The sequence below is a fragment of the Bos indicus genome, chromosome 23 (genome assembly GCF_029378745.1).
Source record: "Bos indicus isolate NIAB-ARS_2022 breed Sahiwal x Tharparkar chromosome 23, NIAB-ARS_B.indTharparkar_mat_pri_1.0, whole genome shotgun sequence".
In the NCBI taxonomy this organism is placed as follows: Eukaryota; Metazoa; Chordata; class Mammalia; order Artiodactyla; family Bovidae; genus Bos; species Bos indicus.
The window spans coordinates 20,094,453-20,649,187 of NC_091782.1; the positions used below are offsets into that span (position 1 = coordinate 20,094,453).

Genomic DNA, 554,735 nt, shown 5'->3' on the forward strand with positions numbered 1-554,735 from the left:
TTCCATTTGTGCCTGACAACTAGTCACCTTTCAGTGAAGCCATTCCCTGGAAATGACACTACAACATTGTTACTTATTTAGAGGTCATGGAGTCAAGAAAAAACAGCTCATTTGTGGTGAATGGCTGGGGAAGACAGTAGCTGGAGAGGATTAAAAGAAGCAACACAATACACACTGGCTTAGAAGAACTGTGAAAATGCAGAGGAAAAAGAGTAAAGATTCACAGAATCAAATTCCTACAACATGAAATAAACACAGAGACTTAAGGCTGCATTTTCTCATTTAAAATCATATAAGCAAGGATCAAATGCATATTGATTCTAATTTTATATAATCAAAAGCCTGAAAACATTATGCTATCAGAAAATATTGATAAATTAAAAAAGGATTCCCCTAATCTTGGCCCCATTTTTCTGTTCTATGAAGCAATTCATAAGAAGAAAAAAATAACTTCAGACTATAATGATGAATGTAACTATTAGAGGTAGCCTCTCTATGAGGTCTGAAATAGAAGGAAAATGTACATTTCTTCCAAAGCTGTGGCCAACAATAACTTTTGCATTCTGAATCCAGCTTAAGCACATTAGTTGGGAAGATGTTTGCAAAAGTATTTAATAAGAAAGTGCTGAATTTAGCTTTTATTTTCTTTTTTCCCTCAGTTTTCTTAAGTGGCATACAGTCTATCCAATGCACTAAGTAGAACCTCTTTTAAGTATAAATGACAAAAGGAAATACAGCTTTCTTCTTACAGAAAGCTGTTTTTATAGATCAGGGGTCGTCAAACTTTCTGTAAAGGGCCACAGAGTAAATATTTTCAGCTTTACAGGCCATGTGGTCTCTGTCACAAATACTCAACTCTGCCATGAAGCATGAAAGAAGCAATAGATAATAGATAAACAATGCCTCTGACTGTGGTCCAATAAAATCTCATTTTTTAAAATAAGCAGCCAGTCTATGGCTATAGTTTGCTGATCTCAGCTATGAAGCATGTTTTTTCACCTAATAATAAATATACTATTTTAATAAATAATACCAAATTTGAAATATGATAGCTTAGAGTTGCTTTAAAATAATTTCATTTTTAAAAAGTGAGGACTAGGGGAAAAGGTTAAAGAAGACTGGCAAAACAATTACCGTTAGTCTGAGGATGGATGTATGGAGTTCACTATACTATTCCAATGATTTTATGAGTTTGAAATTTTCAAAATTAAAAGATTTTAAAATGACAAAGTAAATTAATGAACTGGCTCTACAGGAAAATGAATTTCCTTGCTTTATATTATAAACATTCTAAAACACGTTTAGTAGTTTTTAAACATAATTAACAGTACAACATAAAATTTTAGCGTACAGCTACTATACTACAGCTAAAATCTTTAAATATACAAAGTGTATACAAGCATAAACCCTTAAAAGTTTCCATAATTTAAAAGACAGCCTAACTTCATACAACTCCTAAATTAACACATTTAATTTAGTCTTATCTTTCCTAACAAAATGTGTTACCAATTATTGGTTTTAGAATATAATTATTTTATAGGGTATATATTACTTATGTTAACATATCATAGGCTTATTATTTTTCACATGAATCATTTTTATTAGTTTTAAACTCTAAGCAATGAATAATAATAGAAACAATTCACATAAACAAACACTGCTTAAGGTCTTCAATAACTGAGAGTTTAAAGGCATCCCAAGACCAAAGTTTGAGAACCTGTGACTTAAATGTTTCCAATGCTGTTTAAAGTATGTTTACCAAGCAACTATTAAATACATGCTCAAACTCATTTTTCCATTTTTCCTCTGAACGATAATCATCTCACAAGGGAGTTAATCCACTATGAAGACTATCAATATACACCCACTTAAAACTTCAACAGAAACATTCTTTTAAAATTGCTGGGTATGTCATGAATAATGTAGCCACAGGAAAAGAAGAGCTCTAATGTGCTGTCCCCCATATGCAGAAAATTGTCTCCTGAACCAATAATAAAGAAAAACTAATATGTGCCAGCAGACATTTCTAATAAATCTGCTACCTCTCATCAGATCAAGTTATGCAGTCTCAATGAAAGAAGCCAGAAATCAAGCTGAAAAGAGCCTTAGGAAAGAAATCTTAATGAATACACAATTTCTCAAAAAAGAAATAAATGTGTTTTTTAAATGTCCTAAGTTTTTTCTCCAGTTCTGAAACACAGAAGTATTATAAAAACTGAAAACCAAATGAGGTTCATGGAATTATTATGACGGACATTTGAGAAAAACTTGAGAACTCTGTGAAAATATTTCCAAGTATTCAAGAATAAAATCAATGTCAAAATTTTCTAGATCTAAAGTACAATAAACAATCCGTAATACAGATCTGGGTAAACGGTAGCTAGGCACACATGTCTACATGAGTACGCATTCTTTTATGAAGATGAGCCATACTTTTGGAACAGCGGTATCACCGCTGCATTTTTAACCAATCTGCCCCTTCTGTACTTGGCTATTTAAAATGTTATCAGACTATTTCATTCTTTTACTTAAGTACAAATTTGCAAGTTAAGTTTTATAAATCTGGTTATTTCTGCTGTCTTCTGTCAACATGAACAAACTTAAAGAGTAGTAAGTGAGACATACAGCCATACTCACATCATACTCTGCAGTTCTGCAGTGAAACTTATAGACTTCCCTGTGCTTCTTCCACTGCTTGAAGTGGCAGCAGACATGGGGCTGGCTGCAGTATTATTCATCTAAATAAAAAAGAGAACCCAGCTTACAAAATGTATTTAGCTATAAGTAAATGCATAGAAAAGGGAAGCAATTATAAATTACTTCAAAAATGACAGAAATTTTTTAAATTCTGATTTGTCTTATGTAAAAATCTGATTTATCTATACTTGTTCTTTATTAAAATCAAATAAAGGCAAGGTAGAAAACTGCTTCGTCAAATATGATATCAAAAAACTGCTGTGTGATAAACTTTTCATTACATATTTTACAGTAAGTATTGGGAGAAATATACTCATTAAAGTATTTTAACAGAGCTCAGTGGTTTTCAAAATGTGTTCCAGGGAGCCCTAAGATTCCCTGGCAATATTTCAGCAAGTTCCCAGTTTCAGTGAGCTCCCACTGGCCATCCTGAACACAAGAACTCTGATTTTTCTATTTTATATATTGGGGTTTCAAGTAACACTTTATTTAAAGAAAAAGTTGCACAGCTATAAGATACAAAATTACAAAACCAAAACATGACCTAATTCCCATTTGAACCACAGCCAAAAATACGAATAATAGAAATAAAGCCAATCAGTAGATCAGAAGTTAGCACTGTGATATGTTATAGTCTTATGGTTAAATAATACCAATTTAAAATGTGATTTCTTTTCCCAATAAAAATAAGCTGATGCATAATGGGGAAACTAGATGCCAATCCTAATATACACCATTTTATTTACTGTATGTGGCAGTCCATTAAATAAGAATTAGTGAAAATAACATTTAAGTAATAAAAGTAGATAAAAGCCTTGGCTTTTATCTCAAGGACACAGTAAGTGCTCAACAAATGTTAGTTACTATTTTATGTTTATATAAATTTTTCAATACTATGACTTTCTTTACAAAGTAGTTTTCAGAGTTAAAGAAGAATGAACAAATCTAAAATATATAATAAAATTAAGCAGTACTAAGAAATGTAAGTATAATAAAAATAATGAGGAGTCAAGAGTCAGACCGCTAAGGTTAGAAGCCTAGCTCCACTAATTTACTAGCACTTGGGGCAAGTTCCTTAATTTCTTTATACCTCAGTTACCTCATCTGTAAAATGGTAATGATGGGTTGTTGTAAGGATTAAATGAACTAACATGAACAAAGCATCCAGAACAGTTCTGAGCAGTCAGTATACAATGTTAACTATTATAAACAGAAAGAACTCAAGAATTCTCCCTTTCTTGATGTGCTAAGAACTTTTTTATCTTTTTTTTTCTTTTTTTTTTTTCACTTTACAATATTGTATTGGTTTTGCCATACATCAACAAGCATCCACCACGGGTGTACACGTGTTCCCCATCCTGAACCCCCCTCCCACCTCCCTCCCCATACCATCCCTCTGGGTCATCCCAGTGCACCAGCCCCAAGCTTCCTGTATCCTGCATCGAACCTGGACTGGCGGTTCGTTTCTTATATGATATTATACCTGTTTCAATGCCATTCCCCCAAATCATCCCCCCCTCCCTCTCCCACAGAGTCCAAAAGACTGTTCTATACATCTGTGTCTCTTTTGCTGTCTCGCATACAGGGTTGTCGTTACCATCTTTCTAAATCCCATATATATGCATTAGTATACTGTACTGGTGTTTTTCCTTCTGGCTTACTTCACTCTGTATAATAGGCTCCAGTTTCATCCACCTCATTAGAACTGATTTAAATGTATTCTTTCTAATGGCTGAGTAATACTCCATTGTGTATATGTACCACAGCTTTCTTAACCATTCATCTGCTGATGGACCTCTAGGTGGCTTCCATGTCCTGGCTATTATAAACAGTGCCGCGATGAACATTGGGGTACACGTGTCTCTTTCAATTCTGGTTTCCTCAGTGTGTATGCCCAGCAGTGGGATTGCTGGGTCGTATGGCAGTTCTATTTCCAGGTTTTTAAGGAATCTCCACACTGTTCTCCATAGTGGATGTACTAGTTTGCATTCCCACCAACAGTGTAAGAGGGTTCCGTTTTCTCCACACCCTCTCCAGAACTTATTGCTTGTAGACTTTTGGATCACAGTCATTCTGACTGGTGTGAAATGGTACCTCATTGTGGTTTTGATTTGCATTTATTTGATAATGAGTGATGTTGAGCATCTTTTCATGTGTTTGTTAACCACATCTGTATGTATTCTTTGGAGAAATGTCTATTTAGTTCTTTGGCTCATTTTTTGATTGGGTCGTTTATTTTTTGAGCTGCAGGAATTGAGCTGCAGGAGTTGCTTGTATATTTTTGAGATTAGTTGTTTGTCAGTTGCTTCATTTGTTATTATTTTCTCCCATTCTGAAGGCTGTCTTTTCACCTTGCTTATAGTTTCTTTTGTTGTGCAGAAGCTTTTAATTTTAATTAGATCCCATTTGTTTATTTTTGCTTTTATTTCCAATATTCTGGGAGGTGGGTCATAGAGGATCGATCCTGCTGTGATGTATGTCGGAGAGTGTTTTGCCTTTGTTCACCTCTAAAAGTTTTATAGTTTCTGGTCTTATGTTTAGATCTTTAATCCATTTTGAGTTTATTTTTGTGTATTGTGTTAGAAAGTGTTCTAGTTTCATTCTTTTACAAGTGGTTGACCAGTTTTCCCAGCACCACTTGTTAAAGAGACTGTCTTTTTTCCACTGTATATTCTTGCCTCCTTTGTCAAAGATAAGGTGTCCATAGGTGTGTGGGTTTATCTCTGGGCTTTCTATTTTGTTCCATTGATCTATATTTCTGTCTTTGTGCCAGTACCATACTGTCTTGATGACTGTGGCTTTGTAGTAGAGCCTGAAGTCAGGCAGGTTGATTCCTCCAGTTCCATTCTTCTTTCTCAAGATTGCTTTGGCTATTCGAGGTTTTTGGTATTTCCATACAAATTGTGAAATTATTTGTTCTAGCTTTGTGAAAAATACCATTGGTAGCTTGATAGGGATTGCATTGAATCTATAGATTGCTTTGGGTAGTATACTCATTTTCACTATATTGATTCTTCCGATCCATGAACATGGTATATTTCTCCATCTATTAGTGTCCTCTTTGATTTCTTTCATCAGTGTTTTATAGTTTTCTATATATAGGTCTTTAGTTTCTTTAGGTAGATATATTCCTAAGTATTTTATTCTTTTCATTGCAATGGTGAATGGAATTGTTTCCTTAATTTCTCTATTTTCTCATTATTAGTGTATAGGAATGCAAGGGATCTCTGTGTGTTGATTTTATATCCTGCAACTTTACTATATTCATTGATTAGCTCTAGTAATTTTCTGGTGGAGTCTTTAGGGTTTTCTATGTAGAGATGATTATCTCAATAGATGCAGAGAAAGCCTTTGATAAAATTCAATATCCATTTATGATTAAAAAAAACTCTCCAGGAAGCAGGAATAGAAGGAACATATCTCAACATAATAAAAGCTATATATGACAAACCCACAGCAAACATTATCCTCAATGGTGAAAAATTGAAAGCATTTCCCCTAAAGTCAGGAACAAGACAAGGGTGCCCACTCTCACCACTACTATTCAACATAGTTTTGGAAGTTTTGGCCACAGCAATCAGAGCAGAAAAAGAAATAAAAGGAATCCAAATTGGAAAAGAAGAAGTAAAACTCTCACTGTTTGCAGATGACATGATCCTCTACATAGAAAACACTAAGAACTTTTATATGACAAATTTAGATTATCCTTACTTCACCATCACAAAGTTTAAGTAACTTGAATATTTTCACTAGAAGACCTCAATATAATTCAACAAATATTAATCAGTTTCCTTATAAAATAAGTTCTGTTTTCACACTGACATCAGTGCTGCTACTAGTCAGCCTGGCTCAAAATCTCAAGTCATCATCTTTGATTCCTTCTCCTGCACCCTTAAATTTGCTAAGAAGTCAAATAAATTCTACTTTATGTTTCTACCTCCTCCCTTTCTTGTTGAGTTCTATTTATAGCTTCTTTCTTGCATCTCAGTGTACTCTCCACACTGCTTTCAAACGTATTTCTTAATACATCCTCTAACCTGACCACTTTGGTGGGCAATGGAGACTAAAATTGATAAAGGAAACCTGAACCAGTCATTCACTGACGGCTGAGATAGAAAGGCGGAGCTCCATGAGTGAAAGAGAGTGGGCTTCCCTGGTGGTTCAGAAGGTAAAGAATCTGCCTGCAATGCAGGAGACCTGGGTTCAATCCCTGGGCTGGGGAGATGCTGCCAAGAAGGGAACGGCTATCCACTCCAGTATTCTGGCCTGGAGAATTCCATGGACTGTATAGTCCATGGGGGTCACAAAAAGTTGGATGCGACTGAGCAATCTTCACTTTCACTTCCATGAGTGAAAGCTCAAAAAATTAACTACTACAAACTACTGTCTGAGATGGGCCACATATGAAGCTTCTGATAAGGCAAAAGGACAGAGACCTAAGGCAAGCAGCATTCTAGCTGGGTGGCTAGATCTGGAACATCCCAATAGCATTCTGTGGCAGGACCAACTCTATGCCAACAAAACCCCTCTCTAATCTGAGGGGCCTAAGGGCCAGGCAAAATTCATTCAACAGAGAATGTAAGAGCAGAGAAAGAAAAAGGTTTCACTCAAACTGAGCCTGAAAACCAAAATTCTAAAGAAGTTATGAAAAATCATCGATCTTTTTAAGCCTGAATTTGTCCTGTTTGTTCACAAAGACTTTTGGTGGGGGTGGGGGAGGGGGAGATTAAGTACTTTTTTCTACAAATATTAGAGAGAAAGAGGAAACACCATTTGGAACTCAGTTTAAAAAAAAAAAATTATTTTATCATCAGTCCAAGACGGGAAAAATAAGACAGGAAAGCAAGTACTTCCAGGAACAGTCCTACAGAATCAGAATACATTGATTAAAAAAGGAACTTGGCTATCCCATTGAATTTAGAAAATGTTTCACTTGTCCCAAGAGAAACTGACAAGAGATATGACATCCTGGAGAAGATGTTAAACTTAAAGATTACATGTTAACCCCATTCTCCAAAAGCAGTCATGATTTAGGCTGACTCATGTCAGATCTGAGGGCATGCCATTCTGTGGGACTCTTCTGAGAGACTGCCAGAGTAATTTTCATTTTGCAAATCCAGTCACCTTGCTTTAACACTCTCTGAAGAGACATTTCAGAAAGTAACTTCATAGCAAAACTCCAGCTTTCTTAGATTGTGCCCCTGCTGCAAATGTTTCATATCAAGAGTATTTATTAGTAAGAGGGAAAAGGTCCCAATTCTAGTTTATTATAACCATGATCATCCTTTCACAGTCAAGTTATTTAATTCTTAAATCAAACAGGTGGATAACATTTTTCTTGACATGATGAGCTGATAGTGCATTAGAATCTTTAAAATTATTTCCTGTGCCCACATTTTGTTTGATGATGGGGATAATTAACTTCTTTAGACATTAACTTTTTTACACATCAAAGTCCTATCATTCCAATGCTTTATTTCCTATCTCCCAGACATTAAAAAAAATAAATGTCGGTTAAAAGCAGAAGCACTCAAGTCAATTTTCTCTAATAAATATAGTTAACATGGAACTGAAAACCTACTGTAATCTTCTCAATGGGTTAATGTCCTACAGTTGTTTTAGCTTTCAATTGAAATGCAGCTGTTTGCCATATTTTACAAAATGAATTCAGATGTGCAGATGGAGACCTAGATTATTTCAACATGCCACAGTTTAAATGTGAACTCAAGGAATAAGTTCATCACTGATTAATACTTATATTTAAACCTGATCATTCAGCCAATAGCCAATATTACATCACATCTGTAAAATTCTGTGCCAGAGTATAAAGACTGGTATCTTTTAATAAAAATAATGGAATTTGAGGATATACCCCTTTTCTTAGAAAATATGACCAAAAAAAATGTTTTAATGTAATAAAGTTATACATCACAAATGTGAATTAAGGAAAAATGTAATGAACCTGTTACTCGGTTTCTGTTTATAGCTCCTATTTTTAGTGACTAAATGACCAAAGAAATACCATGCAACATCTTTAGCCTAAAATACCTCAGAGTTGAAAACTTTATTACTAGTTAAAACACCTTCAAAACAATGTCAAAATCTGGATTGTGAAATCCATCAGTCTACCCATTTATTAAAAGATAGCAGAATTTTTTGTTTCATTCTTGAGAAAAATTAATTCAGCAGACCTCTGTACTGATTCTGAGCATCTAAGAGTCTCAATTTCAATCATTTATAATCTGAGCATCCTACATAATATAAAGTAATAATCCCAAATAATATAAAGTATAATGTTCTGTTATAATCAGAACATTTTCATTTTTATAGAACTCCAAAGGCAGGAAGAGATTATGGTTAAACCAACACTATTACACACATTTCAGCTTTACTGCCTAAAAAAAAAAGCTCAAGTTATATCATGATATAAATTTCCTCCTGCTGTGAAAAATACCACCAAATGATCAATCACTGAGAATATAAAAAATAAAAAAAACAAATTAAAATGTGCAAAATTTTAAAACTTCTATGTCTAGTTGGGGATAACACAATAGTAATTCCAATATATTTATATACACCCCAATTCAAGTTAATACCTACTATAACTTGGTAGTAACAGTCAACTAATCTCTCGTTTAGTTTCTTGATATGTCAAGAATAATTTATCTCAGAGGAGTATTGTAAAGAAGGCAGTGGCTACAACATATGAGCACTCAAAAAATACACTTGAATTGAAAATATCAAAACACTTGTAAAACACGAAAATTCCCTCTAGATAGATTATAAACTACACTTACATATCTCAGTTGGCTACATGAGCAATTTTTTTTTACCTACTGACAAAGAAGCTGTGACACAATGGTCAGAGACACGTGAAGTTCTATCTTTTCTTTAGTTTCATATTAATGTAGGTTTCTACTCTATGTGCTTTCTTTTTTTTCCCCATGTGTTTTCATATACAGTACTCTCCTTAAGAAATACTGAGTTTCCTAAGTATTAACTCTTAAACGAGTTTCAAAAAAATTTTTATTCTTTGCAAAAATGTTTCTTACACACAGCCAATCTGCCTGTCAGATCATCCTAAAATACATGACATCCAAAACCCTGAGAAAATGGCAAGCTCACTTTTCCAATATCAAAAACACTTGTTTCTATATAAAATAATACACAATTGAGTGACAATGGTTAACTTTCCAGATATTTGGAATCAATTATACTTCTAATAATAAGAAGTAAGTATATTTGACAAGGATGTCAAAAAAGGAGATCTCTTAAACATCAAGATTCTCTTCTAGTCCAGACTCACATTTTAAAAATATTAACTGTTATGAGAAGTCCATATTAAGTACAAACAATTCAATAAAATATCTCATGTGGTTAAAAACACACTTAACGTGACTAAACAGAAAAAGGAGGGGGACATTTTCTGGAGGCATGTATAAAAGAGATGAGTTTGCATAAGCATTTCAGAATTTATAAAGGATCTTTCACCTGTATTAGCTCACATTTGTTCAAAACCATCCTATTAGGCATGTGTTCCCCCCAACTAACAAAGAAGAGTGAAAACACTGGGTGAAGGCCACAAATCTAACACACAAAAACGCGCTCTGATCTTAGATAACCCACAATAGCCAGTCCACCTACACACATACAAAAATTCACCCATCTTCTACCTTAGTGCCTAGTTTTAACACACTAAAATATGAATTACTGAGAAGTAGTACCAGGGAACTTGTCATTACGTTTTCTTAGAGACTGATAACTTTAAAAATTAAGTTCAGGAATTCTTTGCTTAAAAGTAAATCTCAGGCAAACAGATAAACAACTATAACTATAACGGGCAAAGTATAACTATGCACGCTGGCAGGCGGAAAAAAAAAGTGAAAGTGTTAGGCGTTCAGTCGAGTCCGACTCTTGGCAACCCCATGGACTGTCGGGAGGGGGGACCAAAGACATCTGAAGTTCAGAACTACAGTTTGAAAATCACTAATTTCATCCAAATCCCTCATTTTTCAGGTGAGGATACTGAAGTCCAGAGGGGTTTCTTGAACTGCCCAAGGACACATCACTATTTAGCGATACAGCTGGGATTAAAACTGAGGTCCCCTGACTTCTGGTCCAGAGTTCTTTCTACTATCCCACAAGGAACACACAAATAAAAGTTGGTTATAATTAACTCACAAGTCCTCCACAATGTGTTTGTCATAGTGAACTTTGTTGTGAATTATCTGTCTATGCCAACTCACGGTTTAGCAGGTAAAGAGCTAGGCTCTGGAGTTCAAATACAGGCTCTAACACTTACCAGGTGACCTTGGGCAAGTCACATCACCTCCCTGCCTCAGTTCCCTCATCTTTAAAAAGGAGATTAAAAGTACTCCTCTCATAGGCGACATCAAGTAATGTACACAAAGCACCAAGGACAGTGCCTGGTACCTAGAAATACTCAGTTCGTCATGATGATGACGATGATGATGAACCCAACAAAAGTACAGTTTCTTGAAAACATATCCCAAAGTACTACTATTAAACATGCATATCCTCAGAGAAAGAATACTATGCTTAGGAGTAGTCTTTTAAAGATTCAGAAACAAATTAATATGAAAAAAAAAGTGAAATATAAAGGATCCAGTCAAAAAACCTCTACAGCATTTGAAATAGCAAAAGTATACTTTAAGCTTTGTAAGTAATGTATATTTGTATATTTTATAATTTTAGAAGTTCACATATTTACTGCCCTGTGAAAATTCAAGGAACACAACAGTTTTTCAGCAACTAATACATACTATATGCCAGACAGAATGTTATTTTCATATTCATAAACTTAAACTTCAATATCCACTATTAGATATTATCAGAGGCAGCAATGTAAACAAAGAATCTTATATATCCATTCCAGAAAGTAAAGACTCATCAGTACCACCTATTAAGGGGGAATGACATCTTTGGATAAATAAGATAGAGCATTAGTTTGGAACACATGAAGTGCCCATGAAAACATTGGTTTTTCCCTTAGCAGTTAGTATAGAGTTGTTTGGGGCAGGGAATATACTGGAAACAGATCAATTAAGCACCATTGCTGGGACTTACAGTATTATTTGTAAAAGAGAATGATCTTACGTATGTGCTGATTCACAAATTAAAATACATGCAGTTTTTGCAGATTTAAGGCCAGTCTTTACTGAAGGTAGGAGGTAGACCAGTTGAGACTCAACCAGTTAAATTAACGTCTGAAAGACAATTTACGCAGTTCTCATCTGAAGCCTCCAGTAATCCTGTGAGGAGGTAGGTTAAGGTTAGGTCCTAATCCTATTTTACTGATGAGGAAATTGAGACTCAGAAAAGTTAAACATCTCAACTGAAATCATAGGGCAGAAAACGTGTACACCTGGATTTTGGAATTAGTTAAAACTAATGCAAAATGCATCTCCAGATCCATTACTTGATAAACTTAAGGCTAGAGCAGCTAATACTTGCTGAGTACTTCTGTGCTTTACTGCACCCAGCACTGCACCCAACACATCACAGGGGTTACTGCATTTAACCCTCAGCAGTGAGGAATCAAACCAAATGTGTTTGACTCTCAATAAAGTATTTTAATCCACTACACTATAAATTCAATTAACACAATAATGCATTAGATTGAACTATTATTCTTTACTATTTAAGTGAAACCAGTCTTTAACGTGGTAAGCAGATTTCTAACTAATTTCATCGCTCAATTTCACCATACAGTAAAACAGGTATTATTTTCAACAAGAATACTCAGTGTTCTGATTTGACTGGCATGGTCCAACTTTCTTTGCAGATTTTACAACAAAATATTTTTTTAGAGAAAACCAACAATCAAAGTACCCAAGATTGCTAGCCAATTATACTGAGAAAAGTAGAAATTTTTAATTATCAGTGGCTTAAGTGGACAGGTCACTTGCTGGCCTTACTCCAGACAGCTCATGTGTTATTTATGCACATAAGCAATATCTGTCACTACTTCAAAGTGAGTACATTTCTGAGACCACAGTACATTTACTCCTCCTAAAATTATATACTCCAGATTTCAACAAGCTTAAAAGGAGGGTGACCATATTATTATGTGGACCCAACTGGAACATTTTTTAAAATGAAAGGGTCCCTATTAATAATTATGCAGAGACAAACAGGCTCTAAACCATGACTGACCCAAAAAAGCAGGGTATACAGTCACCCTACACAAGAGCAATCCATTTGATTTGTATGTTATGGGGTATTCTCTGTATATGCTTTATTTATGAGCTTCCAGTTTTTGTTCCAGATCCAAGGATTATCATCAGCCTTGAGACAAAGGGTACCACTCTACAGACACCAGACCAGAGTTAAGGGTGTGTTATCTATAAATAAAGTGGGGTTTTTTTTAAGGTTTTCTTCAAAACTTAACTTTATAAACATTTGCTTAAAAAAAAAAACAAAAACTATATTTCAAAGAAAGCATCCTTGCAAAATACTGCCAAATTTCAGGCTTCTCTCTTCAAGAGTTTTGAATACCAATAACTACAAAACTATTGCAATGGCCCAATGCTCAAAGTTTACTATTATAGTTAATGAAAAACACCATCTTTCAAACTGAAAAAACTTTAGGAATAAAAGAGTTGAAAGGTTTTCACTGAAAACTAACTAAAGTGATAAAAGATAGTGGACACCCAGTCACAGTACAATAATGGTTAAAGGAAACTCCACTTCGTATTATTACAACTCTCCAGATGAATCTGGCATTAGCTGTACAACCTAGGAGTCAAAAGAATGCTTTGCTTTAATTTGCAAGCTGTAAATAAGTATTAACAGACCCAAGCTTTGAACTACAGTATTTGAATGAAAGGTATTATTTGAATATAATTATGATTCCCTAAGGCAACAAATGTTCTAAGAACTGGCTTCTCCAACTTAAAATTCAACCAAATCAAGAATTGGAAAAGGTCTCAGGGCCTAGATTCTAGACCTATGCTGTCCAACAAGGCAGCCACTAGCCACAAGCCGCTATTTATATTTCAATTAATTTTGTTTGCTTAGTTGCTAGGTCCTGTTGGCTTCTTTTGCAAACCATGGACTGCAGCCTTCCAGACTCCTCTGTCCATGGGATTTTCCAAAGAATACTGCAGTGGGTTCCTTCTCCAGGGGATCTTCCCGACATCAATTAATTTAAATAAAATTAAAAATTAAATTCCTAAGTGCACTAGCCATACTTCAAATGCTTAAGAGCAACTTGTGTCTAGTGGGTACCATATTAGGAAAGCAGAGATTACAGAATATTTCCGTAACGACAGGAAGTTCCACTGGACAGGGCTGCTCTAGATCTTTTCTTAAATGTTCCCAGAGACAAGAAACGTGCAATAGCACACTAAAGGGCACTTTATTTTTGCAAAATAGTAACTATCAGGAAATTTATTCATAACAGTCAAATCCATCCTCTCTCAAACATCCACCAGAAATTCCACGAGTTCCGTACTCAATTTGGTCTTCAAGTAAATCTTCATAGACAAATTTAATTATACTTCCAAAGTTCTATCCCTCACATACACTAAGACTCTAGATCTTCCCCTCCCAGATAAATTCATCATCATTTCTTTGCAAGGAAATATTGGTAGCTAAAGTCTTATAACCTCAGGGAGTTAAGCTCATTTATCCCCGTGTACATTAATAACACATATCCAGGAACGCCTCTGAGCGCCACATATTACATTCCACTGCCCCCTATAAATTGAGGCCAGTTTCATTTTCTCACTTAGAAAGCCAGGTCACAGTCATTCTGAATTCCTTAAAACAGAGAGATAAAAATGACAGGTAATTAATCAGTGCTCAGAGCTTGCAATAAGCATTTAACCTGTATTATCTCATCTAATCCTCACATTTCTGAGATAGGCTACTACTACCCCCATTTGACAGACCAAAACACCCAGCCAAAAACACGCTAAATAATTTCCCCAGGGATAACAGATGTGGGGAGAGTCAATCTTTTCCCTTTCCAGGATGCTATACCTCTTCTAACACTACCTAACTCTTCTTTCACCTCGCCCATAAAGCAACAATTTCCTTCTTTAAGAATTATTTCCCCCTAAACACGGCCTAGATGACAGGCGGAAGGTGCTTCTTAACACACCCAGCGGTACCCGCTCTCACCCGCCCGCCCAACTCCCCTGGCCCCACGCCCACCCGCCAACGGGGAGGAGTCAAGGCCAACTCCACACTCCGCGGGCGAACCCGGGCGCCTCGCGGGGCCGGCGGCTCCGGAGACGCTGCTTCGGTTCTCCCCTCGGCCTCCAGCGCGAACGCCCGGGACCCCCCGCGGCCGTCCCCCGGGGACAGGGGCCGGGGCGGGGCCCAGACACGTGGGTTCGGCGCCCCTCTCGACCCCAGCCCTCTCCCCCGTCCTCCCCCGTCCCGCCCCCGATACCCCCTACAACCTCTGCTCTAAGAACACTTGTAGACACGGCTGGGCGTCCCGCGTGGAGAATGTGGGGTTAGAGATGGTGCGGTTTCTGCGGCGGCGGCCCGGGACACGCTTGGAAAAGGGCGGGGTGGGGGGCTGAAAGTGTCGAAAGGGAAAGGGTGGTTCAGCGGGGACGTGGGTGGGGTGGGGGTGGGGGGGCAAGATGGCGTGAGCCCGATTCTCACTGTGGGGCGGGGGTGGCGGAGGTGGAGGAGGGAGGGCTACGATCGCCCCCACCACTCTCGGCGCCGGCGCTGGCGCATGCGCGCTCGGCCAGGTGGCGCGCGGTCTCCTTTCCTGAGCCAGCCACTTCCGCCACACTCGCTGGGGGCGGGGCTTCGCGGCGCGCGCCTGCTGCCGCTTTCCCTGAGGCCGTGGTGCTTTGATCGCCTGGCCGGCGGGCGGGCGACCCCGAGCCACGCCGCGGCCTTTTTAGGACGAGGGCTGCTGGGAGAGGGGTGGGGATGAACAGAACTGGAGGATGTTCAGGGCCATTCCTTTAAGAATGAGCTGAGAGGGCTGGCGTTTTCGAGGGACGGAGGAAGTTTATTTTCAACTTCAGGGCAGAGATTGGCCTCTAACGGTTTCCTTCAGAATTGAGATGAACCGGAGTCCCAGCGGGACTGTGCCTTTAGGATGGTGCAGGGAAATGGAAAGATCAGAAAGGCTTGCTTCCCCAGAGGACCGCTCACGGTGCCGATGTGAGGACAGGGGACAATTTCTGAGACAGTGAAACATCCGGTCTTCCGCCGGCTCCTGCGTATCACCACTCCATCCTTCCCGTACAGGCAGTGGAAGATGATACCCCGCAGCGACTTTTCCCCCATTCCTCATTTTAACATTTAACGACTACGTTTTGATTGAAACCTTTTTGCTATTTCAAGGCTTCTTGATGCATGATCCTGTATTTATTTTTCCTTAGAATTTTAGCCTGCTTCTCCTTATTTTTAAATCTTGACTCCCACTTTTGAGCTGTACATCCTGTCCTCAGGATTGATACAGATATATTTCTTTAAATAATACAGTCATAAGAGTGACTTGAGTTGCTTTCTTTATTTTTCAAAGATTTAACTACTAACCTTCCAGTTTTTTAAGCGTTGCTACTTCGGTTAGTTTCTTGCCCGTGAATATTTGTGTTCTGAAATAATCCCTTCCTTCTTCCTATTTGCTTACATTGTTTAAAATAGCAACTTATTTGATTATTTCCTCTGTGGATTGTAGTTGAGTTCTCTGTTAATTTCGTGTTTAGGTCTCTTCAACCTCCCCAACGCTTAAATACTTGCCAAATAATTAAAGTTTCAAAAGAATAAATATGTTTAGGATGTAAAAGCTCACCATAATGTGTAAATCAAGGCTCAGTTCATTGGTAGAAAAAGTGTAGACTTTAAGGGAAAGTAACAGAGAAAATTGTCATAATTTCTTACGAAGAAAGACTGGTTTATAAAATTGTTGAAAAACCCTTTCAAGTACATTAGCAAGAAAATAGAGAATTAAGAGAAATACTAATATTAGATCTACAGAAATATAACCCAAAGGAGATCATTTCAATTAAAATTATGTTCCATCAGTGTTGCCATACTCATATTTTCATGGGAGTTTTACCTGCATCACATGGGGACCAGATATAACCTAGTTTTCAGAACAGTACCCAGACTTTACTCTCAAGCCACTGGTATCTGACCTACAATATGATCACACACAATAGGAAAGGTGTCATGGAGAAAAGAAACTAAGTTAAACAAGGTTCTGGTAGAGGGAGCTCAAAATTTCACTCTTAGGAAATTGTGACATGCTGTTCACAAAGATCTTACCTTTGAAGTCACATGAATTATCTTAATGTTCCTACCTCCTGGAATCTGTTAAAATCTATTTTAAAAATTTGGCTTAGCTATCATTTTGTTTGTAGTTTGAGAGCATTCCTTTCCACAGAGTCAAAAATACTTTCCATTCAATTAATACCAAAGATCCTCAGTTATCAATACTACTAAAGTATCTTCATTATAACAATGCTAAAACAATGACACCAGTGCCGATAAGAAAATGTTGATGACTACCAGCTTTCAGAAAAATATGTGATTTCCAAACATGTGGAGAAGACACACCAGGAGACCAAACTGAATTCATCACACCACAAAAAAGTCTTCATCCCTTGAACAAAGCCAGCTGCTACTGTAGACTTTTACATTCCTCTGGCATATTAACCTTAATATAGACTCACTAACGCAAACAGAAAGGAATATATATCTAAGCAAAAATACCTCTTGGCATCTTAAAAGATGACTAGATTAGATAGGTAAGAAAAGAAGCCCTAATCCTCCAAATAATAGCAGAGGCCATGCATACTATGGAACCATCTCTGTGAGAAAGTAACTTCTCCTCCTGTGAATGCCATAGAACAATTCACTTCAGGTGACCTGCAAATTCTTAACTCTTTTGTGACCCATGACTCTTAATTATTTATTAGGATGCTTGTGGAGCCATTTTATCATTTTATCAATTATTTTATCCTTTGCTTAATTTGCTTTTCTAGTGTTTATGTAGTCACCATGGAAATAAACTGCGTAAGACTGCATATTGTTTAGAATTCCATATTGTAATTTTTGCTATAGTCAATTAATTTCCTTATACTAAGAACAGGTTTTCAGTGGCAATCTCACAGTTACCTTGTTTTAATCTTAGAAGAAGTTCTGACCAAAACAGTTATTCAGTTCCATGGTACCTGGTAAAGTCATTTTGTATCTTGGAGGCTCAGTTTTCATAAGTGTAAAATAAGGCAATCAAGCCAAGTAAAATACAATCTTGTAGCCCTAAAATTCTGTGCTTCTTTTAAATAGGCATGACCAAAAGATGGATCTTAAAGGTGTGCAGAATAGTTTTAGCTTTCATATTTATGCTTCCAAAAATTAAATACGATAATTAGCACCTATTACTAATTCTCAACTCTTACTAACGTTGTCAGACTCTTGCTTTAGGCCAGTTTGGATGTTCAACTATGTGCATTTTAAAAGACCAACAGGGAAAGGTATATATTAATCAAATTTATTGATACACTGGAGGTGTAGCACATAATTATTCATAGTGTAATCAAATTGGCTTCCCAAACCTTCCAATTATATTCATATATTTCAAAGTAGGAAGAGTAGCAAAGTGATGAGAGAAGAAATACTAAAATCAGCTTGTAGAACTGTAATCATGATCCATCCTCTTAGGAAACTCTCATTGCAGGTTTAACATTCCAGGATCTTTTAAAATTAGTGCTTGGCTGCTAGAAAATGATCATGTTTTCAAGATTCCGATGGGAAGAGAATCAGAGAATATCAGGGTTTCATCAGGCCCCTGACCTCTCTAGACTTATGGAAACTTAAGTTGTTCCATTCCCATAGAATCTACTATATAATACCTCTTGTATTGGAAACAAACAACTTTTACATTTCTACCTTTGAAAAATAGGGTCTATTTGTTGAGAGTTAGTAATAGATGCTAATTATCATATTTACTCAGCAATTATTTATGACGGGCCTACCTGGGGTCGATAGAGTCGGACACGACTGAGCGACTTCACTTTCACTTTTCACTTTCATGCATTGGAGAAGGAAATGGCAACCCACTCCAGTGTTCTTGCCTGGAGAATCCCAGGACGGGAAGCCTGGTGGGCTGCCGTCTATGGGTCGCACAGAGTCGGACACAACTGAAGCAACTTAGCAGCAGCAGCAGAATAGTGTGCCTGGCACTATTCTAGGAGTCACAGATATAGCAGTTGACAAAACAAAACTCCATGCCATCATCAAACTCACATTCTAGAAGGAGTTGGACAATAAGCAAAATGAATACTCAAATTATATATTAAAAGGCCATTAGTGTTAGAGGTGGAAAAATTATACAACAGAAAAGAGATTATGGAATGAGATAAAGCACAAAAGGAATAAGAGAATTGTGATTTTTATATTCGACTAGCAGGGTAGGGCTCACTAAGGAAGTGTTATTTGAATAATGACTTGAAGAACGTGAAGGCGGTACCTGTAGTTGTTTAAAGAAAGAGAATTCCAGACCATGAGGACAATGCACGCGAAGGCCCTGAAGTGGGAACAGGGTTGGTAAGTTGCAGGAATGTCCAGAAGGCCATTTTAACTGAAGAAGAGTGACCCAGAAAGAAGAATAACATAATGTGAGGTCATAAAGGAACCAATGCATGACTCTCAAGTGTTCTGAAACACTGGAAAAATGACTTTGCCATTAACTGAGATGGAAAGGACTGGGGAGAGAGTATCTTGAGTGTATGTACGAGACCAAGAATCCAATTTTAGGCATAAATAAGTAATGAAGTACAGAGTTTGTATTATCTTTAGCATTTTTGCCATCCTAAGTTCTTATGAAAGTGAAGGAAAGTTTGTACCTCTTTTAATAATAATTCAATTTTTAACCCTGCTCACATAATAGAAGCCCATCTAGACCTGTCTAATATATGTCAAAGAATATTTTATTTTTGCTTTAAGATGTGAGGAAGAATTCCCTGGCAGTCCAGTGCTTAGGACTCTGTGCTTCCACTACAGGGGTCACAGGTTCGATCCCTGGTCAGAGAATCAAGATCCTGAAAGCACATGGCATGGCCAAAATAAAGGAATAAAAGAAAACAATACTTGTTTTTCAGGGGATGAGGAGAGAGGGTCTATCAATACCTGAAAATAAAGTAGAGAATTCAGTTGAGACAAATATACAGAAACATTCAGTTCGACAAAGTATTTTCATGGAGATATTTAGATGTAAGTAAAACTGGATCTAATTCAGGGAATTGTTTGAGTAACTGTCTCCATTTTCTATTATGCATATGCATTTATTTTTCTACGAAATGTGGAAAGAGGGAGGAAAATTAATCTGTACCATGAGTGAAGTAAACCATGGTATAGATAATGCAACCTGCTGTTCCTAGTTCACATTCTGAAGCTGGATGCAAACCTGTATTGACTAAAGAATGCTCAGATCAATTGCTAGTGACCAGGAGTGAAAACTGAAAGTGTTACCTGCTCAGCCATGTCCGACTTTCTGCAACCCTGTGGACCGTAGCCCACCAGGCACCTCTGTCCATGGAATTCTCCAAAGAGAATACTAGAGTGTGTGGCCATTTCCTTCTCCAGGGGCTCTTCCTGACCCAAGGATAGAACCCAGGTCTCCTGCATTGCAGGCAGATTCTACCATCTGAGCTATCAGGGAAGCCCAGTGACCAGGGGTTTATATCAAAAATTTAATCAAGTTAATTTACTTTTATTTTTAGTCTTTCATGGATGCAGCAGAAGCTATATCCTCTCTCCAGAGTATACTTAAACTCATTAACCCAAAAAACACGGGCTTCTATGCCACCCTAATCCTAACACTAAACTTTCCCACTGGCTCAGCTGTAAAGAATCTGCCTGAGGGAGACCTGGGTTCAGTCCCTGGGTTGGGAAGATCCCCTGGGGGAGGGCATGGCAACCCACTTCAGTATTCATGTCTGGAGAATCCCATGGACAGAGGAGTCTGGCGGGCTACAGTACATACGGTCCCAAAGAGTCAGGCAATACTAAAGCAACTGAGCACACATATGCCACTTATTAGTATAATAATTTGTATTGAGAATGATATAAACTTCAGAGTTTTGTTGTGATGATTGCCTGAAAATGTACATAAGATGTCTGGCACATAAAAAGCCCTTAATATGTCTTCTTTTTCATTATTACTATTAAGAAGATGGATGACTCAAAAAACCCAGTTTTGAAAAGTGAATAATAGTTGAACAAAATGAAAAAGGGTAATTTAGGCAAAGGGAGTAACATAAGCAAAGCCAATGTGTTAGAGGGAATTGCAACCCGTCCAGCACACTGGGATCACAGTGTGTAAAAATGGGAGCCAGAAACTTGGGAGGGGACAAATCAGAGAAAGTCTTGGGCGTTGTTTTATGGAATTTGGACTTTATCTGATAAAAAATGGGGAAACTTGGAAATATGTATTTTAATGACATTATTAAATTTGCCTGTTACGAGGTTGGCAGTGATGTGCAAGAAATATTGGAAGGGTGAAAAATTGGAAGAAGTTAACTCAAGAAAGAGATGATATAGGCTAGAGCTATGTCAGTGGACTAGGAAATGATAGAACATGACGGATGGAAGAAATACTAAGGAAGTAGAATATAGAGGACCAAAATATAACTAACTGGTAAGATATCAGGATGGAGGTAAGCCCCAAGAAATAGAATGATTCCAAATTTCCTCAAGTTACCGAGAGGCAAGTTAGTCATGTTAAGTGTAAGGTGACCATATGAAATCGCAGGTAGCTATAAAGCAGTAGCCAACTGGACACTTCAGACAGAGTGGTGGAGATAGAAGCCAAAATCAAGTCTGGAGTTCAAGAGGGTAGATGCCCATTGGGAAACAGTAGCACACAGTACGTAGCATTCCACACATGTCACTTAGATGTGGAATTTAGCCCTGTACCAGCTTTGGCCTGAAAACGTTCTCCTAAAGGATCTGTGGACACAACTGAAGCCAAGAGAGACAATGAAATGCCCAGAAGAGTACGCATAGAACAAAGACTGGATTCTACACACCCACATTCAGTAGGACAGGGAGAGGAAGAACTCGTGAAGTACACTAAGGAAGCAGTGTTGTCATGGAAACCAGGAGGGCCAGGAGTTTTAAAGAGAGATGAACAGTACTAAAATGAGTTAGTTGGATTTAGCCCGTTCAAAACGACGTTTGGCAAAGCAGCTCCAATACAGTGGTAGGATTCATAATTTGTGCTCTCTCAGTCATGTCCGACTCTTTGCAACCCCTGGACTGTAGCCCTCCAGGCTCAGCAGCTCTAGGCAATAAGACAGGAGCAGTTTGCCATTTCCTCTTCCAAGGGATCTTCCTGACCCAAGGATCAAACTCTTAGTCTCCTGGGTCTCCTACAGTGGCAGATGGATTCTTTACCACTAGTGCCACCTAGGAAGCCCCTAGTAGGATATGTGGGAAGTCTCTGACAGGATTAGAAATTTGATTGTGGTGACTTGAAAAAGGAAGAGTAGATAAGGAAGTTGAGAATTCAACTGTGTTATTCTTTCCAAGAACTTGGACAGTGAAAGAAGCAAGAGAGTAGAGAAATATTCGAGGTCACAGAATAGATTTTTTTTAAGTTCAAGACCTTGAGTTTGCTCAAAAACTTTGGAGAAGATATCAGTAAAGAGGTTGAACATTTGATGTAGAGGAGGGATAATGGCAAAAATATCTGGGACATAAAGATGACAGTAGAACCTGGAAGAAATGGGAAGGTTTGTTTTTTTTTTTTAACTTTTTATTTTATATTGGAGTATAGTCAATTAATAATGTTGCCATGGTTTCAGGTGCACAGCAAGGGGACTCAGCCATACATATACATGTGTCCGTTCTCCCCCACACTCTCCTCTAAACAGGAAGGTGTTTTTCTTTTTTCTTTTTTTTTTTTACCTTTTTATTTTGTACTGCGGTATAGCTGATTAACAATGTTGTGATAGTTTTCAGGTGAACAGCTAAGGGATTTAGCCATACATATACACGTATCCATTCTCCCCCAAACTCCCCTCCCATCCAGGTTGCCACATTCAGCAGAGTTCCATGTGCTATGCAATAGGTCTTGGTTTGTTATACATTTTAAATAACAGTGTGTACATGTCTATCCCAAACTGCATTAACTGTCCCTTCCTCCAAGAAACCATAAATTCCAAACAGGAAGTTTTTTTTTTTAATTTATTTTTTTACTGAAGGATAATTGCTTTACAGGATTGTCTTCTTTTCTGTCAAACCTCAACATGAATCAGACATCAGTTCAATTCAGTTCAGTCACTCAGTCATGTCTAACTCTGCGAACGCATGCACCGCAGCACGCCAGGCCTCCCCGTCCATCACCAAATCCTGGAGTCCACCCAAACCCACGTCCATTGTATTGGTGATGCCATCCAACCATCTCCTTCTCCTCCTGCCCTCAATCTTTCCCAGCATCAGGGTCTTTTCCAATGAGTCAGCTTTTCTCATCAGGTGGCCAAAGTATTGGAGTTTCAGCTTCTACATCAGTCTTTCCAATGAACACCCAGGACTGATCTCCTTTAGGATGGACTGGTTGGATCTCCTTGCAGTCCAAGGGACTCTCAAGAGTCTTCTTCAACACCACAGTTCAAAAGCATCAATTCTTTGGCGCTCAGCTTTCTTTATAGTCTAATTCTCACATCCATACATGACTACTGGAAAAACCATTGCCTTGACTAGACAGACCTTTGTTGGCAAAGTAATGTCTCTGCTTTTTCATATGCTGTCCAAGTTGGTCATAACTTTCCATCCAAGGAGTAAGTGTCTTTTAATTTCATGGCTGCAGTCACCATCTGCAGTGATTTTGGAGCCCCAAAAAATAAAGTCAGCCACTGTTTCCCCATCTATTTGCCATGAAGTGATGGGACCAGATGACATGATCTTAGTTTTCTGAATGTTGAGCTTTAGGCCAACTTTTTCACTCTCCACTTTCACTTTCATCAAGAGGCTCTTTAGTTCTTCTTCACTTTCTGTCATAAGGGTGGTATCATCTGCATATCTGAGGTTATTGATATTTCTCCTGGCAATCTTGATTCCAGCTTGTGCTTCATCCAGCCCAGCATTTCTCATGATGTACTCTGCACAGAAGTTAAACAAGCAGGGTGACAATATGCAGCCTTGACGTACTCCTTTTCCTATTTGGAACCAGTCTGTTGTTCCATGTCCAGTTCTAACTGTTGCTTCCTGACCTGCATATAGGTTTCTCAAGAGGCAGGTCAGGTGGTCTGGTATTCCCATCTCTTTCAGAATTTTCCACACAGTAATCATACATCCCCTCCGTTCTGAACCTCCCTCCTTCTCCCTTTCCATATCACCCCTCTAGGTTGATACAGAGCCCCTGTTTCCTGAGCCATACAGCAAATTCCCGTTGCCTGTCTATTTTACATATGGTAATGTCAGTTTCCATGTTACTCTTCCCATACATCTCACCCTCTCCTCCCTTCTCCCAATGTCCATAAGTCTATTCTCTATGTCTTTCTCCACTGCTGCCGTGTAAATAAATTCTTCAGTACCATTTTTCTAGATTCCATATATATATGTTCAGTTCAGTTCAATTCAGTCACTCAGTCATGTCTGACTCTTTGCAACCCCATGAATAGCAGCACACCAGGCCTCCCTGTCTATCACCAACTCCCGGAGTTCACCCAAACTCATGTGCCTCAAGTCAGTGATGCCATCCAGCCAAAATATATGTTAGAATACAATATTTATCTTTCTCTTTCTGACTTGCATCACTCTGTATAATAGGTTCTAGGTTCATCCACCTCATTAGAACTGACTCCAATGTGTTCCTTTTTATGGCTGAGTAATATTCCATTTAAGGGCCTAGATCTGATAGATAGAGTGCCTGATGAACTATGGAATGAGGTTTGTGACATTGTACAGGAGACAGGGATCAAGACCATTCCCATGGAAAAGAAATGCAAAAAAGCAAAATGGCTGTCTGGGAAGGCCTTACAAATAGCTGTGAAAAGAAGAGAAGCAAAAAGCAAAGGAGAAAAGGAAAGATATATAAAAAAAAAAAAGGAAAGATATAAACATCTGAATGCAGAGTTCCAAAGAATAGCAAAAAGATTGGGGCTGGTGCACTGGACGGCCCAGAGGGATGGTATGGGGAGGGAGGAGGGAGGAGGGTTCGGGATGGGGAACACATGTATACCTGTGGCGGATTCATTTTGATATTTGGCAAAACTAATACAATTATGTAAAGTTTAAAAATAAAATAAAATTAGAAAAAAAAAAAAACAAAGAATAGCAAAAAGAGATAAGAAAGCCTTCTTCAGTGATCAATGTAAAGAAATAGAGGAAAACAACAGAATGGGAAAGACTACGGATCTCTTCAAGAAAATCAGAGATACCAAAGGAACATTTCATGCAAAGATGGGCTAGATAAAGGACAGAAATGGTATGGACCTAACAGAAGCAGAAGATATCAAGAAGAGATGGCAAGAATACACAGAAGAACTGTACAAAAAAGATCTTCACGACCCAGATAATCACGATGGTGTGATCACTCACCTAGAGCCAGATATCCTGGAACGTGAAGTCAAGGGGGCCTTAGAAAGCATCACTACAAACAAAGCTAGTGGAGGCGATGGAATTCCAGTTGAGCTATTCCAAATCCTGAAAGATGATGCTGTGAAAGTGCTGCACTCAATATGCCAGCAAATTTGGAAAACTCAGCAGTGGCCACAGGACTGGAAAAGGTCAGTTTTCATTCCAATCCCAAAGAAAGGCAATGCCAAAGAATGCTCAAACTACCGCACAATTGCACTCATCTCACGCGCTAGTAAAGTAATGCTCAAAATTCTCCAAGCCAGGCTTCAGCAATATGTGAACCGTGAATTTCCTGATGTTCAAGCTGGTTTAGAAAAGGCAGAGGAACCAGACATCAAATTGCCAACATCTGCTAGATCATGGAAAAAGCAAGAGAGTTCCAGAAAAGCATCTATTTCTGCTTTATTGACTATGCCAAAGCCTTTGACTGTGTGGATCACAATAAACTGTGGAAAATTCTGAAAGAGATGGGAATACCAGACCACCTGACCTGCCTCTTGAGAAATTTGTATGCAGGTCAGGAATGGACATGGAACAACAGACTGGTTCCAAATAGGAAAAGGAGTTCGTCAAGGCTGTATATTGTCACCCTGCTTATTTAACTTATATGCAGAGTACATCATGAGAAATGCTGGACTGGAAGAAACACAAGCTGGAATCAAGATTGCCGGGAGAAATATCAATAACCTCAGATATGCAGATGACACCACCCTTATGGAAGAAAGTGAAGAGGAACTAAAAAGCCTCTTGATGAAAGTGAAAGTGGAGAGTGAAAAAGTTGGCTTAAAGCTCAACATTCAGAAAACGAAGATCATGGCATCTGGTCCCATCACTTCATGGGAAACATATGGGGAAACAGTGGAAACAGTGTCAGACTTTATTTTTCTGGGCTCCAAAATCACTACAGATGGTGACTGCAGCCATGAAATTAAAAGATGCTTACTCCTTGGAAGGAAAGTTATGACCAACCTAGATAGCATATTCAAAAGCAGAGACATTACTTTGCCAACAAAGGTCCGTCTAGTCAAGGCTATGGTTTTTCCTGTGGTCATGTATGGATGTGAGAGTTGGACTGTGAAGAAGGCTGAGCGCCGAAGAATTGATGCTTTTGAACTGTGGTGTTGGAGAAGACTCTTGAGAGTCCCTTGGACTGCAAAGAGATCCAACCAGTCCATTCTGAAGGAGATCAGCCCTGGGATTTCTTTGGAAGGAATGATGCTAAAGCTGAAATTCCAGTACTTTGGGCACCTCATGCGAAGAGTTGACTCATTGGAAAAGACTCTATGCTGGGAGGGATTGGGGGCAGGAGGAGAAGGGGACGACAGAAGATGAGATGACTGGATGGCATCACTGACTCGATGGACGTGAGTCTGGGTGAACCCTGGGAGTTGGTGATGGACAGGGAGGCCTGGCTTGCTGCGATTCATGGGGTTGCAAAGAGTCGGACACAACTGAGCGACTGAACTGAACTGAACTGAACTGAGGGTTAGTTTTCTGGTAGTCTAGGGTCTTGGAGGCAGTGCTCCCACTCCAAAGGCTCAGGGCTTGATCTCCATTTCAGCACTGAGGGAATCTGGAAATAATTTCTGTCCTTTTGGTTTTGTAGTCCATGAATTGGGCCAAAGTGTCAGTTCTTAAGTTGAATTTCCATTTCTATGGTTATTTTCTCTTTCGGCATTGCTGCGTAAATGTAATTTTGCTGCAATGGAAGCACTGGTTTAAGTAGTTGGGGAGTCCTGTGGGATTAAGTTAGAGCTGGCATTGTGGTACACTTCTCAGATATAAGAGTTGATAGCCTTGGAGCATCCCAGTGAATGGCTTGTATATGAGTGCCTATTAGGGGCAGCTCTTAGTTTTCGTTACTTTGTCAAAAATCTCGTTACTCTCCTTAAGACTGTCTCTTTGACAGCAAGGTATCACTCACTTGTCCGTCCACACCTCCTCATTCCCCAAGCCTCTGCACCTTGCATTCTCACCTCCACAGCCGAATCCCCGCTGCAAGCTCCACTCCTAAACAGGAAGTTTTTGATCAAAAGTCCAGGAAGTGGAATGAACCTTAAAATAGAAAAGGATTAACTGGAAGAAAAGAACAAGAACTTGAGGCAGTTCATACCAATGACCCCAATTTTGAGATTCCCTAATATTTGAAAATAACTTCTACAGAACTTGTGACTTCCCCCAACTAGAAAGCAAGTGATAAAGCAAAAACTAGGCTACTCAACCATATTCTAGTCATTTTTTAGTTACATTTTTCATATCATAGTGTAATATATTTATTCAGAACAATATCCTTCAAGATTTAAAAACTCTGCTGGTTTCTCTCTGGAAATGGATGTCATATGTGATTAAAAAATCTGAACCAAGAGAATATTTTGTTTCAAGTTTTACCAAGAGAATTCTGTTAAAAATTTTTGCTTCTCTACTCAATTTCTACTTTTATATTAGAAATAAAATTGTTCTTAACTCAGTCAAAAGTATTCAGTAACTCACTGTATAGCAGCAGTTCTCAAGTATGCTCCTGCAATAATCATCCCATTCTAATTAATGGTAGATGGGAAGAAAGCATACAAATTGAATTTTCTCAATTTTAAGTTATTCTTCCATAAATTTTTCTTAACCTTTTGGCCCTTGTAACTGATTATTTTGCAAAAACAAGTGCTAATAGGTTACAAAATAAGTGAACAAATAGTAAAGTAATATTAATAAAACTTGAAGTTAGCCAGTCATACTTCATTCAATAATTTGTCTATAATTGGACACATGTTCATGGTTATAATTTTTATACTGCATACCAAAAATACAGTCCATTTCTACTACCATTGTTCCAACAGTGTTGCCTTTGCTCAAATACTTGGAACCTAACTTAGAACTACTTTTGGGATCTGGAGAGATGTTCTTTTGAATACCTTAAACAATGGGAAAGCCAACAGTCACAATCTGGAAGAATCTTAAAAACTTATTTTATAGCCAAGTAGGTAGGTGGGTGATAAGGCTGATTTATCCAGATGTGCCTTGCTTTAAGAAATATGAGGCTCCCCTGGTGGCTCAGTGGTAAAGAATCTGCCTCTCAATGCAGGAGACACAGGTTTGATTCCTGGGTCAGGAAGATACCATGTGTCATGGGGCAACTAAATCCATGCACCACAACTACTGAGACTGTGCTCTAGAGCCTGGGAGTTGAAACTACTGAGCTCACTCCCCCTAGAGCCAGTGCTCAGCAACAAGAAAAGCCACTGCAATGAGAAACCCACTCACCAGAGCTAGAGAAAAGCCCTCTCAGCAATGAAGACCTAGCACAGCCAAAAATAAATACATACATAAATAAAACATTTTAAAAAGAAATATGACATCATATGTGGAAATCCATATGTACAATCTATAGGTGCACAGAGCAGATGACAATGAGGTGTTTCTGTAAGTACTGATAAGACTAATCTCTGAAAGTTAGTTTGTACAATAAACAAGTAGCAGATCACAGAAGGGATATAGATCAACACAAGCCTTAATTGTAACCTGACTACAATACCAGATCCGAAAATAGGTTAGTAAGTTTCAAAGCACAGAAAAAGCAGAATTAGAATTAGAAATTGGCATAGCATATTTTTATATGGTGGAGGTGAATGGGAAAAGAGAAACGAGTCAGGCTATCAGAGTCCTAACATCATTCAAGGAAACAAATTAGGTAGCTAACTCCTCTTATCCTGATTCTGTTATGATCAGCAATCTTTGGATATTGTTCCAAATAATATTATGATCAAGCTGATTGTTGTTGTTCAGTCGCTCAGTTGTGTTCAACTCTTTGCGACCCTGCGGACTGGAGCATACCAGGCTTACCTGTCCTTCACCATCACTGCTCAAACTCATGTCCACGGAGTTGGTGATGTCATCCAACCATCTCAGTCTCTGTCGTCCCCTTCTCCTCCTGTCTTCTATCTTTCCCATCATAAGGGTCTTTTCCAATGAGTCGGCTCTTCCCATCAGGTGGCCAAAGTATTGGAGCTTCAGCTTCAGCTAATAGGATCAAGCCGATAGTATGGTTCATTCCAACCAGCAGTTATATTTCCTCACTACAAATTGATAACTCAGCATTTCAGTTTTAATGCTGGTCTTATTTGAGTCAGGGTGAGTCAGCTTGGAAACAGGGATAATGTTACCTGGTAAGGGTCGGGACCAAACCCCAAACTCCACAACTCTACAGTGAGAGGCTCAGACAGCCCTCCTTGGCAGCACCCCAACCTGGAACCCTGCCTTCCTTCTGAACAACTTCAGGAAACAGATAAATTAGCATGTGCTTATTCACTTCATAAAAGGATCAGTTGCTTTATGAAAATATTTTAAAGCCCAAGGAACTTAAAGTGGATGTTATTCAGTCACTGAGAAATGACTTCTGAGTTCACTCAGAAATTCTTTAACCTTCACATAACTAGTCTTGATGGTGCAGTGGGATTGAAATGAGAATGTATTCAACAGTCGCACATTTGAGAAGTTCAGCCGTTAAAGAAAGGAAGGAAACAAGATGGAAGACGGAAACGGTTATGGTGCAAGTGGAAAGAGTTTTGGTTCTTTTTTTTGGGGGGGTCTCCCCCTCATGTAAAGGACATTAGATTAGGAAAAAAGAAAGAAGGAGCTGACAGAAACCTGTGAGATAGCCATTGAGTAGATGAAGTGGAATTCAGGCTCCCTAAGAAGATTGGGTTTGTGTGGCAAAGGATGCAGGCATATCTCTTCTCTGGGAATAACTCCTTCAAAATTCCTCTGAAATATTAATATAATATTTAGGCACTTCTTCTAAATGCGTAGCTTTATTACTAGAGAATGGCTTTAGACTCTGTTTTCTCTGATCAGGTATCTCTCAGCTTTTTATTTACCAAATATGATTTAAGTTTCTCTCACAGTTAAAAGAGGAAGAAAGGTGTGATTCCTGTCCTAGAGGAACTTACCCCCTAACAGGAGAAATGGATTTGTAAACAAATCATTTGGGGTTTCATAAAGGTGGAGCATACTATGGGACCAATGAGTTTTACTTTTTAAATATATAAAGAATACTTTAAAACTATTTAATCCACTCGATTAGAGGCTTTTGTCTTTCCCAGCTTCCAGTCTTAACCTGCAGGTCTCAGTGTAGTTAATAGTTAAGCTTTTACAGATAAGTCCAATCAGTTAAACAGCAAGCAAGTCATTTGCTTCAACAGGATAAACAGAACTACACACTCTAGTGAAAGTCGCTCAGTTGTGTCCAACTCTTTGCCACCCCGTGTACTGTATGTAGCCTACCAGGCTCTTCTGTCCATGGCATTCTCCAGAGAATAATGGAGATTGAACTCAGGGATTCAGGGATTGAACCTTGGTCTCCCGCACCGCAAGTAGATTCTTTACCGTCTAAGCCACCAAGGAAGCCCACATACACTAAGGGATTCAGAATTATGTTATTGGGCTTTCCCTAGAGATCAGTTGGTAAAGAAGCTGCCTGCAATGCAGGAGACCTGGGTTCGATCCCTGGGTCAGGAAGATCCCCTGGAAAAGGAAATGGCAACCCACTCCAGTATTCTCGCCTGGAGAATCCCACGGACAGAGGAGCCTAGCAGGCTACAGTCCATGGGGTCACAAGAGTCGGACAGGACTTAACTACTAAACCACCACCACAATCCCTGTCTTCAAGAAATCTGCAGTTCATTTGGAGAGCTAAAGCTAATAGAGCATTTTATTTTTTGTTGTTTATATTTAAATATAATTTCCTTATTAAAGGGGGAAATAATTTGGCTGTACAGCCCCCTGCGACAATTCTAACATATTCTCCAGACAGGAGAGATTTTAGGTCAGTGGAGGGGAAGTCGGAAGAAAAAGAAGGGAAACCAAGTAGTTGTCGTATTAATTAGAAAAAACAAAACAAAAAAATCCTTTACACTTTGGATCCATGCTCCAATCTCCCTTTGATTATCTGCAGTGTGATTACAATATGCCTGGGTGTAGATTTGGGGATGGGGTGCTAATTCTTCTGCTTGGTGTCCTCTGAGATTGCTGTGGTTGGTCTGTGGTTGGTGTCTGTCATTAATTTTAGAAACTGCTCAGCTATTATTCAAGTATTTCTTTAGTCTCTCTCCTTGATCCTTCTTTTTCTGGTTTTCCCATCACAGTTATGTCACATCTTTTCTCCTTGTCCCACAGTTCTTGGATACTCTGTCTTAATTTTTTCATTCTTTTTTTTCTCTTTGTTTTTCAGTTTTGCAAGTTCCTAGTGACATATTTTCAAGCTTACTGAAATCTTTGTCTGTTCTGCTGAGCCCATTAAGGGCAGTTTTCATTTTGATTGCAGTGTTTTTTAATTTTTTTTTTATTTCTAACAATTCTTTTTTAATCTTTCTTAGCATTTCCATTTTCCGACTTACATTAACTATCGGAACTTACATTGTAGTCCACTTTTTCCGTTATAGCCCTTAGTGTATTAATCATAGTTATTTTAAATTCCCAGTCTAATAATACCAAAAATATCTTCGTCATATCCAGATGCCATATCTTTGTCTGGTTCTGATCCTTCAGATCTCTTCAGATTGAATTTTTAGCCTTTTAGTGCTCCTTGGAATTTTCTGCTGAAAGCCAGACATGATGTACTGGGTAAAAGTAAGTGAGGGCATTCAGTGTATGAAGTTTTCTGTTTAGCTAGGAGTTAGGTTGTGTTCACTGGTGCTGCAACCGTAGTGTTAGAGGCTAAAATTCCTCTAGGGTCTTTATTTTTGGATCCCCAAGAGATGCCTTCTTCAGCAGGGTCTGAGGCTTGCAGTTCTTTGAGTTGTAATTGTTTGACTGTATGTTTGTGTGTGGTCAGTCATGTCCGACTCCTTCTGTCCATGGGATTCTCTTGAGCCCATGTCTCCTGCACTGGCAAGTGGCTTCTTTACCACTTGAGCCACCTAGGAAGTCCTATAGCCTATGATTACATTTCAGGTTTTCAGTGAGCCTGTGTCCCTAGGCTGTGACCTTCCAGAGAACTCATCTTTTCCTCCCCAGCTTTGCTGCTGTTCAGTTGCTCAGTCGTGTCCGACTCTTTGCAACCCCATGGATTGCAGCACTCCAGGCTTCCCTGTCCTTCAGCATCTGCTAGAGTTTGCTTAAGCTTCTGTTCATTGAGTCAGCGATGCCACCCAGCCATCGCACTCTCTGTTGTCCCCTTCTCCCCTTGCCTTCGGTCCTTCCCAGCATCAGGGTCTTTTTCAATGAGTCAGCTCTTTGCATCAGGTGGCCAAAGTACTGGAGCTTCAACTTCAGCATCAGTCCTTGCAATGAATATTCAGGGTTGATTTCCTTTAGGACTGACTTGTTTGATCCCCTTGCAGTCCAAGGGACTCTCAAGAGTCTTCTCCAGCACCCTACTAAGTAGCTTAGAAGGACTAGAGGGATCTGGAATTGGGTATTTCCCTTCCTCCAGATACACAGCTAGAGGAGGCTGGAATTAGGTATTTCCTTTCCCTCAGGATTTCCCTGGTGGCTAAACTGGTAAAGAATCCACCCGCAATGCTGGATACCTGGGTTCAATCTCTGGGTTGGGAAGATCCTCTGGAGAAGGGGAAGGCTACCTACTCCAGTATTCTTGCCTGGAGAATTTCATGGACTATAGTCTATGGGGTTGCAAAAAGTCGGACATGACTGAGCGACTTTCACTTTCACTTTCCCTCAGGTCAATTAGGCTTTGGTAAAACATTTTATCTTGGGGATAAGCTAAACCATCTGTCTCTCCAGTGTTTGGGGCAGTGGTTTGACCTGCAACCTCAGTTCTCTGATGGATCTGTGAAGAAGTGTTGATTTTCAATTATGTTCAGCTTTTTTCTATTGTTGTGAGGATGGGAGTGACAACTTCCCAGCTCTTTATGTGTCAGACTAGAGACTGGAAGCCTACTGCAATTTCATATATAGAAATAATCTATGAACTGATGTTGCTGTTGTTGTTTAATCACTAAGTCATGTCCGACTCTTTTGGGACCCCCAAGGACTGTAACCAGCCAGGCCCATCTGTCCATGGATTTCCCAGGCAAGAATACTGGAGTGGGTTGCCATTTCCTTCTCTAGAGGATCTTCCCCACCCAGGGATGGAACCCGTCTCTCCTGCATTGGCAGGTGGATTCTTTACCACTGAGGCACCAGGGAAGTCGAGCTTATGAACATTAGCCCCTAATTTCTATCAGTTGAAGCCACTCTAGTATCCAGTGGTAGAAAGACACACTGTTTTATGCTCGGATATAATTTTTAACCTGAATGCTGAGTCTCCCAATCCACTTGAGCTCTATTTACTCAATTGTAAAATGAGGGTAATATTCACTCTTCCTAAATCTTAGGCTTGCTGGAGAGTAAAGGAAGACTATATGAGAAAACCTTTGGACAAGAAGGATATGTCACAAAAATTCAATGAAAAAGGAGACAGTTTCTATGGTTCTTTATACTATAGCCTATAAAGGTAAATATTTCAAAAGTCACACACTATTTAACCCAAGAAATTTTTAACCACTATATTAATTATAAAAAGATTATTTGCTTTATGAAACAACTTCTTAATTCAATAATTGCTTTGAAATTAAGATAGAGTTTAAAGCTGAGTAGATATGATCAACTGATGGGTAATTATAAAGCTTTAGTACAGGAAACTCCCATATTCTAATTTATTCCATAATTACATATATGATAATATAAACTTTAATAATATGTATAATTATTATGTTATTGAATACATTTGTTTAAATATTATATAAAACAAAAAATAGAGTCCATATTAATAAATAAAATATCTGAGATTATCGGTTACATATTCATCTAGGATTTTTTCTTAATGTTTTTAAAAATTTGTTTTTTGTTTTGTTTTATTTTGATTAGGATTTTAAAATAAATCTTATTGAGGCATAATTTGCATATCATAAAATACACTTATTTTTATTGTATAATTCAATGGTTTTAAGTAAATTTACCATGTTGTGCAACTACCACCATAATTGAGTTTTAGAACATTTCATCACCCCAATAAAATCCTTTATGTGCATTTATAGTTAATCTCTAACCTTAACCCAACTCTGATCCCTACCTGTACCTTGTGCAAAACTTATGCTGTCCCCAAAATGCCTGCACGGTCCAGGAAGTTGATAGTCTTGTGCTCACCTCTAGTTCTGACTTCCCAATTCCACCAGATTTGACTCCTCCCCTTTGGCCTGTATATTCCTTTATCTCAGTTTCTGCATCTATTTACCCTTGGAAGTCAGCCGCTTTTTTGGACTTCTATTATCTAAAAACACCATTCTTACAAGGCCTCTTTGTGTAGAGTGAGCTCTACTAAAGTTAAGGAGACATGAGGAATTACAGGGCTACAACACAGATAACTTAAAATTGAATACAATACATCCCTGTTTTGAAAATGCCTGCAGCTGTATGGTCTGCAATTTACTTTGAAATTCTTTTTTTTTAGAAAGATGAACTGCTGGAGAGATAGAAGGATGACAGAAGTACAGATGTGTGATAAAACACATGTAATAAAATATTAATATAGAACAGAGAACATAGGTGGGTAATTAAATGGGTGTTTGCTATAAATATTCTTTCAACTTTGCTATTTAAAAAAAATTTTTTTTCATAATCAAATATTAGGCAAAACAAAATCCTTAAGTCTCTCTGCCAAGTCATTCAGCCATTCATCCTACTCTCTCTGATTCTGGACTATCTCTTCAGTGGGAAAACCCTGCCAAAATTTCTGTTTACTTCTAATGGAAAGAAGTTTAGCCTTCTTTGTTGAGTTATCTCTTACCATTCGTACTCTTAATGTCTTTTCACCCAGACTGCTTAAGATCTTCTCCTCAACAGTGACCTCCTTAAGAATTCTTTAAGAGTAAGAACCATCTTATATATATTTACATAATCTCTGTGTGTGTGTATATATATATATATATATATGGGCTCCTCTGATGGCTTAGATGGTAAAGCATCTGCCTACAATGCAGGAGACCCGGCTTTGATCTGTGGGTCATGAAGATCGCTTGGAGAAGGGAATAGTACCCACTCCAGTATTCTTGCCTGGAGAATTCCATGGACAGAGGAGCCTGGCAGGCTAAAAACCTGGAGTTGCAAAGAGCAGGACATGACAGAACAACTAAACAATGAAAAAACAACAATATGTATATATGTAAAGCACTGTGTAATTTTTTTTGATGTGGACCATTTTTAAAGTCTTTATTGAATTTGTTACAATATGCTTCTGCTTTATGTTTGGTGTTTTTGTTATGAGGCATGTGGGATCTTAGTTCCTCAACCAGGGATTGAACCCACAGCCCCTGCATTGGAAGGCAAAGTCTAACCACTGGACCTCCAAGGAAGTCCCTGTGTTTATATACTCTCGAACACATCTAACAATTGCTTATCTAAAAGGGATCTTGAAAACATTAAATAAGGACACACATTAAATTAGCCTAAAAATGTTGGTTTAAGCCCTGACTGTCTCACTAACTGTGTGACCTAGACTCACTGCATAACTTCTCTGAATCCATTTCCAAGTTTTCTAATCTGAAAAAGAGGTGTGGTTTTTTTTTTGTTTTTTTTTTTTGATGCCTAGCTCACAGAATTGCCCTAAGAACTGAATTGGATAATGTGGGCTTTTAAAAACTAGAGCCAATAATTGAACAACTGGATAATTAAAAGAGGGCAGAACCTGTTTATGTGTCTGACTGTTGAGGGTCCCTGCCTTTCTGGCTAATGAACAACAGGAATTCAGAAACCAGTATATGTTCCTCCTGTGACAGCTCAACCTCTTCCGGGGCTTTCCTTCTCCCTTTCCCATTTCCAAGACTGGTGACAGCTGTCTTCAATGAGCTACTGTCCGGATGGTTCTAGTACTGTTACTGTCCACAGTGCCCACTTGGCACAAACAAATGTCATACATCCTTATCAGTCCAAACAGTGGTAATGTGGATACCCAACTTCCCTTTTTCTTCAGCTTCAGGTCCTAGTGCCTTGGGTTCTAGTAGTTACTTCTGGAGCATCAAAAAATATCCAACTCAACATTTTGAAGCATTATGAGAAATAACTAGGTGATATAAGGTATTGGTTAAAGTGAAAACAATTTAAAGCATCCCTTATCCTCTTTTAACTTGGCTACTTCCTTAGCTGATTTGTATACAAATGGGAATTTTAAAATAATTGTTCCCACAGCAACCAGCAAATTTTGCAAATTGCCTTTACTGATCTTGGAGTTGCCAGAATCATGTATCACAAGCTGAATTATGAAAGACCAGTCAATATCAGGATGTCTCCCAGAGACAGTCATTTGAAACCAACATTTTAAAAGAAGAATGTAAAAGAGGTTAAAGGGCCCTGAAATGACTTTACCTAAGTTAGTTAATACATACTAACATTTTATGTATTTCTCTGTGAATATTTTAGAAATTATAAACCTTCTTAGAAAATGTCAAAAGACAGTAATCGGATATATATAGCATGCTTTTAAAATATGGCATATAAAAATCAATACTTAAATATCAATTTAGGAGTCTTTTTTGCTAAGTCACTTCAGTTGTGTCCGACTGCATCAATATGGATTGTAGGCTGCCAGGCTCCTCTGCCTGTGGGATTCTCCAGGCAAGAATACTGGAGTGGGTTGCCATGCCCTCCTCCAGAGGATCTTCCCAACCCAGAGATCGAACCCATGTCTCTTCTGTCTCTTTTTTGGAAAGGCATAAATGTAGATTTTTTTAAAAAAAGGACCTCTACCACAATGTCTGTAAAACATTTTGGTGGACCTATGAGATTTTAAAAAGTGGCCCACGAACTGACAGGACATTTTTCTTCTTAGGGTTATAAAATAAAAGGATATAATCATGACAAATGTATAGTATGGATCTAAGTTCGTTGCACTACCTGTGTCATTAACACAAAAATGGGATTGAAGAGCTTCTTAGTTTTTCTTCAGTGACTGGCAGTAGGCTCAAGCTGTCTTCTTCCATACTTATTAATTTTGATTTTCCTTATAATCAATAGAGGTGTTGCATCTAGCTGATCAGTGTTAGAGATGTAGTCTATTCAAGGAACCAGAGATGTGACATCTCTGCCACATTTGATCATCCATATTTGAATACTTGTATTCAAACGAGTATTTATTGGGTGCCTGCTGTGTGTCAGGCACTGTAACAGATGCTGTGGATTCAAAACAGACAAGACACTCTCATGGAGCTGATGTTCTGATTTACACATTTGAGTTGGGGAAAGAGGGAAGATGGATTATAAGGAAATAAACAGGTAAACCAAGTGCTGAACTAGTTGTTGTTGTTCAGATGCCCAGTCAAGTCTTATTCTTTGTGACCCCACAGACTGCAGCACACCAGGCCACCCTGTCCCTCACCATCTCCCAAAGCTTGCCTGAGTTCATGTTCATTGCATCGGTGATTCTGTCCAGCCATTTCTTCCTCTGATGGCCTCTTCTCCTTCTGTCCTCAATCTTTCCCAGCATCAGAGATTTTTCCAGTTTTTCATCTGTTTGCATCAGATGACCAAAATACTGGAGCTTAAGCTTCAGCATCAGTCCTTCCAGGGAATATACAGGGTTGATCTCCCTTAAGATTGTCTGGTTTGATCTCCTTGCAGTCCAAGGAACTGTCAGGAGAGAAATGGATAAAAATAACCCAGGAGAATGGATATAAGAGCCAGCTGGTGAGGTAAGGGGTGGGGAAAGAATTGCTATTAATACATACAGTTCTGGGGAAGCCTCTCCGAGAAGTGACATCTAAAAGGATGAAAGAGGGAATTCCTCAGTGACCCAGGGGTTAGGTCTCCTATCCTTCACTGCTGAGGGTGTGGGTTCAATCCTTGGTCCAGGAGCTAAGATCCCACAAGCTTCCCAGTGTGGCCAAAAAATAACAAAGGACAAGGGAGTGATCCATGTAGATATTCTGGAGAAAAGTGCTCTGAGCATAAAGAAATACAAGTGCAAAGGACTCACTTTCTTCAGATTGTCTCTGACTCTGAGAGATCTACATCCTCAGTCTCTGACTCAGCTTCCTCTGCACATTTCTGTGGTGTTTCTCCTTCTCCCTGTTTAGAAAAACAGCCTGTATGCTGAATATTTTTTGCTTCTCGCTCTTAAAGAGATCATCCATTCTTTTAAATGTCAATTAATAAATTGACATTTATTAATTCATTCTTTAAAATATCCATGCAATGGAACAGAATTTCCAATTCTTAGGGTATCTGTCAACATGCTAGACAATCAACATAACAGACCAACTTGATTAATTATTCACTGCATAAAAAAAAAGGATGTGCAATTCATATCTTAGCCAGAGGAAGATTCTCTGCATTCCAGAACCAGAACATAGCATTTTGAAAGATTAGATTTCAATACTTCTTTCATTAATGTATTTTAAGATCAAGAAGGCTAAAGAGTTACAACTATAAGAACTAGCAAACTTGGAAAAGATTTCAAAAGGTCATCCAGTTCATCCCCCTGCCTCTTGGTGGATCAATGTTGAAGCTGATCCGGTCACTGAAAAACTTTTCATTGAGAGGTTCTACAATTTCCTTTTGTAGTCTGATTTAGCGAACTGAGCTGATTTCGAAAAACATTAATTCACTTACTAGCACTTTTTATTCATGTCCACACCCCTCTTTAGAATGCGTTTCTCTTCATCCACACAAATTCTGCAATGATTTAATATTAACTCTCCATAAAATCTTACTGGCCCATAGAGTCCACTGCTATTTTTTCCACCTCTAATCTATACTATTTATTTGATAATTAAATGTGAACTGTCATTTCTTTTATAAAGTTACATGAAGTGAAGTGAAGTCACTCAGTTGTGTCCGACTCTTTGCAACCCCATGGACTGTAGCCTACTACGCTCCTCTGTCCATGTGATTTTCCATGCAAGAGTACTGGAGTGGGTTGCCATTTCCTTCTCCAGAGGATCTTCCTGACCCAGGGATCAAACCCAGGTCTCCTGCACTGTAGGCAGATGCTTTACCATCTGAGCCACCAGGGATGTTGTTTTATTCAGCATTTCACTACTGTAAATATTGTCTCTCCATTCATCCTATAACTACCAGAAAGGCAAGAATTGGAACCTAAACAATTGTCTCGCTTTAGCACAGTACTTCTTGTAGACAATAAGCACTGATAAATCATTGTTCAACTTTGCACTAGAGCTGGTTTGCATCATTTCATTCTGCTAGAGCCGATTGTGCAGATCCCTTTCCAGCCCAGTGTTGGTAACATCATGTTTGTAGCTTAAGGCCAGTTGTGATGGAAGTATTTACAGTATAGAAATTGGCAGATGCTACAAATCAATGGCTTGGGTTTGCATCCGGCTTTACACTTACTAGTCGTATGACATCAGGTGAACTATCATTCTGCCTCTCAGTCATCTCTCACTACTCTCAGTTTCCTTCATCTGAAAAATAAGGATGTTGAATTATCTACATATTTCATATGAATTATCTACATATTTCATAAAGTTGTTGTAAGGAGTGTATGAGTTCTGCATGTATACTGCTGCTAAGTCACTTCAGCTGTGTCCGACTCTGTGCGACCCCATAGATGGCAGCCCACCAGGCTCCCCCGTCCCTGGGATTCTCCAGGCAAGAACACTGGAGTGGGTTTCCATTTCCTTCTCCAATGCATGAAAGTGAAAAGTGAAAGTGAAGTCGCTCAGTCGTGTCCGACTCTTAGCGACCCCATGGACTGCAGCCCACCAGGCACCTCCGTTCATGGGATTTTCCAGGCAAGAGTACTGGAGTGGGGTGCCATTGCCTTCTCCAGCATGTACACTACTTGGGAAAAATCATGGTACATGGTAACTATTCAGTAGTTGATAGCTTAATTTTTATTAGATCGTCTAACGACCTATCTCATAAATTCTCAACTGCTCTGTGAAGCTTTCCAGGAATTCTACAATATAACCATGCTCTATTTATGCAATATCATTTCCCACAGTGTCTCTGCTGTATAGAGTAGGACACACTCTTTGCTGCCTCAGTGAAATCTTCTTCACTTACTGCCTCGATCAGGGAACCTGACATGGGATGAAAATGTTGCTCCCTAGATACTTACAGGAGAAGGATCACTGATTGAGAGACTGGGGCTAAAGCAGTAGCTGGTTATGTTCTAGCATCCTGACTTCTCAGGCAAAAGTTAAGCCTCATTTACCACAGAATCAGTGGAAGAATATAAGACTCAGTATTATATTTAGTTATACTGCAGGTTAAATAGGCTTTCCTGGGCCTGATGAGAATTCGACCAATATTTATAATATTGTTTTATGAGAAAAAGTGGTCCCAACTCCCCAGAATCCTTTTGCAAATAAAATTTGGGAACACAGTTCTTTTGAATTGTAAACTTGGAAACTAATAAGTTGATTTTTCTGGGTTAACTGGTTCATGTAGGATTTGACTAAAACCTTTCCTTTTCTAAGGTACTGAATCAACTAATAGAATAACTAATAGTATTTAAAGATAGGAAAAATAATGACAGATTTTCCAAACCAATCTGCAGCCCAACCCAACAACTGGGAAGTATACATGCTTTAAGTTATAGACTTTGGCACTCAGAACCATAGAATTTTTTTAAATAACTTTGACTTCATTTTTATAAAATATTATGGCATATACAGAATAGCAATACAATGAACAGTTGTGTACCTACCACCCCGCATATGAAATAAACTGTTACTGATATCTATGAAACCCTGATCTGGTCACTGATCCACTTCGGAGATAACCACAAGCTTGAATTTGGGACTTATTGTTTTCTTGATTATAATTGTAACAAATGTTAGTTTCTCCAATATATTATTTAATTTTGTGTGTTATTGAATTTCATATAAATAGTATCATACTTAATAATTCTTTAGCAGATGACTGCTGCTTTCTTTTTGAACTTAATTTTGATACATGATATATATACAGAAAAGTGTGCACATCGTGTGTGTGCTGGTTGTAGAATTTCTGCAAGTTATTATATCCATTTGACCTTCCCTGAGATAGAGAAACAGAGTGTTATCAGCATCCCAGAAGGCCTACAGACAATACCATCATTTCTGCCTGGGGTAACCAGTATCCCAACTTCTAATCTTGCAGATTAGTTTGGCCTGGTTTTGAGTTTTTTATAAAGAAAAACATATAATATGTACTCTGTCACTTTTTTTCCCATTCAATATTTTTTATGAGATTAACCCTATTTGTTACATATAGATTGAACTTAATTCATTCTCATTGCTCATAGTATTTCACTGTATCAGTAAATATACTTTATTCATTCTACTGTTGGTGTTGGTTGAGTAGTTTTCTTTCTGTTTATTATGAAGAGCATGGCTATGATTATTCTCCTCTGTCTTTATACTCAAGCAATTTGTTGTTTTAGTTCAATATTGGTTTCCTGAGTCTCATCTATATGTCCTTTTTGTGCTCAGTCACATGTGACTCTTTGCAACCCCATGGACTGTAGCCCTTCAGACTCCTTTGTCCATAGAATTTTTCATGCAAGAATACTGGGGCGGGTTGTCATTCCCTCCTCCAGGGGATCTTCCCAACCCAGGGATCAAGCTTGCATCTCTTGCATCTCCTGCGTTGGCAGATGGATTCTTTACCACGGCACAACCTGGGAAGCCCCATTATTGTGTGTAGTTGTTGTCTGTTCTTTTTCACTGTAGACGGTTCTACGGCATAAATATTCTATTATATGTTTATCCTTTTACTGTTAATGTTCCTAGTGCTGCTATGAATATTCATTCATCCTCCTAGAGCACATAAGCACAGGTTTCTTTCAGGAATAATTTACAAACTGAAGTACTCTAGTTCCTTTCCCCCAGTATATTTCGAGTCCCAAACTTTTGTGATTTTTTTTTTTTTTGGCTGCCCAGCATGACATGAGGGATCTTACTTCCCCAGCCAGGGATTGAACTCACGCCCCCTGCATTAGAAGGTAGAGTCTTAGCCACTGGACAGCCAGGAAAGTCCTCAGTCATTCATTTTGTAAAAACTTTAATTTAATTAAAAACTGAGATAAAATTCTATTACATAAAATTCACCATTACAATACAATTCAATGGCTTTTTAGTATATTCACAAGGTTGTGTTATGATCACCACTATCTAATTCTAGAATATTTTCATCACTCCATAAAGAAATACCATACTCATTGACAGTCACTCTCTTTACCCCTCCCTCCAGCCCCTGGCAACATCTAACATACTTTCTGAACTCTGGACATTTCCTATAAACAAAAGCTTACAAGAAGTAGTCTTTTGTGCCTGGCGTCTTTCACTTAGCATTATGCTTTCGAAGTTCATCCATGCTTGAGCACGGATCGTTGCTTCATTTCTTTTTATAACTGACTAATATTCCATTGAATGGATATACCACATTTATGTATTTATTCAACCGTCAGTAGACATTTAAGAACTTTCCACATCTTGACTATTATAAATAATGCTACTACGGATATGTGTACAATTTCTGTGTGATTGTATGCTTTCTTTTCTCCTGGGTATAATTGCTGTGTTTTATGGCAATTTTATGTTTAACCTTTAAAGAAACTACCAAGCTGTTTTCCACAGTGGCTACACTGCTTTACATTCCCATCAATGTTCTAATCTCTCCACATTTTCTCCAAAATTTGTTGTTGTTCATTTTTTCTATCAAAGTCATCCTACTGGATGTGAAGCAGTATTTCACTGTGGTCTGGATTTGCATTTCCTAATGACTAATGGTGTTGAGCCTCTTTTCATATGCTTATTGGCCATTTGCATTTCTTCTTTGGAGAAATGTTTCTCAGGATACGTTGCCTATTTTTAAATTGAGTTGTTTTGCCTTTTCTGTTGCTTTGTTGTGGAGTTATGAGTTCTGTGTATATGCTAGATTCTAGACTCTTATCAGATATATGATTCAGAAATATTTGTTCTCAATTTGTTAGTTATCTTTTCATTTTCTTAATAGTGTTCTTCAAAGTGCACAAGTTTTTAATTTTGATCAAGTCCAATTGTGCTAGTTTTTCCTTGGCTGCTTGTCTTTTGGGTGTCATATCTAACAAACCACTGAAATCCACAGTTACAAATACTGATACCTGAAGTTTCTTCAAGAAGCTTATGGTTTTAGCTTTGACACATAAACCTTTGACCAAATTTGAGTTGCTTTTTGTATACAGTGTGAGATAGGGATCTAACTTCACTTTTCTACATACTGCTTACTCAGTTTTAGGTTCACACCTGTGCTGGGCACTGACCTGTCTTTCCTTTCCATATTCTGCTGTGTATTTAAGGGAATTACTTTTCCCAGGCTCTCTAACCATTCTAACCACCTGGCTCCCAGTAGGGTCAGCCACTGGAGGCACTAGTGGGATTAGAGAGCTTCCCACTAGCACTGCTCGTAAAGAATCCACCTGTCAAGGCAGAAGATGCAAGAAATGAGGGTTCAATCCTTAGGTCAGGAAGATCCCCTGGAGAACAAAATGGCAAGCCACTACTGTATTCCTGCCTGGGGAATCCCAAAGAGTTGGATGCAACTGAGCATGCACACACGCATGCGGAGGACAAATAGGAAGGGAAGAAGCCAGAAACTTCTCTCCTTCTCATTCAGCCTCAGGTAGTACCTCTAGCAGTCGCTGCATTGCCCCTGTGACTCCATCGTACACTAAACAAGTCTTCCCTTTGGGTTCTACATCCTCAACGTGGTCCCTCCATGCTTCTGACTGCTAGGTGGCCCTGCATGCTGTTAACAAAACCTACTCTTGCTGTTGCTATAGTTTTGGGTTAGAAGGAACTCCTGCTGTTGCTAACCTCTGAACTGCTTCATATTCCCTGTTGACTTCTCAGCTCTTCCACAGCCTGTAAATACCTTTATTAAATTCTCTCTGTTGAAAGAAATACCTGGGAATGTTTCTGTTTTCTTCACTGGACTTTGATAAAACATCTAACATTTTCTATTACAGGCTTAAATAGCTGTCAAAGATGCTATTTCCAGTCTATTGTGATTTTTTACTTTGAAAAGAAAACCTATACATATAGGAATATATCTTTCAGATATATTCAGTGCAAGATAAATGTCATAGTGATCTGAGACCATTTATATGAAAAGGATCCTTGTCAGTCAAAAGTTTTACACAGTTTCTTTCATCCCACTTCTATTACACATCCTATACAGAAAATGTCTTAATGTAATATATTTTATGCTTTTAAGTCTTCAACCAGTCATGCTGGACTATTTTCAGCAGCAAAAACAGGTACATAATTAATAGGTACATAAATTAGAAATTGTTAGCTTCCTAGGATCTCCACAAACTGTGGAAAATTCTGAAAGAGATGGGAATACCAGACCACCTGACCTGCCTCCTGAGAAACCTGTATGCAGGTCAGGAAGCAACAGTTAGAACTGGACATGGAACAACAGACTGGTTCCAAATAGGAAAAGGAGTACGTCAAGGCTGCATATTGTCACCCTGCTTATTTAACTTACATGCATCATGAGAAATGCTGGGCTGGATGAAGCACAAGCTGGAATCAGGATTGCCAGGAGAAATATCAATAACCTCAGATACGCAGATGACACAACCCTTATGGCAGAAAGTGAAGAAGAACTAAAGAGACTCTGATGAAAGTGAAAGAGGAGAGTGAAAAAGTTGGCTTAAAGCTCGACATTCAGAAAATGAAGATCATGGCATCCGTTCCCATCACTTCATGGCAAGTAGATGGGGAAACAGTGGAAACAGTGACAGACTATTTTCTTGGGCTCCAAAATTACTGCAGATGGTGACTGCAGCCATGAAATTAAAAGATCTTACTCCTTGGAAGAAAAGTCATGACCAGCCTAGATAGCATATTAAAAAGCAGAGACGTTACTTTGCCAACAAAGGTCCGTCTAGTCAAGGCTATGGTTTTTCCAGTGGTCATGTATGGATGTGAGAGTTGGACTATAAAGAAAGCTGAGCACCGAAGAATTGATGCTTTTGTACTGTGGTGTTGGAGAAGACTCTTGAGAGTCCCTTGGACTGCAAGGAGATCCAACCAGTCCATCCTAAGGGAAATCAGTCCTGAATATGCAGTGGAAGGACTGGTGCTGAAGCTGAAACTCCAATACTTTGGACACCTGATATGAAGAACTGACTCATTGTAAAAGACCCTGTTGCTGGGAAAGATTGAGGGCAGGAGGAGAAGGGGACGACAGAGGATGAGATGGTTGGATGGCATCACTGACTCAATGGACATGAGTTTGAGCAAGCTCCAGGAGTTGGCGATGGACAGGGAGGCCTGGCATGCTGCAGTCGATGGGGTCCCAAAGAGTCGGACACAACTGAGCAGCTGAACTGAACTGAACTAGGTCCATGCGTTTCTAATTGTTAAAATACTTCTGGTTTGAGTTATTATACTATTAGTATTCTCCTAGTATACATTGATGAAAACAACATAAATATATTATACTCTTTTACAAATAATTATTGAACATGGCTTCCCTGGTAGCTCAGTGATAAACAATCCACCTGGCAATGCAGGAGATGCAGATTTGATCCCTGGGTCAGGAAAGTCCCCTGGAGAAGATAATGGCAACCCACTTCAGTATTCTTGCCTGGGAAATCCCTTGGACAGAGCAGCCTGGTGGGCTATAGTCCACGGGGTCGAAAATTAAGCAATGACTTGGTGACTAATGGAATGCATTGCTTATGTCAAATGAAGTGTTGCTTTTGGTGTCTTGATTAATGAAAGTGCTGTGTGGCAGCCAGGAGATTTTTAATATGCCCTGGAGCAAAACACAGTGGGAAGGGAAGATGGCCAGAATGTGTCTTTTCATTTGTGAAGTAGGGAAAGGGAAATATAAAGAGAGAAAATGGGAAGCACAGGCAAGTTCCCAGGCAGATTGCTTTTAGGAAGAAATACATATTTAAAATCCTAAAACATGATGCTGTTAAAGGAATGCACTCAATATGTCAACAAATTTGGAAAACTCAGCAGTGACCACAGGACTGGAAAAGGTTAGTTTTCATTCCAATCACGAAGAGGGGCAGAGACAAAGAATGTGCAAACTATCATACAATTTCTTTGCTAGGAAAGATTGAAGGAAGGAGCAGAAGGGGACGACAGAGGATGAGATGGTTGGATGGTGTCACCAACTTGATGGATATGAGTCTGAGCAAGCTATGGGGGTTGGTGATGGACAGAGAAGCCTGGCATGCTGCAGTTCATGGAGTCGCAAAGAGTTGGACAGGACTGAGTGACTGAACTAATCATACAATTGCTCTCATTTCACATACTAGTAAGGTTATGCTTAAAATCCTTTAAGGTAGGCTTCAGCAGTATGTAAACCAAGAATTTCCAGATGTACAAGCTGGGTTTAGAAAAGGCAGAGGAACCAGAGATCAAATTGCCAATATCTGTTGGATCATAGAGAATGTAAGGGAATTCCAGAAAAACATCTACTTTTGCTTAATTGACAATGCTAAAGCTTTTGACTGTGTGGATCACAACAAACTGTGGAAAATTCTTAAAGAGATGGGAATACCAGACCACCTCACCTACCTCCCGAGAAACCTGTATGCAGGTCAAGAAGCAACAGTTAGAACTGGGCGTGGAACAACGGACTGGTTATAAAAATTGGGAAAGGAGTATGACAAGCCTGTATACTGTCATCTTGTTTATTGAACTTATATGCAGAGTACATCATGCAAAATGCTGGGCTGGACAAATCACAAGCTGGGATCAAGATTGCTGGGAGAAATATCAACAACCTCAGATATGCAGATGATACCACTCTAATGGCAGAAAATAAAGAGGAACTAAGGACTTCCCTGGTAGCTCTGATGGGAAAGAATCTGCCTGCAATGCGGGAGACCTGGGTTCAGTCCCTGGGTTGGGAAGATCCCCTGGAGGAGGGCATGGCAACCCACTCCACTATTCTTATCTGGAGAATCCCATGGACAGAGGAGTCTGGTGGGCTACAGTCCATAGGGTTGCAAAAAATTGGACAAGACTGAGCAACTAAGCACAGCACAAAGAGAAACTAAAGAGCCTCGTGATGTGGGTGAAAGAGGAGAGTGAAAAAGATCCCTTGAAAGTCAACATTCAAAAAACAAAGATCATAGCATTGGGTCCCATCACTTCATGGCAAACAGAAGGGGAAAAATTGGAAGCAGTGATAGACTTTATTTTTTGGGCTCCAAAATCAGTGCAGATGGTGACTGCAGCCATGAAGTTAAAAGACATTTGCTCCTTGGAAGAAAAGCTGTGACAAACCTAGATAGTGTATTAAAAAGCAAAACATCACTTTGCCAGAAAAGGTCAGTATGGTCAAGCTATGGTTTTTCCAGTAGTCATGTATGGATGTTAGAGTTGGACCATAAAGAAGGCTGAGCGTTGAAGAACTCATGCCTTTGAACTGCGGTGCTGGAGAAGAATTCCCAAAAGTCCCTTGGACTGTGAGATCAAACCAGTCATTCCTAAAGGAAACCAACCCTGAATATTCATTGAAAGGACTGATGCTGAAGCTGAAGTTCCAATACTTTGGCCACCTGATATGAAGAGCTGACTCATTGGAAAAGACCCTGATGATGGGAAAGACTGAAGGTAAAAGGAGAAGAGGGCAACAGAGGATGAGATAGTTAATAAGCATCACCGACTCAACGGATATGAATCTGAGCAAACTCTGGGAGATAGTTGAAGGACAGGGAAATGTGGCATGCTGCATGCTGTGTATGGTGTTGAAAAGAGTTGGGTGCGACTTAGCGACTAAACAACAACAATAATATATGACTTTGAGGATATTGAAATTAATTCTTAAGACAATTTGTGTTCTTGGAAAGTTCTCATTTCCTGCAGGGGCACATGTAACCCAACATTATATGGGAGATTACCTTGATGCAATGGTAGCCTCTAAGAACAATAAGAGAAACTATTTATCACTAAACTAAAGGCTTGTGCTGTGCTTAGTCAGTCATTCATGTCCGACTCTTTGTGACCCCATGGACTGTAGCCCACCAGGGTCCTCTGTCCTTGGGGATTCTCCAGGCAAGAATACTGGAATGGGTTGCCATGCCCTCCTCCAGGGGGTCTTCCCAACCCAGGGATTGAACCCAGGTCTCCCGAACATCTTGTGGACTTTTTACCTCCTGAGCCACCAGGGAAGCCCAAACTAAAGGCTTACAGACCACATTAAGATTCTTGAATCACGCAATTGTTTGAATTAATTGAAATCGGAAGGAGAAGCAAGAGGACAGAGACGGTGTGGATTGTTACACTTTAGGGTAGGGTGCATTGTTTGAAATTATGCAAAGCTTGTGTATTCCATCTCTTTTTCTAATGCTATAACATTCTGCCAACCATATGATTACCAGTCAGAGTTGAGGTCTGTGCAAGAGTGTTCTGCAAGAAGGAAGGTAGCTAGAATCAGTACCCACTTGCTTATTGGTACTTATTGGTACTCCTGGCCATTGTTGTAGCTCACCAGTTAGATTGATGGGCAGCTGCTGAGTTTATTGGGCAGAGGACACATGGGCCAGAATGAATGTCATCAATGGGATGTCCATTTAAGATCTTGAGAATATTGAGTGCCTCATATTTATTTAGCGTGTTATGAATATTTGATGCTGTTGATCATTCTACCCCTTCCAGTGGATGTTAAGCATGTTAAGCTCTGTTTCCTTTATGTCTTACATAAAGAAACATGTCTTTGTTACACGTCTTACAAATGACTAACTTCTATATTGTTTCATCTATCCTTATTTGTTTCTCTTATTTTCTAAAGCAGGATGAGTATTTTTAAATATTACAGCAAACAGCATTACACTGCTAGTTTGAAGACCACCACTACAGCAGAAAGTATTGATCCCTGAGCACTCAGGACACAGGGCAGTGTGAGGTGGCGGAAGCTCTGCTTCCTTACCTCTGAGCACAAGCCTTTCATTTCCTTACTCCAGAATAACATGCAACATATCATTATTTTCTATGTGTCTTCTAACTAAGGTAGATATTTAGGTGTGGGGTTGCAAAGTTATGGAACATATGTGCAGTTTCAGCTTTACTAGACAATGCCAAACTGTGATTCCCAAGTCTTTCCCCGAAATTTATGTTCTCAGTAAAGTATCTGAATGAGCTGTTCCACATCCTGATCAGTATTTGATCATTTCAGACAGAACCATAGGATTTAATAACACAAAAGTTCCTATTTTATTTACTTTGTTAAATTAATTTTTATTGGAGTGTAGTTGCTTTACAATGTTGTATTAGTTTCTACTGTACAACAAAGTGAATCAGGTATATGTATATACACATCCCCTCTTTTTTGGATTTCCTTCCCATTTAGGTCGCCACACAGTGCTGAGTAGAGTTCCCTGTGCTATACAGTAGGTTCTCATTAGTTATCTATTTTATACACAGAAGTATGTATATGTCAATCCCAGTCTCCCAATTCATCCCACCCACTTTCCCCCTTTGGTGTCAATTTGTTCAAAATGTTCCTATTTTATTTATTATTTTTTATCTATAAAAGGTTCCTATTTTAAAGGACAGAAAACTCAGGTCTAAATAGAAATTTCAAATAAGTTTATTCACTGACTCATGTAAGCAAATAGTTATAGGCACTTATTGTATTCTGGACATTACGCTAAGTGCTGGGGATGAAGAATGAACAAAGCCAAGCCCTGCCCTCAACAGCAAAGGAGAGTAGGAGATGTATGGAATGGGGTTTTTCATAAGATATGTTTATTTTCAAATTTGGGTTTCACCTTTTACCCCTGTGCTTGTGGCCAGATGGTACAGTGTTTTATCCCTTGTCCCATATAATAGCTGATATAGAACCACTGAAGGGTTTCAAGCCAGGAAATGACATGGTTGAAATTGTATTATAAAAAGAGACTTCTTTGGGAGGGAGGTCCAAAAGGAAGGGAATATCTGTATATGTTTGGTCGGTTCATTTTGCTGTACAGTAGAAACTAACACACCACTGTAAAGCAACTATAATCAAAATTAATTAAAAACATTTTTTTAATTAAAAAAAGAGTCCTCTAATAGGAACATAGAGGATGATTTGGGATTGAGGTGGGTATGAATGGCACCAGGAAGCTAGAAATCTCTTGCAGTTGAGATTCAAGGTGATAGAGGCTTGAACTAAGGTACTGGTTATGGAGATGGAAAGAAAGTAGATAAAATCATACTTAGAAAGTAGTATTAATAGAATTAGGTGAAAGAGTAGAAGTGGAAAATGATGGAGAAGACTAGCTTATCTTGATACCCAAGTTTCTGCCTAATGGGGAATATTCATTCATTCAGTCAACTCATGTATACTGGTCACATACTACTAATATAAGCCAGGCTTTATGCTCGCTGCCATATGCTACCATATTATATCACTCCAGGGAACATTATTCACATTGTTATACATGGACTACAGTAGGAATGGAATTCCCTGGATTTCTTCAGTGGTGTGGTTTCGGATTATTTGTGAGCCAAACATAGTCGCTATCATTATGGAATTCACAATCCTGTGTGGAGTGGGAATATTAATAAAGATGGAGAAAATATAAGGACTGTGTACAGTGGGCTTTGGCAGCATAAATGTCCCTTGTTTCCCTTTCTGCTTGGAACAATGAGCTAGGTATACTGGACATATTGACCTTGACTGCTTGCAGAATGAATCTTCAAATGGAAATTTCTGTGAGGTCATAGGACATGTTGTTCTGGAGCCCTTGTTACAGGTTTTATGGGGAGTTAGCTAAAAAGATGTGCCAAGTACACTTCCCATTTTGCACTGCTACCCTCTCTTCTAAAATACGCTGAGAAGAAATATACTTACATGTGGTCCTGTTGCTCTGCCCCTGGAAGGGAGTTCAGAGGGAAGAGACCAAATCTCCACTCCAATATAAACCTTCTGAAAGTTTTTTTTTTTCTTTCAGTGGCTCCAAATTTCATGCTCCCTGACCAAGAAGAAAAGAAAGTTGAGCAACTTGTATTAAAATTATCAAGGCCACATAGATTCTCACATAATACAATGATTTTAAGGGAGAAGTGAATGAATTAAAACAAATCTCTTTTTCTTTTCATATATGTGTAATAAAAATCACTGATGGACTGTTTAGACTTTAATTTATTTAGATATAAGCCATCCCCCTTTTTCAGTGACAAATGCAAAGCAAATTTCCAACTATTTTTTCTTCCAGTTTTTAAAATTTTTAACACTGACAGTTGGAAATATTCTATAGAAACTTTAGCTCTGAATGGAAATGTTTTTGCTGGATCTCTGATGAGAGAGAAATTCTATGACTGAGTTTATAAAAGTTTGTAAAACAAAGTTGAAAACTGAAAAACTTTCAAATTTTAAGGCTGACTTTAAGATGAGTTATGGTTCTTATGTATCATACCTCTTGTAATTCTCTCCTTATTAATATTTTTTCACAGTTCAAGTTTTATCATAGATACTTTTGAAAAAGGTATTTTTTTTCTGTGAATAATACTATCAGTAGTAGAGAAACCATGATTAAATCTCAAATGACAATACATAATAAACTGTAACACCTCAAGTCATTTCCATGTTTACAGTTATGGGCACACTATAATAAAATGCCCTTTAATAAGGATAAACTGCTGTGAAGAAGTTAAAAACAGAACAAAGGTGATGTTCAATGAAACTACTGGATGCAACCCGCATTTTCAGCAATCTTAGAGAAGAATAAGCTTTAAACGAAGTAAATCAGATAAATATCTGAAACAATTCATCAGTTTCTTTTTTACTTGACAGTAATGAGAATAGTGTCATCTAATAGGACTTTTAGATTTGTTGATTAGCCAGGTTCATATAAATCTGACCTAAAGGCAAAAGTCAACATCTTAATTAAGATCTGCCAGGAATAGTCAAGTAGAAAGTTTTAAAGCATATGGAAAACTGCTATTTCAGAATGCTTAAGAGTCAACAAGCCATGGTTAAGTCTTAAATCTGGTCATAAAAAACTAAAGAAAAGTTAGAGATTTTACTTAGGAAGTAGAAATAAATATATTCTCTGGGCAAAGATGTAAATGAACAGAAAAAGAACTGTATTGAGAGAGGAAAGAACAGTAGCCAAGTAAGCTTTTTTTTAAAATGTCTTAACTCTCCCACCCCACTACCGCTTTGCGGAAAGTTTATCTCCACCACGTTGGCACTAGTAGGAAATGTCTTTAATACAATTCTTATAAAGATTTGATAATGGAATCCATTTATTAAAAGAATCCAATGAATGTAACACCAACACAATACTTACAGAAATGAAAAATAACAGGCTTTAACTGTATTGTGTTTGCAACATATTTAAGTAAAATTGAAGATAGTTCTAAAAACAGAGTTAAACCCCAAAGTAGGCATATTTTTGCCTTTTTTAAAATTGCATAATAAAAAGCAGATGATTTGTATTTTTGTTGCCACAGAGTGATAACCAGGTATACACAGATTTACCCTTACATATTATTATATTTTTGAAGGTCAAACTCTTCTGTTTTATCTGCTATTGAAACCTCAGTTAGGTACTGAAAGTTATAATATGTGTTCTTTTCTGGGAGAATGTGGAATTATTGCAATTTGTATTTGCCTTTAGAAATAGATTTTAAAAAAGGAAAGATGGTGACAAAGCAGGAAGGTCAGGAATCGCTCTGTAAGTTTCATATCCAAAAGAGCTGGGCTAGGATTAGGATGAAAGAAATTGAGGCCCTGGCCTTGAATAGAAAATTTGAGGGCATTCCAAGAAACCATTATTCACGATAATATTTTCATGCAGTATTCTTAAAAATCAAATTTAATACCACAAAATCCACAATAAGCAAAGTAAGAATCAAACTTTAAATAAACATAGGATGGGGACCACCCTGGAGGTCCAGTGGTTAAGAGTCCATGCTCCCACTGTAGGGGGCACAGGTTGAATCCCTGGTGGGGGAACTAAGATCCCACATGCCACACAGCATGGCCAAAAAATAAAATAAAACGGGATTGGACCCTGTTTTGCAGGCTCTTCTGTCTCATCCTCCTACTGGCCTTGCTCAGAGAAATTTCCATTTAACTCTTCTGTTTGGACCGAGAAGGATGAATGGTCTAGAATAGCAGGATGAGGGACCGAGAGCAAGGCTTCTAGAAGCAGCTCAAATATTCTCCTTCCTGTATATGTGTACAAAGGTAGGCATCACGGTACCAAGGCCCTTTGTGACCTAGCTGTAAGTAGTTTAGCCAACTTTATTTCCCTGCTACGTTACAATATTCCCTTCTAGACAGGATAGCCCCTTTAACGTTGCAACAATTTTTTTCCACTTTGACTTAACACTGGATATTCTAAAAATACATCAAAGACCTCTAAATCTGCTCAGAAGCAATAATTAAGTGAATTTGGGAAATAGTATGTTCTGGTTTCTTTTCATGGAGTTTCAAGATGCATATAACATATTAAAAGCTGGGAGAAAATTGGCAATACCATGTCTATTTATTTTGCTTCATCCAGTGTTTGTTGGTTATTTTACAGTAGAAAGATAGCATTGCCTAGTCTCTGACTTCAAGTACAATAAGTCAGCATCATCTAATCCGGCTCCCTGGCTTTCTTGGGTTGGTAGCATTTCACTCTCCACATCTTGCAAGATACCTATCCACCTACCCTAACGCCAGCTTTTTATCAGATGTGGGCATGGGGCAGCTCTGGAATTTTTGTGTGTGATTTTATTTATGTATATCTTTTTCACATGAGTTTTTATTTGAGTGTGGTTGCCTTACAATGTTGTATTAATTTCTGCTGTACAGTAAAGTGAATCAGTCACACATACACATATATTCCCTCTTCCTTGGATTTCCTTCCCATTTAAGTCACCACCGAGCACTGACTGGAGTTCCTGTGCCCTACAGTTGGTCCCCATTAGTTATCTCTTCCATTCATAATAGTGTACATATGCCAATCCTAATTTCCCAGTCCATCTCATCCCCTACTTATTCCTTCAGTATCCATACACTTGTTCCCTATGCCAGTGCCTCAATTTCTGCTTTGCAAATAAGTTTATCTATACCATTCTTCTGGATTACACATATATGTGTTCATATAGGATATTTACTTTCTCTTCCTGACTTCACTCTGTGTGACAGGAAGTCTCTAGGTCTATCTGTGTGTGTGCTAAGTTACTTCAGTTATGTCTGATTCTTTGTGACCCTATGGACTATAGTCCACCAGGCTCCTCTGTCCATGGGATTCTCCAGGCAAGAATGCTAGAGTGGCTTGCCATGCCCTCTTCCAGGGGATCTTCCCTACCTAGGGATCGAACTTGAATCTCTTATGTCTCTTGCATTGGTAGGCGGGTTCTTTACCACTGGTACCACCTGGAAGCCCCTAGGTCCATCTACACCTCTGTAAATGGCACAATTCCATTCCTTTTAATGGCTGAGTAATATTCTGCTATATATATGTGTACCACATTGTGGACTATGGGATTTCATGAGAGACAGCAAGAGGACTCTGGGTAGAAAATATAGACCCATTTAACCTATACTCTCTTTCCATTCCATACCTTCTCTTAAAAATATACATCGTTTTTTTTTTTTTTTTTTTTGCAATCTCTTAAAAATATACACCTTTTTTTTTTTTTTTGCCTCTCTGTGCAGCTTGCAGGATCTTAGTTCCCCAACCAGGGATTGAACCTGGCCCTAGCAGTGAAAGAGCCAAATCCTAACCCTCGGATCACCAGGGAATTCCTAATGGCTTCTAAGTGTAGCTTTATCATACCTCTTAGGTAGAGATAAATTAAATAGATGTAATGTAATGTTGGAAATGCTCATCTTATAATGACCCAAATGGAATGACCCAAAATGGAAACCACTGTGAAGAAGTACATTTTGGAGGATAGAAAATGTAACCCCTACTCTATCAGTCTGGAAAAATTGAGGAAAGCAAGACCACAAAGCACTTTTTAAGAAATTCAAATATTTTGTATTTTGCAATAAGCTCTTTTAAATTATGTTCACATAGTAATTTGAACAAGGAAAGTTTACTATAAGGAACTATTGACTATAACAATGGATTGGAGTCACAAGAAATTGGCTAGGAACAAGTCAAGAGAATTCTTAAGACTATAGGAAGAAGAGCATCCACCACCCTCAGGACTGAAAGAGCGTAACCAAGAAAGAGCCGCCCCTCCCCACCTCCCCAGGGGCTGAGATACCGATCTCATTGGGAAAGCACAGCCTTGACTCACTGTGGGGCACAGAAGTTGCATTGGTGGAACTTGCTGGAAATCCACCCTCTAGGGTGCTAGGGAAAGCTGTTTCCAAGTAGGTGTCTTGCCAGGGGCATGCCATTACAAAACAAAGGTGGAGGATGCTGGGAGAAAATGCTGGGTGCTGCTGGCAGCTGGCTGTGCACAACAGGAGCCTGGCCCTGGAGAAACCAACTTTGCTAGGGCAGCTGAGCCCCGGGGAAGTGGTATCGCAGGAGCTGTGAGCTGAAGAAGCTATACTTGCTGGGTTGTGGCAATCTGCTCTGTTGAGCATGAGAGAACCAGGAAGCAAAACCATTTCCCTCTGTAACATTTCTCCAATGCCCCCTACTGACAACATGTTGATGCCAGTGGGTAAGAAGAAATATTTAAAGGGCCCAGATCCATTTTCACAGAGCAGGTAAAAAAGTTGAATTTGGACCTGAGAGGCAATACGTTGATTATTGGCACCCTCAGGGAAGGAAAATGATCTAGAGAAAAATCGTGACTTATAGGAGTGTGATGAACAGATCTCACCCAACAGCTTCCTTGGTGGCTTAGACCTTAAGGCATCCACCTGCAATGCAGGAGACCTGGGTTCAATCCCTGGGTAGGGAAGATCCCCTGAAGAAGGAAATGGCTACCCACTCCAGCATTCTTGCCATGGAGAATTCCAAGGACAGAGAAGCCTGGCAGGCTACAGTCCACGGGGTCTCAAAGAGTCACACACGACTGAGCAACTAACACACACACACACACACACACACACAACAACAACAACAACAACAACAGGATAATTTAGGTGAATCATGTGAAATGAAACGAAAAGAATCATCGAGTACTGATCATGGCTAGATGGGAAAAAGAAAGTGCTTTTTCTGAGAAAAGTCTAGTTCAGAAAATCCTGGGGGAAAACACTGGAGCAAGAGTTTCTGGGTATGAAATAAAGAGGAAAAAAATAATTAGGATGGTGACCCAGAACTGGCATCCCCTAGACTGCAGCTAAGAGAACCAAGTTGGATCATTTCTATTCTGCTCTTTTTTCCTCTTCTATTTTTCTTGACTCTCTTGTTGGGAATTCAAATTTCTCAGACTGTGCAAAGGCTCATTTTGTACTTCTTTATACAGACTAAGACTGTTTCGATTTATATTTCTTACCCTGATGGAAAGTTGGAGAGAGGGGACAAATAGTTCAGGCTACCATCCCAAAATCTAGAGTGAAATTCAGAATTGTAGGCAGTGGATTAGAGTTGGATAGCAACATGCCTTGGTGTCCAGAAGGTAAAATGCAAGCATGTCAATAAAGACATAGATTACTATGGGAAACCTTTTTTTACGGTGTTTTTAGGTGCTTCATCACAGAGTTTTATAAGGTTTTACATATAATTTTCCACTACTTCTTGGAGACCACTGCCACTGACACAGGACAAGTGCCAACATCAAAATACTAAAGGGCTGATTTAAGAAAATAAGTTTTATTTCTCTGACTTCTAGGTAATAAATGAGACTCTTCTTACAAATTATGTTGTCACCTCAGGTAGAGAGGGTGTCATTTAAGAAGCTGATCTTTTTGTCAAACATAACATGTACCGACCGCTCTAGTCCGTGTCGCTCCTGGCATACAATTAGGCAGGTGCTCTATAAATGTGGAAGATCACATGGCAAGCATAAGCCTTTTTATGACGATGCTGCACTCTCTTATAAATGCCTGAAAATGGCCCATGGGAATGCTAACTGGAGCAACAAGGAAAAGTTTACGATGCTAAGCCCCCCAACTACAAAACACTTCATCTCTTGTTACAGCCATGCAAATTTTTATAGGTTCATTGACAAAGGGAAAAACTGAGTGAGTTTACAACAAATCAGACAGTACTGAACTGTATAAAACTTAAAATTTAAAAAGTCAGAAAGCTTTGGGATCACATAAGTTATAAAGCTAACTGTCTTAAAAATATAAACGTTCCGTGCTTAGTCACGTCCGACTCTTTGCTACCCCATGGACTGTAGCCCACCAGGCTCCTCTGTCCATGGGGATTCTCCAGGCAAGAATACTGGAGTGGGTTGCCATGCCCTCCTCCAGGGGACCTTCCCAACCCAGGGATTGAACCCAGGCCTCCCGCACTGCAGGCTGATTCTTTATCATTTGAGCCATCAGGGAAACCCAAGAATACTGGCGTGGGTAGCCTATCCCTTCTCCAAGGGAACTTCCCGACTCAGGAATGGAACCAGGGTTTCCTGCATTTCAGGCCCTGTGAAAATTCTAGTATACCAGAAAATTCTTGGTAAGCTCATTTATGTTTCTTGTGTAATCATCTGTAAAACAGATGGAATAAACCTATGCAAGCCTTATGTAATTTTTTCATGTTCAGATGACATGTAAATTTCTTTACCCCTTGCTCATCTATGCAGTTAATGTACTCCCACTATGAAGGACAGTTGAAGATGCTGACATATAGAGGTGTGCCAGAAGAGGGTGCTTAAACAGCTAGGGAAAAATTATTAACTCCTCATTCCCTGTTTTAGCACATCCAAAATGATTAAGTGAAAAATATTAGTCTAACTAACAATTTATACAGAAAAGAGTAAGCTACTCTAAAAAGTAGCTTACTCCTTTCAGCTGCTGTATCCTTCTCAGGGCAGGGATTGGCAAACGTTCTCTGTAAAAACAAAACAAAACAGATATTAAATATTTTAGGCTTTGCAGGCCACGTAGTCCTTTCCATAACTACACAATTGTATGAATAGAGCTGTGGACACTGAAATTTGAATTTATATCAGATTCATATGTCACGAGTATTATTCTTCTCCAAATTGTTTTCTATCTGAAAATTCAAAAACCGTCCTTAACTTGTGGATTATACAAAAATAGGCATTGGACCAGATTTGGCCTATGGACTGTAATGTGACAATTTCCGGCCTAGTGGCAGTGCTACTTCTACAAGAGCTGAGTGAATTTCATTCTCACAGTCCAAAGGAAAACTCTGTAAAGATGGTTCTGTGTATAAGGTTTTCCCATCCAACCATTCAACACTTTAACGATCATCAATATGTCATGATTTTTCACTGCATGTCTGAAAGGTTGTCCCACTTCATCAGCTGACCCACTGAAAACTAGTTTACGATTTTACAGTGACTTTTTCACTTTTTATCAAGAAAAAGCATATATAAAATGATTTAGCAATTAGAAGAGAAAACCTGAATGAAAGAAGCACAGCTTCTGGTCTTGGTTTTGAAAACTCAGTTATTTGACTAGATAAGTAACTTGACTGTTTCACATCTCATTTTCTTTGTCTGGAAAGTCAGGATTTCCAGGTGTTGTTACTAAGCAGTTATATTAAATGTTAAAGGAGATGGAGGGGAAAATTATGCCTGTATTTTCTGGAATAGCTACATGTTCAGAAAAATGTGTGTGTGTGTTTTAAATGCCATAATGTACAACAGAAGAGAGGCATATTTCTGGAGAGGAATCTAGTGGGTGATTTCTTCTGAACATTTTGAGGTAGAAAAAAAAAATTAAGCCCAAGAGTGAGCTCATGCAAACTATAGCATAAAATACACACATGTAAAATTTCACAGTTTCCCTCTGTGCCTACTATTACCAGGAGAGGTTCAGTTTAGGGGTCTGTAAAAATGTTTTCTTCCTTTAAGAGTAACTCTCTGAGCCAAGACATCATCAGTTCCAGGCTCAGTCAGCTCCAGTTGAAAGTGTGAATGTTCAGCAAGAGGATATTTTTGAAACGAGACTGAAAATCCGCTGTGCCAGATACCTGAAACGTTGTTAGGGTATTCAGTGGAAAATTTCATTTCCACATTATAAATAACTGTAGGATATTTTAAGGGATCCAAGACTAGTAACTTCCAAGAGTTGCTTATATTAGCTCCACTGAAATGTGAAAAGAAGGGAGGATGTCCAAGGACAGGCTATAAAGCTGAATTACGGATATGATTAATTAAAATAAATAATTCAACATTGATTAAATCACCCTTAAAATCCCCAGTCAAAGCACCCAAACATTGAGGCCTGCATATTTTGCCATCCACTAAGTAAAACAAAACAGCAATGAAGAAAGAGGAAAAGCCCCCAAAATGATTACTTAAGTTCAACTGCCCTAGAAGTTCTTATTCAAAAAAGAACCCGTCTGGTCGCCCATATTCGAAATACTGACTGTTACTTAGCGTCACACTTTCTGGTAGTCACTGGTTCTGCGAATTTCCAGGGAGAAGGACAACCCCAGAGAAGGCGGCATAACACCGACTGTGGTATTAATAGTTACTGAAATTTTATCTCCCTTGACCACAGAAATAATCAGCTTCCGGTAACTTCTCTCTTCCTTTGCAGCCCCTACACATTAAAAAAGGCAACAAACCAAATCAGAGATCTTTGATAGACTGAGGTACAACGTGCCCGAAATAAAGCTGTCCCGCTGAAAGGCAAAAAAAAAAAAAAAAGAAAGAAAGAAAGAAAGAAAGAAAAAAAGCCTTGTGTATGAGTTGTGTATGTGTCTTTCTGTATTGGCATGGAGATGTGTGAGCGTGTGCCCCAGTGCATGTGACTAAGTGGAGGCAGCGGTGGGGGGAATAAGGTAGAAAATTAATGCAAGCAGTCTGGTCTCTCTTCTGTCTTTCTGAAGGGTAAGCCTGGCTTCCCTTTGCTGGTCCGCTGCGTGCGGCTGGGGAAGACCCGACCCTCGTGCGCGCAGGCGGCGCGGCGGTGCCCAGGGTTAGAGCTCTCCCCTGTGACCGAAAAGATAATTAGAAATCGCACGCGCCGGAGACAGCACCGTTCCTCGCTGCGCATCAAGTCCGTAGTGATAAGTGGGTTCTCTCATCCCGCTGGCGCCCGGGCTCGGAGCCAGTAGTTTGGGGTCGAGGAGTAGGTTGGGCAGGGGGGTGTCCTAGCAGGTAATGCAGAATGAGTTACGCAGGGGCGCGGCGGCTAGGCTCGGGGTTTGGGGAGGAGAGGCGGGAACGCGGAGAGAAAATTGGGGAAGAAGTCGGACGAGGGAGGCGTGGAGTTGTCGATGGGGAAAGGGAAGGTAAAAATAAGCCCCAAAGAGGAAAGACGGAGCAGTGTCCCTTGAACCCCATCCTTACCCCCATGAGGGAGCTCGCCTAGCCTAGCCATCCCCGCCCCCGCCTCCGCTGCCACGGTTGGAAGCCCCTTAGTCGAAGGAGCATCTTTTTAGAGGGCATCCCTTCAGTGGTCCCCAAGCAGGCAACTACAGCCCTTGATGTTCATCTTGCTCTTGAAATAGGCTCCAGAGTCCTGGACAGGCACCGGGTCTCCTCTGCCGCGGCCCCCACGCTCTCTCTTCCAGGCCCTTTCAAAGGCGCAGACCACCCCCCGCCCCCACCAAGCGCCGGCTGGGCGCGTGGAAGCGATGTTTTAAAAACCAGGAGGGAGGGTCGTGGCAGGTCGCTACCAGCGTGAGAGAGGCGTTTGCGCAGAGCAATAAAAACGCCGATTAATGGGTATGTGAATTGGTTTAAATAAGATGGAGGGGGGTGAGGATGAGTGATGACTCAACTATCTTCCTGAATACTCCGAAGAGGAGGCACTGTAACTTTTCATTTCTTTTACAACGTCGCTTATTACTGTGTAGTGTCAGTTACCCTGTTAGGCATCTTTGAAACGTTGGCAACGGATGATTCTTACAGACACGTTTTCAAGCTTTGCGAGGTTTAAAGGAGATTGACAGCCAGGAACTTAGAAGTACAGTTCGAGGAGGGGAAACAGCCCGGTGCCCCCTTCTTAGGGGTGCAATAGCCTCAAGCGGATTTCCCGGCTTCTGCGGGCGCCGCACATTGTTTTATTTGTTTTGAAGGCTCAGAGTTTGAGGCTGGTCGGAGACACCCACGTGCTTCTGACTCTCATCAGCGTAATGATCGCCTTAGCCAGAGTCGTGTCTATATAAACCACAAAAACCTAATCATTAGAAATCCCAGCCTCCAAAAACCACATTTTAGGTAAAACTGCTGCTTTTTTTCTGCGCTCCTTCATCCTCTCGACCACAACTTTTTGGGGGATCCAAAGTCGCTTTTTAAACCCACATTGGGAAATAAATACATAAATAAATAGCCATTGAAACATTTTGAATATTTTATTTTGTACTTTTAATTTTTTTCCCCCGGGAGTGGTGGGGGAGAAATTAAGACCTTAGACCTAGTTTTAGATGCAGAATAGACAATAAAAGTTTGAAATTCATGGAAAACTGCTAGGGTTTTCCCCCAGCGAGGGTTTTTGCAACTTATTTTAATCATCAAGCTGACAGTTTCCAGTGCTTAAAAAAACTCATCCTTGTTCTCTAGGAACGACTAGTTTGAATATAGAAGAAAAAAGTGTCCAACACCCACTTGAGTTTCTAAAACTATTTTGACAAGTGTCCCCTCCATCCCAATTTTTTGTGTCACTTAAGTGAAAAAAAAAAGAAAGAAAAAGAAACACACCCAAACCCTGCAAAATCTTTTTTTTCCCTCGGGAGCCGCTCCGGCAGAGGTGGGGGGGGGGGGGGGGTAGGGTGGGGGAAGGGTGAAGAGTGCTGAGAAGTCAGCACAGACGCTCAAGAATTTTCCTTCCTCCTCTCCTGAAGTTAAAACGAAAAATAACGACAGTCAGATCAGCCAGCGGCTCTCTGGCATCTCAGCTTCAATCTCCCTGGACCAAGAAGGGGGTTCCTTGTCCTGGGAGGAGAGGGCGAGAAGCAAGAAGACGCGACCCGGCGAGATCCCGCTAGCCCGGGGCCGCCTCTCTCGGCTTCCGAAGCTGCGCGCGGCGTCCCGGGGGCTCCTTCTCGCGGCCGGCGGGCGGCGGCAGCGGCTGCGATTCGTAGCCTCGAGATCCGTTGCCCCGAGATCCGCTGCCCGCGACTTACCTCCTGGCACCTCGAAGCGCGAGGGTCAGGGGAGCTTTGCAAGTAGCAGGAGGGAGTGGATGCGAGGAGGTGGCGGTGAGAGGGCGAGAAGAGGAGAAGGGAAAGGAAAGAGCCGGACCGGGGAGCCGGACTGGCAGCCGCCGCGGGAGGAATCTGAGTGCGCAGCCGGCGCGGGGGGAGCGACGGCCGCCGCGGAGGAGGAGGCGGCGGCGGCGGCGGCAGCGGCGCGGGCGGGCGGGCGGCGGCGCGGACGCCTGCAGCCGGGTCGCTGCGCGCGGCGCGGAGCGGCGGTGGCGGGCAGCGCGCGGCGATCCTGGCCTCGGGGCTGGACTGCTGAACCCACTGGGCTCCACCGCTGGACTCGAACTGGGAGGGGGCGCCAGCGCACCCAGGACGCGGTTCCCCAGGGGGCCCCACTCCAAGTTGCTGCAGACTGAAGCCTCCCGCCTGCCCGGGCCAGACACGTCCCGGTGCCCGTTCGCAGCTGCCACCCCGGGTGTTCCAAAGGCTCCACCAAGATCTGCGCCTCTCGGGTCTCCCCAACCGCCAAGCCGATTGCTCCGCAACGCCGCCGCTGGCTCCCGTCAGACTCCGCCCGGCAGTCGGCTTCATCGAACTTGATTTCTCACCTCCTCAGCCCCATCACCTCCAGCCCCTTTTCCCCCATCTCGCCTCCACCCCCCCAATTTCCTCCTCCTCGCCCCTCATTTCCACCCTCCTCCCCCTCCCCCGGCCACTTCGCTAACTTGTGGCTGTTGTGATGCGTATTCCCGTAGATCCGAGCACCAGCCGGCGCTTCAGCCCCCCCTCCAGCAGCCTGCAGCCCGGCAAGATGAGCGACGTGAGCCCGGTGGTGGCTGCGCAGCAGCAGCAACAACAGCAGCAGCAACAGCAGCAGCAGCAGCAACAGCAGCAGCAACAGCAGGAGGCAGCGGCGGCGGCAGCGGCGGCGGCGGCGGCGGCAGCGGCGGCCGCGGTGCCCCGGTTGCGGCCGCCGCACGACAACCGCACCATGGTGGAGATCATCGCTGACCACCCGGCCGAACTCGTCCGCACCGACAGCCCCAACTTCCTGTGCTCCGTGCTGCCCTCGCACTGGCGCTGCAACAAGACCCTGCCCGTGGCCTTCAAGGTAAGAAACTGCGGCTGCCCCCGGCCCCCCCTCCCCCGCCCCCGGCTCAGCGCCGCCGGACCTGCCCGCAGGCGTCTCCGAGCCTGCGGGGACCCGGGTCCCGACCCGGGAGACCTCCAAGGCTCCGACCTGAGGGACCCCCGTCTGGCCCTCTTCCTCGGGATCCCCCAGCTGGGCTCGCCGCGTTAGTGGTCCCGCACGGATCCTTCCCTCTCCCACTTGTGCCCGCAGCCACCACCTCCGCCCGTGTCCCCTCTATCCGTTCATCACCCCTCGAGCCTCTCGGCCAAAGTCCCGACCCACTCCTCTGAGCCGATCTCCCCTCCCACAGGAATCCCCCGGTGCCCACTCTCGGAGCCGCCGCCGGGACGAGCTCCACCCCGCCCCCCACTCCACCCGGGCGAGGATCCGCGGCGTTCTCCCCTGAGACTCCCGCGCCCCGGTCCCCGGCATCCCGGCCCAGCCCGTACTGCGGGCCGCTGCGCCGCCCCTTCTCGGGATTCCGCGGGCTCCTACCCTCTCCTCCCCTCCCACCCAGACGCCCTTCGCCCGTCTTGGCGCCCCCTTCTCTGACCGGCTTGCGCCTTGGCTGTCCCGGCCTCTCCCGGGCTCGGGGGCCAGTGTTCGTGGGGTGCCGGCGCCGGGCGTTCGCGCCCGGGGCGGGGCGCCGGGTGCCGGTTGCTGGCGGCGGCGCGTGGGCCGCATTACGGGTGTCCGAGAGGGTCCGGGCAAATTTAGGGACTCGAGGAGCAAGTGATGGGAAGGCGGGACGGGGGCGTCCTCAGCCTGCAGACCCGCGCCGATTCCCGCTACGGAGGAAGGCGGGGCCGCCGGGGTCGCCGCGCGCCCGGAGGCGGGGGAGCCCGGGAGTCCTGGGAGCCAGACCCTCGAATGCGAGGCGGCGCGGGACAGTGGAGGGGCGGGGGCTCGCCGCGCCGCGAGGCTGAAGGGAAACCTGCGAAATGCCTTCGGTTCGTCCGCCTTGAAAACTGAGGTGACACTGTGAGATTTGCCTTATTCTTTCTTTTAAGAACTCAGACCCCAAAGGTCCCTCCCGCTTCTGAAAGGTCGTGGGAGGCTCGGGTCAGCGACCTGGGCGCCGAGGCAGTGACCACCCCCCTAGGCTGTAGAGCCCCCCCGCGCGTCCCTCAGCGGCCTCCTCGGTCCGCCTGGCCCGTTAGTTTGAGGGCGGATGTCAGCAGCCGGAGTCGCGGGCAGCGGCTCGGCAGGTTGAGGGTTTGAGGGTCCGGAGTCTCTGTGATGCAGTTGGGGTCCCCCAGCCCCTGGCAGCCCTCGCCCCCTCTCAGAGCGCCCCGGGTTGCTGGAAAGACAGGGTACCCAGGCCCTTCCTCCTCGAGGGATTAGGCGCTTGGGATGGAGGGGGCGGTGAGCCAGACGCGGAGGAGAGGGCTCGCAGAAAGATGCTTCCGGTCCAGTCTAGCCTCTGAACCCGCGAAGGTGGACCTGGGTCCCATGGGTTCTGGGATTGTGGAGAGCAGGGTAAACCAGGTCTTGGGGTTGGGTGGAGGGGGGGAGGGAGGAATCCCGCCAGTTCCTCCCTTGTGGACCCTGGGGCCAAACTCCCACGGGCCACTGGCAGTTCCCTGTTGTTGACCACCCCCCTGCGCCATGCACCAATTCAGATTCCGTGTGTGGGTGGGGTGGAAGGAAAGAGGAGTCCAGGTCAGTTAGAGCTGGTTATCTCGCTAGGTCTTCTATCACAGCAGGAATCAGAATGAATTATTATGGAAAGGGGATGTTGCATTCTGGGGCAAGTTTCATTTTGCACTTGGCTCAAGAAACGTGTGTGTGTGTTAACCGTCCCATTTCTCCTTTTATAAACCACCCATTTTGTAGGTTAAGCGTTCCTTCCTTGAAATACGGAAAGCTCAGAAAATAGGTGAATCGTAGAAATGTGGATTGTCACATTTGAGAGAGATCTTTTACAATTCATCGTCCAAGGGTCCAGAATTTTCTAATTAGGCTTATGTGAGAGTGGAAATTTGTTCCCACCTACCTTTCCCTCCTCCCTAAATCCCCTCAAAACACAAACAAAAAGCCCTGGATGAAAACAGCAAATAATAAAAATAAATAGATATTATATATGTAAAATGCCAGAAGTCAGGATATGAAAAAATGAAGGCTCTAGACGTTTGATATTCTGCATTCCGTTAGTTTTGCTAAACATGGTTTTAAGGTATAAATGTCTTGAACTATACTCTTGCATTTATGGTGCTGAATTGATTCTGAGCATGAATACTTTGACTAGAAAGGCTCTTTTTGGCACAAAGATAGAATGCAATTTAGTTTGAGCTGTTCTCAGATGTTTTGGCTATCTTTTCTCATTACCACCCTTTTAAAATTATTTTGAAAATAAATTGCTTTCTCTGTTATTCATCATACTTATTTTTAATTATAGAGTAATTTTACTTTTAACCAGTAAACAAAACCATAGATAACACATGGCCATATTAAATTGAATGTTTTAATTTGTATTAACTGAAAGATAAATTGAATTAACATACATCTTGACTTTCATGTTTTCCCACCTCCCTAAACTTGTGTTTAACAAAATTCAAATAGTGGCGGACAGCTGACATCCACTCAATATAGAACTTTTGTCTCTATTGAAAAAAGATGTGTAGATACTCGGAACATCCAGATTTTGACAATATTTTTGTTTGTTTTCATCTGAATGTTAGTAAAATCAACCTCTTTTTACCTTACTTTCGAGATAAAAGCCTGTGAGCGGTAGACTTTCTAGACTCTTGCAACATAATCAAATACATCTGCAAAGAAGAAGTAATATGAAGAAGTCTCAGTTTTAAAAGTGGTGACAGCAATTTGGCTATCATATTCAGAGCTATGTACAAAGTAAATTATAGTGTTGTTGGGTAGATAGCAGACAGGTAAATGTATTTAATATAGAACTTAATTGTTGAGAAGTCTGGTATTCAAATCAATATAATATTTATTGAGCCCATATTTTATGCCTGTGACACTGAGCTCTGCAAAGTAGAAGATCAGAAATGAATTCAGTAGACTGTGTTTTGATATGTTAACTTAAAACAGTGCTTCAAAATGATATTGGTGGTGTATTGCATTAAGACATGTCATGTACTAGCGTTGCTCATCTGATCGTGTTTTGGAATTATACGAGAGTACTTAATTCATTTATACGCTGACGTGAAAAAGGGCAAAAACAACTTGTATGCTTTAAACTACACCAAGTTGTTTATTACGTTATATTTTTAACAAAGTTCTGCAGTTTTGAAATGTTCAGTCCTCCCAGGTGTCAAGGAAATGGAAATAAATATTTTTAACGTTTTTCTCAGGTGTATGTCACTGAAAGCTTAAAATAGTTAAGGCATACTATTAGAGGATCCCAGGCCCTTTCTGTCTTGGGTAGCTGCAGTGATGAGAAAGCGATATGCAAATTCATTGCATTAGTTAATGGTCAGGTAGAAACAGTGGGGAGAACATGTTAGCCCTGTAGCCAGTAGCACCCTTGTAAGTTAGGAGTCTGTCAGCATTTTCATCCTGAAGCTTGGTGTTCAGGGTTCGTAGCTCAGTTGCTTTAAATAGCTTCAAGCTGAAACACTATGTAGAAATTTTAAGTCCAGATGTGTATTTTAAAGTTAAAAGTAGTGTAAGACTATTGCACTGCTTTTAGTGAACACTGCTCTGTATATTTATCAGGATCATATGTTTTTCTGGCAGTGTTAAAGAAAGAAAACACATTTTTTGATATATGATCTATTGCTCATAGTTAATTCTGCATGTTTAATAATACCTTTCAGTATTTGTCACAAGTAGGGTTTCAAAATGATGGAGCAATTTCTATTTGAAAATAATTTTTTTGACATCATTGGCCATTTTTCTCTTCATAAGCAAATATGTAGCTAATACCTATTTGACATAGTGAGTTGTATTTTCCTTACGTAATTAGCGATCAGATTTTATGTTTGTGTCATTTTAATGTAATTATACCTAAACAAAGAAAACAGGTTATTAAGCCTGTTAAAACTTTGCTAAACCTACTCTGAGTTGCTGTGCAAAACTATGTACATCATAATAGATCTCAAGTTGTTTGAAGACAGACTTATTTTTGTGTTATGCCTTTAGATGCAAGAAAAATTATTTAAAATTCAAAATTTTAGGATTGAGTAAATATAAAACTTACTGGTAAGACAATGGAAACAAATAGTTTTAGATGGAAAATAAATAAACAAAAAATTTAAAAAACTTATATTTGAAAACAGGCATGGTAAAATGTCATTAATTATTTTTGCCCCTTTGGGATTGCTGTTTTTATCTTTTTAGAAGTCCAGAATATCCATTGTTAGATGCTCTAAATTGGTTTGATACATGGCTTGTGAATTTCTGGCTTAAACTGAAATAATGCCCATCAAATTTCTCTGACATATAGTATAAAAATTAAGAAATGCTATTTTATATTTACTCTTCTCTGTACAGTTCAATCAGGTTTTTCTAAGTTCTAGGTTAGAGTCTAAAAGTAACTAATATTTGTGAAACTTTGTGATAGTTTATTTAAAGTTATCTTTACATAATTACCATAGGAATAAAACTTTTCCTTTTTGCAATTACTCCCTGACCTTTCTTTTTATTCCAAAGATAGATTTGGTCAGATTCTATCTTGAAAAATAATTGTATTTCAATTTTGCTGCAAGTACAATGTGCCCAAGTGATATTGGTCTTTAAGAGTAATTGATTAGTGAAGACTTGACTTCTGTCTATGGAAATGTCATAAGCAATTTAAATTTCCATATAATAAGACCACAAAAACAATTTTAAGGGCCTGAGTTAATTCTCTATTGCTCCGGTTTCAGAGTAGCTCACAGATTTAGTCAGAGGAAGCCTCATAAAAATTTTCAATAGTGTTTTTAGAGTTAAATATCCTTTTACTTTATTTTTCACAAGCTCTGTATCATGTGATTTAAATGCTAGTTATCGTGAGGTGCGCTAAATAAAGGAACTTCTTTCTCTGTTCTGAAATGTCAGGACACAAAATTACTTCCCTCTTCCCCATGAAGTTTCTTGAATTGGTAGATTTTATATTTGAAAAACACCTAGAAAAGTAACTGTTAAAGTTTCATCACAAGTTATTCTTTGCAGAACAGAACTTTTGTATTGGGTGGTGTGCAAACAAAATTTTGAGTGCTAAACTAATTAAAAAGTGATTTTTGAGTGCTCTCTACCCCTTAAAATGTTTTGCATTGCTTGGCTTTGGTGCAGATGAAATGTGTAAAAATTTCTTGATTCTTTTGGTTTTCTTTTAGATAAACACAGTTGAGTATCTCCAAGGGAAACTTTTTAGCTTCAGAGATCTACTTCTTTTTTTTTTTTTTTTTAAATCCTCAAACATATAATTATACTTGTGATTGATATAAAGTCAAATATATTCTCTGTATCTCCCTTTTTTTCCTCAGAAAAACATTAGTCAATCTGATTTGGTAGAGTGAATAGCAGGAAAAAAAAAAAAAAAAAAAACAACCCAATAGATTTAGCTACTAAAATAGAATTCAGCCAAAACAGGAAAAGTTATCACTATATCTTGTTAGTTAGCACTTTTTTTCCAGGCCAAGTTGTAAGCCTCATAGAAGACTCACACAATTTGTGATGACCTATATGTTTTGTTATTAAATGTGATACATAAAACATACCATTATTTAATATAGCCATTATTATACTGCTTAAGCAAAGAAAAATGGATTTATGTATTTCACTCTTAGGGATCTTTTCTTTCATATTTTCCCATATTGAATCAATTTTCCTTTTCTTCTAACTAAAAAAAATCCATTATATTAAAAATATGCAGTAAAATAATAATGTCCCAGAGCTCTAAAAAACCTTTATATTGGGGCAGATTTCTTCACTTTTTTTCCGAAAATTTTGCCAGCCTGGAGTGAAACCCATCAGCAGTCCTATATCTCTCAACAACACCAAAAAACATCTCAGGACATGAAGTAAAGAATTACATATTGAATTGAACCCTTTAAGGATGCTTATAAGGAAAAGCCTGTGTTTAGCACACAGCCGACTTGGAACAGAAGTTAGCCTGCTCATCTTACTAAAAGCACATCATTATAATTATACTCTATACTTATGGTATATCTTCTACATTTTACAGACTTTAAAAAAATTGTCTCCAATTTATATTGGAAAACTGTAGTTTCAGGAGATGAAGTTACTTGCGATCATGGCAGAGGGGTAATAGAGGTGGGGGGAAAGACGAGGGTCTCTTGATTTTTGGTGCATTAATTCTCTTCTAAAGAGTTCAACTTTTCTGCCTTCATTAATACACTTACTGGTTCCATATTTACTTTGACATAGAAAGCCACACAGCAGGTGTTAAAACACAATATGCTGAGTGTAAAAAATGTCAAGCATTCAAATGAATACTGGCAAACACAGTTATTTCAGTATTTTTCAGATGTGCACATTTTGGCCTTGTGAATTTGAAAAGTTGATGAGTACTTTGCCCCCGTCAGGGGTACAGCATTACCTGGGTTCAGTAGCTGCTTGAGGCACTAGATCAAGTATGCAGGAAGGAAGTCATGCTCTCATGGGATTTACCCTTGACCTGGGAGACTTCTCAGATTGAATAGAGTAACCGTATGTTCCGGGTAAAGGACAGTGGGCATGATTCCCTCTCCTCTGGGATGGAAAAAGTTGTCAGAAAACTAGTTTGGAGCAAGGGCATATTGCCTCTAGCTGGGAGTGCTGACTCAAACTTTAACTGGTTCTCTCATGGACTGTTGGCGGTGGGACATGATGCTCTTTATGGAGCTGTTTCATTTATTCATTTCAAAAATATTTATCAAACACTTACTCTGTGCCAGGCACTGCTTTGGGAGCTGAGCATAGAGTGGTGAACAAGGCAGAGGAAGGCCCCTGCCTCTTGTAATTTCTAGTCTCAAATAATCTGGGCCGCTAGAGAGAGTCTCTTAGCTTTGGGCTAGCATATCAAAGGGAGTAAGATGGTCATTCCTATATGTACATTGAAATGAGGATTATTTGAGTACAATGGGATACTATAGAAGTGGGTTCTATAATTTGAGGACAGCTTTAAGATTTTAAACCAAAAGGAGGCATGGATTTCCTTGGTGGCTCAGATGGTAAAGCGTCTGCCTACAATGTGGGACACCCGGGTTCAAGATCTGAGTCAGGAAGATCCTCTGGAGAAGGAAATGGCACCCCACTCCAGTACTCTTGCCTGGAAAATCCCATGGATGGAAGAGCCTGGTATGCTACAGTCCACGGGGTCGCAAAGAGTTGGACACGACTGACTGACTTCACTTTAAAGGAGGCATAGAACTGAGAAACAGCCTAAAAGAACAGTAAAGGTGAAAAAAATATTGACCTTTTTTTTTTTTTTGCTTTTTGTTTGTTGAGTTGTTTCCCTGGCTGGAGCCAAGGGCAGAGTGGAGGGGTGTTGGAGCAGGCTTCCTCGGTGGGGGAAAGGAAGTTCTAAAGTATAGTGATCATGTCTGTTTCATCATGCTGTAAGAAATCTGCTTTAATGAGAGTTATGTACGAATTGTATTGGGGGCACGGAATTAAATGCTTTGGTTTGCTTTATGGACATCTTGACAAAAGAGGGAGGAACAGAAGGGTGAGGGTAATATTTGCCAGACGGCAAGCACACATGGGTATTGTCATTGGAGGGTGGTGGGGTTACTGTAGTTGGAGCCATGGCTTAGTCACCGCAAGGGCATCTGGAAGCGGAATGAGCAAGAGATGGAAATCATCTGAATATTATAGGATCCTGGAAGTTAGCTGCGAGAAAGGATATTATTAAGAGGCAGGCCCTTGGTAATAGGTTTAAGAATAGTGTGTTTTATGTATGACAGCAAAGACTCTGCACCGACAGTCCCTTCCGGGCTCCATGTTAATCAGAGGCACCTATCTGCAAGTTAGCTGACCCTGGTTAAAAGTGTGTTCCCTGGCAGCAGTGAAAAATGTTTATTAGCCTCAAAGGCTGATTATTCTGGATCCTGACTTCCCCGAGTTAGTCGGCTGCAGGTTAACTGCTGAAGATTAAGGAGGCAAGTGTGACATTCCAAGATGGCAGATAGGATGAGACAGAAGTTTGGCTAAAGGTGCATTTTCTGTCTGTACCACTCATGTGTCAGTGATCATTTTCAGCTGGTTACATGTCTTTATTCCTGTACCTAGACTTTAAGCTCATGATGGCTTTGTATATTCCACTGGGTCCCACTCCAGAGTGGGCACTCTGTCATGATTTGCAGTGTGATTGAATGCTGAATATCTAGCTCCGAGTAAGTTGATGAAATGTAGTTCTGGATACCATACCACATTTAGACTTCCCTGTAATCAGGAACTGTAAGGTTTCCCCTAAATGTCTTATCCCATAGAGCTGACCACACTTCCTTTTTTTGGGGGGGGGTGGGTGGGGGGGTGGGGGCTGTGATCTGGCTGAGACCACACCTCAGGGAGCTCCAGGCTGCAGACAGGCAGTGCTTAATACATATGATGCAGTCTGCACATGGGCCGTCAGCTTTCCTTCTGTGGTATAATTCCTATGGACAACTTAACATGGGGATTTAATAAAAATGTACATATATTCTGTGAAGAGTCCAACAACAAATGAAGGAAACTTTTGCATGCCTTTGAAATGGGTGGGCCCTGAAACGTTGGTCTGTTTGAAGTGGCATCCGAACCCGTATGCAGATGCCTCCGTCCTGTCTGCCATTCCTGGACTAGAGCACTAAGTCCTGATACAGTGCATCCTTTATGATGAGACTATATTCTCAGTTCTTCAGCTTTTCTGAGATGCCATTATTGCTGCTATCTTTCCTGTTTTATGTAGGTGGTAGCCCTTGGAGAGGTACCAGATGGGACTGTGGTTACTGTCATGGCGGGTAACGATGAAAATTATTCTGCTGAGCTCCGAAATGCCTCTGCTGTTATGAAAAACCAAGTAGCCAGGTTCAACGATCTGAGATTTGTCGGCCGGAGTGGAAGAGGTAGGTCTCTGGTTTTTCATATGGATAATGGAATAAACACTTTAGGATCCTCTGATGAAATGTAGGCTAAGTCTGTATACAAATCAGCACCTTCTACCGAATAGAATTACTGAAAGTTTTCTTTAAATACGTCCAGATGAGGTTGAGTGTTTTAGTGAGTACTCAGGCCTTTTTCATTTGTTTTATGATACTGAAAATTCAAACAATGTTTTCAGAAGGACCAGTTCCTAATTTCACTGGGTGTGAGCATATGAGGTGGAAGGAAGAACAGTTGGAGATTCAAGTTCTGAGTTATGAGGAGCCAAATAACTGAGTACATTCAGTGGCAAAGGGCAAAGAAAAGGGAGTGCATTGGATCAATTTCCTGGTAATATCAATTTTGCCCTAAGTTGTAGCAAGGACAGCTAGCATAATGCTCTTCACTTGTCACATATGTTACCTCTGTAGGATTTAATTTACTCCTATAGGAACTTATTTAAAAATCATAGGCTTTTATAGAAGGCTTTTCATTTGAATAAGTGAATAATGTATTACTTATGTTAGAATGACTATGTGGAATTGCCTAGACAGATGAATGACTGGGACTCTAAATATTTCCACATTATTTAAGACTTTCCACCATCCATACCCCCCATTCAAATATTAGGAATCCTTAAAAAGATCATAAAAGAGAAAATAATCCTTTTTAGGGTTTTCATAGCTGTTTCATAAATGCGGTTAATATTTTTTTTAAAAAGTCTCAAAGAAAACCAGTATTTTGGCTTTTATTTACTTATTCTATGGCAAGACTTTTAATCATCATTCATTAGAAGTTTTATGTTCATTTACTGATTGATTGAATCTGACATTTCCATTTTAAGTATTTTGATGAGAAGAGGGAAAATAGACCACTTTAGGACTGGAGTGAAATAAATTATAAATAAATTATAAAGACCTGTGGAATGACTTCAACCCAGGTTTGTGTTAGGAAATGAGAAGCATCAATTTTTAAACCATGTCCAATAATTGCCCTTTAGTTTGGATCAGATGTCAAATTATTACCATTGTAAAAACTTGATAAGGGAAATTCATGCAAGACTGTTTCCGGTGAGTAGTTTTAGTTTACTTTCTAGGAACAGGGCCAAGAAGTTGTACTTTTTAACTTAAAAAAAAAATGATGCATGCTAATGAGATACTGTCACTGAAGATTTGAAATAAAATGAGAGCCTCTGGTAGAATCAAAACTCAAGGGGTTATCTCTGCATCAGGTATAGTTCACTTTCATTAAAAGAAAAAGAAAGATACATCTTAGTCTCACTCTTGACTGATTAGGTGTAAAGTGTTTATGAGTGTGTATTCATTTTTCCCCGCAGTTACTGTGTAGGCCCACTGTACAATTCAAATTTCTTTTTTTCTAGTAAGAATCAAGAGAAATTTGAACATGATGTATCTTCTGAACCTGTATCTTCTGAAGGGCATCTTTCTTCTAATGTAATATTACTTTGTTAAATTTTAGTATTTAAAAGACCAGGCGCTATACATCATTTTACAGACACAAACTAGAGTTTTCATTTATCTTGCTTATGTATGATATGGATGCTGCATAACTTTTCTCTGATCAGTTTGAGTAGAAACTATGGCAAAGTGATAGTGTACTTTGTAAACCCTCAACATATTTATTTAAGAAACTTCAAAGAGAAACAAAGGGTGTGCACTGTTTTACTATATTGGCTTTCTGAGTTTTGGCTGGTTTCCCAAATAGCAATTTTTATATTTAAAAAAAAAAAGACAGACTTAACTGCTTGCAGACTTTTCACGCATGGAAGATGAAGAAAGCTTCTTTTGATGAAGTGTAATTATGTCCAAACAGAGCTGACCCCCTCCCCCTATATTTCTTATGATCTTAACTGAAGAAAGTAGGATTTTTCCTTTGAAGCAGCCGGGACTTGGTGGAGGATCTGAAATGCCACAGTCTGCTGCCAGAGGCAGGATGGAGAAATTGGTCCAGACTTGTCTTCGAGACTTAGATTGGGGGTGAGGGGAGTGAGTGGAGAGAGAAAGAAAAATTGATGTATCACTAATAATAGATTTTTAAATCAGGGCATTAATATTATATGAAAGGAAACAGTAATATCAAGCTGAAATGAAGAGGGGAAAAAGGACAGAGAATATTGATGAGATACTACCCTTTGAAAAAAAAAAATGGGTCAGTTCTTCAGTGGCAGGAAACCCTTTAACCTGCCTGTGTACCTGACCTGCTTCTAACAGTCCCTTTCCAGCTTCCTCTTTGATTTTCACACTTCTATATTTCTCTCAAGTTTTTAAGTCTGGGTCAACAAGATGCTGCCATTGTATCTTCTGCCCAGCTATTTACATTTTCTATTTTCAGTAGCATTAAAAAATGAAAAAAACAGCAAGTTCCTCAAATGCTACATTTTTTCATGGGTAGAAAGATACACTCTCAGGAATTAAAAAAACAGTTTTCCATTTGTAAAGCAGTAACATTGCTACTTACTCTGGCCTTATGGGTTATCTGAGGACCACAGCTTTTGGAAGTGCTTTGGAATACGAGTAGAGCTTCGGTGAAACTTGCATTCAGTGGAGAGTGGCTTACATTTTTAAATTGTCTTTTCTCTTTTTCTTCTTTATATGTTAAGCCAAGTATTGAAAGTGACTTTGGTCTTTAAGTTTTCTTGGTGTGCTTCCTCACTTTTGACGTCAAGCGAGTTGCTTGTAATTTACAAGCACTTCTAAACACCTGTAGTGTGCAGAGCGTGGTACTTTGTCAATTCCGGATACAATCTGTGCTTATAGTCTTAACTTTCCCCACTATTTCTGACAGCCCTTCGGGCTAGGTTAGAATTGCCTTTCAATGACAGGTCCTATGTGTATCTCAGAAAATATATGACTTGAGGACATATTGCAGAACTAGTTCCTAGATGAAGCTGAGGATGCTACAATTAGGTGTCTAACGAGTGCTAGCTCCCTAAGTAAGAGCTTGCATTTTTTTATCACTTATGGAGAGTAGTAAACAATGGGATTTGGGAAAGTTTTTTTTTTATTTAAGGGAGTAAGTCACAAATACTCATATAAACATTTGACTTCAGAAATGTATCACTGTCTATAGGGACGAGAGCAAATGACCTAGTTGGATGATAGTTTCTGGAACCGTTAGGTTCGTGTTCCTTCTGAAGGGGCAGTAAGAAGTGGGAGGAACCTCCTTGTCTTTTGTTTTAGTTGTTAAAGTACATCTTGATTCTTAGGATTTGATTTTAGAAGACTTCAGTCAGACTTTCATATTGGTTTCCTTTCTCTCAGACCCAACTCTTTTTAAAATGAAGTCTTTATAGAAAATTGGTTCTGTTGTGAACATTGGATGGTGAGTTTTATATTTCACCTTCTTTTGTTCCTATGTGAGGTGTTTCTATGAATTTGGAGAAGCATCAATGCATTTTAATATCCAGACTACGTTGTGAAAGTCTCAAACAGCAATATTCTCAGAAATGGTTTAGGTAAATTCATGGGCACTGTCTCTTGCGGTTATTAAGAGTTATTAAAGACAATTGACGGAGAAGGCGACGGCACCCCACTCCAGCACTCTTGCCTGGAAAATCCTATGGACGGAGGAGCCTGGTAGGCTCCAGTCCATGGGGTCGCTAAGAGTCAGGCACGACTGAGCGACTTCATTTTCACTTTTCACTTTCATGTATTGGAGAAGGAAATGGCAACCCACTCCAGTATTCTTGCCTGGAGAATCCCAGGGACAGGGGAGCCTGGTGGGCTGCCATCTATGGGGTCGCACAGAGTCGGACACGACTGAAACGACTTAGCAGCAGCAGAAGCAGCAAAGACAATTGAGATGTGTACCTCCTTGGTTTATCAAGATTCGTGCCATGGATGACAACTGTCTTCTAAGCACCACTCTTGAAGCACTGTTAGAAACCCAGTCCTGGCTCACAGGCCATTGATCCAACCCAGAATGGATCTTTTTTTTTTTTAATGGTTTAATGCAAATTAACTTTCAATCTGGGAGTTCAGCCAGTTCACTCCTCCAGATCTTCCCATTGTTTTAAGGTCCTGATGTGGATCCAGTGGCTTCCTATTCAACTTTCTAATCTCCATTTCTGTAGACTTTCAGTTTTCTGTGAGTAGTTCCGACTCCTGGCTGCCTTATTCTTCTGGTTAGTCTTAATGTTTTTAATAAATCCTTTGTTCCCTAACCAGATAATTAAATTTCTTAAATCCATATAACATTCAATATATAATGGATAAAATATAGAATATCAGTGACACTTTAAAGATAGATGATTTCATCATTCTGGTTGACATACTTAATTAGTAGATTTATATTTGTTTCTTGGTCTGATAGAGCTGTTTGGGACACATGTAGCAATAAATTACCTATTAGTTTCTAAAAATGTTCTCTAACAAAGTCAAAAAGAACATTAATTTTAGGGTCTGGAAGACTTGGTTTCAGATCCTGATTTTTTTCCACTTATTAGTTGTGTGGTTAAATTAGTAAGATTCTCTGAGCTTCAGTTTCCTTATTTGTGAGATGAGGGTGATAAACCTGAGTGGGTAGGATTAAATGAGATAATGTGTATGAAGTGACTGGCACTTCACAGGTTTCTAATCAATATTCATTTTCCTCATATTTCCCTCCCCCTGCCTTTCTCTCTTTCCTCCCCATCCCCTCCCCACCTTCTTAGCCACAGGGTAGCCAAAGAGACTTAAAACTATATATGCCTAGTAACAAATGATATGTGTCTTAAACATATTTTAGTAACTTAACATGGTCTGGGTTGAAAAGAAAACCCATTCACTAGACTTGACAGCCAAAGACCTGTTCTATATTAAGCCTCCTCTACAACCTGTTCCATATTAAGCTTTGAAAAGATTGCATTAAACTCTGTGTTGCTACATATTGTTTAAGATTTGTGTTTTGATTTCATACCCTCTGCTTTCAGTAAAGGGAAAAACAGTCTTTGACCAAAAAAAAAAAAAGAAAAAGGCAAAAGGAAAGGATCTTTTCAAAGCTCTGTCCCAGGAGCAGGCTAAATGAATTCTCTGGCCTGAGATTGCTGAATGTTTTATTGAGTCACTGCTTCACGCCCACCTTTTCCTGTCTTGTAACAGTTTGCAGTTTTGACTATCTGACATGACTAACCGTCGCAAATCTAACTGATTACAACTGTCAGTGAGTCTGGGTAGCAGAGTCTGGTATCTTCTTCTGGAGAAAGCAAACAGCCAGATCTGCACCCAAACTTTTCCCCATCATTTTTGCCACCCTTCCCCCTTCCACCTCCCCACCCCCCCATCACCTTTTTTTAGCTCATTAATTTGAAACATCAAATGCACTTTTTCAGTGAATCACACCCTCTGCTGAAAGCAAGCGTTCATATTTACATTGGGAGATGTCATGTACATTTAGCCAAAAATAAGTTACTGTCAGGGAGTCATTTCAAGATGGCTCTTAGACGAGGAGGTATGTTAGGGAAGGGGTGGGCAGGGAGGAGAAAAACTTTGTTCCAGTAATGATGAAATCATCATACCACAGGCACATTAAGGCCAGGACGGGAGACACTGGCTCCTGTTAAAATGATTCCCATAAGAATCTTACTCTTTCATCTTCTCATTGTAGTGCAGTTAAGCAAATGAAATACTAAAGCCATGTGAAGTCAATAGCATAATCAACAGTGATTTAGTATTGTTCTCTCACGGGGTCATGACCTAATCCTAAATAAAGACTTCTAAAATTGTCTGCTTGGATGTGTTCCTGATGTTGTAGAAAAACTGAAAGCAAAGAGAACCCTCTTCAAGTGGTCAAGAGTTTTTGTTTGCATTAGAGCTCTTGCTACTGAGCAACTCTTTTTTGAAATTGGAGCCTCCCTGTACAAGACTGCCATGAAGATGAGGATTTTAGTGCTCATGAGCTTAGTAACTCCCTAAAGTAGCCATCAGAGGGTTTCTCATTAGAATAAGGAGTCTTGACCCTTGTTTGTGTTTGGTTACTTCTTCAGAGATGCTTAAATGCAATGTAGACATTAGCACTGCCATTTTATCAATACCGTCTTTTTATATTCACTGTGGATTTTCCCTTTTCTATCTGCAGGCAAGAGTTTCACCTTGACCATAACTGTCTTCACAAATCCTCCCCAAGTTGCCACCTATCACAGAGCTATTAAAGTCACAGTGGATGGACCCCGGGAACCCAGAAGTAAGTGCTTGCCTTTCTATTGGAAATGGGAATAGAATTTGTGGAGACCCTGTGAGGAATTTATCCAAGATAAGTTAGTGCTCCTTTCACGTGAAGAGTTTCTTTGCCGAGTTTGCTATCTGCGTATATTTTTACGAGGGGCAATTAGATCTTCACAGTTAGTGGAAAATCAAATTACACTTTTCACCTTTGCCTCAAAATTGCTAAGCCCAACATAACTTTACGAATTTCCGTTACTGTAAATTTTTTTGCTAAAAAATTCTGCTCATCCACTGGACACAATAGATGAGGCAGAACAGACCCACGAGAGCTGAGGAAGAAAACAATAAACTGCAAAATCCTGAGCTTAGTCAAAAAGCTTTTGCGTGTGTTTCCCATGGTCTAAGAATGTGTTTTAACTTTTTAACTCGCCCACTCAATTCCCTTTATAGAGAGCACACTGCTTAATTACAAAGAATTTATTTGCAAATGATAACTTGCTTGATTGTTACAACACTGTTGTTTGCTCATGTTCTAGTAATTGCCATAGATAGTTTCTTTAGCAGATAGAGTCAAGCCAGACTTAAATCCAACTTGGTTTATTTGTCTCCTGGGACATCTGAAAGGTTGAACCAGCATCATTTGAAGGCAGTGCCCATCATCCATTTGGGCTAATATGCATTTTCCTCTTAAATCTAAATTAAAACAGGTTTGCTCCCCCCTCCACCCCTAAAACTGATTTGAACATACTTACCAGAGCTGAATTTAAATATGTTTAAAGATTAAATATTATTTAATACATACAACCTTAAAAATTCCGTGCCAATGGAAACATCACACAGAACTCCGCCTTTGATGAGTGAATCCACTGGAGATGTAGCCATTGTGTTTGGAGAGTTTAATTTGGCTTGTGGTGGAGGGACAGCTGGCAGAAATCTTTGTTATATAATGATACACCTGCCAAGACAATGGCATAGCTCTTCTTCTCCTAAAATCGAGAGCAAAGGGCTGGTGAAGTTTTGCCTCCCCTCTGCCCCTGGGGCTGCCTGTCCTTGAGCCATGGGAAGACGTGTTGCCTTCCACTCCTCTTGCACTGTCTCTTCTCACGAAGGCTGACTGCTTGCCCAAACGAGGGAGGTTTCCTGCCTGACAAGTCGGTCTTTGAGGTTTTTCTTTTCTCCGTCTTTCATGTGTATGGCGTTCTTCTAGGTTTCCCAACAATGGGAGCGCTGGCTCTGTCTGCTCAGGTTAAGAGTGTCCTGTTAGGCGGTGGCCACACACACGTCTCTGGTTGCCCCGTCTCTGGTCCTCAGGGCCAGCAATCATGCCGTGCAGGTGAATGGATCAGCCTAGGGCTATCTGGCCTGATTTCAGATTTTTGCCTGACTTTTCTGGACCACTGTCCATCTGGAACGATGGCTTAGGATGGAAGACATCTAGCATTTTATCTGATTAGCCCCCGAGTTCCTGAAAAGGCAGGGACATCCCTCAATAATGCACCAAGCAGGATGGTAGTCTTTTCACGTTTAACACAACTAATACTTATCTTGTAAAGATGTTTCCTGCTGATCTCAGCTGCTTTTCTCAGTTCTTGGAAAAACCATCACTGTGTGTGTGTGTGTACGTCTCTCTTTCTCTGTGTATATCTCCAGATGCTCACAAGTTGATGCTCAGACTTGAGGGTTGGGAGAGGAAGCAGGGGAAGGTGGGTGCTGCCTCATTCTGAAAGTGGTGACAGAAAGAAGGAGGTAGAACAGCTTTGGGAGAGTCACTTCTCTTTCAAGCAAGGGCAGTATCACCTCATTCCCAGGAGGCCATTGGCAGAGTGAACAGTTGCTAGGCTCAGTCCCTGTAAAGACAGAGAAGTGCTCTGAAAGCAGTGAGAGTTAGGGATAGAGCAGATAGTATGCATGTGACCTGAGTTTAGGCTTTTGATGCTGCTGAAGGTGCTGGGGAGAAGCAGATACAGAAATCGAGTGGCGGACCTCTGCCCTAGATCTGCTCACAAACCAAAATATCTGTGGAAATGCAATGTCATTTCTCTGACATCACAAGGTGACTGGCCAAACTCAGTGTCTGGCTGTGTCTGGTATCAGTAACATTTTAATCCTACAACCTGAATTCTCAGTACGGGGTTATTTCCTTCTGCCCTGCTCTTGGCCGTCTGAGCATTGGATGTTTGTAAGTAAAACCCTCTTCTCAATATTGTTCTTTAATTTTGAGACTCCCAGGTGTGGAAAATGCCCAAGATTTTCAATTTCCTTCAACTGTGAGTTGAAGGCTTTTAATTGATAGGTGTGTATATAATGTTAAATGAAGAATCCTCTAGAACATGAATTGGCAGCCTTTTTTTGTAACGTGCCAGATAGGAACTGATTTCAACTCTCTGGGTCCTATGATATCTGCCACAGGGACTCAACTCTGCCAGTGTAGCTCAGAAGCAGCCTTCAACAATACATAAACAAATGGTAGTGGCTGCATATCAATAAAACTTTATTTACAAAAATAGGTTGGGGGGTGGTCAGATTTGGCACACAAGTTGTGGTTTGCCAACCACTGCTCTAGACTTCTTCAAAGTGGCTTATTTTCTCAACCGTTAACAGAGAAGAGATTTAGGAAAATTCTGAGGGAAGAAAAAAAAGACAGTGAGTGCAATTGTTTTAGCATCTTCTCCCACAACATTTTAATTCTGTAAGTAATGGTTGTTATGGAAAGACTGTACGTCTGTTTCTTACTGTGAAAGTTTGAAGGGATTGAGTATTTTTGCTCTCTTGGTCCTGTTAATGGAATTTCACTCCTTCTTCAGAAGATCACAGTATAAGTTGAAAAGACTACTTCTGGCAGATGAGCTGTTTGAACAAGGACAGGTTCCAGGTTAACTGGTTGGGTCTTTACTCAGCAACAGGACAGTGATTAAGGGTGTGGGCTTTTGCATCAGGCTGTCTGGATTGAAAGCCCGGGATGCCACCATTCACCAGTTGTGTGGTGATAGGCAAGTTACCTAAGTTGTCTTGGCCTCAGTTTCCTCCTCTGCTAAAGTGAGAAAAATAATTAATAATAAAGTGAGAAGACTAATAATAGTATCTTCCTCATCCGTTGCTGCAAAGATGTTAAGTGATGTCATGTATCTAAAATGCACAGCCCAGGGACTGTCGGGCAGTAAGTGCTCAGTAAGCATGAGCTATTATTACATCAGTTTCAGCGTCAGAAGTTTGCTGTAGTTTTTGCTTAGAGTACACTTCCAGGAAATAGATACCATCTAGCTTCTGTTCTCTCGGGTAATATTTTTTTTTTATTTTCTTGCAGATGGCTTTACTAATTTCTGCTCATTAGTAAATGACACTAATAAGTGTTATAAATTGTGCCAGAGCAGGTATTCATGCTGCCTGGGGACAGCTGGGCAGAACTGATGATAAACAGCTTGTTCACAGCAAAGTCCAAGAGAGGATGCTAGGGCACCGATGCCGCCCTCGGAGGCCCCACTTATCAGCCCATCTGCCAAGGCTTGCTTTTCACTCAGAAAATCAGAAAGGTTTCATCCTTCCATGTTTTCTGTCTCTGGCAGCTGAACGGGTACTGTCACATCACAAACAACTCCTTCTCTTAATATACACATCTGGCGCTGGCAGTTGGACGAACTTCATAAGAGCACATGATCATCACTCATTACAAGATTAAAAAGTACCCCATGGCATCATTGATGTTTTTTAACTTTGATCTTTTGCAGTTGTGATTCATCTCAGTTATAAAACTTCCCTTTAAAGGAACACAGCCGATGACTTATTAGAACCTTCGTCTTAAGTAGCGTAAACATGAGAATGGTACACATCTTTACAAAATGCCATTTATTTTCTCCGCCAGCTTATCAGTTTAAGACATGACATCATGCTTAAGATCCCAAATTTGTCAGCCTTGTGTTTAGGCAAGGCATTTTGACCTTCTGTTGGCAAGTTAGCTCTGAAGAGGTACTGCCGTACGTTCACCAGCAGAAGTCAGTGGAGCAGCAGCAGCTATAGTAATGCATTTGGATGCCTGACTCTTTCAAACATCAGATTCTATTAGGATCTTTTGTTCCACATATGCAGTTGCTTCCAACTGCAGTCCTTTTGAAAGAACTTCTCCAGGAAGATGAAATCTTGCTCAGTGGTGTCATATTCTACTGTTGTATTTCTGAGTTAAGGAGGAAGAGTGATGGAAGGGTATTATTGGCTGTGCAGAGGATGGAAAAAGTAAATCACCTTACACAGTCAGAAGTCTTTTTATTCTCTTGCTGCTCTGTCAGTTATCTCTTGCTAAATAACAAACCATCCCCAAACACAGTGGCTTAAAATAGCAACCAGGGAATTCCGTGGTGGTTCAGCGGTTAGCACTCTGTGCCTCTACTGCAGGAAGCCTAGGTTTGATCCCTGGTCAAGGAACTAAGATCCCAAAAGCTTCCTGATGCAGAAAAAAGTAAAAAAAAAAATAAATAAATAAAGACCAAAAAAAAAAGAAAAGAAACAGCCACTAGTTTATTATTTCTCACGACTCTGTGGGTTGACTGGGGTTCATCTGGATGGGTTTTCTATGGTCTTTCTTGCGGTAAGATGGCAGCTGGTGCTGGAACATGCCTGATGGTCTCAGTCCCTTGTCTGGTGCCTTCATGGGGTGACTGGAAGGTTAGGCTCAGCAGGAAGGGGGTGACAGCTGGGCCTTTCTCTCTCTCCTATAGTTCCAGAGCCTCCCCTCTCCGTGTGGCCTTTTCTGTTGGAGTCTGACTTCCTATGTGGCAGCTCAGGGTTCCTTTGGGTGCAAAAGTGGGAACTTTCTGGCCTTTGTAAAGCTTCTTAAGGCTCAGAATTGGAGTAGAGTCACTTCTTACATATTCTATTGGTGAAAACAAGAGACATGTGCAGCCTGGCCTTGAGGGGAAACAAATCTTGCAAGATGAATGATGGGGATGGTGGTTCACTGGACCATCAATGTCACCTACTTCCATCAGTGCTTATATCGGAAATATCATTGCTGCCACAGGAGAAATGATTTTTTGAGGTACCATTTCCTGAAAAGTCTTCTGACTTTTTATTCTGGAAGACATCTAGAGTTCTTCAAGGTCACTCCAAGTTCCAGTGCTAGTAGCTTCACTTTGAATTAGACCAGTTTGGTAATTACCAGATGAATGAGGGGTGGGTGATAGCTTGTGGTGCCTGGTATCAGCAGGTCAATAGCAAGTCAAGCCAGATCAGTCCTCTTATGGGAGAAGAATATTAGATATTTGAACATAAAGAGGTTATTTGCCTTGCTTGGCAGCTGGGCAAATCTGTAGCCAAAGTATCTTATGGATCCTCAAATGAACAAGCCTGGTGGTTTTATGCTGTCTACCACTCAGCTTTACAAATTCTCCCTTGTCAGTACACCTGCAAATCTGATACCTAATGCACATGAATGGGTTTCTAAGAGCTTCCGTGTGCTGTGCCCCAGGGAAGGAAATCATAGTTACCCTTCAGGAGAGACCAAAGCCATCATCTGTATCTTTGCTACTGGGACACTTTTGGTCAGTGCTGGCCACCTACCTGTCCTGAGCTGGGGGGGAGAAGGGGAAAGCCCTGCCTTTTCTTTCCCATGATCTGGCTCCTTTCCTGCAGGCTTGGTGCATGGCTACAGCACTGCTCTGCTTAACTCCTTCTGTGACTTCAGTAGGGCTAGCTTAGGTGATGGAGAACCTCTCTGGGTGTGCAGGGTACCCTGTGTGTTTCAGGGCCGTCTCAGCACTCGGCTTCACCAGCTTGTCAGGGTCATGTCTGGCAGCCAAACTGTTTTCTTTTCCTGCTTGCTTCTTGTCACCTGTGCCCAGTTCATTGCACGTTTTTAATTCTTTAGAGAACATTTTATTACTCTACATTCTTGTGCACCTCTGATTGCAGAGGTTTTACCTTATAAACTGAACATTTAAGACAGACTTAAATAAAACAGTGGTCTGTGACCTGAAGCATCTCATTTTTCTCCCATCCTGTTCCACCCAGTTCTTTAAAAAATTTTGTTTTTAATGAATATTAAAAATTTCCATAAAGACTATTTTTGTTCAAGTTTAAAATATTGTTGTTGTTCACTGTTCTTTAGTTGCTCAGTTGTGTGTGACTCTTTGTGACCCTGTGGACTGCAGCTTACCAGGCTTCCCTGTCCTTCACCATCTTCCAGATTTTGTTCAAACTCATGTCCGTTGAGTCAGTGATGCCATCCAACTATCTCATCCTCTGTTGCCCCCTTCTCCTTCTTCTGTCAATGTTTCCCAGCATCAGGGTCTTTTCTAAAGAGTCTGCTGTTCACATCAGGTGACTGAAGTATTGGAGTTTCAGCTTCAGCATCAGTCCTTCCAATGAATGTTCAGTTTAAAATATATCTTTTATTTATGTGTTTAATTTTTGTCCACACCCTGCAGCATGTGGGCTCTTACTTCCCTGACCGGGGGTCAAAAGCATACCCCCTGCATTGGAAGGTGAAGTCTTAACCACTGGACCACCAGGCTAGTCGCTCTATCCAGTTCTCCAGCCCCAGAAAGGGTGGCAAGAATCATGGTCTTGGCATTCGCTATTCCTCATTGCAGATGGTGTCAGTGGCAGCTGGCTTTTCTCCTCCACTGCTCTTCACCCTGGTTGGGTGTAGGAATAGACTTTAATGGTGCCTGGCCCCTGATCTTTGCTTATTTATCAGTGGTGGATGCTGATATAGAGCTTGGTCAGATGTGAAAAAGGACGGGAAACATGTAAAGTGTGTTGGATGAAAGGACAGCAAAATTGTTTTAAAGCTGTTTGATTTGTCTGGACACAGTTCGTATGTTCACATTCTTGCTGTTTGTGAAGACAATTTGAGAAATGCTTGATAAGCCTCGTACCACATCCCTGATGCCACAGGCCTGAATTTTAGTCTCTGGTTGGAAGTGTTAGTAAAAAAAAAACAAAAAACAAACAAAAAACCCTCAAGTTTTTTTTTAAATGGGAAAACATTTTTTTTTTTTTGGAGTGAAAGACTCTTTAAATTCTATAGGGCTTTACGATTTTTAAACGTTTCACACACATGATATTTTTTAAAGTTTTTTTTTTTTTTTAATGTGGACCACTTTTTAAAGTCTTTGTTGCATTTGCTACACCATTACTTCTGTTTTATGCTTTGATATTTTGGCCACCAGGCATATGGGATCTTAGATCCCCGGCTAAGGATTGAACACACACCCCCTGCATTGGAAGGTGAAGTCTTAACCACAGGACCACCAGGGGAGTCCCTACACATGGTTTTTTATTGTCCCATAATAACCCCTTTTATGCCCCCCTTACTCCTGCATGGCACCCACCTTCCTTCTTCCCACTGGTAACCACTAGTTTGTTTTGTATATCTGTGAGTCTGCTTCTTTTTTGTTTTATCCACTAGTCTGTCGTATTGTTTAGATTCCACATATAAGTGATATCACATAGTATCTGTCTCTCTGTGTCTGGCTGACTTCACGTTGCATAATGCCCTCCAAGTCCCATCTACTGCAAAAACGCCCTCCACTTCTTGACTTGCAGACTTCCCGTGGCTCTTCCTTGGCACGGTGCTCAAGGAGTGGCAGTGAGGGGTCCATGCCACATTTTGATACTCACAAGGCAGCAACCACAAGCAGCAGTTTGATGGTCATAAATATGTACCCTCTGGTCACTAAGATCCAAACCATCATTGACCACCTTTGACTTAAGAGAATAATCACAGTTGAAAAAAACTGTTCCCTTTCCTGTTTTCCTTAAGGAGGATGGTGAGGGAGTCAGAAGCGCTGGTGGAAGTTAAGTCTGGTGGTTGGTGGAATGTACTCTTGAGAGGAGCAGTTTTAAATCTCTTGCAGTACTTTTTTTTTTTTTTCTGTTGACTGACTGTCAGGAGCTGGGAAGATGGCCAAGAAGGAAATGACACATCGAGAGGCATTTTGTGTTGTGCAATATTCTGTGGAACTGATGCAAGGCTATATGGCCTGTTTACACATTCCTTCGCTCGCAGACAGCATGGCAGTAATTGAATTCAGCAGCACATGGCATGCTGCAGCAAGGAGCCGGGCCTTCACATCCTTTCATGGCAAATTATCGCAGCCGTTAAAACACGCTCATGTCCCTCCTTTGCACTCTCCCCTGGCTTCTCAGTTCTGAATGTGCTTTCTGACTGTATGGGACGTGTGTTCACAAGCAGCGTGGCTTTCCCAGGTAGAGCTCCCTGTCCACAGACACAGTTCCCATTGATATATTTACTTCTCACTAAATATAGCAAGCAGCGTGGCAGGTTTTCAAGCTCTCTGTGCTCTCAAAACACACCGACTGGACCCAAGTGTGTCACCGGCTTATATCTCACTGGAAGTCAGAAGTCATTCATTCTTCAAACAGTGCTAAATACTTGAGAGAGAGAAAAAAATACATTTTTGGGGCTTTATTTTATAAAAAATAAATTTTCCTTCCCGAGAGAAAGAATTTCCAATAGATCACTGAACTACTTCTATTTTGTTTGTACTATAGCATTTGCTTCAGGAAGGGCTGGACCAGGGCAAAATAGGAGATACTTGAGAATAACAGAGAAAAAAGATTCGTTATGTTGCTCTTCATATTCAGACTTGTCCCTACCTAGCATGTTATAGGATACCTTTATAATGTCAGCTAACATCATAGTCTTATCATAGACCTGTCTTTGGTCTTCATATAAAATCTCTGAAGTTTTTATTTAGGCAAGCGTGGAAAATAATTGCTCACTTTTTCGAGAAACTCTTGGAAATTAAGCCAGTGCATAAAAAGTACATAAATCAATGGTATTAATTCAAGGTCATATGCAGAAGACTGTATTTGGGATGTGGTGCTTAAGTATTAATAGCAAAGGAAGAGCTCCCTGTTCCTCTCGAAATTTCTCTGCTGCTGTGCTCTGGTGGTGGGACTCTGCTTGCAGACGAAAGTACTTCATTAAAATTCAGGATTATGGCTTACGTCCAGACTCCTCTAAGAAAGGTAACTCAGATTTAAACTCATACTAAGATAAAAAATAAGTCATCTCGAATCCTTTATTGGGAGGAGGCTTGGGAAGATGAAGGGAGAATGATCAACCAAGTCCTTGTACTAAATGTAAACACAGAGTCAGGTGGGCAGGCCGGGCCTTTGCTGGCCTTAAGGCAGTCATCGCCAAGTTTAAGGGTTGCAATTTTGCAGCAGGTCAGCCCTAGCAGTGTGGATTCCTGATGTCAGGTCTGATGTAGGATTCTGTAGTCTCATGGTATGAAGTTTTGGTTTTTATATTTTCATATTTACCCCCTTTGCAGATATTTCCCTTTTATAGAGTAGTTCTCAGCTAGTTTTGTTCTAGGTATGTGCTGACTCTTTCCTCTCTGGTTAGCAAATTATCATTCAATTTCTGTTTTTCTTTTAATTATCATTATTACTATTTTAATGTGTCTGTTTGTCTCAATGAGATTCATTATAATCTCTGTCCACCTCAGATAATAGAACCTTACTATACTTTTTTTAAAAAAAGATAATTTTTATTGGAGTATTGTTGCTTTATCAGTTTCTGCTGTACAGCAAGATGAATCAGTAAAGTATCAGTGAAGTATTAGGACTGTAGCCCGCCAGGCTCCTCTGTTCATGGAATTCTCCAGGCAGGAATACTGGAGTGGGTTGCCATTCCCTTCTCCAGGGGATCTTCCTGGCCCAGGGACTGAACCCAGATCTCCTGCATTGCAAGCAGATTCTTTACCATCTGAGCTGCTAGAGGAGAGATAGAATCAAACTTATGGTTACCAAAGGGGAAGGGGAAGGGATAAATTAGGAGTTTGGGATTAGCTTGTGCACACTACTATATATAAAATAGATTAAACAGCAAGGACTGACTGTATAGCACAGGGAACTATACTCAATGTATTGAAAGGTTACTTTGAATAACTTATAATGGAAAAGAATCTGAAAAAGAATAGATATTGATCTCTCTATATCTGTTATACATAGATCTATATTATATAGATTATATTATTATATATAGGTTATATATTATATTAATAATATTATTATAAATACCAATGTATTAATATATTATATATTAATATATATTACTAATATATACATTATATTATTATATAGATCTATACTATATCTATACCTATTATATATCTATAGATCCATATCTATTACATATCTATATATAAATATATCATAATATATAATATAAATCTATATAAAACTATATTATATATCTAATGTATCTGTTGCATGATATATATATATGTATTCTTTTTCAGATTCTTTTCCATTATACATTATTGCAAGATACTGAGTATAGTTCCCTCTGCTATACAGTAGGTCCTTGTTGTTTAATCTATTTTATATATGTAGTAGTGTGCACAAGTTAATCCCAGACTCATCCCTTTCCCTTTTGGTAACCGTAAGTTTGATTCTGTCTCTTCTCTTGTTGTTGTCTGATATTTTTATCTTTGTTTTATGCTTCCTGAATTAGTCATCATCAGTATTTAAACTGTTTATTTCATATTTGCCTGTATGTTTATCAGTTTATTGGCTCACCATTCCTTCCTACACGTGGGTCCTTCCTTCTGGATTTAGTTTTCTTGATGTATGTTCTTTAGTAGTTCTTTCAGTGAGAACCTGTTCCGGGTAGACCCAGTTTTTGTTCCTGAAAAATGTTGGCAGTTGTGGCCACTGGCTGCCAGTGTGGTGTGGTGTGAGAGGGGACCTGTGGAGAGTCCAGCTGCTCAGGGGGCTGGGGAGCCACACTTCCAGCCATTCTTTGGGCTGAGACTTTCAGGTGGTTGTGATCAAACTAGTGGAGTGGCACTTAAGGGAATGGGACCCAGGACTTCCATGGATGATGGATGAGGGAAAGAGGGATGCTCTGAAAAGTCCGGGGCCAGTGAGGGGAGGGGTGGTGGGAAGAAATGTTCCTGCAGACAGAAGGGGAGAAGACAGAGGCAGGGGTATTTAGGGAGAGGAAACTCAACTTTCGGCTTCACTGTTTCCTCATGGTCAGACCCTATGGTGCTTTGTAACTTTCTATCCAAATTTATGGTAACAAGCTCTGTCATTGCACTTGACTCTCTGAGGTTATCTGGCTGCTGCTCATTGAACAACCAGAGCAGCACTTCTTAGATGTTGTATCCACACGTTTTCTGTCATTTTAGTGAGAGTATAGGATTCAGAACCAAAAGATGCTTCATTTACCAAAAGATGGTAAACCAGTCATTAAATGAAGCAGGGGAGAAAACAGGTGTGAGGACTAGAGGGGCGTGGTTTGAGAGCTGGGTTCACACTCTTGGGTAGAACTCTCTGTAGGCAAAGTGGACGGAGGGCCTCCAGTGTTGGCTCTGTGCAACTCTCATCAAACTGGCTGGTGGGGAAGAGGTCAGATGACACGCAAGCAAGCTGGTACTTTCCACCTTTCCGTGAACTCTCGCACTCTTTATGTACCCTGTGTGGCATGCATCTTCTCGTCCCTTGCCTTCTTGGTGTTAATTCTCATGAGCTACAGCTTGTGTGGCAATGCTAGTGTGCATTTTGCTAGGCAGAACTCAGGGTGATTTAACCTGGACTCTATGCCTTCTTAGGGTTGGCCCTGAAAATTATTCATAGAAAAATATGAGCCCTTTAGAGAGATTATGAAGGTCCCGAAACACTGTTATACCGGAAGTGAAAAGAAATATAGATGTGTTAAAAAAAACAGTGATTGTGAAGTCTAGGTTACTAATTCTAGAGCTTTGGTTTCTGTTTCATCTCCTCACCATTCACTCTATTCTACAAAAACAAGTTACAGTGTTTTTTGCTCCATGAGGGCTGTTTCAGAGCAGCGTAATGGGGAATTCATCTGTAGGTATCGATTGTGTGGAAGATGTGGATTCGGTTATGGTTGAGGGAGTGGGAGGACTTGAAAAGTCCTCTTCTGAGATCTCAGTGCCATCTTAGTGACCCTAGGAAAATCCCTACACTTCTCTCCAGTTCAGTTTCTTCGTCCTTTGAGTGGAAGTAGACATGAAGACAACTTCAGAGTAGCTGGGAGTAACTTGCAAGGAATGATCATAAACTGCTTGGCACACATGAAGGGCAACTTAAGTACCAAATAGTAATTATATAGCGCCTTTCTGCCAAGGAGTTCCAGAGGCTTAGACATTACCTCACTGGTTCTCTTTATATCCCTTTGAGGAATATATTATGCCTTTTACAGGTGGGTAAACTGAGGCATGGGCACTTGAAAACTCATTTGCTGCATGTCGGTCTACAAGTCAGCAGATGATTTATGGAGGTGGGCAAGGAGCCCAGGTCTCTTCCTGTTCAGTTATTCACTGCTCAGACTCCCTGATGCTTTGTCATTAAAGTTGTGGAGCTCCTGGTATCGTGCCCAGGATATTCTTGATTGATGTTCTGAAGTAGTGTTACCTGAGAGGCAAGCCTGGTGATGTGGCAGCCTTGCTATATAGTAAAAAAGTCCCCAGGTATAGCCTCATACACAGAAGACATATATATGAAATCTCTGTGTGTGTATATAGTCTCTATATATGTTTGTGAAATGAATCTTGAATTCATTAAGATGAAACTTCATCAGAGCTTAAAACATCGAAGTCTATGAGATGAACACAAATTTTGTAGGTTAACCCTCAGTAGAATCTCACTTTGAATACCACCAAAATAAAGCTCATTAAATCTTAAAAAAAAAAGCGGGGGGTTCCCTGGTGGATCAGATGGTAAAGAATCTGCCTGCAATGCAGGACACCTGGGTTCTGTCCCTGCGTCAGGAAGATCCCCTGGAGAAGGGAATAGCTACCGACTCTAGTATTCTTACCCGGAGAATTCCATGGACAGAGGAGCCTGGTGGGTTATAGTCTATGGGGTTGCAAAGAGTCAGACACGACTTAGTGACTAACACACAAACACACAACCTTAAAAAAAAAAATCACTCAACTAGAAAATACAGACAAGGCCTTGGAGGAAAAGTTAGAGAATAAAAATTAATCAAAAGAAGAAAATGTAAAAAATGTCCATAATCCCATCTCCAAAGATTTCCACTGCCAATGATAGCCTGAATATTAATAAATAATATTCATCATTCATTAAATTTCATAGAAATGAAATGCTAGTGCTTCTGTGAAGGGATCAGCCATGAAGATGTAGCACCAGAAAGATGATGGAATGCTACAAGAGGTGTGAGTGTGTTGACGCTGAAAGGAGAAAGAATGACTGGAAATGAGATTAATTACTTTAAGGAGCAGAAGGAAGATGGTGGCACTGACCACAGTTTCCAGTTTTTTAATGTCTTGGAAGAGGCAGCAGCTTTCTCTCTGTTGGGGGGCTGTGGTCCTGGCTTTGTCTGAATGATTAACTCGATGGACATGAGAAGGGCCCCTTCCTCCCACCACCCTGTCTCATCACTACATGCACCACTCCTCAAATACCACCCCCATTTGTAACAGCTGACAGAGCCTTTTAAATGACAATTAGAGATGTTTGTTCCTGCCGGTTTTATTGAGATATAATGGACACCCAGCACTGAATGCCTACAAGGTCTACAGCATAATGGTTTGACTTACCTATGTCATGAAATGATTACTGCAATAAGTTCAGTCAACATCCATTATCTCTTGTTGTTATTGTTCAGTTGCTCAGTCCTGTCCAACTCTTCGCGATCCCATGGACTGCAGCACGCCAGGCTTCCCTGTCCTTCACCATCTCCCAGAGCTTGCTCAAACTTATGTCCATTGAGTCGGAGATGCCATACAACCATCTCATCCTCTGTCGTCCCCTTCTCCTTTTGCCTTAAATCTTTCCCAGCATCAGGGTCTTTTCCAATTAAAAAGTCAAGAAATAGAAAAAAGTTTTTTCCTTGTGATGAGATCTCTTAGGCTTTACTCTCTCAACCACTTTCATAGATCACATATAACGATGTTAATTATCACTCATGTTGTACACTACATCCTTAGTACATATTTCTCTTATAACTGGATGTCTCTACCTTTGTAAAACATTTTTTTCCCCAGTTTTTTAAAGAGAGCTTGGGGATAGGCTGTCTTATTTAATTTGCTTTTTTATTTTTGGCTACACCCTACACGATCTTAGTTCCTCGACCAGGGATCGAACTCACATCCCCTGCATTGGAAGCATAGAGTCTTAACCATTGGACCGTCAGGGAAGTCCCCTGGAAGTCTGTACCTTTTACTACCGTCGTGCAATCCCCCTCCCCCCAGATATATTTTAAAATGTAAATATTTCCAGCAGTGGAGACATTGATTCCTTCAAAAATCAAATGTGTACCATTAGCCAGGTTCCAGGCATACAAAGCAGAGCAGACGTGACCCCACCTTTGAGGAGCCTCCATTCTATGGGCCAGACAGACAAGAAATGGGCAAATGAACTTTCATCTGTAATTGCATCTAATTGCAAGTTGTGACAGTTCTGTAAAGGGAACTGATCTAGTAGTAAAGAAGGATCGGGAGCCTATTCTCGAGTGTTCTGGAAAGGACACAGCCTCAGAGCAGATACGTGAGGGTGAAACAAAGCCAGCCATAGGAAGAGTGGAGAAGAGGCTTCAAGGCAAAGGGTGCCGGAGATTCTTTTCTGAGTTAAGACTTTGAGGACAGGACCTTCATAGATGTTATCAGTAAAGCATAGCATATTTTAAGACATTTTTCGGTTAACAACTTGGTTTAAATAAGCGTATCTGATTAGGTAGATACTCATTGTGTAACAGGATCGTTGGGGGAAAGTGGGTTGAGAAAGGCCGTGAAGAGCTCTGGTGAGGAAGAAAGGGTGGGAATAAACACTGGTTCCCAAAGAACACGTTTTCTTTAAAGAAGGAACTGTAAGAGCAGGTTTTCACCAAAAAGAACCCAAACAAAGCAGTAGGTTTCCTATTCGAGTACATCCTGTGGGGTGTGTGTGATGCACAAAAGTCCTGGGGTTTTGGGGACGGCGAGAAGCAATTCCAAAGGTGAACTGGGTTTCAAAACATAAGAGCAACATGGAAAACGTAAGAATGTTTAGCGAAAAGCATTGATGATGATTAAAGGATTGTAAAATTGAACCTATAAGGATAAGTTGAAAGACTTGGGATTATTTAGCTTCAAGAAGAGGAGACTAAAAAATGACTTAATAACAGACTTCGAAATTATGAGGAGTTATTAAGCTGTGTATGGTGACCAGCTGTTTTGTTTCTGGCATAGAGACAGCATAGGTTTTCACTGAAGCATAATAGATTTAGGTTAGATTTAAAGAAGAACTTCTAGACTCTAAGAACTGTTAAATAGGACAGGTCGCTGAAGGCTGAGGATTTTGACTGGAAGGCTTCTCCTTCAAATCCCTTCCCTCTTCGTGATTCTCTGTGTGTTTATCAAGTGCAACAAAGTGCCACCTTTCTGCTTTTAAAATCAAAGTCATGATTTCTGTTTCCCATTATAATTCTGAAGCTCAGAGTCACAGAGGTTTGTAGACATAAATGATGAGGGTAATTTGTCTTGCTTCAATGGCCATTAGAATCTTTAATTGAGAAAAATATGACGAAAAAGAGAAACAGATCTGCCACATGGCAAAAAAAAAAAAATTGTTCTTGATAATCACAAGAGATGCATGATTAAGAATTTGGGGCCGCGTGAGGGTGAGATCGTTTTATCCTTAGAAAAACTCAGGTTTGTTTGACTTGTATATGCCAGATTCAGAAGGTAGAGTTCTAGGAAGTCGACTCATTTTCCTCTGTTCCCTCCCTACTGGGAGAAGTTAAAAACATTTCCAGGTGACCCCGAAGTTCATATAACCTGTAGCTCAAGAGACGCAATCCAAAAATCACCCTCAAGGAATTTATCGGCGCGGAGAAGGAAGGAGAGGGGAAATAGGCAGGATTTATTTCTGAAAACAGAAACCTTCATGCATTTAAAAGCTGGCAGAGCAGGGGAGAAGTCGAGCAGAGCGAATCTGAGAAGGGCTGACTGTGTACGCCGTTGCTTTCCACGGTGGAGCTGGGGCTGCAGGGAAGCCACGAGTCCCGCTTCCTGGGTTAAGCTTTCTCAAGGAAGCCAAGTGTCAGGGTTTTCATTTTAAAATGTATTTCTGAATCCACTCTTTCACTGATTAAATACCTGTCTGAGCAACTTTTGTAATAATAAATTAGCCCACCTGCAGATGGTTGGCTTCAAGCACTGATGCAACGGTGAAAAAACAAAGCTCACACACATAGTGTTCTCAGATGGGTTCTTTGTTTTGAGCTAAGTGGATATAATTTTCTCTAAAGGAAAAGAAATAATCAAAGAGACCAAAGAAACAGACTTTGAGACAGGTGACGCGACTGGGAAGAAGGTTAGGTGGGTGTGGTGCTAAGCTAGAGGAAAGGAAAAATACTCAGAAAACATATTTTTCTTTCCTCCCAAAATAACTTGCGCTCCTTGGTTCATTAAGTACTTTTAGACCCTTGAACCACTACACTTGACCTTTCCAAGGCATCGCTGCCCATTGGAGAGCCACCCACAGCCCGCGGTTGGGTCAGAAGTCACAACCCGTTTCCTTTTATTGGCCTCTTTTCTTCCTTGTCTGTGATATTTTCTTAGTGGCTTTGGCACTTTGGGACTTAATTGAGTTATTTTTGTGATTTCTACATTTGGGTGTCCCTCACGCCCTGATAATTTATTTTCAAAACCCTATTCTGAGGGTTCTTAAAACTACAGCTGTCTTTTCCATAGGAAAAGGAGACCTAAAGGGAGTCAGTGGCCCTTCTTTTCTGCTCTCAAAGCCGAGAGATGGATGGTGGGAAGGAAAAGCAACTGACAAGAGGTTTGGTATACTCCTATTGTGAGAAAGAGTGCTCTTCTGAATCCTTCTTTGTTAGGGGAAAAGTCTCCATTATACGTATGTGGGCAGTGGAAGGGCATTTGTTCTTTATTTTCTGTGATACTTTTGAAATACTGTGAACTGGGGCTGACTGTATTTCCCCAGGGATTAAGCTGATTGTGCTGGTTTAGCTGAAGCAGCAGAAGACCCATTGGTGTGTCCACAGAAACTGTGTGGTTATCTGTTCTTTCGTGAGTTCCTTTCTTCCCTGAGGACTTGACTTAACACTTGTGAACCAACCTCCCCTTCCTTTAGGAAAACTGTGATAAGAGACAGACTGAGAGCTTTCAGTGGTCAGCGCTTCATAGAAGGTTGGCCACACTGCCATGGTAATGTCTAAAACATAACCAAGAAGGACACAGGTTTTTGAGTGGATGATTTGGATAGTGTGTTAGTGGAAGGTCTGGTGCTTTGCTCACTTCTCGGGGTTGGGAGAAGTTCGCACATGGGTGTCTCCTTGGGTATTTTTAGAACTCTACATTGCTGGCACAGATCGGACATAGCAAGGGAATTTTTCTAGGACCAGGGATATAGGAGTTTCAGGATTCTATAATTAGGAAAGCATAGACGGACCAAAATGTAGGATATATACTGGTTTTATGATTTACAGAGTGTATTTTGGGCATCCCGCCCACTTGCTGCATGTGGGATCTTAGTACCCAGACGTGATTGCACCTGTGCCCCCTGTAATGGAAGCACAGAGTCTTAACCAAAGGACTGCCAGGGAAGTCCCCTGGCCTCCTTTTACTCTATGCTGTGTTGATTCTATACACTGTGAGCTCTGAGGCCACAGTTCCTTGGTGGAGCCAAGTCGCTGGAAAACCCCAAATAGGACATGTGCCTTTGCTCTTTGCTCTCATCCAGTCCATCTAGGAGTTGTACTGGGGATTCGGTTTGACTGTAGTTGGTCTGTCACGTACTGGCCCAGTGCTGGCATGTGAACAGAAGTTAGTACTAGAATAGGACACGAGGTAGCTGCACCGACCATCCGGGTTTTGCTGCGGGTCCACCTTCTACCATCAGCGATAGCTCAGGAGAAGCTCTTATGTGGTGGGGACTCACCACTTCTGCATTCTCTTTTGTTGGGGGAACTGAAATAGAATAGAAGTTTGCAACGGAATTGGAAGAAATCTGACACTGAAAGATGAGATGTCGCTTTTGCAGCATGAGATTTGTGGCACACACTGACCAGAGGAAGGAAATCTGATGATCTAGATAGATGCCTCTGGTTGTTATCACTTTTGCTGTGAGCCTCTCAGCTAGGCACTCAACAGGATGAGCCAAATACATCAGTAAATAAAAACTTTTACGGGGGATGGGGGAGAGCCTTGAGTTTGAAGGAATAGGTGGCATTTCTGGCTCATTTATATACCTCTCCTTTCATTCTTTTTGAAAAGGTAATAATTTGCACCAAAAATATATTGGATGCCAGCTTTTTTTTGCTACTACAAAGAGCTTCTGAAGGCAAACTAGAGGCAAACACTGTTTCTAGTTCTGTCCCTGATACTGTCTGACCAGTTCTGGGAATGGATTTTGGTGGTTTTCACCCTGTGTAGTCACACTAGTCTCCTCTACATTGAGTCAGACTATTGGATGCCTCATGGTTTGTAAATTATAGAAAAGAACTGCTTTTTAAAATATTATTATTTGTACAGTAGAATCTGAAATCCCAAGACCTCTACACACTTAACGAGGTACCTCTAGCAATGCAATGGAATTCTAATGTTGATACTTAGACCCTTTTGTTCATGATTACTTTGGTAGTTTAAATACGTTAACCTTAGGAAGAAAAGTCAGCATTTATATATACATATATCCTTTATTTCTACATTAATTTGGCAATCATTAATAACCAGACTGCTCTGTGTCAGAGCCTCTGAATGCTGGGGTGCTGAAGGAATAACTGAGAACCTAACTTGAAAGAGCCACAGCAAGATCGGGAATCGAGCCAAGGGTAGTCACAGTATTTTTTGAACACGTCAGGAAGTAAAGCCGTTATTTGTAAGGAAGACGAGCAGGGTCCCAGCTTTTATTTTAGTGACTTAGAAGTTTGTGATTTACTTGTGCTTTGTTGTCGGCTGTCCCCTCTCTGGCCACATGTGCATCTCCTTAGAGCTTTCAGGGCCCTCCTTGAGGATTCAGTCCCTGCACCTCTGACGTTACCTCAGTTTATCCCATCGTTCCCTTCTCTTCCCTTCTTTGTCCAGCACCAGACCTGCTTCCTGCCCTACACCTTTGTGCTCCCTTGCTCTACATCACTTCATCTGACTGGAACACAGAAGCGCGGCTCTGCCTTAGGAAATAGCCTTCCAAGTTCATTTGATTTAAAGAAAGGTTTCCAAAGCTGAATGATTTTTGTTATTCAGTCACTAATTCATGTCCGACTTTTGTGACCCCATGGACTGGGGCCCTCCAGGCTCCTCTGTCCCTGGAATTCTTTAGGCACGAATACTGGAGTGGGTTGCCATTTTCTTCTCCAGGGGATCTTTCTGACCCAGAGATCGAACCCTGGTCTCCTGCATTGCAGGCAGATAGCTTACCCATTGAACCACCAAAGCTGAATGGCGTGTAATAAAGCTCATCTAATTTAAATTATGTGCCCGTCCTTGGGGGAGGGCTGGGGAGGACAAAAACTAATGCTCATTAGTTCATGAGGCTCTGTGCTGGATGCCTTATGTCTATTAACTTCTCTTTTACAAATGAGGAAACAGGCCTCATGGGGGTCGCATTAACTGACCCACGTCCTTCACGCTAAGAAAGTCAACTCTGTTTTATGACTTCAGGTCCATACTTCTTCTGCTGCTTTTTTAAAAAAATTTTTTATTTTTGGTTGCATGGTAAGGCTTGTGGAGTCTTGGCTCCCCAACCAGGGATTGAACCCAGGCCCCAGCAGTGAAACCACAGAGTCCTCACCACAGGGCTGCCAAGGAAGCTCCCTTTTCTGCTTGATAAGAAAGGCTTTGACTATCTGTGCGTAATTTGGAAGGGAAACTTTACAGAAATTTCTATCAGAGGTTAAGACAAAGCTAGATGCATGTATTTGTTGTAGTTTTTTGAGGTGTCCTTAGCTCATGGTGACGTGTGAAGGACTAGGGTGTGAAGCGGAGGAGGCCATGGCACCCACTCCAGTACTCTCGCCTGGAAAATCCCATGGGCGGAGGAGCCTGGTGGGCTGCAGTCCATGGGGTCGCGAAGAGTCGGACATGACTGAGCGACTTCACTTTCACTTTTCACTTTCATGCATTGGAGAAGGAAATGGCAACCCACCCCAGTGTTCTTGCCTGGAGAATCCCAGGGACGGGAGAGCCTGGTGGGCTGCTGTCTATGGGGTCGCACAGGGTCGGAAACGACTGAAGTGACTTAGCAGTAGTAGCAGGGTGTGAAGAGTTTCTTGTGACCACCAGCATACAACCTGGGACTCCTCTGAGCCTTGCTGAGCTTTGCCTCACCATCTTATCTTCTTAGAGAAATTGGAATTATTAATAGTCGCAGGAGATGAATATTCTCATGGACTATAGCAGACTTGTCTTTTCCTGTTAGTTGTGAATGCCACCATGGATAAATGCTCTGCCATGGTAGAGAAATATTAATACTTTTATTTCTTGGTAGTTTAGATTTTGTGGAAAGTATGTTGATTTGATGAGAACACATGGGAATGTTGTGGGAATATGATGTTCAGTGCTACCCACTGTTTCTTCTTACGTTTTATTTAAATGTTTATTTATTTGACTGTGCTGAGTCTTAGTTGTGGCATGTGGAATCTAGTTCCTCAACCAGGGATCAAATCTGGGCCCCCTGCATTGGGAGCAGAGTCTGAGCCCCTGGACCACCAGGGATGTCCCATTTTTAAATTTTAAATGATTTTTCTTTTTTTTTGAGCAGAGGAAGGTTTATCGCAGGGCCAAGCAAGGAGAATGAGTAGCTTGTGCTCAAAAACCCTGAACTGAAATAACATTTATTTTTAAGATTTATTTTTTTAGAGCAGTTTTAGGTTCAGAGCAAAATTGAGAGGAAGGTACAGAGGTTTCCTATATACCCTCTGCTCCCACACATGCGCTGCAGCCCCTCCACCAGAGTGGAGCTGGTTACAGTGGATGAACCTATGTTGATTAACATGTTGTTATCACCCAAAGTCCTTACTTTACATTAGAGTTCACGCAGGGTTGTACATTCTGTAGATTTTCTCAATGTATGACATGTGTCTACCATTATAATTTCATCCTGAGTAGTTTGACTGCCCTAAAAATCTGAGCTCTACCTGGGCATCCCTCCCCTCCTCTCCTCAAACCCTGTAATCTCTGACCTGTTCACTGCCTCCACAGCTTTATCTTTTTCTTAATATCTTTAGCTTTTTCTTTTTCTTAGTGGTTTCTATAGTTGAAACCACACAATATGTAGCCTTTTCAGATTGACCTCTTTCTCTTAGTAATATTCATTTAAGATTCCTCCCTGTCTTTTCATGGCTTGATATCTCATTTCTTGTAACGCCAAATACCACAGTCTGGATATACCACAGCTTATTTATCCACTCACAGTAATATTGGTTTTAATTTAATTACTATATAAGCACATTTGTTGTAAATTTAAGGAAACGCAAACAGTATAAGAAGGAAGTAAAAGTCACTTGAAATTCAGTACCAAAGACGACTCCAGTTTATACTGTGACGTCTTTACTTTTAATATTTTCCTAAGTGTATATTTTTTGTATATGCATAGTTGTTCGCACTGTTTATTTTAAAATTTTGCTCATATCCTCTAAGCTGATTTTATTTTTTTACTTATTAGAAGGAATTGGGCTGCACTTTGATTTTTAATATAAGAATGGTAAATCTTCTGTTTACTAAAGATAAAAGTTGTGAAATTAGCTTATAAAATTAGTGTAAAATTTCCTATTCTGGTTCCTTTAAAAATTTTATAGCTCATGGGATTATTTAATCTCCAAATATAGTTGCCTGTCTCAGAAAAGAGCTTGCATTAATTGTACTTTCTCTTCCTTGCTTTTGCTTTTCTTCTTGTCTCTTTTTCCTTTCATCTTCACTTTGTTTTATAGGTGCTCATGTGATGCCCTGTATGCTAAATGACCAAGCTGTGCTACGCTGGGCACCACAATCATGCTTTGAGGGTCTCTTGAGTCTCTTTTCAAACGTCTTGGAGGCTCCATCTCCATGTGTCTTCCTTCCAAGTGGTTCTGTGTGCCTTAGCTTAGGATCTCATATGCTATATTTGTGTTCTTTCCAAAGTGTATGTTAACTTAGGGGCTTCCCACGTGGCTCATTGGTAAAGAATCCACTTGTAATGCAGGTGACTCAGGAGACGCTGGTTTGATCCCCGAGTCAGGAATATCCCCTGGAAAAGGAAATGGTAACCCACTCCAGTATTCTTGATGGAAAAATCCCATGGGCAGAGGAGCCTGGTGGGCTGTCCATAGGGTCACAAATTGTCAGACACGATTGAGCAACTGAGTGCACACACACACACATACACACAAACACGTTAACTTCTGATTTCATAATAACCCTGTGAGGAAGGCTGAGAAAATGTCATTTTGCAGGTGAGTAAGAAGCCTTGAGACATTAAGGGACTTGCCCAGGGTCACACATCTCAGTTGAACATTTAATGTTTAAAAACAGCTTAGTCTGACTCAAACAAAATTCAAGAAAAGTTTCCTGCTGAGAATTGAAAAGGAAAGTGCAGAAAACATTATCACAGTCAAAATAAGTTTAGGTTACTCTAACTAGAAAAATTAACTATTTTTTATGAGCCTTTCCCCGCCTCCCCCCCAAAGTAAGTAGGAATCAAGTACAAGTAAAAAAAAGCCAATTTAAACCAATTAATGAAGGAAAACAAATGTAGGGAAAGCAACGGTCTCTTCAGTGTAGCAGCTCACGCATTATCAGGACTGGAAGGGAAAGACAGTAGTTTGTCTTCCCCAACAGAAAAAGCCTACAGGGAGAGCTCAGACAGCAGGTAGAATAGTTGTTCATTCTCTCCTGGCCCATCTCCTTTGGAGTGAGGGTGTCTGGTGAAGGGCAAGTGGAAGGAAGGTCAGTATCTTCCTTTGAGGAAGTAGTAGGTACTGGAGTAGGTTACCAGTGGCTTTTCCTATTTCTGAAGTTCTAGAAGTGTGAATATGATACCACGTAGATTCAAACTTCTTAGAAATCTCTGAAATCTAACACATCCTCAGTTCATAAGGATATCTGAGAAAGGAAGAAGCATCCTTCACAGATGTTCTGTGTTAAGCTACTTTATCTACCTGGAAATATCATTTGAATTATTATTATTTTTTATTCAGAGCTTGTGAGAAGGAAACCAGCCTGTTTAGTGTCTGACTTCTTATGTAAGTTGGGAGTCTGTCCCACAGAACCAAGCAGAAGAAATAAGCCAGGTTGATGATGCCTTGGCCGAGGAGGGCCTGTGACGGAGGGGAAAAAAATAAGAGGCTCAGTCAGTCTTTGTGGTCCAGAGCTCTGGGGAAGTTTGCAGAGGTCATTCGAAAGTGTGTTTTCCCTATTAATAAAACAAGGAAGCTTATAGGCCTGCTGCTGCTGCTGCTGCTGCTGCTAAGTCACTTCAGTCATGTCAGACTCTGTGCGACCCCATAGACGGCAGCCCACCAGGCTCCCCTGTCCCTGGGGTTCTCCAGGCAAGAACACTGGAGTGGGTTGCCATTTCCTTCAATGCATGAAAGTGAAAAGTGAAAGTGAAGTCACTCAGTCGTGCCCGACTCTTAGCAACCCCATGGACTGCAGCCTACCAGGCTCCTTCGTCCATGGGATTTTCCAGGCAAGAGTACTGGAGTGGAGTGCCATCGCCTTTTCCAGCTTATAGGCCTGGACTAGGACAAATAAAGATGCTCTGATCAAATGACGGACGCAATGATGTGTTCTGGGGTAGGAAATTACAGTCAATCCAAAGACTTCCCACTGGTGGTCCAGGAGTTAAAACTCCGTGCTTCCAAGGCATGAGTTGCAGATTCTAGACTTGGTTGAGGAAGTAAGATTCCACGTGCTGGGCAGTACAGTCAAAAAACAAACAAGAAACAAGAAAACAATCCCCCTCCTCCCCGCAAACAACAAACAATAAAAACAGTCTAGTGCTAACTCAGAGGCAGTGTACCTTAAAGATGTTAAGCATCTTGAATTCTTGATGAAACTAATACAGAGAATTCTTACCTCACTTTTGTAATGTTGAAAAACCACAAAGAAATACTGAGTTACTAAGGAACCAGCTATGATAACCTCCACAAATTATACCTTTGTTCACTGCCAACTATGTGTTCAATGGCAGATACAGTACGCCCTTCTTCGGTTTCCAGTCCTTCTTGCCATGTAAATTAAGTCAACAAAAATAATTTCTTGTTGTTTTTCCTCTCTGATATAAAAAAAAAATTCCATTAAAAGTATGTGAATAGCCGACTGCTAGCAGAATCTTCTAGTAGTTAGCTTAATGAACCTGTCAGGTGTCACATATTCCTTTTGTTGATAAAACTGATTGGTAGTGATCTGTGGCAGGACAGAGTGGCTAGTTTGAGGAAAGATCTGGAAACATCACCAAACCTCCCAAAGCCTTGAAATTCCAGAGCAGCTGCTCTCTTGTTAACGATTCTGAGTCTGAAGTCAGTGGCGCCACTGATGCAAAGCCTCGTATTCCTTTTCTTTTTTGTGTGTGTGTAATAAAGTTTTATTAAAGTATAAAGGAGATAGAGAAAGCTTCTGACACAGGCATCAGAAGGGGGCAGAAAGAGTACCCGCTTGCTAGTGTTAATAATGAGGTTATATAATCCAAAGAATGTCTGGAGGTTGTAAAGACCTCCTCGTATTCCTTTTCTCAGAGCAAACTTGTCCACAGGGATGTGGGGCTGCATTCTTTGGTTCTGAACCCTGACAGGTACCTGTAGCTTTTTTTCGGTTAATGTCTGTTTTTTTTATTTGGTGGCTCCGGGTCTTAGTTACGGCATGCAGGGTCCTCCTTTTCATTCCACTGGAAGTGTGGAGTCTTGGCCAGTGGGCCACCAGGGAAGTGCCAGCACCTGTAGCTTTGAACTGCTACCTACTCCTTCTCTCTGGGTTAATTCCCCTCCCTCTTTTGTATGGATCATTCTTCAGTTCATATTTCTTTCTAGATTTCTTTAGTTAAAATCCCACATTTCCTCTTTAACCTTAACCACTGTCCTCCTATCTTTTAGCTGAATTTCTTTCAGCTTGGGTGCATTTACATTCTTTTTTTAAAAATTCTACATGCATTATGGTTTTTCATTTTCAGTATCATACCACTATATTCCCCCAGGGCAGGGGTCTGTCAGTTCATTTTCTTCATAAAAATCTGCACACACAGAATTACCTAAAGATAATGACTTGCTGAATATCCTTGAAATTCTGGTCCTGCTTTTCTCTGCATTGCTCAAATCAGTCAGACAGCCACAGTCTTTACTGAGCACCTGCTGTGTAACCCACAACTATACCAACGACATACACATTGCAATGTAAGGCAGGAGGTTCTGCTCTTAAGAAATTGAAATATGGTTCAGATGATAACACTTGTAATTACTAAATGACTGGATGGTCTATACTTATTCATTTATGTGATGTTATCATATGTTCATTTCTTCAACAAGTATTTATTAAGTCCTGCTATATGCCAGAAGCTTCTTCTAGATGTTAGGGGGAATGTGTGCTCAGTCGTGTCCAACTCTTTGCAACCCCGTGGACTGTAGCCTCCCAGGCTCCTCTGTCCGTGGAATTCTCCAGGCGAGATTACTGGAGTGGGTTGCTATTTGCTACTCCATGGGATCTTCCTGATCCAGGGATCAAACCTACGTCTCTTGCATCTCCTGCATTGGCAGGCAGATTTTTTTCTACTGTGCCACCTGGGAACCCCGATTAGGGAGATAGTCTTGAAGAAAAGAGACAAATTTCTTTCCCTCATGGAGCTTGCTTCCTATTGGAGGAAGGAGATAGTAAGCAAACACATACATATATAGTATGCAAATATGCAGGGTGGTGATAATCACTTTAAAGGAAATGGAGGCAGGGTCAGGGGATGGAGATCACCCTGGGAGGTGGGTCCTCTTTTGTGCAAGTCAGGCAGGCCTTGCTGATGGATAACATTTGAACAGAGACCTGAATCAAGTTATACATTTGGGGAGGGATCCAGGCAGTGGAATATGAAGAGCAAAAGCATCAAGAAGCTACTCGGCATGTTGGTTTTTTATTTTTTTTTAATAAAATTTTATTTATTTATTTGGCTGCACCAGGTCTTAATTGTGACACGTGGGATCTTCAGTCTTTGTTGTGGCATGTGGGATCTTTATTTGAGTTAGGGTTAGGGTTAGTTGTGCTCCTGGAGAAGGAAATGGCAATCCACTCCAGCACTCTTGCCTGGAAAATCCCATGGACGGAGGAGCCTGATAGGCTATAGTCCATGGGGTCGCAAAGAGTTGGACACGACTGAGCGACTTCACTTCTTCTTCTTCTTCTTCTTCTAGGGTTAGTTGTGGCATGCAGACTCTCAGTTGGGGCATCTGAGATCAGGTTCCCTGACCAGGGATCAAACCGGGACCCCTACATTGGGAATGTGAAGTCTTAGCCACTGGACCACCAGAGAAGCAACTCCTTGGCATGTTTATGGAGGGCCAAGACGGCCAATGTGGCTGTAGCAGAGAGAAGGGGGAAGGGTCAGGCCATGAGGCCAAAGAGGGAGTTGTGGGCAGAGGCTGGTGCTGGAAGGCCCAGATCATCTGGGTGTCGACTGTGGATCTGGAGTTCAGGCAACAGAATGGATCTGGAGTCCTATTTGGAGCTGTGAGACTGAAATAAATATTTTTAGATAGAGAAGGGAAGAGGGCCAAGGACATAGCCCTGGGGTGGCTTCCAACATTTGAAAATTGCAACTGGGAGAAGGGACCAATGAATGAAACTGAGAGGGTGCAGTCAGCGAGTAGGTGGAGCCCCAAGGAGTGTGGTGTCCAGGAAGCTGGGGACTCAGTTCCGGAATAACGTCACTGACCGTGTCGGATACTGTTGATTAGGTTTGGCCATACGGAAGCCATCGGTGATCTTGGCAAAAGAAATGTCTGTGGAAGGATAGGTTCACAAGATGCTTTGATAAAGTTTAAGAGGAAACAGAGGACAGGAGGTAGGGAGAAGGAATTTTAAAAGTTCACAGCCTTTCTAAAAAGATTTTATGTATTTATTTTTTGGCTGTGCTGGATCTTGGTTTCTGCAACGCAGGCTTTCTCCAGTTGTGGCTGGTGGGGGCTTCTCCTGCTGCGGAGCACGGGCTCTAGAGCGTGGGCTCGGTAGCTGTGGCCCATGGGCTTAGCTGCCCCACAGCATGTGGAATCTTCCCTGTCCGGGGACTGAACCTGGGTCCCCTGCATTGGCAGGAGGATTCTTAACCCCTGATCCTCTAGGGAAATCCTGAAAGGTTCACAGCCTTTGAGAGTGTTCTCCAGAAGGGGATCATGGAAGTGGGGAGGACCCAGAAGGGGAGGTGGCACAATCAGGAGGACCTTTAGGACTTTGTTACAGACCTGAAGCTCCAGGGCCCCTCTTTCAGGGGAGAGTGTCCTTAACAAACTCTTGTCTCTTGGGGCCTTGGCATCGTCAGCGGAAAAATGAGGATAATGCAACCCACCTCTAACGGTGATCATAGGGAATCTTGTCTAATAAGTTTGTTACTGTAAGCTGCAACATAAATGTGAGAGTCTTGGATCTTTAGTGTGTGGTAGAAATCCTAAAGAAAGATGAAATGACTTGGAGGAAGCTGAGTCCTGAAGACAGTGAGTATGCACGACTGGGTGAGCTGAAGACCTTCACTGAAGGCACCGGGAAGGAGGGACCATGTGGTGTGAAGAGGGAGCCAGCAGAAAGGCCCGAGTGGAGCAGAGCATGCATGGAGGGGAGGAGAGGAACATCAGCTGGATGGGGAGACTTGGGTGGAGGATCTGGGGCCGGGCGGGCTCCAGAAGAGTCTGAGCTGATGGGGCAGCAGGAGGGTGGCTCTGGGGGTTTGCCAGCAGGAGAGGTTGGAAGAGGAAGGCTTGAGATTTCTACATGCAAGGATGGCAGTAAATTTTGCCTGTCTATGGAAGAGCTTCAACATCGGGAGGCAAGGGGGATGTTTGAGTTTGGTGGGGGAAGCAGGAGGAACCAAAGGCAAAGAGGAAACAGGAGGTGAGGAATATAGGGGGCCAAGGAGGCCAGCTGGAAAGGTCCTTCCACGACCCAAGTGTGATGAGAGTCGGTGTTGATTAAAATTTCTTGTTTGGGAGTTTCTGTGCCGTTCACGTCAGCATGAGCACTGTGGAGAAGGACTGTGCAGAAGGAAGGCGTCTCCATACAGGCGACAGGTGTTTACTGGGCACCTACTATGTGCTGCTGCTGTTCTCGGCCTTGCTCTGGGCCCTCTTCCAGGCGCCCTTCTCAGCATGGACTGCATACCCTTGGTGGCAGGAAGTGTGTGGGAGGAAGCCAAGCTGTGAGAGTACTGGGCTTAAATTTCCTTTTCTTTTCATCTTGTGTTTTGTGAGGGATTATATCTTACCAGGATCCTGTGTATTCTTCTGTGCCTGTCATATAGTTTGCTCCATCAGTCTGTAAGATCTGTTAAATGAATTAGCCATATTAATCTCTTGGTGCAGTTTAAAATAAAAAAAAACCCAAAACGTGATGTGTCAGTAGACATTAATTACGAGTCTTAAAAATGTTCCCATGGCAGCTGCAGTTAGAATGCATGATCTGAGTTGGCTTGTCAAACTAGAATACTATTAAATTCAACCCCCACTCCGCCATTCGTTTGACATTCATACAAGTAAACGTTATAAATAGAAGATATTAATTAAGATACATAAAACACACAGAGACACACGGATTCAACATAAAGGGGAAAAAAGGTTCCATTTCTGACAGTCTGTCTTAAGGAAATTCGTTTTAATACATGAAAGGTTTTAGGGCTCAATGAAGGGCACTACAGAGTTATTTATATCAGTGAAGTAAGCTGTTTTCTATTTCTAATCCTGTGGGAAGTGCTGGTTTGATCCTTACAAAGGGAACAGGAAGGCAGGGGGCCTGGTCCACCGTCATTCATTGCTCCTCCTTGGTACTGGTGAGCCTATCAGATGACCACATAACAGTGGTCATAGTAGAAGATGGTCTTAGTAGAAGACCATCGAATAGTGCACCTGGAGATCAGGTGAGAATGTACAGACACATGAATAAGAGAACCCTTAAATTGGCTAAAAACTAGCATTAAGCATGAGATAATGAACACTCCCTAATTTGTGAACTATAGTTTTAAGTAATTCATCAAGACTGGGGCGCTGGTTTTAATGGCTTGTTTGGTGACAACATGCAACTATTCACAGTAGAATTTTATAGACAGTATCCTTCTAATTGATGTCATTAAAATGAGGGACCTGGGTTTGGGTTCTAAAGCAGACATTCAGTGGTTCAGACTAACTTCAAGCAATGGTTTCAGAGGTTGAAACCAAATGTGTACAAGAGTAAACATTTCCCTTTCAGAGCAAAATAATTTGAACGCAAGTGAGTAGGCATCAACTACAGGTTAACTTTGACATTGCTGTCCGGAAAGCATCACCCATGAGCACACTTTTTATGAGCCGTAGTCTAATATCGTGTCTCTGTGGTCATGTCGGAAAGAACCAAGTTACTTACTAGCTTGAGCCCAGACTTGTACTGAGTGGCCAGAACCTGAGGCTGAAGTCAGCCGCATCTGGAACTGTGTGAAGGATGCACTGAAACAGGGAGCTTCTCAGAACTGCGGTCACTGTGGATCTGGGCCAAAACAGGAGCGTATCATAGCCAATTTCTCTTTCTATCAAGTATTGATCAGTGCCTTTTAAAAGAGGAGGAAGGTGAAGGTGAAGTCGCTCAGTCGTGTCCGACTCTCTGCGACCCTGTCTCCAGGGGATCTTTCCGACCCAGGGATCAAACCCGGGTCTCCCGCATTGGAGGCAGACACTTTAACCTCTGAGCCACCAGGGAAGCCCAAAAGAGGAGGGGTCCTCACCAAATGGTTTAGTTCCTGGGTCACTTCTCTGTCTTCCTGTCTGGTTTTATGAGCATAGGAAACAAAATACAGGGTGATACCTTCTACTGGAAAGAGAACGCATGCCCTTGCTCTCCATTAAAAGTAAAATCTTCTGACCCAGAAGCAAGAGGAAAAGTCTATACAGGGAAGTATTTGTATCGTCCTCAGGCATATTAAAGATTGAGTGAATTGACTAAGTCAGTGAAAAACACTCTAAGGTGGGTTGTATGTTAAACAGGCTGACCTGAAGGCATTTTACGTTCCCATACTATTCCAAAAGGATGGAGATATTTCTTTTCTAGCTGGGGAGAAAAAAAAAAAATCTTTCCCACGTTAGTCTTTATTTCATTTAGCATATTGGGTATTTTTTTTCCCCTTTTGTCTTGCCAGTAGAGTTAAAACTGATGGATTCCCTCGGCATGTGTCATAGTAGTAAAGCAAAGAAATGGATACAGTGATGCTCACATTTATTCAAGTACCTTTTCTTTATTTTCTGCTGTATCTTGTGGCATGCAGAATCTTAGTTCCCCAACCAGGGATCGAACTTGTGCCCTTTGTAGTGGAAGTGCGTAGTCCTAACCACTGGATCTCCAGGGAGTCTAGTGCTTTTCTTAAAACACTAATTTTCTCTTCTCTTAACTTTTGTTCTTTTTTTTTTCTTTCAGTGTAATTATTCCCTGGCAAGAAGAGGTAGCTCAGTTTGTTATTCTTCAGCCAGAAAAATACAGTGAAACATTTGCATCCAAATCTTTATTTTATCCTGAAAATTAATTAATTAATAGAAATGTTTTTATCTTTATAAACTTATGGGATAAGACCCACTGGACAACAAATTGGACTCATGGTGAATTGTGTTAAAAATTAGAAAAATGTTCTCAACAACAGAGATAGCTGAGCTCCCAAACGAACTTCTATAGGTTGTTTATCGGGGACTAGGTCTTTTTATCCTAATGTACAGGTACCCGGCTCAGTACCTGGCAGGTGGTAGTTAACTCTAATGTTTAGAAGGACTAAATGAACTGTGAAGTGATTGCTTAACCCAAGAAAGCACCCCACATATAAGCATTTAATTTTTCCCTTTAAAGTACTTGGATGATGACCTGAGAATAATGTGAAATGAAATGCAAATCCTTTGCTTCATTTTGATCAGTGTCAGCCTCCCCAGGCTGTATCTCCAAGTGGCCCCTGGTTGGCATGAGCTGCCTCAAACCAGACTTGTGTGTCCTTTCCTTTGCTCTTTACAGAGCTGGAAGAACCAGCTGAGACCAGTGTCACAGCATTATCCAGCACTTACTCTTACCGAAAGTAGAGGGATCTCTTCCCTGAGAACCTGTAGAGGATTGAACAGATAGATAGAGCCTCTTGCTTCAGTTTGCTCATTTCACCCTAATGAATTCTATCATATCCTTGGTGACAACAGACGTCATTTTGATAACTTGAGGCAGCTGACTGTGTCTCAGTTGGATTTACAGTTTTTTAAATTTGTCTGGACACGGCCTCTGCAGGGCGTGAATCACAGTCTCTCTCGTTGCACGTGGAGACCCGTCAGCCTCTTACATATCTGGGACGTTTGTCTGTAACATAGCTGCACCGCTGCTTTTAGACACGAGGGGAGTCTAAGGAGGGCCTCGTTGATGCTTAGTGTGCAAGCCCTGCTCTCTTTTGTACGTATAAGAGGTTTATGAACTCGAAAGAGTTTATATGTGACACTTTTTCTTTTGTCTCTGCTGTGGTTTCTTATTTACCCAGTGGCTTTGGGGCCTGTTTTTGAACTAAGATCACCTGTGCTGTGACATGTTTATAAGCCTTGGCCAGGCCATTCCTTATGGGCATTACATAGGTACTCTGAAAGCTCCAAGTTCCTATAGTGATTCTAGTTGGGGTCCTAGTCCTGAGAAAAACACACTGGGGACAGTGAGTCCCCAGAGACGCTGGAGGTGTCCCCTGGTCACATGGAACACTTTCAGATGGGCCCAGTGCCTAGCCAGCTGGGCTCCCCTGGACACCAGATCCTGGAAGTCCTTCTCTCCCTGAACCCCGTACTAGTCTGGTGGGTAAGGTGGGTCAGGCTTCCAAGATCAGAAGAGGCTGGTGGAATGGAAATGTTGCTTATTATTATGATTCTTATTAATCTATTTAAATGATTGTGCCAGGTCTTAGTTGCAACACATGGGATATAGTTCCCTGACCAGGGATTGAACCTGGGACCCCTGCCCTGGGAGCTTGGAAGCCCCAAAATACTGCATCTTTTTAATCCTTTCTTTTGAAATATTCCTCTCTCATGGTTGATTACATGTCCTTTAGGGGTTTAAGGGGCTTCCCAGCTGGCTCAAGGAGTAAAGACTTCACCTGCCAATGCAGAAGCTACAGGAGACATAGGTTCAAGCCCTGGGTCAGGAAGATCCCCTAGAAGAGAGCACGGCAACCCACTCCAGTATTCTTACCTGGAGAATCCCATGAACAGAGGAGCCTGGATGGGCTATAATCCATAGGGTTGCAAAGAGTCCAACAAGACTGAAGTGACTGAACACATTTAGGGGTTTTAGGCGATGCATTTAGCAAGAGAATAAATATCGCTGGTCACAAGAGTCTTATTCTTCAAGGGCTCTAATTTTGATACCACACTTACCTTGTGGATCATTATGAATACTTTGTTGATCTGAGCTGGGGCAGACTATTCAGTTAATTAAGAAGGAACTTGGACTTGCTGGTGTGGTCACTGTGTTGCTAGCTTTGAAATTTGTGCTCCATTCTGCATCTGTTGCAGCTTAGGAAAGCCACTGCATCTTTCCATGCCTCAGTTTCGTACCTCTTAAACTACAGCAGGAACACTAATCCTGAGATATTAAGAATGCCCATAACAATACCTTATGTTATATAACATTATAGTTCTGTGACTGAATATTGGTGTGATCTCAGTTTAAATGTGGGACTTCCTGGCGGTCCAGTGGTTAAGACTCCACACTTCAATGCAGGGGGTGTGGGTTCGATCCCTGGTAGGGGAACTAAGATCCCACAGGCTGCAGGGTGTGGCCAAAATTTGCATAGATAAATAAATACACTTGTAAATGTGAAAGAAGAGGAAAGGGCTTAGAAAAGTTAAGGAACACGACCAAGTCCTCAAACCCAGGGGGTTGCAAAGCCAGGACTGGAATCCAGCACCAGCGTCAGGGCCTGAGCTCCCGCCAGGCTGGGACGTCGTTGTGCAGCGGGCTGTCAGGTCTCTTGAGAAGGTGGCCAGTCTGACTTTTGGTACCTCTTCATGGGTGGGCGTGGGCATGGGCTTCCCTCATGACTCAGATGGTAAAGAATCTCCCTGCAATGCAGGAGACCTGAGTTCCATCCCTGGGTCAGGAAGAGCCCCTGGAGAAGGACATGGCAGCCCGCTCCAATATTCTTGCCTGGAGGATCCCATGGCCAGAGGAGCCTGGTGGGCTACAGTCTATGGGGTCACAAAGAGTTGGACACTGGTGGGTGTGGGAGCCCTTCAAGTATTACAGTGCCTTTTAGTCTGTAGAAGGAGCCTCCTAGGAGTGGACATTTGTTTTTCTGTCTTTCAATTTCAGGGAGAGATAAATCCCGTTTCCACGAAACAAGACTTTTGTTTCGAGGCTTCATTTCCGACCCAATGTGATTTGTCTCAGCGGCTCATCAGAGAATCTTAAAGTCTTACCTAAGGCTACTGAGGCTCACTTCATTTATTTAACAGATAAAGAAACTGAAAACCAGTCCCTGCCACATTTTTTGTTTATCAGGTCAGATTTACCTTCCTAAGACATCCTTTTCTTTCCTCCTTCTTTGAGCGAATACCTTCTTTCTCTTCTCTCTTGCCACCCAGCTTCTGGAAAGAGCCTCTTAGGCTTGTAACCTCCGCTTCCTCACGTGCACTCACCCCTGGCCGCCGGTAGGCCGGCCTCCGCTCAGCTGCTGGGAGGACCCGCGCCTCCCTCTGGCCGCCTCCTCCCTGTTTCCAGCCTCGGCCTCTCCAGGCACTGACCCTCTCAATTACGTCCTCTGCCCCTGTCCTTGGCTTCTGCTGGATCCTACTCAGGCTTCCTCCCGCCTGTCTGACTGCTCCTCTTCCTCTGGCGATTTATCTTTTAAACTCCCACCTCCTCCCACAAGTTGAAGTCACCCAGAGCCCTGAACTTGGCTCTCCTCTCTCTGTTTCCTTGCCCGCTCATCTAAGCAATCACATTGATTTTGTGATAAGCCCCTAAATCTCTCTCTCATGTTTCAAGTTTTTATTGAACCTGCCTCAATATTGCTTCTGTTGTTTATATTCTGGGATTTTTTTTTTTTTTTTTTGGCCTTGAGGCATGTGGGATCCTAGCTTCCTGACCAGGGATTGAACCCATGTACCCTGCATTGAAAGGCAGAGTCTCAACCGCTGGATCATCAGAGAAGTCCTCCTCTCCAAATCTTTTATCTTTCTTCCTAACCATCTTCAATTTCCCCATCTTTTTATCCCTGAAACGAATGCCGCAAAATCCTTTTATAAAAACCATCCCTTCCTTGTGTTGGCATAGGAATGGGAGTGACATGCCAGGGTCACTCACTGTTCTTGTTGCCGTCAGTCTCTTTCCCCTTAAAGTCCTCTTCGCCCAGAGGCTTTGATCATCGCACCACGACGGCTTTCCGTTGTGTCACCCTTGTGGGGCTCTAGTCGTTACCCCGTCACTTGCAGGTTTCTCAAAGCCATGAGCATCTTATCTTTATGTGTCCCATCTTGGCCCTGTCTTATCTTTACGTCTCCCTTCACTTTCTTACACACTTTCTAGTCTAGTAGTTCTCAGATGTATTAAAGCCGGCACCCCCTTTTTTTTTTCTGTAACAAAACTCCAATAATCTCCCTTTACTATTCTGAAAAGAAATCATAGATTTTCTGTATCTATCTAGATCTATCTATCACTTCCAAAAAATTAATACAATATTAGGATTGAAGTATAAAGGAAAGGGAAAAATCAAGGAACTTAATTTAAAACAAAGTTATGTTTATATATTTTAGTATCTAAATACTTGGGAAAGAGTAGGCTAGAAAACTAATGAACTAACCAGCTGCTTGAACGTTGTATAGAACCATCTCACCTGTGGCAGCTACAAATTAAGATCGATCCAGATCGTGTGTTAAGAGACTCGGACACCCAGAATGACATCCCTGTTAAAGATTTTCTAAAATGTACAGCTCTTGGTAAAATTCCTAACCAAAGTGTGTTCTCTTCCCTTGACTTCTGGGTAGTTTTATTCCTGGAAAATCCAGTGTGTTAAAACTTGAGGAAAAAAAAAATCTTTATGTTTAAGTAGAGTTAGGTTGTAGGGTCAGGTAACTATAACCAGATTTTTTCACCTACTTGAATGCCTAATGGATTTTCCAAAAGTCCTGAGGGATGTGGGGAAACTGCATTGTGTAGGACTATCCCCATGCACTGCAGGACTGCTGACATCCAAAGTCCAGGAGTGCATCTTCAATGATGTGACCGTCAAAACCAAGCTTCCCCCGGGGCTGGCGCTCCCTGTGAGAAGCACGGCTATAGCCCAGCTGTTCTTACTGCTGCCTGAATGGGCCTGGTCCTTGGCTGATTATGCATCTCTTTTCATGCTGTGCCTTTGCTTTCAGTATGCATCTTCCATTTCCATCTTTTGAAACCTCACCCACCTCTCTAGCTCAAATGGCACCTACTTCATTAAGCTTTCCTTTAGGAGGAATGTCTGGCATTTAAAATCTTGTAACACTCTGACTGCAACACTTTGCTGTTTTTAAAATATATTGCTTTGGGTTAGTTACTTATGTCTAGGGCTTCCCTCCTTGCTCAGCTGGTAAAGAATCTATCTGCAATGCAGGAGAGCCCAGTTTGATTCCTGGGTTGGGAAGATCCCCTGGAGGAGGGATGGGCTACCCATTCCAGTATTCTTGCCTGGAGAATCGCTATGGACAGAGGAGCCTGGCAGACTACAGCCCATGGGGTTGCAAAGAGTTGGACACGACTGAGCGACTAAGTACACACTTATGTCTAGGTATTATCTCACCTACCAGCTTGTAAGATCCTTGAAGATATAGACCATATATATATTCTTCAGTGTTTGTAGCAAAGTGCCTTATACATAGTACATACCCAACTAATGTTTATTGGGTAAATGAATGGATAGTGTAAAGAATATTTGTAAGAGAAAAACAAAATGAGAGATTGGTTCTGATTCTAGTATTTAAAACTTACTTTTTAAGTGATATTTACATTTTACCTTCAGGCCATAAATTTCCCACAGTACAAATTAATGTCAGAAAAGCATACCAGTCGTCTATGGGTCTATAAGTTTGATCTGCATAAATATTTGTGATAATTTACGGTGTGTGTTTGTTGGGATTATTATTAAAGATAAGACCATTCTCTATCCAGAGTGAGAGTTTGGAGCAGAATTAAACCAGCATTCAAATATTGTAGAGAAAATGTGGATAAAGTGCCTCTTTTTCATTCAGTTCTGAAATGTGCAGATAAAATCAACTTTTGAAGTCGATCAGGATGCTCGTGCAATTTCCCTCGTTTTCCCTCTTTACTCAGAAACCTCAAAACCACTATGGGTAATTCCCTCAAGATCGACTTCTAACACATACGCTCTAAAGAGTAAGCAAGATTTCCAAGAACTGAATGCCTTCAGCCTTTTCTCTTCATACTCCATTTTTGAGCATCTGTCTCCAAGGACATGAGCTTGGAAAGCCCAGGGCTCACTCCCCACCCACCTTTCATCTCTAACTAGAGGCGCATGAAGCATTTGTGCAGTCTCTCCCGCCACGGCTTCATTTTCTGTCATCTTAACTCCATCACCAATCCTCGGCCCCCTAACAATATCCGTATGAAAGAAATCAGACCCCTTCGACAATGAAAAACACATTTAAGCTACTGCACACCACCGTTGCCACTGGAAAGTAGATATTACTTTTTTCTGTCAATCCAGCTACAGCACTCTGGCAAACTGTAGTTTTGATGGCTGTGTTTTCATGTGTAAAATTATGAGTCAAGCCATAACACTCATCAACACAGGCATTGTTACTATGGAGGATGGTGAGAAAATGAACAACTCTTTGTTAACATATTTTTTTGAAGTAGAAAGTATTTGTCTTTGAATGTAAAGGCCATGTAAAGTGATCCAAGAAAGTGATACGGCCAAATGACATGATCAATTTTCATTCTTTCCTTTCCATCTCTTGACTCATACGCATTTGAGCATATGATAGAAAAAGCTTCGACTTTGTCCAAACCAGTCAATGAAACACCAGCTCTTCTTGTAGGTTTGGGAGATATAATGGAGAATAAAGGTGAGCTCTGTCTTCAGGGACCTCATGTAGAGTTGGAAAGTTGAGAAATACTTGCTAGCAGAGATTACAAAGAAATGTATACATGTCAGAGGAGTGACACTGATCAGAGTTCTTCAGATTCTGGGAACAAGATCACCGTGGACGCTGATACTCAGAAAAAACACTGTGATCTCTTTCTGAGTCCACGATGGTCCTTTGATCAGATTGTCTTTCTTTGGTGCCTGGAATACATCTCTTGGTCACTAGGCGCTTCCGTTGGTGCTCAGACACTGTGTCGTCTGTGACGTGGAAGTAGGGCATTAAACATTTGTCACTTCCAGGCCTGTTCCTTTTCCTAACACACCTCTTTGAAGGCATGCCCCAAACTCACTGTCCTTTTTACATTTCTTAGCTCAGGACTCTGGCAGGTACCATGGCTTTTGGGAGGGCAGAAGTTTCCATAGAAATGAAACGGATTCAAATTAACTTCCTACCTCTACCACCCAGGGAAATTTTTATACGTTTTGTGGATTCAAGTCCCCAAAATAGGGACCTAACAAAAACTTAAATAATAATGGTATTGTGGGAATTAAAATGGTATAGTTCTTCAGTTCTGCCAGTTAGAACCTGAGGAAAATCGAAAACCAACCCAGGAGCTGTCTTAGGAGGGGGGACACTGGACTGTCGGGAGTAGGGGTGGGAGAATACTCTGCCTTCCCATTCTTTTTTCATTTTTTGGTTGTGCTGGGTCTTCATTGTCTGCATGGGCTCCTCTCTAGTTATGGTGTAAACCTGCGGTATGTGGGATCTTGGTTCCCTGACCAGGGGCTGAACCTGTGTACCCTGTATTGGAAGGTGGATTCTTGAATGCTGTACCACCAGGGAAATCCACATACCCTCCCATTCTTTTTTAGCAAAAGTGTCTCAGTTTTTAAATTGGGGTAGAGTGATTCCTAGGCATTGGCTTCACCAAATTTGTTATATCAAAAAGTAGATCCAGATTAGAGGAATTCCTGACTATTAGAAGTATGTATGGCTTTTGTACAAAATTGCTACTGTCTGGGTGATGTTTATGGATATAAATCAGAGTATTATTCTATTTTAAAATTCCTATTAAGTAAGGTTTGTGTAATGTGCTTTTTTTTTTTTTCCCTCTCTGGAACTCAAGCAATACCTATACACCTGGTACAAGCATCTTCAAAGCTAATTGAGTGGACTAGGCAAGAAGGTTGTGTCGTATTATTCCATGCAAGAATAGTGGAGTGGGTTTCCATTTCCCATTTCCTTCTACAGGGAATTTCCTGAACCGGGGATCAAATCAGAGTGTCCTGGACTGCAGGCAGATTGTTTACCCACTGAGCCATTCTTAAAACACTGAACTACAAGGAGATCCAACCAGTCAATCCTAAAGGAAGAATCCTAAATGGAAGCTGGCTGCTACTCTCTGTCAATGGTTAATTTTCCAGGCTAGCCTTCTTTTTCTCTATTGAGCTCTGGCCTTTTACTCTGAAAGACACACAGTAGAGGCTGGCTTTATTTATTAGGCTCTGTTCTTGCTCTGTTGTTTCAGCCAGTATACTGTCAAAGTAAAACTTGGGTCAGTTCAGTTCAGTCGCTCAGTCATGTCCAACTCTTTGCCATCCCATGGACTGCAGCACACCAGGCTTCCCTGTCCATCACCGACTCCCGGAGCCTACTCAAACTCACGTCCACCCAGTCGGTAATGCCATCCAACCATCTCATCCTCTGTCGTCCCCTTTTCCTCCCACCTTCAATCTTTCCCAGCATCAGGGTCTTTTCCAATGAGTCTGTTTTTCGCATCAGGTGGCCAAAGTATTGGAGTTTCAGCTTCAGCATCAGTCCTTCCAGTGAATATTCAGGACTGATTTCCTTTAGGATTGACTGGTTGGATCTCCTTGTAGTTCAGTGTTTTAAGAATGGCTCAGTAGGTAAAGAATCTGTCTGCAGTCCAGGACACTCTGATTTGATCCCCGGTCCGGGAAATTCCCCGTAGAAGGAAATGGGAAATGGAAACCCACTCCACTATTCTTGCCTGGGAAATCCTATGGACAAAGGAGACTGGCGAGCTCCAGTCCATGGGGTCAGACATGACTGAGCAACTCAGAGAGAGAGATAAAGAGGCAGAGAGACACACAGAGAGTTAAGGAAATAAATCTGATCAAGGAAAGTAAATCATATATATATATTAATTTAAGAAGACTCAACCAAAACCTGTTTGGCAACATAGTTTTCAGGCATGGTGAGGCTGTTTCCTGTTGTTTCTGTTTTTAAGGAATTTCAAGATTTCCAGTTTGTTTAACATTCCCTTGGATTGTTCGAAACGAAAAATGCCTTAGTGTTGGTTGGCGCAAAAAAAAGAGATGTAAAAGTCTTGTTGGAAATGAAAGTGAGTGGAGAGATTTGTCTGCCCAATCCATCAGTAGACAGCAGACCCAGGGTCAAAAATGAGAAACAAAATCTAGGTCTGGGGTGTCGGCAACAGAGGCAAAGTTTCACTCCGGTGTGTGTGATGTTGGAATTTCATTTCGTCTCCCCGCAAAAAAGAACAGCCTTAGGTTTTTCTCCTGTTGTGCCAAGAACTCCCTCCCAAGCTTTCGATATATTCTACAGACCACACACAGGAGCAGGGCTGTCTGTCATAGAACCCAGATGCCCAGCTGTGGAAGATATTCTTTCAGCAGCATCCGTCTGTTTCTTGGCACGACGTAGAGGCAGTCTAAAGAAAACAGTCCTGGCCTGCCTGGTGCTGAATACTGTGCTGCTTCTATCTGCTTCCCGGCCTCTGGGTCTGGACACTGCCTGCTGTACACAGCGCTCTGTCTCTGTCTTTCTGTCTCTCTCTGGTTCAATTTTGTAAAATTCCTGTGGACATCTCCAGAAATTTTACTTTATTTTTTTTTTTTTTGGTTGTTTCTCAGCTGATTCAAAGAGAGGTGGTAGGTATTGGAAGGCAAAGCGCGCTAATATAGGGGAAAGAGGCTCTTTCTACAAAGCGCCAGGAATGCTGGCAAAATGAAAGGTAGTTTTCCTGGGTTCCTGTTCAAACTCAGTGATCTTTAATTGCCTGAAAGGGAGAAATGAGTTCATTTCCTAGCCAACCACTTTAATAAAATTCAGATTCAGGGGCAACCTGGCATATTCTGTTCTTAGGGGAATATTCTTAGGCTTAAAGGGTGGTCTCCTTTGAGATCGCTATATTTTAATGGTTGTGTTCTTTGGTTGAAGTCTTTATTTTTACAGCATTTGTGTTGTTCGTCTCCGGCACTGGAAGGATTTTATTTTCCTATGATTTTGATTTTATTTTTAAGGTTAGCAGTTGAATGTTGTGAACATTTACTTAAGAGAGTGGTCCCCCTTTCCTCCCCGCCTCCCCCCAGCAACTGCCCTCCGCCAGCCCTCCTACCTGCCAATTGTGTCTGAAGTAATTTCCCAGAAGTTCTGCTGTTGACTTTGGGAGATGCAGGATTTCAGGTTCTCAGTGTCTGTGTGTGTCTGTCTGTGTGTGTATTTGCCCTCCTATCTGACTGATAATTAGCTGTTACTTGCAAGCTCTGTTCATCTCTCCTGCCTTTTTCCTGACCTGCTCAGAGTATTAACACATGAGAGTCAAAGTGGGGGAGCCTTATGCATGGCGACAGGTGCTAATCTTCAGGGAAATTTCCCTTGCATTCTACCCATTAAAGGTACGGTACATAAAAATGGCTTAATGTCTCTTTGAAGGTGTCAGCAGGCATGTGTGGACCACACAGAATGGGTTTCACTGAGAGTAATAGAGTGAAATTGTCTGCATAATTATTTTCCTTGGATTGAGAATCAGCAGCCCTCTTTGGGTTCAGGAAATAAACCTCTGTTAAAACCATATGGCACTATTCTCAGAAGAGATGTTATTACAGGGCCACTTCCCTCTGAAATTTTGAGTCAGGAGTTCTTGAAAGGAGTCACATATGTCTGAGAACCAATGTCAAGTTTTCCGCCTCCAGCTCAGTTGTGAAAATGTCAGAAGGTCTCTTGCCTTTTTCACAAATGCCATCATGGCCAACAGGTATAAGGTCTTAGGACGAGGCCCCCCAAGCTGCAGCGGGTCCAAACATCTCAGGTATAGATGCTTTGAATTATTATCTGGGCCAAGGGATTTTGTTCTTATAAGAAGGAAAAAAATGCTCTTAATCCAGTGAAACGTGTGATTTGTCAACCCCAAAAGCGCATCTTTTTTTTTTTTTAATGTTGATTTTATTTTTTTGCCTGCACTGGCTAACCACTCCAGTATTCTTGCCTGGAGAATGCCATGGACAGAGGAGGCTGATGGGCTACAGTCCATGGGGTCGCAAAGAGTCGGAACCGGCTGATCGACTAACACTTTCACTTTCGTGCTGCATGTGGAATCTTAGTTCCCTGACCAGGGATGGAACCTGGTGGAGGTGCAGAGTCTTATCCACTGGATCGCTGGCAAAGTCCCCTAGAAGCACATCTTAAGAACAGGATAATTTCATCCTGTCTGCCCAAACCTTTAATGCAGATTCGGTTGCTTTGCTATTTTTTTTTCCCCTTGTCCAGCATCAGTGGCTGTAACATTTTCCTCTGAACTACTTGCCACAGTACTGATATGCCCTGGAGGTCACTGTCTTGGAGGGAAAGGTAAAGTGAATTAGAGTATGGTTTGCATAATGGCTAAGGGAATATTTAGGTGGAGAACTAGGTTGGTAAATATATTAAATAATGCTCGTAACACTTTTACATTATACATGTATGTGTATTTCAGTGTTTAAGGACACAGTACAATGTGTACATTGTGATGAATCATTGTGCATTTTATCTTTTTTGAGGAGGGCAGGCTTCCTGTCTAGTGTTTGCTATAAGAGGAAGAAAAGTTGATATTTGTTCGTTTTTGTTAGTAAGTCTGAAATAGGATAAGAATCTGTAGAGCTTTTATCTGGCTCTTGGAAATACTAAGAAGTTTGGAAGTCTCTTTACGTGTCAGACGCCCAGCGAGTGCTTCATAGATATTAAGTCCAAATTTTCATTTCTTATCCAGAAAAAGAAGGCAAGATACGTGAGTTTACAGGGCTTTCCTATTGCCTTGAGTGTTTTTGTAATGAGGACTGTTTTTTACTGTAGAGAATGGTTGTTAGCATATAGATTCTCTCGGGCGCTGGGCCATTTATTTATTCAACAGACACTGATTGGGTACTTTTTATTGGTGTATAGTTGCTTTGTAATGTTGTGTGAGTTTCTGCTGTGCAGGAAAAGGAATCAGTTATACATATATCCCCTCTTTTTTAGATTTCTTTCCATTTAGGTCACCATCGGGCTCTGAGTAGAGTTCCCTGGGCTACACGATAGGTTCTCATCAGTTGTCTATTTTATATATGATATTGTTAGTGTGTGTATGTCAGTCCTAATCTCCTAGTTCATCCTCTCCTTCCCTCCTTGGCATCCATAAGTTTGTTCTCTACATCTGTGTCTCTATTTCTGATTTGCAAATAAGTTCACCTGTACTGTTTTTCTAGATTCCACATATAATGATATTGGTTTTTCTCTTTCTGACTTACTTCACTTTCTTTGACGGTCCCTAGTTCTTTGCATGCTGCAAATGGCACTATTTTGTTCCTCTTTATGGCTGAGTTACAATCCATTGTATGTATGTACCCCTTCTTCTTTACCCATTCCTCCGCTGGTTGCTTCCATGTCCTGGCTATTATTCAAGCATGGTTTTGGAAGTCCTAGCTACCTATATGTACTTTTAAAAGGCCTGTGGGAAAGCACAGATGACTTAGTCATATAGATTGCCCAGAAGGCAGCTCAATCTGATAAGGGGAAAAAGCATGGGTGTTAAATGGCTGTGCCTGTGTGATAGAAAATGGTAGGAAATGAGAAAGTGGCATAAGATAAGCATAAGAAGGTGGCAGCCAAAGTGAAGGGAACTTCAGGAGCAGCTTCAGCTTGGGGGGCGTGGAGGGAAGGTTTTATGCATGTGAAGGCCTGTGAGCTGGATTTTTTTTTACTATTATAAAGTTATTTATTTTTGGCTGTGCTGGGTCTTCCGTGCTGTGTGTGGGTTTCTCATTGTGGTGACTTCTCTTGTTGCTGAACGGGGGCACTAGGTGCCCAGGCTTCAGGAGGTTGGCACATGAGCTTAGTTGCCTCACGACATGGGGGATCCTCCCAGACCAGGGATCAAACCCATGTCCCCTGCATTAGCAGGCAGATTCTTAATCACTGGACCACCAGAGAAGCCTGTGAGCTGGATCTTGACTATCAGTAATTAAACTTATTGGCAGAAATTCTTGAATATTAAATTCTAGGTAGATAGATAGTGACTTTCAGAAGACTTAACACTAAATCTCTTCTATTTTTATAATTGATTAGTACCTCCCCCCTGCTAAACTGCCCCCACCCCCCAATCCAAAAGCAGATATCTCTCTGTCTTGACTCTTTGCAGACCTACTGAGGGACGTTACGGCCTGGTACTTTGGCTGGGGTGGTATTTTTCAGTTTTAATTCCCTTCTACATTCCTCTTTATTAATCCTTGACATTAGGGCTAAGTTCAAATAGCGCTTTGCCCCTGTAGATACTCAGTTGAAGGTAATTCAGTGGGACAAAGTAGATCAGGTAATTGAATTACCTTTTAAAATACACAGTGAAGTTTGTTTTTTCAGATTAGTATTAAGGAATGAAAATTTGTGCTGTGAACTGGTACTTAAAACTATTGACCAGTCTAAGGCCTCCTTTCAAATTAACAGAAACAAAGCCCATTGCAGAATCGTAGAGATGACCATCATGTTTTCTCAAGGGACATGATAAATTGCTCTAGAATTTAGCAACCTCTGGAGTTCAGTGTCCATGTAGGGAAAAGGAAAAGGCCTTAAGATCTGCAGGCCAACTTGGTGGCTCCGACTTTCCTTTCAAAGCCCTTTGATATATGTTTATTAGTTAAGTTTGCAGTTCTCTAAATGCTATCACTCGCGCTGTTTGTACTGGACCCCTGCCATGCCTCCATCCATAACAGATGGATTCTTTCCTTCCATCCCCATATACATTCTTCAGGGTTGGTTACGTTCTGATTGACACCGGGAGTGAGACTGCAGAAAGGGGGAAGGTGCAGAAGAAAGACTGGGTTTATTTGATTTTGTTCCTGTATTTCTCTTAAGCTTATTGGAGTGCCAATGGTAGGCTAAGAAGTGGTCAGATATACTGCTCCATGAGATTTGGGAAGGCTTTTTCTCCAAAGTCATGCTGGGAAAGATGGTTAGTTTTAGAGATTTTTGCTGTTGCTTCCTGTTTTGTCTTGTTCTCACTCCTCTGGGATGCTGATTTAGATGTTCCCAGTGTGATATTTAGACTGGACCACGTTTTGGTTACTCTCTTGACCTGTGCCCATGACAGGTACAGAGTCGCAGATCAGCTTGTGACTTGGCCCAGAGGTGGCTGATTGCCATGCAGCAGGGAGGTTTGAAAGTATTCCTTTAAAAAAGGAATATTAAATTTTTCCATTTTATAAAAGCATGACCAAGATTGCACTCAGAAGACCCTGTGTACACTCGCACAGTGTGAAGCTGGTGAAGGTATTTTTATTAAAAAGATGCCCTGGAGGCATCTAGAAGTGTGAATCTCAGGTTCAGGAGAGTCTAGAGATGCACTTGAAGCCGTAGGAGTGGGTAATGTTGCTTGGGGAATGGATGGGTACAGAGGACATGGAAGAGAGTTATCTTTTTTTTTTACCATTGTGGCTGAATTAACTTTGTGCCTTTGGCCCTGGAGCAGGAGGAGAGGTTGCTTTCCTGCCAGGCTTCCTTGGGCCCCTGAAGTAGCTGCAAGAGAGTGGCTCCTGGCTTGTGTCCCTCCAGGAGGAGGGCTATCTCCACTTTGGTTTCCATGGCACCACTGACCCCCTCATCCTCCTCTAACTCCACCTCTTTACCTGCTCCTTTTGCATGCTGACCCCTTAAATGTTTGGCCTTCTTAGATTCCATTTTAGATACCCTCCTCTATTCATTCTCTGGGTGACCCTGTCATTTACACGGGTGGCTTCAGGTTCCTGTGACCCCTGAAAATGCATCTCCATCCTCTTTGAAATCTCAGACTCATATTTCTGGTTTGCTTCCTGGGCATCTCCACCTGAGTATGTCCCCTGGGTGCTTCAGGGGATGTCTCCCCAAATATTCGGGATTCCCCCACCTCCACTTTAAGCAGACTCCTCCACCCGAATAGGAATCCCCTCCGTTTTTTCCAGTTTCAGGTTCTCCACAGTTCACCTGTTTGACCAAACCAGAAACCAGAGGCTGAGCCTCTCTGCCTTACCTCTTACACCTTCTTGTTCTGCTGTGTTGTCTGTTTCTCTGTTCTATGTCTGAAATGCTTTCCTGCTATAATTGACACTCATCCGTGTTTATTTTCTGGTCTATAATATAAAAAGAATTCCCTAACTGGTTTCATGCCTCAAACTGCACTGTTTTTTAGTTCTGTTTTCTTCTGTAAGTAAAGTGGTCCTCTGAAACTATAAATCAGCCCGTGGAACTCCCTTGCCTAAAATATCTCAGTGGTCCCCTGTTATTTACAAGATGAAGTTCTGATGTTGTGACATTGTGGACAAGGCTATTCAGCATCTGACCTGCCCCACCGCCTCCCTCCCGTACCCTTGTGGTTGAACCCCAGCTCCGCCAAGTTGCTTCACTCTGTGCTTTTTAAGCCCTGTGTATTTGCACCTGCTGTTCCTTCTGTTTGGAATGTCTTTTTCATCTTCATTTGCTTGACTGAATTCTACTCATCCTTTTAAGTTTGTACTCAAGTGCTGTCTCCTCTGCAAGCCCTTCCTGTCTGCTCTTGAAAGTTAAGCATTTGTTTATTTTTATTTTTTGTCTTTCTTAAAAATTAGGGTATAATTACTTTACAATGTTGTCTTAGTTTCTGCTCTGCAGCAACACGCATCAGCTATAAGTGAAGTCACTCAGTCGTGTCCGACTCTTCGGGACCCCATGGACTGTAGCCTATCGGGCTCCTCCGTCCATGGGATTTTCCAGGCAAGAGTGCTGGAGTGGATTGCCATTTCCTTCTCCAAGGGATCTTCCTGACCCAGGAATTGAACCTGGGTCTCCCACATTGCAGGCAGATGCTTTACCGTCTGAGCCACCAGGGAAGACTCACGCATCAGCTATAAGTGTACCTATATCCCTTTCCTCTTGAAAGGATACCTATATCCCTTCCTCTCCCCAACCCTATCCCAGCCCTCTAGGTTGTCAGAAAGTACCAGGCTATACAGCAAGGAAGTTAAGCATTTCCTTTTCGACTCCCCCTTGCTGATTGAGACCTCAGTTGTGCCATTTGTCACACTGTTGTCATTATTTGTTGATCTGACACCTCCCCGAGTGTGCGTCTCCCTGTGTAGGACACTCTCACCTTTATTACGTTTCGTCCTGATGACATCCCTATGATGCAGATACTTTGATCCTCATTTTATAGATGAGGAAGTTGAGTCATAGGAGGAAATTGAGTCATAGAAATGATAAATTATTTGCCTATAGCTCTGCAATCGAGTTCGTGGCAAAGCCAGGAACACACTCCCCATGTTCTGGTCCTTGTCAAGTCTGGCCCAGATTTAGATACGGGATTCTGCTTTTTAGTCAGACAGCAGCTTGATCTTTTCACCATTCCATTATGTTACATTCACTGATTGTGTGTGTATGTAACCCATGGTGACAGGTAAGGCGTCCGTGGCATCACTGATTCTCAGAATTAGAAGTTAGGTTGTCTGTTATCTGACAGATGAGAAAATTCTGTACCCGAGAAGTTCACAAGTTACTCTTAGCGTAGAATCCAAATCTCCTGACGAATAGTCACGGGTTATCTTTCTTAATATGCATTGGGCAATCCTCAGTAACACTGGACAGAGCTTTATTGAATCTCTTGGACTTGTTTAGCCGTTAGGCCAGTGGGCTCTTAGGAAGAGCCTTCCCTTGGCACAGAAAGGATATCATTTCTGTGACCATTAAGGGCCCTGAAAGCAGTAGCACCCAGAAGAGGAAGAATCAAATGATGATGTTCTTTCGTTGCTTTTACTCTACTTTCTAGACTATTCCTCCTTTTCCAGTGCCTGGAATTCTTGAGTATGTGCCATACTGAAATAAAACCAAGGCATCTACTTAGGCCGATGATGTGTTCAGTAATCAAAAGAGCCATGGTGTCCTGGTATAAGCAGAGTATATAGCAGGTTGAGCCTCAAGAGGACAGCATCCTACTTCTCTGGAAAGGGACATGGAACTGACATTGGTAGTGACTCTGTCCCTTCACTGGCTCTCCCTCTCTGTATACATATATGTATGCATATAATAGACAGAATATCAGTTTAAAACCACATACATGCATGTATGGAAATGCTGATACTTTACACATTTTATGCAGACCAAAGAAAAATCTTCATATGTCCTTACTGACTAGATAATTCAGCATGAAGCCAGCAAACCAAAATCCTTAAAACTTTACCTCTGCTTTGGGGGAAGAAAAAATGTTTGATTTTAATCACCTGAAGGCATTTTTAAAAATATTTTTAAAAATATATTGAACTGGTGCCTCTATCGTAGTCTTTCATTGAGAAGGTACTGATGATGAATTCTGAAAAATGGAAACCAACCCACTTCCTTGGATTTGAAAAGCCTGCACTTTTGTAGTCTGCTGTGCCTTGAAAAAAAAAGGTAAAACTTGCTATCTCCTAACTCCATTTAACACTACTTTAGATTCCTTTTTATATAACAATAACTTGATCCTACTCAAAATACTTGGCACCTTTTGTGACAGAGTGGAATGTAAGAACACTTTAGCAGATCTGAAAGCAAGTAAACGCTGGTTGTTTTGGAATGAAGAGGTAGAGTTTTCAGCTCTTTATTCCAAGTTTGCAGAAAATAAGAATCCTGAGATTAACACAATAGACTCCCTTCATTACACACGACTGAACAAAGCAATTATCTGTCTATCAAGACTGTACTACATTGTGCAACAGCATTTAGGAAGGGTGGATGGATGGGTGGATCAACGCGCTTCCATTGGAAAAGGCTGCTGATCCACGAGGGAATTTTTCTGAGTTTAACTTGTAAACGGTTTTATTTTGGAGTTTATATCATGTTACCCTTGCAGTTTAGAGAGAAATGAGGTTGTTATTTTTTAATGTTGTTGATGGCATTTTTTAGTTCCTTACCCATCTGACTTTTATTAGGGGGGTTATTTCAAAGACATCTCCTGTTTAATCATGTTTAAACAATCTGTTTAAGACCTGTTGTGTAGATATAAACACAATAGTCCTTTAATGTAGTAAAACAGACTTCTGACAGACACAGCACGTAACAGGCACCCATCCATTATTGCTTAAGCCGCTGTTCCTTCCACGCCTGACCTGAGAGGGTAACCACAGAGCTCAGCTGACAGCATTGGCCGCTCCGAACACTGACATACCCTGTATTCATGTCTAGGGAGCAGAGAATTGCAGAGCGGCAGACAATTGGAGAAGCCTTAGACCAGATTAAAACTAAGTACCTTAAATCTGTCTTAATGGCTGTGTTTACATCTCTTTCTTCTTCATTCCTTTAAAAAACTAATCAGGTTTCGCAAGCGTTAAGAAAACCACCTCTTCTTGCCAGCTGGACTGGGTCCAGTTTAAGCAAGAAATTCTGCCCCCCTCCCCTCTTTTTTTTTTTTTTTTTCTGCTTTGTCTTTTTCTTTTTTCTTCTTCTATGATCTTCACTGCCATTCAGCACAGCAAGACCAGGCTGCAGGAGCTGGCTGACTTTTTCCTTGGGTTATTACTTTTTAACATTTTCTTCCTGTTACAGAAATGGGAAAATTGAAAATGATGTTCCTTGGCTGTAGCAGCAAATGTCAAGAGAGGAGCCCTTTGCACTTTTTAATTGCTTCTATGTAGTGCCTTTTTTTTTTTTTTTTCTTTGCTTGAAACACACACACAGTCACACAGCACATGCCCCAAAACTATAATAATGAAAGAGAAACAGGGAAGATCGCATGCAAAGGAAACTCAGCCAGGATCCAGGAATTGCGTGACAGTCTGTAGGCTAGTTGTCACTAGACTCTTTGAAGAATAATGCCATCCATGTTTAGCTGGATTATTGGCAAATAAACAGTGATGCTTTTTGTTCAACTATGGAAACTACCATTTCCATTGCCTGCAACGTTACTGTAAAAAAAAAATCGTTACATCTCTCAGTGGGGGTCTCTATAAAGGCCAGTAACACAAAACTGTGGTGTGTGAGAATATATTATAGTCAAAGAAGGCAAAAGAAATGTTTTCAGAACTAACACACTTAAGTTTTACCAAGTTTGGGGAGTAATGTGTAGGCATAGAGAAAGAGATCTTTTGTTCATTTCCCAGAAACTGAAGGGAACGTTGCAGATTCTGATGGCCCAAGGACAGTTGTGGACATTGGGTTGTAATTAGTAGAACAAGATATGTTGCCATAAAACTGAGTCAATAAGACAGGGTATAATGTAATAAAATATCTGAATTATGGGTCTCACTGCTTTTTCTTCTTTGGTTCTTTCTAGGTCTCTTTTCCTTAGCTTTTTTTTTTCCTTCTTCTTCCCTTGTGTGGCAGCCTGGTGTATCAAAAAGAGGACCAAGGCAGGTCAGGGTCACTACCTGCTTCCTTGACTTCAGACAAGTCACTGGGGTTTTCTGGGCAACAATTCCTTCTTTTTTCTCTTCTCTCTCACTCTTTTTTTTTTTTTTTTTCTGGCTGCACCTTTCGACTTGTGGGATCTTAGTTCCCTGACCAGGGATTGAACTGGTGTCCCCTGTGGTAGAAGCCTGAAGTCCTCACCCCCGGACCACTAGGAAAGTCCCCCAATTCCTTTTCTAAAATAAAAAGTGTGATCTGGTGAAACCCACATTCTCTGCCAGCTCTGCAAAATTCAAATTCTTATCATCTGACTTTGAATGGGAATACAAGTGGAGATCATTCCTTGGAAGCAACAGGCAAAGTCAAGGATAGCAGGGGTGGAAGTGGAAAGAAAGTGCCAGAGAACTGAGAGGTGAAGAGGCAGCAGTAGACTGGAGACTCTTGGGACAGAGCAGAGGGGCTGTGCTGAAGTCAGCCAGGCTCCCTGTAGAGTTCTGTCTCCCCCGCCCTCAAAAATATTACATCCCCTCTTATATATTTCCATTTTGTTTTCATCTGGTCTTTCTTTACATTTTTAAAGTTCTTTTTTCTCCTTCCCTCCCACAAATTTCTCTTTCTTTAGGTATTTCAACTTATTTGACTCCTTTATTTCAAGAAAAAGGATTGTACGCCAAGCATATGTTGTTTAGAGGCTGTTCCCTGGTGGGTGACTGTCTTTTCTTCCAGATACATTATTCTTTGATCATGGGAATTTGCCTCAAATCTACAGTTATAAAGGAACTTGCATTTATATCCACGCAAATTAATATCTCACAGTTCTTTCATTTGTGTGTTTATCGAAAGATCTTGATTCTTTAACCTTTAGAAGCCTTCAATTTTGAAAGAGGCTGTCCTTCAATGATCTCTCTCATGCATCTACTTATATTTAAAAAAATGACTCAATGCGAGTTTGGGAGAGTGAACTTTTTACTCACTGATCTAAACTGGCGCCTCTTATTATTAAAATAAAGCAAATTCAGCTTTTAACATTTTTTTCTATGAACTGAAGTTCCTAGAATATTTCTATGTAGTCTATGGCTTAACTATGTAATTATGTCTCTTGAGTAGATTATGTTTTTCTTCCCATAATTATGTTTTTACCCAAGAGACTTGGAAGGCTTCAGACCTCTCTTGGGTGAAATTGTTCTTCTTCTCTTCTTTCCTGATGAACTCTGAATTCTACATGCCTGACTATGTTCAAGGGCTTGAAAGCGGGCCCTTGAAGATATGTGGTAGTGATTATGATTTTTTTTTTTTCCTTTAGAAATTGGTTTATAGATTAAGAAGGGCCCTCAGAGGGAAGCTCTGTTAGTTCATTTTTGAAATGCCATCAGAGAAGAATCTCCTGGAAGGGGATTTGTTTATGATCTGTGGTCCTCTGTCTGAAGCCAAACACTAACAGTAGTCCAGGGCTGTCTTGTCTCATAGGCCATCCTGTGTGCACTCTGGGGCCCCATGCACACATCGCATGGCACAGTTGCTCATTTCCAGCGGCTCAGAGGAGCTCCAGGCCTTAAACCCGAACAGTTTCTTAGTCTGTTTCATTATTCTGGTCCCAAAATAGTTTTTGACCTGAACCAGACAGCATAGTCTTAGGAAAAAAGATGACTCAGCAGCCTTTCCCAGCAAAGATTAGAGACTCATCAATTTAACTGTGGGAAATGTTTCCCAATAACCAGCCTTTTTTTCCCCTCTCCTCTCTGACTTTTACTGAACAAAAGGAGAGAGAATTCTAAATACATCAGTGTTCCCATTTATGAATTAATTCAACAAGTATCTGTTCTGTGCTAGAGTGCTAGATGTAAGACATGATACTCATCTTCAGGTTCATAGTCAAGTCCAGGAGAACCTAAGATATGAGGGTTTTAAATTTTAGATAAATTCATGGAAGAGTGAAAGTGTTAGTCGTTCAGTTGTGTCTGACTCTTTTGCAACCCCATGGACTGTAGCCTACCAGACTCCTCTGTCTCTGGAACGCTCCAGGCAGAAATACCAGAGTGGGTTGCCATTTCCTTCTCCAGGAGATCTTCCCAACCCAGAGATCGAACCTGGGTCTCCTGCACTGCAGGCGGATTCTTTACCGTCTGAGGCACCAGGGAGTTAATGCTTACTGAATGCCTACGACACTTAAGCATAACCACATGCAGTGGACAAAAAGCAGTTGTAGCTGATTTCAGTTTGCCATGATAGAAACCAGAAGACTCACCAAAGCCCTCGAGACAGAAAAGACCGGAACAGCGTGATGACCAGGTTGAGGCTGGGAAGGGATTTGGCCAATGTAGATGCTGAGGAGAGCCAGTTCTAAGTGGAGGAGGAAGCTTGGGCAAAGGCACGGGGCCTCTCTGAAGAACTGTGAGGACTCCAGTGTGAACAGAGCTTAGGTTGGGAGCAGTACAGTTGGAGCCTTGGAAGAGAGCTTAATAGGTTACCTAGAGACCATCTTCTCCAGGCCAGGTCCTTGTTTGCTAGGCTTAGGGGCTCAGCTTAATTCAGTAGACACTTTAAGACGGTGGAAAGGGTTGGAGCAGGTAAGTAATGTCACTGTTAGGATTCAGGCACTAAAAGGACTTTAGGAATTGTGAAAACTATCTCTTCATTTTTAGTCGGCTCAGAGAGTTCCATTAAACCCTTTCTGTGGTCATACAGGGTCTTCCCTGGTGGCTCAGTGGTAAAGAATCCTCCTGCCAATGCAGGAGATCCAGGTTTGACCCCTAGGTTGAGAAGATCCCCTGGAGACGGGAATGGCAACAACCAGTCCTTGCTGTTTTGTCTTAGCCACAAGTGAGAGGTTAGGCGTGGTCCTAGTAGAAACGAAACCTAGGGGCGCATCCCTGTAGATGGACTTGAGCTGCAGATATTATAGGCATGGGCTTGACTGGATGGATGCTGGGGTCAAGGAAAGAGAGTTGGGAAAGACCTCAGCTGGATTTTGAACCTGGGAGACTGGGAAATGGTGATATTAATGGAAACAGGGAAATTTGGTTGGGACTGTTTGCAGTGGCGTGGGCAGAGGGTGGGGAGGTGTGTAAGGGAGAGGTGAAGAGCTTGTCTAAACATTACAAGCGTGACAAGGCTACAGGTCTTCAATTTTTAGACTTTCACAAACCACCAGTGAAATGTAGTCATCTGAATGTAAACAGAGAAGAGTTTCACTTTTCTCAATAGTATTTTCATTTTCACATGTATGTAGGAATGCAGAAATTCAAGGTTTTTAATCTAGAGCCTCAGTAAAGTGTTTGGACCCAAACTTGGCATGGCTTCCCTAAGAACTGCCTGGAGTCTGTCTCATCGTCTCTGTTACGGTGCTTTTGTGGAAAAGCATCTAAACCAAACTCTCTCAGATAGAGTAAGGCTTATCCTTTGAGGTAAAGTTCCATTTCATCTGGAATTGAACTGTGGCTTTAGAATTAGTTCACCTGATTTGTAGCAGCATGGACGGACCTAGAGATTGTCGTACTGAGTGAAGTAAGTCAGACACAGAAGGAGAAACACCATATGGCATTCCTTATATGTGGAATCCAAAAAGAAATGATACAAATGAATGTGAAAAACAGAAAGAGACTCACAGATTCAGAGAAGGAACTTATGGTTGTGGGAGGGAGATGGTTAAGAAGTTTGGGATGGTCATATACACACTGCTGTATTTAAAACGGATAACCAACAAGGACCTGCTGTATAGCACCTGGAGCTCTGCTCAGTGTTACATGGCAGCCTGGATGGGAGGGGACTTTGGGAGAGAATGGATACATGTATCTGTATGACTGAGTAGCTTTGCTGTCCACCTGAAACTATCACAGCATTGTTAATTGGCCTCAATATAGCATAAAAAGTTAAGAGTTAAAAAAATTAGTAAACTTAGTCAACCTGTCCCCTAACCCCTCTCTGCAAACACTCCATCATGTATCACTTTCAGGGTAGAGAGATTAGGATTGAAGGCATCATTTTTGTCCCCCCTCCTCAGAACTGCTGTGGAATAGCATCCCTATCGCATATAACCTATTAACTCTGAAAAATGGTAATTCTCTCCCCTCTGCAAGTCCTCTCCCAACTTCCTTTTTACTCTCCAAGTCATTGTCTCAAAATTCTTAGATGATTCTATCCTGTGGCTTGAGCCCTGGGATATTGGACCAGATCTCATTCAGTCACTTATCTATTGGCAGCGAAATTAGCTCACATCTCCCCAGACCCCCTCTCCTCCAGGGAAGCCTAATGCATGGCCGGGGAGGCTCACAGATTCTGAAGTGTCACTTTATTGGTCAAAGGGTAGAATAATCTGTTTACAAGGACAGATTAACATGTATAAATATATATTGCATCATTGAAAAGGATGTATAGCTGTGAAACGAGAGATGTCAAGTGATTTGAAGGTGGTTTGCCTCTGTTTGGGTTAATATCACATATATGTTCAGCACCGTCTTGATCACAGGACAGTTATTATCAGGGTCAGTTTTTAGACATATTATATGTATTATATATAATATTATATATAATATATATTATATATAATTAATATATATATAATGAACATATATAATATAATGTATTATATATAATATATATTATATGTAATATATAATCTATAATAACTGTTCAGACAGTTTTTATCATTTGTCCTCCAGCTAGCTTTTCTCCTTTCTCTGCTTATCGAAATCCTCCTCCACTTTTGAGGACATAATGAGCTCATCGGTGAGGGTTTCCCCTTTCCTTTAACACCAGTTGCTCCACTGCTCTTGCAATGGCATTTTGTTATTTTTTTACCATGAAAAATTAAAAGAAATTATATTTCATAAAACCCCAGATACCCGTCACCTTGTTTTATAATGAATAGCATTTTGCCATATTTGCTTCATTTGTTATTTTACTGAAATACTTTACAGGAAACACCAAACATCAGGACATTTAACCCATAATTATTTGTTCTAAAAGCCAAAGGCATATTCTTACTTAGTTACCAAAAGCACCTCTTCCTTAATATTTTGAAATGGTCCATACTTACAATTCTTCAATAGATCCCCAAACTGTAGTGTTTCAGTGATTGCCTCACAGTCCTTTGCAGTTATATGTTATTGTTCTGCTTTCTTCCCTACTAGACTATGCTCTGCTTGAGGGCGAGGACATTTTCTTACACGTTTACTTCCCCCTCCTCTTACTATGCCCAGTGAGACTTGCATGGTAGACGATCAGGACACACTGGCTGGACTAACTGACCTGAATAAGGATGTGCACTGGTTCCTGATTGATGCTTTAGTGCAGATCTGCCTGTTAACATTTATTTATAAATTGTGTCTTCCTGATACCCAGGATGCAAGTAGATAGATATTTAATAAAAGAAGTGAGTGCTTTTATTTGGAAAAAGAATTTATTTGGCTGTGCCAGATCTCAGTTGGGGCACATGTGATTTCCATTTTCACTGCAGCATGCTGGTTTCTCAGTTGTGGCATGTGGGATCTAGTTCCCTGACCAGGGATTGAACCCGGGCCCCCTGAATTGGAAGCACAGAGTTTCAGCCACTGGGCCACCAGGGAAGTCCCAAGCAAGGAGTACTTAAAACCGATTTCAAGTATTTCTGTAAAGAGAGGAGCATCACGCCCCAGTGACCAGCAAAATGAACCCTGTGGTGCCACGTGAGGATGGGTGGGCTGTGACGTGGCATGCCCCTTGTGAAAGGGGCACTCTTTTGTCAGTACACTTGGGCATCCTTCAAGACGGCGCTGTAGCCCAGGCAGCGCATCATGCTGTGGATACAGTGCAGAGAGCATGAGGTTCTGACCGGGCTCAATCGACTTTTATAAAAATGGGCAGAATGGGTCACATCAGAATGGCGTGTTCGCTTTCATAGTTCACATACCACATTTTCAGAGTCTTCATGGACCAGTTTCAGATGCATGATTTTTAAAGCAGAAGTTCTAATGGCAACATTACCAACTTTCGCTGGGGGTGAGCCACGCCCTTGGACTGAAAGAGCCAGGCGGGGAAGAATGGGGCCGTTAGACTATTGGTTGATGACTTATCGTTCCTCATGCATCTCTAGAGATGTGTGAATGCTGTGACCTTTCCATCACGCTTTCTTCTTGTGCTCCTGCGTTTGTTGCAACAAAAGTCACATTCAGCCAAACACACTAAACTTTTTGAAAGAAATTTGTTCTGAAAACTCCTTTTTTTCCCATTTGATATTAATTTTTGACCTTGATTTCCCTTGAGTCAATGATGATGTGCCATTTTAATCTAAAATAAGCTGGTTGGCCATGAGAGGGAAAAGAGCCCTGCTCCAGCAGTCAGAAGACCTGAGTTCTCATCCTGACACTAACTATGCGATTTTGGGCAGGTCATCTCCCCTCTCAGGGACTCAGTCCTCATCCATTAAAGAAGTGCATTGCTCCAAAATTGAGTCTAAATGATCTCTCTTGTCCTTTTCAGCTCTGTGATTGTAAATGACTTGCAGCAATGCTTAAGAATTATAGTGACGAGTGGGTGTAACGGGGAGTGGGGTGGGGGAGAGGAGGGTGAGACAAACTGAGAGAGTAGTATTGACGCATATACACTGCCATGTGTAAAACAGAGAGCTACTGGGAAGCTGCTCTATAGCACAGAGAGCTCAGCTTGATGCTCTGTGATGACCTAGAGGGGTGGGATGTGGGGAATGGGATGGAGATCCAAGAGAGAGGTGATGCACACACACACACACACACACACACACACACACACAGCTGATTCACTTCGTTGTACGGCAGGAACTAACACAACATTGTAAAGCAATTATGTGCCAATAAAAAGAAACAGAATTATAGTAAGAGCAAATGGGACATTTTCAGAAAGTGAGGAAGCTTTCACTTAAATGAATGTTCTTCAGGGAAATGTCTTAGGAAGCACCAATAAAGGCTGGTCTCTAAAAAAGGAGCCTAGCCCACTGGATTCATGCGATTTCCAAATAAAAAAGGAAGACTTTTTTTTGAGGGCGGTGGGGGGGAGGAAGATAGTGTTGTAATATAATACCTGAGACAGAAAAAGTTCTCTAAACCAAGACATTTATCTAAAAGAGGAGACCATTCATTCATTGGATAAACATTTATTGAGCACCTACTATATGATGGGGATTAAACTGGGTTGTGAGAATATAGTTGTAAACAAGCCAGAGCACTTGTCTTCATGAGACTCAGTCTCGAGATGAATCAGTGCTTGAGATGATTACGGATTGTGATGACAGCCATCAAGGGAATTGAACAGGGTGTCCTCTAGCAGGAGGGAGCCTACTCTGGGTATAGCCAGGCACCCTTCATAGGAGGTGGTGTTCACCTTGAGGTCTAAGAGATGAGAAAGAGTGGGCTGTGTAGAGAATCAAGGGAGAGCATTTCAGATGCATGATTTCTTTAAGCAGAAAATGGAAAGGTCCTGGGATGGGACACTGGAAGGAGACGATGGCAGATGCCCAGAGAGACCTGATGGGGTCCTGAGCCAGGGCTGTGCTGGTGGAAATGAGAGAACTGAATAGATTCAAGGTAGACTCTCAAGATGGGAATGGCGACTCGATGATGGACTGAATGCGGGGAGTGAGGGGTAAGGGGAAGTCCAGGAAGGTGTCAAGGTTTTTGGCTTAAGGGACGGAGTGGCTGGTGCCATTTACTGAGATGGGGGCTCTTAGGGAGGAACAGGATTTCTTGGAGAAAATAATCAAGATTCTTGTCTTAAATACACTGCATTTAAGATACCTTTGAAATGCTTCAGGGGAGAGTCAAGTAGACAGAGGGATGCACAAACCTGCATCTTTGGATAGAGTCCAAGGTTCACCCCAGCAATGGGGGAAGGCATTGGAGTGAGTTGGTGATCTTGAGCTCGTGGGGCTGTGGGATCATCCTGGGCTGTGGCTTTCTACATCGGCTGCACGATGGACTACGTGATGAGCTTTTAAAGAATAACTTCCCCAGGCTCCTCTTCCAGAGCCCTGCATGTAATTGAGCTGATATGGACATCCATATTTTTCAAAGCTTCCTGTTGCTGCTATTGCTGTTCAGTCTCTCAGTTGTATGTGACTCTTTGTGACCCCATGGACTATAGCCTGCCAGGCTCCCCTGTCCATTGAATTTTCCAGGCAAGAATATTGGACTGGGTTGCCATTTCCTTCTCAAGGGGATCTTCCTGACCCAGGGATCAGATCCAAGTCTCCTATGTTGCAGGCAGATTCTTTACCACTGAGCCACTACCAGCAGCAATAGCAACAGATACAAGACAGCAGTTATCCATTCTTCATAGCTTCCTCCTGCTTGGAAGATCCACTCTTTGGTCCTTTATCTTTTTAAAAATAATTTTTATTATTTTTTGGCCATACCATGTGGCATGTGGGATCTTCGTTCTCCAACCAGGAATCCAGCTCACACCCGCTGCAGTGTAAGTGCAGAGTCTTAACCACTAGACCACCAGGGAAGCCTTCCTTTGGCCCTTCAGATGACATTTGGTTCTCTCAGTACCATGGCAGAGTATCTGTCCTTGATTTAAGTCAGTGTACCCTTTTTCCTCTGAGTCCTCGATTTCTGAAGGGATGTCTTGGGTGCTGAGGATTTAAGTACCTCTTCTTTCAGCCTGTCATTCAAGTGTCACCCTGATGTGGTTTGGTGGTAACAGGTACTTGTCATGGTTGAAAGATGAAGCACCATTTGGCTTCTGCTCTTCATTCTCCTGCAAGGATTCTGTTGTGGTCGTGGTGGTGGCTGTGAGGGGGCAGACATTCTAGAAGGAAAAATGCAGGGTTTTCTGTACAGATGCAACTACAGATAGACGTTCTCCAAATTACTATAGGGTGTCTGCAGATACTTGGTCACTCCTCTTTGAGGATCATTTCCAAAAGGTCATTGAGGCTTTTCAGATAGCACCTGCTCTTAAACTTCTCACACACGCTTGTGCTCCTCAAAGTCCTTGATTCTTGCTTACGACCCCCTATCACTGCCCTGAAGCGCCAGAGGAAATAAATGTGTCCTCACACACCTGTGTACTGAGTTCATGTCTTATACAGTCTCCATGCGTGGCATGCATGCTCAGTCGTGTCTGACTCTCTGCAACCCTGTGGATTGTAACTCTCCAGGCTCCTCTGTCTATGGAATTCTCCAGGCAAGAACACTGGAGCAAGTTGCCATTTCCTTCTCCAGAGGATCTTCCTGACCCAGGGATTGATCCCTTGTCTTTGGCCTTTCCTGCATTGGCAGGCAGGTTCTTTACCATCTGAGCCACTGGGAAAGCCCCCACATATGGTCTCCATGAAAACCTAATGAAAGGTCTGTAGAAAGCAGAGGCAGAGCTCATTAACTTTTCTTGTGACTGTGGCCCCCATAAAGCCCCACTATATAGAGGAACCATGTGAGATCATGGAGCCCTCCCTTCAACCCTCAGGGAATCTGCTATTCCCAAAATATCCTATTAAAAAAATAACTTCCAGAGACAATTCCATAAGCTTTCTTGTTAATGTTTACAGCTGTATCGACACCACACCAATACTTTTTTTTGGATATGTGTATGAACAACAGAATCCATGGATCTAAGTGTGATGAGTACTATGTAATTCTCGAATCATGAACCTTGTAAGACACAGCAAAGTGTACTGATGGAAGTTTATTTAGGGTAATGGGTGAGCTATTAACTTTGTAAATGAATCCGTGCTTCTGCTTGTCTTGAAAACCAGCCTGACGCCTTGCAGGGCTTAGTCCTCAGGTCCTTTATACGGGCAATCTGAATTTTTTTCAGTCCTTTGTAGCAGCTGAGAGAGGAAGGGAGATGCTGGGATCCGACATGGATGGTGCCATGCAATGTATAGAAAACTTGGTCTGCTAGGACCTGAACTGCATCCTGATCCAGCAGGAGGTGGTCAATAGCTGAGATCCACGGGCTAGTTGTTTTATCTCTGTAGGCCTCGGTCACTTCATCTGTGAGCACTTTTCTTTCTGGGGCCTGGGAGTGATTTTGGATAGTCTTTGAAGGTCCTTTGGCTCACACGGTAAAGAATCCACCTGCAATGCAGGAGACCCAGGTTCAATCTCTAGACTGGAAAGATTCCCTGGAGAAGGAAATGGCAACCTACTCCAGTATTCTTGCCTGGGAAATCCCATGGACAGAGGATTTCTGGCAGGCTACCGTCCGTGGGGTCACAAAGACTCGGACATGACTGAGCGACTGACACACACGAAGGTCCTTTAGATTTCTACTATCTATTTGTAATCTGGATAAAATGTCATAAATGGTGGGGAAAACAGCCATCAGTAAACAATGAGCTTTCCTAGTTTGTCCTCATCATTTTCTCCCAGTCTCGGCCCCTCAGTTGTAGCTCGCCCCAGACTTAACACTGGCAGGACATAGGGTGGTGGGTGCATTTCAGTTAATGGGCCTTAGTTGGAACATGTTTGGCTGTGGAGGCAGCTACACTCCTATTACCAGGCCTTGGCTTCCTGTCTGTTTTCTTTGGGCTGGGTAGGCAATGAAAAAGGAGACAGGAAAATACATTTGGGGGCAAATAAAATAAGGAATTTGTCTTAGGAGGACAGCTTATAGTTGGGAAATTCTAATGCTGGGCTTAACCCTGTCCTGATATATCTCTCTTGTCCTATACTAAGTGGGTGAGGAGGTGTTCTTGCTACTTGTAGAATCGACCTTCCCATTCTCAATGGCTCCTTCAAGGTTTATTTTATTATGGATAGTACTCCTAATGCCCTTGATTGTTTCCTGCAAATTCTTATTCTAGTCATCATCTTAAATGGCTCTTCTTTGAATTAGCTTCAGTTACTTAACATTTTACTAAACTATTGGGGCAACATACTAGGGCTTCGCTGGTGCAGAATATGAAATGTATTTCTGTTTAGCCAGTAGACATAATGGTACTTGTTCACCACAGTCCCACTCTACGGATTTATACTAAACTAATATTGCACCAAGATTCAGATGTTTTCCTGTTAATACCTGCACCAAGGCAATACTATACTCTTTGCTAAGAATGATTGGATGATTTTTTAAAAGTCTTAGTATCTTGGTTGTATTTCAGTTTGCATAGCTCTTTAATATCTAGAATTCCCTTGGATTTTATACTGGAATAAACTAGAAGAGAGGCAAAGCAAAGTTTTTTTTGTTGTTGTTTTTTCAAAATAATGGATTCTCACATTCCCATGGTAACCCAAAGGCTATTTTTCAATTTCTCTTACAGAACCACAGTACTCGATTTAAAATAAAAAACCATTCTCTCTGATTAAACATAGTTTATTATATGCTTTCAGGCTTTGGCATATCACAAAATAGCCACATTCCTCTTGAGAATTTGAGTTTCCCTGCCTGTTTTTGTTTCCCTCTTAAAGGGGTTCTCAGTTTGAGTTTTCATTTTTCAGAAGGGAGTCACCATAAGGTATAGTTGTAACATAAAAAAGGCAAAGTCACTTATGGTCATCACGGAAATGTCCCTTTGACAAATGTGTTTGTCTCTGTCTCTGCCCCAAGTGCGGCCCAGTATGTGTTCCATGCATAGACTCAACTTTCTGGGATGTTTCCTCCTTCTTGAAATGAGCAAACACAGTCCCGGACACGGTCACCCTTCTCAGCCTCACCAAGAGGCCAGAGGGGGCGCCCAGAGAGTCCCTTTGGGCTCTGGTGTCCAGACCTCACCACTGACACTTAGCCCCGAGTCACCCCTCTGGACCCCTCAGCTCTCCATTCAGAACCAAGCCAGGGACACTAACCACGGAATGATGTTTACAAAGCCCTTTGAAATGGAAGACATTATACAGATGCTTCATTATAAAGATCAGTATTGCAAATTCCTTGGCTTACCCCTCCCTCCCCCCAGTATGTATGTTCACGTATCTATTTAGCATGGTCAATTGTTCAGCTAATTAATATGCTTTTATTTTATGATTTGCTATTTCCAGGGCACAGACAGAAGCTTGATGACTCTAAACCTAGTTTGTTCTCTGATCGCCTCAGTGATTTAGGGCGCATTCCTCATCCCAGTATGAGAGTAGGTGTCCCGCCTCAGAACCCACGGCCCTCCCTGAACTCTGCACCAAGTCCTTTTAATCCACAAGGACAGAGTCAGATTACAGGTAAGACAGACTCCTAGGTCTCACTTGCGCAGACTCCGGCAGGCTGGGGGTGAGGGGCTTCCAGATGAGACGCGTTCACTTCACAACTCCTGGAGCTGGGAAATGGCTTACGATGAAAGAGATCGACACTTGAAGATACTGACCTTCTTCTTCTTTTTTTTTTTTTTCTTTTTCATAAAAAGCAAATACCAATATTCACTAACTTGGGGATAAAGCTTGGGGGAAGTCTCTACGGATGCTGTTCTCCATAGTGATGTCAGTCTGAGCAGAGGTGGGATGGTTATACCATGCTCTCTGGGAGAATGTGTGTTGTAAGTTTCTCTATATTGTGTCCAGGTGGTGTGGGGGATAACATCACACCCTCACTATTAGAAAATTAGTGTTACCGGCTCAAATTTGGGCTTAAGTTTCTTACATGTATAACTATTTCATTAAGTGTGCTTGAAAACTGCCCAGGGCTAACAGGAAGTCTTGATTGGTGGTTACAAGGCAAGACCAAGGAGCGGCTCCTTGGGCAGACAGAATCCCACCCCCACCCCCGCCCATTCCCGTTGAGCTCCTGGTCTTCATGTGACATTTCTCTTCATGCATTCCAGTGTGCTTCTTGCTTTACTTTTCTTCTTAAAAATGAACATCAGCATCGCATTACAGACTAATCATTCACATTTGGTGCATTAAGACTCCCAACTCTTTTTCTTTTTTTGATCCTATCTGGCTTGGGCAGATCTTACTGTAGGACTAGTCTGATTGCTTTTATGTCATGGTGATGATAAAGTGTGCTAATCATTGTACATCTTTAATTTGCTATCACAGTATTGAGAGCAGCAAGGAACTCATAGATCATCTAGTTACTATTGTTGGCAGAGGGACCAGATGAGAGGGAAAATGATTCAGAACAAAAAGTATGATAAACTCGGATCATTTCAAAGGGTTAGTTTCTGTCTGTAGCAGTTAGGTTTTGAGTGTCCTTAATGGTTTGTAAGCATAATTGTTTATAAACAAAATGACCTGCCTCTGCTTCTCTCCTGCTTATATTAGATATATATCTTCTTGGATATTTACTTATGTTTCCGTGGGTCTATATTAGTCTGAAAATTTGGGTATGCCTGAGTATATATGTTTAATATAATATAGAACTATAAAAATAAAATATCTAAGCACTGAAGAGAAACAGATACCTGTATTAGGGAAGATCCTTAGAACTCTGTGAAGAAGAGTCATGTGTTAGATTTAAATAAATCTCCAAATGTTGAAATGTAGGAGTCAGGTTAGTGTATTCACTAGACATGGGTCCTTGATAAAAATGCCAGCGTGAAATTCACACTAACTTGTGAATTTGAAGCTTGTGGCTATAGGTGCTGATGCATTTAAAGTAGTGGACTTCTTAATTTTTTATTGATTTAAATTTTTATTGATGTATAGTTGATTTATAGTATTATATTAATTTCAGATGTATAATATAGGGATTTAAAAATTTTATAGATTATACTCTGTTTATAGTTATTATAAAATATTGGCTGCACTGTGCAGTACAATATATCTTCATAGCTTATTTTTTATTTGCAGTAGTTTGTTTAAGTGGTGGATTTTATATTAGTGATTAAGGGTCATAATAGCTGTCCTTTTGTCTTTATAGGAACCTTTAGATTCCGTGTGTGTGTGTGTAGAACCATATGTACACATATATAAATGTGTTAATATGTGATTTGGAAGGACTATGATGGCTAATACGATACATATAAGAAAAATAGATGTTCTATGAGTTGGCAATCCCTGGGTTCTTTAAATGTGTGATTTTTGTATTCTGATCCTTGGTAGTGGTTTAGTTGCTAAGGCATGTCTGACTCTCGTGACCCCATTGACTGTAGCCCACCAGGCTCTTTTGTCCATGGGATTTTCCAAACAAGAATACTGTGTTGGGTTTTCATTTCCTTCTCTAGGGGATTTTCCCAACCCTGGGATCGAACCTGTGTGTCCTGCATTGCAGGTAGACTCTTTACCACTAAGCCATCAGGGAAGCCCAATTTGATCCTTAACTGTTTACTAATGATATTTTGCTAATGACTGATGCCTTTAAAATGGCCTTCGGAGCTTGTGTGTTGTTAGAGTCTTTTAAGAAGAATCTATTTTCTTAATAGTGATCATGGTTGTATAATCACTATGAGTTCTCCCACTTGTCAGCATAAAAGGCAAATTGAACTCCCAGAAGAGTGACATGAAATTAGGAATTATAGATTGAGGAAGTCCTAAGCCTTCAGTGTTTCATGTTAGTGTCTCTTACGGTTCCTGGGGCTCAGGGTCCTACCGTGCAGTGGGCCGGCTTCTTTGCAGCGCTGGTCTGGCCTGTCCCTGTCCAGGTCTTAAATGGCTGTCGTTCTGCCTGAGGGCCCAGGGCCTCCCCATGGTTTCCTGAGGAAGTTGCTTCCTCTGCACCTCTTTTTTTGTTTGTTTTTTAAAATCTTTCAGACATAGGTTGCCTGTCTCTGGGTGCTAGGAAACACCTAGTCTGTCAAAAATATCCACTTCTTTTGATTCAGAATGTGGTGATAATGGTGGTGATAACCGTGTCAGGAGATATTGCTCATGATAAGCACTATTTTTTATTTATTTGTTTATTTCTGCCACGCCATGCAGCTTGTGGGATCTTAGTTCCCTGACCAGGGATTGAACCCAGGCCCTTGGCAGTGAAAGCGCCAAGTCCTAACCACTGGACCACCAGGGAATTCCCCATAAGCACTGTTTTTAAGCTCAAAATGCTCTCTGGATGGGTAAACTGCATCTAGAAGGAATAAAAAGCTGACTCAGCCCCTGGTGGACTGGGAAATCCATCTAACCTTTGAGGTGGGCATTCTGCCATGCTGTTCTTCATTCCTCCAAAAAGTAGTTATTGAGTGCTTTCTGTTTGCAAGACAGGGATGTAAGGGAACAAGATAGTCTAGTTTCTCTTCACCAGGGGCTTGTGTTTTGGTGACATATAGTCAGCAATTGGGTCAAGCATTCATGCAAGATAATTTCAGATAATAGTAAAAGCTTTGGGAAAATGAAAGGAGGATGAGAGAGAGACCAGGGCAGAAGCTAATTTTGATTGGAAAGTGGGGAAAAGGCTCTTTGGAGAGCTTTGAGGACGGAATTTCTGGCCAAGGGGAACTCAGGCCAAATCTCTCAGGGAGCTGCAAGTGTGGTGCGTTCAGGGGACAGGAAGGTCCCGGCAGGTGGATGGAGTGAACGAGGGGAGTGGGCAGTGGCTGGATAACGGAGAGTCTTCCAGGCCCTGTTCAGGAAAGTGGGTTCTGTTCTGAGCACAGAAGGGCATTATTGAAAGATGTGAAGCAGGCAAATGACATTATCTAATTCACATTAAAAACAATTTGTTGGCGTATAATTGCTTTACAAAATGTTGCGTTAGTTTCTATTGTACAGCACAGTGAATCAGCTATATGTATACATGTATCTCTTTTTTGGATTCCCTTCCCATTTGGGTCACCACAGAACACTGAGCAGAGTTCCCAGTAGGTTCTCATTAGTCATCTGTTTTATTCACCTGTGTTTCAGAGCTCACTTTGGCTGCTGTGAGAAGCACGGGCCCTAAGGGAGCAGAGGCAGGAGCAGGGTCATCATTCAGGAAACAGCAGCAGGAGCCTGGGAGGGAATTAAGACTGGTTGCCCTTCTCCTCTTTCTTCAGAACTCAGATCAAACGCTGGCACCTCTGTCAGGCCTCTTCCACCCTACCCAAGTCAAGTCCAATGCTCCAGACCACTGTTGGACATGGTGACGATTCTTTGTGTACATGTCCATCTCCTCCATCAGGCTTTGAATTTCCCAAGTGCAGCGCTATGTTTTACTGATCTCTGTGTCCCCACTGTCTTTGGTGGTGCCCACTGCTTGGCGACTTTAGGTTTGGTGAAGAATGAATGAGCAGGTGTTTGACTTCTTCAGGAAGGGTGACCTGTTACTATTCTGGCCCAGATCTTTTTTCTAGTACCTATTTGAGTGGCTTGCTATTAGCTGCTGTGTACTGACAGTACTGCCGTGACTACTGTATATGGGGTAGCAGGCATTTCTCACAACGGGTCTATGAGCTAGGTGGTGATGTGAAAACTGAGGGTCTGAGAGGCTAAATAACTTGCTCAGAGTCCCATTTACACTCTAGTGAGTCCTTAATACAGGAATTAGGGCAAGATCCACATGGCTGGACGGTCCTACGCACTCAACCTCCAGCATCTTTGGGAGGCTGAAGTGAACTTCTCTCCTGTCCCTGTTTCCTCCCATTTCAGGCTTTTATTTGTGCAGCTGTTTACCATTTACAGACTAGTTTTACACAAAGTTCTTACTGAAGCCTTAAGGCAGTTGTGAAAAGTAGGATTTTTTGCAGGTAGAGGAAAAGGACTCTTCAAGAAATGTGTTTCTCTAGGCTTTTGGAGCTAGTTTAGTTGACTTTGAGTTCCAGACTCTTAGTGGGCAACCAGCATCATGGCCATTGAGTTGGGCAGGCTGCTGACAATCTGACACATGTCCTAAGGGACCAACGTCTTTTTCTTTCCCCCTAGGATATTTTTTAGGACCCTCAGGGACAAAACATTCATAAAAATGATGCATTATGAGTATCTGAATTATGCTTTTAAAAGACAGCATAATTGTTTTTGATAGTTAATGGACAGTTATATATGAACCTATACTCAAGGTAACCTTTTTAGGAGTATCTGGAAAAAAATGACGTGGCAGACATCATGTAGAATGATGTGGTCTTATTGATGGTTACCTTGACTGAAGTGAAGTCATTTCTGCCCAACTTCAGTCTGATTCTGTGTTCCCCTCCTTGGCAAACACGCTCCTTTAAGCATTAAGAGGATCCAAGAAATAGAGACAGATGAAGAGAACGAACATACGGATACCAAGGCGGAGAGATGGGGATGGGATGGATTGGGAGATTGGGATTGACATATATACACTACGGGTCCTAAGTATAAAACAGATGACTCATGAGAACCTACTGTAGAGCAAGGGAGATCTACTCAGTGCTCTGTGGTAACCTAGAGGGGAAGGGAATCCACAAAAAGAGGGGATATGTGTATACGTAGCGCTGATCCACTGTGTCGTACAGCAGAAACTAACACAACATTGTAAAGCAACTATCCTCCAATAAAAGTAGAAGTAAAATAAATTTTATTAATTAAAAAAATGAAGGAGAATCCCCGCCAGCTGGGTTTTGCCTGTGTTGATATTTGGCTGTCTTAGCCCTCAGCCTGCTGGGCTTGCACTGGAACATTTATTAGCGGGCCTTTTAGACACTGGGGAGCACAGTGTCCTAGTCGAGTGCTCAGTGGCCCCGCGATTCTTTGGTGTGAAAGGAGGTGGAGGTGAAGTGGGTGGGGCTGTGGCTCTGAGTGTGAGGAGGGCGAGCCCACGGTGGGCACAGTGACCGTAGCCGAGCAGGAAGCGTGACTGCGGGTGAGAACTGTAGGATGTGGGGAGTGGGAGTCCTCTGAGGTCTCGCTCCTGCTTTTCGACCGCTGTGGTCCTGCTCACCTAGAGGCTTCTTTTGTCTTAAGGAACTGAAATCACCACACTCAACACAGGTGGTTGGAAGTATCATGCTTTCACTTGGGTGGTGCTGAGCTTTCATTTCTGAGGTTACTGTGGAGTCTTGTCCTGCCTCCTTCCTTGGAGATCTTGTGGGCAGAATAGCCAGGAAAATTTGCTGTGACCATGCACACGTGTGAGCAGGAAAGCTCTTTAGAGGAGGTTGCCCATTACAATCATCATGAAGAAACAGCATAAGTTCTGTGAGTGAACACGAGTATTAGGAAAAGTGGAGTTCAGGTCCAGCTTGTGCTGGCTTTGAAGGATAAGGCTCAGTATGACCCTGTGAGGGGCTGGCCATCAGTGTGCCATGTTGTCCCCACAGCTGTTGACATCATCCATAGATGAGCTGCTTAAAAGTCCCTGGATTTCTGTTGGTTGAAATTCCCTTTTTAAATGAAGATGCTCTGGCTTTATTATGCTTTTACAAAAAGATGAGAGGGGTAATGTTCCAAGAAAAATCAAGTTTTTGCGTTCCAGAATCTTGTCATTGTAATTTCCTCCTGTCTGGAATACATGATGCTCAGTTACTACCTAGTTGTGATAAGGAGAACCCATCTCTGATAAGACCTCACTCTCTCCTTCCCTAAGACTGTTCCATCTCTAGCCTGACTTCAGGACTGTGCCCAGAGGAAGTCTGGGTTTCTTTCTCTCCTTTGTTCCCAAAGCACCATCTTTCTCTTTTTAGCTTGAGCTTTACATATATGTCCATATGTGTACATACATGTATTGGTGTTACTCGTTGCCTAGGGACCCTTCTTTCCCCTTTTTGCCTTTTGCAATGGATTCTGAGCAGAATGATCAGAAGAGGAGTCTAATAATGACATATTCAACTTCCTGGACTAACCCAGGAGAGGGGCAAGTCATGTATGCAGTTATAGGATGCTCTGATGGTATATTTTGATGTTGAATTGTGGATGGGTACCCAGGACTTCAGAGTCAGAGTATACTGTACTGTGTAATATTAATAGCAACAACATATTACAGATGTTATCAGTTTGAAAAGTATTTTCATTCCATTGTTTTTTATTTTAATATATGCAGAAGTATTCCAGGAATAAAATTGTATGGCACTATTCCCAGGGAAGACCATCAGATTCTTTCCAAGGCTTTGTTTATTTTGATAAGGACTTGCTTTTTTAGCTGTTTGAAAACAGTTGGCTGTAATAGTCTTTAAATGACAGATTTCACTGCAGACTCAGTATTGTGAACCCTCTTTCACACATAAGAAAACTGAGGCATCACGAGGTTCTGGAACTCTCAGGGCTGAAATTATAAGTCAGTGTCCTGGGAGGGTGAAGTCTGACAAGGTGGTTTCAGGTGGGGAGGATGTAGGGAAAAGGTTAGGAGAACAGTGCACCTTTGGGGCTGTCAGCAAGGTGAGTGGGCGGGGAAAGGAAAATGGCTTTGAGCATGGCTGAGGACCCAAGTAAGGACAGAGATGCGAGGAAGAGCCAGTCAGCAAAGTTATGATTGTCTCCTGCAGGGGTTGCAGTTTGTGAATAGAAGTGGGCTCTGCCGTGGTGGATGGTCGGTGGGAATGGCAATTTCTCGTGAAACTCCGTAGGACTTGGTGCAAGTCAGGGAAACAAGAAAGATGTGGGACCTCTTACCAATGTCTGGGAAGGTTCTGGAGGTTGGTAGGTTAGAGGAAAGACAGAAGAATTTCTGAAGGGGATTTGGGTCATCTTGTGGCCTTGGAGAATGAGCAGCGGCCCAGGGGAGAGGTTAGGAGGAAGGATGGGAAGAAAACCAAGCTTCAGTTCAGGTGGGAAGTAGACGTCCCAGGGAGAGGCTGAGGGTAGATGGGAGCTGTTGGCTGTCCCTTAACCATTCCTCCTGTGACAGATGGAGGTCCTACAGCTTGCTCTGTCTCCTCCAGGGTTCTGGGCTGACTCCACCTTGAAAAAGCACAACTCTCTAGCACTGTCTTATCTGGGGGTAGGGGTTCACGTGTGCTCTGTTAATACATCCCAGGACCGTGTTGGCTCTTCGTCACCCCATCACAGTGTGGTTTGCAGGCCGTGGAGAAGGCTTGCTGCGTTCGAGGCAGCTCCCTCGGGCCTGTCTGGGAGTTGACCGACTGTAGCACCGTACGTTTGTTCTCTGAGGGTTTCACTGTGTCACTTTCACCTCCTCTTTCCGTCTCGAAGAGTTATGTTATAGCTCTGATTCTTCATCCACTATGTTGACTCTTCCTCCCAATTTCATCTCATCGTGAAGCTTAGGAAAGTTGCTTTTCACCCTTCAAGACTTTGCTAAAGATGCTGAATGTAACTAGGATTGTCAAGCCCTCGAATATACTACTGTGTTCCTCTTTCAAGGCTGACTGTGACCCATGTCAATGATCACTTTCTGGTGGGCCTTTTAAGTACCTGTACATCCCATTAGAGGTAAGGTATGTATCTTGCTGAGGTCAAGATGCACAGCAGACAGAGGACCTTTCTCTTAACCTATTGCTCAAGTAATCCTGGGAAACAAGTTTTTAGTGAACCCATCCCGCTTTCTGATACTCACTTTGGGGATCAAGTGTGAAGCGCTGATTGTACACAGGCTGTCAAAAGTGACTCCAGTGTTTTTAGTGGGCTGCAAGCAATGATTCCAAAATGCTAGTTGCAATTTAGATTTTACCAATAGCAATGCCATCTCCAGAAAAGGTCGATGGGGTGAAATAATGTAAAAGTACAATTATGTAGTAAACTTTAAAGGCATTATCTTCAAATAATTTAATAACTGTCATATGGACAAGGAATCCCAGGTAGTGAACCTAAGATTAGGAGTGAACAGAGTTCCAGGAAAACATGCTTTCCTTAATATAAAGAACTTTGCAGACCCTGCTCTGTCACATAAAGCCCTTTATCTGCCAGTCTCCATACATTCTTGCAATACTGTGGGGCATAATTCATCTTGGAGCAGACACTTGAATTCATTTAAAGCAGTAGGTTGCTCTCTCTTATCTCCTCACCTGTCTTGGGCCTTCATTTCCTCTTAAGCATGTTTGTTCTGCTCGTTCTGTTTGGAGATTGTTCTTCTTGATAGGGAAGATTAAATCAAGTAGTGTTGGGTAATTTTCCTTTCTAACTGTCATCAGTAAAAATCATGCCCATTGTTCTCCAACTCTGGCATCTGTTAGCATCTCCTGTGGAACTTGTTACAGGTACAGAGGCCCAGGCTTTACCCCTGAACCAGAAGGTATGAGGTGGAGCCTGCCCAGATCACAGCTGCAGGCCCCAGGCCCTTGACCTGGGGCTCCCCTCGCCCACCCAGAGCCAACCTGCTCCAACCCAGGCCTCTCAGGGGTTCATCCCTCTGGTTGGGCCACGTGCAGAGGCAGCTGTGTGCCTCTGGCTGCTTCCTGGTTCCCGGGATGCAGCTCCTGAACTCCACCCTGGCCTCCATTTCAGCTGCTGTTTTCCCTACACGCCCTTCCCAGTCCTGGGCTGGACTTCTGCCCTGTTTCTATTGTGATGTTGTGAGAGGGAGATTTAAAAAGGTACGTATCTGATGATGTCACCTTGTACTTAAAAACACCCCCATGACCTTCCACCGCTCTTAGTATAAAGACCAACCAACACCTCTTGCGTGGTCCGACAGGTTCTGCATAGCCTGGGTCCTTCCTGCCTGTTTTCCACCCTCTTCTCAAACTGTTTTGAACCTTTTGTCAGTCATCCAACCACACTGGCTTTCTCACCTCTTCAAAAAAGAAACTGTACTACCTCTGTCTCCGGAACTGGGTATATGCTGTTTGCTTAGCCTGCAGCCCTTTTAACCCCACCTGAGTATCCTCTGGACTTCTGCTTGCCCTTCAGTTCTTGGCTTAATCATTGCATCATTAGAGAAGCCTTTCCTGGCTCCCAGGCGTGGCTGGAGTCCCTCATGGCACATTCTTACAATGCCAAGAACATCTCCTTTTTAGCACTTTATCACAGTTATATGATTAGTTGATTAATGTCAGTTTCTCCCACCAGATTGTAAACTCTGTTGAGGGCATGCAGACTCTTTATTCACCATTCATGTCTCTAGAACCTAGCAGAGTACCAGAGTAGGTGCTCAATAAACATTTTCTGAATGAATGAATGAGTGAGTGATGGGAGACAGTTCTTAGAACCACAGATAATAGCATCATCTATCCGGCAAAAGGATCCACCATGCCTGGGGACCTTCTATGACACCCCAACTGCTATAAGCTCACCCCCCCTGGATGTTAATAGCCCGAATTGAACTTGAATTTACTGCATTCACTTCAATATTGTGATTTGAACTAAGGTCACGTCCCCTGGCCAATACCACATCCCTGTCATTTCTCAGATTCTGGTCCTACCTGTTTGTGACTAGTTCCCTTTCCTCTATTGCCTTTACTCTGAGGCCCTAGATATGCTGAGGCTGAGACCAGGTTAGCTGTGACATGTGGTATGCCCTCTCATTTCTTCTATTAGGTTTTTCTTTGAAGTAAGGAAATTCCCTCATTTTCTGTAGGACAGTGATGAGTTCCTTCCAGCCCCAGATTGGTGATTCTGAAAAAACACCTCTTTTTGCCTTGTCTTAGCTTCCTTCTGGTTTTTCTTTTAATATTTTGTTAGAGGTGGTGATGTCTTAGACTGTATCATTTCTCATTCTCTCTTCCACTATCGTCTCTTAAGATTCGTGGAGATTCATGGAGCCCCTCTCCTTGCATTGTTTGTATTAACTCCTAGTGGCTGGTGTACCCTGTGAGGCATCTGGTTTTATCCAAACAGATTGCTGCTTTTTTGGTCAAATTTCAGTCTTTTTTTTTTTAATTGGTGTGTAGTGTTTTTACAGTGTTGTGTTAGTGTCTGCCTCACAGCAAAGTGAATCAGCTATACGTATATCTCCTCTTTTCCAGATAGCCTTCCCATTTAGGTCACCATCAGAGCATTGAGTGGAGTTTCAAATTTCAGTCTTAAGCTCTGTGAATCGGTTGGGTTGGTTTTCTGCCAAGTGATTCTGGCCACCTTGGTCAGTTGGAGAGAACCCCGACTGGGGACAAGGAGGGAGGTCAGAATCCTCCTTTTGAGGTCTTCTTTGCTGACATGGGTCACAAGCTGCGCTATGAGAAGCACCCTGAGTGTCAGCTCCCCTCTCCCAGCTGCCCCGGATCAGCCCAGCAGGGCTTCAGTAATTTCTGGTGAGCTACCATCTCCAGCAAGGACTGAGTGTAGTAGGGTACCCAATTTTTCAAGTGGTTAGAATCATAGCATTTTATCTTCGGAAAACATCTTAGAGACCATCCATTCTCATGTTACACCTGACCACAGCGACAGTCAGAGAGGAGGAATCATTGGTGTTTGATTGCACAGTTAGCGCCAGAGCCCCCCCGTCCAGGGTTCCTTTTGCACCCCAAGAAGCCTGTTTTTGGACCATGTTTCTTCTTGGTCAAGAGAACCGGAAGTGAGTGGGAAAGTACATTCTAAATGTCCACTTAGTTATTGGCAGGGTTATTAGAGAAGACAGGGAACTTAACATTTAGCATTTAGTATAAATGTTAGGAAGTGTGAATGAATGAATGTGAATGATGCATCTATTTGTATTATGAATGATAGTAATACGACAGAAACAGTCTAGGATAGGAAATTGTAAATCTGCCTCCCTCCATTGAGATTATTGACTTTGGTTGCAACGGAGAGGCAAAATCTTCAGGAGAACTGTCTATGCAATTCATGTTAAATACCCCAGTTTTCTGAAGAAATATTTGGGGGTTTTCCAGCCTAATTTGAGTGCCGTTGAGGGGGAAGTGGGTAGAGGAGAAGGGGTGGGAATATGATGCTCTTCTAGTGATGCCCCCTAGTATAGCAGGTGCTCCCTGGGGGCGCATGGCTTGGGCAGAAACCACTGGCCACTGTCCTGCCACATCACCCAGCAGCCCGCTGGCAGCACAGACAGGAAGGAGCCACTTGTGTGCTGGTTTGGGCTTGGCCCCATTGGCTGGTTTCCTCCCATCTCTGCGTGAAGTTGAACACCGTATCCAAGGTGTGCCCTGTTGCGAGCAGTTCTCCGGAAGCAGTCCCCGTTTCACACCCGAAAGGTGCGAAAGGTGTCTAACCAGAGTGTTTACCAAAGGGGACCTGTTCACAGCAACTCCTGAGTTTCCATATGTACCTTTCCCTGTTCTTTTTCTTTTTCTAAATTTGTTTTATTTTTTGGCTCAGTGGCATGCAGGATCTTAGTTCCTCAACCGGAGATGGAATTCGCATCCTTGCAGTGGAAGCACAGAGCTGCAATCACTAGATCCCCAGGGAATTTCCTCCCTGGGCTTTTCTAAAGCTCTCTGCCCACTCTCCTCTCCCCATTTATCTTATTCATTAAGGAAAGACTTCTACCTGCTCTCCTAGAGTCACTTGTTTTTCCTCTGGTGCTTTTTTAATTGACCTACAATGCCTTTTTTTTTTTTTTTTTCTAACCATCTGCCTCCCCCTTCCTCTTATTATGACCCTAAGTGTTCAGAGTTCAAGTGTGTAGACATGAAATGTAGTTTCTCAGTCATTTGAAAAGTCTGAGTACTCTTAGATCCCATGACTCTTTACAAATCATTTCAGGAAATGCATGATGCTGCTTCATTTTCCCCACACCCATTATTAAATTTCAGAAACTATGGTCTAACTCAAAGGAGAGATCTTGCTTTTCTCACACCCACGGTTTAAATAAATGCCAGTCTCCATTTCTGCCTGATACAGAGACCACATGAGATGCATGAGCCACTTCTCCCCCAGGTAGCATCAATTTCTGAGCATCTCCTGGGGATGTTTTCTTAGGTACTTTTATGTTCTGAGGTCTGTAGGATGTAAGGCAGATATGCCCAGTCTCCAGGTAGCCTAAGCCAAAGGAGCACCACTCTAGAAGGAGATCTTATAAGATCCACAATGATATCAGGGCACCATGGTTCATGTCTATCTTTAGAGCTTTTAAAGAAACACAGGTGCATGCTTTGACAGTTTTTGAATTAACTTGTCGTTTTATATGTTAGTCTTACTCTCCCCACCTGCTTGTGTAAGCTTTTGCACAGCAAGAAATGTCTTTAGGTTTTTTTTTTTTTTTATCTATTCCTTAGACCATCTCACTGCTGTGTAGGTTACAGAAGCTGTTCATGACAAGAAAAATGGATAGTTTGCTGACTCACCAGAACACCATGTAAAAACTTCTCTCCCCACCCCATCCAGAAAGCCCTTTTAAGGGTGGCAGTTATGACCATTGGTACTTTGGAGGTGAGAAAGGGACAGCTAAATAAGAACCTTGCGCTCAACTTGAGTTGAGAGAGAAAGTGCAAAGTGTTGGGAGAGAAAGTGCAAAGTGTATGCAGGTCCCTGGATTTTGGTGTCTTTTTATTTATTAACTTGTTTTATTTTTTATATCTTCACTCTGTATTTAATTACTTTCGGCTGTGCTTTGAGGCATGTGGGGAGTTGGGAGAGAAAGTGCAAAGTGTTGGGAGAGAAAGCACAAAGTGTTGGGAGAGAAAGTGCAAAGTGTATGCAGGTCCCTGGATTTTGGTGTCTTTTTATTTATTTACTTCTTTTATTTTTTATATCTTCACTCTGTATTTAATTACTTTCGGCTGTGCTTTGAGGCATGTGGGGAGTTGGGAGAGAAAGTGCAAAGTGTTGGGAGAGAAAGCACAAAGTGTTGGGAGAGAAAGTGCAAAGTGTATGCAGGTCCCTGGATTTTGGTGTCTTTTTATTTATTTACTTCTTTTATTTTTTATATCTTCACTCTGTATTTAATTACTTTTGGCTGTGCTTTGAGGCATGTGGGGTCTTAGTTCCCCAACCAGGGATTGAACCTGTGCTCCCTCCAATGGAAGCAGAGTCTTAACCACTGGACCACTGGGGAAGTCCTGTCTTTTTTTTTTTTTTTAATTAAAAAATTTTATACAATTTTTAAAGGTTACTTTCTGTTTACAGTTATTACAGAATATTGGCTGTATTACCCCTTTGCTACAAAACATCCTTGAGCCTGTCTTATACCCAATAGTTTGTGCCTTTCTGGTGTCTATTTTTAAAGTTCATCCAACAGATGTTGCTTCAGCTAGAAGCTGAAGGGATTCCTTTTGTCAAGTGACGTGACTGGCTCCTTTTTATTTACCTGGCACTCTTCGTAGCTAGACTTGGTCTGCTGACACAGAGGAGACCACGATTTCTTCTGAAAGCATGCAGCTGTAGATCTGAGGTGTCCAGTCAGCATGACCTCAGAAGCCAGGTGCTAGTTGCAAGTGTGCGTCCCCAGTTAGACTGGGGGCTCTTCTCTCCTCAGTCATCCCCAGCACCTCCAGGAGCTCAGCCCTAGGTTTTCTCTGCCATTTAGTCGTTGTGATTAGTTACATCCTGCTGTGAGCACGGCTGCCCATTGTATAAGGAAGACCTGACTTTCTCTCTCCCCCCACACACCTTTTAGGTGATAGGAGAGAAACTTGGGGGAAAATAGGGGCGGAGACCTATTAAAATGTTCATGTGTGATTTCATATTTCAGGTTTCTCAAGCACGAAAGAGTATGTGCCCATAAAAAAACCAGCACCCAAGGTCTTGTTTTGCAGTGATCATATCCATTTAAAAACATCTGTCAGTGTTTTGAATGTCCAGAATATAGTAATAAAAATAATATTGAGGCTGTTTCCGTAGATTGCCATAGAGAAGTACTCAATTACTGTTCTTAAAGCACCCTAAAACTAAAGTGTAGCAGCAGTTTTGGCTATGAAATAGAGTTCAGTTATTTTCTGAAAACTCATGGGTGTTCATAGGTAATTTCAGATCACCCAGGATGTGCTACCAAGACAGTGATTGGTACCTTGAGCCTCTGAGGCCCCCAAATCAAGGATATTCTTATTTGTGTTGGATTGGAAGGACAAGGTGCTTCCTTCCATGTGTCTGTAGACTTGACAAGAGTTTTAGTGTAACTCTGGATGGAGCAGAGGGAAGGAATGCATTATACTAGCCCTGTGGGGCCCAAGGTAGATGAAGATCGTTTCTTGTTAATGGTTAATTTGTAGGTTTGTCTTAGACCTAGGTCCTGCACTCACTATTCCCTATTAGTAATCTTAGGATTGATGCCTAAAAACATCCGTCACCTGCTCTGAGTCATCCAAGTTCAGAGTCAATCTCAGAAGTCTCAGGTTTCTTCAGGAAGTTGAGTTCAGAAATCACTGGTGAGATCGGGTTAAGGTGACTTTTCTCTATTGTCAGCCTTAATAACTGTCCACAACAAAGCAAATGTGCTGTAATCATATGTTTATAAGATTACATTTTCTTAGTGGTTGGGCATTTAGGAAGTCAAGATCTTTTATAGCCATTTTTTCCCCCACTAACAGTTTGAAAATGTTGACGCATACAGTATTAGAAAAGACACTGAAGTGATTAGGATTTCTTGGTCTGGGAGAAGCTAGGATGAGGAAGGAACGTGACTCAGGTTAAATGATTGTCAAGGCTATCGAAGCGACCAGACATAGTCTCAGGTGTAGTCTCCAAACAGCAGACTTCAGAACTGCAGGAAGCTTTCTTAAAATGGCCTTTTGCTAGAATAAGAGGTTAAGCGCTGGAAACATAAATACAGAACGAAGGCTCAGTAAAGGAGATGCTTTAATAGTGGTGAACGTTTACTGGGTTCTTTCCATATGCTAAGCTCTTTCCTACATGACCTCATTTAATCTTTAAAACAACTTTAGGAGGGAGGTCTTCTTATTTATCCCCATTATTAGGAACCTTGAAGTCAGATAGGTTATAAAATTTGTCCAAGATCCCACAGGCCAGAAATGAGGAGCTGGGGTTGATGAGGCCTCATTCACAGGGTGTTAGAGAAAGACTGGGGTGTTTGGAAACCAATCCTTTTTTTTTAAGGTTGCAGTTCCTTTTCAAAATTCCGTAGACTAGATCTAGTAAGCCCCATATGGCGGTTCTTGTGTTTTGTTTTTCTTTAGTAACTCTCCCTGTGGTTGTTCGGTTGCCAAGCCCTGTCCTATTCTCCTTAAGTAGGTCTTTATCATAGAATCTTAGGATGGTGACCTTGAAAGAGAGATTGGCCAGCCTGCAGCCTGTTCTTTGAGAGACAGAAAGCAAAGAGAGAGCTTCTCGCTTGTTTAGGGATAGTGAGAAGTTCTTTTTGCTAACACTGGGAATCTTCAGAAAGGCCTCTACTTAAAGGATAGTGATCCTTTGCTAGTTCAAGTGTGTATGCCAGCAGTCAGGAAGTTTATGTCAAAGCTAAAACCTCATCTGATACGAGTTCTTTTATAGCCTAAGGGGGAGTTAGAGAAAGACTAATTACTACTTCCTTATAAAATTCCATTATTCACTCCAGCCACCTCGGGAGGTTCCTGCAGTAGTTGTTTCTTGAGCACCTACTATGTGCTAGCCATTATATTGAATTGTGATGAGTCTGCTCTGGAACATCTTTAAGACTAACCGTAGACAACCCAGCCACGCTGGATAGTTTAGAGTCAGATTTTTTTTTGTTTTTTAAGATTTTTTGATGTGGACCATTTTTATAGTCTATTGAATTTGTTACAGTATTTCTTCTGTTTTATGTTCTGGTTTTTTTTTGCCTCTAGAGTCCGATTTTTAGTTTTTTTGAATAATGCTTAGCCATTCGCTCTGTTATTTAATCCTTATGATACTCTCTGAGACTGTATTATCATACCCATTTTACAGATGAGGAAATTAAAATACAGCCACATTAAGAAACACACCCCAAGTCACACAGCAGGGCCTTGGCCATGTGATGTGAGCTCCCACATCACAGGAGAATAATGATCATTTTCATATAGTACTTTAGAGTTATCAAAAGGCTTTTCTTGTGTTATTTCATGTAGTTCTGTAAACAAAAATGATAGTAGTTACAATTATACTCATTTTACAGATAGCAATGACCATTTCTATTTACTGTATTCTTTGTATGTGCCAAGGGTGGCAGACAACCTACTAGACAAGGTCTAGTCTGTGTAAATGCTCACAGAGCCCTGATAAGCATCCTGGTTCCCATTTTCCAGGTGAGCCACTGAGGCCCTCAGAATGCTCAACAAAGTGGGGAGCTGTGATTCAAACCCCAAATTGGCTGTCCACCTGGCACAATGAACTCTTGGCTATGTTTGCTTCACCATGCTATGCTGCCTCATTTTCTAGACGAGGAAACTGAGGTTCAGAGAGTTTGCTAGTACAGCCAAGGTATCCAGCTCACACATGGCAGAGCTGGGACCCCAACTCAGATCCTCTCATCAGAAAGGCCCCTTGTTTCCCCTTGTACTGAGCTGCCTCTCAGCTTGAGGAGAAATGCAAAGCTGTATCTTCCATTCCAGCTAAGTCCCCTGATTCCTTTGTGACATGTCTAAATGTCAGTGATTTTAGTCATTCTTTAGATTTCTTTGTATTTCCCCCACTTTTAGGCAGAGAGCCCTATACTGCTGGTAACGTGCTACAGTATGGGAGTGGAGATACAGATGAAACTGCTTGCTCAGGAAGTCATCTGGTGATGTTAGATTACCTGAGTCCCCTGTGCCCTGCTCATTTTGCTGTGTGGTTCTTATCCTTTGTATCTGTTAAAAATGGTGCTTGAGGGAAGGCCTTGTCTTTGTGAGATTGCTTTCTGATGTTGTAAGGAATGAATCTTTTTCCATCTGAAGATCATTTACCATTTATCTGAATAGCAAATGACATTAATGGTTAAAACAAGGAAGTATATCTGTATCAGATATATAACAGGATCAGGTTTGAAATGTTGCCGATCTATTACAGTCTCAGCCTTGAACATTTTAAAGCACAAAATTTCATTACTTGAATGATTAAATATCCATCCAATTTCTAAAGGAAACGTCTCTGTGAACCATTTACAATAGTTCTTTAATTCAAATTGCAAACTCAGGTAAATGTTCCTTAAAACAGAATTGGATGAAATTTTTCTGTATATCTGTGGATACAGTAAACATTCGATAAATATCCAGATGGATTTAATTATTTTGAGTCAAAGAAAGTATGTCCCATTTAGATAGTCTTTAAATAAATTGTTTCTGAATTGAACAAATAAACAAGAAATAGCTGAAACTAAATGGCTTTGTACAGAAAGACTGAGAGGCTTTAAAGGAGGAATGATATCAGAAAAAAACCCACATCTTGTTATCCACTTTTTTTGGGTAGAGATAAACCTGAATTGACTCAAATGTATTTATTGTTTTCAAAAATCGAGCTTTTCATTTTCAGAGGCTGATAGGTAATATGGGAATAATTTAAAAATTAAACCTATTCTAAATGGATTAGCTCCAATTCAGGTGTGTTTTAATCATGAAACAATTCCTGTGTCACCGAAAGTTTTTTTTAAAAGGCAAGAATTAGTATCACTGAGCATCTCCTGTGCTAGCCCTCTCTGCATGGTCTTCTCATGCAGTGTCCACATATTATTACTTCCCATCCCCTTTTACAGATGAGGAAACTGAGGTTCAGAGTCACTGAGTGATTAACCCAAAAGCACACAGCTTAGAAATATAAGTCTCAGAACTTGAACCTAATTCGACATGTTCCAAAATCCATGGCTATTCTGATATACAAAGCTGTTTTGAGAACAGCCTGGTGTATTGGAATTTTTTAAAATTAAGAAAAAGTGAACTTCGCAAAAAACAAAAAATGTTAAGAGAACTTAGCTTATGATTCTCTGTGTATCTCCAAGAAACTCTGTTAGAGATACATTGAAAGATATTACTAATTCTCAGCGGTTCACTCTAACCAGTCAGTTGCCCATTATTTTTATTATTGTAGTGACTGTAGGTAACTCCGGGCCACATTCCAAACATGTGACATCGTTTAAACAGATTCCAATAGGATTAAAGACATTTCCCTGTTGTGTTTGGGTTTTTTTCTTCCTGTCAGAAACTCATGTGCTTTACATCGAAACTAGATGGTGATAAAGCTTTCTGTTCTTGGTTAGTTTTGAAATTAAGTTTTGTTTTTTTCTTAACGGTTATTTTCTGGGGTAGCTTTAGCATCAGAATAACATAACTGTGCATGCTCACTTGCTCAGTCGTGTCCGACTCTTTGAGACCCCATGGACTGTAGCCCTCCAGTCTTCTCTGTCCATGGGGATTCTCCAGGCAAGAATACTGGAGTGGGTTGCCATTTCCTTCTCCAGGGGATCTTCCTGACCCAGGGATCGATCCTGTGACCACTGAGCCATCTGGGAAGCCCAACATAACTGGCTCCTTTCTTTCCTGTTGTACTTACACGCTGTCCCCTTTGTGCTCATCTCTGCCCCAAACTCCTCATCCCCATTGACCTGCCTGGGATGTGAACTGTGCTAAAATCACAGAATCATGCATTTTTAGAACCAGAAAGCACGTCTGAAGGATACTGACTGGATGCACAGCAGCAAAAGGCACCATCTCCCTGCTCTTTAATCAAGTAAATTGTTCCAAACATTTCTTTTTAAAAAAGAAATAAGTAATACATGTTCATTGGAGTAATAAATTAAAAAAAAAAAAGCACAGAAAATAAAGAAAATAGAGTTCAACTTTGTGAAGATACCCAAAACAGATTGTTTTCTAAATGACTGTTAGTCTTTCCAAATAGAAATATTTACGTGTGAGGGAGACAAATAGTCCTTATGCATGATGCATTTTGTTACTTTCATAGAGACTCGGAGTCTAGAAAGCTGTGTGCTCCACAGGGCCTGCAAGGGTGGGGTTGTGGGAAATTCGTCGTCCTTGTATAGTCTGATTTTTTTTTTTTCCCCTGCTTTATCCTTTCTAAGTTTGGGGTTGTGTGTGTAGGCCAGAGTGGCTGGTGTGCTAAGGATTTTCTTCTTCTTCCCAGACCCCAGGCAGGCGCAGTCCTCCCCGCCCTGGTCCTATGACCAGTCCTATCCCTCGTACCTGAGCCAGATGACTCCTCCGTCCATCCACTCCACCACCCCGCTGTCCTCCACGCGGGGCACCGGGCTGCCCGCCATCACCGACGTGCCCAGGCGCATTTCAGGTAAAGACCACACTTGATCTCAGAGCCCACTCTGGTGCAGGGGTGGGCCTGGGGCTGCAGGGTGGGCCTAGCTGTCTCAGCTACGCTCACAGTAAACTCTCCGTCAGAGGCTTGTGGACAGGGGTCCCACAGCTGCAAACCAGGTCTTCTGAATTACGGGGCTAGTGAGGGCTTGAACTTAAATTGAGGTCAAGAGCCTGAATCTCCACCAGACATGGCATCCTTTGCTAAGAGGACACTCAGTGTCCCCAAGGTCAATTGCATCCCCTTCGGTTGGCGCTGTCTCCCAACTGGGGCCTTCTCCTGAGGGTCTTGTGCCCGGCCGCCCAGCTTTCCTCTGCTTGCGTTCCTTTCTGTTCCTAACATCTGCCTGAAAGCCAAACTACAGCCTGAAGGCACAGCCCTCCGTTTCTAGAGGCTCTTAAACACCCAGGAGTTCCAGGTAGCCAGTTCAGAGAGAGAGAAACCACACACTTCAGATCCCCGTCAGACAGACACGAGTCACTCCAAGGACAGTGAGGCTGCAAGAGGCTTAAAGGGCCACGTGTTGTGGCCTCTGAGCAGCCAACTCAAGACCCAGGCAGCGCCATGAATCACACAGCTCACTGCTGTTGCTCGCAACGTGGCAGCCCCCAGGGCTCACCGTCCTCTCTTCCCAAGGCACCACGAAATTCTGTGACTCATGGTGGGGGTGTGTGTGATCAACATCCTGGCCGCACTTCCCCCCTCTCATAGACTAGCGTTTGTCCCTGGGAACCAGAGAGTATCCACGAAGATGTCAGATTGACAAGTGGAGGAAAGTTAAAGGCTCTCGGCCAACCCTCTGAGTCCTGTGAATAAGAAAAAAAAATCTGTCATACCCCCTGCCTCCGGACTGCAGCCCTGCCCCCATCAGTTCAGAAGCAGCCCTCCCCCACCCCCCCACCCCCTCCGTAAGAAGCACGCACGGTCGGACCCTCTGTGTGTGTCCGACACTGCTCTTGGCGTTCGGGCTCCATGCACCTGTTTGACTCCTGGCCAGGTTAATGCCTTTCTTTCTTTCTCTTTGTGTTTCTGTCTCTGTTTTCTCTCCCTCTCTCCTTTTCTGCAAAGCTCGAAGCCGGTACTCGCTCCGCTGGGTTGCACCACTGGCAAGCTGATGGGCCGCCCGCAGGCTTGCAGGTTGCGATTAGCTCAGACTCCTTTATTTCTTTCAACTTGGGAGGAGGGAAGGCTTTGTTTCTCAAGCGAATGGCAGGAAAGGGCTCTCGGGTCCTAAGGCCTTCACCTTTTCTGCCACAGACGGACTCCCGTAGGGGTGAGTAGGGAAAGCAGGGGTGGGGTGCGGGGGACGGGAACCTCCAGAGTCTTGGGAAAACCACGTGACCCTTTCTCATTCCGACTGCTGTTATTATTGTCATGAATCACATGGTATTTATTGGGGAATCTGCAGAGTGTAGAATTGTAGTGATCACTTCCCTTTACTGGAACGACTCCCTCCTTTAGGCAAACGTCAAGTGAGGACACGGGATAGATAGGATGAGGCAAGCACAGAGGGTAACCAGGGCTGATGCAGGGTCACAGGGACAGTGTTGGATGGTGCTGAGTTAGTTCTGGTCCTCCCTTATGTATTTTAGACTGAGTCTGTTTTTGTCTTACATGGGGCCAAGGTGACACTTTGCCAGGACAGATTTGTGCAACTTTGCCTCTGTTTAGGGTTCTTTGGGGCTTCTGTCTGTCCAACCCTCTGTGGCTGAAGCTGTTCGTCCTCTGGCTTTACCTGGAGGGAAAAAAAACCTCAGGGAGAGATGGCAGCTTTAGAGACATTTATCTCCAGCATTTTCTTTCTGAAGTGTATTCACTGGGAAAACGTTGACAATAACACTGGAAAACAAAAGCTGCCTAAATGGCATTTTATCATTTATCATGTGTAATATGGAGCAGCCAGGTTATTTGGAGGCAGTTTAATGATATCTACTGAAAGCATTTCCATGAACAAATATGACACAGCTTTCTCATTTCACGGAGGAGGCAGAAACTGGTTTATTATCCAGCCGTGTATTAATCTGAGGCCAAAGGTAGGAACGGGCTTCTGCTTGAAACTAGTTTAAACCTGAGTTTAGTCCAGTTTCTTCCTCCCACCCCAAACATCTCTATGAGTTGTTCCTGGCAGAGTAACATGGTGCCAGGGTGGGAGGGTCTGAGTAAACATGAGAGCGAAGAGAACAGAAAATCCCTCTTGTCAGCATGTAGCGAATCAGGAAGAAAGAACTAGATGTCAGCTGTCAGGGAACCAGAGGAGCCCTGCTTCCTCTGACCTTGCTCCTGGGTGTGGGGCTGCATCCACGCCCCGAGCACTGCTTGGTGGACTACGGGACCGAGTCTTCAGGAGTGAGCCCCGTCTCCAGTGCCCTTGGGACTGGTCCTAGGACACTGCTTGGATAGGAGTCTGTCTCATAGATTCTCAGGTGCCACACTGCATACTTTGTCTTGTTATTATCCCCCTCAATATCGAAAGGTGTCCCTAAGTTCCAGGACGCTATGTCTCTATAACATGGACAGCTAAAATATTAACCTCTGTTGCCATCTCCACGCAGTCCTGTGTTCACTTTTTGAGATGCTTTCCAGAATAGTTCCTGTTTTCTTTTACTGTAGAGCAATCCGTTCTCATCTCCCTAATCAAAACATTCTCATATGAGCTTGGGTGAGAAAGAATACAATTCATCACTTACACAGTAAGGGTGGAGATCCAGGCCCAGGTTTGAATCCCAACTCATACTCATATTAGGCAAGTTTCTCACTTCTTGGAAACTTTTATTATTTGTAAAACGGGGATATAATATTTAGCTGTTAGGGTTACTATGAGGATTAAATGAGATGCATAGGTGTAAAGTGTTTGGGCAGGCCTGACACACCATATGTGTGTCACACAGATTGTAGCTGACATTAAGGAGATAAAAGTGTTTTGTAAAAATTGTATGTCTATATATAATTTGTAGGCAAGCCCTGGCTTAAATGAATCAGTTGATAAAAGTCTAAACTTTTAAAGGAGTTATTTGCTTTTTGAAATGGATGGTCACAGAGTATATTTAAAACAAACAAAAAAAAAACTCATGAAATATTTAAATAAGTTATTACTATATAGCATTCATAAAGCACTTAACACAGTGCCTGACACAAAGAGTACTCAATAAATATTTGTCAGTACTATGATTATTCTGTAGACTATGAATTTTTATAGAGCTAAAAGGAACTGGGAGGCATTCACAAAAAGTCAGTAAAGCACTAAGAGAAAATAACTATTCACTTATGATGTCAGAAGATAGAAAATGTTAAATTACACTTACACGTAATTAGGCATGCTAATGTTCTTTTCCAAGGGATCACAAGCGTAAAAGTCACCAGAAATATCTTTCAGAAAGGAATATTCCTAAGGAAATTCCATTTTATCTGAGAAGACCATTGCAAAGAAATACCACAATTTAATCTATTTAAAGACCTTCAGAGAATCCAGTTTTACAACTTCCTTTTTTGTTGTTCTTTCTTCAGAGTCATTTATCAAGTGTGGCTGCAAATGCTCACGTAATGAATCACAATGATGACAGTGACACTATACCATGTATAGCCTGTTGTTGTTTAGGCACTAAGTCGTAGCCAACTCTTTTGTGACCCATTGGACTATAGCCCGCCAGGCTCCTCTGTCCATGGAGTTTCCCAGTCAAGAATACTGGAGTGCGTTGCCATTTCCTTCTCCAGGGGATCTTCCAACCCAGGGATTGAACCCACTTCTCCTGCATTGACTGGTGGATTCTTTACCACTGAGCCACCAGGGAAGCCTGTATATATGTCCTGTTCGTGGTGGTGGTATTGTTCGGTCGCTAAGTCACGCCCGACTCTTTGTGATCCCATGGCTGTGGCACTCCAGGCTCCAGGCTCCCCTCTTCTTCACTATCTCCCAGAGTTTGCTCAAATTATATATTCTGTAGTTTCCCCCACATCCTTTATGGAAGCAAGGAGTAAATAAAATAAGATGATAAAGATATATTACATGCAATCCCTACTTTATTGCAAAGAAAGATAAAAAACCAGACATCTCAAAGTTTACAGGGGGCAGTTCCAAGATTCAGGAAATATGTCTTTAACCTTGAGTAGTCTTTGGTATTATAAGAAGAACAATAGCAGCAGTTATAAGTTTGCTGCTGCTAAGTCACTTCAGTCGTGTCCGACTCTGTGCAACCCCATAGACGGAAGCCCACCAGGCTTCCCCATCCCTGGGATTCTCCAGGCAAGAACACTGGAGGGGGTTGCCATTTCCTTCTCCAATGCATGAAAGTGAAAAGTGAAAGTGAAGTTGCTCAATTGTGTCCGACCCTCAGCGACCCCATGGACTGCAGCCTTCCAGGCTCCTCCATCCATGGGATTTTCCAGGCAAGAGTACTGTAGTGGGGTGCCATTGTCTTCTCTGGTTATAAGTTTATGGCTGAACAATAAAGTGTTGTCATGTAACTAACTAATAGGGTCGACCTTATTGTATTGAGTTTAGATTCTATCCAGCTGAATTATAGAAATCAAGCAGAAACCAGTCTAGAGAGATCTAATGCCAAGAAAGCTCTTGAGGGTTGGTTCCTCTCCCCACCATACTTACAGTGATAAATATGGCCTTATCACATAATAATTGGGATTTAAGTAGTGACCCCATGTAACAGTCCATGTAATTCTCCAAGCCAGAATACTGGAGTGCATAGCTGTTTCCTCCTCCAGGGGATCTTCCCAGCCCAGGGATTGAACCCAGGTCTCCCACATTGCAGGTGGATTCTTTACCAGCTGAGCTACCAGGGAAGCCCTATAACTGACTGATACGGTTGACCTTATTGTACTGAGTTTAGTTCATATCCGGCTGAATTATGAAAATCAAACAGAAACCAGTCTAGAGGGATCTAGTGCAGAGGAAGCCCTTGAGGGATTGGTTCCTCTCCCCACCATACTTATAATGATAAATATGGCTTTATCACCTAATAGTTGGGATTTAAGTAGCACCCCTGAACACCCAGTGATTTTATATATTATCTCATTTCATCTTCAGTTCAGTTCAGTTCAGTTGTTCAGTCATGTCCGACTCTTTGCGACCCCATGAACTGCAGCACGCCAGGCCTCCCTGTCCATCACCAACTATCGGAGTTCACTCAAACTCACGTGCATCGAGTCGGTGATGCCATCCAGCCATCTCATCCTGTCATCCCCTTCTCCTCCTGCCCCCAATCCCTCCCAGCATCAGAGTCTTTTCCAAGGAGTCAACTCTTTGCATGAGGTGGCCAAAGTACTGGAGTTTCAGCTTTAGCATCATTCCTTCCAAAGAAACCCCAGGGCTGATCTCCTTTAGAATGGACTGGTTGGATCTCCTTGCAGTCCATGGGACTCTCAAGAGTCTTCTCCAACACCACAGTGCAAAAGCATCAATACATGATTATAAAAGATCCTTTACTCTACAGGGGTAGCCAAAGTTGTTTCTCACTGATTCTATTAAAGAGCAAGGTGTGTGGGAAGGCAGGGAGACTTGACAACAAACCAGACCTTGCATGGCTTCATCATTGTAATATTGTTATCACTCATGGCATTTTTGATGTTCAAAGCACTTGTGAGGCTTAACACAAAGATTATAATTACTTTTCTGGAGCTCGTTAAAAAATAGTATGTAGACACATAATTACTGACTTTCAAAATGTATTTTATGTAATTATACTCTTACGAAAAGATGTCTAGCTATTTATTGAATCTTATTCTTTGACTTATGAGTCAGAGTATGAGCTATTGTTAGCCTTCTAACGGAGACTTTACATAGGTTTATTCATTGCAAATAACTCCTCCCATCTCACCCATATAAGTTAAGTAACTTGTTTGGGTGGGTGGGTGAAACAGAAAAGAATACCTTTATTACTTTGCCAGGCAAAGGGGGCCACAGTGGGCTAATGCCCTCGAGACTGTGTGACCTGCCCTGGGGTGGGTAGTGAGGAATCTTATAGCATTCAAGGAACAGGGCATGAGTAGCTCATGGATGTTCTTCTGATTGGTTGGAGGTGAGGTAACAGGGAGTCAGCATCATCAACCTCCTGGTTCCAACCAGTTTAGGGTACATAGACCCTAGAAGTATCTTGTGTGCTTGCATGCTGAGTCCCTTCAGTCGTATCTTGAAAGTCACAACTCTTTGTGACCCTGTAGATGTAGCTGGCCAGGTTCCTCAGTCCATGGGATTCTCTAGTCAAGAATACTGGAGTGGGTTGCCATGCCCTCCTCCAGGGGATCATCCCAATCCAGGATCGCACGTGCATCTCCTGCGTTGCAGGCAGGTTCTTCACTGCTGAGCCACCAGGGAAGCCCTGAAGTATCTTAGATTAGCCTAAGTCTGTATTGCTCTTTGGCATTTTTTTCTGTGGTCTTGGTCATTGTACCCGTGGGCCTCTGTGATCCTTTTAGGAGGTTTCTTAGAGACGTAAGATACATGCATTAGATATACAGGATCATATATGTTGTCTGCCTTGGAGACCCTGGGAGAGGCCAATACAGGTTATGTGGATGCTTTTTCTCTACAATTGTAGGGTTATTTTTACATAAGACAGCATTAAGAACTATAATCTTTTTGAAGATCTTTTCTTTCTGTTTAAGCAAGCAGTCTTGAATTTATTCTTTCAAAATACTTAAATATCAACAAATGCCACTTAATCAACTGTACAGGACCACTAAGTTGTCTCCATTTTTGTGACTGTTAGTTGCTAAACTATAATATTCCCAAAAGTCAGCAGAATAGGGCTTAGTCTGATAAAGTTCCTAAAAACTATTTTATTACTTCCACAAAATCTAGAAATTGCAGAGGAAAAACTCCATTTGATCACTCAAGGTCAATCGGCAGGATGGTTCATGTCATTTCAAAGCCAGCAGTGTTTGATATCATTCATTTTTAAATATCCCTTCTATAGCTGAGTTTCTGTCTGTTCCTCTGGTTTGAGGGTTTGAAACCAGCAGCTTCAGTAATGTGCCAAGTATGTGTGGACATTAATTTTAGCAGGGCCACTCTTAACTCACAGGAGGGAGTGATGCCTTCAGAGAGGTTAAAAGGAAAACTCCAGCAATTAAATCAGAAAGGTAAAACAACTATAATAAAACACTAGACCATCTACTTTTTACTACAGAACTATTCCTTTATTAAGACCTACCTGTTTGGTAGACACACCTCTGCCATCTCAGCCACGGGCAAGTAATTAAGTTTAATAGGAGCCACTCTTATTTTGAAGAAGTTCTCTGTTTAAAGCCACAGAGGGGGAAGTTATTAAATTTAATGGACCCTAAACAAAGGCAAGCCCTGTGTTACCAAGTGAATATTCAATATTCTTCCCTATAATACTGACTGTGATTGGTTGGGTTATTTTTGCATTCTGTGAGTTAAAACTCATCTTGCTTTCTTTAGAAATAGGATATTTTCTGACACAAGCAGAGGGTATTTTTATCTTATTGCTGTAGACCCAGTTTCAAGGGCATCCTTGGACCTCAGCTGAGCATAATTTTTGAGTTTCTGATGCTGAGGATACAAGAATGATTTCCATTCCTACGAGATTGATTAGGGATAGTTGGCCCAGCTCACAAAGTTGACAAAACTTGGTTGTGTGACTAGTCACTGTTATTTGTAGCTAGAATGAGCTACCAAAGCACAGGATGAAACCTGGGTTCAAGGTTCAACTGTGGCCGTGTACGTGGTTCTTGTTGGTTGTTTTCGTTGAGGATTTATTTTTGATAACATGTACAGCCGCCCACACATGGAGAAAAGACTCAGTAATGAAAGCGATCTTGCTTAGGCGGGAATGGCAAAAACGTGGTTATGTATTTTAGTGAAAGATTTGCTGTAATCCCTTTCTTTTCATAGAAGTTTGGGTGCTTGAACCTAACTCGAGCAAAAGTATTAAAGTTAATTTTCGAATGACGCCGTGGCTTCTGTGGTTCACCGGGATCCACGTGAGGGTGGAGACAATTGAACTTGAGGAAACCTGAGTTTTGGTTTCATTGTCACTAAAGAGTCTTTGCATCTTTCTCAGATATGTCAGTTAATTTACTACACCTCCATGGTCTCGTGTAAGTGAGTTACTCAAGACTGTCCAGCCGCTTGTCTCAGAGGTTCTTCAGGGAGTATGATTGTGTCTGTCCAGGGATTTGTTGTTCTTAGGACTTTTGGTAAAGAAAGCTTGTCTGACCTGATAAATGTTAGTGGAAGAACTAAGTTATGTCATTCCCTTCAAAAGAGTAGAAACATACTATCATATATATTTGTTTTTAAACTAATGCTTATTTTTTAGAGCAGTTTTAGATTTCCAAAAAGTTGACCATAAGGTACAGAGTTACTATATCCCTCCCCAGCACCATCTGCACCAGCCCTTTTTTCTTGTCATTAACATTTTGCTTTTGTTTGGTACATTTGTTAACAGTTGACGAACCAGTATTTGGACATTATTATTAACTAAAGTCCATAGTTTACAATAGGGTTCACTCTCCGTGTTGTATGCACCTGTGGGTTTTGCCAAATGCTTAGTACCATGTATCCACCATTACAGAGTCGCACAGAATAGTTTCATTGCCCTAAAAAATCTCTGGTGTTCTACCTGCTTATCCCTCCCTACCTGCCCTCTTAACCCCTGGCAGCCACTAATCTTTTTCCTATCAGGATATATTTTTAGAATTTATTTTATTTTTGTGTGCTCTGGGTCTTTGTTGCTGCATGCTGGCTTTCTCTGGTTGTGGAGAGTGGGGGCTCTCTTTAATTGTGGTGCACGGGCTTCTCAGTACGGTGGCTTTTCTTATTGTGAAGCCTGAGCTCTAGGGCCCACAGATTTCAGTAGTTGCTGCATGCAGGCTTAGGAGGTGTGGCTCACGGGCTCAGTTGCCCCTGTGCATATGGAATCTTCCTGGACCAGGGGTCAAACCAGTGTCCCCTACATTGCAAGGTGGATTCTTAACTACTAAACCACCAGGGGAGCTCAATGTCTGTAGAGTTTTGTTTTTTCCAGAATATCATATAATTGGCATTACAGTATGTAGCCTTTTCAGACTGGATTATTTCACTGAGCGTTATGCATTTAAGGTTCCTCTGTATCTTTTCATGGCTAGATAGCTCATTTCGTTTTGCCACTGAATGATATTCCATTGTAAGGATGTTATTAAATTTTTAAAAGCATTCAGGCCATTCTCCCTGCACCTCTGAATACTACCACACTGTTTCCTTTTCCACTAATATTTTTTCCATTTAACACTTACTGAGCACCTACTATATGCCATAACTGTGCTAGGTTGTAAGAATACTCAAGAACATGTAAGACACAGGCTTGTCCTTGAAGAAGCTGACTTAGTGATATTTCTTTTTAGAAAGCATTTCATGCATTCCTGCCTGGGGGAACACTTCCTCTGTCTTAGCCATTGTCACCAAATGGCCCAGATTATGGCTTTCCTTATCTTTGGCTCATTTTTGAATGAAAACTTTCTTCTCATAGGAATGGTTTTGCTCATAGGAACGTTTACTATTTAGGTGGTTGTTCCTGTTGACTCAAGTACTGAACTGGCCCAGCTAAAAATAACAATCCATTTATGTGGCTACTTAGCTGCCTCCCCAAATACCCAACTCTCCTAGGTAACTGTGTTAGTCACTCAGTCGTGTCTGACTCCTTGAGACCCCACAGACTGTCGCCCGCCAGGCTTCTCTGTCCATGGAATTCTCCAGGCAAGAATACTGGAGTGGGTTGCCATTCCCTTCTCCAGAGGAACTTCCCAACCCAGGGATTGAACCCTGGTCTCCTGCCTCACAGGCAGATTCTTTACCATTTGAGCCTCAGGGAAGTCTGTCCTAGGTAAAGGATGCTGTTTATGTCCCAGGAATGCCTGGTGTTCTTCAAGTGTGTTGTGCTATTCCAGTTTGAGGCCAGCCCACTTTTCTGCACTGCTCAGACAGGGCCAGGCTGATCCTTCTCAGGCATCTTCTTCCCAACCATCCACTTTCCTCCAAACGAATCACTCTTTCATCCATTTCTCGTCTTTGTACGGACACACCTCTAATGTGTATGTATCTTCCTTTAATAATAATTAGATTACATGCTTTCACCCTCTCATAGGAGATCGGCGTCTTCAAGGACAAGCCTACGCCATATATGTTCTTAAGTATTCTTATAACCTAGCACAGTTATGGCATATAGTAGGTGCTCAGTAAATGTTTAATGGAACAAATATTCGTGGAAAAGATGACAGGGGAAAAAAGAAAGAAGAAGATAGGGAACTTCCCTGGCAGTCCGGTGGTTAAGACTTTGCCTTCCAATGCAGGGGCTGAGGGTTTGACCCCTGGTCAGAGATCTGAGATCACACATGTCACATGGCCTGGTTAAATTTAAAAAGAAAAAAGCAAACAAAATAAAAGGAAGATGGGCATGTGGGAGAAAATTAGAAGAAAGGGAAAAAGGAAAAAGAAGAAAAAAAGTTTTTATTCACCTAGGACAACAAATAAAGGGCAAAACAAGAGAAACTTTTATGACTGATAAGACAGGAAATAGCACAGTAAGAGTGTGCATGAGCAGTGTATATTTTTATCTCCAAGTCTCTCTGCAATGTGTTTCACATTTAGAACACATATCAAGACTGCATCTGTTTCCAGAACTCGCTGCTAACAGTTAGTAATCATGCCAAAACATACTTTAGGTCCAGCTTGAAACCAAATGATCAAATAGAGTTTTTGATTTCTAATTTAGAGTCTGACATTAATTATAGCTGTCATGTAATAAAGTGTCAAAGTCTTTTCTGAGAAAACGATAGAAATTGTATTAACTAAGCCATAAACTGAAGCAAAACTCTTTCTCAAAAACAGAGCAACAGATCTGGTTTGGACAACTATCATTTCTCATAAAGTCTTATCTTCTGAATTTTTTCTGTTCTCCCCTCTTCTTCCGGAGAAGGCAATGGCACCCCACTCTAGTACTCTTGCCTGGAAAATCCATGGACGGAGGAGCCTGGTAGGCTGCAGTCCATGGGTCGCAAAGAGTCGGACACGACTGAGCGACTTCCCTTTCACTTTTCACTTTGATCATTGGAGAAGGAAATGGCAACCAACTCCAGTGTTCTTGCCTGGAGAATCCCAGGGACGGCGGAGCCCGGTGGGCTTCCGTCTATGGGGTTGCACGGAGTCAGACCCGACTGAAGCAACTTAGCAGCAGCAGCAGCCTCTCTTCTTCTCCCCTTTTTAAACTCTTGTTGTATGATGAGATTTTGTGACATAAGACCTCACTGTCCTGGTCAGTGGTCTTTGGGCAAAACACACTTCCTCAGTGGCCCTCTTGAGGCCTGGCATCCAGAACCAAACTCTTTCATTCTCAGCCCCTGTTGGTGCTGGCTAAAGTGGCCTTGGTTCTTTGGTGACCATGTTACACTGTTTTCTTATATGTGCCTCTTTCTGTCAAGCTGCATTTCTTCCATTTTTTAACTTTTGCAGGTTTTTTTTTTTTTTTAGATCCAAGTATGGAAATTTATGGTTATTCCTGTTGTGTGTGTTAATTGCCCAGTCATGTCTAACTCTTTGTGACCCCATGATCTGTAGCTCACCTGGCTTCTCATGTCCATTTCCAGGCAAGAGTACTGGAGTGGGTTGCCATTTCCTTCTCCAGGGGATCTTCCTGACCCAGGGATCGAACCCAGGTCTCCTGCATTGCAGGCAGATTCTTTACCATTTGAGTCACCAGGGAAGCCCACTTATTCCTGTTAAGTTTTGTGTTCTTTAATTCAGGTAATAGCTTCTGCCTGACAAGAACTTTGAATTTTTATTAATTTCATCCAATATATTAGTAGTAGCCTTTTGCTTTCTTTCCTACCTGAGATGTCTTTCCTCAGTTCATTTCAGCCATTTCAAGTCAGTTCAACAAATACTTGGTACATGACTTAAAATGTGCTTAGGCAGGCAGTGGATGAAAAGACATTGTCTCTGGCTTCAGGAAGACTTCAGTCTCATTCAGAAGACAGGATGGGAATATGACATGGTTATATGATGATACCAGCCCACATGGATGCCAGAATACGCAAAAAATGCTCAGGATTTTAGTGAATGGGGATCTCTTTTGACCCCTGCATAAACTTAAAGTCTTCTCTTTGAGGAAATTAAAAAGCATTTCCATTCTGCTCAGATGATATTTTTATTCCGAATTGCTTCGACAATTACATTTTCAGCTGAAAAAAAGATGACACTTGTTGACATGTGTGGTTTCATAATGTTTCTTAAGACAAGAATGTACAAGATCTTGTCTTTTCCCAGCTAGATTGAAGGCTCCCATAGGCCAAGGGCCTGGCCTCCTAATCCTTTGCTATCTGTCCAAGACTTCAACTAGATTGAAGGCTCCCCTTAGGCCAAGGAACTGGCCTTCTTACCCTTCTCTGTCTCTGTTACTGTCTCTCTGCTGTGCATGGAGGTGCTCATGGGAAGTTCTTGCCTGCAGAAGAGAGGTCAACCCCGTAGTCCAGGCTGCGTGCCTCAGGGTTGATTCTGCTCCGACCGTAGTTGTTGTTCAGTTGCGGAGTCATGTTCTTCGGGACTCCATGGACTATAACCTGGCCAGGCTCCTCTATCCATGAGATTTCTCAGGCAAGAACACTGGAGTGGGCTGCCATTTCCTTCTCCAGGGGATCCTCCTGACTCCGGGACCACACCCAGGTCTCCTGTGTTGGCTGGTAGTCTTTGCCACTGGGCCACCAGGGAAGCCCATAGTTAGGAATTGGCCAATAGATCTAGAAGTGGGTTTATATAGGAGACTGAGGACAATTGTCATTTACCCTGATTTCATATTCCATATGCACAGATATGGTCCTTGCACATGATTATATTATAGAATTTTCCACTATCATCTTTTAAAGTGAAGGAATACAGTTAGCTATGTGCTGTAACATATATATGCACATATGCATGTAGTCATCTGTTCCCTACATTTAGAATGAAGATACATGTAAATATCCTTGACTGGGTCTATTATTTGGGATATTAAAACATATCAGCAAGGCTACTACTTAATTTTTTCAGGAAAAATAGGACCATTGAAACCCCCATGTTTCAGTATTACTTTGTTACTTTGTTGAGCATTGACTTCTCTGTGCTGTGCTTACTCACTCAGTCATGTCTGACTCTTTGCTACCCCATGGACTGTAGCCTGCCAGGCTCCTCTGTCTGTGGGGATTCTCCAGGCAAGAATACTGGAGTGGGTTGCCATGCCCTCCTCCAGGGAATCTTCCCAACCTAGGGATTGAACCCAGGTCTCCCACATTTTGGGTGAATTCTTCACCGTCTGAGCCACCAGGGAAGCCCATGAATACTGGAGTAGGTAGCCTATCCCTTCTTCAGGGGATCTTCCCAACCCTGAAATCGAACCAGGGTCTCCTGCATTGCAGGTGGATTCTTTACCAGCTGAGCTAGCAGAGAAGCCCTTTGACTTTTTAGGAAGTATTAATTGATCACTGCTTGTAGAAAAAGGGAAAGAGAAATTGTGTGATAACATTAAGTTAGTTTTTAGATTTGTTAATACATAGAAACAGTTGTAAGGGGAACTTAGAAAGATGCATTTAAAGAGGTAACTAAACAGGTAAAAAGCTTTTTTATCATTTAAGTTTTATATGATAAAATGCAGATGATGGTACTTTAGCTTGAGTTGTTCAAAGTCATTTTGGGGTAGTATTTTGTTTTGAACAATTTGTTTTCAGAAACAAACAAACAAACATATATTATTAAACTAGGTCAGAATATAAGTGAGTTGGTCTGAAGCAATGGCACTTCAGCTTGAGTTGTTCAAAGTCATTTTGGGGTAGTATTTTGTTTTGAACAGTTTGTTTTCAGAAACAAACAAATAAACATATATATATATATATTTTGATGTGGCTCTCAAGAAATTCAGGAATGTCTAGTTTATGAAAGTCATGTAAATTAAAAGTCTGCTCAAGTGACATTGTCCCTGAATATCTCAAAGGATTTCTTCACCAGGAAGGTGTCATATCTTTTCTAGAGAGACTTTGACCTTCAGCGACCAACTTAGAACCAGCCAAGCATGGTGGACTGGAGAAGCCCAATGTTTCTGTAGCCAAACATTGGCTACAGCTCTCTCCAACCCAAACGGTCACCATTCCAGCTCCCTGTTGTCATTAACAATAATGCTATCATTAATGGAATAATGATAACAAATATGAAGATGGTTATAAACACTCCACCCTATGGCAAGGAGAGCAGTGATTCATGATAAATCAACAATAAACCCACTGATGTGGTCACATCCACATGTAATTAAAAAGCACCCTTTCTAAATAACAACTACAAAGGAAATAAAACCAGGCTTGGAGAAAACAAAAAAGTCTGATAATACTATTGTGGTACTCATTATTAAAAATAGCAAACTTGTCAGCTCCCATACGATACCTTGGGAAAACAGTGATTCTCAGTATTACATAAAGGTATGTTGGAGAATTGACCTTAAAGATTCTGAAAAGGAGAGTTTGACCTCCTGGGTGGTTAGCAGAACAAGTTCCATTTTTTTCTGACCTTAGAATAGGTTGTCAAGGGTACCCTACCTTTGAAGCATTAACTGGGTCTTGGTTTTTGGTCCACTCTGACAAGCTCTTTTAATTGGTGCATTTAGACTGATGACATTTAAAGTGACTACTGATGTAGTTGGATTCACATCTACCTGTTCGTTACTCTTTTCTTTGTATTAGTGTCGTTCTTTATTCGATTTTTTCTTCCACTCTTTTTCCGCCTTTTGTGGTTTTGAGTGTTTTATTTGATTCCCTCTTCTCTCCTTTCTTAGCGTATCAGTTCTGCTTCTTTTTTAACCTTTTTTTTTTGGTCATTGCCCTAGAGTTTGCAATATACATTTGTGACTGCTCCAGCTCCACTTTCAATAACATTATACCACTTCATGGGTATTATGAGTACCTTGCAATCTATAAACATTTGCGTGTAGGATTTGTGTAAACATAAGTTTTCAACTTCTTTGGGTAAATGCCAAGGAGTCCAAATACTGGATGGCGTAGTAAAAGTATGCTTAGTTTTGAAAGAAACCACCAAATTGTCTTCCACAGTGGCGGAACATTTTGCATTCCCACTAGCAGTGAATGAGATTTCTCATTGCTCACATAATCTCTGTGTGCCTTTATATTTAAAGTGAGTTTCTTGTAGATAATGTCCAATTGGGTCTTGTTTTCTGATCCACTCTAACCATCTCTGTCTTACCTGATGCCTTTAAACTACTGACATTTATTGTGATTATTGATATACTTGGATTGGTTTCTCTTTGAAGGGTGAGTAAAGTTTCAAATACCCTATTTAATCTAGCAAATGATTGAAACTTTTAAATTTGGGACATGCACCTCCAAAGAGAGTAGAACCCAACAGTGATAAAAGTAGCAGTTGTTGAGTAAAATTGTGTTGAATTAACTTGGCTTATCAGAAAAACATTTCTTGAAAGGCCCAGGCATATGGCATAGTGATTAAACTCTCAGAGCATCATTGGAAGTGTGTTGGAAACAGCGCTTGGCTGGGAATTGAGGAAACTGGCGTTTAATCTTGGATGTACCTCTGAGTTCTTAAGCAAGTCAGTTAATTTCCGTGGGTTTTAGTGTCCTCAGGTGTGAGGTGAGTTAGTTGGGCTAGATATTCATAAAGCTTTGAATGTCTGTGATACTAAAATAAAATACTAAACTGGATATTGCCACCCATAATAAGAATAAAGGCTTGGATAATACTTGATTTATGAACTAAATTTATAGAAATAACTGCTGCAGATGTCAAGGAAAGCTTTGTCTTGTACTTCACTTGATTCTGATGAGAAGCAACATGAGATAGGTTAATTAATGCCAAAGTGCATTCAGCCCTTACCCACAGCTGAGCTTCTGTGCGAGGTGCAGCCTCAGATATGTGCATGTGTGTCAGGGTCTGCAGACAGATTTTGAAGCCCTAGCTTCAATTGAGAATTAAGGAACTTTATTTCATTGACGTTTTACACATCCTTGCATGGCTGTATGCAGTGTATCTGTGTTACACCTCTTTACTTGACGATGGTTATAATGAAGTGCACTTTCTCTCATTGGAGAAATGAGAATCTTGTAAGCTAAAGGTTATTAAAACAAAAGAGCAGGTGAATTCTGTTAATAAGTGAATACATGGACTCAGAAGACCAGACCTTCTATATTGAAGAAATTAGATATATTTAGAGATTATATATTTATGATTTATTTAGACATTTATATTTATGACAAATATATTTATATTTATGACATATATATTTATAACAAAATTCTGTTTAGTGAAATATTGCTATCACAGTTTCTTATGTCCATGTGATAAAAACTTTACTAATATGGTGATAAATAAGAGAAAAGCTCAGAAAGCTTTTTCTACTGGTATATGATGTGGTGATTAAACATTCAGTTTTTGGAGCCAGGCCTCTTCACTCACTAGCTGTGTGATCTTGGGGTTATTACTTAGCTTGTCTGTGCCACAATTTTTCCATATGTAAAATGGGCTAATAATAATAATACTACCACCAACCTCAAAAGGTTGAGGACTGAAACGTAGCTAATATATGTAAAGCCCTTAGAATAATGTCTGGCACACAATACATGTTAGCTATTACTAGGTAAGGGTAGGCAGTTGAAAATAAGAAAATATTATCTACGGACTGTGCTATGAAAAAAATAAAGTAGGGTGACCTGATGAGTAGGGTGACATTTAAGCTGAGACCCAAATAGCCAGGAAGCGTAGCCCTGCGTGATCCCCCCAGGCAGTGGGGAAGGCTAGTGCTCCTGCCCTCACAGGGGAGCAGAGTGCCCAGTGGCTGCAGATGTAGCAGATAAGATGTGTCAGAGAGATGGGCTTCGAGTCATGTGGGGTCTTGATGATCGGGATTAGAAGTTTGGATTTGCAGGGACCTGCAGTGATGAGCCACCAATAGATTTTAAGCATGGTCAAAATATAAACGTGTTTCTATCTTCCAAAGGTCACTTTGGCCTTGTGGGGGAGAATTGTGTAGGAAGATGAGGGACAGAGCAAGAGCGTTGCTGGGAGGCTGGGGTAACAAGATGGTGGCGTGTGCTCAGCCTGGAAGGGTGGGGATGGAGAGACTATGGATTCGGGGTGGTGGGGGGGAGTGGTATCTGCCTGTATCATCAACATGTTTTAATCATACTTCCCCCCGCCCCCATCATTCATTTACTTTGAAAGGAAGAATATTGCATCCTCTAAAACCTAAATGTTTATACACTGTTCCTATACCCTGGAGTGAATCGGTCATTCAGGAATTGCTTGATTTATTAGGTGAATACAGAACCACCCACCTGGAAAATTCAGGCCAGCAATCCACTCTGAGAGCTGAAATGTTTGGTTTGGTTGTTTTCATTGACACATTAATCTGATTATTTCCAGTAGCTCCCTTTCCTTGGCACCGTGCAAACCCTGATTGCAGTGCAATGAAGTGCAATGATGAGATTAATTGGGGGGACTGACCAGCATTGTATTTTGTCCTCTTAAAATGTAGATAGTGTGTTTATCTTTCATTGCCTTTATCTACTGCTAAGTCACTTCAGTCATGTCCGACTCTTTGCGACCCTATGGAATGTCGTCAGCCAGACTCCTCTGTCTATCGGATTCTCCAGGCTCTGTCCATGGAATTCTCCAGGCAAGAATACTAGAGTGGGTTGCCATGCCCTCCTCCAGGGGATCTTCTCGACCCAGGGATTGAAATCCAGTCTTCTGAGTCTCCTGCATTGGCAGGCAGGTTCTTTACCGCTAGCACCACCTGAGAAGCTCTATCCATTGCTATATATGGCTTTTAAAGATGGAATAAAATGCTATACTGGGGTTATTAGATGACCATATAGAAAGCCTGTGGCAACAACCCTGAAGGGAGGAGACCCCTGAGCGAGGGGCTGGGGCTTGTTACATCAGGCTTGCAAGCCCAGCTCCTGTATCTGAGACAAAGAAAGCTGGGTAAGACACCAGCATTTGTCCTCCCTGGGAATGGAGTCAACCACCCCACACAGCTGCTTCCCAGAAGACTGAGAAATAAAGACATGGCTTAAATTGGGAATAACTTGAGTTGATAAGAGGTGAGGGATTTGTTCTAAGCAGAATCTCAAGCACAAGCTAACGTTAACAGAGGAATCTTCAAATAGCTGAGACGCTTATATTGCCATTGTAGTCAGTGATCACTCCCTTCTCAGATATCTTCTAACTGAACCTTAAAGAAAGAGTCTTCTCTCCCTCTGCCCCCAAACCTTCCATCTGTGGTTCTAGAAATTAGCTTCCAGATCTTACAAAGATAAGAGCACTTCTTACATTTCCTGTTTGAAGTCACAAAAATCCTGCTGTCTGTGGATACCAGTGACCTCTTCTTCCTGCCATGCCAAAGGACAGAGGGAAGCATCCTAAAACCGTTACCACAATTTATTAGCTTATTATTATTTTTTTTTAAATTATTTTCTAAGAGAACTTATTTTAATTTTATTTATTTGGCCACGCCATTACAAGGCATGTGGAATATTAGTTCCCTGACCAGGGATTGAACCTGAGCCCTCTGCCTTAAAAGCACACAGTCCAAACCACGGGACCTCCAGGGAAGTCCCTTGTCAGCTGGTTTTAAAGGAAAGGAGTGCAGTAAAATCAGAATCTGGGGAGCATATTTCTCAGTGACCTAATTACTTAGAATTTCTTTGATGGATTTATATGGAGTTTTGGAAGGTCAAAGAACTCAAAATACAGTACAATTCAAAGGGCATCAGCATTGCATAGGATGGGATGATAGAATCATTCCAAGGGCTCTGAAAACATGATGGATTGGAATTCCGGATAACAGGTAGGCTCTTCCGTTAGCTTTGGAACCTAGTTCTTACCTTCCTCTCTGGCTTTGTCTAGACATGGCCCAAGGAGAATGGAAGCCAAAAGACAGTGTAAGGAGGATGCAAGACCAGAGGGAGGAACAGCAAATAACAGGCCACTGGGAAAAAAATAGTCACTTTTTAAAAAGAATAAAACTTAGAGACAACATGGTTTAGAGTGAGGGCTGTTTTCACCCCAGAAGCCAGGAGGTCTGACTACTGATGGTGCGGCTTGCTTCCTCATCAGATGAGGGGTGGTCTTGACCAGGCTCACGGTTCCCTCCAGTTTCACGGCTTTGGCCCTGTTCTTTTTTGCTACAACTCTGCAGTATTATGTTGAAAATCACTGGGGCTTCTCTGGTGGTCCGGTGGTTGGAGACTCCATGTGCCAATGCAGAGGACATGGGTCAATCCCTGGTCTGGAAAGATCCCACATGCCCCAGGGCACTTAAGCCCATGCTCCTAGATCCTGTGCTCTGCAACAAGACAATAGCCGCCACTCGCCGCAACTAAAGAAAGCCTACATGCAGCAATGAAGATACAGCACAGCCAAAAATAAATAAACTGATAAATTAATGTAAATGAATCACTACAAAAGTGGGTAAGGAGATATATAACTAGACCTCTATTTAGGGACATTGATTGGCACTAGAAAGTTGGTGATTGATCTGGTTGTATTTCAGCCCCAACTCAGATCCTCTCAACTAGTATGTAAAATGTCAGCTTGAAGCCATAGCTTCTGCCCTGGGTCCCTGCAGGTGGCCACCTGGCATTGCCCTGCTATGTGCCATGTCCTTCGGTGCCTAAAAGAGGAAAAAAAAAAAACACAATTTTACCAAAGCAAACCCCACCCAAGGGTCTTCCTTCTAACATTTTAATAGAGATAACATTTCAAATTGCAAATAACAGAACTTCTAGTTAGAAGGTGGGAAAAAAATCTGAAAGTTTGTGAAAGTCGAAAAAGCAAGGACCAAGTAAGGTTATGCAGATGGCAAATTGCAGCCATTCACACAGAGGTAAAACTTCGGATACTGAAAAATATGGCAAGTATGCTCTAACAAAAAGAACAAATAGGCAGGTTAGTACTGAGGGAATCGGGAAGAACAAAGAGATCTGTACAAATAACCCTGCAGGTTGGGACTGTAGATTTCAGCGGCATCACTCTGGGTATGACGAGTACCGTGGCCCACTGCAGTCTGAGGACGAAGAGACTCTAGCAGCTCATCTGGCTCAGGGGATGGTGGCCTGAAGGCTGGGTTGACCAGGAGACACGGAGACCCTGAAACCAGGAGATGCAGGCGCCCTGAATGATGAAGAAAAACTGAAGACACCACCAGGAAGAAGGAATCGTCCTCGTGATGGGGAAGCTTGAAATCTTCTGCCGCTCTCGTTCAGCAACTGGAGGAACAAGAGAAAACTGAAAAGACCCAGGATGCTCACGTCATCAATAACCGTGGCTTTTCCAGTGGCAGAAATGAAAGCCTGTGGATAAGGACCTCCCTGGTGGTCCAGTGGCTAAGACTCTGTGCTCCCAATGCAGGGGGCCTGGGTTCAGTCCCTTGTCAAACACCGCAACTAAGAGTTGACACGGTGCAACTCTAAAATCCTGCATGCTGCAAGGAAGATCGGAGATCCCTCGTGCCGCAACTGAGACCTGGCACAGCCACATAAGTAAATATTGAAAATAAATAAATAAAGCCTACAGTTAAAGAACACCGTGTTACAACAAATTAGGTGCAGAGGCAAACGGGAAGGGTTATAGCAACTATATCCAAAGGTGACAGTAAAAATAAGGGTACAAAACCCTCAGGATTAATAGTGATAATATTTAGACAGCGTTTTAAATCTATAGAAAAGACTTTCACAGACATCCTCATGTAACCTCACAGCAGCTCACCAGGGTACAGATGTTGTTGTAGTCCCTGTTTTGCAGCAACTAGGGGTTCAGGGGCATTCAGAGACTTGATCTCTAGGTCACACGGGGAAAAAGGGGGAGATGAAGCCTCAACCCCGAGTTTCTGGGCTCCAAGTGTGCTTTCCCCACCGTGCATGGTCATAGGAGTCTCTATGTCAAAGCCAGATTTTGCTACAAAAGCCTGTTGAGTGTCCTCAGGGATTATTTTTTTTTTTTTAAATCACATCCAGTGTATTCTCAGGGAACATAACACCAGTCTTCCTTACTAAGTAGGCAATATCCATGCTGGAAACAGATCAGATAACCCAAAATAAGGTAAAATTTACCAGATTCCTACCAGAAGCAACAGTGAAAATAATCTACCTTCTGATTTTTGTAAATCTACCTTTTATTGTAGAGATTTAAAAATGCATATATTAATGAAATTTTAAAACCTGAAAAGTATATATTTTTATATGTGGGCAAAGAAACTTAAGCTACTTAAATCATGCAATATATCCTACCCTGCAAGAGCTGGAAAGATGGATATAAATATTGTTATTTTAATTTCAGATAGGTCAGGTCAAAACAATTCTCTGAGAGTCTAGAGCAAAGAAGAAAAAGAAATAGCTTACATCATATCTCTCATTGAACGTATGACCTTAAAGTGAAGTTGCTCAGTCGTGTCCGACTCTTTGCGACCCCATGGACTGTGGCCTTCCAGGCTCCTCTGTTCATGGGATTTTCCAGGCAAGAGTACTGGAGTGGATTGCCATTTCCTTCTCCAGGGGATCTTCCCAACCCAGGGATTGAACCCGGGTCTCCCGCATTGTAGACAGACACTTTACCGTCTGAGCCACGACCCTAAAGTGAATTTTAAACCCCTTTCCTGCTAAATTTAATGGTGAAAAACTCTTAAAAAGCTAATAGTGTTCGCATTTTCTTTTGGCTTTCTTGCAAACTATTGTCAACAATTATACTTTTTTTTTTTTTTTTACTACATTTTCTAATCAGCACATTGTATCTAGAGGGGAACCAGGTATTTTTCACACAGTAGACATACCTCATTAAAAGAACCGTAATACTCTTTTCCACCTTTCTTTAGAACAGTATTTCTAATAGAATTTTTTAAGGTACTTTTGGAATTCTCAAGGTTTTGTAATGTGTAGCTGAATCAAAATTTTAGAGCTGGGGAACAACAGAGACAGTTGAGTCAACTGAGGTCATTTTACGATGAATGTGGGGTCGGGGAGGAGAAGGGGCTCCACCACCACCACCCCGCCCATTAGGTGCAGTGCTGTCTCCAGAACCTCAGCCCGACTGCTCCAGGGCTCTAGAATCCTGTTCTCCTTCGATGATTTTTTTTTTTTTTTTTTTTTTTTTTGTGGCTGTACTGGATCTTCGTTGCAGTGTGTGGGCTATCCAGTTGTGGAGCTCGGTTTACCCCTCGGCATGTGGGATCTTAATTCACCAAGCAGGGATCAAACCTGCACCCCCTTCATTGGAAGGTGGATTCTTAACCACAAGCCCAGCTGGGAGGTCCCTCCTGCTACATTTCTAGTAGGCCACTGACCCTTGTTTGATGTTGTTGCTGTACCTGGCCATTTTGATCTGAAAAAGATATCCATGAATTATCTCCTTTGCCCCCTTCATCTTTTCACCCTCAAATTAAATCCTTATGAAGAGACTCAGTAGACTTAGCCCGACATCTGTGACAGCACCGTCTCTCTTGACCAGTTATCAGTTGTCTTCGACCACATCTAGCGGGGACTCGGTGGACAGTATTCCCAGGCTGGGGAAAACAGGGCTCAGGTTTGGGGCAGGCAGAGAAATTCCGCTGTTGGAGGAGCTACCGTTGGACTATTTGTTGTGTTTTTGTGTGTTTCTCTCAAGGATACTGAGCTGACCAGGCCCTCTCTCTCTCTCTCTCTTTTTTTTTTTTTTTTGGTCATCAAAACAAGTAGCTCCTCTCAGACACCTTAATACATAATTAGGTGTGTCTGTTTACACTTGGGAGACAGCGGGCTTCATGTCCTAAAGAAATACAAGGAGTCTGGGAGCAGCCACAAACAGATGTTGACATTATCCATTTGTGGCGAGTTTATTACTATAGCACCAGGAGTAAACATTGAGGATGAAACCCCTCTGCAGGGGTGGGTGTGTGTGTTGAGAGGGTAATGTTATCGAGCAGAGTAGAAAGTGAAAGGAAGTCCTTTTTTTTTTTCTTTTTCTTTTTTTTTTCCGATCTGCTCTAGTATTTGTTTATCTCCTACAACAAGGAAAATTTCACTATTTGGCTTTGGCTGTTTGAAGGCTTTTGCCAAATGCTTGACAATCTGTAAGTTTTGATTTGTGTCAAAAAACCCACTTTGAGAACAAGGTTCTATGTAACTAAGATGTGTTTGTTTTTGTTTAAATCACTCAGAAGAGAAATCATCTCTTGTCTATTGTGAAAAGAGAGTTTTCAATCAAAGGAAAATTCTCCATATTCTAAAATATACAAACGGCTCTTTGAAATGGATGCCAAATCAAACTCTGAAAGGGACATTTCTCTTGCAGAAGTTTTGAGTTAATTCCGTGTGCAGGGCTTGAGTGGGAAAGCTCAGACTGGTGGGGGAACCAGTTACGGCAACACTATGTGTGGAGTAGGAAGTTACATAAGGAGCATTGTATCAAGACAGCAGGAAGACTCTTGTACATGGTTTTAGGCTAAATCCTAGCAACAAAGTTCTTTTCAAAGTGAGTCAGATTTTCAGTTAAATAAAAGGTAGTACTTTGGTTCCTGATATTGGTTCCTCCAATGTGGGAAGGCATGTTGGTCATCACTTTTTAAAAAAATTTCAACCCAAACGATCCCTGTTGTTAAAGAAACACCATCTTTCCGCCTGTCAGGACTTCTCTTAGGATAAAAAGTGGTAGATGCTAATGAGACAAGTCTACTGGAGAAAAGGGACACAAATTAGGAAACCTGACAATTTCACTCTGGCTCTGCCACTAATTGGTTGCATCCACGAGTCACTGATTTTTTCCCTTGGCTAAGTTTCCTTATCCATTGGTACCTGTCAGTTGGGCTTAAACCAGATGTATGTAAAAACAGTGACAACCTGAAAAGCATTGTATACATTTGAGGTGTGCTTTTTAAATACAGTTATTACTTTTGAGACAGGAGAGTTGGCTTGGGGCTGAAAAAGAATAGCTCTTAGGATAAGGGAGCAAATCCAGGGGACAGGTTAGAACGAGAGATGCACCCCAAAAGTGGTGGGCAAAGCAGAGTTGTGAATCTAGAACTGACCTGAACCCTTTAGGTGCAGGTAAACCATAGGTGTAGTAGGTCAGGTTTTCCTACTTCAGGTGGCTGAAGACGGACAGGCAGAAATCAGAAGGCACAGGCAAACTACAGTTAGAGATGAGGACTTGGGACAAACCCGGCATCACCATCTCTTTTTCCTTACACACAACGCATTTAAAAACTTTCCAAATGTCACTCTGAGAGGAGCTACAGTGCCTTTACAGATACTTGCAGATAGGCAGGACGGAGTTGTCATTCTCAAGGAATTTACAGGCTGGTAGAGTGGTGAGGCGGAGAAGGCAATGGCACCCCACTCCAGTACTCTTGCCTGGAAAATCCCATGGACGGAAGAGCCTGGAAGGCTGCAGTCCATGGGGTTGCGAAGAGTCGGACACGACTGAGCGACTTCACTTTCACTTTTCACTTTCATGCATTGGAGAAGGAAATGGCAACCCACTCCAGTGTTCTTGCCTGGAGAATCCCAGGGACGGGAGAGCCTGGTGGGCTGCCATCTATGGGGTCCCACAGAGTCGGACACAACTGAAGTGACTTAGCAGCAGCAGCAGCAGCAGCAGAGTGGTGAGGTGACTGTAGGCCCTCTGCACGTGCATGCCTGCCTGGAAGAGACAGATGAAGAACAGGGCGGGGGGGTGAGGTGGGCGGTGTGCCGAGGAGGGAGGGGTCACTCTGGGCTAAAGCAAGGACACGAGCAGATGACTCTTGGACGCCGGGGGGATTGTGAGGTAGATTTTGCAGGCTGCTTAGAATCTCAAGGAATTGAGATAGAGTGAGCGTGGGTACACTGAAGGCTGATCACCTCATCTGTGATTGAGGGAAGATAGAAGAGGGTGGACAGGACAGAACCCAGACAGGGGTCCAGTTTGACTGGATAGTAGAGTTCCCGAAGGACAGTGAGACGAGCCTGGAAAGGCAAGTTGGGACAGGACTGTTACTCCGGCAAGTGTTTGCTGTGTGCCTAATGGAGAGATCTAGACATGTACACAAACCGGAGGAAAAAGCGTGACATGAAGTCACAGAACTCGTAGGCAGTCACCAACAAGGAAAGCCTGAGGAGCCAGAAAGTCGGAGGAGGCAAGGCTTCAGGAGCCCAGATGAGCCATCTGGGCAGCAGATACAGCACGCACACACGAGTGGCTCCTGATCCTAGGGCAACCTTCTGGTCACAACCAGGAAGCCTCTTACAGGGTCTCCGTGGACACAGACCCATCCCAGGGCCTGGGCAGAGGGGCAGGCCAGCGGATGCATGTGAGTGGAGCGGGAGCAGGGGCACGGCTAAGGCTGGGTCCCGGCAGGACCTCTAGCCAGCCTGGGCAGTGGCCAGCCCTTGCCATCACCAGAGGTGACAAGTGAGGTGACCCAAGAGGGGTGTCCGAAGCCTGTGGTTTTGATCTCAGGTTAACGTGGGTCGTGTGAGGCCTGGGAGAGCCGGTGGAGCTGACTTAGAAACTGAACCAGGGCATTTTGGTCTTCTGGTTCGCGTTCCAGGTCTTGGGGCATCGGGTGGTTTGAGTCACAGGTATTAGGGTTCAAGATGGCTTCGGGGCTGTTGGACCGCACCAGGGCGCTTAGCCTTTTGAACGGAATTTTATTTGAAGAAAAACTGTGCCCCAAGCTTGTCAACATTTTAAAGGATGCTCCCTCCGAGGTGGCTGCTGCCTGGAGACTTCCTGGATCAGCACTCGAGTCAGTCACAGGGAGAGTCAGGCTGCGCTGAGGCCGGATTTAGACGGGCAGATCTATTCTGACTTTCAGAAGGGGAGAATCGAGCCGGATCTGAAAACACAGTCTGTGCATTTAGGGGATGGTGGAATGTGGTCGCTATGGTGATTATTTGCTCTCCTAGCCTCCTTTTCCCACTGCAAGAGGCATGTTTATTTTTACAGAAGAGTTTGGTTGGGTCTGGCGCTGGGTGTGTGGAGTTTAATCGGGAGCTTCCAGGATTCTGATTCTCAACTCACGTTTTTCCTAGCTTGGACCCTAGTTTTTACGTATTCCTTCTTCTCTAGCTCTTCTAATTCAAATAATACCGTATGAAGGGATACCCTCATGAGATGGAGATGTTTACCATTTGCTGTGTACTTTTGCCAGTTCTCACTTACAAGAGTCTTATCCAGGGAGAGAACCTGAGGAATAGAAAGTGTGACCTGCTTACAATCACTCAGAACATCAGCGGTAAAGACCATGTGGGAATTCAGAGTCTGAGTGAAGCCCTCAAGATAGGGATGAGGAACCAGTCTCCCAGTTCCATATCCCATCTCTGCCTCCACCCCCAGGACTGGTAGTTGATCAGAACTCTTTTCATCATTGCCCTACAGGTAGGCATGGCCGCCAATATGTTAGAACTCTCATAAAAATGACACTGAATCTCTGCATACTGCTATATTTAAAACGAATAACCAACAAGGTCCTACTGTGTAGCACAGGGAAGTCTGCTCAATGTTATGTGTCAGCCTAGATGTGAGGGGAATTTGGGGGAGAATGGATACATGTATATGTATGGCCAAGTCCCTTTGCTGTCCAGTGGAAACTATCCCAGCATTGTTAATTGACTCTGGTCCAACACAAAATAAAAAAATTTTTAAAAAATGACACTGAATTTCTGAACAGTGGAAGGGACTGTGGCAGCGGAGCCCCCCAGGTCTGGGGCCAGGTTCTGGGCCACCATTTACTGGTCTGTAACCTTGAAGAAATCATTGAGCTTCAGTCTGTCATTCATAACGTGGGGTCAGTGACACCATCTCCCTTCCAGGGCTGGGTTGAGGATTTAATGCTCTAATGTGAATAGACGTCTTTCATGGATGCTCTGCAGGTGGGATCCTCAAATCTCTTCCCCATTAGTAAAATCTGTGACACCACAAGATGCTGGGACTACAGAAACACCTGGAAGATCCCTATGGTTGGAGCAAAGACTGGGCTATTAAGCACCAGTCCATGCTGGTCCCCAGCCCATCCTCACGGCATTCCTAAACAACATACCGTGCTTGAAAGATTCTCCCATTGAAGCACCTCAAGGGGCAGAGGGAACTCTGGAGCTCCTCCTGCACACTGTGTTCCCCCATCTGCTGACATAACCCCAAACCACCCGGGTCCTGCCTGGAGAGCATTTTCATGTCATGTGAATTTTCCTCCATGATATGCCTGCTTTGGTTTTAATATAAAAATAACATCTTAATTTACTAATATCAGTAATATGTCCTTTAAAAAAAGAAAGAAAAAAACTCCCCCATGTATTCCCTTCTTTATTTCATGCCCTCCTATCAGCTAGGCTTGGGTGTCTAATATATAACATCTCAGCCAGTTCATAAACTTTTTGCATTTAATATAGTCCTGAGTTACCACTAGCACAGGCCACGGGAAAATACCATCCTGTCCCTTCTAAATTCAGGCTTTTTGGAAAGATTAACTTAGGAACAATTTATCATTTAGTTGCAATTTTTAAAATAATCTTAATTGGCCACATATGTTATCAAATAAGAGCGGGTCTTCCTAGCCTCTGCCTCTGTCCACATGTCCCCCACCCCACACGTGCGCATGCGCACTCCACGTTGCCAGGATGTCAGAAAATTAATTATATCACCCTAGGCAGATACCGTCACAGGAAAGCCGCCCCCTGATCGAAGATAAGATTACTGATACCGAAGCTGTTATTTTTAGGAGGGAAAGGCTATTGCTTTCCAACCTCCGTCCCTCTTTTTCCTAGTCCCTCCTCTCTTAATTGTGGCTCTATGTTTTGGTAGCCATAAGTCATTAGCGGTTTTTAATTTCTCTGAAACTGAAATAAGGTCTGAAAGGGTGGATTTGTCCCTTTTTTCCTCCTTTTTTCCTCTTCTTTTTTTTCTGGCTAATCGGAGGAACGCAACCACATCTGAAGCCACTTGGCTCATTATGAATTTCATGGAAACTGATTCTCTGAAAGTGTTTCCATATGTGTGTTCCCAATATATCCCATCCTCTCTAAATGGGAGCACAGACGTGTGCATGGGCTGGAAATGGCTTCAGGATGTGACAGAGCAATCATATGACCGCCGCGGCACCGTGGGTGGCCCCTTCTGAAAGACACGGTGTCCTGGGTGCTGGCCTCCTTCCTGCTGCGGATCTGGTTTCAAAGACTATCCACCCTTCCTAGCCTTTAAAAAGTTCTTCATCAAGGCCTAGCGAGAAGAGCCCTCTCGTGTTCTTTTTTTTTTAACTCCGTTTCTCTCCCCCCACCACCCCATCCTTTGGTTTCTTCCTCCTCTTAGCCTCCCGCCCTGTGCACGCAGGATCACACACACACTGCACATCTAACCACCTCCCTCCTCCCCCTCACCAAGAGGAAATGTATTATTCCAACAATATCCTCAAAATTTGGGTGGGTTAAAGGGATGGTTGAAGTTTTTGAAAATTGTCAGGTTGTACTTTTTTTTTCTCCCCCCTGTTCTCTCTTTCCTTCAACGTAGCATACTTTCTTAGCCTTGGGATCAGCTGGTCTCAGAATTTGTGAGCGTGCAGTGGAAAAGTACAATTCATTACAACACGGAAAATAAATATTTATACTGGATAGTCGAGGCACTTTCCTCTCTTTTGCACAACTATGGAGCTTGCTGGTCTGACCTTTTATTATCTTCAAAAAATCGATTTCAGATTCTCATTTTTCTGCTTTCTTTCCCATCAGCCTGACCCATCACATTTCTTCCACGTGGGGTATAGTTTTCTGACTGATTTAATGAAATTAAAAGTAAAATTAATTGAGTGATCAATACTTGATCATTTTAGTGTGAAGGAATAAATTCAGGGAAAGAAAGAAAGTTGATGTAAAATCTCTTAAAGCCTCAGTGTGGAAAATGCAAAGTAATCTTCTGGGTAGAGAGGAAAATTGATTTTTAGATAATGTTTATACAGCCTTTCTGCTTCTGTCATGTTATCTGCTTGGGACTATGCTAGTAGTTCATTCATTTAGCAGATTTTTTGGAAGTACCCAACTTTTCCCAGCACCATACTGTGGAAATAGGGAGGATCTCAAAGGAGGATACATGATTCTTCTTCATTTGCTCTCCCATTAGTTGGAAAATGAAAATACTTCTCTAAATACTAAGTACTTCTAATACTCTAACACTAAATATTCTAAGTACTTCTTTAAAATACCTTAGTTGGAAAATGAAAATACTTCTCTAAAGCCAGTGACAAAACTTTTACCACAGACTGGTAAAATTTACATATGTACATATCCTGGATGTATAGGGTAAAGAAAAGATGATAAGGATTTGTATACCTGAAAGTCCTTGTGTGGTGGTGAGTTTTGAAGGCCCTGCTTACCGTATCCGGGTCTGGCAGACAGCAGGGAGGTAGCTGTAAGTTTGAGCATGCACAGAGCCGCAGTGAGGTGAGGGTCCTGAGTGAATGGCCTACCACAAACAGGAAGGTTCATCCTGAGCAGCAAGAGAGGTGACCTTGGAAGGGTAGAACAGGAAGCTCTGACGATGCCAGTAGTTTTCCCATTATCTTTTTTTGCAGAGCTGTTGGGTCACACCTGGTAAAGGGTAGCCATGACCTGTGCTGGGTCAGGGTGATACCCTCTGGTTTTTCAAGGCCTTGCATCAGCATGGCCTGAAAAGGTGGAAGATTTTCCCGCTCTGTGTGTGTTTTCAGAGAACTCAGATCTAAGGAAACTCAAGGCTGAGGCTCTGCGTTTTCCTGCTGGCATGCACTGTCAGGGCAGCCAAGGGGGAGATGTTCATGCGGGCCTGGGACAGAACTGCATTTGCATCTCAGGGTCATGAAGATCCACCTGTCTCCAGGCTGCCACTTCTTCATCTATAAAGGCCATCCTCAGTTCTGGGTGACGCTGACATACTGGCTCTATCTACTGTCCAGAAATTCAAACAGGATGTGAGCTTTACTACTACCTACTCCAAATAAATGACACAACCTTAGTGGCAGCAGTTACCCTGGGGTCCTGGGGACAGGAATGTGCCCATCCACTGTGCATTTGTAGCCTGGCCCTCTTTCTCCTTTCTGTCTTCTCCGCCTGACTCCCCAGTGCAGACTTAACATAGATATGGGCTCTCAGGATACTGGACACAGCACGGTGGCATCTGTTCACTAGTGGCAACTACCATTGGTCAGCCTCTGTCTGAAACGTGAAGTCAAGTGATGTAGTGATGTTTGGTGAGAGCTTTGAACACCCTTTAAAGAGAGTTTTATGAGATTTCATAAGTTAGGAATTGTATTTGAGTTACATTTAGGTCTGATGCCACCATTACTGAATGCTTATTATAATATCTATTTTCTTAATGCATCAAAAAATATACCAGCTGTTGTGCAGAGTTCTTGAATCCCTAGCCCATTTGCCTTGTTCATTGATTTATTCATCCATTCATATGCTTACATTAAAAAAATTTAAGCTCTTACCTTATAGACTGTTCTGAGGGATATGAGAGGAAAATAAATCATAATCCTTACCATCCAAAGTTTACTTTGTAGTTGGAGAGCACAGGCTAAGAAACAGCTAATAATTCAGTAAAGCAGTGGCTGAGGGCCCAAAAGAGTGATATGGAAAATAAATGCTATTAGAACAGGAGTGAAATAGGAAATTATATAATAGAGCAGTTGGGAAGGCGGCAGCCAAAATGTAGAAGGGGAAGAAGCTGTTTAGAGGAGAGAGGCGCTGCTTCTTATTCCAATAGAGAGGATGCTGCAAGGGGGTTAATGAAAAGTGTTATTGTTTAGTTGCTAAATCATGTCCAACTCTTTGTGACCCCATGAACTGTAGCCTACCAGGCTCCTCAGTCCCTGGGATTTCCCAGGTAAGAATACTGGAGTGGGTTGCCATTTCCTTCTCCAGGGAATCTTCCCAACCCAGGGATTAAACCCACGTGTCTCCTTCATTGGCAGGTGGATTCTTTACCACTAAGCCATCAGGGAAGCCCTTAATAAAAAGTACCTGGATCTTATTTGAGATTTGGTGAAGTGATAACTCCTACCATTTAAAATGTTTTCTTGAAGCTTTGAAGTTAATACCTTATTGCTGAGAAGTCTGATGGCTTTTCATACTGTATATTTTTGCCCTTGCATTAAAAAAGGACAGAGAAGTCTGCATTTGCCAACCTGTGTTCCACCTGGACTCAAGGTCCCTGGTCCTTTTCTGTGTCCCGACCTGCCCTCCACAGTTGGGATGTGTAAATTCCACTCCCTAGTGGAGATGGTCCCTGGGTGTGATGTTTCCTAGCTGACAGCCCTGAATGGCAAGTACCCCAGTCCAATATTCTTTTCAAGCTCTTATCTCCAGTCTTTTTAGCACTATCTTGGCCCATCTTCAACCAATCAAGCCATAATGGTTTGAGTGTCTATTGAATGAGAAAATGTATGTGAAGGTACTAGGGAAAGAAACATCAAGCATGGTTGTTATTAAACCCAAAAGGGGAAGATGAATGAGTATTAGATCACTGCTGCTGTAGCTTCCTCTAGTTAGGAGTCCAGCACAAGTCAAGATAACCAGCATTAAACAGCAGCATGTGGAAGGCGCTGAGTGGAGGTTTGCAGGCCACAGGAACCAGAGATCAGAGTTTCTCTTTTATTCTCCCTTATCTTGGTTTCACTCCTTCCCCACCGCACTTTCCACTTGCTCAGAAGACCCAAGAGACCTGGTTGGGTAAAAGCAGGCTATTTCCTTTTTCTCCATAGACTTTGAGGTGGGGGGGCAAGAAATTTTTACTTTTTAAAAAATGGTTTTCACAATGATTAGACTCTGCATTCACTGAAGAATAATCAGTGCTTCCTTTTCTTTCCTTTTGGCTGTGCTGGGTCTTCGTTGGGGTGCGTGGGCTTTCTCTGGTCTAGCATGAGAGATTAGTTGCCCCACAGCATGAGGGATCTTAGTTCCCTGACCAGTGGATTCTTAACCACTGCACCACCAGGGAATTCCCAAGGACTTTTTACTTTTAACTTCGATTTTATTTTTATTGGAGCTTTATGGGCATTTTATCAATATATTCTTCCCCAGGTATATTAGATTGTGAAAAACTTCTGCTGCCGCCGCCGCTGCTGCTGCTATTTCAATGAGCAAGTTTCCTGCAGCTCTCTTTCTGATAAGGACAGAAATCTGCAGGTCTCTGACTTTGGCAGGGGGTGCAGAGGGTCATTCTGGAATGAAATGCATCTGTAGGGAATCAGCAGGTCCTAAGGGAATCAAGCCCTTGACCTTGGTCTCACTCAGGTTACGCCATGAATAACTAAATTAATTGCTCACTGCTTAGCAAATTAGGTCAGCAAGTGCTGAAAGAGTTTTTAAATAGTTTTCCAAGAACAGTAACTCTCTTTGGGGGCAACACGTGGGCACCAGAAGAACCTGCTTAAATATTTTTAAGCAAATTTATTTCAGCATATAGAACTTTTAAGGCAGATTACATATAATATATCTGCAATTGTGTCAACCTAATTCTTAAGGGTGACTAAGATTAAAAAGAGGTTAGAAGTCTGAGAGGTCTTGTCTAACTGTGGTTCTGCCTCTCTTGTGCTGGGTGATTTTGTAGAGTAAATGGTTCCCCTTCTCTGTTTAGCTTCCCTATTTGTCAGTGGGTTAGATTAGGATTATCTAGACAGTAAAAGAGGGGTTTGGATTTTTGTCACCAGAATACCCCAAACCAGCACAGGAGGATAAATGGGTACCTTAGGGAACCTGGGGGCATAGTCTAAAGCCTCCCAAGTGCAAAATTTTGTTGAAATCAGTTTTCATTTGTCTAAAAATTCATCTAAGTTTTCATTTGTCTAAAAATTCATCTAAAGCTTTACAAATGGAAATTTTTGTTGAAATAATTTTTTCGTTTGCCTGAAAACTCACCCAAATGTTGCGTGCTAGTCCATATCATATTCATGTTTACTGTACAGCATCCGCTTGTCTCCAGACTGAGTAAAGCCAGCCTTTTGGGAAGATGTACCGTGTTTATCTTGGGCTTCAAGTAACTCCTGGCAGTATTGGCTTTATTTAATCTGTAGGTTGGGATCTGGTGTTTTAAACCGGCTCTGGGGAGCTCTCAGGCTACAAGGCAGATCACTGGGGCAGTTACTGAGCTTTGGCTTTATGTTTCTAAAATTAGATTGGGGTAAGAGTGCTTCTAGAACTCTCCAGGCATTTGTCCTTATCCTTGCAATAAGTAGATATGACATTTTCTTTAGTTGATACAATATCTAGGTCTGTAGATGGTTTGTAGTTGTATGTATTGTGGTTGGTGATGTGGGTATGAATAGTTTAGGACACAAAGATCAGAACAACCTGAGAAGATGTTCTAAAAGAAAAACTGAGTTCTTGTACAGAAAAAAGATTAGAAGTATAGAAAGAAATGTAGTTATAGCATTTGTTTCTGTAATAATTATTATAGAAAATAATTGAAAATTAGGAAGGAGTTTAAGTTCTTTTTAAGTTGAGGATTCTTTCAATCTCCCCACCACTGATTATTATATAAGAGATCTCACGTGAAACTGTGACAAGTTGTTAAAATTTCTTCCTACAGTGTGTTCTGTAGGAACACACTAAGCAAGTTCTAGAGAATCATCTTTTTTTAAGTTATAAAAATGGCCATATAATCCCTTTAAAGTCCACGTCAGCTCTCTCTGCTCAGAAGGAGTTAAATCCTCAAGACCTGACAGTCTTAAGTGACTGGAAGCCACTGGTGAAAATTCTATAAACCTAGCGGAAACTTGTCGCATGGTGTTCTATAAACCACAACCAGAGCTCATTAATTGAAAAATGAATGTCAATTTGCGTTAGCCGGCATCTCTAAACCCAAAAGGTACAGTGATCCCGGCATGTGATGGATAATAAAAACATCAGCCAAACATATCAGGTAAAATCAAGAAGTTGGGGGTAGGGGGCGGAGAGATAAATTCAAAGCCACATTGGAGTTTACTGGCAGGGTCCCACATAAAGGGTTTTAATAGGGCTTCATAGGGCTTCTGCATTAAAATAAGGGAAACCACATGGAATTTTAATTATAAGGACAGGATATTTTAAGTATAAATACTCACGAGAAGCATTTTTTACATCGATGAGCCTATTTGTGTGAGCTCTGTGCTTCTGTGGAGCAAATGCTGCTGTTTTAAGTGTGACTTCTTTCCTTTTGAAATTGCTCACGTTATTCTGGTTTCTCTCACACGAGCTGAGTGTTGAACTTAATGCATACAGAAGTGGCCTGCCTACACCTATTAACTCTGCCGACTCAAGTTCACCTAGATGCCCCATGATGAAAATGGGCTGGCCGAGAACATCTGTGGTCTCCATGCCGGGCCTGTATCGTGTCAGGCGCTACAGAAGCCCGGGGCAGGGAGATGGCAGATCTCATCTGCACCACCGTGGGCAGTTCTGTCCGCGTCCCTCCTTGCACCTTTTCACACTTGAACTTGTCAGCATTTTGTACTTGGGAGGGGTTAGGGAGAGGCCAGCAGAGGATGGAAGAATTTATCAAAAGCAGAGAGCAACTGCCCAGACTGTGCGAGTTTTGGTTTGTCATCTTGAAAGTGTTTGCTTCCGGTATTAGAAGCTAGCTGCTCACCAGCTTTTCCCCCTCTGCTTATGGGGCCTGTGGATTCCGGGAAGGTTTACTGTGAGGGGTGGGAACTTCCCAGCCTCCCCTCCCCCTCCCCCAAGGCAGTAGCTTCTCCTGCTGTCTTGGGATTCACGGTGATAGAATGGTAGAACCAGAAGGGAACTTAGAGCTCATCCCCTCATTTTACAGATGATGACACTGCCACCTCTGACTTCTGCCTCTGGCCTTCCACTCTCAGTAAGAAGAGCCAGGCAGGTGAGACTTTTCACAATTGCTGGGTTGGGCTGGGTGGGGTTGTCTGACTGAGACTGCCCGATGAGTGAGAAACACTTTTATTAACGACATATTGCTTTGAAGTAGACACTTCTAGTTATTAGTGCCCACTAAGGCACTTAACCTGAGCATTTTACAAAGAACACAAGGCAGTGTGCATTTTAAGAGAAATGAACAACTCTCGATCAGCACCTTGAAAGAAGAAGATTGAGATGCTTCCTTTAGGATCCCAGAACGGGGGCTAAATAAAAAGGAAGCTGAGGAAGTACCTGCTCACTAAGGCCTTCAGGAATTACCGAGGGAGACTTCACTGGCGGTCCAGTCGTTAACGTGGCCCACTTAGCCTTCTAGTGCAGGGAACAGAGGTTCGATCCCTGATGGGGGAACTAAGATCCCACATGCCACGCATGGTGTGGCCAAAAATTTAAAAAGAATACTGAGTGTTTTCCCTTATAGATAAAAGTGGTAGGAAAAGCAAATATATGAGAGCCAAAGGATTGGAAGAGTTCAGATGTGAACAAAATCTTTAAGAACACTGGTGTAATCGAAGAGCTTGTCACAATTCTGTCAGTGTTAGAAATTCATAACCCAGTCTTTAAAGATCACAACTATAAGTTTTTGGCATTTCCGAAAACTAATTTCCACATGAAGTGGTTTCTAACTGTGGTTTCATAAGTTGAGTGCCAGAAATACCTATTAAGAAGGCATCTTGTTAGTTTTAGAAGTTAAAGGACCTCATGTTTTAGGGGAAAACTGTCTTTGCTTCAGGTTCCCAGTTCAAAGTGGCCAGCAGCTAACTCTGTAGGATGTGGTGTATGGGCCCGGTGGGTGGATGGTGAGACGCCCTCCTGTTCTTTCTCCTTTTCTAGGGAGCTTTTCCCCAGAGCTGCTGTTGGCATGTGGCCTTAATCAGGTCTTGCTTCTCCCGTCAAGGCTTGAAGCGCAGTGATTGCTAGGTGCCACCCACTTTCAATCCTGCTAGCTTATGACCCTCAGCAGAATTTCTAAGGGTCAGACTCTCCTATATGACCCCAGATACATAAGCTAGTTCCAGAAAACATTGAAATCTAGTTTGGTTATCTTTTTCAAATCAGTTACTAAGATGAGGAAAAAATACATAAATTGGTTACCAAGATGAGGATTTTACCTTATTTTACAAGTTCAAGTGATAGGCGTGTGTTAGGGTATCTTTTTTTATATTCCTTCACTGATGAAAGGGCCCTGCTAAGAGTATCAATACCAAAATGGATCATTTTGAAATTTCTTTATTATTGGGTGAGAAAAAGAAATGTGTCAGACTTAGTATGAAGGTCACTTCCAAATATCTGAGGTGCCACAAGAAACAGAAAGGGAAGAGAAAAAAAATCAATGAGGATTCAGTCTTAAAGTCTGGTGAGTGAAATCTGTCTCATGGAGTATGGGGTTTACATGTATAACCTAGCACATATATGGGTTTTTTAAAGCCCTTTGGGATTCTCTGGGGAGGTGGGGGGTGGGGTGTGTGTGAAGAACTTGAGGCTAAAAGACTGTAAAATGAAAAAAAAAAAAACCCAAAAGACTGTGTAGTGACTGGTGCATTTGAAAGTCTGTTTGTGGCTTGCTGTTCCATTGGGGAAAAGCTAAAGTTTTCTTTTTTTTTTTTTTCCTTGTAAAAAAAAATTCTTTCATGATTTTAACTGATATTTACAGATGTTTCCCCCCCATCTTCTGTTGTAATTTTTAGGTGCTTCAGAACTGGGCCCTTTTTCAGACCCCAGGCAGTTCCCAAGCATTTCATCCCTCACTGAGAGCCGCTTCTCCAACCCACGAATGCACTATCCAGCCACCTTTACTTACACCCCGCCAGTCACCTCAGGCATGTCCCTCGGTATGTCCGCCACCACCCACTACCACACCTACCTGCCACCACCCTACCCCGGCTCCTCCCAAAGCCAGAGCGGACCCTTCCAGACCAGCAGCACGCCATATCTCTACTATGGCACCTCGTCAGGATCCTATCAGTTCCCCATGGTGCCCGGGGGAGATCGGTCTCCTTCCAGAATGCTACCGCCGTGCACCACCACCTCGAATGGCAGCACGCTATTAAACCCAAACCTGCCCACCCAGAACGATGGCGTTGACGCCGACGGAAGCCACAGCAGTTCCCCCACCGTTTTGAATTCTAGTGGCAGAATGGATGAATCTGTTTGGAGACCCTATTGAAACTTCCTCAGCAGTGGCCCCAGCGGTCTCGGTGGGGAGCCACATCCCCAGTGTATCGACATATACATATATAGAGAGTGCATATATATGTATATCAACTCGCTATCTACAAAGTGCCTGTTTTTTTAGAAAATTTTCTTTTCTTCTTCTTCTTTTTTTTTTTTTTTTTGCATTCAGCCACTCTGTCACGATCTTGCAACCCTAAGAGGGTAAATCTTGTAAAGCAAAAGGCCCAAGAGAGAGACAGTCCTAACCAGGTTTCAGATAATTTTCTATTTAAACATGTACCTTTGCAAACAAACAAAGGGAAAAAAAAAAAAGGTATTTTTTGTTTGCTGTTGTCGTTTGGTCTCTTATCCTCAATCATCTGTTCAGATGCCAGTTCAGAGAGGTGGACTCCAAGTCCGGGAGGAAGAGCAAAGCCGCTTCCTCCCCGTGTTTTGAAACCACACGTCCTCACGGTTCACGGCGCCGCAACACGTGAACCAGTGCCCTGGGCAGACCCGCTTACAAAGCCGGTCCAGGTGCCTGTGAAGGGAAAAGAGGCAGAAAGGAATGCTTCCACTCCCCTGCCATCCATTCAGAGTAACTGTTCCAAACTTTTGCTTTCATACTTTCTGCAAGTACTCATTTGAACTGTTTGGTTCAGTTGTTTTTATTATTATTATGTTTTTCCTACTTTAAGAAAGTGACTTCAAAAAAATACTGATCAGGATAGATTATTTTATTTTACTTTTTCATACTTCTTTTTTCCTTTTCCCATTGAACCAAAAGGAAATCCGATCCCGAAGCACCTGCCCCCTCCAACCCACTCCTTCTCCTGTTATGCAAAACTGAAAATGGCAATACCTTATTATAGCCATAATGGTAGAGATAGTGTTTGCGTTTGGCTGTGTGTTATTTGTCTTCTTTTTTTTTTTTTAAATTATGAATATGTGTAAAATCTGAGGTAACTTGCTAACGTGAATGGTCATATAACTTTAAAGATATATTTATAATTATTTAATGACATTTGGACCCTTGAAACATTTCTTAGTGTATTGATATGTTGACTTCGGTCTCTAAAAGTGCTCTTTATTAAATAACAAATTTCTTCAGTGGGCTAGAGCCATATCTGAAATATTGCTAAGCAATTTCAGTTCATCCAGGCACAATGTGATTTTTTTAAAAAATACTTCCATCTCCAAATATTTTAGATGTAGCTTGTTTTTGCAATGTATGAAGGAATTGATATGTTTCATTCTTTTCAGATCTTTGATTGCCTCTAAAACAGCTTTGCCTTTTTTAAAAAATAGCAATAATTAGAGATTTAAAAAGCACCCTGAGTCCTTTATCACTTATGTTGCCCTTTATCAGCATAAAATGCTGGAGTGATGTGGTTTCCTAATTTCTTTGAAATAGTGATGACTCTCGTCATATTAAAAGACAAGCACAAGTGAATCCTTGAACTGCAGAATGGCGTTCTGTGGTTTCATACTTAAAGCAAAACTTAAAATTGCCAGGCTTCACGCTGAAGACGCAGTCAGCTTAAAGCCACACACGTAACTGAAGGATCAGTCACGATACGCAAGGTACAGGAGAACAGAACTGTGCCAGGGAGCCTTACCCAACCCGCCTTACCCAGACAGTAAGTCAGGGGAACCCAAATCTGCCTTAGCCTGGGCCCCACTGGCAGCTCTCCACAGAATTTGCATTTAAAGGAGCAGAATTAAGTCATTGTCTTCTGAGAGCAGGGTCATCTGAAGGAGCAGGCAAGTTCCAACAGGCAGCTGATCTGAGAACACACAGGCTGTGGGGACCCATACACAGCCTCTGATACTCATTGTATTTCTCACCGTGGAGGGTGTCAGGAAGGCAAGGCTAGGTGGAATCTGGTATCTACTACTGCGTGTGAACTTGAGCTGAAGCCCTCCTGTCGGATGTACTCTGAGCTCTCCTGGTCCTTAATCCAAGCCAGGACCGCGTCATGACACCACCAGGCAGATCCCCACCCGCCTCCCCCACAGGTCAGGGGTCTTTCGTTCAAAGTCTGTGCCCCTCTCCAGCCCCGCACCCTAGGCAGAACCTGTTAGAGATTTGCCTCCAGCCCCCAGAAGCCCCTTGCTCCCTGGTCATCCTCCAGCCCACTTCATAGATCCCCCAAGCGTCTCGGGACAGCTCAAGGGGCATTGGACCTGTGCTTCTCACCTGGGAATTCACCCTGACTCCCCGTAATAAAAATCAAGGGGAACACCAAACCAAACCAAGACACTTTGCCTTCTAAAGGTTGTATACCAAGTATGCCTAGATAAATAAGCCACTTTTCTATTCCTAAAGATGGAAGTAGTAATGGATACTATTTATTGTTTGTGTGTGGTGGCTTGAAGCACACCACCATCCATTTATTTTTAAGTGTAAAATATGTGTGTTTGTTTCAGCAGCACTTAAAAAAGCCAGTGTCTGGTTACACATTTCAATCTTAATTAATTGACATAAAAATGTTCTCTCCAGTGCCAGCTGTACCCTATTTAATAAAAAAGGTACTATATCTATACATTCTTTTTTAATGTTAAAAGGGCTTTTTTAAGTTTACAGTACACATACTAAGTGACTTGAGGGACGCTTTTGTGTTGAAATGTTAGTAATGGCTGCAGGCAGCAACCCAGAAACACTTTAAAAGTTTTTTTTTCTTGGGAAAAATTCAAGCAGTTCTTCCTTCTCTCTTCACTCTAACCATTTCAATGGGGCAATTTACATTTCTTAGATCAAATTTGGCCCTTTTTCAGCCTGGGGATTAAATTTTGCTTTAAAAAAAAACAACAAGTCCTTAATTTGCACTGAGTCACGTGCATGATTTGTGATTTCAAGATTAAAACAAAGCCTTACTGCTACTATGGAACCATGAACTAGCCAGCACTGTACCTTCTTCAGGTTAAAATGACATGGTTTACAATGTCACCAATACGGCCACTTTTTTAAAGACCAAAACAACATTAAAAAACCTGTTTTAACCTGTGTCAGAGTTCCAGATTAGGTTCCAAAGATTTTTAGATTTTTTGTGAAATGGCATCCAGTTTAGAACTCAAAGATTCAACAGATTAGCTGTGGTTCACTCTTCAGACCATCCTACCCTGACCAGGACCTTTTAAAAGTGAGCAGAGAACTGCAGACCATTAGGCCCCATTCATTGTGGAATCAGAGGGGAGGAGATGGGTGTGCTGGCTCAGAGTTCCCTCCATTCCCAGGAAAGCGACTGACTCAGAGTCTAGGGGAATATGTGAAAACACAAAGCATTAGCAAAAACAATAATTATACCTATGACATTCGAAGGAACCATAAGAAATAAATAAAAGATGACTTTTTCCAAACCTTGAATTTGTTGTTCTTAAAAAAGATAATGCCTTTGAAACGTATTTTCTATGTGAGAAGTTTTTAGATGTTTGTTTACTTCATGTTTACAAATAACTGTTTGCCTTTTCATGCAGTACTTTGAAATATTATCAGCCAAAACCATAACTTACAGTCATTTCTTAGGTATTCTGAATAAAATTCCATTTTTTTTGGATATGCTTTACCATTCTTAGATTTCTGTGGAACAAAAATATTTGTAGCATTTTGTGTAAATACAAGCTTTCAATTTTTATTTTTTTTTCAATCGCTGTTGCCCAAGACTTGCTTTCGTGCACATATTGTACAAATTCTGCTTTGTGCCACAGGTCATGATTGTGGATGAGTTTACTCATAACTTCAAAGGGACTATTTGTATTGTATGTTGCAACTGTAAATTGAATTATTTGGCATTTTTCTCATGATTGTAATATTAATTTGAAGTTTGAATTTAATTTTCAATAAAATGGCTTTTTTGGTTTTGTTATGTGTGTACACTGGGTTTTTTCTCATCCGCGGCTTCTTCTCTTGTCTGACGCCTGCTCCTGTCTACACCTGGGCACTTATTGGTCATAGGACTTGCCAGGGCTGGATGAGAGCAGAGATCCTATATTATTGGTGAGAGGAAAAGCATCTTGGTAAGCGCTGGATTCTGCTTTGGACCTAGGTTCAACCCCTGGGTCTGGAAGATCCCCTGGAGAAGGGAATGGCTACCCACTCCAGTATTCTTGCCTGGAGAATCCCATGGATAGAGGAGCCTGGCAAGCTATAGTCCATAAAGTCACAGAGTCGGACACGACTGAGCAATTGACACAGAGATGGGTGGGTGAAGAATCTAGGAGTGCGCTCAATTCCTTATCAGACTGTTGTCTGAAGGAAGGAGTGCTCACCCCACTCTTGGGTAAAGCTCCTTATTCCAACCAGGGGAGCAGTCAGGGTGGAAAGACAGCAGCCTCGATGGTTCCATGATCCTCATCTCCAGGCACATATATAGGGCCAGCAGTGAACCCTTGACTGTAAGCACAAGAGCCACCACCCATAGAGGGGCGATCTATTTTCCTCTTCACATCTCTTTGGGGTTCCTAAAAAGAAAGTCAACCAAAGACGAGGATGAGTAAAAACGGACCTTGGCCTGGGGAGCTCTAGCTTCAGAAAAATTCTACTAGTTGTGAGACTTTTATTCTGGGCCGCTGTTTATTTTTGGTAAGTCCCTCCTCTGCAAGAAGGTCGAGGGCCTGGGTTAGCGTGGTTGCTTTCTTTCTGTCCTGTGCTGTCTATGCCTGGGCTTATCACACTTTTAGGGAGGGACAAGAAAACCTCCGTACCTATGAGCACGACCACTGGCTAGGGGCCCACGTCACACTACGAATTAGAGGCTGCCTTTCAGATCTGCTCATTCTTACCTCTTTGGCTCTGTTTTCTAAAAGAGCTTAGCAACCGCTCATTTCTAAGCCTAGGAGACATCCTAAAAGCACTTGGGGTGAACTTAGGCAGGGGAACTTGTTTGCGACTCTTTGAGGATGCATATTTATTTATCCTTGTAAGTTAAACATCTGTGTGACTTTAAAAGGCATTGCACGGGAGGTGGGCATGGTGGCTCTCTTAGCCATTCCAGCCTTGTCCAGTGGCAGCAGGGTTTAGGGTGCATCACTGTCCTCCTTGGGGGTCTCAGCTTCTTGGTTTATGGAAAGGTGATGGGCTAGACTTTGGTGCTATTGACATTTCAGGCTGGATAATTCTTTGGCGTGTGTGCGGGGAGCTGTTCTGTGCAATGAAGGATGTTTAGCAGCATCCCTGGCTTCTACCGGCCATACACCACGAGCAGCTACCCACTCCTGATGGTGAAAAATGTCTCCAGACGTTGTCAGATGTCCCCTGGGCGGGGCAGGGCCAGGGTGGGGCTCAAAATTGCCCCGATTGAGAACCATTGGGCCAAAGCCTCCAACTTCTTAGGCTTTCTGTACAGAACCAGTGTAAGAAGACATTGCTTATTCAAACAGGAGAATCAGGCAGGACACCTAGGGACTTCCCAGGGAGGCAGGCCCATCACCCTCTCTCACCACCTCACCTGATGGCACCCTGAGGTCTGCATGTGTCGGGAGGCGGCTGCTGGCTCTCCCTTCTGCACTGCCTCCCTCTTCCCCGCTTCATGGGCCACGTAGCCCTTGATCAGCACAGCTGTGGGGCTTTGCTGGGACTGGCCGGCTTGGCTGCGTTCATCAGGGCTCTCTGTTTCTCACTGGAAACAACCGGCGGAAGAAGAAAGCAATTTCTCCAGTGTTTTTGACCCTTCGTGCCCCCTGCCCCCCAAATATTGAATCATCAGACATTTCTTAGAGAGTGGGTGTTTCCTGTTAACTCAATCCCAGCCGAGACCGGCCCCATAAACACCTCAGCTCTCTGTCGCAGAGTTTATTTGGCTGGGAAATGGGTATTGCCATGTAAACAGGAAGCCCCCTGAAGTTATTATCTGCAGATGCGGTTGAAGAGCCACATGTTTATATTTATGGGATTTGAGAACAGTCTGGAAAGGCCAGGAAGGAGGTAGAGGAAGCGCTCCTCATTCGCTGGGAGGGCGGGGCCCGCAGATCTTCACGAGCTGATTTTTCAGCCCCTTTGGAAGCGGGTGGTTAATTGCAGTGACCCAGCCAAGAGCCAGGGTAGAAATGGAGGTACCGGCTGGTCTGATGTAAGCAAACAACCCTACCTAGATGATCAGGTTAATGGGGGCACAATCCAGTTTCAGTGTCTGTCGCAATCATTTAAAGCTAGTTTAGAGACGTGCCCTAGGAAACAAGGGTTTTGTTTTTTTTTGGGGGTTGTGGGGTGGTTTGTGATAAGATTGCTATTTTGTAGTCTCTGAGTTTTTCTGGGGGAAGTCAACTGACCACCTCTGTCTCAGTGAGCGCAGGCCAGCTGCCCTGTGACCCCAGGCAGACTCATGCATTAGCTCCTCAAGTCAGTTGAAAGGGCCTGGGAAGGATCCTTCATGGGAAGGTCTGCACCACCTGAGCTCTCCGGGTGTTGGTGCAGAGAATGTGGGGTGGCAGGGCAGCTGGCTTCTCCCTTGCCCTGGGTGACCTGGCCACTTCCATCCCTTCTCCACCACCTCTGCTCTTCCTTCCTGGGCTCTCTCCTCGGGCCTGGAGAAGATGCTGAAGGAAGGCCAGGTAGTAACCAATACGTGGATAGGTCCTTATTTAAATTATGAGCTCTGAGCAAAGACAAGGGCATTTCCTTGCTCCTTACCAGCCTTTTTCTGTAGCTCCCCCAGGGCTTCATAGCAGTAGCCATTCAATTGCGAGGCTTTGAAAATGAAATTTAAAAAAATAATAATTCATCAAAATTTAGCCTAGGATCCACTGCAGATGTAAAGGGTAATACACTAAGCGGGGTGTGTGTGTGTGTGTGTGTGTGTGTGTGTGTGTGTGTTGGGTGTGTGTGTATGATGGGTACATGCACGCCTGAAGAGAGGGAGAGAGAGGGAGAAGGGGGAAGGGATGGGAAGAGGTACCAGAGCAACCTCTCAGGGAAAGATGAGGCTCAGTGCACACACAGATGCCCCTTGACACAACATTTATTTGCCTCAGATGTTCTTTCTCCTGCAAATTCTGCAAAAAAAAAAGCACACCTTCCTCCCACAAGCAATTATTCTTCCTCAAATAGGTTATTTAGAAGGGACCGGGGACACCGGCCGCCTCCCTGAGATGTGAGGAGCACAGTGATGTGGACGACTAAGAAGGGCTATTATTCATTTTTGTAAAGCATTTTTATTCACAAGCGTTCCGTGATTCAACCGGCCCTGCTGTCCTGACAGACATGCTCAACCAGTTGGAAAGCAGTAAGATCAAGTTTCTAGAAACCCACTAAACGTTTACTAAAACTTACTTTAATTTTGTTTTTTTATGATCTTGTTGCGATGATGTCTGACCACTCAGTGGGGTTTTCTGAAAAACCTACTTTATGTCTTAGCATCACAAGGGTAGCTCACTTCGTGATTGCCACGCTTTGTTCCCGGTTCTGTGTCACTCCACAGCCAATAGGAAGGGAGAAATACCACCCCTGCCCCGCCCCCACTCCCCCCAGAGATACCATCCTTATGGAGAAACCAAGACCATCTAGCAGAATGCTAGGAAAAAATGGGGGCCGGGGAGGGCCAGGGACAAGCTAAAGAACTTCCACACAAGCCCCTCAAGAACAAGTTTTGTCTTCACCACACAGAAGAGGTCAGAACACAGAATTGCAGCCAGGTCTCGTGTGGCCCTGTTCTCCTACTGCCTTGCGGCATTTCTCTCTGAGAACCCAAAGTCCCAGGGTAAACCAGTGCAGGGAGGAAGATGGAGTAGGATCCATGGAGTCAGGAGATACAGGGTACAGTGGCAGAGCCGGAGCGGGGTTTTGAGAGATGAGGGTACCAGCAACTCCCAAAACACAATCAGACAATGCTTTGGTATAAAAAGTGCAAGTGTATTATTTAAAAATAGCAAAAGGCCAACACACAAAACCATGTGATGTGTGTAATCGTGAGGGCCTTGATACAATGGCTTTATGATTTAAAGCTCCTTGGGCATCCTTTCCTTCTTAAATTAGGTCATTTATTTATTTATTTTTTAATAACTGCTTCCATCTCTGACAGTGCAGCAACTCTGGCCAGTTTCACTTTCTGTTTCTCTGTGAGTTTCTCTCTATTCTTCTGCCCTAAAATGAGAGGAACCTTTTGTGGGACTTGTGACAGACCCCAGTAATATCTTAGCCCAATTCTCTTTTTCCCTCACAGTCATTTAATATTGAAATCTTGAAAATCACAGTGACCTTTCTCCTTTTTAGCCGTGTGCCCGGAGAGTCTTTCTGGGTGTGGCTGTGAGGGTGTAGAAAATCCAACTCCTTATCAAGATCTTATTAGTGGTTTTACAGATGAGAAAGGCAGAGATTATTACTGACTGTAATTCTCTACCACAACTTCTGGGGCACACTGGGAACTCAAACTGTGGAGGAGAGACTTCTGGACTGACTTTCACTCTTCTCGAGCATCCAAGGGAGGGAAGGATCCAGGAGGGATGCAAGGCGGAACTTTAGCAAGGAGTTAAGTGGTTAATAGGAACTCAGTTTTGTTTTGTTTTTTTTATTGGCTAATAAAACCTCTCAGGGTTTTTCATATTATATGGTTCCTTCAGGCTTCTAGCCCAATGCTTAAAATAAAAAGCAAAAGATGAAAACAACAACAAAAAAGCTGGAGTCTGAATACCCATGCAGCCCCAGTCTTGTTTACTTTTTCATTTCCGCAGTTGTAAAAAAAAAAAAAAAATTTTCCTCTGGTAGTTCAACTTTATCACACTGAAGGACCCGGGCAGTATTTGAACAACTCCAGCGATTCTTGCCTCCCAGTGAAAGGAAAAATTACGCTCTGTCTCTCTGTTTCGGGCAAGAGGAGACCACGATGCGAATGACAGATGCATGGGGAAATTTCAAAATGAAAGCCTGGGATGGGGGTGGGGGGTGGGTTGGGGAGAGCAGATATTGAACCGAAACCAGCTCTGGAATCCTGAATGCAAATATCTCTGTCCATTTCTTGCCAGTGGTGCTGTTCTCCCAAAGGAGCAGGATGTTCTTGTTTTTAATAATAGCCAGACCAGATGCTAAATTCTCCCCGGCAACATGCTGGAGAAGTGAGAAGGCAAGCAGCTGATTCCTGTTAAGATGAACACCAGGCGAATAAGCCAGAAAGTATGAGAATGCTCTGGAGGTTTTCGCTTTGTAAACCCCCGTTTGGCAGAAAGATCACAGAATCTGAGTTGAAAACACAGAGTGTCCTCCTGCCCCGGTGCCTCCTCCACTCGTGCTGCCTGCTGGGGGCCTTGCTGCCTTCTGGCCATCCTGCCCTTTTCTGAGTTCTCCAGAGCACCGGCTCCCAGGTCCCCCGTGAGGGAAAAATCGGAAGCCCCGTGCCCTCCGGCTTTCACTGACTGTAAAAAATAAAAAACAACAACTCATCAACAGGAGGGATTTTTTTTTTTTTTTTTACTTGCTCCTTGCCATAGAAAATAGTGAAATCCTGAACCTGAGCCAATGATTTTAAAATGGCATCTTTGTTCCATCTTTTTCGCTCTCTTCTTCCCCCTGTCAGAGTCCATCAAATCTCGCAGTTCTTATTTTGTTTTAGGGTCTGCCACACATGGAAGATGCTGCTTTCTTCTTTCCCAGGGAGCTGCCAGAGCCACTGTGGGGCTCTGCAGGGCTGGGCTGACCACAGCAGACATTGACCCAGCTGCACGCTGAGGTCTGCTCTCGCCACCCAGGAGTTCTTTCCCGGAGAGCAAGGGTGCCTGGTGCTCCCTGACTGCCTCTCCTTGGGGCTTTGTGCCCAAAGTCTGCAGGAGTGAGAGAAGGAATGGATGTTAGGAGCAGGTAGAGAGGTTCATACTGGTAATCAGGTCCCTAGAGTTCTCCTGGGGCTTCCCTGGTGGCTCAGTGGTAAAGAATCTGCCTGCCAATGCAGGAGATACAGGTTCAATCCCTGGGTCGGGAAGATCCCCTGGAGAAGAGAATGGCTACCCACTCCAGTGTCCTTGCCTGGAGAATTCCATGGACAGAGGAGCCTGGCAGACTACAGTCCATGGAGTAGTAAAGAGTCAGACATGACTGAGCCCCTAAACAACACCAATTAAGTCCTCCTTACGGCTTTTCTTCTTTGTCCCCATCATCCTCCTAAGCCCTGGTACTTCCTTTTCCTGGTTGCTGCTCCCTTCCCTGCAATGCGGACAGGACAGCCTAGCTACTGTTTTCTCACTGTTTTCTTCCTCGTTAGCTGTCTTTGAAGTTTGTTAGGCCCAGACCTCACTAGCATGACCATTCCAGGGAGAAGGCAATGGAGACAGAAGATGGTTTACCTCTTTCCCCTCTTGGGATGGCACTGAGGCCATTGTTTTAATTTCTTCTTGGGGAAAAGTCATATTTGGTACTATAACCTGATCAAATAAGAATACTTAAAACATTTAATTTTCATCACACACTTGACTATGCCCTTGGCACTTGGCTGAATGTTTCATGAGACTATCTCAATCTTCCCAGCAACCTAGGAAGAAGGTAGTACTGTCTTTATCCCCATTTTACTGATGAGGAAACAGGTTTAGACTTGCCCAAGTTACACAGCCATTAAGACTCAAGCCTAGATCTGTATAATTCTAAAGACTATGTCCCTAAGCTAAAACTTTAGACACACTCTCCTTTATCATCAGTGAAGAAAGTAAATGATTTAATGAGATATGAGGAAGCCTAGCAAAGTGTCTGTAGCATAATAAATATAAAATAGATGGACTCTCTTATAGTTACTCTTTGTGCCCCATGGACTGTAGCCCTCCCGGCTCCTCTGTCCATGGAATTTTACATGTAAGAATGCTGAAGTGGGTTGCCTTTTCCTACTCCAGGGGATCTTCCTGACTCGGGGATCAAAACTACATATTTTGTATCTCCTGTACTGGCAAGCAGATTCTTTTTGGCTCAGTGGGTAAAGAATCCACCTGCAATGCAAGAGATGAGGATTTGATCCCTGGGTTGGGAAGATCCCCTGGAGTAGGACATGGCAATCCACTCCAGTATTTTTGCCTGGATAATCCCATGGACAGAGGAGCATGGTGGGCTACAGTCCATGGGGTTGCAAAGAGTCAGACATGGCTGAAGCAACTGAGCATGCACAAGCATTATTGTTACGCCTGGACGACAGAGGATGAGATGGCTGGATGGCATCACTGACTCGATGGATGTGAGTCTGAGTGAACTCCGGGAGTTGGTGACGGACAGGGAGGCCTGGCGTGCTGCGATTCATGGGGTCACAAAGAGTCGAACACGACTGAGTGACTGAACTGAACTGAACTGAATGACTAAATTGATTCTCTTAAAATGTGTCTATAAAGATTCCAAATAGTTTGACTCTCAATACAGCTAGAGCCCCAAGTGGAATGCCTTTTTTAAAAATATTCTTTGGACATTTAAAAGAATATTGCTCTTTCAAAGTAATCTTTTTTAACTTATTTCGTAGACTAATTTTCTACTGAACATCATGTCTAACTTTGGCAATTGGCTTATCATGGCCTCTTCCCTGAAGGAACTCAGAGACATCACATAGCATAAAGGATAAATTTAAAATGCATGGGCACATTCAAAACAGAAATGTTGACTCTGCCCCAACCTCAACCCTCAATATGTGATTTCTTCCAAGGTCTTCCATTTAGGTATGTTGAGTTTCATGTTAATGTTGCTGCTGAAAAAGGTATTAATGAACCCAATTTGGCAGCATTGCCCTCATTTAACAAGAGAAAGGCCCAGACCAAGAAATTCCTGTCAACTTCAACTCTTGCCTTTCCAAGAGTGGCTCTGGGGTCCTTCTCGCCACCTGACAAAGGGGCAGGTGACGAGTCCTGCCCCCGGGTCCCCCGTTTCTGAACTGGCATCACTGAGGCGGAACTGATCTTGGAGGCCCCAGGTCTGAGTTGGGATACCTGATGTGTACATGGCTTTGAGTACTTGTACAGGGGCCTGGAGGAGCCTGGGAATGGAATCTCAGTGTTTTCTGCCCTAAATCATCTAAATCTCTTTAACTGAATAAGTAGGTTTCTCTCCAACTGTCTTAAAGCATTTTACAGACTATTTCCTTACATCTATTTTATATGGAATTAATATCCCATTTTCCCAAATTCCCAGAGAATAGAACGACCTCTTTCCCTCTCATTCTCTCTGCCTTATTTTCTTTTTTCTTTCTGGAAATATTTCTTGAACATCTACTATAAGCAGAGCAATATAGTGGAAGGCTCACCACCATTAAAAAGCGTGTTGGCAAGCATCTCTGTTCAATTCATCCATCCCAATAAGAGATGTCTGTCATGCCATTCTCTATTTAAGCAAATTCATGAATGTTTCACGTGGCCAAAAACAGAGATTAAAAAGTTAATGATTCGTTTCTAGAGAGAATTTAGATAGTTTTGATTTCTGCTTACAGCCAATTTCATTTCCCACTTCCTAAAATACTCAAGTATTTGTAAGGTACTCGACATCTATATTTAGTCATACAAGCCTTTCATTTCCACCATAATATATGGGAGGGTTGGTGTTGAAAAAGTGGATGATTTTCATATAATCAGAGGGGGAAATCTGCTCTTCCATTTTCTCTTTCCTATTGTCACAGTCATGCGGCTGCATGAAGGGGCTGAGCGACGTATTGAAAGGGGGAAGTGGAGGGACTTCCCTGGTGGCCCAGTGGTCTGGATTCTGCACTTCTGCTGCAAGGGGTACCGGTTCAATCCCTGGTCAGGGAACTAAGATCCCATGTGCCCTGCAGCGCAGCCAAATAAATAAATAAATAATAATAAAAACAAAAGAAAGGGGAAAGCAGTAAGTGGCAAAAAAAGATCTGAGTTCCAGATCCCTACTAACCAAACGTGTGACCTTGAACAAGCCACTTAACCTCTCTTGACCTTCCCCTGAAGTGTAGGCTATGATATATTACCTTCCAGATGGTCTGCTAAGGTTCCATGCAGCAACTCTTACCTATCTATAGATGTGGAGTGGCTTTCAGAATGGAGAAATTGTGGGGAGTTTTAAGAGGCAGCTAGAGTCTGCCTAGCATTAAGAGAGATAACGAGGTCCACTGTTCCTCACAGAATTGGCCAAAGTGGCCCTTTTGTAGAGGATTAGGAAATGAAATCCCAGAGAGGTCAAATCACTTTTGCAGGATCACGCTGTAGACGGATGAGGGGACGTCAAGGGTTGGAATCTATTTCTAAGTAGTTCTCAAGCTCATTCCCTGGAAGGGGCATTTCCTTCCTTTATGAGAGTAGCATCTTCTGCGTTATCCTTTCATTAAGCATTCGTTTACTTTTTTACTTTTTATGAACCTATTTCCATTTGTTATTAACTTAAACTGATTCTGTTAAAAATTTCTTATACACATGTGAATTAATTTCCAACATACGAATTCCATACCATACTCCAGCTGTTGTTCAGTCGCTAAGTAGTGTCCAACTCTTTGTGACCACATGGACTGCAGCGTGCTACTCTCCCCTATCTGTCACCATCCCCTAGAGATTGCTCAGATTCATGTCCATTGAGTCCGTGATCCTATCTAACCATCTCATTCTCTGCCACCCTTTTCTCCTTCTGCCTTCAATCTTTCCCAACATCAGGATCTTTTCCAGCTAACCTTATTGAAAAAGACCCATTATACATGACTTCATTACAATCATAGGTAAAGATACCAGGTCTGACCTAGTAAGAAATTTGGTGTAAGAGGATGAATGTCATTCCTTCCTGAACAAAGGTGATCTGTCTGTTGGCAACATGCTTCAAACTGATTGTTCCTTAGTGGACAAGAGGTCCGCTTGTCCTCAGTACTAAAGGTAGATGTCATGACCTTGCTGTGATCCAAGGTCTTTCTATTTGCTGTTTTATGCTCTGACTATAGACAGGAGGCCACATTCTGGATTTCATTCACGTGATATCCTAGCCATCTAAAGAAATGGTACATGACAGCTAATCTTGAAAAAAGACAGATTTTTCATCTCAATTTTACCTTTTATCTGCTTACCATCTGAGTTACATTACAACCAACACATATCTTCAATTTTAAAGATGTAAGCAGAAAACCATGCTAGTGGTGCAAAGATGGGAGACACAGGTACCAGGTGTAGTGTTATTAGACAAAACTTAGAATGTGATTAATCATCTAATGCTTGTTTAATGATAGGCACTGCCTTCTTATGTCTTGTGATTGTGAGACACAAGTGCAAAGCCATTTACAGGGCAGAAGGAAGTGGAAGGCTAAGAAGAGGGAAAATCTGTAGCTTTGCCCTATCCCTTGCTTGACAGAACAGTTGTCATTGTTTTGCTTCACAACCCCCGACTCTCATCTGGCCTGGAGGGAGGGGCCATTCATTCAATAAACACTGATTGAACACTCACTAGAAATGATGGAAAGGAAAGGACAGTGAATGAGATATACTCTGTGCCCCCCAAAAATTCACCATCTACTCAGAGAGACAGAAAAGTAAGCCTGTAAGTGACAACATGGCACAGCAGCGCCACAAGAGAGCTGTGGACCAAGGGTTGTTGCTGTTTGGTTGCAAAGTTGTGTCCAAATCTTTGCAACCCCATGAACTGCAGCACGCTAAGCCCTATTAGGCTTCCCTGATATCTCAATTGGTAAAGAATCCACCTGCAATGCAGGAGACCCTGGTTCAATTTCTGGGTTGGGAAGATCTGCTGGAGAAGGGGTAGTCTACCCACTCCAGTATTCTTGGACTTCCCTTGTGGCTCAGCTGGTAAAGAATCTGCCTGCAGTGTGGGAGACCTGGGTTTGATCCCTGGATTGGGAAGATCCCCTGGAGAAGGGAAAGTCTCCCCACTCCAGTATTCTGGTCTGGAGAATTCCATGGACTGTATAGTCCTCGGGGTTGCAAAGAGTCGGACACAACTGAGCAACTTTCACTCACTAAGCTTCCCTGTCCTTCAGTATCTCCTAGAGTTTGCTCAAACTCATGTCCATTGAGTCGGTGATGCCATGCAACCATCTCCTCCTCTGTCGCCCCTTTCTCAATGGTAGAGAACCAAGGGTAGAGGAACCCCATACAGGCAGCAGCCCCTGGAGCAACAGGAAGATGACGCTTGAGCTGGATCTGGAAGAACGAGTAATCCATTCCTTGCTGTTCTGGGTCTGCCGCTGAGCTTGAGTGTCAGCCCCAGTCCACCTTGCAGTGTGGTACCTGGGAGCAGGCAGGCCCCCACATACAGCTCTCCAGAAGGAAAAAGAGGTGATACGGCCATCCCAGGCTTGTGACGATCTGTAGTGTTCCAGATCACATATCCATACATAGGACGGGAAAGAGGACTTCTCAGAGGCTTTAGAGTGAGGTGGTTGGGTAAGCAGTATCAGAATCTCTGTGTGATACGAGTCTCATTTCAGAAACCATGTTCAATACCAGAATAATTAAAGACCCGTGCTATCAAACTATACAGTATGAAGATAAAAATGTGCGATCTTGATGTTTAACAGAAGAAACACCACTGTAAGAAACATTGAGGGATGACAGCACAAAATATCAAAATTTCAGGACCAAGTATAGATATGCTTTATCTGATTGCTCAGATAAAATTGATTGTTCAACCTCTGCTACCAAGTGGATTGAAGTCTTTTACTTTTGGGGCCATACCAGGGCACGAAGAATCTTAGTTCCCCAACCAGTGATTGAACCTGGGCCCCCTGCATTGGAAGCACAGAGTCTTAACCACTAGACCACCAGGGAAGTCCTGGACTGGAGTCTTGATGAGAAAGTGAGAGATGATCTGGCACCTGAGACATTTCAGCGTTCAGTAGAGTGACCAGTATAAATGGTTGGGACACGTTTATGCTCTGGATGAGACCTATTCAAAGAATGTCACGCAAGTTATGCTCATGACTGACCCTATGTAAAACTTTAAAGCAGGATTTTGGGATCTTCTCTACCTACCCCTCCAGACCCCTCCTTTGGAGGCCTGCCATGCCCCTGAAGGACCCCCATGGACCCTGTGTCTCTCCGTGAGCCCACACCATTTACCCCTGCACTGTGGATCTCTTCTTTTATAAGGCGAAAATGTCCCGACACTCACCTTTGAGGAGTCAGTGTATTTGCATTTCAAGAAAGGTTTTTTTGGAACCACAGAAACCTCACTTCCAAAGTCACATACCCAGCTCAAAGGGCAGGAAAGTTGCTTGGGATGGTTTTTTTGACATCTCCTGGAGCTGCTGCCTTCCTACAGGCTAATCCCTGCCTTGCCCCGTTGAAAGCCAACCCTCATTCTTCTTTCTCTCTCCCTCTTGCCCCAGAACCCTGCCCAGATGCCTTGAGGTGATAGGGGACCCATGTTCTTAGCCACTGTGGGCTGGAGTGAAAATGAGGGAGAGAGTCCTGGTTCTACCTGAAGCTCACATCAGGGGGCCTTGCATTTTATTCCTGTCTCTGCAAGAGGTGGTTTATTGATTAATGGAACTTTATTAGACTTATTAGAGCAAATAAAACACATGCACACACACATAAATCCTTCTGTACCCCTCCCAAACCACTGGCTGGTGGAACGAGTTCTATTTCCAGCCCTGACATCTTGCCCGTCTGTCATTCTCCGTCCTGGCTGCATCAAGTTCCATTGGGTTTGAGTTTATTGGCGACCCAGTGAAGTTTATGTTGTCATAGAAATTAGCCTTGATGGACAGGGATACGGCCAGGGGATCAGGAGAGCTGGGCAGCCTCGTGGTGTTGGCATGACTGAGATGTTAGGGTGCCTGGAACCTTCTCCAAGAAAAATCAAAGCTGGCTCTTTTGCAGCAGCAAACGAGAGCAACAAGACACTCCCCAGGGACGGACGCTGGGACGTGATTGTGAGCCATCCAGCTCCCATTCCCCCCAACCCTCCCGGTGCCCCCCTGGTGCCAAAAATCCTTCCCCGAGCAATGGAGGCAGGGCTGGGAGGCCTGAGGTTAATCCGCCCTTCTGCAGTTCGTGGTTAGCTTTCGTAGGCTCTTGGCTGTTTGACAAAGTTGGATAATAATTCAATATTTCTTTCTGAAATACTTGACCTTATTGTTAGTTTTTGTGACAAGGGGAATTTAAAGGAGCTGCAAAAAATGCAAGTGAGTGTGGCTGAGAAAGGCCAGGGTACGCCCCTGACTAGCGCACAGTTTCTTTTCCTGACGTCTATAAAATGTAGGTGAAAACAGGTCAACATTGATGTTGGCAAATGGGAAAACCAGTTCTATTGTTAGCCAACGAGCTTCAGATATAAATGTAAGTCTGGTTCAATCAAAACCACGTTTGTGTTAGACCCTAGTGATGTGCTTTCTATTAAAAAAAAAAAGCCTATTTATATAGACACACGAAATAAAAATATTCTTTGACCAGAAGGATTCTTTTCTGAGTATCACAAGGACTTGTTGGAATACAAGACTGCTTTCATTTTCTTTTTTAAAATTTGCAGGGGACACACTCCCAGTATCTTCCCTTCTCTTTATTTTGAACCAGCCAGAGCTGTTGAAGATTAAAATCATATATAAAGAAAAATTCTGCGTTGCCTGATGTGGGGGCTTCTTGGAGATGGCTGGCTGGGGGCTGAAAAAGAAATGAAGTTATTAGGAGGTCAAACATACAGCCTGCCCCCCAAGATTTGGCCTGAGTCTATCATTGCTTTTATGAGCTCCTCTCAAGAGGCTCATAAGACACGTTTGAGCTTACAAAGGAGGAACAGGAGAGAAGTTTAGCCACTTGCCAAATCCAGATTGTGGAGGGTCGGTTAATTTTAGCCTACTGGGCAGCTCGCTGATTTTACTTTCTCTCTGTACTAGGAGCCTCTCAAGTCCTGTCCTGCAAGGAACTAGGAACAATCATATAATGTTGAATATGGGCTGGTTAATAAAATTCTAGAAGGATTTACTTTTTCTTGTGAGATCATTTTTTTTTTTCCAACTTGGGGTGAAATTCACATGGCATAAAATGAAACTTTCTCTAAAAAATATCTATTTATCTGGCCATGTTGGGTCTTAGTTACAGTGTGCAAATATGTCATACAGGATCTTTCATTGTGGAGCTCGACTCTCTAGTTGTGGCATGGGGAGTTGAGTAGTTGTGGTGTGGAGGCTTAGTTGCCCTTTGGCATGTGGGATCTTCCCAGACCAGGGCTCGAACCCATGTCTTCTGCATTGGCAGATGGATTCTTAACCACTGGGCCACTAGGGAAGGCCCCGAATGAACCATTTTTAAAGTGAACCATTCAGGGGCGTTTAGTCCACTCTTCACATTGTGTGACTGCTGCATTCCCATCACCCCAAACAGATACCATTAAACCCTGGCCACCTCTAGATCCACTTTTGAACACAAGTTGGTTAGCTGTGTTCTCACACAGAGTGCCGTCTTAGAGCCTCATGATTTTAAACAAGGCTTGACTGTATTTCCAGAAAGGACCCAAGAGGAGAGAGGATTTGCTGTAGGAAGGACTGGAGGCCCTGGGCAGGGCAGGGCAGGGGGAAGGCGGGGAGGAGGGATGTGGGCACAGGAGAGATTGCCTCTGTAATCACCGGGTAACCCAGAACCAGAGACCTTCCGAACTGGAGAAGGTGACCATCTGTTGGAGTAGCTGCTCCTTCTGAGGCTTATTTTTTGTCTCCTACTGAGGTGATGAGCCCTTTAAAATTCTCAGCATTCTCACTCTCCTGCATCCCGAGTCCCGTCTAGGAGGCCGTTTATTCCTTTAATTTGTGTTGGTCGGCATCCAAGTCTGGCACTAGGCAGTCCCCAGTGGAGAAGCTGGGAGGTGGTGCAGGCTCACCCAGGTTAGGGAGGGAGTGCTCCCCGGGATGCTAACTGTGGCTTGTCTCCTTCAATACACATCATCCTGCTGGATAATCATTTTCAAATGGCAAACAATAATAAAAGCTTTCCTCTCTATTGCTTCCAAGTGTCAACGTATCTACACAGGCTGTAGACATGAGTGTGTGTGTGTGTGGGTGGGTGTGTGTGAATTCTCTAAGAAAAAGAAGTTTGGGGGAGCATTTGAGCGTGTTGGAAAGGCTGAGAATCACCTCAGGTTGCTTTCCAAACACTCTACTGGTGGCTGACCTGGAACCTGGATCAGAGATAGAAGAACAAAAGTGTCGGGTGACTGTCATTTTTAATCCACATCTGAAGGGAGTCGGCGGGTTCTCTCCTGAGCTGGGCCCCTTGTGAACCTAGGGGGAGCTTCAAGCTGGGAATGAAACAGGATGAGGGGATGCCAGAGGCTAGATATGGCTGCTAAGGATGTGTGACTGGATCTTGAAAGGAAAACCCCAAAGTCTGTGGCCACAGACGGAGAGTGAAGCTGATGCCCCCCCTCAGGGTGCACGTGTGTTTTGGGTCTACACAGTCTCCTGTCTCATTGTGACCCTTTTCCCTGGAGTATCTATTTTCCTTGAAGTGGTTGAGGTAACTTAACTGCTAAGAAATTTCAAACATTTTTTAATGTTAAGATATAGATGAATAAAGTATGGAATGCAATATGAAATTCATAGGAGTTGGAGAGATAAAACAGAACTCTGGAGAAATCTCCTACTTATAATGGGCTGCTGCTGCTGCTAAGTTGCTTCAGTTGTGTCCAACTCTGTGCGACCCCATAGACGGCAGCCCACCAGGCTCTCCCGTCCCTGGGATTCTCCAGGCAAGAACACTGGAGTGGGTTGCCATTTCCTTCTCCAATGCATGAAAGTGAAAAGTGAAAGTGAAGTCGCTCAGTCGTATCCGACTCTTCGTGACCCCATGGACTGAAGCCCACCAGGCTCCTCCGTACATGGGATTTTCCAGGCAAGAGTACTGGAGTGGGGTGCCATTGCCTTCTCCGTATAATGGGCTACTTTGGGTCAAATTCAGGCTGATGCCCCAGGGTTAACGGTTTGCTCTGCAGTCAAGCCGCTGAAGTGAAAATAAAAGAGGAGTCTGATGGGTGTTCAGGGCATTTCCCCAGAGGCCTGTGGAGTAGCTGTATCTTGTAGAATTTCCTCCCCGACACCCTGTCCTTGCATGCATCCAACTCCATCTCCTCTTACAAACCTTCAGGTCTCCTTCTGTGCAGACTTCCTAGCCATTCTGACTCAATTGCTCAATGACACTGTATGTCGTCTGAACCCCATGGGTTTGGTGCTCTAATCCTCTTACATTATTTCGGTTATCTATGTTTCTGCTTAACCAACAGCATCGCAATTTAGTGGTTTAGAACAATAGCTGTTGTATTGCTCATGATTCCGTGGGTCAAGAATGCTGGCAGGGCTCAGCCCAGCGGTTTTGCAGGGCTAGCTTGAGCTTCCTCATGGCATGGTGGTCCCAGGGTGGTCAGCATTCTTCCAGTCAGGGCTTCTAAGGGGCACAGAAGTGGAAGCTGCATCTCTCTTAATGAAGAGGAGATGGGCAAGGTCACTCTTCCACTGTGTTCTGTTGGTCAAAGGCAATCACAGGGGCCAGCCTCGGGCCAAGGGGAGGGGAAGTAGACCCCACAACTCTTCACGGGAAGAGAGGCAAAGCCTATGAGTGTAACCCCTCTGTAGCTACATCCTTAGATATTACAGTTCCCAATGACCACTCTCAGGGTCCCCTGCAGTGGGACTTGGTCAGCATTTGGTGATTGTTTCAGGATTCAGACACCAGGTGTGAGAGAAGAGATCTCAGGTGTGAGGCATCTGGATAAGGGGCATTGTGGCCATAGAGAATGGGTTTGTTTATCAAGAGGAGTCCCTAATATTTTGTCAAAAGGGTCATGATATGCTTTTCTGAGTCCTGTAATGGATCAAATATATGCCAAATATACTAGGGTTGGGGGACTCTCTTTATGGGGTGAGTAGAAGCTCACACCACTTAACAGTTCTTCGGGGAAGAGCTGGGTGGCAGGATCCCTCTAGACTTGCCCAGGGCCCCTGGGGGCAGTCAGGCTGGAAAGTCTGCCCTGGTTGTCACTCAGAGACTCAGCAAGGGTCCAGGAGCCACCCTTCCAGGAGAGCAGAGAAAGAGGCTATTGTTTCTTGCCACTTTAAGTAGCTGATGACAGTAGAAAAGAATGTAGTTAGAACCTTCCCTGTTAACTACGGAGGATTAGAACCAACTGCAGAACTAGACTCTTGAAGCCTCTGGGCACAAGGTGTGGGAACCACTGTGGGGGCAGAAAGGGAGGGAGCATCCCCTGGGGGTGGCCCTGTTGATTCTAAAATTCCATCCCTCCACGTCCCAGTGACTGAAACCTTCATCCCACTCGGCCTTGGTTTCCCGATAGGCAAAATGGGGACACTGCTTCTTAGGAATTTTTTTTTTTTTTTTTGGAAGAGTAAATAAAATAACCTAAATAGAGGGCCTAGCAAAAGTATTAAATATTAACACAGAATAAATAAATATTAACGTCTTTCTCTCCAAAATGTTAGAAAAGGAAACTTGGATCACTGAGTCCAATTTGTGAATGACCAGACTGAGGCCTGGACTTGTTAACATGCCTTGCCCAGGTTTAAGGATCACACTAGGGTTCACCCAGGGGCTCAGGGGTAAAGAATCCACAGGCAGTGCAGCAGACACAGGTGATGCGGGTTAGATCCCTAGGTCGGGAAGATCCCCCGGAGAAAGAAATGGCAACCTGGCCCAGAATTCTTGCCTGGAGAATCCCATGAACAGAGGAGCCTGGTGGGCTGTGATCTACGGGGTTGCGAAGACTTGGACACGACTGAAGCGACTCTGCACGCGTGCACACGTCACGCTGGTGCGTCCTCATTTCCTCCTCTCAGCCCAAGGCTCTTCCTTGACATCTGAGTCCTTCTAAGGACACGCAGTATTTCAGTTGCAAAAGCACACTGCAACTCAAAGTGGCCACTTTGGCCTTTGTTCTTGGTAGCTCACCCCATAGGACCCCAAAGAACATTGGGGTAACCGGGAGAGAAAATGCTGGAGAAACATTGAAACTAAATGAGACAAAATACGACCTCCAACACTGGCAAATTTCAACACGAAAATCTTATAATTTTATTTTTTATTTTAATTAAAATATTTTAAAATATCAAAACCATTTTGGATTGGGGTCTAGCCGATTAACAAAGTTGGGGTAGTTTCAGGTGAGCAGTGAAGGGACTCAGCCATCATATGCATGTATCCATTCTTCCTCAAAACCCCCTCCCATCCAGGCTGGCACATAACATTGAGCAGAGTCCCATGTGACAGGGTTTCACTGATAGCTCAGTTGGTAAAGAATCCACCTGCAATGCGGGAGACCCCAGTTTGATTCCTGGGTCCGGACGATCCTCTGGAGAAGGGATAGGCTACCCACTCCAGTATTCTGGCCTGGAGAATTCCATGGACTGTGTATAGTCCATGGGGTTGCCAAGAGTAGGACATGACTGAGTGACTTTCACTTTCACTTTCTTTCCAGGCAACACGAAAATCTTTGAATAAAGCCATCTATTGAAATCACATTAGTCTTTGTTTCTCTATCAATTTCTTTTTATTAAAAAAAATTATTTGCAAGATCAGCCCAGAATTACAATAAAGTAAAAAAGATGTCTCTTTTTGTCTATCTCTCCTCTCCTGCTAATTCTACTCCAGACAACTCTTATGTGGGTCCAACTTTGCCTCTTCTTCCATCAACAACTCCTAGTGGACTTGTTGCATAGCCACCCCCCGCCCATCCTTCCCCATCCCCTCCTGAGTTAGGGCATTCAGTCTGTATAATTAAGTTTTGCAGAATCCCAGGTTTAGAGACATGGTACTTGGGCCTCATCATCTGTTACTGAACAATGCTGCTGCTGCTGCTGCTAAGTCGCTTCAGTCATGTCCAACTCTGCGACCCAATAGACGGCAGCCCACCAGGCTCCCCCGTCCCTGGGATTCTCCAGGCAAGAACTCTGGAGTGGGTTGTCATTTCCTTTGCCAATGCATGAAAGTGAAAAGTGGAAGTGAAGTCGCTCAGTTGTGTTCGACTCTTAGCCGGCCCATGGACTGCAGCCTTCCAGGCTCCTCCGTCCATGGGATTTTCCAGGCAAGGGTACTGAACAATAAATCACCCCAAAATATGGTGGCACAGGAGGTTGATATTTAATGACATGGATCAGAAATTAGAATAGGCTTGTCTCCATGGTACGCAAGTGGCCTCAGCTGGGAAGATTGAAAGACTGAGGGATATCTTCATTCACTTGTTGGTGCCTAGATTGGGCTGGATGAAGGGTTGTCTGAGCCAGGACCCCCTCTGGGTGTGGGGGCCTCAGGGTCGTTGGACTTCTCTTGTTCTTGCTTGGCCCTGAGGACAAGTGTCCAGTCAACCTGGGATGGGGGTGCTGCACGGCCTTTAATGCTGGGGCCTCAGAATCACATGGTATCACTTTCTCTGTACCCATTGGTCCACGCGGTCCCAAGTCCACCCAGATTCCAGGAGAGGAGACCCTGTCTCTCAAGGGAGGTGCATCGAAGACCCGGTACCCAGGGAGTTTAAACCATAATGGACAAACGGTGATCCTGCTTTCTGAATAATGAGAGCTCACCAGCTAACAAAGGATTTTGGTGCTGTTTTAGGGAAGAAAGGCAGTCTTAAAGAGATGAGACTTGGACACCTGGTCTCTGGGGCATTTTAAAAGATTACAGAGACAGAATAAGTAAAAATGGGACTACCTTGGGTAATCTTGGGGGAAAGCATGGCTTTTAAGCAGTTGACTGGACATTTTCATTCTCCACCCGTGAGAAGCAGGGCCACCACCTGTTGCTTTTTAGAGAGTAAGACCGTTCCAGGCCCAAGCCCTCACCCCAGAGCCTATGTGGTGATGAACTGGACTTTGTGTTTTTTTCCACTGACAGCAGAGGAAATAGTGAAAGTGAAAGTGAATTCGCTCAGTCGTGTCTGACTCTGTGACCCTATGGACTGTAGCCTAACGGGCTCCTCCGTCCATGGGATTTTCCTTGCAAGCGTACTAGAGTGGGTTGTCCAGGGGATCTTCCCAATCTAGGAACAGAACCCGGGTCTCCCATATTGCAGGCAGATGCTTTACCCTCTGAGCCATCAGGGAAGCCCCGAGGAAATAGTAGTGCAGGAAAGTCTTCTTAAAAGCAGAGCAGAGGGAGTGTGGCTTCATTTTGAGGGATGGTTGGGCCCCACCCTCTAGCCTTGCCCCCACCTGTGTACATACCCAGAAGGAACATCCTCTGTATTGAATCTGAAGAGGAGTCTTTGAAGCCCTCAGAGATCTTCAGAGTGAAGTGCTGGGTGAGGTCAGGGCATTCAGGAGATCTGAATGGAGGGAGGAAGGGAGGCTGGGTGTGTGCCAGGCAGGTGACCTTGAGGTGGATGCAGCTAGGGGGGTGCCCCACTCATGGCCAGGCAGCCCAGCAGCCGTGTGGTCCAGGACAAGACACCTGATGTGCCACTCCCATCTCCTTCCACACCTGGAGTGAAGGTACAGTTGACAAGCTCACAGCCTGCTTTGTACAGGGCGCTGTTAGGCACTGTGTGTCATTCATCTGTTTCATTTACTCTATGAATCCAGTTTATGCCTATGAAGTGGGCTTTATGGTTTCTATTTTATTTTATTTCAGTTAAAAGACTGAAGCCCATGAAAAACTGTTATTGTGTAATTGAGAAGTTGTGTCCAACTCTTTTGTGACCTTACGCACGGTAGCCCACCAGGCTCCCCTGTCCATGGGATTTCCCAGGCAAGAATACTGGAGTGGGTTGCCATTTCCTTCTCCAGGAGATCTTCTACACCCAGGGATCAAATCTGTGTCTCCTGCATCGCAGGCAGATTCTTTACCACCAAGTCACCTGGGAAGCTCTGACTATCACTGAGACAACTGGGAAACAAACAAACAGAAAGAATCAATTAACAAAAAGGTAACTTTCCAAAACTAAGTGTGATGGAAGATACTTGGACAAGGTAAACAGCAATAGGCAGTCAGGTATGCGTTCATGATAAGTTGCTTCAGTCGTGTCTGATTCTTTGTGATGCTATGGACTGTAGCCCTCCAGGCTCCTTGGTCCATGGGATTCTCCAGGCAGAAATACCAGAGTGGGTTGCCATGACCTCCTCTAGGGGATCTTCCTGACCCAAGGATCTAACCCCCATTTCTTACATCTCCTGCCTTGGCAGACAAGTTCCTTACCACTAGAGCCACCTGGGAAGCCCAGTCAGGCATAGTTATGTGTCAAATTAATATATAAACAATTCAGTTATCCACTTGTTTCTTTATATAGTTTAAAATATGTGTCATCTGCTGTTCTAGACACTGCAGATAATGACAAAGGCAGATAAACAATAAATGAATAATAAAATAAATAACATAATGTCAAGTTGTGCTAAGTGTTTTGCATAAACAAGAAACAAAGAAAGGGGATAGAGAATAATGAGGTAAGTGAGGATTTTGTTTCACATAGGATTGCCAGGACTGATCGTTCTGAAGAGGTCATACTTGAATAGAATCCCGAAGAAAGTGAGTGACTAAGCTCTAACCCCAGGGGAAACTGTTTCAAGCAACAGGAGCCATAAGTGCAAAGGCCCTGAGGCAGGCATACACGTTGTTTTTCTTCTTGCACTCACACAAGTCGATCTTTATCAGATAATATGTGTATTGTCTGCTTCTCTAGTTATAATACCCACGCTTGGCTCTAGAAACAGTGAGAAGGCTTATGAGCATCGAGAGTGGTAAGAGAACTGCGAGGTGGAAGAGATGGAGCCAGGACCAGTTCATGGACCCCAGTCATAGGCTGCGATGGACTTTGGACCGGAGGAGCTGGTAGTGATGGCCGATAGAGGCCACAAGCTACTTTAGGCTTTGGTATTTTCTTTTCAAACCAACTTTTAATTTTGAACATTTTCCAATCTTTAGAAACATTAAGAGAATTTTACAATAAATACTCTTCACTTAGTTTGTTAATCAATTCATATTTCACCATATTTACTCCCTCTGTTTTTCTCTCAGTCATTTTAAAGTCAAGTTGCAGATATCATGATACTTCACACCTAAACATTTCATCATGTTTTCCAAAATACAATGATCATACCCATGAGACTTTGACCTATTGTATCATATGATATATGATCATTTAAATATAAAGATATATTATTTAAATATGTTACTATATTACAAATAGTGAGCCATTAAATTTCTCAAATTGTCCCAATGATTTACAGCTACTTAAGAAAAACTCTAGGACTCAATCAAGGATGACATTTTGCATTAGTGTCTATGCCTCTTGTCTCTTCTCATTTAGAATCAGCTCAGTTCAGTTCAGTCCTCAGTCATGTCTGACTGTTTGTGACCCCATCGACTGCATGCCAGGCTTCCCTGTCCGTCACCAACTCCTGGAGCTTGATCAAACTCATGTCCATTGAGTTAGTGATGTCATCCAACCATCTCATCTGTCATCCCCTTCTCCTCCTGCCTTCAATCTTTCCCAGCATCAAGGTCTTTTCTAAGGAGTCAGTTCTTTGCATCAGGTGGCCAAAGTATTGGAGTTTCAGCTTCATCATCAGACCTTCCAATGAATATTCAGGACTGATTTTATTTAGAATGGACTGGTTTGATCTCCTTGCAGTCCAGGGGACTGTGAAGGGTCTTCTCCAACACAGTTCAAAAGCATCAATTCTTTGGTGCTTAGTTTTCTTCACAGTTAAACTCTCACATCATACATGACCACTGGAAAAACTATAGCTTTGACTGCTCCTGCTGCTGCTAAGTCGCTTCAGTCGTGTCCGACTCTGTACGACCCCATAGACGGCAGCCCTCCAGGCTCCGCCGTCCCTGGGATTCTCCAGGCAAGAACTCTGGAGTGGGTTGCCATTTCCTTCTCCAATGCATGCAAGTGAAAAGTGAAAGTGAAGTCGCTCAGTCGTGTCCGACTCTTAGCGACCCCATGGACTGCAGCCTACCAGGCTCCTCTGTCCATGGAGTTTTCCAGGCAAGAGTACTGGAGTGGGGTGCCATTGCCTTGACTAGATGGACCTTTATCAACAAGGTAATGTCTCTTCTTTTTAATATGCTTTCTACGTTGGTCATAGCTTTTCTTCCAAGGAGCAAGCAAGGAAGATTATAATTTAGAATAATCCTCTATAAACAGCTCAGTGGGAGATGAGTTTGAGAAGGCAGATTGGGACCAGATAATGGAGACTTTAGGTGCAAAGCTAGTGATTTGGGGCCACAAGAAGCCATTGAAAATTTTGACCTAGTAGTATTGTAGGATGGTTCATGCAGCTGCTGGCTACAGAACGGATTTGTCCTGAGAAAGGCCTTGTGGAAGGAACAAGTAAGATGGTGACATTGGCCTGCGTCCGCATCCTCTCCAGGCCCCACCCTCTCCTCTTTCCTGTTCTGGTTTCCAGTGCAAAAGTGTTGCCTCTGACGCTTCTCCTCTGCCTCTGGCTTTACTTTTATCCTCTGTTTCCTCTCCTCCATTCTCCTTTCTGACTCCCTTCTGCCGCTCTTTCCTTCAGAGGCTTCATCTAAAATGTGGAGCCAAGTGCGGGGGCACTTGGGGTCCTTCTCAGGAAGGAGGAGGGTCCACGGCACACCTGCCTGAATGTTCTCCAATCAGAGCAGTTCTTGGGACTTCTCTGGTGGCCCACTGCTCAGCACTTCCACTTCAGGGGTCATAGGTTCAATCCCTGGTCAGGGAACTAGCATCCCACATGCCGTGCAGTATGGCCAAAAAACTAACTGAAAAAATAAATATCACTCCAGTCATTTTTTTTTTTTTTTAAGGACAGTTCTTTTCCAGAACTTGGAGGGTAAAAAGGGAAATGCCCAAACGTAGGAACTTCACAGTCTGCAGTTTTAACCCAGCTTCCTGCCTCTGCAACATCATTTCTTCCTTTTCCCAAGTATTCCTGTAGCTCCTTCCCACAACCAGGAATCTGGAGAGTAAGAAGGCTTCAGACTTAGACACTGTGCTCCTCAGCATGGACCTGTGGTCCTCTTGGGTCCTTGCCAGTCATGCCTGTGCTTCCCAGTGGCGGTTTCCTCCTGGGGTAAAAGGGGTGCTGGCCGCTGTATTTGAGGGCAGTGAAAGTGAAGTGAAGTTGCTCAGTCGTGTCCGACTCTTAGCAACCCCATGGACTGCAGCCCACCAGAGCAGGGGGTGAAGTCTGGACTACAGTGGGATCCTAGGTGGGCACAGTGACCAGGACTTCCAGGAGAGCCCTTGACTCTGCAGTCTGGTCCTGAGAAGTGACCCAGGCTGGAAGTGTGGCCCTTGTCGGTGGAGGGACAACCTGGCAAATGAGTCTTGAGCAGGTGGGGGTTTGTGGGAGCCCTTCAAAGCCTGCCATAGGTAAACTGGCTACTCCATTGCTTCTCATTATTCTACCTGTCCTTTTAAAAGTTGGTAAGTTTCATCACTGTCTTGCCCAGAGCAAAAGCAAAAGCCCTTATGTGTAGTTTGCCAATTTCTGTGGTGTAAATACTTCCTCTCTGGCCAAGTTCAAACACCAGTGTGATGTCACCATAGCCAGAACTGAGAAGTGATGGGCACAGCTGGTTCTCAGGGGCTGGTGAGAATTGGCTCAGGGCACTTTTTCTTTCTGCCTCTGCAAAAATGCTTGGGAAACTTTTCTTTAGGGATCTCTGGAAGTCCTGGACTTATCATGTTTGAGCACACGTAGAAACCACAGATGCAGCTTCTAAGTGACACCTGGGAATGGCTTGTGCCTTGGGGTTACGTTGCTAAAGTTGGAGGGCTCACTATTTCAGGTTTGGTGCCGCCACCCCATGTGGTGTCTGTTCACTGGAGTGTGTGTGCAGGTCGCCATTATACACAGTCACTAGGTCTGTGTTCCTGAAAGGAGAGTCCTGGTTGTCACCTTCAGCAATCTGATGAGAATTAGCTAAATATGAAGGTCTTCCCTGCTACACGTGGGCTTTCTTTAGCTGTGGCGAGCGGGGGCTACTCTCTAGTGGTAGCACGTGGGCTTCTCCTTGTGATAGCTTCTCTTGTTGCAGAGCATTTACTTTACTGGGCCCTAAACCATGGGCTCAGTAGTTGTGGCACATGGGCTTTTTTGTCCTGAGGCATGTGGGATCTTAGTTCCCAGACCAGGGTTCAAACCATTGGCAAGGAGATTCTTAAGCACTGGACCACCAGGGTGGTCCCAGGAAGCTATGATTTAAATCTTGCCTGGACTTTGGGTAATAGTTACCCTCTTTGAGTTCAGTTCCCATATGTCCTGTGTAAGATCATGGTGCAGATTTCGGGAGATAATGTCCACAAGGTATGCAACGTGTCCAGCATGGTGTTTGGCCCAGAATCGGTGCTTCATTCTTGATAACCTCAATGTAAAGAGCAACAGCCATGGGTATCTGAGGAAGCAACCACTAAGTTACCCTCAACCAGGAACCCAAGAGGAAAAAGACTGGAAAAGGTGGATTGAGGAAGGCCGATAGATGCTATGAGGGCAGAGGATTAGCTAGAACTGGGCAGAGAGACCATAACAGGCGTGAAGTCGGGGTCTCGTTGGTCACCGCTGCTCTGCGTGGTGGCCTTGTTTCCCCCTTAACTTGGTGACAGTAGCACCATTAGATGGTTAGTTTCTGAGAGGAAACTGAGGAGGAAAAGTCCCCATAAATTGCTTTGCTTTCCAAGCAAAATGTGAATGGAGAGCCCTACATATGGCACGTATGCAGTAGGATACTGGATGTACCAGCTGGGATGCACTGGATGGAATTTCCTGCAACCTTAGAGTCTAGAGAAGCCAACTGTGATTTGGGCCCCCTCCTCAGTGCTCTGAGACCGAAACAGACTTGCCGTAGGAGCAGCTTGTTGGCTTAGAATGAAAAATGACATTTCATAAGCCAAGCAAAACAGAAAGAGCAGACGAAGAACTAGAGAAAGCCAAGAGGGTAGTCAGGAAAACATCCCTTGAAGCATGAGCCCGGGAGGGTTAGGTCTGAAAGGACACAAGATCTGAGCCCCGTGGAGTCCAGATGTTCCATTATGAGCCATTCAGTAAGACAAGCAGCGAGGCTGAGGACCTGCTGAGGGACACCCATGAATAATGGAAGCAGGTGCTAGAAACAAAAGCACCTTTCCTCTCAGAGCATTCCTGAGTGATCTGTCCTGTCTGGGAACAGCTCTTAGGACAGATCCCCAAGGGCACCCCTCCAGGCATGGCAGCTGGATGCCAACCATGCACCCGTTGAGTTACATCATCTTGCTGCTTCACACCACCTCCAAGTGCTTCTAGTACAACCTGCCGATCAGGGAGTTTTGCTCTCTTATAATGAAAGATGTGGAAATGATGCAGGATGGGGGGATGGGGCATGGGGAAACCATACATGTAGAAGGATACCCTCCTCTTAACTCAGATAAACTGGTGAGTCCAACTGCAGACCAGTAACAGTGGGGAGCCAAGGGGCTAAGAAAGGAGAAGAAAAGTCAGGAAGGGTGAGTCAGGAGAGTCTCTGTTTCTATATGGGAGGCTGAGTTAAGAGCCACATTCTCCATTAGGGTCCTTGGTACCACTCTGCCCTGGCTTGCCCTGCCAACTATGGCAAATTCCTCCTCAATCTTTAGGCTTTATCAATAGCTTCCTTATTAATAAAATGGTGATAGTGGTAGCCCCAGATGGCTTCCAAGTTCCTATAGAGCCTTTCATTCCCTTATTTAACCAAGGCCAGTGCTAAGGATGGCTTTTGAGGAGTGCAGTGGTGGGTTGGCATTCAAATCGGACAACTGGCTAGTGTGGATGGAGTACACCAGTATCTCCACCACCATCATCTAGTGCTTACCATTCTCTTGTTAGTCCCAATGGAGAATGGCGCTGGTTTGGGAACAGTACATGACATTCATATTCTGTTGACCACACCATATGCCGTTGGCATGTGTTGCTAATTAAGCCTTGGTTTCCCACTGCATCTGGGTTAGGTGTCGGGATGCTAAACTGCATCAAAGGAAGCCTTGAGATAAGCACTATGCCTGGGCCTGGTGGCCTTCATCTTATATTTTGATGGGGCAAAGGGGATCTTGGAAAGAGTTTAACTTGGAAGGGACTTCTGATCTTCTGCTACTGCTGCTGCTGCTAAGTCACTTCAGTCGTGTCCGACTCTGTGCGACCCCATAGACGGTAGCCCACCAGGCTCTCCCGTCCCTGGGATTCTCCAGGCAAGAACACTGGAGTGGGTTGCCATTTCCTTCTCCAATGTATGAAAGTGAAAAGTGAAAGTGAAGTCGCTCAGTCGTATCCGACTCTTCGCGACTCCATGGACTGCAGCCCACCAGGCTCCTCTATCCATGGGATTTTCCAGGCAAGAGTACTGGAGTGGGGTGCCATTGCCTTCTGATCTTCAGTTCAGTTCAGTTCAGTTGCTCAGTCGTGTCCGAATCTTTGCGACCCCATGAATCACAGCACACCAGGCCTCCCTGTCCATCACCAACTCCCGGAGTTCACTCAGACCCACGTCCATTGAGTCAGTGATGCCATCCAGCCATCTCATCCTCTGTCGTCCCCTTTTCCTTCTGCCCCCAATTCCTCCCAGCATCAGATTCTTTTCCAATGAGTCAACTCTTCGCATGAGGTGGCCAAAGTACTGGAGTTTCAGCTTTAGCATCATTACTTCCAAAGGAATCCCAGGTCTGATCTCCTTCAGAATGGACTGGTTGGATCTCCTTGCAGTCCAAGGGACTCTCAAGAGTCTTCTGCAACACCACAGTTCAAAGCATCAACTCTTCGGTGCTCAGCTTTCTTCACATTCAAACTCACATCCATACATGCTGCTGCTGCAGCTAAGTCGCTTCAGTCGTGTCCGACTCTGTGCGACCCCATGGACTGCAGCCCACCAGGCCCCTCCGTCCATGGGATTCTCCAGGCAAGAGTCCTGGAGTGGGTTGCCATTGCCTTCTTCGATCCATACATGACCACTGGAAAAACCATAGCCTTGACTAGATGGACCTTTGTTGGCAAAGTAATGTCTCTGTTTTTTAATATGCTATCTAGGTTGGTCATAACTTTCCTTCCAAGGAGTAAGTGTCTTTTAATTTCATGGCTGCAGTCACCATCTGCACTGGTTTCTGATCTTCAGAGGTGCCCAAAGATGGATTTTCACACCTGCTAAAAAGTATCTTTCTCATGGGACATGGACCTGCTTATCAGCTAACTCCTTGCTCACCAGACCAGTCAATCCTGTTACAACGTTGCTTAACTTGTAATATGGAAGTAATAATATTCCAAGGAAGTGTTTGAAAAAAATACCTAGCACAATGCAACTATGGGGTTATTAATAATGTTGTTGTTATACATTTTGATTGATGAGAGTTTAATAAAGGAAAAGGCTGCCCTCCCTCCCCCATCCCCGGCCACAAGACTCGTTCCCAAAAGTACATCTCAGTCCACACTCCAAAGACATTTCTTGGAATCACATCTTAGTGCGGTTCACCCAATAAAAAGCTCCTCTGGCTCCAAGTGGGCATGAAAGTTCATCACAACATTTGCCATCAATAAAAAACCAATTCTTTCCATATGCAAAGCATTACTGCTGTCGAATGGTTATTGAGTGATGATACCTGAATGATGGGAATACAGGAACGGGGAAATGTACAAAGGGAAACTTCACAGGGACGCCAAATTGTAAAGATAGAAACACTGATATCAGAGGGAATTAGTTAAGCTGAGCAGAGGATGTTTGCATTCGCCAAGTGGGAAAGATGAGGGCAGCAGGAGAGACAGGAGGTGGAGAAAAACACGGTGACATGACAGAAGCAGCGCTGCCTGTCTGATGAGTCACCGAGGAGGGTGACATACAGCCCCTGCAACAGCCCACAGCTGCATGTGGCCAGCCCTCTTGGCCAGGAGATGGCCAAATATTATCTCCTGGAAAATTCTTACACAACAGCCATTGCTTTAGAGCTCCCTTGGCCACACAGGAGCCCTGGAGTTCGTCTGACCACATCCATGTCCGAGGGGTGGGATGTGGGGCTGGAACCTCAGAGCAGCCATCTCTGAGGCTCCTGGAGAAAGTCAGCCTCTTTCAGAAACCCAGCCTGCCGTCCACCAGTCTTCCTGGCCGGAGCCTCCTGCCAGCTCCTTAATGCGGCTCTTCTTTCCACCACCTTCCCGTCCATCTTCCTGTTCTGCCACACACGTTCACATGTACCACTCACCCCACCCGCGTGGTGGCCACTCCTGACTGACCGAAAGGAATGTGGGTCAAAGTGGTGGACGAAGAATACGGCTCTGAGGAAGAGCTCAGTTGAGCGTGGTTTCTTCCACTACCGGGGGCAAGTGGTTTAGCTTTGCAGCCTCAGTTGTTTCATCTGTTAAACGGGAACAAACCCTCCCTCCCAGTGAGAGCAGATGAGGTCAAATAGTGAATGTCCTGTGTAATGAGCTATACACATGTGGGGTAGGGGGACCATAGTCCTGGTTTACCCAGTACTGTTTAGGGCTGTGGTCCTGTTGAAATCAGCAATGGGGCCCCATTTCATTCTCAAAAGTGTCCTGGTTTGGGTGCAAAGTCATATCACCCTGGGAATTGTAATTCCTGATAGATGGGAGTCTGGAGGGCCTAAGTGAGCCTGGGAACTCTCCCTCAAAGACCCCCAGACCCCAGCCCCTTGTCCATTCCTCCTCTGTTGCAGAACTGAAATTCATGTCTGCCAGTCCTGATTCATTTTCAAAATAAAAATTCTTCTTCAGTTAGTTCGCTAAAAGAAATAACAGCCCCAATTTAATTTCAACAACGGCCTTGGAATGAAAAGACTACTAATTACCCTAATTAACCAAGCACATTAAGTGCACATGTTCAAACGAATATTAAAATGCCATCAATCTTGGTCCTCAAGTCCTCAAGATGCTGGAATGTGTAAACATTTAGTGGAAGAAATTGTGACTTTGGAGAAAACACAAACAAAGCTGCCCGTTTGTTTGCACGACTGCCTGCTCGTGGAGAAACAATCAAGAGATTCGGAAAGACATGAGGGTGTCTCTGCTACCCCTCCTCCCCAATTTTATGTTTCCAATTATTGCCCAGAGGAGACAGAACAAAGAAGCTCCTATTTATAGCAAAAGTCTAAAGGGGCGGGAGGAAAAGATGCTTAATCATGAGAAAATACACTCCAGCATTGGCATTAATAAAATCAGACTGTAGTTTATCAGAAGAACAAGCCGTCTGCAGGGAAAAGAAATATCTCCTTCCGTGTTCTGACTACATGCACAAGGTGGTCTGAAACCACTTTACTTACCAGCCAGTATGGCGGTGGCTGATCCCTCTCGGGAAGACTGGTTTTGTGGTGGGAGCCAGGTCTGAGCAGCACGGTGGGCTAGCTCTAAGCTTCAGGCTAGCCCCTGCCTCTGTACCTGTGACCAGCAAGGCCAGTGATGACCATGTTTCTTGGACTGCACCCTTGGGTCATTTCTTAGGGCTCAGACCTCTGGAGATGCTATGAGGGAGGAGGGAACAATGCTCAGGGCCAGTGCTAGCTTCTTGGAAAAGATTCTGCATAATAGTGTCCAAACGGAGGACTTCCCTGGTGGTCCAGTGGCTAAGACTCCATGCTCCCAATGCAGGGGGCCCGGGTTCGATCCCTGGTTAGGGAACTAGATCCCACATGCTGCAACTGAAGATCCTGTATGCCGCAACTAAGACTTGGTACAGCCAAATTAATTAATTAATTAAAAAATCAGGACCAAATGACCTCAAGGTTCAGAATCCCATCTCGTTTTGGAATAGATAACATGGCAGCACCCTCCTTGGCATGCTGCCGCTGCTGCTAAGTCGCTTCAGTCGTGTCAGGCTCTGTGTGACTCCATAGATGGCAGCCTGCTAGGCTCCCCCGTCCCTGGGATTCTCCAGGCAAGAACACTGGAGTGGGTTGCCATTTCCTTCTCCAATGCATGAAAGTGAAAAGTGAAAGTGAAGTCACTCAGTCCTGTCTGACTCTTAGCAACCCCATGGACTGCAGCCCACCAGGCTCCTCCATCCATGGGATTTTCCAGGCAAGAGTACTGGATTGGGGTGCCATTGCTGTCTCCCTCCTCGGCATGAGACAGCTGCTATCTCAGCCTTAGGAGAGGGCGCTTGCCTTGTGTTACAATTTGTTCTCTTTCCTTCCCTCCCTCTACAGCCTTTTCCTTCTCATTCATTCACTCCCTTATTCTTTATTTACTCAACAGATACTTTGAGTTTTTTAGAACTAAAATAGTGTTCAAATTGTGCTCAATACTGTGATGAAGAAGCACAGTTTCCTGTCTCAAACATCCTATGATCTCATTGCAGAGACAAGACTTCCCCTCCTGACATCTTTATTTTGATCACTGATAACACACTTTCCATAATAACCGAGGCGTTATTATGAAAGACTCCCATCTCTTTCGTTTCTGTTATTCAGTTCTATTGGTTTTACCCTTTCTCTATTTTTCCTGTCTCTTCTTGCCTTTATATTTCTACTGGCACGTCTTCAGAAATAGAAGGGCTCTCCCTGTTAAACAGAGTGAAATAAGTCTGAAAGAGAAAAATATTGTATATTAATGCATATATATGGAATGTAGAAAAATGGTATACATAAACCTATTTGCAGGACAGAAATAGAGACACAGATGTAGAGAACAGATTTGTGAACATAGTGAGGGAAGGAGAGGGTGGGGCAAATTGAGAGAGTAGCTTTGACATATATATATACAACCATGTGTAAAACAGATAGCTAGTGGGAAGCTGTATAGCACAGGGAGCTCAGCTTGGTGCTCTGTGATCACTCAGAGGAATAGGATGAGGGGTGGAAGGGAGGTTCAAAAGGGAGAGAATATATGTGTATTTCTGACTGATTCACATTGTTGTACAGCAGAAATCAACAGTACATTGTAAAGCAATTATCCTTCAATTGAAAATAATTTTAAAACAAATTTTTAAAAGTAATAGGACTCTTTAAAAACATAATTAAAAAATAAGTATCTAGTTAGTACTTAGGTCAAGCCTTCTATGATTTCTATGTCACTGACTCATTTAACCCTCATAACAAACCTTTAGACATGTGTTACTGCCATGCCCATTTACAGGTGGGGAAACCAGGGCTCAGAGAGAGTCACTGGCTTGCTCAGCTCACACCAGTGAAGTTCTAGAGGGTCTGGGAAATGGCCAGTTTGGATACTGTTCTGGAGGCACCAAAAATCATGATAAAGGTACTTTCGGGTAATTGGCTCCCTGCCTTTGGGTGGTTAGAGTCTCCTGTCCAATCACTGGATAAGGTGGCTCCAGGAAGAACCTGGCTTAGGGCACAGAGCATGGACCTGCCCGTCCTATGTCAGTACCCATGGCAGGGTTGAGGCACTGCCCTCTCCTTTTTTATAATGTATCTGAAATTCCAAGATCCTTCCAGATCCTCCAGAGCTGTGGACTGGGAGTAGGGGAGGTTTTAGAAGAATAGCAAATGAGGATCTTTTTTCCCCATTATAATCAATTTGGCTTGTATTTTGGAGGTGCTGAGGGCTACAGTAGCGTTTGGTCCTCTGCTATGCCAGATTATTTCCAAGAAAGATACCAAGCAGGAGGTTACATTATAACTTGGGGTTGTTGCAAACACTCCAGAATGTCCAAATAGAGAGTTTCTGCGGCTGGCTTAGGGTAGAAGTGACTCCTGCGAGGGCAGACTAGAACAAGCATTGTCATCATCATTCATTCATTTTTGCCTCTTCCTTCATCTTCAGGAACTCAATTGCTCTGACTACCCCTGACCTGCAGAAACAAGAAGAGTCAATGAATACCATCATTTCTTTCAGATTTTTCCTTCTCTTCCATCCCACATTTATCTCATTGATCCAGACAATCATTTTAGTTGTTGCAATTTGTGTCTCTGACTCTAGGTTTTGTCTTCTGACCTCTCAATCCATCTTGTGATCTGCTTCCTGAATAATAATATCTCATTCTCAAGTGCCCCTGACTCAAAATTCTACAGTATCCCATTACCTATTTTTGAGTTTTTTTTAAATCACAAAAATAACACTGTCCCAAATTCAAATAATATTGAGGTGTATCAAGGAAAATACCTCATATCTATCTATTATCATCTATCTTTCCATCTATCATCAAACCAAAGGATGGATCTTTTGAGATTCTTTCTTTTAGTCTTTTTAAACTTTAAAATATTTATCAATATAATTCATGCATATAAAAACAAAAATTATGTAAATAACAATAGAAGAAATCTTACAATGAAAACAACAGTCTCCTGCCCCCTGCTTCACACTAGGAAGCCCTGTTGAATCAAGGTCACGCGCTAAGCTTTAACGTCACTGTGTGACATGATGCTGCTTGTATCACCTTAATCGTATTTCTACCCTTCCTCAACTTGGACCGACTTCTTCCTCCATGTCAGTCTCTAACAGTCTTTGTCTTTCAATTAGAGTCTAAACCATTTAAATCATTCGCAATAACTGAATTCTTTGTATTCATTTCTACCATCTTATGCTGCACTTTCTGGTAATATTTATCCTGCTTTTCCTGTATTCCTTTTTCTTTTCCCTCCTTTGCTTCCTTGTTTTGAATTGATTGGTTTCATTCACCCCCAAAATCATTTCCAGTTCTTTTATGCTACGTTAAAGAATGTCTAGGTTACCCTAGACATTTCAATATGTATATTTAACATAATAAAGTTGAAAATGAATATAGTTAAGCTCTTTCCAAAAGGTAAAAGAAGCAAAGAACTCTTGAATTCTAATTGCTCTCTTCCAAATGTTACATGCGGTTGTTTAGGATTTTAATTTTCTTTTAATTAAAAAAAAACCCTTAAATGTTACATTATTGCTCATTATACCGTCAATATTTATTTAGGTTTAGCACATTTCAACCCTTTCCTTTGCTCACTAAACTGTTTGCATTTTAGACCCGCATTCTAGGATCATTTTCCTTCTTTCTAAAATGTATGTCCTTTAGAAGTTCCTACAATGAGAGTGTTCTGGTAAATTCTTTCAGTTTGTGATACTTTGAAAAAATTTTGCCCCTCCCCCAGGCTCTGGGAAAATAGCTTTCCTCGTTCAGAATTCTAAGTTGTTGATTACTGGATACTAGTTGGTTGATATTAATGCATCTAATTTTCCCTGCTGTTCTTGAGAATTCAGCTGTCAACATGTCATTCTTTCCCAGATTATCAGCTTTTTCTCTCTGATTGCTTTAAAATCTTCTGTTTGTTTTCGCTGTTGTGTAGGTTCACTGCGATATGTCCAGGAATGGATTTCTTTTTATTTATCCTGCTCGGGATTCTCTGGGCTTTCTTAATCCATGCACTGGCAACTTTCCATTGAATCTGGAGCATTCTCAGGCATTATTTCTTTCAATATTGCCTTTCTTCATTGTCTTTATTGTTTCCTATAGAATATGCTCACACTTTCATATTTCCCATATTTTATTGATCACATTTTTCATTTCTAGAATTTCTATCTGATCTTTTATCAAATCTGGCCAGTTACGATAGTCTGTTTTTTCCTTTGCTATATCAATGTCTCTGTGTATTTCTGAACCTGTTCAGCATACTAATTTTATAGTCTGTGTTTGATTAGTCCCAGTATCTGTGGTCTCTGAAGATCTGATTGTAGACTTTCTCTAGCCGACTCTCACTTAGTGTGGCTTATTTTCTTGTGTGTTTAGTGACTTTTTAAAAGAAAGAGTTCCTTCTTCTTGTAACTTGATGTGTAAGGATTCATTGAGGCCCCATTTAAGAGCATTTTTCTTCCAGTGAAAACTGGAATTTGCTGCCGTCAGGTACCTGAGGATATCAGCAAGTTAGAACCAGTTGAAACTAACATTTCACAGTTTTCTTCCACCCGCAATGGTTGTGTATATTCAGAACCCAAATTCATGGAAGTCCAGGCCTGTGATTAGAAATAGGGAAGGAGGATCTTTTTCTTTTTCTGCTCCACTCAGAGCTGAGGCCAAGAGGTCATGATCTCCACCTTCCTGTTCTGTGGGATTTGGGTTTCTCTGGTTCACTCACTGAGAGCGTTCCCTGCAATATTTTTGGTCTCTGTTCTGATCTTTCACTCTGCTTGGGCTTTAGAATTTGTTCCTGAAGTGTGGGAAATGCTGACTCCAGCACTCGTTGATGCTGTTGGATTTTGCCTTGCTGGTCATTTCTGAAACACAAAGTATTTCGCTTTCTAGCCAAATCTGTCATGCACTAAAAATAAAGAATTTATATTTTACCTAGTACTCTTAGGAATTCTCTGAAAAATCTGGTTGACCTTAATGTCAAAAATAGAAGACTTGGGACTTGCCTGGTGGTCCAGTGACTAAAAGTCCACGCTCCCAGTGCTGGTGGCCTGGGCTCGATCCCTGGTTGGGGAACTAGATCCCTCATGCCCCAACTAAGAGTTCATATGCCACCACTAAAGATCCTGCAGGTTACTAGTAAAAGAGCGTGCATGCTGAAACTAAGACGTGGTACAGCCAAACTAAAAAAAAAAATAATAGAAGAATTTACCTTTTTTGTGTTGGGCAGATTACTTCTCTGAGCTTTAGTTTGTTTCATTCAAAAAGTGGCATAATACCTGCATCATTAAGATTTTTGTGAGGATTATATAAGATACTGGATATAAATGCCTCCAATGTTGGAGTTTAATAAATGATGATAATCACTCTTACATTTATTACATTTAACAAATGATGGTAGTCGCTGCTATTTTACTGCTAGTACAACAACAAGTACTAAAAACACAAAAGGGCCTGTCATTCCTTGGAGAGTCAAAGAACTAGGAGAAAAATAAGTAATTTTAAAAGCTGTTACAACATTAGCTTTCTAAATATAATTCTCGTGTATATGATGTGTGAGAGCTTTTTTTTAAAACACCACCCTGAAGTGGTGAATCACATATCTTCCTGCAGGACCTGAGCCCTGTCCTGTGAGCTGTACCTTTGATAGGCGTATGTGTGTGGGCTGGAGGCGAGGTTCAGTCAATAACCAGTGTCAGAGTCCACAGTGGAAGCTCTTCCGCTCCCTGCAGCACGGGTGGGCAAGCTGAAAGAACACCATTTATTGGAAGAAAGGAGCTACACATATACAACGAGGTGTTATATTTATTATTATTTCTATTTTAAATTATCCATTGAAGAAAGAAGACATGGCAAGAATTTTTAATGAGGCCCAGGGTCAAACTGGGTTCAGAAGCCCACAGGGACACATGGCAATTTTCTGACTGGGAGGCGTGTGACCTTGGGCAGGTCCAGTAACCTCTCAGCCTCACTCCCCTTGTGTGTGAAGCAGAGTTATGGAACTGTGGTTTGGGGGGACGCCGACATCTCAAATACTATGATTCTCATCTCTCTCAACCCACATCCCCTGGACTCCCTAGTTCACTGGCTTCTAAGACCCACCATCACAGCTTTGCCAAAGAACACTGTTTACCGGGTGATGTCTACACAGCGGCCCCCTTTCTCTAAAGTGAGAACCAGAAATAAGAGCCACAGTAGACACAATCCTTCACGTGGCTTTGGCCGCTCCTGTTTTACGAGATGCTCATCTGTAGGATCGGAGCAGCTCTTGCCACAGCCACCATTGCCATCGAAGGAAGGAGGTATTAATAGTTGAACCCGGTAGCCTGGGAGCGGGGTGAGCCACACGCAGAAGTAGGCCCCACCTAGAGCCACCTTATACTTGTGCTTCTAAGAAGCCTTGAAAACCAGCTTGATCCTTCCAAGGGGACAAGGCTGTATCCCCCAGCCTAGCAAGAAACTCCAGGGAAAGAAACCACAGCCATGGTACATGACCTCTTAGAAGAAGAGGATGTCTGATGGGCAGTGGTCTCTCTGGAGTCTGAAAATGGGTATCTGTAAAGCAAAGACATATGTCTGTTGGTAGTGCATACTGAGGAGCACATGTAGGTGCCCAAGGGAGGCAGAATACCACCCCCCACACACACATACACACTTCAAGCTTCAGCTTGGCTTGCTGGCTCTTAAGCTTTTGGGCTCTCATCTCTAACTGGAGATTGGAAGTTGTGACATGGGTGCTTCTCTATCCTTGTCTCCCAAACTTCCATCATTCAAATGTCACAGTCAAGATGTTGGTCATATCCACTTACTATCTGTCTTTTTGGCCTTCCCATGTCATGCTAGTGGTAAAAAACCCACCTGCCAAAGCAGGATACTCAAGAGATGTGAGTTCAATCCCTGGGTTGGGAAAATGTCCTGGAGGAGGGCCTGGCAACCCACTCTAGTGTTCTTGCCTGGAGAATCTCATGGACAGAGGAGCCTGGCAGGATACAGTTCATAGGCTCACAAAGAGTCAGATGTGACTCAAGTGACTTAGCACACACCTGTCCTTTTATTTCCTTAATATTTGCATTTAAGTTGATTTCTTTTTAAATTAAAAGATGTTTATTTTAAAAGGAAGCTTTCTGTGACTAGCAAAAGTGAAAAACCAGTATCACTCAATACAATTAGAAGTTAATCTTTCTTTCATATAACACACACCACAATGAAAAAAAACAGCGAGGTTGTGAAGTCCTGCTAGGCACTGTTGTCTGTGGAACTCTGAGCCTGCGGTTTGCTCTCTTTTTGTTAGAGGTCAGATAAACTTAGCAGCACAGACGACTAAGACACTATTTGGTCCATTAAAGAAGATTGACAGAAAACAACAGAAATGGATTAAGTTTGTTGAGCCCTCCCCCTCCCTTGCTGATCCTCTCCTCCCTTTTATTTTGTTTGTAGATTTTTTAAAAAATTGGAGTATAGTTGCTTCACATTGGGCTTCCCTGGTGGCTCAGAGGGTAAAGCGTCTGCCTGCAATGCAGGAGACCTGGGTTTGATCCATGGGTCAGGAAGATCCCCTGGAGAAGGAAATGGCACCCCACTCCAGTACTCTTGCCTGGAAAATCCCATGGACAGAGGAGCCTGGTAGACTACGGTCCATGCAGTTGCGAAGAGTTGGACACGACTGAGCGACTTCAGTTTTCACTTGCTTCACATTACTGTATTAGTTTCTGTAAAGTGAATCAGCCATATTCTATCTCCTCTGTTTTGGATTTCCTTCCCATTTAGGTCACCACAGAGCACTGAGTCGAGTTCCCTGTGCTATACAGTAGGTTGTTATTAGTTACCTATTTTATACATAGTAGTGTATATATAGGGCTTCCCAGGTTGGGGCTAGTGGTGAAGAACACACCTGCCAATTCAGGAGAGATGTGTGTTCTATCCTTGGGTTGGAAAGATCCCCTGGAAGGGGGCATCGCAACTCACACCAGTGTTCTTGCCTGGAGAATCCTGGGGACAGAGGATCCAGGAGGGCTACAGTCCACAGAGTTGCAGAGTCTGACATGACTGAAGTGACTTAGCATTCACGCATACAGTGTATATATGTCAATTCCAGTCCCAATTCATCCCATCCCTCCTTTCCCGCTTGGTATCCATATATTTGTTTTCTACATCTGTGTCTCTACTTCTGCTTTGCAGGTCATCTGTGCCATTTTTTTAGATTCCACATCTATGCTTTAATATATATTTGTTTTTGTTCAGCCTCTTTTTACACGTATTTCACCATCCTATGAGAGAGCTAGTCCTATTATTTCCATCTCTTGTCCAGCTAAAGACACTCAGGCTGAGACAGAATAAATCACTTGCTCAAAGCACACAGCTAGTTTGGGCTGCAGACACAGTGGGAATCAAAGTGATTGGTCACCAGGGTGTTATTTCTTCTCTGGTACTGCGAGTCAATGTTATTTAATGCTCTGACTTAATGACACCCAGAGCATTTCAGGTCCTGCCGACAAGCATTTCCTGCATCCTGAGTTATAGGGAGAAAGTGCCTTGCAGGAAAGCAAACAGCCTTGTGCCTGACACCCAGGAAGTGCTCCGTAAAGCTTAATTCTTTCTCTCCCCAATGTCTCCTCCATGTGACAGGCCATCCTGAAGCCTGGCTCCAAAGATGCTTGTAGGGAAGGGACCACTTCAAGCCGTCACAACTTGAATACACCTGCCATCATTCTCTGATGATCCACAACTTGCAGGTAGCCTTCCCATGGTGACTTGCTTTGCAGAGTGGACTTTCCAACTGGGGAGAGAATGAGCTTTTTTTTTTATTTTAATGCTATCTCAGTGACTGATGTAGGACCCTCTATAAATATTCACTGAACGAGTGAGAAAATGTTTGCTGGTTGTTATATTTCTGATAATAATACCATTGACAATAGAATGGTTACATTATGGAGCTCTTACTAGGCGCTTGACCCTGTAGTAAACATTTCCCCTGAGCTGTACTACTTTATTTCTGCAACAACCCTATGAAGTAGGTACTGTTGTCCTAGTTTACAGATGAGGAAGTTGAGGTTTGAATAGTCGAGTGAGTGTTTGATTCCAAAACCTGTGGGTGCTTCCAACTCTAGCTTATACTGTTTCTCTCTGGAGCCACCAAGTGGCTCTGAATTCTGGTGAATTTGGTGAAAGATGGTTGGGCTCTTTGAGCACCACCTCTGACTTTACTGATGACTTGGGTCCCTAGCCTACAAAATTCTCAGCGTGATGTGATGGTTTCTCTGGCTTTGGTTTCAGACAGGCCTGAGTTCCAATCGTCCTCTGCGGATGATGTGGTTACTGGTTATGCGATGTGAGGCAAGCTGCCTGATTTCCCTGGGCCCCTGTTTCTTCTTCTCAGCACGGAATGTTACAGAAGAGTATACCCGGAAAGCACTCAGCACTCTGCCCTGGGTACTAGCTAGCATGTGATTGAAGGTATTTATTGTTATGGAGATGAAGCAAAGTCTACCTTGGCTGGGAAAGAGAGGTCCTTTGGACAGGAAAATGGAGACGGAAGCAGAGTTCTTTCTGTCTCTGTAACTTTGGTGAAAGTGTCCGTGGAGGCCTGGGAAATCTGATCTCCTTCTTTTTGGAAACACCTCTGGTGAGCAAACCATCCAACCCCAGGGGCCCCCAGAATGAGTCTTGGCACCTCTGGTTGGTGGAGACACAGCCTCCTGAGCCAGGTGGCCAACTCTCCTGGCTATTCCCTAAATGGCTCGCCCGCCGAGGCTCTGGCATTTTAGGAAATGAATTCCCTCACACTGGCAGCAAGAGGCAGATGGAACACCCAAGAAGCATAGGCGGTGATGAAGTGCATGTGTGTGTGTGTGTGTGTGTGTGCACGCACGCGTGTGTGTGTGTGTATAAGGAGCCACACAGAGGAGCCAGGGGGCAGCCTGGGTCTGCGGGGAGGGTGGGCAGGAACTCCTGGGGCTGGTCTGGATTCAGCCAAGGCTCAGTCCTCTCCTCAGCCTGGGCACTGATGCCACGGTCCTTCCCCCTGACCCTGAAAGATCATTTCCTCCATGGAATGTCCATTCTGACCTTGAGGAAAGAGAAAGTGAAGTCGCTCAGTCGTGCCCGACTCTTTGTGACCCCATGGATAGTAGCCTGCACCAAGCTCCTCTGTCTATAGGATTTTCAAGGCAAGAGTACTGGAGTGGGTTGCCATTTCCTTCTCCAGGGAATCTTCCCAACCCAGGGATCGAACCCAGGTCTCTCACATTGTAGACAGACGTTTTACCATCTGAGCCACCAGGGAAGTCCTTGGGAAGACCTTGAGGAAGACTCTGTCAATCAAACATGGCCTCCCTTCCTCATCCATCCTCCCCACCCCACCACTCCCCCTTCCTTCCAATCACGGCATCAGCCCTCGTTTGCCTGTTTACTTGATTTTGTGGGTTTTAGCTTAGATGTGGTTAGAGAGAGGTGGGGTCGGAGGACAGGCTCTCCACCCTACTCCTCCCCCTCTCTAGACAGACAGACAGGTTCCGCTCGGGCTCAGAGACCCAGCATGATACCGTTGGCACAGCGAATGGGGAAATTCTGATGTAGTTTCTCTGGGGTGGGGCCTCAGTATTGGTATTTGCTGAGAGCCAGGTGATTGAGAGCCACGTCTAGTTTCTGAAAGAACTGGGATGACTAACTGCACTTAGAGAGGGCAAATCACTGGGGAAAGTTGGGCCTGGCCCTAGTGAGAAGTAGCATAGCTTATTCCTGCATAAACATGAGCTAAGGATGGTTTGATTATCTAGAGCCCTTTGGCAAGTTTTTCAAAAGCTTCTTCCCCACATTTCATGACTGTGGACAAAGAGGATCTGTTTGCTGGGTTCTTTTGACTTCTGCCAAAATGGCGCTTGTTTTCAGCAAAGCCCTCGGCAAACTAGGTCGTTGTGACACCCATGAAATGATTTAGCCCAGGTGGTGGTGGTGGTAAGAGGCACCAGCCAAGACCTGAAATCTCAGGGGTTACTCAGATCATTCCAGAGTCCTCCAGATGTTATTGAACCAGTGGGAGCTCCCTGGAATAATAAGCTCCACCCAATAGGATGTGATGGATTCTAGAGCCCCTTTGACCTACTGGGATAGCTGGAGGGTGTAAAGGGAAAGATGTCAGTGCTGCTTTTTTTTTTTTTCCTTTTTTTAATATTTATTTTATTTATTTATTTAGGCTGCAACCCATTTTTATGGGTTTCAGCACATGGGATCTTCACATGTGGCCTGTTGGCTTAGGTGCTCCGTAGCACTTGGGATTTTAGTTCCCCAACCAGGGATGGAGCCCATGTCCCCTGCATTGCAAGGTGGAGTCTTAGTCACCGGACCACCAGGGAAGTCCCAGTGCTGCTTCTTGTCCACAGATTTATAGCAGAAAGGATGGGCTTAGAGCCTTGGTAAAACTCTGTAGGGGATTTTTAAGGAAAGGATGGGTTGTTCAGTGGGTGTGTATAGATGACGAGATTGGATAAAGTCAGGGTGGCGGTGATGTGGTGTCAGGAAATGCCAGATGCACGCAGCAGGCCTCCAGGGGTCTCAGTTATGAGAAGCATGAGATGCACTGATGAGAGACAAAGATACAGGCGACTCCCCTGCCCCACCCCATCCCACCCCAGGCTCTTAGACCCCAGGTGCAGACTCAGCTCTGTAGTTTGTGGCCCAGTGATCTGTCAGAGGCTCTTCCGCATTTTACTGACTTTCCCCTTCTCCAGCAAGGTTACCAGTACAAGATCCATGACCCATCGGCAATGACCAACTAGAAAAGAATATGGGAAATGAGACCCTATTCACAAGACCAGCTAAGCCCACAATAAATTTGGGAATGAAGCTAACAGAAGATTGTCCGAAACCTTTTGGGGGATTTTTAATAACTCTTTCAAAGAATGTAAAAGTTAAAGGATGATATTATACCAGAATATCTTTAATGTAAATGAAAACACATATATTCCATTTTTAAAAAGGATAGAGACATACTCAAGGACTTCTGGTAAATAAGTGGAGGACCCTGGCAGGGGAGATGGATAAAACAGAGGCTGATAGTCACGTATATGTCATCTCATAACAAACCAGTTTCCTCAGCAAATGATTGTTGCTCTCTCGAATTGTCAAACAAAGCAGGCAAAGCTGGCATATTGTCATCATCATTACGCATGTCCTTTTTTGTAAACTACCAGCTTTTAGATTTTCTTGAGGGCATGGATTATTTCCATAGCACTTAATTCAGTGCCTTGCATATAAAAGATGCCCGATACATATTTTTATAAAAGTCCAATTAGAATTAACATTTAAGCACAATAGAACATATGTTCTAGGAAACTTAGAACATGTATATCATAGAGAAAATTTAGCAGATGTATACTATAAAAATTTAGAAAATACAGATAAGTCAAACTGTGTTAAATTCATCTAAAATATCACCCTTTGTAGATAACTAATATGGACATTTTGATTATGTGATTCCAGTTTTCAAGTAGGGTATTTTTACATTTTAACTAAAAACTTTTCCTTTATTTATTTATTATTGAAGTATAGTTGATTTACAATGTGTAAATTTCTGCTGTACAGCAGAGTGATTCAGTTATACATATATACATACATTTAAAAAATATTCTTTTCCATTATGATTTATCATAGGATACTGAGTTCAATTCTCTGTGAGACAGTAGGACCTTGTTGTTTAGTAGGGTTTTTTTGTTTGTTTGTTTTTCTTTTTAATGACCGCTGTATGACTTTAAAATTTTTTCATGCAGTAGTTTTGCCGTTTTGTAGTTTGAGTGAGAAAGCATTTAGAAATGAATTCAACATACGACATATTCACTCTGCAAGGCTCTGTTCAGAGCTTTTGAGAAGGGAAGCACCAGCCTGAGGGCTAGTCTGCAGGCAGCTCTGGAGGAACAGGAAGGGGCCGGCCAGGCCCAGCGTGGGTGTGCGTGGTTGACAAGGGAAGTGGTGCAGAGGGCAGCGAGCTTGTTCTGGAAAGAGCCAGATGTAAATATTTGCAGGTCACACGATCTCTGTCACAACGACCCAACTATGCTGTTCTACCATGAAAGCCGCCATAGACAATCTGTGAGCAGATGAACGCGGCTGTGTCCCCATAAAACTTGATTTATGGACATAGAAGTCCAAATTTCATATACTTTTTGCAGTTTTCAGAGGGGAAAGGACCGGAGGCAAGTGAGAGCCCAGCAAATGGAAAGAACTAACAGAAGGTGGTCACAGACCACTGAGTGGGAGCGGGAGGGGAGGGATGTGGTTGCAGAGGCTTTAGCCCCTGGAAGCTGGGCTCTGGGTATTGCTAAAGGGTTTGAAGACATGGAGCCGGATCAGCTGGAAGGAATGTTAGAAGTGGGTCCATGTAGTCATGGCACCGAGCTTTGAGTTATGGCTCAAAGTGCTTTGGTCCAGAAAGTCTGCTTTCAGATTCTTCTGTACTCTCTCAAGAATACAAAGCCTCCAGGAAAATAATGTCCCACCTTGGAATGCCCAAGAACTTTTTAAAAATTTTTATTGATTTATTTACTTATTTATTGTTTTTGGCCGTGCTGGGTCTTTGTTGCTGCACAGGCTTTTCCTCTAGCTGCGACGAGCAGAGGGGCTAACTCTCTAGTTGTGGTGTTTGGGCTTCACATTGTGGTGGCTTCTCTTCTTGCAGAGCATGGGCTCTGGGACGTACGGGCTTCAGTAGTTGTGGCACATGGATCTCAGCAGTTGTGGCTCTGGAGCCCTAGAGCACAGGTGCAGTAGTTGTGGTGCACGGGTTTAGCTGCTCTGTGGCATGTGGGATCCTCCCCGACCAGGATCAAACCCATGTCTTCTGCATTGGCAGATGGATTCTTTACCACTGAGCCACCAGGGAAGTCCAACACCCAAAATGTAAAGCAACTAACGACTTGGGGTTGGATGGGAGCTGTGTACATCAGCCACTGCACACGCAGGACGGATGGGGTTCATGCAAAGTCAGCCCAGGGTATGTCTTCCCCACTACGACACTCTGCTACACACCTGTCATTTCCTCCTCCAGGATCCATGACATTCTTATCAGTCCCATCCACCTCGTGCCCAGGTTCCCGATTCAAAAATCAGATCTCATTGTCTACATGGCCTGTTACCTTCCTGATCAGTCTCATGCTGTTTTCAATGCAGTGTTGAAATCTTCATAACTAGAGACTCCCTGTTTCCTTAGTAATTTCTCCTCTGCCTTTTCACACCTCCTTGCCAACCCTGATGGCAAGTCTAGGCAATGACCTGGATGAAGCCGGGGACGTATTACATTTATTCTCATTTCACCCTATTCCACTGAAAATTGACGCGTACCTCGATGAAATGTGACACATCACAAAATCTGCATGGGGTTGTTTTTCCGCCCCGAGTGCCTGATTTCAGCCTGGTTCCTTGCACCTTTCCCCAGATTTCCTGGACGTGGTGTTTTGGTGCAAATACCTGCTGATTTAACTCCATCACTCTTCCTACTACAAGGAAGTTCTCGGCATTAGGACCGTGAGACTGGATTCCTCGATGGGGGGAGATACGAAGAAGTGACCTCAGAGGCAAGGTCTGCACCTTGCAAACTTGTTTAAACTTTTAAGCCGGGGGTTTTCCGAGAGGACTTGGTTTGCCGGCCTCAGTGATGAAGCAATTAATACACAGCACATAAAACTGTCCAGTCTGTTTGTTCTTGCTGTCATATCATCCGTCATGATGGCAGGAACTGACCTAACGAAGCAACCCAAGTATCTGTGTACACAGAGAAAGAGAGGGAGAACGGGGCGAGGGAGACAGGCACGCCTCGCCAATATAACTCACATTTCTCCAAGAACACAACTCTTCCTAATGCTTTTCTCATGAATAGTTCAGGTCTTTCTGGAAAAAAAGAAAAAAAAAGGAAAAAAAAATCTTTATGAAATTTTAGCCCCGTTTCTCATTTCATTGAAAAACCTTTCAGAAAAGCCATTTTTCATACTTAAGACTTTTTCAAATCTCTCCTAACCAGTTACACTCCGTATTGTATCTTTCAGAGCTGGTAACCATCCAGCGACAATCCTTAAAAATCCCTTTACAGTTTTAAAGGAAAATACAGGCTCTCATTTACCACTGGATGGAGTCAGAAAATAAAAGCTTAATGCCTTGACAGGCCTGGATATTTTTTTGAGGCCTAAGTCTGATTTATGGCGGTAGCCGGCAAACCAGGCTGGTGAAATATTTGCTGCTGCTCCCAGGGATATGGAAAAATGAAGTGTGAAGTTCTGGGGAGAGCAGGCCACAGCCTTCCAGTCACTAAACACTCCCACCAAGTTGGCAGAGGAACAGAGCCCCGGGCTGCAAGATGAACCTCAAAGGAATAGAGGGGGAGAGAGGGACCACGCATCGTGTCAAAATACTGCCAAGGCTTAACGCGCGCCATACATTTTGCGACACGGGGTAGGATGTTTATGAGGAGGGTTTAGGGAGGAAAGAGGAGAGAAACAGTTTCTTCCTCCTTTCTTTCTTTTATTTTCTTTACGGCTTCCCTGGAGGGGTTTCACTCCAAGTCGAAGAAATTAAGAGTAACCACGGGACTGTAGGAAGTTGCTTAAGCCCCCATCGTAAAACCGTTCAGATCGAAAAATATGATCTGGTTAGGGAGAAAGCACTGCCTTGCCCTAGGGCTCGGAGCTCCAGGGCAGGAAGACGGAGCCACCTCCCCAGGTCCCCAGAATCCGAGCGCGTGGGAGCCGGGATTTTCATTCCCATGAAAAGGGAATTTCCTAGAGGTAAAAGTGAAGTGGGTTTTCTCCCCCTCGAATGTTCTTGAAGTGAGTCATCACAAAACGCATGCCAGGTAAAACACTGGGGGTTTTGGTTTTGTTTTGTCTTTCTTTTATTTCAAAATAAAAAGAAATAGATGTGGACAGCCACTGCGGAGACGTGTTTTTAACTTCGGGTTTCTGAGGTAAAGTCTTAGAAACCCAGGCTTGTTGCAGAGGGCTTCATCTGCGCTTGGTGCTATTCAGAGGGAGGTGGGCGGGGGCCTGTGGAGAAGCAGGAGTTGATTTTTGTTGTGTTTTGAAGTGAAAAAGCTATCTCTTCGAGGTGATAGTTTTGGATAAATCAAAGCAAGGAAGGGCAAAAACGGAAAACATGCAATTCATCTCTTCTCCCCACATGAACTTATCTTTGGAAGATCAGTGTCGAAATCTGATTCATTTGAGAGCTACAATGTGCTTCTTTATTATTATTATTATTTTAGAATTTTAATAACAGCATCTCTATCTACTGGCCCAGAGATTTATGCAACTGTGAATTTAGTAGTAGGTCAGTGAAAACAGGCTCAGTAATTACAGAAATGCTCATACCAGTGAGCAACTGCCCCTCCACCTCCTCTCTAAATCACTAATAAACACACCTACTCTCGCTCACACAGGCTCTCCCAGACGCACTTGAACACCCCCACAGAAACGGCCTCGCTGCTTTGCTTATCACAAAGGTAAACTTAGAGACACTTCAAGTCCACGAATGTGTATAGATGGCTGCCCACCCTGTATAAGGTATTGATGGGCAATGGAAGGGTGCTGGGGATCTTGGAGTAGAATTCAAAAGCAAGATTCTGACCTGGACCTCAAGACATTTGCAATTTAATGGAGGGAGAAACTGCTTTTCGATCCATTTACCTTGCAGTAAAACTTTATTGTGGTAAAGCCATAAAATGTGCTTTTCTTCCTCCCCACATTGGCAGAAGAAAACTCGGTGACTTGCCTAATGCCATCGGCAGTGGCGGCAGACAGGACCGAGCCTGTGGTCTATGCCTGTACCAGGCTAAGCAGTCCTTACACCCTATCTCCTTGAATCCTCGCCAACCCACTCAGAGGCTCCTCACTCTACAGAGAAGGAGACTGAGGCAGAGGGTAGTTAAGTAACTTCCCCAAGATCACTTTGCAAGGGAGTGTGGCGTGGAGATTCAGAGTCTCCTTGGTCTCTCCACAGACCTGAGACTACGCCCTTCGGTCTCCTGCCTCCTGATGCACTGTTTTTCCTACCTGTCTCTAGTCCCCAAATTAGTAATGATGAGGTGGAATTGAAAAACAAAAGAAAACAACATTTTACTCTCCTGTTTATTTTGAATGGATTTGGAGTGAAGAGACGAGGGAGTGCTTTATAAAAATGAACAAATTACTTTTTGGCTGTGCTGGGTCTTCACTGCTGTGCACAGGCTTTCTCTAGTTGAAGTAAGCAGGGGCTACTCTTCGTTGCAGTGCCCAGGCTTCTCACTATGGCGGCTTCCCTTGTTGTGGCTCAAGGACTGTAGAGCGCTGGCTTCAGTAGTTGGAGTGCCCGGATTTGGTTGCCCCATGGCATGTGGGATCCTCCCAGAACAGGGATCAAACCCGTGTCCTCTGCATTGGCAGGCAGATTCTTAACCACTGGACCACCAGGGAAGTCCCTAAGGAGTGCTTTGTAAACTATTTTTGTTTATTTGGAAGCACCTAGATTTCAGCCTGAAGGAGGTTTGGAAATACTTGAAATTTTGGAATATAGTCATTTCTAAGCCATACTTAAAAAAAAAAAGAAAGAAATTCTGTGTTGGGAAACTGAGAAATCCAGGGCATGTACAAGGTGCCTGGACCTCCACAGTGGCTGCCCTGGTGTTTGGTAAGCGACATGCTGAAAGCAATCATGGAACTCTGAATTTCCTCCGTGGCGACTGCCACACACAGACAGGCCTTAAAACACACACCCACAGTTCAAATATTTTAGCAAATGTCCTGGCTTTCCTCCACCACTAAAATGAAAGTGAAGGTGAAATCATTTGGGGGCCACTGCAGCAGACTTCTCACCCTTGATAGCTGCCCATAGATTTAAATGCCTCACAGGAGACCCAATTAAACATGAGTGAGATCCCAACCCACCAAAGGATCGTATTTTCTGGCCATTTTCATCACTCACACTTCCCAGCAATTTAACAATGAGTTTAGGATATGACTTCTTCCCTCAGGCACCCCCCCCCCACCCTTTTTATTTTATTTTTATTTGGGATCTGGAATTCTAGATGGCCCCAGTGTCTGGAAATACCAAAGGCAGGTTTTTCTTCCCAAGTAACCAGTGGCTCTCTGCACTCCCCCTGGTTTAATTATGATCTGAATCACAAATGAGGGTTGATGGGAGTCTCCGGATTTGGTTGACAATGATCATTCAAGAGGATCCCTGGGATACAATGCCAAAGGTTCCTACAGAGCACTGTGGCTCATACAGACAAGGTGTTTGTTGAATGAACCAATGAGTGAGTGAAGAGTCTTGCTCTTGGTCTTGCTCACGATCACTGGAGGAACAGAGGCAGGCGGTGGTACATCAGGTGTTTCTCACTGCTGGTCTCAGAATGACCCCTGTCTGGTGGGCTTTTTCAAGAACAGCATCTTCACTCTGTAGTATGCATCCTTCTGGGGGTTCTCCAGAGGCTATGCAGATGCACATGGCTTTAAAGGCATGGGTTTTGAGTTTCTTCACTTCCATCTTTTCTAAAACTCACCAGCCTGAGAACATTATCCCTTTATGATTGCACTTCTCACACTTTTACAATAAAAAATTATTGTACGGGACAGTCCATATTCTTTTGGATTCTGGGTGGGGCTATATTGAAAATGGCAAATACCTTATTTTGCATATTTTTGCTGTTTCTATAGCCTTAAACATTGTTATCAATAGTAACAAAGAACCAATAAAGAGAAGACTGTGTTGAAGAAAAAAGCATTCTCTCACCAACCCCAATCTCACTCCAGAGCATCACCCCAGGCTCTAATATCCTCTGGGTCCCTAAATAAAGGGACAATTTGGGCAGGCATGTTTGAAAGCAAACCTTTTCCATAAGTGGGATCACCTGAACCTGTTGCAGTAAGGGTTTGCTGAAACAGAGCTGAAGTACCAGTGAAGAACACCCACTGCCAGATGGTATGTGTGTGTGTGTGTGTGTGTGTGTGTGTGTGCAATTCTTTGCAGCCCCATGAACTGCAGACTACCAGGCTCCTCAGTCCATGGAATTTTCCAAGCAAGGATACTGGAGCGGGTTCCCATTTCCTCGTCCAGGGGATCCTCGCAACTCAAGGATCAAACCCTCGTCTCTTGCATCTCCTGCTCTGGTGGGCAGATTCCTTACCTCTGTGCCACCCGGGAAGCCTACGTCCTTTATAACTATCTACGTATATGACGATGAAATGTAGATGTCATCTGAAAAGAGGAGTCTTAAAAGTCTCTTTTGAGGGTGCACACACTTGATGATCCCTGATTTAGAGAAAGCTTGGGAACATAGACAAGGAGGACTACTCATTAAGAGACAGAAGGGAGCCGGGATCAGAAAAATGCTCTCAACACTGCAGACATCTAAGTGGAGATGGAAACAAGTGAAAAAGATTAGGAGGCCTGGGGATGAAGACTGGCTGCGTGTACTTAAACATAAATTTGATCTGAGGTCTTGGTGAGCGATCCTATACAGAATGAGGACATCTGTAGCACTCAGGTCTGTTTGTTTAAACCCTCAGAACACTTTAAAATTTAACTTTCTTCTTACCCAATTTGACTTTCAGAGAATCAGTAATCAGAACTTACGTAAAAAATGATGATTTGTTTGGATATTTTTTTGTTTTTTAGCTCGTCAGGTAGAGTATTTCTGAGTCCTACTAAGAAGTCATTGTTGTCATGCATACATGTGACTATTCATCCCATAATAGGCCATAATGATATACTGTGTGTATTAAGTAGGTGATTCTGAAGTAGTTGGGTCAGTGGAGTGGTGAATTCCAGTAGGAAAAATTCCCCATAAAAGTATTTATGCTGACGTACCTTCAAAAGAAAACCCCTCCTAAAACAGATACACTTTGAAGAGGCCTTACAAAAGTCATGCAATTTGGCGTTGACGTTACTCCAGAGTCTGCAGTGTTTTCCTGCTTAATTTACTGCTATCTGGCCTCCACTGCACCCCCATCAATCTGTCAGCCGAATGAGTTCTAATTATGCATCTTGTAACCCGGTGTGCTATAGCACGCTGCGTTCAAGTGGGGATAGACCTTCAAGATTTACTGCATGCATGCTGATAAAATCCCTGGGTCTCCAAGTCGGGGAGAGGGAGGGAGGGGGTGAAATCTCCAGCCAGGCCATCACAGGCAAAGGGGAGCAGTCGGGCACGGCAGAAGAAGGCGAAGGTTCAGCCAGCGACTCAGTGCACTCTTAGCCTGACATAATACAAAGTACATTTGAGTCTGTGCTTTATCAGAGGTCCCTAACCTCCAGGCCACAGACTGGTACCTTCTATCAGGTCAGTGGTAGCATAAACGATTAAAAAGAAAGGGCACAATAAATATAATGCCCTTGAATCATCCCCAAACCATCACCCACTCCTGTCCATGGAAAAACTGTGTTCCATGAAACTAGACCCTGGTGTCACAAAGGTTGGGGGCTGCTGCTTGGACAGTGTATTAGCCCAGAATATACAGAATTTATAGTCAGTTTGTTTGAGGGGTTGTTAGAAGCTTCACTCCTCCTGCTGCCGATCTGGCTGCTTTGTACATTCTGCCCTCTTCTGAGGCCCATTTCTAGATGGATATGGCAGTGAGAAGAGCAAGGGAAGGGTTTGGGAGGGAACTGCCCTTTATTATGGATCTTTTTTTTTTTTTTTTGCCTTGGTCATTTCCTTGTTCACTTCAGTTGCTCAGTCGTGTCCGACTCTTTGTGACCCCATGAACCGCAGCACGCCAGGCCTCCCTGTCCATCACCAACTCCCGGACTCTACCCAAACCCATGTCTACTGAGTTGGTGATGCCATCCAACCATCTCTGTCATCCCCTTCTCCTCCTGCCCTCAATCTTTCCCAGCATCAGGGTCTTTTCAAATGAGTCAGCTCTTCGCATCAGGTGGCCACAGTATTGGAGTTTCAGCTTCAACATAAGTCCTTCCAATGAACACCCAGGACTGATCTCCTTTAGGATGGACTGGTTGGATCTCCTTGCAGTCCAAGGGACTCTCAAAAGAGTCTCCTCCAATACCACAGTTCGAAAGCATCAATTCTTTGGCACTCAGCTTTCTTTATAGTCCAACTCTCACATCCATACATGACCACTGGAAAAACCATAGCCTTGACTAGACGGAGACCTTTGTTGTCAAACTAATGTCTCTGCTTTTCAATATGCTATCTAGGTTGGTCATAACTTTCCTTGCAAGGAGTAAGCGTCTTTTAATTTCATGGCTGCAATCACCATCTGCAGTGATTTTGGACCCCAGAAAAATAAAGTCAGCCACTGTTTCCCCATCTACTTGCCATGAAGTGATGGGACCGGATGCCATGATCTTAGTTTTCTGAATGTTGAGCTTTAAGCCAACTTTTTCACTCTCCTCTTTCACTTTCATCAAGAGGCTTTTTAGTTCCTCTTCACTTTCTGCCATAAGGGTGGTGTCATCTGCATATCTGAGGTTCTTGATGTTTCTCCTGGCAATCTTGATTCCAGCTTGTGCTTCCTCCAGCCCAGTGTTTCTCATGATATACTCTGTATATAAGTTAAATAAGTAGAGTGACAATATACAGCCTTGATGTACTCCTTTTCCTATTTGGAACCAGTCTGTTGTTCCATGTCCAGTTCTAACTGTTGCTTCCTGACCTTCATACAGATTTCTCAAGAGGCAGGTCAGGTGGTCTGGTATTCCCATCTCTTTGAGGATTTTCCACAGTTTATTGTGATCCACACAGTCAAAGGCTTTGGCATAGTCAATAAAATAGAAATAGATGTTTTTATGGAACTCTCTTGCTTTTTTGATGATCCAGCAGATGTTGGCGATTTGATGTCTGATTCCTCTGCCTTTTCTAAAACCAGCTTGAACATCTGGAGGTTTATAGTTCACATATTGCTGAAGCCTGGCTTGGAGAATTTTGAGCATTACTTTACTAGCGTGTGAGATGAGTACAATTGTCCTGCAAAGTGTACACTGTAATCTTGAGTTCCAGGGAGGCCCTGTGTGTGTGTGTGTGTGGCATGTGGCATGCAATCCTTCAACCCCTGTCTCCTTGGGAAAGCGAATGCCATTGATTTGTTTTTCTACCAGCTTGCTTTCTCTTGGGCAAGTCACTGATACCTCTTCTTTTTAATGCTGGGGTATTTTTCTTTTCTTTTTGGCTGCGCTGGGGTTTCTATAGTTGTGGTGCATGGGCTCTCACTGTGGTGGCTTTTTGTTGCAGAGCACAGGGTCTAGGCACATGGGCTTTAGTAGTTGCGGTGCATGGGCTTAGGTGCCCGGCGGCACGTGGGATCTTCTTGGGCCAGGGATCAAACTTGTGTCCCCTTCATTGGCAGGCAGATTCTTAACCATTGGACCACCAGGGAAGTTCACTGATAACCTCTTAAAGCAGGCTTTGTGGATTTCTGATTGGTGTGCCACTCTGTACTGCTGGCTTCCTCTCCCTTCCCTCCATCTACCAGGAGATTGGGGAGGATAAGTCAGATAATGCCTATAAAGGCTTTTAACCCCTTAGGAAAAATTTGTCTATGCACAAACACTGCATCCTATAAAAATTCCATGAGTGTTCATATCCCCATCCATCCTCAAGGAGCCAGAGAGTGCCGGATGAGAAGGAATCCCGCCTGGCTACTGCTGTGTCCACTGCTTCTGAGACAGACAGGTCCTGGAGAGACTTTGCATGAACACCTCCCCCACTGCCCCGATACAGATCTCTGTGAGGGGCGAGAAAAAACTTATTTGCTTCACAAACTCATTGACTAACTTTTTTTTCTTTTCTTGCTGTTTATCCCTAACTTAACCAGAGTCATAGCAGGGACTTTAGATGGTGTGAGTTTGACCTTTGAAAAAGGCCATAGTGCAGGTTTATTTTCAATTTTAGTATTACATCTCATTTGGTTTCAGTCTAATTTCTTTAGGCTCATCTTGGCTTTGCTGGCTTAGAAAGCAAAAGATTTCACCTCTTTGCAATTCCATGAACTAAATATTAAGGCCCTGGAGTCTGTTTGAGACCCCAGGACAGGCCCCCAGGCCCTGGTGGAAAGAAATCTTTAAATGACCCCAAATATATAAGACCTTAGGTTTCACGGGCTACCCTCAAACTCTGCCAGCTGCCCCCGAGCTCCTTTCAACCACGTCGGAAAGCAAATTCTCTAAACAGAAAATGTAACCACAAAAAGTTGTGTCACTTTGGTGATATATCTCTCAGAATATTATAAACTGGGTAGCTGAATTTTTCATTGCCTTAGAGATGTCCACAGCCAGAGATCTGAGGATAGAAAGTTTATGTCTCTCTCCATTAAGAAATTTAATTCACATTTTACTTGGTCCCAGCCTTTGATTAATACTTTGGATACGTCATGCGGCCGTCCTTAGGATTATGAAAAGTGATTTGTCTAATCTGTGTGTCAGTCTCCTCTGGGGTCTGCCTAGCGGAAAAAAAAAGAAAAACAAGAAAGCAACACTCTGTAGCTATTGATTTCATAGCATTTGCTCAGCATTTGCCTTTACATTCCGGCCAAGTCAAGTGGATACAGAGCAATTTGATCCATGGAGTGTGGCGAGAGTGTTGTCACCATCTACAGACCCAATTCATCTGGAGGATTTCACGTTGCACATATCAACACTGGAAGTGGGTTTTAATGAAATCTCTAGCAAAACGAAGTTCATAGAAAAGTGAATGGAAAAACATATGCTTATGATTCCAGCTGGCTGGGAGAGGTACAATCAACGATGCACAGCATTTAGGTCTTTAGTGCAGACTCTCGGCCTTGAATAGATGTTGCATGACCCGAGTCAAAGCTGAGCTGAAGGACAGTTGTGAAGGACAAGTATGTTTCAGATCTGCACTGGTGTTTTCTGAATGTCAGCTAGCTCTTATCTCTCATTGGTTTTTCCTTTCTCAGCCCCCTTTGACTCATTTCTCCAGCAAGGCAAAATCTCAACCTCTCTATCTACCTTCCTGTCCACAAACTGAGTTTCTCCTGACCTAAGCTGTTATTATCTCAGAATCATTGTTCTTCCCAGGAGACGGTTAACCAGTTGAAGGTACCCATCTACTCAAACAGATGTGCCCAAGGTGATGCATGGTCCTTACCTCAAAGTATTAAATCAAATGGGGAGGGTTTTCATGGCAGTTGGTCAGGGGGATTAGCTAGAACAAGTGGGGCTTTTATATGTCTCTGCATTAGAACTTGTAGGGTGGCCTGTTTTTTTTTTTCAAGAGAGGTTTGGCTCTGCCTGGAGGGGTGTTTCATGCAAGAGTCTTGCTTTAATTAGTTACGTGAACCAGAGGGAGATGCAGAGGCTCTAGAAGTGAGCAGCATATGGAGCTCAGACTCTGGTGGGTGTGGATGGGGAGCTTGTCATTCTAACTAGAGCAGTGCAGGCAGGGCTGAAAGAGTCTTGGGAAGTCACCCTTGCCTTCACCTAAGCTATATACTGAGGAGACTTGAAAAGCAGTGACTTACTGCAGAATGAGATCACACAACCTTTTGGGCAACACATTTTGACATCTCATGAATCCTTGAAAAGAACAAGATTTTCCCGATGAAACAGAAATGTGCTTTCTATTGTTCGGTTTTGCTTTCCCCCCTTCAGTGAAAACAATAATCTAGTACTTAACAGCAAACATGGATATCACTTTATATATTGTTATTTCAGCTCCTTTCTAGGCCAAATAATCCCCAATATTTAAGTTTTCTACTCCTAAATCTTGCATTATTGTTATCAGTTTCCCCAGGGTTCCTCCCATGTTACTTTATTTCAGCTGACACCCCAGGATGTTCAGATGACATCCCAGTTGAAGACCATTGAACTACGTTCAACATTAAGTCATAGAGCCTAAGGTCAGTGTTTGAATCACATCTCTACCACTTAAAGACTGAGATGTTTCTAAGCCTCAGATCCCACCTCTGCACAATGGGCATGACTAGGCTTCACCCTCTCTCAGCATCGCAATGAGGATTAAATTTGAAATACAGTAGGACATTGCTTGGCACTTGGATGATGGGTTGTACATAATAAAAACAATTTGTATCTGCATCATGTATGATCAATCCAAAGTAGACGAAGTTTCTTGAACTACCAAAGACCATAGTGACCATCTAGATAGATCATAGTACAACTATTGAAAGACAGAGACAAAGAGAAAACTTAAAAGTAGTAAGAGAAAACAATGGAATGCATACCTAGGAATAACAATATGATTAAAGTTGACTTTTCATTAGAAATATTGAAATAAAGTGATGGATGACATATTCAAAGAACTGAAAGAAAAAGAATCAGTCAAGAGTATTATTATCCAACAAAATTGTCCTTCAAAAGTGACAGTGATGAAACATCTTTCCAGGCCAACTGAAAATTGCTAGCAGAACTACCTTATAAGAAATGACATCAAAGAGTAACTTGAATTCACATGAAGAAATAAAGACCACTGGAAAAGGTAATTACATATGTAAATATAACAGACTACATTACATATTTTCTCTTTTCTTCTCATATCAGATTTAAAATATGATTATATAAAACAATATTTGTAAAACTGTATTTTGGGGCTTACAGAAAGACATAATATATATGCCAAAAATAGCAAAAAGGAGGGTTATGTATGTAACAGTTATATTGAAGTAAACTCAATATTGTACTGGAATTAAGTTAGTGTTAATCCAAAGAGAATTGTGATAAATTAAGATATAAACTATAATCCCTAGACTAACCAGTCAGACAATAATTTAAAAATCCAACAAAGGACTTAAAATGGCATACTAGAAAATATCTATTTGACACAAAAGAAGGTAGTAAAGGAGGAAGAGATAAATTAAAAAGAGCATGAAACATATCGAAAACAAGAACATGACAGACACAAATCCAGGCATTTCAGTAATTGCATTAAAGGTAAATGGATTAAACCACTCCAATCAAAAGGCAGTTTTCAATAAAAAGTCCAAATATGTGCTATCTACAAAGAGATGCACTTTAGATTCAAAGACACAGATAGGTTGAAAATAAAAGGATGGAAAAGATATACTTTATAAAAAGTAAATGTAAGAGAGCTACACTGTCAAACAAAATAGATTCTAAGACCAAAAAAAAATGTTATTAGGTACATAGAGGGACATCTTATAATGATAACTGATCAATTTACCAGGAAGATATAAAAGTTATAAACTTATGCACACCTAAGGACAAAGTCCCAAATATATGGAGTAAAAACTGATGAAATTAAAGGGATAAATAGATAATTCAACAAAAATATTTGGGAGCTTTAATGCCACACTGTCAATAATTGATAGGTAACTAGACAGAAAATTGGAAATGATATAAGACTTGAATAACACTACCAACCAACTTGTTTTGCTCTATGGAACATTCCACTCAACATCAGCAGAATACATTCTTTTCAAGCATACATGGAACATTCTCCAGGACAGGTTCTATGCCAGGTCATAAAGCAAACTGTTAATAAATTTAGATGCTTTAAATGATACAAAGTATTTTTCTGAACACAGTGGAATTACATTAGAAATTAGCAACAGAAATACATATGGATAACCTCCAAATATTTGAAAATTAAATGACACATGTCTCAGTAACCCGTGGGTCAAATGAGAAATCACAAGGGAAATTAGAAAATACTTTTAACTAAGTGAAAACAAAAACACCATCAAAATTTATATGAAGCAGCTAATGTGCTTAGGAAGAAAATTTGGTTAAATAACAGCTTTGTTGAGGTACATGTCACATTCCATAAAATGTGCCCTTTTAGGGTATATAGTTCAGTGGTTTTCAGTATAACTGTGAGAGTTTTGCAACTCTTACCATTAATTTCAGAACATTTCATCACTCCAGAGAGAAACTCCATATCCATTACTAGTCACTCTGTATTATTCCCTTCCCCGTTCCCATGCAAACACTAATGTAATTTCTATCTCTATAGACTGCCTATGTTGGATGTTTCATATAAATAGAATCATGTGCTCTGTGATCTTTTGTGTTTGCCTTTTTTCACTTTGCATATTTTAAAGATTCACCCATGTTGTAGTTTGTATCTTTATCTTACTCCTTTTTATGAATGAATCGTACATTGTATGGATGTACCACATTTTGTTTATCCATTCATCACTTAATGGACATCAGGATATTTCCACCTTTTGGCTATTATGAATAACCCTTCTATGAACATTCATGTACAGGTTTTTGTGTAGACATGAGTTTTCCGTTATTTGGGGTATATACCTAAGAGGAGAGTTGTTGGGTTATATAGTCACTCTGTGTTTAAATTTTTTAGAAACTGTCAGAGAGTGTTTCAAAGCAGCTCCACTAGTTTACCTTCCCATCAGGGATAAAGAGGATCTATGGAAAACCCAGAGCTAAAATAAATCTTATTGGTGAGAGACTGGAAACTTTACCCCTAAAGTCAGGAACAAGACAAGGATGTCTGTTCTCATGACTTCTGTTCAATGTTATACTGGAAGTTCTAGCCAGGACAATTAGGCAAGAAAAAGAAATAAAAGGCAACCAAGTTGAAAAGGAAGAAATGTAACTGTATTTGCAGATGACATGCTCTTAAATATAGAAAGTTCTAAGGAATCCACAGAAAATCTTTTAGAGCTAATAAACTAGTCTAACATGGTTGCAGGAAAAATATCAATATAGAAGAATTAATTATATTTCTAAAACACTAGCCATGAATAATCCAAGAAGATATTTCCACTTACAATAGAATCAAAAAGAAGAAAGTACTTAAGAATAAATTTAAACAAGGAAATGTAAGACTTATCTATGGAAAACTATAAAACATTGTTGAAGGAAATTAAATAAGACACAAATAAATGGAAAGAAAAAAATGGAAAGATATTCTGTGTTTGTGGATTGGAAAACTTAATATTGTTAAGTCTGTAATATTTCCTAAATTGATCTGCAGATTCAATGCAGTCTCTTTTAAAATTCCAACTGCCTTTCTTGCAGAAATGGAAAAGTTGATTTTAAAAGTCATAATGTTCCTTGGATTGTTATAAATTATGAAAAAAATGATTTTAACATTTTTGACAGAGTTCTTGTTGCATTTATGGAGGAGTTGATTTTCAGAAGTTCTTACTCCGTTATTCCATAACTGTTTCTAGAGGGAAAATATAAATGGATAATTTCCTAGTAAAATAAATTTAACAAAATTGACTCTGAACAAATAAAAAATTAATAGATCTATAACCATTGAAGAAATAAAAAAAAATAAAAAGCTAGTAGTTTGACCTGGCTTATTCTAAGGGGATGTCTTTCAGCCCAAGTGGCCTGTGAGACTCTCCCTCTCTCTGTTTCTCTCTTTGCATGAGTTTTTGAACATGCAGAATCAATGCTAGAATTCTTTCCACTTGGGTGACAACTCCTGGGTGGGTGAATTCGAAGATATGTGTCCAGTGGGAGGCTGGTGGTCTAATGCCCTCTAAAGGGTAGGCATGGGGAGGGGCATCATTTCTATTTTAAAATTGGTGCTCTAGGAGGGTGTGATTGTAGGAGTCATGGCCACCCTTGGGTTTGCACTTGAGGGGCTGGACTCCAGTTAGTTCCTAACTCCTAGATGTGGTGTAGAGAGGAGTAGTGGAAGGGGCTGTGAGGACCAAGTTCTAAGTACGTCTCTCCAAGGGGAGCACCTAGAACCTCCTGGGTGCTACGGAGGGCTCCAAGAGGGTAGACACAGCCTGAAACCTCCCAACCTCTATTCCAGGGCTGCAGGCTCAGCAAGGATGAATACATTCTGTGCCTTGCCTTAGGCGGTGTGGCCTGCTGAAGTCCTTCTGTGGAAGAGCATCTTCGGGAAGCTTTGTGTGGGGTTAAGATGCTGCAGTGGGGCCAAGCGGCCATTGTGTAGGTCTCGTCCTCTCCAGACTTTCTGTTCTGTGCAGGCTGGAAAGGGGTGGTGGGAGGTATCTCTCTTAGCGATGAACTGCAGGCTCTTCTTGAGGAACTGGAGAGGATACACATCCCCTTCGCCTCCCCTCACCCTGGTTCTAAGAGCTTGTTGTTACTGCTAAGTCATGTCTGACTCTTTGCAATCCCATGGACTACAGCATGCCAGTCTCCTCTGTCTTCCACTGTCTCCCGGAGTTTGCTCAAATTCATCTCCATTGAGTCAATGATACCATCTAACCAGCTCATCCTCTGCTGGCCCTTTTTCCTTTTGCCTCCAATCTTTTCTAGCATCAGGGTCTTTTCCAAGGAATCAGCTGTTCACATCAGGTGGCCACAGTATTGGAGCTTCGGGTGCCCAGAAGCCTGAAATGAACATTTCTGGTTTTACTCCCTATGAAAAAAAGAGAGCTATTTTTCTGAAAACATATTTTATAGGAAAGAAGAAAGTTTAGTTAATCAGATGTTGGGGTCCTTAAGCGAGGATGGGGCCAATTTGGGAAGGATAGTCATGGAAGGGAACGTGGGTACAGGTGGCAGGGAACATTTCTTCATTTGATGGTGGTTGGAGGGTAGCTGGCCTGAAAAAGTGTTCTGCTAGCTGAAATGTTCCCAGAAAGGAGACTCACTAAAAATGGATCATAGACAGTGTTCTAATCCAACTGCCGTTTTTCAGGTTGGGCAAGATAGATTTCATTTGATTGCTTTTGCATTTTCTTTTTATCTTAGATAAAGGGTGTGCCTGGTTTCTCTGCACTGAACAATGACCCGATTGTTAGAAACCTTGCTTACATGTATATATGTGTGTGTGTTTTGCCATGACTCCTGTGTTTTGGAAGTCTCTGGGGACAGATGATATTTATGAATGATGTCCCAAGGGTATAATCAGGATGACTCATTCTTGGAACCAGTTTTATCCGTTAAGAGATGCCAGCTGCACCCAGTTCACAACAGAACATACTTGAGATAGCTTCTCGCTCTAACCTGCTCCTTGCTTGGGGTCAGAAGGGCATATTTTCGAGGCCTTTCTACTTTTCCAGAGATTTAATTTCCCATGATGGAGTCCTGGGGACTTTCTGTTAAGTGTTTTAATAAGGTGAAGACGGTTACATAGTAGAGAAAAAATTGTGTTTTGGGATTTCAGAAAACATATCCCCATAGACAGTTTTATGAGTTTCAGCATAATGGCAGTAACAAAGTCTTATATTTATTCTCTGTCATTCTTGAGGTAATACAGAAGAAGTTCCTGATGCTATTGTCTCTGTATTTATAAGACATCAGTTAGGCAGGCAGAGTGGGGATTATTAATCATCTCTTTTCTTGCCTTTCCAAGAGTCACCACTGAAGGGGAGAAAGGGAGATGATCATTTGTTACATGATGTTCAAAAGCCCCTCCAGTAAGGCAGCATCAGAATGGGAGACCACATTCTTGGGGTCTAAGTTAGTAAGCTTTCATTGGAAGTTCCACCCGATCCAGGCACGCTGAAGTTGCTGAAGGCTTCTGAGACCTGATTCTATACACAGAGGTGTGTCTCAGACCCCAGACAAACCCACGATGACCTCTGCAGAGGGCTGGCCTCTGAATCTGACTGGGGTCACCTCATCTCCAAGGCATTTGCACTCATTGCCACCTGTGCTTTCCTGAATTTTCCTGTGGACGACCATCCTGGAGCACTTGGATCTGACAGAGGTCTCTCTGTCTCCCCTATCCCATTTTCTGGGGTTCTTCATGACCACGGATTCATTTATCCTGGGGAATTTCCCTGTGTTTACTTTTTCCACCCACTTCGCCAAGTCGGACATGCTACCAGCACAAGAATTAGGTAAGCACTCCCTCCTTTTTCTCTGGACTCATCCTCGAAATAGCTGTCTGATCCCGTCTCTTGGAGAGAAGGCAGGCGGAGCGTCGAAACACACTTCAACCTGCACATCTGGCCGGCGGACTGGCGGGCAGGCGAGACTGGAATTCCTGGACGGGTTCCTTGGTCTGTGGTCTCTAGGGATTGCTTGTTGAATAGCTCCGCAACACATCACTTCACAGATAAGGAAGATGTCATCCCCACGGCATCTCTGATTTCGGCACAAGCTTCAGAAAACCCCAAGCAGCTAATCTAGAACATGATGTTTTAAGCCGCTATAATCACCAGCCAACTTTGAACATGTGCCACGCACATGCCTGCCTGCGCATCCTAACTGCAGCTCTCAGCCGCGGGAGTACCTGGGTGCACTGTCTCCCGGTACCTATGGGAGGCGCTAGAGCTGCACACGGGGAGGCAGAGGATGTCACCATGCCCGCCCGTTGGAGTCTTCCGCAGGCACCGGGATGCGACCCTCCTGGAGAGGGCACTGCGTGGAGGTCGAGGCCCTCGATTCATTCCTCCCCACCTGCACGAATCACTTGTGAGCTCTTTGGCAAGTCTCCTCGCTGGGTGTCAATCTCCTTATCTACCAAATGGAAATCTCTTGACTGGGAAACAGCCAGGAGTCAACTGAGGCAGGCTGGACCAATGGGTCAAACAGACTAACAAGGAAAAATTTAATGGGGAGAGATTTAACATCCTGGACACCGGTTCAAAGCAACTGTGCCAGGAAGTAACAAGAGAGCTGAACAACAGAAGCAGGTGGGAATGGATGTTGGGTGTTTTAGTTAATAGCAAGCGGAGAGATGAGGATTCCTGAATAGCAAGTGTAAACACTGGTTGCCTTAGTAGTTCTCAAAACAAGAGAGTTGATAGTCATACTGGCTGGACCAGTTCTGGAGACTTGGGTTCTATTTGGGGCCTCATTTTAAGAGGACAGTGACATCCTGGAGTGTATTTGGAGGAGGATGGACCAGCATGGTGAAGGATATGAAAGCCCAGGGCATCTAGGAAACAGCAGAAAATCAAGAATGTCCTTTTCTGTCTCTGGAAAAGGATCCATTTAGTAGGACCTAGGCACCCCACTCCAGCACTCTTGCCTGGAAAATCCTATGGACGGAGGAGCCTGGTAGGCTGCAGTCCACGGGGTCGCTAAGAGTCGGACACGACTGAGCAACTTCACTTTCACTTTTCACTTTCATGCATTGGAGAAGGAAATAGCAACCCACTCCAGTGTTCTTGCCTGGAGAATCCCAGGGATGGGGGAGCCTGCTGGGCTGCCATCTATGGGGTCACACAGAGTTGGACACGACTGAGGCAACTAGCAGCAGTAGCAGCAGTGGCTCAAATGGTAAAGAATCTGCCTGCAATGCAGGAGACCTGGGTTCAATCGGTTCTGGGTCAGGAAGATCCCCTGGAGAAGGGAATGGCAACCCACTCCAGTATTCTTGCTTAGAGAATCACTGGGGACAGAGGAAACTTGCGATCTATAGTCCACGGGGTCACAAAGAGTTGGGCTTGACTGAGCATCCAACACTTTCACTTTCAGCAGGAACTGGTAGTTGCCCAGAGAACCAACCAAGGACAAAAAAGCCAAAAAACGTCAGGATAGTAGTTGTGTTGGTTTTTTTTTTCTCAGCTTATGGGAGAACTTTTTCATTTTTCTCTTTTTTCCTTTCTTTTCAAACTTTCCCCCACCCACTGCTTGTAATATTGTTCCTTCACAGCAACCAGAGAAAATTTTATTTAGCGCAATGTAATACATTCATGTGGTTAAAAAAGTAACTAGCCAACTCATTAACCAATCAACCGACCAACCAAGTTAATACAAAGTCTAAAAACAAACACAAGCACAGGGAAAATCTCCTTGTCACCCTTATACTCTGGAAGGGACAGTTTGGCAGGGTCCTTAGAGCAGGGACTCTGAAGCCAGGCTGCCTGGATTTGCATCCCATCCCTGCTGCTGACTAGCTGTGTGGCCTTAGGGAAGTTCCTTAACATCTCTGAGCCTTAGTATCCTCATCTGACAAATAGGAATAATGATGCAGGATTGTAGTGATGACGAAAGGGGTTCGTGCATGTAAAGCGCTTAAGAGTAGCTCTTGGCTTGCAGTAAGTAAATTGCACATATGTGTTAGCTTTCATTATCCTTGGCTTCATTTTCCCCTGTTCCCCCTTAAGTAACTTAAACATTTAGTTGTGGCATGTGAGATCTTTTCGTTTCAGCATGTGAACTCTCGTTATAGCATGTGGGATCTAGTTCCCTGACCAGGGATGGACCAGGGAGCTCCCTGCAGTGGGACAGAGTCTCAGCCACTGGACCACCAGGGAAGTCCCAGGGCACCTTTATTTTTTAAGTTTCTCATATATTCTTTCAGAGTTTCTTGATGCACATATAAGCATATATGAATATCATTTTTGTTTATCTCATTAAAAAAAAATTCCAAAGTTAGTATATGGTACACATTGTTCAACACTAGGTTTTGTTTTGTTTTTTGTTTTTTTTTTCTTTCCTTTCACTTGATAGTATATCTTGGAGATTTTTCCACATCAGTACAAAGAGAACTTCCTCATTCTTCTTCACAGCTGCACATATAAGGAAGAACTTTCTAACAATTAGGGCTTGTTTTTAAAATAGAACTCTGTCACTGGGAGCATTCAGGCGAAGAGCAGACAGGGATGATGGAGCTGAGATTTATGTGTCGGCGAGGTAGTCAGGCTAGAATACGGCTACTGTTCCTCCAACTGAGATTTCCTGATCCTGTGTGTTAAGTTGTCCACAGAATTAAAGAGCAGTTAAAAAAACTCCAGAAACAACATTGTTGTTCTGTGTCTCTGACGGGGTTCTGACCTGGGGGTCAGCCAGCCCTGGGGTGGGTCGGACTCCAGAGGGCTGAATGGGCCATCTCAAAACCCAGGGGCTCCCAGTCAAGGTCCCAGCTCATCCTCTAGCCCCACTGGGAGCTAACCTGGTCCGTCGTGATTACCTGGAAGGAAGAAGAATTCCATTCCAGAAGATTCCAAGCCATTCTTTGGTAGGCACGGTCTCATCGGGAGGTGTCCTTCATGGTGACCCTGATCAGGGTTCTTGGCCTTCCCCAACCAATACAAATGGACTAGAGGTCAGACAAGAAATTCAGGTAAGGCTTTACTGGGGCTCCTGCCGCAGCAGGAGGGAGCAAAAACAAGTAACAGGTTTCCCTGCTTGTTCCCCAGGGAGAGGGGACGAGCTGGTTCCTTCTATGGGGTGAGGGTATCCAGGGGTCGTTGGGCTGGAAGAGTGATTTAGGTGGTTTGCCCACCCCTTGGGGGGTGTTGTGTGCAGGGGGCACTCTGCTTTTGCTCCCAACACCCTACTCCTGGCCCTTCAGAAGTAGCAATTCTTTTTGTTATTTGGTATCTCATTGTCCAGAATTTGGCCCAACTGCACGTGCACAGTTACTTTTAGTCCCTTACAGTTTCTTTGTTTTGAAGGCACTGCCGCAAGGAGTCCAGGTCCCAGGTCTCAGCCTGTCTCAACAGGACGCTAGTTTTGTGCCCCATTTCTCAGCCTGCAACTCGCCATCTCCGGTAGAACTTTGCTGGCCAGTATGACTGAGTTCCCAACAGGCATCAAAAGCTCCAGGCCTTTCCTCCCTCCTGCTCTTTGCTGGGTGTTCAGTTTGAAAGGAAACAAGAGATTAGGTCACCTTCCTTCTACCAGCAGCTCCCAAAACTGAAGAGTATAGGTCTCCTGACTTGTGATTGCAGAAGGTGAAAAGGAACTCAGGGTGATTGCCCAGGTGATGCAAAGATCCCTCAGGTCTCAGGAGAGTCCGACATATCCCCTCATAGAAATGAAGCCTTTTTGCTCCACTGATCTATAAAAATGCAGGTCCCATTGGGAGAAACCACATAAACATTTTTCAGGCACTAATTCCTTGGTGGACGGGAATAGCTGAGAACAGAGCTCCCCACAGGGCACTCAGACCTGGTGAGACTGCTAGAAGATGCTAGAAACAGATGGGAAGGCTTCTGGGAGTTGGCCCTGTGCTGGGACTTTATGGATACAGATCCTAAAAGGAATCAATCTGGTCTACTTGTTAGGATTCTTAGCAGAGAATTAACTGCAGCAATGGTTAACCTTGCCTAACTCAAATAAATATTTTCCCCCATGTTTACTTCAAAAGTTTTATCGCTTTAAGTTTTAGGGCTAGGATCAATTTTGAGTTAATTTTTGTATGGAATATGAAATATGGTTCAAGGTTCTTTTTAAAAAAATACTGTATATTAAAAAAAAAACATTTATTTATACATTTGGCTGCATCTTGCCTTAATTGCAGCACGAGGCATCGTTGTTGCATCATGCAGGGTTTTTCATTGTGGTACGAGAGCTTTCTCTAGTTGGGGTGCATGGGCTTAATTGCCCCACAGCATGGGGGATCTTAGTTACCTGACCAGGGATGGAACCTGTGTCCCTTGCATTGCGAGGTTACTTTTAACCAGAGGGCCACCAGGGAAGTCCCAAGTTTCATTGTTCTGACATATGAATATCTAGGTATTTCAGCAACATTTATTGAAGAGAATTTCCTTTCTCTCCTGAAATGTCTTTGCACCTATGTCAGAAATCAAATGGCCATATATCTGTGGGTCCACATCTTTTGGGGCTTCTTAGGTGACTCAGGGAACGGATGCAGGTTTGATCCCTGGGTGGGGAATATCCCCTGGAGGATGGCACAGTATTCTTGCCTCCAGCATTCTTGCCTGGAGAATCCTACGGACAGAGGAGCCTGGCGGGCTGCAGCCCACAGGGTCGCAGAGAGTCGGACACGACTGAAGCGACTGAGCACACATGCCATGTCGTTTGTATTCCTGAGCCCCACTCTGTTATAGGTGATAACTGCTTGGGGATATAACTTGACTGCAGGCGTTCAGAGTTTTCTCATTAGATCCAGTTGAATGTGGCTGGGCTTGGAGACAGTAGGGCAGTAAGGAAGTCAGATGGTGTGAAGGTGCAGGAGTGTGCTGTTGTTCACGTTGCTGGCTCTTGTTCACATTGACTTTAAAGGTTGGCACTAAATAAGTCCAGGTCAATCTGAGTTCCTGAAAGATGCTATAGGAATCAGCTTTCTCACCAAGCCAGTAGGTTTCAGAGACCATGCCTCCAGTTTGTGAAACTTAGGGCTAAAACACTCAAAACAACTGTCAACAGAGGTTATCGTTGACTCCTGATAACTCCCTGTAGCAGTGATGTCCAATAGGAAGATAACACAAGTTATAGATATAACTTGACATTTTCTAGTGGATGTCTTTTAAAAAGTGAAAAGATACAGGTAAATCAATTTTGTAACATAATTTAACTTGACAGATACAAAACATCATCCAACATATAATGAATATGAAATCATCAATGGGATATTTTATGTTTTTTGAACTAAACCTTCCAAATCTGGTGTGTATTTTACAACTATAGAACATCTCAATCCCAACCTAGCAGCACATTTCAAATCTCAGTGGCCACATATGGCCAGTGGCTACTGTGCTGGACAGCAAGGCTTCTGAACTTGCCTTCCACTCTTGCTTTAGTTCACTCCCTTTCTTCTAATCTTTATTCCATAGAAAAGCTCTTCTCTCTGGAGTCCAGCTTCCATTCCCCATCCTGTTGCCGGAAGGCAAAATCAAAGAAGGATAAGAATATCCTGAGGATGGAAAATAGAAAAAGAAAACCTAAATCCATATCAAACAAAAGTTCATGAATCACATTTTACTTACACAAAGTGGGGAAGGGTTGGTGCGGAAGGCTTTGTGGTGTGTGGGCTCACCAGAACCAATCTATTGCTTTTCAGGGATTTTGCAAGCCAGCTTGCAAAACACAGCCATTAATGAAAATTAAGATATATAAACTTTCCATTGACTAGAGTATATTAAAAACGTAAGTAATAAATATACGATACACGCTACTCACCACTTCCTAATTACATGACTCTACTTTGCCCTCACCTCTGATGACTGACATCTCAGTAGCAGAACCACGGTATGATGCTGCGCTCCTCCTTCCAACTCTGAGTCATAACTTGAAACAGATAGGAGTATTTACACCACAGAAAATGGCAACTCTACAAGGCAGGGCTCCACCCCAAGATTTGCTGGTTTTTAAACTTTACCATCATGTCCCTGGGAAGGCCCTAGAACATGTCCATTCAATGAGATGAAGGATGCTCAGCAATTTTACATGTTCAGTAAGTGAGGTTGCTCTATTGATAATGAATGGAAATCTGAATAATTTCCAAGAGGGAGAGGATGTTTGGTTTGAAACAGCCTGTATCATTTCTGTAACTTTTTTCCACATACCCCTAATGTTGGCTTTTCCCAGTGTCCAAGAGTGAGGTTGACCTAGAAGTTTCAGCTTACACTCAGTGGAGCCTGGATAATAAAGTTATTCTCTAAGTACTACCCTCATTCCCATTGCTCTAGAGCAGTGGTCCCCAACCTCCAGGGTCTAATGCCTGATGACCTGAGGTGGAGCTGATGTATTAATAACAGTACATAATGCTCTTCAATCATCCTGAGACCATCCCTGCTGTCAAAAAGGTAGGGGACTGCTGCTCTAAAGGATGGAGACAGAGAAAGAAGGCTTGACAGCCTACCTACTAGATATTCATAGCCATTCTCTCCAGGAGGTTTTCTTTTGTTTACCTACATTTTCTAACTTTTCTACAATGACATTCCAAGTTTTAACTAAGTTAATTTTAAAAACAACACATAAGAATGTTTCAGCGTCTTCAAAGACCTATTTCAGTCTAAGAGCGCTAAGAGTGGGGAGAGGCATTTTAACATGAGAGGGTTTCCGCTGGACTAGATGAGTCTCCCTGGATTCCCAGCGTTTGAGATGAATCAATTAAAAGGAGGCGAAACAGGAAGACTGCAGACAGGTCTCTGTGAGTCCCAGAGTATTTGTGTTGAAGTATCCTTCCTCCCACACGAAAGCCCCCATTCATCCTCACAGATGACATATGGGATGTCGATTAATGAATATGGATTTGATGTGACTTCATCTCTCTGCCAAACCAACTCACAGAACTAATTCCACTTTCGACTATGTTAAATGAGGTTTTAAAAAGTGTATTAGAGGATCACTTTTGAAGTCTTTTACATAGATCAAGGGGTGCATTTGGGAGAAAACTTTGGGGACAACCCTTTCCCCATACACCCACAGTTGGAGCCATATTTTGATGTCTTTGATTTATAAGGGGAGAGGCTAGGGGGATCTGTCTTGAGAGGGCTTTGACTTTTAAGGGATTCAACTAGTTGAAACCTTATGTGCATTTGGAAATACAGCTCTTTTATATCATAAAAGCTTGAAGGTGGGATGGGACCCCAGAGGTCAGAACTCTCAACTTAAACTGGGTGCCTGAGCCCCCTCATTATGGTGCAACCCGGTTTCCATCTTTGCCTGACACACCTCCCATGACAGCCCAGTCCACATAGTACTGTCTATAGAAAGCTTGGTTCACGTTGATCCTGTGATGTGCGCACATTGCTCCTCGGTCCAGAAGATGGGCGTAGGGACACATTTGGATGTAAGCTACTGAGATCTGTATAAGAAAGAAAGACCATTTCTTAGTAACTTAATGCCACATGACCAGCACTCACTAAGAGATCCTCTATGAGCAAGGCTCTGATTTAGGCACTGTGGGTGATATAAAAATAAATAAAATAGAGGCTCCATTCCCATGAAGTTCACAAGCCACAATCCCGTGTGTGTGTTTATGTGTGTGCACGTGCATATGCTCAGTCATGCCTGACTCTTCGCAGCCCCATGGACTGTAGCGTGCCAGACTCCTTTGTCCATGGAATTTCCCAGGCAAGAATACTGAAGTGGGTTGCTGTCCCCTACTCCAGGGGATCTTCCTGACCTAGGGATCGAACCAGTGTCTCTTGCGTCTTCTTCATTGGCAGGAGGATTCTTTATCTACTAGCGCCACCTGTGAAGCCCCCTGATGTGTGCATACAACAGCTCAACTACAAGGTACAAGATGAGCTGATGAAGGCAATGGGACCAATATTTGTCAAGTACCTCTGAAGGGCTGTCCTCGTCATGGGTCTCATGTAATCCTTGTGGCTTGTGCATTAAACTCCCTAAACTGTATTTCCCTTATTTGTGAAATCAGATGTTGGACGAGATGTCCTCTGAAGTCGCTTCTAGCCTTCACATCCCATGGTTCATCCTGCCTTTCCCAGCGACCCTAGTCTTCCTCTCCTGGGTCGGGCTGGCTGGGGGAACGGAGAGGCAAGAGACATGTTGTTCTTTTTCTCACTCCCTGTGGGATGCACTGTTGACTTCAAACCAGTTTGAACAAAGCACTCAGGAATAAACCACAGAGAACCACCTAGAATTGGCAGAGGATAACCCTATGACCCCAGAGGCCTTTTCCAGCTCTAATTTTTATGATTCACTAATTTGCTGCACCACACTCTGTCCGGGAATTCAGAGTTCAAAAAAGATGCAATGTAAATTGCTGGAGGTAATGAGAAGGTTGCTGGCACCGTGGGGCCAAAAGCGTGGTTTTCAGCGAAATTAAATACAGGGAGATATTTAAAGAAGCCAGAGACTTTTTTTTTCCCCTGAGAGACTCCCATTTTAAGGTTGGTAGGGTAAATTTCGGGTTTTCGTTTGCAGTGGTGTGACTAGGTTTTTGCTCTGTTATGACTCCAATAGAGCTGCTTATCTGTTTTATAACCTCCCTGAAGCTCTCGGATACAGACATGGTTGTTTAGCAATGAGTTCTGCTATAATTAAAAGACAATCAGTTTTGAAGTGGGAGATGCTGTAGGAAGACAAGTGTGCTATAAATATGTATGACTTCTTTGAGGAAATTGCTTATGGCCAGGAGCAGTAACTTGGTATTCGAATAGTCTCATGACTTTTGGCGCTTGCTACATTTCCCCAACTCTGGGGACTCTTTATGCCTCTTTGCAGCTTTGCATTGACATGATGTCATGGAGATAAGAGACAAGTAGGATGATTGTTCCAGAACTACGATATGGCCAGAAGACCAGTAAGCCAGTAGCCTTTGGTGCCTATGGGAGTTCAGTGAGGCTTGGTTTAGTGGGAGGATGGAAGGAGAGGGCCGGCCAGCCAAGTGCATACCTGTGTGGGAGGATAATGAGTAGTCAGTACAACGGAAGCATTTCTTTCCTGGGTCCACATTCTAATGTAGCTATAAAGCGTACACCATGCATGCTTAATAATAACGTCTTAAATCCCATAGAAAAAAAATTCCCGTAGAAAGGCACCACTTTGGAGAGTGGCCGGCATCCCAGTGATTTTCCCTCTTGGTTGGATTGTGTTGCTGTTTTGGAGTTAGGCATCAGATGAAGACGTGCACCTGTGTTTAGGGACCATGTTCTCTAACAACACGTATCTTTAAATGTTGGGTTTGTGGGATTTCCCTGATGGTCTAATGACTAAGACTCCTCGCTCCTAATGCAGGGGGCCTGGGCTGGATCCCTGGTCAGGGAACTAGATCCCACATAATGCAACTAAAGGTCCCACATGCCACAGTGAAATACCCAGCACTGCCAAATAAATAAATAAATATTTTTTTTTAAAGTTGGGTTTGTACCCAGAACCTGCACTCAACAGAAGCACCTGAGGCTGGATGCCATAGAAGGAAGAGTAGATTCATATCCTTCATCTCAAACGCTCTTTGCAACAAATGACTATGGAGAAAAACACCAGGCTTAATGACTAGTATGATTTAAATAGTTATTTTCTGCTATTACTATCTATCTTTCATTTTTGTTTCCCCCCACATGTGGAAAGTTGAAAGTGCAAGATAAATGGGTACATGATGCAAACTGTGTAAAGATGAACATGTATTATTGCCTTTGTTTTTCACAAGAATCCTACATAATAAGTGGTGTTAGCCTCATTTTGCAGATGTGAAAACTGAGGTTCATGACTAGCATAAGTTCATGACTAGTGGTGGAATTTGAGCTAAGTTTCCAAAGCCTGTGCTCCTTTTTCTATGTCTAACAAACTGGGTATATTTTTTATTTATTTATTTTTAAGCATGTATTTGGCTGTGTCGGGTCTTAGTTGCAGCATGCAAGATCTTCAATCTTCATTGCAGCATTCGGGATCTTAGTTGTGGTGTGTGAACTCTTAGTTGCAACACATTGGATCTAGTTCCCTGACCAGGGATCAAACCCAGGCCCCCTGCATTGGGAGCATGCAGTGTTAGCCAAGGTACCACTATGGAAGTCCCTGGATATATATTTTTAAAAGGAGGATAAGAACATAGAAAGCACATGAAGGAAGGAAGGGATAGAGAAAGACTTGGAAATAAGAAACAGACATTTATGGAGTGTCTGTTACATACCACTTACTGCATTTTGCATATCTCGTGTTCCAGGCTGTTAGTTTCTTATGGCTACTGTAAGGAATTATCACAAACTTAGTGGCCTAAACAACAGAAGGGCATTCTGTCACAGTTCTGGAGGCCAGGAGTATGTAATCAATATTGCTGGACTAGGGGCTTCCCTGCTGTTCTAGTGGTTAAGTCTCCATGCTAACAATGCCAGGGGCACTGGTTCAAACCCTGGTCGGGGAACTAAGATCCCACATGCAATGCAGCGTGGCCAAAAAGGGGGAAAAGTATTGCTGTGCTGAAATTAAGGTGTGAGCAGGGCCATACTCTCCCTGGAGGCTTGAGGGGAGAACCTGCTTCTTGCCTCTTCAGCTGCTGGTGACTGCTGACATTCCTTGGCTTTAACCACATCCCTCCAACCTCTGCCCTGTGGTCACACTGCCTTCTCCTCCTCTCTGTGTGGCAAATCTCTCTCAGCCTCTCTCTTTATAAGGACACTTGTGATTATGTTTAAAACCCACTTGAATAACTCAGGATACTCTCTTCATCTCAAGAATCTTTAACATCTGCGAAGTCATTTTTGCCATATAAGGTCACATTCCCAGGTCTTGGGAACTGTGATATGGATTTCTCTAGGAGGACCATTATTCAACTGACCACACATCCTAATCATGTATATTCAGGAATGCCCTAAGCGAACAGCTTAGCCATTTGTATATTTTGTTGTTGTTGTTTATTTTTCTGAGTAGAGATCATTAATTCTGTGCCTCACCTTTGAGGTTCACCTAGACTGAGAAAAGAGAAGAATCATTTACCACCTGAGTTTGCCTCACATCTATATTTGTGAAAAAAATTTTTAAATATGTTATATGTGGTCGACCCCCATTCGATATATGAAGCTTAATTTTTGCTTTGGCATGAGGGTAAAGTTCAGTTTAGATACTGAATGTATGGTTGCCTTGGGTCATGGTTTTTTCCAGAAGGCTACAACCTGGCCGGTGCCCACATCTTCTGAAAGCAACAGGCTCACAATTGCAGCAAGAGAGACTGGGCGAGCTCTGCAGAAGGGCTGACCGCAGAGGCACGGGAGAGGTTCGATGAATGCTTCTTAGTCTGATGGGGGTGAAGTTAGAGGAGCTTTGAGAGGCCCTCAGAGACTGATGCTACAGAACAGGAAGTGACTCGAGCATGTTCTATGAGCTCTGAGTGGAGGACTACAATTTAGAGGGGTGAGGAGGTGTGCACACAGGGAAGTGCTGATGGTTCTCTGAAGATGTCAGTAGGATACTGGCACCATGATGAGGCCATGAGGAAAATTCACAAGGGCCAGACAGCTCTTCTAGGCTATAAGAGGTGCTCCCTTTCACGGAGGGGACAGGTGCTGGCTCTGACTGGTAGATGTGTAAACCCGAATCCCAGTGATCTTTACCAAAGGCTTGAAGTTCTCTTTTGACTTAAAAATGAAGCACTTGGATGTCCCTCCATCTGAGGCACATGAAAAACTTTAAATTCAGGTCGTTCCCACTCTCCTCCCAAACCAGTCCTCTCTGCTGATGTGTCCATTTTGGAGATTTGTACAAGGATTCTCTCAACCACTTGGGACTCAGTAATGATGCTGCATTCCCTTAGCTTTCTCCCTCAGACCCTTTCTTGAAGAGGCAGATAGCCTAGTCATAGGACTGTAGGATCTGGAGTAGACAGAGAAACCAAGAACACAAATTGTATTAGAATCAGGCTCTTCTGCTTATTTGCTGTGTGACTTAAGATCTATTCAGTCTCTGAAAAATCAGGATAACACAATAAATCCAACCCCACAGGGTTATTGGGAGGGTAAGATAATAGTAATAGTTATTATTGTTTTGTTATTCTTTCTCTTATAGCTTCCACTTCAAATCAGGCCTTAATCACCCCAAATCAGGACTATAATAGATTCCTTTAAATCAGTAATTTTCAAGTCTCTTAACCATGACCCAGAGTGAAAATTTTATTTTTATCTCATGACATTAAAAAACCTGTCACAAAGTGGAAATACATGTTTCATGAAATACTCTGGTATTTTCCATTCTTTTCTCACTAATTGCAGAAAGATTTTTGTTTCAGTCTATTACATTGATTTCATGACCACTAGTGAGTCAGAAAAGGGGTGGTTCATGTTGAAGCCTGGAGAAGGCAATGGCACCCCACTCAAGGAAATGGCAACACACTCCAGTGTTCTTGCCTGGAGAATCCCAGGGACGGGGAGCCTGGTGGGCTGCCATCTATGGGGTCACACAGAGTCGGACACGACTGAAGTGACTTAGCAGCAGCAGTGTGTAGAAGCCATTGTGAAGACTTTGGATTTTATTTAGTTCCTTATTCAGAAAAGAACTCTATGCCTTATATATGTCTTAATCATGCTGTTAGATACATTTTCTTTTACATTCAATACTGAATGGCATGTAGGATCTTAGTTCCCCGACCAGGCATCAAACCTGTGACCCTTGCATTGGAAGCTTGGAGTCTTAGCCACTGTACCACCAGGGAGGTTCCTACACTCAAACCCTGTTAGCTCACTCTGCTCTCCTAACTGTGAATCCACATCATTATCCTCAGTGAAAAAAAATCCCAAGTTGTACTTTCAGAAGAAGACACCCCCAGGATCCCATCCTCACTTCCTCCAAGCAGTGTGGTGCCCCCAGGCCCCAGCCAACCTGATCTCTGGATAACCTTTTAATTTATGAAGAGCTTTATAGTCTCTCTCTGTTCATTCTCAGCTAAAAATAACTCACTGGTCAAGATCCATCACATTTCTGAATGCAGCTGGGGGATCGCGTCTCCAGGCTGGGGTGAATCTCACTCTCTGAGCAGTCTGACCTGACCTTTAACCTGTGATGCACTCAGGGCACCAGGTAACGTGGCACCTGTGGGTTACCCGGGCTTTATAGGTCGGCCTCATGCATGTCCTTAAAGGAGCTCACCATGTACAGCTCATTTTCCCATTTCATAGGCTCCAACTCAAGAGGCCTTGCAAACCTCACTGCCTTTGTCCTATTTAAGAAATACTTCCTCCTCTAGACGCCTGTCTGGAGTGCAGGACATTGTGTTCCTCCCAAATACTAACTGGAGTGGGGTGCCATTGCCTTCTCCGCAAATACTAACAGAACCTACGAATAGCGAGTCTTGAGTGGTTAGCTGCATTAGCATGGCAGTGATTAACAGGCATCACTACTCTTAGTCCTCCAAACAGCCATGGAGGTAGCTACTAATGTTGACCTCCTTTTACAGAGGAGACGATCAAGGCATAGAAAGCCTAAATATGCTCTTTCTCTCTTTCTTTCCTTTTAGTATGCTTCCACACGGACAGAAGAGCCTGGCAGGCTACAGTCCACGGGGTCACAAAAGTGTTGGTCACGACTTAGGGACTAAACACACACACAATATTTTAATAGGGCTTCCCAGGTGGCGTAAGTGGTGAAGGATCCGCCTGCCAATGCAGGAGACGCAGGAGACTCAGGTTTGATCCCTGGGTTGGGAGGATCCCCTGGAGGAGGAAATGGCAAACCACTCTAGTATTCTTGCCTGGAAAATTCCACTGACAGAGGAGCCTGGTGGGCTACAGTCCATGGGTTCACAAAGAGTTGGACATAACTGAGCACAACAACCAATATTTTAATAGTTAATATTGTCTGTGTCATGTGGAGATAACTTATGGACTTCATATATATACAATTCATTTTTTGGTTATATTACATATATACTTCACTCATCATGTCACAGATGGAGGATAGATTTTTTTGTTGGCCTTAAAGCAACACCCATTTATTAATTCACAGTTTGTTAACTCACAGAAGTCTGGGGACTCTGTAGGCTCTGGGGGAAGAATTTACTTCCAAGGTCATTCGGGGGTTGGCAGAACTGAGTTCCTTACAGGTATAACACTGAGCTCCCCATTTCCTTGCTGAATTTCCAACTGCTTTATGTGGTCTCCTCCAACTTCAGCCAGCGGGACAGATTTTTCAATAACAAAAATAGGCTGCTGGCAAATTTGAGCCTTATGTATATCAGTAGCATATTTTTATTAAGTTTATTAAATTTTATACATTCAGCAATTACTTATTAAGTAAAACCCGTTAATGTCTAAAATTTCCCAGTGTTCACATTTTATAAAATCTTATTTTTTAAAAGAGTGCAACATAATATTCCCAGAACCTCTTCCTTGAAAGTAATCAAGGAATACTTGGTCATACCTCTTCTAAAAACGAGACATAGAGTCTCGTTCAGATTCAGAACATTCTCTCAGCTTAACTCCTGGGCTGCATGCCCTCTGGTGCATCTGAACTGGTTACCAGAAAGGGAAGCAGGGTTGAGTGAAGTTGTGAAGGACGGTCATTTCCTCCTCAGTGTGGCTAACCTTTGCTCTCCCTTTCTGTTTTCTTTCTCTCTTCCTGATGGCCTGTTTTATGTTTTGGCTCATTTTCTCCATGTCGCTCTCCCTTTTTTCTCATTTTCTCCGTCTCCCTCCCTCCACTAAAGAAAACCCAATATTGGGAAAGAATCTCATGAGCATACAAGTATACATAAATGGCTAGTCTATGGCCCGGCACGTTTGTTCATCCAGTATTTAGAGAGCGCCCCCTACAGGCAGAACTCGGGGCTGCGTGAGTTTATTGAACCACCAAATTGCCATTTTTCTCCTAACTTTCCTGGAGTTTTTGTACCTAAAGAGAGAGCTGTAGTGAGTGCCTAGGATCTCACAACTCGTTAATGGCAGAGCCGCAAGATAGACAGAAGTCCCCGATTCTTAGTGGCGTTGTTGCCCCATATAGCATACGGGCTCTCTGATTTGCTTATTCATAACCATCATGGTCCCATCACTTCATGGGAAATAGATGGGGAAACAGTGGAAACAGTGTCAGACTTTATTTCTTGGGGCTCCAAAATCACTGTAGATGGTGATTGCAGCCATGAAATTAAAAGACGCTTACTGCTTGGAAGGAAAGTTATGATCAACCTAGATAGCATATTTAAAAGCAGAGACATTACTTTGCCAACAAAGGTCTGTCTAGTCAAGGCTATGGTTTTTCCAGTAGTCATGTATGGATGTGAGAGTTGGACTGTGAAGAAGGCTAAGTGCCGAAGAATTGATGCTTTTTAACTGTGGTGTTGGAGAAGACTCTTGAGAGTCCCATGGACTGCAGGAGATCCAACCAGTCCATTCTAAAGGAGATCAGTCCTGGGTGTTGTTTGGAAGGAATGATGCTATAGCTGAAACTCCAGTATTTGGCCAGCTGATGCGAAGAGTTGACTCATTGGAAAGGACTCTGATGCTGGGAGGGATTTGGGGCAGGAGGAAAAGGGGACAACAGAGGATGAGATGGCTGGATGGCATCACCGACTCGATGGACGTGAGTTTGAGTGAACTCCAGGAATTGGTGATGGACAGGGAGGCCTGGCGTGCTACAATTCATGGGGTCGCAAAGAGTCGGACACGACTGAGTGACTGAACTGAACTGAACTGAACCATCACGGATGAACATCATGGTGAACCTCTACATGGTCTTGAATCAAGTGGAGAGTTCTTGGGATGAAGGAAGCAAACAACTGGTGCTTTTAAATTCCCATCATACAGTAAGTGTCTTGCTTCAGTTATTTTTAAGGGTTACCCTGGAAAATGTATTAACAGAGGTGAATGATCACATCCTATAATCAATGTAGGGACCCAGGACAGGCGAGTTTTGATGAGTGGGGAAAATAAGAGGTAAAAGTTTGGAAAGGGAAACATATTTCTCAATCAGCAAAGCCATTGTATTGAGAATTCCTGGGCTTCTCAGACACAGAGTGGGCCCAGAGAGCCCAGTGGGAGAGGAAGGTCTTAGAACACTGTAGAGTAAGGCTCACTTCACAGTTGCCCATCCCACATCAGTCCTAACTTACCCTTTCACTAACTGGGTTATTCTGAGAACTTTCCAGTTGCTATTTCATCTCTGAGACCATGGGTCAGAATGCTGCAGGACTGAGCTAACTGACCCCCAAGGTCCACATACTATCATCCCTTCCCGGCCCCGACAACCCAAGTGCTTTTAACTCTCCAGGCAAAATTCACTTTGCTTCTGGGCTGAAGCACACTGAGCACATTCTTGAACAGAGTTCAATCTAACAGATTTCCCTAAAATGAGCAACTCCCTGGATGCCCTGGGAAGCCCTGTGACTACTGGGGGGATTAACATAGCCAGAGCAACGTGGCTCTGGTCCAGAAGGAAAATGTATGTGCTTTAAAAAAAAAAAAAAAAAAAGCTGGCTCAGAGTCTTGGGAACCCCATAATCAGAAGCATACTCATTCTGACGGTTTCAAAAGACCCAACACCCACCTCCATGCGACCTGGCGAGGGTTCAGAGAAATCCACCCACTCTTTTGTCTTTGGGATGGAATGCAAGAGCCATATAAGACTTCCTGCCTAGAAGGGAGAGAGGGGGCTGGCCTCTGCCACCTTGTCTTAGCCAAGTGGGGAGTGTTTAGAGATGGCTAGTTTGGGGGCTGTGATCTCAACTTATGGCATGAGCCATTCTGTGTTAATTCTGCATGGCGTCCAGGTCACAGTGGATCTGCCATCTAATCTTCATCCAGGGCTTTTATTGATTTATATTTTATTTGGCTTGTCTCCTGAGGCAGTGGTACTAGGAGTTTTGGGGTGTGGGTGGCTTCTGTCGGGACCGGACACGCAGAAATGGATCAGGAATCAAGAGCGGTCTAGGGGAGGACGGGGGCTCAAGAGGGAGGGGATATATAATTATGACTGATTCGCATTGATGTATGGCAGAGACCACCACAACACTGTAAGGCAATTATCCTGCCCCCTCAAAGAAGAATAGGGGTCTGCAGGCCAAAAAATGTGAACTTGCTGCCCTCCAAGGTCAACCCTGAGGCCTAGCTAGTGGATCTGTCATGGCAGGACAGGACAAACAAGTCTTGGAGGTCCAGGCAAGCAAGATCAGGAACCCAGATGGTTGGGTACCTCAAAACAATAGCAGTGGCTGGTAGAAAAGTCATTTTGAGTCTGAAGTAGGTGCTGAGTCATCTCTGGCTTCCTGAATATTTCTAGTAGGCTGGGCACAAGTCTGGGCCCCTGGGGAGTCTACCTTCTATCTTTAACAAGCTAGAGACCAAAGTTCAAAGTCTGGGGAAAGGGAGAGTCTTGCAGCTACTAACAGACATCTCCCTATAGTTTCTAACTCATCCTCTGCAGAGAGAGGGCTTTGTCTGGGGGTGTTGGGTTTGCAGGTCACTTTGGCAAAGGAAAATGAAGGAGCCATCTGCCTGTAGTCTGTTGTGATCCATATTTTCTATCACTGAAAATGCCAGGGGAAGATTTTAAAATATTGGATCCACACTGAGCCAGCTTCATGGGGGAACTCTGGGAAATGAATGCTTCAAACTTTTCCTTAGAAATCTTGATTTCTTCAGAATTGGCTGAATCTTAGGATGAAATCTTGATTTCTTCAGAATTGGCTGAATCTTAGGATGAAACTAGTTTTGCAGTCTGGTCACAGGTTTGCAGATCTGGTCACTTCTGCATACCCTGGTCCTGCTCTGTGCTCAGGGATGGGGTTTCAGCATTGCTCCTTGTAAGTCTTATTTCTGGCGTTCAACTCTAATGATGATCAAGGGTTACCATATTTAAATGTGTTACCATATTTAAAGCAGAATTTCTAGTCCAGTGTTTTGCAGCCAGCTCCTGGGGAATCCATCTGTGATTGCTTCCCACTCCAAACCAATCATCCATGTACCCATTCAGTCATTTGTTCAACAAGCAGGGACTCATGAAAGGACTTCCATGTGTCGGAAACTACCAGATGCTGAAGACACACAGCTGATTAAGAAGGAAGAGGTGGAGCCGTGATCTGCAGGGACCAGAAGAGTGGTAGGGTCAGTGTCTGGCTTGGGGAAGGAGAAAGAGGGAAGATAAGCTCTTTTGAACATGTGAGACCAGGCAAGCCTCGAAAGTTTCGTCAGTAGGACTGATACATAGTCAGAGCACACAGGGCAGTGAAAGGGGAGTCTGGAATGTCCAATCCTGGAAGAGACTGGACTCTGAACTTTGAGAGGAAGCCTATAGTTTCCTTCCTGAGGGTGCATGTTGCTGCCTTTCCTATATGAATGGCTTTGCTGATGGGCATTGCCATGAGGTTGAACTTGAACAGCCCAGCCTTATCTTTACGAGCACCTCTACCCAGCTGATTTCAAAGGTTTAAGTCTATGATGAATTTATCTGGCTGGTGTGATTAGAGCTGGTCATTTTAAGCTAGAACCACAAACTCAGTCCAGTGGGTCCAGTTGAATTCCCTTTGTTTTAATGTTAAGGGCGGTTTTTATGTTAATGGCTAGAATAAATACACACATGATCACATTCGGCTACTAGACTGGAAGTTCCTTGAGGTCAGTAACGTTATTGCCTATTACACCTCTCTGGGGCCTGGCAGGTCATATCATATGCTGGTGATTATATGAAAGCTGTGAATACTTTGGGTAAGACAGTGTGGAAACCCATTACTATGAGTAGAAACCCACTGCAATCATCTGAGAAACTCCTCTAACATAGGTCTCTTCTTGTTGGGTTTCTAGGAAGACTTGAATCAATTCTATACATCTTTACCCACAAAAGCTGGGTGCACTTATCTGTAAATTTTCCTCTTCTACAACACTTTGCGTGTCGTTGACTATAAGTAATTTTAAAAACTAATACTGGTTCAGGGGACTTAGAAATCTTGGAAAGCAGTCAGTTTTTGGCAAATTCTGATCCCCAGGTTGAAAGCATCTGTATCAGCCAGGGTCTCTTGAGCAAAAACCAAACTCATGCAGAGCGTTTCATAGAAGAAATTTAATATGGGAAATTAGTTACAAAGTTTTTAGAAGAATTTCAAGAGCAACCCTGAAAGGCAAGGCAACACTAAGATCAGCAATTACAGCTCACTGTTTCTTTCTAGGGCTGGGGATGTAGAGGTGTTACCTGAGCTCAAGAGCCTGGATTACCTGTTGGAATCTGGTTTCAGGGGAAGTTTATGCCGAATAGGGAAGACTCAGCCAGAAGCATGGGGTGGGGTCGAGTGGGAGTGTTCACTGTCCACCTGCCCACCCTGCAGTCTCTTTCTTGCCTGTGCTTCGCTTCGCCCAAACCAAGCAGGTAGCAGTGGGCAAGGGAGCCTCGCTAGTTTCCTGGGGTCACCTTCTCTGAATACAGAGAACAGGTATTCTCTGTATGGTAGGGACCGGATTTGAGGATAAATAGACAAATGACCAGCATCCATCCATCCTTGTGGCTTAGTCGCTCAGTCATGTCCAGCTCTTTGCGACCCCATAGTCTGTAGCCACCCAGGATCCTCTGTCCATGGGATTTTCCAGGCAAGAATATTGGAATGGGTAGCCATTTCCTTCTCTGGGGGGTCTTCCCCACCCAGGGATCGAACCTGGGTCTCCTGTACTGCAAGAGGATTCTTTACCACCTGAGCCACCTAAGAAACCCTCATTCATCCATAGATGCCCCCAATGCTCCTTGTAGTGTGGCTTTGAGGGAATATGGCTATACTCATCTTGGATAAATGGTGGCCCTTTGGGAAGGTTGTACTGAACCCTTTCTCTCTTTCTTCCCTATTTGGCCTTTCAAATTAGCCTCACCCTTGTTGCTGAAATGTGCATGGATGGAGCTCCTTTTAGGCAGCTCCTCATTAAATAAACACTCTCCTTCTAAGAGCACAAGCTGCGGTCACCACATTGCCCACACCAGTGGGATGGGAGTCCTTGGGAGAAGAGAGGAGTGGGGATGTGCTTTGGGGTTAGAATTCCTATTCATAGGTCTTCTGAGTCCTCATTCACAGGGACGCAGGCCAAGCAGACCTATCAGAGAGAAATGGGGAAACTGGAGTTCCATCCTGACTGGACACTGTTGTACATACCTTGGAGACATCCTGTGGGGGCCCACTGGGTTTGGAGGCTCTGTGATTGTATATGTAGTCAATGCTCTGCGTCAGTTAGGGTTTGATCAAGGAAGCGAAATCACTATGGGTGATATGGTCAATAAGAGATTTTCTATAAAAATGACCACTTACCCACCTGTAGCTGGTGAAGAAATGGATGGAAAGCTCTTACCTCTGTGTCTGATGGTGGCCTGACATCACTGCTGGTCCATGTTAGCAATTGGAAAGGAAAGCTTGGATGTGAAGTGGGGCAGAGCCTCCTAGAACCTGGGTGCGTCACTCATCACCTCTCACCTTAGCCTTATGGATGCCTTGTAGCAACCCGTGTCTGTCTCCATGACACTCTATGCATGCCTGGCCTGGGACTCAGAGCAGCGGAAGGAGCCAATCCTGCAAGCTCTCCTCCAACAAGACGGGCTAGTGGACCAGAGGCAACAGGCGCGGGCCACAGAAGCACTTGGTGCTTGACACCGGCCTCCTATTGTGATAGAGGCTGCTTCTGCTCCAGCCCTCAGACCCCACTCCAAGTCCTCTGGTGGCCAACCCTCATCTGGAACCATAGTGGGAAGGGAGTTCTGGGAATCCCAGTTACAGCTTAGCTGAATTGACAGTGGACAAAGGCAGTATGTGTTGCAGGAAGACTGAAAACTAATGGTTGGAGCTGAGTTCTCTGTTTGGATCCAGAAATGAGCTTTCCTCACCCCAAGGGAGAGGAACTATGTCTGTCCTTGGGGACTAGCAGCTGTAAGTTGGTGGCCTTCTCTCTGGGTGGCTCCTACACCAGAGGAAGTCTGGAAAGTCCTTGGAGACCAGGGGAGCCCTAGAGGACCAGCGTCTGCCAAGGAATTGGACGTGCAGGATGCCTCTCTGTCAGGCCTGGGAGAGCCTTCTTCAGGCTACCTTATTCCCTCTCTCCAAGATAAGTTATAATCACACCTCCCCTCCCAGGGTGTTGGGAGGGTTCCTAAGTTAATGCTGGCAAAAGGGCTTTGAAGGTGAAGGGTGTGTTGTAAATGCTGTCATAATTGCACCCAGACGCCTGAATCCAGATTTGCAGTCGCTCTGCTGACTAACAGTAGAATTTGTTGGAGTCGGTGGTGACCTTTTCTCCCCCATGACATTTCTAAATATTTTGGTAGTCAGTTGTAAACAAGCCCATTCTGAAACACACACACACACAAATCAGACTTTCTGTTGGTGTTTTTTAAATGATCCTGATTCCACTGAGCCCTTTTGGTTCCCCTCTGTCACCCTCATCTCTCTTCTGTTGGGGATGGCCAGACGAGGCTTGCTTTCCTTACACCTGCACCTGGAGAAGAGCCAGGAGCCGGTGTAAGACTTGTAAGACTCGAACATACCCTTTCAAGCAGCCTGCCTTCTTACCAGGTGGCTAGGATGTTAAAGTTTTTAGTCAAGACTGTCAGGATGGCAAACCTGTTAGTCAAGCACTCAGATTCTTTTCTGTTTGTTTGTTTTGTTTTCAATGATGAGAAATAATTGGTCCTTTCTACTAAACTTTTGACATCATGTCGCAATGCTACTGCAGCATTTGCGTTTGTCTGTTTGACCTTCACTGTTTTCTTTCTTGTCCCAGTTGCTTCTACGTTATCGTCTTTTTTTTTTTTCCCCTATGTTATCATCTTAAAGTCTGTAACAAGGGCAGCAGATTGTGATAATCCCCATAGCCTCTCTCCCTCTCTCTGAGAAAGCCTTTTAATTTTCTGGAATCTCGGATACTGGGCAGGATAAGATGGGCAAAGGCTAAGATGGCGAGGGTGGCCCATCTGATATACGTAATAAAGAGCTGAACCACAGAGGTTAGCAGGAAGAGAGAAGCGAAAGCAGGTGTGAAATGGGCATTCGGGAAAGTCTGGGGGCTGTAGAGAGAGAGGGAGTAAGTGGATTTTTTGTGGAGGGAGCTCTGATGCGAGAGAACAAGCATGAATGACATCTAAAGAGGCTGATTTTTGTTTGCTCCGGTTGCCATAACAAAATGCCACAGACTGGGTGGCTTGAAAGACCAAAATTTATTTTCTCACAGTTCTGACGGCTGGACATCCAAGATCAAGGTGCTGGCGGGGCTGGTTCCTCCTGAGCTCTTTCTCCTTGGCTTGCAGGTGGCTGTCTCCTGGCAGTGTCCTCACATGGCTTATTCTCTGTCTGTGCACCGGAATGTCTCTTCCTCTTCTTTTAAGGACACCAGTCATGTTGGATTAGGGCCCAACTCATGATCTCATTTAACCTTAATTACCTCTTTAAAGGCCCCATTCCCCAAATACAGTCATTTTGGGGGTTATGGCTTCAAAATAGGATTTTTAGGGGGAACACAGTTCAGTCCATACAAGGGTCTTAAAGTTGATTTATTATATTAAACATGTTTCTTCCCCACCCCTAATTTGGTGTTTTCTAAAAAGAACAAAAGCACATTTAAAATTGCTTTCAAGTGTATTTGTTTTCTATTGACTTGCTTTTAATAGAGCCCTTACCAGGCCTGGGTCACAGGGGCTGTGCGTTTGTAGGGGTTTTTCCTGTTGTTTAGTTGCTCAGTCGTGTCTGACTCTTTTGTGACCCCGTGGACTGTAACCTGCCAGGCTCCTCTGTCCATGGAATTCTCCAGGCAAGAATACTGGAGTGGGTTGCCATTTCCTTCTCCAAGGGATCTTCCCAACCCAGGGATTGAACTCACGTCTCCTGCTTGTCAGGTGAGTTCTTTACCACTGAGCCACCTGGGTTTGTGTAGTTTTAGGCAATTCCGTTACTCAGTTTTCAAAGAATCAGAAGGTAATAAAATAAATTTGATAAGAAAATCAGAAGGAACATAGTTGAATCATTTGTAATATGAAAGACTTCATAGGAGTGAACTCACTCCCAACTATGAAAATTACATCTGTGAAAAATATCTGGATATGGTTATGCTGTTGCAAAAACTAATGCCACAGAACAGTTTTGGTTTTCATAGGTATAAATAAGTGTGGATAAGCACATGAGGTCTGTAGAATTAGAGCACAGGTTTTCTTTTGCTATTAAGAAAACGAACGATGGCCTCAAATGCTGTGAGTTTCATTTTTGATAATCGTCTAAATGAAACCTGTCATTTAGTGACTGCCATTTGGAAGTATCAATAACTGTTTGAAAATAAGCAAACCACAAGCTGGCTGGAACAAAAAAAGCCCATGCTACAGTATAGTATTGGGCTTCTCTGATTACCGCTGGGAGCTGCTGCAGAGGCACTGAAGGGCCCCTTTTCCAGGGCTTGGTGGGATGACTGCGAAATCTGGAGCAAATTTTGCCCAGGCTGCGGAGCCACGTTGCATGTCAGACCCATGGTGCTTGTCAAGGTGCTGTTCTCAAGGATCGGTGGCCTCCTGTCTTCAATGAGATGTGTGTCGAGAGTATGGAGAAACGCATTTTCCAGGGAGAGTGAGCCTGTCTGTAGCCACCAGACACACCTGAGTGACTGCGTTGCCTTGAGGCAGTTAACTGCAGGGTCTGACCCTAGATCCTCTGCTGAGCCGAGGAATGTCTCAGAGCAAATGTTAGTGGTGGGGCTGGGGTGGGGGTGGAGGTCGGAAGGTGTGGTCAGAATAAGAGGAGGAAGGGAGGAGGAGAAAGAGAGAGAAATGAGAGTCCTGTGTAGGGTGTGGATGGGAGAAGATACAGATCTTTTTTCAAGATCTTTATTCAAGGGCAATTTCTAGGTCAATCAAATCAACACTGTCATAAGGCTAATCTAGTGCCTACTTATGCCGTTGGACGCTAGTCAGATGTGGGTCCAATTTTATGAAGTCTGTATAAGTGTGTCTGCGTTTCCCTGGTACAGGCTTAGTTGTTTTTTTTTTTTTGTAAAGTCCTTATTATTTCTAATCCTTTTATATATGGAAGATGACGGTTCTTTATGGTTCAGGTGATTTAAATCTGGGCCTTTAGAGTCATGCATGATTTATTTGCACAAGGAAATCATATTTTCTTTGGAGCTTTTCAATGGAGGCATAATTACAGTGTTGCAAATACAGTGCTCTATTTAAGGGTCTGTCAGCATTTCCATAATAAACCTCTATTTTCAGGAGTCCAGAATATTGCCAGAGAGAGGGACACACACATTGGAGGGACAGAGAGAGAAAGAAAATTCATCTAAAATACGTTTGGTGGGGTCCGTCAGGGACTTGATTTTTCATCTAGATCTGTACACGTCTGCAACCACACGTTCTTCTGTGTTTGTGTGGTGATTCCAGTTATGTGCCAGGCGTCTCTGGACCCTGCCCAGTGGGGCTTCGGCTTTAAAGCAGGATGTTCTGTGTTCCCGGGAAGCAAGCAGCAGCGCGCTGGGTGGCTGGCAGGCTCCCTTTCCAGACCCCAGCTGACTGCCAAGTTGCATCTCGGCTTTAAGAAAAGAAAATATTTTTTGCCCTTACTTCTGGTTTGGTTGTGTGTCTGTTTGTTTTGGTTAACTTAGATATATGCTAAGTAGAATCTCAAATAATAGTACTAATGTCATGCATAATCATAATAGCATTACTGAATATCATTTACCATTATTTAATATTGATATTATTATGAATAATATCAATATTATTATTATTGAATGATATTACTGAATTGTTAGCTTGAATAATAATAATGATGATGGTGATATTATTTATTATGAATACTAGCAATAAAAAGCCCTTAATATTGCTAGTACTTGTAGTAAATAATATCACCATCATTATTATTCAAAGCTAATAATTCATGTTAGTGTTAGTGTTAATTGCTCAGTCATGACCAACTCTCTGTGATCCCATGGACTACAGCCCACCAGGTTCCTCTGTCCATGGGATTTTCCAGGCAAGGATACTGGAGTCGTTTGCCATTTCCTTCTCCAATAATTCAGTAACATTATTCAATAATGATATCGATATTCATAATATCAATATTCAATAATAGTAAATAATATTCAGTAATATTATACATTCAATACTATTATTATTATGCATATCATTAATATTTATTATTTGAGATTCAACTTAGCATGTGCCTGAGTTAACCAAAACAAACTTAAGTGCCCAATATATGCCTGGCACTTAACAAATATTATTTAATTTTCCTACCTTATAACAGTCCTGCAAAGGAGCAATTATTTTCCCTGATGTTCAGAGGGTGCAAAGAAGCTGAAGGAAGATGACTTGCCTGGCAGAGTCACTTCAGGGTGACTACGGCAGTCACCAAGTCAGGTCCTGGGTTCCACAAAAGTTGTAGGAAGCATCTTTCAAGCGGGAGGAGCCCCTTTAGAGAGTGAGACTAGGAGAGATGGGTGGACTCAGAGACAACACAGGCAGGACCAGAGAGGGCTGGGGGAACTGGCCAATCAGGAAGAAAGGTCTCGAAGGCCATTTAACAACTCCTGATGCATAAGCTTAATTGGTAATAGTGTCTCTGGTTGAGCCTGGACAAAAATATCTGAAGTTTTTTCGAAGCTTACTTTGTGACAAGCTTGCGCTTTCACATGGGTTGTCTCGTTTCCTTCCCAGTTTGAGCAAGGCAGAGAGTGAGTTTTATGGAGATTTGGATAAGATGCCAGGATTATATAACCAGGAAGTGGCAGAGTTCCCGGGTCTGGAATCCTGGTTCTTGATGTGATGCTTTATGGCCCCGCGGGAACCAGTCTCTCTCTCTCTCTCCATTTGGAAGGTACATTGTGAATGGAGACAGGAAGCTGAAACTCAGGATCCTCTTGCTTTATGTGGGAGATCCTGTCTTGGAATCGCTGATGGACCCTTTCCAGGAGTCTGTGTGTTGGCATTTAACAGAGAGAAAGGTAATATACAGCCCTGGCGCATGGGGAGGACGCGGGGAACAGCAACAGAGGCAGAGACCACCCTCCACACCATGTTCGCAGCCAACCACTGGGAAACTGTTTTGTAAACTCCCGATCCCTGGTGGGTGGTGTGATTTAATTCTTTTTCCTTCTCCTTTTCTGGGGCAGCTTTGGGGTTGTTAGTTCCAGCTGAGGCTAGAAGTGGTAACACAGCCCAAGGAGCAGCAAGAATGGGAAGATTTCTCACTGAGAAAAATGTTCTTCCTTCTTCTGGAAGCAAAATCAGGAAAGTGTATGGGTGGGTATTAGTTACTGAGATGTTTTCCTGCTCTCAAAGCTGAGGATGAAGCTCACACTTCTGAAGAAAGGATTCAAACAGCCTTTGGAAAGCAGAATGCATTTATTTTATTGGAAACAACTCTGGGAGGCTGCAAATTCTGTCCAACAAGTCTTTACTGAGGGTCTTCTAAGGGGTCAGTGTTGTGTGTTATCTCCACAGGGGACGTGGTTCAACTGGCATAAAAATCGGACTCTAGTGAGCGTTGGAAGTAAAATGGTGGAAAGGCCCCTCACGTTGCCAGAACCTAAACACTCATTAGGGCAAATGCCACATTAGTGCTACTGGGATTAAAAAGTGAAGTGACCAGTGTCCATTCAGAACCAGAGCTATTTACTTAACCAACCAATATTTACTGAGCAACTTCTATATGCTGGACCCTGATCTAGGAGCTGAGGGTTTGGCAATGAACAGGCAAAGGTGGTTCCTGCTTTCGTAGACTTAAGTCCAGATGGGGACTAAGACACTGGGTAGATAATTATGTGCTTAGTCAAAGCTGACTCTGTGATCCCATGGACTGTAGCCCACCAGGCTCCTCTGTCCATGGGGATTCTCCAGGCAAGAATACTGGAGTGGGTTGCCATTTCCTCCTCCAAGGGATCTTCCTGACCCAGGGATCAAACCCACATCTCCTGTGGCTCCTGCATGGGTGGGCAGATTCTTTACCACTGAGCCACCTGGGAAGCCCCCATTGATAATTATAAAAGAAATATATGTATGTAGATAATTATACTAAGAATTAAATAATTTATTTCAGTAATTTAACTAGATATATTGAAATATTTAGAAATAAATTCAGTCCAAGTTGTGAATGTAACTAAACTTCTGAACTTAAGAAATACTTTATTAAGTGATTTTAACTGTGATAAGCTCTTCAGAGGAAAATATGAGGTCCTATGAAAACGGCTAACAGAGGGACTAGATCTGTTAGAAGGCATTCAGCTGCAAGGAACAGAAAGCCAACAGTGATTTATATAAGTAGGGCATATTCTTTTTCACATAGCAAGAAGTCCCAAAGAGGGATTTGTTGGCATTGACTCTGTGATGTCATCAAGGATCCAGGTCCTTTTCATGCCTTCTCCCACCTTCAACATAATGGAGTTTTTATTCTTGGGTTTGTGGTCTCATGACGACAGAATGGCTGCTGCAGCTCTGCTTTCAAAGTCAGGAAGCACAGGGATGGGAGTATACCAGAGAGCTCTTTTGTTTAGCATCAGTGTATTTCAGCAGCAGCAAAATTTCTTTCCCAGAAATCTTTCAGCAGACTTTCTGTTAATTCATTAGCCAGAACTGGTTTTTTTTTTTTTTTTTTTTTTTTTAGGGAAGACTATAGAAAAGACAAAGAGGTCAGCAGTTACGTAGGTATAACTGGAAGTAACACTTGTGGAATGTCTTGCAGACCACATTCATGTATATTAAGTTGCGTGAGTCTCCCATCAAGTCTGGGAGAAGCAGAGCAATGTCTCAGATGAAGATATTGAGGCTTAAGTGGGGGACTTGCCCAAGTACACACAGTTAGCCCTGCTATGGCCAGGGGTCCTCAGCTCATTCCTGGGTGCTTGCACTGCCCTGTGTCCAGGTTTTAGGACAATCCTGAGCCCTAGATACATTCTGAAGAGAAATGCAAGAGTGTGGGGGTTTGCAAAAAAAGCAAGGGTTTGTTTTCTGAGATGTTTGCTTGGGAACTCAAAGTGTAGATGGCTTCTCAGATGTTCTCTTATGGCTGTCTCCAGGGTTGACAGTCACATGGTGGGAACTCAGTCCAGCAGGGATGCAAGAAGCCGTCTTCTGATAGCAAAGTCAGAGTCTCACGGTGGAGCCTTCGGGGTTCATTCTTGCCAGGATATAAAAACAGGTATAACAAATAGCATCTGCGGATGGGGCTGTGACCTCATTTCCAGACAACTTTGGAAATATTGATTTTCAATGTTTTTGAGTAACCCTCAACCCCTGGCATCCAACTCAGGCCAAAGGTGGGCTGTTTAACAACTGGGATAAATGACTAAATGTTAAAGACACAGATTCTCATGGTATTTTAAAAGCACCCAGGAAGTCACCGTGCCCGTCACTTGCAGCATCCTGATCTGTGTCCCCTCCCCAATCTCCCGGCATGCCACGTGCGCCTGTCACAGCAGCGATGACGTCCTCGGCGGCTTCCACTCTCCCTGCCATCTCTCTCGCCTCCTGTGTCTGGGTTCTGAGGTTTTCTGTTGTCTGTTGCTGGCCTGGTGGAAGGAGAGACAGATCTGCTGGCTTGGGACCATCCCATGAAAATCAGGATGGGCGGGATGCCCGGAGACGCACCAGCGTCCTTGAGTTACGCCAGTGGAAACACGAGTCATGTACCCTGTGTTGGAGGACGTGTAAAACTGACACCGTTTACCAGATGTTCCAGGGTTTTACGAGCTCTACAAGACCTTCTGTTAAGTAACACTTATTTGAAAAAAAGCAAAGCTTGCCTGCTCTGAGTGGAAAGTTTTTGTTTTGAGTCTTTTTTAAAAAAATCTTTTGGATGAACTCGGCTGCACCTGTTTTCACAGCAGAGTTCCAGCCTGCAAGGGGCCGCTTCTGGTGAGTGACAGGCAGAAGAGAAGTATGTGGCAGGCAACCTGGTCCTGATTTAAGAGGCCAGAGACCAGAAGTCCAGGCTTATGGATGCAGACACACAACTTACAGACAGGCACCCAGATGTGCACCCTCCTTTAAGGCAACAAACACGCTCCTGAAATGTTGGCTGTGAATCATGCATTTTTGTAGCCTCACTTAAGATAGCCCTTTCTTGTGCAATAATTTGATTCTTCAACAAATAACTACCATTAAACTCACACTTAGTGTTTATCTGAATTTTCAAAAAGTAAAGTTGAGTAAAATGACATCCATCTTTATCACATGCCGTGAAAAGCAGTGCATCAGGAAGCGGCCATTGATTATAGCTGGTGTCTTGAGAATGTTGTACCAGACGGTGAATGATTTTAGATAATTAGAAGTGAGAGAGAGCAAGAAGGTGCTCTGTAGGCGCAGAGGGGAATTCTGTGTGGTAGGGTACCAGCCGGGCCAGAACACGACTACACACAGAGAACAGACTGGAAGTACCACCTAAAGGGGCTTTGGGGTGTGTTGAAATCCACATAGACACTACCCCCCTACACCCCACCCTATCCAGCTTCGTTTTGGGAGGAAGAGGAGGAGGATGTCTGGGGTGGTTCTGTTTGTCCTACCCGTCAGTATATTTTGAACAGAACTCAGTTATAGCCCAGCAGCAATCTTTAAAATTATAGATAGCACCACATCCACAAGATAGAAGTCTTCTGACTTTTTATTTTATTTTTTAGATAATTTTTTTTCTCAAGGATTTTTTTTTAAGTTGATCATAGGAACATTTCAATAGCAGCTTTTGTCTTATTTTTATTTTATTTTGTTTTGGCTGCATGCTACGGCATGCTGGGCCCTAGTTCCCTGACCAGGCATCAAACTAGCATCCTCTGCACTGGAAGTGCTGAGTCTTAACTGCTGGACCACAAGAAAGTCCCCGTCTTCTGACTTCTAATCAGAGATTACTTAATTGCATGTCTGTATCTGTCTTTGTCTCTTTGTCCAATGTTCATTGTCAAAATCTAGACTTTCCCCAGGAGTGGAGGCTTTTATCACCCTCTGCCCTTGGGCTTCCCTTGTGGCTCAGCTAGTAAAGAATCTGCCTGCAAGGCAGAAGACCTGAGTTTGATCCCTGGGTTGGGAAGATCCCCTGGAGAAGGGTACGGCTATCCACTCCAGTATTCTGACCTGGAGAATTCCATGGGCTGTACAGTCCATGGGGTCGCAAAGAGATGGACACGAGTGAGTGACTTTCACTTTCACTGCTGTGTGGAGAAAGGTGAGTGGAGATCAGGGTGGGAATATGAGGCAGTGCTGGTGCCCTGCAGGGGAAGTGTTGAAGAGGCGGAGACTGGAGATAAGAAAAATGACCGTGAAAGAGAAAAAGGTGTGCATTATAAAAGAACACCAATACGTATGATCTCCCACTTATACAGAAGGCATATGTATGCTCACAGACAGATATATAGAGAGATGGGTTACCAAAGTGTTAGTGGTAATTAACAGACTAGTGGATTTCAGGTTAGTTTTAGTTTCTTATATTCTTCTAGAGTTTGAGTTAAACTGTTTATTCTTTCTGAATCAGAAAAAATGACTGTTTTTAATGTAAACATTAAAAATAACCACAACAAGACAAAATCAACACATACATTTCAGATCTCAAGGTGTCCCTCTGCTCATTTCCCCTCTCGGAATCCTAGATGCAAACTGGAGATGTGGCCTCCAGGAGAGACGAGAAGAAGAAACGGAGCCCTTTACCCCATGGTTGGGGCCTGTATCCTCTCTCTCTGGAGAACCAGGTGTTGATAACAAGGTGATATCTCAGCATCAGTATCATCCCTGAGGAAGCTGGGTTTGCAGAGGCCATGGTCAGATGCAAGGCTTAGCCTCAGCTACTTCCCCCTACATTGCTCTTTTCAACTGATAAGAACCACCAAGAATGCATGTCACCACATAAAGCCAAGTTCACTAACTTGCTGCAGCGAGGGGAACAGGCCCTGAAGAACCATGGGCATCTCAGGAGGAAGGGCTGGGGAGAGGCTTATTGTAAGATCTGGGCTCAGACTGAGTGATGGGCAGGGAGGAACCGGGGAAAACGAGGGCTATTCTGGATTGCAGGTGAACACGAAGTGGGGCCCATTTAGTAAGTTAGATCTCAGCCATCTCCCAGGCAGGAGGAAAGAAGCAGGGTTGAGCATGTCATCAACAAGGCAATCACTAAAAGGTAGTCACTTTGTTTATGGCATGGCCCGGAAAGAAACACTGAATTCTGTTGGCCTTGCCATGGGCTTGTCTGAGACTTTTGGGGAGGTCTCCATGTGATGAGGGGCAAGGCAGACTTTCATGTTTCCACTCTCGGGGGTCCAGGGCCAGCTGTCATTCCTGGAGAGGGGCACTTGGAGGCTGGGGTCCGATGGAGCCTGCTCTGTCCACAGGTCTGGCTTGGGGAGGCGGGTAAGGATGGAATGATGCTTTTGGACACAGGTGTTTAGCACACAAGTACAGATTCCTCCAAACCTGAAAGATCTTCAGGGTCCTTCCTTATAAGCCTGAGGAATCCTGCCTGGATTCCTCCTGATCCTGCACCTCTCTGTACCTCTGTCTTCTCACCTGTGGAGACGGGAAATTATACCACCTTCTCTAACTAAGGGAGAAGGAAATGGCAACCCACTCCAGTATTCTTGCCTGGAGAATCCCATGGATAGAGGAGCCTGGTGGGCTGCCGTCTATGGGGTCGCACAGAGTCAGACACTACTAAAGCGACTTGGCAGGAGCAGCAGCTCTAAGACCAAAATGGCATTGAGTGAATCGCACATTGTAAGCTCTAAGAACTTCTAACTTCAAAGAGAAAGATGTCAATATATCAATGTCTTTTATTTTTGTAAAGTTTTTTTTTTTTTTTGATGTGGACCATTTTTAAAGTCTTTACTGAGTTTGTTATAATATTACTTCCATTGTATCTTTTGGTTTTTTGGCCTCGAGTCATGCTGGAGCCCAGCTCCCTGACCAATCTGCATTGGAAGGTGAAGTCTTTAACCACTGGACTGCCAGAGAAGTCCCATGTCAACGTCTTAATATGGGGTGAAATCTTACTCTGTGGTCAGAAGCAAACAGCGGCCACACGGCTGATGGCATCTACCTGCTTGGCATCCCTGGGCTCCTGGAGGCATTGCCAAGGCAGCTGCTTCCTGTTTCTCTTCTCTTCTCTGCTCACCCTACCTCGTCCCCTTCCAGTGCATCCCTCTGACCCTTGACTCCCCTGTGGCTGCTCTCCCCTACGGCTTCCCAACCGGGACTTGGCCTTGGTCTCCTTCTCCAGGCAGGAGGGTGGAGGGCCTGTGGCCAAAGGGCTGGAAAGGGAAGGTCTGAGTCTTGATCTTCTGACTCAGGCCGCCAGACTGCCGTGTGAATGAAAACAAGAGAGGTCAAGTCAACAGTGAGAGCAAGAGCCACGCACACCAAGTGGAGACCTTCCCTTCACTTAGAGGGTGGTGGGCAGGCATGGGAAGGAGGACACATTTTCCTACCATATTAGAATAAGATGAGCGGTGGCCGTTTGGGCTGGGCTCTGACGGACTCTTGGAGAGCACCTCAGAGCTGCAGATGAGGCCCCAGGTTGATGTCACTGGGGCAATTTCAGCGCTGCCAAGTATTTGTAGTGTCAAGAAATTATAAAACGTGCCGGTGGTCTGGGAGCTGGATGGGGTGGATGGGGTGCATGTGTTTGAGATGGCTTTGTGACTTGGTGACAGGCCTTTCTGATTCCCTTCACATAGAAATCTGTTAGGATCTGTTAGAGGAAGAAATGAAATGTAGATGGCCCTGAATCCATTTCCTCCATTTCTTCTGCTGCTCCCTTTCCCCCTTATCTGGAGAAGGCAAGGATTTTTTTTTTTGCCCCCTGGCGTGATTTGTATTTAATTATCACAGCTCAGATTTTTCTCTACCGCATTGGAAGCCTGAATCAGCTTCCTCTTCATCCCTGGACTCTGGAATAACATGGCTCCCTGTTAACGATTATCCCTGCCATTTGGGAAGTCTGCAGCCAGCCCAGTGTAAGGCCTGATCAGTTTGCTTTAATTAAGCTTCAAAGGAGAACCGGAGTCTCCATCTTATCTGCAGTTTGCTCCTTTAATTCCTTTTCCACGGTGCCTGCTGTAGGTGGGAAGTGCCGCCTGGTCTCCGAATGGCGGGGGTGGGGTGGGGGGACCCTCCTGGTCTGGCCCAGCCTTGCCTGGTGAATGAATTTCTCTGAACCTCTTCCAAGGGCCTCCTTTCGATTTTCCCCGATTTCTACAGGGAACTAATTGCTAATGATCTTGAAAAAAAAAAAAAAAAAACCCCTTGAGCATTTCTGACTACTACCAGCTCAGAAGGAAGAAGTAGGGGGGCGCGGCGAGCGGGCCTAGCAGGAAGAAAGGGGGTGCAAGGCCGCTGCTAAGCCCACCACCAGAGAGCTTCCAGCAGGAGGCCTGTTTCCAGCCCTAGGGAAAGCATTTCACCCTCAGCAAGATACTCTCTCGCTGCCTCCCCATCCTTTTGTAGAATTTTCCTTGTGAAACTAACCGCGGTGTGTGTGTGTGGGTGTGTGTGTGTGGTGTGTACACCCACAGTGGCAGCTTTTTGTCCACCGGATGGAATTTTCAGTTTTTTACCTCCAGCCACCAGCTACTGCGCTCCTGAGAAGGAACATTTGTAACCCAGCATTCTTGATGTGGTCCTCGATTAATAAACAGGAACCCACCTTTCGAGGCCGACGGGGGGAAACAATTTTTTTCCTGTTCACCGCCCCTGCGCGTCAGGTCCATGAATGGGGGCTTTCAGAACTCGCCCTTCAGCGCAGCCACATGTCAAAGTGCTGCTCACACCTCCGCCCGACCCTCCCCGAGGTGCGGCCGAGCCTCCGCCCGGGGCCGCCCTGGTCCTGCGGTTCCGCGCTGGCCGCCCCGTCGGGCCACCGCGCCAGGGCTGAGAGCGCCCAGGCTCCTCCCTGGGACCAGCGCCCGACCCACCAGGAAGAAACCGGGGACCACCAGCGTCCATTCCCCCCTCCCCACAGCCCGAAAATAACCGTATTTATATTTACTTGTCTGTGTGCCCTTTTGCGGCCTTCCTCCCTAGTCACGTCGCTCCTTTGGGAAAGGTTTTGTGGTGAAATGTTTCTCCCTTCTTCTTTTTCCTTTCCTCTGTCTCCTCCTCTCTCATCTTGGATTAGTGGGTCTTCACCCTCCCACGTTACAGCTTGGGGCTCCTCTGGCCTCTTCCCTGTCCTGCCCCCAAGCTCTGAGATCTGCTGGTTTTGCTGGGACTTCAGGGAAGTCGGAGGCTGAGAACAATGACTTCCATCAGCTCCCTGGAGATGGATAGGGTGTGTAAAGGGCTAGGACTCCCATCTACAGATCCCGGAGTCTGAGACAGGGGCTGATGGAGGCTTTGTGAGTTACAATCAGGAGGATAAAGGAGCCGCAGCACAGAAACAGGAAAGGGCTTATCCTGAGCGCTTCGTGGCTGCCCCGCAGGGCTCTTCTGTCTGGGCCAAGGCACCTTCTCATCATCCTGGGCGTCTTCCAGTTGACTTATGCTGGGAACCGGTTTTAGAGCCTCTGTAACTGGAAGCACTGACCTGGCAGCTGGCTGGGGGAAGTCGGGAGGGGGCAGAAATGAAGCCGTTTCGCTCTTTCCTCCTCCCAGTGGTCCTGCCCTCCCGCTCCAAATGGACCAGCTGGGAAGACGGAGGTAGTGTCACTTGCCTTCATTCCTGTTAGGATCAAAGGCATACTTGCTCGGCCACAGTCTCTGAGTTCTTCCTAGGAGAGGGCTTTGCAGAGGGGAAGGGACACTCGGGTCTAGTTAGAGCAGATGGGTGGTAAGTGGGTGGGGGCTGTCTTTTCTGTGATACAATTTGCAGCCCAGGTAAGGCAGCTCAGGGGCTCTCACCCTGTAATTCTGTGATTGGAATCAAATGAGGTGGGATCTTTGGTCTCCTGTGGCCTCGTGTGTTGGCAGAGAGGGAGTCCGGATGTGATCTTCATGTGGGGAGAGAGGCTGAAGAACAGGAATGGAAAGCTTTGGGGAAATGGAAGACTCATTTTTAGTTCTCTCTCTGCTGTGAATCTGAGAGGCCTCCCCTGCTCCATGAGACAGGCAGGAGGGGACCACTGTGCTCATGTCACAGATGGACACACGGAAGCTCCAAGGTGCACAGCGAACACACCAAAGCACAGAGCGTGGGTGTCCCCTGAATTGTGCTTCTTCACCGCCCCAGCGGGTACTCAGGCCCATGGAGAGGAAGAGGAAGAAACAGGAGCTGGCTGGCAGGTGCTTGGCATGCTTCTTAGAAACCCTGAACATTGTCCAGGGGATGTCATCTGCTTGCTTCCCACCGGATTCCCACCCTTCTTTGTAGGGACAGTGTGGGGGAAAATGAGGGGGACGTGATGGGCAGAAGCTCTGTCAGCAGAGATCCTGCCCTGGATGGCAGTGGCCACACAGATCCTTTGCAAGTGAGCTCTGTTTATAAAGCTTTCATGTCGGTGACCTGTGGGAACTGGCCTGGCTTCTCCAAATGCCCTGGCCCCATCTGTTGGCTTGGCCCTGATAGTTCTCCCCACTCCCGGCCACTCTCTGACATCACCAGCATTCCCAGGAAGCTAGCAGACCACCACTCTCTTCCCCCTGACTTGAAGAAAGCAACACAGGATGGATGTGTGTCCAGGCCATAGAGTGGTTGGGAGACATCCAGGACAAGGGCACAGGTCCCATAGCTTGTCACACTGACACTGTGGTGACCCCCGACCCCTATGGCATGAGGAGGTGAGAGCTGATTCATGAGGGGCTTCACAGAAGTTAGACCAGGTCTAAGAAGGCAGTCAGCAGGAGGGTGAGGGTTGTAATTAAAAGAGTCGTCCCAGCCCCAGTGCTGGGTCTGGACTTTTCTGGGCTTTGCAGTGGTTTTATTGCCCTGATGCTGGTACTGCTGGGGATGGGCAACTGAGGGGTCTGGCTTTTCACAAGGACCCATGGTGGAAAGAACAGCTTTGGGTATCCCCTCACTATCCCAGGGCGAAACACACCCTGGCAAAGACCAGAGGGACGCTCTCCTTGGCCAAAGGGCTTCTTCCTCCTGAGACAGTTAAGAGTTCCGGAGGATGACGCATTTCTATTCTTCTGGCCTGAGGAAGGCAGAGGTGTTGGTCTTTAATGAGCGTTGGCTGGGCACCATCCTTGCTGGGTGCGGTACATCATTCGTGAGAAGAGCTGACGTCTACTGAAGCATTGATGGAAGCGATGTCACTCCTTGAAATAGCCTTCCAAAAGAGGGGGTTTCGAGGTTCAGCAAATTTGGAAGACCCCAAATTCTGCATCCCTCTCATGGTGATTATGACAGCCTTTATTAAGTTGGAGAAGCGAATAGCACCCCACTCCAGTATTCTTGCCTGGAGAATCCTGTGGACGGAGGAGCCTGGTGGGCTGCTGTCCATGGGGTCACACAGAGTCGGACACGACTGAAGCGGCTTAGCATTACTAAGTTAAGGTGCCGAGAAGTCCTGTCGTACTTTGTTCAGCTCTGAACGTTTCAGCATTTCTCCACTGAAGTTTCATGGTACTCCATTTAACAGCCTCTGGGAACAGCGAAGTAAAACACAATGAAAGAGAGTAAAACATAGATAAGGAAGCCACAGTAAGTAAGTTTCTTCCCAAAGCGCATGGGATTGGAAGAGGAGATTTCACATGTGATGTTTTTCTGATTTGGTTTTGATTTCTGTAGGGGTGAATGCATCATTGTTGGCAGCGGGTGAGGGGTGGGGGTGCTCTGTGACTGTAGACAACGTGGCCCTTACTCTTGTCCTTTTTTGTTCTTAAGTGTTTTTTTTTGTTTTTGACATGAACCATTTTTAAAGTCTTTATTGAATTTGTTACAGTATTGCTTCTGTTGTCTATGTTCTGGGTTTTTGGCCATGAGGCACGTGGGATTTTAACTTCCCGACCAGGGATTGAACCCACACCCCTCCTGCATTGGAAAGTGAAGTCTTGACCATCGGACCACCAGGGAAGTCCCAACCTACTCTTCTCTTGTTGAGGAGGCAAAATACACACACACACACCCTAAGGTAACTAACTGTCCGAGAGGAGTATGGACTCTGGGAGGGGAGACTCTGAGGCCGGTGTGGGAGAGAAAGGCAGGAGGGGATGCCAGAGGGGCCCAGGCTCAGGCAGTGTGGGGAGGCAGCCCGTCTGGGTCCTGCCGGCCAGTGCAGGGTCAGCCGTGCCGTCTCTGGAGACGCCCCCTCCCCTGTAGTGAGGCTGTGAGTGGCCATCATGTGTCCAGTGGGCCTCACGCTGAAGGCAAAGTTCGGAGGAAACGTGACCAGCTGCTTTCTGTCACTTTGGGACTGTCCTGTGCCCGCAGCCTCCGAGGCCTCAGGACGGGCAGGGGGAGTGGATAGAGGCCATGTTGGTGGCCCCAAGGGAGATGTTTGTGTGTGTCCAGAGGAGGAGGTGACACACGCAGGCGTGCCCAGAGACCAGGCCGCACCTGTTGAGGCCACAGCTGCAGCCAGGGCCGGGGGCATTCTTGGCCGCTGTCTCACGGCCGCCCCAGCAGCTGCCTGGGTGTTTTCCCACATTCCACGCAGGACACTGATGTCAGAAAGCCCCAAGCGGGGAAGCGCCTCCTTGGGGACAGCAGGGGCCTGCTGCAGTGGCCCACACCCCAGAGGAGGCTCCAGGCTCCTTTCAGAGAGTGCCTGTCCGGGAGGCAGAAGCAAATTTACCAACAAGGGTTCCGAGTCAAGTTTGATTTAAGTTATCAAAACATCTGGCATGTTCAAAACAAGGGGTGCGATGGGGAGCACAGGCCGAGGAGAGGCAGGCATCAGAGACAGGAGGAAATAGCACGTTGTGAGGGGACCTGGGTCCAACCAGCTGGCTCCTCATCTGATAATTCACATGAGCAGGGAGAAGGTTTTGGCTGTTTGAAGAAGAAAAAAAAAAAAAAAAAGCAGGAGTAGAGTTATTAATAGAATTTATTAAAAGATAAAGAAGAGCAGGCCAAGAAATGACTTAGAGGATTTCTGAAGCCCTTTTAGCTCACAGTCCTTGTTCTAAGTCATGTAAGACACAGGGATGGAGGGGGTGGGGAAGAGGAAAGTGGAAGTGTTAGTTGCTCAGTCATGTCCGACTCTTTGACGCTCCATGACTGTAGTCCGCCAGGCTCCATTGTCCATGGAGTTTTCCAGGCAAGAATCCTGGAGTGGGTTGCCATTTCCTTCTCCAGGGGATCTGCCCGACCCAGGGATTGAACCCGGGTCTCCTGCATTGCAGACAGATTCTTTACCTGCAAAGGGAAGAAGAGACAGAGACAGAACTTATGACCACGGAGCAGGATCCCACTCTGGAGCTGAATTTTCTTCTCTCATGTAAATTCCTTAGTCCCAGGACTTTAAAACACTGGACACATTTGCAAAAATTCAACCTCATCGCCTGCCCATGGGAGGTGCTCATTTTATATATGGGGGAACCACAGCATGGCCCAGGGTTCTGGGGGTGAGCTTGAAAGAAAATGTTTCCAGGGCCTGCCAGTAAGAGAGACCAGCTCAGGCTCAGAGAAACCCTGGCTGCCCCCAGTGCCCTCCCCAGGGTTGCATCTCAGCAAGAAAACTGCAAAACAGATGATAGATGGCCAAGAAAAGGGAAGGTTCTGTTAGTTTAAAATATATGTATGTGTGTGTGTGTATATGTATGTATGTATATACATATAAAACGGAGAAGGCAATGGCAAGCCACTCCAGTACTCTTACCTAGAAAATCTCATGGACGGAGGAGTTTGGTAGGCTGCAGTCCATGGGATCGCTACTAGTTGGACACGACTGAGCGACTTCACTTTCACTTTTCACTTTCACGCATTGGAGAAGGCAATGGCAACCCACTCCAGTGTTCTTGCCTGGAGAATCCCAGGAATGGTGGAGCCTGGTGGGCTGCTGTCTATGGGGTCGCACAGAGTTGGACACGACTGAGTGACTTCACTTTCACTTTTCACTTTCATGCATTGGAGAAGGAAATGGCAACCCACTCCAGTGTTCTTGCCTGGAGAATCCCAGGGACGGTGGAGCCTGGTGGGCTGCCGTCTATGGGGTCACACAGAGTCGGACACGACTGAAGCGGCTTAGCAACAGCAGCAGCATATATATATAGTTATAATGAAAATAATTTCAAGTAAATCTATGTATTACATTTTAGAATTTATAAACAGCAAGGTCCTACTGCATAGCACAGGGAACTATATTCAATATCCTGTGATAAACCATCGTGGGAAAGAATATTAAAAAAAGAATGTAAAATAAATCTATAAAATAAAATCTACAATATATAACATTTTTTAAAATTTAGAAATCATAGTTCACTAAGATTCAATTCCTTCTTACCCAACGGCCTCCTTTAATTCTCTTGTTTCGCCTTCACAAGTCAGTGAAGAAGCAGCAATTCAGAAAAACGTTTTTTTTTTTCCCAGAATGAGACGAAAACTGAAGAGCTGTCTCTTTGGATGGTGGTGAGAAGATGGGAAGAGAAGGGAGGGGATTTAGGGGAAGGAGAAGAAAGGGAAGGCAATGGCACCCCAATCCAGTACTCTTGCCTGGAAAATCCCATGGACCGAGGAGCCTGGAAGGCTGCAGTCCATGGGGTCGCTGAGCGTCGGACGTGACTGAGCGACTTCCCTTTCACTTTTCACTTTCATGCATTGGAGAAGGAAATGGCAACCCACTCCAGTGTTCTTGCCTGGAGAATCCCAGGGACTGGGGAGCCTGGTGGGCTGCCGTCTATGGGGTCACACATAGTCAGACACGACTGAAGCGGCTTAGCAGCAGCAGCAGCAGAAGAAAGGGAGATGGGGTGAGGGGAAGAGGAAAATTATCTTCTTCACCTTGGTTGAAAGAGGCCCAGAAAATATTCATCTTATGTTTGCCTCAGAATGGCAGAAGGTGTAGGAGCTCTGAGACCTTTGCTTCAGACTGGAATTTTCCTTCCCAAGTTTGACTTTTTATAGCTGAGAATGCTCTGGTCTTCCCAGCTGGGGGAGGTCTGAGGTGGGGAAGGGACTGCATAGGTGGGGTCGGGGGTGACTTCAGGGCATGGGGTGCCTCATTTTACGCAGTGTCTAGGTGACTCCCTTAGTGTCTGCCCTGCGTTTTCTGCATTTGAAAGGGCAGCATAAAAACATTGGCCTCGCAACTCACTCAGTTCAGTCGCTCAGTCATGTCTGACTCTTTGCCACCCCGTGGACTGCAGCACGCCAGCCTTCCTTGTCCATCACCAACTCCTGGAGCTTGCTCAAACTCATGTCCATCAAGTCGGTGATGCCATCCCACTATCTCATCCTCTGTCGTCCCCTTCTCCTCCTGCCTTCAATCATTGCCAGCATCAGGGTCTTTTACAATGAGTCTGCTCTTTGGCCAGAGTATTGGAGTTTCAGGTTCAGCATCAGTCCTTCCAGTGATTATGCAGGACTGATTTCCTTTAGGATGGACTGGTTGGATCTCCTTGCTGTCTAAGGCACTCTCAACTCACTGGAATGTTTAGAAATTCTCTGCTCTATTTATAAAGGCTCCATCCTCTGTGGCCCCGTGGCAGGGTGTTAACACACTATAAGAATGCTGATTCCTTGCTCTTTGCATAATGTATGACAGTTTGCAGAATGCTTCCACACCCCTTCCCAAGAACCCCGAGTGAGGCCAGGCTCCACATACAGTTTCGTAGTCACGTTTAAACATTCCGTGTGTGTTAATTAATTAAAGCATAGTTGATTTACATTATTACATGAGTTTCAGGTGTACAGCATAGTCATTCAATGACTATTTAAAACTTTATTTATTATTTGTGTATTTTTGGCTGCGATTCATCTTCATTGCTATGCGTGGGCTTTCTCTAGTTCCTGCTCTTGAGCTACTCTCTGGCTGCGGTGCGCAGGCCTCTCATTGAGGCGGCTTCTCTTGCTGCAGAACAGAGGGCTCTAGAGTGCAGGCTCAGTGGTCGTGGTGCATGGGCTTAGTTGCCCAGGGGCATGCGCAGTCTTCCTGGACAAGGGAGTGAACCTATGTCCCCGGCACTGGCAGGCAGATTCTTTACCACTGGGCCACCAGGGAAGTCCCAGTCACTCAATATTTTTATAGATTATACTTCATTAAAACTTATTATAAGATAATGGCTGAAATTCTTTGTGACAATATGAGCTTATTGTTTATCTGTTTTATACAGAGTAGCTTGCATCTCTTAATCCCACACCCCTATTTTGCCCCTCTCCCTTCTCTCTCCCTTCGGATAAGCACTAATTCGTCTTTTATATCTGTGAGTCTGTTTTGCATATACACTCATCTGTATTATAGCTTAGATCGCACATGTAAGTGCTGTCATAGGGTATTTGTCTTTCTCTGGCTGACTCATTTCATTTAGTTGATCCTCTCCAACTCCATCCATGATGCTACAGAGGGCAAAATTCCATTCTTTTTCATGGCTGAGCAGTGTTCCCTTCATTTTAATTTCCAGGATCTTGTGAAAGATGTCATCGATCCAAGTGCTCCCCCCCTCCCCAAACTCTGGAGGGAAATATAAACCATCACTAGTAGAGACTGGTTGTGGCTGGTCTTCACTAGCAAGCCATCTCTAGTCCTGGCAGTCATAAGTCACACACGAAATTGTAATTAATCTGCTGTATTTGGCTATTTCAGATTGCTTGTTAACATCAGTAAAATGGAACCCATAAATCTACCTGCCTACCTAGTCTGGCTCACCTGGACCTTACAGGGCTGTTCTAGGATCTTGTCAGGAACATTGTAAATCTAAGAAATCATCTCTGTCCTCCACGCCTCTTCTCATCCTCATCCCTCCTCCCGCCATTCTCTCCGCCAAACCCCCAAACATCAAGACCAACAGACATCATACAAGAGAGCTTAATTCTGCAAAGGAAAGCAACTGCATCAATACCAATCTTTCTGTCTGTCTGAAGAATATGAATTTCCTGATGAAACTGAGTTTCTTATCTCCTCTAATTTGGCGACAATGGGGGAGGAAAGTTGGGGGAAGGCAAGAGGAGGCTTATGGGTTTTCGTCCTCAGTTACTCAGCCAAGAGGTGCTTTTCAGGGTGTTCCAGAAGGGAGGGGGGGCCCTGCAAGTCACACCATGTGTCACAGTGCCTCACACTGACTCACGGCCAGATCTTGAGAAAAATTCACAGAAGTCAGTAAATTCCCGGCAAATGGTCTCATTTCACCCTCTGCTGACCCTGCAGTTAGAGCGTAGGTAGGGTCAGGCTGGAGGGCGTTTCTTTAAAAAGGCGAAAAAAATCAAAGCACTCCTGTTGATTCTGCATGCCCAGGGGCAGGGCAGGGTCCTAACAGGCCTAGCTGAAGACAGAGCATCAGCCTCCAGTCCCAGTGCCCTGGGGCAGCCAGCGCTGGTCTGTTTCTGCATTCGAGACTTTTTATTTGTGCAGAAGATTCCCTCCCCCGCTCTCCCTCTCCCTCCGCCCATCCTTGGCTTTGTTTCCCCCTTCGGGAACAGCATCTTTCTTTCTGGGCAGACCAAGATGCCCAAGATCCACCCCTCTCCAACCCATTCCAATGGACAGGGCCAAGTTTAGAGTTGGGGCTGCTCATTTGAGCTTTGTGTGTAATTGAACCTGGCACAAAGGGTTATCATTAGGAGGGATGGCATGGGATGAAGAAAAGGGAAAGCTCAGACCCAAATTAGAAAAGCTTTCCCAAGGAGACACACAGTGGCATGGCTTGGGGGGGGGGGTTCGATCTCTGAGGAATTCTCCAAGAAAGGACTAGGTGTTAAACATGCTGAGGAAACTCATATGGCCAGCTTCTTGGAATCATTTGTGTCTGAGTTCGAGGGTTGGGCAACAGACACCAGATGCATCAGATGTTAAGACTGAGGCTCTGCTCCCAAGGCTGCATGGAATCCTGAGCAAAACGGGGTGATTTGTGTTAATAGATGTTTACCAAGTGTGTCCAGAGCTGGGCACCACCATTTTGGTCCAGAGGACAACGAAGGTCCTGGAGGGTGCTGAGCCTTTTCCTCTGCTCGGCTACTGACCCAGGGACACCCCTGTCCAGAATCTTGCTGCTTCAGGCCTCGGGAAATGGGACCCTCCCTCCCCTACCCGCTCTGTGGGTGGGATGCTCCACCGCTTCCTCACTCCCTGTGGGTCCACAGTTTGTAGAGGGGGCATCGTAACAAGGCAAGGAGGTTTCCTCCCTGAAGTGCTGTCCCTGCTGAGCTGGTGAGTGGATGCATGAGGCCACCTGCCCGACCTCAGGGGTCCCGGAGCCTGGCCACGTGAAGAGGGCTGGCCAGCCCCTTGCTAGGGGGACAGCGCCGCACCCGCCCAGCTGTCCTGGCTTCTCCCTCCGCCTGTTGACTCGCATCAGGGAGCTGGCAGCACGGGGCCCCAGTGATCCCCAGCAACACCCCCCAGCCCCGCCAGACTGTCTCTCCTCCCCGCATTCCTGGTGGCGTCCCAGCTCCGGGTGACCCCGGGCTCTAATATTCTTGGGTTGGTTCAGACTACCCAGCTGGCCGTGCTCCGGGCTGCGGGCCTTGTTAAAGCCAAAATGCCGTCTTTTACAGCCTGGCTCTTTCCATCAAGTTCATCAAGCAGCCCGCTTTTTCTTTTCTTTTCTTTTTTTTACAAGCGAGATGGCCCCTTTGGTGAGCTCTCTTGTTGTTGGGGAGGGAAGGGAAGCCGGCAGGAGCCTGAGCTGCAGCAGGGTCTGGTCTGGGCCCATGTTATTGTTATTTTTTTAAATGATAGTTTACAAAAAAATGAAGTTCAAAGGTGAGTGCCCTTCCAGGAGGAAGGATTAAGCGGGTGGATTTGGAAATTGTTCAACCCTGGAGGCATTGCTAGGGAACATAATCTATTTTGAATTTTTCTTTGGGAGCCAAAGTTGGTTATGGTGTGGGAATAGCTTTTTGCCTTCTGTCTCTCCCTTCCTCTATGCTACAAACACGGGCATGCCAAGGAATATACAGGTTGTACAAACAGCTCTTCCCCAAAATCACATAAAGACATTATATATAGTCACATGTCTCCTTCCAAATGGATGTGCTCGTAAAGACACATAGAGATATCCCTCACACCCTATATGTAAAGAACAGCCAATTTAGAAGTTGGCAGAGGAGTCCTGTCTGAGTGAGTAGAAAAGCCTGGCTCAAGGCTTAACAAACAATCCCATAAAACCCACGCCTGCTTTTATTGAATGGCGACACATGAAAGATCCAGGGTGGCCAACTTGAACCAGACAGGAGCCAGCCTTCATAGCATTGTCCATAAAGGGTGGCAGGAAGGTATCTTTTTGTGGAAATTTAATCCATTCCTAGAAAAAAAAATTTTTTTTTTTTTGCTTCTAACACTGGTTGGCTGGGCTTCACGTTTGTGTCTCTTTCTTCTCTAATATTATTTTAGCTCCTTGAATGGTCTAGAGGTTCCTTTTACATTTGGTCTTCCTACCTCCAGCCTCACCCCCTCTGTTCAGCCTCCACAAGGCTGGCTGCCAGAGTAATCTTTTAAAAACGCAAATCAAATCAATCACTCTCCTACTTAAAACCCTTCAGTGGCTTCCCTTTGCTCAAATTCAAATTCCTTAGCCTTCAGACAAGCCCCTCATTCCTTGTTGCCTTGTAAAGTCATTTCCTGCAAATCTCGCAACTCTGGGTACCCTATGCTTCTGCTCTGTCAAATTGTCTTTCAAGTCACAATCCTCGAGCCGCATATTAATTTGACTCCCTCCACGTGGAATGACTCCCCGGCTATGAGTGGGACAGTGAGAGCATCTTGTGGACAGGATGTGCATGCATGCATGCTAAGTCACTTTAGTTGTGTCCAACTCTGCGACCCTGTGGACTCTAGCCCACCAGGATCCTCTGTCCATGGGATTCTTTTAATGCTGAAAACTGGCAAGAATACTGGAGTGGGTTGTCATGCCCTCCTCTAAGTGTAGGGGGATGGGGATAGTCCTTTCAACCGGGGATTCCAGAAAAGATCTCTGGAGAAGGTGACTTTAAGTGAAGACGGAAGGTGGGAATGGAATGAACCATGTTGATTTTTGAGCGGGGAGCATGGCAGGCAGGACAGCAAGTGCAAAGGCCCTGAGGTTGGAACACGTCTGATACCTTCAAGGAATTATTGCAGCAGACTGAACAAGGAGGGGGTGCAGTGGCTAGGAGCCTGGCTGAGAACCTTGAGGCTCTTGAACTGAAACAACTCTTACCTTTTTTGGTGGCCAGCAGTGCTAGTGAGAAATGGGGACCCCGAGGAGCCAGCAGTTTGGCTGTGAAGTGCTTGGAGGGGTGACGTAACTGTTTATAAAAGCACAATGCGTCTAAAAGTGGATCTAAATGTGTCAGACTCCAGACTTCACTTTCTTAGAACCTATGTCCATGGTCTCAACAAAGCTACTTTACAACTTTTCACCATGCTGATTGAAAATGGAGTGGTCTGTGATGCACCAACGTTTATGTCCAGGTCTGCGGAAAGGGTCTTCACCCTTAGGGGACTTTGTGGGGTATTGAACCTACATTGAACATTGATCTGTAATGTTCTCAACAATAAATAAAAAAAAAAACTTATGTCCTTCTCATTGCGCTTTTACAAACAGTCCCAGAAAGGTCATCCATCAAGCATGTGGATAAAATTGTGAATTAGGATGTTACCCACCGTTTTTCTTTTTTTATTATTGTGGTAAAATATATAGAGAGTACATTTACCGTGTTACCCATTTTGAAGTGCACAGTTCTATGGCATTAAGTACCTGCCCACTGTTAGGTAACACTCACCATTATGCATCTCTGGAATATTCTCATCCTCCCCAGCTGAAAGTCTGCACCTGTTAAACACTAACTGCCCAATCCCCTCTCCTCCTACCCTGCGGCAACACCCTCCTCTTCTCTGCCTCTATGAACTTGACTATCCCAAGAACCTCAGCCAACAGAAATCATCTAATATTTTCTGTATCAGCTTTTGTTAATGGTTTATTTCACTCAGCATAATGTCTCAAGGTTTACCCACAAGTGCGTATCAAAATTTCCTTCTCTTTTAAGATTGAGTAAAATGGTCCATTATGCTACCTAGGTGGCTTATTGGTAAAGAATCTGCCTGCAATGCAGAAGATGTGGGTTTGATCCATGGGTCAGGAAGATCCCCTGGAGAAGGAAATGACAACCCACTCCAGTATTCTTGCCTAGGGAATCCCACGGACAAATCCTACAGTCCATGGGGTCGCAAAGAGTTGGACACGACCAAGCACAAGAATGAGTATTCCATTATGCAGAGATCACATTTGGTTTACCCATCCATCCGTGGACACATGGGCTCTTCTACATTTTCAGTTCAGTTCAATTCAGTTCAGTTCAGTCACTCAGTCGTGTCCGACTCTGCAACCCCATGAACCGCAGCACACCAGGCCTCCCTGTCCATCACCAACTCCCGTAGTCCACCCAAACCCATGTCCATTGAGTCGGTGACGCCATCCAACCATCTCATCCTCTGTCGTCCCCTTCTCCTCCTGCCCTCAATCTTTCCCAGCATCAGGGTCTTTTCCAATGAATCAACTTCGCATGATGTGGCCAAAGTACTGGAGTTTCAGCTTCAACATTAGTCCTTCCAATGAACACCCAAGACTGATCTCCTTTAGGACAGACTAGTTGGATCTCCTTGCAGTCCAAGGGACTCTCAAGAGTCTTCTCCATCACCACAGTTCAAAAGCATCAATTCTTTGGTGTTCAGCTTTCTTTATAGTCCAACTCTCACATCCATACATGATCACTGGAAAAACCATCGCCTTGACTAGACAGACCTTTGTTGACAAAGTAATGTCTCTGCTTTTCAATATGCTGTCTAGGTTGGTCATAACTTTCCTTCCAAGGAGTAAGCGTCTTTTAATTTCATGGCTGCAATCACCATCTGCAGTGATTTTGGAGCCCAGAATATTTAAATAAAGTCAGCCACTGTTTTCACTGTTTCCCCATCTATTTGCCATAAAGTGATGGGACTGGATGCCATGATCTTGGTTTTCTGAATGTTGAGCTTTAAGCCCACTTTTTCACTCTCCTCTTTCACTTTCATCAAGAGGCTTTTTAGTTCCTCTTCACTTTCTGCCATAATGGTGGTGTCATCTGCATATCTGAGGTTATTGATATTTCTCCCAGCAATCTTGATTCCAGCTTGTGCTTCTTCCAGCCCAGCGTTTCTCATGATGTACTCTGCACATAAGTTAAATAAGCAGGGTGACAATATACAGCCTTGACGTACTCCTTTTCCTATTTGGAACCAGTCTGTTGTTCCATGTTCTATATTTTGACCATTGTGAATAACGCTGTCATGAACGTGGGCAGATAGACACCTCTGTCACTACTTCCCCCGCCCCGTCCCTCTTTAAAGGTAGTCTTTGGGCAGAAGCACCTTTTGGCTGGTCAAATCAGTCTCTGCCTGCCCTTCTGCCTTCCCAACTACTTTTTTACTAAGTTGATTGATGATGAACACCTTTTCTCGTTAGCCTAGCCTTCTGCCGTTAGGAAATTGGAGGCTGGATAATTCACACGGAAGTAAAGGGTGATGACTTATCTCATGTCACCCTTGGGAAGTCACTCATGTTGCTGGAAACAGAGACCAAAGATCTCCCCTGGGCTCGGCCTTCTGATCCTCAGAGGGTGGCCCTTCAGAGGCCCGGCACTCCAGTGGGTGGGCGGGGTTCTCCTGGGAGAGTTTGTGAGTACATCCTGGTCAGGGCTACTGGGCATCTCTTCAGAGGTCCTGACCCACTGGCAGTAGCAGAGCCTGGATGAAGCTCTGCCATGGCTTCAGAGGCCTCTAGGCCAGCCCGTTCTCCTCAACAGCTCCAGACTATACCGCTGCTCTCCAATAGCTGGCCTAAACAGTATTTCCAAATGAACACAAAATATGCAAATCAAAACAAGAAATCTACATAAAGAAAGTTCACATACTTTCAAAATGGAGAAGGCCCTGATATAAGCGAGAATGGAATCAACATGAGTGGTGTGGGAGTCAGACAGACACAGACCGAGTCTTGGCGGCTGTGGGCTTGGTCCAAGCTACCCAAATTCTGTGAACCCGTTTCTCCATTTGCAAATGGCAAGAGGGTCACTGTCAGGGTTAAATAGGAAAACGTATGTGGAACACATGTACACCTATGGCGGATTCATTTCGATATTTGGCAAAACCAATAAAATATTGTAAAGTTTAAAAATAAAAATAAAATTAAAAAAAACATATAAAAATTGCTTTTGTCGACTAATCCTAGCTATGTATTAGTATTATGTTACAGAAGCGGTCCTTTTGGGGACCTTTGGGGTTAAGACTTCACCTTCCAAGGCAGGACGTGCTGGTTCCATCCCTGGTTGGGGAGCTAAAATCCTACATGCCTTGCGGCCAAAAAAAACAAAACATAAAACACAAGTGATATCGTAACAAATTGAATATCAAGACTTTAAAAATGGAGACAGCAGGCATAGAGAACAGACTTGTAGACACAGTGTCGGGAGGAGAAGGAGGGATGAATGAGACAGTAACGTTGAAACATACAAATTACCATATGCAAAACAGATAGCCAGTGGGATTTGCTATATGGTGCAGGGAGCTCAAACCTGTGTTCTCTGACTACCTAGAGGGGGGGATAGCGTGGGGCGCAGGAGAGAGGTTCAAGAGGAGGGGACACATGTATACCTATGGCTGATTCATGTTGGTGTATGGCAGAAACGAGCACGGTATTATAAAGCAATTGCCTTCCAATTAAAAGTAAATAAAAATAAATAAATAACACATAAAAGTTAATAAATCTTCCCTGGTGGCTCAGCTCGTAAAGAATATGCCTGCAATGCAGGAGACCTATATAATTATTTGATTTATGCAATTTATTTGATTATTTTCTGCCCTGACAATGACGTCAGGGTTTAGATCTGGGTTTGTACCCCATGGAGCATTCTACTCAAAATATTGTAGGTGCTTACTAAATATCTGTTGAATGGATATATTTATTGAATAAATATAGCTATTATCTTACATTAAAAAAAGAGGCTAGGACACACGCAACAAAAAATTTTCCTGGGAAAATGTCGGAAAATGGCCAGAAGGGCCAGGGGAGAATTCTAAATGATGCATTTGAATGGAGTAAGATTTGGGGTTGGGGCTTCCCTGGTGGCTCAGATGGTAAAGAATCTACCTGAAATGCAGGAGACCGGGGTTTGATCCCTGGGTTGGGAAGATCCCCTGGAGAAGGGAATGGCAACCCTCTCCAGTATTCTTGCCTGGAGAATTCCATGGACAGAGGAGCCTGGCGGCCTAAATCAATGGGATCACAAAGAGTCAGACACAAATCAGCGACTAACACACTTTTAAAATGTAGGATGGCTGAACACCATCCTCACAGATCATGATTGAATTGGCTGAGGCATCGATAGTATTTACAAAGTTCCCTGAGTGATTTTAATAAGCAGTCAAGGTGGCAAATCATCAACCCAGAGTGTGGCCAACCTTGCACAAACGTAGGCTGTCCTCAGCCCTTGTCTCATCCTTGCAACCCCATAAAGCACGTGCCCTCCTTCACATGTGATGACCGTGAGCAGGGTACTGAACATAGTAAAGCCTCAGTTTTCTCCACAGTGAAATGGGATAGAGAGCAGAATCCAACTCATAATATTCCGCGGAGACTAGAAGAGAGAACTCAGCACACGGCTTAAAGAGAGCGAGCACTCTGTGAATGTCAGCTCTTACTGGGGGCACGGTTAGTGTCAAGTCAGCAATCCCACGGTCTGCACTGCAACTGGCCCTTCTCACCCCCTCCAGAGACACCAGCCCTGCTATCCCCTGCCCAGCTACCCCGCTCCAGCTCTCTTGCTGATCCACGTTCCTGGGAGATGGCTGGTGAGAACTTGAGATCACACTGAGTCAGAGGTACTTGTAGGCGTGACTCACCAGGTCTTAAAACCAGAAGATTGCCCTGTGGGCCTCATGACGTTTCTGGAAAATAAAAGCAGTGAATATTATTGAGTTGAGTTCATCAGACACTCACCCTCCCTTTTGTATGCTGGGGTTTCTGAAAGCAGCAGGCGGCGGCCCAGCCAAGTCTGAACCATCAAAGGCCAGGGCCCGACTGTAGTGCTGAGAGATGTTGCTTCTCCTCCAGAAAGGTTTCATCCTCTTCCCACAGACTTCTGCTTCTCTGGTTCCCCGCCCAAAGCTACCCCGTTTCTCCTCCCTCCAGGCTCCTGAGAAAATGTTCCCACGGGCTGCCTCTACTGAGGTGTGTCAGAGCTGAGCTGTGCTGCAGGGCTGGGTATGGATTGGGAAGGGCCACCCAGACTCCAGAGAACAAGAAAGGGAAAGTTGCCTACAGGAGTCAGAATTTCTGGGACCTGGCACTGAAGCACCAGCCAGGAGGGCACCCATTTCTCTGATGCCTTTTTCACCACCTCCTGGATCTCTGCCGATAGTAAATCCTAAGGTTTCTGGGTCCCAGCTGCCTCTTGAATCTGTCTACTTCTCTGCATCTCTAGCAAAAACCACTGTCATTTTCTAATTTCTCACCTGCAACTGCAACCTCCTGACTTGTGTCCCCAACTTCTAATCTGTCTACTTCTTGCCCAACATAGCCAGGTGGACTTTTCAAAATACGAAACTGATCATCTCTCTTTCTTTCTCTCTCTCTCACACATACACGTTTAAAACTTGTCCAGGGTTTTCCATTCCTCATAGGATAAAGAAAAAACCCCTTAACAAGTTCAACAAGGCCATGTTTATCAGGATTTGGTTTGACTGTCAGTGACAGAAAACCCAATTTAACAGAATTTGAATAGATAAGGTTTTATTTTCTCATGAAAAAAGCTGCAGTTGAACTAACTAGGACTGACATAGCAGTTCCTCTAAATTATCAAGGATTCAGTCTTCTGCTCTTTCATCCTCAGCATGTGATCTCTACCTCATGGTCCAAGGGGACTGCTTGAGCACCAGCCATTGCAACCAAAACCTAGGCACAGGAACAAAGAATTGTACATAGCACTTCTACTGACATTTTTTCCTGCCCAGAACTTAGTGACATGGCTAGAGTTAGTTGGAAGAGAGGCTAGAAAATATAATTTTTATTCTAAAAGGCCATGAACCAGCTCAAAAGAAGGAAGAAGAGAATAGATATTGAACAACACTGGCAGTGCTTATCGTATACTATGTCTCCTGACACCTACTCTCCTTCTGAGCTTCTTCTCACTTCACACTTCCTTCCCTGGCTCTATCCACTCCCAGCACATTGGCTTTCTCTGGGAGTTCCACGTACACTCCCTTCTGCCTCAGGCCCTTGATCATTCAGCAACATTTTCCCCTCTTCCTACTTAACTACTCATCTTTCAGAACTCCATTCCAACAGCATTTCCTCAGGGAATCCTCCTCAATTGAGTCAAACTCTGTCTCTTATTTCAGATGCTTATAGCATGTAGATTGTATAACTGATGCAATTATATGTTTGTTTATGCAATTATTTGATTATTTTCTGCCCTGACAATGATGTCAGGGTTTAGATCTGGCTTTGTACACCATGGAGCATTCTGCTCAGAATATTGTAGGTGCTTACTAAATATCTGTTGAATGGTATATTTATTGAATAAATATAGCTATTATCTTACATTAAAAAAAGAGGCTAGGACACACACAACAAAAAATTTTCCTGGGAAAATGTTGGAAAATGGCCAGAAGGGCCAGGGATACACAGTAGAGCCAGGGGAGAATTCTAAATGATGCATTTGAATGGAGTAAGATTTGGGGTTGGGGCTTCCCTGGTGGCTCAGATGGTAAAGAATCTACCTGAAATGCAGGAGACCGGGGTTTGATCCCTGGGTTGGGATGGTCCCCTGGAGAAGGGAATGGCTACCCACACCAGTATTCTTGCCTGGAGAATTCCATGGACAGAGGAGCCTCACGGGCTACAGTCCATGGGGTCTACAAAGAGTAGGACGTGACTGAGTGACTTTTACTTTTTCAAGCTTTGGAGTGTGTGGTGGAGGAAACACTGACCTGGAACTCAGGAGCCCTGGTTTCTGGTCTCAGCTCAGCCACCGATAGCTGGGCCACTGCCTGGAGCCAGTGAGAGTTGATCAGATGCTGGATATGGTTTGAAGGCAGAGCCTGCAATCACTACTGGCAGATTGGATGTGGGGAGTAGAGGAAAGAGATGGGTGGTCTTGGGTGTTTGGCTAAACTAAGGGAAGGTCACTTACTGAGAAGGGGAAGGCAGCAAGAGGAACGTGCTTTAGGGGACCACCAGAAGAGTTTATTTGCAAATGAATCATGGGTTCCAGTGGCCAGCTGAACATTCTACCTCATCTGCAGGCTTCCCCCAGGGAAAGCCTATGCCCTAGGCTGGTGGGTCTAAGTGGTGGAGACAGGGGACGCCAAGTGAGTGTAAAAAAGATAGAAAAGGTCCACGTTCAAGGTGCATAGCTACCAGCCAAGAAATGATTCAGTCTGACTCAGCATAAGATGGAACAGAAATTACTCAGAAGACCTTGACTTACAGGCTTAGGAGGAAGAAGTCCCTTTCTGCTAAAGGTCAGTGACAAGAGAAGGCATGTCCATGCGTGGTCATTGCAGAAAACTTTGACGTTTTAGTTGAAACAATGGTGAAGGGCTTTCTTCCTTAAGCGAACTTCATGGTTCCCTCCCTAAGCCAGTGCTCACTGGTTCAAAGTTTTGCCAGAAAACCATCAAACTAACAGCAGGAGACAGTTGCTCTTCCTTAGTGATCAGTGCAAAGAAACAGAGGAAAATAATAGAATGGGAAAGGCTAGAGATCTCTTCAAGAAAATGAGAGATACCAAAGGAACATTTCATGCAAAGATGAGCACAATAAAGGACAGAAATGGTATGGACCTAACAGAAGAAGAAGATATTAAGAAGAAGTGATAAGAATACACAGAAGAACTGTACAAAAAAGATCTTCATGACCCAGATAACCACGATGGTGTGATCACTCACCTAGAGCCAGATATCCTGGAATGTGAAGTCAAGTGGGCCTTAGGAAGCATCACTATGAACAAAGCTAGTGGAGGTGATGGAATTCAAGTTGACCTATATCAAATCCTGAAAGATAATGCTGTGAAAGTGCTGCACTCAATATGCCAGCAAACTTGGAAAACTCAGCAGTGGCCACAGGACTGGAAAAGATCGGTTTTCATTCCAATCTCAAAGAAAGGCAATGCCAAAGAATGTTCTTAAAATTCTCCAAGCAAGACTTCAACAGTATATGGACCATGAACTTCCAGATGTTCAAGCTGGATTTAGAAAAGGCAGAGGAACCAGAGATCAAATTGCCAACATCCATTGGATCATCGAAAAGCAAGTAGTTCCAGAAAAACATCTATTTCTGCTTTATTGATTATGCCAAAGCCTTTGACTGTGTGGATCACAACAAACTATGGGAAATTCTTAAAGAGATGGGAATACCAGGCCACCTTACCTGCCTCCTGAGAAATCTCTATGCAGGTCAGGAAGCAACAGTTAGAACTGGACATGGAACAACAGACTGGTTCCAAATCAGGAAAGGAATACATCAAAGCTGTATATAGTCACCCTGCTTGTTTAACTTATATGCAGAGTACATCATGCGAAATGTTGGGCTGGGTGAAACGACAAGCTGGAATCAAAATTGCAGGGAGAAAATCAGTAACCTCAGATACGCAGATGATACCTCCCTTGTGGCAGAAAGCAAAGACGTGAAGAGCCTCTTGATGAAAGTGAAAGAGGATAGTGGAGTGAAAAAGTTGGCTTAAAACTCAACGTTCAAAAAACGAAGATCATGGCATCTGGTCCCATCACTTGATGGCAAATGATGGGGAAACAATGGAAACAGTGAGAGACTTTATTTATTTATTTTTTTTGGTACCAAAACCACTGCAGATGGTGATTGCAGCCATGAAATTAAAAGATGCTTGCTCCTTAGAAGAAAAGCTATGACTAACCTAGCTGCTGCTACTGCTGCTAAGTCGCTTCAGTCGTGTCCGACTCTGTGCGACCCCATAGATGGAAGCCCACCAGGCAACGCCATCCCTGGGATTCTCCAGGCAAGAACACTGGAGTGGGTTTCCATTTCCTTCTCCAATGCATGAAAGTGAAAAGTGAAAGTGAAGTCGCTCAGTCGTGTCCGACTCTTCGCGACCCCATGGACTGCAGCCTACCAGGCTCCACCCATGAGATTTTCTAGGCAAGAGTACTGGAGTGGGGTGCCATTGCCTTCTCCGATGACTAAGCATATTAAAAAACAGAGACATTACTTTGCCAACAAAGGTCCATCTAGTCAGAGCAATGGTTTTTCCAGTAGTCATGTATGAAATGTGGGAGTTGGACTATAATGATAGCTGAGCGCCAAAGAATTGATGCTTTTGAAGACCCTTGAGAGTCTGCAAGGAGATCAAACCAGTCAATCCTGAAGGAAATCAGTCTTGAATATTCCTTGGAAGGACTGATGCTACAGCTGAAACTCCAATACTTTGGCCACCTGATGTGAAGGACTGACTCATTGGAAAAGACCATGATTCTGGGAAAGATTGAAGAAAGGAGGAGAAGGGGATGATTGGATAGTATCACTGACTCGATGGACATGAGTTTGAGCAAGCTCTGCGAGCTGGTGATGGACAGGAAAGCCTGGCGTGCTGCAGTCCATGGGGTCACAAATAGTGAGATATGACTGAGTGACTGAACTGAACAGCAGGAGAGACCACCTCTCTTATTCCCCTGATAGCCAAATGAGGTCATCAGCGTTATTACTATCTTCATGATCATATAAGGCTTCCAGGTTTCTCCTCTACCCCTGATGACTCTAATTTCTATGATTGTGAACCCTAAGCTTTATTGTCAACTTTGTATATTTGGTCTACACCTTTGCTATGCAAGGTGTGGTCCCCAGACCAGCAGCACCCATGTCTCCTGGGAGCTGGCTAGACATGCAGAGTCTCAGGTCCCCACCCCTGACCTGCCGAATCACAAACTGCCCTTTAACAATGTCTCAGGGGAGTGGTCTGCACATTAAAATTCAGGAAACACGGTGCTAGGTCATTCAGTGTGCTTGCCTCTATCTCATTTTACACGTGAGACTTCTATTTGATTAAATATAAAGGCCTCCTGCCTGCTGTAATGTTGGATGTATGAAGCTTATTAACATCTTTTGCAAGTAAAAGCAGAGCCAAGAGTTTGTAGGGCTTCACTTTGATCATTTTCAACTCGCAGGAGGTAACATGCGCAGAAGTGTCTTCATTCTTGGTTTACAAAAGAAGATCATCACAGAGACTGGAGGAAATTAAGTTTCAAAGGAGGAGAGGCAGTTCTGTGATAGCCAGGAGCAGAGAGTACCCACGCAGCTTCCAGCAGAGGTATTTGCAGGCACATGGGTGTTTCTCGTCAACTGTGGTCCCCAAGGAGCCATTGCTTCTCTGCTCCCATCCGACCAGATTCCCAACCACACAGACTGGACCTCGGACCATCTGGGGTCTATGAGTCCTGGAAGGACGTGGTTGGGCGCTGATGTCAGGATGAGGGAATAAGCTCTCACCAGATGATTAGTGCTGTTCTGAGTCTCTGCCAGACCCAGATCCCACATGAAGCAACAGCTCATCCATGACGGGCGGCGAGAGCACACATGTTCATAGGCAACACAGAACGTGTTTACTCACGGGCTCTGTCATCATACCGCTCCTCCCCCTCCCCCCAAGATAACAGGCTGGGGTAATCAAAGTGAGGTCTGCCTTGGAAAGCCCTGGAACCCCCTCAAGGGGTTCCCCTCAAGGGCAGGGCAGAAAGCTGGGTACCAGAGCTGCCAAGGAGGAGAGCCAAGAGTAGACACTCCAGCTGGAATTGGGGAGCAAGACCTCAGAGGCTTGGCTCCACTAAAACTCAGAACTGTTTCCAGGGTGATCACTAGCCATCTACCCAAAGGCAGGAAAGGGGTGGCTGAAACAGCTGAGTTAAGGTTGTTGGCATGGAGGTGGGTCCTTTGATCTGCGGTTGGTAAACCTTGTTGCCATACCCAGTTGCAAAGAGCTGCCACCCACTTTCTACCTGGGAATTCAGGGGATTAGGGGAGAACTAGCAATAAAAGCCTTGTAGACTCTTTGCATGCAGCCCTCTATGAACTGAGCCCTGTGCTTCGAGCCAAAGACTTTTGAAGGCAAGTTGATCAGTCCTGGTAGGGACCTGGGGGTCGGGGGGAGTCACTGGGCCCACCTTCCCTGTACAAAGGAGGAAATAAAACCAAGTTCTCCAGGGCAATGGGCCTGGCCCATGGTTCCATGGCATTTTCTGGCAGAGTAGGAACCAGCAGTAAGATCTAGCTCCTGGCCCCAAACTCTTTCAGTTCCCCCTTGAGAGCTTGGCTTTGTTGGGACAGTGGACCAAGCCCTCTGCCTAACACACATCCTCTGAGGAGAGTGAGGAGGGGGCCCTCCTTTTACAGCCTTGACCTATTGTCCTTGGCAAGACTACTCCCTCCCACCCCTGCCTGGAGCTCCCTCTTGACTTCCCAGCAGTGCAAGGTCTAGACCTCAGAGGGAGAACCTTACTCACCAAGATGCTTGCTGGACTCCATGGTCTCCCCTGCCTCCAGCTTCCTGTGTTCCCGAAACCCACTCTTCCTTACTCCATCCTAGGTCTGGGGGTTAGGAAATACGTTTCCACCTTCTAACTCAGCTCTTTTATCCCTAGCACGGAGCTGGGGATATGGTTGACAGTCAGTAAAAGCCCCAGTGACCCTTTCTCGTTTCTTCCTTGCCAGATTCAGAGCCCAGCACCTTGGACTCCCAGTCTTCGACCACCCTGTTCCTCTCCTCCGAGGAGCCAGGCCCCTCCACCGCTGCACTGCCGTCCCCCTCGTCGTCCTGCGAGCCCTCGGCGTTCTCCCCGGGTCCCCCGGCGCTGCCTCACCTGCTGCCTTCGCTGCCCACGGCGCCCGCACCCGCGGCCTCGGGTTCCGGCGCCCCTAGGCGCGCTGGCCTCTACTCGGTGGTTGCCGCGTCCCCGGAGGCAGCCTCGCGCCTCCTGGACTGGCTCCCCGGCGGCCCCTCAGCCACCCCTCCCAGCACCCGCGGGGATGAGCGCGATCGGCCAGGGCCCCGCGCCCCGCGCCCTGGCACAGTGGGCAGGGAGGAGGGCGCTGAGGACCTGGGCGCCTCCCCGCAGCCCTGCGCCCGGCCTGCCACCTCTGCCAGTTTGGAAGCCAATGTTGGGGACATCCTGGTGGAGCTGAGGACAATGAACGGCCACCTGGATGTCATCGCGAGGGCCCTCACCAAACTGGCCTCGTCCCTGGGGCCGCAGCCGCAGACTCCGCCCGATGCCCCAGATGCCAAGTGATGGGGCTGCCCCGCGACTGTGCATCCGAGCCACACAGTAAAGGGATCCCGAATGCACCAGGCATCGCTGCCTGAGTCACCTTTGAGCCCAGCAAACCCAGCAGAGGACAGGATTACTCTGCTCAACCTGCTTACGGGAAGGCATGGACCTCCCCTGGCATTTCAACCTGAAATGATGGTGCATCTCACACTCTCTGCCTTGTGAGGCTTTCTCAGCTCTCTTATGCCCACCTGGGTCCTCGGAGCTCTCCTGGCCCTTCAAATGTCCTTCTCTTGTTTTGGTAAAGGCTTTGAGCTCCTGGCAGGACAAGTTCCCTAAGACAGTGGTGGGACCCTGGAAAGGCTCAGAGAACCACCCCTTCCCATCCCCATTGGTGACTTTTGAGAATTGTGGGAGAAAGGCAAGTGCACAGCACGTTACATAAGCAGTAGTTCAAGGGCAGACCCAATGCTCTTCTCTTGAGTTGCTGATGCTGTATCTGATCTCTTGTGATTTTTTCACATTTAAAAAAAAAATTATTTTGGGAAAAATAAGTTTACTTTTTTCTCATAATAACCACATTTTGAGAGGTTTGGAAAACAGAGAAGTGAGAAAAATCTGATGTATTTGGAGAAGGGGGGTATTTAAGTCTTTCTTATGAATAAGAAAGAATTTTGTGTAATAAACAAGATTTTTGTATGTACTCTCTGGGTGTTGGCTTTTCTGGGCCACATTTCTTCCTTTCCCTGCTCTTTCTGTTCTCAGTTACCTGTACCAGCCCTCCTTTACTCCTTGGGGCTTATTTCAACTTTTCTCACACTTGTGAAGAACAAGCTTTTAAAGGTTCTCATGATTTTTTTCTAAAACTCCCAGACCTCCCTACATTTGGCAAATCCACCCCTTTGCTTTGTGATTGGAGCAGAAACTGAGTCCCTGGCCATCAGGGAGGAAGCCAGCACCCTTGGCCTCTCCTCCTAGATGCCCATAACACCACCTGCCCCAGTTGTGATGAACAAACATCTCTCCAGACTTTGCCAATGTGCCCTGGTGGAGACCTGGCTGGAATTTCAGCAATCTGGAGGAACCTGTGCCCTCCAGGATCTGACTTCCCATAAGGAGGAGGGCTCTTCTCGCCTCCCTGCTTGGATTAGAATTTTAATGAAGTGCGCTCATCTGCCAGAAGCAAATTGACTGCTCTTTTCCCAGAAACAAACCAGACATTGGAAACCACACTGCACAGAGCAAAACTCCGTCCCAAGCATTTGTAGGGCTCACAACTGGTGAGCTGCCTGGTGTCTGCCGTTTCTGGCACCCCCAGAGCCTCTCAGACTTGTGTACAGAGAGCTTACAATGCAAGTTCTGCTTTGGTAGCTCCGAGGTGGGGCCCGAGACTCAGCGTTTCTAATCAGCGCCTGGGGATGCTGATGCTGCTTGCCGGAAGACACACTTTGCGTAGTTGTGAATAGGGGGTGTCTACTCTGGGGTTCCTGCTGGTTCCATCACTAGTCGCCAGAAACTGCTGTTTGTCTTTGTCCCTGCAGGGACCTGGATTCCTCTAAATGTTCAAAGCAGCTCTTTGGGGAGACTTCTCTATTTGAAAGCAAGCGTGTATTAGGTCTAACCACCCAGTTCTAAAAAAGTTTCAGTGGAGTTTAAATTGATTCAACAAGCATTTATTGGGTGTCTACAATGCCAGTGCCCTGGGGCACCCAAAGATGAATAGAATAAGGGCCCTGCCCTTCACCGTCCTGCACGGAGAGGGATTATCAGTTCCAGTGTGGAAGCAACTTGCAGGGGCTCTGGAATCAGCAGGGAGGGTGAGCATGATGGTCACAGGAGGCTGGGCTTCTTGATGTTTGATGTTGGTAGACTTATTTAATCCCTCCAAGCCTCAGTCTCCGGATCTGTGTCAAATGGCGATGATGACATCTGCCAATCAGAATCAGACACAGACGTGATGGCAGCTTTGCAGCCCCCAAAGTGCTGTCCAAATGCCTTTTTTTGGTTGGTGGGCATCGTTACTCCCTCTCTCCCGGGTCTTGTGTCAGGAAGGCGGGTAGAGTGAGAATCACACACCGAGGTCTGAGCTGCCCTCTGGCTCTAGGGACTAACCCTCTCTCCCCCTTCATTTTTTCAGGAAGAGAATTCCTGACTCAAAGGGACCAGTCTCTGTTCTACTCTTTAGCTGAAGAAACAGCTAAACTGGAATGCCAGCATCACACCTGGGAGCATCACCTTCTGGTCTTTACTCATATGAACTGTCTTTTCATTTTAACTGAATTCTTTTGCATGAGATTAGAAACAACAGCAACAAAATAAGTCTTTCCAAAATGAAGAGGGGCTGGCATATAAATCCTAAATTTAGATCAATTTAGATATAATGACTGAATCATTTGATCAGAATCGCCACATATATGATTTAGGCTATCAGAGGAAGGAGCTGACATAACACTGACTCCATGGGGACACACTAGAGAAGTCTGAGCTCCCATCTTAGGTGAGTGGGACTTTAGAAACTGAAAGAGTCCTTAGATCCCTGAGTTCCCCAGAGTAAGAGCTGTAGGGTTTTGGGAAATGGAGCAAGAGGGTTAGAAGAGCAGGATGGCCTTCATCTTGCAGAAGATATAACCAGGGAAATTTGATAGTTTGTGGGGCAGAGGCACGGGGAGGGGAATGGAATTGAGTTCAAACAAAATATCAGTTTGAAGGAGCTGAGCAGAAAAAAGGAAATCTAGTTTTGTAGCTTCTAGATTGGAACTTACCCTCTGGAGAGCACGAACTTGTCCTGATATCTGCTTTTCCCCAGGTGTAGGGTGTTGTTCAGGTGGGGACAGCCTGAGACAAGCACACGATGGTTCACGGTGGCAAGCTGAAGGCAAGCATAAAACCTATGGCAGAGGATAGCAGGTTTAAGCCGAGGAAGGATCTGCCAGCAGTTACCAGGCTCATCTGTGTAAGGTAGTGAGGAACCTGTTCCTGGAGGCATTCAAGCAGAGGCCAGATGGTGAACTGGTGGTGCATCAGCTGAAGGGATTCTCCACCGGGTGGAGCAGTGATCTAAGGACTCTTTAACTTGGAGTAATCCTCGGTTCTTCCCTATCTCTCATGCCTACATCCAATCCAAGACCATATCACCTTGGTTCTACCTTCTAGAGAGCTCCATTACCCAGCCACTTCTTACCACCTCTACAGCTACTACCTGGTACAAACCACACTGTCCCTTCTCACCTAAGTAGTTACTGCAATGGCCTCCTAAATAGGTTCCCTTCTCCTTCCCCATTCTTACAGAGCAGCCAGAACGGTCTTTTAAACATATTTCTGGCCAGGTTATTCCTCCACACAAGACTCTTGGTGGCTTTCATCTCAGAGGAAGAGCCATAGTTTTACATAATCTGATCTCCTGTTACCTGCCTGATCTCATCTCCTATGATGCTCCTCCACTCAGATCACCCAGTCCTCCTTGCTGCTTCTCCCACGCACCGGGCACATTCCTACCTCAGGGCCTTCGCACTGCCTATTTCTTCAGCCTCGACCAGATACATCACATGGCTTGCTCCCTCACCTCCTTCAGGTTTTTGCTCAGACATCATTATCCTTTTAAAAGTAACCTTCTCCCAACCCTAAGCCTCCAATCTGTAGATGCATTTCTTTTCCTCCTTTCTCGCTTCAAACCAATTTCTACCCCACCCACTCTAGGTCTCCCTGTATTTATTGTCTTTAGAATGTCAGCAGAGAAGAAATTTGTTGTCTGTTTTGTTCACTGCTGTCTTCCCAGCATACTGCCTTTTAAACAACAAAAAAAGTGTGTTGTAAAAGGGACCCATCAATTGCAACAATTCAGACAACACAGAAGAGAACAAAGAAGAATATAAAACTCACCCCAAATTCCACCCCCAAGAGATAACTGCTGTCAGTCTTCTGGCAACGACCATATGAAACATCTGTGTTTCAACAGAAACACATCCATGTGTGTCCAATTCTGCAGATCATAGTCTGTCTGCTGCTGTGTAGTCTGCTGTTTTGTTTGTTAACTTGATAATAGATGAAGAAAATCTCTCTATTTAAAAAAAATAGACATTATATATGAAGAAAAATTTACTTAGTCCATCTTCTATTTGAGCTTCGAGATTCTCACGGCCATGAGCAGTCCTGTAGGGACCGTGTCTGGGACACACGTGCTGGCTTTTCTATGACTGTGTTGTTCCCATCAATTCCTAGAGCTGTGATTGTGGGGTCAGAGGCTCCTACTTCTTGTTTGAGATTGTTGCTGCCAAGGCAGGAGATGCAGGTTTGATCCCTGGGTCGGGAAGATGTCCTAGAGAAGGAAATGGCAACTCTCTCCAATATACTTGCCTGAAAAAATCCTGTGTACAGGGGAGCCTGGTGGTCTACAGTCTGTGGGGTTCAAAGAGTTGGACACAACTTAGCAACTAAACAAGTAGTTTCACCAAGATTCCAAAAGGGGAGGGGAGTGGATGGTGGGTGGAACACAGGGCCTTGGGGTGGTTCCATCCAGTATGCTGGAAAAAGGGGGAAATAGAAACAAATCTGCCTTCTGGAGGTTGAACTTTAAAGTCAGCAGATGGGGGAGCATACGGAGGTGTGTCACCACCCTGGAGGTGGTGAATCTTTGAATGGTCACTCAAATGGTGTATTAGTCCGGGTGTGGTCAGGAGATGGAAACCATCTGGGTTTTGCGCGCAAAGGGGACTTATTCAGGAACCGGGAGCAAGGGTGTTGGAAGGCTGGAGGAGTGTGGAGGGGAAGGAAGGTCCCCAAAGACGAGTGATTGCAGGCAAGTGAGTGCTACCAGCCTTGGGCTGGAGGTGCCAAGGGGACCCAGGATCCTGAATCAGTGTGATGCCACGGACCTGGCTACAGAGCTGAGCTGCTTCAGCAGGAACCCAGGAGCCATGCTGCCAGGCTGCACCCCCTGCCACGGTCACCCTCGGCTGTCACTAGGGCTGTTGCTGCTGCCTGTCACCCTCCTCCCCTCCGAACAAGAACCACAGGGAGGAAGGGAAAGAGTTGCTTCTCCCCGCCTCCCACCTTCCCTGCCAGCGCCTCCTCTTCTGGGAACCTAGAGGGAAGCCCTTTGGAGGAAGTCTAGGAAACTCAGTGTGGGGCCTCAGCCCTTAGGACACAGGACAGAGCAAAGAAGAGCAGGAACGTGGCTGACAACTAACAAGCCAGTGACAGTCTCAGCAGGGACTCGAGTCGCTCAGTCGTGTCTGATTCTCTGGGACCCCCTGTACTGCAGCCCTCCAGGCTCCTCTGTCCATGGGATTTTCCAGCCAAGCGTACTGGAGTGGGGTGCCATTGCCTTCTCCGCCTCTTACACTAGACTTCCCCTTTTCAGAAGTGGGTCAAAGATCCAGGACCAATGAATACCTTTTGGCTGATGATTCTTCCCGAGGATGGCAACAGTATTGCTCTCTGGAAGTAATAGGTCCCTGAACAATATCACAAAATGTTGGAAAATTGGAACAATAAATCATAAAACAAAAGGGGACTCCCCACCACTACCCGCACCCCCCGTCCCCCCCCCCCCCCCCCCCCGTTATAGCACCAATGATGTTGTGTGCATGGGGACTGGAGGATGAGACAAGGTACAGGAAGGAATAGAGGAGGTGAGTTTGGGAGGGCTGTGCCCCCTCCACAGTTCTGAAATACTAGTAACCCTAAGGTTACTAGTCACCTTAAGGTCACTAGTAACCTTAAGGTCAGCGTCATTAGCCACATCACGTGTACAGGGAGACTCAGCCATAATTGTGTTCTGTTTCCCTCACTTCTTATCCCCTCAAGCTACCTGGCTTCCAACAGCCAACTCTGCTTGAAGAACCAGAAAATGGGAGATATTTCTGCAGGTCTCATAGCACCTGCACTAGAATCCTGTATCCCGGGGCATTTGCTAAGCCTCTTGCAAAGTAGGGCTTCCCTGGTAGCTCAGTTGGTAAAGAATCCGCCTAAGGACCGCCGCAAATGACAAGCAGGCTGACTAACCTTGGCTTTCATGCATGAGGCTGGCCATGTACCTGGCAGCTCAAACCATTTCCATAAAACAAATATGCAAAGCCTCTGATGAGGGGCCACCAGGGCATCACCCAAGGTTCCCAGCTCAGCTTCTTCCTCCAAAGTGCACCAAGGGGTATGTCTCTTGCCCACACCCTCTCCGGAGGGCACTGACTCTCCAGCCTGGCCATCTCTCCCTGGTCCCCTCGGTGCCTGGCAGGATTCAGGCAAGGAGTTGATGCTCAGAAATGTTGATGGAGGGAGCAGTCCCAGGGCATCCAGCTTGGCAGCGGTGGGCACCACCTCCTGCCACCTGAGGGTTGCCCGGGGTCGCCTGGATGGAGATGAAGACCTGTCGGCTGGCCAGTCTGGTGTTGGCCTGGGAGGGAAGGTCATGACGACCTGCCTCTGCTGCAGCTTCCAGGCCTCGCCTTTGCTTGTTTTCTGGGAGCCTCAGTGTCTGCCCACAATGGCATGGCTCCTTCAGCTGCCCGGATTCTTGGCGCGGTGTGCGGGCCGCATGGCCTGTTTCCGTGGTGAGCATGGCAGGGAAGGCTGGCGCTCGGGGCTCAGCATTCCTTCAGGGTCTCCCCAGCAGGGCTACTGCCCGGGGCGGGGGGAGGGGTTCCGCTCCCAAAGTGCGATATTCCGATGGTGGGGGGGCGTGATGACCTCAAGTCACCTCAGACTTCGTTGTGCTTTGTGCTGGCGTGAACAGATTCAACAAATTTTATCCAGCCCTTTTTCTTGCCTCCCACTTGGTTTCCAAAAATGTTTGAGATGGCCAAATGGAATAGCGCATCCAGGAAGGAGATTGGATGACATCCGACCTGACCCCTGTCGCTTTGCAGATAGTATAGGAAGGATCGCAAAGGTGGAGTGGCTTGCTCAGGGGTGCCGGGCAGATGTCCTCCATGTCCTGTGTTCTCTCAGCTGGCAGTCTTCCTGGCTCCCCAGAGTGAATCTTTCCATCGCTATATGAGCCGCTGGTCCGCCTCCTCCAGCACAGAGGGGGCACACGTATGCTCAGCACACACATGTACACACACGGAAGAGGCATCAAAATTTTAAGATGGAAAGGACGCTTTTCAGTTTTCTAAACCAGGGATCAGGCAATCCTGGCTTGTAACTTTGTTCTTGTTTAGTTTGCGAACTGAGAGTGATTTTTACATTTTGCATTTACATTTAGACTGTATGTGGCCCACAAAGCCAAGAATATTTACTCTCTGACTGCAGAAAAATTAAAAAGGCCTGCTGATTGCTGGTCTGGACAATCCATTTGACTGCTCATCCAGGGATGGTAAACAGTCTTCCCAGGATGCTAAAAATTCTCTTTACAGATTGATCTGGTCATCTTTACAGGACTCGGACTCTGAAATTTAGAATTTGCAGCTTCTCCCTTCGTCCCCAGAGATTTGTGTCTTTGCTGAGTAGTGTCTTGCTGTTGCTCGATTTTCTCTTCTGAGGGTAAACCATGAGGTGACCCCCTTGTCTGGAAGACTTCCAACAGGGAAATAGGGGGTCAAGGCTGGCAAGACATTGACTGTGGGTACCCACCATGGGGCTGTGCCTGGAGGTACCTTGAGAATGACGAGCTGGGGATGACCCGGAAGTGGGGGCCGGGAACAGAAAACTGCCCAGAGAATGGCAAGGGAAATTTCTTTCCCATCGAAGGGAAACACAGAGGTGTATGCTCGGTGAGCCTATTTCCTCTTCACCACGGCAGGCAGGCTACTCCACCAGTTCCTGTCTCTCCACGTTGCTCATTTCTTTATAGTCACTGAACCAGAATAACCGCAAGTCGAACCGGAAGCCCACGATAACCTGATGAACTTTCCGTGGCCTTGGCCGGGCGTCTCTGTGCGCACATTCAAATCCTGCCCTGGCCTCTCTCTGCAGCTGTGAGATCTCCAGCCAGCACCCAGCAGTGTCTGCAGCTCCAGCCTCGGGCTAGTAACTTCCACAGTCAGAGAAAGAAAGAGGGTGGGAGAGGGAAAGTGACAGGCAGTCGGAACCAGGAACGTTCCCAACTGTCGGAGCCACTCACAGTCGTTAAAGATTTATGGGCAGGCAGTTTGGAGTTTAAATATAAGATGACACCAGAAGCCTTTAATGTACAGGGGAGCTTTAAGCATGATCTGGGAGCAGAAAATGGTCTGTGAACTCCCCTCTCTGAGATTTTAGAAGTTCTTTTCTATTGACTCCAGGCAGGGCTGCAGCCCCAGTGCACTTCACGGGCTCATAAATATAACATTATTGGACCAAAAAAAACCAATCCTTCTCCAACTGATTAGGCCCAGATTGGTCAACTCATAAATCAAGGCTGAATAAGAACTATAAAGTTGTGAATCAATGTGTCCCAGATCTCCAAACTGGAATGAAAAAGTTGGAATGAAATAGCTGGAGTCCTTCCAAGATCCTTCTTTTCATCCTTTCCTCCCACCAGCTCCGTATCTTAGAACCTTAATTTTAAAAGACCTCTTTTTTTTTTTTTTGGCTTCTTGGGCTGCCTGCGGACAGCATTTCAGAGCAGGAAATTCAGTCTAGAAGGGAGGCTGGGGGAACAGAGGCTGTCCTGTTGTGTTTCCGGTCAAGACTGATCTGCAGTTCCGTGGTGTCTCCCTGGCTGGGGTCTCCACCCGTGGCTGAGAGGTGATGGCGTTTGTCACCCATGGCCTGAAGGCAGGAAGAGAGCAAGACACCCCCCGAGTCACTGGCACACAGTGGGTGATCAGGTCATGTTTGGTTAATGACTGGGTGTTTAGATCTAATTCCTTCAAGGGCTCTGAGCCCCTACATTGCATTACTAGATGTAATAATCCATTCTCCTCTTAGAACTGCACGTCAGGTTCAGAAATGCCATCTACTCTCCCTGTGGGACATGGTCACCCTTTTGGATCTGGGAGCAAAAGCTGTATGCTATGAAGGCTGCCCACACACACGCAGAGAGAATCCCATCACAGTTCTTCTGAGTTCTAAAGCAAAGTTTGTTTTCCAAAACTCCCTTCTCCAAAACCTTCCTGCCCCCCAGTTTGATGGCCCCAATTGGGGGACACCATGCACATCCTTCTGCCCTCCTAAGGTCTGATTGTTAGTGGTCTACTCTCCGTGCTGAGGTCGCTTACTCTGCCTCGGTCATGCCAATGTCCAGCGAGCCTGCCGTCCTCTCCCCACTGGGGAGGACACGCGCATGGTACCATACACATCCCTTGAGGGATGGCCTCCAAACACAGACTCTAAGGGCTGGAAGGGACTTGAGTCACACCCTGTTTCATCTGCATGTTTGGGAAAACTGAGACCCAGAGAGGAGTACTCACTCATCTAAAGTAGAACTCAGTCCTTCTGCAAACCAGTTCACTTCATCCTGGTGCAAGCCTTATGCTAACAACATTCTTGTCTTTCTCTCTGAGGGGAAAGACAGTCCTTGTCACTTTCTCCTAAAAGCTATGCTGTGAAAGCAACATTTCTATACAAGTTGACTGTTTCCTTCAGCCAGTTTCATTTCCCCCGTGTTTTCCTCTCTCCTTACAAGGCCATGAGCAGACAAGCCCAAGGCCCCAGAAGAGAAATTCTCTCCTCCAGCATGTGCCCCTAGGAGGAATGGGGCCGGATGACAGCGCTCTTTGACGAATGAGCTCCATGTTGGTGTTTTAGCACCGGTGGCCGCAGAAACCTTGCAGGATGTGTCCAGGGAAATGGATTTTGTAGGGTTAGCTGAGTCTGTACCACCCACCGCACAATAGCAGCTCTGTGCAGAAAGGCGGCTTTGAAACAGGCTTAGTTTTCCACCGGTTCCAAGTTTAGGCAAAGAGTCAAGTTCAGGTGAAGGAATTATTTCTGCCTCTGGAAGATCTGTATCCCCCCTCCTCACCCTGATGCCCCTGATGCCCGGCTCTCCCACCTTTTGCAAGTTCTGACATTCTCTCTCTGCTTTCTGGAAAGACATTTAACTCCCCAAACAGAATGTAAGGAATAACATGATTGTGCTGTTCGGATGTATTCTTCTATCAGCAGACCTAAGAGTGAGTGTGAATGTGATGGATCCTATTGACTAGAGAACACTTTTTAGCCACTTAGTTCCGCTTTTAGCCCTAGGTCTGAGGGCCCATGTCCATGGAGGCAGATGGGAAGGATTGTAAAAATGGTCCTAATTCTTCATCCCTCCTGTATCCATGCCTTTGCCATGCAACTTTGCATTGACCTCCAAGGCTGCATCTGAGCTCAGCCAGTAGACTGTTTTGGCCAATAGGATCAAATGAAAGTGATGTGCATTGGTTCTGAATCTAGATCCCAAGAAGTCAGGTGTATTTCCTTTCGTTCTCTTGTGCCTCTCATTGCCATGGCAACATGTTCAAGCTAGCCTATTGAAGGAATTGACATCAGGGAGCAGAGCTAGGTCATCCCAGTTGTTCCAGATGAAGCCAGTCTAGATTAGCCAAGGGCCAGCCTATCACTAAGCCTCAGTGACACGGAAGAGTCAGTATCTAGGGTCAGCCGAAGGTCAGCTATGAGGTTCTGCTAATCTAGGCTGGACTAACATGTCTGGGAGTTTGCTACCAGCAGTCCATGGGGTCGCACAGAGCCGGACACGACCGAATCGACTTGGCAGCAGCAACAGCAGCAGCCAACTCCCAGACATGTTAGTCCAGCCTAGATTAGCAGAACCTCATAGCTGACCTTCGGCTGACCCTAGATATTGACTCTTCCGTGTCCCTGAGGCTTAGTGATGGTAAAGACTGGGACCTGGGACCCTTTACTGTAGTCCTTGAACTTAGATAAACATCTCCTCAAGCAACAGAATACAAATAAAGGGCCAAAAATAAATGCATGCCTGCACAGTTGAGGCAAATTATGAACAATGATACAAAAAGGCCCCAATGCAGCTGCCACTTCTGAGGTGCTAGAAACAAAAGCAGGGTACTGTGTGTGATCCCTGAACACAGCACCCCCAAGGGGGTGGGCAGACCACCTCAGCTACCTCTCAGGCCCAACCTGCCGATCAAGGAGAGTGAGGGATCAGCTCACCTGCCCTCGCTGAGCAAGCAAGAGCACTTGCTGCTTGTTTTCCCTTTCATGCTGTAGCACAAACCACAAGCCCCAGTAAAGCCATGCATGAATTTCTCATCTGTCCCCCTATCAATTTCTATTGATTAAGGAGACCAAGGACCCTCATCAGTAACAGCAGAATTACTGTGGATGTAGATGATTGATGTGGGGAGTTACCTCTTAACACTTTTTATCCCTCCCTTTAACCCTTTTGTGAATCAGCTGGTTACATATACCATCTGGTCTACACTGCTAGGTGTCCATCCAGTATCCATTCATCCCTTCTTCCTTACTGTCAGAACCATGTGCTAAAAACCTACATTTACCAGCTTCCCCAGGTAGGAGTTGTCATGTGACGCTCTTTTGGCCAATGAGAAGCAAATGAGTGGTGCTCCTTGAAGGGGTGTGGGGGTGGGGAAACCCTTTGGCCTAATCATTCTTGCAGTCTCGAGTGACAATGCGAAGCTGAAGAGACAGCACAAGCTGCGAGTGGCTGAGGGGGGAGACAGAAAGGGCCTGGAACTCTGAGAGTGTGGCCACAGGATCTGTGCTGAGAAAGCCCTCGTTGTGGATTTCTAATTACATGGGGGAAAATAAGACTTCTAAGTTATTTTATGCTCCTGTTTCTTAGGCTTCTCTTCAACTTGTAGCTTACTGCAATTCTTTTTATGAACAAAACTGAAGTATAGTGGATTTACAACATTGTATTAGTTTCAGGTGTACAGCAAAATGATTCAGTTATACATATATATTCACATATACCTACATATATATCAGTTTATTTTCCATTATGTGTTATTGCAAAGTGTTGAATTTGTAATTCTCAATAGCACTCACGTTGTCTTTGTTTAAAGAATTCTTAGGAAAAAATGAGTAAAGATACATTCTAAAAATATATTAGACCTACTGTATAGCACAGGGAACTATATTTGATGTCTTATAATAACCTATATTGGAAAAGAATCTGAAAAAGAATATATATAATATAATAATATATACTACATATAATACACACACACACACACACACATATGGCTAAATCATTTTGCTGATGAGGAAACTGAGGTTCTGAAAAGTTAAGCAAACTAGTTCATACAGATAGTGAGCAACAAAGCCTGGATTTGGATCCAGCTGGCCTGGTTCTAGGAGAAGGCAATGGCACCCCACTCCAGTACTCTTGCCTGGAAAATCCCATGGATGGAGGGGCCTGGTAGGCTGCAATCCATGGGGTCGCTATGAGTCAGACACGACTGAGCGACTTCACTTTCACTTTTCACCTTCATGCATTGGAGAAGGAAATGGCAACACACTCTGGTGTTTTTGCCTGAAGAATCCCAGGGACGGGGGAGCCTGGTGGGCTGCTGTCTATGGGGTCGCACAGAGTCGGACACGACTGAAGCGACTTAGCAGCAGTAGCAGTAGCAGGCCTGATTCTAAGGGTTTTGTACTTTGTCCTGCATGTTCCTAAACATGTGAAATCATTGTTATTAGTGCAGATGTAGCTGAGATAGTGGTATTTGCCCACTGGTTCATGGGTTCCCCTAAATTTCTCACTCTCATGTCCAATTAGGTTGGGGCCATATGATTGGTTTCTGACAACAGGGTGTGGGCAGAAGTGATGTACAACTAACCCAAGCATGGCCTGCAACAACATCCTGGCTAAATCACCATCCGTTTCTTCCTCTTCCATAATCCAGGAAGCCGGATGTTGAAGTGTTGGCATCTCAAGATGCAGGCAGCCTGGATCCCTGAATCACTGCATGGAGGAGCATTACCCTCAAGAGCCACCCAATCCACATTTAACTTTAAATAAGAAATGACTCTTAGTTGTATTCTTGGAGCATGGTGTTGCCTAACCTAGCTAATATAGCAGAAATGACCATTTCATATATTTATTTTATATAATTGCTTATACTGCACAAAATATTTTCTTGATCCTCCTAACCTTTTGAGATAAATAGGGATTAGAAGCCTCGTTTTATAGGCTAGGAAACTGAGGCTTAGAGAAGTGAAATGATTAGCTCAGGACCACAGAGTTGGTAGGTGGTCAAACCAAGGTTAGGCCCTTGGTATTTTTCCCACATTCTGAAAATTTTATAACTTCCAAGTCTGATGTTATAAAAGCAAGCAGTAACCTCAGAGGGAATGATGGTCCCACTGTATAGAGTTCTGCAGATTAAATTAAACACCTTGAAGGACTAAAAGGCTAGGTAGCCAGTCCAGACAGGTGTAGTGCATTCCGATGGCTCATATTCTTAAGTCAACAAGCTGCAGGCATCCTGTGGCTGCTCGGACTCCTGGGTGGTCCGGGAGTGGGGGTTCTGAGCCCAGCCCTTGAGCAGCCTGGTGTGCAGATCCCTGATCTGAATCACAGGTCTTGAATGAAAGACATAACGTTGCTCTCTCTGGATGAAAATCCTCACTATCTGCAGGTGGATTGAGGGCCTGATTTTCCTTCCTCATCCCCACACAACAATCATTTTTTCCTTGAGCAAATTCTTCCCAGAGTACAAAAGACTCCATTATTTCATTGAATTCTCTCAAAACCTGGTCATGCCTTTTTGGTGGGAAATTCAGAAAGGTTGATCTGTTCTGAGTTAAAGACGGGGTTCTGTCTCTAAGAATAAACTCTTCACATTTATTGAGCACATACTACGTGCAGGATCTTATTCAACCCTAAGTCTTCCAAGGTTGATATTACAGTGATTGTTCTACTGGAAGGAATCTGAAGAATGAGAGATGGAAAGCTTGTTCAAGGACACTCAGCTAGGAAGGTTCCTAGTGGGGATCCATAAAGCCCGTACAGGAGTCCTCAACCAAGACAAAAAGGGAGGAGATGGAGGGCAAATCACTCATCTTCCCACCCTGTACAAGGGACGTGCCACAAAACCCAATACTTCTGGTGAGTCTATCAGCCACCATCAATTGAGCACTTATCATATTCTATTGTGGTCTTTGATCTTTCCTCTCCTCAACAATTCTATGTGCTTCCTTTACAGGGACTAGAGTTTCCATTTAGCTGACCTCTAATAACCCTGGTGGTTCAGACGGTAAAGAATCTGCCTTCAGTGCAAAAGACCTGGGTTTGATCCCTGGGTCGGGAGGATCCCTTGGAGAAGGGAATGACAACCCACTCAAGTACTCTTGCCTGGAGAATTCCATGGACAGAGGAGCCTAGCAGGCTACAGTCCATGGGGTCGCTTAGGTATCCTCTGCATGACTTTGTAAGCATGGATCTTATCCACGTTCAGGTCCTTTTGCTGACTAAAGTCTCCAGAAACTTCCCTGTCTCTAGCTCCTGGAGTTCTTCTGCCATTGACCTGATAAGCTATCAATAGCTTGAAAGTGACAAGGATCTAAGCTACCTCCATTTATGGTTATTTGGCTTCTTCCGTTCCTTGCCATAGTCAGGTCCATTTTTAGCACTTTTCCCTGTGACACTCAGGCTATTGTGACAGGGAACCATCCCCAAGCCAAGGGTCTCCAGCTGCCCAGTGCCAGGGCACTGACCACTTTGCACTCTGTGTCAATGTCCCCTTGGAGTTGGACATGGAGATAAGACTCTGGCCCCACTCTTGACTGGTGCATTCATTCATTCAGAAATAATTTTATGCACTGGCTATATCTCAGACCTTTTATTGGCCTCTGAGGATGGAAAGGTGAGTAAGACAAGCTTGTCCTGGTTGATGGTGACAGACCATCCACACTCGAGCCACTTTGGAAACCTGGCCGTCACTGTCAACTCTCCCTCCTCTTTGCCCCCACACTACAGTCAATCCCTGAGTCTCATGAATTTTGCCTTCAAAACATCTGTCATACTCATCTCTCCCTCTGCATCCCAGCCAAGAATCCCCTAGTTTAGGCCCTTCATACCTCTTTTGTTGATTGTTGGAATGTCCTCTTGGCCAGTCTGTTTATCTGGTTTCATCCTTCTGCAACACTCTCCCACACTGTTTCTTGAGTGATTTGCCTAAAATATACATCGTACTAAGTCACTTAGACGAACTTTCAAGTGGCTCCCTTTGGCCCACTTACCATGGAGTACAGAGTCCTGGCTGCCCTTGCTTGCACCTGTCTCTCCAGCTTTGTCCCTTAGTAGATGCTCCTGACCTCCAGGCTGACTGTTCCACCCTTTGCACTGGCCTCTGGTCCTCCTGGTGGGTAGGGGTTTTGACTCTTCCTTCTGCACCCACCTCCCACCCCCCTCCCCACCTCTCTGCCTTTGCTCCCTGTCCCCTGCTTCATTTATCACCCTGGATAACTGCTTTTATGAGTTGATGAAGAGGATGACTCTTATATTCATTCTTCAAGGCTTATTTTAGCGCCCAGCTCCTCCAGAAAGCTGTAGTTACTTCCCCCTCCACCCTCTGACAGGTGTTCTTCCTCAGCAGCCTGTGGTACCCCTTGCACATCTCCATCATTGCTCCTGACACATGGATGGGTAAGTTGCTTCCAATGTCTTCTGGCTTCCCTAGACTCTGGATTCCATATGGCGAAGGGTCAGGGTGCTTGGCACACAGGAGGCTCCCAATAAACTCACTGAATGAATAAACAAGTCATTTGAATAAAATGGAAAACAAGGGAATTCAGAAGTGGGTTTTAAGAGAAGACACGTGGCTGTGTGTTGAAGGAAGCAGAGGAGCTTGTAGGAGGGGAGTAGGGAGAAGGCTACAGTCCTGGTGGTGGTGTTCAGTTGCTCAGTCGTGTCTGGATCTTTGGGACCCCATGGACTGCAGCACACCAGGCTTCCCTGTCCTTCATTGTCTCCCAGAGTTTGCTTAAACTCATGTCCATTGAGTCAGTGATGTTATCTAACCATCTTATCCTCTGCCATCCCCTTCTCCTCTTGCCCTCAATCTTTCCCAGCATCAGCATCCATCGCAGATTTTGCTTCCTGTTCCTGTGACTTTATGTTCTGCTGGCTTAGAGGTCTTAGCTCCAGAGGGAGGAAGGCTTCCGCCAGCAAATGCAGTAATGATTCTATTAAACTGGAAGCTAAGGTGGCCACCAGCCACTCTGGCCTCCTCTTTCCTCTGAACCAACAGGTACAGAAGGGAGTTACAGCATTAACTGGGGTGATGGAACCTGACTCCCAAGGGGAAACAGCATTGCTCCTCCATAGCAGAGGTAAGAGTGTGTCTGAAATACAGGAGCTCCTTAGGGCATGTCTTAATATCTCCATGCCCTGTGGTTAAGGTCAGTGGAAAACTACAACACCCCAACCCAGGCAGGACTGCTAATGACTCAGACCTTTCGGGAAAGAAGGTTTGGGTCGTCCCACCAGGTAAAGAACCACAACCAGCGGAGGTTCTTGCTGATGGCAAAGGGAATACAGAGTAAGTAGTGGGAGAAGGGAATTATAAACACCAGCTATCACGTGATCAGTTATAGAAATGAAAACTGCAATTGTCATGAGTGTTCCTCCAGATTTTGTTATGAGCACATTAGTGTGTGACCCATGGAATGAACTATATCACAGCTACTCACACATTCATTGTCTTCTGAAGGACATAGCCTCCCTGATCGTAGCAGCCCACAGCCCACAGCCCCTAGCCCCTAGCTGGTCTGTCCTGTGGTCACCTGATTTCTCTCTCATGGTGCTGGGCAGGGGCTGAGCTATTTCAAACAGCACGTCATCAACAGCATTTGAGAAAGTGTACTGAGAATTTACCAGAGTGAGAGGCTGTGGAGAAGGATGAGTCAGCCACAAATTCTACCCCGCAGTGGTTTTACAGTCTAGTAGCAAAGCAAATACGGTGTGTTTGTTTGTTTTCTGGCTTTTTTTTTGCTGTTTTATAGTTACATTTGCCTGTATCAATACAATGTTAGTACATGGTTATAAGAAGAGCAGAGGTGCCCCGCACACACTTGTTGGAATGGGCTGCATGGTCCCCGTACCCTGCTCAGGGATTGCTCATGACTGCCAGCGATCAGAAGCTGAGTTACTGCAGGTTCCTGCCAGCAATGCAGCATCCAAGAAATGAGTCCCTTCTGGGCTTGGAGGGCTGAGGTGTGAACAAACCATCAGGACCCCAAGGACCCTCTGCTGCCCACCCCCATCCTTCTGCTCTTACAGTTAATCTTGGTCATTTTTATTTGTTCCTGGTAATTTGTGTTAGAGGCCAAGCAATTCAGGAGACAGAATGGTGTTCTTGGGACAAGCAGCATTTCAATCCTAGCTTTTCAGGGGTTGTTATTCAGCCGCTCAGTCATGTCCAACTCTTTGTGAACCCATGGACTCTAGCACACCAGGCTTCCCTGTCCTTGACTGTCTCCCAGAGTTTACTCAAACTCATGTCCATTGAGTTGGTGATGCTGTCCAACCATCTCATCCTCTGTCATCCCCGTCTCCTCCCACCTTCAATCTTTCCCAGCATCAGGGTCTTTTCCAATGAGTCAGCTCTTCATATCAGGCGGCCAAAGTATTGGAGCTCCAGCTTCAGCATCAGTTCTTCCAATGAATATTCAGAGCTGTACTTCCTTTAGGATCGACTGATTTGATCCCCTTGCTGTCCAAGCAACTCTCAAGAGTCTTCTCCAACACCACAGTTTGAAAGCATCAATTCTTTGGCACTCAGCCTTCTTTGTAGACCACCTCTCACATCCATACATGATTACTGCTCTGAATCACTTTGCTGTTATGATGGAGGGCTTTGAGAAACCCTCGCCCACAAACCTTTGGTAGTATTCATCAAGAATGTTAAAAATGTGTGTGGAATACTACTTAGCAATAAAAAGGAAGGATCTATTGATATGTGCAATAATGTGAATGAATTGCAAAGTCATTATGCTAAGTAAGAAAGCCAGAGGGAAAAGAGTCCATACTGTCTGATCCGTGTACATAAAATGCTAATTAATGCTAACCGGTCTGCTAACTGGACAGAAAGCAGGACAGCGGTACCAGGAAGCGGGAGAGTGGAGAGGGCAAGAGAAGACAAAGGGACTCAGAGAGACTCACGGGGATGATGGACACATTCCTTACCTTGATTATGGCGATGGTTTCATGGGTGTGAACCCATGTCAAAAATCACAAAACTGTGCACTTTAGATACATGTAACTTATCGTGTGTTAGTTATACCTTAAAAGTGAAAGTGAAGTTGCTCAGTTGTGTCCAACTCTTTGCGACCCCATGGACTGTAGCCTACCAGGCTCCTCCATCCATGGGATTTTCCAGGTGAGAGTTCTGGACTGGGTTGCCATTTCCCTCTCCAAGGGATCTTCCCAACCCAGGGATTAAACCTGCTGCTAAGTTGCTTCAGGCGTGTCCAACTCTGTGCGACCCCATAGACAGCAGCCCACCAGGCTCCTCCGTCCCTGAGATTCTCCAGGCAAGAACACTGGAGTGGGTTGCCATTTCCTTCTCCAAAGCATGAAAGTGAAAAGTGAAAGTGAAGTCGCTCAGTCGTGTCCGACCCTCAGCAACCCCATGGACTGCAGCCCACCAGGCTCCTCTGTCCATGGGATTTTCCAGGCAAGAGTACTGGAGTGGGGTGCCATTGGTCTCCCAAATTGCAGGCAGACACTTTATTGTCTGAGCCACCTGGGAAGCCTTATACCTTAATGCATCTGTTAAAAAAACATAAAGGTGTGCGTACATTTTGACCCAATAATTCCATTCTAGTCAAAGTCCTAAGGCAATCATTGAAGTGCCCAATTTAAGATCTTCAGCACATGGTTTAGAAAAGTGATAAAGTTCAATAATAAGAGGGCAGAGGTAAAAAAAACAATGAATGCCTCAATAAATTCCAGATGATGATAAATAGTATACAGTAGTTGGAGTAGTAGTAGTCTATGTAGTCGGAGAAGGCCCTGGCACCCCACTCCAGTACTCCTGCCTGGAAAATCCCATGGACCGAGGAGCCTGGTAGGCTGCGGTTCATGGGGTCGCTGAGGGTCGGACACGACTGAGCGACTTCACTTTCACTTTTCATTTTCATGCATTGGAGAAGGAAATGGCAACCCACTCCAGTGTTCTTGCCTGGAGAATCCCAGAGACGGGGGAGCCTGGTGGGCTGCCATCTATGGGGTCGCACAGGGTCGGACACGACTGAAGTGACTTAGCATACTATGTAGTAGTATAATATACTGTACAATAGCATATAGTAGCATGCTACTCTGTATGCTTTTTTTTTTTCTTTTTTAATTTTTTTTTCTTTTTTTTTTAAATTTTATTTTATTTTTAATCTTTACATAATTGTATTAGTTTTGCCAAATATCAAAATGAATCTGCCACAGGTAGCACCATCTTATTTACTGTGATAAAGAAAACATTCACCCCGCAGAGCTTGGTAGAAAACTGGTTATAGAACAGTGTGAACATTATGAGATCGAATGAATGAGACTCAGGAATCGAATGGTCTCCTGCGTTGCAGGTAGATTCTTTACCAACTAAGCAGTCAGGGAAGCCCGTTATGAGATCGTAATGTTACAAAAATTAAGGTATGTGTCCAGGAAGGAAATGGAAGGTTTGTGGACAGGTTTACAGGTGATTTTAGTTTTCTTCTTAGGGCTTTTATGTATTAGTCAAATTTTCTCCTTTTAAAATGTATCACTTTTAAAGTTGCAAAGCAAGAAAAAAATTTTGTAGGGGGGTGACCACACCCCAGCCACTTCGTTCTCTGAGGTGGTTGCAGGAGAAGGGCCTGGCCCTCTTGTGTCTCTTCTTCAATCGATCGTTAAGTAGGTACTGTTCTTTGACCACAATGAACACCAGAGGTCTTGGGGACACCCAGGCCCAGGCCTTCCAATCCCATCTGGGTCCCTGGTGCTTCTTCTCTGATCCACAGTCAGCTCATATACACAAGGGCCCACTTGCTCCCTGTACTGCTGGTGGCAATAACTGAGCAAAGGATGCTTATGGCCAGCCCCTGGAGGGGCCTGGGTGCTGGGGAGAGAGGCCGATCTTGGCCTTCCTGGCTCTGTTTCCTCTGGTTAAGTGCAGCTCTTAGAAGCCGTCAGAAAGTAAAGCGTGAGCTAACCTAGGCTTGGCCAGGTCACGTGTCTATAGCCTTCCAGCAAAAACAGTAGCCGCAGGTGGGGAGACTGGGCGCATTTTGTGTGTACAGGTCAGTCTGCCTTTCCCCGACCTCCTGCTTCACTCCTCCTCCCCCAGTAGCGGAAGCTGAGGAGGACTGAAAGAAGGGCCCTTAGCTTCATGCTCGTTGCAAGTGGGACAGCTTCCTGCTTGCTGCTCTCTGCACTGTGAGCTGGTCCTCCAGCTCTTAGTCGCTGCTCTGGACCAACCAGCTGAGATCAAGAAGGTTCATGCCAGGGGTTTAGCACACTTTGAAAGCACACCTGCTTGTTGTGCCGAGGACGGCAGGGTTGGGAGCTCCAAGGTGCCTTGTCTCAGGTGGCTGCCACCCAGAGATTTGTTCCTGAATGAACAGTGGGACGAGCCAAGACTGGAGGGTCTGTGGTTGAAAACTGAGTGGCTAGCAGGGAGAGAGGCTTGGGGGCCAAACGAAGGTGTATACCATTGGCGCCCTGAATATGTGAAGGGAGAATCACACAATGGACGGGTTGCCTACCCTTGAGGAGGCTCAGTTTGCTCATCTGTAAAATGGGATGGGACTCAATCATCAATCCACATAGTCTCTAAATACTGTTTGAGCACATTCTGTGTACCAGGCACTATGCTAGGGGATGGAGACACAACAAATTCATTAGAAATGGCACTTGGTTTCTTTGGGTTCTCCTTTATTAGGTTGTGGGAAGGACTGGGGAGGTTAAATATATATTTGATACATAGTAGATGCTCAAGAAATGCTACTGTTACCACTGAGGCAAGGACTCCTGTAAGGGATCAATGCCTGGACCTGTGGCCACAAGGCAGAGGCTGGGAGACTAGCTCTGGTACAAGTGCCAGTGAGGGTCAGCCAGCGAACCTTCAGGACCGGTAGAGCTAAATGTGTGAGATCCAGGCTGTACTGGAGAAAGGTTTTGATTGGAGGCTAGAAACACTCTTCCGAGTATTTCTATATATAAGCTTATTGGTGTGAAAGGATGTTCATCCTGCATATCATTTGTTCACGTAAAAGGCATTTATTTACTTCAGAGGTGTTTCTTCAGTGCTGGGCTTCAAGCCGTGGAAGAGATAGGGGATCATGACGTGAGACTGGGGTCTCGGAGGCTGGTGGAAGGGCAAGCGGGTACACACAGATAAGGCGAGGGGTGGCCTTGGGGTCATGATGAGTGAGATGGGTCAGTGGAGGAGGGGTTCAGAATGGTATAGTGGGGCAAGAGTGGTTTGCTTAGAAGATGGCAGGAAGCTGGAAAATATTTTACAGCAGATGCAAGGGTATCAGGCCTTAGCTTGGTCTTATGGATCGTGCCGCAGAGATGTTCAGAGAAGCGAGGCTATGGTTGGATGTTGTTCATTCATTTAACAGATCTTTACTGAGTGCCTCCTGAGGCACTTTTCTAACCTGTGGGACAGTGAACACAACAGACAACAGCCCCTGCCTTCACGTAGTTTGCATTCTAAAAGAGGAAGACAAAAAATAACCCATGTTTTATATAGTAGCTGTTCTCAAACTCTGGTCTCAGAAACTCGCTCTATTCTTAAAAATGACTGAGGAACTCAGAGCTTTTTTTCTACATAGGTTATCACTATTGAAGATTACAACCCTAGAAATCAAAACTGAGCAATTGAAAATATTCATACATGAACATTTAAAAGCAACAATATGCTCATGACATTTTAGTATAAATAACGTATATCCAGTGAAAAATCGCTATTTTTTCCAAAATGAAAATTTAGATGAAGAGTAGCATGTTTGATATTTTGGCAGAGCTCTTTATTTTTCTGACTGAAGTGGGAAACAGCTGAATTCTCATCTGTTTCTGCATTCAGCCTGTGCCGATATATTGTTTTGTCTGAAGTGGATGGAGAAAATCTGACCTTACGTGGGTAGGTAGTTAGAAATTCCTACAGGAATATTTGAATAGCCTTTTAATTGTGTATATTCTTCTCTTATACTACATCAGAACTCAACAAGGAGTCTTTTCTTAAAGATTGATTACATTGAATCTGTAAAGTAATTAGCCTCCAATGAAAATAAATAAATTTAAATTAAAAAAATAAAAAAATAACGGTTGATTGCAATGTTGAATCTGAAACCATGTCAATATTCTATTTCCTTAAAATCCCTTGGTCTACCTTGTACTTTCAATGGGTCTTTTACCCATGCCTTACAAATGGTCATTTGTAAAGAACTGATTCGCCATGTTATGCAGATTCTTTCAAAAGTTCACGCTTTTCATGATTCAATACCAAAATCACATTTATTCATGTCATCTCCAATTTCATCAGAAAACTCTTAAAGTTTTGGGAAGTAACAGATCCAAGTCTTCCAAAAATTTAAATTTTTGCTTGAAAGCCAGTATTTTATCTTTGGCAGCAAACACCATCAGTTATTTTCTAGAAAATATCTGCCAAATACCCAAGTTGGAATGATCATGATTTGCCAGTCATTCTTTTAAGTAAAACATAGTCCATGAAGAAAGCAGTCTATTCAGCCTACAACTCAAACCATCACACAAGTACAAAAATTAAACCTTCTTGGTAGGTGATAGAAGAGCTTGGTGCATATTCCTCAGAATATTAGAGGGACTTCCCTGGTGATCCAATGAGTAAGACTCTGCACTCACAATTCAGGGGACCTGGGTTCCCTCTCAGGGAACTAGATCCTACGTGCTGTAACTAAGAGTTTGCATCCCACAACTAAAGATCCCACGTGTCCAAACCAAGACCTGGCACAGCCAAATAAATATTTTTAATAAAGAATATTAGAAAGACATGTGCTCAAGGGTCAAAATTTAATAAAATGAATAGTCTACACTCATTTCTCAGGGACATTCTTATGTGAAACTAGCACCTTCTCTATTGTGAGTGTGGCAGCGAGAGACACAGTAACCAGTAGTAGTTTGATGTGCCTGATCTGATTCATGCCAAGGTCCTGGCAGTTTTACTCAACTCTGCCTTTGTACCATTGGTGCAAATGTCAACACATGCAAAAGGCCAAATAGCATTTTTGTGTTGTGAAAATAGTTTGACTGAGTCTTGGAGAGCTTCAGGGTTGGTGCACCATGCTCTGAGAACTCCTTAGATGGTGATATACACAACGGAGAGAGTTGTAGCAAGGAAGGAGGATGAGAGCGCAAAGGAAGAAGGTTCAGTTCAAACTAGTGGTCAAGGCAGGCTTCTAGGAAGAGGTGACACTTGAGCAAAGACTGAAAGGAGGGGAGGGAATGAGCTTTAGGTCAAGGAAAAAAGGACAGCAAGTGCAAAAGCCCTGAGGCAGGAGCACATCTGGCATATTTTGGGAACAGCAAGAAAGCCAGGGTGGCAGCAGGAACAGGCGATAACAGTGGTAGCAAATGAGGTCACAGAGAAGACAAGAGCCAGGCCCTGAGGGGCCCTCCAGGCCATCATAAAGGACTTGGGCTTTAATTTTAAATTGGCTGAAGGGGACTTCCCTGGTGGTCCAGTGGTTAGGACGCCATGCTTCCACTGCAAGGGGCATAGGTTCAACCCCTGGTCATGGAACCAAGATCCTACATGCCACTCAGTCAAAAAAATAAATAAATAAATAGAATAAAAATAAATAAATAAACAGGCTGGAGAACCAGTGAAGGGCTCTGAGTGGAAGAGTGACATGATTTGTTTCTATAGCAGAAGGGGATACTGCTGAATGGTAAGGGATGGCCAGATGGTATATTTGTAAAGTTTGTACATTTATCCTTGAACACCACCTTACACAGAGTAGGCATTAAAGAAGTATATTGGGTAAAAGAATATCCCACATTCCTGTGTCTATCAAGGCGCAGAGCTGTGTCTGTCAAGCAGCTTTTTGCCCCAGTAAGAAGCACCCCCAATAGCTCAATGGTTTAAAACAGCAAACATTTCTTTCTTGCTTATGCTCTATTTCTTGGTTGCAGTTCTGGTGGAATGAGAAGAGGGGAATAAACATCTGGGGGATGATAACGTGATCAATAAAGGTCACTCTGAGGGGGTGGTGTGGCCCCAGTCGGCTAGCTGAGTCAGTGTATTTGACTATCTCTTTGGCTTATGTGGCCCCCAAAGGCCATCTTACAAGAATGCTGCTGCCAGAATTGAGTCACTGGCTTGTACACGCAGAGAATAAGTGCAGAGTCTTCCTTCTGTGATTCATTCCAAAAGAAGGGCCAAGAATTCATGGCCTTTTCACCCCAGGAGCACAGAGCTTATCTGAGAGTTACTCAATGCTGCAAGTGTTACGTTTGGGGCCCCTGAATGGAGCCATGCTTGGGGCTCCGGGGGCGTCTTGGTTACAACAGGTCCTTCAACCACCGATACTGGAATCGCGTGATGGGCACGGGGCCTCTTAACATCACAGACTCCTGGACCTACATGAAGACCTTTGGCGAGTGGGTCTGGGATTTCCAGCCTTTCTTACCCACTCTAAAAAGAAAGGGTATCTTAATGAAAAAAAGTTAGAAAATCAGCTTTTTCACAAGCGCTTACTTCCACTACTCTGCCCTGGCCTCTGTTCTCCTTGTGAATGCTAGAGATTGGACCTTGGGGTGGGTTCTTTGTACCAGGCCATGCCTCAGCCTGAGAATCACTGGAGACTTGGTGAGACGACTTCAAACTCTAGCGAACTTTCTTTCTCTAAAATGACACCATGACCCAACCAGGTCCCCACCTCACGGACCAGCCTCTCAACTTCTCTATCTGAATCCAGCTGACCTGCTTGTCTAATATTAAAAGGAAGCCTCTCCCAGACAACTGCATATGGCCCTTCCCTGACCCCGTCCCTTTAACCTTGAGGCACAGCTTCTGAGTCTCAGCACATCTTATTTTTGAGAAATCCTCCTTAAAAATCTCTTGACTACCAGAACATGACACCCACCAGTTTCACGCTTGTAGGGTGATTCTGTGGGACCAGAACCATAGCCTCTTAACCACATCAGCTGATTCACACTGGCCTGTAGTCTGGCTCCCTCCACGCCTCCCAATGTGGGTAGAAGTGTCTTCTTTTCAGGTCTCACCAAGTTCAGGCAGCTCAAGGATACCTCCAGTGGAGGCTGTTTGTGATCTGGAGTGATTTATAGCAGCACTAAAACCCCTCACAACAGACAAATTAATACCCAGACACCTTTCCAGCGCCTCCTCTGAGAGAGTGGTTTTGACGCAGGGCCAGGGCAGGACGCTTCCCTCCAACCCCATTGGGTGGCAGCCCCTGGGATCACACCCACCTTGGCCTGAAGTTCTGCACGCTCCAAAATTGGCCTCTGCTAAATATGTGTATATATATATATATATATATGTATTTTTTTAAAACTTTATTTAAAAAATTTTTACAATCGTGTGTTGGCTTCTGCAAATAGGCCATAATTACACATACACCTCCTTCCTCAGGAGTCTCCCTCCCCTCCCCTCGGAATTTCTCTCCCCTCCCCCGATCCCACCCTTCCAGGACATCCCAGAGCTCCAGACTGGGCTCCCTGTGCTATGCAGCAACTAGTCACCAGCTTTCCATCTTATACCTGAAATAGTGTATCCGTTTTGATGCTGCTTTCTCCATTCATTCACTCTCCCTCCCCCACTGCATCCACAAGCCCAATCTCTATCTACATCTGCATCTCCATTCCTTCCCTAAAAATTGGTTCATCGATATCATTTTTCTAGATTCCATATATATGCATTAATAGGCTCTTTGGGTCGGTTCTAGCGAGGTGGTTGAGCCTAGAGCCTGTTATACAGAGTGAAAAGTCAGAAAGAGAAAAACAAATATGGTCTCTGCTTTTTGACTCAGTTTCTGACTCCGTCTTTACTTCTCAGCTTTGATTTGTGTGAAGTCATTGTTCCTAATTAAAGGAACACCAGGAGAAGGAAATGGCAACCCATTCCAGTGTTCTTACCTGGAGAATCCCAGGGACGGGGGAGCCTGGTGGGCTGCCATCTATGGGGTCACACAGAGTCAGACGTGACTGAAGTGATGCAGCAGCAGCAGCAGCAGCAGGGAAGCCTGGCATGCTGTAGTCTATGGGGTCGCAAAATGGAGCAACTGAACTGAACTGAATTTGCAAAACTTCCTGTGAATAGTTGAGACTCATCCAGCATTAGAATATGCCACTATGTTTGAGGCTGATCTCTTAGTATCCTTTTACTATGGCAGTATTTTATTTGCTACTTGGTTCTATTTGCTATGCTTTTTGTATTACTCAGTTTCTCCCATTAAAGAAGTACTATTCCTGCAGATGGCAAAAGCTTATAAAAAATGACACTGCCTATGTAAATAAAGCTGTAGGTTATATATTTTGTTATCTTTGGCTCTGCCACTTAAAATTTTCTCTAATTGAAGTATACTTTTCAGTTGAGATTCTGCTAATACCCTCTAGTTTATCAAGAAATACATTCCAGTGTATCCAAAAAATAAATTCATATATTTCAAAAAAAAAAAAAAAATAAAGGAACACCAAGGCAGCAGGCCTGGGTTCAGGGAGGCGGAAGAGTTTTGAGTGTTCTGTGCACTTCTTGGGTTTGAGCCCGGTTTGCATTTCCTTCTTGGAGGATCCCACCAGTGACTCCCAATCGCTTTTCCTCTGGTGGACGTGTGATGTTCTGTGATGCAAATTGCAGCTACCTCTTCTAGGGTCGTGATGAAAACTGTTGAGACCCTCTCTGTGTCTCCCAGTAAAAAGACTCCAGAATCCTGGCAGTGGAAATTGTAGATAGACTCAGCAAGGGAAATACTGAATAGAGGAATAAAAGTCTGAATGAGTTATCTAATGAGGACCCACTGTGTAGCACAGGGACCTCCATATTCTGTGTTGACCCAAATGGGAAGGAAATCCAGAAAAGAGGGGATATACGTATACATATAGCTGATTCATTTTGCTAGACAGTAGAAACTAACACAACATTGTAAAGCAACTATCAGTTCAGTTCAGTTCAGTCGCTCAGTCGTGTCCGACTCTTTGCGACCCCATGAATCACAGCACGCCAGGCCTCCCTGTCCATCACCAACTCCCGGAGTTCACCCAGACTCACGTCCATCGAGTCGGTGATGCCATCCATCCATCTCATCCTCTGTCATCCCCTTCTCCTCCTGCCCCCAATCCCTCCCAGCATCACAGTCTTTTTCCAGTGAGTCAACTCTTCTCATGAGGTGGCCAAAGTAATATACTCCTATTAAAAAAAAAAAGTCCGCATGAGAAAGGGCTAAGTTTCAGAGATTTTATAAGGTAAAGGCATACCTTTTAATCAGTGGGACTTCAATTTCCATATCTCTATGTGGGATGATTAAAAAATTTTAAGTGAATACTTCAAAAAAGGAGCTAGAAAATGAACCCATTGCTGTTATGAGTTTTTTTCCCCCCTACCAAGAGGCTGGGGTGAAGAATAGGCCTGTTGTCTGCAGGGTTTTTGTTTTGTTTTGTTTTGCCATGCCATGAAGCATGTGGGCTCTTAATTTGCCAACTAGGGGTGGAACCCCCCACCTACTCCCGCCACAGTAGAGTAGTGGAGTCTTAACTACTGGACTTCCAGGGAAGTCCCTGTTATCTGTAGTTTTAATCTGTTGCTGTGTAGTTGCTAAGTTGTGTCCAACTCTTGCAACCCCATAGACTATAGGCTGCCAGACTCCTCTTTCCGTGGGATTTCCCAAGCAAGAATACTGGAGTGGGTTGCCATTTCCTTCTCCAGGGGATCTTCCTGACCCCAGGATTGAGCCCTCCTCTCCTGCATTGGCAGGCAGATTCTTTACCACTGAGCCACATTTTCAGTAGCAACAGGTAAACAGAAAACTCACATTCTTCAAAATGTGTTCCCGCCTGGAGCTCTTATTGGTCACAAGCAGTGATTAGCAAGAAACCACCTAGCGATCTGGTAATCCCAGGTTGCTGGTAATGCCCTGGTAATGCCCAGTAATCCTGTAGCTGTATGTCTTGTGTTTGGGAGCTGGAACACCAAGAAGGTCAAGATTATTGGTTCATAAGCTTGGCTCTGGTCCACTCTGGACCTTGGCTCCCTGTTCCTGACCCTAGCCTCAGAAATTCCTCTTCCATGAGTCCATCCTGAGGAGAGTTTCCCCAAAAGTGGCGTGTATTGGGGGCAAGCCTTTGCACACAGAGCCATCTGCTATCATAATTTAGAAATGCGCAGTCCTGGGAAAAATTGTGTTTCAAGAGGGGAATGAGTAAGCAGATATGATAGTTTGATAGCTCCTATAACGCAATACTCTGTGGGCATTACAAATGATGTTTGCCAAATCTGTATGATTACAAGGGAAAAGCTCGCGATGGAGCAAAAAGCCAAGACTCTGATTATAACATGTTTGTAACTAGGTCAAGAGGGGAAACTCTCAACTCAAAGAGAAACGACAGGCAAGAAACAATCAAATGGCATCTCAGGTTGCCTTTGGGTGAGAGTCTTACGATGTTTTTGCTTACGCATTTTTTTTTTTTTTTTACATTTTCTTTAATGATCAGTTACTGATTTTATATATTTATTTTAAATATTTATTTATGGCTGCACTGGGTCTTCCTTGCAATGCCCGGGCTCCTCACTGTGGTGACTTCTCTCGTTGCGGAGCACAGGCTCTAGCACACGCACTTTTGTGGTTGTGGTGTACGGATCTAGTTGTCCCATGGCATGTGGGATCTTCTGTGACCAGGGATCAAATGCATGTCCACTGTATTGGCAGGTGGATTCTTAACCACCGGACCACCAGGGGAGTCCCAGTTATTGCTTTTATATTCTGTTAAATAGACACATGAATATTTATCTATACATATCTTTATTTCAAAAACTAAAGAATCGCATAGACTTGGTGCTGAAACAGGACCTGGTGCCTCAGTGTGGGTGGCTGAGATCAGAGCTGTTGCTTTCACTAGGAGCTGATTGCTGTGCTAGCTGGTGGCGAGTACCTACAGGTCACAGACAAGCAACATTGTCCTTGGCCGGGAAAGAGGTATGTGTGTGTCAGCATCCAGAACCGTAGCTCTCTCTCCCTGCAGAGATGGACAGATGCCATTTCTGAACACAGTAGACCTTGAATGTGGTGTAGGATTCTTGAGGTCTAACTTGCTGAGGTTGTTGGAGCTTCAGGGAATACCTGGGACAAAGATGTAAAGGATGGATGGACTCCCTCCAGCCAGCTGAGCCACCCCTATCCTACTCAGAAAGCCAGCAAGTCCCCCCTCAGGACACAGACACCTTGGAAGACCCAGTATCTACTCAGATAATAGATCCTGAAGCTTCCCAGGGACATTAGAACGATCCTCGCCTCTTAGGATACAAATAGAGAAGAGCACTGATGCCTATTCTGGTTGCTTGAAGCCTTGTGTTGGAAAAGATCATGAGCAAGCATGGGGATTAAAAAAAGCCTGAGGACCCTCATCAGCATACTATCATCATCCAGGCTGGTGCCACGTGTGTGCGCTGTGCCCAAGGGGACTCTGAGCTGGTCCTGGGGGTCTCAGGTGGTTCTGCCTGCCCTGCTCTCGGCCCTGAGTGACCAGGATGGAAGGAATCCCTGAAAAAAGCAGCTCTTCTCTCCAGACTCGCCTGGACTTGGACGCACCCCTGACCAAGCTTCCCTGCTTCTCACCTGCAGTCACCTTTGCCCTCCATTGGTTATTATGAAAACTGAACTGTCCTCCTTGAGCCAAATCATTGTCCAGCTCCCCTTCAGTGCCTGGGTTTCCTGGAAGGCCTTTCAATCAGCTTCCTTATTCACTCATATCAGGGCAGAAATAAATTAGAAAAAAAAAAAAACTGCTGAATTTTCAAAATATTCATACCCGGACTTTCAGACAAGTCCTTACTGACTCTTATTTAGCATCTTGTTCAAGACCTGTGTTGTCCAGGCCAGTAGCCACCAGCCACACATGGTTATTTAAATTTAATTTAAACTAATTAGAATTACTGGAAAATCCCATGGACCGAGGAGTCTGGTGGGCTGCAGTCCATGGGGTCGCTAAGAGTCGGACATGACTGAGCGACTTCACTTTCACTTTTCACTTTCATGCATTGGAGAAGGAAATGGCAACCCACTCCAGTGTTCTTGCCTGGAGAATCCCAGGGACGGTGGGGCCTGGTGGGCTGCCGTCTATGGGGTCGCACAGAGTCGGACACGACTGAAGCGACTTAGCAGCAGCAGAAGCAGAATTAGATAAAATAAGTAAAACTCATTTCCTTAGCTAACTAGCCATATTTCAATGACTCAGTAGTGGTAAGTTGATAGCACACTGAGGAATTTCCATCATTGCACAAATTTCTAAAAGTTGTATGAAGTTATATCACGATGTCTTCTATCTATCTATGTATCTATTTTAGTTTCCCAACTCCAAGTAGATTAGGAATAGCAAATTAAGGGCCAAGGGAATGATGTCAACACATGACTTGATATAGAAGGAGGAGATGAAATCACTAGAAAGTAAAACACTCATCTGTTGACTCAATCATTAAATACGTGTTCATTGAGCAACTGCTACGTGTCAGGATTAGTCTAGGTCCTTGAACTACGTTATTGAGCAAAAAGGACTAACGTCCCTGTCCTCAAGGGCTGTATGGAACCCGTGACACACACCACTTTGAGGACGTTGAGTGGAGAGACCACAAGCCTTGCTTTCTTCAGCATTCTCTGAAGGCACCCTCTGTCCACAATCCAGTTTAAAAACTGATGTTTATCTGGAGTCACCAGGAATGGTTAATATACTTTAAGAGGGTGACCTGTACGTACATTTTAGAAAGGTGCCTTTAGAAAGTAGCTAAAAGAGCTAGTTTCAATGATTTGAACCTGAATTGCCTATGCTTTTTTTCCCCCTTTCTAAGCTGGGTTACTGTCATTTTATATGTAAAGGGTGAGAAAGAAAGAAAGAAAGAAACCCCTGTCATTTTAAAAGCTCCTTCTTGCAGATGAATTTGCACTGACCTTTCTTTTCGTATTCCTTTTCAGGCTGATATAATTTGCTTTTCAGTTCCGTCACTTGCTACATATGATGCTGGATAAGTCATTTGAACTTTCTTATGCCTCAATCAGAAGGTGAAAAAGAAGCAGAACTAACCCAGGCAAAACTGTGGGTGGCATACATTTTATCCACAAAGTGCCTGAGAACCAGCACAAAGCTTCTGAGAGCTTACTGAAGGCAGCAAAGGCCAGGCTGGACTTGACGAATCCATACGGGTTCTCTTTTCCCGCCATTTTCTTTCCCCATGCAAAACCCCAAATGAATTCTCTTCTCGCCCTTCCCAACTGGTAGAAAACACAGAAGCCAAGCAGTATTAAGTTTAAATATTTCCTTAGAGAAATAATTTAATTCTGGTGGTATAAAAAAGAAGGTGTCAAGGCAGGCGAGAAAGAAATTAAGTTCTTTGTAGAACACTCCAGGGTTTGGCATCTGTAACTCTTCCAGCTGATAGAAGGAGTTCTGTGAAGGGAAGGGGAGGCATGCGTCTAAGCTGCTTTTTTAAAAGAGTAGGTCAGAAACCTTTAATGTAAAAATGATGTCAGAGACAGAGTCCAAGGTCATTGATGGTTGGGAGACAGGACAAGGCAGAGAGGGAAAACCCGGCATTTGAAACAGGCAAACCTAAGTTAAATTCCATCTCTGGCACTTATTAGCTTGGACACCTTATCTAAGTAATGTGTTAGTGTACTCAATTGGAAAATACAAGGAGAGCTGGTGAGTGTACCCACCATGAAGGCTATTACAAGCATTTAGTGAAATAATTAAGGTAACCCTAGCTGTTGGAACAGTTCAGCGCCAAATTCCAGTGGTTTCGTATAATTAAAGTTTATTTCTGGTAATAGACTCAACAGGGAAAGCAGGAGGCGTTCCTCCACGCGGTGACTCGGGGATCCAGGCTTCCATCCTGTAACTCCCCCATCTTCTGGAACCTTCGAGTCCTCTGCTTTCAGGAGGTGAAGGAGAGTGGGAAAGCCCTATTTGTTTTTCAGTAACCTTAGAGGTGAGAGGCACCCACTTTGATCACATGACATGATGAGAACTGCAACCTCAGTTGGGCGTAAGGAGAGCTGAGAAACACAGTCCCAGCTTAGCAGGCTCTCTGAGCAGTAACTCTGCACTCAGCAAGGGGTGCCCAATGTTTCTGGCCAACGCCCATCAGTTTTGCCACAAGGCTCGACAAATGGGAGCCAAATGGTTTCGTATGACACATGGAGGCCGGTAAGCAGTGAGTGATCTTGGATAAGTACACTGTGTGCTGTAAAATGCTAAAGGATAAGAAAGAAAATGCAAAACTCAGATGATAAAACTAGATGCGTGAACTAGGTTATAAAGTTCAGTAGTATCTCAGACCATGTTTTATTTGATCCTATTGGAAACCAAGGAGTGTCATGTTTTCATAATCCATCAAACAAATATTTATTAGAGTGGCTCGAGGCAAAGCATTGGGCTAGGCTTTGGGTGTAGGCTGGGAAAGGGGTACAAAGATGAGTAAGGTCTGGACTTGCCTTCAAAGAGTTGATATTAGGGGAGGGATGAGGGATGTGCACATTTGAAGAAATACAAAGACAGGCAATGTGGGCAGCACCCCAGGAAGTGTAAAGTGCCCCTTGAAAAAGGGCAGGATGGGTCTCCATGCAACCTGATTGAGAGAACATGCCATCATCTCTGCTGGCTCCAGAGACCTGCCCCCTACCACTTTGTTCTCAGATGTCCCATCTGCTCCATCTCTGCCTCATAGCTCAGAGTCCTGCTTTGCTCTGGGACCTTGGTGTGTCCCTCGTCCCAGGCAGGACCTGGGTGTCCAGACTCCATAACCTGCACTGGCTCCCTCCCCCTGGCAGCTCTCCAGAGCTCCATCCAGGGAGCAGTATCTCCTACGTATGGCCAGGTGCCCCGATGCTAACTGACTTCCTCGACTCTTTTCTATCTTAGGGTTGAGAAGTGGGCCACTTGTGGGTTAAACTGCATTTGAATTAGGTTTTAAAGGATGCATGGAAGTTTGTTAAGTAGAGATGAGGCTTTTGTGTCTGTCATGCTTGATTCAACCAAAAGGTCTTCTGTTATTACTTTCTCAATGGATTAATAACTACAATCTTTTTGGTGTCATGTATGTTTTTGGAAAGGCTGTTATACATCAGGCAAGGGCCAAAGACATTGAGATTAATAAGATACAGCAACTCTGTGACGTAGGCAGGGCAGCTTGTATTGATGGCCAAAGACACTGAGATTAATAAGATACAGCAACTCCTGTGGTGTTGGCAGGAGTGTTATCGCACCCATACTATGGATAAGAGAGACTGAGGCTGGGGTGGGAGAGGTCATGTGACTTTCCCACTGTTAAGCAGGAAAGACAGGATTCCTCTCCAGTTCTCCTTAGCCCTAGTCCAGTGCTCTTTAACTGCACTGCAAAATACCATGGAGGGTCACATGAAGGAGCTGCATTTTATCAAATTCAAGTGCATTCTGTCAGATACAATATGTTGTGAAAAGATCTGCAGTTTAGGACACGCTTAAAGTTAGACGGTAAAACCTTCAGCAATCAAACAACTAAACTTCCCCATCACTATTTGCTACGTAACTGAAGGATGACGTTGATGAATTAATGGACGCATGATGCCCTGCTCGTTCTTATAATAGAAATGTGTAGACAAGTCCATACCCTGTCCGGTGCGAAGCAGGTGCTGACTCTGACAGTCTAGGCTGTAGTCTTGGGGACAAAAGGTCCTCAGCCTTTGCTCTTTTGATCCTCATCTGCCCCAGGAGGCGAGATCTGAAACACCTGGTGAAAGTGTGCCTGGCTCAGGTTAACTGAAACTGACATTTTATTTCAGTTCTGCTATTACTCCTGCCTCTCCAGATTCTCAGGGTTGGGTGGCAAGAGGGAGGGACCTTCCTTGTGAGACCACGGAGAGGGTTTCACTCAAGAGGGAGGGATCTGAAACAGGGTGGTTTGGTGGAGCAGGAGAAACAAGTTGTCCTAAGTACAGGGGACAACTTTGAAAACGACAGAGCTGTGAAGCCAGTGGCAGGAATGAGGGTAGGAAGCGGGGCACGAGCATGTTTGGGGTATTTATTGAGCAATAACTCTGTGGTCTTAAACATGAGCCAAACATTTGGAGCAACTAATAGCGATGCTGAGCTGTCATGGGCTGGGGAAAGAAATCAGAGATGTGGCAACCCAGCTGAAAAATGATCAAGCTCACTGCTACTCCAGGACTCAGAACCTGTCCTGTGTGTGGAAACACAGCCCTTGTCTGGTTAAAAAAATGTTGCGTTTTCCTATTTGGGACCAAGCTGCAGCCCTTTCGCCCTTGGAGGCTGGGCCCACGAGGTATGAAAGAAGTGCTCTCAGTTCTAGCCCCGAGCACTTTTTGAAAAGACTGCTTTTCTTAAAGGCACCATATTTTGAAAGGTAACACAAATCTATATTTGAGATTAGAAAAATAAATGAGCAGGAAAACAGTGCAACAGAAAGACGCTCACAAGCCCGCTGAGATGCTTCCCAGCTTCTCAACCCTGGGTCCCCTCACCAAGGGCAGGGCCTCCACCATCAGAGCAAGTGCTGGGTTTCGGCTGAGACAGCCAACAAACGCGCGAACTGATGGGGAAGGAAACGCGTCTTCTGGCTCCACTGAAGAAATGGGAAGTTGAAAGGGGCGCCTGTCTCAGATCACGCTTTGGGGGCTGCGGTGCACACGGATGTCTGGAGGCCGGGTTTCCTGGTCTCTTCTCTTCCCCCAGAGGCTGCAGTGGCAGGGGTAGCCTCATCAGACCCAAGTGGCCAGGAAGGTGTTGGGGTGACAGGTGTTTTGGGTGGAGCTGATATTTGGGGAGACCCTCCTGTTGCACCTCAATTCTCACTGTGTAGCAGCTTGACCAGTTGGATGCTACAGGAGGCCACCCAACCGGTCGGGAGCCCAGTCTGGTCCCTGATCCAGGCCCCTCTCCAGGCTCAGCCAGAGTGATTAAATGGCAGTCTGAGGAGGTCACTGTCTCCAGGAAAGCCCTTTAGCACCACCTGTTGCACTCAGCATAAAGACCCTCCTTTCCTCCTGATGTGTCCTCTGGATGAACATCAGGAGGAAGGAGAGGCTTCACTGGTGGAGTTGCTGTGTGCTGAGCTCCTCGTCTGTGCCGGGCAGGAGGGCACAGCCATGAGCTAAACAGGCAACCCCCCAACCCTTATGGTGCTTCCATTCCAAGGGGGTAAGAGAGGCAATAAAAAAACAGATACATGGCAGCTAACAGAACATCTGGGACTTACCAAGTGGCTCAGTGGTAAAGAATCTGCCTCCCAATGCGGGAAACTCAGGTTCGATCCTTGGATCAGGAAGATCCCCTAGAGGAGGAAATGCCAGCCCATTCCGGTATTCTTGCCTGGGAAATCCCATGGACAGAGGATCCTGGTGGGCTACAGTCTATGGGGTGGCAAAAGAATTGGACACAGTGACTAAATAATAACAACAGAACATCTAACATTATAGTATGTTAGATGGTGGTACCTGCTGGAGGGAAATGTAGTAACAAAGGCTGGAGGGAATACAGGATGGGAGTTAGGGAGGCTCAGAGAGCAGGCGACGTTTAAAGTAGATGCTAGAGCCGTGGCTCTCTCAGGGGAAGAGGGGTCCCTGCAGAGGGACGAGCAGGTGCACAGGCCCTGGGGGCTTCCCTGTTGGAAGTGTTCTAGGAGATCGGTGTGGCTGGAGTGGAGTGAGAGGGGCAGAGAGTCCCAGGGATGAGGTCAGAGAGAAGCCAAGCATCTGGGCCTTGTGGGCCGGGCCTCCGATGGGGGCTTTTACTGTAAGTGAGATGGAGCCTCGGGAGGCGAACACAGCCAGGGCAGGATCCGACGTAAGTGAAACGGGATCATGCTGTGTGGACTTAGGTTGAATGAAAATCTCTTAACACACTGGTGAGAACATAGCACTTAATAAATGTTCGATGCTATTGCTGTTAGGCTTATTAAAACTTGGTGGGGAGAGAGGATCACCAGGTGGTGAGCGGTTTCCTATGACAGGGGTGCTACAGGCAGCCTCCTCTGGCTCCTCAACTCAAGGAAATCAGACTGTAAGTGTGACTGGGGCTTCCTGGGCCCTGGGCCTGAAACTAGATGAGCAAGTGTCTAGTTTTGTGATGACCTGCCTCCTAGGGGGAAAGGGCATGTTTTGAGCATCTCCTATATGTCAAGTGCTGAAGCAGATGCTGGGGATACAGTAATGAACAAGACGGATGGCTCCCTGACTCGTGAGTGTCACTGAAGTCAGATCTCCCTCCAGGGGGTGGATATAGGATGACATTCAACACAGTGTCACACACGTAACTGTGGCAGTCTTTCAGTGATAAGTTAAATAAAAGATCAGGGCACTGTGCCCTGGGATGCATTGCAGGGGGCCTGAACTGTTCATCAAGAAGTCAGAAAGAGAAATATAAATATCATATACTGACACATATATGGGAAAGATGGTACTGATGAATTTATTTCAGGGCAGCAGTGGAGAAACAGACATAGAAAACAGGCCTAAGGACACGGTGGGAGGTGAGAAGGGAGAGGCTGAGGTGTATGGAGAGAGCAATGTGGAAATTTACAACAACATATGTAAAATAGATAGTCAATGGGAATTTGCTATATGACTCAGGGAACTCAAACAGGGGTTCTGTGACAATCTAGAGGGGTGGGATGGGGAGGGTGATGGGAGGGAAGGTCAAGATGGAGGGGACATGGGTGCACCTATGGCTGATTCTTGATGTTTGACAGAAAACCGCAAAATTCTGTAAAGCAAATATCCTTTAATTAAAAAATAAAAAGGAAAAAAAATTATAAGGAAAACTTAAAAAAAAAACAATAAAGGGATGAGTATTTGTTTAAAAAAAAAACAAAAAAAAGAGTGACTTCTCTGAGCAAGGGACATTTACGCTGAGAGAGGAAAAGTGGGAAGAAGGTGGCCTGGTAGAAAGCAAGGTGGGTTGCGGCCCTGAAGGAGGGGGATACCCTTGCAAAGGCCCTGTGGCAGGAAGGAGGAAGTGAATGCCCGGGGTCTGGAGAGCAGAGAGCTCGGGCAGAAGGAGGGGATGAGCCGGAAGAGGCAGGTGGGGCTGGTCAGGGGGGACCTTCTGGCAGGTGAGGATTGGGGTCTTCATTCTGAGTGCAACAGGTGGTGCTAAAGGGCTTTGTATGACACAGTGACCTCACCGGATTGCCATTTAATCACTCTGGCTGAGCCTGGAGGGAGGCCTGGATTGGGGACCAGACTGGGCTCCTGGCTGGTGGGGAGGCCCCTGTAGCATTTGACTGGTCAGCTTGCTACACAGTGAGAACTGAGGTGCAACAAGAAGGTCTCCTAAATATCAGGCCTAAAGGCTCTCTCATTTGGCTCTAGCCTGTGTTAGGATGCTGGTTTCCACCCTCCTCCATTTGAACTAATGCTGTTAGCACTTGATGTAACTCTCGGGGGCCCTGGACTCAGCCTGACTTAGAATCCTAATTCTGTCTCTTCCTATCTTGGTGGCTTGGATAAATCTCTCTGCTCACAATTCCTCATCTCCTAAAATGGGCAAAACTACACTTGCAAGGATTAAATGAAATAACACTTAAGGGTCTGTCCCAATGTCTGTAGAAGCGGGCATTTCACCAGATACTAGTTTCAGACTATTTGAATGAATCATCTAATGAGAACTAGTCTCTTAGTTAATAGAGTAGTTTCTATTCCACAAAGGCCCCCAAGAGAGAGAGTGAAAAACGTGATGGTGTGAGATATTGGAGACTGTGACCTTTGCCTGAATGGCCTGCTGGTGCTCTGAGAATTGAAAATATGGACAGTGTCAATGAGACCTGAGGGAAAGGGGGTGAACAAATGCAAGATATGAAGTAGTTTCTCTTTCTGTATAAACTAGTTTCTGAGATTAATAAACTCACTTTAAAGGGAACAAACCAGCAAAATCTTAGAGGGAAACGGTCCCAAAGCATGGGAAGATTGTATGTCAATTTGTGCTGTTGTTCAGTTGCTAAGTCACGTCCGACTCTTTGCACGAATCCCATGAAATGCAGCACACCAGGCTTCCCTGTTCCTCACCATCTCCCAGAGTTTGCCCAAGTTCATGTCCACTGAATCGGTGATGCCATCCAACCATCTCATCCTCTGTCACCCTCTTCTCCTTCTGCCTTCATTCTTTCCCAGCATCAGTATCTTTTCCAATGAGTCAGCTGTTCTCATCAGGTGGCCAAAGTATTGGAGCTTCAACTTGTACAGACTACATATATGAGTGTTTGCATAAATGCATTTATCATTCATTCATTCAACAAATAAGTGATTATCTCTTCTATTTCTTTTTTTTTTATCTCTTCTATTTCTGACAAGATGCTGGGCGTCATCTAATGGTGACAAAACTTGTCTACTTCTTCCCGTGGTCCCCCAGGTCTATTTTTTCCACAGGAGACCATAAACTTTCTGACGTGATTCCTCAGTTAAAAACCAAAGGGCAGAACTCTGTTTTTTCAGTTTCACTTGGTATTTTAATTGTGCCTTTAAAGTGTCAAGATTTAATTGTGCATATCATCACCTCTTAAATTAGATTATCTTGAAAACTTCTACTCAAACTCTTACCATTTAAACATTCAAATTTCAAATCCATTCCAATTTTAAACCCTGTTAATGATGAGTCCCAAGTAATTCCTCTGGTGAAGTTACAGAGGATGAAATGTGTCTCACAGCTGATTAAAAGGAAACCAAACACACACACGGTAGATATGTCAAGATTTGTATCCCTAGGGCCACTGAGTCCCATAACCCACATAAATGTGTAGCTCTGATCTTGAACATGAGACATGAGGGGAGTTTATGGGTGTCCCTCCACGATCACATACCTCTTCTGCCAAAATCTCTCTTTTGACATCCCCCCCACCCCGCCCCGAAGAACATGTGATGGTCAGAATTGTGATAGTACAGTAAATTTGCCAAGCAAATTGTGAAGTATGAGTCACGCTGCTATTTGTTCTGCAATTTTGAAAATTGCAAAATTCTTTATCAAGATAGAAACTGAAAACTCTTGAGTGTCACCTTATGAGGAGCCCTGACACTCACGTCAGGCTGCTCTTCTCATTCACTCCCCACAACTCTAGTCACGCTATGCTTCAGCTAGGAGGTACCCCCTGTTTTGTACTCAGCAACCAGAAGACTGCCCACCCTAAGGCCCTTTCCAAAGGCCCTCACAGGCACCTCGCTCTTGGCCTGATCCCCGGCTCGCCTGCCAGGCAGGAGCATGTGGTCTTGGAGACGCCATTTCTCCACCAGCAGCCCCTCCTACTACTCAGACTCTGGAGTCCGGCTCCCCCTCAACCCAGCTCTGTCCTCGCCAGATGCCTGTCCTGAGGCTGGGATCTCCCTGGCCTGAGATCCAGGTTTTAAAAACTGATTCTTTATAATGCACTAATACCTCAGTTCTTCCAAGGAGGTGTTATCTTAAAGTGACCCTTGGTAGATAACACCTCAATCCAATGATTTTAAGAGTTGTGTTTCATGAAATCCTTCCATAAATGTACCCAAGGATCACCCCACGGAGCCTAGAAACCCTGGAAATCCACCACATGGGCTCTGATAGTATTTGCCTTCTACTTTGGGGCCACCCAGTGGGGGTCAGTAATGGGTGGGCTCTGGAGTCAGACCACCCCGATTTGAACCCCAGCTCTACTACCGACCAGCTGTGTAACGTTGGGCAGGTCATTTAACCTCAGTTTTGTCATTTGGGGAAAACTGAAGAGTATCAGTACACTGTATCTGTCTTATGGAGTTGCCGTTGGAGTAAATGAGTTAAAAATCTGGCACATAATAAATACTATTGAAGAATCTGCTATTATGATTTTACACAGGGCACTTTGCAGGATTTCATGTGGAGGAAGGTTTCCATTGCTTTAAAAAAAAAAAAAGGAAAAACAAACAAACAAAGCCCCAAACTCTCGCTACCTTCACTCAAAATATGAATAACTTATTGGAATTCTGCCACCAAGGGTAGGTTTCTTGGCGCCTCTGAAATCCTACCTAAGTGTGGGGCCGAGCTGGCTTTGGGTCTGCACATAGACTGGATCAACCAGCTCACACCCAGCGTTCACATTCGGAGCTGCTGACTTAGAGAGAGGGCTTAAGTGTATGGTCTGGGGCGTTTCATTCATTCTAACACTCTATGAGGTTTTTTTTTTTTTTTTAAGTTATATTAAATGAATAATATTAAGCTTTATTCATGATGCATGCTGAAGCTGTTTCTGCAGTGCAGCGGTTTACACGTTCGCCTCACAATGCATGCTGAGTAATAGTCAACTGACTTACAATGTGACAAGGGGCCAAGTGAAAAAATGTTTCCTGATCTTCCGGGAGGGGGGTCAGACATTATTATCAAAGATCTCTGAGACATGCACGCTTCGTTAGAGAGCTTTGAACCCTCACGCGTGGCTGTCACTCAGTGTTTGAGGGTTAGGGTCGTAAATTTCCAAGGATATCTGCAAATCTCTCCTGGTTCCAGAATAAACATATATGTTGTGTTCTTTCAAGTTCAGTGCTAATTGTGCCATGACTTTGTGTATTTGGAATCTGAGTGCAACTATCATTCAGAGAAACTGTGGGAGAAACGTGGGCTGAAGAATTAGGCTCCTCCACCCCCATCTGGTAGGCTATTGTCTATGGGGTCACAAAGAGTTGGACACGACTGAGCGATTTCACTTCACTTCACCCCGATCTGGGCTTTCCCAATGGCTCAGTGGCAAAGGATCCATCTGCAATGCAGGAGACGTAGGAGACTTGGTTCAATCACTGGTGGGGAAGATTCCCTGAAGGGAGGGCATGGCAACCCTCTCCAGTATTCTTACCTGGGAACTCCCATGGACAGAGGAACCTGGTGGGCTATATATAGTTCATGAGGTTGCAAAGAGTCAGACATGAGTGAAGTGACTGAGCACATGGGCATGCACCCTCATACAGGTTGCCATGACTGTCATAGGCTCCTACCTCAGAGCTTTTGCATCTGATCCCTGTGGACTTTTTTGGCCTCAAAGTCTCCTCCTCCACACCCCCAGGAGGACTTCCGTGCATGCCGGCTCTCCCATCTCAGGACCTTGATCTCCTGGCTCAAGGTAGAGTTATATACAACTAACAGTCTCTCCCTCTTGTAGACTCCACAGTGCACTGTGCTTACCCTACCTGGCACTTGTCACTAGGCATGGTCAGTTTCTCATACACCCTTGTGAGATCTTTGAAGACTGACTCTGTGTCCAGTTCACTCTTGACTCTGCAGGGTCTGGCACTGGGCATGCCACTGTGCTTAATAAAAGTTTGTGAGATGAATGAATAAACCAGTCCACTTTTCCATTGTGAGTGGCAACATGTTATTGATTGCTTGGCACACGTGTCATAGCTAATTTCTTTTTAGAAAATCTTGAGGTCTTCAAACTTGGAAACCACGCCCTGTCTTCCCTCCCTTTTAAGCATTTGTGCAAGCTCAAGGTTTTTATCCCACGATAATGTAACTCTCACATGCAGGATTTAGACTTGGGCTGGGGTTAAAACCGTCAGGAATTGCGCTTCCACTGAGTTGCTCCAAGAACATCTACCTGACCTTGACTGAAGAACAAGAATGGGAACCACACACATGCTGTTTAACACAATCGGGGCAATGCTTTCCCACCCTGGGGGCTGTTGGCACATGCCCCACACACACCCCCCCCATACACCCCACACACTCTTCTATGATGCTTTAAGTGGGGTCCAAAATATTCCATGCAAGCATGCTCAGTCACTTTAGTCATGTCAGACTCTGCACACCAGGCTCCTTTGTTCATGGGATTCTCTAGGCAAGGATACTGGAGTGGGTTGTCACACCTTCCTCCAGGGTACCCTTCCAACCCAGCGATCAAACCCACACCTCCCACAGCTCCTGCATTGCAGGCGGATTCTTTACTGCTGAGCCACCAGGGAAGCCCAAAATAGTCCATAGGGTCATTTTATTATAGTTAGGGCTAGAATGATGATGGACCCAATCTCTCTGTTTCTGATTTTAATTTAGGAGTCAGGGCATGGTCTTTTCACAGGATTTCACTGGATCTGAGAAATATATGGTTTTTTGGTGACTCCTCTACCATTTACACTGACCAAGTGACTTCAGTGACAGAACTCCAGACTCACAAGTGCTATCAGAGAGAACAGGAAGCAAATTTTAGGGAAAGTGAAAGTGAAGTTGCTCAGACGTGTCCTACTCTTTGCAACCCCATGGACTGTAGCCTACCAGGTTCCTCCATCCATGGGATTTTTCCAGGCAAGAATACTAGAGTGGGTTGCCATTTCCTTCTCCAGGAGATCTTCCCGATCCAGGGATTGAACCTGGGGTCTCCTGCATTGTAAGCAGACACTTTACTATCTGAGCCACCAGGGAGAGCAGCAAATTTTAGGGAGCTGGTATCAAATGCCCCTGTGACTTTCTCTGGGGGGTCAGTCTTAAATCACATGATTGTTAACCCTAAAGACATTCATGTAGCTTTCAGAAAGAGACAATGTTCTCATTTGTCTCTGCTTAACTTAGAAGGGCATTGTGGTGGTATTTTATTTGCCAAATAAGACCGTAGCTAACATGTGGGTGCTCACTGCATGCCAGACCCAGAGGTGAGTGCCTTCAAACAGGGTGTTTCATTGATTACCGGCAATAATCTACAAAAGGTGAGAAAATGAAGACTCAGAGGGTCTAAATGGCTTGTCTGAAGTTACCCAAGGAGCTTCTCTGGTGGTCCAGTGGTTAAGGATCTACTTGCCAATGAGATCCCTGGTCAAGGAAGATCCCACACACCTCGGGGCACCTAAGCCCACACGCCACAACTGCTGAAGTCCGCACGCTCTAGGGCCCCTCCGTGTTCCACAGCAAGAGAAGCTACCGCAGTGAGGAGCCACTTGCCGCAGCTAGAGAAAGCCTGAGTATAGCAACAAAGACCCAGCATAGCCCAAAACAAGCAAACAAACAAACAAAACAAATAAATTTGAAAATTTGAACAGTTATCCAAGCAGAAGCTCGTGAGGCTGGGATTTGAACCAACATCCAGCCCCAAAGCCTGACTCTTTCTTCCTTTTATACACATAGGCTCTCCTAATGAACACAGGGCATTTACCTCATTATACTATGATAGCCTTCTCCAGACAGATCAGAGCTTTAGAAAATATTTTAAGAGTTCTCACTCAGATCATCAAATACTGATGTGAATTATTCTGCTTGAGAATTTTCCCCATTTCTTACTCCTTTGTCGATTCAGCTTGGAAACCAATCTCAGGGAACGAAATCTCCCTATACCTATCGCACACATTCTCATCCATCACTTTAAGAGAGCAACAGAGCTGCATACACATCTTCAACTTACCAGGACAGGTGCCTCCGCTTTCAGCAGAAGGGGCCCCTGCCAGACTGTCACCATCCTCTGCGTCCCTCCCCCCTTTCCTCCCAGCCCTGGAAAGTCTGGGGCCCAGTGATGCTAGTGAGGCTGAATTCAGGGACCCTCTTGAACCTTAAGCCTTAAATGGGCCATTTACAGGAAAAGAGCCCTTCTATAGAAGTCTCATGGTGAAGGTGCAAAAGCTGCGTGCCCTTCTGGCCCCCAAAACCCTCACCGTGGGCATGCACAGCCAGGGGCCTTCTCAACATCTTTTGCTCTCATCTTTACCTCTGAAGGACTGAAGGGAGAAATCTGAGGAGCTGGAAATTCCGATGAGCGCTTTGTCTCTCGGTTGTGGTGTTGAGGCTGGGTGAGTCTTATTCTCAGAAAACGGTGAGAGATTGTGGATCAAGGCTGCCAATCAACCTTCATCTAGGGAGAGGGACTGAGTCCCATGGTCAAAGTGGGAAGGAAAATGAGGCAATTAGGAAAAAGTGAAAGGAGGGAGGAGGATGCACTTTTATTTTTTTAAAAGTGCTCTGTATGGAAAGAGGCATATACAGCCAGGGTCTTACGCAACAGCAGTGGACTTTGCAAGTTTGCTCTGAGAAAAGAGCAGGAGGGCAGAGCTGGGGAAAACCCACCTGGAACAGGAGTGAATTCTGAGCTGGCAAAAAGTCGTTGATCTTGCCAGGTTCCAACTTTTGACAGCAGCTAAGAAAAAGACACCTGAGAAAATAGCTTCGATTTTATAATTGGGAAAAGGGAACACTCCTCGGGGCTAAAGGCACAGAAAGGGCACGAGGGGCTTTCCTGGGTCTTCTGGAGGTGACTCATTAAGTCTGGGTGTCTGGAGACATTTGGGGTCCCACAAGGACGAAAAAGACACATTTCCTGCCCCGCGAGCTTGGGCACCCACTTTGACACGCTTAAGGCAAAAACCTGTCAGAAAATCGCCTCTAGGCAACAGCGCCCTCTACTGGATTCTTGACTGGAAAACAGTAGCCCAAAGTCCCTCTAATCCCATAGCATCTTCAGACGTTTTTCTGTACGTTAATACCTATCCTGATGTCGGCCTGGACACACACCCAAGAAAGATGAGACACAGTCCCAAGATTGATGAACGAATGGGGGATGGGGCAGCATGAAATTTTCAGACTTCAGAAGACAGAGTCGTTTCCCGGTGTGGGGTTGAGGACTAGAGAAGAGGAGTCATTTGCTGAAGACACACACGGCTGGCAAAAGGCAGCCCTGGGATTGAACCCCTGTCTTGGACACCCATTTTAGTGCTGCCTCACCTGTGACAAAGTGGCCTGTAAATATTCAGGGTGGTTGCCTCTCGAGAGAGGTTCTGGTCATAGAAACCCAGGATCAGTCTAGGAGGGAGGTGGTCCCTTATGCTGTTTCTCTCTCAAAGTCTCCAGGTCCTTGATGACCCACAGACCTGATGTGTGAAGCAGTTCTAAGCCCTGCCCAGCCACAGGTTCTGGACTCTTCTCTGTCAGAGTCACTCCTAGACCAGTGCTGCCCAGTAGAACTTCCTATAATGATATATTGGGTTGGCCAAAAAGTTCGTTTGAATTTCCCCATAAGATCTTATGGAAAATCCATAAGAACTTTTTGGCCAACTCAATAAATGGTTTATATCCAGATGATCCAATATGGTAGACACCAGCCACATGTGACTACTTAGCACTTGAAATGTGGCGAATATGAATGAAAAAACTGAAGTTTAATTGCAATTAATTAGAAATTAAATATCCACATGCATCTTACTTAATGGACAGTACAGTTTTAGAAGGGTCTGTTGACATGTGTCCATCACCTGGAAAACAAGATATAGTTTCCTTGTTTGGTGTCAACTGGTAATTATCAAGGCTGTCTGAAGGGCATGGGACCCAAGAGGCAGAGCAGCTTGTACAAACAGCACTGAAAGCAAAACTCCTGGGGTTGTAATCTGTAATCTTGCTTCTACCCCAGAGAAGCTGCTCGGGTTTGGGAGAGATCTAACTCCCGCGATTTTATATCCTCACCAGTGAAATGGGGCAGGTTGGTGGTTTTTGTCCCTTTGCCACTAAGGAGGCTTTTCATTATTTTTTACCCCCCATGGATTTCCTGTTTAGAAAAAATAAGAGTCAATACTACAAGCAGCATTCATTAAGTAGTCATTGTTACACTTAAAAATTATATACTATTGATTAAAACTTTTATCAGCATGAGCTAACCAGAGTGATCACATTGAATGGATACAATTCCATCCAAAAGAGACAGAGACATAATTAACCTGCCTAGTCTCACAGGGGACACTTGTATGTGTTATGAACAGCTTTGAAAAATAGTTACAGAATCTCTAGCACCCCGTTATTGCCTGTCAGCACATTTAGGGGGCTTAGGGACCCAAATCAGAACCTAGAAGGGATGCTCTCTGCGTCCCACTGGGTCCCAGAGTTCTGAAGCTAAGGAGGCTTGGACACGAGGACCTGGGGCCGGCGTGAGCTGGGGCAGCACCGCTTGTGCAGATCCGGCCTTGTTTGGGGAGGGTGGTAAAACGCATATGGGAAAGCCACGCAAGAGGATCCCACCTGCTTCCGCCCTCTGCTTGTGTGCTCAGTCGCTCAGTTGTGTCTGACTCTGAGACCCCAGGGACTGTAGCCTGCCAGGCTTTTCTGTCCCTAGGACTTTCCAGGTAAGAATACTGGAGTGGGTTGCCATTTCCTACTCCAGGGGATCTTCCCGACCCAGGGATCAAACCCAAGTCTGGTGCATCTCCTGCATTGGCAGGTGGATTCTTTACCACTGCGCCACCTGGAAAGCTCCCTTCTGCTTTAGGGCACTGCTTGGGGGCTTCTGGGAGATGCTGAAGTCATTGGTTTAGAGCTGCCCCCAGTGACCCCATCAGGCTGCCTCCCTCCCCTCTGGGCACCGCCTCCACCAGCAGGAGACAGAGCATAAGGTGAAGGGCCATTTGCTTCCCAGCATGCGACCCTCCAAGGCTCGTGGAAGTGCCACAGAGAGGGTGGTGGGAGGAAACCCAGAGCAATGAGGCAGAACTTGAGACAAATTTACACAAGCAATTCCAAGGAAGCTCCTCCTCCCATCCAAGGGTCTCTGAGAGTCAAATGGTTTCTTTGAAGGACAAGCTTGCAGGTTGGGCTCACATCTGGGCAGCACGTCTGCATGCTGGTCTCTGTTCCTCCATGTTCCCTCTGCATCCCTACAGAACATCCTAGCTGTTTTCTATGAGGGAAAAGATATTAGTCTGCTCTGTACGGAAGGAGGCGAAGAGCCCGTGAGGCCAAGGGAACAGGTGAGATTATAAGGTTATTTAGCTGGTGGATGACAGCTCTGGGATCCACACCAGGACAGCTGGGTGACCTGAACCTGGATGATGTGACAGAGCCCTCTAAGGAAGAACACAACCTGTGATGATCTAAGCATCCTTGCTTCTGTCACCTGATACCATGTTGGCAAGGAGCTCCCTCTTCAGCTCTCTTTGGTACCCATATCATCAGCACTTCACTGGTGGTAGCCGATTTGTACATATAAGTTTCCATTCTTGAAAATTCTTTTTTTATCCTATGTAATTTTATTCTCCAAGAATGCCAGCCAGGAGATGGAGCCAATCTCTTTGTTCCCATTTTATAGATGTAGTAAACTGAGACCCAGGGAATGACAGGACTTGGGCATTGATTTCAGTGGTTAAGTAAAAAGAGAGCTTTTCTGACTGATATACTGGCCCTTTTGACCAAACGGGCCAAGATATCCATCTTACAATGTCAGTATCCTTCTGACACATTTTGGTGTTGGAGTTTAAGAGGTTTTTATCCAGTCTAGTTTTGATAAGGAATCAGTGCTCTGATCTCAGCAATTTCTGTGGTGCTGACAGAGATCCCCAAATCTTGAGATGCTTCCAAATTCTTGAGAGAACCAGAGTTTCCCAGTGTTGGTATGTGTCAGTGGGCAGCATCTGCATTAATCCTGTCTTTCAGGGACCTGGAAGAGGCCCCCTTCTCTGGAGACCAGGTGCAAGCTTTGATACCCTGCCTTAATCAAAGCAGCTAGGAAGCATGAAGGTGCTTTGAAAAATCATGGCACCCTGGTCTGGGTGGGGACTGTAGTAACAATCACCCATCTTGTCTGTTCAGGCTGGGGCGTGACAGAGGGCAGTCCACGGGGCTGTTTGTATGGACGTTCCTATTTATTTTTAGATAAACATTAACCGAGCACCTACTATTTGCCAAACCTTGTCTTAGACACTTGCATGCTTATCATCCCTTTGAATAAGGCTCATGTTTAATTTGGGTTTTGTTTGGGGAGCCTACTTGAGCATCTGGAAAAGGATTAAAATAATCATAGCCCTCTCTTTTTCCCCTTCTTAACTTTTCAGATTTTATTTCCCAGGAGATGGTGTTCAGTCGTTTGATTTTACGATTGAAGATGATGAAGGACTCTTTTCTTCTTTTTTTAAACATTAAATGCTTGCCAAGGAGGTGTGTTCTATGGAGGGTGTACATCAGACTGGAATGAGAGTCTGCGGTGAGGGCAGCTTAACCAGGGGAGGGGGCGGCCACATTAATAAACTGAGATCATAGAGGAACAGGGGGGTGGGGAGCTCAGGGCTTTTGTTGGAAAGATATTAATGGGAATCATTCTTACATTCTTAGCTGAAGAAACTATTTGATCTCCTGAGCATAGCTCTGATGTCTCTTATGATATGTATTAAATGTAAAACCCCTTTCCACTCAGAAAGTCATTTGTCAAATCAAGCATTTGGAAGTTTCTACAAAGTTCCAGAGCCTCAGAAAGAAAGATGGACATGGCTGGTCCATCAGCAGCTGTAGTGAGACTGGGACGTTATGATTGGGCTGGAGAAGGTCCTGGAGGAGGGGGGACCTTTCCAGCCAGTTCAGAGCCTCAGCACACGGTCTTTTGGGGTCTGGACTTCGTGGGGTTGGTGGGCAAACAGGAATGGTAGGGTAAAAATAGTTAACCTGACAGTGATAAAGGGCCCGTTAGGTGCCAGGAACAGAGCAGGGGGGTTAAAATCCACTTTCGCATCTAATGAGGACAGTGGTCTCATTGAATTTGGGTTTTGTTTGAGGAGGGTACTTGAGCATCTGGAATAGGATTAAACAATCATATCCCTCTATTTTTCCCTTCTTAACGTTTCAGATTTTACTTCGCAGGAGATGGAGTTCACTTGACCATGGGTGATGACTCCTCTTTAAGGGCATGGTGGGGTCGGGAAGGAGGAGGAAGAGGGCAGGAGGGTAGAGAAGGATGGCCTTACGCTGCCCTTGCTGTTTTAGTCACTAAGTCCTGTCTGACTCTTTTGCAACCCCATGGACTGTAGCCCACCAGATTTCTCTGTCTGTGGGATTTCCCAGGCAAGAATACTGGAGTGGGCTGCCATTTCCTTCTCTGGGGATCTTCCCAACTTAAGGATCGCACCCACGCCTCTTGCATTGGCAGGCAGATTCTTTACCACTGAGCTACCTGGGAAGCCCCATTTTGCCCTTAGGGGCATGCTATCTCATGGACAGACAGAGAAAAATGGGCCTTCATTCACTGTCTTTTTGGGGTGCTCATGAAAGATATGTCTCTTCCATTGGGCTAAGATTCCAAACTGTCTCCTCCACTGGGCTAAGATTCCAAACAGCTAGGTCACTAGGGTATCAAATCTGAAGCAGGAGCCACACATGACCTCCTGAAGCCCCCGTTAAAACGCCCCTAAAATTCCCTTTGAGAGAAGAAATATTTGCCTGGCATTGGCATGTAATTATTTCTCAGGTTCATGGAATACTTGGGGGTTGATTTAAATGAAAGGTATGGGGACCTAAAGTTTTACTGAGATCTCACCTCTCTCCCTGGGCATCCAGGGATCAGCAAAGACCAAGCTTCTCACCCGGAGCCTGTAAACTCTTCATTCTTCTCTGCAAGTGTGGTACAGGTGTGCTTTGCCTCTGTATTCTGTCACTCATGAAGGCAGCAGGCTAGACTGATGATTTATAGGATGTTGGCGTGGCAGGGCTGTTGCCTCAGAGGAGAGAGGCGAGGGGTCGGGGGTGTAGGAGAAGACCATGGCTCACCCACCTGATCCCCACAACCTACTGGACAGCCAGTGACTCAAGGGGAATTGTAGGAAAACCAGACAAGAATCAAAACCAAGCAATGCAATCTCTTGGAGCCTAAAAGGAGTAAATTCTTTGGGGGGAAAAAATAAGGTGAGCAGTGGTCTGGTAAACATGATCCTGCGTATGGATCAAGGTTAATACACTTTCTCAAGAGTTTCTTAGGCATCGAGTGAAGTGCTTTATATGAAATGTCCGATTTTCTCCTCAAAACAACCCTAAGAAGATACAATGAGCACTCATATTTTACAGCTGAGCAAACTAGATCCAGAAGATTTTCTTTCTTTTTTTTTAAAGTTTATTCTTATTTAGATTTAATAACATATTATCAACTTTTTGTTTATTGTTACTTAATGCATTCATTTCTTCTGTTTCCAATTTCATCTTTCATACTTTCTTTTCTATGAAGATTTTTGAAAACATTTTTATTGGCGTACAGTTGCTTGACAGTGTTATGTTAGTTTCTGCTTTATGTTGCAGACAAAGGAGCAAGATAAAAACCCACAACTCCGAGAATGGAGTTGCTCGTTGGAGGAGATGTGGAGAGAAACAAGGGGTGGGGAAGGATGAGATTGGGTAATACTTCCACCCATGGAAGTTAAGCTAATGCATCGACTCTGGCCCACAGCTTTCAGGATCTTATATTTCAATGGGAAAATCAAGACACACAAGATATCACAACTGATTACTTCTGATATATATGAAATGAAGAGAAAATAGGCAGATTTTCTAGTCTGTGGAATGAAGGAAGAAATATGACCAGCAACATCTTCACTAGGACCATATAATATCAACAGTCTAGAAGCTTAAGAGAAACATGAATATGCCTGATATTGAAACCAGAGAAAAACATCTCTTGTGAAATACATGGATGGAGTCACCATCATCAGGCAGCACAGTATTAGACCATATTACACCCAAATCTATACATCCAGATGAAGACTGGGCTATTAGACCTCTGCTCTATGTTAATGGTATCATAACTGGAGCTCCTAAAGGGAGGTGGCACTCACCTCCACTGGAGGGGATACATTTGTGTGCAGAAGGAAATTCTTCCTTCCTGGAGATGGTGGCTGACTTTTCCAGTGACACGGTCACAACTGAGAGGTGACTGTCCTCCCTGGAGGCCAGTTGTCACCTTAGGAAAATGATTTTAATTCTTTGGAGGTCGAATCAGGTCTGGTGAATAAAGTAAACATTCAAACTGAACGTCTGAGGGAGAAAAGCAAGGCTGATTTCTCTGTACAGCTCAGAAGTCAATCCAGCTCCTAGACAGGAATTCCAAGGACGTTTTGGCAGCAGCCTTGGAATAAATGTGCATGGCTTCCCGAGATGACAGCTTTGGGGTTAGTGTTCACTTATTGGAGTAAGTTCTGATATATCAGAAGTAATCAGTTGTGATATCTTGTGTGTCTTGATTTTCCCATTGAAATATAAGATCCTGAAAGCTGCGAGCCAAAGTAGATTCATTAGCTTAACTTCCGTGGGTGGAAGTATTACCCAATCTCATCCCTCCCCACCCCTTGTTTCTCTCCACATCTTCTCCTCCAAAGAGTAAGTCCATTCTTGGAAGAGAATGGATTTCTCCAAAATTCTTGGAATCACACCACTTCTCTACCTGCTTCCCTCCACATCCAGTCGGTCAGACAATCCTATTGGCTTTAAATTTAAAATATACTCAGAGAAAAAAGGCCACCTCCGTGGCTCTGATCCATGTCTCCCTTCCCTAGTCCCCCTCCCTTACCTCTGCCTTCTGTGGTCTGTTCACGGCCAAGCAGCCATTCAGAAATCAGGTCACTCTTCTACCAGAATCCTCTGGTGATTGTGGTGGTTGGCAGACTCAGGGCCCCCAAACATCCATGGCCTTATGCCTGGAGCCTGTGTGCTTCCTCACTGGGTGAAAGGGACCCTGCAGATGTGATCAAGAGGATGGGTCTTCATGGAGAAGGCACCTTGAGCCACCCGAGTGGGTTCAACTCTAATCCCATAAGTACCCCTGCTGGGCTGAGGTCAGAGAAGTGGAGGTGTGGGCCTGGAAGGATGCTCAGAGGAATGTCAGGTGAGAAGGACCTGACCCCCAGCAGCTGGCTTTGAAGGTGAAGGAGGGTTCATGAGTCAGGAAATGATGCAGCCTCTGCAAAGTGGGGGGCAAGGGCTTCTCCCCTGAGCCCCCAGGAAAGAGCCCAGCCTCGCTGACACTTCGATTTCTGCCCAGTGAGACCCATGTCTGGCTGTTGTCCTCCAGGACTGCAAGATTAAACATTTGAAATGGTTGAATCCAGGAAGTTTGTGTTGCGGTAGCAGCGATCAGAAACTGAATAGACTTAAACGGAAGTGATGCGGTCCTGCCGTCTTTCTGGCTTAATTTCCTTCTGAAGGGAACTGACCCTCCATAGGCCTCATTACAAACAGCGCCCCCTTCTGGCTGGTTATTTTCTGTCTCTCTCACCTGGCTTTGTTCTTCATAGTGGTCACTACCATCTGACAAGCGCACAGACACACACACGCTGATATTTCTATGTGTTTGTTGGTTTTTTGTGTCTTTTGATTTGTTATTGTCTGTTATCATCCCTAGAAAGTAAGCTCAAAGAAGGCAGGGATTTTCACCTGTTTTTTCCCATTCTGATATAGTGCCTAGAATATGGCTCATAGTAGTAGCTGTTCAATAAAAACTTTTTGAATGAATGAAGGTATGAACAAGATGTTTATTGTTCTATACTATATATAAAAAAAACTTTTGCTATGATGCACTGATAATTGTCACCTTTGGTTGGACATAAAATTAGCCCTCAACCATACATTCTTCAAATAGGTGGCTTATTTTGGACAACTTAAATTTTTTTCTTTAATGAGATTCACTGTTTGTATCTAACGCTCAGAGGTAGAGTAATGTCACCCTTGTCCCTACAAACCGCCAGGATGGCAACTTCAGGTCTTAGGGTTCCAGCCCAGCGGCCCCTCACTGACTTGAGGAGCTTGAGCAAAAGCACGTTCTTCATTTCCTCCTATGGAAAAGGGAGAGGAGATGACAACTGCTCCCTCTCCTGCCTTGAAGATTTTCAGGGCCCAACGATTCTACCCCTGCTTGGATCCTTCATGGCGGTTAACAGAAGGGAGCTTGCAGCACCATCTCTCCCCGTGCCTTTGAGAGACAAATACTCTTTTGTGCTCTGCCCCTAGAAGCACAACAGACTCCTGGAGCGCAGGCAGGGTGTGGGTGTGTGTCAGCCAGCCAGTCTGTGTCATCAGAGGAAAGGTGGGGAGAAGGGATGGTAAGGAGGAGATGAAGGGGGCAGGGAAGAGAAACAAGTCATGCCACAAAAGATTCTTACACTCTTGAAGAGAGAACACTTTAAATCTGATTGAAGAATGTTAATGGGAAGCATGAGGAAGGCATGGCAACCCACTTCAGCATTCTTGGCTGGAGAATCTCATGGACAGAGGAACCTGGGGGACTATGGTCCATGGGGTCGCAAAAAGTTGGATATGACTGAAGAGACTTAGCACGCAGGCCACGAGAGGCATATTGAAGGAGGCAGGTAGCCGAGTTAGGAAGCTAGCCAGGAGCATGGAGGTTGAACTGACTTCTTCAGAAAATGGTTTGATAATATCTAGTAAAGCTGAAGATAGGTGTAAGCTATGACCCAGCAATTTCACTCTGCTTTGAACTGAACTGTGCTCCCCTCCCCAATTCAAGTATTGAATCCCTAATCCTCAATAGGATATATTTGAAAATGGAGCTTTGAGACATAGTTAGAGCTAGATGAGACGATGATGGTGGAGTCTTCATAATGGGGTTAGTGCCCTCATAAGAGAGCTTGCTGTCTCTGCCATGTGAAGACACAGTGAGAAAGTAGCTGTCTACAAGTCAGGAAGAGAGTTCTCACCAGATAATGACCATGCTGGCACCTTATTTTAGACTTTTAGCCTCTAGAACTTTGAGAAATATTTTTTTTTTCTGTTTAAGCTACCCAGTCTATGGTTTTTTTTTTAAAAAATTGCAGCCCAAGCTAAGGCTTACCCCTAATACTTATACTCTAGAGAAACTTTTGCACATGTACACCAAGAAATAGGTATATTCACAGCACTATTGTTTAGCAAAAGGTAAAAACAAACTATACATTCATCAGCAGTAGAAGAAAGAAAGAAAGAACTATATATATATATATATATATATACACACACACACACACACATACACACACACACACACATAAAATGGAAGGGCTTCCTTGGTGGCTTAACTGGTAAAGAATCCACCTGCAATGCGGGAAGCCTGGGTTCCATCCCTGGGTTGGGACGATCCTCTGGAGAAGGGGAATGGCTACCCACTCCAGTATTCTGGCCTGGAGAATTCCATGAATAGTATAGCCCATGGGGTCTGTAAAGAGTTAGATACAACTGAGTGATTCCCCTTTCACACAATGGAATATGATACAGCAGGGAAGATGAATATATCTCATTAGTCATATTAATAAAGATGGATCTCTTAAGTTGTAGAAGAATATGTGTAGTATGAGCCCATTTAAATGAAGTTCAGCCTTATGTACAACTCAATAAAATGTCATTACACATATCAATATCTATATCTATCTATCTATATAGATATACATATATAGTGAAAGCGTTGTCATGTCCAACTCTTTGCAACCCCGTGGACTGTAGCTCACCAGGCTCTTCCGTCCATGGGATTCTCCGGGCAAGAATACTGGAGTGGGTTGCCATTTCCTTCTGCAGGGGATCTTCCAGACCCAGGGATCGAACCCAGGTCTCCTGCATTGCAGGCAGACGCTTTAACCTCTGAGCCACCAGGGAAGCCTATACAGATATACATATATATGTACACTATGTATATATATTTATATAAATACATAGTAACACTATCAAGGAACAAGCAAGGTGAAGAAAAGAGAGGAGAGTGGGTACCCCAGAGGAAAGGGTGGAGGAGATGAGAATGGGGTGGACACACAGGTGAGTTCGAAAGCAGCCAGAATGTACTGTGTTTATGGCTTGCGTGGTGGGGATTATTCTCCATACTTTCTATATAGTGCTATGTATATGATTATATATACATATGAAATATTTCATCATTAGAAAAACAATTTAAGCAATGAAACAAAACATAATAAAAGCCTAGGTTTTGGAGGTAGGCCAGCCTGGGCTCTGCTCCAGGCTCCGCTGCTTTATTAACTTGGGATCTGAGCATGGCTCTTCCCTCCGCGACTAATGACACATCCTTGCAGGCATTGGAGGGGAAACCAGGAATGAAATGAACAGAGCCCACATACAGTTTGTGTTCAGCCATGGAAGGGATGCTGAGAAAGGTGGGAAGAAGCCCTGTTAGAACTAAAAGGCTTTTCTTTAGACTTCCCTGGTGGTCCAGCTATTAAGAATCTGCGTGCCAATGCAGGGTACATGAATTCAGTGTCTGCTCTAGGGAGATCCCACATGCTGCGGAATCACTGAGCCCCTGCATCACAACTTCTGAAGCTCACATGCTCTGGGGCCTGTGCTCCACAACAAGTCGAGAAGCCACTGAAATGAGAAGCCCTAGCTCTGAAACTCAGACGGTAAAGAACCTGCCTGCAACGTGGGAGACCTGGGTTCGATCCCTGAGTTGGGAAGATCCTCTGGAGGAGGGCATGGCAACCCACTCCAGTATTCTGGCCTGGGAAAATCCCCATGGACAGAGGAGCCTGGTGGGCTACAGTCCACGGGGTCGAAGAGAGTTGGACACGACTGAGTGACTAAGCACAGCCCAGCACCGAAACTAGAGAGTGATCCCTGCTTGCCGCAACTTGAGAAAGCCTGAATCCAGTCACGAAGACTCAGCACAACCAAAAAACACATAAATAAAATTGAGAATTTTTAAAAAGGCTTTTATTCGTCTCAGATGATGAGAGCTATTGGAAAATGCTCGACAGGAATAATTAACCTGCGTGGGAAGCTTCGTAGTTCACAAACCCTTTATTCCCTGGATCTGACAGCTGTGTGAGGCAAGTGAGAGCAGACACATTATACAGAGAGAGAAGGAGCAGCAGCTGTGACCTGCACCATCGCAGCGACAGATGTTGCACACAGTGGCCTCAGGACCAAGCTGACCGTGAGTTAGCACAGCTGTCGAGGGTTTGGACGGCTCACTGAACAAGCTTGACTCGGTGGACATCCAAAGGAGCCCTGCACCCCATGGTTGGGGCTTACGTAGTTTTTCCTGTGTAAATGTTTATAGCAATTGGCCATGTATCAGGCAATAAAGGTTACTACGTTTCAAAAACACAGGAACACACAGGCCATGTTTTCTGACTACAGTGCTGTTAAATTAGAAACCAAGGACAGAAAAATAACCCACATGTACTTGGAAATGTAAACATGGGAATCCAGATGAAATGACATAGACGCTGGCAGAGAGGTTCTAGACACGGTTAAGTCTCTAGCACTCTTTGCTAAGCTTGGGCTGACCTGGAGACCAGGTCTTCATTTTGGAAAGATTTATTTTGTTGTTGTTGTTGTGATGAAGGTCTTGGGTTCTTACCTTTCATGGTGCTTTTCCTTCATCCAGTCTTCAAGTGACAGCTTCATATCTTCAGACCAAAATGCATGTGTGCATTCTAAGCCACTTCAGTGGTGTCCAACTCTCTGCGACCCTGTGGGCTCTAGCCCGCCAGGCTCCTCTGTCCATGGGATTCTCCAGGCAAGAATACTGGAGTGGGTTGCCATGCCTTCCTTCAGGGGATCTTCCCAGGGATTGAATCTGCGTCTTCTGTGCCTCTTGCTTATGTGGGTTTTTAACACCAGCGCCACCTGGGAAGCCCCAAGTATGTACCGCTTTTACCTGCCTCTGTCCCATGACTTCTTTTCCCCATGTCAGAATCTCCTGGCTGATTGTCAGGGGTGGAAGAGAATGCATATTGGTTGAAGGCTGGCTGTCTACTGGGGCTGGGATTTGGGGCACATAGACGAATAAAACAAAGTTCTGATCCACAAAGAGTTCACAATCGAAGAAATGCTAGTATATCTATTGTATTCATATATATATATATGAAAGAATATACTCTATTTTCTACATTATATTTAATAGATTCATACATAATCATGGGAAACTCAGTCCAACCAGGATACAATTTCAAGTGCATCTCAATTCAGGAGGAAGGGAGGAGAAAAGACCAATGGAACACCACAAAGAGATTCAAAAGAGACTGATTCCCTTGGTAAACAAATGCTCAGGGTGTGGGTGATGGAGACCCTCCATCTCCATACAGGGGCTAAAACCTGAGAGACTGAACTCTAAGAAGTTTGAATTAGATTCTGTAGGAGAAGGGGAGTTCACAGAGGTTTTTCAAGGCAGTAAAGTGACAAGACTGATTTTTTTTTTTAAGTAATCACTGGCAGAAGAGGAGAAGATGAGTGGGATGGAGGAGAGAACAGAGCAAGCAGCCAGTAAAGGGGGCCTCTGTGAAGGTCGGGGTGGGGTGCTGAAAGCATGATGAATGGGTTCTAAGATGCTGGAGACCGATACTCAGTGTGTTATCCTCCCAGGAATTTTATACTTTGACAGGGGACACTATCTTAACCCAAAGGAATGAAACCATAAAGATGACAATTCCTTAGATGACAAGCCAGTTAGAGAGAGGTTTTGGGGATGAGGGGCCTTAGGGGTCCTTTAAGTAGATACTATGTAGGGGAAGGGTCACAGCATTGTCTTCTATGAGATTCTTATTTGTCAACACGAATCTTTGTCCATGTTACATTGTAAGTGTGATAAAAATAGTTGTAGCAGAAATGGTATGGAAACATAATTCAACCAAATTTGAAACGGAAAGCTCTTTCTTCACGTACATCATCCAACCTTAGCCAACTGATTCTGAGAGCATCCGCTTCCTCCAGGTGGTCAGTGCAATGACATGTTGAGTGCAAACCTGGGTTCAGCCCAGACCGGAGGCAGGAGGCTCTTCTGCCAAATCAGTCCTGTCACAGAAACTGCTGTAGGGCTGCCATGCCTGGAGCACAGGACCAGAGCGGGAAGAGGCTTTGGGGAGGAGGGCCTTGCGCTCGTGGAATTCCCTATGTTGCTTTCAGGTCTGGGATCAGGACTCCCACTAACATGGTTTCTCCAGCCCTGAACAATCATGAACCATCCCTGCCACCACTTGAGTGGGTGGAGACGGTGTTCGGTACCCACAGTGACGGAGATGCTAAGAAGAGTGGTCCTTTCTATTTAAAGATGATGCTAGCCTATCTCTGCCCCCAGTGCTGGTTGGGTCCTTCTGTGGCCATGGGGACTGCTTTCCAAGAGCCATCCACACTCTCACCTGGCTTTTTTGTTGTCTACACACAGGTATTATAAAGACAGCTGGGCATGACCTACCTGGCTATCCACACTTGGTTTTGTAAACATGGTATCTTGTATACATTTACAGATTTTCCAGGCTCCTCCCCAGACTGGCTTGGGGCATCTCCTCTCCATTCCCACGTGCTTCTCTCAAGGCACCTATGTGAATAAGACAGGTGTACCCAGCATCAACACAGCTCCCGAAAGGTGGAAGCCCAGATTTCCCTGGACCCTATTTTCATCAGAGGCCAGCTGATCATCATGGATGCCCAATCAGGGTCTACTCATTTCTAGGACCAGAGTGAACTGGTAGCCCAGTTGGAGATCTGCAAGCAGTTTGCTTCTTTCTGCAGCTTTCTTGGCTCTGGCCTTAACCTACCTTTGCAAAAACGGTCTGCAGTCCATCAGGTTAAGCAGATGTAACAGAAGATGGCTACTCTGGGCAGGGAAAGGGAGGGCTGGGGTCCAGCTACTTTCTAATCTCTATAATTGTCATATCCCAACAGAGACCAGGATGCCCCTATGCAGTCCAGCCAGGGCATGTGGTGGTGACTGGCCTCTGGCTCTCCAGAAAGCTAAAACTTGATGTGAAAGATACAGAAGCTACCCAGAATCCTCCGTGTGCTTGGCTCAAGTGGCAGGGGACAGGGGAGGTAGGTTTCAAAGATGAGTGAGGTGACTGGCAGCATGCACCCTGGAAGCAAAAGATGCCTTTTTTTCCCCTCCTTCTTCTAAGTGTTGAGAGACTACTTGGCTAATAACTTGAGAACTTCCAGGAAGGAGAGTGCTGGACTACAGAGTCTTTTGGACTCTGGTATTTGTCCTTTGTTATAAAAGGGCTCACAGAAAGCGTTCTGCTTCTAAACATGCTACAGCTCCTCCAGTCCTATACCCCATTCCAAGGAGGACGAGAAAGACAAGTCCTGTGACAGTCACTCCTCATTCCCTGACCTCATCAGGCTTGGAGGATAGCATTCTCTCTTCTGCTTCTCCCAGCCTTCTCCAAATGAGACTTAGAATCCTGTAGCTAGAGGGACCCTGAGGAGACCCCTGAGTCCAAGATTTTCAACCTTAAAGACCCTTGCTCCCTAATGAGAGCATGATAATTCTATGCTGACCAAACCCTGGTCCCTGCTATGGACAGGTCTGGGTCTTTTTTCAATTGGCATCTTTACTGGCTAAGGTTTTGTTGAACTTTGTGTCTTGTGGTGTGTAGTATGACAACAATTAAAAAAAAATCAATTTCTGAATGTAAAATTAAATTACGGCAATGGGTATGTTTGTATGAAGGTTCCTAGGCATGGAGTGAGGGGTTGATCCTGAGGTTGGTGGAGAATGCAACTCAGAACACAGCCAGGCTCAGATCTCAGTGATTCACAAACATCTTGACAATCGTCTCATCAACCCAGTTGAGATGGATACCCACAGTCCCATTTTTCAGATTAGTAAACTGAGGCTTGGGAAGTTGAGAGGCTTTCTCCAGGTGCCATAAGTCAGAAGGGCAGGGGCAGGATCAGAACTCATGACTCTTTGACTTCAAAACGCATGTGTTTCCCAAGATTCCAGGTGGCCTGGGGATCTGTCACAGCCTCGGGTGGAACCTTGGGGTCTGTCTCACCACTACGAGGTTGGTGCAATGCTCCTCAGTCCCTTTCCAGATGGTTCAGATTTTCTCAGCAGGCCATCTCCTCCAGGTGAGACAGGCAGCGTAACAACATGCCAGGTAATGGGGCAGGGGACATGGTGGTGAACAAGACCCAAGTGGTCTCCTTTTCTCAAGATGCTCACTAGCTACCTGTGTGACATTAGCATCTTAGTGTGTCTGAACCATGGTTGTTCATCTATCTGTTAAATTAAGTAACTTTCCCAAAGTCACACATGCATGAATGAAAAAGTGGGACTTGAATTCAGTGTGTGTGCACTCAAAGACTAGGTTAACCTGCTCCATCTGGGAGCAGGGCTGAGTGAGGAAACAGCCTAACCATACACAGTCCCTTCAATGATTTTGGAGGGCCAAGGTTTTATTCTGAGAAACTGCACCAAAAGGTCAAAACTAGGACCTAGGTTCAGGATATTTACCAAGAGAAACCTCACGTAAACTCCACTGCACTTCAAACGGCTTTCACTTATTTATTTCCATCAACAAAGTAGACGGCAATCATGGGTAGACAAGAGGGCCTGGGGGCACGTGCCGTCTTATCTGGGATGGACCAGTTTCCTCTCACGGCCTCGGCTACCCTCATCTCAGCTCAGCTGGTCTGCTGCTGGCTGTGTTCCTCTCCTGGAGCTCTCGGTCCTGATCAGTACAAGGGGCTGGAGCCACTGACTGGTCAGTATGCAGTGCTGGTTACTAGTTCACTGCGCTCCGGAGAGATCCAGGAAGCTGACTCTTCCAGGGACCTGGGGGTCTGGGCTTGGCACAATGAAAGGAAATGCTGATGTGATGGTTACATTTATTGGGCAAAAGCAAGGCATGCTTATGGAGGAGTTGGGTGTCATCTCTGTTACAAAGGACTGACTTGAAGATCAGAGGGGCTCATGCTTGCTTGAGGTCACAGATGAAGAAAGTAGCACCAAGACTTGAATCTGAGTATCCCTAATACCTTGTCTTCCAAATGAGACTTGGATTCTGAAATCTTGGGGCTGAAAACATGCATGCTTTGAAATGCATGGCTTTTCTTATGAAGAATGCAACTTTGGTTTAACACAGAAGATACAACGATTTCTCTTTTGGGTCTGGGGGCTGTGTGTATCATCCTCCAGAATGCAGGTCTGTGGGAGTAGGGGCTTCGTTCCTACATGCAGGATGGGTTTTTTGGCATGAGTCAAGTGCTCAGTCCCTGCAGGTCCACAGAAATAAGCCAGGCAATTCGTGGTCTCCAGTGAATACATAGTCTACTTAACCCAGGGTTTCCAAAAGAACATTGTAATAGCCTGGGGCTCAGGAAAAACTATTCTGTTTCACAGAATACTTAGACGAAACAGAGATTCAGATGTAGAGAATGGACACAGTGTCCACAGAGCTGGACACAGTGGAGGAGAGGGTAGGACAAACTGAGAGAGTGGCAAATAGACATTGTCATATGTAAAAGAGATAACCAGTGGGAGGTGGTGTGTGACACAGGGAGCCCATAGGCAACACAGGCAGCTGCTGTGTGCACAGGGGGCCTGTGTGTAACGTAGAGGGGTGGGGTGGGGGTAGGGAGGCTCAAGAGGGAGGGGATATGTATGTATATATATAATGATGACTGATTCAAGTTGATGTAGAGCAGAGGCCACCACAGCATTGTAAAACAATCATCCTCCAATTAAAAAAACATATAGTTTCTTTATAAGCGTTGTTGTGAACAGAAAACTTGGAAACAGAAGCTGATAGGAGGTGGTGGAAAAGTCAGGACAGAAGTGACACAAAATGCAGACAGGAAGGCGAAACAGCCAAGAATTCAGCTTTCAAAAGACCTGCGTGTATGTTCATTTATTCATATTATGCATCGCCTTCTCTGGAAAACGTTTTAGAGGACTGAACTGCCCAGAGATGCAGCAGAGGTGTGTGCCATGTGGTCGGGAGGTAACCACAGACCCAGGCTGTCTGCCTTTTATTAGGGCTGTGACCTCAGGCCAGCTACTTACCAGCCCGAGTCTCCATTTCCCAACTAGAACATATGGGTCATCAAAGATTGAACACAGTGTGTGCAAAGTGGCCAAGAGGGTGACTTCCTGGCTCACAGTAGACCTCAAGTGATTGGACTCTATTATTATTGTTATTTTATCGAAAAGGAGAGAGAAGCCTCCTGTTGTCATGATCATCACCACCACCACCATCATCACCTCCATCTTTATGATCATGACCATCCTTAGCATCATTGTTGCTAATACCTGTGAAGTGCTCACTATGGATTAGGCACCAAGGTCTTCATGTGCACTGACATTTAATTCTAACAACTCCACAAGCAGAGATGTGAGGAAAGAGATGCAGAGAGAGTCAAGTGATCTGTGGTCCCAAGACCGCACAGCTGGGATGTGTCATCAGTTAAGTTAGGCGATGGCTCTTGCTAGTGTCAGGCTGTACATATAACCTGAGACGCCCTGGGGTGTAACCAGACCAGTAGCCTTCCTGCTGCCCAGTGACATACAGAACGCATGTGAAGGAATTCTAACTTCAAAGCTATATCCAAACATTGCATGGATGGCTTGGATAAAATATAGCATCAGCAAGCACCCTGGCCTTCGGGATACAAGTAGCCCCTTCCTCTCCCTGGTTGCTAGACAATGGGGGCACAGAGGAACCCCTCTGGTTTCCAATTCACTCCTTGTAGCCCATCATTCAACTTCCTCAGGCAGGCCAGTCATCTTGTCCCAACAACCACAGATGAGAGGCAGCAAACTTAGCACCCTTTGGCACTTCTACTATTGGAAATAAACACACAGCGGAAATCTCTGGTTAAAATGCATGCAATGTTCCTTTAAAATACACAGGCGCTTTCTAAGACAGCCATTTCGCTTGGCAGTTGCACGTTCAAGGCTCCAAATTAAACAAGAGTGTTAGTGAATTGAGCCAATTCATCTGCTCGGTCCCAGTGTAAATGTATACACCAGTGTGGCCATGGGTGTCTGTGTGCAGCCAGGGAGTGTTTACATGGTGAGAGTTGAGCCTGGATAGTTAGGATTTGATCCCTCCTTCCTGCTTCTCCTCTGGTGTTCAGCAAAGTCTACTCTTCCCTGTTCAGAGGTAGAAATGCTCTGCATGGGGTGAAGTTAACAGCCTAGAGTTCTGGCCCCTAGCTGAGAAACCAATGTACCTCTTATGATGTCCTTTTCCTTTAAGGTTTTGGGCCATTGTAACAGGTGTGGACACCAGAACTTCAGGAACCGAAGGAAGAAGAGACTTGAAATCTCCTTCAAACCAAGTGCAGGATTGGCCCGGTGCTTCAGAAAGATAATGGAGAGACTTGAAAGTGAAACTTCTAGTATTTGAGCAAAATATTGTCGAGAATCTTTCAACCTTCCTCACCTTCTAACCTTATTCCATCTCCATTTTACAGACGATGAAGCTGAGGCACAAAAAGGTTAAATCACTTTTCTAGAGTTGCACATGATGTAGTGGTAGATCTTGGATTCACACTTTGGAAGCCTGGCCGCAGTTAAAATCACTGTCTGCTGTTTTACCATCTGGCGATGGCACGGTCAGGATTTCAGCTTCAAGGTGTCTTCCCTAAGGGCCGACTTTTTTTGGAACAACTGTGAACTTGGTCAGATTAATTCGTGTTCCTGGGTCTCAGTTTCCTCCTCTGTTAGATGGGGTGACATTACTCACGTGACTCATCCTGCTGGATTGTAATAAGAAACAAAGGACATTGAAAAAGTGTGAGAGAGGGTTATGGAGAATATAAAGAGCAGTTAAGAATTATACCAGCTTCCCAGGTGTCTCAGATGGTAAAGAATCTGCCTGCAACGCGGGAGACCTGAGCTCAATCCCTGGGTCGGGAAGATCCCCTGGAGGAGGACATGGCAACCCACTCCAGTATTCTTGCCTGGAGAATCCCATCAGAGGAGCCTGGCAGGCTACGGTCCATACGGTCACAAAGAGTCAGACACGACTGAGTGACTAAGCACAGCACGTGGTTTGAGGGCTTTTTGATCAATGGTGTGTTACCCTACTTAATCTGAATGCCAATGCTTCGATCGAAGTCTAATCAATCCCAACTCAAATATGAGGTTATTGACACTCAAAGAAGAAAAGTGACTTTCTTAAGGTCTAGGACATAAGCCAAGATCTTCTGAACTCAAGCCAAAGACTTTTATATGATTCTTTTATGCTGAGACTTCATAGGCTTAGGGGATGAACAATGTTCTTAGTTTATTTTATTAAGTCTCTCTGATCAGGGAACATAGTGACTTGAATGTAGAAAGGATTTAGTTAGGTTGTTCTTGACTGAATGAATCATGACTAGATGGAGAAGAGGATTTGATTTACCAGAAACTTGGGGAAATACAAGTTCTGACTGAGTTTCTGATGAATCTAGAATCAGTCTGTAACAAAGGGGTTGAAAGTTTCCAGCTCACTCTCTTTCTCTCAGGAAGAGCTGTGATACACATCACTGAATCTTCATTGGTTGCCTGAGGATCTTACAATGTCTCCTAGTCATGCAATTATGGAAATTTTAGATCTACAATGCATCTTGGAAATCATCTGATCAGCTTTCTGCTCAGTGGATAAATTCCCGACCACTATGAACCTTAGCTGGCGGCTGAAAACCTGGGCCAACCATTTCCTTCTCTCTCACTTTCCAGAGTTGAAGTCAGACAATTTGAATTCAAGTATCAAACTACAAGCCTGTTCTGGCTCAGTGGTAAAGAACCTGCCTGTCAATGCAGGAGACACAAGAGATGTAGGTTAAATCCCTAGGTCTGGAAGATCCCCTGGAGGAGCAAATGGCAACCCACTCTGTCTTGCTTGGAAAATTCCATGGACAGGGGAGCCTGGCAGGCCACAGTCCATGGGGTCGCAAAGAATTGGACATGACTGAGCAACTGAGCATATCAGACTATAAGAAATGCAACACTGAACAAGTTCCCAAAGTACTCTATGCCAGTTTCCTGATTGGTAAAAGCATACTTTAATAGTTTGCTTTTTTTCACTTAACAACACACCTAGGAGATTGTCCATTTCAATATATAGAGCTGCATAACACACACATACACATTCACACAAGTCCGCTCAATCAGTTCCCTATCCTATACTTTACTTCCTTTTTTGTCATTGCAAACATTCTTATGGTAAACATCTTTGCTGCTGCTGCTGCTATGTCACTTCAGTTGTGTCCGACTCTGTGCGACCCCATAGACGGCAGCCCACCAGGCTCCCCCGTCCCTGGGATTCTCCAGGCAAGAACACTGGAGTGGGTAGCCATTTCCTTCTCCAATTCATGAAAGTGAAAAGTGAAAGGGAAGTCGCTCAGTCGTGTCTGACTCTTAGCAACCCCATGGAGCAGCCTACCAGGCTCCTCCGTCCATGGGATTTGCCGGCAAGAGTACTGGAGTAGGGTACCATCGCCTTCTCCGAAACATCTTTAAATAGGGGTGGAAAAAAAAGCAGGGCCTGCTTCATAGGTTGTTGTGACAAACAAATAAATTCCTATAAAACATTTAAAACAGCGCATGGCACATAACAAGTACTCCATAAATGCCAGGTATGATTATTTTAATTTTTGTTAACTCAATGATTGGAACAGGAAGAGGCCTAAGTTTGGAATAAAGGAAGAGGAAAACAAAGCAAGCAAACATGCAGCCTGTTAAGGGAATGTATCACTTACGAATAAGTTTAAGAGTGAGCAACCTTGCAAACCAAGTAGAAATTTACTCATGCTTTACATTCAGTAAGTTTGGAGGCAAGCGGTTCAGAGCATTCCTGGACTCTGTGGCCACAGGGATTCAGGCATCTTTAATCTGTATCCTCTGTCATGCATGGCTTCTCTAGAATGTCCTCATCCCAGTTTGCTGCTGGGGCTCTAGCTATGATAGCCACATTCCAGCCAGTGGGAAGGAAAAAGACTGGGGAGAGAAGTGGGGACAAAGGGCATAATTTGCTTTTAAAGCCATCCCCTGCAAGTTACACACACTGCCTTAACCTCCTTGGCCAGGACTGAATTATGAAATCACATAACAGCAAAGAAGCCTGGGAACTATAGTCTTTAGTTGGGTGCCCCACAAAAAATCATGCATCAAAGGACTACAGACAGGCAGAATATGTATTAGGGGACAGTCAGTAATCATTGCTACAAGGAGTTTTTGGATTTGGGGGAAAGGCTGTTCAGCCATCTTTGCCTTGGTAACAGGATGCCTTTGGGTTCAAGCTAAGAGTTTTGGATTCATACCTCGAGGATTTTCATTAAAAGTACCTCCATCCCCCCAAACCATTGCCTCTCTGAGTCACAGTCCAGCAAACCACTGCACAGGGTAGAGCTGTCCCCCTGCCCACAGTGGGTGTCTATGCTTTGGCCGTTGGCCCATGGGTTGACGTTGCAGGAGCCTGACTTGTGCCCACGAAATCCTGAGTATTATAAGTCACAGGAATCAGGTCCTGTGATTTCTATTGTCAAAGATGAACTTGATACAATACTAAAGCCCAGGTCGGACCTGGAACCTTTGAGCTGCTTTTCTTCTAGAGAGAAACCCATCCCCTTATTGGATCTCCTTAAGGTTTTTTCCTCTAACCATGTAATACAGACCTTCTGGTCACTTGAAACATCTAGCAAATCACATTCTTGCTGTCTGTGGCCTGTCTGTATTCATTAGAGTTCCTCCTCTTACTCTGGACCTGATCTTTCCTTCTCATTCCAATAAGTGATCCCTATCTAAAGTGGTTCCACGTGCTGCAGGAATTTTGTCAGGATGCACACTAATTAATTTCTGGAAATCAGAGTAACCCTGGAAGCAGTGCCTCCCTGTACATGGAGGAAAATCTCTCTTTTTCACTCTCTGTCTCCCCACCTCGCTCCTTCCTTCTATTTGGAAATACCACAGAACACGGGGCAGGAGTGTTGGCTACCCTGTGACCCATTTCCTCAGCAGAGACCTCAGAGGGGACAGGATGTCGTTTGGAAAGAAAGATGGCCTCAGTCAGACCCAGGGTGGCCTTGTGAGAGCCTCCTGTACTCACAGCCTTCAGTGACTGGCTATTTGTTTTTTGGGGGGAGCCAAGCACATTGGTATGAGACTAACTCCTCTCATTAGAAAAGACCCTGATGCTGGGAAAGATTGAGGGCAAGAGAAGGGGGTGACAGAGGATGAGATGGTTGGATGGCATCACTGACTCAATGGACATGAGTTTGAGTAAACAGGGAGATAGTGAAGGACAAGGAAGCCTGCAATACTATAGTTCATGGAGTTGCAAAGAGTTGGACACAACTTAACGACTGAACAACAACAACTCCTCTCTGTGACCAAATTGTGGAGCAAGTGGAGTTGGCTTCGGTGCCCAGCAGCTCCACTTCATAGACCTCCTTCTCCCTCCTGGGCTTCCTGTGTTCAGAGTTCTGGCTGCTTCTTATGCAGCCTGTCTTTGTCCCTCTCAAGTGTCTAACAAGTTTCCCATTCTCCTAAACATTTCTTAACCGCTTCCTTACTAACTTCTCCCCAAACCACTTAGCACTTTTAGGGGAATGGGCCAGTCACAGATGGAGGGGTCCTTTACTAAATACATCAACAAACTGAACCAAACTTGGAGTGCCAACGTGATTTTTGAGGTGGTCAGACAAATATTAGAAATTTTTAAAAATCATTAACATTTGCATCAAGAGTTTTGTGATTAACAACACCCCAAGATCATATAGATAATAGGTTGTGGAGGTGGGGTTCCAACCCAGATTCTCCACTGATCACCATCCCAGGCCTCAAGTGGGATTTCAGAAAGGTCAACAGAATGACATTTGGAGACAGGTGGGTCTTTCAGGGTAGGTCTTGCCCCTCCCTCCGTGACTGGCTCTCTCCCCCAGAATGGGCTTGGACTTGGGGACTGGGGCTCCAGGACAAGCTAAATAAATGGGAATTTTGGTTGCCAATTCATTTGAATCAGCTAGAAGGAGAGCTGACCAGGAATCACAGAACTCTGGAGGTGAACCAGGGGCAAGTTTTTGTAGGAGACATTGGAATGAAGCTGGGGCGACCTTTCCACCTCTTTCTCCTCCTCGACTCAACCTGAAAGTACGTCAAATAATGTGGTTTAGGCTCCGTTTAACTTCTTTCAACCTGAAAGTCAAAATTTCTCTCCAAAGGAGGGAAACCTGCATGAACTGAAACCGAAAGAAGTGAGCTCAGAGCCCTGTGAACGGAAACTGTCAAATTTCACACAGCTCCAGTTCATTTTTCTCCTCTCCCACCCACCCCCACACCCCCGATCACATTCATTCAGGGAACAAGTCCGAGGTAGATATTTTTCCAATTGCCAGGCTCGAAAAACCATTGATACACCAAGCTTATATTCTATAGTTATAATAGCTAAACATGGCAATGCATTCCGCTTGCTTTATCTACCACAGAGTTTGACACGCTGGAGGTGTCAAAAAGATGATTCTTTTCAGGGTAGAAAGCCCGTTGCATAGATAACTGAGCAAATTCCCAGTCTACCTGGGCTGTTGGAAGGAATAATGCTTTCAGAAATTGCAAGAAAGTGTGTGCCTTCCTTTCTGTCCTCTTTGAATCATCAGTCTCTTCCCTCTCCTGAAAAGACTGAAACATCAGATTTACCCAAAGATGCTACTCAGAGGGCCTGACCCACATGCAATGAAAGGCAGTTGCTGAGACCAGTCGGGCTCATCTAACACTGAAATAACCAGTGGGTGACCGTGGAATGTGATTCGGAGGTTTCCATCCAGGGCTTGCCTCCAAAATGTCTCTCCCGTAGCCCCAAATGCCCACCATTGGTGTCCCCAAGGGGGTCATCTACTCCAGGAAGCACACTGGACGTTGAAGGACCGCTGCCAGCATGAGCAATGCCCTGTCTCTTTTAGGCTACCTGGAGAGAAAAGAGTAATTTATTAGACCAAAAGAAAAATAGTCCCAAGTAGAAATTCCTTCATCATTCAGGTGGGTTTCTGAACCCCTTTTTGTATTTTACTTGAGTCTTCTGTCAACTCAGGAAGGGGCCTGAGGGGAGGAAGGGAACCCAATGGAATGGAAATGAATATTTGTGTCTTTTGCAAAAGTGTTTCATGCCTGCCATCTCAATTCATTTTCCCAGGACATGTTTAGCAATGGCTGTTCTGAAACAGAGACAACGTCTCGGAAGAGATTGAACTGGATTCACACTCCCATCTTTCTGACTCCTTCCATAATTTCCATGCCTTCTTTCTGAAGGAAGAGATTTTCAAGATCTCCTAGGATAATCTGCCCATTTTATTGAGGAGCAAGCTGAGGCCAGAGAGGTCTCACCTGAAATCACACAGCTAGTTGATGTCAAAGGAGGGGACGACCATGTTCCTAAGCACAATTCTCTCAACTTTACCCACAACTGCAACAAGAGGAATCCAAAGGCCTCTGCAAAGGCCACTGAAAAATATCAGAGTATGACTATGGGGTAGAGAGGGGAATGATTTATATTTTAAACATTATCGGGGGAAAATTACATATGAGCCTTCGTGCCAGAAGTTTTCATTGTTATAGGCAGAACATTTCATTCTGTTGCAAAAGATGAGCCTAGCATAGTGAACACTGAAATTGGCTGTAAACAGATTCTCTACAGGTACGGATTAAAAATACCAGGGTCCAGATGATTCTAATGTGTACCCAGAGATGAAAACCACCACTAAAACTCAGTAAGTGTGGTCCAGTGGCTAATGGACCAGTATTCTTGCCTGGGAAATCCCATGGACAGAGGGAGGAGCCTGGCGGGCTACAGTCCATGGGGTCGCAGAGAGTTGGACATGACTTAATGACCAAACAACAACAGGGGTGAGGACCCCGTGTTCCCAATGCAGGGGACCAGGATTCCATCCCTGGTTGGGGCACTAGACCCCACAGGCTGCCACTAAGAGTTCATGTGCCACAGCTAAAGATCTCGTATGCCACAGCTAAGACCCAGTGTCACCAAGTAAATAAATAAATAAAAATAGTTTTAAAAACTCAATGAATCCTTGTATTAACTTCTTTGCCTTTAAACTCAGCTTACATTAAATGAAAATATTTTGAAATTGTCATAACCCAGGCTATAAATTAAGATCCTACCTTTGGTCGGTGCCATCTGCAGAATTGCAACAGACTGGCTAGACTGCAGAAGGGTAGCTGTGTCTCCTTGGCTGTATTATACTCAAGCAGGCATCATTCACAACACACAACAGAGAGAGAAGGGCTTCTGCTAGACGTACCCTCCTGACCCTCAGATTACATGATTTAACGTGTGTATGTGTGTATTATGTCAGACATGCACATATATTTAAACATACAATATAGATTTCTGCCTATACCTAACTGAAATGATTATAGTTTGTTTTTTTTTTTCCAGAGTCCATGATTTTGAAGAAATGTGACATTATTTCTAGGGAGGTGAGGAGGGGAGGTTTCTTGCCTCTTTCACTGTCCCAGTGAAAATCTCGCTCGGAACAATACATCTTCTGTGAAACACTCGGCACAGAAAGTCGTGGGAATAAATCTTTCCTCTCACCACTCGAGCTGAAGTCAAACCTAGTATAGTACAGAGGCTTTGGGAGGATTGACACTCCACGGAAGAGGGAAAAAGGTCCTGAAAACTGAATGGGTGGGGTGAGGGGCCAATGTAGAATTCCCTTCTAGCAACTGTGCTGTGGGACTGAAAGCCTGTGAGTTAAGGCAGAAAAGAATATAAAGACTCCTCTTAATAAATCTCCAGCTCGCCTACCTTTCATGCCCATTTAGTGGAGAATCCTAAAGGGGACCCTGGGCTCTATCTGTCTTAACCTCTATTTTACAAAAGGGAGAAACACAGGCGAACTCCACCAACTCCTGGAGCAACTCCTGGTCGAGTCCGGGGTGATGAGCCCAGCAGACTGGGGGGCTGGGTCTTAAATGGGGGGGTTCTCTGAGGCACCCCCAGGCTTCCCTGGTGGCTTAGCGGTTAAGAATCCGCCTCCCAATACAGCAGACTCAGGCTCAGTCCTTCAGTAGAGAAGATCCCCTGGAGGAGGAAATGGCAACCCACTCTAGTACTCTTGCCTGGGAAATCCCATGGACAGAGGAGCCTGGCAGGCTACAGTCCATGGGGTCACAAAAAACTCAGACACAACTTAACAACTAAACAACAACAAAAAACAACAGAGATGCTCCCACATTCTCCACATGCTCACATTCATTCAGAGGAAGTCCCTTGTTCTCAAAGGTTAGGACTAGGAATTCTGTGGAATTGATAGATGTCCTTTGTGAATTAAGAGGTTGATAGATGTCCTTTATGAATTTAGATAAGATTGCATATCACATTTTTTTATTGAATGAATTTTATTCTACTTTTTAAGATTTTCTTTTTTTTTGATGTGGGCCATTTTTAAAGTCTTCATTGACTTTGTTACAATATTGCTTCTGTTTTATGTTTTGGGTTTTTGGCCTCAAGGTATGTGGGATCTTAGCTTCCTGACCAGGGGTTAAACCCACACCTTCTGCATGGGAAGGCAAAATCTTAACCACTGGACCACCAGGGAAGCCCCTACTGAATGAACTTTAAAATCAGCTTCTCCATGGGGCCTGCCCTTAACATCCAGTCCCCTTTTCCAGGCTTTCTGTTCCCTTTGGCATAACACATGTTGCCTACTTTGCAGACATAAATTTGTTCACTTATGATGTTGGCTCTGCTGACCCCCCAGAAGTAAGGTCCTTACAGTGGCCAGAATCTTTGTTTGATTCACAGATGTCCCCAAGCCTCTAGCACCAATGGCCTGCCAGCATTTTTGGACTCAAGAATGAATCAGAACCCTCATATGTGACGGGCACTATGGTAAGTGCTTTCACAGTGATTCCATCAAATCCTGAAAATACCCTTCAAGGCGGGTTCTATTAATATCCCCACTTTATACAGGAAGAAACCGAGGCTTAACCAATTGAACTGATTGCCAGCAGCTTGCCGAGCAGCCTGATGGGTTAGTCCCCCCAAAGGTCACTGGCAGAGACTCAACAGGCAGGCGGCTGCCCTCTGGCTGCCCATCCCTGCCCCTCTGTGGTGAAGGCCTGGGCTTCCAGAAATTTCTCTGAAGGAGAAGCCCTGTTCTCTGTGGTTCTTGAGGCACTGCTGGCCTTGCTGTGGGTTCCTGCCACCTGACGTTCCAAACAGAGGCATTTGCTAATTTCCTGGGGAAAGCTCCAGGCAGGCTTGTCCTCGGGTAAAAGCTGTTTCCAGTAGGTGAAAAAAAAAAAAAGGAAGTTTCCAGACCACCACACACTTGGAGGTTTCACTTTCAGGGCTGTGTGGAGCTGACCAATAAACTTCTGAGTTGGCGTTCTTTCCCCTGCAGCCCCTCCCGCTGCCTCTCTGCTTTTCCAGATTCATGTGAATGTTTCGGTTAACTTTGGCCCCTCCTGTGTGACTGTTGTTCCACCACAGGTTAATGCGGGGCTTCTGGAGCCAAGAGGACGAATCTGAGTCACAGGATGGAGCTTCAAGCCCGAATGAGGCGCTGAAGCTTTTGGCTGGTCCCATCTCAGATATACACCCGCACATCTGGACGGGAGATCATGTGACAGCTTGAAAAGCCAGCAACATATCCTGGATACCGTAAAAACTAGGTTCTGTTAAATTAAAAAGGCTTTAAATACTGGCTCAGTTGGTTTGGGGAGGGAAGGGGTCTTTATTTCCCTTTCTCTCTTTTTTCATTGTTCTGGAATGCGTTGTAAGATTTGTGATTGCTGAAAATTTCATTTAATATTGTGAACCCATCAGATTGTGAACTCATTGTAAGGTTTTTGGGTAAGTTCAGCCAACCCTTCTCCACTTTCATTACTTTGGGCATGGCTTGTCAATTTGGGGATTGGTGATTGGGACTTGGTATCTTGGTAAAAAAATACAAACACACACTTGAATAAAAAAAGAAACTCTCCCCTTTCTCACTTGCCAGCCCCTCACTCAGATTTCCCCAAGAAAAGTATCAAAACCATTGACCAAACCTATCTCGTTTTAGAATCTTTAAGAAAGCTCCTGTAGCGTATTATGCTGTAAGACATTACTGGTAAAAAGAAGTGTCATAGTTCTCTTTGGATACAATCCAGAACAGACTGGAAATAAAGACTTTCCCGAGATGAATGGATGTAAAACACCAAAGTATGGTCAAGACTCGATTCATGCAACTCAGGAAAAAAAAAAATCTCTATTTTTTTTTTCCTTAAGCAAATAAAACATTCTTGTGTTGCCCACTGGACATATCTTTCTCCCTAATTTACCAAGATTGCAGAAACCAGAATTAAACCAGTCACCCATTCCAAAACCAAAAATCCATTTTCTGAAATTATCAAAGAGAGCATGACTTTGGTAGTGAGCTGGTGATTAAAAGACAAGATAGGAAAATCGTGCTTCATTTCTTTTTGGAGAATGGACAGAAGGCTCTCTCTTGGCATTTGTATCATCTTCTGGTGATGGCTTATCTTCTAATTGAAGTAAAAGTAGATGAAACAATATTGGTAAAATACCACCAGCTTTGGGTTTTCTAAAATATATGAAATCATCTTATTTTCACCTATTTATTAGCTTTGTACTTCTTTTCCCATCATTGGGCTGTCAGCGTCCTGTGAGTGAGGACCTTGTCCGCCTCATCCTCTGTTGAGTCCTCTGCATCACCAACACTGCCAGCCGGTTTTGATCTGGGTGTCTTTGTTTGCCCCTCCAGACACTATGCCTCTCGTCTGTACCCTTCCTCACCTGCTCTGTGCCCCGGGGCTGTCTCCTACCAACCGCGTCCACAGGCTCTGTGATGGTTAAGTTTATGGACAAGCTTGACTGGGTCAACAGGTCCCCAGATAGCTGGTAAAGTATTATTTCCAGAGGAGTGGTTCTGAGGGTGTTTCTAGAAGAGATTAGCATTTTATTTTGATAGACCAAGTAATGTGGGTTGGCATCATTCAACTCATTGGGGGCCCAAATGTAACAAAAAGGTCAAGGGAGAGTGAATTCCCTTTCTCTCTTCTTGAGCTGGTATGTCCATCTCTTCCTGTCTTCAGATATCAGAGACCCTGGTTCTTGGGCCATTGGATTACAGGATTTACACCAGTGGCCCCTGATTCTCTTACCCCACTTGCTTTCCCAGTTCTACAGCCAACAGACTGCAGACAGTGGGACTTATCAACCTCCAAAACCATATGAGCCAATGCCCATTGTCAAGCTCACACACGTCTGTATATACCATATTGGTTCTGTTTCTCTGGACAACCCTGGCTGACATTGGACCCAGCCAGTGAAGGCAGCAGAGAGCATTAGCCTGGAGCTGGCTGAGTCCCTGGGCTGTAGCCATAGCCCCTGTCGGCCTAGGGATAGTAACACCTCTCTCCTTCTAGTCCCAGGGCCCCGTACTGTCCCTTGTAATAGTCTCTTCATTAAACTCAGAAAATGACTCCACTTGAGTTTATCTGTTTTCACCATTATCTGTGTCCTGCTGGGGTCATGACTGAGGATACTAAGATTTATTGAATGAGCAAATGAGTGAGGCTTCACTGTAGTGAGCCACGCTTCTGAATAATTGCAACAAGCTGATTCGAGAGCCATTCCCTCCCATGTTCAGTTTTTGTTTTTGTTTTTAATTCTATTTGTTTGTTTGGCTGAGCCAGGTCTCAGTTGCAGCTTGAGGGATTTTTCACTGTGGTGTGTGGCTTCTCTCTGGTTGTGGTGCACAGGCTCCAGAGCACACAGACTCAGTAGTCGTGGCACTCAGGCTTAGTTGCCCCAAAGCATGTAGAATCTGCTTCCTGACCAGGGATTGAACCTGCATTCCCTGCATTGGAAGGCAAATTCTTAACCACTGGACTGCCAGGGAAGTACCCCATGCTCACTTCTTCAGAGATGTAGTCATTACCATTAATTCAAGGCTCCAAGGATATGCCAGAGTTCTTTTCCTCCAGTAAAGTTGCCTAATCTGTTCTAATCACCCCCTTACTGGCGTCTCTTATAATCAATGATATGAACAAGCAAAGCAGTTTACAGCACTTAGGAAGATCCATTATTGAGTCACCCACCTATTCATCCATTCATTTATTTATTCACCATTCAAGAGAATTTTAATAATCATTAACCATGTGCTATGCGTATAGGGATGGCAATTTTATTTCATGTTGCACACACTGAAGAGAATTCTGAAGCAGTCTGAGCACAGTATGAGCTCGGGAAACTGTACCAAGATCCATTAGTAATGTCTGCCATGGATAGAGGAATAGAAGCACCCAGGGTCAATATTTACAAGATCAGTACTTGCCATCCCTGTGTTAGATTCCACTGAGTAAGCAATAAATAAATAAAGCGATATAAACCTCAGTAACAAGATTATTTTCGTCTCCAGCTTTGCTACTTCATGCTAAAACTGCATGCTTGGGATTTCCCTGGTTATCCAGTGGTTAAGACTCTGCACTTCCATTGCAAGGGGCACAGATTCAATAACTGGTCAGGGAACTAAGATCCTGCATGTCTCATGGTGCAACCAAAAAAAAAAAAAAAGGTAACTATATGCTTGCTCAAGAGTTTCTCATAGACAATAACTGCCTCCCCTCAAATGCACCCAAGTAGTTATTTGATTGTACAAAGGCATCATTGAGCCGACAGGGTCTGTTTTCATTATTTACTGTCTTGATTGTGTTTGACGGGTTACAGCACACGATTAAATGAAAAGTTTTTCAATCTACTTGCCTGAAATGGAAATCATAGACTGCAGTGACCAGCCAGTCCCCAAACTTAGTTAAGATGAAGATTTTCTAGCTGATCTCATCACTTTTGGGTAATGTGTCACAGCCATCGCTTGGGAGTGAAAGGCAACCTTCATGAAAACTTTTTTGTCCAGCCCTCTCTTCCTGGATTTTCTTAATGAGGGAACACACATGAGGAAAGTTACTCCCCTTAGCTTTTCCTTCTTGATTATAGTCAATTTTGTTTTATATCCAGCCCAACTCATAAGACACTGGATCTGACAAGCAGACTTCTTGAACTGAACTTCCTGTGTCCTGGGTATGCATTCCCCTGGGTGCGGGGGGAGGTTTCCTGATTGCCCTGTTTGGCACTTGATCCTCTTTCTTGATCGTGTTTCTTTAATACAATCTACTCAGCAGCCCTGGGAAAAATCACCCTCTCTGGGCCTTCCTCTGACAGGAGGGGATTCCATAATAAGAATTAATAATTATGAAGCACTTACTTTGTGCCAGACTGTGTATTAAATATATTTAAATGTATACAGAGTCAGAACTAAATTATTACATTAAACATGTAATAGATGCTTTACATCAAGGATCAGGGGTTTCCCTGGTGGTACAGTGGATAAGAATCCTCCTGCCAATGTCGGGAATGTGGGTTCTATCCGTGGTCTGGGAAGATCCCATGTGCCACAGAGTAACTAAAGCCTGTGCACCACAGTTACTGAGCCTGCACTCCAGAGCCAGAGGGCCACAACTACTGAGTCCGCACGCCCCAGCTAGCGAAGCCAGTGGGCTTAGAGCCTGTGCCCTGCAACGAAAGAAGCCACCATAATGAAAAGCCCATGCACCGCAAACTAGAGAGCAGCCCCCACTCTCCACAACTAGAGCAAGCCAGCGTGCAGCAGCGAAGATCCAGTGCAACCAATAAATAAGTCATTTTTTTAAAAGAATCAGTAACACTTTCTATAGAGGACCCTACAGCAAGTATTTTCAGCTTGTAGGCCATATGATATCTGCTGTGTTTGCTTAACTCTGCCACTGCAGTATGAAAACAGCCACAGGCAATATGTAAACAAATGAGTATAACTGTGTTTCAATAAAACTTTATTTACAAAAACAGAGGATGGGTTGGTGGGAATGTAAATTGATACTATGGAGAATAGTATGGAGATTCCTTAAAAAACTAAGGCTAGAACTACCATATGACACATTAATCTCAGTACTGGGTGTGTGCCCTGAGAAAAACATAATTGAAAGAGACACATGGACCCCAGTGTTCATTGCAGCACTTTTCACAATAGCTAGGACATAATAGCAACCTAGAGGTCCATTGCCAGATGAAAGAATACAGAAATCGTAGTACATGTATGCAATGGAATATTACTTAGCTATAAAAAATGCATTTGAGTCAGACCTGATGAAGTGGATGAATCTAGAGGCTACTGTACAGAGTGAAGTAAGTCAGAAAGAGAAAGACAAATATTGTATATTAATGCATGTGTATGGAATCTACAAAGATGGTACTGATGAATCTATTTGCAGGGCAGCAAGGGAGATGCAGACATAGAGAACAGACTTGCAGACACAGTGTAGGAGGGAGAGGTTGGGGTGATTTGAGAGAGTGGCATGGAAACCTGTGCATTACCATATGTAAAACAGCCAGTGGGAATTAGCTGTGTGACACAGGGACCTCAACCCAGTGCTCTGTGACAGCCTGGAGGGGTGGAGGGGGAGTTCAGGAAGGAGGGAACACATGTATACCTGTGGCTGATTCATGTTGCTGTGTGGCAGAAACCAGTATAATATTGTAAAGCAATTATCCTTCAATAAAAAATTTTAAATAAGAGTGGGCTCAGGTTGGCCCACAGACTATACTTTGCACTCTGACTTGATAAATCAGAATTTTCCCTTTTAATTTGTATTATAATCTCATAAGATAGGTACTAGTTAACTAAACTAAGTCACTTTTCTGCAGTTGCTAAGAAAGGAAGAGACAGGATGCAGAGCCAGCCTAGTGGCTCCATGATTAAACCACCCTTCTGTGTTTCTAAAAATACTGGACATTGACCCATTCCTGCTCAGGTACCTCCTAGGGCCCCCAGCATCCCAACCTGAGTCCTTATCAACTCTCTCCCATCCCCCTTAACCTCTCTGAAAAAGGCCACACTTCTCAGGCATTCATTTCCTCTTAACTCACTGTCTGTCCTCAGTCCAGTATTTGGCATCAACCCCAGCAAATTCTAAATCCTCTTACTTTCTGAATACTAAGTCCTCTGCCAGACTGGGGTTTCGCTCCGTCTACATACAATTGGAATGAAATCACCAGATGAAACCAAAGAGCTCACATGTGAATCATGCCTGTTCAGTCAATATGTGGACTATCTCATGGTTTTGAGTTTAAACTGTTAGTTCCACTGTCAGCTTGCCATGTGACCCCAGGCGTACCAAAATCTCTTGATTTCTTATCTATTGAGGGGTGAATTTAAGAAAACAACCCATAAGTTTGTGGTAAGCACTTGCCAATAAAAGCATGATGTAGTCATGGAGATATGGTGTGCAGGGATAGCAAACCGGCCGGATCCCTTTCGCCTTTCTTCTTTCCGTCTTTCGAGGGATGGCAGTAGAGGTGTTTACTTGCTGCCGGCTAGAGGTGTGTGTTTGTGTCCGGTGGCAAGTCTGTCCTGAGCGGGTGAGCACTGACTGGTAGGAATGTCAGTTTCAAGCTTTGGTTCCTGTCATCTATGTTGGGTTACCCTCCAGCTGAGGGTGGACCCATGGATCCACCCACTCATCAAGTCAATATTTATTGCATGTCAGCTCTGTGCCAGGCATGACGCAGCCTGGGGATGTGGTGGTGGACAACACAGACTAGGTTCCTGGAGTCTAGCTAGACCTGCAGACACTCAACAACTCACCCAGGGCTGTAATAACAGTGATGATAAGTGCTGTAAGCTGCGGATGCCATGAGCACACAGGATAAAGGATTCCAAACGGAGGTGAAGAGAGTCCAGGGAAACCCTGCCTAGAGCTTCCCTTCATTCTCCTCCATCTGCCAACACTAGCTGTGTAAAGGACCAGAGTGTTCTGAGGAAATGAGTCCAGGATGCTAGGGATCTTGGGGATATGAACTGAGGCCAGAAAACTAGGCAGAGGCAAGATGGAGCAGTGCCTTATAGATCTTGGGAGAAAGTGTTAACTTTATCCCAAAGATAACAGGAAAGTATTAAAAGGTGTTGAATAGGGAGTGACATGATTGTGGATAGGCAAAGGACGTATGAGCTCAAAAGGATACTGATTGATCCTGAAGCTTTTGAAGGAAAAATTTGCCTTCAACCAACTTTCTCATCCTTATCTTCCTGTGTTTCTTTACATTCTCCTTCTCTTCTCTCTAACAGATGGGTCTTCTCTATGTCTTTTAACCCCCCACTCCATTACCACATCCTGCTCTTCACAGGAAGGTTCTCTTTGCTTCTAGGTGCTCATCTAGGTGTAAAGTGAAAGTGAAAGTAGCTCTGCTGCTGCTGCTGCTGCTGCTGCTAAGTCACTTCAGTCGTGTCCGACTCTGTGAGACCCCATAGACGGCAGCCCACCAGGCTCCCCCGTCCCTGGGATTCTCCAGGCAAGAACACTGGAGTGGGTTGCCATTTCCTTCTCCAATGCATGAAAGTGAAAAGTGAAAGTGAAGTCGCTCAGTCGTGTCCTACTCTTCTCGAACCCATGGACTGCAGCCTACCAGGCTCCTCTGTCCATAGGATTCTCTGGGCAAGAGTACTGGAGTGGGGTGCCATTGCCTTCTCCGGAAAGTAGCTCAGTCGTGTCCAACTCTTTGAGACCCCATGGACTATACAGTTCATGGAATTCTCCAGGCCAGAATAATGGAGTGGATAGCCTTTCCTTTTCCCAGGGGATCTTCCCAACCCAGAGATCAAATCCAGGTCTCCCACATTGCAGGCAGATTCTTTACCAGCTGAGCCACAGGGAAACCCAAGAATACTGGAGTGGGTAGCCTATCCCTGCTCCAGTGGATCTTCCAGACCCAGGAACAAAACTGGGGTCTCCTGCCTTGCAGGCAGATTTTTTACCAACTGAGCCGTCAGGGAAGCCCAGGTGTTAAAAGTGGCTCATTTAATGGGAAACGATCATTCATCTAAAATGGAGGTTGGCAACCTTTTTGTTCTTATACTCCCTAAATAAATTTTGAAAAGTTATTTACCCTTCCTGTCAGATGTTTTTGAGTTGATACTTACATTTAATCAGCTTTCTTTTAAATTTGTATTTAAATTTTTAAATTTTATAATTGGAGTATACAATTGAGTATATAATATGATTCACAATGTTGTGTTAGTCTCAGTTTACAGCAAAGTGATTAAGCTATACATATACATATATCTAGAGCTTTTCCGGTGGCTCAGGTGGTAAGGAATCCACCTGCAAAGCAGGAGACCAAGATCCCCTGGAGAAGGGAATGGTTACCCACTCCAGTATTCTTGCTTGGGAAATCCCACGGACAGAGGAGCCTGACAGGCTATAGTCCATGGGGTCAAAAAGAGTTGGACATGACTGAGCGACTAACACACACGTACATCTATTCTTTTTCAGATCATTTTCACATACAGGTTATTACAGAGTATTGACTAGAATTTCCTGTGCTATACAGTAGGTCTTTTGTTGATTATCTACTTTATATATTGTTGCTATTGTTCAGTTGCTAAGTTGTGTCCAACTCTGCCACCCTAAGGACTGTAGCCCTCCAGGCTCCTCTGTCCATGGGATTTCCCAGGCAAGAATGCTGGAGTGGGTTGCCATTTCCTCCTCCAGGGGCTCTTCCTGACCCAGGGACTGAACGTGCGTCTCCTACATTGGCAGGCAGATTCTTTCCCACTGAGCCACTGGGGAAGCTTTCATTTCATATATAATAGTGTGCATACATTAATCTCAACCTCCTAATTTATCTCTCCTCCTGACCTTTACCCTTTGGTAATCTCAAGTCTGTTCTTTGAGTCTGTGAGTCCATTTCTATTTTGTAAATAAGTCCATTTGTATTTTTTTTTTTTTTTTTTAGATTCCACATATGAGTGGTATGGTGTGATATTTGTCTTTGTCTAACTTCACTTAGTATGATAATCTCTAGGCCCACCCATGTTGCTGTAAATGGCATTCTTTAATTCTTCTTTTCTGGCTGAGTATTATTCCATTGTATATATGTACCACATCTTCTTTATCCATTCAGGTATCTATGGACATTTAGATTTCTTCCATATGTTGGTTATTGCAAGTATTGCTGCAATGAATACAAGGGTGTATGTATCTCTTTGAATTATGGTTTTCTCCAGATATTTACCCAGAAGTGGAATTGCTGGATCATATGTTACTCTCTACTTAGATTTTATTAGGTTATGCTGCTTTGACAAACATACCCAAATCGTAGTGGCTTGTTATAACAAGGTCTTATTTCTGGCTTACCTGATACATTGGCTGCAGGTTGTTTATGGCTCTGTTCCATGTCTTCTCTTTTCCAGGACCTGGGCTGAAGCAAGCAGCACCTGCTGTTTGGAACATGACATTCTTGTGGCAGAGGGAAAAAAGAGCTCTGGCAGAACCGCTTGATGACTTTTAAAGCTGCTGTGCAGCTATGGTATACAATGCTTCTGCTCGCATTCCATGAGCCAAAGTAAGTCATACGGCCAAGCCTGACCCAAGTATCAGTATATTCCTTTTATAAGAATGGGACAGCAAAAGTTGGAGATAAAAATGCAATCTATCTCAACTTCTAAATTCTTTTAATCATAAGCTTAATAGTTGCAAATGTTATCATTTCTGGCATAGTGCATATGTACTTTAAATATATTTTGTCATGGCCTTAGAACTCCTTCAGTTTGTGAAAATTTCCACTCACATAAAAACCCCTTGGCAAAGGTGGTTCTCATGTTAAAATAAATCAGTCAGAGCGGTCTCGTTTTTTGTCAGAAAAAAAAAAAATCTAACTTAAAATTTCAATTCAAAAACACTTTTTGATATGTTCCTATGGCAACTATTGATTTCTAATTTGTAGATGGGTAGATATTTCCACAGTTAAAGTCACAGAGTCATGTCATTAATTGGTTTCCGGGAAGAAAAAAGGTTCTGCCCTTTTAATAATTCTTAGTCAAGTTCTCCAGAGAAGGCAATGGCAACCCACTCCAGTACTCTTGCCTGGAAAATCCCATGGATGGAGGAGCCTGGTAGGCTGCAGTCCATGGGGTTGCAAAGGGTTGGACACGACTGAGCGACTTCACTTTCACTTTTCACTTTCATGCACTGGAGAAGGAAATGGCAACCCACTGCAGTGTTCTTGCCTGGAGAACCCCAGGGGTGGGGGAGCCTGGTGGGCTGCCATCTATGGGGTCGCACAGAGTTGGACATGACTGAAGTGACTTAGCAGCAGCAGCAGCAGCAATCAAGTTCTCAAGTCTTTGCTGTCAAGGAGTTCCTTTTGGAACAATGCATTATCGAATTGTCCCTTGTCTGGTGTCCCAAAGGATTTTACTCACCAAGTCATACCCCAAAGAAAGATCTGGATGGGCAAGAAATACGCTATGTTTTGTCAAGCAGGAAAACGGTGACCATGAAAGGAAAAGTGAAAGCAGATGCCACAGACTGGAGGTGCTGATTTAAAGAGCATTTGTGGATGTTCAGGATCTGAAACATTATTTTCTTATTGTTCTTGCAAGTGTACACTATTCTCCCCACCCCCTGAAAGTCATAATACCTCATAGGAGTATACACATCCAGTTTGAAGATTGTTTCCATAAGACACAAGATGCTCTAGGTGAAGGTGAAGTGAATGGAAAGACCTCAGTGAAAAAGAGAACCAGGGACTTCTCTGCTGGTCCAGTGCTTAAGAATCCACCTTCCAATGCAAGGGGACGTGGGTTCGATCCTTGGTTGGGGAACTATGATCCCACATACCGCAGGGCAGCTGAGCCCTGGCGCAGAAACTCCTGAGCCTGCATGCCGCAGCGAAGAGCCCATGTGCCACAACTAAGACCCGATGGAGCCAAAAATAAACACATAAGTAAATATTTAAAAAAGAGAAAAAAGCAGAAAGAAAAAACTGGAGTGAAAGTCTCAAAGCATATAGAAAATGTGTGAAAGTTGGGGAGTAAAACTCCCCAGCTCCGTGGCTGAAGCTGGCTAGGGAGATATTACAAACTTTCCCCTTCCAGGAGAGAAGGCTAAACCAGTGCTGGGGCTGGAGGAGAGCGAGAGCTTGGGCTGCATCTGAGTGAGGGGCAAGCCTACGCGGAAAGGGTCCTGGACCCCAGCCCATGAAGGATGACTCGACTGGTGCCAGTTTGAGGAAACATCACGTACGTGGTCTCTCAAGTTGATTTCAGAGGAAGTTTCAGGAATCATTGATTTCATCTGCTCGTCACCAGCATGATTAATACATGTTTCAGGACACACACAAACACACACTCACACTTTCTTATTAATGAAGCCCGTATGCCTTATACAAGAAACAGATCACAAAACTCTGGAAATACGTTCCAGGACACTTCCTGTCCCTGCCCCCACCCTCCATCACCCACCCCCCACCCACCCCTTCTTCTCCCTCCTTCCCTCACCTCCTGTTGCTCTTTCTTCTCCTTTTCTTGTTTTCTGCCCCTTTCCTGTTGTTTCTTTCCATCCTCATCCTCATCCCCAAAGGCTTAATCCTGTCTCAGTGTTTTAGTCAGGAACTGACACTGATTTAGGGGAAAAAATGAACAATCTCTGCACCTCTCCTCTCATCAAGGCTCAGGAATTTTTTAGTTTTGGATGAGCCTCTTTGTTAAGAAAATGAATCAAGGCGGTGATAAGGTATTGTTGAAAGTCTCTAGCCAGGTATGGTTAGCATAGCACCAAAGGGCTTACTTAGGACCTTATCTGTGTTTATTATTTAAAAAAATACATGTTTGTATAGAATTGTGAGATATCAGGAGGGGAAAGAAACTTAGAGACCATCTAATTCAAATTGTTCATTTTACAAAAGAGGAAACTGAGGCCAGAGAGGGGACAAGATTTATCCAAAATCACATAGGACTGGCAGCTTTCCAATTTAGAATCTGTTATCTAGGGGGAAAACTGGGACCCAACAGTCAAAAGTCCAGAAGACATCCATTTATTAACATGCAGAGGTGAGCAAGTCCACAAACATGTATGCAGTAGTTACAGCAAATATAGTAGGCATAGGGTGCTCTCCGGAGAAGGCGATGGCACCCCACTCCAGTACTCTTGCCTGGAAAATCCCATGGACGGAAGAGCCTGGTGGGCTGCAGTCTATGGGGTCGCTCAGAGTCGGACACGACTGAGCGACTTCATTTTCACTTTTCACTTTCATGCATTGGAGAAGGAAATGGCAACCCACTCCAGTGTTCTTGCCTGGAGAATCCCAGGGACAGGGGAGCCTGGTGGGCTGCCGTCTCAGGGGTCGCACGGAGTCAGACATGACTGAAGTGACTTAGCAGGGTGCGCTCTGCTCCTAACCTCTTTTTGGAGGGTTTCTGATTGAATATATTCAGCTCTTATGCATTGAAGAGTGGAATGTTGTTGGTGTTCAGTCACTAAGTTGCATCTGGCTCTTTGCAACCCTATGAACTGTAGTCCACCAGGCTCCTCTGTCCATGGGATTTCCCAGGTAAGAATATTGGAGTGGGTTGCCAATTTCCTTGACCCATGGATCAAACTGGTGTCTTTTGCATCTCTTACATTGGCAGGGAGATTTTTTTTTTTTTACCACTGACCCACCAGGGAATAAGAGTGGCATACCTATGGTGATTCAGGGACTCATTTGCCAGTTTGTAATCATGTATCTATGGTTTAGGTCCAGGTGGAAAGGGATTGAGGCTGCACACATACATGGGCATATGTCTGGAGTGTGCATCTCTGATTGAAGTCTTTTTTAAAAAATACACGTATTTATTTATTTGGCTCTGTTGGGTCTTGTCTCATTATGCATGATCTAGTTCCCTGACGAGGGATCAAACTCTGGCCCCCTGCATTGGGAGTGTGGATACTTAGCTACTGGACCACCTGGGAAGGGAAGTCTCTCTGACTGAAGACTTCAGTTCAGTTCAGTTGCTCAGTTGTGTCTGACTCTTTGTGACCCCATGGACTGCAGCACACCAGGAGTTTTCTCAAACTCATGTCCGTTGAGTCGGTGATGCCATCCAGCGATCTCATCCTCTGTCATCTCCTTCTTCTCCTGCCTTCAATCTTTCCCAGGTTCAAGGTCTTTTCCAATGAGTCAGTTCTTCGCATCAGGTGGCCAAATTATTGGAGCTTCAGCATCAGTCCTTCCAATGAATATCAGGACTGATTTCCTTTAAATTTGACTGGTGTGATCACCGTGCAGTCCATGGGATTCTCAAGAGTCTTCTCCAATACCACAGTTCAAAAGCATCAATTGTTTGGAGCTCAGTTTTCTTTACAGTCCAGCTCTCACATTCATACATGACTACTGGAAAAACCATAGCTTTGACTAGAAGGACCTTTGTTGGCAAAGTAATGTCTCTACTTTTTACTATGCTGTCTAGGTTGGTCATAACTTTCCTTCCAAGGAGCAAGTGTCTTTTAATTTCATGGCTGCAATCACCATCTGCAGTGATTTTGGAGCTCCCCCAAATAAAGTCTCTTGCTGTTTCCATTGTTTCCCCATCTATTTGCCATGAAGTGATGGGACCATATGCCATGATCTTTGCTTTTTGAATGTTGAGTTTTAAGCCAACTTTTTCACATCCCTCTTTCACTTTCATCAAGAGGCTCTTTAGTTCTTTGCTTTCTGCCATAAGGGTGGTGTCATATGCATATCTGAGGTTATTGATATTTCTTCCAGCAATCTTGATTCCAGCTTGTGCTTCATTCAGCCTGGCATTTTGCATGATGTACTCTCCATATAAGTTAAATAAGCAGGCTGAGACAATATACAGCCTTGACGTACTCCTTTCCCAATTTGGAACCAGTCTGTTGTTCCATGTCTGGTTCTAACTGTTGCTTCTTGACCTGCATACAGATTTCTCAGGAGGCAGGTAAGGTGGTCTGGTATTCCCATCTCTTGAAAAATTTTCCACAGTTTTGTTGTGATCCACACAGTCAAAGGCTTTGGCATAGCAGAAGTTTTGGCAATAAAGCAGAAGTAGATATTTTTCTGGAACCCTCTTGCCTTTTTGATGATCCAACGGATATTGTAAATTTGATCTCTGGTTCCTCTATCTTTCTAAATCCAGCTTGAACATCTGGAAGTTCATGGTTCACATACTGTTGAAGCCTGGCTTGGAGAATTTTGAGCATTACTTTGCTAGCAAGTGAGATGAGTACAATTGTGCAGTAGTTTGAACATTCTTTGGCATTGCCCTTCTTTGGGTTTGGAATGAAAACTGGCCATTCCAGTCTTGTGGCCACTGCTGAGTTTTGCAAGTTTGATGGCATATTGAGTGCAGCACTTTAACAACAGCATCTTTTTGGATTTGAAATACTCAGTTGGAATTCTTCACCTCCACTAGTTTTGTTTGTAGTGAAACTTTCTAAGGCACTTGACTTCGAATTCCAGGATGTCTGGCTCTGGGTGAGGGACTCACACCATTGTGGTTATCTGGATCATGAAGATCTTTTTTGCATAGTTATTTTGTGTATTCTTGCTACTTCTTAATATCTTAAGCTTCTGTTAGGTCCATACCATTTCTGTCCTTTATTGTGCTCATCTTTGCTTAAAATGTTCCCTTAGTATCTCTGACTGAAAACTTAAGTATACTATGCCTAATAGTAGGATCACCCACCATGTTCTGGGAGAAGGCAGTGGCACCCCACTCCAGTACTCTTGCCTGGAAAATCCCATGGACAGAGGAGCCTGGTAAGCTGCAATCCATGGGGTCTCTAAGAGTCGGACAAGACTCAGCAACTTCACTTTCACTTCTCACTTTCATGCACTGGAGAAGGAAATGGCAACCCACTCCAGTGTTCTTGCCTGGAGAATCCCAGGGACAGGGGAGCCCGGTGGGCTGCCGTCTATGGGGTCGCACAGAGTCGGACACGACAGAAGCGACTTAGCAGCAGCAGCAGCAGCCACCATTTTCTATTCTCCCAAAGAGCATTTGAGTGGGAATTAGGATATCTCGAGTGGACCCTGCTCTGAGCTGATTTTCAGAGTGCTGGGCTGATAGAACTGGCCCCTTCCAGAAAGTCTGTCTCAAAGATCTTGACCTCTGTGCTGATCCCAAGGATCTATTGCATTGTATTACATAATGTTATGGTTCTAATCCTGCCATGTCACTGGTTTTTTTCTGAATGGCCTTGAGAAAGTCCTTTTCCCTCTCTGAGACTCTGTTTCAGCTTTTTTACAGTGCAAATAACACCTCAGAGAGTTGTGAGAAGCAAATGAAGCAGTGAGTGTAAAGTGCATGCGTGATAAGTGATTAAGTGCTGCTGTAACAGAAGGGACTCTAATTTTCATCATTCAGGGTTTTTTAACAAGTGGAAGATGTCCCCCTGCACACTCTCTGCTTGCACTTCAGTTCCTGCCACATGACTCCCCTTCAGAGAGGCTCCCCTAAACAGCACCTCGCCATCAGCTATGCTACCCAATCCCTCGAACCAGTTCACTCTCAATCCTCTTAAGCAGGTCTGTTTTCAACGCTAGACCTTACCACTCCCTGCCATGTTATGAAATATTTATTTTCTTTCTCTTTTTTTTCCCCTTGGGGTATAGTCACTTTACAATGTCATGTTAGTTTCTGCTGTACAATGAAGTGAATCAGCTGTATGTGTACATATATGTACAGCTATATATATCCCCTCCCTCTTGGAACTCCTTTCCACCCAGCCCCATCCACCCTTCTAAGTCTTCACAGAGCACCAAGCTGAGCTCCCTGTGCTATACAGCAGATTTCCACTAGCTACCTGATTTACACATGGCATATTTATTTCCTTTTTCCACTGACTGTAAGACCCATGAGGGCAGGGACTTTGGGCATTTCTCCTACCACCTTATCCCAGGGTCTAGAACCGATGGTACTGGCATGTAACGCTTCTTCAATAAACATTTGCTGATGCACAAATGAGTGCAGGACCCGTTAAGGGAATTTGAAGCAGGCATCTTTAGCCAGAGATGAAGTAGCTCCAGGAAGAGTAGGAGGTGACTCTGGGCGGTGGTGACAGCTTGGGAGATGCACAAATTCAGATTTCATGGCCTCAGTGGATGTTTTGAATGCCCAGAGATATTGGAGCACTTGTCTCAGAATTTTATCTCTACATGTCTGGTGATATAGAAGACCGAAAGGATGAGGCATCAGCAACTTAAGAGAGTGAGGGGTGTGCCTGCCGCTATCTGTCTAGAGACATGGGTAGAGCTGGGACAGTGCGTAGGTGGGGCGTTGGCTCGTTCTCCAAACACTGTGGGCCAGCAGAAGAGGTGAGGTGAGGAGGGAGTCAGGAACAGAGGCAGACAGGTCTGCGGTGCTTAGAGGAGACCTTCCCCATCTTCCAGTGCAACCAGCTGTTGGCCCCACCTTGGACACTTGTTGATGTGACTGTCATGGAAGCTTCTGATTTCATGAACTGAGTAGAAGAGTCTACTCTTAGACAGCCCTTCCCTTCCTTTGCAGGGAAATGCACCTGGTTTCTCCACTGAAAACAGTGGTGGACCAGAGATCTTGAGTGGACTCTGCTCTGAGCTGATTTCCAGAGTGCTGGGCTGATAAAACTGGCCCTTTCCAGAAAGTCTGTCTCAAGGATCTTGACCTCTGTGCTGATCCCAAGGATCTATTGCATTGTATTACATTATGTTATATTTCATATATTTTACGGTATTTATCTGGGTCTCTTGCATTGCAGGCAGATTCTTTACCATCTGAACCAGTAGGGACCTATTCTATATGTACACACACCTATATATATATATATGTACAAGTATATACACATATGCTGCTGCTGCTGCTGCTGCTAGGTCGCTTCAGTCGTGTCTGACTCTGTGCGACCCCATAGACGGCAGCCCACCAGGCTCCTCTGTCCCTGGGATTCTCCAGGCAAGAACACTGGAGTGGGTTGCCATTTCCTTCTCCAATGCATGAAAGTGAAAAGTGAAAGTGAAGTCGCTCAGTCGTGTCTGACTCTTAGCAACCCCATGGACTGTAGCCTACCAGGCTCCTCCATCCACAGGATTTCCCAGGCAAGAGTACTGGAGTGGGATGCCATTGCCTTCTCCGACATACATATACATGTATGATCAAACCAGCCAATCTAAAGGGAGATCAACCCTGAATATTCACTGGAAGGACTGATGCTAAAGCTGAAGCTCCAGTATTTTGGCCATCTGACCTGAACAGACGACTCATTGGAAAAGTCCCTGATGCTGGAAAAGATTGAGGGCAGAAGGAGAAGAGGGTGTCAGAGGATGAGCTGACTGGATGGCATCACCGATGCAATGAACAGTGAACTTGGGCAAGCTCCAGGAGACGGGGAGGGACGGGGAGGTCTGGTGTGCTGCAGTCATGGGGTTGCAAACAGTCAGATATGACTGGACGGCTGAACAACAGCAACAACACACACGCATCTTCTGTGTGTGAAAAAGACAGCAGAGAGAAAGCAGCAGGAGACAGGAAGTCAAGGACGTACAGTTCATCACAAAGAGTGGTGCTGACCACAGGCAAGGGGTTTCTCTGCATCCTCTTCTCCTGAATTTACAGCACACTGAATGCCCCGGCAGTGCTCTGCAGTCCCACGCAAAGCCCTGATCTCAAGATGGTCCGAGCAGCATTTGCAACAATGACAGAAAAAAACTAAATGCAGCTAATCCCTACCATCCTGGTGGCCATGCTTGTGGGATGACAGCCAGCCAGAAGCCGGCTCTGGTGGCCACATGGCTTGTGTCTGCACATTCCCCCCAAATATTTGCAGTCCGCAGACGAGGGGCTACCTGTCAACAATTCCGAGTCATTTTCTTTTCCATTCTGGTTTCATGCCTGGGGCCTCCAGGGGGCCCCAGGCACCTCCATTAGGGGTCTGCCCCGGGTTGGGAAAGCACAGGAGGGGATGCTGTGGGGTCAGCTGGGCTTTGCCTGGGCTGCTCTCCCCCTCCCTGAGGGAGACTTCCGCGTGTGTCAAGCGTGGTGGATAGGGGAGGGGAGCAGCAAACGTGCTCCCTAGTGCTCCCTAGGGCCCCTGGGGGGTGTGCAGGAGAGCCAGCCAGCCATGCTGCGCCCCGCACCCCATCTCCCTCCTGCAGTCAAGCAGGAGGGAAAAGTCTCCTTTGGTATGGCTGTGGGGTCCCTGACCTCTATCTGGCCCTCCTGCCTTAAAGCTGGGGGACCCATCTTGGGATCTTTTCAGCTTTCTGTGAAGATCCGGGCAAGCTGTTTTTCCTCCTCAGGAGGCTCTGCCCTGCCAGCCAAGTCATGTTCATTGAGGTCATGGGAGATGGATTATTTTACACAGGCATTTGCAAATGATGGCTCAAACTCGAATCTACAAGTAGGTGTTGATGGCTGAAACTCCCAGGCATCTGTTCCCATCCCCTTGGCAACCCTCACCCCCGGCATCTGCTTCACACCTTTCCTGCCTCGCAGAAGATTTCTGCTCTCCTTCGAGCTTCTGTCTTCCCTGGCGGTCAGTAAAAGCTATGACGTGGGAAACCCAGAGTTGGGGGTCTCTTGGAACCTCAGGATAGTGTGGGGCTGTCTGCCCCGAGCAGTTGACTAGAGACTCGGGGCTGGGAGGCACTCAAAGGAGCCTGTGATACAGAAACTCACCCATCAATTGCCAGCGTTTGGAGGAGGACCACACATGGCTGTTTTCTTTTGCAATCCTCTCCCGCTCCTTGCCCTCCACCTCACGTTAGGCTCAAAGTTGTGCTACATCCAGGGGAGTTGTTCTTGGCACTATCCTGGATTTTCTTCTCTTTTTGATGTAGGTCATAGAACAATTGTTCTCAAAGACAATGAAAAGGAAAATGGAAGATTTTTGACTGGGTCCCTTCTTCCACCTGCTCTTTTATCTCCTGCCTCTGAAGAGGTTGAGTTAGTACCATGGCTGTCTCTCCCTCTCCTCATTCTGCCCCTTGTTCTCTAAACTCCTTCAGACATTCTAGGATTAGATAAGGAGAATTTTAGAAGAGCCCACAATCAAGTTTGGATAGTTGGAGTATGTTTTATTCTGATTTCCTCCTCCCTAGTCAGTTCTGAAAAATTGTTCACTTGGAACAAGACTCTTTAAACTCTAAAGATGCTGAGACTGTGAATTGCAAAGATGCAGGATTTTGAAACACCATGACTTTTCTTCTCCACACCCAAATTGTAATTGGTGGTCAGTTATTTCATGGAATTGGTGATGCCCGGTTCTAAAACTCTTCAAGTTGAGTGCAGTGTCCTCAACAACATATCTAGAAATCAGAGCCTGATATTTTATTCCAAAATCTTCAGTGCCTCACAGCTATCTTCAGGATGAAGTCCAAAGATTTAGCCAGACTGCTAAGTACAGTCGTTCAGGTTGTACACTGTACAACGCTAAGGTGACTCGTACTCGGCACAATCACAGGTTTCCGTAATAAGCAAAGCATTCAAAGTTCTTCCGAGTACATGCTCAAGTGGCTCTTCTAATCTTATGTTCCCTTAGTCTACAGGTGTACCTTTGACTTTAGCCAGACTGATTTCACTGCCTTCAAACAGCATGAAATTCCAACATCAGGGGCTTCATACAGACTCTTCCTTTAATATAAAGGAATACATCTTCCCTCATCTCCACCTAGCTGAGTCTTCCTGGTCTTTCAAAACCTACTTTATCTTATTTTAGTTTTTATTTTTCTATAAATTTAAAGGTTGCTTTCTATTTACAGTTACTGCAAAATATTGGTTATATTCCCAGTGTTGTACAATACGTCCTTGTGGTCTGTCTCACACCCAGCAGCTTGTACCTGCCACCCCCCACCTCTTATCTTGCCCTATCCCCCTTCCTTTCCCTGCTGGTAGCCACTAGTTTGTTCTCCATGAGTCTGTTTCTTTTTTGCTATATTCACTAGTTCATTGTATTTTTAAATTCCACATATAAGTGATGTCATCAAGTCTGTGTGACTTATTTCACTTAGCATAATGCCTTCCAATCCATCCATGTTGCTGCAAATGGCAAAATTTCAAAGCCTACTTTAAGTTTCACCTTCTCTGTGACATTTTTCCTGCCTGTACCACCTGGAAGACATCACCGCTTCTCTGGAACTTCTGTAGTATTTGTGATCAACAGACTCCTCAAGACAGACTGGAATTTTAGTTTTATGCCCACAAATTCTAGGTCTCCAAGTAGATTTTGAGCGTTTGAGGACAGACCCCAAGTTTAACATGGCCTAAATTTCCTACAGCACCAGACACAGTGCCTGACACACAGAGGGGGGCTCATTTGATTAGTGACCTCCTGGCTGGTTGGTTTCAGTTGCTTTGTGAACGATCCATTCACCCTCTCTCCCACCCCCTTGTTATTTTATTCCAGTTCCTGGAATTTCATAATAACAGAGATGGTTCCAAAAAGCTGATACAGACCATTTCCTCCAAATAAACCCATGTTTCATATGACAAATGCTATAAAAGAAACCCTCTGTTTGGGCTCCATCAAACATGCCAAATAATCATGATAATAAAACAAAATCCATTTATTTAGTGCATCTTAACAATAGATACATGGACTAAATACATACATTATCTCCTTTAGTCCTCAGCAAACTGTGTTTTCTCAACTTTGCATGTGAATATTTGTGGTTGTACAGGTGCTCAGTCATGTCCAACTCTTTGCGACCTCATGAACTGTAGGCCACCAGGCTCCTCTGTCCATGGAATTCTCCAGGCCAGAGTACTGGAGTGGGTGAGTAACTGAAGTCTAAAATAGATAAAGCAATTTGTCTTAGGTGCCAGAGCTAGTGCGTGATGGCCTCAGTATATGAACTCAGTCTTTCTGAATCAAGGGTCTTAACCGCTGTGTGGCTATACAAGGTCTCCCGGGTCTGGTCTGAAGCACTTTTGAAGAATATCCTGGCCGTAAGGATGAGATGGCTGGATGGCATCACTAATACAATGGACATGAACTTGGGCAAATTTTGGGAGATGGTGAGGGACAGAGTGGCCTGGCGTGCTGCAGTCCATGAAGTCGCAAAGAATCAGACAAGACTGGGCAACTGAGCAGCAGCAACAACTGGCCATCAGGCAAACTGTGGGCTTAGGACTGACCTGGATGTGGCCAGAACCCTCAGTCCTCAGCGGTGTCCGCCAGAAACTAGTTAATAGGCCTTATCTTTAAATCAAAGCGATTGGCCCTGGTCCCTTCCTGTTCTAAGAATTTATGAAGCTACAAAAAAGTAAAGACACGGCCCTTGCTCTCAGGAATTTACAGTCTCCTGTGTTTGGGGAGAAGGGATTGGGGGAGGGGGTGGCAAATAGAAATCTCAGTAGAGAAAAACCCAGCTAAGGTAAACTATGTCCCAGCCAGGTGATTGGTTGAGGTCCATGGGTTCAAGTACATCAGCGCTGCTGCTTTGCAAGCAGAGAGAGCTTGGATCCGCCATCAGCAGGCTGCTTTTTTCCCAAGGACAATGAACTTGACCTAAGGCCGGGGGGTGGGGTGATGGTGCTGCCGGAGAAGAGGTGCGTATCACTAACCCCAGGATGTTTATCAGCCAGGCCAGTTTGACCCTTCGACAAGCTGTTTCTTGAGCAAATTTTTTGGAATTTTGGTGGGCTCTGACCTGCAGTTTTCACTTCCAAAATAACTTGACTTTTCTAAAGTGGTAATTTCATTTTCATGATAATACTAAACTGAAGCCACATGATCCCTAATTGGAAGCAGGTCTTGGGCCGCAGAGTTGCCAAGAAGCAGTAAGAAACATGCTTATTCTACTACTTTGCTTGAGGCACTCAGCATTTTTGAATGCCTGGGCAGAAATATAGTTTTTTAAATAGAGCCAATCCCTGAGAGAGGAGGGGGCGAGGGGAGGGGAAAGAGTGGGGGTGGTTAGAAATGGGAGAAGGGATTTTTTTTTTTCTTAATCCAAAAAGAGGAAAATAAGACTCTTTATTTTTGTATTTAAATTGTCCCATCTGTCTCTACCATCTTTTGATATGAGTGAAATCGGGGTGTGTCCTGTGGGTCTTGGGGTGGTGGTGGGAGGGTGGCTGCTGTTCTTTCAACATTCAGATTTGCTGTTCTGACTTCCATCAGTCCAGCAGGGAGTACAGGGCCAGCCTCACGAGGGACACTGGGAGCGTTGCCTTTTTCTATTTTCTTTCCCACATCACTTCATTTGTTCTATTAATTGTATCCTGATGAGAGACGCAGAAACTCCTCCTCCAGTGGCAGTTGCGAGATCGTTTGAATAAGTCCCCCTGGAGGAGGAGAAGAAAGCAATCCCAGCCTTTCTTTGCAGAGTGGCAAAAAATCTCCCAGGCAAGGAGACCCCAGAAAAGACGGACCCAAGGGAAATCTTTTAATGATTTCTTTCTTTTTTTTAAAATGAAACAAAACAGATCCCCTTTCTGAAAACAAAAATTAGATCACGGATTAAATGCATCTCGGAACTTTCTGATCTGACGGAAGCCAAAGCTGTTTTCTAAATACAGTTGGGAGCCCGTAATCACATGGTGGTTGGTGAGACTCTTTGCTTTCTGCTGCCCTCAGTTTCCTGCGAGGCACTGTTTTAGACAAGTTTGCTGGAGGGGACACCAGCTTCCGTGGCTCTGTCCCACCCTGTCAGTTAATAGCTGCCTGCGTGCTGCTGGAGCCTCTGCTGGCTGGCTGGCTGGCAGCCATGTGGGTCTTTTTCTTTCTGGAGGCAGCAACCCTCAGCATCCTTCTACCTCCATCCCTCTGCTCGCCCTGCCAGCTCTGGTATGGAGCCTTTTCCCCAGGGCTACCCATGGCTGGGCTGTACCAGAAGAACCCCTGGCTTGATTCTGATGCTTGCAATTCCTGCTTTGCACACTGCTGTAAAGAAAGAAAAGATAGAACAGGAACGATGAAGAAGAGATCAAGGGAGGGACAAAATGATGGGGGAAAAGTGAGTGTTGTAGATTTTAACTGTTGCCTGTAAAACAACCCTCTGCCCCCTGCGTTGGGCAAGGGTTGCCCAGAGCTTGGGTTGAAAGAGAGAGTCTGTAGGGGGAGAATATTTAGACATGCGGCCACAATGCCTCCAGATAGCTGTGACTCAATGACTTCCCAAAACATGGATTTCAGATAAATATCGTATTACGTCCTTTTTTGTTCTTTTCGCTGGATTTTGCTACAGCAGTTGTTGACCATTTTAATTGAAACCCTGCCATTACACACCCACTTCAGTTTCCAAGGAAGGCACGCAGGTGGTGAAGGCCCAGAGGGGACACTGGCTGGTGTCTGCTCGTGTCCCCAGGGACCCCTAGGCCCTGAAGCCAGAGCATCTGGCCCATTTCAGCAGTTTATTTGCAAGTTCAGCCAGTCATCTGGATGTTTTGTCTGTACAGTGCCAAACATCTGGATTGACTTTTTTTTTTTTTTTTAAACCAGACTTACTAGATGTTTTGGCATTGTGTAGACAAGAATTCAATTTTTTAATAATTATTCCTCTACTACATCTGAGATTCTTAGGAACTGGTGCTCTTGTACAATGGAGGAGAGAGATACAAAAGAAGGCTTTTTTTTTTTTTTTTTGCTGATTTTTTTACTTTTTTGGAGGTGTCTACACCATTCAAAGTCGGTGGTTTGACTGCTTTTTCACTAGTAGATGAAATTGACCAAAATAATATGGTGTGTTGATTTAACAAAATACAACCTTAAATGCCCCCAATTCATTTGAAAAGAATTACAGTTTTAAGGTTTTTCTGCAAGAGTTTAAAAACATAGAGAATTGAGTGCTCTAGAATATGACTTATGAGGTTAGGTTACCTCTGGATTGTCATACTTATCCTTTTGAGTAAGAGATCCTCTGCGTCAGGGTGGAGAGCTTCTTCCTATAGTTACATATGGTCTGTTCTTAGGACTTTCATTTTCCCCTGGGGAAATGTTAGCTTCACTGTTAGGGGTTATTACTATCAAGCAGGCCAATGCCACAAAAAGTGCAGGATTTTGCCCCATGTTCAAGTTTCCTGTCCATCTTGATGGGTAATGTACTCTCATATTTTATTGTGTGGCCATACTGAAAACAATTTTTGTGTCTTATATAAAACTCCAGATGAGGAAATCCATTATAGTTTCAAGGTCTCAGCTTGAGGGCTCTGTGTAATATTTCAATTGTATTTCAGCACTGGGGAAAGGCTTTGTCTCATTAGAATCTATGTTTCCCTTTTTGCCAAGGCTGCAAGGGAGCTTCAAGCTAAATTTAGTTTTCAAATGTGTTTACTCTTACATTGCAGGCATTTAACAAAACAATATTCCCCAACTAAAACTTTTAGAGCCTCTCTCTTTTTTAAAGTTTTTTTTTAATGGGGATCAGTTTTAAAGTCTTTATTGAATTTGTTACAATACTGCTTCTGTTTCATGGTTTTGGTTTTTTGGCAACAAGCTATGTGGGATCTTAACTCCCAGACCAGGGATTGAACCCACACCCTCTGTGTTGGAAGGCGTGGTCTTAATCACTGGACCACCGGGAAAGTCCCTAGAACCTCTCTTTTTGATTTTCTATTCTGAGTCACTTTGTTGCATTATAACTTTGCAAGCTCAGTGCCTAAAGTTCTAAAGTATGTAATTATATATGCAAAACCAAATTAAATATGTAAGGGATATCTACCACTAAGAAAAAAGAAGCATACAGGATATTATCCAAATTGAAAATTTATTGAAATATGCATAAAAATATAAATTAAACATTATATAACTAAATACTAAAAAAGTCCTATCAGTAAAATAAAATGTATGTTACGAGATATTAGTGGGCAGTATTCCCAGTTTATATTCTTTTGCATTTATTTTTTTAAAAAATCCATAGAGGCAGTTAAGCTTCACATAGAAGCTACACTCTTCACAAAACTGGATTGCAGGAGGAGACTGTAGAAATAAAGCTCTACCTGGATGACAAACAATTATTCTCTAGGGCCACGTGACAAATGGAAAATTTCAAAACATAGCAGGTTCTCACAGGATGACATTTTCCCAAGTTGAGTTGCATGAATAGAGTTCTGATGATACAGCTTTCAGTATCTCTTTTGGTATGTCTTAAGACATAGACGGGCTTCCCAGGTGGCTCAATGATAAAGAACCCGCCTACCAATGCCGGAGATGTAAGAGACGCAGGTGCAATCCCTGGGTTGGGAAGATCCCCTGGAGAGGGCATGTCAACCCACTCCAGTATTATTGCTCGGAGAATCCCATGGACAAAGGAGCCTGGAGGGCTACAGTCCATAGGGTCTCAAAGAGTCAGACACAAGTGAAGTGTCTTAGCATGCATGCAAGACATAGGCAAAGGATGAGTTTAGAGATATCTTTTTTATTTGTTTGTTTCTTTCCTCATGTCCATTTCTTAAAATTCCTCAAGGGATGTCCCCTAAAAGTTAAAGTCTTGGACCAACCTAGCTATGGGACATCAGCCCTAAATTAGCTCTCTCTGCTCCTTTCCCAAGTTCTTATTCAATACTTTATGATAGTGTGAAATGAACATTGTTATGAGTGTGAAATCAGGTTAAAACAAGTCAAGAAAGGTCAACCTCAAACTCAACAACAATGACCTCTTTATTCCCCCTTCACTGCCCAGCCAGTTGGTCCCTGGGGTCCCCAAGGTTGAGAAGGTAGCTAGGGAAGATTCCAACAATCTGCCTTTCCCTCATCTCTGGGGTTTGTCTTCCAGTGGGCTTCCCTTCCCTATAATGTGAGCATGATTGTTTCCGTCACTCAGGTCTCTCCCATCTTTGAAGACTCTTCTCTCCCAATTATTATGATACAAGTGATATTACAGAGTCTCCATGTAATTTTTCTGCATTAAAATTGCTCCTTTGCTATGGAAACGATGGGCTATAAGTTAACAGTGAGCTTTAGGCTAATTCTCTGTGGTTTGACCTTCACTCCCTCGTCCAGAGTCCTGCAGGATCTTCAGTCAGCTGAGCTTTTCCATATGCCCATATCACATTTTCCATGCACATATCACAAAGGCACTGGGGTGTACAAGGTGATCAGGAAGCAAGAGAGAGGAGAACCAGAGTGTTGGCTAACTCAGGCAAGGGCGATAAATTCAGCTGGTTGTCTGAATGAAGTAAGATGGAAACTCATTAATTTCTATTCTTTGTGGCAATATCTTCAGTCTAGGGTGCCTTGGGCTGGTGGATTCCATTCAGTGTGTTGAATTAAACCCTTACTATTAAACTTCATTGAATTACTTAAAATGATAGCAAGGCTATGACGGTTCACAGAGCCCCCATACTAAGAACGTTCTCTTTATGAGCTTTCAAGCCCAAGGATAAGCAGAGTTAACTTCTTGCCCTACAGCAGTTAAAAGAAGGCAAAAGGGAATGACTGCATTTTTTTTCCCCTCAGAGAATTACCTCCAACAATAATGAGAATTTCCAAATTATGAAGTGATTAAGTCTTTTAGGAAAGAACTTCAAATTCTCCCAGAGATAACTGGGTCACATAATCTAAGAATTTAGGGAGATACATAAGAATATGTTACCCAAACTTTTCATCAGACGCAGAGCCATGCACTGACTTGTGCTGACACCCCACAGACCCCTTGGTTTTGTCTCATAGCCCACAGGCCTTTGGCTGTCATTCTCCCTCCTAAATGACTCTAACTCCTGGAAATTCAATTTGTCTGGAATAATTAAAGTGGCTGCTGGAGCCCTCTAAGCCTTTAAAATCCATTCCATTCAAAGGGTGAGGAACAACTGGGGAAAAATAAACTCAGAGAGAAATATGGGCTGCCCCTGCTACCCCCAGTGCCCTGAAAAGCACAGCTACCTGAGTTCAGTAGTCAGAGCGTCATGAGCTCTAGCTATAAAATAAAGTTAAAAATAAAATTAATTTTAGGGAACACTTTAGTAAGGAATTTCTCAAGCCTATGATTTGAGAAAGAGGTATCCAATTATCCTCATTAGGCATAACTAGTATCTGAGCTTTCAGATCTGGCTCTTAGAAGAGCAGTCGTCTGCCAAAGCCAGCAGAATGGACCAGAACCATGGAGCTCTGTCCTTACACTGGTCGGGACAGAGGCTGTGACACCTGCTCTCTTTCGTCCAGTTCTGAAGCCCATTCCTTGTCCAAGTACATTATAAACACCATGAATATATAAAATGCCCCACTATTTTGAATCATTTCATTTTAAGTCTTTTACTTTTTCAGTTTCCCAAGAAAATACACAAGTTCTGTCTTCTAATCAAAAGCCAGTTTATGATTTCAATCAAATTTCTGTAAACCTGGGGCGTTCCTGTGGCCTCAGTGGTGAAGAGTCTTCCTGCCAATGGAGGGGACATGGGTTCTCTCCCTGGTCCAGGAGGATCCCGCATACTGCAGAGCAGCTAAGCTGGTGCACCACAACCACTGAGCCTGTGCTTAGAGCCCGTGAGCCACAACTACTGAACTCACATGCCCCAACTACTGAAGCCTGCACACCTTAGAAGCCCGTGCTCCTCAACAAGAAAAGCCACTGCGATGAGAACCCATGCACCACACCTAGAGAGTAGCCCCCATTCTTGCCTCAACTAGAGAAACAGTTGTACAGCAACCAAGACCCAACACAACTTTGTTAATCAACTCTCTCTCTCTCTCTCTCTCTTTAGTTGCTAAGTCGTGTCTGACTTTTTTGTGACCCCATGGACTATAGCCCGCCAGGCTCCTCTGTCCATGGGATTCTCCAGGCAAGAATACTGGAGTGGGTCGCCATTTCCTTCTCCAGAGGATCTTCCTGACCCAGGAAACAAAGCCGGTTCTCCTGCATTGCAGGCAAATTCTTTACTGATTGAACTATGAGGGAAGCCCAACTATACTATACTATGCTATATATTATAGTAATCAACTATATGCCAACATAAAATAAAAATAAAGAGATTTTAAACAATTATATTATTTAATGAGCAAGTAATTAAGTTTAATTTTCCTAAGATGTTTTTACTGGGAATGTCACTTCCTTTTTTTAAGGGGAAATTATGTACCAAGCTCTTTCAGAACAAGTTATAGATAAGATCATTTTATATATTTGAAAATTGGGTAGTGGTTTTGCTACTTCTGGTAAAACTCAGTGTTACGTACTTCTTGGATCTTTTCAGAAGGAGGGTATTCTTGGTCTCTGCATTTACTTGATTAAAATAAGCTAAGAATTATTTGGCAATTCAGTTTATGGAAATAAACTGCTATTTAAGATATGGAAAAGATGAAAGAAAAAAAGAAGTAAGGGGAAAAGCAAGGTCTTGAAACTTAAAAGTCAAATTGCAGGAGGCTGGTTAGATTTCATGTTTTAACCACCCAGTGGAATAATACATAGCCATTTTTAATTATTTGCATATATATCTATTGATGTGAAATGATTTTCACACCAGTTAAGTGAAAAAATATTGCAAGACAGGAGACCTGTTCTTTTTAGGTTTTTATGATTGATTGTAAGGCATAGACACCCAATGGAGGAGTACTATTAAGGAAAATCATTTTGCTATAAGGCACATCCTTCCTGTTGGATTTAACCTTCCCCACTTCACCTTTATCCTCCCTTCCCGGCTGATGGCAGGCAAAAGATTTATAGAAGCCTAGTAACCCAATTTCTCCATGGGAAGACCTACCCTCAGAAGGCATCCTGTCCATCATGACATTCACAGAGGCTGTGCTTCTCAGACTGATACGGGATTTGGCTCATTGATATAATACTGTGCTGGGTAAAAGGAACCAGGAGGAAATACAAACAGTGGGGAGGAAAGAGTTCAGCATCATGAGAGCAGATGGTCATGTTCCAGCATCCTTACCGCTTCTGGGTGGGATCCTTTCTTGGCCAACTCACCTAATCCAGCTGAACCTGCAAAGTGGGTATTCACACCCCTCTCCTTGCTTGCTGGACTCCCAAGGGCCATATAAAGTGTCAGTTGTGATAGTAATTCCTTCCTTTCTCTCCCCCTGGGAGTGTTGTCTTAGGCAACCCCAGGACTGGGAGTGGGTGGCTAGGTGTTTCCTGATCTGTATTTGGATCCTCTCAAGAAATTTCAGTGAGAGGAAGAAAAAGTGAAAATAGAGACTAAATGGAAAAAGAAGGATCTCAAGGAAACAGGAAACTTGATGTGCTGTGGGATTTCATTTCTCATGTGCAAAGCACATTTTCTCCAACCTATCATTTCTGAAATAAATGATCCCCAATCATTTAATGTGAATGCATCCCAGACCTGGGCTGGGCCGTGTAATTTGGAATCAGAAATGACTGACGGGTTGACAGCAAAAGTTCTGCCAATAAATTACATACATCCTGTTAGTACAGTCTCATACCTAAAAATATCTTCAGAGACTAAAGAGAAACTGGCAATGGCTATGGATTGACTGGGGAAAAAACCACCATAAAACTAAGCAACATTATGTTCATATCCCCCAAGCTGTAGTTAAAATTAATTTGCTTTTAGACCAAAGTCAACCATGCCCCAGCAATAGATCATTCATTGAATCCATTCAGAGAAGTGTTCACTCAAACTAGATTTTGGGTGCTATGTAGACTCAGATAGGATCGATGTTTTCTTATCAGAACTGCAGGTCACCCTCCTGTTGATGTGGGTTGCTTGTAACTTCGTGAAGTGTTTCCATTTCAGGAAGAAGAGCTGGATCACAGCAATAAAGTTAACTGGACTCTTAAGTTTGTTTTTTTTTTATGGGAGTATAGCTGCTTTGGGCTTCCCCAGTGGCTCAACAGTAAGGAAAATGAAAGTCACTCAGTCATGTCTGACTCTTTGCCACCTCATAGACTATAGCCCATGGAATTCTCCAGGCCAGAATACTGGAGTGGGTAACATTTCCTTTCTCCAGGAGATCTTTCCAACCCAGGGATCGAACCCAGGACCCCCACATTGCAGGTGGATTCTTTACCAGCTGAGCTACCATGGAAGCCAGCAGTAAAGAACCTGTCTGCAATGCAGAAGCTGCAGGAAACACGGGTTCAATACGTGGGTTGGGAAGCTCCCCTGGAGGAGGGCATGGCAACCCACTCCAGTGTTCTTGCCTGGGAAATTTCATGAACAGAAGAGTCTGGTGGGCTACAGTCCATGGAGTTGCAAAGAGTTGGACATGACTGAAGGAACACCCATAGCACGCACACACATAGCCGCTTTACAGTGTTGTGTTAGTTTCTACTGTACAGCAAAGTGAATCAGCTATACGTATGCACATACTCCCTCTCTTTTGGATTTCCTTCCTATTTAGGTCACAGAGCATTGAGCAGCATTCCTTGACCTATACAGTAGGTTCTCACTAGTTATCTATTTAATACATAGCGTCAATAGTGTATATACATCAATCCCAATCTCCCAATTTATCCCATCTCCCCTTTACCCGTTGGTATGCATACTTTGGCTCTCTGCATCTGTCTCTATTTCTGCTTTGTAAATAAAATCTTCTATACCGATTTTTCAGATTCCACATATATGCATTAATATTTGTTTTTCCCTTTCTGACTTAATTTAGGATTTAATTTCTAGGGAATCAGATTTGCTTACTTGCTTCACTTTTTCCTTCCAAAAAGCAGGACCAGTCACTTGCTGTCTAGTAGCTGAAAGTCACTTCTATACAACTGGATAAAGTACTGTTTGCCTAGTGGAAACAATTCGGGGCTTTATCCCCTTCCATGATGGAAGACCAGCATCTGGTTGCAGAGGAACTCAAGGTGAGCATAATCCAGGCAGGATTGGGAAGGCCATTCCTCAGCTCCTACTCCCCATCGTTGTTGCCAGCTCAGGTCAGGAAAAGCTAAATAATTTGTTTAACCTGATCCCCTTTCCCTACCTTGAGGGAAAACTCCTATAAGCTCACTGTAAACACAATTATGCCATGTGGGGCTTTCATTAATCTCGCACAAACCACAGCCTGACATCCACTGGGCAGGATTTACTTTATTTTTTAATTTTTTTGCTTAGCTCATTTTCAGCACCAGTTTATCCTTACACTTCCTACCCAGAGGTGGTTATTTGCTGAGTGTGAGTTTGGGGGAAGAAAGATGTTACCAGAACCAAACTTTGTCATGACAAACATATTTTCCAGGACCCAGAGATGGTCATGGATGCTTTGGGTAGGGTTTGAGGGGACTCAAAGTTCTCTAAGAAGTGTTGAAAACTCATTTTATAAATGAAGGGATGGAGTCCCAGAGGTCACCCAGCCAGGGAGTGGTTTTCATTTATTTAGCGAATATTTGTTAATATTAGACTCCGACTTCATGGAGATACTGAGCGAAGACGCCAAGGTGAGTAAGATAGATGTGGTGTCTAACTTCAGAATCCATCTTTTTATTACATAACCCTTACCTGGGGACAGCCACAGCTTTGAGCTGGTAGAAAACTGCATTTATCAAATTCTTTTTTTCTGATTTATCTATTTTTTTGAAGTATAGTTGATTTACAATGTTATTAATTCCTAATATACTGCAAAGTGACTTGGTCATAAGTATATACATATTCTTTTAAAAATATTTTTTCCATTGTGGTTTATCATAGGATACTTTTTTAAATTGGAGGATGATTGCTTTACAATGTTGTGTACAGTTTCTGCTGTACAACAATGTGAATCGGCTATAATCCCTCAAGAGCCTCCCTCGGATCCCCATCCCACCCATCTAGGTCATCACAGAGCACCCTGCCGAGCTCCCTGTGTTATACAACGGTTTCCCACTGTGAAAGTGGCCCAGTTGTGTCCGACTCTTTGCGACCCATGGACTATACAGTCCAAGGAATTCTCCAGGATTGAGGCCAGAATACTGGAGTGGGTAGCCTTTCCCTTCTCCAGGGGATCTTCCCAACCCGGGGATCGAATCCAGGACTCCACATTGCAGGCAATTCTTAACCAGCTGATCTGCAAAGGAAGCCCATTCCCACTGGCTATGTATTTTATACATGGTAGTGCATATACATCATATATTCTATATATGTGTGTCAATATATACAAAACTGTTTATCAAATTCTTTTGACCAAAATCCACAATACAAAGGCATTTAACATTGAAGTGCCTGAAGAATATTTATATAGATAAATGTAGAATATATTTGTATATAACTAAAAAATTATTAATGCATATAAACCCTCCAAATTCTAGAAATATATTTATGTTTATTAAGTATGATGAACTCGAGTGTTTTCTGTTTTGCTTTTTAGAAATGTTGACTGTGATCCTCTGCTTGAGAAGGTTAAATGTTGGTTTGTAGCCTAGCATTCCCTGAAGCTTAGGGGTGTGGTGACATTGGTGGAATTGTGATTTAATGATGGCTTTCTAGGATTCGAAGGATTATGGTATGGAGGATGAGGAACCAGCTGCTTCTGCTTGCTTGAGGCGCTGGAGACCAAGCTGGAGGAAGTGGGCTTAAATGGTAATGGCTGTGATTTAGAGTAGACAGGCTAGTGTAAGAGCTGCCAGTGGGATGATGAGAAAGCTCCTTCCTGGAAAGATGCCATTTGATGGAAATGGAAGCAGTGGGAGGGTGACAGGTCACACAGACCCCACAGCATGGGAAGTTTGGGAGCTTGGAGTGGAGGGAAATCATGTACGGATGTGAGAGTTGGACTGTAAAGGAGGCTAAGTGCCAAAGAATTGATGCTTTTGAGCTGTGGTGCTAGAGAAGACTCTTGAGAGTCCCTTGGACAGCAAGGAGATCAAACTAGTCAATCCTAAAGGAAATCAACCCTGAATATTCATGGGAAGGACTGATGCTGAAGCTCCAATACCTTGGCCACCTGATGAGAAGAGCTGACTCATTGGAAGAGACCCGGATGCTGGGAAAGATTGAGGGCAGGAAGAGAAGGCAGTGACAGAGGATGAGATGGTTCGATGGCATCATCAACTCAATGGACATGAGTCTGAGCAGACTCTGGGGGGTAGTGAAGGACAGGGAAGCCTGGCATGCTGTAGTTCATGGAGTTGCAAAGAACTGGACATGACTGAGTGACTGAACAGCAGCAACAGTCGGGGGAAGAGAAAGGGTCCGATCTTCTGAAAAAATGGCCAAGTGGTGTCAGCTGTAGTGGAGACAGAACACAGACCCCAGGGAAGCATGGCAAAAGTTCAAGCATTCACTGATGTAGCCTCTGGGTGACACCTCCCCCTAGAATCTATAACCCAACCCCTTTAGCAGCCCATCTTTCTCAATGAATTAAAAGAGACACAAGAGAATCTAGCATTATTTACAAGTTGGTTACTTTGAGCTCTAAGGAGGAACTGGAGATGCTTAATTGAAGATGAAAAGGCTAAGACTCAACAAATGTCTCCAAATATTAAAAGAGCAGGGGCATGGGAAAATGCGTAAACTTCTTATGTTTCTTTGGATGACAGAATAGAGCCCATGGGTGGCAGAAATAGGAGGACACAATTTAACTCAAAGGAAGAAAGAACTCTAAGAAATAAATGCTGCCCAATCCTGCAAGTGAAACTCAAATGCCCAAGGTTAACAAGTGGTGCTGGGAAATCTGGTCAACCACTTGTAAAAGAATGAAACTAGAACACTTTCTAACACCATACACAAAAATAAACTCAAAATGGATTAAAGATCTCAACGTAAGACCAGAAACTATAAAACTCCTAGAGGAGAACATAGGCAAAACACTCTCTGACATACATCACAGCAGGATCCTCTATGACCCACCTCCCAGAATATTAGAAATAAAAGCAAAAATAAACAAATGGGACCTAATTAACCTTAAAAGCTTCTGCACATCAAAGGAAACTATTAGCAAGGTGAAAAGGCAGCCTTCAGAATGGGAGAAAATAATAGCAAATGAAGCAACTGACAAACAACTAATCTCAAAAATATACAAGCAACTCCTACAGCTCAACTCCAGAAAAATAAATGACCCAATCAAAAAATGGGCCAAAGAACTAAATAGACATTTCTCCAAAGAAGACATACAGAGGGCTAACAAACACATGAAAAGATGCTCAACATCACTCATTATCAGAGAAATGCAAATCAAAACCACTATGAGGTACTATTTCACACCACACAGAATGGCTGAGATCCAAAAGTCTACAAACAATAAATGCTGGAGAGGGTGTGGAGAAAAGGGAACCCTCTTACACTGTTGGAGGGAATGCAAACTAGTACAGCCACTATGGAGAACAGGGTGGAGATTCCTTAAAAAACTGGAAATAGAACTGCCTTATGATCCAGCAATCCCACTTCTGGGCATACACACTGAGGAAACCAGAAGGGAAAGAGACATGTGTACCCCAATGTTCATCGCAGCACTGTTTATAATAGCCAGGACATGGAAGCAACCTAGATGTCCATCAGCAGATGAATGGATAAGAAAGCAGTGGTACATATACACAATGGAGTATTACTCAGCCATTAAAAAGAATACATTTGAATCAGTTCTAATGAGGTGGATGAAACTGGAGCCTATTATACAGAGTGAAGTAAGCCAGAAGGAAAAACACCAATACAGTATACTAACGCATATATATGGAATTTAGAAAGATGGTAACAATAACCCGGTGTACGAGACAGCAAAAGAGACACTGATGTATAGAACAGTCTTATGGACTCTGTGGGAGAGGGAGAGGGTGGGAAGATTTGGGAGAATGGCATTGAAACATGTAAAATATCATGTAAGAAACGAGATGCCAGTCCAGGTTCGATGCACGATACTGGATGCTTGAGGCTGGTGCACTGGGACGACCCAGAGGGATGGTACGGGGAGGGAGGAGGGAGGAGGGTTCAGGATGGGGAACACATGTATACCTGTGGCGGATTCATTTTGATATTTGGCAAAACTAATACAATTATGTAAAGTTTAAAAATAAAATAAAAAAAAAAAAAAAAAGAAGTGATTGAATTCATTGGCTTACTCCTCAGTCTTTCCTGAGTTCCTCCTATGTTCAGTGTATTCTGTCAGCCTGGGGAATACATTGCTCTTGAGAGTCTAGTAGGAAAAATGTCTGCATTAATGAGAAACTTATTTGGCAACTTCTTAGACTTCTTCCAATTCTAGGATCCTCTTCAAGTTTGCAAGGGTGCCTGTAACTTAGGAAGAAAATTTGTTGAAACTACATGTGATGTGAGGAACTTTGAATAGTGCTTCTATGGTTACAAAGAGCAGAGACTCAATGGAGCAAGGAGCAATGATCGAAAAACTTCCCTGGTGGCTCAGAGGGTAAAGCATCTGCCTACAATGTGGGAGACCTGGGTTCGATCCCTGGGTAGGGAAGATCACCTGGAGAAGGAAATGGCAACCCGCTCCAGTACTCTTACCTGGAGAATCCCATGGACAGAGGAGCCTGGAGGGCTACAGTCCACAGGGTCACAAAGAGTCAGACACGACAGAGCGACTTCACTTTCACTTTCTTTCACTTAAGGAACGTGGATAAAGTCAGAGTTGCTTAGTCTAGCCAACTGATCAGCCCAGTCATTGTAGAGTCATATGTTATTGTCACCAAGTATGTTCTCCACGTTATCCTGCCTGAGCTGCTCATCCTTCCCCAGTGTTCGTGCCTAGCTATATTTACTTTTCCAGTTTCTTGGAAGTCTCTTTGTTTGTCTCCACTGTGTCCTCCGTGCCCACAGTTCAAAGCTCTTCTCCGGGAAAACGTCCCTGACCTTCTTATATCCATATCCTTCTTGCTCATCACATTCTGTCTGTACTAGTCATTTGCTCTTTCTTATATTGTCTGAGGGCGTCTCTTGGATACATGTTTAACTTTGGGCACGTGCATCATTTACCTCACCCACTGGATTGCTGTGTTCTTGTAGGCAGAGTCCTTATTGTCTATTTTGTTATATTCCTTGTCATCACAGAGCAAAGCATGCCTCCAGTTCCTACAAAGTTGGCTGCAAGTACACCAGACCTTTCACCATCCATTCTTGTTACGACACAGTCACAGCTCAGGCCTGCTGTTTATATGAATGGAGAAATCTTGTAGATAACATTGCTGAAAGCATTCCAAGATGTCTGTGGCAGTCTCTATTTCATGTAGGTTTTGAACAACAAGAGCTTTTATTTCTATTTTATTTATTTACAAACACTCTTCATAGTGTTCGTCAGGAGCCAATCATTAGCCATGCTGACCCATGAACCTTTGAAAAGAATGCCCTTTGCTGTCGTTTTCTTTATCTTGGCCATTAGTAAAGTGCTGCATGGCATGATATTTACCAATGTCTATTCTATATGCTGGTAAAGAACTGGAATTCTGGGATGATTGTAGAATCTTCTGGGGTGGGCTTCTGTCTTCTTGTGGGTTTGCAGCTGTTGAGAATGAGCCTCACCTCTCTGACTCACTTCTCCAGCAAGACTTCTAGTCCTTCTCCACGGCCAGCTTCTTTTCAAAGCTCTCTTAGACCCATTCTTTTCACACAGGACTCCTCTTTTCCACTTATTGAACCATTTCAGGACTGTGGCCTAAAGGCTCCACTCTCTAGGAGTTTTTCATCCTAGAGTGCAGTAGAATATGGACCTTAAGAAGATTCTCAGAAAAAAATGTTTCTTCTTGGAGGATTGTCTCCTTGATAAATATATAAATGGAAATACATGAAGTGTGGTCACATCACAGAGAAAAAAATAGTTTTCATCTAGAACCCAAGGAGTTTATTCTCAATCTCTTGCCCTATACAACCCTTCCCACTTTCCCCACCACATACGCACATGCATCCATGCTCACACGTGCGTGCACACACACATACATACAGTCTTTTCCAGGCTTCCAAATATGTTATGGATCTGTGATTAAGTTAAAGTAAGTTAGAGAATCTGTATTCTCAAACATAGAGATCAAAATATCATTTTATGGAAACAGTGTTTTCCTTAACTAAGAAGGATCAAATTCTGGGATTTGGGTGTTATGATCTGAGTCAGTGACCTCTGCATTTTACAGATGATGAAAATGAGGCCCAGGGGGGATAAATCATTCACCTGAAGCCATAGGTGCTTTCATGATATGACTGGGCTTAGACCTGCATCTCTTACATCCAGGTTGTTGCTTCAGTAGTTAAGTCGTGTCCAACTGTTTTGCGACCCCATGGCCTGACAGACTCTTCTGTCCATGGGAGTTTCTAGGCAAGAATACTTGAGTGGGTTGCCATTTCCTTCTCCAGTGGATCTTCCTGATCTAGGGATCAAACCCATGTCTCTTGCATTGGCAGGTGGATTCTTTACCCCTGAACCCCCAGGGAAGCCCCACATCTGGGTTGAATGCTCCTCCAAGAACATGATGACAAACTCTGAGAGCTCACAGATATCCCTCTCCCTTCACAGGCTCAGCACTAATAGTCATGCTCCGAAGAAAACTGCTGATTGCCATTGTGTTTGGACGCACTAACCCTGAGGTTTGTTTTGAAAGTGATTGACACTGGCTATTTCCTAGCACCGCAATAGACTAAGGCTGCATCTATTCTGATGTTATGCAAATTGCATACTTTTATAAAAAGAAGTATTAGATGGAATGCTTGGGAAACCCAGTAAGTTGGAACTTCCAAAGAAATTTTAAAAACATACAAAATGAGTATTTTCCAAATGACAAGAAATGTAATGATTATTAGGGATTGATCTTATGGATCCAGGGAACATTGAAATTACCAAGAAGGCTTGTAGAGAGATATTTACCAGCTCTTGCAAAGAGACAATGCAATTAAGTCTGTTTCAGCAAATATAAATGATTGCTGACTCTGTACAAGGTAGCGTGATTGACAGGAGCTTTAGAGGGACATGAAGGAGTATAAGAACTGGTCCTTACCCCTAGGGACTAGAAAACTAATGGGGAAATGTGGAAACACTTGAGCAGTATTCTCCAGAATCATGCTCCAGGTTGAAGACATAACACATTCTATAAAAAATGGTCTGTTCTTTGGCCAAAGATATATGAAGAGCTACATTCCGCTTAAATCAAATTCTCAAATTTAGCTATATCTTTTTTCTAAGCTTTCTTGAATTCTTTATAACATCTGTTGAATTCTCCTGGTGAAATAACCAGTTCCAAATATTTCCTGTGGGTAAATGTGAGCACTATACCTGTGAGATATCCTTTAAATATACATTGCTTTATTGGATAGAGTATGCTTTTTGTTAGTCCCCATGCTTCTTTCTCTAAGGCTCTACGTATGGCGGGGGAGGGGAAGGTAAAGACCATGGCCACCTTGTTTTCTCTTTTGTAACTTTGTAGGTAGAATGTGGATATTGGTAACATCCCTTCCAAATAGTCTCTATTGAAGAATCTTTTATCACTGTAAACCCACTCTGAAATGCTTCAGTCTGTTTTCTCCCTCCCTCCCTCCCTCTCTTCCTCTTCTTCTTTTGGTCTATTTTATCTCTCTTTGTTTCCTGAGTTCCTTGCTCAGCTCAGTATGTCTTTCTGAGGTGGAAGAATGAGAGCAATGTGAATTACCTTAATTGAGTTGCACCATGCTTTTATTCAGGAGTTGGGTAACGTATTTATGTATTTTTGAAAAAGCAATCATGCTGATGATGTGCCTGGGATTTTATTGGTCATTTTGGCCCTGAATACACATTGGGATCATGTCTTCAGAGGATAACCACTGGAGTCTTCTGCATTCCTTTCCTGTAACCAGTTTCTTGCAGAGGCCCCAGTTGGGGTCTACTGGATGCCAAGTGTTCTTTTGTCATTGTTGTTGCTGTTAGGCTTCCAGGACTCATGCAAAAATGCTTACATATTTTGGCTTATTTTCCATCCACTTCCCACACCTGTTGGTTGTCTGATTAGGTGTGCAAATAAATTGCCCCAATTTCCTCTTATGGATTCTCTCCAAATCTCTCTAATAAGAATCCTGGAGCCAATGCTTACAGTCTTCTGGTTGGAATCCCATTCTGTAGAGTGAAAAGCACTTCAGCATCTAATCTAGTGGTGTCAGTTATGTTCTTTATAACTTAGCAAACCTTTATACAAACCAAATTATAAATCTTATAGGGAAGTCCATTGCAATAGCTTTCGTTCATACATGTATTTAACCATATGGATGTGTGTGTGAGAGAGAGAGAGAGAAAGAGAACTCGCTTGCCTCTTGGCTCAACGATGGCGAACCCGAGTGAGCATGAGATAGAAGATGTGACTTTGCTTTTCTTCAGTTGGTTTTGGTTCCTTTGAAATTATCACAGTAGACATTGGAGTGATTAGGGGTTTTGTAAAGAGTGATTTTGGCCCTATGCAATTTTTCTTTATGAGCCAATTTAGGAACTTAGAAGGGGAGCTACTTGGATTGAATTAGGGGCAAGGACTAGTATCCTATCTTCATTCCTATCTCTCTTCCTTAATACAGGTTCTAAGGAACAGGGTTTCTAAGTCAGTGAACTAAACTGATTCCATTCTGTGCACAAGGGAACCTAGACTTAGAGATAGCTTTGAATTACAGTCATCCAGACTGTTAATAAGACCTAGAAATTGAATTTCTGTTCTGCGAGACACACAGGCCATTGATTTGGAAAGAGCCTATTGGCTTCCCCTACCTTCTTTGGTTTAAAATATCCTCTATCCCTTGTCCATGTTGATTGTCCATGATCAGATACCACTTTAGTTCAAACTGAGATCACATCTCCTCTTTATCTGTTGCCAAAGATCTCCCTGCAAACTCTACCCACTTGGACGTGTCCAGCACATCACTTCCCACCCATGCTTTTCATCATCTCATGCACTGAAGCTTAGATTATTCTTCATCAACCACTTATTTAGGCCCTGCTCTTGGTATGAGCCATGATTCTAGAACACCTTGCCCATTAAAGTCTATCTAGTCATGGCATCCATTAATGATCACCAAACCAACCACTAGATTTGGGGAGATGTTTACAATGTCCCTGGCTTTGCATTGAGCACATTCCAAAAATTATATTAGTCAGCTCTACAACAACTTCTGTTGTAGGGACTATTTTCTCTTTTCCAGGTGAGGAAATGGGGTTCAGAGAGACCACACGGCAAATAGCAGAGCTGGAATCAGAGGCTAGGTTTGTCTGACTCTGGAGCCCAAGCTTTAGGCCTCCAGGCTCTCCCGACTCTCAGCCATTTGAAGCTAAGGCTTTCTTACAGCATCAGCACCTACATTTAATTTGTATAAGTAATTATCACGATTTGGGGAATGGTATAGGATGGCCTGCTGCTTTATGAAGCAGCCCAAAATGATTTTAACTCCAGTTTATAAAGCAAATACTATGGATGAACTTTTTCACCTAATTCTGAAATACCTGGGCAAGCAGGCAGCTTGGAAGCTTGAGGTAAGTTAGGGAAAACAAGGAAATAATACTCTCCTAGCACGCAATAAAGTTATGGAACTCATTACCCTGAGAGGCAGTACAGACAGGAAATGTAAATGGATTAAAAAAGAGTTTGGACAAATTTATGAATGACAGAGTCATAAAAGGCTTCTAACAGAAGCTGGAATATACGAGGTGTGACGATAAAGCAATAAAAATCTTTTTTTTTTTTAACAAACACCAGAACTTGTATATCCAAATAAATATATTTTTCCTTCAAAGTAGTCGCCTTAGGAGAATGTATGCTTATTCTAATATGGCTTGCTTGCTCAGAACATATTTGAAAACCATAGAAATTCAGAGGTTTAAATCCACCCCCCTCCCTTTTTACAGATGAGAAAATTAAACCCTAAGGTCATTAAATAAGTTGCCCACGGTCATACAGAAGCAGTCTTGGAGTTAGAATCCAGTTGTCTGACTTCTGGTTTAATTGCCCCTTTCGTTCTCACATGCTGTCTCCTGCTATAGCTTTTCTTTTTTTTTAAAGAGTCTGTGACTAATTCTTTATGCTATACTAATGGGGATAAATCTTTATCCTTTGTGAATGGATTTCTGGGACAGCCAAAACTGATTTAGATTTAAGGTTGATGATTAAGATGTGTGTTCAAGCTTTATATGAATATTAGTTGTTCAAAGCCCAAGAAGCATTTCTTTAAAGAAAGAGGCAATAAAACTGTGTTTCTTTTGCTGTAAACCAGCTTCCTGCTGGCCACCTTCAGCTGGCCCTGAGGAATGTGTAACACATCTTCACTTTTAGGCCACTTTTCATAACCATGTCTTTGAGCCAAACTGCTCTGACTCCTCCTTGCCCACAGCAGCTAATCAAAGCACCCTCAAAGGAAATTACTCTCTCAAGGACAAAAGGAAGTGAGCAGAGAAGCAGGTCCCCTGGGCAAAGGGAAATGGCTTTGGAGCTCTCAAAACTCCTGGAAGAAATGTTGCAGGTACCCTGGAGTCTGACTTCAAAAAGATCAAAGATCTCTTGAATAATGACCAAGGAGAGAAGAGACTTGACAAAGCAGGGTTAAAACCTCACCATAGACCACTGTTGTCATTGAAAAGATTTAAAAAAAAAGAAGAACCGTAGCTCTCAGATGAAAAGCAGGAGACACGGCTGTGATCCCCTCAGCGGCAGCAAACGTGGGTACCGAGGATGGATCTCATCAAGTTCCAACCAAAGACAGAGGTCACAGGGAGCTCATTGGTTTGTTTCCTTCATGCCCTGCCAGTTGAATTTCCTTTGATCACCAAATATTCTTTTCACTTGGATTTCTAAGAAAAATAAGAGGGGAGGGAGGCCGATGGAAGGAGGAGCGGAGGCATGGAGAAACCCCAAAATCCATGAAGCAGATCAGAAGACTTCTGCTTAGGCTTGGAAATGTCACTTCTCCAAATGGATTCACGGCCTTGGACCAAAGCTAACAAAGAAAAGACAAACACGTCACTGAAAGTAACATGTTGACATGTGTCAACGTCTCAGCCAAAATTTATAACACAACCCAGAAGGAGCGCTTGAGATGCCTGGCCAAATATCCCGGTCGATGGCATGTGTCTGGGGGATTCTGGTGGGAGATAGCCCAGCGAGGTCAAGGGTGGCCAGGAAGCGGAAACAACAGCTCTAGGTCCTATGACGGAGGCTGTTAAAAAAGTTAACCTTTGTTTTGTGGTATTTGAAGCAGACAAACCAGAAAACCTGGTGTAGATAGGAATGGAAAAGAATGGTTATCAGATTTCATGAAATCTTGGGAAGAGAATCAATAAAGAGAGAAAGGATATATATATATATATATATATATATATATACATACATATATATATACACATATATATATATACACACACACGTATATATATATCTGTATTTATACACACATACACACACATACACACACACAGAAAGCACTTACACAGACATCCAAAATGCATGTTTTCTTTGGGACTTGGCCAACTCTGCAGTGCAGGGAGCGTGAGGATATGGCCATGCAGTTCTTATGTAGAGAGGTGCAGACACATATGTGGCCTGCTACACACACATACACGCACGCACTATTTATCTCACACAACAGAATTATTACATACACTTCTTGGCTAAGAAAGGGAGTGGGGGGAAGTTGAGCCTTCGCTGTAGGTGCGAAGTTGCTAATAGTAGGAAACTGCTTATTTGGAAAACTTCTACAATTCCACTTAATCCCACCTTGGCTCCAACCCAACTCCATGGAGCCTTGCAGATCTAGCAGAGATACAGAGGTTTAAAGGGACCACAAAATGCTATGTGGAAAAAGCCCTCACTTCTTGGGGCCCCCACTGGTTTCCTGGAGAGACAGTCCCTGTTTGGGAGCCTCAGGGAGGGGCTACTGATGGGGGGCTGCTTTCCAGGGATGGCACTGGGAATGGGGTGTGAACACACTGTTGGGGAGCTTGATTTATTCTGCGGTGTGGGGAAGGTGTAGACATGCGTGTGGAATCCTTGCTGCCTTTACTTAGGAGCAGGGCTGTTTTCTGGCTTAAAACTGTATTTTTTGTATCTGTTTTTATTTGGCTGTTTTTGTCTTTGCCTGTCTCTGTCTTGCTGATCACCAGGGTGGATGAGGACTTCAGCTTCCTCCAGACTCTTGGGCAGATGTGTCTCTGGATGACAAAACCCATAAGCCTGTGTCACAGTCAGAGCACAGTAGACCCAAAGATGCTCTGAATTCAGAGAAGGGGCTTCACTCAGCTCATTTCCCCAAATTTCCTCCAAACCTCTGGCTTTGTTGCTGTTGTTCAGGCACCCAGTTATAACTCTTTGCGATACCTTGAACTGCAGCAATCCAGGCCTCCCTGTCTCCCATCATCTCCCAGAGTTCAGCCAAGTTCATGTCCATTGAATTGATGATGCCATCCAAGCATCTCATCCTCTGCTGCCCTCTTCTCCTTTTGTCTTCAATCTTTCCCAGCATCATGGTTTTTTCCAATGAGTCTGCTGTTTGCATCAGGTGGCCAAAACGTTGAGCTTCAGCATCAGTCCTTTCAATGAATATTCAGGGTTGATTTCCTGGCTACTTGGGTCTTAACATAGGACAGACGAGACCTTTATAAATGGTGGCCAATATTATTTCTTTCCAAAAAAACTCATTCATTTTCCAATTAGGACACATGTTTCAAATTAAAAAATCTCTTGACAGACACTGAGAAATGGGAGACAATCAATGTTTGTCAGACTTGAAGGGGTAGAGAAAGCACTAGAAGAATCATTTTGTCTCTGAGTAACCTCAGGGCTAGAACAAAGAGATATCTACCCACTCTGTTCAGTCTCCTGCATGTGCATCAAATGAGAAAATGACTAATCATGGAAGCTTGATGTCCTTTGACAAAATAAGATAAAAGTTCTTGCCACCTCTTTTCCATTTCTAAAAAGTTGAAAAGAGAGTCAGCTCTAGTTCATTATGGCCCTCTTCTTGAGTTTGGTTGGAAGGATCTGTTGCTTCATGCATTTAGGTTTCAAAGGAAAACTTCATCAACAAGCAGCAAGGGAAAGAAATAGTACTTTAGCGGGAATCTGAGTCCAACAAGCCCTCATGAAAACTACAGCCCGAGGATGTTCTCAAGGTCCCGTTCAGGCCCTTGGCAGACATTCCTCGCCAGATCTTGCTGTCCAAAAGATCCACAGCTTCGTCAACCTCTGAACACCTGACCCTGCTCACATTATTTAAACACTTCCAAAGTAAGCAAAAAATAGAAACTGGCACCACGGATCCGTTCACCTGATCCCTGTGTTATTTTGAAAGAAGCAGCCTTGGGTCCACTTTATTTTTTATAATTTTATTTCTTCATTCATTAATACTTATGGCTGTGCTGGGCCTTTATTGCTTTGTGTGGGCTTTCTCTAGTTGCGGTAAGCATGGGCTACTCTAGTCGCAGTGTGTGGACTTGTCATTCTGCTGACTTCTCTTGTTGTGAAGCACAGGCTCTAGGGTGCGTGGGCTTCAGTAGCTGCAGAACATGGGCTCAGTAGTTGTGGCTCCCCAGCTCTGGAGCACAGGCTGAATAGTTTTGGTGCACGGGTTTAGTTGCTCCGTGACATGTGGGATCTTCCCAGATCAGGGATCAATCTCATGTTTCCTGCATTGGCAAGTGGATTATTTATCACTGAGCCACCAGGGAAGCCCCTCAGTTCAGTTCAGTTCAGTTCAGTCGCTCAGTTGTGTCCGACTCTTTGTGACCCCATGAATCGCAGCATGCCAGGCCTCCCTGTCCATCACCAACTCCCAGAGTTCACTCAGATTCACTTCCATCGAGTCAGTGATGCCATCCAGCCATCTCATCCTCTGTTGTCCCCTTCTCCTCCTGCCCCCAATCCCTCCCAGCATCAGAGTCTTTTCTGCCGGGGTCCAGCCCCGGCTGATCCAGGGTATTCGAAGCGGGGACAGCGTCGGCGAGGATCAGGATACAATAGATTCAATTAGATGTTAATTAGACATGTAAAGAGTAATAGAATGAGGATAGTTCAGTAGGAAAATTCAGTGGAGAAAAGAGGCTGAGTAGCTTGGTTTATGCGGGAGACCAATAAAACTTCAAGACAAGAAGTTTGAACCACTTACATAGGCCGCAGGCGTCCTTCTTTTCTCCCGAAGGAGAGGAGACACTGAGGCCTCCCTGGTCGGATCTTAGAGGCCCAGGCATAATTAGTAAGCATGGTGAGTTCCGCACTCCAGATGGAGACTCAGCCAGAGTGGGAGAGAGAGCGACATGGGGAAACCAGTATTTTGAGAAACTGATCCCAATTCTTTATTTTCCATGGTCTACTTTTATACACTGAGATGTTATGCAAAAGTCACGCGGGGTCAGCAGTCCTGACTTTTATCAAAGTCAGGTTCTTCATACAAATGTATACAGAGGTCTTAGGGGTGTTACATCATCTTCTGGCCAGGGGGCCTGCTGACAATTTATGACCCTCTCCTTGTGACAGCGGTCAGTCAACCAGGACACTTATTTCTCCAGGGGTGATTATTCTTAAGACAGACGCCATCCAAATAAAGTTACATTCCTATAGGGTGAGGGTGTAGTGGGTTTTAGTTAAGGAAAGAATTTACTTAGCCTAAGGTCTAATGTGATTAATATCAAAGGTTAATACTTATTTCTTCTATATATTCATTAATGTGTGTAAGGGCAGGGGATATGGAGACTTAGCAACAAACATTGGCTCAACAAATGAAAAACCCTTCACCAATACAATTTCTAATCAGCCCATTATATTTATACTAATAGTTTTCTAACTTTTCTAAGGAACCTGTTTTTAGAAGGTTTAAAGCATCTCGTGCCTCTCACGGTTGGGAGGCTGTTGAGCAATCACATGTGGCTGGACAAGCCTGTCAGGCAGGCTAGAGAAACTTCAGAGGAGTTTGTAGGTTAAAACACTCTCGTCACACCCAGGAGTTTTTATTAACTGGAGCTCTAGGTTAACTCCTTCTCCGAAAGAGGTGGTGGGGGACAGCCCCCCGTAAAGTCAGAGGTGTAGGTGGGAGCACAAAGTAGTAAAGCAGGCAGGCTCTGGTTATGGGGGTAGATGCTCGAGGATTTCCAGGGGGACTCCTGAGGCTCGACTCCGCCTTTGCGTATGTTGAGCCTCCTTCCTCATGACCTTTGCCACGGGCAGAGTGCCTCACTCTGGCCCCCAACACTTTTCCAATGAGTCAACTCTTTGCATGAGGTGGCCAAAGTATTGGAGTTTCAGCTTTAGCATCATTCCTTCCAAAGAACACCCAGGGCTGATCTCCTTCAGAATGGACTGGTTGGATCTCCTTGCAGTTCAAAGGACTCTCAAGAGTCTTCTCCAACACCACAGTTCAAAAGCATCAATTCTACGGTGCTCAGCTTTCTTCACAGTCCAACTTTCACATCCATATGTGACCACTGGAAAAACCATAGCCTTGACTAGACGAACCTTCGTTGGCAAAGTAATGTCTCTGCTTTTGAATATGTTATCTAGGTTGAACATAACTTTCCTTCCAAGGAGTAAGCGTCTTTTAATTTCATGGCTCAAAGCCCCTGCTGCTGCTGCTGCTGCTAAGTAGATTCAGTCCTGTCTGACTCTGTGCCACCCCATAGACGGCAGCCTATCAGGCTTCCCCGTCCCTGGGATTCTCCAGGCAAGAACACTGGAGTGGGTTGCCATTTCCTTCTCCAATGCATGAAAGTGAAGAGTGAAAGTGAAGTCGCTCAGTCGTGTCTGACTCCTAGTGATCCCATGGACTGTAGCCTACTAGGCTCCTCCATCCATGGGATTATCCAGGTAAGAGTACTGGAGTGGGGTGCCATTACCTTCTGGTCCACCTTAAATCCATGGGAGTTTGAGAAAAATGGCACCTGTCAGAAAAAGAAGCTTTTTCTTATAGCATCTTTTTTGAATTTTTTTTCTCATTTCTCAAGATTAATTTTTTGAACAGGCATATAAACCAGTGCCATACAATAAGCTAGTAGCCATTCACAGTTAAGGCAGGAGGTGCTAAGGGACTGATTCCAGCTGGTTCATGATTCTGGACATGAAAGAGAATCTGCATCCTGACCCAGGCTGTGGGCACAGAGATGGATGAGGGGTGCCTCTGGGATGGGGGGATGCGAGGCAGTGTGGTGGAGTGGGAGACCACGTACTCAAACAAATCAACTCATATTACTTTGAAGCCCTGGCTCCAGCACTGTGTAGCTCAGTAAGTGGACCAGACAGTGAAGCTCTCTGGGCCCTCATCTGTATAAGAGTGATGATGGTGGGTGACATGGCTAATTGACTCAGCGCTTTGATGGCTGAAAGGCTTCCCTTATCAGGGAAACTATTGCTCAGTTGGTAAAGAATCCTCTTGCAAGTGCAGGAGACCCCAATTCAATTCCTGGGTCAGGAAGATCCCCTGGAGAAGGGAAAGGCTACCCACTCCAGTATTCTGGCCTGGAGAATTCCATGGACTGTGTAGTTCATGGGGTCGCAAAGAGTCGGACAGGACTGAGCGAATTTCACTTTCACTCTGATGGCCGAGGTAGAGATTTTGACATTCACACTACATTTTACCACACTCAAAGAAAATCCCCAAATGATTAGCTTTTAAAAATGATCAAGTAACTTAGAAGGAAGACACTTGCTTGCCTCCTGTCCATCTCTGAGCCTCATCTTAGGAGTGAAATGGAATTTGAGAATGGAATATGCTCAGAGGTAGGGGTGAGGGTCCCAGATGGGCGGAGGGTTACAGATAAAAATGAAACATTTAATGACATAGCTTCTGAGCTTTACTGAGAGGGCTCTCTTTAAAATGCCCTTCTTCAGATGGTCAGTTCCATAGGTTCCATAGGAAGAGGCTTACGTGAGACAATGTCTTTAAAAGCACGTTCCATAGAACTGGAGGCAGCACTTTCCCCTCATTCTTTCTCCCTTCTTCCTGTCGCCTACTTTCAGAACTGATGCTCATTTTTCTGCATCTTCAATAGCTAAACATTATATTTTAGTGTATCCTTTCAGAACTTTAAGTGAGAAAGAGGAAAAACAAATATCGTATATTAAAGCATATATTTGGAATTTAGAAAACTGGTACAGATTAATCTATTTGCAGGTCAGGAAGAGAGACGCAGAAGTAGATGTAGAGATGACATGTAGACATGGAAGGGGCCCAGGGAGGGGCTGGGGTGAATTGGGAGATTGGGATTGACAGATACACGCTACTGAGCATAAAATGGGCAGTTAGCGGGAACTTGCAGAAATGATGCTCTTAACCCCAAGCTATACTGCCTCTTAAACTTAATATCTCAAAACCTGAGCCCTGTCATGGCATAAGAGAGATTGCGACTGGCTTTCTTTGTATCTGCAAGGCATGCAGCCCTACTCCTAGGTCAATTACAAGATTGTTGGGTCTCTCCATCACTGCAAGCCCACTGTTCTAAGGGAGCCTTAGATCTATCGATGCTTCCCCATTCTGGGTTATTAGCTACCCTTTACCATCCCAGCTTGATGAAAGGAGCCTGTAAGGTACAGCCTATGGTCCAGAAACGCACACCAAAGAGGAGCTGGGCTTGGGAGGAAAAGTTGGCAAACAGTGCGGCCTTGAGGGTCACATTATGTGCGAGGGACCAGGAAAACAGGAGTGGAGGAAGGAGGAGGAGAAGGAAGCCGAGCTGACTGAAATCCCACGTCCCTCCCTGTCACGCTCAGAACCACACTTCTCTGGGTCCTTCCAGTCCCCTAGGAAGAGGGTGCTGGGAGAAGATCACATCCTGTGATTATGTTAATATTTTAACTTTTCAGTTACCCGAGTATAGCAGGAATTTTCTCCCCCATACCCTTCTTCCTTTCAAGCCTTCATCTCTGTTGGGGAAGAGATCTTTGAGAAAGGCATCCAAAAAAGACATTCTGCTTTCTTTTTCTCCCCACATCCCTCCACCCCAGAAAAGAATATCAGAGTTACAGTGCCCAAGGGGGCCAACATGGGCAAGAGAGAGCTAGGCTGTGTTTGTAGATACCCCTTTCTGAGGATCCCAAGGACATACAGCCCCCTCAGCTACGCAGGGGTCTCAGAGTCCCCCGTGCAGAGGGTTGGGGGCAGGTGAGGGAGCCATGCTGGGATGATCCCAGAGGTTTGATGCTGGGTTGTGGATGGACAAGCCAGGTGGCTACATCCACATTGACATAGACCATCATGCAGCTGTTTGGCTTTTTTTTTTCCCTTATAATTTCAATCACCTTCCTATACTCAGAAATATACTTCTCCAGCATCATTCTTAACTGGATTCCACGGGATGAAGGCATACTTTTTAATTTTACTTTCTAACTTCATAGCTTATCTTTCTAGGATGCTTGCAGTAGAATCCTCAGACTCTCTCTGCATGGTTTGCTGAGCTGGGAAACATCCCTCAAGAAGGAAGAAAAGGCAGTTCTATTTCCAGTTTTTTAAGGAATCTCCACACTGTTCTCCATAGTGGCTGTACTAGTTTGCATTCCCACCAACAGTGTAAGAGAGTTCCCTTTTCTCCACACCCTCTCCAGCATTTATTGCTTGTAGACTTATGGATTGCAGCCATTCTGACTAGTGTGAAATGGTACCTCATAGTGGTTTTGATTTGCATTTCTCTGATAATGAGTGATGTTGAGCATCTTTTCATGTGTTTGTTAGCCATCTGTATGTCTTCTTTGGAGAAATGTCTATTTAGTTCTTTGGCCCATTTTTTGATTGGGTCATTTATTTTTCTGGAGTTGAGCTGTAGGAATTTAGAAAGAAGGTAACAATAACCCTGTGTACGAGACAGCAAAAGAGACACTGATGTATAGATCAGTCTTATGGACTCTGTGGGAGAGGGAGAGGGAGAGGGTGGGGAGATTTGGGAGAATAGCATTGAAACATGTATAATATCATATATGAAATGAGTCGCCAGTCCAGGTTCGATGCATGATACTGGATGCTTGGGGCTGGTGCAATGGGATGACCCAGAGGGAGGGTATGGGGAGGGAGGAGGGAGGAGGGTTCAGGATGGGGAACACAGGTATACCTGTGGCGGATTCATTTTGATATTTGGCAAAACTAATACACTTATGGACTCTGTGGGAGAGGGAGAGGGTGGGAAGATTTGGAAGAATGGCATTAAAACATGTAAAATATCATGTATGAAACGAGATGCCAGTTCAGGTTCAATGCACGATACTGGATGCTTGGGGCTAGTGCACTAGGACGACCCAGAGGGATGGTATGGGGAGGGAGGAGGGAGGAGGGTTCAGGATGGGGAACACATGTATACCTGTGGTGGATTCATTTTGATATTTGGCAAAACTAATACAATTATGTAAAGTTTAAAAATAAAATAAAATTTAAAAAACAAAATAAAATTAAATTAAATTAAAAAATATATATATAAAATAACCAAAAAAAAAAAAAAAAGAAGGAAGAAAAGGCTGACTGGGCTGATGTGAGGTCTTGCTTCCTGGGGTCAATGTTGGCCCCAGCCCCAGGTCCCCACGGTGGGTCAGGTCCGAGGCCCCCATGTGTGCAGCCAGGGTACACACGCAGTATTTCAGCCAACATACACAATTAGATTATCCTTTAATTAGAACCCTCTTTATACCAGGGAAAGCCTCAGCTGCTTGTCAATGAAAACATATTTGTACCATGGCCTTAAACACACACACACACACACATAAATTGCCAATTATTCCCTGTTCATAGACTCTCTGGCAAGACACAGGGGCGAACTGTTTGCTTTCCCTTAGGCCAAATTAAGACTTGCCTTTCATGGCAACTTGTTTGCAGGAGTAATTTTCCACCTCATTTAATTAGACTAATTGATTCAGCCATTCTATTGAGGGGCAACCAGAGCTGGGGGCTTGGGGCAAATGAGTTACGTGCTCTTTGGACTCCCTTGGGGCAATGACTTGATTAGCTTTCCTGTTTGCAAGCCCAGGTCAACCCAGGCCCTGTGGATCTGACTCTGTGGCACATAGATGGGTACACGTAGAGAGCCCTTTGAAGACAGCTGGGTGCTGAGCCCAGGGCTGAGCCTATCCAAGGAACAGGAGCCCACTAGATCATGAGAGAGAGTTGCCACAGCTGTATATTCAGAGACAGTGAATTGGGTGGATCTCAGTTTTCCAGTAGTCATATATGGATGTGAGAGTTGGACTATAAAGAAAGCTGAGTGCAGAAGAATTGAGGCTTTGAACTGTGGTGTTGGAGAAGACTCTTGAGAGTCCTTGGACAACAAGGAGATCCAACTAGTCCATCCTAAAGGAAATCAGTCCTGATTATTCACTGGAAGGACTGATGCTGAAGCTGAAACTCCAACATTTTGGCCACCTGATGCGGAGAACTGACTCGTTTGAAAAGACCCTGATGCTGGGAGGGATTGAGGGCAGGAGGAGAAGGGGACAACAGAGGATGAGATGGTTGGATAGCATCACCGACTCAATGAACATGAGTTTGAGTAAACTCTGGGAGTTGGTGATGGACAGGGAGGCCTAGGGTGCTGTAGTCCATGGGGTCTCAAAGAGTTGGACAGGACAGACTAAACTCAACTCAACAGTGCAAAGAAGTATTGTCATTCTCGTCCACTATCCGTTTGGATTTTGTAGGAGCCATTCTGTTGGCTGTGTCCTAGAACAACCAGTCATGGATTGTTGTGAATGATTCTAAGAAAAGAAAAAAAAAATAAGTAAGGAGTAGGAACTTAGATCTAGCTAAATTGCCAATGGGTGGGAACTTCCCTGGTAGTCCAGTGGTTAAGACTTTGCTTTCCAATGTAGGGGACATAATTCTATCCCTGATCAGGCATATAAGATCCCACATGCCTTGGAGCCAAAGAACCAAAATGCAAAACAGAAGCAATATTGTAACAAATTCAATAAAGACTTTAAAAATGGTCCACATTAAGAAAAAATCTTTTAAAAAATAAATAAATTTCCAGTGGGTGACTACCTCTTTTCCATGTTTTCTTATTTCCCCTTTTCTGAGAAATGGGTGTCTCATGGACTTTGGATGTTCAGGGATGACTCAACAATAAAAAAGGACTGACTCAAGAGCTGATGTGGACGGAGGCTACATGATGGCCAGGCACTATCCTTGACTTGTCTGGACATGAATACAAAAGGTGTGTTCCTTCACAGTGGCTTCTCTGGTAGCTCACATGGTAAAGAATCCGCCTACACATTGAAACATGTATAATATCATGTATGAAACAAGTCGCCAGTCCAGGTTCAATGCACGATACTGGATGCTTGGGGCTGGTGCACTGGGACGACCCAGAGGGATGGTATGGGGAGGGAGGAGGGAGGAGGGTTCAGGATGGGGAACACAGGTATACCTGTGGCGGATTCATTTCGATATTTGGCAAAACCAATACAATATTGTAAAGTTAAAAATAAAATTAAAAAAATTAAAAATTAAAAAAAAAATCTGCCTACAATGCAGGAGACCTGGATTCAATTCCTGGGTCAGAAATATCCCTTGGAGAAGGGAATGGCAACCCATTCCAGTATTCTTGGCTAGAATATCCCATGGACATGAGCCTGGAGGGCTATAGTCCACGGGATTGCAAAGAGTCGAATACAACTGAGCAACTAACATGTTCATGTTTACATTCTTTCACATAATTTCGTTATAATCTTATGAGCAAGGTCCAATTGCCATTCCCCCACACAGATGAGAAAACAGGCATGCAGGAACTTAAAGGATTGGCCCAAAGTCTCACACCTGGCGAGCATGGAGGGGAGATGCTTCTCTTCACACCCACATTCACATTGCAGAAAATCAATGACATGATCCTAAGTTAGGAGGGAGGATCCTAGGTTCTAGTTTGCATTGATATATAAATGTCCTCCTGTTAAATTAGCAAAGTGAGACTGTACTTCCATATTGGTCTAAATCAAGAGTTGGTAAATTTTTTCTGTAAAGGGCCAGATAGTAAATATTTTAGCCTTTGTGGATGCATATGGACACATATGGTCTCTTCATAATCAACTCAGCCTTGCAGCATAAGAGCAGTCATAGCAAAATGTAAATAAGTGCATGTGGCTGTGTTTCAATAAAACTTTATTTATAAAAACAGATGGCTAGGATCCAAAAGGGAGCAGATATATGTATATGTATGGCTGATTCACTTTGCTATAGAAGAGAAAATTACACAATATTGTAAATGAACTATACTCCAATAAAAAATTAAAAAATAAATTAAGAAAAGTGTGGACCGTAAAAAGCAAAGCAAAACAGATGACTGGCCAGATCTAGCCCACAGGCCAGGGTTGGTCAACCTGTGATCTAAAACGTGACATCAAGTCAGCATAAACCATCACAAAACATTCTGAAAACTTAAAAACGCAAGAAAACCTGTAACCCTTCTATTTCCCTTATGTTATACATGCATTCACATTCTCATTCCCAGATTAACTGATTTCTTGAGGCTCACTTTCTCTCTGTTCTCTTCCTACAAGTGATGATTCAGGGCAGTGCATAAATGTGGCCCTCAATTTGCCATTTTCCAACCTGGAAGTAAGGGTGGTCAGGCCACCCACGGCAATGGTGAGAGATCGGGGAGAGGCAGAGCCCCTCTCCAGTAAACAGCCTGGACTGTTTACTGGGTTTTTGAGACAACCAGGCCTCAGGGAAATTCCAGGAGCCTGAAGTTGGCAGTGACAGAGTGAGGTATACCATGTTGTCACTGACCAATAGCAAATGGGCTTTCATTCTGGACGCCATCAAGAACACCTCTGCAATACTTTTCCTGTCCTCATTAAGTTCAAGCTTGCAAGGAGACTCTCTAAAGCCAAGTTAAATACTCTGAGGCTTTTTGTCTGTGATTCAGCCACCCAGAGAGGGGAAATGCCTGGCGTTAGAGCTTCTCCCACAGAACAAGATTGGAGGGTGAAGGTGGGGGGCTTTCCTCCCAAAGAAATGGACATTACTTAGTCAATGGCTTAATTAAAAGTATATAGTCTTGTTCTTCCCAGGTGGCGCAGTGGTAAAGAATCCGCCTGACAATGCAGAGATGCAGGAGATTCGAGTTCTATCCCTGGGTCAGGAAGATCCCCTGGAGTAGGAAATGGCAACCAGTATTCTTGCCTGGAAAATCCCATGGACGGAGGAACCTGGTGGGTTACATTCCATGGAGTCACAAAGAGTCAGACATGACTGAGCTCACATGCACACATAGAGTTTTAAAAGGAAAAAAGATAAAACAACTTAAACATTTATAAGGACAAAAAATCAACAAAATATAGTATCTATGATAATTTAAATAGATTTGTAGTGTAAGAATATGAAAGGAGAGATGAAGAGGTGGAGTAGTATTTTTGAGTAGTTTTTTTTCCTTTATCTCTTCTCTTTCTCTTGTTACACAAGTCACTTCTCATTTTTGTTGTTGTTGTTCGGTCACTACACTTCACTTGTTCAGTCACTAAGTTGGGCCCAACTCCTTACATCCCCATGGACTGCAGCATGCCAGTCTTCCCTGTCCTCCACCATCTCCCAGAGTATACTCAAGCTCATGTCCATTGAGTTGGTATTGCCACCCAACCATCTCATCCTCTGTTGCCCGCTTCTTCTCCTGCCCTCATTCTTTCCCAGTATCAGGGTCTTTTCCTTTTAGGGACTTCCTGGTGGTCCAGTGGTTAAGACCCTGGGCTTCCAAGGCAGAGAGATGCGAGTTTGATTCCTGTTTGGGGAACTAAGGTCCCTCTTGTGATGCGGCACAGCTAAAAAATAGGAAAAAATCTACAATCATTCAATATAAACTCATCTAAAACAAAATAATAAGATAATGGTCTTCAGTTCAGTTCAGTCACTCAGTTGTGTCTGACTCCCTGCGACCCCATGAATCGCAGCACGCCAGGCCTCCCTGTCCATCACCAACTCCTGGAGTTCACTCAGACTCATGTCCATCGAGTCATCCAGCCATCTCATCCTCTGTCGTCCCCTTCTCCTCTTGCCCCCAATCCCTCCCAGCATCAGAGTCTTTTCCAATGAGTCAACTCTTCGCATGAGGTGGCCAAAGTACTGGAGTTTCAGCTTTAGCATCATTCCTTCCAAAGAACACCCAGGGCTGATCTCCTTCAGAATGGACTGGTTGGAACTCCTTGCAGTCCAAGGGACTCTCAAGAGTCTTCTCCAACACCACAGTTCAAAAGCATCAATTCTTCAGGACTCAGCCTTCTTCACAGTCCAACTCTCACATCCATACAGTGACCACTGGAAAAACCATAGCCTTGACTAGATGGACCTTTGTTGGCAAAGTAATATCTCTGCTTTTCAATATGCTATGTAGGTTGGTCATAACTTTTCTTCCAAGGAGTAAGCGTCTTTTAATTTCATGGCTGCAGTCAACATCTGCAATGATTTTGGAGCGCAAAAAATTAAGTCTGACACTGTTTCCACTGTTTCCCCATCTATTTCCCATGAAGTGATGGGACCGGATGCCATGATCTTCGTTTTCTGAATGTTGAGTTTTAAGCCAACTTTTTCACTCTCCTCTTTCACCTTCATCAGGAGACTTTGAGTTCCTCTTCACTTTCTGCCATAAGGGTGGTATCATCTGCATATCTGAGGTTATTGATATTTCTCCCAGCAATCTTGATTCCAGCTTGTGCTTCATCCAGCCCAGCCTTTCTCATGATGTACTCTGCATATAAGTTAAATAAGCAGGGTGACAATATACAGCCTTGACGTACTCCTTTTCCTATTTGGAACCAGTCTGTTGTTCCATGTCCAGATAATGGTCTTACTCTGCAATAAGGTTTCTTCTCACAAAGTTGATAGGTATTATTTTTGTTAGTGTCTCCAGACTCAGAGATGCCTTCTAGAACAGAGCTAGAGGACCAAGGCCATATTAACAGAGATGTAAGGAAAGTGCCCTCTAATTTTTTGGTGCAGAAGGGGCAGGGTGGTCAGTCCCGCAGCTTATGGGTGCCTCTGCTGGTTCCAAAGATGTTGTTCTTGGAGATGGCTTTAGATGGGTGTAGGGGTGGGCTGCAGATGCCTAAAGAAGTTCTACATGGCAGAGGAGCTGAGAGTTCCTGAGAAGGAAGGTAACTGGGAGTTGGTGAGTTTTCAGAGGCACTTGGAGGTACCACTTACCTGGCACTGACCAGAGATGATGTACAGAACTTGTTCCCAGTTCTCTCTGGTCTGTGGGTATCTTTATTCCCTTTTACTCTCTTCTCTTTTCTGTATCTTTCACTCCACCAAGCCCAGCCATATTCCATCTTCCTGCTTTGCTTTATTATCCTGCAGCTGGGAGTGTCCAACCATGATGGAGGGAAACTGCATTTCTGCCTAAATTCCTGAAGTAAGATTGCCAATATAACCAAATATAAGGGTTGAAATTCCAAAGAGACTTGAGAATCACAAATGTTGTAAATGAAAGAAAAGATGCTGCTTTGGTGCAGGTTATGTTTTAGACTAAATTCCAATAAGGTCAATGTCCCATGCTTCAAAATTCTCCATCATTATATGGGCAACTTGATCAACAAGACTATAAAATTATCTCTTAGAATAATTTGAATATTTTCCCTCTTGTAGGAAAAAAGATTCCATGTTCATGTGTTAAAATTAGCTATATTTTTTCATGGAGATATTGGAGCTTGTTAAATCTTCATTTATGCTACAGATATTCATTATGTGTCTCCTATCTGACAGATACCTTGTTAGACTCCAATGTATAAAATGTACAAGACACACTTTCTTCCCTCAAGGAGATGGTTGACTACTCTGTGGCTTCACTACATCAAAAATGTGCCTGGGACACCTGTCTATCCACTATTCCTTCTTTGAAATTTCCTCTGGGGAGGATAAGTGCATTTATTGGTTTGCTCTGTATAATCGCAATGTACATTGTCAACGGAGAACTGTTGGTCCCATCTCTTGCTCTTCAGGATGTCTCAGTTCGGTTGATGTGATGACATCGTAATTCCAACCTAGACCTGATGAATGAGTAGGACTATGAAGATGTGTTTTTACCCATTCTTTTGTTCACCTTAGGTTGAACCAGTAGTGAACATCTGTCCAAGGCAGAACCAGACTCCCTCTTTTGAAAATATGCTCTGAAACTCAGAGACTGAGGTAGTTGGAACTGAGCAATGGAGTTGAAGTCAGGTGGCCAAATCTGTTAGCATAGCAACCCAAAGCCATATTTGCAAGCTATCACTGTGGAGGGAAAAAACCTGAGAGACTTGGAAAGAAGCCATGTAGTGCGGGAGTGAGACTCTGTTTTCACATCACTAATGGACCAGACACTCCCACTGGGCTTGCCCAAGAGGCATGGCCTCTGCTGCTGTCCATCTGTCTCTCCTCCCAGTAGAAGAGGGAAACTGGGGGTGGAATGAGACTTCCTACTTGAGTGAGTGCTGTGACCCTCTCAAACCATCCTCCATTTCCCTTCCCAAGGAGGTTTAACTTTCTGAAGTCAAAGAGTGGAGATCTCAAGAGAATCGCTCATAAGTTTTCCTGTAGTCCCATGAAAGTAAGTCCAGCAAGCAGAAGAAGTTGCTGTGAAATATCACTGCAAGTAGGTGAATCCATTGGCTGGAGAACAAGTGAAAGAGGTGGTTTAGTCTCCCAAGAGATCACCTATGCCTAGAGGAGCATCTCTAAATTGAGCCTCTAAATTGAGCAAGGCTGTTGGAACCACCAACCTGACCATTTTGAATTCATAGATAATGAGCCAAATCAACAGCAAGGACCAAAAAAGCTGAAGTCAGGGACAGTGTGAAAGCTCACTATGAGTGGTCACAGAAGAAGATACATACCTTCTAACCCTCTGCTCTCCACCTCCAAATGAGAGTGTAGGGGAAGAAGGAGAAAGGGTATGAGAGCAGACTGCATCTCACTCTCCCTCCCTCTGGCTAAGCCAGTTGAGCTCCCAGCATAGCCCACTCTGAAGTCCAGAAGGTGGAAAGAGAAATGTTCCCCTTGAATATGGAATTGGAGATTTTAAACTGACAGCATTGACTCTCAAGAGCCGAAAAGAGATTGCTTTGATCATTAAAGGTAATGAGAAAGGCATGCTGCCATCTCAGCTATGGTTATCAGTGAGGCATCCAGAGGAAAGGGCAGGTCCACAGAGCCCAATTGGTAGCAGATACTCAACTAAGCAAACTGTTTCAGGTTTATCTCCCAGTGAGTTGAGACTTCTAATTGGACCAGTTTGTGGAGAGATTGTTAGAAGGCCCTCAAACCCAGCAACTGTCTTCCCTGGCAAACCTTGCTACCCTGGGATGCCGAGCGGCTTCCACACAGCTTCAGATTTCCTGCTACCTGACATCGTTGTTATGGTTGTTCAAGTCCAGTAGAAATGAATCAAAGAAGCCTTTAATGTGGGTAAATCAGATACCCAACTTCATTACTGCATTGCAGTCACCACCCTTGATAAATATGTCACGGTTCATGTACCAAAAATCTGTTGGACTCTAAGACATGCTAGTTTTTCTATAATGTCTTAAATTAAGCTGGTCCACTTAAACATTGCATCTGACTCTGGCCATCAGATATTGCAGCAAATGGTGCCATATAACTCACCCTCCATTACCCCTTGTCCTTAATGTAACAATGAAGGGACATTGGATGTTTGTGTGGATGAAGGATCTAGGCATCTGGATTTTGCATGAGACAGAGCACTGGGCAAAAGCAGATGAGAGTCTCTACCTAGAATCTAGTAGGTGAAGGGGAAGATAGCTGCTTGATGGTGACTTTCTCAGTCTTTTAGGACTTTCTGAAACTGACTTCCCTGACAGCCCCTTAATTATAATAAATCTCTTTTTACTTGATTCTGGACTAAAGTATCTATATGTGAAACCAGATAAAGGAGAATAACTGTCATCGTAATTCTGAGGACAGGATATGGGAGCAACTTTAAAAATGGTTTAAGAATATTCCTTTCTGGGGGTTTCCCTGGTGGCTCAGTGTTAAAACATCTGCCTGCCAATGCAGGATACACTAGTTCAATCCCTGGTCAGGGAAGATCCCACATGCTGTGGGGCAATGAAGCCCGTGTGCCACAGCATACAAGCTGCAACTACTGAAGTCCACATGCCTAAAGCCTGTGCTCCTCAACAACAGAAAGCACCGCAGTGAGAAGCCACACACCTCAATGAAGAGTACCCCCACCTGTCACAACTGGAGAAAGCCCTCGCACCGCAAGGAAGATCCAGCACAGCCCAAAATGAAATAAATAAATGAAATTTCCATTTAAGAAAGAATATTCCTTTCTTCTGCTTTGGTGAAGAATCTAGATACTCCTGTATCTAAATAAGCATCTTTATCAAGGCAAAATTGCTCCTTAGGGGGAAGAATTGGTTGGGAGAGAATTAGATATTATGATGATTTTGGCCCCCCTAAACTCAATCTGACCCATCAGAGTAAACAGATACACTCTATATCTGTGGTATTCACTTTTCATGTGAGCAAGGGGACAATTAGAAATGTCTTACAAGACACCTTAGAGGAAGATATAATGAAACATGTTTGTGAAACATAGACCAAAATGGAGCCCTTTCAGTCTAAAATGCTGGACTGTGTTTTTCCACTTTGACTAGACATATAAATTCCTCTCTAGATGACTCACATGAAAGAAGGGGATTTATACATGGCCTCTGTTTCTAAATGGAGATTTGCCTGTGTTTTCTGGCTTCCCTGGGGGGTCCGAGGAGCAGAGAGCAATCCTCCACACACAAAATCTTGCCTGTTTTCTCCAGGCAGCTTAACTGTTATACAGACTTTGAAGGAATAGTCTCTGCATTTCATCTCTTACAGATGCACTACTCTAGTCTATGAGCAATGTTCAAGGTCTGTGGGTGTTTTTATGACTGAGCATTAGATGAATGTGACAAAGTCTGGGATTTGTTGAGGGTGATTTGTTGAGGGCAATTTTTTCCACACAAATAAAAATGCAGAATATATTCTTAGAACGATAGCAAGGCAAAGTAAGCTGACCTGAGGGTCTTAGTACAAGTACGGCATTCCACTGGTAGCTGGAAGTATACTCCCTTCACGCTTTGCATGTTTATGGGCAAAGTTAATCAGAATTAATTAGCCACATTGCTCGCAAGTAGGAATTGTTGGCCAGCTGAAGGCTGATAGCTCACTGGGCTCTGCAGGTGGCAAACTTGGCATGCTGGGCATTCTTCCTTACTCCTCCCTGATTCAGTCTGATGCACCCACAATATTCTCTTCTTTGGCATGCCGGCTGCCCTGTGAGACTTGCTAGCTCCAAGGCCTGGTGATCTTTGCCTGGATCGGTGTCTGCTGCAGCCAGCCTTGACCACCTCTCCAGCAGGTGAGAAAGCGTGGCCGAGCTCAGAGAAAGAACACCTTAGATGAGGCTCAAAGATACCACAACTGATTTGCATTATTAATCCTTGTCATGGGTACCTCCCAGGAATACAAAGCTGTTTCGATACTCAGAACAAAATCAATGTAATTCACCACATTTAACAGGCTAAAGAAGAAAAATCACATGTTCACATCCATTGATCCAGAAAGTGCACTTGACAAAATTCAACACTCATGCACGATAAAAACTCTCAGAGGGACTTCCCTGGTGGTCCAGGGGTTGAGAATCCACCTGCCAACGCAGAGGACACAGGTTCGATCCCTGGTCTGGGGAGATCCCCCGTGCCTCCAGGCAACTAAGCCCATGTGCTGCAACTAGAGAGCCTGAGCCCTGCAACAAAGAGCCTGCACAGTCTAAGCAAAACAAAGACAAACAAAACTCTCAGAAAAATAGAAATAGATGGAACTTCCTCAACTTAATAAGGACCTCAGCTACAGCTGACATTATATTTAATGGTGAAAGACTGCTTTCCTCCTAAGAAGGACAACAAGACAAGAACAGTACCATGGAAATTATTCAGCTCTAAGAAGCAACAAACGATTGATAAACATTCACTAACCTGGATGAATCTGCAGATAACTATGCCAGCAAAAAAGCCAATTCAAAGAGGCTAGTTGCATAATATGGGGTTCTGTTTGTGTGACATTCTTGAAACGTCCATGAGTGGCTGCTAGGGGCTCAGGAGGGATTGTGGGTGAGAGAGAAGTGGACGTGGCTGTAAAGCAGCAGCATGAGGCATCCTGTGGTGATGAAAATGTTCTCTGTCTTGACTGTATCACTAGCCATATTCCAGCTGTGATAATGTACTAGAGTTTTGCAAATTGTTACCACTGGGGGACCCTGGGTAAAGGATATAAGGAATCTCTGTATTATTTCTGTATTATTTTGTAAAACTGCTTATGAACCTATGAAAGTGAAAGTCACTCAGTCGTGTCCAACTCTTTGCGACCCCACGGACTATACAGTCCATGGAATTCTCCAGGCCAGAATACTGGAGCGGGTAGCCATTCTCTTCTCCACGGGATCTTCCTGACTCGGGGATTGAACCCAGGTCTCCTGCATTGTGGGTGGATTCTTTATCAGCTGAGCCACCAGGGAAGCCTATATAATTACCTCAAAATACAATGTTTAGGCCTCCCCTGGTAGTCCAGTGGTTAAGAATATGCCTGCCAATGGAGGGGACACGGGTTTGATCCCTGATCCAGGAAGATCCCACATATTGTGGATAAACTCAGCCTAAGTACCGCAACTATTGAGCCTGTGCTCTAAGGCTTGGGAGCAGCAGCCACTGAGAGCCTAGAGCTGATGCTTAGCAACAAGAGAAGCCACCACCATGAGAAGCCGGCGCTCTACAATGAAGAGTAAGAAGAGCAGGCCCTGCTTATGCAACTGGAGAAAGCCTGTGTGCAGCCATGAACAGAGCCACCTAAATAAATAAATAAATAAAATAATTAAGTGATTTTTTTAAAGTAACTGTTTTTTTTTCAAGTTTAATTTATAAAGGGAAGTACGCAATGAAAAGTAAATGTTCCATCCATCATTGTTTCTTAGTCATCCACTTCCTCCCTCCAGGGGAAATTTTCCTACTTATCTGTCCAGAATATTTAATGAATATACGAGCTTGAACAGCAATATATCTATATATCTGCATATCTAGACCTACATGGTATTTTGGGCCTTCCCTAGTAGCTTAGACCGAAAGCATCTGCTTGCAATGCAGGAGACCTGGGTTCGATCTCTCGGTTGGGAAGATTCCCTAAAGATGGAAGTGGCAACCCACCCTAGTATTCTTGCCTGGAGAATTCCATGGACAGAGGAGCCTGGCAGGCTACAGTCCATGGGTTGCAAAGAGTCAGACATGACTGAGTGACTGACACACACACACGGTATTTCACCAGAGTTTTAGTTTACATTGGTCTTTATGACGGAGAAGGCGATGGCACCCCACTCCAGGACTCTTGCCTGGAAAATCCCATGGACGGAGGAGCCTGGTGGGCCACAGTCCATGGGGTCGCGAAGAGTCTGACATGACTGAGCGACTTCGCTTTCACTTTTCACTTTCATGCATTGGAGAAGGAAATGGCAACCCAGTCCAGTGTTCTTGCCTGGAGAATCCCAGGGACGGGGGAGCCTGGTGGGCTGCCGTCTATGGGGTAGCACAGAGTCGGACATGACTGAAGCGACTTAGCAGCAGCAGCAGCAGCAGCATTCTTTATGAGTTGAACATCTTTTCATATAAGTGTGATAGTGTTATTTTACCTGTGAACTGTTCTTATCTTTAGAGTATTTTTCTCTTTGAGTCAAGTCTTTGTAGGAATTTCATTACACATTGTAGAGATTTCGTTATATATTGAAGATATGATCTTTTTTAGGATGAATTGCAGCTATGTTATTTTCAGTTTCTCTTTGATTATTTGATTTTGGTGGGATTCTTTTCCCCATACTGTAATTTTAAAGTTTTAATTTATTAAGTATACTGATCTTTATTTTTATGGCTTCTGCATCTTGTCACACACTTAGAATGGTCCTCTCTCCTCCAATACTATTTAAAAATTTTTCCCACATTTCTCTTAATACTTTTATGATTTTATTTTTCATGAAGGATCCAGGCTCCTTCTCCCCTTCTTTGTGTAGACTGGGATCCTTTTGGTCACAAGATGGTTGTGAACTTTCAAGCATCAAGTCCAGATTCTTAGAAGCAGGCAGGGATAACAGCAAAAGGAAAAATGGACCAAAACTCAGGTTATTGACTCTGTTTCCCTGGAAAAATCCATCCAGGATGTTCCAATTATCAGCTTCTGCTTATACTCATTGGTCAGAATTGGATCCTGTGCTCATTCTTAGCATCACGAGAGTCTAGTGATGTAAATAATTTTATCTGGGTACATTGATATAGACTCTAAAATCTCTGCAGACAGTCACTACAGCCATGACATTAAAAGATGTTTTCTCCTTCGAAGGGAAGCTATGACAAATCTAGATAGCATACTAAAAAGCAGTGACATCACTTTGCCGACAAACGTCTGTCTAGTCAAAGCTATGGTTTTTCCAGTAGTCATGTACGGATGTGAGAGTTGGACCAAAAAGAAGGCTGAGCGCTAAAGAATTGATGCTTTTGAACTGTGGGCTTGCAGAAGACTCTTGAGAGTTCCTTGGACTGCAAAGAGATCAAACCAGTCAATCCTAAAGGAAATCAGTCCTAAATATTCATTGGAAGGACTGATGCTGAAGCTGAAGCTCCAATATTTTGGCTACCTGGTGTGAAGAGCCTACTCATTAGAAAAGACCTTGATGCTGGGGCTGGAAAAGATTGAAGGCAGGAGGAGAAGGGGACGACAGAGGATGAGATTGCTGGATGGCATCACCTACTCAATGGACATGAGTTTGAGCAAACTCCAGGAGACAGTGGAGGACAGAAGAGGCTTGCATGTTGCAGTCCATGGAATCGCAAAGAGTTGGACATGACTTAGTGACTGAACAACGGCAGCAACAACGTTGATATCCCCCTTCCTAAGAAAATGGATTTCTGTCAGCAAAGAAGATACCACTAATATTAGGCAAGAAACTAACAGTGTCAGCCACCAGACTACTTGATAATACCCAGGGTCATTTTCTGGGTCCCCTCTTGTCTCCAAACTGTGTGTTTCTAACTGCTTTACTGACTTCCAGCATCTACTGTAGTGTAATGTCACTCTGATTCAAATCCCCCTTATAAAACCTACTTTTTCTCTCAGAAGCTTTTAAGCCTTTCTCTTTATTTTGCAAAATCCCAGAATCTCTTGTACCCTTAGGTGGGATCTCTTCAGGCATTCTTCTAAGATTTTACGGGCACCTTCCATCTGGAGATTCTTATCATTCCTCTGCTCAGGGAGCATTTATCCCTCCCTCCTGTCTTTGATTGTTTTCTCTTTTCCCTTGTCTCTGTTCTCTCCTTCTAAGACCCTTACTGGACATAGACTGGATTTAGTAGATTTTTCTTTCATGTCTCTTAATTTTCCTTTCACATTTTCCATCTCTGTCATAATGCCCTATATTATGGAATGTTTGCCAGTTACAAATTCCAGGCAACCACCTTGGTTTTTAACCTCCTCTGCTCTGTTCATATGACTGCCTTATTTTGAAAAAAATTTTAAAAATTTCCAAGAATTTTGTTCTTTGTTTTTCTTTCTTCCTTCTTGTTCTTTGAAGGCTTGTTTTTTTGCTGCACTCTGTTTTCCATTTCCGAATGCATCATCATCTTAAAAGTCTCTGCAAATACTAATCACACTTTTAAAAAAATGTCACTTCTGCTCTGTGAATAACAATAGATCGCTTTATTCACCTGATCCTTGCCTGTTACAGAATCAACTTTTCTTCCATATTGGATGACCTTTGGTTTTAGGGTTCCCCTGCTTTTGCACAGGGCTGTTTGCCTAACAGTCCTCTCCCATAAATTGGAGAACAGCCTTCTTACTCTGCTTACTTGGGCATGGCATGTGCTTCCATATGGGGTACCCTGCACGGAGCAGGCTAGACAGCCCACAGAAGAGCAAAATAAAGAGGACTTCTGTTTGGGGATATTAACTTTCCGTGTGTTTTACTCCTGGGTAGAGCTGCTTTTTTATTTCCCTAAGAATTGAATGCGGGACTTCCCTGGTGGTCCAGAGGTCCGCCTGCCAATGCAGGGGTCACCAGTTCGATCCTTGGTCCAGGAAGATCCCACATGCCACAGCGCAATGAAGCCTGTACACTGCAACTATTGAACCTGTGCTCTAGAGCCCAGGAGCCACTACTTCTGAGCCCAAGCACCCTAGAGCCCATGCTCCACAACAAGAGAAGCCACAGCTCTGAGAAGCAGGTGTACCACAGCCAGACCGTCGCCCCCACTCTCTGCAACTAGAAAAAGCCCTTGACGAAGACCCAGCATAGCCAAAAAAGAGAATTGAATGGGAGAGATGGCTAGTGTCACCAAATGATTTATTTTAATACAATCACAAACTCACCCCTACACCCGAATCCTTCCCAAGCAGAACATCGATTGTCGTCAGAGATCAGTGCTCAGGTTTTATTCAGAAGGCAAAGTCTGCCACCAGATGCCTGGCACTGAAGAAGGTGGAGAGGCCTCCCTGTCTCAGCTGCTTAGAACGCAATTTAGAAATAATAAATAACGTGAGGATTGCTACAAGGTCCTCCACAGAGTCTGAGGGCCCAGCGAAGTGACTGATGTTCATAATTACAACCATCATGACTCATTGTTTACAGTTTATATTATGTTGAGAATTTCATGTTTAAGAAGTTTGAGTAGTGCATATTTTCTTTCAGAGGGTTTTTTGATCCCAATTAAAATATATAACTTTCAGTGGGTAAGCTTTATTTATTTGGGAATTGTACTAATAATGTCAGATAAATGAGGCTTTAATTAAACCACAGATGTGAGGGTCTCTGTTGCATGTGTGTGCGAGCGTGTACATGAAAGAAACTCAGGTAAAGTCTTAACTTGGCTGAACTTAAATTGGTTAACAGTCAAATCTTTTCTTCAATTACCTGCTAAGACACTGAGCTCTGAGCTCCATGCTGTAAGCAATTAATTCCGAAGGAACAGGAGATGTGGACAGAGGCTCTGGGCTCTACACTTTTTATAATCAGATTGCACATGCATTATTTAGAGTTCTATTTGTAGTTCTATTATGAAATTTTTAGCTTGAGTATGATTACTTCTCAATGTGATTTTAAGAGTATCTTTTAAGGAATAAATCTATAAAGTGGTTTAAACTATGGAATCATTCAGTTCAGTTCAGTCACAGTCATGTCCAACTCTTTGCAACCCCATGGACTGCAGCACGCCAGGCTTCCCTGTCCATCACCAACTCCTAGAGCTTACTCAATCTCATGTCCATTGAGTCGGTGATGCCATCCAACCATCTCATCTTGTCATCCCCTTCTCCTCTCTCCTTCAATCTCTCCCAGCATCAGGGTCTTTTCAATTAAGTCAGTTCTTCACATCAGGTGGCCAAAGTATTGGAGTTCCAGCTTTAGCATCAGTCCATCCAATGAATATTCAGGGCTGATTTTCTTCAGGATGGACCGGTTGGATCATTACTATCCAAAATAATGATTCAAACAATGAGCAGACATGAATGCATGCCTCTAATTAATTAAATCTCCAAATACTTGTTCCTTCTTTAATACCATTAGCCCAAGTAAATCTTGTTATATAAATAGATATATAGCATAAATCACTGTATTTCTTCAGTGGGGTGGACTTGTGTGTGTGTGTATATGTAAGTGTGGGCATATATGTGTATATATATGTACATTCTTGTATGTACATATATGTATATATACATATATTTTTAAAATTTGTCTTTAATTAGAGGATAATTGCTTTACAGGGTTGTACAGGTTTCTGCTATACAACAATGTGTGTACATATATTTTTAATAGAGATTATATTAGCCACATTTCATAAGGAATGTGCTCTGATCATATTAGTCACATTCCATAAGGAATTCACAAATTTATAAAAATTAATGAGAGTTTATTGATAAATTTTTATTCAAACTTTTGTCCCATTTCAAGAACTGATATTTATTTCACACTTTTATCACTAAGTTTAGCTTTGTTTATTTTGCCCCATCTCCATTTATCTGTCTATATCAGTAAAAGACAAAAACTCTTCTCTTGCACAAAATACATGTCTGTTTATATACACACTGCTATGTATAAAATAGATAACCAGCAAGTACCTACTGTATAGCACAGGGAACTATGTGTAAAAACCTATAACTTATAACCATTTGTAAAAACCTATACAAGAAAAGGTATGGACCTAACAGAAGCATAAGATACTAAGAAAAGGTAGCAAGAATACACAGAAGAACAATACAGAAAAGATCTTCATGACCCAGATAACCACAATGGTGTGATCACTCACCTAGAGCCAGATATCCTGGAGCCTAAAGGCAAGTGGGTCTTAGGAAGCATCGCGATGAACAAAGCTAGTGGAGGTGATGGAATTCCAGTTGAGCTATTTCAAGATGATGATGTTAAAATGATGCACTCAATATGCCAGCAAACTTGGAAAACTTAGCATGGCCACAGGACTGGAAAAGATCAGTTTTCATTCCAATCCCAAAGAAAGGCAATGCCAAAGAATGTTCAAACTATCACACAATTGCACTCATCTCACAGGCTAGCAAAGTAATGCTTAAAATTCTCCAAGCAAGGCTTCAACAGTACGTGAACTGAGGAATTCCAGATGTTCAAGCTGGATTTAGAAAAGGCCGAGGAACCAGAGATCAAATTGCCAACATCAGTTGGATCACAGAAAAAGCAAGAAAGTTCCAGGAAAACATCTATTTCTGCTTTATTGACTATACCAAAGCCTTTGACTGTATGGATCACAACAAACTGTGAAAAATTCTTAAAGAGATGGGACTACCAGACCACCTTACCTGCCTCCTGAGAAATCTGTATGCAGGTCAAGAAGCAACAGTTAGAACTGGACATGGAACAATAGATGGTTCCAAGTTGGGAAAGGAGTACGTCTAGACTGTATATTGTCAGCCTGCTTATTTAGCTTATATGGAGAGTACATCATGCAAAATGCCAGGCTGGATGAAACACAAGCTGGAATCAAGATTGCCAGGAGAAATATCAATAACCTCAGATATACAGATGACACCACCCTTATGGCAGAAAGTGAAGAGGAACTAAAGAGCCTCTTGATGAAAGTGAAAGAGGAGAGTGAAAAACCTGGCTTAAAACTCAACATTCATAAAACTAAGATCATGGCATCCGGTCCCACCATTTTATGGCAAATAGATGGGGAAACAACTGAAACAGTGACAGATTTTATTTTCTTGGGCTCCAAAATCACTGCAGACGGCGTCTACAGCCATGAGCTTAAAAGATGCTTGCTCCTTAGAAGAAAAGCTATGACCAACCTAGACAGCATATTAAAAGGCAGAGATATTACTTTGCTGACAAAGGTCCATCTAGTTAAAGCTATAGTTTTTCCAGTAGTCACGTATGGATGTGAGAGTTGGACCATAAACAAGGCTGAGCGCTGAAGAATTGATGCTTTTGAACTGTGCTATTGTGAGAAGACTCTTGAGAGTCCCTTGGAGTGCAAGGAGATCAAACCAGCCTATCCGAAAAGAAATCAGTCCTAAATATTCATTGGAAGGACTGATGCTGAAGCTGAAGCTCCGATACTTTGGCCACCTGATGCAAAGAACTGACTCATTGGAAAAGACCCCGAAGCTGGGAAAGATTAAAGGCAGGAGGAGAAGGGGACAACAGAGGATGAGATTGTTGGATGGCATCACCGACTTGATGGACATGAGTTTGAGCAAGCTCTGGGAGTTGGTGATAGGGAAGCCTGATGGACTGCAGTGCATGGGATCGCAGAGTCAGATATGACTGAGTGTCTGAACTGAACTGAGCTGATGAAAGAAAAGAATCTGAAAAAAATATATGTATAAAACTGAATCATTGTGTTATATACCTGAAACTAACACAACATTGTAAATCAACTATACTTCAATTTTTTAAAAAGTCTGTTTAAAATTTTCTAACTGTTGGCATTTATTTATCTTTTAGTTTTATTGAGATACAGTTAACATCTGGCACTGTATAAGTTTAAACTGTACAGTGTAATGTCTCGACTTACATATATTGCAAAATGATTACCACAATAAATTTAGTTAACATCCGTCATCTCATGTAGATACAAAAAGAAGGAAGAAAGCTTTTTTTGTGATGAGAACTTTCAGGATCTAGTCACTCAGCAACTTTCTAGGACAGCGTACAGCAGTACTCATTGTAGTAATCACATTGTACATCACGTCTCCAGTACTCTGTATCTTATAACTGCTAGTGTGTACCTTTTGACCACCTTCATCCAATTCCCCCACCTGCTACCTCCCACCTCCGGTAACGACAAATCTGATCTCTTTTTCTATGAGTTTGGTGGAGTTTGTTTGTTTTTTAGATTCCACATATAAGTAACATCATACCATATTTGTTTTTCCCTGTCTCATTTTACTTAACATAATGCCCTCAAGTTCCACTCATGTTGTCACAAACGGCAGGGTTTTCTTTTTTAGGGCTAATTAGTACTTCGGTGTGTGTGTGTGTGTGTACATATGTATGTGTGTGTACATTTTTAAAGTTTAATATAATGACTCTTTTAATTTCATCTTTAAAAATGGCATCTTTCTCCAAATGAAGATCAAAGGACTTTTGAGCTTTTATATACATACAGGCTTCTTCCCAGGTGGCACAGTGGTAGAGAATCCATCTGCCAGTGAAGGAGACCAAAGAGATGTGGATTCTATCCCTGGGTCGAGAAGATCCCCTAGAGAAGGAAATGGCAACCCACTCCAATATTCTTGCCTGGAAAGATCCCATGGACGGAGGAGCCTGGCAGGCAACAGCCCATAGGGTTGCAAAGAGTCAGACTCTTACTGAGAGAGTCTGAACACACACACAGGATGTCAAGAGAAAAGACAATAGTTGGAACTGCAAAATGACTTTACTAGGTATCTTCTATGTGCCTTTCTCCTCATGTCATTCCCTCCTTGCTCTGTCAATTCCTTCTTTTGCTTTGCAAAGTATGAATATGGTTCTTCTTCCCTATCCCTTTAGGTCTGTAGGCCCACTGAGTTTTGTTGATAGACATTCATTCAACATATATATATATTTGGACAGTTATTGTGTGCTAGTTATTGCTGCCAGACTATACAGTTTGCTCCTTCACCAGAGAGAATTCATAAACTCATCTCTCTAGTGTACCATGTGTCCAGTGGCCCGTGTCTGGACGCTGCCCGAAGAGAAACAAACATGGAGAAAGATCAGAGTCTCTGTGCTTGTGAGGGCTTCTCAAGATCTGTCTTAATTCCAAATGGCAGGAATCAAATCCATCTGGGCAGGGTGTCTTGGGAAGCTACAGTAAACCAGAAGCAGTGTATTTGTGTAGATTTTATGGGATTCCAGAGCGAAACCATGAATGAGTATTTATTTTTCATCCTCCTTACAAGGGTCATTTCAATTAAAGTCTTAAGCTAAAGAGAGTTGGTCAGTTTATCAGCCTAAATCTGATCTAACGTATCTTCTGTTTCTTTGCAGGGCCATGAAATTCTTCATGCTTCAGGATTTTTGTTTTACTGAAACCTTTGACACAGAGCTTTCATTGAGAGGGGGAAACGCAGAAAGAGGCAGTGGTTCCAAGCACCGTGAGTAGCTCGACTCTAGGGGAGAGCACCCCAGGGTGAGTCAAGGAGCTGCCATTTAGCTGACAAGAGGCTTACTGTAAACCATGGAGGTAACGGGAATTTCAAGAGAGGGAAAATGAGCCGACAGAAAAACATCCTTTCTGAACGCATCCTATTTTCTGGTTCAAATCCATCTCAAAGGCGATCCTGGACCAGCAATGCTGCCTAATCCAGGCATTTTCCCTCTGTCCAACACTAAAGTCAGAGCTGAAAAATCACCTAGGGGAGAAAGGGTCTTAGGAATAATGAGAAAGCATCAGGCCAAATTTGGCCCAAACTTTACCATTTCTTAGTTTCAAGTCAAATTTAAAGCTTTGGGGGCTCAGCCTTTTTTTCTCTTGGCAAACCACAACATCCTATTTCTAAGAAAGGAGCTTTAAGAATGACTTCTTGGCCATCAAATAGCTGTTCGAAAACAACATTTTGATGAGTTAAGTGTAAATGAATCGGAAACATGTGGATTAGATTTACCTCAAAGTCCATGTGGGTTTGAAGGGAAAGGAGGAGAAAGCTTAGGCAGAGTCACACTTGGGGTTTTTCTGATCATTATATGAGTGAGAAATAGGTTTGAGGGGTCATCACCCACCAACACCAGGAGGATGTGGTTGGTGTGGCATGAGTTGTCATCACTGTTCTTGTTCTTAGGATTATTGATTGTGTACGTGGGCATTTACATTTTGTAGTCTCTTTTCTCTCTCGTGCTCGTTACTTAGACCATGCCTGTGAAGGGAACTGCCCAGCATGATGAAGACTAATAGCAGGACTGGACTTGGGACACAGAACTTAACACTTACTTTATCATCCATTGATGCTGTATCTCTTCAAATATATGAGAAGAGAATCTGTTCAAAAGTCCTTACATTGTTTAAAAAGAAATTTGTAAAAGATACGATGGAGATGTTCCCAGGTCAAAACTAACTACCTCCTATGGCTCCCAAAGTCACATGGGAGACAAAGGGAGTTTTAAGGAAGGAGATACCTTAACTATTACTCCTTCGAGAAGGATCCCATGACTCCCATAGTCTAAATTAGTCCTCCCTACACCCCTTGATCCTCTCCCATGGTGCTTTCTGCATTTTCTTCATAGCACATCTCTGCTGCTCCTAAGTCACTTCAGTCGTGTCTGACTCTGTGTGACCCTATAGACAGCAGCCCACCAGGCTCCCCCATCCCTGGGATTCTTAGCACATCTCACAGTTATACAATTATGTGCCATGTCTCTTGCATTCCAAGAAACTTCTCTGCCTTTCCAATATTCTAAGGCATTGGGCTGCATCTTACAGCCCATGTATACCTGTGATGAAGAACTTTCTTACAATCGATAATATCATAAAGACAAAGAAACATGGCATTTTTCTGTGTGTGTTAATATCTATTTCCTCCACTTGTAGTGCCATCTGGGCAGGGGCTATGTCCCCTTGGTTCTCCATCTGAGGTCCCCAGCTGCCAGGGATCTGTATGGATCTGGCACATACAGGAGGTATTGTGTGACTATTTGTGGGGAAAATAGATTGAATGAAGGAAGGAGGGAGGATGGGCCACGGATAGTGACCACTGCAGCTTTCCGATCTCTCCAAGCTTGTCTCCCAGACTTTGTACTCACAGGCCTTGAACTCAAAACGGACACATCTGCTCCACATCCACCTCTCTTGATTCTGCCTTTCCAATTCCAACACATATATGAAAACTGAACATGATTTCCAGACACCCCAGGAAGATATCTCCCAGAATAATGACCTTTGCTCAAACCCCTGGGTCAGAAACCAATGATATATACTTTGGAGGTAGATTCAACATGCCAGGCCAGTGGATTGGAGGTGGGGGGGATAGGAGTCATTTCTTGAGATGGTGAATGCTCAAGGATTTCAATGTGGGTCAGATAAACTATGAATATGTTAGCCTGAAGTTCAGTAAAGAAGTCGGAAGCTAGAGATGTACACGTTAGAGTCATCAGTGTATAGATGGCATTTAGAGCCAGGTGAGAAATTCTAGGAAAGAAGAATAGAACTGAGAAGAGGGCTCAGGAAAAAGAAAAGAAAACAAAACAAAAAAAACCCCTGATGTTGAGAGTGTAGTAGGAGGAGTGGAACCAGTGAAGGGACTTGGGAAAGGAATGGCCAGAGAGGTAGAAGGAAAAGCCGGGGAGGGTGGGTTTCACAGGATCTAGGAGGGGGCAGTATTTTAAGACTCAGAGACCTGTCCACTGTATCAAATGCCACTACCAAAGTGATGAAGATGAACCCAAAAAAGTGTCTATAGAATCTGACTCCATGAAGACTGTTGGTCACTGATAAGCGATGTTTGAGCAGAAAGAGAGGGGAGGATAGGTGATACTTTTAAGAATTTTGTTTTAAAAGTATAGCAAAGATTCTGGGGCCAAGAAAGGCACCTTTTTATAGATGGGAAATAATAGAGCTTGTTTGCTTGCTGATGGGAATTGTACAGAAGAAGCAGAGGAATAACTGAGGCAGGAGAGTAAGACCTGTGTTTAATCCTCCCTGAAAACCAATACTTTAACATCTATTTGGAGAGTGACACTCCCCTTTGACCTGAGTCATTGCCCACTCCTCTTATATCTTGAAGTCAGCTTTGGAGACGTACATTGATTTCTCCAGGTCAAATAAAAGTCTTTTGGGGTTACTCCTTGCCTGGACTTCTGTGTGACCTCTGCAGATAAGCAACAGTCAGAGCCACCCTGCACCAAGCAGGGACGTTTTGGTCTGATGAAACCTACTCCACAAATGAGCTCAGAACCTGCAACTTTCCCTTTGAACACAATATAAATGCTACTGTGGACCTCAGAGGTTAATCCATTACAACGAAGCAATTAAATGTAGGAACCGTTTGGAAGATAAAAAGCAGCAAGTAATAACCAGTTCAGAAAACTCAGCCATGATGGATTTCAATAATTTCCTCTGACTTCACGAAGCCATGTCTGGTGACCCGAGGCAGGATGATGTGACTGGCCGGTGGTGTCAGAAATGCGAGAGGGAGATGACTTTTATTAAATACGTTACTTCTGAAGCATTGGCCTCTCTTGCTTCCCCTTTCTCTCTCCAGAAGGTCTTTTGCTAGCTGGTAATGCATTTAACCCTTAAGCATAGCCAACCTTGTGTTAGCCAGGGGATCGTTTTACAAAGGGAAATGATCTATGTTTTGTTTTGTTTTGTTTTTCTGCTAGCTAGGATGCTCGGTTTTGAATTTGGACTACCTCCCTTCTGTTGCTAAATTGTTTTAACTGTTTTGCTTGCTTACCAACCTCTGGCAGGTTTTATATGGATTATCGAAAAGCAAGATGTTTAACTTGTCCTTATCTTCACTAAAGAACTTTATCCGTGAGAAAGAAGAATAAAATGCTCTTACAGGCTAGAGCTGGGATGAAAACCTTCAGACCTTAATTTATTATTCTTTGGCTCTATTCTCTGCACCTCTTTCTAGCTCACAAATCACATATCCATCCTGAAGAGTCCATCTCATAGACATCTCTAGACACCCACTCAGTCTATGGCACTGTGTTCAGTACCAGGGAGCATATAAATGTGTAACCACATGGCCTCTGCCCTCTGGGAACGGATCCCTGCTCTGTTTCGAGGGGGGAGTCCAATGAGGTTGCTAACATAGTCATTTTAGAAGATTGTTTTCTCTGTGCCAAATTGCCCTGTCTCATTAATGACAGGCTCAATTTCCATCAGGTTCTTTGATGGGTCTTGCAAGGCGTCCAAGAGGGAGCTTCCTTTCAGCCCAGAATTGTAATTCCCTGCAGATAAACGTGTTGGCATCCACCACTCAGGAACATAATGAAGTTAATTTTAAGGAAAAGCAAACACAAATGTAATGGTGAGCCTGAGAGTAGCCATGACTGTCTGAGCCATTTCTTCAATGGAAGAATTAGCTCATTAAGTAATCTGCACCCCTCCTTTTTTCCCTGAAGGATTTCAGGGGATGATTGTCTGGTTCAGAGAGCTGTGGTTTCAAATTTGCAATCAGGAGACTGAATAGAGTCTCAGTTCTGATTATTTGAGCTCTGCCCCTTCTCAGCTGGAAGACCTAGGTGTTACTAAACCCTCTGTCTGACCTACCTCAAGGGGCTGACGGGAGGATAAAGAGATGATATCACACACAATATATTAATTCAAAAGGACTTTGTTAAAGAATAAAGCATGAGGCGTGTGTGTGTGTCTATGTACACATGCTCACTCAGTCATGTCCAGCTCTTTGTGACTCCATGGACTGTAGCCTGCCAGGCTCCTCTGTCCACTGATTTTTCTAGGCAAGAATACTAGAGCAGGTTTGCCATTTCCTACTCCAGGGGTTCTTCCCCACCCAGGGACTGAACGTACATCTCTTGTGCCTCCTGCATTGGCAAGTAGATTCTTTACCACTGTGTACCCTGGGATACACATATTAGTTATTATTTCAGAAACCAAAGTTAAGAAGAGATACAAATCTTAATTTGGGGGGAAATTTCTTTTTATAATTGACGTATAGTCGATGCACATATTATATATGTTACAGGTGTACAATATAGTGATTCACAATTTTTAAAGGTTATACCCCATTCATAGTTATTGTAAAATATTGCTCATGTTCCCTGTGTTGTACAATCCATCCTTGTAACTTACTTTATATAATAGTTTGTACCTCTTATCCCCCCACCCCTATCTTATCCTTTTCCACTTCCCTCTTCCCACTGGTAACTATTAATTTGTTCTCTGTATCAATGAGTCTGTTTCTTTTTTGTTATATTCACTAATTTAGTTTGTTGTATTTTCTAGATTCTGCATATAAGTGATATCATACAGTATTCATCTTTCTCTGTCTGACTTATTTCACTTAGTAGCAGGCATTTTTCCATAAAGCTAGCTGGCAGATCATTTCTTTCTTTTCTTTTTTTTTTCTCATTTCTTCTTTGTTTGCATCTCAGAGAATTAGTGACCAGACAGGCAGGAAATGCCATTATTAGAATATAGATTGTCTGGGTAGAGGGGAGGTTCCAGCCCTGGCGTCTTCAGTGATGCCTGATTTGCATACCTGTAACTGTCTAGCCCACTGATGACAAAAATATACCCAAATGACATATATTAAGCTTTGACTGGTCAGGGTGTCTTCAATTTTTAACCTGAAGCTCATTCCTTTGGGTGGAGGCATTGACTCCAAATAGATGTTTCTAAAGCGTGCTCAGCTCAAAAGTCTCTAGAGAGTCTGGACATGAGAGAATGGAGTATATCTTCTGCCGCCACCAACTGCATTGTCCTCCCAAGAGGCATCGCCTTGGCCTGCATCTGATAGGATCTGGCAAGTAGCTCATTAAACTATGTATTGTGAAACCCATCTTGGAAATTTCTGACCTGAAACTTAAACATGTCTATGTGCATACACAGGCATATAGACATATCCATGTATGATTTGTTCCTTTTTTTAAATCCCTAATCTTTTTGTTTGTTCATTCACCAATTGTTGGGGTTGACCAATTGCTCAGTAATTGGTTGCTCACCCATGTTCTTTTAAAAAGTATATTTCAAGGAGTAGACCACAAAAGCCCACTTTTAAGGGAATGACTTGATGTGTTCATTGAGACTGCAGATCCCCACTTTTGAGACCCATTGGATAAGACTATCTGAAGGTGGGGCCCTGGATCCTGCAACTTTAACAAGCTTCCCAGGAGGACATGAAGCACACTTATGTTCAAGAACTCTAAATACTGTCCACAGAGGTTTGGTAGTTGCTATGGCTGTTTCTTTCAGGTTCAAAGTCCCTGAGTTAGTACTCATGATTACATTTGAAGCAGCTGGATGAACTCTTATTAGCTCTACATTCATCTTGAGCACTGATAGACCCTTCACCAATCTTGCTTTTATTCTTTGTGGCCTGAAGATTTTTCTTCTTTCCAGAGAGAACAAGCAAAGCAGGAGTCTGAGTGCTCTGCTTTCATTGTATCATCCTTCAAATCTATAGCATTGAGATTGGCCCCTGGACTTCTCTCTGATTCTGCAGTTAGTCCATGCTGGCCACAAAAAAGAAATCTCTTTTGACACTTGCATCATCACTAACCTCACTTATTGTAGACCAAGGTGACCAAGTGTTCTGATTTATTTAGAACTCCCTCAGTTTTAGCACTGAACTCTCCACATCCTGGGAACGCTCATTCTCAGAAAAAGCTGGTTACCCTGTCAGGTAGAGGTGTCGTTTGACTTCTATTGAATGAACTGCTACTTGGGACTTTCCCATTGAGCATCCTGGGTGTGGCGTCAGAGCTGCCCCAGGAATTGGCTTGCTACTTGGGTTCTTTCCTGACTTTCAGATGAATTCTAAATCATCCTACACTTGACTAAGAGAATGACACCAAGGATCTGAAACACCAAGAGGCTGATCTTACTTCACAGATAAAGGAAGCATGCCAGGTGACCTGTAACTCAATACAGAAAGGCAGGAGGCTACAGCACAGCCAATTCCTGGAGCTTAACAAGCAACCAAGGGCTCACAACGATGCCCAAGTATCTCCAAGCTGACCCCATGCTTCCCGCTAATATCCCCCTTCTTACACAGCTTGCTTCCACCCTCTGACTTGGGTGGTTCTAATGTTATTTGGGGAAGGAGCTGAAACCACAAGAAGGCTGTGTTGTATTGAGTTAAGAGAGGAGATTTCTTGAGATCTGTATTAGGCTTAGTCAGAAGGCACACATTTGCAACCAGCTTGGGACATTGTACTTTCTCTTTTGTGATTCTTTGGCTTTTTTAAATGGATACTAAAGTTCTCAAAAATGACATCAAGCCAGACCAACTTTTAATTTTCTTGAAAGTTACATCAGGTTCCCTGCTATTAGAAAGGGATATAGGAATCAGCACCATGAGCTAAAGGAAATAAAACCCCAAAATTAAATCATTCCACCAAACTTGAGGCATTTCCCTCTTTCCTTGCACTTGAGATCAAAGGATCTCAGTTTTCCACCACAGGAAAAACTGTTCTCCACTCCTTTTTAAGATCTTCCCAACGTTTGAGAGACAAGTTTCCGGCCTGACTCACAAGGCCATGGAATAATGCCTTCACATTCTAGCATTAGTCAGGCACTCTGCTCTCAGCATCTCCCAGATCGGTCTGGTGGCACCGTCAATGCCCTCTAGCTGACCACAGTCTTCTCTGACCACAGCACATCCTCTCCCCTGTCCTGGTCCCCTCACTCACATGCTTTTCAGAAAACTTTCCATAGCGGGTCTGGGAATTTTAACATAGCCGTCTATCTCCTTGACTTGTGTGACTCAGCATGCATGCATACTCAATCACTCAGTCATGTCCAACTCTTTGTGATCCCATGAACTGCAGCCCACCAGGCTCCTCTGTCCATGAAGTTTTCCTGGCAAGAATACTGGAGTGGGTTGTCATTTCCTACTCTAGGGGATCTTCCCCGCCCAGGGATCAAACCCACATCTCACCAACTATGCCACTGGGGAAGCCTTTTCAGCTTCCCTTTCCAGAAAAATGTCTTCTTCTTTTGAATTCCAGTTTTAAGATCCATCCCACTAAGACACGGGGATGCCTGGGAGAACACAGTCCACGAGATCATCTTAATTTCTCTTCATTTATGCATCACACCAAATGCTTGTTTGCAGGTAAGTTCTCCTCGTCTCCTCTCAAGGATACCTTTAAACGCCACCTGGAAATGCTTAAGAAAACCTTCCCTGACAGTCCAGTGATTAAGACTTCAACTTCCAATGCAGAGGGTGTGAGGAAGACAGACCTTGTATTAAACAGGGAGCTGCTCTTTTTTAAAGAAAGCATTTTAATGAGCTTTTGATTATACATCATGTTTTAACTATATGGATGCCTTTGAGTCAAAGAGAGGCCTAAAATGACTCTTCATAATTTTTATGAAAATTTCAGTGTCCTTTGGATGAGTCTAAGTGTTCACCATTGGAGAAAAGAGGTAATGGCAAGCAGTGGCTTGGGGAAGAAAGGTGATCAGAAAGGAAACCCAGCTTGCGACTTTCCTCTGGGTGTGAAGAGTCTGGAGTTGCCATTTTGGATGGTAGATATCTAAGCCCTCATGAAGGGCTACGATAACCAACTTTCTTAGCGTTGGTATTGGATATCCAATTTTAAGTTGTTTCCTGTCCTCTGCTGTAATCTTTCAAAGTCTATTCCACACAGGCAAGTGTTGGTTTTGCCTTGAGGAATAAAAGGAGGCTGATTGGCCCCTGGGGGCAGTGATGAGGGTGAGAGGAGCATGCGCTGACATCAGAGATGACTGGGGGAACCAGGAACAAGTGTTTAGGGCTGGCGGGTAGAGACAAGCTTCCAAAGATTGTAAATATCTTACCAAAATCCTGAGAAATACTGGAAAAGCATTGGATTCCCCACAGTTACAGAAGATAAAGGTGAATTATTTTATATGAATATTAGACTGACAATAGTACCCAAAGCCTGTGGATCTGTGATCAGTTGGGTTATATTATTTATGAGAATCCTTCTTTTTGAATAGCAGAGAAGCTAAAACCGTCAGGGAAGATATCAAGTCTCTCAACAGACTTTCACAAACACTATTGCTTGGACTCTCATCCACTGAGAATTAAACTTGAATAACAATTTTCTCATGTTTTGCTACTTTTCTCTGACACAATCACAGATACATAGCAGTGTTCAGAGACAACAGTTAAACTTTTGGACACACACCAAGCACTTCTATTACTATAGCTGCAAAGTGATCTGAAACTTCTGAGATAGGATTACAGAAGAGGGGAGTGTGTCAGAAAGTGTGCAACGGACTCAAGACTGGTCCTGAAGGAGGAGAGCTGCATTTGCATACAGAATCAGTGCCTGGGGACTTCCCTGAGGGTCCAGTGGTTAAGATACTGCCTTCTAATGTCTCACATCACTCACAGGTAATGTGAGTTTGATCCCTGCTCAGGGAGCTATGATTCCACATTCTTTGGGGCCAAAAAACAAAAACATAAAACAAAAGCAATAGTGTAACAAATTCAAAAAAGACTTTAAAAAATGGTCCACATCAAAACAGTCTTAAATTTAAAAAAAAAAAAAAAAAGAATCAATGCTTGAACTTGAGTTGCATGTGTGGTGATGAAAACATCCTAGGATGCCAACATGGTGGGTAGGACTTAACAGCAAGAGTGTTTGGGCAGGGGTGATATTTTTTGTCTGGAGGGTCGCTGACTTGTGTATCCAGGAGCTTCTTTTTTAAAAATTAAAAAACAATTTTTTGAAAGTCTTTTCTGAACTTGTTGGGAGAAGGCAATGGCACCCGACTCCAGTACTCTTGCCTGGCAAATCCCATGGATGGAGGAGCCTGGAAAGCTGCAGTCCATGGGGTCGCTAGGAGTCGGACACGACTGAGCATCTTCACTTTCACTTTTTACTTTCATGCATTGGAGAAGGAAATGGCAACCCACTCCAGTGTTCTTGCCTGGAGAATCCCAGGGACGGGGGAGCCTGGTGGGCTGCCGTCTATGGGGTCGCACAGAGTCAGACACGACTGAAATGACTTAGCACTGAACTTGTTACAGTATTGCTTCTGCTTTACGTTTTGTTTTTTTGGCTGCAAGGCAAGTGGGGTCTCAACTCCCTGACCAGGGTCGGAATTGACACTCCCTGTGCTGGAAGGTGAAGTTTTAACCACTGGACTTCCAGAGATGTCCCATCCAGGGACTTCTGTCTGTGAGAAGCAGGACCCCAGGAGGTGGTGAAGAGTTTGGTAAATAAGCTTCAAACCTAGAGAAAGATGCCTGGCTAAAACCATATATTTATTGAAATGAATCTAAAATTATGAATCTCTAGTATCTGATCAACTGCTTATCATTGCCACAGATCCCTAAGGGAGAGGGACAAAGGGAGCATCCTTTATTTCTGGTGTATACTTAGGCCCCAAATCCTTATCTGATGTCTTGCCTGAGGCCCTGGGATGGATCATATGTGAACTGTAAGGACTCATTTTTCCCTCTAATCCAAGACTAGGGTCATATCTCTGTGGTCTCTTCCACCTATATATATATATATATATATATGAGTCTGTATCTGGTTCTACTCTCACCCTTTCTTTAGTGAGGATGCACATAAAATTATGAACTCAAAATAAAAAGAACGCTGGCCAAGTTCAGGCCCATGTCATCTCTTCCCATCTCCAAGCTCACTACCCAGAGTGGAGATCTAATTGTCCCAAGACTCTGTGATTTCAGAACTCTTCCTCTTGGACGTGGCTGAGGGATGAGAGGATTGGGGAAGCCACCTGGGGAGAAGCAGGAGGCTTTGGGCTGCTTGTGGAGGTGAGAAGGTGTCACTATTATTATGTTAGTGTGGAGACTGCACATCAGTTGACTGTGATGAAGAGCAGGGCGTCCATCACTGTGGAAATGATGGGATGCAGGGGGAGGATGCCTGTGAAGACGAGGCTAAGGTTAGAGAGCGGTGGACAGGACACAGAACAGTTGCTTCATTTCCATCAACTTCCAAGATTAATTGTAGACTAGTACCAAACATACCCATTGCTTGGAATGGGGCTTCTGGCTTGCTGCCTGGCTTGGTTAGGGCTGACTTGGGGCCACAGTGGGTCTGGAGTGGTAATGAAGAGTTCAGTTCCTGTCAGATGAGAGGTTGGGACAAGACAGAGGGATCAAAGAGTCGTTCATAAGATGCTACAGGATTGATCTTTCTTGACCATGGAGACCCATGTTAGTCCTCTTTGAGCTTTACTGTTCAGGCAGGTTTGGGAAAAGAAATTCATCTATAGCAATTCTGCAACGTCATCTCTGATAGACCTAGGAGAGGGTCATATTTTCACACAGCAGCAGGAAATTCTAAGATGAACTGCTCATTGCAGACCCAGCCATGTCTTTGGTGACATGTCACCCAGCTATTGTGATATATTGTTTGAACATATTGGTTTCTTGGCTAGATTTATGGCATTTAATACACTTACAATATGGACAAATCAGTTCAGCACTGGCTCAAGCAATCAGAAGAGGTGCCAGAACCAGTTGGATGGATGCCACACCCAATCAGAAGGGATGCCACGACCCATCAAAACTGATAGCACCACACCTGTGCAGACCAGCCGAGGGGCAGCCCGGTTCCCAGGAGGGCTTGAAATAATGAATTCCAACAGGAGCCTTCTACGAGTGAGAATTTCAGAAAGTATGAGTGGCTTGTGGAGTTTGCGGTTCTTTGAATTCTTGCAAGTGGTGCCTCGAGGCAAGGCTGGTCTTCTTAGCACATTGCATGGCAAACGCAGTGAAACTTCTCTGTGAGGGTAAAGCGGCAGCCAGAGCTTGGCCACGGGCCACCTCTCTTTTGTTGAGAACTTTCAAGCAAGCATGTGTCGGGGGCGGAGGCAGAAAGACAGATGCTAAGTTTAGCTTGAATTCCATCGAGTCGGCTCAGAGGCTGATATACACACTCAGGCACACACGCCAGCGCTCACGTGTGGGCACTCACAGGCACTCCATGCTGGCTGGGGCTGTTGGGGTTCAGGGGAGCTGGGTCCAGGCAGAGCCAGCAGCTGGCAAAGGCATTGTTCATTGTATTGTGAGTGACATGCAATCCACCGCTTGCCAGCCAGTCTACATAGCTGTGGCGATGCGAGAGGCTCGCTTTAGATCACACATTCCACTGCTGTGCATGGATTAATATGGCTTTGAAAGGGCTTTTCTTTCTTTCTTTCAAATTTAATATGAGAGGATATGAGGAAGAACATGGTGGCAATTAGCTGCTGCCATGAATTTTATGAGCAGTTTGCAAGAAACCACATTAATGACTCCATGGGTAGAGCTGAGATCAATTTTGCTATGTTATTTTTTCTCTTTCCCCCCCTTTCCCTCTTTAAAGGCCAGCCCAAAGCTCCAGGATGGTATCAGGTGGGTGGTCCTAATGGTAAAGTTTCTCTCTTCCAAGACAGGTATCCTGGCTCATCCCAACCTTGGATCCCACACAGAGTCTGCCAGGTGGGTCTAGCCTTGTTCTGGAACCTGGAGCAGCCGTTAGGATGGGAAATAGTCTGGCCACGGTTCTGACAGGTGGAGAAAAATCTTTGCAAGAAGTGTCCACAGTGAAGTTGCTACCAAAAAGAAATCAAACACCCTGCATGTTTCTTACTTTTAGCAAAGGGAGTTAGAATAAAACATGGGCATTAGCCCGGGGAAAAAAAAATGGAAGCGGACAGTCTTTATAAATTCTCAGCGAGCGTGGCGATGGTTTAAAACTATTTAACCTGAAGCCAAGGGAAGGTTGGTGTTGGATAAAGAGACTGGATGCAGGAAGCCAGCCTCCACACAGCTTTGTGGGAATGTGTTCTGAAGCCAACCGAGGTCTGCGTTCAAAACGGATCCGGAATCTTGAAAGAAACAAAAATAAGTTTGTTGCCAAGTCACAACTTGATCTAGTCATGAAAGGAGGACCTGTAAACACAAAACAAGTGAGATAATATAGTCCAAACCATTGTAGTGAATCAGTGGGCAGCAGAGGTCAATTAAAAAAAAAATCCAACAGCAACAATAAAAATAACAAAAAGCAAAAAATGCTTTCTTTGGTCTGCTTGAGGAAAAGTCGATATGAAAGTGGTGAGAACAGAGCTTTGACTTCTGCTCCTTTTCTAGGACAGGAAAAGTTAGCAATGGAGAACTCTAGAAAAAGCACAGCCAAGGTGGAAAAATCAAGGTAGATTCTGCGATGAAGAAGAGATAGATATATGTCTAGCAGTGGATTGCAGGACATATGTTGCAGGTGGTTCTATTTTTTCGTTTTCTGAAAAGCCTCCATACTGTTTTCCACAGTTACTGAACCAATTTGCATTCCCACCAACAGTGTAGGAGGGTTTCCTTTTTCCATCTGTAAAAAAATATAATTTAAAAAGATACATGTACACCAATGTTCATAGCAGCACTATTTACAGTAGCCAAGACACAGAAGCAACCTAAATGTTGATTGACAGATGAATATACAAAAAAGATGTGGTACGTATATACAGTGGAATATTACTCAGTCATAAAAAAGAATGAAATAATGCCATTTGCAGCAACATGGATGGGCCTAGAGATTATCACACTAAGTGAAGTAAATCAGAAGAAGACAAACACCATATGATATCACCTATATGTGGAATCTAAAATATGACACAGTGAACTTATCTATGAAACAGAAACAGAACTTCACACATAGAGAACAGATTGGTGGTTGCCCAGGAGGAGGGGGTTGGGGAAGGGATGGAGTGGGAGTTTGGGGTTAGCAGATGTAAGCTTTTGTATATAGAATGGATAAACAGCAAGGTCCTACTATAGCAGAGAACCATATTTATATCCTATGATAAATCATAATAGAAAAGAACATAAAGGAATGTGTATATATATTAATGAATCACTGCTGTACAGCAATAAATAACACGACATTGTAAATCAACCATACTTCAATAAAACAATAAAGAAGAGGGGCCACCTATGGGTGGGAGAGGTGATTACAGCTACCTCTGGCCAACAAGCACAGGCTCGTGGTTTCACATCAGCTAAACTGAGAATTGTGGCTTAATGTCCAGGAAGCCTTCTGGCTTTTGACTCAAGCAGAGATTCGGGATGACCATAAAGGAAGATCTGATTCACACATTTTTTTTTTCCCCTTAAATAAACAAAATGATAGTGGTTTGTTCATGTTGCTTCATCTCAATTGGTTTCGTGAAGCAACATCTTTGGCTGATAGGAAGTAGAAAATCCATGATGTTACATCCACAGGGGCTTGCATCTCTAACTCAACCAAAGCTGGGCACATCTGATTCTTAGCAGTTTGCTAGGATGATGGAAACAATACAATCAAATATCATAAATGGCCTGTTTCCTGACATTTATTGATGAAAACATTGTATTTTAGCTCAGACATGAGTATTTCAATAAGAGAGAACTATACTGTTAGTAAACTTGGCTCATTGAAAACACTCCAGTTTAAAGTTTTTTTTTTTTTGATTCAGCTTTTTTTTTCTTTTTAGAATGGGCCATCTTATAAATCTTCTGATGCCTTAGCTGAATATTGTCAGATTTGACAGAGGCTATAATAAACGTGTGTGAAGGAGTTAAAATAGCATCACTGGATGGCTACTCTTCATCCCCTACAAAAGCAGTCATTGACCCAAATGTCAACTTATGCTTTTTGCTAAAAACAAACAAGACTGCTTTTGGTATTAAAAAAAAAAAAATAGCATCACTGGGTTTAATACAAAGCATGATTTCAATGTAAATGTAACTTAAAATACAGACAATGGTGAAATAACTCTCAGCCTTCTCTCTCAAATAAGGCAAATCCAACACAAGGTCACTGTTAATAGAAAAAATAACTTGTGCTGGGTGTGTGAGTTCTGACTGTATTTTGTTTTTTAAATTGTGCATGTATGTTACATAAACTCTTTTTACTATTTTTCACAACAGAAGAGTTTGCAAAACTAACTCATTGGCACTGTGAATTAACTTTCCTCCTATACATGCATGCACACATGAACACGTTTATTATGAGGCAAATTCTCACAAAACGTCTAGCTTGGGCCTTGATGATTTGAGTGACACAGAAAGTCAGGAAAATAATAAGAAACGAACACAGAGAACTCTGAAGGCACTGGCATCCATCGCGTAACCTAGAGAAGACAAAGACCCGGTTGATTTAGTAATGGTCTCCTGGTTTATGGAGGGTTTTTATGCAGAAGATGGTGTCCAGCTGTTTTTCATTTCTAGTGAAGACAGAAAAAAAAAAAAAAAATAACCTGGAGGGGCTGGAATTGCATCAGGGGAGATTAGGGTTGGAGATGGAGGAGCAGGTCCTGGTTGAAGGGTTGTAAGACATTGGAACGAATAACCGAGGGAGATTATGAAATCCACATCTTTTGAATTCTTAAATGAATGTGATCGGCGTGAATCAACGTGGTGGATTGGTTTAGTTATCTGCCTGGGATGGCTGAGCCGAGGGTTTTCTGCGGGCCAAGTCCCCCTGGGGCGCCCCGACGCCGCTGCGTTGAGTGTATTGCATGTGGCAGCGAACCCAGTGCGTGGAGCCAGAGCCTGCTGCCTCGTGGCGAAGCTCCTGGTCTGTGTGCCGAGTAAGCCGACACTTCGCGATCCTTTCGACTCGAACGGCTCCAGAGTCATTTAGGACCGTTCTGACTGCCAACTGCCACCTTGAAATAGGAAAAGTATTTTAAACAAACCCTCCAGGACGTGCAGGCGGAGGGGTGTATTTGCCGTGCTCAGAATACATGGTCACCGGACACCTCGTAGAGGCAACTGTAAGCTATTAGCAGCAGGAAACCCCGTGGAAATGAGATGTGGGAAGCTGGGAAGATTTGGATATTAACTTTTCTTTCTTTTTTTAAAACTTTTTCTTTTTTAACATAGAAGCTAAATGTTCTTGATGACCAGATCTCTCTCTCTTTCTCTCTTTCATTTTCCTTTCTTGAGTTCTTTCAAGTTTTTTTTAACTTAAAAACAAAGTATTTAAAGTATGACAATTAGGTTTCATGGATGCTGAGAGGCAAACCCAGAGAATTTGAAGGAGGCAATTACATTTTTTTGTTGTTGTTGTTTAAAAAATAAAAGCTCAGAGCTTTGCTTTCCTTATAAAAGGATACTTTTACTTGTATCTGTTTTAAATATATTTCTTTAGGTGATGAAACATCCCCGGGAACAGAGCTGTATGCGACGAGATTTGTGTGGAAAGGAGGATTTTTGAAACTTTTTTTCATCTTCCCGAAGCAGCCTAGCCTCATACTTCAAAGGAGCTGAGCAGAACTCCTACCTAAGGGACCGCTTGCCTCCCCCGGCAGGCTTGGTTTCCATACCATGGTTTTTATGGAAATGTCCTCTTTCCATAGGCTACCTCCGCGTCACGCCTCATTAAGAGTGATGATTATGACCTCCTCTGGACGTTCGGATGCTGCTAAGAATCGGGAGGATATTTTGAGCCCTGGAATTCGGGCTCTGCCACATGTTTGGATTAACAACCAGTTAAACCTTGCTAAGGCAATATTTTTCTATGCAGTTAGTTTTTATACCAAACAAGGTTTGTAGTAATTGGATGCCCTACTTGAGCAAAACTGTTTACCAGAAAATAAATCACTCCTGGCATTAAGAAAACACGAGCCCAGGGATTCGCCAGCCCAGCCTCATCCCGTTCATTTCTCATAAACCTAAGCCCCAGACATGTGCATTCTCATCTACGATGACTTATGCTTTGAATTGTGGTCTCTTTATTTCCATGCCCATTATAATGCTTACCTAAACATTTCCCTCTGTTTAGCTGCGGTGCTTCTGGTAATGACTTCTATTTGGCTGCCGGGAAGCATTTGCCAGGCCTTAGCAAGCCCTATGGAAAAAAGAGAGAGGGGGAGAGAAAAAGAGAGGGAGAGAGGGAAGGAAGAAGGAAGGAGGGAAGGGGCGGGAGGCAGAGGGAGAAAGAAAGAGAGAGATGGGTTGAGGAAGGAGGGGGAGAAAGGGAAGGAGCAAGGGCAGAGGAGAGGAACGCTTTTTTCCCTAAGTGGCCATGGAATTATAGAGAATTAGACCTTGAAGCAATTTCCGGTTTAATTACCTCTGTAATGGACACGTGGCTGGCTATGTGTACCATAGGAAGCAGAAAGGTGGGATGCAGAAGATGTAAGAGACTCAGGTCCAATCCCTGGATCAGGAAGATCCCCTGGAGGAGGGCATGGCAACCCACTCCAGTATTTTTGCCTGGAGAATCCTATGAACAGAGGAACCTGACAACTCCTGTTGACCTTTGCCCTGCACTGAGATTTCTTCTGTGCTCTGGCAGTTTCCTTTTCCACTGGAGAGCCTGTGTTCCTAAATCAGAGGTCAGGAAAGCAAGATTTGCTCTGTCAGGTGCTCCTGGAAAGAAATACCTGGACTAAACGGAAATTGCCAGTCTTTCCATCATGGTAAACAAGAGAGAGTCAGTGGGTTTTGGGGGGCAGTCACATGCTGCTGATAGGGGGCTGGGCCTTCTACAAATGGTCCTGTCCAAATTCTGGAAGTCAGTCCACACCAGTCAAAGCCATGTTGGATGGAGCTGTTAGTTATGCAAATGTCAAGGCAAAACAGGAAAATGATCCAAACATAGGAGTTTGTCAGATTTTGAGGACTTTGTTGAACTTCTTGTAAAAAATGTGAGAATGTTCATCCCTGAATGAATGATTCATTTATTCTACTGACCTCAAGTCAGAGCTAGTAGCCCTAATCATTTGGAATAAATCTAGTTGGTTTTCTATGACTCAGAAGACCTGATCCTAGTCAATTCTGTTCATAAACTATAAACGCTCTAAAAGGGAAAAAGCACCTCAAAAATAATCAGAAAGATTTTGTATGAATTCCTCATCATTGTTTCAATCTGACTTTTGCATATTGGAATCTTTTCGGAGCCTTTGCGTATTTTTGATGACGGGCAAACTCCTGGGTTTTGAGAATCCAAAAATGAGTTGGTGAGCATGAGAAGATTTGGTCATTAATGAAGTGAACATTTGTTTTTTCTCTTCCAAGTAGACTTTTTCCTTTGCTTTAACTGGGTACTGTCATTTGTCAGAGAGACTGGGGTCATAAATGTAACTTCAAGGGAGTTCCCCGGGTTCACTTGCTTTAATGATGAAACCATTCACATGGAACACACTGAACTTGGATTCTAGCATGGAAACCACTTCTTTAGGCCTAATTTGCATGGGCTAGAAATATCTTGAGAGCTGGGGCAAGATTTTTGATCAGACCACGTGAAATAACATTTTTCTTTGCAAGTTTAGGTAATAAATATAGTGGATGGAGGAACCCATACATGAGGGAAGGCCTGAATGAATCATTTCATAGCACAATATGATTTAGATATTCCTATGCACGTAAACATTCAGCAGTGATTACCAGGTCCTTGCTGTGTGTAACACAGAGTGAGAGGCACAGAATGAGGCATACAGATGCATCTACTAGCAGATGGCTTCTGTCGTCAGGGAGCTTACACTCTGCACAGGACAGAATCGCGATACTTAACCTGTTTTGGTGAAATCGTGGATCAGGTCAGTTGGGGGACAACCATCATCCCCAGGGGTCCTCCATCACTCGTAAGAGGCCTAGCTTCCTCTGTCTTCTCCTTCTAGGCTTTTACTCTACCACCTACCCTTTCTACCCACTTCTCATGTCAAAGTACTTGACTGGAGGACCAGTGTTGATAAGCAGGATTCATCTATTTGACACTTCCTGGAATTATCAGGGGAAACCCATATAAGATTGCAGCTTTTGTATGTCAGAAACAGTCAGCTATCAGTAAGTTTATGTGATTTCTTCAAATATTTAGCACATTTGTATGAAATGAATAATCCATGAGCTTTGGCAGTCTGTGTTTTAGAACCCTCCCTCAGCCAGACAATCCCAGTATCAGAGGCTGAGGGTTTGGGGTGGACTGTGCTTCTGAGAGGGGCTTCCCAGGTGGCCCTAATGGTAAAGAACCTGCCTGCCAATGCAGGAGATGGAAGAGACTCAGATTCGATCCCTGGGTCAGGAAGATCCCCTGGAGGAGGGCATGGCAACCCACTCTAGTATTCTTGCCTGGAGAATCCCATGAACAGAGGAGATTGATGGGCTACAGTCCTGGAGTTCACTAAGATCGGACCCGATTGAAGCAACTTAGCATGCACACACGTGCTTCTGAGAGGGGAGAGTTAATGAGGTTTTGTTCATTCTAGCTGAGGGACCCTGAATGGGAAGGATGCTTTTGGTATGAGAAGTACTTTGAAAAATCTTGTTTGCTTGCCAGAATAATCTGATTCAGATAATATATCATAAAAATTTCAAAGTAAATACAGTTATATGAAAAGGTATGAGAACTCAGAATGAGGTGACTTTAGTGAGGCCCTATTTTTCCTGTAATCTCTCCTGTTTCACTCATAGTGTTGGCTTGAAAACCTGCTGATTTCATCTGGATTTTAAAACATCCAATTAAAAAATAACTCAGATAACACAAGATTATGTTGATATTAACCACCCCTCCAAAAAAAAAAAAAAAAATGAAGAGGAAGAATAGGGGTAGGAAGAGAAAGAAAAGAAGAAAAGAAAAAAAAAATTAAACCTCTACTAACATAGCCTAGAGAGAGCTGTTTTTAATGTTTTAGTGAAGATGCTTCTAGACTTTTTTTCCAAATAGGTAATACTTTGAAAATGCAAATATTCTAGGGAGGTGAAGTGGAAACGATTAATCACTTCTAATTTACTGGGGGTTAATGATAGTGAATCCCAGGAATGGCGGAGCCTGGTGGGCTGCCGTCTATGGGGTCGCACAGAGTCGGACACGACTGAAGCGACTTAACAGCAGCAGCAGCAGCAGCAGCAATGAAAGTGAAAGGGCTTCCCTAGTGGCTCAGATGGTAAAGAGTCTGTCTGCAATGCAAAAGACCCAGGTTCTATCCCTGGGCTTGGAAGATCCCCTGGAAGTGGACAGGGCAACCCACTCCAGTACTCTTGCCTGGAGAATCCCATGGACGGAAGAGCCTGGTGGGCGACAGTCCATAGGGTCACAAAGAATCGGACATGACTGATCGACCATCACTCACTCACTCAATGATAGCAAGTGCTTTCAGAACTGAAAGTGACTTGGAAAATATTTTAGAGCAGTCTTCAACCTGGGGTGATTTTACTCCCCAGGGGACATTTGGAGTGTCTGAAAACATGTTTGGTTGTCACAACTTCGGGCTTCTCCTGGCATCTAGAGAGCCGAGGTCAAGGATGCATCTAACCATCATATTAATATGAGACAAGGATAGATTTTAACAACAAAGACTAATCAGGCCCAGAAATCAATAGTGTCAGTAGGTGAGAAAGCCTGTTTTTGACCAGTTACCTTGTTTTCAGACTAACTGTCCAGAGTTGGAAAATCATTTACACCAAGTCACTCAACCAACAGCAGGAGCGGGATGTGAACCCTTGTTTCCTGATTCTGAGTCCAGGGCTTTTTTTTTTCACTGCACTGGAATGAAAAGTTTTTCTCTGAATACCTTGTTGAAATCAGCATTGTGAGCTGAGAAAATGGAAATTTTGATAGCTAATGCGGAGCTCAGGACAGTGTGAGGGGATAGTTCTAAAGCAGAGGAAAGAGAAACAGATCCAGTTAGTGAGAGGCGAGAGCCTGCAAGCAGGAGAAATGGAATGGAACAGAGAAATGGAGAGCACAGAAGGGGTGACGGAAACCAGTTCTAGAAGAACAGGAAGAGCAGCAGGGATCCAAAACATTGCTTGCCTAGCACATTAATATGGATATTTTTAGGGTGACTAACTTGTCTCTGTTGGCTTGGGGCTGTCCTGGTTTTAAATCTAAAGATCCCATATTCTGGGAAACCCCCCTTCCCACACATACTAGGCAAACCAGGAAGGGCAGTCACTCTATTTCCCATTCCTTCACGTAAAAAGGCCTGATGAAAGTGATTCTGACAAATTGCATAACACTGGAGTGGGTTGCCATTTCCTCCTCCAGTGCATGAAAGTGAAAAGTGAAAGTGAAGTTGCTCAGTCGTGTCCGACTCTTAGCGACCCCATGGACTGTAGCTCACCAAGCTCCTCCATCCATGGGATTTTCCAGGCAAGAGTACTGGAGTGGGGTGCCATTGCCTTCTCCGAAATTGCATATTAGTTTGGTGAATTGGAAAAATTTGGTGAAGAGTACCTGGGCCCTCTCTGTACATTTTTTTGCAACTTCCTATGACATACCAACCAGTCCATCCTAAAGGAGACCAGTCCTGGGTGTTCATTGGAAGGACTGATGCTGAAGCTGAAACTCTAGTACTTTGGCCACCTCATGTAAAGAGTTGACTCATTGGAAAAGACCCTGATGCTGGGAGGGATTGGGAGCAGGAGGAGAAGGGGAAGACAGGATGAGATGGCTGGATGGCATCACCGACTCGACGCACATGAGTTTGGGTGAACTCCGGGAGTTGGTGATGGACAGGGAGGCCTGGCATGCTGCGATTCATGGGGTCGCAGAGAGCTGGACACGACTGAGTGACTGAACTGAACTGAACTGATGACCATACAAGTATTTCAAAATACAAAGCTAAAAATAGATTATTAAATGGGATATGAATGAATACATAACCTCTCAGCTGAAACTTCAAGGCAGCTTCATGGGGCCAGATGGCACACCCAGAGCAGAAAGTTCTTTCTGAGTATCTGAGTGGTGCCACACCACCACTGTGGGTGACTTCATGAGGTACATGAGAAGGGCAGCGAAGGGGACGTTTGGTCGCCGGGCAGATGGTGTGGTGTGGGCAGCATTTAGGCATTGTCGCTTCATCTTGGAATAGTCGGTCTAAATCTTGTGATGGCAAGTAGTGTCATTTGCAGAATAAGCAAAAGAGAATGGTCGATACAAGAGAAAAATTGCAGGAGAAGTTTCCATTGAGAGAGTTGTTCATTCATTCATTCATTCATCCTGGTACCAAAACCTCTGCTAAGTGATAAAAATTGAATTGGGAGTTCTCTTCTCATCGCTCCAAAGGGTTTTGGTTTGGGGTTCAAAAGAAAGGCATTGAGCAAAAAGGTCCCATGTTAACTTTCATAGTGTAAATTTTACTTTTTTCATAAGAAGAAGGGAACATCTGTTGAATACCCTCTATGTTCAACCCATTGCTTGTCTTTAAGCAGATGAAACAACTGTTTCATCTACAGGGGCCCCTTGGGGTTTTCAGTGTATAGATATCTTTAAAAACATGTTTTAATTTAATGGCACTTTCATTTTTAAAAGGGGAACACCCACAAATGGAAACACATCTAGTAAAGTCACTTTCACAGGCTTGGAAGCCTGAGCGTGGGGCTGAAATGTTTGACCAATAGACTTCCCAATTCACTTTCAATATTTTAGCTTTTTGGGTTAAATCCTGGAGAAATTCCATCTAATTTTCTTTTCTTTTCATTTATTTTATTTATTTATTTTTTGGCTGTACTGAACAGCATGTAGGATCTTAGTTCCCTGAGCAGGGATTGAACCTGCACCTCCTGCATTGTAAGTGCAGAGTTCTAACTGCTAGACTGCCAGGGAAGTCCAATTGTGTCTAATTTTCCACTGATTGAAAGTCATATGCTCTTCTGCATAATCAGGGAAGGTACTATTTTACAGGGTTTGATTTTAGCTTTGCTCCTGACTCTTAGAAATGTCCTGCCCTATTTTCTTGAGAACTATAATTGTATTCCCAGGGTTAGAGGGCCTTTCATTTTCCTATTACAGGTCATCCTTCCTGAGAGCAGGAACTCCTGAGATGAATTCTTTCTTAGCTTCAAATGAATACCACTATGTGTGCTTACTGTACCCAGCTGTGCCTGACTCTCTGCGACCCCACGGACTGTAGCCCATCAGGCTCCTCTGTCCATGGGATTTTTCAGGCAAGGATACTGGTGTGGGTTGCCATTTCCTCCTCCAGAGGATCTTCCTGACCCAGGGATTGAAACTGTGTCTTTTACATCTCCTGTATTGGCAGGCAGATTCTTTATTACTGAGCCGCCTGAGAAGCCCCAGATACTGCTGTACAGTTTACCAAAAGCAGAAGGGAAGTACAGCAGGCACTAGGCCATAGCAAGTGGCTCGGGGGAGAAAGGGAGTTGGGAAACAGGTGGTAACAGGGGTGGAAAGGAGGAAGGAAAGCATAATGTGCTAAAACCGGAAGTGGAAGGAGAAGAGGCAAGCCGTGACCTCTTCATTAAGAATTGCGGTGCTCAGGAAGTCAGAGCTGCCACTTGATTTTAGGTGGACCCCACGCTCTGGCATTTTGTCTTTAGTCTTTAGCAAAGAGGATAGAACCAGAAGAACCACTGTGATTGGGCAGGGAGAGCTTTCCAAGAAAAACCTGCTCCCAAGCCCCAACTTCAGAGATCCTGAGACCGCTGGTCTCGAATGCTGCTGCTGCTAAGTCACTTCAGTCATGTCCGATGCCTAGCGACTCCGTGAACTGTAACCTACCAGGCTCCTCCATCCATGGGATTCTCCAGGCAAGAATACTGGAGTGGGTTGCCATTTCCTTCTCCAGTGGTCTCAAATAGGATACAAGAATTGATATATCCTTGAAACTCCGCTGGTGAAAGCCATCATTGAGAACCACTAGCATGTTGCTGCTGCTGCTGCTAAGTCACTTCAGTCATGTCTGACTCTGTGCGACCACATAGACGGCAGCTCACCAGGCTTCCCCATTCCTGGGATTTGTCCCAGAGATGTTAAGTAACTGATTGAGGTCCACACAACTAGACCCAGAAGTGGATCTTGCACTCAGGTCTTCTGCACCCCATGGAACAATGTTTCTAATAATGTAAATTGGATCCCCCACACACCAAGAACAAGGACAGGCAGGCTACACATGCCAGAGAAGTACTTCTTTCCCTAACTGACATCCATTTTTAAAGACGCCTGACATGGTGCCTGGCATGTAGCAGCACTAAATAAATATTTGCTGAATGAAGGAGAGATGTTTAATTCCACCCCAACCCCACCTCCACCAGAACCATTACATGTCAAAAGGTGGTAAAGCCAAATGGAAATGCTTTTCACAATTCAATGCCTTTCTTCCTGACCACTGGTTACCTTTTTGTGACTCAATCTAGGAGCCTAGGATTGAGTAGATCATAGAATTCAAGGGGATTTCCATTCAAGTAATGAAGTAGCAGTTGGCTTTTCAGCTTCAAATTCTTTCCCTTGCTAAAGTGAAACATTAACTCAAGTAGGGTCCGCTACTTAAATCCTGCTGAATGACTTTTTAATAGAAGTGACTGAACAAAAAAAAAAATTTTTTTAATAAATTTTTAGAGGAATTTGTTCCATTCTGTCTTGTGTTTCATTCTAAACAATTTTTTTAAGCAAAAATTATTCTCCATGCCATAAATGTGTGGTGAGTTCCTCTCAGCCATATTTCCACACAGACCACGGGTCTTTGCCAATTTTTGTGTGTATAGAGCCCCCACGGATGATGGCTCAGAACTGAAACCCTATCTGATGCTACTAAAAGTCTTGGGTTGAGAAGGGTCTTAAAAATCTCCTTTAGTGGTTTAGGCGGAAATTAACACAGGGCCCCTGGTTTCTTTCTTTACTAGGATGGTTGATGATGCAAGAAAAAACCTTCTTCATATCTGGACTGAAAGTTTTTGAGGGCAGGGATCAGGTCTGTTTTCCACTTAAGTTTTTTTTTTTTTTTACTTTTAAATTAGTTAGTTTATTTGTTTTTGGCTGGACTGGGTCTTCGCTGTAGCTCATGGGCTCTCACTAGTTGTGGCTCTTGGGCTTAGTTGCCCTGCAGGCATCTAGGATCTTAATTCCCCGACCAGGGATCAAACCCATGAACTCTTCAGTGAAAGCATGTGTCTTAACCACTCGACCACCAGGGAAACCCCCAGAAACACTTTCTCAGTGACCCCATGTTTGGTAGACTGCTGCTCTCATAGTAGAGCTGGTGATTCAAGTATTAACAAGGAGCAGTGTTGGTTGCTGCTGCTGCTACTGCTAAGTCTCGTCAGTTGTGTCCAACTCTGTGCGACCCCACCAGGCTCCCCCGTCCCTGGGATTCTCCAGGCAAGAACACTGGAGTGGGTTGCCATTTCCTTCTCCAATGCATGAAAGTGAAAAGTGAAAGTGTTGGTTGGCTGGTTGTTTTTTTCATTCTTCTTTGACTTTTAAAAGGACTCCAAACCTTCTGAGGATAAGAAATGTGAAACATTGGAATCAATATTTGCAACCTTTATAGTTCAATTCATAGTCAAATACCCTCCTCCCCACCCCCATCCCAATCCCTGAAGAGGGTAGGAAACATGTCATTCTTTCACTTCAGACTTCCAGGATGCTTCATCATCCTGTCACGCTTTCCAAGCCTCAGTGCCTTTGCCTATCCCAGTCAGTTCCCCTGACAAGGAAGACCCTTTGAATATTTTTTTCCCCACTGTTTAAGACTCAACTTAAGTCTCATTTTCTCTGTAAAATGTTCCTTGGCTTCTCTGGCCCACACTGTCCTATTACTCTGGCCTTCTGTTACATTCCACCACATTGAAGAAATAATCAGTCCTTGTATTTTTTTCCTCTTTTGCCAGTGTTGTGTTCACAGATACACATCAGTGCTTTATGCATATTTATTGCTGAAGGAATGTCAGCAAATGGCTAGAAGTAAGAGAAAAATTCTGGGTGATTGATGAAAAGACGGTTTTCTTAAAACTCTTTGGGAGCAAGAAATTGATCATATGGTTTCTTTATTTTCACTAGTTGGGCAACCTTGAGCAACTTGCCCAAGTTCTCAAAGTCTCAGTTTGTCAATATGCCAACTGAAAAAAATGCACAACCTTAGAGTTTCAAGTTAAGTTTTATGTGGGGCAAAATAAGGACTATAGCCTGGGAGATAGCACCTCATACAGCTCTGAGAAACTGCTCCAAAGAGGTGGGAGTCAAGGTCAGTATATATGTGATTTTGGTGAAGGGAGAGTACATGCAATCAAAAACATATTTTTGGCAAAAGCCACAAGGAGCAGTCGCCACCATGAAGGATTTTAGTGCCTGTCTAGATATGTGGAAATATAAGAATTGGGCTCATAAAATTCGTTCCTGAAAATATCTAACTATATAAAGGCCTGTACTGCTGGTTTTCCCAGAGCACAGAATGTGCCTCATTTCTACTCTCTACTCTAAACTCCTTTCAGGGGGTATTGAAAATCAGCAGCTGCAACAGCACGTGATTTAATCCTTATGGAGGTAGGTGGCAAGCACCAGTGGCAAGTGCCTACTTCTAGTGGACAAGCACATAAAACATGCAATGACACCCACTTGATCCATTTTTTTCAGAAGCATCAGAAATAAGATAGGAAGAGTGGCCAGCTCAGCAAGTAAGCCGCCATCGCTACTATTATTGCTGTTGTTGTTAATTTCCACAGTCCCTGGTACAGTGATGGTAAGTTGAATGCCTATTTAATCCTGAACATTGAGGCTGTGTCCTGTTAATGTCCTTGTTTGCTTTGACCACTTCTGTATGATTAGTTCAGGGGGCAACAAATTAATGGAGGGGAAACAAGAAGACCCGGTAAAAGGGCCACATCTGAGCTCGGGTAGCCCAAGATGCGAAGAAGTGAAAAGGTTCACACTGCGTTTCCTGGACTGGTGTGCAGTGTGGCACCCATACCACGCTCAGACTACGTGAGGAGTGTGATAAACCAGGACTCTGAATAGAGCCTTTCATGAGGCAGCTCAGATAAAAATCTTACCATTCAATTTTTTATTTACAACTTAGAAATTCTAGATTGGTTGACATTGGCTCAAACCTTGAAACCAACTGATGGGAAGGAAAATCTGCTATTGATTTACTGGCTTTCTCTCTCTCTCTCTTTCCTCTGAGCACAGACTAAAATTCTCTCCAAAGCAAGTACTGGGGGCCTCACCATCCTCGGGAACTAACGGGGGAGGTGTGGGATGGGAGGCATTTACATCTCATCACTGGCTCCTAGGGCTGTATCCCCTCTTTAAACATTCACTTTCTGGCACACCACACTTCTTCCCCATCCCCAGGGAAGCCCTTGCCCAGCAGAGGGTCCTATAAATAGGACTCAGCAAAATTGGATTCTGTCCTGGTTGGGCTCTCTCCATAATGACTCCCATCGTGTATACACATCTCAGCAGACGCCTTTCCTGGACAGTCTCCTGCCTTTCAAAATCCCTTCCCAGATGGGAGGGTCTAAAGGTAGAATAGTCCAATCAAGTAAAGTCACAAGGAGAAAGAAAAGCTTTAATCTAGGCATATAGGAAGCCTCACACATGTTAGGGCTAAGCCTGACACAGGATATGACAAAGAAATGATGGTAGTTTTTAAATTAATTTTTATTGGAGTATAGTTGATTCACAATGTTGTGTTAGTTTCTGCTGTACAGCAAGGTGACATAGTTATACCTTCACGTATAGCCACTCTTTTTTAGATTCTTTTCCCATGGAGGTCATTACAGGGTACTGAGCAGAGTTCCCTGTGCTGTGTAGTGAGTTCTCATTAGTCAGCTATTTCATACATAGTAGTGTGTATGGGGCTTCCCAGGGGGCTCAGTGGTAAAGAATCTGCATGCTGCTGCAGGAGACACAGGTTCGATCCCTGGATCAGGAAGATTCCCTGGAGTAGGATACGGCAACCCACTCCAGTATTCTTGCCTGGAAAACTCCATGGGCAGAAGAGCCTGGCCAGCTACAGTCCATGGGGTCTCAAAGAGTCGGACACGACTAAGTGACTGAGCACACACCACGTGTATACGTCAATCCCAATCTCCCAGTTTATTCCTGCCTGCCTCTTTCCCTCTTGGTAACCATAAGTTTGTTTTCTACATTTGTGAGGAACTGATGGTGATTAAATGAATGCCAGATACTGAACCAGTCCATTCCGAAGGAGATCAGCCCTGGGATTTCTTTGGAAGGACTGATGCTAAAGCTGAAACTCCAGTACTTTGGCCACCTCATGCGAAGAGTTGACTCATTGGAAAAGACTCTGATGCTGGGAGGGATTGGGGGCAGGAGGAGAAGGGGTTGGCAGAGGATGAGATGGCTGGATGGCATCACCTACTCGATGGACATGAGTTTGGATGAACTCTGGGAGTTGGTGATGGACAGGGAGGCCTGGCGTGCTGCAATTCATGGGGTTGCAAAGAGCTGGACTCGACTGAGCGACTGAACTGAACTGAACTGAGATACCGAACTAGGTACAAATGTATTCTCATTGATTTTTCATAGCGATCCTGGATAGTGGAATTTTTATTCTGAATTAACTAAGCTTGGACAGCCTAAGCGACTCATACAGTCTCATAAGGCTGATAAGTAGTGGGGCCAAGTGAAATATTTCCCCTAGAGCTTCACCATCCCTCATAGGAAGGTGTTTCTGGGGCTCCCTGGCCTCACTGGGGGCTTACAGATCACAGGGGAGGATTATGCTCAGAGAAGCTGATGATGGAACAATGGCCTGGAAGGTGGAGCCCTGTGTCCTGCTTCTGTATTGCTGGACCTTTAAAAAATACCTGGCATCAATCCCACTGCATCTTATTTGATAAGTCATTGCAGGCCCAACGAGACTGAAGGGAAGAGGCATGTTCTCCCCTTCTCAAAAGGGAAAGTGACAGTGATTTTGTGTGGTTATATCTCATCCACACCAGGTCTCCAGAACTACAGAGAGCTGAGGTTCTCCTGTACTTCATCTTCCTGTCATGCTTTGTGTTTTTGAAAACACTTGCAAATATTTTCTCAATGGATTCTCTTTTCTAAACACAGCAGCCGGAGAGATTCTTTGCAAACTCAAGTCAGATTATGTCACTCCTCTGCTCCAAGCCCTCCAGTGACTCCCATCTCGCTCAGAGTCCAAGTCAAAAGTCTCCCAAGGCCCTGCCTTGTCTGGTCCCACTTCCCTGGGACCTCAGAGTGATCTCTCATCCCAGGCACTCTGCTTCAGCCACCCTGGCCTCACCATCTTTGAACACCATCTTTACCCCTTGCTCCAGGGCCTTTGTACCTGCTGTTCCACTACCTGTAATATTTTTCCCCCAAACGTTCTCTGGGCTACTTCCCTACCTCCTCTGGGTCCCAGTCCTACAACCTCTTGGAGATGCCCTCCTGATCACTGCTCGGCACTTCCCACCTCCCTCTTCTGCTTTTCCTTTCATCAAAGTGCTAAGCACCACTAGAAATTCTGTATGTTTGGCTTATTCCCTTATTTCTGTGTTTTCCTCAGTGGAGCTGCAGGAGGAGAGAGATTTTTGTTCGCCTTTTTCATGATTAAGGACTTCCCTGGTAGCTCAGTTAGTAAAGAATCTGCCTGCAGTGCAGGAGACCCCACTTGGATTCTTAGGTCTGAAAGATCTCCTGGAGAAGAGATAGGCTACCTGCCCCAGTATTCTTGGGCTTCCCTGGTGGCTCAGATGGTAAAGAATCCACCTGAAATGTGGGAGACCAGGGTTTGATCCCTGGGTTGGGAAGATCCCCTGGAGGAGGGCATGACTCCAATATTCTTGCTTGGAGAATCCCTATGGAGAGAGGAGCCTGGTGGGCTTCAGTCCATGGGGTTGCAAAGAGTTGGACATGACTGAATGACTAACCATAGCAGTTTTCATCATTGCATCTTCCTCTCCCCATGGACCACAAAGGGCCTGGCCCCCCGGCCGTTAGCGAGGATCTATAAGGATTTAGAATGAAATATTGGATAAAAGCATGAATTCTCCTAGCAATGATATTTACTGGTCAGGGTGATTACTGTGTTCTCAGCTTTGCAGGTGAAGACACAGAAGCCCAGGAGGTTCCATGACTGTCTGAAGTCACGCACACAGTGGCACAGTCAGCTTTAGGACCAGCTATCATGACCTGCAGCCTCGGCTCTTTGGGGCCGCAATGCATGAGTTCTCATATGGCTATTTTCATGCAGAGACGTGAGTGGCTCTGATGCGAGTTCAGGACAGGTCCAATCCACAGACATAAAGGCTTTCATCACGCTAAGAGGGTACCACACTGCCGTCATTTCCTGGACAAAGAACTAGGCCTCTCTGCCAGCTGCGTTCAGGGCAGTAGTAATTACGAAAGTCTAGAGGGAAGTGAGCAAAAGCATCAGGGACATATAACAACCTTCACTGACCTGCAAATTATTATTTACAGTAACACAGAGAATTTCCTCTGTGGAGGCAGCGACACAGAACATATGATACATGTGTTTCGGTTGTTTGTTTTTTTAAAAAATAAACCTGGATCCCCATAGGGTTCTCAGGAATCAGAGAACAGAGAGAGTGACTGGGCAGGTCAGAAGGGACTTATTCTTAGGAGACAAAAGGAATGAACGTTCGCTGTTTTTATTAAATTCCTCCCAGAAACTTTATGAAGATGATGTTTGAAAATCTGAGGATCACACTGCAAACTCTTGGGAGCTGAGGCGGGTCTGGTTCATCTGCCACCTCCTGCTGATTGAGCCTTTCTTGGAAATGGCAAATCTGGAGAAACCTGTTGAGATTGACTGCCAGGGCTTGGGGGCGAGGGGCAAGGGGCTTTCATGCTGGTCTCTTCCCACCTTGTCCCTGGGGCATAGACCATCATGTCCTGCAGCTACCTGAGCTGTACCACTTCTGCTGACAGGGAGCTCATTATCTACCACAGCAACTCTTTTTTCTTATTACTTAGCCTCTGTTGAGCCACTGTCTGCCTCCCGTACGTCCCCCTTTCAGTGTTAGTTCCATACTTCTGAGTGACAGAGAATTAATTACCATGTTAATATCAAATAAGTGCTCTTACACACAACCAGCAAGTTCTTATTGTCTCACTGACTCTGAAAGGCAGAACTTGGCAACTAGCAGTTCTTGAATGCAGGAGTTCCTTGACAATCATCCCAGGGTGTGTATGTATGTGTGCATGCTAAGTCACTTCAGTCGTGTCCAACTCTTTGCAACACCATGGACTGTAGCCCACTAGGCTTCTCTGTCCATGTGATTCTCCAGGCAAGAAAACTGGAGTGGGTTACCATGCCCTCCTCCAGGGGATCTTCCCGACCCATGTCTCTTCCATCTCCTGCACTGGTAGACGAGTTCCTTACCACTAGCCCCACCTGGGAAGCCCCTGTGTGTGTAGGACAGCCTATTTATTCCCAGGATCCCTGTGATGCTAGCACCATGGGGCCCCGGGAGGACAGGGCCCTGGTCTGTCTCATGCACTGCCAAGTCCCTGCTCCTGGTTGGTCCCTGGCCTTTCACAGGGACTCCTTATTTTTTATAGAATGAGGGAGTACTCAGCTGAGGCCAGCACTCACGGTGTCTGGCTGGCGGGCTTCAGCATGGGACTGTCCTTACTGCTACTGTCATTTGGGATGATGACTGTCTTGACTAGAGGAGACCAGTGGAAGATAAGGAGCGTGCTCTGGATCTTGGATGGAATGAATGAGGAAGATGGAGCAAGAGGGCATTTCCAGCGTCACTGAGGGTGGAAGGCATGATGCGGAAGCAAGAAGGAGCAAGGTATGTCTGGGGAAGCGAGGAGACAGGAGGGCTGGGGGAGGGGAGCTTTGGTCCTTCCAAACCTCCCTCCTCTAGTTTTCCTGAAAGTCTTCAGAAGACATCATCCGTGTGCTTGCGTGTGTGGCTGTCACTTCCCTTGTGGCACTTGTCAGTTCCTTTCTCTGATGAGTGGGAGCGGGCTCCTGGGTCCCCGCAGCTGCTGCCAGCATGCTCTGGGGTGAGAGCGACCCCGGTCCTGTCCTCTGCTCCTACCTGCAGAAGCCTGTGCTTTCTGTCCTGCATCTTAATAAGTGCTGGTCTGGCTCATAGCTCTGTGCTGCAGAACAAGACCCAGTGGGAGACAAGGAGAGAATCACACTCATACGAATAGACCCTGAAGCATGTCCACTCTTCTTGCTTTTCCTGTGCCACCAGACACGAGGCCAAACACTTCTGTGGATTCTACATTTTAATCCTCAAAATTACCCTGGAAGCTAATATAGTTATTATTCCCATTTTACAACAGCAGAGGCTCAGGCAGACGAGGTAGCTGACTTGAGTCCTCGCAGCTGGTAAAGAGTGGCTATGACTTTAACCTGGGTCATCTGGCTCCAGGGTCCACAACCTTGACCTTCAGGGGATGTAGCCTCCCACTTGGTTTGCACACCAGCTCCTGTGAGATGGAGAGATGGCCAGTGCCCTCAGCAATCTATCACCTGGAACTCTAGATGCTACCCCGTATCATGCCTGACAGCTTGTAGGAGCTCAACAAAGAGGAAATGAATAAAGGAATAAACGCATAAGCAGAATCTCATAATCATCTGACCCTCTCACCCCTAACTGATGGATCTAAGGTTGCCATGTAGTTCCTCAACCTTCAAAATCAGAGCAATAATATTTCCTGGATAGGGATCTTATAAAAAGTAGGCTGAGGGACTTCCCTGGTGGTGTAGAGGTTAAGACTTTGCCTTCCAATGCAGGGGATGGAGGTTCCATCCCTGGTCAGGGAGCTAAGATCCCACATGCCTCAAGGCCAAAAACATAAAACAGAAACAACATTGTAACAAATTCAATAGAAACTTTAAAAAATGGTCCACACCAAAAATCTTAATAAATAAATAAATACAATCCATCCATTAAAAAAAAAAAAAGTTCTTAAAAAAAAGGCTGAGATGTTAGTGTCCATGACATGGAACTCCCATCTTGCCAGGCCTCAAGGACAACCATGCAATCTGAGTGTGGTTTTGCCCCTACCTGCGCACCAGGGCCTGCAGAGCCCACCCAATCACTGTGGGGATCCTGGGAGGATGTGTCACGTGTGCCAGGGGTGATCAGCGTCCTCCACCTCCCTCCTCTCCCACTTGAGGCCCTCCTGATGAAGCACTTGCTGTCCCTTAGTCTCTGGAGCCACCTCTCCTGGCTGCCTGCAACCCCACGGTAGTATTGCCGTCCACGTTCGGGGCCATCTTCCCAGACAGTGGCGGGTCCTAAAGGTACCAGAGCCCTGCTGGGTTCTCTTTGAATGGGGAAGGGCTGCTCCCTCACTCTGCATCACTCAGTCACCCAGGGCTTGAGCAGGTAGTGATCAGAGTGCCCGTAACTCACCAAGTCCTTCAGCAGCCCTCTCCCCCAGCCCTTGGCCCTGAACATTTGGACTGGCAGGTATGAGTGTGAGTGTGTGTGTGTATGTGAGAGAGAGACCCCACGTTGTCCCTCTTCCCCAGCCCCAGCTTCCCACACTCCAGCCAGGCTGCTCCCTGGTCTCCTTCCCTCACGATGCTAATCAACCCATGAATATAGATGTTTGCTGGTTTTGGTTCCTCACCCTCCTTCCCACTCATCTGACAAATCCAGCCACATATGGATTCATTTTAAGGATTATCTGGGATGCCCCCCACCCCCATGCACGAGCTGCAGACCTAGAAGATCAGTTCCTCAGCCCAGACATCAGGTGAGCCATCTGGGGGGAGAAGGGGTGCACTGAGCTTTATCAACAGGTCTGGCATGTCCAGATTTAAGGCCTGGATTTACTATGAAGCTGATGAGGCTTAAGTTTCAGGACCTCCCTCCCCTGCTTGCATGCAAGAGGCCCTAGTGCTCATAAGTCTTTGTAAAATTGGCAAACGCAAGCTATTTTAAGGTAGTCAAGATTTCTGTCTTTTCTCCCGCGCCTTCCCTCCAATACCTCCCTTCCTGTCAGGTGGCACTGGAGTGGCTGTGGGCACTTTGGCGATCTGGATAAAGGGCAGTTGAGTTGGGGATACGTAAGTTCAGGTTTCTTGGGGTATCTTAGTATGCTTTGTCATCATACTCATGCACGATTAAGTTATTGCAAACCCTCCTGGTATAGGAGCAGCAGAAATAATCCTACTACCTGGTGGGTGGCCTTGACCTCCATCCTGGCCTAAAGGCACAGGGTCAAAATCAAAATCATCTCATTTTGACTGTGTCCTAAGGCACCTGGCCCTGGTCGGGTGAGACTGTGGAGGAGAAGCCAAGTATAAAGGTGTGGAGCCAGAAGCCAGTCTCTGGAAAGTTCTTCCCAACATCACATGTCTAAAACTGTAAGTAGAAGACTTAGACATCTCATTTCTGGAGGATCATTCCAGACAGGGACGGGAGGAGAGAGAGAAATGCCAGATGCACACTAGCCCAGATCCATCTAGATGGATACTAGCATCAGCTCTTTGTGTGTCTGGTTATCAAACACCTGCCTGTAAGAAATTTCACCTATCATCTCCGGGTCCGTGTGGGCTAACTCTAACTGCAGCAGCTGCAAGAGTGAGGACCAGTGTGTGGACTGCGGGAGCTTCATCTAGCTACTGCTTCCCTGGGAGCCGGCCAGCCTGCCCCCAATGACACCCTCCCTCTCACCAAACTTCCTCTTCAGGGTAACGGATTTCAGAACATTTTGCAAAGAAGTTAGTGCCACCACTGCACTTTGGAATATACTACTCAGCCAAGGCAAACAGGCTTTTCCTTTCCTTTTTTTTTTTTCCTGTAACCAAATTTGGTAGTCTGGCTTATCACTCCCTCCTGCCCTCTGGCAGCTGCAGCGTGTGCTGTGGGTTTGCTGCAGAGCGCTGGCTCTTGGGGGCTGATGATTTGTCGCTTGGGTCTATGTGGCAATAGAGGTGGATTCCAAGAAACACATGTTTAAGAAATTCAGGAAGGAGCAAGGAAGTGGATATGATCATTGGCTAATTGGTCTGTTAGGCCAAAAATGCCCTTCGGTGCTCACCACAGCACCGTTGCCAATTCTTAAGTAGCGGGTGACCTCCCTTGAGGTCGTTGTGTGAATGACTGTGATAAATGGTTGGTTTGGGAAGGTTAGGGATATTTCTCCCTTTGCTTGCTCTTTTTTTTTTTTTTCTCCTTCCTTTTGGTTGTTTGAGATCTTATTGAAAATCACAAACCAGAGAACAAACATCTGCCAAGGTCAGTGGTGAACATTTTGAGAATCAGGTTACGGTGGCCTGTGGCTCTCTGCTAAACTTGAGTTCACATTGCTTGGGTGATCAGTCAGTACATTCTCCTTAAAATATCCACTTACCCTTGGTTTACCAGTAAGCAAGGGGTGAAAACAGGCAGAAGGGTCAGGCTCAATAATGTGGCAGGATCTCTTGATAAGTATCTGTCTCCTCTACCCTCCCCACCTCCACCCAAACAACAACGTGTCTCTATGGGCCGGCCACTGAATCAGATGCCTTCAGTTCAGTTCAGTTCAGTTCAGTCGCTCAGTCGTGTCCGACTCTTTGCGACCCCATGAATCACAGCACGCCAGGCCTCCCTGTCCATCACCAACTCCCGGAGTTCACTCAGACTCACGTCCATCGAGTCAGTGATGCCATCCAGCCATCTCATCCTCTGTCATCCCCTTTTCCTCCTGCCCCCAATCCCTCCCAGCATCAGAGTCTTTTCCAGCGAGTCAACTCTTCGCATGAGGTGGCCAAAGTACTGGAGTTTCAGCTTTAGCATCATTCCTTCCAAAGAACACCAAGGGCTAATCTCCTTTAGAATGCACTGGTTGGATCTCCTTGCAGTCCAAGGGACTCTCAAGAGTCTTCTCCAACACCACAGTTCAAAAGCATCAATTCTTCGGCACTCAGCCTTCTTCACAGTCCAACTCTCACATCCATACATGACCACTGGAAAAACCATAGCCTTGACTAGATGGATCTTTGTTGGCAAAGTAATGTCTCTGCTTTTCAATATGCTGTCTAGGTTGGTCATAACTTTCCTTCCAAAGAGTAAGCATCTTTTAATTTCATGGCTGCAGTCACCATCTGCAGTGATTTTGGAGCCCACAAAAATAAAGTCTGACACTGTTTCCACTGTTTCCCCATCTATTTCCCATGAAGTGATGGGACCAGATGCCTTGGAACAAAGCAAATCCTAGAGGCTAAGTAAATGGTTTCGGGGGGAAATTGAACAGTTTTGTAGGCATGCTGTCAGTGTACCTCCAGTAAAGGGTTCTGTGGCTGTTTGGTGTGAAGGCGCTGGATCAGCATAAGAGCATTTATGGCAGAGCAGGGTGGCACCAGTGAGGTTTCCCCCTTTCATCAAGTGAAGAATGGGGAGTGAAAAAGCCTGAACCCAAAGTCAAGAGTCATGCTTTCTATGTTTTGCTCCACTTCTTGCTAAACTGAAGAAACTCAGGCAAAACAGTTTGTTTCTCTGGGCCTCCCTTTCTCATCATAAGGTGATTGGGTCAATTCTTTGATGACAGGCTTTCCTTCTGTGTGTACCCAAACTCAAATCAAATATTCTTGCCACCACAGATGCTTTCAGCATTACCCTGGGGTGAGTCATAGAAAGCAAATTTCACACTGTGATCAAACACATCACATTTTCCAACATAGCATATTCTGTAGCAACTAGGTTATTAATTTCTACTAAGTTGCGGTACCAGTACACCCAAACCAAAAAGGAAAAAGCAAGAGCTGCAGAATGGATTTAAAAAAATGACTTCTACTCTAAACTGTATCACAAATAACGGCTAAAAATATATTGTGCAAAGAGGGGCTACTGTGTTAACTTGGGAGATTAACTTAGGATCATTTATATGTAGCACCTTTTAAATTTTTTAAATTTAATTTTTATTTTTTTAATACCAAAAAACATTGTATTGGTGTAGAGCCAATTAACAATGTTGTGATAGCTTCAGGTGGACAGTGAAGGGACTCAGCCATACATATACATGTATCCATTCTCCCCCAGACCCCTCTCCCATCCAGGCTGACACATAACATTGAGCAGAGTTCCCATAAGCACCTTTTTTTATTTTAACGCAAGCATTCTTTAAATGCACTTAAAACAATGCCTTCTTAAGAACGTTAAAATTTTCCTAAATGTCATTTACACTAACTGGCTTTGGCTTGCCTATCTGCACCTCCAAGGTGCATAAATTCTAAACTAGTGAGGTCTGAATTAATGAAATATTATCAGATTTTTTTTTGGAATGTGTTGAATCAATTGATAACTAACTCTTGGAACATCACAAGTGAGAGAAATAAATCTGATATGATGTAGGAGACTACATCTGAAGCAGAGATCCCTTTATCTAGCAAATGCTGGGATATATAGAGTTAAATTTAAAACAAAATGAGATTTCCTGAGGTCTTGAATGCTAATATGTACTGCATTAGCCTTGAGATGGGTAGTGTCCTTCATAACAAAATAGAATCCTTGCCAAATCTGGTATCTTAAAACAGTAATGTAGACTCCAGCTTTCTGATTAAATTCTTTGGATATTAAAATTTGGTTTGACCTAGATTTGAAGTGACTAGATATTTTTTTCCCCTGTAAATTTCAGGGAACTCCATATTGAGGCCGAAGGGCTGAATCTAAATCTCTCTTCTAAAGACACTCATAAAAATACGCCCAGAATTAAAAGTTTTCACCCGAGGCAACGAACAAAACAAGTTGGATTCAAGCAGCAACAACAACAGTAAAAAAAAAAAAAATTAGGAAATTCTGTAATTAGACCTCAACATGGAAATATGTTCTAAATAATTTAAGTGACTGTGGTTAAAAAAAGAACAGAAACGGCAAAGCTGTTCCATTTTTGCAAGAGCTAGTTTTCAGTTACTTTCCCTGCACTCACCAGCATCATAAAATGTTAGTGTTGGAAAGGTCACTAATGACCATCTTTTCCAACCCCTCTTATAGAGAAAGACGTCCAGAGAGGCAACGGAATTGAAATTGACCAGTGTCAGGAATCAATTAGCGATGGAATGCCAACTAGAACCCAGCTCTTTCTGAGCTAGCACATGGCATGGCAGTGTGTCTAACAGGCACTTACTAAATGTTTGTGGGATTGAATGAAGTTACCCTTCAAGTTTTCACTGGAAACCAAATCAGTCAAAAATCACCCATTTTTTTCTCATAGGTATCTCTTCTCCAAGACATGTTCTCCAGGTCTGATTTCCTGAATTCAAGGAAAGATTTGTGGAGAAGGGAATTACGTTGGGGCCATTGAAGGAAGAAATTTTTCTCCACACTGAAGTTTGGGCCAGGAGAAGAGAGAAGATAAAGAGGAAAAGGTTATGCAAATACAATGATTTTGCATCTTTTTTTTTTTTTAAATAGGATTGGTAGTTTGGTCTGCATTCTCATATTTCCGAGGGAGTTAAAAGTTATCCTGGCATAGAACAAAGTGTGTGTGTGTGTGTGTGTATGTCTGTATTAGTTGCTCAGTTGTATCTGACTCTTTGCAACCTCGTGAATTGTAGCCCACCAGGCTCCTCTGTCCATGGGATTTCCCAGGCAAGAACACAGGAGTGGGTAGTTATTCCCTTCTCCAGGGGATCTTCCCAACCCAGGGATCAAACCCAAGGCCCCTGCATTGCAGGTGGGTTCTTTACCATCTGAACCACCAAGGAAGCCCCATGGAACAAAGTAGGCACTTATTAACTGTTGAATGAATGGACATATGTTTTATTTGAAATCCCTCAGCTTTCTGGTTGCTGCTACCAATTCCTCTTTTCTGAAGGAGGAGACTGAGGCTCACAGAACATCACGGTTGTCCAAAAGTGTTAAATAACTTCTTTGAATACTTTATACTTTTCCTCTTGGCTCTCAGTGAAAGAGTTCCAGTCTTCTCATCAACTTCGTGTTCTATTATGAATTTTTTTATGTGGGCATAAAGGCAAAATACAGGCCTCTAATGGATGGCTGAAACCACAGTGAATATGAAAAATCAAAATGCCTCTGGGTTGGCAGATGCCAAATGCCATTGAACAAAGGAAATTGCATGCTCATTTGGAAGGAGAGAAGGGTGAAAATAAATGACAGCTCAAGTGCCTTGTGATTTGCAACTGCCTTGCTTAATCCTGTTTCCAATTTAACAGCATGTTCTAAGTCAACAGAGTCCTATATTCAAAGAGACTTTGTGGGGTCTATGTAATGAGAATGGTATTGAGTTCCTGGGTTCCCTTTTCTGAAGAACTCAGTATAACTCCATTGGCATGGTCTCTTTCAATGGGAGGAGAAGAGTGACTTTGTTTATCCCTGTATGTCTAGCCTGTGTCTCAGGGGATGACATCACCTCTCAGCAAGTAATTTAGCTAATGGAAGAGGTCAGGAAAAATGACCAGTATGGCCTTTTTCTGAACACCACTCCATCCCCCAAATGAGCTTTTTATGAGGGAAATGATTTGCTTATTAGGTAAAGTAAACAGAGACACAATGTCATGTTCAAAATGAGCAAGTTTAGATTCAGAGTGACACTGAACAAAGAGCCAGGCTGGACCGCTCAGGCTCTTGTGGGATGCGGAGTCGGGGGAGAGGAGAATGATTCCAATTAACCTCACTGGGGAAGGGCTTGCAATGGGGCAAGTTTGAGCCACTGACAGCCAGGCTGTGCAGCCCTGGAGAGCAGAAAGGCTGAGACGGGGAGATGGCAAGTCATCTGATGGCAGCATAACTTCACTTTTTAAATCCTGGAAACCAGACTCTGATGAAGATCTGAGAGTCTCCAGGTGAATTCTGTCTTTCTAACCACAGGGAAACTGAGGCTCAGGGAGGTATAGATGCTCGCTCAGGTCCCAGAATAATTAGCCTCTGGGAGAAGTCTTATATCCAGGCTTCTTTGTTACCATGAGAGGGGTGTGAAGGTGTCTACCTTCACTCATTCTGAGCAAAACTCACCCGGCTTGCAGGAAACACATCTGTCTTGGTCACTGAAGTTCTGGGCACCTAGCAAATGATCAAGAAATATTTGAAGAATAAAAGAAAGAAACTCAGAATATTGATCAGGACCAAAGATTGAAAGAAACAAAATTTCCAGATTATAATCAGCTTGGGCCTCGAGCTGGTTCCCAGGATGTAGGTTGAAAATTCTATTCTGGGCCTGGACAAGGGACATACCAAACAGAATCTGGAATCAAAATGTTGTGATGATCAAGGGTAAAAGTCAGCCACTTCCCTCTAGCTTATAGTGTGACAAGGAATAAAGGAGTCTAAATCAAACGTTTGATGGAGTGCTCAGTAATTGTTAGTGGAAATAATGATGATGGATGACGATGACAATGACGACAAAGTTTGTACTGTGCCAGATCGAGGTCCTCAGCTTGAGGTTTCTTCCAATTTTTAGGACCTTGTGTGACCAGACCATGGTCATTGTTTTTCATAACTAGAACTAATACAGGTATATTGTTCATTAAAAGCATTTAAAAAAATATGTTGGGACTCCATCTCGGCTTCCTTATAATTCGTGATGAGTGTAGATGAGTGAAAAATGAGCTTCACAGAACATTCAGGATTTCCAACTGTGATGAAGTTAAAGCCTGTGACCTGTACAGTTCCCTTTCCCACAGAATGATCAGATTAACCTTTCTAAATGTTGTGTTTGCCACATCACTCCTCTGCCCAAGAACCTTCAAGGGCTCGCTATCACCCACACAGGAGCGTACAAAGAGTACCCATTCATTAGCCTGGTGCTCACAGGTAATATCAGCCTCCCCGTGGTGATTGGTCCCTATGATCTGTACGGAGCCTAGATTCCATTCGCCGTCCTCTGAACTCATCTGGCAACTTCTGCCTTCACATGTTTATCCCTACTCCCTTCCTCTTTCCCATGCTTCCATTTTCAGCTTGTCCCTAAAACCAGTAGGAAGGACTCCCCTTCTGAACTTGGGCTGTGCCTTGTTTTCACGCACTTCATAAAACCTTTATGTCCTTCTGCTGCCTTGTTTTGTGGTCTTTGAGATTATTTTTCACACCAAACAGTAACCTTGATGTGCAATAGTATTTTGTATCCGTTTTTTCGTCCTCTTGAGTATTTTTCAGTAGCCATGGTTAATATTTTCCTATTGAAGGAATGATGGAATGAAACGTCGATTGGAAAAAAGCTCCAGCTTCTCACAGATCGAGGAGACTACCTGTGCATACTGTTTTAATAATAAGGATTCCAGCTGCAGTTTTTCCTCTGCAGTTTCCTAGCAGAAGAAGACTGCAGTTCTCCCAAAGACTATACGAGTTTGATGTTTCCTCCTGTATCTGATGCACTAAAAATGGCAGAAGGATCTGCATCGCCAGGTATAACACGGGTGAGAGAAGGAGAGTGATCCAACCTACTGATGCAACCACATTATCCTGGATGATCTGTCCCGACCCCTCATTGACTTTAAACGCTGCAAAGTCCATAGTCCTCCCAGCAAGATGCTCTTTCTATTCATTGTCACATGACTGAGCAACCATTGCAACAGCTCTGAGGGAGTATGTTCTGTATGTGCTTGTGTGAAGGATGGTGGAAACTGAGACCTTTTAACTGGAACCTGGCTGTGTGAAGAGAACAGGAATGGCATGAACATGGAGCAGGATTATACAGACATATTTAGGCTCAGGGAGTAATCCAGGTTGATTGGAGCTTCAAGTGGAAGAAGAGTGGAAATTTGAAATGGAAGAGTGAGGTCACAGTAAAGAGGGCTTCAAAGCCAGGTTTTAGGCTATGAATTCCAGGCAGGGGAAGGCAGGACATGGTGGCGGGAGGGTTTGAACTAGAGATACGGACAGGAGGATCAACTCTTGCTCTAGAATTTAACCTGTTCAATTTTTTAAAAAATAAAGTGGAGCTATTTCTGATAAAACCATCATGCAGATTAAATTACATAGCATACGTGAAACAACTCTGTGACATGTGAATGGTAAATGAATTTGGCAAATTATCGGTCCCATTTCCATAAAAGCTAAGAGGATAGATTCTACTAACTGTAGAATAATTGACACGGTAGGGTTCTTGGGTGAGATTCTAGATCAAGCGATTGGGAACTGGGTTTGTGGTTTACAAGCATGAAATATAAAGAAGCTGTCATGTCCAGGAAGCAGCTTGGGTTCCCTGAGCACCCTTCATGCAGGCACAATACCATTCCCTTGGTTGTAAGGGTTGCTCAGAAAATGCAGCAGAAGTAGCATATCAGAATTTCAGAGAGGCAACTTTGCAAGATCCTTCCTCATAATAGGCTGATGAACAAGATTGAAGGGGCGAGGAGGAGAGCACCCTGGCTGGTTTGAAAACAGGCCCTCCGAAGTGATGAAGCCCATCAAAGTGATGTCAAACTGCAGATGGTTTCTAAGCGCCATGCTACCCATTGAGCCCAACATTTTCAGAAAAGAACTTAGAAGAACATATAAAAGGTTTGCTTATCAAATACACAAATGGAAAAGGCCCTGGAAGGAATATAAATGTTAAGTAATAAGACTTAGGACTTTTAAAAACTCTAATATTTAGAGACTGCTACAGTATTTCATTTATTTTGACAATAAACACTGGTTATTTCATGATGAGCTTTCAGAACAATATTATCCATGCATCCAAATTACAAACACACTCCTCTCTCTCTCTGCTTCCTAAACTTCTATGAATATTCTGTTCCCCTGGCACAGAACCAGCCCCATAGGAATGGAACAAAGACAGAGCGCTCCTTCTAAAAGACCAAGCTGTAAAATTAGCAAAGGAATAAAAAACAGCTGGCGAAATATGATAGCTGTTATTCTGAGCCCATGAACCTGAAAAGATAGTTTATTTTAGAAGACAAACAAAATCTGCCTTCTGTTTGATCTGGGACAGCATCCACCGTCAGAAGCCGTCCGTTCGCATTTAGTTACTCAGGAGGTTTAGGACAAGCCGTACAGGCCCTGTAAACAAAGAACAGAAAGGATCGGTTTCCATCTTAATTGGACAGTAAACAGTACTAATTTGACTCTGCAGCTGTTTATCGATACCCAGGGAAAAAAAGAAGTTGCAATTCAATAGAGAGAACAGTAGCCAGTGTGTTGGGGCCGAATTGTTCCTAAGATGGCAGGAGCCAGGCTGTCTTGAATCTCTCCGTGTTAGGAGAACACAATGTAAATTGCCATGTGGTGTGCTTTTCATCTGGCAGCAGGGCCAGCAGTGGGGACGTGTAGTTTTTAGCCTTCAGAGAAGGCTCTCGCTTGTGGCTTCATCTTGACTTGTCTTAGCAGCTACCAGTGGATCCCCTGTCAATCACTTAATATTGTATAGAAAAAAGTTCTGACCCCAGGGAAAATTCTTCATTCACTCACTCACTTATTTGACAAATGTTTATTAAGTGCTTACTATGTGCCAAACTCTGGGCTATGTATTGGTGTTAAAAAGATGAAAGAGCTATACAGAAAATTGCAAACAAATAACGAAGACACTATAAGGAAAGCACAGTAATTAGCGTGCACACTGATTAATCAAAGAATCTGGTTAGTTGAGTTCTTGTTATGTGTCATCTTGAATTGGTCATACAGAAGTAGGCTTTGATATCATAGGTTGGATTTGAAAGCTATCACCGACATAGCTCATGTTGCCTTCCTTCCTTCACTCATTCATTTGTTGTATTTTGGGTGATTCTGACAAAGATGAATACACCAGACACCTTGTGAGTAATTTTCACACATTAGCTCAGTTAATCCTCAAAACCACACAATAAGGTAGACTGCTTTCATCATCCGTTTGGCCAATAAACAAACCGTGGTGCAGCCACTGTGGAGAACAGTATGGAAGTTCCTTTAAAAATGAAAAATAGAGTTACCATATGATCCTAGAGCCCTACTTCTGGGCATATAGCTAGAAAAGTTGAAAATCTAATTTTGAAAAATCCATACACCCCAAAGTTCAATCTAAATGTGCATTGACAAATGAATGGATAAAGAAGATATGGTGTGTGTATATATATGTATACATATTTGCATATGTACATATATATACAAATGTAATGGAATATTGTTTTTGTTTAGTCACTAAGCTGTGTCTGCCTCTTTTGTGACCTCCTGGACTCTAGCCCACCCCTTCACTTTTTAAAAAGTTGAAGTAGTTTGCCATTTCCTTTTCCAGGGGATCTTCCAGACCTAGGGCCCAATGGTTTGCTGCATTGCAGATGGATTCTCTACTGTTGAGCCACCAGGGAAACCCCAGCGAAATATTGAAAGTGAAAATGTTAGTTGCTCAGTTATGTCCAACTCTTTGCAACCCCATGGACTGTAACTTGCCAGGCTCCTCTGTCCATGGAATTCTTCAGGCAAGTATACTGGAGTGGATAGTCATTCCCTTCTCCAGGGGATCTTCTGACCCAAGGATTAAACTCAGGTCTCCTGCATTGCAGGCAGATTCTTTACCATCTGAGCCAGCAGGGAAGCCCTAATAGACTATGTCAGCCATAAAAAAGAATGAAATAATGCCATTTGCAGCAACATGGATGAATCTAGAGATGATTATACTAAGTCATACAGAGAAAGACAAATATGATGTGATATTATTTATATGGGGAATCTTAAAAAAATGATACAAATGAACTTATTTACAAAACAGAAATAGAGTCACAAATATAGAAAACAAATTTATGGCAACCAAAGGGGAAAGGTGGAGAAGCAATAAATTAGGAGTGTGAGATTGCAAGGTCCTACTGTTTAGCACAAGGAATTATATTCAATATCTTGTAATAATCTATAATGGACAAGAAGTTGAAATATATATATGTATATACATACATATAACTGAATCACTTTGCTGTAAACCTGAAACTAATACAAGGTTATACATCAACTATACTTGAATAAAAAGTTGTTTGTTTTGGGGGAAAAAAAGAAGCTATGATGCAGATGTTGGGTTTCTTGTCTGTGGTCAAGCAACTAGTACATGGAGAAGCCAGGCACAGAATCCTAGTTCTGTGAACTCTAAATTTCATGATCTTTATGATAATGCTCCCCCTTAAGGTACTCAGAGGTTATGAATCCCACTGGCTCATCAGGTTCATCAATTACCATTGTCATAGATTTTTGGAAAATCATAGGTTTTCCAATAAAGACAATATTTATTCTAGTACTCTATGACAATTTACATCTCAGACCTGTTCGTAGAACATTAAACTGCCTCCTTGAGAGGATGCTCAGGGTCTCCTGCTTAGAATAAACAGGGTATTGGGCTTGAAAAATATATTTGTTGACCACTTACTATGCACCAGGAATGAACGTGGGTTTTGTCATTACAGAGAGTCACAAATCTAGTCAAGACTGTGACATTATCCTGGGTCTTTACCAGGAAGTTTCCTGCCTTCCCATACCAAATTTAAAACAAACAAAATCCCACAGGATTTCAAATAATTCAGAAGATATTGGCCACTTACTGTCAACCCAGGGAAAATGAACAGCTATTAGAAGAAAAGAAATCCCGTGATAGGCTCAGTTTAGTAAGAATATGCAATTTTACCACTTATATCTTAATTTATGTTCCTTTCAGATGCAACTGAATCTCTGTCATTAGGTCATAGCTGGTCTGGCCAAATAAAGCATTCTATTTAGAAAATGGAACACTTGCTGCTGCCAGCATCTCTCTATTTCACTTTTTTAAAAGCTGAAGCAATGAACTTGTGACTTCTGGACAATTTCATGCAGTTGGTTTGCCTTTGTCCTGATGCACAGTAATTGTCAGTTTTGGAAATCCGGATGGCAAAGGAGAGGGCATGTGAAGTTTATAAAGTAGCAGCTTGGCTCCTTTATCTTACGTGATTTGTCTAGGACACCCATTTGCTCATTTTAGTTTTATTATTTGACCTGCAGGATCTTAATTCCCTGACCAGGGATTGAACCCAAGACCTAGGTAGTGGAAGGGGTGAGCCCCAACCACTGGACCACCGGGGAAGTTCCAAGACACCCATTTGTTGAACACAAAGTGAATACACAGAGTGTATTTCTGAACGTCATTATAGGGAAATAGGCTGTGAAACTCATTAGGCTGATTTTGTACCAAGATTCTCTTCTACATCACTGATCTATACTTTGTTACCTGAGTGCTATGACCCACTGGGGTTTTTCTGGGTCATTTGTTGTCATTCTCCCCTTTTTGCAGAGAGTTTGGAGCATTCAGTGCAAGTAATAGTTCCATCGATACATAAAACAGAATTTTATAGTGATCTATAACCTAGGAGACACCCAGGCTGTCTCAGTGCCAGCAGCCCAGCACTGTGACTCCACTGCCCTTAAAGAATTTCAGAGATGAGACCTCTTAGGACTGGCTAATTAAGTGGTTCAGAGAAACCAGCAGAGACCCACATGCTTCCCATCTCTCTGCTCTGCCATCCCACAAGAGTTAGCATCATGCTCAAGCATATCCCCCTATGATAGCAAGGTATTTTCAGGGGTAGGACCCATATCATATCCCAACACGCCATGTCCAGAGGAATAAAATATCAGTTTTTCCTTATGCCTCTTTTTAAAATCAAGGAAATCTTTTCCCCAAGCCCCCAGAGGACCTGATCTCACATCTCAGAGGTCTGAATTGTGTTACATGCCCTGACCAGGCAGGCATTGTATTATAGGTCCTGACTTTCACCAGTCACAGGCAGAAGGAATGGAGCTGCCTTTGTGAGCTCAGACCAACCAGAGCACATCCCCTAAACGACAGGACTGTGGGAAAGAGGCAAAACCTGAACAAAGTTGGGGTTTTATTATCAAGAAGTTTGGGTGAGTGGCTATTAGTTAGGCAACAAAGACTGTCTGCTAGAAGGGTCATGACTGCTCTGTCTGACCTTCAACAGCCTTGTGTAGAAAGCAAGGCATGACATGGGACTTCCCTGGTGGCCCAGTGGCTAAGACTCTGCACTCCCAATGCAAGAGGCCTGGGTTCGATCCCTGGTGAGGGAACTAGATCTCACATGCTGTAAGGAAAGATCCCGTGTGCCACAACTAACAACCAGCACAGCTAAATTTAATTAATTAAGAAAAAAGAAAGCTAGGCATGACAGTCCCCAACAAACAAAATAGAAAATTGAACATTTTAGTTTTTTGCTCAAGACACTTGGAATGAAATTGGCAAACTTAAGATTCCAGCCAAAGTCTTCAGTCCCAAGTCTATTGTTCTTTGTATTACTGGTTTCCTTGGTCTCGAGATAGTCCATGAATTTTCATCCCTCTGGTGCTTACTACTACCTTTCCTGGTGCCTGAACTCAGCTAAGATTTGTCTTCTCACAATGATGGATGAGCAACCAACATTCAGAGAGCACTTACTATGTCAGGCACTGTGCTAAAAACCTTACTCTGTTAGCTCCACAAAACCCCAAATTATACAACCAGTGTGAGGAACTGAGGCTTGACCCTGACCGGTCAGTCCTGGAATCAAGTTTTCAGTCGTTACACTACCAGGGAACGGACTTTGTATTGTCAAGGCTTCCGTGGGCTGGTGTGAAGTTCACCCAACACTGCACAAACCAGAGAGAACTTGTGAATGGAAACTGACTTAGAAGGGTAGATCACCTGCTCTTGGAGACCACTGTCACCTGGGACAGTGGAAGAGTCCTTGCATCTAATCCACTTACTCCCACTTGCAGAGTATTAGACCTTGGGGGAAAAAATTCCACCTGAGCCTCAGTTTTCTTATTGGCAAAATGGGAATAAAAGGTAATTCCTATATCAAAACTTTGTTATTGCCAAGATTAAGGAAGAATCTAAACAGAAATACTCTGTAAATTGTAGAACATTCTGATGATTATTGGCTAGTAATCATGATTCTTGGTATCACTGCTTTCAGAGGGCAGGGTGTTCCATGCACACGACTCATCTCTGCCCTCTGAGATGGATGAGGGGTTAAGAGATGAGAACTGTGATATGTATGCTTGAGTCTCTTTGCTGTCCACCTGAAATTATCACAACATTGTTAATTAACAATACTCCAATATAAAGTAAAAAGTTAAAATAAAACATGTGTGCCTGCTCAGTTGCTCAGTCGTGTCCCACTCTTTGTGACCACATGGACAGAGGAGCCTGGCAGGGACCCGCCATGGGATTATCCAAAGCAAGTACACTGGAGTGGGTTGCCACTTCCTACTCCAGGAGATCTTCCAGAACTGGGGATCGAACCCACATCTCCTGCATTTGCAGGCAGATTCTTTACCACTATCATCACCTGGGAAGCCCTAAAATAAGATAACTTGGAAAAAAGAGAACTGTGGCGAGCTACTGGCAGTCTTGCAGATAGCTGGGGACAGTCAGCTTCATCTTTCCCCAGGGCTGCGCTCTTCTCTGTAAGTCACCCTCCACCACCCTTCCCGTCCTCCTGGGATGTCTTCCACACCTCTCCTGCTGTTCCCCACATGCCTCACCTCTTGCCCTCAGAATTATTTAATGCCCCTCTCCATCATGTGGTTTTTCAAGTAGGTGGCAGAGACGGGTAAGATTGTAAATGACACTAACAAAATTACTGAATGCACATAAATCATAATGTAGATAAACTGCTGTAGATGGCCCAGGTCCTGTATAAGCCAAGCGTTTGCTTATTGGAGCTGATTTTATTCGTGCTGCAGCAGATATGGGCCAGACCAGAGACAGCCAGCCTCCCTGGAGCAGGATGATATAGACCCACAATATATTGTATTTGGAAAAGACCCTGGCAGTCTCCTAAACCTTTATATTCCCGATGTTAATGGACGTGATGACTAAGAAAGAGGTTTGTTTGTTTTTAGCCACTAAGTCATGTACGACTCTTTTGTGACCCCATGGACTGCAGCCTATCATGCTCCTCTGTCCTTGGGATTTCCCAGGCAAGAATACTGAAGTGGGTTGCCATTTCTTTCTCCAGGGGATCTTCCCAACCCAGAGATTGAACCTGTGTCTTCTGCATTGGCAGGCAGATTCTTTACCACTGAGTCATCAGTTCAGTTCAGTTCAATTCAGTTGTGTCCAATTCAGTCGCTCAGTTGTGTCCGACTCTTTGAGACCCCATGAATCGCAGCACACCAGGCCTCCCTGTCCATCACCAACTCCCGGAGTTTACCCAAACTCATGTCTATCGAGTTGGTTATGCCATCCAGCCATCTCATCCTCTGTCCTCCCCTTCTCCTCCTGCCCCAAATCCCTACCAGCATCAGGGTCTTTTCCAATGAGTCAACTCTTCTCATGAGGCAAAGGATTGGAGTTTCAGCTCAGCATCAGTCCTTCCAATGAATACCCAGGACTGATCTCCTTTAGGATGGACTGTTTGGATCTCCTTGCTGTCCAAGGGACTCTCAAGAGTCTTATCCAACACCACAGTTCAAAAGCATCAGTTCTTTGGCGCTCAGCTTTCTTTATAGTCCAACTCTCACATCCATACATGACCACTGGAAAAACCATAGCCTTGACTAGATGGACCTTTGTTGGCAAAGTAATGTCTCTGCTTTTGAATATGCTATCTAGGTTGGTCATAACTTTCCTTCCAAGGAGTTAGTGTCTTTTAATTTCATGGCTGCAGTCACCATCTGCAGTGATTTTGGAGCCCCCCAAAATAAAGTCAGCCACTGTTTCCCCATCTATTTCCCATGAAATGATGGGACCAGATGCCATGATCTTAGTTTTCTGAATCATCAGGGAAGCCCAAAATGGTACCTAGTATTTGCTGATTCACACTCAATCCATACTCAAATATGGTCCCCAAACATGGAGGTAAACAAGCTTCTTTATTCATGGTTGGATTTTTGAAGTCTTTAGTAGACTAATACATATTATGGATGTCTAAGGTGTGATTTCCCAGAATAAGGTGTGATTTCCTGGCTATACATTTTTTTTTCATGGAGCATTTGATGAAATCAGTTTTCCCTTGTTGTTGTTGTTGTTTAGTCACTAAGTCATGTCCTATTCTTTGTGACCCCACAGACTGCAGCACACCAGGCTTCCCTGTCCTTCACTATCTCCCAGAGTTTGCTCAAACTCACGTCCCAGGAGTTGGTGATGCCATCCAACTGTCTCATACTCTGTCGCCCCCTTCTCCTCCTGCTCTCAATCTTTCCCAACATCAGGGTCTTTTCCAATGAGTAGGCTCCTCCCATCAGGTGGCCAAAGTATTGACGCTTTAGCATCAGTCCTTCCAATGAATATTCAGGGTTGATTTCCTTTAGGATTGATTGGTTTGATCTCCTTGCAGCTCCAGAGACTCTCAAGAGCCTTCTCCAACACCACAGTTTGAAAGCATCACTTCTTTGGGGCTCAGCCTTCCTTATGGTCCAACTCTTGTATCCATACATGACTACTGGAAAAACCATAGCTTTGACTCTAAGGACCTTTGTACGCAGAGTGATGTAACTGCTTTTCAATATACTGTCTAGGTTTGAGATAGCTTTTTTTCCCTAGGACACTTATTAAAACACATCGTATTATTTTATATTGGAGGCAACTGAGGTTTCCAGAAGTTCAGTGAGTTACTTAGGGTTTCAGACTGGTTGGAGGAAGACATAGGCTCCTGGTTTATCATACTCCATAGAAGGCTCTCAAACTTGAGGTACATCAGCTTTCCCTAGAGGGCTTGTAGAAACAGATTCCTGGGTCCCACCCCAGAGTTTTTGATTCAGTAGGTCTAGGGAAGGGCCTGATAGTTTGCATTTCTCATAGAATCCTAGGTGATGCCCACATTGTTGGTGTGGGGATCTCACTTGAAGAACCTCTACTTCATACTCCCTGGCTGTGTTAGATGCTACGACAGAAAACAGATGTACCTGCTTTCTCATATGAGGAGAAGTGTGACTTTCTGGATGTTGAAGCAGCTTTTGACCTAGATAGAGCAAACATTTGCCCTTGTGACTTGTGGCTTAGAGGCCCTGGCAGACCAGCTCATGCGTCCACAAAGACTCCACTTTCCCTGAACTTCATCCTTCCCTTCACCCGCCCCTTCAACCCTACCAATGGGAGATTCATCACCACGGTTCTTTGCTTCTTTTTGTCATAAATTTCTTTTTGATATTGTAAATGCTCCAGGAAAGATTGAGGAAGATCATCAGTCACTCAGACATAAGATTTAATTAATTCAGGCTCCCCTTTGACTTGGTGGGGAATACTTTCATCAGAGTAAGGGGATTTTTTATTCGTTTGGAGAAATTACAGGAGGAAGCCCTATTTTAAAGGAGGGAAGGTGAACTTTAAAATGGGTTGCTGGTGCCTGGTTAGTGAACATGCCCCGGAGGCCATGTGCAGTTTTGGGCAGAGCTGTTCCTTCTTGGAGGAGGGCATGGCAACCCACTCCAGTATTCTTGCCTGAAGAGTCCCATGGACAAAGGAGCCTGGCAGGCAACAGCCCATAGGGTTGCAAAGAGTCAGACTCTCACTGAAATGACTCAGTATGCTCCTTCTTGCAGTGAGGAGCTACTGAACCTGGGTTGGGGGAGGGAGGGGGAAAGACACAGATTTTCCTTTTGAATCACAAAGGCATGTCCTCATTCAAATATGGGAGTCTAAGGTCTAGGGGTAGATAGGATTGACTGCTAGGGCCCTTGCAGAGAAAGACACTCATTCAGAGCAACACCCCAGGATCTGGTGAAGGAGTCTGAGTGCTGGGTGGTCTGTGCCCTGTGTTCGTGGGGATGTCTGTTGGCTTTGCTGAATTCTATTTACTGAAGAGCCTTGGCTTTATTTCCTTGGACTGTATCAAAGGCCACGCAGCCTCTGCTCCAGTTTCCTCGCTCTGTGTCTCCCTCTGAAACGCCTCTTTTTCTTCTGGTCCTCCTCTCCCTTTCTCTCTGTTTCTAATCTCATGAAGGGAGATGTGAAGAAACTTCTCTGGACTGAAGATATAAATTGCCAGCATCTGGACTACAACCGGGCCCATTTCCAGGAGGTGCCATTTGCAGAGAATTCCGCCAAAATGGTGCCTTCTCAGTGTCGAGATACTATGGGGACTCTGGTCAGAGCCTTCCAGAGTCCCTGCACCTGACTAGCTAGGGACAATGAGGATGGGGTGAGCATAGGGGTGGGCCAAGGAAGAGTAGAGACCCCCTTCAACAGGCCCAATACCAGGGACAGTTCCAGTTCCTTTTCATCTCATTTTCTGCTTCTTCAGGGCAACAGGCAGCTATTCTAAATAGCAGATGGGATTTCGGACCCTGGCACGCTGGTTGGGGAAATAGTCGAGGTCAAAGATTTGGGGCTACCCATGGCTTCCCTGGCGGCTTAGATGTAAAGAATCTGCCAGATTCTATCCCCGGGTTAGGAAGATCCCCTGGAAAAGGGAATGGCTATCCACTCCAGTATTCTTGACTGGAGAATCCCGTGGACAGAGGAGCCTGGCAGTCTACAGTCTATGGAGTCATAAAGAGTCAGATACAACTGAGCAACTAACACACTCATAGTTTTGGGGGGACCTCTCTTACACTATATCTAGGACAGTGATCTCTGGAGGACAATTAGCATCTGCCACCCCAGTCGCTGAGCCTTCTGAATCCCTTAAAAGGGTCTTAAACCCGTCTTCTCTCTGCATTCCTGTCTTTTGTTCCTGAGACACAGGGCCGTGCACAGCAAGGACCAACAGCCGTGGAGAAGTGTGGAAATCATTTACTACAAGTCTCCCAGAGGAATGCAGAACTTTGGATCAAAGTTAGAATGGACCCGTCAGGCAGTATTTATCCTCCCCTTTCTGAGTTCTGATGACTGACATTGTTCTGTTTTTATTACTGGCCCTTGGAAGCAATTGTTTTAGAAAAATATTGTCTAGACCTGAAATTGAGTGAATATGACATTAATTACAGAGGCTTTCCTCTGTGTGTCTCTTTGCCAGCTGTGTTCGCTGCTCGGGAGCCACTGGGGGCTTCCAGAGAGATGTTGATGGTGAAGGGAAGTAGCCGCTGAGTGGAGGACCTGCTGTTGGCCAGGTTTTGAGTTGCATCTTTAATACTGGTTCCTTCATTTCACCTTCGTGAGGACCCTATGAAGTTGGCACCAATTTCCCTGTTTGACAGATTAAAAAACAAAACAAAACTGAATCTCAGGGACATTCAGTATTCTGTTCAGGAGCACACAGGGCAAAATAGTGATGTCAGGATTCAGATCCAGGTCAAGCAAACTCTGCAATTTATGTCCTTCCATCCATAGCTCAGTTGGTAAAGAATCCGCCTGCAATGCAGGAGACCCTGGTTTGATTCCTGGGTTGGGAAGATCCCCTGGAGAAGGGATAGGCTACCCACTCCAGTATTCTTGGGCTTCCCTTGTGGCTCAGTTGGTAAAGAATCCACCCACAATGCAAGAGACTTGGGTTTGATCCCTGGGTTAGGAAGATCCCCTGGTGAAGGGAAAGGCTACCCACTCCAGTATTCTGGCTTAGAGCAGTCCATGGACTGTGTAGTCCATCGGATTGCAAAGAGTTGGATATGACTGAGCGACCTTCACTTTCATCCCATTTAGACCATTGCAGCAAGGTAGCTTGAGATGAGACATGTGGCATCCATAACGTAACAGAGATTCACTTGAAGTGATTATTTGTATAGATTTTAAAGGAAATTTTTTTCACCTGAGAATCATAATGTATTAATAGCTCATGCCGTCAATGTAGTGTGTTATAATGACTGGCATTAAGAGAGAAATGAAAGAAAATCTGTGTTTTAGCTACACACAAGTGTGTATTTATGGGCCTAAAGCAGAATTGATTTAGAGGCCCCTATATATGAAAAAGGATATACAATTTATTAAGAATGAGTTACTAATTTTAAAAAGCTGATCACAAGCATCACAAAATCTAGAAGACAACATGGTATTTTTGTTAATTAATTGTTTGATGTGTTTTTTAATACGAATTTTCCTATATGTGTTGGCTGCATGCTCTTTGATCATTTCTTTATATAATTGTTTTGTTGTAATATTATTTTCTACAAAAAGAGATATTTTCTTTCTTTCTTTTGAAGTATAATTTACAATGCTGTATAAACCTCAGCAGGCTTTCCAGGTGGCCCACTGGTAAAGAATCTGCCTGCCAATGCCCAAGACACAAGAAATGCAGGTTCAATCCCTGGGTTGTGAAGATCCCGTAGAGAAGAAAATAGCAACCCATAGCAATCCAGTCTAGTATTCTTGCCTGGAAAATTCCATGGATAGGGAAGCCTGGCAGACTAAAGTCCATGGGGTCACAAAGAGTTGAACACAGCTGAGCACACATACACATAAATTTCAAGTGTACAGCAAAGTGATTCCGTTACATATACATACATTATTTTCAAATTATTTTCCATTATAGGTTATTATAAGAGAAATAGATATTTTGCCCTTTTTTAGTGTGGTTGATTATAAAAAATTAATATTGACAGAAAATTTTTTTTGCAGCATCACAACTTGTAACTGTCATTTGATATTTGATCATATTGCCATTTGATATTAAGACTGTTTTCATATATGTACTATAAGCCTGGGTAACTTTCCCATAGACTAGCTTCTGGTTTCACTCATTTCAAAACTTTTTCTCCCCTACAACCACACACTTTCAATGATGGGGGCCATAGGACGCATCTGTACTGTCCTAGGACAGCTAAGGCAGTACTTTTATGTCATGCCAACAATGAGCTGGTGCTATGGGCAGCTGGAAAAATCCTGAGAGTTATACCTGTCTTGGGAGGACTGACTGGCAAACACTTAACCTAAAGAGAAGCAGCTATGAGGTAGCATCTGTCTGTCTCTCTATCCATGTTCTCATTAAACAGAACTAACTATATCCCCAACCCTCTATCTCAGTTTCTACTTAATTTGATCCATAAGATGCCCACTTGCCTTCCATCACTACCCAAGATATGGAGAATAGAAAGAAGGAAAGCTGGAATGGAAAGACACAATAGCTTCTATCTCTTATTTTTACAGATGTTATAAAAACATCTAGCCATGTGAACACAGCACTAGGGCCCCTCCGAAGGTCTTGTGCAAGTGACTGACATGCGGCTTAAGTGGCACTAGCTTCATGGACAATCTTTCCTCCGTAGAGGAGGAGAATGTTATTACTGATGGATATATGCTTTTCCCCCTAAGATGTGCTAAGGTTACAGAAAGATTGAGAACTAGAGTTTGGGACTTGATAAAATACCAATCTTGGTGCTCTGTAGCTGGTGTCTTTTTAGTACAAGAGTTGTCTAACCTTTTCTGTAAAGGGAGTAAATATTTTACCCTTTGTGGGCCATGCAATCTCAACAACAACAACTTAACTCTGCCTTCCTAGTGTAAAAGCAGTCCTCTATAATATATATATATAATAGTATGGCTTTGTTCCAATAAAACTTTATTTAAAAAAAAAAAGGAGCAGTTTGCTGACCCTTAGTAGGGCAGCACCCTTAAGGCACACGTGTGCCTTACCACGCTGCTATGTCTTCATGGTGTTCGAATCTTCTGGTGACTTTAGGACAGGAAGCATTGGAAGGAAGAAAGAAAGATGACTGGTTAGAGGGACAAGATTAAGCACATTTTAGGGACACAGATTTGATTTTCTGCTTCCTCCTGCCATTTTAAAGTCAAACATACTCTTAACTCACAGAAGCAGACTTGTAGTTCTCAAGGTTAACTTGGGTCGCCTCTCCAGATTTAACTGAAATACTTGGTTAAATATGGTTTTGTCTTTTTTTTTTTTTTTTTTTGAGGTTTAAAGGGCCCCAAGAACCCTCCGGCACAGAACCTTATCACCCAGACCCACCGCTGTTGGTCTGTGTCTATTTTCACAGCATCTGTGTCAACATTGCATGGGTGTGTGTTAGTCCCTCAGTTGTCTGACTCTTCGTGACCCCATGGACTGTAGCCCACCAGGCTCAGAGAATTTGTCCACAGAATTCTCCAGGCAAAAATACTGGAGTGGGTTGCCATGATATCCTTCAGGGGATCATCCCAACCCAGGGATTGAACCCTGGTCTCCTGCATTGCAGGCAGATTTTTTTATGATCTAAGCCCCTGTGCAAGTGAGGGAAGCCCCTGTGTTAACATTGAAGTGAAGTGAAGTGAAGTGAAGTGAAGTCGCTCAGTCGTGTCCGACTCTGTGCGACCCCATGGACTGTAGCCCACCAGGCTCCTCCATCCATGGATTTTTCTAGGCAAGAGTACTGGAGTGGGGTGCCATTTCCTTCTCCAGGGGATCTTCCCAACCCAGGGATTGAACCTGGGTCTCCCACATTGTGGGCAGATGGTTTACTGTCTGAGCCAAAATTAAACTGATCAGAATATTAGAATGATTAAAGTAAAGTTTCTGTAATTATCTTCTTGAGGAGACTCCTTAAAGGAAAAACACAGAACTATTCTTCTTCTTTTTTTTTTTTTTGCTTTGGAAACTTCAAACTATTTCACCAAATCACTATGATTATTGTATACTTCAGCGTTAAAATTAGGAATAAATTTTAGTATTACTTTCCCGCTTTCTTCTCTTCCTTCTCATTTTAACCAAGTTATAAGAAAGGACTTGATTAAATAAAGTGGAAGGCATCATGTTGTAATCTGAAGCATTTTGGAATTCAGTTTTCCTCATATATACAGTCTCCTTATTATATTATATTTCCACTCCCCCAATTAGATGTTTAGCATCAGTAACAGATGCCTATGCTACATCTAATGTACTTTTATGGGATAATATCCAATATTAGCCCAGAGAGTTAACTAACTTTCAATGTAAATAGTATAAAATATTTTATTTAACCCTTCAGATATGAGTGGTTCTGTTTACCAGCCCCACTAAGAAGAAATGAATGACATTTCATTTATGGCAAAAACAGCAAGTCTTGGCTAATGGTAAGTTAGTTCATTAGAGAAAGTTAACGGTGATAATTTTCACAATTGCAAAGTACTTTGATTTGGGTTGTTTTTTTTTAAAATCACTTCCTGGAAATTATTTGAGAAGATACTATATTTCGTATATGAATGGTACAGAATCTATCAAAAGAAATGGGTCCACAGTTACACTTTTGATAAATGATCAGTGTTGTGTTAGTCGCTCAGTCATGTCTGAGTCTTTTGAAACTCCACGGGCTGTAACTTGGCAGGCCTCCGTCCCTGGGATTTTCCAGGCAAGAATCCTGGAGTGGGCTGCCATTTCCTCCTCCAAGTGATCTTCCCGACCCAGGGATCAAACCTAGGTCTCCCACATTACAGACAGATTCTTTAGTGTCTGAGCCACCAAGGAAGACTGATAAATGGTCAAGTTGGGACTATTTCTCCAAGTTGGTACCCTCTCCAAAATATTCCCCCATGGTGAGTGAGTTAGGCTTCAGTGTTGACTTTCTGATAGCATGGGGTAGTGATGGGTAAAGAGCAGGGTTTCTGAGTCACCCTGAAATATATTAGCATCCTGACCTTACCGCTCTGATGGTGTGCATTTGGGCAATAATTTAGTCACTAGAACCTCTGTATTTCATGTGTGATTGGGAACAGTAAAATTCATCTTTTTTAGACTTAAGTGAGATGGTTATGTCAGAGCATTTGATAAGCTGCAACTTAGTTAGGTTCAGTTCAGTTCAGTCACTGAGTCAAGTCCGACTCTTTGTGACCCCATGGACTGCAGCACACCAGGCTTCCCTGTCCATCACAAATTCCCAGAGCTTACTCAAACTCATCTCCATCGAGTCATTAGTTAGGTTAGGTTATCTTTTTTTCTCTTCCCCAGTTTCTGTAAACAGTGGTTATTGACCTTGGATACATGTTTGAATTACCCAGATAGCTCTTGATGCCTTGACAAACCCCAGATAATAAAAATCTAATAAATAATTGAAAATCAGACTGCTTGTCTCTGAGATCATTTAATTGTCCCCACACCAAAAGTGGGCACAAGGGAGCCAGAAATCTTAGCTATCAACCCAACAATGTTTCATTTGTGTGGGGAAATTTGGTAGAAGGGAGGTGTCTTGTAACAATAGATTATATTTTCACAGCTCTTTTATATTATGTTTTAAAGAGCTCTTCATATATATTACAGATTTTATTCTCTTGGCAACTCTGAAAGTTTTTTCAGCTTCAGAATTATTACACCACTTGCAAAAATTCACAGCTTTCAAGTGGAGGGACCAAGACTCACTCCCAGGTATTCAAACTCCAACTCATATCCAGTCTCCAAACTTCATGTTAAATCACTGTAGAAGACACTCCGTTGTCCGCTTTGTCCAGTGTTTCTGCCCTCTATGCAGACAGGTGATGGGAGGAACAGAAGGGCTCCCATGTCTGGAAAAAGGGTATCTACTCCCATGCTGCCAGCCCCGGGAATCAAAGGCTGACTTTCCAGAAAGATGGAAGAAGGGACTCAATTATTCAGGGCTCTCCCATCTGTAGTCTGAGAGCACCAGTCGAGTGGTTCTTTAGTGGGTAGCTTGGCAGAGCAGGGTAATTTCCCCCCAAATTGGAGGACTAACATGGGATTGCCAACGTTTAAATTTTACTGAACACGGACATAAAAAACAAAAGTAAAAACAAAACAACTCAAAATCAGTCATCTACTACAAGTATCATCTCAGTGAAAATATCTAACATGACCTCCAAAAAGATAAAGCAAACATACTCTCAGAATGAAGGACAGCTCTTTCATGGAATAAATCTAGGTTTGTGAGCAATTCCCTCCCTCCTCTCCTCCCTGGCTTCCTTCCTTCTTCTCTCCCCTTCCTCCTCCTCCTCCTCCCTTGTCTCTCTCTCTCTCCTCATCACAGTACACTGCAGTCCACGAGCAGGTCTTTGAGCTGTAGAAATGAAGCTTTCCATTTTCTCTGGGAACAGATCCTTCTTTGGTTTGGTAGAGGCCCTGGGGTAAGAGTGAACTAAACCAGTTGTGTGTTTCTTGGAGTCTCCAAGATCTTTGTGTTTCCAAGAAATGTACAGGATTAAAAATATGAGTGCACCATGATGTAAGAGTGTGTAGCAGAGTGGAGGCGGGCCACCAACGAATTGAAATGTGCCCACTGAAAACAAAAGGGACCCACCTCTCCTCTTCCCAAAGGAGGTACAAAGAGCTCAACTGCCATGGAAAACACAAAGCCTGAGCACTGCCTCAGGGCTCCTTGGGGAAGAGGCTGGGTGGGTCTGTCAGGAGAGGGAGGAGGCTGTATTGCTTGGAGAGCCGTACTCCAAGTTGGACGTTGCCCTTTGCAATGGGGAGATTGGGTTTCCCTCTGATTGTATTTAATGCTCATGCAATCACAGTTGAACATGAATAACATCATATCCTTTTAGTGGCCCCACCCTCCTACCCACTCCCCTCTACACAACACTTGGATATCCCCCCCAAAGTTTCCAGAAATCCTCCACCAGGCCCAGGTCTTTGCAACTGGGGCTGTCTCTTGGTTGGTTCTGCTGTGACTTTCACAGGGCAGAGGCAGTGGTGTAAGTTGGGAAGAGGGGGACACAGATTTACAGATCCAGCTAGTCATTAGTGAAGACTGCTTACCTTCTACAGCCTCACTGATGTTTTGGCCATGGACCAGCATAGCAGGCATCGCTGGGAGGCTTGTAAGAAGTGCCCTGCTCCTGAACCATCAAATCAGGATCTGCATCCTAAAAGGTTCCCAGGTGATTCGTGTGTCCACTAGAGTCTGAGAAGTGCTACCTTACAGCTCTCTGGGTCTTAAAATACCTCTGACATTGGCCTCTGCCCACAGCTGAAATGTAGCTGGTCAGTTCAGTTCAGTCACTCAGCCGTGTCTGACACTTTGCGACCCCATGGACTGCAGCACGTCAGGCTTCCCTGTCCATCACCAACTCCTGGAGCTTGCTCAAACACTTATCCATCGAGTCAGTGATGTCATCCAAGCATCTCATTCTCTGTCATTCCCTTCTCCTCCCGCCTTCAGTCTTTCCCCGCATCAGGATCTTTTTGAATGAGTTGGTTCTTCACATTGGGTGGCCAAAGTATTGGAGTTTCAGCTTCAGCATCAGTCCTTCCAATGAATATTCAGGACTGATCTCCTTTAGGATTGACTGGTTGGATCTCCTTGCAGTCCAAGGGACTCTCAAGAGTCTTCTCCTACGCCACAGTTCAAAAGCATCAATTCTTTGGCGCTCAGCTTTCTTTATAATCCAACTCTCACATCCATACATGACTACTGGGAAAACCATAGCCTTGACTAGATGGACCTTTGTTGGCAAAATAATGTCTCTGCTTTTTAATATGCTGTCTAGGTTGATCATAGCTTTTCTTCCAAGGAGCAAGTGTCTTTTAATTTCATGGGTGCAGTCACCATCTGCAGTGATTTTGGAGCCCAAGAAAATAAAGTCTGTCACTGTTTCCATTGTTTCCCCATCTATTTGCCATGAAGTGATGGGACCAGATGCCATGATCTTCGTTTTTTGAATGCTGAGTTTTAAGCCAGGTTTTTCACTCTCTTCTTTCACTTTCATCAAGAGGCTCTTTAGTTCTTCTTCGCTTTCTGCCATAAGGGTGGTGTCGTCTGCATATTTGAGGTTATTGAGAAGATAGTCTACAAAAAATTAAACTCTAAATTCCCATACAACTTTAGAGTGAGTTCATAGATTCACTGAACTCATTAATCAAGAAAGTTACAGGATGCTAAAACTATTTTCCAAGAGAATGAAAGAGATTGCAGTATGTATAGTCAATAAAAGACAGATCGATGGAATAAGATAGAAACTTTAAATACAAAATTCGGTAATGTCCTCCAGGACCATAAAACCATATCCCTTGAAGTTACCTTTTCTATTAGACTTTACTTACAACTTTACCAGATAAAAATTATATGTCATTTATCAATCTTCTATAAGTTAACATCTAACTTTACAAAGTCTGGCTCTTAATATTAAATAAGTCAATATTAAATAATAAGTCCTGATCCCCAGGACAAAATCAGCTCACTCTTAAAAAGGCTGTGGGGAAGTGTTCTGGTATGACTCCAAAAGGGAACTCAGTTGCCTTTTGTGTTATTTCCAAATTTTGGATCATCTTTCTTTCCTTTTTTTTTTTTTTCAAAGTCTGTTCAAAAAAACAGCTCACTGGGCTTCTGACTCCTCTCACTGGGCTTCCAGCAGGATAAATTAAAGTCAATCTCTATCTCGGGGATGGTTTAGTCAAAGCATCTTAACCTGGGTTTCATAAAGAGGCTTCTGGAAACCTCTGCAATTACAAGCATCATTTGGTGTATATGTGAATTTTTCTAAGGAGACAGCACATAACTTTTGTTAGAATCCCAAGGTGCTTGTGTCCCAAACGGCCAGAATTGAATAACTAGGCTGACACTAGATTTTAAGAAGAGGCTGAAACTCATAAAATTCGCATTATTAGCACCAGAGTCCAACAAAGTGAGCACATTAGTCCATCTAGAATATAGTCCATCTAGAATAAATACATCTAGAATATAACTTAGACAGTGTTCTTATGAGACGTCCCACCAGCCTTCCCAAGTTGGATTGGGAAGCATGAGTGGCTGACTTTAAGGTTTACAGCCTCTCCTGTTTGAAAAGTTCTGTAACTTCTCACCACGTTTCCCCATCCATCCTTCAGGGCTCAGCTATTACATAGAGCCCTCCTTGAACCCTCCAGCCCGCAAAGGGCCCTCATCTTCTGAACTGTTATGGCCCTTGACCTGTCTGGCCTTATTGAGGGTTCATATCTTTCATTTCTGTGCACTGCAGATACTTTTAGAACAAGGAATGGACCAGAGAAGGGTATTATTCCTCGTTGCCCCGATAGCACTCGACTCAGTGTTTGGCTCCCCAGGTAGCACTGGTGGTAAAGAATCCATCCGCCTGCCAATGCAGGAGACATGGGCTCAACCCCTGGGTCAGGAAGATCCCCTGGAGAAGGAACTGGCAACCCACTCCAGTATTCTTGTCTGGAAAATTCCATGGGCAGAGGAGCCTGGTGGGCTATAGTCCATGGGGTCACAAAGAGTCAGACATGACTGAGTGACGCCACACACACACACACACACAGAGTGCTCTGCAATATTGCCTGTGAATGGTATTATGACTTAATTTTTCCATGTTTTGACTTTTAGACCACCCCCACCCCCCGGCTAGAAGAGGTGGAGGCATCCTGCTGGGATCCTACTGACAGAAACAGAAAATCAAGAAAGATACAGATGCAAACGAAAGGAAATGAAGGGGTCACCACCCGAATCCTACATTGGTGATTACAGCCTCCATTTTACTCCATTTAAACTTGAACCATTTCCTTTGCAAATTGTTTGGTACAGAAACATTGCGATGCCCCTCAGGGGAGGTGGGAAAGAACGTAAGGCCAAGAAACAGGGAGATCAAAGGGGCAGAAACTGAAAAAAGGAATACAAAGGATGGATTCCAGAGACAGGCGGAAGGCTGTGTGAATGAACAAAGGCAGGGAGAGAAGACTTCTCTGGACAGCACAGGCTCATCGCTGGGCAGGCCTCTCCCACAGCTATGTTTGCGCAAATATATCAGGGGTATCAAGAATGTTATAATGATACTCCATCACCCATGGTTCTCATTTTAACCACTGTAATAAGCAAAACATACAGAGCACATTGCTGGCTTTCAAGACTATAATTTTCTCTGAGGAGAAATATTGCAAAAAGGGGAAAAAAAAAAGAGAGAGAGAGAAAACATGATATTTTGTCCTGTTCCTAAAAAAAGCATTCCCCCCCCCACCACCACCTTCTTTGCTGCTCTTTCCTTTCATTAAACTGTCCTTAAGTGCTTTCAGAGAAAACTAAGTAGGCCACAATTCTGGGCTGCTGACTGAATAATTATAAGTCTGGAAGGTTGCTGGGATGACCAGAGAGAAAGAGGCCCAGGTCCATTTTCCTGAAATCCAGAGACCCAGGGGGATTGTGCCCACTGTGGCTGGACTCCTCACGTTGAGATGATTTCTCATTTTGAAGGAAAATCAGGGACATTCTTATCCTTATTAGTCCTCTGAGAACTTGGGCCCTGGCCAGATTTTATTGGAAAATTGCAACAAAAGAAATTAAAGATAGGGGGTTCTGCAAGGGTCTTATATTTTTTAAGGGTTACGTGAGAGGCATATCGAAACCAGATTATTTCCAGAACAGCCCTGCTGTATGAGCTGAAAGATATTCTTTGCTTTTTAAATATTCACTTATCCCTTGACTGAGATTCCGCTTGTTAACCATTGTTCATTTCTGTGTAAGTAGTACTAAGATTGTGTGTGTGAGTGTTTAGTTGCTGTGCCTGACTCTTTGCGACACTGTGGACCCTAGCCCGCCAGGCTTCTCTGTCCATGGGATTTGCCAGGCAAGAATATTGGAGTGGGTTGCTGCTTCCTTCTCCAGGGCTTCTTCCCGATCCAGGGATCAAACCTACATCTCCTACGTTGGCAGGCGGATTCCTTACCACTGAGCCACAGGGAAGATCTTATGATAAAATTAGCCTCAAGGAATTTACAAAAGAGAGGTGGGTAGATCCTTGGCCACCACGGTGTTCAATTCAACTGGACAAGCCTCTTCTGTGTACTGGGGTCCAGAGAATGACTGGATATGTGAGGCGGGGGTTGGAGGTGGGGTGAACACCAGGGAAGAGACACAACAATTCCTCATTTTCTAATAACTTTTCTGCCAGTCTGATAGATTTGCTCCAACTCATAAGTAGGACCAATCCTGCCCGCATTGCTGGAGGGCCAGCACCCTCCAGGGGGCAAAAGCTGCTCCCAGATCAGTTTCGAAAGTGTGATGTGACTCTTGTGATTTTCATGTGGCATAAAGTATTACTCTTTGTGTACTTTTTTTCCCAACCATTTGAAGGTAAACCCATTCTAGCCCAGGCCTGGTGGGCAGAGCTACCCAGCCCAGGGTCTCCAGCTTGTCCCCTTCAAGGGAGCAGGAGAGACTTGACATGGGTGAGAATCCCTTTCCATCTTCGCTTCCCTGTTCTCCCTCCTGGTACTCACATATCACAGCTTACCACCCTGGTGATTCTTTTTTCTTAAACTTATTTTATTGACGTATAGTTGATTTACAACGTTGTGTTAATTTCTGCTGTACAGCACAGTGATTCAGTTACCCATATACATATTTTTTTCATATTCCTTTCCATTATATTTTAATCAGGATATTGAGTATACTTCCCTGTACTGTATAGTAGGATCTTGCTGTTTATCCAGCCTCTGTATAATAGTTTGCACCTGCTAATCCCAAACTCCTAGCCCACCCTTCTCCCACGCTTTCTCCCCCTTGGTAACCACAGTCTGTTCTCTATGTCTGTGACTCTGTTTCTGTTTCATAAATAAGTTCGTTTGTACCATATTTTAGATTCCACACATCAGTGATATCATATGGTATTTGTCTTTCTCTGTCTGACTTAACTTCATTTAGTACGATCATCTCTAGGTCCATTCATATTGCTCCAGATGGAATTATTTCATTCTTTTGTATGGCTGAGTAGGATTCCACTGTGTGTTTAAGTAAATACATATATAAGTGTATATAAGTGAATATATACATACATGTGTTTGGTGGTGGTGTGTGTGTGCAGTCGCTTGGTCGTGTTCGACTCTTGCGACCCTGTGGACTATATAGTCCTCCAGGCTCCTCTGTCTGATATTCCCCAGGTAAGAATACTGCAGTGGGTTGTTGTTTCCTTCTCCAGGGGATCTTCCTGAACCAGGAATCGAACGCAGGTCTCCTGCCTTGCAGGCAGATTCTTTACCAATAGAATATGCTATGGTTTTTCTAGAAGTAATGTATGGATGTGAGAGTTGGACTGTAAAGAAAGCTGAGTGCCGAAGAATTGGTGCTTTCAAACTGTGGTGTTGGAGAAGACTCTTGAGAATCCCTTGGACTGCAAGGAGATCCAACCAGTCCATCCTAAAAGAGATCAGTCCTGGGTGTTCATTGGAAGGTCTGATGTTAAAGCTGAAACTCCAATACTTTGGCCACCTGATGCAAAGAGCTGACTCATTTGAAAAGACCCTGATGCTGGGAAAGATTGAGGGCAGGAGGAGAAGGGGACGACAGAGGATGAGATGGTTGGATGGCATCACCGATTCAATGGACATGAGTTTGGGTGGGCTCCAGGAGTTGGTGTTGGATAGGGAGGCCTGGCGTGCTGCAGCTCATGGGGTCGCAAAGAGCCGGACACGCCTGAGCGGCTGAACTGAACTGATATTTATGTCTCACATCTTCTTATCCACTCATCTGTCAGTGGATATTTAGGTTGTTTCCATGCCTTGGCTATTGTGAATAGTGTTGCTATGAAAAATAGGGGTACGTATCTTTTTGAATTATAGTTTTGTTCAGATATGTGTCACCCTGGAGATTCTTAATGTATTGTCCTCATGCATTAGAAGAAAAACAATTGGGAGGAAAGGAGTAAATGTTAGAAATGCGAAAGAAGCAAATCATAATATTATATAAACTCAACATAGTAAATTGTGATGATTTTATGTACTTCTCTGTTCTCTGACAGTATAAAGATCACACATATTAAAATCAGGAGAGAAACTAAAATATAAAGGAAGGCCATGAACACAGTCTCAGGAAAGACCTACCACCAATTTAGATTGTCTGTCCTCTCCAGCTGCCATGCATTTTTCTTACTCAGCATCTATGGAAGATGGTAAGATGTGTTCTAAAAGAGACAAGTTATTCTGTTGCTAACAGAGAAACACCCTCTTACCTCATTTGGCCCTGAGTTTCATTTTGTGGTTAGAGTCTCAAGGTTTCTAGGCTCTGTTGAAGTTTCCAATTCTTCCCTCTAGAGCCCTTGGGCTTAGATGTCCATTCTAGATGCCAAAGCTTCTAAATGTCCGTCTTTGAGAAGCTTCCCTATGCCTGCTGCACAGAATGAGCTGAATGTCAAGAGCCCTTGAACACCGAGACAATGGCCCCAAACTCGTAAAGCTAGACTAGGTCAGAGACATTGGTTCCAGCACTTTTCTTTGACATGAGGGGTTTCCATGAGCTGTCATGAACTTGAGGGTCCAGGATCAGTTTAGTTCAGTTCAGTTCAGTCGCTCAGTTGTGTCTGACTCTTTGCGACCCCATGAATTGCAGCACGCCAGGCCTCCCTGTCCACCACAAACTCTCGGAGTTCACTCAAACTCAAGTCCATCGAGTCAGTCATGCCATCCAGCCATCTCTTCCTCTGTCGTCCCCTTTTCTTCCTGCCCCCAGTCCCTCCCAGCATCAGAGCCTTTTCCAATGAGTCAACTCTTCGCATGAGGTGGCCAAAGTACTGGAGTTTTAGCTTTAGCATCATTCCTTCCAAAGAAAACCCAGGGCTGATCTCCTTTAGAATGGACTTGTTGGATCTCCTTGTAGTCCAAGGGACTCTCAAGAGTCTTCTCCAACACTACAGTTCACTAGGCAAGGTTAAAACATGACTGGGGACTTTCCTGGCAGTCCAGTGGTTAAACTTTCACCGTCCAACACAGGAGGTGTAAGTTCGATCCCTGGTCGGGAAGCTAAGATCCCACATGTCTTAGGGCCAAAAAAGCGAAAGATGAAGCAGAAACAGTATTGTAACAAATTCAATAAAGACTTAAAAAAAATTGTCCACATTTAGTTTAAAAAAAGTCTTTAAAAATAAAAGCAAAACAGAAACATGGTTAGGTAGGCGGTATGTATCTTGAAGTGGTAACAAAGAAATTCAGACATATAATAGAACAAGAATCAGGTGTTTGCATTGCAAATAGTCTCTTCTCTCTTCCTCCAACAGTGATTTTTGATCACAAAGCAGTGGACTCTGCTCAGGAGCCTTGGCTGGAGACCTGCCCCTCTTGCTCCTCTGGCCTGGAGTGAGCCTGATACCCTGTCCCTGGCCTGGCTTTGGGCCTCCTTCCAATAGACAGTTCATTCATGTCTTCATCCCAGTATCTCCGCCTGCCACTAGAGTTGAGCGCACATGTGAAAATCCCTCAAAAGATGCCCTTTTGCCATTGTTATCAAACACCATCTCCAAACCTCTGTGCCCCTGTCTTCCTGCTGTCTTTCCAAGACACGCTTTTCACTTGAGGCTCCCACCTTATAAATGTCAGGCTGGCTTCTCTCATCGTTCTCTCCTGGAGAGCTTCATGAAAGGAGGGCTGAGGTCATATTTTATCCTGCTTGGCAAGACTCCCATGGGAGCCATAGAGTAACTCTCCCTGTCTATTACCATGAACCACGGAGTTATCTAACTTGTGGTCCCACAAAAAAGTTGCATGGGAGCAGAGACAAGGCCCCATGCTTTGCCCAGAGAAAGAATTCAATACAATGATACTGGGTGTAGGACTTCCCTGGTGGTCTAGTGGTTAAGAATCCACCTGCCAATGCAGGGAACATGAGTTTGATCCCTGGTCTGGGAAGATCCCATGTGCTTCAGAGCAACTAAGCCTGTAGGCCACAACTTCTGAAGTTAGTTCAGTAGTTTTAGGTTCAAGCACCCTAGAACCCATGCTCCACAGTAAGAGAAGCCACTGCAATGAGAAGCCCATGTACCACAATGATGAATAGCCCCCGCTGGCAACTAGAGAAAGTCCACACTCAGGAGCAAAGATTCCACGCAGCCAAAAATAAATAAAATGAAATAAAATGCACGAAAGTAATGAATGACCCTATTTTTATCCTTCCTTTCACATTAATAATTCTTGGAAGCGGAGAGTATTGGTTAAATGATTTTACATTTTACCAAGCACCTTTCTTTGCTAACTTTTTGTTGGCTGAAACTGGAGTCGACTGCTAACAGAACTGTCAGTGAAGAATGTCCCTTTGGTAGTGCCTGCCTACACCTTTCCAGGGTTTGCTACCACAGCCCCCTCCCCAGTCAAGAAGGGGGCCCTTCTGTAGCCCCCAAGGCCTGACCCTCATCAGTCTGTCACCATGTCTGAGCTGGTGTTTCTGCTTCCACCTGTTCTGTGACTGTCAGCCAAATCTCGCTGAAATATATCACTTGTGTTCTCTGTCTGGGGATAATATATTTGCATTTAATAGGAACCTTTAGAAGGTCCTGTGCTCCCACTCCCTGAAGTGGCTTCAGAGTGAGGATTTCAGCAAGAAGAATTTTAACAACAGGTATTATAATAATTTATCTCTCCTCTTGGATTAAAGTCCTCTTGGGGGAAGGCCCCTGTTTTATACATTGAGTTTGCCTGGAAACACCTACCTCTAGACTGTCATCAATAATATTTCATGAATAAGTATGAGGTGACTAGCGAATATAGCAAGTAACTTGAGAGATGATATATATAGGGATTAATATAATCCTGCCCACATCATGATTTGCATTATCCATGATTCTCTACAGTGGTTTCACCCACTTTGGTTGAGAGAGAAAATTTTCAATATGGTGGTTCCAATGCTCCCCAAGAGATCAATATCCCTTGATATTCAGAGCCTTCCATAATCCCCTTCCCTTGAGTGAACTGCTTCAGGTCAATAGAATAGAGCAATGTTGATTAGATTATATGATCTCAGTGTATTTCTATAATTAGATCACAAAGATTGTCATTTCTTGGTAGCAGACACTTTTGTGGGCTTTGCTGAAGTAAGCTGTTCATATGATCAGAAATTCTTGTAAGTCTTCCACTAATAGCTGACAAGGAACGAAGATCCTCATCCAACAAGTTGTAAGGAACTAAATGTTGTCAACAACGACATAAGCTTGGAAGCAGATTCTTCTCCAGTTAAACCTTCAGATTAGACCACAGCCCCAGATGACATCTTACCTGCAGCCTTGTGAGAATTTCTGAAGCAGAGGATCCAACTGAGCTGTGACCAGTCTCCCGACCCACAGGAGCCATGAAATAATAAATGTTTGATTTTTTTAAGCTTCAAACTTTTGGTAATTTATTATGCATCAGTGAAAACAAATAAAGGGTCTTTAGCCCATTTGTCCTCCAAGTTATCAGACTTCCCCAGTGACATTTTCAATGGAATTAATCTTGAAAACAATGCCCAAGACTGAGAGATGAGTATAAGCCAAGTCTCAGGAAAGTGGTTCCTTCTCACTTTATCTCCTTCCCCAACATGACCCCTTTGAGAAAATTCACAACGTTGAACAAATTTCTCAACCTCTACAATCCTTCAGAGCTCTGACTATCAGGGATTAAACAGATCCAAGAGGTTCTTACCCTGTGCTTCCTGTCTGTTCTCCTGTCCTCATGGAGGTCTGCTTGGGTCTTTAGTGAATCCTTCTCCCTGCCCTAGAGCTTGCCCATGTGAGCCTTCTCTGGAGGAAATGCCAACCCCTCTGGCAGCAGGTACCAATCTTTGGTTCATAAAACATCTGGACAGTTTGTTCAAATAGCAGATGTGGTCCTAACTCAGAGAGATTCTTATTCAGGGAATCTGAAATGGGGTCCAGGAATCATAACTTTTAAGCACCCAGGAGATTCTGATGCAGATTTTGAAGGTGGTGAAGTCCCAGGCTTTGAGAAACCCAGGTCCATAGGTTCCAAAACATTTTACAAAGTTTCCCAAAGAGCACCCTTGGCACCAAAATGTCTATATGTCAATTACCTGCCAGCAGTATGTAATTGCTCTTGTGACCTTGAAAATATCAGTTAGTGTTAGGTTATTTCATTTAGTTAGAAATGAAAAAGCACCAGCTTTGGAGTTAGAGGGCCTAGGTATGACTTCCTGCTCCATCTAGAAGCCCTGATGGGGGGAAAAAGCATCTTCTTGAGCCTCAGCTTCCTCACCTGTAAAATGTGCAAAAGAATACTGGCATGGTCAGGTGTGAGGATGAAGTGAAGTAGTATTTTCATGGCATCCAGCTCAGCTTCCAACACTAAGTACATCTAGAAAGGAGACAGATTAATGATGGTAACAATGGCCAATAATTACTGAATTCCTACAGCATGCCCACCTCAGTATTAAGAACTTGAGGTGTATTGTTTTATGAAATCCTCTTGGAGATGGGTATTGTTAAAAGCTCACTTCCACTTATTCCTAATCTCCTGAACCCTTTAAGGAGAGCAGGTACATCTTCATTCTTTCCATTCTGGATTGAGGAGGTGGCATGGTGAGAAGTAGCTTGCTGAGAGTCATGTGATGGCAGAACCAGGAGTAGCTCTGTGTCCCTCCATCTGAATCCTAGATCTGGGACTTCCCTGGTAGTCCAGTGGTTAAGAATGTGCCTGCCAATGCAAGGGACACGGGTTTGATCCCTGGTCCGAGAAGATTCCACATTCACTGAGGCAAGCCCATGAGCCACAGCTACTGAGCCCGCTTGTTCTAGAGCCCATGCTACACAATAAGAGAAGCCACCAAAATGAGAAGCCCATGCTCTGCAGCCAGAGAGTAACCCTTACTCGCCACAACTAGAGAGACCATGCATAGCAACAAAGACCCAGCACAGCCAAAAATAAATAAATCTTAAGTCTGAATCATGATGCATCAGTGACCTGTCCCAGCATCCTGGGGTCTCGTGTCTACAGGTGACGATTTGTCTTTTGCTGGCCTTGCTTGCTAATCAATGTGGTACCATCTGTGATTGTCATTAACAATATCCACCACCACAGATTCAGAAGGAGGGGAAATCGCAATGCCTTCTGTGTCTCGGGAGAGGCCTGTGGCTTCTACCTGATGTGCCCAGAGCATCCATCTGAAGGCCTGGACAAACCCAGTCTAATGAGGTTGTTAACAAGGGTGGTCACAAGGGACCTTGTTAGGAGAAATTTCCCGTCCCTGGGGAGCTCTTTGCCAGGTGATGGACCACGTTACCAGCAGTGGGCGGTCAGGAGAAAAATCTAGGGCTCCTCTTATATGGGAAAAAAAAAAACAACCCTCTGAGCAGGTACACGATCTTTTCCACTTCCTTGTGGAGACCACCCACGTGGTGTGTGTGCCCTGGAAACAGGCGGGGAAGCGGCCATGTGTTTTCACTTAGGTGTGAGGTGCTCGGTTGTGCAAGTGTCACTGCCTACATGGTTTCGGCCCCATGTGGCCCCGGGGTTCTGAACAGTGGCTCTGGCTCCCTCGCTCTGGTTTTGATCATGTAAGTTGAGAAAGAATCATAGGAGGACTGAGTCATGAGTGTACCTGACTTACTGACCAGAGGGTCACTTTCCAAGTTCACGCAGCTGGATAGCAACATAGCCAGGCCCAGGATCTGCAGCAGCCACAAGTCAGAGCAGAAATAAACAGACTCACCAAGGAGCACCAGGGACCACGTTCTGCCTTATTTAGAAAAATCAGCCTGGCAGAGCTGCCTGGTAAGTTCTGGAGAGCAATCAGCATTGTGATTTGCATTATCTCGTTTGGTCCTCACATCAGCCCACAAGGCGCATGCTGCTGCTATATCTGCTGTATTGATGGTCGTGACCCAAGGTCACAGGGGCAGTAGGGAACAGGGTATTTTCACCCTGCTCGAGACTGGAGTGGGGACTTCCCTGGTGACTCAGTGGTAAAGAATTCGCCTGCTGATGTAGGAGACGAAGGAGACTCAGGTTCATTCCCTGGGTCAGGAAGGTCCCCTGGAGGAAGTCATGGCAACCCACTCCAGTATTCTTATCTGGACAATCCCATGGACGGAGGAGCCTGGTGGGCTACAATTCATGGGTTTGCAAAGAGTAGGACACGACTGAACTGCTGAGCATGCATGCAAGACTAGTCTGCTATGTGAATGGATCCCAAGAGTCCTGGGCTATCCTCCCCTCTTCCTTTCCAGTAGTGGGGTTGACTGTGGTGGGACAATGCTTTTTCCTAGCTGTATAAAGACCTCAGGGATCCTGGAGCATCCTCGCAGGGGTCCCCACCACTGTTCAGATTTTCCCATGCCCCTCTCCTCACCCCCTCATGCACTCTTTGGAGGCAGCTCTGTGCAGACATGACGTGTGGGCTGCGTGCAGTGATGTGATTTGAGGGCTGCTGGAAACCCCCAGCCCTGAGTCCCCTCCCTGGGGTCTGACCGCTGAGAGCTAAAATGTGAAGCCGGGCTCTGGATTCCAGCCCCCTGTGAATGCATCCCTATCTTACTGAGACAGTGCACCCCATAATTCTTGATTGTTCAGCCTCCCTAGTTTGTATCTGGAGGTTTCCAACTCCCAGTCTGGAAGATGAACTATATGGGAATGTTTGGCTCTCAGAGATGAGGGGGCACCGACCCGTGGTGGGGAAAGAGGGATAAACAGGGAGGCTGAACTTGGACCTGAACCACAGCCATATTGGATGAATATGGTGGAATTCAGCTATCTGCTTGAATCTGAACCCAGAGCTTCTCAGCCTCCAGTCTGGCCGAGGCCACAGCAGGGCTCTCAGCCATCAGTCCTCGGGGAGGAAGGACCCAGATAAGTCAAGGGACCCACCGTGCGTGGATGTTTGCCGAGGGCTCCGGGAAAGGGTGCAGTGGGTGGCACGAGAGCCTGGCTCTAGTACTGCCGCCTGACGAGGCCAAGGGAGCCTGGTCTTCCCAGGGCAATTCCAGCACAGCTCATTTGTGCATGTTTTACAATAGTGTTGATAAAATCCCCATGGAGCCCTGGAGCATGTGTGAGGAGTTCCCACCAGAAATCTAAACAACGCCCTGGTGTTGCTGACAGCTTAATAATGTGACAAAGTTCAGCTCCTTCAATGACAGGGACAGGAATGCAGCTGGGCTGGGCTAACCTAGAGCTTTAAAAATACCCACCCCGCCTCCCAGCTCTGACCCAGCATTTGACAAATAACCTTTCCTGAGTCTCCTTGAAGGCACCAGACAGAACCAAGTGCCACGCAGGGGCCACATGCCACCGTTAAAATGTTAAATGGAGTGGCAAGGGCCACCAGAGTCACTTGGGGCTGACATTTATCTTTATTATTATTATTATTAATAATGCATATATTGCTTTTTGGTGCATTCCAGGGTTTTTTGCACTCCTAAATCAGGCGGCTGTACATCAGCAGGCCCAATAAATCACCCCAAGAACCCAAATTCAATGCAGCTGTCAGGCCAGATCCGAGAGAAGCAGAGTCCGCTTAATTGAGCTGCAGCCGGGAACCGACGGGCGTTGCCCAGAACATCAGAATAATAGCAGCGTTGCTGATGACATTTCAAGAGCGAGATGTGAACTGCTGGCTTCAGCTTTAATTTTACAAGAGGGAATGGTTGGGGGGAGGAGGGGGACGGGTACAGGGAGAAATCTAGACTTCACCAAATATTTAAACTCTTAGCTTTTTTTTTTTTTTCTACCTCAAAGCCAGTACAGACAATGAGTTCCACATTGAGACATTTCAGTAGAAAGAATTCCGTTTTGTCCTTCTTTCTCTAGCTCCTCCTTTCTCCTGCCGGCTCCTTCCTCTGTTCCATGCCCCTTCCCAACACAAAGAGAGCTCAAAGTAAAGGAACTATAGGGTTTGAGTTGGAGCCAATTGAATGGGCCAAGAGGTTACATATGGAGTCAACAAATCATGGGACCATGAAGGATATTACTGATTTAAAGTTATGTATGTTAAAGCCCGAATCTTAGCAGCATTCATAAAGGTAAAGGTAACTAATGGAGAGGCTTAACCGACAGAAAATGGGCTTTTGCCCAGGCTGCCCTGCCTCCCTCTTCAAAACTGCAGGGCATTTCAGCAGCAGATGGGCTCCCAGCCCCAGGGTCTCCCCCTGAGCTGATGTTAGCCTCACTCACCAAGGAAACATGAGTTCAGCTGGAGCCTGCATTTATAGGAGGCCTCAGACACCATCGCTGGGTTTGTTTTCCTGTGCTCGAGTGTGTGTGCTTCTTCTTCAGATGTTTTGGGGTTACTGGGAAAACCATTCCCTTTCCCCCCTTTAATTTTTAAAACTGTGTGTAATTACAGGGAAATCTGATCCATGTGTTTCAGATTCATTCGCACTTCATCATGAATACCCCTCTGGAACGAGTTCTTTTCTCTCCCAGCAGATTTTGGTGCCCTTTTTAAGAAGCCCTGTCAGTGCCCTTCTACCCCAGGCTGCCCCGTCCAAGTGCAGAAGGTCGTGTTTGGCCAAAGGAAAACCAACCTGACCGCTGAGGGCATGGGTCTGGTTTGAAATGTCAAACTCGTGAATTTGAACAGTGTTCTGCCAATGGGGAAATGACTTCTCCCAGTCCCAGTGTTTATACAGCCAGAGAAAGAAGACTTCCATTAAAAAAAAAAAAGTGAAGATGTTCAGATCAACTCTAGGGTATTACCTTGTGGCCACTGGCATGTCAGCCTTATCTTCCGATTCACAGGTTTAGAATGAGCGATTACTGCTTTTGGGATTTTTTGTTTGTTTGTTTTTTGAGGTTCTTTGGGTTAAAAGAAAATGCTTTTAACCCAGAGATTCCCAACTACCAAAAAACAAAAAACCACCCAGTAACCCTTTTGGCTGGTAAAGAATCTGCCTGCAATGCAGGAGACTCTGGTTTGATTCCTAGGTTGGGAAGATCTGCTGGAGAAGGAAGGGATAGGCTACCCACTCCAGTATTCTTGGGCTTCCCTGGTGGCTCAGGTAAAGAATCTGCCTGCAATGTGGGAGACCTGGGTTCTATCCCTGGGTTGGGAAGATCTCCTGGAGAAGAGAACAGCTACCCACTCCAGTATTCTGGCCTGGAGAATTCCATGGGCTATCCATGGGGTCGAAAAGAGTCAGACACAACTGAGTGACTTTCACGTCACTTCTTCACTTCAGCCCTCTTGGCTAGCTTTCAAGGGCCATGGCACAGCTGTACCCAGAATACACATTTCCCCTCCCTCCGTCCACAGCAACTCAACCACTGCACGAAAGCCACAATAGCATCCCTTCCATCCAAAACAAACATGTCATTACCGATCTCAGATTAATTGATGCCAGTTGTGTGCCCTGACTGTTGGGTTTCAGCTGGAGCCCACCCAATGGCGATGGCCACCACCCTTGAAACCTCAAGGCACTCACAACCTTGGCCTTTGGCAGAATTCCCTCCACTGTCCTTCTTTAGCCCTGTGACTCCAGACCTTCCCTTCTCCCACTCCCTGCCCACTCCTCTCCCACTCTGAGGCTTGAGGAAATTTTGAAATGTGTTTCCAGTGGAATGAGGTTATCTGTAGAACTGAGTTTTGCCTTGAGTAAATGTCTTTGCTCATTAATTAAAAAAAATTTTTTTAATGTGGGCCATTTTAAAGGTCTTTATTGAATTTAACACAATATTGTTTCTGTTTTATGTTATGCCTTTTTTGAGCTGCGAGGCATGTGGAATCTTCACTCCCCAAGCGGGGAACGAAAGCACATCCCCTGCACTGGAAAGTGAAGCCTTAACCACTGGGAAGTCCTGACTTTGTTAATTTTCAGATACAGGCTTGTTTTTAACATCCCTGAAATTAGGATACTGCTTACAATTGATAATGGTAAAGTAATTTGGTGAAGTGACAGAAAGCACTTCCCTTTTCAGTGGTACATGGAGTAATGGTGCATCAGGAATTTTCTGGCAGTCTAGTGGTTAGATGCTCTCACTGCAGAGGACCTGGGTTCAATCCCTGGTTGGGAAACTAACATCTGCAAACCCCTTCGTGTGGCTAAAAGAAAAAGAAAAAAGAATACTAGTGCATCTATCCTAGTCCCCAGAGAAACATATGCTCACTTTTCAAATACTGTGCTAAACTTTTACCTCTCTCACTCATTTCCCCGCCATTCATTCTTCAGTAAGAGCATCTGGGCCTCATGCCTGATTCTCCACACAATCGGGAGGAGATAAGAAGAGTGTTGAAAGAGCCCCTCCTTTTTGGAAAGTTATAATTTAGTTCCAGACAGAAGTGCATACACAACCAACCATGCAAAGTGCTAAATTAGTGGTGAGGCCAGAAGTGGTGGAGAAAATCAAGATGGAGCCATGAAGTGGAATGGAGGAACAGAGCCGGGAGGCAGACAGCCTCATTGCTGGTTTGGCACAATGACCCAAGGAAGTGCATTCCCATCTGCAGCATGAGGGGCCTCTGGTGCATCAGAGTAAGCCATGGTGTGCTCCAAGATCCGAATCCAAAGGGAAGCGTCAAGAGAAAAGGGTTCCACAGCAAGGGGTGGAATGGGAAGCAGGGCATTGAGAAATGTCGCTATATTCCTTTCTCAGAGATTCCTAACACAGCTTACAACATCATAGGCTAATGTAAAATTAGTTCACTGCAGAAACAGACTCACAGACTTACGGGACAAACTTCTGGTTGCCAGGGGGTAGGAATGGGGTGAAGAGATAGGGAGTTTGGAATTGACATGTACATGCTGCTATATTTAAAATGGGTAACCAACCACGACCTACTGTACAGCACAGGGAACTCTGCTCAAAGTTATTCGGCAGCCTGGATGGGAGAGGAGTTTGAGGGAGAAAGGATACATGTATATGTATGGCTGAGTCCCTTCGCTGCCCACCTGAAACTATTACAACATTGTTAATCGGCTGTGTTGTTGCTTAGTCACGAAGCCGTGTCTGGTTTTCATGCAACTTTGTGGACTCTAGCCCGCCAGGCTGCTCTGTCCGTGGGATCTCCCAGACAAGAATACTGGAGTGGGTTGCCGTTTCCTCCTCCAGGTGATTTCCCTGACCCAGGGTTCGAATCTGAGTCTCCTGCATTGGCAGGTAGATTCTTTACCACTAAACCACCAGGGAAGCATTAATTGGCTCTACACCAATATAAAAGTTTTAAAAAGAAGAAGTTCCCAACAGAGAAGTTCTACAGTTCAGTTCAGTTCAGTCACTCAGTCGTGTCTGACTCTTTGCGACCCCATGAATCGCAGCACGCCAGGCCTCCCTGTCCTTCACCAACTCCCGGAGTTCACTCAGACTCATGTCCATCGAGTCAGTGATGCCATCCAGCCATCTCATCTTCTGTCGTCCCCTTCTCCTCCTGCCCCCAATCCCTCCCAGCATCAGAGTCTTTTCCAAAGAGTCAACTCTTTGCATGAGGTGGCCAAAGTACTGGAGTTTCAGCTTCAGCATCATTCCTTCCAAAGAACTCCCAGGGCTGGTCTCCTTCAGAATGGACTGGTTGGATCTCCTTGCAGTCCAAGGGACTCTCAAGAGTCTTCTCCAACACCACAGTTCAAAGGCATCAATTCTTCAGCACTTAGCCTTCTTCACAGTCCAACTCTCACATCCACACATGACCACAGGTGAAGGAGTTATTCAGATTCTCTTTCATCAGTTAAGTTCAGTCTCTCAGTTGTGTCCAACTCTTTGTGACCCCAGGGACTGCAGCATGTCCGTCACCAACTCCTGGAGCTTACTCAAAACTCATGTCTGTTGAGTTGGTAATGCCATCTAACCATCTCATTCTCTGTCATCCCCTTCTCCTCCTATCTTCAATCGTTCCTAGCATCAGGGTCTTTTCAAATGAGTCAGTTCTTTGCATCAGATGGCCAAAGTATTGGAGTTTCAACTTCAGCATCAGTTCTTCCAATGAATATTTAGGACTGATTTCCTTTAGGATGGACTGGTTGAATCTCCTTGCAGTTCAAGGGATTCTCAAGAGTCTTCTCCAACACGACAATTCAAAAGCACCAATTCTTCGGCCCTCAGCTTTCTTTATAGTGCAACTCTCACATCTATACGTGACTACTGGAAAAACCATAGCTTTGACTAGACAGACCTTTGTTGGCAAAGTAATGTCTCTGCTTTTTAATATGCTGTCTAGGTTGGCCATAGCTTTTCTTCCAAGGAGCAAGCATCTTTTAATGTCATGTCTGCAGTCACCATCTGCAGTGATTTTGGAGTCCCCCAAAATAAAGTTGGTCACTGTTTCCACTGTTTCCCCATCTATTTGCCATAAAGTGATGGGACCATATGCCATGATCTTAGTTTTCTGAATGTTGAGTTTTAAGCCCACTTTTTCACTCTCCTCTTTCACTTTCATCAAGAGGCTTTCATCAGTGTTTTCCAAATATATTTGTTCCTTGGATCCTTTTTTTCAGTCAGTAGCTGCTACTGCTGTAATAAACCTTAGGAAAACTGTAGGTTCTCTTCCAACATTCCAGGGAGTCATGAGCCAATGTGGAGCCAGAGCCCATGGGAGAAGAAAGCCTCTGAGACGTGATGTGAGAGGGGAGGGCTTCTGGCTCTTGGCTGTGGTGTGTCATCATGTGGTGTGAGGTGTCACACTCCTTGGGTGTGGAGTGTCATCGCTGAGAGGAATGCCTTTACCAATTGATCAAACAAGAAACATTTACTAAATATGTTGAATCTAAAAGACAACACAAGTGAATGGATATGTAACACAGAAGCTGACCTGAAGATATCAAAAACAAGTTGGTGGTTTACCAGTAGGGAGAGAGGAGGAAAGAAGGACCAAGTAGAGATATGGGATTAATAGTACATATAAAAATAGATAAGTAATAAGATAAAAACTACTATGTATAAAAATAGATATACAATAAGAATTTCTTGTGTAGCACAGGGAAGGGTAGCCATTATCTTATAATACTCAAATGGAGTGTAATCTGCAAAAATAGTGAATCACAGTGCTGTACACCTGAAACAAATGTAAATCCTTCAATAAAACAAAACAAAAAACAAATGTTACTTGTATAAAAAGAAACATTAAGTACCTCTAGTGTACTTAGTAGAGTTTCATGTGCTCTGCTGTGCTTAGTCACTCAGTTGTGTTTAACTCTTTGTGACTCCATGGACTGTAGCCCACCAAGCTCCCCAATCCATGGGGATTCTCCAGGCAAGAATTCTGGAGTGGGTTGCTATGCCCTCCTCCAGGGGATCTTCCTAACCCAGGGATTGAACCCAGGTCTCCTGCATTGCAGGCAGATTCTTTACCATCTGAGCCACCAGGGAAGCCCAAGAATACTGGAGTGGGTAGCCTACCCCTTCTCCAGGGGATCTACCATTTGAGCTACCGGGAAGACCTACAGAGAAGACTGGGTGTTAACAAACAGATGCAGTAAAATGGCTGGTCACTGAAGTAGAAAAAAAGTACCCCAAGGAGATCGTGCATGGCATTGAAGGCTTCCCACAGAGGAACCATGAGACACAGATCTTGAGTTTCACGTGCTGTGAAGGAGAGGTGTGGATATCCAAGTGCCTGGAACAGAAGCAGAAGGAGAACATTCTGGAAAGGAAAAAGAGCATGAATAAAGAGGAAACAGCATGGGAGTGCACAAGTAGCTTGTAGTGGCTAGAGGGCAAGACACGTCGTGATGAAGGGAGGAAACCAAGATTAATGAGTTAGGTTGGGACCAAACCATGAAGGGTCTAACTCAGCAGTAGCCACAGCAACAATGGAAAGAGGTGACTTAATTATCTCTCGTAATAAGAAGTTGACTCCTTCTGTTCCTCTGCTTGGCTATTCCCTGTCATGCTGGTTTCTCATCCTTAAGCTATTGCCTCATGTCAGTAGATGGTATCCATGAACCAGGCATATTTCTTACGGGTGATATGCTTTATCCTTGAACATGGGCATTTGAAGATATCCAATAAGCAAAGGAAGCCAGGCATTTTTTTTTTTTTTACAGAAAGAAGTGATATGATCCATAAGTCTTTTTTATAAGGTTACTGGGCTGCAACGTAAAGGCAAGAGTGGGATAAGAGAGACCAGAGGCAGCAGATGGTCTAGAATTAAAATTATCTAACAGGTATAGACACCAGATTCCTAGCAAGACTTGGCAGAAAGGAGCTCTTTTCTTGAAAAAGTGCATTCCATTTTTCATGGAAGACAATTCTCCCAGGCAGCCCCCAAAGACTTGCCTTCCCTCTAGTTGTAAATTTAGTCACGTGGCCACCCCCAGCACAAGCAAGGCAGAGATACTGAGTGTCTGGTGAAGGAGAAGGCAATCGTCATGAAGCTACTCAGGATTTAGCCACTTGAGCTGGGCTGTGTCCTCAGTGGAATATCAGTCTTTTATGTCATTGAGCCGAGAGATATGGTGGTTTTTAATGGCCACAGTTGGATCCCTTTTCTGGTACACGTGGACCCCAATGCCCAGTAACTAGGGAAGACAAAATAGCCTCATGGGTGAGGAATGAGATTTAAGGCTCAACCATGGCAATTTTTGGAAGAGAGGGCATATTGGCAATTACTGATGAAACTCAGTCTTTCATCTCTCTAGAGATTAATAATGACTTATATCTGCTCGTATGTGATAAACTGTCAAAAGCACACAAAAAAATGCTGAGTGTCTCTGAAATAAGTTTAAAAAACAAACAAAATTTTCATCAAGGGTGGGAAAAAAAGACAATTCAGTTGAAAGATTTATTAAGAGACTTCCCACCCCACCCCTGCCCACTACCAAGAAGGATCACCCTCCCCTAAATATTTCACTCATGTTATACCCGGGAGGTCAACAGACGATCATTTTTCTCCAAGAAACAGCTGTGATTGAAAGGCTGGGGACTATTCAGCCCCTCAAAATGGACGCGTGTGGAAGATGTTCCATTGGGGATACAAACTTGACGAAAAAAACATGAAAAGGTGGGGAACTGCCACTTTCTGGACATCCTCAGAAACTAATTTCATACCAAAGGAAGGCTGATAAAATGAAATTCATGAAAACCCAGGGAGAAAGTGTCTCTCCCACTCCAGAGCCCCTGAAAGCCAAGGGAACACTGGGTTCTTGGATGCTGGCAGTAGACGTTAGGAAGATAGAGCCACGGAGCTCAGAGAAAAACAAATCAGATGCTGTGTCCAGAAGCTTCAAATGTGGAGACAGCCCAAGAGGGATGAGAGAGCCTCAAAATTCTGAAAACATAATAAAAACATGAGCTTTGGGAGGGATAAGGTCCCCACTTAAAGAAACCAACATAGTACAAGAATGGCTGCAAATTTCCACGGAATGAAAGTAGGACATTACTGAAGATGGTTGCTTAGGAGTGGGACCAGTTGGCTGGAATCCACAAGATTAAGTCCCACCTGAGCTGAGCCTTTTGACATTCTAAAGCCATCATAAAGGGCTCTTTGGGGTCTCATCAGAAGAAGTCCTGACATGGATTGGTCTGTGGTTCGAGGTGGTACCACATGACCAAAGGAAGCAGAGTCCCCAGTGCCTCTCCCAGGTGCCTCCCATTGCTCTAATGCTGCACAAGCTTTAGCCTCAGCATCCAGGTCAGTAATGAAGGTGAACCCAGCGAGGACACTTGTCCATCCCCTCCATGGCCCCTCTGAGAGGCCCCACCCTGATAACTGTGTCCTGTCCTCCTCTGCCCAAGTCACACCTGCACAGACCCCTTTCAACAGCCCAGCTTCAGGTGGCAATTTAAACCTTTTAAGGCCGCCTGTCAAGCACCCACTAAGTAGATTTCCTTTTATCTCGGCTCACAGGGAGTGACTAGATAACATAATTATGGGGCAGGAGAATGGTGCATCTTGGTTTGTCTTTGAGGATTCACCAAGGGCCCCACAAGGGCTAAATCTTTGATCCCCTGAAAGGAAATCTAAGGAAGAACCTGCCAAATAAATCTTCCAGGTGCTCTGCAGGCAAATGGATTTGAAATGGGTCTTTTCTGCCCTTTGTCATTGCAGAACTCAAGGGTATTTGGGGTGGACAAAGCTGCAGGGTGCATCCTTGTGGGAGGAGTTTGAGGGAAGCAAAGGAAGGCGTGTTTTCCAAATTGCCTGGAGTCAAGGCACAACCAGGTTGGGAAGCCCTTTGGATGTGGGATGATGCATGAAATAACTACGTGGAGCCAGACCTCTGATCTCCTGAGAGTTCCTGGGACATTACCAGTGCCCTGTTTATGCAGACACCTTCCAGTGCTTATAAGGTGGGTTCCAGCGAGGTGGTGCAAACAAGCCGCTTGGTCTCAGACTTCAGGGCACCGGATGCAAACATCTTTGGTGCAGCAGATAGCCTCTCTGAAGATGCTTGAGTGATGCTTGAAAATGCTCTTAGCTGATGCTTGAGATGCTTAAGTGGCATCCCGTTTTGGCTGGAATATATGGAAACAGAAAGGGGCACATGTAGGATGTGTTCAGAAATGAGAAAATACATGATCTCTTCATTTCCTGGGGTTTCTGCAATTAAGTACCACAGTCTGGGTGACTTCAAACAACAGAACCTTATGCCCTCAAAGTTCTGGGGGCCAGAAGTCCAAAATCAAAGCCTTGGCAGGACCTTGCTTCTCCAGAACCTGTAAGAGAGAATCGTTCCTTGCCTCTTCCAGCTCCTGGTGGCTCCAGATGTTCCTTGGCTTGTGGCAGCATCTCTCCAGCTTCTGCCTCTGTCTTTCCACGACTGTGTTCCCAGTATGTTGGTCTGCGTTCAAATTTTCATCTTCTTATAAGGTTGGTGATCATCTTGCCTTAGGGTCCATCTTAATCCTCACCTTAATGACCTCACCTTAACCTGATTACATCTGCAAAGACCCCGTTTCCAAATAAAGTCACATTCACAGGTACTGGGGTTAGGATTCCAGCATGTCTTTTGGGGGAGCATAATTAACCCATACCTCATGGATTTGTGAAAAAGCAAAGTTGCTATTCACATGATTTATTGAATCTAAGAGTACATCATGAGAAATGCTGGACTGGAAGAAACACAATCTGGAATCAAGATTGCCGGGAGAAATATCAATAACCTCAGATATGCAGATGACACCACCCTTATGGCAGAAAGTGAAGAGGAACTCAAAAGCCTCTTGATGAAAGTGAAAGTGGAGAGTGAAAAAGTTGGCTTAAAGCTCAACATTCAGAAAACGAAGATCATGGCATCCGGTCCCATCACTTCATGGGAAATAGATGGGGAAACAGTGGAAACAGTGTCAGACTTTATTTTTCTGGGCTCCAAAATCACTGCAGATGGTGACTGCAGCCATGAAATTAAAAGACTCTTACTCCTTGGAAAGAAAGTTATGACCAACCTAGATAGCATATTCAAAAGCAGAGACATTACTTTACCAACAAAGGTCCGTCTAGTCAAGGCTATGGTTTTTCCTGTGGTCATGTATGGATGTGAGAGTTGGACTGTGAAGAAGGCTGAGTGCCAAAGAATTGATGCCTTTGAACTGTGGTGTTGGAGAAGACTCTTGAGAGTCCCTTGGACTGCAAGGAGATCCAACCAGTCCATTCTGAAGGAGATCAGCCCTGGGATTTCTTTGGAAGGAATGATGCTAAAGCTGAAACTCCAGTACTTTGGCCACTTCATGCGAAGAGTTGACTCATTGGCAAAGACTCTGATGCTGGGAGGGATTGGGGGCAGGAGGAGAAGGGGACGACAGAGGATGAGATGGCTGGATGGCATCACTGTCTAGATGGACGTGAGTCTGAGTGAACTCCGGGAGTTGGTGCTGGACAGCGAGGCCTGGCGTGCTGTGATTCATGGGGTCGCAAAGAGTTGGACACGACTGAGCGACTGAACTGAGCTGAACTGAACTGATTGTCATTTCAAGTTTGGGTTCATCCTCTAACAGAGGCAATGACTTTTTTATTTTCGGCTTTAATTCTAAAAGGAGATTATCTGGTATAATGTAATATAATGTATAGTAAACTCAGGCATAATGAAATTATAATACAAGCTGAGAAGGCGGCTGTCTGTCTGAGGGGCAGGGAAGCTGCTGAGGACTTAACTGTCACAGGAAGTGTTCTGAGAAGTGGGAGAGGATTGGGAAGAGGGAGAAAACTAATCAGTGGAGCTTAATGAATTGCAATCCCCCAAAACCTTGGGCAGATCGTAGCATGACTTGTTGATGAGGCAGCATGGTTGGAGAAAAACTAACAGGGCAGCACCAGTTTATAGCGCATGTGTGATTCGTAGCTCAGTAGTGTCCGACTCTTCGCGACCCTGTGGACTGTAGCCCATCAGGCTGCTCTGTAGGTGGAATTCTCCAGGCAAGAACTCTGGAGTGGGTAGCCATTCCCTTCTCCAGGGGATCTTCCAGGGATCAAACCCACATCTCGTGCATTGCTGGTGGATTCTTTACCAGCTGAGCCAGTTTAGAGTGTGTGGTCCTAACATTTCCAGAAGATCCTTGTGATGGGAGAATGTTGGGTGCTTACAGAACTAGGGGTGCTGAGAAGAGGATTAAGGTGAGAGCAGGTCCGTGGGGTTCTCCCCAGGGGCACCCTTGGAGGGGCACTACCAAAGTAGTGCCTGGGTGCACATCACACAGGGGCTAAGGGGGTGGGACCATGTAAACCAGGTTGCCCAGGGATTCATCACAGCCATGCATCCTCTCTTCACCTGCCCTTGGATCTGCTCTACATGTGATAAAGTTCTATTGATTACAGTTCTTCATTGAACTCTGTAGAAGGCTCTCTTAGCTGGCATTTGTAATGTTCCTAAGGTTTCAGGAAAAGGGGCTAATGCTAGTAATATTGAATTAACCACCTGGAGGAGAAAGCACATGAAAATCAATACGGATGGCGATTCTACAAGCCAGGTTGAGCACTAAGGGATGAATCTGGAAGAGAAGTATCATGGCTATCTATAAGCTTGCTTCAGGAGCCTAAAGATGCCATGAATGGTCTGCTTTCAAAAATAAACCCTGTGAGCTCATCTGAACCTACCAGAAACAGATTTTGACACATATTACATAATTTTCAAAGTTGGTATTCAGCACCGTAGGATAGTCACATAATCCAATTAATAAAACATGAAAAGCTGTACAGAGAAAAAAATATCCTTCCTACCTTTTGCTTTTCCGGTAAATTCTTATCCTTCCCAGCAAGGAACATTGTTAGTAGTTTTTTATTTATTCTTCCACAGAATTCTTACAAATTTTCCAGCTAACATAGATACACAATTCTGTTTTCCTTTATTTTTTTACATCAAAGTAGCATGCTATATGGGCTTCCCTGGTAGCTCAAACGGTAAAGAATCTTCCTGCAATGCAGGAGACCTGGGTTCAATTCCTGGGTTGGGAAGATCCCGTGGAGAAGGGAATGGCTACTTATTCTAGTTTTCTTGCCTGGAGAATTCCATGGACAGAGGTGCCTGGCAGGCTACAGCCCATGAGGTTGCAAAGAGTCGGACATGACTGACTAACACACCATATGGCATGCTCTATGCTTTTTCCTACAACCATTTGTATGGGTATAAAATGGGGTATATGGGATTTCCCAGGTGGCTCTAGTGGCAAAGAAACCACCTGCCAATGCAAGAAACATGAGACATGGGTGCAATCCCTGGGTCAGGAAGATCCCCTAGAGAAAGGCATGGCAAACCACTCCAGTATTCTTGCTTGGAGAACCCCAAGAGAGAAGCCTGGCAGGCTATGGTCCATAGGGTGGCAAAGAGTCAGACACGACTAAAGTGACTTGGCAAAGTGGGGTATATACAAGCTTATTCATTACGGTATTGTTTGCAAAAGCAAAAATTTGGAAATAACTCCAGTATCCTTCAAATGGGGACTAGTTAAATGATGGAATATCTCCACTATGAAGTAATGCATAATTGTATTAAAAAACATATGTATTTACATGGAAAGATCTATAGGATATATTAAGTAAATAATTTAAGATACAAACAATATATGTAGTATGTATTTAGAGTAAGAAAAAAGGAAACAAAAATGATATATATTTGTATTTTTGCATCAGAATAAAAAATAATCTGGAAGGATTCACTAGAAACTAATAAAGTCTTTACTCACAGATGTTGAAGGAAGTATAATGATCAGAGATGGAGAAGGGAACAAAACTTTCCAATATTTATTGTTACAGTATTTTAATTTTTGAATCATGCAAATGTGTTTTCTCTTTAAGATAAGAAATACAATTAAATTAATTAGATGCACATCCCTAGCATCTGATGATTATACTGCAAGGAATTACCCTACAAATATTTCTCACACATGTTCAAAGATACCTGCAAAGAAGTTCATTCACTATAGGATAATTTCAACAGCAAAAGGCTGGAAGTGACCTAAATGGTTATTAAATGTAAACTAGTTAAGTGAATTAAGTTACATTCAAATAATGAAATATTATGCAGATATTCCAGAGAATGTGAAACATTTATTGATATGGAAAACTCTCCAAGATACATAAAGTAAAAAATGTGATATAAAAAAGCATTGTGCTCCAATTTTTGGTAAAATAAGTTTGATATACACACATCCTCCCAGGTATCCTGTATTTTTATTAAAAGGAACTTGATGTTCTATGTTGTGTGTGTGTGCTTGTGCGTGTGTACACATGGAAAATTCCTGGAAGCAGAAATATAAGAAGTTGCTCATGGTAGTGGCTTCTGGGAAGGAGGTGAGAATATTTGGAGAAGGAAGATCATCTATTTTTCATTGTAATGACTTTTGAACTACATGACTTCTGCTATGTGCATTGTTTAAATTAAAAATATTTTAAAATGAACCAACAAACAAAAGCATATTTGTACAAAAAAAAAAATTTGCAACTATAAAACAAACCACTGAGAAAGCTTTTTACGTACTTAACAGAAGTTTCCAAGATACGTTGTTAAACCATGTAGTTTAAATTTTAACTGCTTCAGGGTTTCCCATACTTTGTGTTACCTATCACTTCTACTTGGTGATCAACGCATACCAATTTTCATTACTTTGGGCTTGAACATGTCACACCCCTGCCTTTCAAATCAAGGATGCCTGTTTTTTGTTCTGTTCTGTCTTTCCCTGTCTTCCCTTGTGGCTCACCTAGTAAAAGAATCCACCAGCAATGCGGGAGACCTGGGTTTGACCCCTGGGTTGGGAATATCCCCTGGTGAAGAAAATGGCAAGCCACTCCAGTGTTCTTGCCTGGAAAATCCCAAGGACAGAGGAGCCTGGAAGGCTGCAGTTCCTGGGGTTGCAAAGAGTCAGACACGACTTTCTTTCCCCACCTCTAAGACTTGATATTAGTCTTTGGGTTGAAATCCTAGCTCCTACTGACTTGGGAACATGAGCGACTTAACTGCTTTGGGCCTCATATTCCCCATCCATAAAAGAAAAATAGAACACATTACAATGATGCTGTAAGAGTTTGAAATAACCAGCACCTGCAGACCCAAGAGTAGGCATTTTTCAAGATGGTGGCTGTTACCATCATTAATAGTCCATGGGGTGTGGCAGTGGGAACTGTAAACAGGAGGAACCACACCCTGGTTTTCCACCAGGAGAAGCAAGGCTTTGTGTGTCATGGCCAAGGCTGTTCCAAGGACCCAAGACTGCTGTGGTGAAGTCCACTGTTTGGCTGGTCTTTTGGGCCACAATAGCCTTGGGTCTATATTTCAGAGAAGCAGCTACTAACAATCATTCAGAATTCAATATTCTCTGGGTACAGCTCCTCTTAGGGAAGCTTATTCTCATTTTTAAGCATAAATTTTGTCTACTGACTCCCCCTCTCCCCACCAAGATGCCTCTGGTTGCCATCTGCTACCCTCAGTCCACTAGGCTTATTTATGTTTATCTCTATTTATAACAATGTTTTTCAAAAGAGGAAGTGAGGATGCCCATGTCTTTCTTCGCTTTTCCAGTCTTTAAAAGGAAAAGAGCTGCCTCTCCGTGTTCTCTCTCTTTCATCTCCCGGTGCAGCTCTGGGTTAATTGGTCTCACTGATTATCTAGCTGGCTTTCTGCCTTGATGCATTTATAGGGTCTTTTATTATTGACTTTGGAGCTCCTTGTAAGGTACTCCAAAAAAGCATTTTAAAATAGTCTCTAGAGGGCAATTTACATTTTAACTGCTCTTTCATTACCCCCCTCAACACTCTCATATAGTTCCCTTTTCTAGAATTAAATAACCACATGATAGCTTTTGGGCTCCATGTCGCTTTCAGATGTTGAACTTGGCCCTGTTTTGGTCTTTATTTATATAGTGATTCAGTTAGAATTTCATGATCGTTCCCATTCTTCATCCTCGTCTTTCTCCTAGTTTGTGTTTTCAGGTTATATGGCATCTTGATAAATCAAGGGCCAGATAGTGTCATCTTGGTCTTTACTGTGCTCAAGGAGTCGTGAGAATGTGGTAGGAGTGAAAAAAAAGTCTCCATTAACTAATCCAGGATTTAAGACTGAAGATTTGTCTACCGCTTGGGTTTTATTTTCGAGGTCACAATGCTTTGGAGATCATTACCCTAGAGATACAGCTTTCTAGGTGGCTCAGTGGTAAAGAATTTGCCTGCCAATGCAGGAGACACAAGTTCAATCACTGGATCATGAAGGTCCCCTGGAGGAGGAAATGGCAACTCACTCCAGGATTCTTATCTGAAAAATCCCATGGACAGAGGAGCCTGGTGGGCTACAGCCCTCGGGGTTGCAAAGAGCTGGACACGACTTAGTGACTGAGCATGCGCGCATTATAGAAATACAGACTTGGGTTTCGGGTTCTCTCTCGCCACTTTCCTACCACACTTTTATAAATCTCATGGGGGACCTGCCAACTTGCCTTTTTCTCCCTCTTCACTTTATCCACACTCATCTTCCCTCAGGATGGCCCCAACTTTATTCTGAAGCCAGAAGTTCAATGAATAGTGAGAATTTCTGGTGGAATATTCCCAGTAGAAAAGAGCACTTCACATGTCCAATATTAATGCTTCTGAAGCTGTAAGTAAGAGAGGACCCTGTCTTTACCCACCATCAACACACACACACACTTTTCCATGTTATGTCCCCAATATCTTTAAGACTATTCTGGCAGGGTGTACACTAGGCTTAATCTTATGTGGCCTAAAGTAAAGATCTTTTTTTAAAACTTTTGTGTGCTTTACTTAAAAGAGGAATTCTACACCCTTTTTCTCTTTCTACTTTAAAAATACACCAAGAAATCCCAAGGGGATCAACAACTTCCCCAAGAACCAGCTTATACTCAACTCATTCCATGAAGCGGCAGCCTCATGGATACACAGCAGATGAATTGCAGAGGAGGAAATAAGCAGATTTCCCTCTGGAAGAGAGAAAACCTAATGTCAGTAAAGAAAGTGGAATTGTGCACTTAGGAGAGATCTTCAACAAGTGAAAAAACAGATAGCAGTCAGGTATATTTCACCTCTCAAACTAAGAAATTGAAAAATTATATAACTCAGTACTGGCGATGATGTAAAATTAGAAGTACTCACATTCTTCCCATGAGAGAGTAAGTTGAAACAGTCTGAAGGCAAAGTTAGCAATAGTATATATCAGAAGTCTTAAGATCTGCAATCAAAACTTGATTTAGCAATTTCACCTTCAGAAATCTATTTTAAGGGGAAAAAATAGAGCTAACAGAGAATCTCCCCTTTTGGAACTTCATGATAACATTGAGTCTGAGTAAAAAAATTAGTGATACCTTAGAAACCAAATATAGGAAACTGGTTAAATAGATTATGATTTGTAAGAATGATGTTGTAGATGAAAAGGGGCTTAGAAAGATGTTCTTGATATATAAGAAAAACACTGAAAAAAAAAACTGTACAAAGAGTATTAGCTGACAATTATCACAATCCCCACCCCCAACCCCCCGGGGAAAAAAAAGAAAAAAAAAAGCAAAGTACTTTCCAAGTAGTGTTAGTGGTAAAGAACTCGCCTGCCAATGCAGCAGATGAAAGAGATGTGGGTTCAATCCCTGGGTCAGAAAGATCCCCTGGAGGAAGGCATGGCAACCCACTCCAGTATTGTTGCCTGGAGAATCACTTGGACAGAGGAGCCTAGCAGGCTATAGTCCATAATACACCCTAAAAAAGCAAGCCAAAACAAACAATGGAAAAACTTGTTGATCAGGAAAAGCTAAGTTTATTAGATTTATTTCAATAAAGATGAATATAGAGTCTTGGTAATATAGCAGGAAGGGGAAGCTAGAGGAAGAAATTTAAGTGCTTTAAGTCAGAGCTGAGTGATTGATTACAAGATGGGTCTTACCAGGTAGGGAGCTGGTGGGGACTGAATGATTTATAACAGCTTTGTATTCATGGGCATAGTAAGTTCTTGAAGCAAGCATTGTTGAGCAAACTGTTGATCTTGATAAGTAAGCCAGTATTTTCTGGAGCAAATAGCAGTTTATTTTTGCCTCGTCCCAGTATGGTTTGGCACAGAAACAGGAAAATATGTTGTACCCATCATTGTTTATCCTAGAGACAACAAAGTACATTAGTTTCAGCTGTCAATAGCAGCTCTCTTTTTGTTAGAAATGTTATTCATATTTATGTTTCATTCTCACTAGAAAAAGTCTAGGAAGATAATTACATATTAACTACAGGTGGTTGTCTCTGGGTGGAGGAGTTTACAGGTGTTCTTCTAGTTTCTTTTATTTTGTTTATCTGTGTTTTCTAAATTTTATCAATGAACATACACTCATAAAAAAAGTATATGTTTAACTCATATTGAGCCGGGTAATTGAGGACTATAGTATCTAGTATTGCCTTCATGTCAAAGCTTCTAATGTATTTCTAAACATAACACCAAATCAAGGCAGAATTGTATTGCCGACTGGAGAAAATGGTTAAATCACTATCTAATCACAACCATGCAATTCAATATGCATTAGACAACTTTTAATCTTTTCAGACAGACAGATAGTGCTATACAGACTGTATTAGAAGGATCCATTTTTCAGATGTATATTGAAAGCATATTTTAACAAACCTAGACATGCATTTCTGACCTAGACTCTGTTATCACTCCATTTTCAGAAGGCTGATAAAGTGAGGGGTCAGGGGCTCCAAGGAATTGAAAAGTAAGATCCAAGGTGAACAAGAAGTCTAGAATATGTCTCATGAGTCTCCAATCAACCACTGATAAATTAAAAAAAAATTTATTGGAGTATAGTTGATTTTTTGGCGCATCTAATATTTGCTGAGTGCTGGACAGGAGAGGCATGGCATAAAAATTGAATAACCTATGTTCCAGTCCCTGAGAGAGCTTAGTTTTCAGTGGGAGCTATGGAGGAGTGGTTGACACACAGGAAACAATTTGAAGTAGCTACAAAATGGCATATAACCAAGCCCCAGGTGGACCTGGGCTTGATTTTACACTTGTCTCTATTATTTTTGTATTATGCATCTTATGTGATCTAGACTCCAAGTCCTATAACAAATTCACTGATTTGAAGGCTTGGGATATTGAGATATTCGAGTTAAAGATGGATTAAGCTCAAGCTTTAAAAAATTTCCATACTTTATATTGAAAATCTTTCCAAAACTTCAGTCTGCTTTACTTTCTGGGTAAATAAATGCAGCTCAATGAAACTAACTGCAGGGCCCACAATAATTTACTCTGCATTTAGAAGTAGATTTCATTCAATATAGATAAGAAAGATAGAAAACTGGTATGGATATGAACTCCAGGATAGCCTGAAATTTCCCTGGTGGCTCAAATGATAAAGAATCTGCCTGCAACGTGGGAGATCCAGGTTTGATCCCTGGATTGAGAAGATCCCCTGGAGAAGGGAATGGCAACCCACTTCAGTATCCTTGCCTGGAGAATCCCGTGGGCAAAGGATCCTGGTGAGCGTCAGTTCATGGGGTTGAAAATGAGCAACTAACACACACACACAACTTTAAAGGAGCCCTGCTCTCTCGACTCCACACATGAATTCCTAGTATCTATGTGCTTTCTGGTGATCCTCTCTTTCTATAAACAACCACAGTGAAACCTTCAAACAGACTGAAGATACCAATTGGCTGAAATGTCATTCCACTTGAAATAGCACTTTATTATTCATAAATACTCTTCATCAGGGATTTCATCCTCTTGTAACAGAGCAGGACCCTATGGGACTTCCCCAGGACAAGCCTTCCTTGTGTCCTCTGCTTTAGCTTCTTTCTGAAGTACCTGTTGCATTGTTGCTGTCATTGTTGTTTAGTCAGTAAGTCGTGTCCAACTCTTTTGTGACCCCATGGACTGTAGCCTGCTAGGCTCCTCTGACCCTGGGATTTCCCAGGCATGAAAACTGGTGTGGGTTGCCATTTCCTTCTGCAGGGATCTTCCCAGCCCAGGGCTCAAACCTGGCTTTCCTGCATTGGCCGGAGGATTCTTTACCACTGAGCCACTGGGGAAGAACCTATTGAATAGACAATAGTATTTGATGCAAATTTCCTGAGTTGTTTTGCAGATGTGAAACCTTCCCCCTCCCCAAGCCCCGCACCACCAAATGGAAGATATTAACTATTTGATGACCCTGAGCACAGAACTCCAAGCCTCCGGAAGCCTAAGGGTTGATAAAGTTAACCCTGTGACCCCACCCTGTTAACTCACCATCAGCCAATCAGAGAACTGGGCACAAGTTGATCACATACCCTGCTACCCTCCCACCACCACCTGCCACCACCTGGCTTTTAAAAATGCTTTGCCCCTTCAAGAAACCTTTCTCTGCTCCAAGTTTCATTGTTTGGATTTGTTTAGTCTCATAGGCAAGAGGATTTAGTAACCTACTCCCAATCCCACCAAGAGAAAATGAGACTCAAAAGGGGCCTTGCATCAAATCACATAGTAAATTAGTGATGGACCTATGATTAAAATTCTGACTTTGGTTTTTAATCCACAGCTTCTTACCTCTCCAAACCGATACCCATATCTTTTCCCACGAGGCAAAACTTACTGAGGACTCTGGGGGTCTTAGCTACTGGACATAAAAGCAAGACAGACACAGCGCACAACACCTTTGAAGTGTACGAGATGCTCTCATTTCAAGTCCACCTTTTGGAAATCTCTCTGGAGCAGAGCTCCATTCTCCTCAATGCCAAGCACAGTGGCCGCCACTTGCATGCCCCTTGGTCTCATCATAGCAAATGGGGAAGGAAACAAGGTACAGAGAGGTGAAGACCCATGCTCCCAGCTCTTGGTCAACCTGTAGAGTAGACCCTCTGCATTCAAACAATGGGTGAGCCAGCTATTGATCTGACTGGCTATGAACAACAGCAACAAACTTGGCTAATGTATCGTGTAGGTTGTTTTTGGCCACTCAACACAATAAGCAACAAACACCTTCAGACAGTCTCGGATGTGTTATAGGACAGGAAATGTAAGATCGGAACCAACGTTAGGGTTTAACAATTCAGCAGCTCTGGGCACATCAGGGACCCGGGCTCTCTCCACTGTTGCCCCATTTCAGTGTCCTATTGCCTTTGCCTGAGGCTTGCCCCTCATGGTCACCAGAGAGCTGCAGCCCTTCCAGACTGCACACCCACATCCCAGCACCAGAGGCAGTGACTTGGGGAGTCACTTCCTAAAGAATGTTTCTAAGAATCTCCTGAACAAACCTCCTCTCACAATACTGGGGGAAACTTGGTCAACAGCCCATTCTGAAGCCAACCACAGCCAGGAGGACAGACTCAGACCATTTATGATTCACCCTTGAACCTGAGGTTCAAACCATTCTCACCCGAGTCACAGAAAGATGAGGAGGAAGTGGACGGGTGGGGTGGAGGGAGGGATGGGGAAGTAGACTCCTGAGCCCATGAGATCGGCCAGAGGAAGACGGGGGTGGTCGGGGTGGAGAGATGACCACCAACGGCATCTTCTCTGAGCTCCAGGCTGCCTCTCCTGCCAGGACTCATCCCCTGAGGCAAGGGTCTGATCTCTTCCAAAGTGATGAGAAGACTTTGTGGCAGCACGGAAAGCTCAGGGTACTGCTAAGAACGCTGCACCATTCAGCAACGCAAATGCTCACAGAGGCACTCCTCGGGCGCTATGTTGACTGCAGGTGAATCTTCCTGAGGATTCTGAAGACCTTAATCCAGAGTCAGTGACATGATGGTAAGGGTGGGACTTTCAGGTCAGGAAGGCTGATAGGGTGAGGCCATTGAGAGCCAAGAGAGTCCTTCCAGTGCAGGGAAGCCAGTATTCTAAGGTGCTAATCACACCTGCTCTGTCACTGCTGACCCACCCCCAGGTACAATACAGGTAGGAAACTGAAATGAGACCCATGAAGGAACATCAGTATATTCTTTTCCCCTGACTCATGGACTAGGATAGGATTTCTAGCCTTGCTAAAATAAAAATCCATTTTTAGATGGCTGGGTCAAATGCTTTTTGCTTTTCCTTCTGTTATTCCTCTATTATTTTTTCTTTTTTTTTTTTAATTGAAATGTAGTTGATTATGTCCTTCCCCAGAGGCTCATTGGGTAAAGAATCTGCCTGCCAATGCAGGAGAGGCAAGAGACAATGGTTCAATCCCTATATTGCAAAGATCCCCTGGAGAAGGAAATAGAACCCACTCCAGTATTCTTGCCTAGAAAATCCCTTGGAGTCTGGTGGGGTACAATCCACAGGGTTACAAAGAGTCGGACATGACTGAGTGCACACAGTTTTCCGAGCATAGTTGATTTACAAGGTTGTGTCAGTTTCAAGTGTGCAGCCCAGTACTTCAGTTATATATACGTTCTTTTTCAGATTCTTTTCCCTTATAGGTTATTACAATATACTGAGTAGAGTTTCCTATGCTATACACAGGTCCTGGCTGGTAATCTATTACACTAGTGTATCTGCTCCGTGGAGGAGGGCATGGCAACCCACTCCAGTATTCTTGCCTGGAGAAGCCCCATGGACAGAGGAGCCTGGTGGGCCACAGTCCACTGGGTCGCAAAGCATCGGACTAAACACCGCACAGCACAGTGTATCTACTAATCCCATCCTTCTAATTTATACCTCTTCCTTACACTTTCGGTAATCATAAGCTTGTTTTCTGTGGGTCTGTTTCTATGCCTGTGGGTCTATTTCTGTTTTGTAAATAAGTTCATTTGTATCTGTATTTTTTTTTTTTTCAGATTCCACATATAAGTGATATCACATGACATTTGTCTTTGGCTGGACTTATTTCACTTAGTATAATCATTTCTAGTCTACCCA

The 554,735-nt window shown here is 43.7% G+C and overlaps 2 protein-coding genes, 1 long non-coding RNA gene and 2 other non-coding genes across 14 annotated transcripts in view; 2 read left to right on the forward strand and 3 right to left on the reverse strand.

Annotated features, from left to right (window-relative positions):
• Positions 1-12,209, forward strand: part of LOC139178803 (uncharacterized) — a 44,258-nt gene extending 32,049 nt beyond the window's left edge. Inside the window, exon 3 of the long non-coding RNA XR_011563265.1 lies at positions 10,714-12,209. This is a non-coding gene — a long non-coding RNA (uncharacterized lncRNA). The remainder of the gene's footprint in view (positions 1-10,713) is intronic.
• SUPT3H (SPT3 homolog, SAGA and STAGA complex component) overlaps positions 1-19,273 on the reverse strand; it is a 431,789-nt gene extending 412,516 nt beyond the window's left edge. For 4 of the 6 annotated variants that reach the window (XR_011563264.1, XM_070777448.1, XM_070777449.1 and 1 more), the window contains exons 1-2: positions 15,129-15,316; positions 2,638-2,738 (exon numbers count right to left, since the gene is read on the reverse strand). Coding sequence is in view for 4 of the 6 variants with exons in the window: in XM_070777448.1 (XP_070633549.1) it covers positions 2,638-2,738 (101 nt within the window). In the remaining 2 variants the exon portion in view is untranslated. Of the gene's footprint in view, positions 1-2,637; positions 2,739-15,128; positions 15,317-19,171 lie in introns of those variants that run through there. The other 2 variants (XM_070777450.1, XM_070777451.1) reach the window with 2 other exon arrangements.
• A 43,699-nt stretch (positions 19,274-62,972) lies between these two features.
• On the forward strand, positions 62,973-320,167 carry RUNX2 (RUNX family transcription factor 2). 5 transcript variants are annotated; one of them, XM_019985968.2, is made up of 7 exons: positions 62,973-63,464; positions 72,319-72,475; positions 78,567-78,671; positions 140,408-140,581; positions 159,959-160,120; positions 194,925-194,990; positions 196,732-201,061. In XM_019985968.2, exons 1-7 carry the CDS (start codon positions 63,093-63,095, stop codon positions 197,208-197,210), a joined length of 1,515 nt encoding a protein of 504 aa, XP_019841527.2. In that variant the 5' UTR covers positions 62,973-63,092; the 3' UTR covers positions 197,211-201,061. The 5 variants fall into 5 exon arrangements, with proteins under 5 accessions (XP_019841527.2, XP_070633544.1, XP_070633545.1 ...); XM_070777443.1 differs by lacking the exons at positions 194,925-194,990; positions 196,732-201,061 and adding an exon at positions 318,908-320,167; XM_070777444.1 differs by lacking the exon at positions 194,925-194,990.
• On the reverse strand, positions 143,231-143,303 carry TRNAE-UUC (transfer RNA glutamic acid (anticodon UUC)). The gene has a single exon. It is a non-coding gene; the product is annotated as a tRNA-Glu (tRNA).
• Positions 212,794-212,866, reverse strand: TRNAG-UCC (transfer RNA glycine (anticodon UCC)). The gene has a single exon. It is a non-coding gene; the product is annotated as a tRNA-Gly (tRNA).
• Positions 320,168-554,735: the final 234,568 nt, after the last annotated feature.

Coding starts and splice junctions, on each gene's coding strand:
- RUNX2 (XM_070777443.1), top strand. CDS start 63,093: ATGCGTATTCCCGTAGATCCGAGCACCAGCCGGCGCTTCAGCCCCCCC. Junction 63,465..72,318: donor CCCTGCCCGTGGCCTTCAAG/GTAAGAAACTGC, acceptor TGTTTTATGTAG/GTGGTAGCCCTTGGAGAGGT. Junction 160,121..318,907: donor CGTGCCCAGGCGCATTTCAG/GTAAAGACCACA, acceptor CTTCCTTGCCAG/ATTCAGAGCCCAGCACCTTG.